The 520417-nt window shown below is 41.6% G+C and overlaps 8 protein-coding genes and 2 long non-coding RNA genes across 17 annotated transcripts; 7 read left to right on the forward strand and 3 right to left on the reverse strand.

Annotated features, from left to right (window-relative positions):
- The first annotated feature begins 12191 nt into the window (after positions 1 to 12191).
- TXNRD1 (thioredoxin reductase 1) lies at positions 12192 to 53316 on the forward strand. Its single transcript, XM_063320945.1, has 15 exons — positions 12192 to 12357; positions 25670 to 25779; positions 27974 to 28096; positions 31570 to 31642; positions 31754 to 31873; positions 32661 to 32803; positions 32932 to 33047; positions 34845 to 35070; positions 37825 to 37917; positions 39668 to 39744; positions 41389 to 41545; positions 44435 to 44542; positions 46619 to 46714; positions 48943 to 49077; positions 52347 to 53316. The coding sequence occupies exons 1-15, from the start codon at positions 12282 to 12284 to the stop codon at positions 52407 to 52409; spliced, it is 1716 nt and encodes a 571-aa protein (XP_063177015.1). The 5' UTR covers positions 12192 to 12281; the 3' UTR covers positions 52410 to 53316.
- Positions 53317 to 55065: 1749 nt separating this feature from the next.
- On the forward strand, positions 55066 to 66291 carry LOC134510309 (uncharacterized). 2 transcript variants are annotated; one of them, XR_010069554.1, is made up of 4 exons: positions 55066 to 55201; positions 61114 to 61429; positions 64814 to 64935; positions 65956 to 66291. It is a non-coding gene; the product is annotated as an uncharacterized LOC134510309 (long non-coding RNA). The 2 variants fall into 2 exon arrangements; XR_010069555.1 differs by lacking the exon at positions 65956 to 66291 and having other exon boundaries at positions 64814 to 64965.
- An 8364-nt stretch (positions 66292 to 74655) lies between these two features.
- Positions 74656 to 83356, forward strand: LOC134510313 (uncharacterized). The gene is made up of 3 exons (XR_010069556.1): positions 74656 to 74944; positions 82098 to 82287; positions 82678 to 83356. It is a non-coding gene; the product is annotated as an uncharacterized LOC134510313 (long non-coding RNA).
- Positions 83357 to 99408: 16052 nt separating this feature from the next.
- CHST11 (carbohydrate sulfotransferase 11) lies at positions 99409 to 274600 on the forward strand. Of its 2 annotated transcripts, none has more exons than XM_063320960.1 (3): positions 99409 to 99709; positions 175403 to 175488; positions 269681 to 274600. In XM_063320960.1, the coding sequence occupies exons 1-3, from the start codon at positions 99592 to 99594 to the stop codon at positions 270527 to 270529; spliced, it is 1053 nt and encodes a 350-aa protein (XP_063177030.1). In that variant the 5' UTR covers positions 99409 to 99591; the 3' UTR covers positions 270530 to 274600. The 2 variants fall into 2 exon arrangements, with proteins under 2 accessions (XP_063177030.1, XP_063177039.1); XM_063320969.1 differs by having other exon boundaries at positions 99410 to 99694.
- A 12642-nt stretch (positions 274601 to 287242) lies between these two features.
- Positions 287243 to 344108, reverse strand: SLC41A2 (solute carrier family 41 member 2). Its single transcript, XM_063320993.1, has 11 exons — positions 343965 to 344108; positions 335424 to 336168; positions 332701 to 332808; positions 327073 to 327144; positions 326073 to 326217; positions 324083 to 324229; positions 314708 to 314855; positions 314059 to 314138; positions 300399 to 300530; positions 299349 to 299497; positions 287243 to 289180 (listed from the first exon to the last, which is right to left on the reverse strand). The coding sequence occupies exons 2-11, from the start codon at positions 335976 to 335978 to the stop codon at positions 288995 to 288997; spliced, it is 1722 nt and encodes a 573-aa protein (XP_063177063.1). The 5' UTR covers positions 335979 to 336168; positions 343965 to 344108; the 3' UTR covers positions 287243 to 288994.
- An 896-nt stretch (positions 344109 to 345004) lies between these two features.
- NOPCHAP1 (NOP protein chaperone 1) lies at positions 345005 to 352204 on the forward strand. 2 transcript variants are annotated; one of them, XM_063321012.1, is made up of 4 exons: positions 345005 to 345106; positions 347768 to 347854; positions 348598 to 348734; positions 350921 to 352204. In XM_063321012.1, exons 1-4 carry the CDS (start codon positions 345076 to 345078, stop codon positions 351101 to 351103), a joined length of 438 nt encoding a protein of 145 aa, XP_063177082.1. In that variant the 5' UTR covers positions 345005 to 345075; the 3' UTR covers positions 351104 to 352204. The 2 variants fall into 2 exon arrangements, with proteins under 2 accessions (XP_063177082.1, XP_063177074.1); XM_063321004.1 differs by lacking the exon at positions 345005 to 345106 and adding an exon at positions 346425 to 346523.
- Positions 352205 to 352687: 483 nt separating this feature from the next.
- ALDH1L2 (aldehyde dehydrogenase 1 family member L2) lies at positions 352688 to 387851 on the reverse strand. Its single transcript, XM_063320979.1, has 23 exons — positions 387629 to 387851; positions 381607 to 381748; positions 379132 to 379366; positions 375477 to 375642; positions 374535 to 374636; positions 372671 to 372760; positions 371495 to 371629; positions 370970 to 371095; positions 369494 to 369585; positions 368501 to 368648; positions 367632 to 367751; positions 366331 to 366458; positions 362325 to 362475; positions 361549 to 361619; positions 361337 to 361442; positions 360875 to 360962; positions 360035 to 360128; positions 359688 to 359784; positions 358135 to 358233; positions 357209 to 357374; positions 355826 to 355931; positions 354471 to 354670; positions 352688 to 353445 (listed from the first exon to the last, which is right to left on the reverse strand). Exons 1-23 carry the CDS (start codon positions 387677 to 387679, stop codon positions 353390 to 353392), a joined length of 2769 nt encoding a protein of 922 aa, XP_063177049.1. The 5' UTR covers positions 387680 to 387851; the 3' UTR covers positions 352688 to 353389.
- A 7940-nt stretch (positions 387852 to 395791) lies between these two features.
- Positions 395792 to 437866, forward strand: WASHC4 (WASH complex subunit 4). Of its 2 annotated transcripts, XM_063321027.1 has the most exons (34): positions 395792 to 395927; positions 399848 to 399987; positions 401061 to 401114; positions 401222 to 401287; positions 401460 to 401505; positions 403859 to 403926; positions 406912 to 406994; positions 408038 to 408080; positions 408606 to 408709; positions 409368 to 409488; positions 410971 to 411094; positions 411206 to 411333; positions 412019 to 412179; positions 413993 to 414119; positions 415462 to 415587; positions 416928 to 417035; positions 418587 to 418733; positions 418843 to 418922; positions 419851 to 419956; positions 420799 to 420915; positions 421875 to 422043; positions 422188 to 422342; positions 423823 to 423897; positions 424724 to 424828; positions 426893 to 427027; positions 427766 to 427874; positions 428571 to 428637; positions 429275 to 429361; positions 430105 to 430252; positions 431562 to 431658; positions 432137 to 432333; positions 433319 to 433418; positions 434860 to 434935; positions 435682 to 437866. In XM_063321027.1, the coding sequence occupies exons 1-33, from the start codon at positions 395867 to 395869 to the stop codon at positions 434925 to 434927; spliced, it is 3522 nt and encodes a 1173-aa protein (XP_063177097.1). In that variant the 5' UTR covers positions 395792 to 395866; the 3' UTR covers positions 434928 to 434935; positions 435682 to 437866. The 2 variants fall into 2 exon arrangements, with proteins under 2 accessions (XP_063177097.1, XP_063177091.1); XM_063321021.1 differs by having other exon boundaries at positions 434860 to 437866.
- Positions 437867 to 438421: 555 nt separating this feature from the next.
- Positions 438422 to 475540, reverse strand: APPL2 (adaptor protein, phosphotyrosine interacting with PH domain and leucine zipper 2). The gene is made up of 21 exons (XM_063321040.1): positions 475107 to 475540; positions 469991 to 470089; positions 459769 to 459828; positions 459207 to 459278; positions 457201 to 457288; positions 455098 to 455139; positions 454919 to 454977; positions 453814 to 453960; positions 451487 to 451569; positions 448166 to 448324; positions 446902 to 447090; positions 446392 to 446434; positions 446258 to 446314; positions 446055 to 446143; positions 444189 to 444341; positions 444010 to 444062; positions 442340 to 442514; positions 441630 to 441666; positions 441358 to 441498; positions 440624 to 440671; positions 438422 to 439757 (listed from the first exon to the last, which is right to left on the reverse strand). The coding sequence occupies exons 1-21, from the start codon at positions 475158 to 475160 to the stop codon at positions 439629 to 439631; spliced, it is 1977 nt and encodes a 658-aa protein (XP_063177110.1). The 5' UTR covers positions 475161 to 475540; the 3' UTR covers positions 438422 to 439628.
- A 16176-nt stretch (positions 475541 to 491716) lies between these two features.
- C1H12orf75 (chromosome 1 C12orf75 homolog) lies at positions 491717 to 518081 on the forward strand. 4 transcript variants are annotated; one of them, XM_063321070.1, is made up of 6 exons: positions 491717 to 491871; positions 499080 to 499104; positions 505330 to 505365; positions 506519 to 506608; positions 507391 to 507431; positions 508864 to 518081. In XM_063321070.1, exons 1-6 carry the CDS (start codon positions 491829 to 491831, stop codon positions 508893 to 508895), a joined length of 267 nt encoding a protein of 88 aa, XP_063177140.1. In that variant the 5' UTR covers positions 491717 to 491828; the 3' UTR covers positions 508896 to 518081. The 4 variants fall into 4 exon arrangements, with proteins under 4 accessions (XP_063177140.1, XP_063177131.1, XP_063177123.1 ...); XM_063321078.1 differs by having other exon boundaries at positions 491718 to 491871; positions 506519 to 506598; XM_063321061.1 differs by lacking the exons at positions 507391 to 507431; positions 508864 to 518081 and adding an exon at positions 507484 to 508854.
- Positions 518082 to 520417: the final 2336 nt, after the last annotated feature.

Genomic DNA, 520417 nt, shown 5'->3' on the forward strand with positions numbered 1-520417 from the left:
GTCTGGGAAAGAAGAGGCTGATGAAGAAGAGGAGGTTGATGATGGAAGAGGATGGCCCACGGGACCTAGGTCCCAACCAACCGTTTGGCAGGACAAAACCTTCTTGGGTGACAGGATCTGCGGTTCTGTGTTCCCCCTTCCCACTGCAGAAACAAAATCTCACTGCAAACCTGAAAGGATTATTTCCCCCTCGTGATATGGGGCCTAAAGAGCATTTTCCTTCCACTTCCAGGCCTTGTTCAGAAAAAATATGGGCTTGTGGGTGAAGATGATAGTTGGACTGACTTCACTGAGATTTACAAACCTCTCTTATGAAGCATTTATATGAAACACTTCATAATCCACCAATCCTGCCATTCACTAGAATTGGAGAGGGATTTTTCTTGTACGTGAAGGCAGCCAAAGATATTCCACACACCTGCCATCGAGACGTGTATGTGCAATCTCCACAATGGAGGTAACAAGAATAATTTTGTTTTGTGCAGTTCTTAATAACCTATAGTCATTATTCATTACTTGAGGGTCTTAGGTATTTTACCTAAAAGGGTATGAAACTCATGTTTCACAATGGCCTCTGCTAGCATTCTTCTGGTAAACACCTAATAAATACAGTATATTCCTCTCCTAGCTTTCTTCTGGCATTTGGATTTAAACAAAGCAAAACTCAATAAACCTTACACATTTCGACTTGGTTTCACGTAACGACATTAGTTTCATATGTTTCCATATATCATAAATCATATATAAATCATATATAAATCATATATCATCCTGTAACCAGTGGTGTCCCTCAGGGGTCAATACTTGGTCCAATTTTGTTCAATATATTCATTAATGACCTAGATGAGGGGACAGAGTGTATCCTCAGCAAGTTTGCTGATGATACCAAGCTGGGAGGGGTGGCCGACACTCCAGAGGGCCGTGCTGCCATCCAGCGTGACCTGGACAGGCTGGAGAGCTGGGCAGAGAAGAACCTAATGAGGTTCAACAAAAGCAAGTGTAAGGTCCTGCACCTGGGAAGGAAGAATGCTAAGCACCAGTATAGGTTAGGGGCGGACATGCTGGGAAGCAGCTCTGAGGAGAAGGACCTGGGGGTCCTAGTAGACAGCAAATTATCCATGAGCCAGCAGTGTGCCCTTGTCGCCAAGAAGGCCAATGGCATCCTGGGCTGCATAGGGAAGACTGTGGCCAGTAGGTCGAGGGAGGTCATTCTCCCCCTCTACTCTGCACTGGTGAGGCCACAACTGGAGTATTGTGTCCAGTTTTGGGCTCCCCGGTTCAAGAGGGACAGGGAACTACTGGAGCGAGTCCAGCGAAGGGCAACCAAGATGATTATGGGACTGGAGCACCTCCCTTATGAGGAAAGGCTGAAGGAGCTGGGACTCTTTAGCCTGGAGAAGAGAAGGTTGAGGGGGGACCTGATTAATGTTTACAAGTACCTAAAGGGTGGGTTTAAGGAGGACGGAGCCAGGCTCTTTTCAATGGTTCCCAGCGACAGGACAAGGGGCAATGGGCACAAGCTAGAACATGGGAAGTTCCGTTCAAATACACGGAAAAACTTCTTTACAGTGAGGGTGACAGAGCACTGGAACAGGCTGCCCAGGGAGGTTGTGGAGTCCCCTTCTCTGGAGATTTTCAAGACCCGCCTGGATGCAGCCCTGAGGGATGTGCTTTAGGCAATCCTGCTCTAGCAGGGGAGTTGGACTAGATGATCTCTAGAGGTCCCTTCCAACCCTGAAGATTCCGTGATTCTGTGATAAAGATTTCAGATTCACTCAAAATGTTCATGCATTTGGACTGGTTTGAGTTTAAACTGATACATCAAATGAGACAAATTTTGCATGGCCTCAGGTTTTTACTGCAAATGTTATATGCGGCTTGATTCTGCCTCCTGGGTACTGTGAACAGTAATTAGTTAATTTTTTGAAAATGCCTGGAAGATGTAAAGTAATGCAAGAACATTCACTAACTTTGGGACCTTAGGGAATGCATTTTCCCCTTTAACTATTTTATAGCTTGTGTTCACTAAATATAATACCATGACAATACACTATTCATCTTGCTGTGCAGTTTTAAGATCTTTGGATGGATTATCTCATCTCAGCCCAGAATTTCACAAGTGAGTAGAAAGATGAACGCCGACCAGTGTGCAGGTTCTTCACAGCACAGAGCAGATAATGCTCTTTTTTGAGCAGCTAGTCGATATTTTGAAACTTTCCATGCTTTCAAGCCTGGTTCTCAAATCTTTCTACTGCATATTTTTCAAATTCGAAACAAAAATGCTAATCGTTTCTCCTGATGTGTTTTTGCTGGCATTTATCAGTGTTGTCTCGATGGAAAAACTACTTGTCCACTTATTTTACTCAACACTTTTCTTTAAGATAGCACATTGGGAACAAGTGTTCACTGTTACTGGTGACAGAACAGCGCTCAGTGGTTAAACTTGTCAGCCAACTGAAGCCAGGGAATCCAAGCCAGCATTCCCCATTACATACATTTTAACTTGTGTTCCTCCATTAGTAACAATTTCTGTCACACATTTATCCTGCAGTCTTTAATTAGTTTATTTTTTTATCCGTATGCTAAGGACATCCTCAAGCTCTATGTATTTGCAGCACCACGTGTTCTACTCATACCATATATCCTGAAAAGGTGTATTTCAACATGTCTGATCTGCATCTCCCCTCTGTATAATATCAGCGGCGTCTTGTGTGAGCGTTGATAAATCATCTAGTATAATGCTTGTTACTTTGTTATCTAGCTGCTTATCAGTTACAGTCTGAAATTTCCCATCATGTCATTCAGATTGTATATTCTCTGGGTTCACGTGTAATTTCTTCAGTCTGCAGTGTGTTCCTCATATTCTGTACCCCATCTACCTCTCCTTGTAAATCAGCTCAAATTCTGTCTATGCAAAAAGAGGGGAAGAACATTCAAGAGCAGGTGGAGTTAACTGCAGCAAGATGTAAGAGAGTTTCGTGAGGTTGCTATCTGTTTGGTGAGGTTGTCATTTAGTGTCTGAAATTTTCGGTAAGGAAATCAAAATCTTCAGATATCTTCTGTTCTATTTAGTAGGTGTTAGCTATGAAAGCTGTCAAAGGTGAGCAAGTATGCTTCTTTAAACCAGAACAGATGTATCATCCTGCTCCAAAATGTGCCTTACTTGTGGTCTGGACTCTGTCATTTGGAAAAGTATGTGTTTGAAATAAGAAATTACAATTTTTGTAGAAATAGCACTGGAAGGTAGTGAGGGGTTCATCTAACATTCTTCAGAGTTCTCATTACTGTGAAATTCTGAGCATAACAGACTGGAAATAGATCTGTTGTCAAACTATGAACTCTAGGGCCCTTCGGGAATGTATTTTAATTTTTAACAGTGATCTTTCTAATGCTTGATATCTTTTTTTTTTTTTGTAGATTAGAGTATTCTTATTTGTATTAGACAATCCTAATTAAAAGATATTTGGAAGATGCTGCAGAGCCAGGCAACATTATGTGAAAAAAGATTGAATGCGGAAATCCAGAAGAAATTATCTACAGGTAATTAACCAAGTCACAGTAGGATGAGATCAGATGGAATTAATTGAAGTTCAGGACATTTTTCATTTTTCCAGTTTTCCATTTTTCATTGGCCTTCATGCTGTGTGGTCCCACAGCGCTTAAAGGGAGTCATGTATAGGGTCCGTGCAGTGACAGTACACTTAAGAGGCAGAGCTATAATAGTAGCCAGCTTTGGCATCCACACCATGAGGACCATAGGATGTATTTATTCACAGCAGGCTGGTATCCAGCCAGAGAGGGGGCTGCGCAGAGTGTGATTCTGAAATTACTACATCTCCTTTGGGAATTATGGTCCAAAGAGCAAGGTGCAAGCTTGGATTCAATTCCCAGGTCTATTGCACACTTCTTGTATGACCTTGGGCAAATTACTGTAAATCCAGGCCATCAGATTTCAATTTCAATTGAGAGGTGCATAAATAGCTTTGAAAGTCTGAATTTTAATCATATTGTGCCTCAGTTCCCCATCTGCTGATTCAGTAGCAATATTACTTTACTACTTTGAGCTGAGCTGTGAATGATTTAGATACCAGGAGAACAGGAGAGGTAGGAGTACCACAGGTAGCACATGACAAGTTAAGCCATTTCCTGAAGACTTCTTGCGACTGAGCTCCTGTATGCAATCTTTAATAAGAGCTGAGCTAATTTTTGAGCCTTTTCCTCGCCACTGCTCAACTGCCTTTCTTTCACAAGACATACAGAAATGTGGGATGTTGAGACATATCCCACTAAGTAAATTTGATTAAAATTGACCAACATTTCAAAAGCTATTCAAAAGCAAAAAGGAGCTAAGACAGATAGGCATTACATGAATGCCTAAGTCTTGTTCCTTCAGATAAAAGAAAAATCAACTTATTGTTTTCACCAGGGGAACGGGTAGTCAAGCAAGTAGATCCAACGATACCACTTGAAGTTTAGATGTGCTAGTTAGTCTCAGCCAGGTGGGGTTAAACGTGGCTAGCAGCAATCCCTTTGAAATGTACCTGGAGCAGAACTGACTTGTAATCAGGTAATTTAGGTGTTTAAACATGTCTGAAACATCAAGTATAAACATTCCACAAGGGCAACAAAGAACTTGAAAATACACGTGCAAAATGATGGTCCAGACAGAACCATTTGAAAGATTAGAAGAGATCTTGGCAAAAGCCTCTGACTTGTCCATGAATAATACAGCAACAGTTGGAGGTGAAACGGTAACAATATCTTCTCTGCTTTGTTTTCAACAAAGCGATGACACAGTTTTGAGATGCAATCTGACGGGAGCCTTCCTTTGCAGTTGTGCCATTACAGCCTCCTGGATAAAAACATTTGCGTTGGTTTTGGCTCTTTTTGAAACACAGGGGAAAAAAATCAATGCTTATTTTAAATAGAAAAGGATGACATCATTTAGCTTTTTCAAACCTTATGACAAGAAATACAAAGTATAAAATGAAAAACTCAAGTAGCTTTAGTAAAATTTTGAGTTAATTTTTTGTGGGTAAATCTATGACACATTTGCAAGTGTCGTTCACATGGGTTTATTTGTTATCATCTGCATTCAGCCGCATTCTATGGTTATGTGTTTTGGGTTTTCTCCTTATTATCAGCTACATGTGGGATTGAAATTTCTCAGGAGCATACATATGGTGAAAGATGTCTTATTTAATTCTACTGTGCAAGAGGACAAGCAACTGCTTAATGGCTATGCGGTGAAACCCTACATCTCCCATGGGTGGGGAAGCTGGGTTTCATTACAGCTCTGTTTTGGGTACTGCAGAGGGAGCACAGAAGGCAGGTCAGATGAAGATGGGAAGTGAGGAAATGTGGACTATTGCCCAGTTCAGTTCTGCTTACAGATTTACAGTTATGAAAGCCCTGAGACTGTCAGTGGTGATATACTGGACTTATGGAGTAGGGGCTGTGGAGAACTGCAAAACTAAGTTTTGCTCTGTATCATGAGAATTTCTTTTCATAAAGCCTATGTTCTCACATTTTGTCCATATGGTTGAATTAGGATCATGGAATCATAGAATTGCCTAGGTTGGAAGGGACCTTTCAGATCATCTAGTCCAACCATCAACCCAACTCTGACAAAAACCATCACTAAACCATATCTCTGAGCACTATGTCTACCTGTCTTTTAAAAACCTCCAGGGATGTTGCCTCAACCACTTCCCTGAACAGCCCGTTCCAATGCTTAATAACCCTTTCAGTGTAAAAATTTTTTATAATATCCAGTCTAAACCTCCCCTGGTGCAACTTGAGGCCGTTTCCTCTTGTCCTATTGCCTGTTACTTGGGAGAAGAGACCGACCCCCACCTCTCTACAACCTCCTTTCAGGTAGTTGTAGCGAGTGATAAGGTCTCTCCTCAGCCTCCTTTTCTCCAGGTTAAACAATCCCAGCTCCCTCAGCCGCTCCTCATAAGACTTATTCTCCAGACCCCTCACCAGCTTTGTTGCCCTTCTCTGGACCTGCTCCAGCACCTCAATGTCTTTTTTTGTGGTGAGGGGCCCAAAACTGGACACACTACTCGAGGTGGGGCCTCACCAGTGCCGAGTACAGGGGGATGATCACTTCCCTAGTCCTACTCACCACACTGTTCCTGATACAGGCCAGGATGCTGTTGGCCACCTTGGCCACCTGGGCACACTGCTGGCTCATATTCAGACGGCAGTTGACCGAACACCCCCAGGTTCTTTTCTGCTGGGCAGCTTTCCAGCCACTCTTCCCCAAGCCTGTAGCATTGCATGGGGTTGCTGTGACCCAAATGCAGGACCTGGCACTTGGACTTGTTAAATCTCATATCTTTGGCCTCAGCCCATCAATCCAGCCTGTCCAGATCCCTCTGCAAAGCCTTTCTATCCTCAAGCAGGTTGATACTCCCACCTAACTTGGTGTCATCTGCAAACTTACTGAGAGTGCACTCAATTCCCTCATCCAGATCATTGACAAAGATATTAAAGAGAACTGGCCCCAACACTGAGCCCTGGGGAACACCACTTGTGACTGGCCACCAACTGGATTTAACTCCATTCACTACCACACTCTGGGCGCGGCCCTCCAGCCAGATTTTTAAACCAGCATTGAGTACTCCTGTCCAAGCCATGGGCAGCCAGTTTCTCCGGGAGGATGCTGTGGGAAACTGTTATGAAGGGCCTTACTAAAGTCCAGTTAAAAAACATGCACAGCCTTTCCCTCATCCACCGAGCGGGTCGCTTTGTCATAGAAGATCAGGTTTGTCAAGCAGTACCTGCCTTTCATGAACCCATGCTGACTGTGCCTGATTGCCTGGTTGTCCTTCATGTGCTGCATAATGGCATTCAGGATGATCTGTTTCATCACCTTCCCAGGCACCCTGGTCAGACTGACAGGCCTGTAGTTCCCCGGATCATCCTTCCAGCCCTTCTTGTAGATGGGCATCACATTTGCTAGTCAACTGGGACCTCCCCAGTTTGCCAGAACTGCTGATAAATGATGGAAAGTGGCTTGGTGAGCACTTCCGCCAGCTCCCTCAGTACCCTCGGGTGGATCCCATCCAGCCCCATAGACTTGTGTATGTCCAGGTGTTGGAGCAGGACCCTTGCCATCTCCCTTTGGATTATGGGGGCTTCGTTCCGCTCCCCGCCCCTATCTACTAGCTCAGGGGTCTGGGTACTCAGGGAACAACTAACTCTACTACTAAAGACTGAGGCAAAGAAGGCATTAAGTACCTCAGCCTTCTCCTCATCCTTCGTCACTATGAATTGCACAAGGGTAATAGATTTGATCACTTAGTTTTGCTCTGCGTGACTGGAGGAATTCAGGACTTTCCTGGAAGTATCAGAGGTTACCAGAGGCTGGTGGCACTTGTCAGTATTTGTAGTTTCCTTCCTGCAGAAGTGATTATATGGGATTCCAAACTGCACTGATTCAAAGGCCTGCATACATTACCACTGTGTCAGCGGCATCACTAAAACAAAATTCATAGAATCATAGAATACCAGGTGGGAAGGGACCTCAAGGATCATCTGGTCCAACCTATCTTGGCAAAAGCATGGTCTAGGCAAGATGGCCCAGCACCCTGTCCAGCTGAGTCTTAAAAGTGTCCAATGTTGGGGAATCTGCCACTTCCCTGGGGAGATTATTCCAATGGCTGTTTGTTCTCATGGTGAAAAATTTTCTTCTTGTGTCCAATTGGAATCTCCCGAGGATTAACTTGTACCCATTACTGCACATCTTTTCCATGTGACTCCTTGTAAAAAGGGAGTTTCCATCTTCTTTGTAGCCACCCTTTAAATACTGGAACATGGTAATAAAGTCTCCCCTGAGCTTTCTTTTCTAAGGGCTGCACAAACCCATTTCTCTCAGCCTTTTCTCATATGGCAGGTTTCCCAGTTCTTTATTCATCTTTGTGGCCCTTCTCTGGACCTTCTCCAGCCTGTCCACATCTTTTTTGTGTAGAGGGGACCAAAACTGAGCACGGTATTCCAGGTGTGGCCTGACAAGCACTGAAATTGCTCTCTTAGAATCTGTTGCACTGGGCACATCTTAACTGTGCCCCTTAACTATCACTAAGATGCTGAGAGACACTGTCACATTTGCAGGTAGAGACACAGATTTCTTCTGTCAACTTGAGCATGAAAGCTGGATTTCTTCTCACTTGAATTTGTCCAAACTAAGAACTAGGGATAGGCTCACTCTTCAGAAGTGCCTGTCTTTGGAAGGATGAGTTACCATCTAGACATGCCTGTCTTTCTCTGTTGGCTACAGACAGAGCTTAGATCAAGAGCTTACACGAGAGGCCAAACTTTTACGTGGTTGACGTCAGGTAAGATGAATCTAAGCTTGCAAAAATGACTGGTGGTAGTTCAATGACATTAATATTGTGAAAATGCAAGGACTGTGTCAGCTCTAATAATGCTAATATTTAGGTGATTCTGTATTTTATAAGAAGGTGGCACTGTGGCCTCTTCACTTACTGAGACAGCCTTCCTCCCGGTTTATATATAGAAGGAATATATAGAAATCTTTGTGGGAACAGAAATTCTAATATTGTTTTGATGATCACTATTATAATAGCCACAGGGAGCCTGGAATCAGTTATCTCAAAAACAACTAAGGGACTCGTCCCATTGACGTACTATTGAAATTATCGCAGCTCTGTTACAGGGTTCTTCAGCAGCAATCATGCACCAAATATGTTTGCTATAAAATATCTCTATTGAGATTTCAAGACAGAGTAAAACATCTTACATTAAGACACCTTATACATCTTTATAAAGAACACTATCGGTTAATATCTTTATGCAATTACTATTTTTATTAATAATTTAAGTATTTTATAGACTTTTTACACATTAATTGAATTTATCACAGCTGATCTTTTAATCCCAACACTGGTACCTTATGCAGTCTATACCTTCTAATGGTCCAATACTGAAAACAGGATGCAAACCAGGACAGATTTTCAAGACTTTCCTTTGTTCTACAGATATTTCTAATGAGACAGTCTTTGCTGTCCTGCTTCTTAACACAGGAGTTTTGTGGATCTGCCCAAAATTTTAATGTAGATGGAACTAACAGACAAACAGACAAAGCAAAGCATATTTAAATCAGTGCTTTGGAATCAGACTGAAATAGGCACACTTATCTCTGACTCCAGCAGGGGTTTAATTTGATGTCTGTGTCAAGGAAATATTACAGGATCCAGGGTGTCTTTCAGTTTTATGATCCTGAAGACTGCTCTCCTGTATGTGTCCTTGCTACTGGAAAAGGACAGCATGAAGATTATTTATGAAGAGGACAGCAGTAGAAATTGAAATGTCAAGTGTTTTCTAAACGCAGAGGAAGATAAAGTCTCTCTCCCAAAGAGTCTAAACAGAGAGAGAAAGGCAAAGACTGACAAAAAAGTGTGTAACATACAGACAAGGCATCAGGAGATCACATTAGTAATAACTGGAATATTTTTCTTCCATCCTCTTCCTTCCACTTTCCATTCTTAGTATCATCATGTTCTGCTTATATTTCAGTGGTCCAACACTGGACCTCATGCATGTGTGCAGTTCAGTCACCTCAGAATGAATTATAAGATAAACTGATGTACTTGGCTTTTCATAAGCCTCATAAAAAGTGTAATTGCTAGGCCAAATTTAAATAAAAAGAGGGCAGATACTTTTCGGATCTGCCCAGGAAACAGATTTAACATGGGGAACACTGTAAGTGCAAACAGAAGACCTGAATGGATAAGCACACAAACAAAGTAAAGAATCATAGAACCATAGAATCGTTTAGGTTGGAAGGGACCTTTAAGATCATCATTAACCTAACACTGCCAAAACCACCACTAAACCATGTCCCTATAGAAGTAGGTAGGACTGGAGAGAGGATGATCTGGCAAGATAGTAAGGGTAAATCAGCCAAAAGCAGAGAGTTTTATAGGACCTTGGAGTTGATCACAAGCTGTGATTCAAGAGAAACCGTGAAGCCAGTGGAAAAACAAGACAGGAGTTGTCTTTTAAGAAGCCAAGAGCAGGAGTGGTCTGATTAAAATAAGAGTTAAGGAACATAAGTTCTCAGGCTGTATGTTGAATGGCCTGAAGGCAGAATTCGTGAGGACTTGTAATAACTAATGTAAGAGCTGATGTGAGCCAGTAAAACCATAGGAAGAAGTAACAGATTTGGAGGATTGGCGTAAAGAAGGTGAAAATGAATGCTGGTCTTCAAGAGCAGCATCAAGGTTCTGTTCTGCAGTGACAGACCCCTTGGTTACTATGCTTACTTAAAACTTTTAAGTAATTTTGGAGAATTCTGATTTTTGGACGCACTGTTTTTCAAACTTACAAAAGATCTCAAACGTAGAACTTCATTTCTTCCATTGCTTCAATGGATCTTCACCACAGCAACATAAGACATTTTCTTAATAATGGAAATGTGATTAGAACATAATTGCAGAACAATAGGCAAAATGAAACATTATGAAGGACTTCAAGGACAGTAACAGCACCCCAAGGTGTTTTTTTCAACTTGATTTTTCTCAAATTGAGTGAATTGCCAGCTGGTAGTCCCAGTTTAATGCAAATATTGAGATGGAGTTTCGTGGAATACAGTTCCTTCCCTAAGCTTGTTCAGCGAATTATTTTAATAACTTTATTTCTGAAGCTATAATAATCCCTGAATGCCCATAACCATTATTATCCTCATTATCGTAATAATTTTTGCTATTATAGATACCTATATGGAAGACATAATTTCTAAAATCTCAGTGATCATTCCCACAGTAAATTTAGAGACTTTTTCCCACTTATAGTCTTAAGTTTAGTACTAGGGGTTTTTTTTGGTATTAGAAACTCCAGCTGACGGCACTGGAGATATCCCTGCCGAGTGGAAGAGTACCACAGCGCCAGAAACAGGAACTGTGCAAAAAAGCTGAGGACAGGGAGGCAATGTCTCTTCAACCTCAAGACTCAAAGTTATCACCCCGTTCTCTTTCTTCCCTTTCTTTTGGCCCTCATTATTACTTCTGTGGCAGAGCACCAACAGCCAATGTGCTTGGGGTCCGGTACTAAAAGCGTTAGTGAGATCATCACAGCCCTGAAGTGGGTTATAGGATAAACAGACATGACATTTACATTTCATGCTGGGAGACACTTGGCGTGAGTGATTTACACAGTTCCACAGGGCGAACCAACAGTCTCCTTAGGAACTGGACTGCACTGGCATTGCAGCAACCTTGATGCTTGCCCAGCAGTCAATCTGTGCAACTGAGAAGGAGATCCATCCATCAAAACCATTAAGAGCTGGTTTGGCATCTTTTTAAAACCCTTCAAACAAATGTCACAGTATTTGCCTGTTTGCCGTAAGTGAGAACACTGATCAGATCAATCGCCATGTTGAAGAAGTTTCCACTTTTCATGAAGAAATCTCAAACTGGAGCCGATGGTAACAGCAGGTGTCATTGTGCAGGTCCGCTGGTGGTTGATAGGGTCACGGCTTTCATCTTACCCTGCCTGTTTTCTTGGTTTATGCCAGAAATCCTTCTTGGCAGGCAGCCCTCTGGCCGCACATTCGTGTGAAAGCCACCACAATGGGGCCACGACCTGGGCAGCACTGTCAGGTAAGTTCCACCACAGGGAAGTGATGGAATTTCCATCCCTGGAAAGATGGGTGGACATGGTCCTTAGGGACATGGTTTAGTGGTGGTTCTGGCAGTGTTGGGTTGATGGTTGGATCGATGATCTTAAAGGTCCCTTCCAACCTAGACGATTCTATGATTCTATGATGATGACAAATGATGTCCAGAGCCCAGAAGGGAGCGCTGTGATAAGCTTCATCAGACTTTCTGCCTCACACAGCTCATTTCGCAGTTAAGATCTCTTCTTTATAGGTAAAGATTTCTTAGAATGAACCCTTAATCGCGAGAAAACACCATATTTCTAGAACACTTCCTGGGTGCTTTCCTAACACCAGCATCCCTCCGGTGGCAGACCAGGCAGGTCCGCCCGGCGCTGGGACCCGCCAGCTCCTTCCCCGGCCGTCCTGCGCCTCGCCCGGGAGGAGCGGCCCCTCGCCCCGGCCCCGCTCCATCGAGCGCTGCCCCCGCAGCGCCCCGGCCGGTGCTCGGTCGCCCGGCGCTGGCTTTGCCACCGCGACGGCGGGCAGGGGGCGCGCAGGTGGGCGGCGGAAGGGGCGGCCGCGGCCGCCAGGGGGTGCCGCCGGGGAGGGGGCGGCTGCGCGGGCGCGGAGCGGTGGTGCGCGGAACCGCGCCATGGGCAGCGGCCTGCGGAAGGGCCAGGCGGTGCGGCAGGCGCCCGGCGGCCGCCCGGAGCGGCGGGGGACAGCAGGTAGGCGGCGGGCGGGCACCTGCGCGGCAGCGCTTCGCAGCGGGGCGGTGGGCTCCGGGCGCGGCGGGGCGGGGGCTGAAGAAGGTCGCTGTGGTTTCCCGGTAAAACGCCCGGGAGGTCGGAGCAGGGCGTCCGGCCCCCCTCCCTGCCCTCCCTTGGCTCCGTGCCCTCAGGTGGGTCTTTGGGTAGGGCTGCAAAACAACTTTGATGTGTCTTCACCTGGTGTGGCCGTGGGTCCGACCACCTGTATCAGTGTCCTGGTTTGAGTGACACAGAACTAATTTCTAGTAACTTTATTTTTCAGTAACATTTCTTCTAATGCTTGGGAAAACTGTACTTTTTGAAGACTCTAGTGTTTGAATTTGTGAAGATATTTACTTCATGGCCAGCTATGGTATGTGGGTTTCAAGGTCTCAGTGTTTTTGAGGTGGCCAGGTGCGGGGATGAGGAGCAGAGACACCCAGGCACTTGACCCAAGCTGGCCAACAGGATTATTTCATACCATGAACATCACATTCAAAATAAATTAGAAAGTTTGCCGAGGAATGGTTTTTTCCTCTCCTGTGATGGCTGTGATCCTGAGAACTTCTTGCCTCAGTGTGGGACCCCTGAGCCCTTCCCTTCCTCCCGAAGCCACAGTGCTCGCAGTGTCCCACATTTGCTGCCCACTGCTGGGAGTGCACAGCTTCCTGCTGATAGAGTTGGCCAAGTGTAACCCTTGTATATTTTATATTGGTATCAGGATCAATACTGATTCTTTAGTATTACTGATGTTAATTATTTAGTCTGATTCTAGTAAATTTATTTATATTTCAACCCCCAGGTTTCCTTGTTTTTTCCTGATTCCCCTTCCCAGGTGGGGAGGGTTCATCGGGTGATAGAATAATTGTCTAAATTGCAATAAATTTTTGTGGGTTCCTCAAACCATAACAGTTGGTTACATGTTCCCAAACACAACCACTGGTGCATGACTTTTTTTTCCTGCCTGCCTTTATTTGCGGCCAGTGTCAATGGCGGTGGGGCTGGGCAGGGCTGTATACATCATCTCACTTAGAGGAGCAAGGGGAGATGCTGCGCGGCTTGAGTCGGGGTAGGGAACCATGGCCCTGAGGGTGTGCTGGCCGCAGCGCTGGGACTGAGAATCCCATGGCCTGAGGGTCCTTGTCACAATTGCTGCCTGAAGGGAAACCACAGCCTGCATGAGCATGCGCTGAGGTGGGAAAAAGATTTGGAATTAGATGGGAGCTGAACAGCCCTCTGGTCCATGGAGGTGATTTCTATCTGCCAGGATTGAGGCACGTTGCCACAACAGCAATGGGGAAATTTGTGTTTCGGCTGTCCACTTTGTACCTGAGTCAGAACATCAGTCTCTGATGCTCTTTGGGCATAGTATTAACCGTGCTCTCACTGGGTCTGTAAAACCTGATGAAAAAAGTGTAATAATGAGCTTGAAATAATGAATGCCTGAAAATTAACCTGTGCTTACATCTGGTGCTGTACAGCAGTCCTGCGTAAATGAAAAAGCACTCTTAGGATGTAGTATTTCACTGAATATCTACTACTGAGGGAGTGTTTTCAGCTCTACCAAATCCTTGGGAAAGGGGTCTGTTTTTAAAGGTATTTTTATATATGCAGTAATTTGAGAACACTGAAGTTAAAGCACCTTGATAGCTTTGAGGTATTATATTTTAAGCCTTATTATGCAGAATGGAAATTGTCAGAGTCTTGGCAAACAAAGAATAAAGGTGCCTGCGCAGTAAGAATTTGCGTAAGGCAGAAGCACAGCAAGAGCTGGCAAATACAAAGATGAGGTTCGTAATAGTTAAAACTCATGCAATAGGCTTATTGTTACAGCTCCGTATTGCTTAGTATCTTTCAGTTGTACCAGTATAAAATCCTCTGATCTGAGTTAAAGGCATGGCATTGGAAGCACTGGATGGTCCTTGACCTTAATAGGAAGGCCTGGAAAAAAAGAAAACTCTCAAACCACTGTCAAGAGAGTCCATTTGTCCTTGTACTTTGAGGGCAGTGCCGTGCCCTGAGATCAGTTAGGGTTAACCCACAACAGTTCCCTTATCTAATGCTACCACTACCACGTTATAATTTAGAAATACCCGATTTGGCTTTAAATCAGATACTGAAAGCTAGGCGGGTGTGACAGCACAGAGCTGCTATGGACTTAGGCCCAAACCTTGTTCCTCTGGACAGCGATGTATCTGCTGACACAAACTCAGAAATGAAGCCTGCATCTTAACGAGCTTTTTCAGCCTCGTGAAGCTGACTCATTTAGGCTAAATGACTTAAAAGAGCATACTGTTTGGGTTTTGGTTTATATGCTCTGCTGTATCTTCGTTTTTTCAATTTAAGACATTACTACTCCCTGCTGCCCATTCTACAACTCTGGCAGCATCTTAAAGTAATTCTTCAGGGAAGTTGGTTTAAACTGTGACGTCAAGGTTTATATTTCAGCATCTAGGCAGCTTTGCTTCTGGGATGGTTGCATACCAGTGGATTATTATCTGAAACCCAACGTCCATTTCCTGAAGGAACAAGTCAAAGTTTTTACTCTCCATCAAGCGCAAGAGATGAGGGGAGTTGTGGGTACTGTTGAAGAGGTTAAATAGAAGATTAAAAACAAATAATTACAGAAATGTGAATAAAGATACGTAATTTACTTTAAAACTGAAACATAATTCAAATAAGCTAATTACTCATTGTTTAACTGACTGTAAAACATGAAAATCTTAAATTAACCCCTTTCTATAGTTAGTCATACCAGGCAGTAAAGTATTTTTAATATCGACATATATCTCTTGGACAATGTGTATTTAAACTTATGATGTAGTAGGAGGAAGAAACTGAGCTGCTCCTAGCTGTAAGAATTTCTTGGTTACTCTCTGGATCTCTTCCCACCCTTTCATCATTTTGTCAATGAGAATAGTAAATTTAGAGTTACTAATTCGCTGTAAGATCTAAGGATGTTTAAAAAAGCAAACAGTAGCGGTCTGGCACTGAGCAAAACTGGCAAGGAAAATGGTGGCTAGCACAGGAAAAAGTAAAAATGTTAAGATAAAGTGTTTATATATATTTTGCGTAACATAGCTATTAAATACATTCTCTTGTCATTAGCTTGTGCTTTCAAAAAGTTATCCTACAATCTTCAAATAGCATTCTGTTTACTTCAACAATTGCATTCTGCGTGTGCAGTATTTATGACATTTTGTGAGTGTAAAGGTATGAAAATTGGAAATAAATTAACGAAAAAAATCAGGAAAAGCATTATTTTCTGAATTATCTCTGCACTACTTTTGTTTTCTGTATTATAAACATGTGTTTTACTGCGGAAAGGACTAATGAGAAAAATCAAAGCTATACAATAAGGGGCTAAACTTACACATCTCATAATTAAGATAGCCTGGGTTGCAGCTTTTGCTTTATAAAGCATATTGTTTCTGTGGGACTCTACGTTGGTATCACCACGAATGCTGCTTCCCCCCTCCCCCCAGATCCTCATGCTAGTTAAATTTTATGAGCAGCTGTGTTTTCAGATCAGTTTGACTTTCATGTAAGTTGAAGAGTTGCTCGGCTTCTTTCACGACTGGGCACTCAGGACACGGTGTGCTCTCTCTGGTGGGCCGGAAAAGTTATAGTAGGCTTGGAATGAAATTTGGGTTGGATTCTACAAAGTGAATTAACAGTGTATTGTTAGAATCATTGTTCCACATTTTTAGTGCTAATGTGAGAGCCTCTGAATACAGCGTAACCATGAGATAGAGTAACAGGGGATCCACTTTGGTAGTCCTAGTTCTGTTCTGGAGGGCAAACACCGATGGCGATTAAGTTGCATTCACATTTATTTATGTGTGGTGAGCGTGTGAGTAATGAGGCCCCAAATATTTTTATTTTTGCAGTATTTCCTGCAAATGTTTTGACCATATAATTTACAGGTGAAGTGCTCAGGTGTAACAATAACAGATGTGTCATAGCACTCTTTACGGGAAAGAGTAAAGTGGACTGGACTCCTGGAGGTGGCGTCATGGTTGCCCATGTTTTTCCTCTACCCTTGTTAACAGTTACACCATCCCTTTGATTTCTGCTGTGAACAGGAGCAGTGCTTGGCTCTCACAGTATATGGTACTTGTCCACCTTTTTCCAGTCCATTGTTTCTCTGTTTTCAAGACTTCCTTGGAGATAAGACTTCACCTCTTGTTGCTGTCTGAAGGTTGTTTCTCTGTTAAGCCCGTTTTGGACATCCTTTGGTAGGGTGTCTTGCTGTCTTTTTTGGTTGTGCTTGCAGAAAACAAACCAAATAACAGATAAAATTGTGCACTGCGGCTTATTCAGCATGCTGATTGGTAACTTACTCTCCTTTTAAAGTGAGAGCACTTCACCACTGCTATGTCCTGAGAAGGTTTTGTCTTTGATGCCTCCTCTGTTTTTGATACCTGTCTGCTGCAATGCAGCTGCCTTCCAGTCTGTACCATCTTGACTCATGTGTTTCCTGTGAAATTCTTTCCCAGTGCTTGTTCACGTTTTCCTCCCTTATTTTCCTCATTACTCTTCAGTAACTTCCTCTTTCGAGTGTGATGTCACATTGTAGGTCTTCCTCACAGAGCCATCCTCTAACTTGCCAAGCTATATCCGATGCCATCTCTTTTTCTCATCTTCAGTTTGGTTTTACTTTCTATTTTTCTTCCAAAGGGCTCACAACTGTTGCTTTCCTTAGCATATTGCCTTTCCAATGTGCGCTGTATGTGTAGTACACGTATAGTCTATGTACATATACCTGTATGAATTGTGCCTTGTACTGTTGATTATGTAGTCAGATTCGTTTGTGGTAAACCCTGTGGAACTGAGAGACCCCTGGTAATTTTTGTCTGTTAGAACGCTGTCTGACTCAGCACTTATTTGCATAAAAGAGATACAAATGCAAAGAGAGGAAGTAAAGTATGCAAATACCTCTGTTTCCGTAGAAAATAACAGTAGCTTAGTCTAGGCTAGTCCTAAGCTTTTCTTCAAAAGCTGCTAATGAGATGGTTTTATGTAGTGAACTGAGATGATACCTCATTTCATCTTCTGCTCTAGCGAATTTACCTGTTTTTACTTGTTGACTCAGCTGCTCGGAGAAGAAAATGTTGTTTGTCACGGTCACCTCACCTGTGTCCTGGCGTTGCATCCCCAGTATGGTGGGAAGGAAGCTCTTAACTTCCTTAACTCCTCCACTGTTTGCACAGCCTGACACAAAACAAGCACGTCTCAGTAATTCTAGCTCACAAAAGTGTAACGTATCTACTGTTTTCCACCCACCTTTCACAACTGTTTCCAGCTAGACCTTTGTCAGAACTTGTATGCATCAGGTTGGTTGGTCCTATCACTTAGGCAGCAAGACAGTTTGGAGGGCAATGACCTGTTAGATTATCCTGCTTCGCTCACCTCACAGAAATGCTATGTCATTGTGTGCTGGGCTGCTACAAGCAGGATTAAATTGTTCCACCCACGTCCTTTTGGTTTTCAAAGACAAGAAATGTTGATTACCCTGGACTAAAATGATTTTTTTTGCCCCTCTTGAAAAAGCCTGCTTGGTGTGTGTGGGGAAATAATCACGGGCTTCTGAGCCAAGTACCCCAGTACCTTCCACGGTGCGGTACCTGCCCTAAACTCCATGCCCATTCTGGGAGGATGTCCTGCAAAAAACTTGTTTTTGTTTAACAATGTTCACTTTTAATACTGGTTTGTTTGGCCAAAAAAACTGATTGTATGTGAGATGTTTTCCACCGGTTTTTGATGTTCTCTGTGAGTCAGTTGCAATCCTAACTACAAAGAGGCATGTGGAAATGAATAAACGGCTTTAGTTGTGGTAGAGACAATAAAGGCATGGCCGATGGCGGTAGGGACTAATGAGTGGCATCAGCACCAGGAGATCCTGTTCCAGCCCTGCTGAGTACTGTTTCACCTCTCTGTGCCTCAGGTGCCACACTTGTTCAAGTGCTACTTCCTCCTCTTGTCAGAGAATTGTTTATTTACTGACCAGAAAAAAAAAAAAATTAGCATGAGAGCATTAATCACAGTTTGTGGGAGCAGCAGGTTTGTGTTGGCCGCAGGAATTTCAAGAAAAAAAGCAGGAAGCTTAGCTTTTTCGGGTCATCCCAAATAAAGGGTGAGCTAGTATGGATGGCACCATGAGCATCTATAGGTAGTCATACCAGAAATCAGCTTCCTTTGTTTTGATTTGGATTAGACAAAGCATTATACTAATATGGGTAAATCCAAAAGCAACAGTGACTTCTGAAGGGAATAGACAAAAATCCATGTTAAAATTACTAGTATTGTAAGACGATGTTCTCTGCCAAGATTGCATATAAATCATTATGTGAGATGTTACAGCTTTTCCTGCAGTTCCAGAGCCAGGGAAGCTTTGTATTAAGTTGTTCATAACCAAGTTAATTTAGCTCACAATGAAATAAAATGGAAGTGGTCAAAGATACCTAATTAATTTAGCATTACTTGCCTTTTTACTGAGGAAGAGATAATCTTCTGAAGTTTACCTTTGTTTGGTTTATACAGCTTGTTCTGTTTAAGCGAATAGAGTCTGTATTTTAGATGCTCTAGAAATATTTGAGGTCAGCATGTGATGTTATGCTCACAGGAAACATCCCTGTTAATGCTAATTAGAGCAACCTGGCTAATTCCTATATGGTTTACTGTAAACAATTACATAAGAAAAGAGTAAAGGCTGAAGACTTTCTAGGACAAATACCAATTGTCTGATAGGGTCGAGGGCTTTGGTGGTCTGAGAGCTACCAGGAATGCCTGCATGAAAGCCCTGGTCTTGTTGGAACAGGGTTTCAAGTTCCGTAATTATTATGTCAGAAACGTGTCTTACAGGACTTCTCATAACAAGCCCAGGAGTACAATGATGTCCCTGTTGAAATCAGTAAAGTAAAATACTTTTTCATATTACAGTTGGACTTTTGTGGTAGCTGTGTGAATATTTAGAAAAGCAAAAGGAAATGACTAGGAGTAGGAATTCTTCTTTTTCTAGGAACTGAGGCCAAATGCAGAACCCCTTTTGCAGACTGTCAGGGTGTGACATGTTGTAAGCTTGAGTGCCTGCTTGTGTAGAGGCTGAGAAGGAGGTATTTTGGTGTTGACCTTCTTGACCTACATTAGCAACTCTTCTCATTCTTCTTGAAAGCAGAGGTGGTGGACTGCAGCCTGCTCACAGCACAGTGCTGACCCCTGACCCATCTTGAGGGAAAAGCAGATTGGAGGATGTTGCTAAGTCATTAGAAAATTGGACTGCAAGGGGTGGATTTTGTCACTTCAGGCCTTCATTTGGGTGGGAGCTTTTCCATTGGATGTAGAGAGCTTTGAATCAGGCCCTTGGGTAAATGTCACTTGAAAATTTGGTTTTCGTTTGATGTGGCGTTTATCATTCCTCCGTCATTATTTTTTCTGTGGCTTGTCTTGGTTTTGTAATTCTTGCTCTGCTGTGTAGGGGTTTGTTTAAAAGTTCTCAGTAGATCTTTATTTTCCCTTGAGAAAACAGCACTATGAAGTTTTCTGTCATTTTTCTGCTTTTTTCATATGTTAACTGCATTTGATTTGCTGAGAATGATGAGATTTTTTTCTCCTCTGGCTTAGAGAACTTAATACTTAGGTTGAAAACTTTCCAGAAGAAAATTTGTATCTACATGTTTTGCCACTTAGGGAAATGCTTTTAAATGGCTTGTTTACTCAAATGTGGTAAAAAAAGAATTTATGTTTTCATGAAGGAGATAGGTGTTTTGAGTAACACTGTGGACTAGAGTCCAGGACTCCGTTAACAGAAATCTGTGCCAAAGTAGAGCCCCCCAGTTTCTTTTCATGTACCCTATTTCAACTAAGTGCAAAGTTAAGTTATTCCACATTATGTTTTGATGTTGATCCCATTCAAGCTATGCTTTATTTAAATGGAAGAAGTCTCAAGCTGTTAGGCGTGAAAAGCAGATTAACAAGAATACCGTGAAAGCTAAAGCACTTTGCAGCAACACACTGAGTAAGTATAAGCAATAATATAGTTTGGAAAACTTCCGATTTCTTAGAAAAATGCCCTTTACTGTTTTACGTGTCGGTCTTGAAGCTTGGTGATTTTTGAATCTGAGAGCGAGTCAGAATCAAACTTGGTATGAAACACCTTGTTCTCATTTGTTTGTGGATTCAAACAATTGTGGATAGGGAAATGAGTGCAGAAAAGGACATCAACGAGCCAGGTTACACAACCAATCTCTTAGTGAAGTTAGGGCTGGTTTGGATTAGCTGTCATTTATATTGATAGTCAGGGATTGCTAAGAAAAATACATTAACTTAACGAAGTAACTCCCACCAGTGGTTTTAAGGGCTTCTTGGTCAGACATGGAAAGAGCATAAAGCTGAGAAAACCTGTGCATCTACTTTCTGATGGGATGCTGCCGATCACAGTCATTTCAAACACTTAAACACCTTTTGTACATTTCAGCAATATGTCGAGGAAGTCACTGGCAGAACCAGAGGATCATGAGGGCTATTTTCTGGGCTTATGCGTATGGTGCTTTCTTTGTGCTGTGTGAAGACTGCATGCGTGGGAAGCCAGCACATAGGAAAACAGACCTGCGATCCAGGGAGAAAAGGATGAAAGTGATTTCACTGTTCAGTTTCATCTGTTAATGTTTGTGCACTCTGCAGGTGAAGGAGCTACTCAAAGGCCCAGAAGTTCTTTGTTTTTCACTTGAACTGCACCAAACCGATAAGTGAGCAAGCAGTCTTACGGACTGAGCGCATAGCTCGCTCTATCTTAACTTCTCCTTCCTCAGTGCTTGTATTTGCAGCCAGTGAGATTCTTTGAGAAAAAACTGCCTTTAGCCCTGGGAAAGATGCATGTTTTTGTAGTATTGGTGGGGTTTTTTTGTTCCACTCACCATGGAACTTCTTCCTTGCAGGCTGAAATTACAAACCATAAGGAGTACATACAACTGCTGCAAGCTTCTCCTTCTATAAGTAGGTGCAAAAGATGCTCTGAGGTAGGGTTTTTTCATCTTCTGTGTTCTGTTTTCTTAATATTTGACACGTAGGAGGGAAAGTAAGGATTTTACTCTAGCTATACAATTTCTGTGCAGCGATCACTTATGGTACTTTACACATAGTTAAAGACAAGTAGCTAATTTGAGTGAGAAGGCTTAGAGGTACTTGAGTGAGAGGCTTAATTGGGTGTAACATGTATCTTGGTCCTGTCTGTAGACAGCAGGATTCAAGGCTCACATATATCGTCCTTCAGAAGCAGCATTCACGGGACATCAGTGGTTCACTCTTGATTAACAGCGCTTGTCAGTGAGCACTGTGCATGTAAATAATGCCGGCTTGGCCTGTCTTAACATTGCTGACTTGTTATGTGTGCAGACTTTGGCTGAGTTCAGGTAGGGGAGGCAAATGTACCTCTAAGCTATCTTTATGCTTCCTCTGGCAGGGCAGCCACGTGCTGAATCAGCATTGGAAAGAAAGAGGATAGCCACAGGGCTCTGCTAGTTTATCCTGTCAAAGGTACCAGTGGTTCTTGGCCAGGATCACTACAGCACAGCACATGCAGACCTTATTTAAGCAAGCCCTGACTCATCTTCTACAGTAGCCAACTCTGTTGTTTCTCTTGATGAGCTGTAAGGATGCACTGTGTCTCTCTCTCAGTAAAAAATAAAGCGTGTGAGGTAGATCGAAGGTCTGACTTACACCAAAGTACAGTTTCTAAGTATTATTTTTTTTAATTTCCACTCACTGATCCTGTCCCTCAGGGAAGTGCGGGTGCATTGTGATTCCTGTAGGGGCAAAGGCAGTTTAAGAGGTTCTCATACTTCCCTGCATCGTGCCCCAGGTTTCCATTGCTTCACAGTTTTGGCAGTTCAGCTGATTGCAAGGCAGACTCTCAGTCTGGATCTGTAATATGATCCAGCCTGGAGGTATGTATTTTAAAGGCTTGGGTTTTTTTCCTTGTCATAATCTGGATGATGTAATGGCTCTCTTAACGTCACTTCCAAATGTTTGAGTTTACGCAACGGAGGAGATGGTGACCTGTGTTGAAAGGGAAGAAATGGGCAAATCTAGAAGCAGGAAAAGCTGAAAGTTTCTCCGCCTAAAAAGCTTACTTGAGTGTAGGGTAAACATTCACTGTCATATGAAATAGCTTGTATTTCTCAGATGCGTGAAGATAACGCTGTAAAGCAAGTTACATGCATGTTCATAAGCGTTACAAAATTAGAGGCATCTTCTGAACTACTGGAGTAGAGACAGCTATTTTCCTTTTTTTAATTACATTGTTTGTGAAAAATATGAAGTTCGTTCATGTTGATAATGTCCTTCTGTGTGATACAGAAAATCTGGGTAAATCAGCAAAGATCTTTGCCTTGAAGTGCTGCTTACAGACTGCTACGGTGAGTACTTGAAAGGCAGGTGCTTTATGTGGGTCCTCACGTCCTGCCTCGGCAGCCCATTGGATCCCTGGGTGGACACTTTTGCAGATTAAGGTGATTCTTATTCTGGAGCCGTTCTGCTCACGAAGCTGGTCCAGGTTGTTGTGTTGGGCTGGTCACATTTCTGCCTGGTCAAGGCCTTCTGAAACCAATCGTGCCTTTTTTCACCCCTGCCAGAAGTTACACAACCAACAGTCAAAAGTTCAGAGGCCTTGGTACCACGGAGGACTTTGCCTTGTGAGGAAGCTCACTCCCAATAAGGAAGGATGTGGATTAAAAATACCACAGTTGTTTCACTATTTTTTTTTTTTTTCTCTGCTCAAGAGGTGGCGGTGAGGCTTAGCGTAGCCTCCTTCAGAAATGGATTTAGGTAAATGCTAAAAAGGTGGGGGGTTTTGCTCATTTAAGAAGCTGATGAGCAAAACTGGCAGTTCTGCTGCCACCAGGGAGAGAAATGTTGCTGCCTCCTCTTCCTTCACCCTGGTCTGCGTGGGTATGCCTTCTGCCTGGCACTGGCTGCGATGCTCACGGGATCCTTCCCTGAGCTGGCTGAGCCTGTTAGGCTGGTGGGAAACTGTCCACGTCTTTTCTTCTCCTGGGTTAGTTTTCTTCTAGGTTAGTGAGTTGATTTAGCTCATGTAAGGGTCTGTTGGCTACCAGAGCTGGTGCCAAGTATGCAGGCAGGGTGTTCTGTCGGCAAGAAGAAAAACAAAACAGTGTGGTGGAAGAGAGGAAGCTTGTCTCCTTTTGACAGTAGTGATTTGTTAAACTTGTTCCCCCCCCCATGTGAGGGAGCATTTGGCAGGCCTTAGGGGAGGTAGCACTCAACAGCCACATTCTTCTAGATGGGGGCTAACAAAAACTAAAGACAGTGGTAGTGCAGAGTGAGAGCCTCACTGACTTCCTGCAGTGGCTGTGAGTTGCTACAGACTTGCTGATTCCTGATGCTTACAGGCGAAGAGTGCCGTCCTCACCGCTACGTCTCTGAGGATTATCCAGACTTTCATGGTCCAGGTTCTCCTTAGCGGTCTCGCTCTGCAAAAAGGTATCTGCTGATTGATTTCTGGAAAGCACTGATCCACCAGGACTGTGGGTTATTGTAATTGCCGTTAATGGATGGAGTTTTATGGAGGGCAAGCACGTGATGTGCGGAGCACTTTCTGCTTTGTCATCCTGCCTGTGGCAGGTTGCCCGAACCAACAAGGGAGAGGCCCCCAGCAGCAGCCGCCTGCGTGCAGACTTTTTCAAGTCTCTGGCAGAGGTTATGGTTGTCTTTAGGCTTTGGGGCTATTGCTAAGGCTGGGCACCTCTAGCACAGATCTACCTGAAAATAATTAGACACATTTATATAAATGCCTGTGTTGTCTAATGGCTAGATTTTTATCTCAGTGAAGATACAGTTTTATGTGAACATTCCTGAGGTTGTCCAAACTTGTTATAGGAATAAAATATAAGGCTTTAGTTGCCTCAGGTACCCACAGGACCCTAGTTTTGGTAATATATTGAAGAAAAATTTCTGCTTTGTGCAGATCACTGTGCAGTTCACTGTTGTTTCAGATCACTGTTCAAAACCTGTGTTCTTGCTTTTCCCAGGTGCATGTGTATACACACACATGAATTCCTGCATTCCTTCCCCAAGCAACACTAGGCCAAGTGTTATCCATCAATAACATTGCTATTAACTGTTTCATAACAATTCTGGTCTTTAAAGCCCTTTACCAACATCAGCAAAGTACTCTTCCCAATACCTTTGCAAGGTAAAGGAATTTTATCACCAAGTTTCAGAGAAGAAAACCGAGATGACAAGATTACAGACCAGTTTTCAGTTAATGCTTTTTTGCGTTTGTATGCGTGTGTGTGTGAATGCTCTTCAGGTTTGTGGGCTCAGTGCCCAAGGAATGTATATGCGTTCAGTATGGCTGTTTGTATAAGTATGTGCACGTGTCAGAGTTTGCTAATTAAGTCTGGTTGTGCAGTGCAAAGTATGTATGTGATTAAGTGCAAACAATTGTGTACTGACCCATTTGTTGGAAATTAAGCTTAGAGTAACTCAGAGTTATATGGAGGAAGGCAGAGCTGATAATGGATTCCATTCGAGTATTAGATTTTCTTCTTTTTTCTTTTTCCATGCCACATCAAATAAAGTATCACCATGTGTAAAAATGTTAATTTTTTCTTTTCCACTAATATGCTTAACCTTATCTATATCTATATATAATATCAGTTATGACCAGTGGGCAAACAGATCTTTTCCAGACTTCCAAATACATTTATTTAGAAGATTTCACAGTATGACCCATACCATGTGGCAAAAATTATTGGGGGAGGGGGAGTTGCATGGGAAAAACAATTATATCAATAAATCAAACTGAAAGAAGTTTCCAGGGAACTAATTGCAGGAGAAAAATAAAAACGTTTAATTCAGTTTAAAAAGTTGAGACTGAAAAAAATGACAACACATCAGCATAAGAAAATCACTTTCTGGGCAGAAAGGTAAAAATCATCATATTCCTTTAAAAATTAAGTTTCAGGCTTAGCCACAGCAAATCTTACTTCCTTGCTTTGTTCCAAGCGTACTGTTGGATTGGCAAAACTTACTGAAATCTCAGCCAAATCTCCTATGGGATTTTATTAAAAAGAAAAATATAGCAAGTCATCCTAACGTTGCAAATGACTCATCAGGCGCCTTAGGAAGTGCTCCCCTGAGACAGGCATGCCGCTGATGAGGAAGCGATGAAGCTGCCAGGCCACTCCCCCAGACAATTTCGCTTGAGGAACGCAGCCTTCATAAAGGACGTCTCTCCAGACACTACATTATTTTATCCTTTATTTCACAGAGGGAGCACAGAAGCTGCAAGAAGGGCAGCACGAAGTCACCACAGAAACTTCACAGCCTGCTGGTTTTGTACAGGAGAAGCAAATAGGAGATAATGAGAAAACTTTAAAGGTAGGGGGAGATACATTTTGAAGTCTATAACTTACTTTTGACAATGAAAAGTAGTAAGAGTGTAGGCTTTCTTTGAAAAATTGTAGTTCTTGGGAGAAGAATGGAGGAGATCCGTTCTCAGGATGTGATCATGGTCATGAACAAGTTCCCTGGTAAATGGGAAGCAGAGCTTGTCAAGATCCTGGCCGCTTTGGAGCGAGGTTCTAGGAGGTGGTTTGGAGGGGAAGGTTATAATCTACTTTGTCTGATCTAAACTTTTAATATGTTTTCAGGAAGAATGATTATGAAGAGCTAATGAAAAATGAACCAGACAGTAGGGAATAAAAGCTGAAGTTTCTTAATCCTTTCCTTGAAAGGAAAAAAAAAAGTAGCATGATATAGGTAGTAATCTAAGCAAATTTCATTAGTAGTTATGGTGATTTCTTTATGTGCATCATAAAGATACCGTTCTTGGTAGTTGGTCTGATGACCGTCTGGGAGTTATTCTACCCTTAAGCTTCACACCATCCTGTTTCCGCTGAGCAAACAAGGTGGTGTGCTATGGAAAAGAATGGCATGCTTTCTCTAATTTTATGTCCCTAAATACAAACAAAGTGAAACTGCGTATCATAATGCAATATATGCTCCTTTTTCACTCTTACTCTGATTGCAATAGGAAGTTTGAGCCTGGCTGATGGCCGTGTTAGAAAAATAGAAAAAAGGGTAACCGAGCACAAAGTAAATTCAGTGGTAGGGTTATATACTGGGGTGGCGGAGCAGAAAGAGAAGAGGAAGGAAGACGAGGTATTTTTGGATGTCTTCAGAACAGCCACAAGTGGTTTCTAGGTTTTATTTCTACTATTAACGTACTACCCGGGGTTATGAAATACTATTAAAATGTAACTTTCTACAGGCAGATGCACAGTCTGAATTTCTGCTGACACTGCTGTGTAATTTGCTGGAGGGATAGGGGATTTTTGTCAGTGATGTGGCTGTGCTGGCAGCAGTCTGTAGGGTAGACGCAGTTATATTTACAGAAAGGGAATAATCTAACCTCAGATGAAGGCGACAGTAGAATGGGTTAAGCACAAAGGCCTGCTTAGCGCAAAACAAAATTAAGATGAAAAGAGAAGGGAAACTTTGGGGTTTTATCTTTCCTTTCATTTACCACGACTATTCCAGTAGTACTGAATCAAGTCTTACCTAGTTAGGCAGACAGAAACGCTTGAATAAAAGGAAGCAGATTTGTAAAGTGACTAAGTATGGGTTTATTTACTTTTTTGGTCTTACAAGTTTCGTCATGACTTTAACTGATACTCACCTGATTTACATCAGCTGAAGAATCTGATTTTTTACTCACTCCAGATCTTGTCCTGCAGTTTGAGAGGCATTGAGAATTTTGCCAGCAACTCTAAAGGCTTGAAGGTCCGAAGCCCTGATAAATTGGAGCTTTGCAAATTAAGTACAAAGGCTCATTTTAGAAAGAGTATATGAAGACAATGCAATGTTCTTTGTGGCATACAGCTGTCAAAATGCATTTTAGAACTTACGGGTTGTTTTTCTGTGGGTAGCAGTCATCTGATAAAGGGAAAAAAAAATCTCTCATGAAACTGTAGTGATCACACTTGATCCATTTGACACCAAAGTTAGTTACAATGCTAAACCAAAGCAATAATAAACACAGGCATGTTACAAAAATGTAGTTTTCAGAAATTGTTTACTTCATTCAGTTCTGTTCATTCAGTTGGTAAGGCTCATAAGGTGCAGATTATTACAAAGTTGTATATGATTGTTGTATTTTCCTACTAATATATGCAGGAGAAAGGAAAAACACTAATTAAGGAAGTCCAGGGCAGATGAAAAGAACAAAATAAATTAATGGAATGCCTGTGTCAGCAGGTATGTATCTCATCCTGGAGTACACAGTATGAGGAGGTACTGTATGAGGAGGTTGATGTGGAAAACTAAGCTCTGCAAGGAAACCCAGGGCTCCGGCGAACAAGAAAATTCATAGTTCAGTATCTAATAGGTACTGACCTATTCAAGGATGGAATAAGAAGATTAAATTATAAAAAGCTAATTAAAAGCAGAACTCAGAAAATTCAGATGCACTGATGTTCCCTTATCACATCATTTGCTGCTGAAAATACTGATTTTTTGAGCACCGTGGGTAATGTTTCAATGTTCCCTAATCCTTTTTGTTTTCTCTGTTCAGGTACATAAGGAAGACAAGCCTCAGAAACTGCTGGAAATGAACGGACATACATCGGTGCCGCATTCCTACAATTATGATCTCATTGTCATTGGTGGAGGCTCAGGTGGTCTGGCAGCTGCCAAGGTATGACAGAGAAAATACAGATTTATACTTTCCTTGTAAGTAGGTGGGTGACATCCTCAATGTCTTGGATCTGGGGGTGTCTTTAACGCTGTAGGGGCGTAACATTTCTGCCTGATCTGTACTATTTCTTTTGAGGTTAGCCCCAGTTATACAATATTCTTTTCCTGATAGTCTGGATAAGAAAAACAAAAATGGTATGCTCCTTAATAGAATGAAACTTTGTCCCCACTAATGGGAGATGATGCTGTTGGAAAACAGCAGATAGATATTTCAACAGTGTTTATTAGTAGTTGAATTAAAATGCGGCTTATCATTGAAAAAGTTTTTAAAACTATTCAAAATTAACATCAGGAGGTTTCTAGTTTTATCTGAAAGTAATATCTGCTGAGAAATAGTTGTATATGTTGTTTTAATTCTTGATGCTGGGGAGATTTTATGACACTGAGCTTATATAGTTGCATAAATGGAAATTTTGCCTATACATAAGCGGAATTAGGATCTTATCCTTCATTTTTAGGGTCTCATACTTCCTGCCTGTAGAATCTTGTTAGGATTCTGCTTTTAGAAGCATATCTAGAATTAATTTTTAGAAGCACATCTAGAGTTAATTAAAGGAATCCACAGTGGTGCAGAATATACCAGCTCTTAAAGTTGTTGTCATCACAAATATTTGAAACTTGTTGAAATTTAATGTAAATCAGTAACTCTCCTTTACATCAGCACTTTGGCACATTTTGCCTCTTCTTGCTGTGGTAGAATTAACTATTTAGAAGTGAATTGAGCATTCCTTGAAATAAAACTATTTCATTGCTCGAGACCTGGAGTTAGGTTATTCCTCTGGACAGGAGGCGTTTCTTTTGTTGTTGAGAAGTGAAGAAGGTCATTGAGGAGTGAAAGAAAAGGAGGAGAAAATATTTCAGCGTAGCATTAGGTTCACACTAAACCTTGGTCCCTTAGAAGAACTTCTGTTATAATGTAACAATGCGGTGCTGAGTGGTGGATTGTAATGTGCCGTATGTGCATAATCTATTTCAGCAGTTTACTGCTTTTGCGTTGATAGGGGCACTGTTGTCACGGCATAGGATGGAAGATAAGATCTATAAAAATTCTGAGAACCGGCAAAAAGAAGCAAACACGGGTTTGTTTTTTTTTTTTTTAGAAGATGGGGATGTTTTAGGACAGAAGAGGGTAATAAGAGTAAAAGGGAGCTTGCAGTAATGCAAAAACAGTTTGCAGTAATAAAAAGCCATCTGTTGAAATTTCCATAAGGAGACTGCTCTACTTGGTTGTATACATATGCTAGGTTGTGAAGCTACAGCGGTGATGTTTATTGCATCATTTTTCAGCTGTGGGAGAGAAAAGGTATGTAGCTAGGACGATAAATTGCCTTATTCCTTCAACTCAGTGTATAAAGTATATTGCTGCTTAGTGTTCTCAAGTGATTGTAGAGTAGAGCAGAAGATGGTACATCAATAAAATCAACATCACTATCAGTAGTAATGTGTGTATTTCAAATCAGTTTCATGAAGTTGAAGTGAAACTGTTTTACACACATAAACTTCTGACTTAGATTATTCAGGTTCTTTTAGTGAATTGACATACAGTGCTTTAAAAGCCAAACAAAACAAAAGGGAAAAAAAACCAACCCAACTATACATCTCTCATACCAAGTTCCCGATACCTACACTCAGGTTCGTAGCAGTTTAACTAGGTTGATAAAATGTATGCAGCTTCGTAGGCGGATCTTCCCTTTCCTCTCTATATTCTGCTCAGAGCTTGTTATTTTGGAGGCACGTCTCCACGGTGAGTGCAAACGCTACCAAGCTGATGCTGTGCCACCCAACCACAGACCCAGACCAAAGTGCCAGGCCACCACTATCCGTTCACACAGAACAGCTCCAGCTGTAGGCAACTTTCTTGTGTTCATGCAGCGCTGCGCTGAACCCAGTAAGGTTTGAAAGCCTACGGGGCAGTTTTGTTACTGCGGGCATATCGCTCTGCAGAAGTGCTTATATCTGTCTGTGATCTCTACTGAGGTGGCGACACAATGCTGTGCTGTATTATGTGAGCATAAGCTTGGGAATCTGTGCATTCTAGTTAGCTAACGCTGGGATAGCTCTCGAGCTACTTATAAGAGTTGTCATTATAAAGGAGCATTAATGTATAATATATATATTTTTTATATATATATATATATATAATGTATATTTTTTATATATATATAATATGTATATATAAAGGAGCATCTCAGTCCCTAAGCACCTTTCTGAGGAACTTTCTTAGGGGTGCTACTAATAGACATGAGTTTCTTGGGCAACCATTACCTTTAATTGGAAGCACAAATCCAGTACGTTAATATTTTTCAAAGGTGTCTACAGCCTGTGTTGTTTGAAATATGATTTGCATTTTGTACGAAGTAAGATACATTTAAAATTGAAATTCTGCTTGTCAACTATTTGGATTAACAAGTATTACTGGTAACATAGTGCTGAAGGCTGTCTAGCTCCTCCCAAACCAAACCCAAAGCGTTAGGATAATATCCTGTGCCTGTAGTTATTATTGCTTATATGACTAAGGACTCATCACATGATGCAGCACAGTTGTGGTTACTCCAAGTATCAAAGTTATTTTGCTGCATCTTATGGGTGAATCTGGTGTTGTTTCTCAGCTATGTAGTGCTTACTTCAGTGTTTTTCTCCGGTACCAGTTATCACCATCAGTTTTTGCATTTTTCTTAAAAAGTACAAAGGCAATAATGGAATCCAGAATAGGAATTCCAGTTCTCAGTATCATTTACACACGTTGCTTGTAGATTTGCTAATGAAACTTCACGAGGGAAATGCCATGAAATAAACCATTACTTTACTAGTCTGGCTGACATCTGCACATCCTGACAGTAAAGTCAACTTGCCGCAGGTTGACCAGCTTGAAGGGCAAGAGCTGATCCTGACAACTACAGCTTGTACTCCAAATCCAGTGTTCCCTTCTACTACAAGAAAAAAGGTTGGATAAACACAGTTGTAATACTTGGCCATGTGACTGTTTATGTCATTGTGTGATGTGGTTTCAAACAGATGTTTGAGAAACCAAACGGAAAACTGGATTAATGAAGAAATTGTTAAATATGTTAAAAGTAAATGGCATGTTAGGAAATATTGTGAACAAACTGACAGGATGGAGGAGAGAATGGGAGGTTTGCCTCCCAGAATCTTCTGTGTATCAACTGGCACCACGCTATTGTGTAGCAGGATGAATGCCTATTTTTTTTTCCCTTCATCTTTTTTTTTTTTTTTTTCCTACTGAGTGCACAGATTAATTCATAAGAGTAATGGCTGTCTGGCTGTTCCCTTGCAAATCATTCATTATTACTTAATTAAAACTTACAAAGCTTTTTAGCAATGCATGATGCTATCGTCTACTCCAAATTTAAACTCCAATATTTAGATGCGCGTCTTATGTAATTTGTTTTGCAGGAGGCTGCCAAATATGAAAAGAAAGTGATGGTGCTGGACTTTGTCATGCCTACACCTCTGGGAAACTCATGGGGTAAATTTCTTTTCATTGCAAACCTGTTATAAAGGAGCTTTACTCAGAGACTCTGATCCTCTGAGATCAGCCGCACTGATGAGAGAAACACATTCTGTTCCTTTCTCTCAGGTCTTGGAGGAACATGTGTAAATGTGGGCTGTATACCTAAAAAATTGATGCACCAGGCAGCTTTACTGGGACAAGCCTTGCAAGATTCACGCAAATATGGATGGCAGTTTACAGAAGAAGGTAAAGGAGGAGAATGTTTTTTTGCAGGCTTCTCATTTGTGCTGAAAACCCAGAGGTTGTTTTCACAGTCAAGTGCTTGTTGCACTTAAGCATGTGAGGCAGCTTCAGAGAGACTACACGTGAACTTAAGTGCTTTTCAAGTCTGAAGCCACAGAGCTTATTGCCTTGAAGCGTCTGATCTGTTTATTAATAGCCTCAGATCATGTTAGTATTTGATAATATCGCTGTTTGAGTAAAAGCAATAAGGTATTACTCCATTTCTGAATGTAACACAACCTCTAAGGGAATACCCCAGAATGTCCCCTGTTAGAAACTTACCTGTAATTGCAGCCAAGGATTTCTGTCCCTCAATCTCTGTCACTACTGCATAAGAAGATGAATCTTACTTTATATTAGCTCTAACATGCATGGTTATAGGATTGGGGTTTATTTAGGGTGTAATCCTGTAGTGGGGAACATGCAGAGGCACCTCTCAGAGATGCATATTCTTAATTTGTTGAGCAATGTCACCTGCTCACAGCACGTGTCAGTAGAAAACTATTGATAATGCAGCGAGTCTTAAGTTTTCCATGTTTTAAGTCATATCTGTTCCACAGTGACCTCTCTTGTTGTCTGTGCTGGCATAATTCTCAGTTAGAGTTACCCTGGAATAAAAAAGGATAATAAAAAGGAGTAAGACAAAGGTGACTGGGTCATGACAAAAATCTGTCTGAGAATACAAGGTTGGCTATGGAAAAAGAAGAACTCACAAACTGAAAGATGAACCTTTTTATTTTATTTTGAACAGTCAAACACAACTGGATGACTATGACAGAATCTGTTCAGAATTACATTGGTTCACTGAACTGGGGCTACCGGGTTTCACTGAGAGAGAAGAACGTCACATATGAGAACGCATATGGAGAATTTGTTGGGCCACACACAGTTAAGGTATGCCTGAGCCATGTTTGCTGGGTCTTCCTGTAGTTCTTTCTGAATCGACATACTTTCCAAATAGAGTAATTTTTCCCTTGGTAGGACTGTGAAATACTCACTTTGGACCAATACTTTGTCCACAGGCAACAAATAAAAGAGGAGTTGAGAAGCTGTACACAGCTGAGAGATTTCTCATTGCCACTGGTGAACGGCCACGTTACCTGGGTATACCTGGAGACAAGGAATACTGCATCAGCAGGTAAAACCAGAGAGGAATATGAAGTCATTTACCCTGTGCAAATGCTTCACCTGTAAGAGAGAGTGGTGAAGCATGAGCAGGGCTGCTTGGTTGCTGGTTTTCTTTCCTGTGTAGCTTTTTCTTAGAGGAAAGTAAGCGGAGGAGAATAGCAATAGACAGATGTCAAGGTGCCAAAAACACTGGTGTCTAGTAGACACCAGGTCTGCGGGTGGCTGGCTGGGATGGTTCTGTTTCTGACTGATAACAGCAGTAACTGAGAATACCGTAAATCATGTGCGTTGTCTGTCATAAAATTAATTCATCATCTCTGCCCCATTTACCAGTACACCCACTTCCTCCTTATTCCTTATGGTCGTTCAGTTCATGTACTGAAGTTTTTTTTGGTAACGAAGAGCAGTCTGCTTGGAAGAAACCTCCCTGCTCAAATGTCAAGGAAACGGGGAGTTGCAAAGCAGTTGATGTTGTGAAGTTGGTTGAAATTTATCTGTCTTTGTGCATTGGGGCAGTCTTGAAACTCAAGTCAATTTTTTTCCAGCTACTCAATTAAATGAATTCAACTTTTGGGAAGTCCTATTTCAAATGTCTGGTTAATTGATAAGACCAAGCAATTCTAACACAAGTTTCACCAAAAAAAAAAAAAAAAGTGGTATGCAGATGAAATGTATTTTAATATCTGACTAACTTAAATTACTTAGTGTAGAGACAGAGGTTGGAATTTCAGGCTCAAAAACCTATAGCAATGAAATAAATAACTGGCATAATTCCTGTGAAGCCAAAACACCACGTTGTGTGTTTCCCTTCTAATAGGTAGTAGTGAAATTAAAGGTAACAAATAATATAGGCTGTAAAGTGGTGTTTTAAAATAACATTAAGGTGCAAGAGTCAGGAATGCCACTGTTAAAGATGATGAGGCTGAGGCGGTCTGTGTAATCCTCTCTGAGTTCCCTGGGGGACAGGAACTATGGTGCAGCCTTTAATTACACAGTCACAGTTTATTCCACCACAACATCTGCAGAGAGCATCTTTGTTTAGCCTTTGCTGTTGTTGGCTGAGAAAGAGACGCTTATTTTAGATTTAAGTCTTTGGAGAACTGCACTGCTAAACTCTGCCTAAATCTCATCTGAGGAAGCTTGATGTCTCCATGAGTCCCTGCTTCCTTGAGAAGCCCTGGTTTTATAGTCCAGGTCCAAAGTGTGTAGAACTGACGTAGCTTGATGAAGCAGTTGAAAGAAATGGAAAGCAGGCAAATAAACATGGTTTCCATAACTTCGTACTGCTATCTCTGCCTCTTACTGTGGTTTGCATTCACTTGTTCCATTGTCTGTGTGTATTTGGCACTGTGTATAATGCTTTAGCAAAAGGATGAGTCTTCAAAGAAGTGAAGATGGTATTTTTATCTTAAAGCTGAACTCTTTCCTCTTCGCTCTCAGGAGCTACAATTTGCAGCAAAATATTCTAAAGCAAGATTCAGAGGAAAAAAAAAACCCCAGCCTACCTTTTTTAACAATTTATCCTAAGTTTCTGTAAAAAAAATCCTAAAGATTTTGTGATTCAGGTTTTTCATACTCTTTTTTTGTGTGTCCTCCTAATTAGAACTTTTCAATCTGGCAGTTTACTGTCAATTTACTAGCTGAATTTCCAAAAAATTCATTTGTTGGGTTGTTTTTTTCTAGTGATCAAGAATAGGAATAAAATCTGATTCTTGCAGAAGAAATCAGATAAATGTAAAGCACAATACATTCTTCAGATTGTCTGTAACACTCTTTTCTTTTTTCCCCCTCTTTTTTTTTTTTCCAGTGATGATCTTTTCTCTCTGCCTTACTGCCCAGGGAAAACCCTGGTGGTTGGAGCTTCCTATGTTGCCTTGGAATGTGCAGGATTTCTTGCGGGTCTTGGATTAGATGTCACTGTAATGGTGAGATCCATTCTCTTAAGAGGATTTGACCAGGATATTGCAAACAAAATTGGTGAATATATGGAAGAGCATGGAATCAAATTCATTAGGGAGTTTGTGCCAATCAAGGTAGGCTCAAAATGGTGCATGACTACAATTGATTGCAATATAACTATCATAATGTTTTAAGATGTAATTATTTTAGTGAATAGAGAAATTGAATTTGCAGTACAGTATCTGCTATGATACAGTATAGGTTAATTTTTGTTTTAAACCGAGTAAGTCCATGAATCTTATGTAATTGAAAGGTACAATTCAGTCTTAGTATTAAAATTTTGTGAGATTACAGAATTCATTGTCTTTATCAGAATTAGATGGGTTAGTATATGTTGCATTAAAAATGTTGTTACTCCTGCTCATCATTGTCCTGCAAATGTTGAATATATTTAAATTCAGTAGTTGTCCTGAAATCTGTGACACTTCTTGCAGGCTCATACTTAAGCAGAAGTATAATATCTTGTAAGATCAGGGCCAGTGCATCACAAATAGTCCTATTTTTCATGGCCAGTTGTTAAATTCTCAGACAGCAAATACTGCTTATGTGCCCAGGACCAGTGGACTATCCAGAAAAGTAAATGGGCTTTATGAGTATCCGTCTGTATCCATCTATATCCTTTACTTGGCAAAGTCCTTAAATACTTGCTCAGTTTTCTTTGAATGCAGTAGGAGTACTCGTGCAGTTAGCTATGTACATGTATAGGGAAATTCAGGTTGAAAAGCAGATTAGATAAGCTCTGGAGCTTTTCTAGTCTAAAATTGCCTTATCAAAGACTTCAGGTGCTAACAGTATTTTTCTTAATGTTTGGGTTTTTTTCTAAATAATTAGTGCTTATTTATTATGAAATGGGAAATAACGTGTTAAGCAGTTTTCAATTTGGCGTTAAGCCAGAGTGTTACCAAGTTTAACACTTTGGGCATTAAAGCATTAGATCGAGTGAAGACTGTTAGTTTTCATATTAAATGCTCTTGTCAGTTACCCCGCTGTGGATCTGACCCCTTCTCACAGATTGTAAGAGATGTTCTGTGAGAAGTTTCATGGAACTTTGGTTTTGTGCACGTTTGCATTGCAGAAGTCCCATGTTGTATGAAAAGCAGGGGCGATTATTTAGTTTTTGTTTCAGACGTAGCTTTTTGTAGCTGTCCTGGGGGCTGGGAAGGAAGGAAGCTGATTTTACAAGAAGCAGATCATTTCAAGTAAATGGCAAGCGGTCTCCTCCAGATGCACCGTGCGAAGAGAAGTCCCATTACCCTGGTCACAAAATGCACTTTTGTGAATTTTACCCTGGCCCTTCACTATGTCTTTGATTTCAATGGGAGTGAAATATTTGCCCCTGTTTTTGGTTGAGCATATCCTTAAACTTAAATTGCTGGATATGTTTTTAGCAGGTCTTCTTGTCTCTTTCAAACACTGTTTTTGAAGTTATGCATGTTGTGCTTATTAAAACCCTTCCTTGGGACGTTTGAAGACAGAAGATGAATTATTATAAGTAATGCTGCCTTTGAATAGGAGCAGTTTAACACAGTGATCCTTTAAAGTTGGCAGGATGGTGCAGAAGGTCTGGGTTTTTTTAACTTAAAAAAGGGGAAGAGAGCTTCATCAGAAATTTTGCTTTTTCTGTCTTCAAATACTGAATACGAAGTAGGAACTAGGGCAGCTGTTGGAAAGTACTTTTTCTCCTGCAGAATGAACACTGAAAATTTCCCAGAATGAAGTTGTGTTGCACTTGTACATGTCTCTTGTATGTACAGCCAGCCGTGGGAAGGAGCTGGGTGCCTTGCTGTTCCTGGGGGGGTAAAAACTGTAGCTGAGGATATTCCTCACAGTCCAGTGAACATTAATGAGGACAGAAGAGAATCCACATACGTAGCTTCAAAGTCCATTCACTTGTTTAGTTGATTTATTTAGCAGAGGGAAAAGGAATGCTTGGAAAAAAAGTCAGGGGTATTACTCTTTCTGCTTTTTGTTTTCTGATATACGGAGGGGTAGGGTGTGGCAGGGGGAGTATTTTGTGTTTGGTTTTCTTTTAAACAAACCTTTATTTTGTTATTACTCTGAACAAAGAGCACAGTTGCAAAAAGATTCACCTTTGGTTTTTTGGTTTGTTTTTTTTTTTTTCGCTTTGCTGGAATAGGCAGTAACCTGCTGCATTACTTGAGAGAGAGTGTGCAGCCGGATCTGTAGCTAAAACAAAACTAGGAATATTTATTTCAGTTGACTCTGGGAAACTCTGTAGGGCTTTTTTTTCTGAAGTTGCTGGTGTTTTTTCAGCCATTTAGAACCAGCTGCTGCCCTCTCCTGCAAGGCCATGGCAGCTTTATATGTTCCAGTAATATCATTCAAACAGGCTAAAGGCCTGTTCTTCTAAGGGCTGGGCTGTGAGCGTGGCTTCCCGTGGGTGGAAGGCACGATGGTCCTCAAGGTGCGGTTGAAGAAAATGTCTGATGGTGTTTCCAGGTCTTGCAGGAGTTCCCTGCCTCTGCATCTCCTCTGTCCCCAGCTGATACTAGCAGCTCATGTAGTGGGTGGGCTTGGACAAGAACTTAGCTATCAATCAACTTTTATAAACAGAAGCAAGGTTTTTCTTATTGTATTGGTCATAAGAATAAATGCATAGCGATAAACAAAAATGTTTAAACATGCAAGTAGTAATCACAAATCTAGAGAAAGGTGAAAATAACTTTAGAATGAATGCTTGAATTTTAGGTCATGGTTAAACGCTCATTTTCAATGGTAAGATATGTGATGGGACGAAGATACTTTTGCATATCTTTATTTGAAACTAAACCCCCCCCCCTTTTTTTTTATTTTCCCTAATGTTGTAGGTTGAGCAGATTGAGGAAGGAACTCCTGGAAGATTGAAGGTTACAGCCAAGTCCACAACAGGGAACCAAATAACTGAAGGAGAATACAATACTGTGAGTCCTGTCTACATACATAAAGAACATGAAATAGCCTTCCATTTAATGTTAACATTTTGTGGGATGTTACTACCCATAGTTTAGATTTTTTGAAATTATTTTTAATCATTGCAATATGCTAATTGCGCGCAATCAACAGGTAATTAATGTGACAAAAGTCCCAGAATCCATGCGTGTAAGTCCCATATGCCTTAGGAGATCACTCGCATACTTTTGGAACCTGTTTTTTAGCTTAGGGATCTAGATGAACTTGGTCATGTGCAATCAGTTGCAGGATTTTTCCCCAGTGGGATATTTGTCATAAACTATAAGTAGTGATTTATAATAACTTTCATAATAACTAAAGCATGCTGTTCTGGAGTTAGCACAGAATAATGGTCTGTGCAAGAGCTAAACAAACAGGTGTCATGTCTTCTCAAGACCTGTTGACACAGCAGCTTCACAAAAACAACTAACGCCCAGTGGCAAGTCAGTCAGGGAACTTCATTACATACTCAAAACAGTAAAATTGCAGTGTGCAGGTATGCCATTATATTTTTGATTGACTGTTTCCGTCACCCCTCACCCTACTCATTTTCTTATTCCTGGATGCTGAAAGGAAAAAAACCCAAACAACCATGTTGTGAATAAAGTATTTGGAACTACACAGAACGCATAAAGACAGGCATTTGGCAGCTTGGGATTTTAGACTGCAAACGCTGTGCCAGTGACCTCATTTACCTGTATAGTGCATCAGTTATCCCATAACAAGGACATGCCTCAGTGCATCTGAGTGCTAATATTATGAGAAAGCATAACAGTAACAGTGCTGTTGCACAGTGTTGTAATACTATTTTTCCTGGTCCATAGCAGTGAAAGATTTTTAGCTAGCAAATCAGTGCCATCTTTTCTTCTGATTTCTTATTGCCACTACCTCTTTCACTGAAATGCTGTCACACCTCATAGAAGCGATGAGCTGCGTGTGATGCATTTTAAGACCTTCAGCTCCGAAGATCCGCCATGCTGGGTCATCTAAAAGATTTGAAGCAGATCTTGGGTTCTTTCAGCACAGTTCTTAGTTGTCTATGAGAAGCATTGTATAGTTACCTGGGCAGTTGTCCAAGTCTGCAAAGCATATAGCACTTTTTCTTGTGATGGTAGAGGCTGGAATTTATTTTGTTTGTTACGGGTAGCTAAGTTGATACCATGGGCAAGAATTTGGCCTGGTCTGTCCATCATTTTGAACAAATGTTCAAACAAATAATATTCAACAAGTAATATTCTTTGGCAGTGACTTTTCTGAGAGCCTATTTAAATAAATTATATTTTCTGATCAAAACAAAGATTATTTTATGGTCTTTTTATTTGCCAAAGCATCTGAGTTTCCTTCTTAAAGAGCCCTTTCCTTACGGAGCGTTTTGGGGTCACCTGCTCTGGTAGGGATATGGTATAACACTTCATTATAGAAGTGTGAGGAAGTAAAGAATCTGACCTAACTGAATTGTTTAGAATACTCTTGGGATATTATTCCAGGAAAAGCTATTTGGCTGTATTCATTCTTATCATTAAAACCTGGTATTATTAGGTCATGGTGGTGGTGTGGCTTGTCTTGAACTCTGTGAATGTACAATGAGTAACAAATGTATTCACCTTAATGTGACCAAGCCTTAGAAACTAATCCTTAGTATATAATGAAAATAATAGATGTCACATGCAAATGCCCTTTTGAGGTTTTAAAAAATCAGTAACGTGCATTGGTGTTTTGCAGGTGTTGGTAGCAATTGGAAGAGATGCATGCACAAGAAAAATTGGTTTGGACAAAGTTGGAGTGAAGATTAATGAAAAGTAAGGACAGATGTCTGTGTAACACTGACTGCAGAGCTTGTGTCCTTTACTGTTGCAATGGTAGTGGTGCATAGACCTTCAAACGCTTTGAGGAAAAACTTGTTTTGTGTTTGCATACACGTGGATTAGGAGACTGTGTAGCAGACATAGCTGCATTTTCTCCCATAGTACTGCATCGTTTGCTTTTTTGATACTGAAATGTCACTTGCTAAATGCTGCAAGTCAAAAGTGTCTGTTAATTTCTCTCTAGGTTCACAGGTCAGTCTCAGCTTCTTCCAGTGACTGGGCTTTCTAGGATCTGTCAGTTGTTCCTTGTACTCTCTTATTCCCACCTCCTTGTTTTTATCTCTGCCACATCTTGGAGCAGAGATCTGTTTGTTCATACAGGCTTTTAGTGTGGTGGGGTTTGGTTACATTTTTAACATAAATGCTACTATATGTGTATTTTGAAATGTAAGGTCAAAGTAGCATTCCTTAAACTCATACTTGGAGTTGGTGATGTGTTTTAGGTTTTGGATGAGTTTATTTCTTGCCTTAGAGCAACCCTTGGGAGCAATCTGTGTCCTGTAGAGGAGCATTTCATGTTTAATGTAGTGAGGTCGTTGCACCAGGGAGTGGAGCTATCGGTAACGTTTTCAATGTTGGTAACTAAAACATCTTCTGATGATGTGGTGCCTAGACAATCTTCCCTTTGAAGAAAAGACACAGGACCTGAACTTGACGTGGTCGCTTCTGGAAAGAGTGCAGAGGGCGGCTGATCTATGAACGCCGTGACTGGTGTTGCCGAAGGGAATTGTTGTGATGTTCTAAATAAGTGGAAATTTTGGTCCACTCAAAATTGGCAGTCTTGGGGAACAGTACACATCTTTCTGACATCAGGACACCTATTACTAGCTTAACAGAATGAAGTATAAAATTATTAGTGTAAGCTATATATTTGTTAACAAGAGAAAAATTGAGGGAGTTGGATTTTAATACAGGAATCGCCGCTGGTCCCTCAAGTAACTGTGTTTCTGTGCCTGACTGATTAGGTTTCCCTGTTACATGTGTTTCTTGCAGTGATTACTGCACTATCTCATTTATTAATGAAGTAGGAAAAATTAATAATTAAAAACTTCCATTAGCTCAGTACACTTATAGCTAAAAGGCTTGCTGGCTGTCCCTTAAGTAGGGTGTCTAACAACTTGACCTGTCTCTCTGTAGAAGCCTGAAGGGTGAGTTTATAGAAACTGCTTCAGCCACTGGAATGGAATTTCAGAAATGGAGAAATTTGTTTGTCCTGCCGCATGAGTGGGAGGATGTCTCTTCTTGTTGTTCCTCAAGGTTGTCAGTACATAGCTCAGCTGGTAGTAGAGGGTGTTCGAGGAAAGGATTTATGCCTCACCAAAGAATTGATTCAGGAGATGAATCACAAATTCATGGGCTATCTCTTTATCCACTGTGTAAACTCCTGTAGTTTTGGTCAAATTTGCCCTACTTTACATTTTTGCCCAAGACTGTAAGATTGTGAATATAACTTCTTTCCCTCATACTTAAAATACGCGTCTTTTAAAACTAAAGGGCCGGACTCCTGCAAGTTTATTTACACCTCCAGTCTTAACAGCAGAACACTTAAATCTTTTTTCATGTTAATTCAAATTGCAGAACAGGAAAAATTCCTGTCAACGATGAGGAGCAAACGAATGTGCCGTATATCTATGCTGTTGGAGATATACTGCAGGACAAGCTGGAACTCACACCAGTGGCAATCCAGGCAGCAAGATTGTTAGTTCAAAGGCTTTATGGTGGGGCAACCAGTAAGGTAAGGAACCAGTTGCCACAAAACACTGTCATTGCTCTACTTCTAAGTGCAGAGTGCAAGTCTGCTTGTTTATGGAACACTCAGTAGGCTTTTAAGGATTAGCTTTGATGATCACTTTAATTTTCCCCTTGCAAAGATATTACTGCAGATATGTTCTGCTAATTGTGTAGGATGAAATGACTACCTTATGCCTTAAGCCGTAGTCTCTTTTTTTCCTATTTAGAGGTTTTATTTTTCTCTCAGAGTATAATGATAATAAAATTAACTGAGATCATTTAACTTGTTTTTAACTCTACTGCCTTCCCTAAAATTCAGCAATCATTCCCATCCCATTAAATGCTTTAACTCTAATTCATAGGCAGTTTACTAAACCTACCTACAGTCCCTAAATAGAGTGTAATAGGGGTTTATGATGGTCTTCATTTTCAATATTATTTCCACTAATTTTTTTCACTTCTCATCCGTGCGTTTTCAATGCAATACATAGTTCTACTTATAATAGAATGTGGACACAAAGGAAGATCAAATGTGCCAATAAGTCAGCACGTATTTATACCTGAGAAGTTGAATTCATCAGTTTGGTGCTTATGTTTCATACTAGTGCAATTGTAGGTTTCAGTCAACTTATACTAGTCCAAATAGAAGTAACATAGGTACTCATTTACACCTTGTCTTTAAACCAGGAGGAAAGGAGGGTGCCTTTAAAGAACTGTTGTCCCAGCACCATTGATGGGTGCTTGTTTCACCTTCATAACCATAGGGCATGAGCATAAAGGTTTTTCTCTGTTAGAGCCTGCTGTATTCATATCAAGTTCAGCTGTTGGCCAGATTTAGAGCTTGATTGAGTTGTTTATTTTAGGTTGGCAGGTATTGCAGTAACAGAATTCTGAATCAGTGTGCATCATGTCATTACATCAGCCAGGCAAAGTTTAAGAAAACCATAGCTGGAGCCAGAGTTTTTTTTCTTGCTGCAGTACTATGGATATGTCTTAATTTACATTTTATGCCAGGTAACTGTCTTTCAAGGTATGAAAATCCTTATGCTGCCAAAGAAAGCATCATCTCTTTCAGTGAACCAAGAAATGAGTAACCACTTAGATGGGATCCTGGCTTACATTGCTGTTGTAACAAATCTGGAAAGGGTGATTATGTGAAGCATAATGGAAGTGTTATGGATAGGTGGAGAAAGAATAGTAAGCAGCATCTTAGTTGACCCTCAGTCACAAAGGAAATTAATTAGAGTTGAATTCCATAGAAATTAGAATTAATAGAAGTTAAATAGATCTGACCAGCCTGTTAGTCTGCTATGGCAGAACGACTAATTTGGTGGATACGGGGAGAGCAGTAGATGACTCTAGTAAAGGTTCTTGACACTGTCTCCTATAACATTCTCATAGACAAACCGATGAAGTACAGGCCAGTGGACAGTGAGGTGGGTGGAAAACTGGCTGAACTGCCAGGCTTAAGGGACTGTGACCAGCATTACAAAGACTAGCTGAAGACCAGTGGTGTGCCAAAGTGCTGGATACTCGGTCCAGTACTGTTTAACATCTTCATTAATGATCTGGATGATGAGACAGAGTGCACCCTCAGCAAGTTTGCAGATGATACAAAACTGGGGGAAAGAGACTGATGCACCCAGTGTTTGTGCTGCCACTCAGAAGGACCTGGTCAGCCTGGAGAAGTGAGCTGAAACGAATCTCATGGAGTTCAGCAAGGAGACGTGCAGAGTCCTGTACCTGGGGCGGCATAACCCCATGCACCAGCACAGGCTGGGGACCCACCAACTGGAAAGCAGCTGGGCAGAGAAAACCCCGGGGGGTCTGGAGGACAACTTGACCATGAGCCAGCAATGGACCCTCATGGCAAAGGCGGCCAGTGGCATCCTGGGCTGCATCCTGGCAGAGCATTGCCAGCTGGTGGAGGGAAGTGACCTTTTTCCCTCCACTTGGCGCTGGTGAGCTTGGATTTTGTGTCCAGTTCTGGGCTCCCCGGTGCAAGAAGGACAGGGCAAGTCCAGCAAAGGTGCATGGCTATGATTAAGGGACTGGAGCATCTGGCACATGAGGAGAGGCTGAGACAGCTGGGAATTTTTGTACCTGGCAGAAGAGATGCCTTGGGGGGCTCTTATATCAATGTGTATTTATACCTGATGGTAGAGAATAAAGAAGGTGGAGCCAGACTCTTTTCAGTGGCGTAAAGGACAGTGCAAAGACAAGAGGCAATAGATTCAAATTGAAACACAGGAAAATTCCATTTAAACATAAGAAAAAACTTCTCTACAATTAAGGTGGTCAGGCCCAGAGGTTGCCCAGAGAGGGAACCTCTAGAACACTGTAAAGCTCCAGTGAAGTCAGGGGTCAGTGTTTACCTCTCATGGTATGTGATTAGGCTGTAGTATCGGCTGGAGTTCTAGCTGTCCCCCCAGACAGCTGTAGTTCATGTCTTTGGTTCTTTGGCATTGCTTAGGCCACGGGTGTTAAAAAACATGATGGTTTTCGGATTTGGTGGTGTCTTTGCAGCATCCCCAGCTAAAAATAGCATGCTTTGTAGGCACAGCTGAACAGTCTACTTTTTATCTCCAGTTTGACCTGTGATCTGGTATGTTTTTAAAACAGGGCACTGAATTTCTTATTCCTTTTAATCTGTGCATACGAATGTCAGTGTGGCTTTAAACTGTCGTTCTGTTCTTGCTCTAGTTAACACCTCTGAGAGGGACAAAACCAAAACTGTAGCTTAATTTTTAAAAAATTAAAAAAGAAAAAGTAGCTTTCAGAATGTTGAATAATCCAACTTTTCGTCCTGTCTTTCAAACTGCAGAATTTTTACCTGATATCCTGATTTTATTACTGACGTTGTGTTGGTTTTTTTGTTTTGAATGCTACACAGTGTGACTATGTGAATGTTCCAACCACTGTATTCACTCCTTTGGAGTATGGAGCCTGTGGGTATTCTGAAGAGGCTGCGGTGCAGAAGTTTGGGGAGGAAAACATTGAGGTAAATGCCTTAGTTTCATCTGGATTTTAAGTTCCCAATTTGTAAATTAAAATAATGTTATAATGTTAAGAGCTGATCAAAGCACTGTTCTGTATTCTGATGTAAGGGCAGTAGGTAGCTAGGTAAGTTTTTGTCTTCCTTGGCAGTTCCTAGGCATGCTATAAAAATAGTCCCCAATTCCAAGAGCTGTAGTTGCAAATAAGTTCTATTTTTGGCAAACTGGGCTTGAAGGTAGAATATTTGGTTTAAAAAAAAAAAAAAAAAAAAAAAAAGGCATTTCTTTGTGTCTGCAAATAGTTCAGGATAAATTAAAGCTGGGTATGTGCTAGAAGCAATACATTGGTTTTCATGTCAAAGGGGAGCTTTTTGTATCTACAGTGTGGCAAATTCCTTGCCATGGAAGGAATACTTTTGCTTTATAAAGCCAGACGTTGTTATGCTCATTTTACCGGCTTATTTTGACTATGCAAGGAGGTATGTGCTTAATTTTACTCACGTGAATGACCCTTTTTCAGTCACTGGGATTGCTGGTCAAGAGTGAAATTAGACATATGTAAGCACTTAGTGCCTAAGGCTGTTCTTAGAAAATACTCTACAGACCACGTTACAGAAAGCACGAGGGGAGGGAGTCTGACAATAAAATGAACTTTTATGTCCCATGAATATCACCTGAGGAGCATTACTTGGGGAAATAAGCAGATAAGTGGTGGCTCATAAAGTTGAGAACTTGTTTCCCTCTTAGCTGTGTCAATTATGTTTTTTGACTTGGACTGTGGAGAAAAGAAGTAAATATGACTTAAAATGGGAGTGTGTCAAGTACTGTTAACTTGACTGGAGGGCAGGGGTTTAAATTCTGCTTTCCCCACAAAGTTTCTGTGTGTGTTTATGTGTGTGTGTGTATATATATATAGCCAAATTTTTGTTATTGAGTCAAATTCTTGCTGTTACATGTGTAACACTGGACCGTTCTTTGTGGAAAACGCACTTCCCATTTTCAGAGCCATTTTTGAAAATTTGCATGCAGAAGCATTTGTATGGCTGCTAAGTCCTAATTTAGTTTGTTCTGACCTCTCTATCGTGTCACCATATTGGCTTTTGCAAGCTTCGGTAGGATTATTGAGTTGCAGCTGTCATTCAGACCTGTTAATTTTCAGTCGCACATAGTGATGCTTATAAATGCTTTGTAACCCAATTAATATGGAAAAAACATTGAGCTGTCTCTCGTAGTTTGTGAAGGGACATATTTTTACTAGAGTTGCGATCAATTAAAAACAACTTTCAAATAGTAATCAATCTGAGGTTAGCTTCGAAGGGGAGCTGCTGAGAGTTCTGGGTAGAACTGTGCCTCAAAACACCCTGTCTTTTTCTGAGATACGTGCTACAGAGGTGGGTGAGCAACCTTGTCTGCAGCTAGAAATCTGTCTGGTGATGTTGGCTGGGGCAGACAGAAGAGTGTGGTTTTGCTGTGTTTTTTTCAATGTACTTTCCATTTTGCAGCGATATACGATCTAAGAGAGCATGCAAAAAGCATGCCCTCATCTCTCCTAAACCCTGGCTCTGAAGCTATTTCTTCCCTTTTTCTGTTCTGAGAAATATTTTTGCCTTCATCCTGGGGTAGACTCACAGACAAATCCATGAGGGAAGCTTGTATGTGTCTAGTTTAATGAGAACATGGTGAACTGCATCCTGGAAGTGTAATACACGTGTGGCTTCTTGGTTTGTTGGGGTTTTTTTAATTATTGGATGACACCAGTGATTGTAGCGATTGTTTTGTAGAGGCTTCCTTCTTTGGCGTTCATCAAGGGGAAAGAGTCTCACCCTGATCTCAAGTATTCCAAATTCTACATGCATGGCTGGTTGCTAGTGAAGAGTTGTTAGCTAAAGGTTCATCCTTGTGCTGTGTCACAATTGTTGAAAGTTTTTACGTGTGTGATTTCCAAAAGCAATTGCAGTCAGTAGTAAAGCTCTGCCTTTGGAGGTGGACAAGGCAAACATAACATAGTCTGGCGGTTTTTGGAAGATAATGCTCTCCGCTGTGAAATTCCACACCTCTTTTAACCTGCGTTGTATTTCTAGGTGTACCATAGTCATTTCTGGCCACTGGAATGGACTGTGCCATCCAGAGACAACAACAAATGCTATGCGAAGATAATTTGCAATATTCAAGATAATGTAAGTGCATCTTTTCTTCCAGGGAAAACAGCAGCTATACATTCATCACAGGCACCATTGATACTACCACAGCTATAAATAGGTTATTTTTAACAAATTAAAATTAACTTAAATTTTTCTACCTTTTGAAATGTAATAAATGGCCCTTAGTAAAACAGAATATTCTGCCATTGGTGTATTGTACTTCTTCCATACGTGTAAAATAAGAAGTAGAAATCTCTAAGATTATTCATTAACTTTGAAAAGAGAGTGAGTCAATGCACGTCAAAATGGTTAGAATTTTTATCAGTTTATTGTATTCCCCCTCCCCAAACTGGGACAGTCTTTTCAGAGAGATTCTTCTCTCTGAAATTGAGGTTAGTCAGAAATCACAACTTGTAACCTCTGCAAATACACGTGTCTATAAAACTCTTGAGCTCGTTCTAACAGGATTAATGTATCTTGCCCGCACAAATCTCATTTAGGGTGATAATGCCAGGATTATCCTTGGACTAGGATAAAATTTCCTGGGTATGAAAATGTGCAGTACCTGCTGAAGCACAAGCAAAATTACTAATTGGTTAAAAGAATTTGTGTGCCGTTCTCTGAATGATCATCATCTGTTTAATAAAGAATTAGTTTATTTTAATAATATGAACTATTATGAAGAATAATATGCTGTTAAAATGTATTCCTGTTAAGATAGTGGCATAGAGTTATCAGTCCTAAAAAATTTTTTGATCTATTTTACCTATTTTCTTTAATCATTAGATACATATTTTATCTTCCTGCAGTCTTTCTAAGCATCCCGTCACAATTTTGTAAAATTTGCAAACCTGTCTGGTTTTGTCCATCTCTTTCTGGAGGAGTTTGCACTAGTGTGGAAGCTATTTTAGCTATTTTAGAACCCATGGTTACATTCCTAATCCGAAGTTACTTAAGAAAATGAAAAGGCTTAGTGGTGTTTTGAAGTGTTTCATTAATTTGTTTCCATGTCTTGTCCTGAAAATTCGGAACGTATTTAAACATCTAGGAGTAGAGTTGAAAGTTACCCCAGGTGAAAAATAGTTCAGTAACTTTTTAAAACTGTAGTTACCTCAGTTTCATTACTATGGTTTTATTTTTACATATGTCCTTATTTTTAAAGGAAAATAAGGGTAATTCCATTTTAGTTATTACTTAATTATAGCTTTTCTTAGTTAAATAAACACTGTGGTAAATCTCCCTCCTCAGGCTGACTGACAGAAAAATAACCTTTCAGTGTACTGAGTATATCCACACTCCCTTATGTGTGATATTTAGCGGGAGGAGCAGGTAACTTTTGATACCCAACTAGGCTGTATCTATGCTCAGCAAAATCTGATTAATGCCCTGAAAGCCACTGAAGCCCACAGCAGTTGGCATTTGCTAAAGGAGACTTGCTTTTCTTAGAGAAGCAAGCTTTTCTTTAAGAAAAGCAGGTCAAGTCAGTACAGCTTCTACTGTTGAGTGTTTGCTGAGGATATATGTGCAGTGTGACGTGTTTTGCAGTTGAACAGTAGTATGGAGGTGAGAAGTTGTGAAGTAACAGTATTGTCCTTGTAACTGGATGGCTTTCAGTTTGTTTTGCCAGTCTCTAGGTATATTCTCTAGGTATATTCATATTCCCAACGACAGCGAACACTGCAACAAGAGTAGTCGTCAGTTTAGTTCCAGTACGCTTCTTGCCACATCTGGTTAGCTCTGAGCTTTACCTTGTGGCCCTTTCCCATGAGCAACTATCGAACTGCAAGTTCTTCAGTAGATACGCACCAGGTACCCACCCAGCACAGGCCCTGATGTTGCAAACCTTTGCGCAAGCTGCTCATCTTTACTTCGGCAAGCAGTCTGTTGGAATAAGTGGAATAGTTTGCCTGAATAAAATTTAAACGCGTATTTGTGATTTGGACATACACTATGATCAAACATAGGCCATGGTGTGTGTTAAATTTGCATGCTGTTGATGTAAACAAAGGACTCCGGCACAAAACTTTGTAAGGAAGCCCATTCTTGAGTTCCTAGTTGAATCTTTTCCTTTACGGACAGAGAATAAAATTATACCCACTATTTCCCATCTGTTGGTGCTAATGATAGTTCACATTTGTGTGGTTACATTAATTTGTGGTATGTTTTGTGAATTGATGAAATGATAGAGTAAGAAAATCTTACACGTTATCTAAAGAGAACCAAAGGCATGACTGTGCTTGTATTTGATTACATTTGGTTTTTAGGAGAGAGTCATTGGTTTCCATGTCCTTGGTCCGAACGCTGGAGAAATCACCCAAGGGTTTGCAGCTGCTATGAGATGTGGGTTGACAAAAGAGCAGCTGGATAGCACCATAGGAATTCATCCCGTCTGTGCAGAGGTTTGTACATGAAGTCACTTTGTATCTCAGTTTTTGTAGAATTCTGGGCTACGGTGTTGGAAATCTGAATAGCAGAGCTCTGTTAAAGAGGTCAGAATTTGGGGGAATGTAGGAGGGAGGGAAGGACAGGAAATTATCTTTTTTTAATATTTAGAAATCTAACTTTTATGTTTAATCTGGTATTATTGGGTTTTTTTAGTGTGTTAATTTGTTAAATGTTTACAGTCTCCCCTAATCCAGTGCTCCCTCTACTGGGAAGTACCGAATTTTCCTCCCGCTCAAAGATCCATTTATAAAGGCTTCAAATACTATTTCTGCTAAAGTGGTTGTCAAAGCTAATTTTTTTTTTTTTTTAGATAAGTGTCCTCAAAATAGGTTTATAAACTGGTGCTATGGAAGGGGATCAGCTACATGACAATTATTTGTATTAAATTCTACCCTTTTAAAGATCTCTCCTTTACTCTCACAGGACTTGACTTCTGAAGTAAAGTACACAAGGTCGCACGACCATCTTTTTTTTCTTGTGCTTGTCTTGCAGTTCCTCTTTAATGAAGGGCTTAGCTTTCTCCACTTAGTGGGGGACAGCTTCTCCCAGGTATAAATCAGAGATGCTTCCCTGATTTTAGTAGTATTAGGGCCAGTTATATGAACTGAGGATCCCGGCAAAACCTGTCTATCACTCCTTTGGGTCTTTGCACAGAATTGGTGTTTTTTACCTGCATGTGTGTGGTAAAAGGGAGCACCAGGATGGTGGTCTGCAGAAGTGAAGTCCACCGCTCTTGTTTTGCGTTTCCGAAGTGATACAGTATAAGCAATATAATAGGAGCTCCCTTAATGGAATGGACCGATAGCAATCTGAATCACCTTGAAAGCATCCGCAGTACAGATATGGTTTGGGTTTTTTTCTGTGGTATCATCTAATGGTGTTCTTAGAAGGCCTTGAAGAGGGGTAGCAGGTCCTTACCTTACCAGGGGCCCTGTGGAGCGGGAACTCCGAGTGAGGCATTCAAACCTGTGAACTCAAGCGGGATATTAGCGTATGCAGTGTGAAGAGAGGATGATAGTCATAATTTATTCTGGACATCTGAGCTGCTAAAATTGAAACTGAATAGAATGATGATTAGGCATAATTTAGGGAGGTAATTTCAGATAATCATATTTGTTTGAGTGGGGGAGGAAGAAATTGGCTCAGGAGAAATACGCTATTTAAAAGCTCCAGGGAACAGCAATCATTTTTAGTGCCAGTCTTCAGAAGGTTTTTTTGTGCCTGTTACTTAATTTAATCTCTTCAGCAGTAAACAAAAATCAAAGTGCAAGATGGTACTCTTTGATTAAAAAAATGCTTAAAAATTGTTTGGAATTTGTGAGGACTGTGCATATTTGGATGAATAGAATGATGGGTAATATCGGCATTATTTTTATCTTACATCCACGTAAAAACTGAGAAAAATGAAGTCTGATCTCAGTAGGAAGGGACAGTGTTGCGAGGTCAAATGCTGACATCTTCACTGACATTAGTGCTAATTCATTCCTCAAAGAGTCTCCTGTGAAACATGGTATTACTCAACTTGAAGAAGACTGTAAGACCGAGGGTCCCATTTCTCGCTGCTTACAAATTAGAGCCACATTTCACTTGTTTTATTTGAGCAGCATTTTGTTCTGCAGAAAACATGAGTTCTGAATGGAATTTCTCGCAAAGCAAAGCACATGTAAGCGTGAGCCCGGAGTTGGTGGGACTTCAGCCTTACAGAGGGTTACCTCTCAGCCTAGACTGTACCGCACTGCTGTAAATACAGGCGCGTATAATCGAGCATCTGTGATGAAGAGAAAGTGTCTTCTGAAGGCTGGGATGATTATTCCAGTTAGCTAATGACAGCTTTCCAGCCGTTGGATCTAAGGTTTTGCCTTCATTTGAATAACTAACAAATTCCATCAAAACCCCACCTCGTGTTTCCAATAATTATTAAATTACTCCCAGCTGGCTTACTGGAGTTAGGGAGTTGTGTGGTCCCCACAGCCGTTGGAACTGGCTGGCACACCCAGGGCTTGCAGTCGGGCCAAGAAAAAAGCCGATAAATTTGGGGCTTTTTGATCTTTGTCTTTCAAAGTGAAATAATAATGAATGGAGATTCCCATATGTTGTCAGTCTGTTGGATCACAACTGCAGAGTTAGAAGCCCTGCCTGAAGCCATGCACCGTAGTTTAAATATATTGCTGTTCTTCTGCCATATGTATTGGGCATGCTTTTTTCTTCCTGATTTGTGCGTAATGCTTTACATGCTTATAGAAAGTGGAAGAAGTATATAATTTATTGATGTTTTCTGAAGAGCTGTAGCAGCCTTTGTGCAGCAAAGCTTCTACTTAGAGAACTGTAGGGCTTTCAGATCCCCATTATCTTTAGATACTTCAGTGTTATTTGCATAACTGAAATGCGTATATACTTTATTCTGTGCTAAGTTTATTCTTGCTGAGAGATGGCTTTGATGATAGCTAATTATTGCAACTTTGAACCATTTAGATAGAAGTGGGTTTGATTTCCTTTTTTGCTTTCTATATTATATCTATGCAAACTATGCAATTATTTGCATAGTAAAGTTCTAATATTGAACAAGGTTTTGTAGAATTTTTATTCGTGAATTTTGATACCTTATAATTTTACAGTAATTATTCTCAAATAGGTTGTTTTCTTTAATGTGACTTGAAAGCAGAAAAGATTGGACTTTTTCAAAAAAGATTTACTAAGTGTTTCTTAGCCCTTGTCCAGAGGATACTGATCCCAGACGTAATAACTGCGTCAGCAATCAGTTCTGCATTTCTGTAATATATAGAAAGGTATAGAGGCAAAATTTATGTTCTCTGCAAATGTTGTAGCCTTGGGTTAACTTCACTTGCCCAACAAAGAAGTTATCTTTGAGCCATAAAGACACTTATTTGTTAGGCGTACAGACGGGAGTTTATTACTGCTGAGTTCATTCCCACTGTAAAAACTTAGGAGCGTTAAGACAAAAGGTGGTACAAAGCCATGTGACTTCCTTAATTCTTTATTTTCCACTGTAAAAGGAAGACCATAAGGTAAATGAAGAGAACAAAGGCTATTTGTATGCATGGGTGTTGTTTAGTGGCAAGGATTTTAAATGTATGTCTTTTCATTATTATTTTATTACTTTAAGAAATGACTGCGGGTTTGAACATTATGCCCAAGTTGATCTTCTAGAAGAGAAAATTCATTATAGCCGTACTAAATGCTGTCTGTCTTTCTTTCTCTGAAGATATTCACCACTCTGACCGTGACAAAGCGTTCTGGTGAAAATACCCTTCAGGCTGGATGCTGAGGTTAAAGACCCCCATTCTTGTTATTGCCAGAGACTGACTTTCATCACAGCGGCTGACTTGTGCGGTTCAGAAGAGAGGTTTTGGGATAAGTCATCCTCAGTCGTCTGCAGAAACGTGTAGATCTTAACCGCAGCGTTCCCTCATCCGCAAGAGAAGAGCACTGTGGGAGTTGGTCACTTGCGGTGATTGGCTGGCAATTAGCAATGCAATGGGAATATTGACTATGGAGCTGTTGCTTAGCAGGGCATTTAACGAATGCTTTCATGAAGTCATAGCCTGAAGCCTGCATTGTCTGGTGGGCAGTGACGGAAGAACTGCTAGCGCAGCTGGACAACAGCTGTTTTGGTTTGGTTTTATTCCTCTCTAGTTTCTTACCTGAGCAAAGAACTTCCGAACTGAAGAATATTACCACAAGTTCAGATAATTGTGTAGTGCCTCTGTGTACTAGGTTATAACACAGCAATTGGAAGGTCTCCTCATGAGCGTGCATTTTACCAGCTCACATGCCTATGGAAGGGAAATTGTATCTACATGTCTGATCGTGAGGAAGAAGATACCCTTGGAAAAAAGTTTAGTACCATCTAGAATAACATATTTCTTGGCTTCCAGACTGACTCTGTTGTGAGTTTTTATTTTAGAGAAACTTATTTGTGAAAATGTTCTCCTTGGTGAGAAAGGAAAATACTTTTTCTGAAGGCCTTGTTATACAGAAGGGTTGTTTTTTCCCCCCGACAGTAACAACTGTGCATATAGCACAGATGTGATCATCTTAGCTTTATCTTGCAGCTTATGTGATCGTAATTAATCCAGTTTGGAACAGTCAGATTTCCAATGTGGAATGAATTGTACTTCCAAGAGCTCTGTGCAACTTTATTCGTTTTGAATAAATTCTTCCTTTCCAGGTGAGCTATCGTATGCTGCACCATTTCAGGTCTGAATTGGCCACTTTGGACACAGCAGTACTGAGACTTCCCCTCGGATTAGTTGGCCTGTAGAATAAAAAAAAAACAACAACCACCAAACAGCCTCCCCCCACCCCAAACAAACAAGCAAACAAAACCCTCACCCAACCTCCAGAAACCAACAGTGAAAAATCTTTGATGTAGATATGGCCTAAAAGCTGTATTTAGTTCCATGTGTGTGTTGGTTTATATTTAATTAAGAAAACAATACTTTTAAAATCGAGGTTTCCATGAAAAATAACTAATTATTGGATATTCCTCCTGTGCTGGATGAACTGCATACATATTTATCAAGGAATGGTAAAAATGTCTCTTTGTAATGGAAATTAATGTGCTTTTTGATCTGGTTTTTCATTTCCCTCTGTTTTAGCAGAAAGGTTCAGATTACTTTTATTAAATGGTTCTTGGGAGTTTAGCAGTGTGGTGGGAATAGGGGGTAAATTCTCCAACCCTCTGGGCAATACACCTTATGCCTAAATTTCTACCTGGTAACAAAGTCATGTATTTCTACTGAGATTTCTAGATTAAGTTATTTTTATAAACTTGTACGTAACTGAAGGATTTCTAAATATGTTTTGTGTGGTATCAAGAATGGTCTGTGATGGTATTTTTCTGGCCAGTTTATTAAATAAATTGAATATTTGCACAAACAGGTGATCATTTTGATGCCTCTTCCAAACAAAGAAGCCAGGTGATAGCAAGACAATGTGTGGTTTTTTTAAAGGCCAGAAGAGGGCACCTTGATAAACCCAGCTGTGATTTGTCTCAGTCTTTGGAATTTTGAAGGTAGATCCTTCTGGGAGAAACAGGGTTTGGGGCTATTTTATGTGCATTTTTTTTGCATGTCAAATGTATGAGAAAGACATATTTAAAAGCAAGAAATGAATTGGGAAACCGACCTTCCGCCGTTTGCACTAGCTGCTATCTACGTAACTTCGAAAACCCCAGGAGTACAAGTTGCCGAGCTGTTGAAGAGCAGAACTGTTCATATTTAAGCACACACACAGCACCGTTCTCAGGCAAGTCTGTAGGAAAGTCAGATCTTGGAGCGTAGGGAATAAAGACATGTATGAGCTTGGCTTTGCAAGATTGGACCCACATGTATCTGTTCCTGTGGGTCGTGTCGTCACTAATAATCTGCATTTTTACACTAGTGACTTACAATTCAGTGTTGTTGGTTTTAATTACTTTTGTTTTTACTTTAAATTTAAAACTGGAAGGCTTTTTTTTTTTTTTAGGCTTTTCCTTTTCTTTCTCCAGAAGAAAAACATTTTCAGGTGTGTATTTCTGTGTCATCTGGGCATGATGATAGAGATACATAGTATATGATAAGATCACATAAGGATGTATTAAATGCCAAAACAAAGTATTTAATGTTTCTATCAAATTAAGCATGCATTTGGTAATGCGTGCTTTGGTGGTATATACTAGAAAATGTAGTAAGTTAAGCAGCTAAAATTCATCAGTTATTAACTTTTTTTTTGAACTCTTACCAGACTGAGAATTGTCCTAAGGTATTACAGATAAAAACGCAGACAGCAAATTTCACAAACTCTAGCAGGAGAATTAGTAGAGTTTCACTGGCAGCGCCGAGAATTACTTTTTTTTTTCTTTTTCCTTTTTTTTTAGGCTTCCCCAACCCCAACTGATCCATTCCCCTGTTACCCCTCTCGCCTTGGGGTGAGTTGTTGGCGCAGCCCTAACTTTCCTGTAAGTCTTGTGTTCAAACTTGCATCCAGGCTTCCTACCACCATACGGTGGAGCAGGACCAGCTTCAGAGGAGGTGGATCTCCTGAAGATGTCGTGGGCACTGGAGGTTTCACAGTAAGGTAGGTCTCTTGCTGTGCCTTGGCAGAAGACCTTGCACTCATAAAGCCTGCTAAGGATTGCGTCTCCGGCCGTGCCACTGCGGCACATCCCTTGCTCTACGATGCCACATGGCAGCTGGTGGATGACTGTAGGAGAAAAGCCATGGCTGTGTGCTGCTGGTGCACGCCGTGCCAATGCAAGAGTGTGAATAAGGGGCCAGATGGTTGAGTCTTTCACGTGAAACTTGATAGACTCCTCTCAGGTCAAAATGCGGTATAAATGTTTGTGGTAAGATGGCAGCTCTGCCGAGAGTGAAGTTTGAGAAGCAGTTTCTCTTTGTAGACTGGCTTCTCTGATTGCTCAGTTATCCTTGACGTGGGATGGTGTGAGACTGCTTTCTTGCCAAGGCCTATTTGGCCTCCAGACATAAATTAAACCTTAAAAAAAAAAAAAAATCAAACAGAAAGGAGGTACCGAGGGATCTGCCGCACCACTCTCCTTGCTTCTGCATGTGCAAAACAGCAAAAGGTTCCTGAGAGATTCCTGTCCCAGAGGCAACGGTTGTGTCAGGATGGGGTTTTGGTTCGGGGGCTGCCGGCAGGGAGGCGGGAATGGAGCCGGGGCTTGGGCATGGATGAGAGGGGGTGGGAAGGTGTTGTGTTGGGGCTGTGGTGTGACGTGGGGAAGGGTCGTAGGTGGGGAAAGGCGAAGACAAAGTGAAGGGCAGCAGCAGCGATGCTGTCTGTGAGGGGAGTAGCAAGAGGGCTTGGGTGGGGGGGAAGGTGGCTTAGAGCCTTCCCCAGGGACCACCGAGTCCAGAGAACGCGGGAGGGTCTCCGCAACGGGCCCACCCTGCAGGGATTGCAGGAGCCTGTGAGTCTGAACCACGCGTTTTGCTGGGCCTGGGATGTTGCGACCAAACCCAAAGGTGTCTCCAGAAAGTCCTTGTCGCCTGAGGGCCGGGGGGGGACGCTGCTGGCTGCCTGCAGCGGGACGCTCCTCCCCCTCCCCATGCTGGGTGAAAGCTGCCCTTTTGGAGGCAAGGGAACGGCTTTATTCTGAGGGACTGAGAGGCCTCGAGGCGTCTCGGAGGCATCATGGGCAGACGGCTGCGCCTGGGGACTTGCTGCTGATGTCTAGAGGAATGGCTGCATCTGTTGAGGCAAGATGCCCACGACCTGCTGGCCTACCATCTCGTCCCGGTGGCAGGCATGGCCTGTGGGCTCCCAGGCTTCGCTCAGCCCCAGGGGGCGAGGGTCCGGCTTGCCCGTGAGGACAAGAGGAAATGGCCTCAAGTTGCGCCAGGGAAGGTGTAGATTGGATATTAGGAACAATTTCTTCACCAAAAGGGTTATCAAGCATTGGAAGCGGCTGCCCAGGGAAGTGGTGGAATCGCCATGCCTGGAGGTATTTCAAAGACGGGTAGACGTGGCGCTGAGGGACATGGTTTAGTGGTGGTTTTGGCAGTGTTAGGTTAATGGTTGGACTCGATTTTAAAGGTCCCTTTCAACCTAGACGATTCTATGATTCGCTCCACTACAGAAACTGGTGCCCAGGGATGGCGGACATTGCTGATGGGCAAGTCACACCTCAGTGGGGAGCAGCTGCTCCTCCTGCAGGGACCTGGGGAGTCACCGGGTCCGGGGACTCATTTTTCCCCTCGCGGTGTGTTCCCTGTTTCCACCTCTCTCACTCTGCTCCAGTGGTCCAGCCAGAGCTCTGCTGGGTTGTTGGAGTTTTTCTTTTTATGTTGGGGAAAAATTATGTGTTTGTTTTCCTTTTGTTTGCCAAATGCTCCTGACCCGTGTTCTGTTGGACAGAATTTGACTTTATGCATACGATTTATTTTTCATTCAATAGCCCTTTTTATCTCTCTCATCCTGTGAAATCTTCCTAGTTACAGACTTGTCTGAGGAAGTTCTCCCACAGTGTTTTTACCTCTTAAGCTGACACACAGGGAGATATATATCAGGACAGAGAGGGAAAGCTTTCCTTCCCCTAGTAAAGCTGTGTGACTGGGCTTGCTCAGGACCACGGGTGACTCCTGTCCTGCCCCACTGCGTTGGCTGACCATCAGGTGCCTGCAAGCCATTGCTTTATGCCAGGGAAGCCGTGCTGTGGCCAGACTCCTCCATGGAGCATCCTCTGCTGCTGAGCCCATGCCCTGCTGTAGCTGGCCACCATGGGCCTGGACAAATGTCCATCCCCAACTTTAGACTTTAATGGGAGCTGACCTGGGCACATAGTGAGAAATCTGCTGCTAAAACCCAGCTGCTTCTTTCTTCTTTATACGCTTGTCTCAGCGAGCACTTCTTTTCATGAAAATAGGCTTTACTCTGGGTTAGGCACAAAGTAAATCAAGCTCTGCCTAGTGCTTGCTTTCAAAAATAAATGGTAAGACATTTAGCCCAAAGATCTGATTTCCCTTTTAATGTCAATGTAAATTGACAGGCAACACCACCCATAATGAGAAGTGCGCGTGTGCAGTGCGGTGGGATGCGAGGCAAACAAAAGCAGTGACTTGCATTTGTGTTTGACCCCAAGTTGGTCTTCCCACTTTGGGGCTTATGCTCCATTATATCTATATATATTTTTACACACACACACACACACAGAGAAATATGTATGTGGGCTGTGGGATAGGGCAACTCAAGGTCTCTCCAGGCAAATTTTCCTTTGGTGTCACTTTGGTGTGGCTACATCACGGAAAGAAGGAAGATCCCGGAGGGAGAAACTGCATGACACAAGTGAGCGCTGTTTTGTGTTGTAGTGTAACCAACCGCCTCTTGCGAGGGGGCTGGTCATCCCAACACCGCTGGCGTAGTAAAAATCAAAGCACACGACTTGTAGTAATTTCCCCTGGGGCGCAGCAGAGGGCACGGCAGGTCAGCGCCGTGGTGGCAGTGGCAGGGGGGATGCAGAGAGACTCGCACCGTCTTTGTTTGTGTTTTTCTTGGCTCTGCCAACCCTGTTTCTCCCTTAGCTCGACAGCTGCTAAGGATAGCCACCTTAAATTAGTGGCTTATGTTTGCATTAAACTGTTAAACGTGCATTGGTCACTCCCAACGCCGCACAATGAAACTGCTGCTCATTGCACATTTATAGCTTAAAGAAGATTCCTCGAGGTTTCTTCTCGGTTGCAGATAGATGGGTAATACTGATTGCACAAGTGTTCGTTTTGTTTTTTCTTAGGGCGGCATTTTCTATATTTAAAAAGAACCTCAACGTAGCTGAGCTGGATTTCACAGCTTGTGAATCACAGGCGTTGCGTCTCTGGCAGGAGTCGTGGATTTGGATGTTCTAAAGTCAGGCTGGTGCCTGCCCCTCAGGGGCTCAATCCAGGCCCGGCTCACCAAGGCTGCTGCGGGCACGGGGGGCTCGGTGCTTCAGAACGGGCAAGAGGTGGATGTTGATTGTGTGGGCTGAAAGTCCCTATTTCTGCACCTTGTTCCTGTGGTCCTGAGTTGCACCACGTTAAGTGTGTGTCATACTGAGGGGTGAGATGTGGGGTTTGGTTCAAAATGTTTGCTTCCAGCAGCAGGATTTAATTCCCTCCTACCGTGGAGCTGTCTTTCCCCCCACACACACTTCATCATTAGCTTCTCATTTAGACAGGCTGAGTAATGACCGTTGTAACTGTATCCCAAGCACATGCAATGTCCTGTCCACTTGACCCAACACAGTGGAGCGTTTGTGGAGGCAGGGCCAGGAATCTGTGGTGTCCTTGGCTGACACGCTGGTCTCGCTTGGTTCCACCTCCCCATCTCCTGGTCCACAGGCTGCATCATGTCTCCGCATCTTGTGTGGTGGGAAACTCCCCTTGAAGGGATGTGTTGGACCAGGGTCAGCTCGGGATGGGTAGAAAGGTGTCCGTGTCTGAGATGAGCAGTATTCCCTGAGGGCTTCAACACTGGACTTGTGGGTTATTTCTGGAGGACGTTTGGGGGCAGAACCTGTCCTGGGGCTGGCACAGGTGAAGGCAGCCTCTCGGGGCTATCTCTGCAGGTAACTTCACTTCAGGACCCCTCTGAGCAGCTCTTACTGCAGGGCCAGAGGAGAAAACGAAGCAGAGATACGGCTAACCCTGTTAAATGTGTTATTTCAATGAGTGTGACAGATGGGTATCAGCCTATGTTTATTTCTCCGCTATCTGAGGTACAACATTAAAAGAAAACAATGGAAAATATGTGTGAGCCATGGCTCTGTGCTCAGACAGCTATTGGGCTCGGTTTAATGCCTTGGGCCAATTAAAGCACAGTCGTTAGGCTGGGACACTAGATGGGAAATGCGTGGGGGTTTGTGCCTGCGTGCCTTTCAATTTAGGAAGATAAAAATGAAAAATACATGTCAAAGCAAGAGCTAAACTCTTGACTAGGCTGGAGATGTGTACATGAACCATCAGCTGGGTAGGCTCTGAAGTACCTTTGAAGGTAAAGTCATGGTGGAAATCAAAGCAACCTGAAAAGAAAACTGGTGGGGAAGTTGCCATAAAGCACCTTAAAGTGATGTCTCTGTTTCAGACATGCTGCCTCCTACAAATTAGACAGAAGAAAAGAGATGCACTCAGGAAATGTGAGATGCTATTGATTTTCTTAGAACAAGAGGAATGGTACCGACTCCAATTTAAATCTTGCAGAGCTTTAAAACTCTGTGTTGATACATACTTACTTTTGCTTTAATCCAATTCTCGCTTTTCTCCCTTTGTTTCCTTACCGAGTTTTTGCTGTTTCAGACTTGTCTTGGGGAGTTGTCCTAGCACATGCTCTTAGCAGTCCTAAAATCCTAAAACCTGTGGGAAAGGCAAACAAGGAGCAATGAGTCACCATTTCTCACCGTACAAGAGCTACGGCTAAAGCAGTCAAGGAAGTCTGGGGTTTTTTTTCTGCATTATACATAACTAAGTGGAAGTCACGGCCACAGGATGTTATGGTCTAAAAATACACCCTTGTTGAAAAAGAGACTAATCGTATGCACGCAGGATGAGAGGTTAGTAAAATAGTGATCTGGCTGTACCTTAACGGTGCAGGATGCCCTTAAACCACTGAGGGCTGGAAGCTCGGGTGGGAGGAGAACCTACAGGAAGCATCACTGTGTGTATTCAAAGGGGGTTTTTTGTACAACCTTTAACTAATCATCTTGTCCTGGGAAACAGGATAGCACATTAAAGGGACCTATGGCATAGGCTCTTCGTGCTTAGTATTCCTCTCCTTGGGGTCTGGTTTGTCCAAGCCTTTCAAAATGTATTTATAATTCCTTGGTCTTTTTGAGGCTCAAACTTTGCATTCCTCAAAGCTTTCCCCCCAACAAGTTCTGCCGTGCTCCCCGTCCTGGGGATGGATTGGAGGTGGGGGTGATGTGATGGCTGAACCACAAAGGTTTCTACTTGGGCCTGTTCCACAGAGATACCTCCTGTCCGCTCAGACCTTTCTGTCCCTCAGATGACATCTTCACTTGCCAGTTCCTGGGGTCAGCATTGAACTTCCCAAGTTGGGACATTGCCACAGGAGAGCCCACCTTTCAGCCTCTCTCACCCGAGCCAAGAGCATGTCTTTTAGATTGTCCACGAGCAGCCTGAAGTAATAAGGGATGAACGTAAACTAAACCTGTGCAAATCATATCAAAATTTAATTAAATATCCTCCCAGGATATTTTTAATAGTTGAACTAAATTGGTTTAAATGGCATCTTTCATTCAATCTCTGCAATGCGCAATACTGACAAGGCATCTCTTGCTTTTTCTTTTAGGTATAAAATGAAGCATTTTTGAGTGAAGTGTTTGAGTTTAAAAAAGATTTGTTTCCTATGAGGCTTACTGTTAGCCCTGCGGTTTATGCGCAAGGTGTTTTGTTTCCATTTTGGAGTTGTCCTGGTGTGGCACAGACGTTGCAATGTGTGTGTGTATTGTCACTAAAGCGTGTCCAGTTCTCTTCCAGTGGTGCCGTGAGTTGGATGGACGACTCCAGCATGCAAAAATGGCATTATCCTGCCCAAGATCTTTCAGACAAGAGAGGTGTAACGCTTCCTCTACATGCAGATGGTCTACATGGCTGCCAGGGAGTCCGCTGTGTACCTTCCCTGATTGCCGACATCAGCCACCGTGGACACAGAATGGTTGTAATAATTGTCTCTGGAGGGCGATTTGTACGGGAATCTGCAAGCTCAGTTACCTATGGAGCTCACCGCTGACATGCTTTTGTGGAGAAAGGGGCTCTCCCCAGCTGGCCCTGTGTTCATCTGTTATTCAGTCCGGTGGGTTTTCTTTTTCGTCTCTCTCCCTTTCTTTCCTGAACCAGGAAAAACCCCACCAAAACAAAAAAGTGAAGTAAGTTAAGAATGAAACCCATGAAAAATACAAATTGTTAATGGGGAGCTGTGTTCTGCCCTGTTTTCATTTCCCTCAGGTTAATTGGCTGCGCACTGAAATGGCTCATCAAACAGCCAGATGAGCAGCAGAGGAAGTGATGGAGTGGGAGGACAGGAGAATAGGGTCAACGCTTTTGGTGACAGAAATAATTTCACCGCCAGAGAGGGCAAAATTCAATGCTTAACACCTGTGGAGTGGGAACTTCCTTCTGTATCTTGGCTGGTGAAATTCCAGTACATCCCTGTGTAATTTTAGTTCTAAGGAAGACTTATTCTGTCATAGTGGTTTGGAAGCAAACTATTTAACTTGAACACTGTTACTCTTTACAGCTCCAGGATAGTGTGGGTGGGCTATCTAGAGCCAAAATGACTGTGTCTCTGCGGCCTAACGGCTCAGTAGCTCGTTTGTTTGAAAGCTCTTCCACACAAGCTTCTTGACTCCATAAGGTGTTAGTCTCTAAATCTGCACTGCTCTAAAACAAAAGCAAAATAGGAAATCTCTACTGTGTGCAATTAAGGCACCATCTGTAATGAGCACATCTCCTGCAGAGCAGAGGTTCTCATTCTTGAGTGTTGGTTTCCTACCACCCAGCCAAGGGACAGGTGGTAGGTTTTTTTGCTGACTTGGAGTGCAGGACTCGGTGGCCTTGTCCCACACCTTCGAAGAGATGGTGGTGGTGTTCACAGGTGGGGCTGGCCGCCTCTGTTCTGGGACACCAGGCTGCAGGGTAGGCAACCACAACGGCAACTCAGTTGCTGCAGAAATTCTGTGCAGTTTGGAGATTTCTGGAGAGTTGTTGGAAATTTTAGCAGCTTGTTTCTTCATGATTTTTTTTCATACTCGCTTTTGAGCCTACAATCCCACAGATACAGTCTTTTGGTAGCATTTGTCCCTCTCTCTGTGTGGGTAGAAGTATAGAGATTTATGGATTAGTGCTCAAGGAGAGACAGAGACAGACCTAGCTTGCCCTTGAAGATCTTTGTTGCTACATTTTAATTAAAATTTTATCTGAATTTTACATGACATGGGAGTTTGACACAGAGAACCAGCTTCATCCACTTGATCCACACCCGTTCCTAATCACCAAACTTGACAGCAAATACTCAGAGGACGGTGTCATTTAGTAGAATGTCTTACTGAGACTATCAAGATTTCTACCGCAAAACTGCTTTTTCTTTCAATGGCACCAGTGGTATAAAACCTACACAGTTGGTATAAAACCTACACAGTTGGGAGAGGACTTCTCTCACGCCGAGGTGAGTCAGAAGTGGAAACCATTTAAACACAATGCAGATTTCTGTATTGTTTAAGTTATGATCCCAGTGTCAGCCAAGACCCTAGTTGGCCTGGCATATGACAGTGCCAGTAGCAGCCCAAATTTCTAGTTCATCTTGTACTCTCTGCACAATTTGGGAACTACAGATGCAAGTGTGACAGGTGAGATGTCTGGCTGCCTGGAGATACTGGTATCTTTCCACAGCTTACAGGGGAAGCCACCACTACCGCTTAAGATAAACAGCTACCATTTAAATGGCTAAAGACAAGACAAGACAGATCCCACCCCAGGGGATGTGAAGCCTCAGCAGAACTGACTGCTCTGGACTGTGATATAATGATATGTGTTTCAGTGGAGGCGGGTTTCTGTGCTCTGCGTGGGGATGAGCCGTCTCCATGGATCAGTTACTTAATCCTGTTAATATAAATAGAGAATTTTTGTTGTGATGGCACCCACCTCATTCCAGCTGGAATTAAAAGCTGTCACTCTGGTGGGCAGACAAGCCAAGTTACAAATGGCTACAGGAATTGATTTACCTCTCACGTAAGGCAAAACTCTATGTCACAACAGAGCATCGTGCAGAAGTACCCAGCTCCCTCTGAATTACCCCTGCTCCTCGGGCTGGGCAGCGTGCTCAGCCAGCCTGGCTGTACCACTGCTGCCACCCAAGTCTGAGGCTCTCAAAGCTAACTTTGGGGTCTCCGCTCGGTGCTTCACTGTGCTGTGTTGACCTTTTCAGAGCACAAGCGGAGCTGGAAGAGAGGACGGGCTGCGGTGTACTGCAAATAGGAAAACCACGTCCTCAATCAGGCAAATCAACGTATTGATTGCTCTCGGCTACATCGGATATGGGATCTGACTCCTGCCGTGTCTTGCCCTACAGGCGGCACCCAAGGGCTGACCCTACATTGATCCCTTCTAGCCTTTCTTTCCTTCAAAACTTTATAGGATTGTTAGTTTGTTGTTGCTCGTAAGAGACAATCTTTTCTTTTAGTGGACTCTAAAGACCAGATGGTTTAAGCTCATATCACTTGCTAATTAAAGCCATAAAAGTCATGACCAACAAGCATAAAATTGTACACAGGCACCCAAAGAGGGTGAGACTGTACTTGCCAGTTTGTGCAATTCAACATGCATTTTAAATCACATCTATTAATAACCAACTTGCTTACAGAAAACAGACCAGTAGAGGAGTTTATAACTTCAATAAAACTTTACAGAAATCTTTTTTGGCTTTTTCTTACCTTTCTCTTAACAAGCCACTTTAGGAGCACAGCAGAGCTGTCATTATTAACTTGCCTGAAAATTGCTGAAAATCACCCATGGTACCTGACTCTCTGGTATAGTTTTATATTGGTGTGTTTCCTACAAGAAACCACCAGTTTAGTAAAAGTCCAGAGTGTTCCTGGCATACAGACAAAGCGTTCTGGGAGTACATAGGCACTGGCTACCAAAGGCAGCATCCCACAGGCAGCATCCTCCTCTCCCTCCAGGAGCCACATGGAATTAGAGCTTCATTTGCTTTTGCATGTGGAATTAGAGCTTTGGTTACAAAATCTATGAAATAATTCCGCTTGAGTGTTAACTTAGCAGAATGAAATCTTGTTTTACGGAGGATATATTTGTATCTGTTTTAAACAATGCTGCTTTTTCAAAAGACAAAAAATAGCATTACTATTCAAAAGTGGAAAGTGACATTATTATTCGCAGTGGAAAATGTCGTTGCTGCACTGATAGCTGTTGACAGGTACTTGTCGTGGTTGTGTGCTGTGATGTGCTAATTATTCTGAAGTTCAATCAGATGGCATTTTGTGTTTTCATTTCAACTGTAAAAACACAGTATTTGTGACATGTTGACAAGCGCGTGTTTAATTGCTCCATGGATATCTTCCAAGCTCATGTGTTTTCCACTTACTTTGTGAAGAAGGATGCGTAATTAGCTCCAAGGCTACAGGGTACATTGCTCATTATTGTATTTTCATTTCCTCTGCAGCGATAAATACAGAATGATGACAAATATGAAAACCCATGGTTGATGCTGAACGCTACCTCAACTGGGTTGCAAAGGTGGAGATTCTGGCTGATTTTGCAAATCAAGGTCATGAACCACCCATGGTGAGACCCTGTCGTCCTCCTCAACTTCTCTCTGCCTCACTTCCCTTCGCAGGTCTAGAGCCGAAAGGAAAGGATCCAAATTAATTACACATTGAAAAGGTCAACTAATAATATGTATCTAGGGACTGACTTTGTTATTGCTCCAGATCATATCTTTTGTCTTCCTTGCTTATTTCTTTGTGACTGTGTTTGTTTGTCTCAACAGTGTCAGGGTTACGGTGTTCAGTGATGAAACAAGCCAAATGTTACAATCGCTGCAGTCCAGCTGAAGGCAAATGTATTGGGCAGGTGTAACTAGAAATAGAGCTGGGCTGTCTCTCAGTTGAACGTCGCTTTTCCCTGAACTCAAAGGGGTCTGGATATAAATATCACAGCTATTGACTCTGCAGGTACAAAAGGTACATCTATATTTAGATACCGAATCTTGACCCTAGTAGGAGATCAGGATCGATGTTTTCCCAATGGTATATGAGCTGTTAGTCTGCAGCTGTATGGGCCTGGACTCAGTGACTCAGGAACTGCCTTCTGGTCCTGCTTCTTATGGACCTGCCCAGTACTGTAAAGCATGGTAATGAGGCAATTAACAGAACACTGAACTCCATGTGAAAGTTATTTACAGTAATTCCAGTTTTCACTGGTGCTGAGAGGTGCCCTGTTGAATCCTAGCAAGGAGAGCTTTGAATAAATCTGATCACCAGGGAGAGACTCAGGAGGAAAAAAATAATCAAGATTACTTATCCTTCTTTCCTTACAAGGATATTCTTCAGTAGCTTATCCAAATCAATCAGAAGGCGGCGGCCTTTGGCTGCACACATGCATTAGGTTGGCATCAGTCAGGATTCATTACATGCAATTGTACAGAAATGGTAATTGTGATGCTTGGTTGTGTTTGTGGGTTTTTTTCCAAAAATGCATTATATGGATTGTTTTCAAGATGGACAGGTAGATCTCTTTCCTCAGTTAGAAAATAGTATAAGTGTAAATTGGGTTAATTATTTTTGTTTGCTTCTTGGTTAGCAGAACCCCTAAGCCAGTCCTCCAGACCCAGGAGTATTCACTCATAGGAACAGGGGACCAGCCCCAAAGCTACCACTCTGCAGCCTGCCTTGGTTTTGTCCTTTCAGAAACTGTCTAGATCAGAAGCATCAGTGTCCCTTGCAAAGTGAGAGCTACTTGTTGAGAACGTATGTGACCAGGAGCTGGTTGTAAAAATCATAGCTGTGGTCTTTCGCACTTGATCTGGAAGAACCAGGTACGCGTTATGACTTAAAAAGCTTCCTTCTGCTCTCCTTCCCGGCACCGTCATACCCCGTTGGCTTGGTCAGCTGCTCCCTGGTTTCAACCTGCCTGTCCCTTGTGGTGGTACATCAACATGCTCCATCACGAGTAAGTTTAAACATACCTGTTTGAATGGGAGATGGGTTAGGTATGGCTACGTGAAGGCGGGTCCAGGAGTTTGCCTTGTGTTTCTTCTGTGGTGTTCAGTGATAAAGCATTAACAATTTTAGGGCAATTTTAATGTTGAAGGACAGTTCTGCCTCATTAATTCCTGCTATATTTAGAATTCAGAACAGCCAAAGTGTTTGAAGGACCATTCAATCAAGCTTGTTCTCTTCTCCCTCTTCCCCTTTAACTTTACGGTTCCCTGCCTTTCCTTGGCTAAACCTCTTATGCTCCAAGGAAGCTGGGAAGCAAAGCAGGGCCTCATCTGAAAGGGACAATCTTTGGGCCTCAATTTCAGTATGCCTTCCCTGTAACTTCAGCTGGGGGACAAAAGGGTCTGCCATTCAATTTACAAGCTTACACAACATCACAATGAGTTTGCCAGGATCCTCCAGCAAAGAGTACGCAGCCAAGGTTTAATATTTATAGTCTAAATAAAAGTACAGGGGAAATAATTTAATTAAAAACTCAACAAAGAAGAAATTGGACATATTTCTCCTGTTCCTTTCGTTGCTGGTGCAAGGACCAATCACTGTGGTATGGGAGATATCCTCATCTGAGCCTTCTGCTTTTCTTTTGAAATGACCGTGAAGATATTCTGTTCTGCTTTTCTGCTGCCTAACGCTATTTCTTTAAAAATAGCTTTTCTCCTCATAAGACTAAGCCAAATGGTTTTGATATGTAAGCTCTTAACTCTGATACTTGAGGGAAAATGCATTCATTTGTTTTCATACACTGATATATTGGCAGTGATCACATTATGGATATACAAGCTACTCCCTGCTTCCCCCTGCACTGTGACAATTTTTGAGTATAATAGCTAGTGAAATGAGTATCTTGTGGTAGAATTAAGAAACATGAAAATAATTACCAGAGCAATTGCCGTGTCTCTCAAGTGGCATGTGCAGTTTAATGCCTTTAGCTTGTTCAAAACTGTAGTACAGTCTTAGTTTCCTGTATTGTGGATTTGCTTGTATTTATTATGAGACAAATAAGAAACTAACTCTTGTCATCTGTACACAAGAGTGATGCTTTCCCTTCCCTCCAGGTTGATGAAAGGCAGCCAGTTCAGGAGTTGTGGACTTCTGTACATCTCTATTTTACATTAGGTTTGTTTATTCCTATAAGCTTGTGGACGTCCAAAGTTCTGAGCAGCATTGTGCATGAGAACAGACAGGCAAAGGTGCCGAAGTTTCTACACACACACACACACACACACACACACACACACACACAGCCAGAGTAGGCAAACAAGCTTGGAATTAATCAAATTTTATCTCCAATGTGCTGCAAAGGAAGACAATATTACTGCTGTGTCAGAGCACTTGGGGGCAGCTGCCATACTCCAGAGATGGCGGGACCACAGAAATAGATAAATTGAAGTATGCGTTGCTACAGCTTGTACAATACCTGTTCTGCATATGAATGGCAAGCTTGAGTCCCCGCACTTACCGTTTTGGCACCCTTCCTGCATTTAAATATTACTTTGTCAAGCCTTCCAGCTTTTTAAAATATAGTGATTGCTGTTCTCCAAATGGCTAAGGAATACAGTGGGGGAGATGCCTCTTTCAACCAGTCCTTGTGTCGGTGTTTTGAGGCTGTACTGGCACTGATAAATATTTGCCCTTACAGAAGTGGTCTGTCTGGTTATGGACCTGCCCTCCTCCTCACTGGGGTGTGTAAGAAGGAGCCAGTGAACCACCCCGCTCCTCCATGGTGGTCTCTGGCCTTTGTGGTTACAACCTGGCTTGGCCGCCTTCGTGCTGTGAGGATTCAGCAGTCCAGCGATGCGGTGGATGCTCGCCAGCCCTGAAAACCATCACATCTCCTTTGAATGACTCACACCAGCCATCCAACACGCAAACTGGCTCTTTTGAAAAACTGAAGGTACAGACATTACCAATATTGCTCCCCATAGTAAATTGATAATATTTGGTCTGTGAGTTCTATTGAAAGGGAAATAACCTATACAGTCGGTCCTTGGCCTATAAACATGTCACTGGAAATACTTCTGATGTCCCAAATCTGGCATATTTGAGTGATATTCTGCCCCATAAATAATATTTCTGTAGCCACTCAGTGTAGTTACATATGTATGCTCATAAAATTTACAGTATTTCCCTACAGAAAGTTAGGAGACCTAGCATATTTGTAGTAAAGGCTGGAATATTTTCCTTCCTCATAAATATTTAAATTGTTTGCTTAATGGATGCAGTACTAGTAGATGCCTCAGATTACTTTTATCTATATTCTGTTAACTCAAGCTTAACGGAAAAGGTCCTCATTGACTTCGGTCTGGAAAACAACATTTTCTATGCAAAGTAATTTGAGGTCCATCCTTGCTTTATCAAGAAACACGTTCAAATTGCTTTGGGGAACTAGAATATAATCTATCTGTGTCTCACCATGCAGATATCGAAGCAGAAAGGTAAACTCAATAGTGGTTGTTGTGGTTTGTAGCAAAAGGCAGGTATATATTTAAGGGTTCACATTTGGACCTATGTCCTTGCAGTAGAGCAACCCCAGAAATGCTTTACTCAACAGACCTGCCAACTGTGAAACCCAACCATAGCTGCGGTCATGACTGTGGAATAATGGGAGATGCCTAGAACATGTCAATGTTGTCGAGGCCCAGAGTTTTCAGCTGTGAGCTCCAAGCATGGGCAGGAGTTGGGTGAAAGAAATGCAGTTAAGCATGAACCTAAGCATGGGGCTTTCTCAGAGGGTCATTCAGCTGTTGTCAGTGAACGAACCCCAGAACAGTTTTTAAAGTCGCTAGACTGCATTTAATCAGGAGCCTATTTAGTGTCGCAAGGTTCACAATGGACTTTTTCCAGTCACATTTTTTAATAAAGATCTCAGCTGCACTTATGGCAATGGCATTATAACATGCTGTCGGTTAGTGATATGAGGCCTGATTTATTTTTTCAACTCGCCTCATTTCATTAGTCAAAAGGAAAACAAAGATGTGGTTATTAGGATACAAGGTTCTTTGCATAGATGTAACTTATTTCTCCACGTACAGTCAATATAAGGTATGTGAGGACAAGCTAGTCCAAAGCTGCATCAAAGGATGTAGTTACAAAGACACTGTGGTCTTTTGGCTTAGTCTTCTGAAAAGGTTCAGACTGAGTGGTAGTGGTTTTACCAATCAGATTAAAAGGTGGATTATTGTTAATGAAGGTAGCTGGGATCCTTTCAGCAGCACCAGCTGTACCTGGTCAGAGTTATTGGGTCAATGAGGATTCATCTCCCCTTGCTTCAGGCATCTAAAAACACGCTTCTAATCTAGATTAGGCATCAGGCTCCTGTCTACAGCTGATGTAGAAAGAATGAGAGAGAGATAGGCACCTACAATGGACAATTCTCCCCACTTTTGTCAGACAGACATCTTAAAACAGACTGGTGGATGAGATGACTTGTTCTGCCAAGGCAGCTTATAGGCAGCCTCTTGGAATCCACCCCAAATATAGGCTAAGTTTGATAAAAAGCTCAACTATAGCATTAAGCAATCTCTGGACTGTTTTTTCTCAAGCTCAAACAACGTCCCAGGCTCTTGAGGCAGGATGACACTTGTGCTGATCTCGTACAAAGTCACTGTTGCTTGGTATTGGGCATTGACCGCTTACAGCATTACTTTAGAGGGAGCTGGCCCCATCAGCAAGGGTCAGAAGCACATCCACATGTCTGCGAATTCAACCTTATTCAGGATGCTCAGAAGTGACAGCGAGGGAAGTCATGTACCTGTTCCCTGGTGTGGGAGCTGGGGAGCTGGCTTGTGTCTTTTGCTTTCTTTTTTTTATTTATTTTATTTTATTCTCATCTTCCCACCCTACACACCTGACTGATGCTGAACACAGCCCGTCCCTTGGGGAATGTAACATTCATTTTTTAGTAGGGAAATGGTCTTGCAATCATAAAAAATTGATGGCTGTCTGAAGCAGCAGTTAATCTTGCTTGAGAACTGCATCATTAACCTACAGCACAACGTACACATTATGGACACATTTATAAATAGAAGAGAGTGTAGACTTCAGTTTCTAATTTCCTTCTTGCGGAGACTCATAAAAATCACAGGGAAAACACTACTTTTGACATATTGCTGTGCCAGATCTCTCCGCTTCTGTAGCGCCTTTCAGAGGAAGGATGGCTCTCTGTGGCCACGTCAGTGGACTAAGAGAGAAGAGAGACCTTTTTGCTCTTCTTTAGGCAGGTGGGCGACTTCAGGATCTCTGTTGTGACACCAGATATCATGTGGACATCTGATTATCACCACACACAGCAGCCCAGAGCTGGGTGCAAGAAATCTGTCACGCTCAACAGTGTGAATAGTTGGGATCCCAGGCACAAAGCCGCCAGCCTGTCAAGCCTTGGTCACCAGATGCCTTGGCTGGCCTGGATACCCTGGAAAATATTGTTTCTCATCCTCACAAGTTCCTGGTATGCTATTCTGTCCGGGATTTTCAACTGGGACATGGCATACTGACTCTCACGGTCCTCACAGAAGGTATCTGCCAAACAACCATCTCAGTCAAATAACTTGTATTTTGAGTCATACCCATGATGTGACCTGAAAAAGTAGGTGCGTCCTGAGCCTCACATGACGTCACATCATTGACATGAGAACAGAAGGTGGAGGACATCCAGCACAACACTGGGAATGTTCTTCCTGCATCACATTTACCGTAAACAGTGATTTAATATCTTGACCCACAGCAGTAAGCCCACACATGTATGTCCAGAAGCATCAGGCGCTCTGTCCAAGTCAGGAAGAGCTGGTCCATGTGGATTTCCTAGCTCAGGGTAGACCTGTTTCCCCATGAACTCCCTGACATCACTGTCTTGGCGCTCTATTTCTCCACCTGTGAAGAGAGAGAGCGCAATTGTTGTTCTTTTGTCCATAGTTTTGTTTAGATTGAACAAATTTTATAATAATTGGTTACATTATATAAACTACACATTAAGCTGATAATAAATGAGAGAACTTAGACCAATTTGCCCCAGCCAATGATCAAGACCTGCTGTTTGTTCTGAGTTACTAAACCTTTCTGCAAGGCATTTTGGGTTTCTTTTTTTTTCTTTTTTGAGTGATAGATAAACAAGAATCTTTCTGTATTTTTCAAGCAGAAGGCATCAATTAAAAAAAATAAAAAGCACCATTTGACAGCATCCCACTTCTCAGGTGTGTTCAGCCCATTTCAGCAGCACAGTTGCAGAAATGGTCCTAAATTTGTTCAGCTATGTATTCTGTCCAAGATGACCCAATATTTCCTTCCCTTTTGTATAAATGCCAACCGCAGGTATCTTTCAAAAGGACTAGAAGGTCACAGCTAGCAACCTGGTTCTCAGTTGCTCCTAAATACAGTGGAGTTAGGGTTGCCAAAGAGGAATTTGCAAGTTAGAGGAAGAAGTGGAAAAGATTCTGGTCAGTGGCAAAAGAGGGGAGGACTCCCAGTTTTATTGCAGCTGGGTACCTTAAGCACTACATTTTGTTGTCTTCTGCCTGTTTTTCAAAGACAGTGACATTGGCTGGAGCTGTAATGAGTGGAAAGCAGTAGCTGAGAGCTTGCTGTCAACAAACATCTTGTCGAGCTGTGTGCATGTGTCATTTGCACAGAACCTCAGAGGTGTTTCCTGATAAGACGCAATCTGCTTGCTGTTCTCAAAGTTTAAAAATGATGGCAACAGTACTCTGCTTATGCTGTGGCCCTATATACTTTTAAAACACATAGGTGAGTGGATAAAAAAAAAAAATTCCAGGACCTGTTGAGAGCCTGTAATTGAAAGTCTTATTTCTCAAGCGTACTCCTAAAATTTCCGTTCCCCCTTGTACATTCACTATGGAAATTAATTTGGTTCAGAAAAGTTATTCTTGGCAAAACAGAAATCTGTCTTTGGGAAGTTTCATAGTGCAACCAGTCACTAAAACCAGACTTAGCTGTCCCAGCAGCATACCTGTAAACAACTGGGAGTGAATAGAGAGCTTAGAAATATCCCTCTTCCTAGATTTTATTTTTTGTTTAGAAAACAAACAAACTGGAAAGATTTCTTTGCTCAGGGATGGAGAGGACTGAAAGCTCTAGTGAGAGCTGAGCTTAGCGCTGGTAGGAAATGCGTGAATTGCATTCAGTTCTGTGGATGTCCTGTGTACCTGATGTACAGAAGCCTGCTATTTAGCTGGGCCACTCCTAAGCTGTAGGACAAAAGTATTTTCCTTACACCCCCAGCTTGCCCTCTTTAACCACTGACATATGCGTTTTAAGGGACCTACATATTAAAGAAAGAATCCTACGAGGCTGTGCCTGTCAGTAAACAGAAGGGAGGACATTTAGGGCCACCGATCCACCCAAGCATCCTCACAAGCTCTGAGTGTTGCATTCAGGGTTTTGCTGGACCTGCATGTCGGCACCGGTGCCACTTGGGGCTTGTCTCCATGGGAGTCAGTGTGCGGGAAAGCTAAGCCGTGAACCTGGAGCATCCACTTTGCTCTGCATTTGTTTCCTGCGCAGGCACTGCGTGCGCTCTGTGTGTGTGGGAGGCAGGCTGCTCCGCTCCTCATGCAGTTCAAGCACAAGCACGTGGGAAGTTGATACGCTGTGCACTGTAACTCACTGCCTTGCTTGCTGCACACTAACTTCTTCTTTGGGGATGCTCTAAAGGTGACATTGACATGCCCTGCTCTGCGAGGGCAGAAGTGCCTGTTCCCAGTCTGTGCTTGTCAGGAATGTTCTGGAGTCCTGCTGCGGGGCTGAAGGTTGTGGGTACTACAATAGTACTGTAGTGGGTGAATGGGGTTTTTCTGTCAGCCCAGCCACCAGCCTGCTGGGTGACTGTGGAGAATCATCTCACCCTGCCCCCATACCTTGCCTTGTCTTTGTCTGTCTTGTCTATTCAGCTGCAAGGAATAATAAATATCTTTTTATCAGCTAATTATGGAGAAAAAAATATTCACATTGTTAGTAATGAGGGTCATGGAGGATTCTCCCTTTGGGGCAAGCTTTGGGACACTTACAGCGTTGTATGTAAGTGTCAGAAATGGATTCTGCCACTTGCAGGTGATGGTGTTGATGTCGAAGCTGCGCTGGGAAGAGATGGAAGATCTCTTCTGAGCAGGAGGAAAACCCCTAAGGAGTTTGCGTGCTGTGGGTTTTCTCCTGTCCACCTCTGCAATTTCAAAGTAGCTGAGGATATCTGAAGTCGAGCCTAACTTCTGCATTTAACAGGCTCTGCACTCTACGTCTGTCTGAGTAAAGTCATCATCAGAAATTGGCATCCCGAGGAAATTTAGAGGTACTAATCATGTGAGCATGCTTTGTGGACCAGCGGCTTACTATGTCGCCAGCACAGTTTGTAATCTCCATAGAGGTGGGTCAAGTGCTTTTGGTCTTGCTGTTCCCCACTGCACCCGTTCTCCAGATCCTAAATATCGCAAGGGGATTAATCCACCTTTCACGTGAGACAAATCCTGCCACCTTTCAGCAGCAGTAGGAGCTCCACAATCTGATCTCAGTAGAAGCGGTGTCTTGGTCAGATCTGTGGTAAATGGTAAGTTAGTGGGCCCTGACCTTCCAGCCTGGTGATTCTCTCCAGAGAGCAAATAAACTTGCTGTTGGCAAGGGGGACTTCTGTATCGCAGGCAAATGTCTGTTAGAAACCAAACTGGGCCCAAGCCAAGGCAAATGTCTGTTAGAAACCAAACTGGGCCCAAGCCAAAAATAATTACTGAATGTTTAAGAAAGTATGTCAGGATTTTGCCCTATGGCCCTTAACAAGAAAGAGAAAACTCCTTTACCTTGCTCTAGATGGAAGCTTATTTTTCTTGTTACAAATTAAATAAAAATGATAGAAGAAAGCATAGTGAGTTATTAGAGCTGGTAGCTCAGTCTGACCTTTTCCACTCCAAAATCTAATCCCAAAGAAGCAGGGTTCCTGGAAATCTAATTTTGCCTTCGAGGCTGATTAATTATTTGATCATGCAATCATTGGCCAGCCAAACAGTTTACCTCTCCTGCATGGCCGCTGTTCTAGTTAACAATGTAGCCTCAGAGAATAATCAGTTTAGAGTTTAAACTGAGAAGCTGTAGAGAATTTCCCACATTATAACTGGATTTACTCCCACACCTGTTTCTTAAACAAGCAAAAATAGGTGTCTGTATAAACACAAAGAAACATAGAGCTTTCAGAGGGGTGGGGTACTATAAACAGCTACTTTGATTGTTGGTGATACAATAGAAATTTTCATGTGGTAGACATTTTACACAGCATCCCTTGTTTTTAAGTGATGTATCTTCGGGACCCACAATCACTCAAAACATCTTGGTGACAGGATGGCAAAGCCAAGTAGCTCCAAGTGCTGGAGGGTGAAGGCACTTTAAGCACAGATCACTGGCTGCTACGGCCCTAACACAGGGTGAAATAAGGTGGAGCATGAAGCTGGGGGCCAGAGTAACCCCGTGATGCTGGCAGCAGGAGACGCTACTTGCTTGCTTCTCCCACTGCTGAAGACCACACAGCAGTCCTTGCACCAGCCTTGAGGAGTCCTCTGCGTGGGAGCTCTGCTCTGCAGGTAAGATGAGCTACTGTGCTTGCAGTCACCAGGTACTCGGTCTATCCTACAAATGCACAGTCTTGTGAAAATTGTATCATCTCTTCCTCAAAGTGGATAAGACTGGGTAAAATGGTAATTTTTTTTTAATTGGCATTATGGTTTTCTGCAGTGCCGATGGAAAAGTGCAGGGATACGTACGGCATGCATTTGACATCCTTACAGTTTGTGTGTTGAGAAATTTTGCCAAGTGCAATTTGAAAATTTTGAATATTTGTTTGGAGTTTCAAGATGGCCAGCAGCTTTGCTGGATGCAAGGCTATGCACCACTACTGGCCACACCACATATGTGCACTTATTTCTGTCCCAGGAATTGTGCTTGGGCATCTGGAAATACTTGTCCCTGAAATGATAGTGAGGCACTATCGAGGATAGATTATCGAGGAAGACTGTATTATTTTTGGTGCTGGAAAAGGTCTTTACGAAACAGGTAGAAAACTGTCCACCAAGCATGGCATATACCTAGTTCACCCCTGCAAGCATCAGCTCCTGTCCAGCTCTGTGTCCATTATGAACTCTGTGTACATTACGAACTCTGTGTACAAAGAAATCCTAGAGAAATGTGGGGATGCCCACTGTAGTGTGGATGTTTGCCCTGCAGCCTCCCTGCAAATAAAATCTTCTCTGACAAGAAATGGCAATCCTGGAAAAACCTCCCACTCTTCAGAATAGCCCTCTTTGTAACTTGTCACACATCCCTCTCAATGACATTTCTCTGTTTCTGCTGAGACAAGGGCTCATCTGTAATTCTCAGTAGAAGTCCACATTATAAATACTACCTTCCCCCCTGCCAAAAGGTAAAGATGGGAACAGCAAACTGGTTAAGAAAGGCATTTTGTTAAAAGCATGTTTCTCTGTATAACAGCGGGTTTTGCAGAATGTGCTGTTTATGAAGAGGGCTTTCTCCCAGAGATGACTGTCTGCCAGGGAGACTAAAATACCCTGGTGTGGGCTTCTCCCTCACCCCTTTCCATATCCTGAAGCCATTACATATCAGTTCTCAGCGTTGTTGGTTTCCCTGTGCTATCCTGCTCTGCTTGTGGCTTAGGGGCAAAGCTCGCTCATCTGCTCTGAGCTCAAGTTGCCTGTAGCAGAACATACAGCCCCAGCACAGACTGGAGACATTCCTTATCTTACACATCTCTTCCTGATCTCTACAGTCATCCCCTGAGAAAAATGCAAAAAAGGAAAACATTTTCAAAGGATTTGTAATGTCTGGGGCAAGAAAGAATTTCCAACCAACCCACTCCATCCCACACCCTGTCAAAATTCCCAAACAAAGGCCATGTGGGTGATCACATTTAAAGTAGTAATACAAGAGAACGTTTACTCTGAAATTACAGGCAATATGCGCTAATTCCTTATTCAAGCTGTACAGGTGGGAGGAAGCCCCTTAAAGCAATGTCACAGTACCTGTTGAGGGGTTTCATAAGTTCCTCTGTACCTTTGGTGTGGAGCAGCTGGAGTGTGGTGGTGGTGGTGGTGGGCTACTCAGGTCAAGGCCTGGTTTTAAAGTTCAGGTGAACACAAGATCATTGGTGCTGCGCCGACTCTGAGATGCTCTGATGGGAGAACAAGGATCATGCGAGCGTATTTATCAATAGAAACTGACAAAGAGAAGAGACGGGCTAAAGGAAGCTTCTACTGTAAAGCTTTGTTTATGCAGACATGGTCACCTTCAGCACAGCGATGTTATACCACTGCTTCAGCAGCTCAGCCTTTGTCCAAGTGGAAAAAAGCCTGCCGATCTTCCACGCCGTAAAATACTGCTTACGTAAAACACGCAGACAAAGCTCCTGTATCCCTGAAACAAGCTTGAGGTTGTGGATAATTATTTTGGGAAGGAGAGAAGTGAAAGCAGCTGAGATGCTTTTTTCCCCCCTCCCTTTTTCCTTCTTTCGTTTGTGTTGCCCAGCATCTCTGACTTCAGGAGAAACCTTCAAGTGAATGACACTGAATTACTTGCTCTTCTCTCCGCCTCTTGGCAGGACGGACATGAGTTTATCACAGAACAAAGTGATATTCGCACTCCGCCGACGGCCTCCCCTCACTGTCAGTTATGTTGGGTGTCTGGGAGCAGACAGAGGGTACCCAGTGCTTCCTTGCCACAAGCCTTTCTCCCAAAGCCACCCTTGCCCCTCAGTAACCCTGCTCCCAGCGAGAGGCCAGCGGGAGGCCTGTCATGGCGGCCTCTGCCTGGCCCTCGCAGACCTGATCTCTGTCACCTGCCACCACAGCGCATGGCCAGGGCTAGCCATGGGACTCCAAACCCATCCGGCAGTTTTGAGGTGACTTCCAAGATCCAGATGGGGACCGGGGTGGCGGCGGGTCAGTTTCAGCCGCAGTTTGTGGTGGCAGTTGGCCCTGAGAGGGGCCTGCTGCCCTGCGGCACCTCCCGCCCCCCGACAGCGTTATCCCCCCCTATTAAACCGTCGGGCAACGCGACCCTGCACCCGGGCTCCGCAGCCGGCAGGCCATCGCTGACGACGCTCCCGCCGGGGCCATCCCCCACGAACCCCTCGCCGTTCGCGGCAGCGCCATGAAGCGCTACCGACGGCAGCCAGCGCCGCCCCGGCGCGCCGCCAGGTGGCGCCGCAACGGCGCGGCCCCGGGCCTTCCCCGACCGCCCCCGGGGGCTCCCAACCCCGCCGAGGAGCCCCCAGCCAGCCGGCCTCCTTCTCCGGCTGACAGGTAAACCCGAGGCTGTGTGTTTTCCCCCAGACCAGAGGTGTACGTGGGTTATTCACCACCACACGCCTTCGGGAGAGTGTCGTGATCCCGTGCCGCCGGCCCACAGTTTATATATATTTCAAGATGATAACGCAGCTGCTATAAATCGAGAGGGGAACAGTGTATCTATCTCGAATAAGTCCTCCTAAAAGCTCGTTTGTCACCAGGGAAGGAAAAGCCTGGAGGGCTCCTTTGCGCGCTGTGAGGGGGGAACACGATGAGGAAACGGCAGTGAAGCTGCACCGAGGGGAGACCGGCAACGGGCAGCAAATGGTTAAAAGCACCCCTGCCACAGGGCTCACCCGCAGCTCTTTGTCCTCTCACTGTGCTTCATATAAAGGGAAAAAAAAAACCATAAATAAATAAAGCAGGAGATTTGTGAGCTTCTCCGCTCACTACCTGCGGAAATCTGCGGAAAGTCTGGCCCTGACAGAGCTTTTTTGTCCTGCCTGTTCAGGTAACTCCTGACCAAAAGCAGGCCATAAACTGCGAAATGTAGGGGGAAAAAAAGAGGCAAGTTTCTTATCAAATTGTTGTTTAACTGTGGTGCCGCTGGAGGAAGCAAAGTGGCCGTACTTCGGCTCTCCCCGCAGCGTGTGCCCGAGTCCCGGGGAGCCAAAGGGGCCCCTGCGGTAGTGAGGGTGCGGGGGACACGGGGGACGGGGTCTCCCCCTCCCTGCAGGCCATGTGCCACCCCCTCTGTGCCCCGCAGCCCCTCCGTCCCCTCTGCCTCCCCCTCCACTTCCCAGGGCTGCAAAATTCAGTTTTATCCGTCCGGCTGAGGAGCCTGCTGCACTACGGCAGGATCTGACCCTGCTGCACTATGGTGGCAAGGGAGGAGGAGGAAATTGCCGTTTAGCAAAAGGCCACCCAGGTAGCTGTCATCCAGGGCCTCCCTTCTGGGAGCAGCTCAGCGTAGGGGAATTCCTGCCCCTGTCCCAGGAGATCTGGCTCTGCGTAGGCAAGAGGGCAAAACCAAGTTCATTTTCAGGCCTGAGTTCTTATTTTGTATTCTTTCACCCTAAGGGTCTCTGTTTTTCATTATGGTTTTCATTATGTGTAGGGCTGGCCCTGGGAGCCTAGAAAAATCCCAAGTGCCTTAAGGGCATAGAAACACTAGCCGCTCCTTCCTTTGTGGGGAACTCTTTAGTAAACCAGATTTTCCAGCTGAATTTCAACACTGATTTGTCCCCAAGACCTAGAAGCAGCACTCAGACACCTCCCCCCCCCCCCCCCCCCCCCCCCCCCCCGGTTTGTAAATGTGTATCTGCTTGGGGGTAGAAGATAAAAGCTGCTCATTTGGTCATCAAGAGTTAAATGAAGGGGCAGCAGAGCTCTCCTTACCTCATTTAGATCCAATATAGCCTGATACCTCGTCAAGATCCAATATAGCATCCCCTCAGGCTGCATGGGTATTGCTGCCCTGCAGTTCTTGCTTTCTTCTCTGGTGGGGAGAGAAGGGCAGCTCCTTCTGCCTTAGTCTGCTTTAATCCTAGGTGATGTGATGGCTCCAGCAGCTCCCGGAGCAGCCACAGCCTGTCTGCCCTGAGCTAAGCAGGGCTGCACTGGTATAAGGAATGCGCAGAGATGGTCCTTTATGAGGAAGCCAGGACTAAAATTGTCTGGTGTGTTGTGTGCATCAGTATAGGGCTGATATGCTGGAGGAGAAAGGGGTTTCACAATTCACATGAGGTATGGAAAAGGGAGGGGAGAGCCATTTACCTAATCATCATCTTTTACTCTTACCTGTAACTCTGTGCATCCACATATTGACCCATGGTTGCCGGCAGATTGTAAACCCACTGGGAGAGGGGCTGTCTTTTTGTTCAAAGTATATCCAGTACAAGGTACTGTGATGGCCTTTTCACTGATTAGAGATCTGTAATGACACCATGGATAATTACCAATGATAAATATTGATGGCAAAAGCAAAAGTGCAGAAAACAGCCAGGAAACCTATTCTATTCAGTATTACTTGGAAAGCAGATGAAACAGACCATAAAGAGCTTTTAAGCTGTTATGATAGTGGGTGATGCTGAAATAGTGCAAGGAGGGAGGTGGCTGCTGCTGTAGGAGAAATAGGTAAGGTTAATATGAACAAGTTCTTTGGGATCAAAACATTTATATGCTATATTCTAGCTTGCTCTCCCACTTCTGGTTCGTCCAGAAGTCTTCGCTCTTTCCTGAGTGGTGGTCACATATGACAATGTGGTGGCCACATATGACAATACGCATGCTATCTGTACTTTGGAGGTAAAGGAGTGGAGGCACAGAAGGTGAAGCACTGGCCTTACGTAGCATCTTAGTATTAGAAGCAGAATAAAAATCTGCTGATGACAGGACTAGCAATATTAGCCTACTAATGATACTTCTGTAGAGAAGAAAAGACAGTACCCGAAGGGCATGATGGTAACATCTCACTCTGTGTGAAGGATAGTGCCAGTCCAGAATTGGAGATCCTCTTAGTGTGTAATGAACATAAATAATTTGCCTGCAAATCTGAAAGAGAAACAAAGAACGGCACCAACTTGCTTTTGAAAAATTGCCTTTATTAGACCAGTCTTGCTAAAATTGCTGGGAGTAACAGATTCTAAAATTGAGCTACTGAATTAGTCTCAAATGGAAACTGTGACAGCCAGCCTTAAAGTGGAGAAAATTGGATTTAAGAATTGGACCTTGGGCATAGCAGGATGTCTAGGAAGTTGCTGTGCTATAGCTGGTGAACTCATATGGAGCATAGATTTCATGCTGGTGAATAGCAATGTAATAAATGTTCTACAGAAACATTACAAACCCAGGCTGGAGAAATTCCCTTTAAAGAGGTGACCCAGGTGAGAAAATGCTTTGTAGACAAGTAATCTGCTGTGAGCAAACTGCAGCCCTGGAGGGCTACAGTCACACTCACCACCGTGTCTGGTATCTTCCCAGCGCATGAAGGAGGAAGAAGGAAATGCTCTTTGAAACAGAGTAGTGAGAGTGGAACAGGCAAATGCTTTTGAGTGATTTCATGCGTGCAAAAGCATTTCCAGGGTCAGGCCTCAGTTACAAAGATGCTTGAAGGACAGCAGCTCTGGTAGATGAGGAAGCCCTGTAGCAATGAGAACAGCTATGTCCTTAGAGGGTGTTAGCTTCTGGCTCCAGGGGCATGGATGAGGAAAAGGTGAAGGCAGGTGTAGAAAGTTTTGAAAGGGGCCAAACACTTAAGTAAGTTAGATCTGAAAGGCTTTCTGGAGAAGACAGTAAGGTTTATTAATGTCCTCCTAATATCAACTTGCTTCATTCACACGAGGGAAAAAAATCCTTTACTATTACCCGCTCACAAATGTTAGTTTCTAGTCTTGAAAAATCTAGTTCTGTAAGTATTTTGCATGGAAGAAGAATCTCTTTGAGAAATACTTGTGAGCACCTTTGCTTGTTGGGGTTTAAAGGAGTGTTAGGTTTCATAGGATTAAGCACCTAAAAGGCATTAAGGATAAGCAACAAAAAAAAGCCCTTAACAACTCTACAAAACCATTTTTCCAATAGACTTTCCTACTGATATGCTGTATAAACAAATACAGCAGCTTTGTGGTATTAAACTGAAGGTTGTTGCTGGTTTCTTAGAGACCCATATTGTGGTTCTCCATCTGCCTGCTGGTTTCTGTATTTATATCTGGTCTTAGGACTGTCTCTAAAATGCAGTAGTCATTCTTGGCACTGGCTATCAATGTATTCCTTAAAATAATCAAATGAGGTTAATGTGTTGGTTCTTTAATTCCAGAATATAAATTCATACTTTCAGCATTTTGTAGTTCCTCTGTGTAAAGAGTCCGCACCCGCTGGCAAGTGCTGAGCAGAATCCTGGGTTAGCCGTCAGTTTTAGTGCAGACTTCCTGTGTCTCCTGTGACTTTTAACTTAATCCATCTCCCTGTCTCAACTCCTTATCAGCAAGATGGAGGTGATAACACTACCCCATAGGGGTGACAGGAGGCTAAATGTAATCAAGACATTGTGCAAGTGTTATTGTACTAACAGCAACAAAATACCTAAGATTTCTTATCTTAATATGAAGGTTAAGCAGGCGCTAATACAATCGAACTCTTGAGAGGCAGCTGGTTTGCATTCTTTTTGCTGAAAACAGGGAGCGTGCTTTGTCCAGTTTCAGACCCCTCATCAAGAATGCAGTCGTATATTATTGGACTTCTTTTTAGCTGCAAAAGGAACTGCAACAGGCATAGCATGTGGGTATGTAATGCTATCCGAAATGATAAGGATCACATTTCCAACAGAGCTGCACACTCTAAATGGAGATTTGGCATTTTCTAAAGGGTTCATCTCCCATTGAGAACAAGAAGAGACTCAGGGAGCTTAAGCGCTTTTGAAAAAAATCTGGCCTCTTTACAGGAGCCGAGCTTTCTTAAGACTGAAAAAAATGGAGGAGGGGTGTGTGAAATCAAACCATAAACGAGCTCGGAGCAGTGGCACCCTGTGACCTGGCTGGCAAATGGAGTAGCGTAAGTGTAACGCGCACGCTGACGGTGAGAGAGAGAATTATCACAGAGCTGAGGAGACACCTGGATCAGAGCTTCAAAAGGTTAATATGCTTGTCACAAGGCAGAAGTTCGTCTCTAGTGGCAGCAGTAGCTCTTCAAAGCTCTTCTGACTATTTGTTTTACCAGTGCTGTATGCATCAGTATTGTGCTTTTTAGCTGCATATGTGGCCTTAAAATCCTAATCCTGTTCTGACTAGGGTCAAATTCAAAGGCTTTTCCCTGCCCCATCCCCTTAAGCTTCTGATACAACTTTTATTGTGAGACAGTCAGGCACTATACTGATTCCTGGGTATAAAAATGCACACCTACGTTTTCTTATTACGAGAGGTATCCTGCTCCATTCACGCACACTGTAGAAAGGTTTTTACTTCCAGTTGGATTGAAAAGCTTTGCAACTAGTCAAATGATAATTTTTTTTTTCTGTTTCTCAGTCACTGCTTTTTTGTTCCTGTTCTGAAACCACGTGTCACAGACGTGCTGGAATACCAGCACACACGGAAGCATAGCTGTCGCTCTTTTGTAGCACCCTTGCCTTGGCGCTCTGCATGCCAGAAAAGGAAATGCCCGGCCTCTTCTTCTAGATGATCTTGTACAGAGGGAGCCATCTTGGATCAGTTGGAATTAGTGTGATATGTTATCACTCCTATCAGATAATGGGTACCTGTATCTGTTTCTGTAGGAATACAGGTTTTCAGTGGACTTTGCTCTGAGTTCCTCTCAGGTTTGTATGGATCCTCCCTCCAGACACTGCCAGATTATGAGTCTATATAGTTTTCAGGGGAATGTTTGCCATTCTTTATGCTGCCATGCTTCCTTCCAGCTCTGTATCTTGCTTTGAAATTCTCACCTTCTAGGCCAGATAGCGAAAGGCTGTTTAGTACTGGTCACTGAGGAGTTTGAATTGTCAAGGTGTTCTTTGATGAATTCTGGTAGAGATTAAACAGGTGTAATGGCTGGGTTACCAAGTGCTCAACAAGGTGATTTGCTGCAACAGGCACATAGTCCCTTTCCTCCATCCATGTTATACCAATGTGCAACCCCACCTTATACTGTGCTCCTCAATGACCACCTCACAGGCAATACCATGGATGAGAAATGAAGCAATGAAGAGCTGCTATATTCCCTCTGTGGTGCAGGCAAACCCATTTTATCCAAGGACACTGGCGGTGTGGTTTCATTTCTTGCCCTCTGTGCGGATCGGGTACCAGACCCAGGTCCACCCCTTGCTTGTGGCCTGGAGAAGATCCAGCCCAGCATGCATAGGGGGATTCTGAATTCACTTTCTTCTCTTTGTAACTGGAAGGTTTTAAACTGAAATCCCAGACACCATTAAACTGACACTTATTTGCCTTCTGTCTGGGGTAACTGGTAGATCAATATTTTGGTTAAGAATATATTTTATGCTAGATATAATATTTTGCAAGATGACTGACTTGAAAATATAGAAGAGTTTAAGTGTTTTGCTTTTCAGGTTTTATGTGCAATAAAATGATGACTGGTATCAAATAGATGTAATTTAATTTTTATGTGACTGTTTCTCCCTCTCCAATTCTCAAATAAAATGCTCAGCACCTTTTAAAAAGCCCACCTGCACTAAGAGACTGCTTTTTGTTGGCCTCTAGAGCACTAGTTTTAATTTGCTAACAGGAAAAAAACTGTTGAAGGAGGATTATACAAGCTAAGAGACATTTTTAGAATGAGAGAGAGAAAGTGAAATAGCAGGCAATGAACTCCAGGAAACAAGACTCAAGCATAGGACGAATGGGTGCAGCTGTAACTGTGCATCCTCTTCTGCAAAGTGTGTTCAAACTGATTAAATTCTGCCCATGTTGCTTGCTGGGGAGGTCCCCCAGATAGATCATCCAGGAAAAGCAGGATTGCTACTGCTCTTTAAAAAGGCGTTTCAGCTTCTTTAAACCATTGGGTCCTGCTCAAAGGAATCTCTCTGGCAGACTGTATTACCTTGCTCTTCATTCAGCCCATGGTGACCTTCCTCCCCCATTTTGGTCGTCAGCATGTCCAGGATGCTGCACAGAGAGGAGTCTAAATACGTATATCTGGAAGTGCAGATGTGGGAGAAGGTCTCTGTGCCCAGCAAAGGGGACCCGCTCTGCTCCTGGAGCCCTCCCTTACTGTTGATGCTCACATCTGTACCATGCATGAAGTCAAGCAAAGGTGGCAGGAGGCCTGCATGGGTGAAAGAGAAGTTCCAGACAACCCCCACATATAAAAAGGAAGAATACAAGATGCGGGAGCAGGAACAGGTGACCCAGGAGGAATGTAGAGACACGTGTCTGAGCGTGCCAAAGCTCACCTGGATTTGAATCCAGTGAGGGCAATGAAGGGCAACAGGAAGGGATTCCACTTGTACATCTGTAGCAGAGGAAAGAGTATGCAAAATGTGGGCCTGATGCTGAATGACAAAGGACATGGAAAAGGCTGAGGTATGTACTCAATGCCTTTGCCTTGGTCTCTACTGGTAGGAGTTGCTTTCAGGAATCCCAGGCCCCTGAGACCAGGGGAAGAGTCTGGAGCAACAAAGACTTACCCTCAGTAGAGGAGGATCAGGTTAGGGAACATGTACACAAACTGGACATGCAGAAGTCCACGGGACCTGATGGGATGCTTACATGAGTGGTGAGGGAGCTGGCTGATGTCTCTCCAAAAACACTTCTGATTATCTTTGAAAGGTTATACTGATCAGCAGAGGTTCCTGAAGACTGGATGAAAGCAAATGTCACTCCTATCCACAAGAGGGGCAAGAAAGAGGATCTGGGGAACTACAGGCTGGTCAGCCTTACCTCGAGAGCTGGGACAGTAATGGAGCAGCTGATCCTGGAAACCTTTTGCAAACATACGAAGGATAAGAAGGTGATTGGGAGTCATCAACATGGATTTATGAAGGGGAAAACATCCTTAACCAACTTGGTAGCCTTCTACAATGAGATGACTGGCATGGTGGACGAGCAGAGCGCAGTGGATGGTGTTTATCTCGACTTTATGACACCATCTCCCACTGTCTGTCCTCACAGAGAAACTGACGAAGGGCTGAGACTTCCAACCCCAGTGTTTAGAGATGACAACTGTCCTGAACTCCAGTCCTGGCTGAAGGAGTTGTTAATGTTATTATTTGACAATATACTTAGCTGCAGGCTGGGAATCTCAGGTGGACATAGCTGCGGAATGAAGTCATGGAAAGGGACAAGATGTAAGATGCAGCCTCCCCACAGCACCCTCTGAGGACAGCTCAGCACTCTATTCCTTGTCAGTCTTGGGCATCTCTTTCTCCCCTGGGAGCATGAGGATTTCTCTGGAGGGATAAAACACCTAATTCCTTTCACAGATTTACTCCCCAGAAGCTCCTGGTATACAGCTGTGGTACCACTGTGTTACTTCTACATTACCCGTTTTTTCAACACGAGGATTTGCTGAATGGAATGTATTTCTTTGTTCTTTGAACAGTGAAAACCTGGAACCCATCTTCTTTATTCCCAAAGGATGTATGCCCGCACAACTCTTTCCAACATAAATAAAGTTTCAAATAGTTAAGGATTGCTGAACTGAGCTCATGGTGTACTACAAAGAGTTTTAAAAAAAATCTTGCATTTTTTGTTGCTGTTTAAATGGCTCAAGTAGACCATCTGTTTCTGAAACAGCTCATGTATTTTTGGATTTGGTTATGAACTGACCAGGGCATTGCAAACATTGCAAACTCATCTGTGAAGATACCTGTTTTTATACGCAACATGAGACTGGCAAGAGAGATGTGTCTACTCAGTGTTTTAGAAGTCAGACAGGAATGGTATGACTTCAAATTGGCACAGCCATGTCCTTGTCATTTCACTTCACTTCTTCACTACCACCTAATTTGTATAAAACAGGGAAAGTTTTAAATGGCTGTTACCATAACGAGAGCACCCAATGAATGCCTTATTTGTGGCAAAGGAAAGCAGTCCTTCTAAGGTGACTTCACTTAGCCTTCTGTGATTCACATGGGATGTAGAATTACGGCATTTGTTCTTAAGCAGAATTATGGATGAGACCCAAGACTAACTGACAGCTCAGTTATTTCTTCCTAATGCATTTCATTAATAGCCCCTGCACCTCTCACCTCTATGAAATTGGCAACTAGTGAGGTGCCTGTAAGAGGCTAATTGCCTCCAGAGTCAATTGTCCTGGAGCCAATTGTTAATCCCCTGGTGTTAATTGCCAAAAGCAGGAGTAATCAAAGTAGGCAGGGGGCATAGGAGCTGCATGCATATTAGAGCTATGTAGCAAAGCACAGAAGGTGTTCAACTCTGCTCCGTGACACCACAGCAGAGCTTGGCAAGTGGAAACATGATGAGGCACTAGCCGAGTGTAAATCCTGAACGTTTTGCCACATTTTTCATTCATCACCTTCAGATTGCTATTCTACTTGTGAGCTATAAAACAGGTGGGGTGAAACCTGGGCCCTGAGGAGGTCAAATAAAAAGTGTCTGACTGGGATGCCAGTACTACTTGATATTGGGATGCCAAAACTACTTGATATTGGGATGCCAGTAGCAGTGTTGTGGTGGGTTTGGAAAGAAAAAGAATGGAGGTGCAACTGCTGTATACCTTAATTCTCTGTTTTGCCATGGCTTTTCAATTTGATGTTTACAGACAGAAGACTGAATTTAATGCTAGGGTTAAATGAACCTCTGGTAACTTCTGCTGAGTTGATCCTGGTAGATCTTCAGAGTGTTTGACTCGTACTTTTGGATCTGGTTTCCTAACATAAGGGGACCGAGTACCTTACTGAGAAAAAAAAAAAGATAAAACTGTGCTATTATTTTTCATGAACTAAAATGCATAAAAAACTATGAAATTATACAGAATGTAGTGTGGACCAAAAATCTGACCTATGTTTATTGTTTGTTAAGTTAAGGGGAAGGAGGTGTATTTGATAAGATGCTTATTTTGCACATAATCTGTTGCAAAAATCTTGCTAGGTTCCTCTTTCATTCTGCCAGAGGCTTTTGAGCATCCCAGTTTACAGCTTCTGTCTAGACTATGGTTTGACCTTTTGTTCCTGGTGTCAGATGGTGACTTTCAAGAGCTTGAGTCTGCTGCTGTTGGGCAGGGATGGAAGTGAGTATTCCACTAACCTCAGCAGCTGGAACATCTGTCGAGGGGATAAAACCATCAGTCTGGACGGTTGAGTGATAAGAGACTTTGGCTGGGGAGCTTTGTCAGTATGCGTGACAAATGTTTTATCTCCCAGCTTACAGCATAATGGTAATACTTCTAAATAAGTACAGATTACTTTAGATCTATTTTTAATTTTTTTTTTTTTTTACCTGCACCTGGAGGAGAAGAAAACAGAAAACTTATGTGACTATTGCATATTGTAATGGACACTTTGCAAAGGAATAACAACAATGATTAAGTTAGGTTACAAATTCGAGTCTGGAAAATGCCTGCATAACTCGCGTGACTGAGGAACACTTGAAAAAAACACCCACAAGATTTTTGTGATGCTGGTGACACAAATAGGGAAAAGAAAAGAAGAAAAAAAAAGAAGGCAAGATTACTGCATTGATAACATTAGGGTTAGTGAGCAGCATAACAATAATGGATTCAAAGAGCACCTCTGTAAAATACACTTTGTTTTGGTTCAGATTTCAAGTTGGCTGCAAGTTGTACCCGTAACACACAGTGTAGATATGCTGAAGAGCCATCTACGAAGGTCTGCCCTTCAGCATCTTTTTTGCTTTGTGTAATATAGTGCAGTAACATGTATAGGAGCTGTGAAGGGGGGTGAGGTGAAGAGGAAATAAGCTTTGTGACCCAGTTTTATACACAAATTAGAAGGTTTAATTTGAGGCACAACCATTTCATCAGGTGTGTGTTGCAACTTAAACTGTCAGGATGATTGTGTCCCTGGAGAGAGAATTTCATTTTAATTTTTTTTTCCCTGCCCTAAATGCAAAGCTACTTAATATTTGTTGTAGTACATATGAATTTGGCACCTGCTGCTAGCATTGTGACAGTTAGAGGTAGTTACAAAAATTATCATAGATTTATAAATAAAGTCATGAAAAGCACAACTGCAAAGGTTAAGTTAAAGGTAGAGCCTGCCATTGGACTTAGTTATTGAAGAAACAACTCGGCTTTCCTTTCTTTTCTCAGCCCTCTACAGTATGGCGAGTCTGAAACTACTGAACATTGAACCGAAGCAACAAAGTTTCAGGTATTTTAGGGAAACCTTCCCTAGGTAATGCAGAGGAGACCCTCTTCAGCTGGAGCTTCTCTAACTGCCCCCGAAAGCGCAATAAAGAGAAGGGCAGTTACAAGCCTTTGCTTGCCACCAGAAAAGGAAAGGTGATCTCCTAGCATGTCGTAGTATATTCCCTCCCAACTGAGGACCAAAGCCCATGAGGCTGGCTGTTGTCAGAAACACAGCACTGGCTGCCCCTACTTGAGTACCTGTGAACGAGTTTTACAATAGCGGCTCCTATGCCTCAAAGAGGACTCTCTGCCTTCAGTGCTAGAAGAAACCTGTGGTTGGCCTTCAAAGGGAAGAGCAGGGAAGCAGAAAGCCTGAAGGAGACCAGAAGCACCAGTTGGTATTGCTGAGCCCTTCTGGAAGAAGAGGTGGTGTGTTTCCCCAGCCTCATGTGGGATTTGTGCTGGTGGCAGGGATTGCCACTAGTTCGGGTCTGTAAAGCCTCAAATCTCATTTCAGTAAAAGTTGTGTTAATATGTATTCAAAGCTGTGCACACACTGCTAAAATCCACTTCCCTAAAGTGCTTTCTGGTCATGGTTTACATTCTCCTTAGAATGAATCACAGATTACTTTTTTTTTTCCTTAATCCCATCAGTTACATGGTGGGTTAGCAGGCTGCGGTTTGAACTAGGTCTGTTTAATTTTTTACTTTGCAAACAAACTGGTGGTAATGTGGGAAAGGAGGGGAGGAAAGGTTTGTAGTCTAAACACCCAAGGGATGATCATATCTACTTCCTCAGTGTATTGGACTTTGCTTTGGCTACCAGGCTTTGGTAGCGGGAAGGCTGCAGGGGTGGCCTCTGTGAGAAGAGATGAGGGGTGCTGCCCCTGTGCCAGACACAGCGGGCTCCAAACCAGACCCACTGCTGTCCAAAGCTGAGCCCATCAGCGAAGCTGGTGGCACTTCTGTGGAAACACATTTAAAAAAGGGTAAAACATGCTGCGTAGCAGTTGTGAGAGAGAGGAGTGAGAAAAAAATTTGAAAGAAACTGCCCTGCAGACACCTAGGTCAGTGAAGAAGGACAGGGAGGAGGTGCTCCAACCACCAGAGCAGAGATCACTCTGCAGCCCATGGACAAGACCATGGTGAAGCAGGCTGTCCCCTTGCAACCCATGGAGGACCATGTCAGAGCAGATATCCACACTGCAGCTCATGGAGCATCCCACGCTGGAGCAGGGAACCGTGTGCAGAGGAAGGAGGGGCAGTGAGGAACTGTTATGGACTGGCCACAATCCCCATTTCCCATCCCTCCGTGCCGCTCAGGGCAGGAGGATGTAGAAGAGTAAAGGAGTGAGGCTGAGCCTAGGAAGAAGGAGGTTTGGGGGAAAGACTTTTTTTTTTTTTCTCCAGTTCTTCATTTCTCACCATCCTACTCTATTTCTAATTGGCAATAAATTAAATTATTCTTCCTCAAGTAGAGTCTATTTTACCTGTGACAGTAATTAGTAAGTGATCTCCATGTTCTTAACTCATGAGCTTTTCCATCTTATTTTCTAGCCCCTGCCCCGCTGATGAGGGGGGGTGAGAGAGCAGCTGGGTGGGGGTCTAGCAGCTGGCCAAGGTAAACCCACCACACTCAGGTACCATATGGCCACACAGAAAGTTGATTTGGTAAACGACACACACAAAGGTAATAGAGATCTCCAGTCTTGGTGAGAATGAACAGCTAGCACTATGTGGAGGTGCAAACTTCCTTGAACCGATCTGACAGCACAGCAATCTCTCACTCCACCAGTGGCTCATCTCCCCTAAGAAAATCTCACTCTCCCTGGTTATGCCAAATGCTGGCTAAATTGTATGGCATGATTTACTGAAAGAGTGGCACTCTGTCAGTAGAAGTAGATCAGTTTGCTTTTCAGTAGTCTGAGTTTGAAATACTCTCACTCAAATGGATGCTGCACCAGCAGTTGTTATTTATAAAATGATTTGAAATCCTTTTTGTGTCATTGGAAAGGATAGTTTGCAGTGGCATTGACAGAAAACTTTCTTCTCAAGGTTAGCTAAATTTTTTTTTTTGGGGGGGTGGGTGGAAACCAATGTGTCTTTCAGGCTGCATTTGCAACGATAGTTGATTTTGAGACTAGTGAAAAGGGAATCAATGCAGGTCTGAAAGTCATCAAAGTTATGAGCTTCTGCAGTCCAAACTACATATATGCATTCTCTATGGGTTTTACTTAAATAATGACTACAAGAAAATAATGAGGCAGCATGGAGCCTCCAGAAAAGCATTTCTGCGCCCTTTTTTTTTTTTTTTTTTTTGGACATGAATCATACAGCAAATGGCCATTCTTCCTCCTGTGCAGGGTCAGACAGACAGCTTAATGGTATTCATTCCTCATCAGCCTTTGATAGATGTTGTAGAGTCGATATGGATATGTTATCCTAGCCCATCTCCAGGAAGAGATAAGCTTTGATAGAATTATGGCTCACGTTTCATAAACCAGATCGGAAACCATACCTGAATGACTCAAGAAAATGTGCTGTAGTTGCTGCTCTTGCTCTGTAAGAAGTTGTTACCTTGTTGTTCCAAAGAAAGGTGACATAAATATCCCTTTTTGCCTTCTAGGCTGCTGAAGAAAGACTTACTAAAGCTTGGTAATCTTTCTATTTGTGCTAATTTTTCTTAATATGGTTAAACTAGGGGTAGGTTCAAACCTTTTCCTTAGGTCGAGATATGCTTCACCATGTAAGCCGCATTTTTCTATACTCAGCTATCAACAGGGTTTTTAGATTCTCTTTGCTGGAGCTGAGTTGTGTTCTCCTTCGCACAGACTTCATAGTGCAGTTGGAATCACAACTCCTGTGTAGGCAGTTCGTAAGAACGGGGGAGCCACACCAGAGGGGAAAGGTAAGGGAGTAACTCATTATACAGACGCAATACTGGTGGAGTGACGAATGTGTGAAGTGATTTGGAAAAATGTCTTTACAGGTTGGATAATATTATTTCAACAGCTGCTGTGTGATTTATTATCTCTGTTCCCTCTCCTGTAATATCACTTAGACATCCTTTAAATAGAAAGAGTCCCTGAAGTCACACCTTTTAATTGAGGAGGGATGGCGAAAGAGAAAAAACCCTAGCATTTAATTAGCTCTAGAAAATGCTTTTCTTTTAGATGTGTTTCTAAACTGCTCCTTATAATCCCATAGTGCTTTTCAGTTAAGCACCTCATAGCACTTCTCAAGCCTAAGGTCACTGCGGTGTAGACAGTGAGGAAAGTCCTACTTGTAAGTATGAATTGCTGCCTCTCCTGTTCAGTCTGATGATTTTCAGGAGTGCAATTGTCCTCTGGGCACAAAAAAACTTGTTTTCAACCTCGGATCTGTTTTTCACACCTGTACTTCTACTGGCTTCAGTAGATTTTTTTTTTCTCCTAGTGCAAACGTTAGAGGAATGAGACATAGGAAAAGCATAACAAGAGGTAAGAGGTATGTGACTTTCCACTTAAGACTATGTTGACTTGCTGTTGATTTTGGAAAATCTTCAACACATGTAAGTCCTAAGGACTTCAAGCATACATTTACATCAAATATGTGCATAAACTGAACATGTAGTAGTGATACACGTAAAGTAGAATGAAAAATTGCACAGAACTTGTTTCACCACTGAAAAATAACAAAGGATTTTCCCAGCATCTGTTGACTTAAAATGGTCTTCTGAACAAGTTCCAGGTAAAGAGGATACATGTTTATCTTCCATTTTAGCATTAAAAAAAAAAAAGAAGAAAAAAAGAACAAAGGATTTTCTGGTGATCATAATGAAATAAAATCTTGTATAAAAGTATTGAATTTTGAGATAGGGTTAAAAACTTTTAATGGGAAACAATTTATAAAGGAAAATGTTTGTATTTGTCCCTACTTGGATTTTTTTTTGTAGAAAAAATATAGGAAAAGGGAGGACATATTATTGACTTGAAACAGCCTCTACTGAAATTAACATGCACAAGTAACAATGAAGAATGTGGCTCCCATTTCTGACTGCAGGTTATTTTGTAAGGTAGGTGACAAGAAAACAGGATATAATGCTGAACATTAGAGTAGAGAAAATACGAGATTTAGTAGCATTTCCTTCAAAACGAAATGAAATTTAGAAACCTGTGTTGGGATTTGTTTCACCTAACTTTCCTCATGTATAATATAGGTGTCTGTAGCAGAGCTAGACATCCAGAAGCTTTTCAGTCAATGGGCACTTTTAGGGCATGATTCATCTCGTTGCACTTTGGATGTCCAAAACAGGGCAAATGAATTGTGTCATGTAAATGTGTATTCCTTTCTGTTGATGAACCATGTATTGACATTTGACCAGTTGGGGACCAGCTGGATGGGATATAAGAGTTGGTGAGAAGAACCTACTCCAGAAGTGACAATAATAATGGTTTTGAAAGAAATACTTTACAGAAAATACCAGCAATTTATTTACATAATCAAAAATAATTAGAAACTATTTCAGAAAAGACAAACAATCATGTTTAGGGTAAACACACGAGATGATTTTGTCTTTAATTTAAAAAAGTAGAATGGCAACAATCTAAGTAATGGATTTTCCAGTTTCCTTTTCCTTTTTTTTTGGGTGGGGTAGATATTTTCCTTACTCCTCCCCCCTAGTAATAATTTCTTCTATGATTCTCTTCACCGCTTCTGCAAAGATAGTTCTTCTATTTTAAGTATGTGTGTTTGTTCCTATTCAGCTGTATTTTTCCCCTCCAGAGTAACATAAAAGCTACTCCAACTCTTGGAGACAAATCAATTTGCTCCTGAAAGCAGCTTGCCTGGATTTTAGCTGAGAAAGTGCTGCAGGGTGAATGGAGGAAGCATGCTTATGTTTCATAAAGTATATGCAGTTTGTACTCTCCTGGTGGTGTGCTGCTTCTGCTAGCCAACAGCTACCACATCTTGCCTTCCTGGCTACTAGGTTTTATTCTGAGACTCTTGTGTCTAATAAGCAGTGTAGCGGGATGCCAGCAATATGTTCTGAAGAGCATATGAGTAATCCCTGGTATCTGAGAATAGAATTAGGATGAACAACCCTATGGAAAGCCAGTAATTCCTCTTTATTTCATCCTCTGTGTGCTCTGAGTCACACTTCAGATGACGCCCTAAGGTCAGTCGAAGAAGACATCTGAATTTCAGTGCAGCTTAAGGGTGCATCCCCATCACTGGGGAAAATATGTGTCCATTTAAAAGTCCTTTTAAGAAATGCAACTAACTCAATACAAGGGGAATTTGCATGTGCAGAACAGCTTGCCTTGCAGCTGCCTTGGCCCTTACATTTGTTAAATTTTACTCCAATAATTTCACGTCATAAAAAGTGTCCTTAACTAGCAATGGGGAAAACTGCAAAGAAAGTGCACATAGGGTGAAAAAATAAGACAGCTAAACATCAGTAGAACTTGGCAAATATTTTAGTGTCTGCTTTGGCCAGGAATTTGTGTTGGCTGCTCTGGTTGTAGCTGTGGTGACAGGGTGCATTGGAATTCTTCTTGGATTTGATTTTTGGGGGGTGTTCCCCAAGTGCACCCATTTGTATTGCAGGACAAAAGCCAAGTTACAGCTAATAAACGTTGCAAGAAAATGTCAGTCTTTTGGCAGACTTGACCACTGCTACCTGTTGCAGGGCTTACTTATGTTTCCTCTGAAACTGGTGACATTGTCATGGACAGTGCTGGACCACTGGGTTTGATCCAGTTACAGCTATTGATGACAGTGGGCAGAGGTATAAGCATCTATCAATCAATCACCTCTAGAAATTGCACCTTCCAAAGTGAAGCTTAAAAAATTTCTTCTATGCCTGTGTCCTGTAAGTCCTTTAACTAAGAGCTTTGCAATTACTATCGCAGTGGTCTTGCATCAACCACAGATTTTGCTTGTAGATCCTACTTTAATCTTGAAATATGTCATATATTGCTTCTCCTGATTGCTTCTTCTGAATCTAGTTAAGCCAAATGCATGCTTGTCCTTTCAATTATCTTGTTTAACTGAGCCGTGATCCTGTACTATTAAATCAAGTCAGTTCTTCAAGAGAAACTTTTGTCAGTCATTGTGAAGTCATTTAAATGTACAGCATTGTTCTTGGTCTTAAGAGACACAAGCATGTTTATTTAATCTTGTCAGCAAACTGACGTTAACAGCACAGTTTTGTGTGCTTGCAGACCAAGTACACACCATTCTGGCAAAAATGTTTCTTGCAAGGGTCTGCACTACAGGGGAGTTTCCTAAAGTTTGCCTGGATGTTTTTCTATTGAGGATAATAATAACAAATAGTTAATAATAAAGGTAATAATAAAGATTACTAATAGATAATACTAAAGGTACCACATGCATTTTGAAGATGGGAGGAGCTCCTTATTTAGCCCTGGAAATCCTGTCCTGCTCCCCAGCTTCTCAAACTCTCCTCAGAGACGGGAAGAATCTGTTCGCATCACAGAACAAAACTTCTAGTGAGTTTTGGGAGGGAGGGAGGCAGCTGTAATTCCTTAATGGACAAATAAGGCACAAAACTAACCTGTGGTCTATCAGTACAGGGGAAGTGGAGACAGCAGTGCCTTTCAGATATGACCCGTTCAGATAAGACACATTGCATTCCTAGTAATACTGCCTCTCATCAGTCTGGTTTGCATTACCTGGGAGGCGCGCAGTCTGAGAAGCTATAACCTTGTTCCTTCTAGAATGAAGACAAAGGAAATCCTCTCTGAAATATAGGAGGAAGCTGGCTGGGTAGCAGCAGGACATCTAGTCCAAAGTATTTTAAAATCTGAAAATAGGATAACCTCTATATTTGTGGAAGAGGACACTGGCGATCTACCTGGAACCAAGAGCTAGATACTGCAAGAACATGGGCTTTCCTTGTAATTCAGTAGTTGAGGTTGCTCAGAGTATAGAGGCATTAAGGCACAACCTATGGCATCACTGTAGAAAACACAAGATGCAGGACAAGGTATTTCAGAAACGCAGCAGATTCTTCAGCTTTGGGAACGTGTTAGGTGGGGGGGGTTTCTTACTTGGAGGGAAGAGGAAGGGGTAAGACATCTGCTTACTTCCAGCAAGGATGGTCTTCCGATTTTCTGTGGTGGTAGCTTCCTGGAGGTGGGTGGCCTTTTATTCATGTCTACAGTGAATTGATGACTGAAAAATCTGTGTAGGTAAATGAGCTTTGTCCTACTTCCACTGAAATCAGCTGGGGTAGGGATGGTCTCGGTGACTTTTTTTAATGGGATCAGAATCAGTATCTTAAAAGACTGTTACATTAATAGAATAACATTGCTAAACGCGTTTTGACTGCTAGGCAATCGTAGGTTGTGCTACAGGGCCCTACAAGGTATGAGGTCAGGGGGTGCCTGACCATTAACACGGGTCTTTTTTTGTTTGACTTCCTACCTTCAGACAGCACAGTTTAGGGCAGCTGGTAAAATGAAAGGTCCACTGACTGGCTCGAATCATTAAAGCAACATGCTGTTTACTTGGGGGACAAAAAACAAGACCCGGTCTCTTTATGGTATGGCTGGTTTAGGTAAAGGAAGTTAAAAACTGTCCCCACAGCATATAACCAGAGAGACACATCCAGATTTTCTGATACGCTTAAGCAGACTGCTTCACCCTATGGTCTAAGAGTCGTGATGGGACTGAAGGCATGATGGTCTAAGGATAGACAGAGAGACAGAGGCTGAAATTTGCTGTTTCTGGTTCAGATCTGAAGGTGGCTTACATGCCTAAAAGCTTCTGCATATTCTCTCAATACTAGTTGCCTGCCCTTGAAGACATTGTCTAAAAATTTCACCTTCTGTTTTTAAGAGGATGAAGGTAATAATTAAAAACAAACTAACTTTTTCTGAAGTTCTTCCATTACAGATAAAGGCTGCACAGACACCTACATGTCTCTCACACATACATCTATTTTCTAATAGTTTTCTATTTCACTTTTCAACATGTTTTTCAATATTAGCCCTGCTTGCTATTTTTTGATAAATTGCACCCTGAGTTTACAACACACTGTATTTCTGTCTGTGCTGCTGTGTTTTTTCAACTGTGGTTTTGCTATTTTTAGAGCTTTATCAATAAATAGTGATGTGGGTGGTTTTGTTTGTTTGTTTTTTTGTAAAGCTTTTTTGTTATACAAAATAATCTACAAAACACTGGATTTCTGATGTCACTGGCATCTGGTTCTTAATCTCTTAAATCTTTCTTTCCAGAAGCCTCTTGGATGACTTGGAGACTATTTTTATTCAGAGATACTGAACGCTGGTTATTATCATGGGAATGGTAGGTGATCACACCTACAGTACTATCTGGACTCCCTGCTGCTCTGCAGCTGGTGAAGCTTCCACTCAGAGGTGTGCTTTAGAAGTGCCTGAGCTGTGCGACTACTTATTCTGTAACTTGGCACCTGTCTGAAAAGACAACTGTGTTGCCTTGTGTTCCCTCGATTATGCTCTTTTCTGTAGATAAACCAAAGGACAGCTGTCTCCGTCTCTAAAAAACAGGTTGCTGCAGTTCATTGTCCTGACTCACCTGACATTGGAAAGGTTGTCATAGTTTGAAATTTGCAGAGATGCTGCAAGTGCGCAGGTGGACGTTAAGTTTGTAATTGCCAATGTTTGTAATGAAGGTATTGCTTTACAATGTTTTTTTAATAGTAAATGGCAACACAGCTGGTGATTTTCTTCCTGCTGCTTTAAAACGCTCCATTGTTCCATCAGAGGAGGATGCTGAGAAAGAGAGTAACTGCTGTTAAGCCACACTGAGCAACTGACCACCTTCTCCTGCAGCATAGAGTGTTTCTCGCATTACTTGTCTGAGTATTGAGTTCTAGGATTTTGCCCTTATCCCTCAGTGTCTGATCCGCATTCCTGGATACAGTCCAGTTCTTTCTGTTAAACTACTGCCGTTGCTATTGTGTTGCAGCATGCGTATCGATGGATAGATGCTGAAACGTCAGGCTGTGCTTCTGGTTGACTTTTGTCGGCTGACTTAAGGATTCGCCACTCTGATGCATTACATATTAGTACTTCTCTTTATCTAGTGTTTTTGTGTTGCATTTGAGGTTTGGATTTAGAACAGAAAAACCAATTTAAAGTTTCATTAGGAAGAGTAGAAAATGCTCACTGCATATTGAAACTGCTAAAAAAAAAGGCTGGAAAAAGAAATCTACAGAAAGTGAGCAAAATTAATACTGTGTAAAACCTTAATGAACAATGGAAATTATTCCTAATAAAAGGAACTCTAGGCCAAGCCTAAATAATCTACTCTGCTGCAAATGTCTACCCAATTATTGGTTTGTCCTTGAGGTAACATCCTTTTATTTGGCTTTTGAAAAGTCTGAATGGAAAACCCTGATGACTGTATGTTTCTGTCACAATTACGCCGGGAGGAATACTCATACCTTTTGGTTTTATTGGTTGGGTTTTTTGGGGGGGCTTTTTTTTTTTTTTTTTAGCTTAAGATCTATTTTACCCTACTTGCTTCCCAGCTTTGGCCTGGGTCTGTTTAGAGCTATTTTAATTTTAAAGATCCCTCCCCCAACACATGGGAAGAATTGACAGAAATCTGAGGGGGAAAAAATCCTTTTACACATGAAGATGGTTTCAGCATCAGCAAAATGATTTTCACTTTTGCAAAACAAAATGCAATAGCAAACCAGTATTTAGGTGCATCAGGAGAACAAATGGAATGGGTAACGCTGTGCGAGGATAAATGGTATATTGCTAAGCAGCTGATTTCATTCAGCGATGTACTTTTCAACACCTGTCTAGTTCGGAGCAGGAGGACAGCCCCAGTTTGGGAGCTCTCTCGTGCGGTTAATGTCAGAAACCCAGCTGAGGACTGAGCTGACCTGCCTTTGCCCAGGCACCCCGGCTCACCAGCAGCCCGAGGCACGCGTGGACGAGGCAGATCCCTTCTGTTGCGTGGGGCTGAGCTCCTCGGCATTCCGCCCACGTACGGGCCGGTGCCTCGCCGCCCGCCGTCGCTCTCCCACCACCGCGAGGTGGGCTCCGGCGGAGGGACCTTTTGTTTCCCCACAGACAAACGAGCCATCGGGCGGTTAATTCAGAAAACTTAAGTCTCGCACTTAAAAACAAACAAACAACAAAAAAACCCAAACCCACCCCTTTCCTTTCTGTCATGCCAGGTGGCACTGTTTTCGCGAGGGATGATTCAGTGCTGCTGGAAGTCAGTGTTTACACCGATTATAAACATTAACGACTACCGGTCGGGACAGCGGAACACCGAAGACGCCACGACAAGGACTGGCTGCAAGATGATGCCTCACGTAGTTCTAAAAGGCGAGAAGACCTGGAAGGCGGCATTTAGGATCAACGCAGTGACGGGCACTACACACACACACACACACACACACAAAAAAGGGGGGGAGGAATGGGAGAATTTCTCAATTTCTCTCCCCAAACGGGGGGCGGAAAAAAGCTTCCTTCTCCCGGGGCGACGGCGGGCCGGGGTGGTCAGCTCAGCGTGCGGCGGCGGCCCCCTGCCCGCCGGCGGACCCAAAGCCCCTGAGGAGGGCGAAGGTGACCAGCGGTGGTCAAGTTCACTGGCGGAGGGGTCGCGACGGCAGCCGCCCCCGCCCGGACGCCGCTTGTCGGGGCGCCTGGGGCCTGAGAGAGCCGCCGCTGCCGCCGCCGCCTCCTCCCTCAGTGCCGGCAACGGCGCCCGCACGCGCCCGGCACGCCCCGCCCCTCCCCTCGCGCAACGCGCCCGCGGCGGCGGCCCCTCGAGGCAGCCCGGAGCGTCCCCGCCCGCCGCTGCCGCCGGGCGGGACCATCTCTCCCCTTGGCGAGAGGGGGGGGAGGGCGCTCCGCCCCGGCTCCCCGCCTGTCCCGCCTCCCCCCCGCGCCGCGCAGAGCCCCCCTCCGCCTGGCGCGCGGCGTGGTCACGCCCAGCGCAGGCATTAGCGCCCGCCGGTGCGGGGCGCGGGCGCCCGGGCATCCTCCGGCGCGGCGGCGGCGGTTGCTCCTCCCCGGCACCTCGGAGCGCCGCGGGCGCGGAGCGGCTCCTCTCAGCGCCGGCCGTGCGCCCTCCGCCGCGCTGTGCCCCTCCACCCCACCCCCTCCGCCCCAATCTCTTTCTCTGTGCCGCCGGACAACGCCATGAAGCCGGCGGTGCTGGAAGTAATGAGGATGAACCGGGTGTGCAGGATGGTCCTGGTCACTTCCGTGGGCTCCTTCATCCTCGTCATCTTCTATTTCCAAAGTATGTTGCACCCAGGTAGGGCACCGGCACCGCAGCCGCACCGGGCACCGCAACCCCGCCGGCATCGGCAACCGGCAGCGTCCGGCTCCGCGCCGGCCCCGCTCCCCGCAGGTGGCGGGCGCCCCGGGAGCCACCGCCGGTTGCCGCCGGCCCCGGTTCTCCCTTCCCGGCGCCGCTGCAGCAGGCTGGGGGCTCGGTGGCGGCGGCGGGCGCAGCGCCCTGCAGCCCCGTCCCGGCCACCGCCCGGGGCGGCCGCGGGAAGGTCGCTTCGCCCCCCCCCGCGGGAGGGAGGAAAGTTGTTTTATTTTTAAAATTTATTATTTTCTGCCTCATATCATGCGTTTGGGGGAAGCGAGGACGGTACCGGCCGGAGAGCGGCGCCGGGAGCTGCCCGGTCCCTGCGGATCCCTCCCCGCCGAGAGGGTGACCCCCGTCCCGGTGCCCCCGGGCTGGTGGCCCTCGGCTTCGCTGCTTGTCGCTTTGGGGGGGTGTCAGGGACACCGGGGCCGGCCGGGGACACCGCCACCGCCGGAGGGCAACTTCGCGCCGGCTCTCCCGAGTTGGCCGGAGCGGCGGGGGGGCTCCCGAGCCCCGGCCGTCCCTGCCCGCGGCGGGGGTCCAGCCTAGCCCCGCCGTACCCCGGGCGGCTGTAGAGGCTCCCGGGGGTGCTCCCGGCTGGGCAGGGGTGTCCGCACGGACCCAGGCTGCGGGGGGCGTACGGGGGCGTAATTATCTCTGATCCAAACTCCGAAAGCGACCTTAACTTCCCGGTGTACGGGCGCGGTGAGCACCAGAGGTAGAGCTGTGCCGGGGGGCACGGGCGGGTACCGGCTGCCGTGGAGTCGCTCGGGGCGGGGGGGGTGCGGGTTCGCAGGAAGGTGGGATTGGGCCGTGGAAACTTTCATGCGGTGTCTGCTGCACCCACGGACCCGCCGTGGGTTGCAGTGAGGCTGGTCTGTGGTGCTCGGCTGCGAATTTTATCCAGCATGGCAAAAAGAAAAAAAATATTATTAATTTTGCTCTGTCCATCTGTCTCACTTTTTCCCCTTCCTGCCTGAGAAATGAGGTGGAAGTTGCACTTGCAGTGTCTTTTTGCAGGGATCTGACAGCTGAGCAGAGGAGCGAGGCTTGTAAGAGAGGAGCGATACCTGTTAGCAGACCAAGAGCTGTAGCTACGGAGTGGCCACGCTTCTCGGTCGGCGAGTCTTCTCTTCCCTACCTGTAAATATCTCCTACCAGTTCTCAAGTGCCGTGGCAACAGGCTTAGCTGTAGAAAATAAGGGAATTGCAGCTTTGTAAAAAGAAAAAGGACTTATTCGGTTTGACTCTTTCCTTCCCTGCTTGTGGCTACCAAATCATAGTTGATTACAAAGGATTTTTCCTTAAAGTTTTTTGGAGTCAAAAGGTAGAGGCTTAGTGTGCTGATAGGGTGAGGTATCAGTAGATCTGCTGTTCTGTGGCGAAGCCAAGTCCCGTGTGGTGTTTTTCGATCAGCTGTCTGCTCCTCTAAAGTTGGTATCATTTGCTTGATGAATGTGTTCTCGTATGGTGCCCATCTGTGTTAATACCTGCCAACTCCTTGGAAAAATTAGCATATTTTTTCATTCCTGCTGTGTCTGCTCCATGCTTAGTGGTGTCACAAGGAGCACTCAGCCCTCAGCAGACCTTGGGAAGGCTTTATTTTAAGGCTTCAAGGCACTGTGCAGAATTGTTGGTTGTAACACGGCTTCACCAGTTTAATAAAAGTAGGCTATTTTCATTGGTTGCATTCCACAGGTAACATAGTTTGCACACACATCCAGAAAACTTGGCCAAGAGTTATTATTTCCCCTTGTTTCAAATGAATTATACTCCTGGAACACAAACTCAGCGTGCAGTAGGTGACAGATTTAATTTAATATTCTTCTGTGAATTTTTGAATGTAGAAAAATCGCCTTTCAAGAATCTTCAATATGCTCCATAGCTAACTGCTGAAGATTATGGCTTTATATTCGTGCTATTGTGAGACTATAAATAGGTTGAGATTTTAGCACAATTCAAAGGATTTACCATAAACTCTGAGGAGAGAATGTGATGCTGTGAAATCACCGTGAGGATAATCTGCACCCGTTTTCTGTTTGACACATATTTAGGTTGTTAGTGTGACTGGAGTAGATCTGGAAATAAATGCGATCATAACCTGTCCATCTTTATTGTGCCTTTTTGTTCATAACTGATTCTTTTTTTTGGTGGTCTGTTTCTATAATGGAAACTGCTAGAAACCTATCAAACTCTAATCTAGACCCATATAGAATGTGGCCGTTTGGTTTACGTATGGTTTGTAAGGCTCAAACAACTTGTTTTCACCAGGTGTCTATTATGTGATTGTATGTTACCATCTTGGTGGTGCAAATGGTAGATGAATGTGGAGTTCTCGAAGGGGCAGGAGAGGGAGGTAGCAGACCTGCCAATGTGATACACATCGGGTAGCAGATAATTTTGAGGCACTGTATCCTTATTTTAAGATGTGTTAGTAACCCTTCTTGATGTTTGTCTAACTTCACTGGAGGCGGGCAGAGTGTATGTCAGGTGAGATGGGACTGGAGGTAATTTTTTTCAAAATCTTGGCCAATGCCTTTTTTTTTGTTGTGGAAGATGTTCTAAATTTTAGCCGTTCTCTGCTGGAGTATGCGTCCTAGGACGGTTACCGAAGGGAGCCTCTCTCATACTCTGGCTTGTCACCTGTCACTGTTGTTTGTAGCTTACTGTGCTCTCTAAGATAGGCACTTTGCAGTCAGAATTAGCTGAAAAATTCTCACCCAAACCGTTTGGATGAAAAATAAGGTTTTCAGTTAAGTTCTCTGCAAGAAGTATCAGCTCCTTTTTCAAAATCTGGCAATTTTTTCACCCCCTCAAGTTCTTTTGGTGATTTTTAGGAGACTTTTTCTCTGCCTGCAGAGCTTTCTAAACAATTTTAGGTCTGAGACAGAGAAGGAGAAAGATGCTAGAAGACCACCAAATGATGAGTCCAGCCTGCCTTGGGACAAGACAGCTCTTCATCTGTTAAGATGGGCATTTTCCATTTTAGGAGGTCTGCATGTGGACCTCTTGCTAGAAACATTAGAAAAACAAATTTTTGCTGACAGTTTGTTTTTTCTTCTTTTCCTTTGGGATAAATAAGTAAGAAAATTACATAGTTAGCAGAAGCCTGCCTTAAAAACAAACCAACAAAACCCCCTAACAACAAAAACACACACAAAGCCTGAAGCAGGGAAGGTGAGCTTAGCCTTATCTTCGCGGAAGAATGTGATGTTGTGTCTCTTGCGCTGTGTCTGGAATACTAGCATACTGGAAGGAGATCAGGTGCTTTTTATCCCTTTTTACTTCTTTTTGGCTCCATACCTGTTCTTTGTCGGGAAGCTGGTGATAGATGTGCTGTACGGTTAATGCACCTTTGCATCGTCTGAATTTTGGCAGAGGTTGCTTATGTGCTGGGGAACCCTCCCTCCCAAATTACGTTCCCCTGACCAGTTGTTGGTGGGGAAAGGTGAATGGTGCTGCTCTCCAGTGAGTGCTCAGGAGCACTGGAAAGCAATCTCAGGAGATGATCCTGGCTTTTGTGGCTTATCTGTGGGTTTGGGGGGACTGTTTGTTCCTGAGGGAGGAAGTGGCAGCAGGGACTCCTGCATATTTTCCTGTTGCCTGTCTAGCCTTTTCTGAAAAGAAAAAAAAACATTATGCAGTGTTTGCTATAACTGGGTGGAGATTTTCCCCATCTCTTTGCTTGGAATATTTCCCTCCTTCACTTTCCTGCCATGTGCTGTCTGCATAACTGGGTGCAACCTGATTATTGCTCCCTGCTCCTGGATCTTCTGTCTGCGTACAGTGAGTCAGTCTTGGGGTTTTGTATGACAGCCCGTTGTAGTTGTATCTGCTGCCTTTCCTGTGAAATCAGTTTGCTCGCTGGTCCTTAGACTGCCTACGCTTTCCCAGATATGTTTGCTTTCTTCCGTAGACATCCCAGCTGCAGTGAGCGGGGCGACCATGTGTCAGTCAGTGCAGGCAGGAGCTGCTCTGCTAGGCTGGGGTCAGACTGGCGATGGGCTGGCTTCCTTTAAGAAGAAAAATTCCACATAAAGGTAGATCAGTTAATGCTGTCTTTATCTTACCTGAGAGAGGTTTATGAAACTAACTTATTCTAAACCAGATGTTACTCTCCCCACCACCACCACCTCCACCCCACTGCAGATCAGCATGGTTTTGCTCCATTTGTCATCTCCTGTTTTAGACTTCTGCTGTTCTCCCATGGATGCTAACAAAGGATAGATCCTCAGACTTTCCTCCTGTCCATGATCTTCTCAGTTACGCGTGCAGTATGACTGATAGCTGCTTGTTTCTTACAGAAGGCTGATGTCTACCTCTGCTCAAATGTCAGAATAACTCAGATCACGAGATTTTTTTTTTCCATATGTCTGAAGACAAGCTCACCATTGGTTTTGATGGAAGATTCTGTTTGAAAATCAATGCAGCAGTCTCCCATCTTGCAACTGATCCTTGCTTTCTCTCCCCCTTATAAAGGGGAATGAGATCTGCAAAGCAGTGAGTGTGTGGCATTCCTTTGATGGGCTCCGTATACTGGTTTTAAATTATTCTGTTTGGGATACTGAGAAACGGAGTTCGTTTGACAGCCACAAGAATCTGGCCCTCATTTAATTGCATGCAATGAAATCCATCCCCCAGTCGCAGGCAGAAACCCTGCCGTGCGCCTGCGAGGGGGCCGTGCTGTATCCTTTTGTCAGTGTCCTTATAAGCTTTTCATTGATTTCCTTGGGACTGCATAATCAGTGTGAGCAGACTTACTCTGGTCCCTTTTCTCAAAGGTACTGGTAGTCTGGAACTGCTTGAAGTTGAGAGTTAAACTGCTCTTTGAATCTTCTGAAAGACTTCATAGTTAGTGAATATTAAACTTATTAGCAGGGCATCATTTTCTTTCTGAGTACATATGAGTATAGCTTTTTGCAACAACTGCATGGTCACCTTAAGAGGGAAAAATCTGTTTCTGGATGTATTCAAGCAAAAATTACCTGGCATTGTCAACAGTAATGTCTAAATATTTTAACTTATCAGAATGCTTATTGCTCCACAGTTTCCATTTCTACAGTGTAGGCTTCTTATACCTTTTAATTTTTTTTGGTGCTATGAATCAATATTGGGAAACTGTTTGCTGACTTCCATAGCATTAACACTCTGTATTCAGACATGTAAAAGTGTCATGACTTGGCTAAAGTCTTAACTTTTTCAGAGGTAAAGTCAGTGTGAATGGAAACTTTCTTTTTTTTCTTTAGAAATAAATATATAGAGTGGAAATGCCTGGTGCTTTTTATGAACAAGTTTATACAGTTGATTGAGTGCGACTAGTATATCAATTTTATCTCTGTAGAGGGTGAGCGTATTTCTGAATTCTTAAATTGTTTCCATTACTTTTTAGAAGTGACAGGTAGTTTATCTTCTACTGTACCATGTAACTAAGTCTAAAAGTGGTTCAGAGAATTGGAAGAAATTAGATCCATGTTACTTTTCCCAAAGCCAGCACTACTGTATTTTGTTTGACTCTGTTGCCAGACATACTGTATCAAATCCAGCCTGACAAAGCTGCTGCAGTTGTCCTTGTGTGAATGTCATTTCAGCACAGTTTTTTTCCTCTCAAGCCTTTTGGGCTGATGCATATGTATTATGTATGAACTCTAAGGTGATCCTGAGGGAGTTAAGGACAGGGTTGGGGGACGCAAGGGTTTGAATCTGATGGTTTTTCTTGCAGATTGTTCCTGTTGTTCAAGTCAAATGTTTGAGTTCTGTGTCTGACTTGTCTAGGTGTCAATGTATATATAAAATCAAGTGTGGATGTGCGGGTGAAGGGCCCAGTTGAAATCAATAAAAAGAGCAGGAGTTTTCCCCTTCACATTAAGGAAGTAAAATAAAGTGCAGGAATTTTGTATTTGTGTAGACCTGGCGTGTCTGGGATAAAGATGAAGAGATGTCTGTGGTGTGTCATTCAGATTAAGCAGCCACCTACTATATTACAAGGATAACGTTTCAAAGCGCACTTGTGTTTTCTTGGATGTTCCTGTTCCCTGTGGAGCCCATTCATGTAAGATCTTTGTGGACGAGGTAGGTATTTGTTCTTACAGTCGCAATTCAAACTGTAGAGTTCGGTTAATTCGTCCTTATTTCTGTTTCAGTATCTAAGTTATAGATAGCATCCTTTTGTTGTGGGCAGGATGCTTCCGTGTGACAAAGTGGTGTTTCTGGCACAGGCCTCGTGCTCTAACTAGAAGATGAGACCACCAGAGACTACAGCAAACCAACGAGAGAATTCAGTTCCTAATTATCTCTGGCTCACGCCTCCAGACGGAGGGATTTTCTTGGATTCCAATTTTGTGAATGTAATCAGTGGAGGATGCAGAGTGTTCCCCTTTCGTGTAATTGCTTGGCACCTGAAACAAAGGGTTCATGAATAAATCAGAATTCTGCCACGTATACGCTTGGACTCCGTGTGGCTTCTCTTGCATAATGTTGTTATCCCTCATTTTTTCATTTAATGCCAGATCGATAAATGTGGTTTGTTGGCTTGCCCTCTCCACATACCCCTTCGTAAGAAGTTAGTTGTTGGTGAAATTGTCTGGAGTAGATCCATTGCCTCCTGTCAGACTGAAGTCGTAGGTTTTCAAATGAATGGCCCCTGTTAGATTTCAGCTCCCTCCCCACTGTCCTCTTGGGTTGTCACACCAGCTGTAGCATCACTAGGAAGTGCCTAATGAAAGGCAGCCAGTGCACAAATAATGGACATTTATGTGTAAGGAGTAAGTGCATGGAGGGTGGTGACCATCTCTGCTCTGTCCCACTGTGATGCCCTGCGTGGTCCTTGGGGGTGGTGGGGAGCCCTGTGCAGAGGACATGAGAAGTGCAGACGTGGCTGTGGGACTTGGCTTGTTTTACTGCTTCCGCTCCATGAACTTAAAGAGGCTTGCAAAGCTTTGTGCTGGCAAGTCTTGGAGAGCCAGAGCAGGTGACAGGATCCTCATTTCCGTGACATGCAAACAGGACTTTGACTAAACAGCATCGTATAAATAGATGCAGCATGAGCATTTGTTAATTTGCAGCAAGCGAAATCTGTGTCCACGCAAGTCAGGGAGGCTTCCTTGTATTAAAGACATTTCCCTGCCTTATGCATTTCACATTTAAATATCCAGTTTGTGTTTATTTTAAACTAATACACTCTTTCTGGTTGCTTTTTACACCTTGCCCAGTGTTGGCAATGAAAGTAAATGACAGCTTTGCTTTTGGCCGTATTAATTTTACACATTAGAAATGAAGTCCTAAATGAGGCATTAACATTTAGCTTGTAAGCATCGGGAGGGGATGTTATTTAAAAGAAATAAAACTAGATGGCTGCCACTGGGAGCTTTGGAGTAAAATGTCGTTAGAGCATACTGGCTGACATTGAGGCTCGATTTGGAAACTTAATATTTCTGGTTTTTTCCTCCTGACAAATTTGAATCTCTGGATTAAAAAAGCTGAGTGTGAGCACTTATAAAATGCTGACTTAAAAAAAAAAAAAGCTGCGCACACAAATGCCTGCGCAGGCGCACATGCACCCACACATCTTCTCTCTCCCTACAAAATCAGTAGTTGTGTCCCAGGTAATCCAAATACATTGATTCCTGAAGTGCAACCCCTTTTCTCCTAACAAGGCTGCTGTAAGGAATGTGAAGTTCTTTGCTATTAAACCAAATCCCAGAAGTGCCAAGGGCTCCACGTAGGTGCCTTTTTTATTTTACTAATTGAAACGTATAGTCAGTGTGGTTTGTCATTTCTGTTATTCTCAATTTATACAGTGTTTGGAAGCATTCAGCTTGACAAAAGTAATGATTTTATGAATTCTGCCTAGGCTGTGAAAAAGCAGGAATTTTTATGGGGGTATATCAACTTAAACAGTAAGAGTGCCTCTTCAAGGTAGCCTTCATCTTGTTTGTGCCAGGCTGTAGACACTGAAGGATGACTTTGCATCCGTTACTATCAATCACTGCTGCAATGGCTTCACACTCCTATGAAAAAACTTAAAAGAAGGCACTGGGGTAAATGGAAAATACCAACAATGCAATCAAGCAGAATTTCTCATGGCACTGTGATTCCAGGGGTTTGGGAGATGGTAACTCTGTCCCACAAATGGCATGAAGGTAGATGGACCGCACCATGGGAAAACAGGTGTGAAACAATCACATCCTGTAAATGTTTTCTGTTCTTAATTTTGCAATGAGAAGTAGCCTTGATTTCAAGGATGGGAGTAAAGTGATCTGCATTTGGCTTTGCAGGATCTGGGCCCCCTTCTCCCTCTCCTTGTAGGTGACAGAGGAAGATACGGTCCTTCTCAGTCAGGCTTGGTCTGCAGAGGAACTGCTGCTGCTTTGAACGTTGTCTCAGGCTAAAAGATGCCATCCTTAGTAATCTTAATAGCAAAAGATTGTATCTTTTTATGTCACTTGGCTGGGTGGTGAGAGACGATGATTTTTGGTTTCAGAGTCCACACATCATAATCCACAAGGAATAAAATGCTTTGTTGTGTTTCAGTCCACCTCTCAAATGCATTGTGCTCTCTAAAAAGCAGAGAAATGTGGGATTTTTTTTTCCTAGCTTGTTTTATTTTAAAAGCCAACACTTTTTATGGATTTTTAAGACATTCTGTCAATTCAAGATGTGTTTTGTAAACAGTAAAAAGGTGAGTTTTGGGGCCTTCAGTAGTGCCTTCTGAAGTTACTTAACAAATGACATACTTTGTAGCTAGTTAATTTTCATGCTTTTTTTGGCTGATAAATGATTATATAAGGGGGTCAAAAAGTTTAAAATGGATAACTTGTAGGGATTTTTGGCTTAGGGAAGGTAGACATGTAATTAATAAGGTGGTTATAATTGGATCCCACGGATGATCTCTACTGTAATACCTCCTCTTAAAACAAAGAGCTTTAGGTAGTTAAAATCCTTTTAAAGACTATTTGCATTATTGTGCTTTAAAGTTGATTGGTACGCTGACAGAACTAAAATGTCTGTATTATTTGAAGTGACCTGACACGGAATAGCACATTCTGTACCTGCAGTGTTGGGTACCAGGAGCTGAACGTGTCCTCCTAGTAATCCATAGTTTTACAGCCTGTGTTGGAAGTGAGAGCAGAGAATTTATAGTAACTGAGGGGGAGGGAAGTAACACTTTTTAAACACTTGGTGATTAATAAAATGTGTCAGTTGGGGTCATAAATATAAAAATGATAAAGCCTGTCTTGATTATATTTTGGTCTTGATTAACTTCTAAAATATATCTGAGTTTCCAGATGGGGGATAAGCGCTTTATCTTTGGAGTTAAGTGTGTGTATGTGTGCACATAATTACGAAGTTGACGTAACTGCTAATCAAATGGGACAAATACACCAGAGAATCAGAGTGGCTACTGACACACGTACTCTGCCTCCCGAGAATTGCTGTGTCCCACTCGCTTGGTTTAGCAGTTGCTGCAAGGTCAGTCAGCTGGACGTTGTGCAAAGTTCCTGCTACCTTTGCACTGGCAACCCTGTGGACCATCCCTGCTCATCTCTGCCTCTCCACCTTCCTCCTCCTCTTCCCAAAGCAGAGTTGGTGGCCCTTTGTTTAGGGGAAGCTCAAATAGGGTGAACACAGCTGCCTGGTAGGCTGTTGGGTTTGGGGTTTTGTTTTGGGCAAGCTGTAAGATTTTATGACTTTTTCTGAAAGGAGTACATTGATGAGTGGCTCGAGTATGTTGGTGGATTGATTGCATGAGGTCTGTATGATTGACTGGAGGAGTCGATGGTCACTTTTCAGTTGATTTTAGTGAGCACTGGGTCAGGTCTACTGTGCCAGAGCAGAGGCTTTTTGAATTGCATAAAGGGCACACATCCCCCGTGGTGGTAGAAATATAGGATTGCAGGCTTGGGTGGAGCTCTGACCTGTTTCTCCCCTGTAAATCTGGGTCAGCTCCATTGACTTGGTTATATTAAATCTGGATCAAGCTACTGTAACGAAAAGCAGAATTTGTCCCTTGGTGTCTTTCTACAGAGCAATATACAATAGAATAACAGCTTTGCTTTTCTGCTTTCTCAACTTATTTGTCCTTCGTGGAGTACTTCTGCATTCAAGTGAATGGTAGCTTTTTCCCCCATGGAGATAGATACACGCTTGAGATATTGAAGGGGGTGCTCTCTATTTTCATTAGTTTCAGTGGAACTGGCATTGACAGATAAGCTATATGTAACCATTAGCATGCAGGCCATCAATGTGATCGAAGTCTTCTGCTCCTGCTGTAGAGCTTCTTTATCCCACGCAGAAAAGGCTATTAATATTTCTGGTGTGACAGCAAAAGTGTAATTGCATTAAAGAAAATACTGGGAGAAAGTTGTGGCTTCTGGAGCTGTTAACTAGTTTGAGATAAAACTCTTTTGAGATACTAAATGAGCTGAAATGGATAATATAAGACAGACATGATTTAATTAAAATTGTCGTTGTGTTTGGCTGTCCTGATCTATCTTGTTTTATTTTTTTTTCTCCCTAGAACGCATCAGTGTTTTGGGTGAACCTTTCCCCATTCTGTTGCCTGTTTCCTGAACGTTTTTCTTAAAATCTTCCAGAGCAGAGAAAGAAGAATTTTTGCAGAGGATGCCAGGACAGTTGCAAAAACAAAAACATACATGGGGCTATTGTGTCTGAATGATTAGTGATGCACAAAGCCTATACATCACTATAATGTCAGTGACTTACAGCCTCATCTATCCCAAGAATGCTGTAACCAGCGTGGTAACACGTTACTGTGAGAACTCTTTGTGCAACTAGAAATGCATCTCATTCTCTCCAGTGTGGTTGGGCACCAAGGGAAACAGGCTGTAATTCTTGCATGTCCAGACTACCTTGGGTTGTTTCCCATTGCCAATCTTTATACAGACTTTCCCCCCCTTTTTTTTAGCTTTCTTTGTACTCTTTGGACCTTTTGCTTGTTTCTGTGTTCATTGGGATGTGGTGTGACCAAGAGACTTTTACTTCATGCTCCCTTCCCAGGTGTGAGGGGATCTCTTGTCATCAGATTGTACCTCAACTGTTCTTACCTTGCCAGAAGGGTTTATGCCTGGTATACTCCTCCAGCATCGTGGGAGCCTGTAAACACTGCTGAATGTCAAGCAATGTGTGTTGTATATTGGTTAACGGCAAGTCTGTGCTTTCCTGCTGTCTCCTGCAGTTGAGGGCTTTCGCTACCAGCAAGTTAGGAGCAATATGTCTGGAAATCTTTGAGAGCTTGAGCCCAAGTCCACTTCTGTGGTGTTAATAGTGTGCTTTCATCAGAAGGCTTAAAAGTGTTCCATGAAGTAGGTCATACTTTCTTTTTCACCCTACAGGTAGGGCAACTGAGGCGTGGACAGGAAGGGTGTGTATGCAGAGATTTGGTTAATGGTTAGTGATACCTTCAGGAATAAAACTTGAGGGTGGGATGGTTTTGTGGAGCCTGACACTTGCGTGATCTGAGGGCTGCAATCCCCTTTAGGGTTGGAATAGATCGTGGTGCGAACTAGATGTCAGGCACAGACAAAGTCCCAGCACTCAGCCCAAGGGACACCACTGCAGCCCCGTCCAGGTGTGCTCTAGGCTTGTGAGGATGGCTGTTGTGGGTAGTCTTGTATGTCCTTTGTGGCGCTCCTGCCAGGAAAATCCTCCTGTTGCAGGTATGTGGGGCTTGGACAGCTTCTTTTGAGCTCTCCTATACAAGGTGTTGCCTCCATGGGACCATGAGTTGTGCCCCATGTCATCCGAGTCCTGATGCTAAGCTACAGACATCCTCTGCTTGGTTCTACTGCAGAGACATAAACAGCTCTTGCTTCTAATTTTTCCCTGTGTTTTGCCTTTATGTTTACATTTCTAAAGTGTAAATCTTGTGTATGCCCTGACAAATGCTGAATGGCCTTTCTTTTCTGGATCAGAGTTTGAAGGCATACTTGAAGGAAAAACATCAAAGGCCCTCACTAGCTCTTGGAAAGTAATTCTCAATTCAGTACTTCAGCCTTGTGCGCCCAGCTTGAAGCCGGGTTGCATAAATGGAGCTTGGAAGCAAGCAGCAAAACATCCTTCTTTTCAAGTTGAGCACAGCAAAGTTTGCTGTGTAGGAACATCTGATGTCTTTGGTGCTTCTGTTGCTTGAGAGATGTAGTCACTGACTCGGAGCATGGTGTTGCCAAATGGAAGAGGGACGCTGCAGCTCAGGAAACTGGGGTTCTCCTGCTGGTTCTTTCCTGCAGACAGCATTCCGGCTACCTTATTCTTCAGCTACCTTCTCCCTTGTACTATTTAAGCAACAGGCAGCCATTGCTTCGTCCATAAAGGTTATCCTCTATGTAGTGCTCAACACAGAAGACTGGTTGTCGAGGTGCAAGTGTCACAACAATGTCATTACACAAATGTATATTGAGATGTCACATCATGGTTTGGTGTAGACAAACTGAGATGGAGGCCATGCCGGTGCTTGGAAATCTCTTTTCTGGAATGGCAAGCCTGTCTTACTCGAGATAACATTGTGCTTGGACAGCTTTTGCCAGTAAAAGATTTACTGGATTGATGATCAATGTAGGTGACAGAAAGGCCTGTCTCTTCCCTTTTTGTTTTCTTTTGCCTTTGTACCCAGGTCTGCTAGAGGTTTTGCTGGCAAATTGAAGTTTATTTTAAAAAAAAAAAAAAGAGAGAAGAGCACATACAATAAACCCATACCCTTTCTATGGTCTTCCTATGTCAGCAAAGCTCTTGAGTGTCGATCAGGGCTGATGTGCGTGATCCATTCCGGGCTTTTACTCACACATCCATGATTAGCATATCTGTAAATTAAAATATTGCTTCTCTGTAAAATGTATTGTCCCTGCTTTTTGCTCATTTTATTGCAGTTTTGTGGTCAATATTCCTGTGACTTATCAAAAGGTAACATAGGTGATCTGTGTGAGGGGTTGCAGCTGCTGGCTGATGCTCTCCCAGATCCTTCCCTTTTAGACCTCCGTGTTCTCTGTGGTGGCTGCGGGAAGTTGCTGGTGTTCATTCCTTGAAACAGAAATCTCTGGTATAGTATTTCATGAGTGTGTTTGATACTGCTCAGAATGGCCTTAGATTTAAATCTATCATGTTTTTTGGTTCCTGTGGAGGTCCAGGGCATCAGAAGTAATGCTTCATGTGATTCTGTTCAAGGTGGGGAAACTAATGCTACTTAACGTGTTTGAAAGGGTATTTTCTACCTCAGTCTTGGAAACATAAACAAAAAACTTTCCATCTATCTTGCTGAACATGTGTGATTGTTTCCCACAAGTGCACAGGACTAACACTGCACTATGAGCTGCAGTGAGGCATTTTGGAGAACACTGCAAGACATCTAGGGATACTTTTCTTCCTGTCTTTTCCCTCCCCTGCTGATCTGTAAGTCTCTGTGTGCCCCTCATAGTCAAATAAGCGTAGCCAAAAATGTACCTGCGTCTGTGAAATTCTGTGGTTGGTTTGCTTCTTGCTTGTCTGTCAGAGATTAATTTTGCATTGAATCATGAAAAATGTCGCTCTGCTGCAAGTCGTGGCTGCTACTAGGTTGCCAGCACACTACACACATTACATCTGCATTTGCATGTTCAGGAGAGGGGCTACTTTAAAACTTCAGTTATAGCCTAAAAATACATACGGAGTCTTTTTTTCCCACACTTAACTTCCTTGCTGGAAATAGCAGGGTTGTGTCATGTTTGTCACCTTTTCTAGCTGTAGGCAGTTTTATGCACGACATAGTTATGTAGCAAACTGGAAAAACATACACCCGTCATTCTCAAGTGAAGGCACGTAGGAATGGCACTATGGCTGCATAAAATACCATGTGTGTGGAAATTAAAAGGAGAGGATTTTTGAGTGGACAACCAGTGTGTTTACATGTTTAGTTTATGTAGTAGCTCTTTCAGTTCCCATCTGTTCTGTGCCCTTTGGCAAGTGGCTTTGCCATTTTTTAACAAGCAAAGACATTGTCAAGTTCAGGGAGTAAGACTTGGATCTTATTTTACTTGCTGCTTTCTTCGTCTCTGTTATGAGATGGTCCTTAGGGAGAAGAGGTTGACCCCAGGAAGGAAGGAAGCTTTGTCTTCCTGGGCTGCCAATAATCTGTCGCTATAATACAAGGTTGAAAGGTCAAAATTGCAAGTTAAGCGCTTATGACCTGAATGTGTTTCACTTTCTCATATGCAAGTGAGGCAGCTGCAAAGGGTCGTGCTGTAAAGGAACATGATCTGAGAACCCCGTGTCTGTGTTTCTGCATCCATAGTTAAAGTATGGCTGGGACTTATTGTTCGGGACTTTCATCCAGAACAGAGGGTGCAAAGATCAGAGTTCATATCCAAGTGGACCATAGCAATTAGCTGGCAGGAGGGAGGGGTTGATTGGTTCCTGCTTTGCTTTAATCTTTGTCCTTGCTCTTCTGCAGCACCGGGATCCTCTCTACCCGTGTAGCTCTGCTGAAGCAGAGTCCTGTGGTGGGCACACCACAGACCAGATCCTGAGAGCAGGAGTCTGTCATGCCTGTCTTGCAGTGGCAACACCGGCACATGTAATAGAGCTGCTCTGAACCTGTACCAGTTCAACGTACGTAGGGGATAGTACAACAGAATAGCAAGTTATTACTGGAAATAGTTGCTGGCTACCAAAGCTGGTAATTCTGGCAGATTTATTCAAATGTAAGTGTGAGCCTGTACTTGACCCCAATTACCATTTCGCTTCTGAATTGCTTTGAAATGGACTTCTGCGCAGATACAGGCTTCATGGGAGCTCCAAGGTATGGATGAAGAGAACACTCACGCTTTCATTACTGCTGAAGTAAAGGTACATACAGACCTGTCTGATGTACAAGTGAGCCAAGTATAGATTATCCACAGCTTCCTGCTTGTGTTCTCCGCTGCCTACCTCATATTGCCTTATACCAACACCATGAGCTTGTTCTGGGTAAGATGGTCAGCTGGCCTCCTTCCTAGGATAGGCAGATGCCCTGCTTTGTAGGGAGTCCTGCTGATCTGCTGCAATGAGCAGTGTGGATTCACGCATCTCTGTCAGGATGAGCTGTGCCCCAGCACTGTTTTTGGACAGTGCTGCTAACAGTGGCGTCTGTGGGTAATCTGCGTTGTTGGGAGACGAGGTTGCAGTAAAATGGCCAAATCAATAAAATTAACCTCCTTTCTAGCAATGGCCCACAACCATCCAGGAAGCTGTTGGAGGAGCTGGGAGTTGACCCTCTGTCACCAAGACCATCTCATCCCTCCCAACTTGCACGTCCCTGTTCTGCTGACAATGCCCAAAGACATGGTTATTCAGTAGTAAACCTGGAGTTTAGTAGGTTGAGCAGACCCCATGTGGCTTGCCTTACGCTGTAGTGTGTGATTAAACTAGGGGCGGAAATCATTAATAGTACCTGGTACTCTCTACCTCATTTTTTGTTTGGGTCCAGCTTTTTACAAAGATGTCAGAAAGTCAATGTGTTCCTTGAAAACTTGTAATGAGTTACTTTTACTGCAACTTTATCCCCCGCCCTCCCCCCCATTTTTTTTTTTTTTTTCAACACGGGGGAGTGTGGGTGTCAGAGAGGAGCAGGAGTGGGTCTCCCCACAAGGGGTGATGAGATGGGAGTTGAGGGTGAGCTCAGGGTGGGGAGTGCCCTCAATGATGGGGTGCAGCCCCACGGCACCCAAGCAGAGTCGTGACGGGCTCTGGCCACAGTCCCAAGTAGGGTGAGGTAACAAGTTGAGAATACGTTCACCCAGAAGATAGGGCTTAACCGTAAAAAAGGTATGAGGTCCATGCAGGAAGACTTGCCAGCAGGTATGGACATCAGGAGAAAAGGCTGGGCATAGGGCCACCCATGACATAGCTTAGGTCAGGACTGGGTCCCCAGACCTGAGCTTAAGTAGACCTGCAGGCTTGTGGACTGGGATTGTGGATGGGGTTTCCTAGGGAGGTTGGTCAGGGCAATTAAGGCCTGTTGGTGCCCTCAGGGCCCTGGCAGTAGGGTTGCTAGCTCATTTCTGTGATCTGCTGACTTACCAACTTCTGAAAAAAGCTCTTCTGACAGGTGTCACAGATGGCTTTGTGCTGCAGAGGAGCCTGGAGACAAGCGGTAGGCAGTGAGAATTTGCTGTGCCAGTTGTTGCACCGCTATGATCATAAGGGTTTCATGTTTTGTGCAGATGTAATACGTTTTGGTTAATCATTGCTTTTAGACTTTCCCAGTTTTGGATCTTCACATTTAGGGGGGAGAAAAGAACATGTCTCAAACCAACACTGAAACACATAGCAGTTAAAGCCAGGAACACCCCATGCCTGCTGAGCAGCTACTTTTTCAAACCTGCTGAGATTAGTTATCCTTCAGATGACCAGAACAACATCCAGTGTAATCTGGGATTTGCAGCATTGTTACAATATTTAAGCCTGCGGTTTGGGTTTAAATGGATGGGTATAAGAGGATAAAAGGTTGGTGGGATATGAACGTGTAAGTTATCTGACCTTTTTCTGTTGGGGGGGAGGAGTCCCTACTAGGGGAATCTATTTCATCATGAATATTTATTCAAAGGAAAGCTAATGAACTTCCTGCTAAATGTATACATGTAGCCTGGCACACGTTTGTAGAAGGGAAGGACTGACTTTCCAAGCATGTGGTCCGTGGCAGTGTTAGCTGGTGACGTGCAAAATACATTGAAGGTCATGGCTTTTGTTGCTTCCCCTTCTTCTGCCATGAACCTTCTGCCCTCCTTGTCTGGTTTGCTGGCTCTGGTGGTGCTGGCATGCAAACTACACCAGGGAGCTGCTCCATGCTGGGCCATTCTTCACAGTTAACGTTGGTACACCTCTCGAGCTGGAACTGGTGGTGAAGCAGGCAAAACCTGATCAAAGCACATGCCTAACTGGATTTTTAGATCATGCTTTAAAAATGTTGGATTTTCAAATACTCCCATTAGTGGGCATTAGTACTGAGGAGAAATGTGTCACCAGGTAGTTTTTTGAGTCAGAATTTAAGTATGATTAAAAAGAGATTACTGAACTCAATAATATTAAAATAATGCTTTCATTAAATAAAGAACACCACTGGAACCTGTGGATGCACGTAGGAATTGTGCTCACCTGCAGCTTGATGTTAAGGCTAGAGAAGCATTTTTGCAAGTATGGACAAAGGGAGCTGGTGCTCACTGGGACTTCCTCACTGTTGGCTGTGTAGAAGAAGTTCCTCTGGAGGGAGAGGAGTGTAATTCCAAAGGAGTGAGCAGAAGAAACGTATGTGGGTTCAGCCAGGGAGTATCAGTCTGACTAGCAACAGATGCCATGGTCTGCATTGGAATAATAAACGGAGACACAAAATTATAATTATTATTTTACATTTTTATCCTTTTGCCATGTGTCCTAGTTAATTTGCAAATGAATATTCTTTTGCAGTGTTGCCTGTCAGTCAGGTGCTTTTCACTCTGCCAGTCACCACCTTGGGGTTGGGTTATCAGTGCTAACAAATACTTCAAATGAAATTGGGAGGTAACAGGCACAACTGAGAGCATTTTATCTCCGGTTGTAAGGACAAGTTCCCCTAATTCTCAATTATGTGTCACTCAGTTCCATTCTGACAGGAATTTATTAACCTTGTCTTATGAGCAATTTGGTATGCCACTTTCTACTGCTAAAGATCACGTTTTTATGATGCATTATTGATTAATATTGTTTGTGTTTTACCACCAGTTATTCTTGGCTGTAATTTAAGTCTTGTGCTTCACTGCTTTTCCCTTTTATTTTTACCAAAATACGTTATTCAGGGGCAATATCTTAAGGAAGACACTTCCACCTGTGCACAGGACTGGGAAGTGTAAGTAATTACTTGCATTCCACCGTCAATTTTCAGCTGCTGTTGGATGACAGCTGGAACTGGCACCATACCGGCAAAAAGTGCTTTTTCCCTTTCTGGGCTGTGATGGCGCACCAATTTGTAGCGATACAACCGAGTAGTTCAGAAAACTGTCCCAGGTGAACAATAGAGTTAAATAAAAGTCAGATTTGTATCTGAAGACAGGATGGCCAGAAAGACTTGGAAGCTGTAAGAAAATTTCTTAGGACTTTTCTAGCAAGACTGACTGAAAAGGGGAATTTGTTTAATATTTTTATTTTGATCCTTACAGTGTTGCAATAGCATAGATGGTCATGCTGCTTGGTTTTGCCAGTGACAATTAAAATGCGAGAAATAAGCTGCAGGCTACTGGGGTTGCGCGTTCTCTTGTCTTGAAAGGAGGCAAGAAGAGAAAACAGATACATCACTGATGTGAAAAACAAATGCTTCTTGTTTTATCTTCCTATTGTACCAAAAAAATTGTCCTGATTTATGTTAGTCTGAAAGAGACGTATTTTATGGCATCAAAGAGCTTAGTCTGGAGCTTGGAGTTCTAGTGAAGCCAAACCTTAACTGGAGTTTAAGTGGAAAGTTTGTCAAGTGATCTGGCTGTAAAAAGTTAGATCTTAGAGAATTTAAATTTATGTCAATTTATACAGTGTTAATCTCTGCAGAGCAGATCTTAATGCAAGACTGACGATTTGGGTCATGTTTGAAATTGATTCAGAGATTGGTCCTTGATGATTTTAGATCCAGTTTTAAAGCTGACTTGTGAGTTGGGACTGAGGATCAAAGCCTAAACATCTCTTCTTTTCGAGCTCGAGGGTCAGACTGAAGGGTCTTGTTTTAAAGTGGGTTTTTATTGCATACTGTAACTTCAAGTGCAAAATACACCATTGTACTGAAAATCTCCAGTCTTTGAGGCTTAAAAGACTCATTGAAGATGAAGGTGAAGCTGTTTGTGTACTTGTAAGCATTATGAGAAGAGGCCTCCAGAAGAATAAAAAAGTGCAAGTGGCACAGAGAACTCTGGCAAAAGAGAAACATTGCTGTGGAATGAAAAGATGAATGTTTGAAGGAGACAGCTTTGCCCGTGTTTGAAGTTGTAGCATTTGTGAGTGAGGACGTGCTGCCTTCTCTCAGGGAGAGGATTTGTTAGCCTCGAGAGGATGGCAGCTTTGGTAGGATATAGCAATTTTTAGCTGCTGCTGCATCAATGCATAGAGCTAATGTGCTTATGGCTGATACAGTGAGGGAAAGCCAATGCAGAGAAATGTTTTTAGAAACATGCTTACAGACACAGCTGGAACTGTAAGTTACGCCTTTAAATCACCATTACAGACACAGCTTTCAAAAGTGATTGGCAGAGCCGAAGGGGAGATGGGAGTCTTCTGTCCTTCTTGGATGTGGGGGAAAAACCACTCATCGCGTATCATCTTCTTCTTGCCTTTCCTCACCTGTGTGATGTACTACAGGTTCTGCAGTGCGGGTGTACGACGTGACAGCCGGGAGGTGAGGACAAACAGAAGGGGACTGTCAAGAGGTCACAAGTCAAGAGTGTAGGGAAATGCTCTGAAAAGAAATGAGGGTAAAACAGTTAAATGTGCATGAGAAGAGGGAGTCTGTTCATTCACCTGAACTCTTTCTGTGTTTCTTACATTAATTATCTGTATGTCATCCACTGCGTGTCACCTGCGTTCAGCTGGCTTTGCCCTGGTCCAGCCTGCTTCCCACTCCGTTGCTCTGCTAGCTCTGGCACTTCATCAGAAGACTTCTTGTTTCTGGGGGGTGTGCGTGCATGTGTGCATCCCAAGTAGTTGTTAGTGAGTTTGATGCCTTGGGCCTGTAAGTCAGTGCGGCGTGCGAGGCACGGGTGCCAACAGGCGGTTAGGTTGGAGCCACTGACACCGTGCAAAGTTGCAGCTGGATGGACCTTTCAGTGAGCTGTCAGTGTGGCCCTACCCTGACTCCATCAGAGCCGATGAGTTTCAGCAAGAAGCAGATTTACTGTCTGCTTTTAATAATTCCTTCCTTCTATTTTCCCTTTCCAATAAGTCAGTCCTGAGTAGACTGTAATAGAGCCGGTTAAAGATCAGTACAGTGAAGAGGCACGTCTGTTTAGAAATTGCAAAGAAGGAAACATTTGGCAATAACGGATGTCTCTTTTTTGGCAGGATCCAAAGAGCTCGGAAAGCGATTTTTCTTCATTAGCGATCCAAATTTTATCACCGCTCCTGTGTTTTTGGAAGCTCTCTCAGCGAGGATGAGATGATGTAATTGCATAAATGCAAGATTTCTTATATTTTGTGAAGGTCAGAAGCTTTGGATGTGGAGTTGGTGCAGAAACTGTGCTGCTTCTAGGTCACCTTTACGTCTCCCTTGGGCACAGAACGCGTTGAAAGCCAAGAGGATCTGTGTCAGTTTGATCTCCTTTAGGTTCTGCTGTCAAGCAGAGGCTTCCAGGGAACGCTTTGTTATGTGGAAACAGATGAAATTAAAATGGTTTTCTTTTATTTTTTATTTAATTTTTTATTCCAACCTCAGTGTAAGCTCTCTTGCACCTCCAACATGTCCCTAACAACATGTCATTTTTGGTGGCTCTAGGAAAACTTAGAGGGTTTTGTTTAAAACTGTCCCTGTTGGCTTTGAACTAGCCCCAGAGTCTTAATTAAACATTTTCGGTCAGGCGTGACTCCACAGTGAGTCAAATCCTTTGCCTTTGGTGTTTTGCTTTATTTAATCACTAGACTGTTTCTCTATCTAAAACACTACAGCATTTCCACTCAGCTTCCTCTGTTAGTGTTAAAAAAGCTTCCATTAAAAATTATTTTAAATGACCTTTTTCTGTCTTTATTCAGCTTTTCATTCTTAGTGACTTATTCCTTTCTGAATCTTTTTCCTATCTCCTGCTGCAAACTAGATTGTTTTCAAAGGATATATTGCTTTTCTGTTCTTTGTCCTTTTCTCTGAACCCTTATTTGTATTCCGGTCGTTCTCTCTGGCGTTGCTTTACATAGAAGTCAGCTATTGCTCAGCCACCCGCCAGTGGTTTTATCACAGGAGGGAGGTGATGTGGGTAAAACTTCTTTAAGGAGTGAAAAGTTGCACTATCAAAAGCGGCTTTGGAATCCCTGTAAATTACTTCCAAATTCAGTTAGCAGTTTTATCTGAATACATAGACATATCTGAACAACATACATAGAACAGGTTTTGGAATCTTCTTTCTTCCTTCTCACCAGGTGAGATTTGGAAGCTCTGTGCTTTCTGACAACCTACAAACTAGTTTGCTTGCTTAAGGAAATTGAAACTGAGAATCCTGTCCGGTTTTACCCAATTGAGATGAGGAATTAGTGTTCATCAGGAAGCTCCCAGTGAGGTACAGGAACTGGACTTGTGACTCCCTGTTTTTCAGAAGGGAGCCCATGGCACTGAGCTGTGGGGTTGCTTGGGATTGGTGTCCTCTCCATCTTGCAAAGCTGTCCTGCTTGGCCAACAGCGCCAGCCAAAGTGACTTTATATCCTGGTAGTGAAGCCATTTCCCTTCAGCACCTTTAGTCACTGTCTTCAATGAACAATTTAATAGTTTTCTTGCTTTCATACCTACTTTGTGTTAGAAAAATTCAGTAAAATGAGAGAGGAAAAATCTTATGAGTTGTTTTGGGAGTAATTCTGATAAACTCTTTATTTAAGAACAAATCAAAAGAAAACTTTCTGTGGTTTTGCCACTGCACTACAACAATCTTTTTTTATAGCATGGCTTTATAGGATCATTATCAGCTGGCTGACCTACAGTATCTGAAATCACCAGTTCTCCATGGGAAAGTTCAGAGTGCTTGGCAGCTCAGTTCTGGGTTCTGCCTTTCGCTTTCCTGTTTACTGTCATTAGCCTGGCTTGATTACACTTTTCAGACTCCATGACTGATGTATTGAGATTGGAATGTAGCCCATCATCTGGGAAATCAGAGAATTTCATACGCAAAATATTTGCTAAATGCTAATGAGTTCTTAGACCTCTAACCGAATGGTAGTCATGTATATTATTTACTTAATACAAAATCCGCCCTTCTGGGGTGACAACCAGTCCTCCTCCCCAGGCACCCTTGTTTACTCGTCTAACTACATGAATCTTAGAGATCACCCACTGAGTCATCGTGGTCCATGCTGAGCGCTTCTCAATCCACCCACTTATCTGCATCCTTTGCTGCTTCTTATACGTTGTGCTGTTGGATACAGCTGTGCTTATATTAGGATCTCTGTGCAGTGGGAAACCTGCAAGCAGAGTGAGACCTAATTTGAACCCAATCTCTGAAGAAAGCACGCAACTCCTCTGTAAGCCAACCAGTCAAGGGAGAGATGCCTTCTTGCGTGTTTTGTTGCAGACAGGAAAGAGTCTGGGTTTGAATCATTAGAGTAGCTTTTATTTTGGTGTCTGGACAGCATCAGCACTGTCTGACTGTAAGACTGAAAAATTAATAGTTTAAACTGCTGAATGCTCCCAGGATTATTGAGCGAGGGCCTCATGCTGGAAACATTTGCCTGTATCAGTATATTTTGCACTTAAGTGCAGTGCTATGATGTATTTTTGGTTTATTTTGTTAGTAGGAAACCTGGAACCTCTTCTGTGTTGATGTAAAATAGATGACGCTGAATGATGTTGAGATGAAGAACTAGAATGTAATCCATGTTAATTTTATTGGTGAATTGAGCACACAGCTTCTGTATCTAATATAGGTACATGAACAACACTAAAACAAATTCATCATGTGCTTTATGCTGGCTGAGGGGATGCAGGGCATTAATGCTAATTTATAACAATGAGTATGAAGTATTGGTTGGCAAATTAGGGTGTTCCCTTTATAAACATGTTGTTTCAACATGCCATGCTTTTCCTGCTGCATCTAGTGCTTATGATGAAGTTTAGGAGTTTATTTGAATATAGGTTAGTGCTAATGTAATCAGCTGGAAGCTTAGTTCAAGTTGTCCTTGTATTTATGTATTTCCTCTTCTGTTCTTTCCCCATCCTCTCCCTGGGTGTGTGATCGCAGCGACCAGTTGTAAGTCATCCTTTTTATCCCTTAAGTTTCTCTTGTGTGATTTTTTTGGTTTTTTGTTTTGGTGTAATTTGGCAATATCCGAATTCATCTGACGAATGTATCAACACCATGTGGGATCTGCAGCAGTGCCTGGTAATAGCTGTTCATGCACAGTGGTTTCCAGCACTGCATTTGTAGTTCCCTGGAGCTCTAGGCAACTTTGAAAGAGCCTAAAAAGTGATTTAAAGCGAGCAAGTTTGTATGTGCTGTTGGACCAAATCTAAAACTTCTGAAGGGGCTGCATGCTTACTGGAAAACTTCAAGGACTACATACAGAAAAACCTGAAACTCACTGGTGTTGGCACACTTTGTCCTTTCCTCCACACTGCAGGAGCAACGTGGTACTGAAGCAAGGAACTTTATTTTTCACAAATATTTTTTCCTTTACAGATTTCTAATAGTGTTATGGATGTAAGTGGGGATGGTGAATGGGAGAGGGAATTTTGAAGACAGACTCTTTCTGTAAAGCTTTTTGCTCCTAAGAATTGTGGTTCTGTTTTGAGCCTTAGGTTTAATAGGTCTTCAGTCATGCTTGCCTTGTGGCAGGTGTCGTATGGTCTTTCTTGCTCAGAAACAAGTGTCGCCCTTGTCCCAGAGAGAGAGGCAAAGTGGTTGACTGTGCCTTAGCAGAACTGGTGATTCCAGGTGGGATATCATTATCCTAGAAAATGCTCTTTAAAGGAAAAGCATAAAAAATTGGATCTTAGAGCAATAAGATGTAGCTGCACTAAAAAGTTGTGCAGATGATTAAGAAAAAACAAGTAAGTGTAATTCTTGGAGAAGTTAAATGTTGGTGGCTAGGACCTGATAAAGTGATATAAATAAAAAAAAAATCTATTTCATGTTATATATTTGGAGAAATTAGGTGGTTGTTGTGCAGAGGGCATACCTTTATGCTTTCCACAAAAAAAACCCCAAACACGTAGAGATGGAGAAGAGATGAAGAGCTTATAGCTTTGAGCTACATTTCAAATATGATTATGTTCTAGGGCAGACGACCAGATCAGTATGACTTTGTACAGACTATTACTATTCCCAAACCTAGCCTGTTTTGCTCCTGTTGCTCATTACTAGGCACTGAAGCTCAGCCACGACCCTCAGAGTGAGGTGTGGAAGGTGGTGGGCAGTGTAACGGGTATCAGCCAGAGATACTGGAATGCTCTTGGCAAACAAAAGATTCCAGAAAGCAGTTTCCCCACACAGAGAAGCAGGAACCAGACTGGCCACTTCCAGAAATTTAGACCATCTCTCCAAAACACTTGGCACATTTGTTGATCCTTTCATCGTCAGGGGTTGCAGCAAGTGAAAATGTTGAATATAAAAATGAAATGAAAATTGAAATCCTGAAAGGTACTGGAAAGGTAACCAACAGCAAAAGGCTAATAGATGTTTTGTTAGGGTGGCAATTTAATGCTGAAATAAAGAGTAAATTTCAAATCCTACAAAGCAGAAAAGGCTGCTGGCATACTTCTTTGTTAAGCCAGTATTGTAGGAATGATAGTTACAGTAAATAGTTTTCAGCTGTGCAGATGTTAGTACAGATAAGCAATGACTGTGTGGATGAGGGGTGAAAGGTGGCAAATGAGCCAAACTAAACAGGGCCTCCTTTAAAAGTCCCCAGGAAAAAGTGGCAGTAGAAAATCTGAATAAAGCACAAAGAAGCAGTAAACGGTGTGGGAGGAGATGAGAAGGAAAATGATAGTAATATCCCCAAAGTTGTTGCTGAAAGAGGTGCTGAAGCGTTTTACAGATTGCTAAATTTATACTGGCCAGAGCACTTGTCGGGAGTAAATGAAGAAAGGCTTCATGGCAAGGAGCAGAGCCAGCCTGCCAGAGTTACTTGCTGTAGTTCTGCTTAGACCAGCAGTAGCAGAGGTTGGATCCAGCTGTGGAGCCTTTAATGTCTCCTATCCCAGGGAAAAGCCACATGGTAAAAACCGATTCACAAAGGAACCTTTGGAGACTTGTGGTGATTGGCACAATCTTTGTCTGTATCAGTCTGAGCAAATTAAAGTGGGTAAGATAAAGCTGTGTAGGTGGATGAGTAAGGTGTGTCAACCAGGTATGCACCCTGAGAGCACTGAACGGTTAAAATAAAACCCCAAATCAACCCTACTCATGGCAGGCTTTGCAGTCATAAGTCACATGACAGATTTCATCAGGGTTCACTGTAGAACACCTGAAGGGCAATAAAACACCAATAATCATTAACGTTTTCAAGGCTGGATGTCAATATGAAGCATACACCATTAAAATGAATGAGCTTGAGGGAATGGCTAACAGAGACCTCTTTGTCAAACAAAGGTTCATTCTCTCAGATCTGCTGTGTATCTCCTTGTAACTAGATAAAGATGTGGAGGTGAATCAATACCATGATAAGAGTATGTTAAAGATATTTCAATTCTGATATTTTAAAATAATTCATTGACTAATATTTGATAGCAGTATATTAAAGAGTCTTCAATTCTGATTTTTTTAAAAAATAATTCATTGACAAGTATTTAGGTAAATAACAAGATGTAGTGGAGCATAACAAAAAAGGCTACATCCCTCCTTCCCCGCCCCCAGCTAATTATTAATGACTGCCCAACAGTTCCTAACTCATCCATTGCTGTTGGATGGTAGAAAACAAAGAAGGAATTTGGGTTACATACCTGCAAGTTGCTGAGTGCATTCAGTGGGGTGGGAGGTCACCTGGCTTTGTTTCCAGTTTGCAACTTGTGGCAGAAAACTGTTTGCAGAAACCAAGTACTAAGCTATGGCTCAAACAAAGAGGCCTCTTCACTTTGTTCAAAACTCGTATGTGGTGTTTGCATTGAGAATGTGCCTCATGTGGGAGTGGTGTCTCAAAATACCAGACCTTACTTATCTATATAATAAAATTTTGGGTTTTCCTCAGTGTAGAAGAGGGAGGGTGATTTCCAAAGCTTGGCATCTGGCTGCAGGATGAACCTTCTGCACCATCAGTTCTCAGGTCAAAAGCAGCTGCTCTAGGACTGCTTTATGGGTCCCCAGCTTAGAGAGCATCACAAGAAGACCGATGACAGCTGATTCCACTTGTCCTTGTTGGAACAGTTCCTTGATATGAAGTGTCCAGGTCTTTCCTTCAGTGTTAGCTGTGAGTGCTTCACTCTGGTGACAGGAGACTGCTGTCTGCAAGCGCTCTGACGAAAACGGTGCAAGACAAGGGAGATTGATTAGAGTTAAAAAGGATGGGCAAATACATGTATATTGGGTATGAATAAATTTAAAACCACCAGATGAGGTTTTGCAAAGAAAGAAGAATAAAATATTTTAAGTTTGGCACTTGTATGACATCTTGCACAAAATAAACAATATGACTATCTGCAGTAGCAAGAAACAATGATCTGTCCTGAGCATGACTACCTAGAGTAACTAACCTGCAAGTCATGCCTTCAAGAAAAAAAAAAACAAAACACAACACCCAAGCCCTATGAGATTCATGATCACTTTATTCTACCTGACAAATATACGGGTTATACCTTGAAAGATAACACTGGATTTTGGATCTGTGTTCGTTTGTTTTACGGTCTGTGTGCCTGAAGAGAAAACACAATTAGATAGTTCAGTTCCATACCCCAAAGGCTGATGGAAACCGTGTCTTAGATCTGTATGCCACAAAATGCATAACACATAAATAAGTGACAGTTGTTCCTTTTCTTGGGTCTTTCACACAGTGTTGTAATACTTTTGAGAACTTTTTAGACTTTCCAAAAGTCTTAAATACCACAAGACGATGGTGCAAGTTGATGTTGCTAATGGCTTTCTTTGGCCAAATCACACATTATTTGGGGATCCTCCAGATGCAAGGCAGGAGGTGGGCATAGACTAAAGCACATCCTGAAAATGTGCAAAAATCACAAAGATTTTGTTGGGTTTCTGACAGCAGGTTTTTGCTCTAAATCTCTCCTGTGGTAACGAACCACTGCCATTCCCTAATAAAGTTCGCTAAATGAGCACTTGGCTGCATCTGTGGCTAAAACCAGTTTGAGCTACTGGCTATGGTTAAGCATTCAGATACTGTGCTGAGTCTTTCCTTGCAGTCTGTTCCAATTAAAGTCGGTCAGAAATCTCTCCTTCCAGCAGCCTCATCCAAGGGCCATTGCTATAATAACAGCACATTGTTCTTCCCACTAGGATGTGCCCATGAGACATTAGCTGCTGTATAAAAGCGTTATACGCTTGAAATTGGTTGTTAAGTTGAACAAGGTAAAACAAGCCGTAACATTAACCACTTTTCTTCAGAAGAAGGGAAAGTAAGAAAGTCAGTTTAACTCAGTATTTTTGTTTAACCTTATTAAAGTGACCCAATCTAAAAGAAGATGCTGCTCTCTGATAGATCCTGCTTCTGTGAAAGTGGTTTGGAGCAGGGACCACCACTTCTTCTGCCTGGAGGCCACTCCTTGGGGCAGTGCTTCTCTGCCCCGTAACTTGGGCTTCTGCAAGCAAATGATCGTCTTGCAAGCATGTGTCACTGCGTTATCTTGACATTGCAGCACTCTCTCTGATCGTAGACTGTATAGTGGGACAAAAACTTGTTCTTTAAAGTTGGTGGCAGTTCTCAGTATCTGTATGTAGCTGTAACAGAAGACGGCTTATTGTCACTGTTGTGCCGAAATAAGACCTTGTTAGCATGAGAGAACTTGGAAAAGGTCACATGTGTGAAATGCCATCGCAAATAGTAGATAAAGCTTGATGTGTATGTTGCTTTTTTTTCCTAGTTGCTGTTCATCTCTTTTATTTTTCGCTAGTAATTTATGCCAAGTGTATTTGAAGCATGGTACTGTAAATTACCCATCGTTGTGTTTTAAACAAAGCATCACTGGTTACTTTTGGTCATGGGAGCACGTATCTTTGAAGCACTTTGTTAAAGTGAAATTAATTTGAAAAACTTCATGCAGATAGTTGCTCTGTGTAAGACAGAGGCAATATAATTGTTTTTCTGTGTTGTTTTTCATCAGGCTTTGTTAGGATGCAGTGACATGTGCTACTTATTTCTTGTTAGAAACCAGCAAGATGTCTGCTCATAACTTGGTAGCTCCACTCAGGGTATTTTCGTCCTTCCAATGGAAATTTAGATTTCTCCCGTCAACCTTTCAAATTCACTATTGCTTTTCTTGATCCCTGCATGATTTCACCTGTGGGTTCCAGGAGGTGGGAGGTGTTCCCGGTCCCCAGGCTGCAGTCGGAGGTAACGGCTCCGACAGTCCTGCAGCGTGGTGCGGGATCTGGCCTCCTTCGCTGCAGGCTGCGCGGGTGTGAGGAGGAGACTCCAGGGTTCAGGCTGCAGAGGGGTTTTGTCATTTGTCATCACAAGGCTAGAGCCTCTGAAGCAGACTGACTCATCCCCTTCCTAGTGACTCACTATGTATTTTCTTTTTCCTGGGTGGAAAAATAACTCCTGTATTTCTAACGGGAATGGTAAGTGAGAGCCAGACCATAGATACCGGTTTATATCAGTAAAAGGCAAATACATATTTAGAAGTATTTTTATTACAGAAGTCCTGGTACCCTAGGAAATGTATGCTTATGTGGTTTGAGGCAAGAACTGAGTCAAAATGTGTATTGTTTCAGCTGTCAGGACTGGGGAAGGGTGCCCTGGCACAGAAATGAAGTAGCTTGCTCGCGGTCGCGTCAGGGTTCAGTGTGGAGTCAGGCAGCAAATATGTCTCCCCTGATTCATCTCTGGTCCTCTGTCCCTTCAGCCACCACACCTCGGGGTGTTTCAGCTGAGTTTCTTTTCTCTTATTTAGCATGCCAGCATAAGTAGATTTCTTTTTCTACGTCACCTATCTGTGTTTGATAGTTTTGCTTGTTTTTAATCTCTGATGGTCCGAGGAGCCGCTTCCTGTGCCAGTTTCTTCTATTTACTCGCTTGTTTTAGTTAAGGGACAGGAATTTTCTCATAGGAGCTCTTATGCTAGTCCCTCACTTTGTTTAACTAGAAGGTCTGCTTCCACTTGTTTCGCAGTGTGACATTGCAGTCACAACCCTGCCCTCCTCCATGCTCAAGTGTTAGACTTGCATGTAAGGGGTGTAAATAGAGGACCTGATTCACCAGTGGCTTACTGTGCATTTACATAGGGGTCTCTGATATAGGGTCAAAGAAGTTGAATTTTGTGTCAAACTAAATAATGGTCTGCTATATCTTCATAGAAGTGTTCTCTCCTGATTTTAAATTTGCTTTTTGTGCATATTTTTGTCTATTACATGAAACATTCCAAGCCACACCACAGCTGTCTCTATTTGGAAGAGCTGCTGCAGCGTTTTCACGTTACCCTCTAAGGTAAGGTCCCTGGTAAGGCTGCGTGTACATACGTGGCCACCCTCTCGCTGGGGAAGGCTGAGCGTCGCAGGAGCCCGTGGCAGATGCCGCATCCGTAGCCTGGCTGGGGAGCCGAGATGGTAGGGTGGGGGCACGCAGCTGACAGGAGCCACTGCAATTACACGGCCCAGTTAAAGTACTTCAGCTTTTGAGCAAAAAGAGATGAATAATTTTGTGGGAGGAAGATGTTAAGAGTTCAGTTCCTTCGCAATAATTCTGTTTCTTTCAGATAGCTCTGAAATAAAATCCTCTGCTATTCCTTCTTGCTAAGACTCTGCAATCAGATCTGCATATATTATCTCCCCCTGCTTACAGCTTATTAAATTCTTTTTTATTTAGTACTTACATTGACGCAACAGTGAATGACAGAAACTTACTCTACTGGAAGTCTAAGCATGTGTGTGCTTAAATGTGAAAAAGTCACGTTGACTGGCACCTGGCACGTTGATAGCAGTTTGGTAGGTCTCTGCTCCAGGCTCTCTGTGCGTCACTGGGGGCTGCAGGGTGTGTGTGTGATGATGGATTTAAACGTAACTTCTGAGGCTTCTCCTTGCTTTCTGTTGCTGTAATTCATGCTTTACCTAGCTACGCTGGAACGGCATTGCTAATCTTCATTTTAAACTACTTGATGCTATTTCATAGTAGCATCGCCACGGGTTACAGTGCAGCCCAGGGCTATAGGGTAGGGCTGGGGCTCAGGGAAGAGGCAGCCACGTCTGGATTCCCAGCTCTACACTCGGACGCTTGTAGCTCAGGGAAGGAGTAATGATGTGGGCAGCGCTTTGCTGGTCAGAGCATTTTATCCTGAATCTTGTTTTCCGTGGCCATTCACGAAATCTTTAGGGTAGTTTTGCACCTGGGCATGGGCAGCGTGTGGGAAAACTTGTCTTGCATCTGCCTGGGGAGGCATTTAGTGAGGCAGAACAACATACCCTAAATGTTTTACTGCAGAACTGAGTGTTTTAAACAGGAATGAATAATACAGGTGCTGTCCCTGTTCTCTTCGGCTGGTCAAGATAGTGGATTCAGACTTTTCTGTTTCATCAAAACGACTGTGGAGAAGCATTGAAAGAAGGTTGGATTCCGATTGTGAAGGATGATGTGCTCTGATCAGGAAATGAAACAAAAGCCTGTCGGAACTACAACAGTATTTTGCAAAGATGACGCTTTACCTGGCCTGACACTGCCTTGCAGGGCTGCAGTATTTAGACTGAAGTGCCTCAAACTGTTCTCCAGCTCCTTTGTAACTTGAACGGCACTTCTTCCCCACGCATACATGACCTTCAAAAGTCAAAGTGTCTGTGGAATAAAGATAGATGACTTACAGTTGCAATAGTTTTTTTCGTTTGCTTTGCCTAAATTGAATTGTCTTAAAATCAATAGCTGGTTTATTTGAGGTTCACAATGTGTCATTGACTTATTGACACTTTTCTAAGTGCACAGTTTATTAAACATTAGAGTAGTCCTCACAAGATTTGCTGGTTCAAGTTTTGAATTTTCTTGCATTAAACCTTCCTTTCTTTTCCAAAACTTTTTAGAAAGTCATTGACAGCCCACAAAATTTATATAAAGAAGTTTTTGTTGACTCTGAATTCGTTAAACCTACATTAGCGTGAGATGTTACTTGTTTCTGAGACAGTTCTTGTAAATTTAGTTTAAAATGTTGTTCAGAAACATGAGACAGACTGTCTTCAACTTGCAAAAAGATGATTCAAGATACTCCTCTAATGAATGATTGACAGGGATTGCTTAGAGTTCATCTAAGGAACTTTTTCCAAGTAGCAAGTATGGAAATGTGACATATGAAGGAAACATTTTTTTTCAGAAGGGTTTGGGCATTTGTTCTTTATTTCAGGATTTCGGCAGCAGGATTTGAGGTTCTCTTGTTCTCTCTTCCTTCGCTTTTCCAAATGCTCAGATTTAATGTAGGTGGCTAAAAAGGGACTAGATTATTGAAAAGCTCTGTTATCCAATTTATTGAGGTTCTTTCGTAAATCTGGTAAAAGGAATTGCCCCGAGTCCTGTTTTGTGACGCATTTTTCTTTTAAATAGCCCTAGGGGATTTCAGAACATGTTAACATGTTCTGATCTTGATAAGTAGCATTTACTGTCTTGTTGCAATGAACCAGGGGAGTTGCAGAGCAGCAAAGCAGCCTGCTCCTTTCAGACAGCATCGGCAGTAGAAAGTTGAGGACAATCCCTAGACATCCTGACTCACGGGTGCATATTGTAACTCTTGAGGAAAAACATTCACTCAGCATGTACCAAAATGGAAAGTTTCTATTATTTTTTTTCCCTAATCACTGCATCTGTCCTGCAGACCCTCACAGTGATGACAATTAATGAGCTTTGTTTTGGGCAACCCCTTCCAATAAGCCCCGTGGTGCAGAGACTACATGACCACATAGGGCAGTCACAGCAGAAATAACAGAGCTTTTTTTGTTGTTGTTTTTGAGCCTCTTAAAGAATCGCAGCAGAAGATAAAAACCTAGTTAATGATAAATCTGGCATTTGCCTATTATCCGTTTTTTTGCGTGTGCCTTTTGTATTTTGTTCTTCAGTTGTTGTTTGGCCCAGAGGGAGGCCAAAGTACGTGTCTGTCTGCCCTGTTGTGTCCCTTACTCTGCCTCCAGTGCGAACAATCCTGTGATGACAACTGACAGCGAGGCCTTGAGATGCTGATCGGCAATTTCATTGTCATTTGACAAGCGTCTGCTTGTGGTGGAGATGGAGGAAGGGGAAAAAGGACACTACATTTAACACAAAGGACACTACATTTAAGACCAAACTGTGTCGTATAATTTCTCTCCCCTATTTTTCCTAAACCCTTTGGGTTTTTTCTCTCTCCGACTGTCTTCCCCTGCTCTTTCTCCACCTAGAGCTGGATGCCAAGGTGGAGATCTTTGCATTGCTGGGTTTTCCCCGGTGCCATTCGATGCTCGGGGCGTGCGGCTGGAGGCAGCACAGGAGCAGCAGCTGCCCAGCAGACACCCTGCTGTGCTTCGGGCTCGCTGAATCGGTCACCTGGTTTCTAAAGGATCATCTTTGCCTCTGTGCAGTTAATGTGATTTTGAATACTATCTACCACTAACATATTTTTTTTTCTTCTGGTTCCTCAAATTTGATTTTCTGAGGCATCTGCACACCTGATTCTTTTCCTTTTCCACTGTGCAACTAAGGGCCTAAATATATGTTTCACTCTGAAGTCTTCAGGATTTTCTGAAGCTGTATTTTCAAGCTTTCCCTCCAGATCCCCATTGGTGTCCTCTCCATCATACAAAAGCTGAGATCTTTGTGTTGTTGAGCAACTCTGTGAGCTGGTGCTGGACAAAAACCACAGTGCATTGAGAAGGGTGAGGAGAACTGGTGAGAGCAGGGGCTGTTACCAGCCTGTAGCACTCAGTGGGTGCCAAAGTGTGCGAGGTGCACCCCAGTGGGCCAGCATCCAGACTTGGGTGAGCAGCTGGAGGGAAGGTCGCATGTGGAGCTTGGCTGGCTTCGCTGCGTGGTGTCTGCTTGGGGACATCTTTCTCTTCTCACCCATCCTGTCCCGAGACAGATGGGCTCTTGGAACCAGCGTTGCACCCGGCTGCCTCTCCACTACCTGCCTTCCTCTTCCTCGGAAAGTGAGGCCGGGCATGATGCTGTCATTTGATGTTAGTGGGGACCAAGCTAAACATACGCGGACTGACAGGGAAAAAGATGGCTTTGGCCAGGCAGCAGTGAGGAGGAGTCCTGGGGGTTTGCTTATGGTTGCTTCAGCGCTCCTTTTTCTCCCACCCCTCTTCTGAACCCCTGGCAGCTCTGCTTCGAAACACCATGGGTGAAACATTTGTGACTTTCCAGAAACGGGGCTAGAAGTTTTGCAAGGGCTGCTTGCGAGCAGGCGTGAGGCTTGCAGCGCTTCCTCGTGATACGTGGAGCGGAAAGCCTGGGAAGCCACCTTCCAAATCCTTGGCTCCTGCAGCTCCGTGGCAGATGTGGCATAAGGAGAGCCTGGGCTGTGCAGGGGCTCCTGCGCCGCATGGCTCAGCTGCCTCCGGGAGGAGGAAAGCAGGAGGTGGAGGCAGCATCCAGCCATCTGCTGCCGAGGCAGAGGCAAGATTTATTTGACACTGCTATGGTCTGAATCCCCGGATGCCCGGAGGAAGAGGGAGGGGAAAGGACTGTAATTAGTTTAACTGGCCACAGGTGTGTAACAAGAGGAAGCTGGAGACAAAACAAATTATAGGGCAGATTCTGGCCCTGGCTGTTGCTTTAAACAAATGGATCCTGAGCTGCCCTTGGGGCTGGATGTGTCTCTGTGTTGGGGCTTGGTCTATGGAGGCAGGTATTTAATGATTCAGACTGTTGGAGGGATGTTGTGACAGAGAGTTTGACCTCACAAATAAAATACACCTTTCCTGTTAGTGCACTTCCCAGACTCCAGCTCTCTTGCTTGTTCCCTATGCTGCCTGAGGGTGCACGCACTGCCTTCATAGGTCTCCTCTGCGATGACATGGGGATGGTTGATGTCCACCAGGCTGCTTACAAGGTGGAAAACCTTTGCACGACTTCCCTAGGCTCCTTAAGCAGAAGGCATTGCATGCCACAGCTGGCCGGCTCAAAGAGCACCTTTGCTCGGCCTCCAGCCTGCTGATGCCTTCACATCTGTGGAGGGTTTGAACAGAGGCAGGGCACATCTCTGGCTAACGTCTGGGGCTCTCCTGTGGCAGCACTTCATTGTACCAAAGACATATCCGTCCCTGTCCTAAGGGCTTTTATTAAACTGGTGAGAAAAAATAAGGTGGGAGAGACAGCATCACCATGCTGACAGGGCTGGTGGCCATAACAGATCCTAGGTTCCTGGGCTGCCCCTCAAAAACCTATTAATTAGGTTTTGCTGCTGCTTTCTGAGCCTCTCGTCGGGCTTGGCTCTTATAAGAGCTAATGCTAGTTTTGAATTCCATGTGGAGGTTACTGTTGAATTATTTGACATGTTATAGGCTTTCTCATAAGAACTTACAGGAAGCTTCATTGTGACTTCCCATGTGTTTAATGCATTGCCGTTTTAATTTTAATGGCTGTAAAGGAAATACCTTCCTGGAACACTAACCTTAATTGACTTTCTTTTGAAAAGCCAAATACAGAGCCTATTTTCTTACAGCTCACTTTTGATCTGTAAAATATCATACTGAAGTAGAGATCTTGTCAGAATTTTATCCCAGACTCACAAAAATCTCTGTTGGAGTAGGGACAGAAGAGAGTGAAAGAGGGGAAAAAAACTCTAACAGAAGAGATAAGTGTATTCTGGATCCATGCATGATTGGCATGGAGTTGGAAGGCAGGTTTAACTCCTCTCCTTGATTCAGCAGTCTGTTACTACATCCTACCCCCAGTGCAGCCGTCTCGAGTATATAAATGAGTGTCCTACACAGCCCGGGTACAAGACTGCTAGGCACAGTGGGTAGCACCTTGCTCTGCGGGTAGTCCCATCAGCTTGAGTAGAACTACTGTAGTGAAAGGTACGAAGCGGTGCGAGTGAAGGGCATGGTTCATCAGCTCTTGCCCTGGCACCAGCTGAGGGCTGTATGGTTGCTGCCTCTGCTTGGTTATTTCTGCTGCTGGTCTGTGCCCCCTCTGTCGAGCAGCCACTCTTGTCTAGTCAGTTCTGATTTATCTCATTGTGCTCTGTGAACGATTTGGGTTTGGCTTTTAACCCAGTTTATTTCACAGGACCAGATGAAGGCACAGGTAGGCATATTTTTTAGTGGTTCGCCCAGCTTTGCAAAGTTAACTCTGTCATCCCTGTTATGGGGATGATGACAGGAATATGTTATCATACAGGCCGTTTTTCCTACTGACTATCTGACAACTGCAAGTAAAAATTCAGGGTCTTTCATGCATCTGCAGTATGTTTCCTCAGTCTTCCTGGGGCAGTATTGACCATGCTGTCCTGCTTCTCCATCTCCTTTCAAGAGCTGGAGGCCCATGAGCGCGCAGTGAGTTGCGCACCACGGGTAGATGTGCTGGCCAGTGATGGATGTGCCCGATGAGCAGGGGCGAGAGAGAAGGGGAGAGCTGGACGGCAGCCCCAGCATCATGCGTACAGCACCCAGGGCTCGGAGGAGACCTGCTAGGGAGGTGGCTTCTCAGCTGCAAACCAGCCCTGCAGCCGCCCACCTGCCTTTTGACCTGGTGTGTTGCTCCTGCGTTGAGAAAGAAGACCCTGGCAAAGACTGTATTGAATGTTTGCTGCTGTGGGCAGTGTCGTTGCTAGATCATCTCACGTGAGCTTCCACTCGGATATCCTTGGATGTAAACTATAGGGTACTGACGTTTTTCACAGTCCTTATGCTTTAATGACAATTATTTGTCACACTTCTGTTTTTCGTACTGCTAGCATACAGCACTAAGGTCTCCTGCAAGGCTCAGATGGATATCTTAATTATAAAAAAATATCTGTCATACGGTGTATAGATACATTTAGAAGTAATTTAAGGGACTTGGAAAGCTGCAGATCTCCATGAGGGTATTCTCTGTTTCAAAGAGATCGTTGCTACTTATGGCAAGACATCTGTTATCCGAGCAGCCCTGCAAGGCACTGAACAATAGGCCTGTTCTTTGGCAGGCCGCCATAGTCACCAGCATCTAAGAATAGCATATGGAAGATCTCCACTCAATAGCAGTTGATGTTGATGTGTGTGAGCAGGTGCATGTTTTAATTCTTTGTCATATGGAGTCTAGGACCTTAGCCGGTACAGTTTCTACCTCAGGACTACTCTGTTCATAGTTGGATCCTGGTACACCATTTGAGAAATAACTTCTATGTCCCTTATATTCAGATGGATAAAAAGCCACTTGGAGCAGCAGAATCCACTTTCCTGTTACCGGCAGGATCATGGGGAAGCTTACTGACGCAGCTGCTGATTTCTGTGCTAGGAGCACTGTCTCTTAACATCTTTCTTTCATCTTACCTGTCGGCGTGCCGTCCATGAAATGCTGAGTCTCTGGTGCATAATGAGGGCTAAGACATGCGGCAGCTTTTTCCTTATGGGAAGCATTGATAGTCTCTCTGCTCTGCTGCTCATGTTCCCAAGTCTTCCAGGAACTAGATGGCTTGGAGATTCCTGTGTCAGGTTTGGTTCAAAGTTACCCTAAACTTAATGGGAAGAGAAACACATGCATAGCTGGGGTTACATCTGCACAGAAATAATGTCTTGTGGTTGGAGCAAAAGAAGCTTATAGCTTACAAGGTATTTTTTTCCAATGCCTATCTTCAGAATTGGCAAGAACTGGCAATTTCTGTTCCACTGGAAACATTGACCTTTGGGTGGAAAAACCTGAGGCAGCTCCAATGCAAACTAGAAGCCAGAGACTTTGAGCGTTGCATTGGTTTCCCTGATGCTGCCGATTTCTCTGCAGGTGTCTTCCCTGTGCATGGAGGCTCTCAGGCCTGGGGCTTCAAGTCGAGTCTGGGTGTGCACAGGGAGAAATGAACCATGTCCCTTTCGAAAACTAATATTTGTGATTCTCTTAATTCTTTGCACCCCTGATTTAGTTAGGTTTTCTGAGGAGAAGAATAAATCATCTGGTCACAGCCTAACAGTGCGCGGCAATAGGAACACCATGCCTGGAGGCTCTTCTAGAGATCCGTGAAGTCCCTGGAAAACACCGTAGCTGAGTATATTCTGGTTTAGGGACAAGGGATCAGGGGCAGAGAGCCAGAAATTGTGTTGAAACTTCAGTTGATATGAGCTGGTGTCGTTTGTCATCAGGCTTTCAATAGCGAGTCTAGTGTAGAACACACAAGACATTGCAAGTGGTCTAAGGGAACGGACAAATAGAAGAAGCAAAAACTAACACAAAGAGACAAGTGTTTTCTTTTGCCCACAGTTTGGAAAACTATCCTGTTTGGGAGTGCAGTCGCTTCTGAGTGCATTTTCTCTACTAAATGGAGTATTTTATAGCTCAAATCTGGTCTAGACAGTTTAGCCACAAAATTTTAACATTCTTTTGAGATCATTAAAAAAAAAAGTTCCAGCCATATTTGAACAAATGGCTTTTCATTGACTACTTACCCTCGCTTCAGCCATAGGACTAAAAGGTTCTTTTTCTCCCCGGTGATCTGGCTGCCAAGGAGGAGAATTGTCCTGTGGACTAGATGTGGGTGAGCGTGAGTAGGTAGTTTCTTTTTGATAGCTGCTTGTTTATTAATTCTCATCCCAGCGGCAAGCTGCAGGGGTTCATGTTACAGCTCTCTCTGTTTTGGGGCAGAATCTGCCCTTGTAAGTCCCTATGTAAATTTCCAGTAGGTCCAATTGCCTCAACACTGGTATTGGTTTAGAAGTGGCTCCCCCCAGAGCAGCCCAAGGAATAAAGATTGTCTGTCTCTCTTTTAGTAATTGTTTGTCTCAATCCTTAGTAAAGGTAAGAATGAAAAAAATGGAAGTCTAGTTAAAAAACAAGGAAAAAAAAAAAAGGCAAAAACCCCAAACCCGAACCAAAAAACCTGCTAGTTAGCCTTATGGAGTTCCTATTGCTTGTAGTGAGATGGTTGGTAGACTGAAAATAAGCATCCATTTAAGTGCTTGCGGAATGGTAGCCTAGAAAAGGGGTACAGCCCTCAGAAAACAAGAACATTAAGTTAAATTTACCCCCTTGTTTTCCCAGCTTCTGTTCTCAATAGTGGAATTTGCAGCAAGGACTGCAAGATGGGGTCTGGCTTTGCCCTGACAAATAAATCCTGCTTGAACACTGTTCAGAGTTAGCCCTTTAAAAAAAAAAGAAAAAAAAAGAAAAAAACCCTGCCCCATCCTGTCTGATGTACACAGAATTGAGGTTCCAAAGATTATTTTAAGTTGAAGGGTTATTCTGTATAGGTTTTTAAAATATTTTTTGTATTCATTCAGTTTCCAGGAACATTAAGAAAACCGTTTTAGAAAAATCCACGCTGCTATTTTTTTTTTCTTTTTTTTTTTTTTTTGTTTTCTGGGTTATCTCCAGAAAGCTGTTCCAGAGTATTCAGGTCCGGACACATAAAGTTAGGCACCTGCTGGCAAGCTAGTACAGTTGCGTGCCGGAGATAGGGCTTCCTCCCCCATTGCTACCGGGGAGTTATTGCTGCTATTAGCAGTAGGAGCAGCAGGTACTCCGTGCTCTGCAAAATCAGGCTACTTTTACTTTATAAACTAAAAAATGTATGCTGGAAGTGTTAGTACGTATTGAAGTCCTGGAGTGTACAGTGGATATTTTGTATGTATTGCGCTGCAGTGATTTGACAGGTTTTTAAAACATTCACAGATTTTTATTGTTGTTGCTCTCTCCATGCGAAGCGAAGCTGGGGAAGGTTCTTTTGTGCTGCAGTTACTGCTCGTATTTCTGCACGTGGCTATTCACTGGATCTGTAGCTGAGTCGTGGTCTGTGAAAGAGGGTAAGGACTGACACCTGGGGCTCGTGCCTATGTGCCGTTTAGGCCCTTGTTTCTATTTTAGTACTGATGAACTACTTCTGTTCATGTGCAAGCATTTGTTTAGTTTCCAAGTTTTGCGGGCGCTATGGCAGGCATCAGCCAGATGCCTGGCCAGGGAGGTATTTCACAGCCACTGGTCAAAGAATGAGTATGGACACATCCAAACTCAGCCACCAGAAGAAAACTAATGAAGTGAAGAGGGAAAAACCCACCTGGAACATTTGTTGCTCTGTGAATTACGCAGAGATGGTGGTATCCCCTGGTCATACCGACGTAAGGGATGGGCAACCTTCCCTTAAAAGAAATCAGACCATTGGAAGATCCTTTTAAGGAGGGAGTGGGGAAGAAATACACACGGTATGGGAAACTTCACATCTTTTGGTGGTTTCAAAGGGTTTGCTGTGTGACAGAGGTTGGTCTGAAGTTAATGTACTCAGGGCGAGGATCCCTGCGTGAGGGCCAGTGCTGTGCGGGCAGGCAGCTTAGGTGGTCATCGTGGTCCACGTCCCAGGTTGTGTCTTATTCGTAGGCACTTTCCCTGGGATTTTAGCTGGTTGAGTTTTCTCCCTTCTGTCTCATGCTCTGGTGTCAGCTGCAGAGCTCAGCGCCAGCCTGCGTGAGGTGTCCACTGTTGATCGCCTCTTCCCTCTGCCCTTGGATTTCTCCTGTTGACGAGTATATTTTTGCAGTTTTGTGGAGTGTGTGGTCAGACTGACAGCTCCTACCAACACTTCTCAGGTGCACGTACAGTCCTGTCACAAAGACCTTGGTGTGTCCCCAGCTACCGTCTGCAGCACTGGGTGAAGTTTATGCTACTTTTATTTTGGGAGCCTCATGTCTCTGAAAGGGAGTGGGTTCACCTGTTGCTTCATACAGATATTAAATAACTGCTGGTGATGAAAGGATTGCTTTGTTGTGACTGTCATTGTCAGAAAATTTGTCACAAAAAAGTAATTTACTCTTTCATATCTAATTAAGAGTGTTACTTTCATCCTGAGGCTTTTTTTTTTTTTTAATAATTTTCTTTCTTTCTTTCTTGTCTGGAATAAAAGTTTCAGAGCCAGATACTAATATTGATGCTCAAAGCTTGGGAAAGCGGAGAGCTTATACGAAACGTTCTGACTATATCATTGACTTTGCTTCAGACATCAAAGCAATTCATCTTAAAAAAAGGAAAAAAAAAAGGGGGAAAAGATAATTAGGAAAACATGCAAAATACAAGAGAAGCATTGTTTAATTAAGAACAAGATTCGTAGACCACTCTATACGGGGGATTAACTCCAGAGAATTTAGGAAAGACATGTTTTCATAATGAGAATTTAAACTAAACAGATTGGCTCCTTCATAAAAAAAGAAAACACTTGATTGTAGGGTATAACTGCCTCCACAAGGAGAACATCTCTGATCCTGGGGGGTTCTTTCCTTCCTGTGGTTCTGTGTTAGTCAGCAAAACTCAGTCAAAGGGGGAAAAGGCATATTTTAACCATGAATGCAGTGAAGCAGTGGAACTGATTATCAACGATGCGATAAATTCTCAGTTGCTTGGAGTGTTTATTTAAATTGGATGGGATTCTAAATAATATGCTCCATGTTAAAGTTGTTGAGCAAAGAAAGTTGTAGTGAAAATGGAGACTAGTTTTATGTAGAAGGTCAAACCCAATAACCATCAGCCCATTTTACTTTTGCCGTAAATAGAGATCTGTCAAAAACTGGGCAAAGGCTGCGGCCCATGCTTTTTTCTTGGTTGAAGATCCCATGGACTATGAGACACCTCTGTGATTTGGTTCTATTTTTGTTCCATACTGAAAGCCAAATGCGATTTTATGGGTTTGCAAAGCTTGTGGGTTCTTGGCTACTTCTGTTATGTTGGACACTAAAGGAGAAAGACTCTGGGTTGTCTGTTTGAAATGTTTTTAGCAATGAGATCACTGTAAAGCTGAGAGCAACCAGGTTATTATTCCTTGAAAACACATGGAAAAACTTCTAGCTTATGTGGAGTGACTTGTGGTGAAAGTTGCAGATGGAGAATACATTTGTACCACATCTTTTTAATTTATTCTCCATTTCCACGAAACTCAGTATTAATTAGCAAGCGTTTTTGGAGTTTTGCATTGTAAGGTCAGAGGAGGAGTGACCCTGTCACTGTGGCTTCAATGTGAATTTGAACTCCAGCTCTGCAGTGTGCTCCTGAGGGGACCTGGCTTGCCCAGGTCCCCAAAGTTGAGAACCTGCTGCTGCTTAAAATCAATGAATGACAGCTGCCACTCTGCCTTTGAAGGGCTCGGTGGTCATCTCTCCCTGCATCAGCTGCTTTCGGTGGAGTGGCAGCTGTGGTAGGTGCTTTGGAACACCCCCGTAGGGCACAGAGGAGGGAGGGAGGAAGGGATGGATGGGTGGGTGGGTGGATGGATGGATGGAGTGGTTGGGTGAGGTGGTTGGGTGGTGCACCAGGATGCCTTCCTGAGAGGTCCTGCCCTACTTGGGGTATGTGGATGTATGGTTCTCCTGTTCTCCCCTGGTTCTGCACTGGGGCTTGTAGTCGAAGTTACTGTATGAATGATTACATGATAATTAATCTCCCCCCCCAACTGATGCAGAATTTGCCTTTGCAAGGTTAAACTGTTACGTTCTTCTTCCCATAAATACAAGGGCACTATAAAATCAGGGGATGTTTTTGGTGTCTTTTGATCACGCTTGGGATGATTTACACTATTAATTTTGTGGAACTGCACTAATTCCTTTTATAAACCGGGCAAGGTAATCGTCATGGAAATTTTAGGAGTAAACTAAAGGGTTCTGTGAAGATGAAATGATTTTGAATCCCTGTGGCAGATTAAGTAGTTTAGTGTGGAACATTAATATTTATAGAGATTGGTAGCGATAGAATTGATTTTGATGACTAATCCTTGTAGCTTTGTAACTGCTACAGATATAATTTGCTAGCTGTGTAAATATATGATATCAGTGTATACACAAAATATTAATCCAGTTAGATAAAAAATACCCAACCATTCTTATGACTTTACTGTTTATTCAGACAACAGTTCTATCTATTTTGCTGTTGCAGAGCAGTTACCAAAATGGCCCTACCTTATTCCAGTGGAAACTATTAGAAAATATGTCTGTGACCTTTAACAGCAGCAAAATCTGTTCCAGTGCTAACACTTTCGAGTAACCTTTCTCAGGATAATAATGTACTTTGGTTACACTGTGACTGTCTTGACATTTAGTGGAACTTTTATCTCACCTTTTGAATCTGCTATTTAAAAGAATACAGGAAAAAAAAGTACCTGAAATTTTGAATTTAATTGTTTAAATGGATTTTTTTGGATAATGGTGCCGTAGAGATGGGGGAAGAAATAAAAAATCATAGCCTTCTATATGTTCTTCTCCTAACAAAGGTACATATTCCTGATCATACACTTACTGAATGTACTTAAGTTTTAAGCATCCCAGGCTTGTTGATGTGCAGGATCTACAATTACACTTCCCAGTGAGCTTAAAGTTTGGAGACTTTTATCAATTTAGTTCCACTGTGTATTTTGAACTTCTTTCATGTGTTGATGTTTTAGCTTTTAATTAATCTAAGCTTGTGCAACTGACTTCTGGCCCGTATTACATACACTTTATTTAAAATGTTTAGCCTCAGACACCTGCTAATAATGTACCTATTTAGCTTTTTCATAAAGGTGGATCTTTAGTGACTTCAGCGTGTGAGCCCTCTTGAAAAATAATTGGAGATACTCTCCTGACTCCTCTAGACCTTTTCAAACCTCTCCCAAATTATTAAATATTTCCTAGACAGACGTGGTGCGTAGGAATAGCTCCCTTGTTCATAGAGATTGGAGAGCTGCTCAGAAGAAAATGTCCCCTTGGGGTCCTTGAGAATATTTATTCTGGTGTAGTAGCTAAATCTTAGGGAGAATAATTTTTAAATCCATCTCTGCCTACCAAGAGTGTCTCTGTGGTTTTAACCAAAAACTATGTTTGTTTTGTTGTGCGTTTACCTACTTGTTTCAGTCTGGAAATGCAGGTTTGAGTGTTACTATGTGCAGGAGGCGTTGCTGGGCCACTGAACAGAAAGCCAAAAAAAGTGGAACATACTGTACCCTCCTCTTCTGTGTCCTCTCGTTCCTCTGGTGGGTTCATGGTTCATTTTTTGGCAGCAGCGGCTGGAATAGAAAACTCCTCCCTTTTTCTTTCCCTTTCAGCCCTGCAGCTCTTTGGGACGATGGATCTGTGGAATTCAGTCTGAGGGACATGCACTCAGGCCAGTCAGATGTTGCAGAGTAAGGGAGATGTGGAACAAATTGTCAACCTAAGAGGTCACTCATTTTTTCATTTACATTTTTTTTCCTCCCTTTTGTGCACTGTGTAATAAAGAAAATACTGCCTGGAGAACAGGAGGCTTGGAGGGTAAACTGGCCGAGGTGGAAAGTAGATTATAACAACAGTGATTTTGTTTCTCCTCGACCTTATCTTGACAGGGTGGTTTCTGAGTATTACATTAACAAAGTTTGCATACAGAGTTGTACATACGTTCCTCATTAACAGGCAAGGTAAAGCTTCTCCAACCAAGTCCTGTGCAATCTGCCGTGGGTTTTTTTGGATCTGGAGGTCCCAGGAACTACATGACACATTCTTGAGTGCTGTCTGCTGGCATCTTTGTCTGCTGGCTAATTACAGATGTATAAACAGAGGGAACATGTGCCAAAACCAGGGAAGGGAGGCCCCTGCGCTGCTCAAGCCTGAGCTGGGTCTGCACATCCCACATCTGCAGTGGGATGCTGTAGTGCGGCAGGAGCAGGCAGGGAGGGCCATGCACTTGCCATGGGCATCTCTTATTGTGGCTGTTCCTTCTCACCAGCCTGCCAAGACTCGCACAGGAGAGACAGGAAATGGGAACTGGTGCTGGGTGACATTCGACAATGTTCAACGTCAATATCTCCCTTCATTTCTGCAGTTTCATGACTCTGATTTTGGAGAACCTCATCCTTGGTGATAGCAATTTAGAGGTGAGGATGGATACGAAATCCATACGGGGAGAAAATACAATGCCCAAACTGAAGCAGAAAGCATCTGAGTGGTGTCCTTCCGTGTCAAGGGTTTTCTTTGCAGTTAAAATTATAGGGGGTTTTCTATAATAAGTTTTATGTTTTTTTAAAAACAATGACAAGATACTATTGTTTGTTAAGGATCCAGATTACATGGATGTTTGAAGTCTGATACTTCATAATCATGTTGTCTTTTATAGACTGGATCCATGTTCAGATTATACCTCTTAGAAGTGTTTGAGGATCTCACCCCCTGCATGGTAAAGTCATGTGTCCACAGAGCATGTTGGATTTAAAGCCCACCTGGTGAAGTAGTTCAGTTCATAGAAAATGACACCGTTGTAAGGCATTTGTACTCTCTTGTATAAGAATAATGTCACAGGAGTTCAAAGTACTCAATATTTTCAAGTTTGCATTTTCCATGAAAACCAGATACCAATGGAAGAATTCACTTTATGCTAAAGAACTTTTTGTCTGTTACATAAATAAATGCAATAATTTTACTTGGCTCTGATAAGGAGGCAGTCTTTGACTGTTACTGGTGGTTACATTGCCGACATAGTATTTTTTCAGAGCATCGCCAGTAGATTGCCTAGCTCTTTAGTGGCAAACTGTTGCAAAAGAAGGCTTTCCTTGGCTCTTTTCAGGAGCATCCCCCATTTAGGCTCCTTTTGTTTTGAAGTACTTATCTCCTTTTGGCTATGATTTCCTTTTCTAAAGCTTAATTGGTATAATTTGCAGCTGTACATTATATAAAAATAAAACCCATGTGTGCATGAAAGGGGGCGGATGCGCCAACAGGCTCAACTGGTGGGGGGACATCATGTGTATGGTGCTGGAGGGCCCACCTGTGGGGGAGTTGGTTGGAGGTCTGAGGAGGTGCCGTTGCCTTGCACCGCTGCCTTTCTGATGGACATTGCAGGAGGACACCAAGGCACCTCCCAGCTGGTATGAGAAGGTGGCCTTGTGCTGCATGAAGGCAACCGTGGGGGAACCTGGGGCTCCCCCAAAATGGTGCTGTCGTGCCAGGGGACGTAGTCTGAGCTGGGTGTGAGCGTGGAGGACATGGCTTGATAGGAGGCTGCTCAGTCCTTGTGTCACCAGCCTCGGTGCAGTTGTGCTTTACCTTGTTTGGGGCAGCTCATGGGCCAGCCTCACCCTTCTGAGGCAGATTTGTGCTTTTCTTCCAGCCACAGACGGTTCAGAAAGGACCATCCATGAAGCTTTGTTAGCAATAGGACGATTCCTCTAAAATCCTTTCAACTTGCTTTTACAAAACTTGACATTTTGTCTCATTTTTGTCTTGTCATACCATTGGGTATAAAAATAGGTACATTAAAACTTGTTGAATTTTTCCTGTTTTTCTGAACACTAACGTTATTGAAGCCTTTTTACACAGAATCACTTCGGTAGCTGTAGGACTTGCGTAACACCACAGCCTAAAATTAAAAAAGTGCCGGGGAGGCATCATCTTTGACAGCCACTCAAGAGCTTAATGCTGTGTGCGTTGCTTCTTGTCTAGGGGAACAAGTACAAGCATTGTTTTGCCCTGTGAGTGTGCAGATAGGTGCTGGGTTTATTGCCTTTAAGCTTCTTTCTCTGGAGCTCATCGTTACAATTTTTCTTTCAAACGTTCTGGTGAGGTACTGGTGGGAATGAAGGAGTTGTTTGGGGTGGTATCGAAGGGGGAATGATCTCAGAAAGCCAGTGAGGGTAAACTGGGCCAAAGGTGTATCTACTAAAAATCTCTTTCTGCGTGAATAGTTCATGTCAGTCTCAAGGACTAAACTAAAGTGACTGCCTGATCACTTGTAGGTGACAGTTCGGGGCACTCCTTTATAGCTTATTTACTCACCATGGTCTTGAAAGCAAAATTACTTGGGGCTCTGTGCTGATGCAAGTCTTTCCTTCTTTACCTCTCACTAGTCCCTTGGAAACAAGCGTTTTCTTTCAAGCTAGCTGATTTTCCTTGCTAGTGCTACCTTCCAGTCCTTTCTTTCCTGTCGAACCCTTCAGCAAGACATTACAAATGCCACGGTGCTTAGGGTGTGCTCTGTCATCCTTGTATTGGACATTTATCCTATGCTGCGCTGCCTTTCAGCAAAGATACTAAGAAGGACAGCTGCTAAGGGAAGATGTAACCCAGGCATAAGATTCAAAACTACTCTTAACAGAAGTACAGGAGAAAAAAATCAGTCTGGATGGCTTGATTACACCGATACAAGCGTGTCTCAGCACTCGTGAAAGCAGACAGTCCATTTAATGGCAAACTCATTCAGTCATTGCATTTGGAAGAAAATTATTTCTTTCTGCCTTACCTACTGAAAGCCCCCATCTTCATTGCCATCTTTGTGACCTTGCTGTTGTGGAGTGCGTAGGTACGTGGCAAATCTGAGCGTGTATGTTATCTAACTGGAGGCAGTGGGATTGGAGGTGGGCAAAGTCCTGAGCTGAATGGGATGCAGTTCTCAGTCATGAAGTGGGAAGAGCGTTTACTTCCACAGGGTCGAGCAGAGCCTTTAGGGAGTTCTCGTGAAAATGATGTTGGGAATTTCAGTGTCTGGGCTGGTGTTAGTGAGGAATGTGATGATGCAGACCAAGTTTTATATTCATGCTTACACTGATTAGCACTTCTTGTGAAAAATACCCTGCTGGAGTCCATGAGCTGTTTCATGAAGAAGTGGCAGCTGCGGGTGGGTTTGTGAGGTGTGGCGTCCATGTACAGTGCAGTGCGAGCGATGGCGATGTCAGCTCCTGGTGGAGGTGACGAGGTGGGTTCCTGGCACTGTGTCACAGAGAAATGTTTCATTCCATCCTGCAGTAGCGCTTAGTGAAATATTTCAGCAATCAAAATGATTTTACTACATGTTGTGTACATTAAGTATTTGCCAGTGTTTTATGTAGAAGGAATGGATCTGGACATTTCCTCCTGGAAGTCGAGATTTGTAAGAGCTGGATAAGGTAGGACAGGCTTTTAGGAAACACGGAAAAGTAATGTGACTGTTGCTTCTCCTTTCTAATTCCTGCATTTCTACAAAGAGGGATGGAAAACTTCTGAAGAAGTTCTGAAGAAGACTTCTGAAGAAACTGACACAGAACCTGGAAAGGCTTCTCCCAGGAAAATGACTGTGATTATGAAGATACTTTCTATTTTACCATATTGTAAGAAGAAAAACGAAAATCTTCTCACAATTTTCTTTCATGTTATGTGTTTGTTTCCATAGTACTCTTAATATCAAAAAATGGGTATATTTAAGACCATATAATACTACAATTTGAAAATAAAGAAGAAAACACGCAACAGAAAACTATTGGAATATGTTGGATAAACAATTATCTTAAGTGGGTCTTGGGGATGTTTATCAACTTCCTTGGTTTTGTGCTGTTGAGGAAACATGCCAATGGTTTATGCAGCTAATTCTGCGATGTTCTATGGAAGCATACTCTGTAGGTTTACCAGTCCTTTACAGCTGTAACCTCTGTTCTGTGCCCCAGTTAGAAGCTGTAGGAAACCTTTGTGTTGGCTTCCAGACCACTGCTGGGTAACTTCTCAGCCTGACAAAGGCAGCAGCAGAGCAAACTTCTTTCAAGAGTACAGATTCATTATAAATTTTAAGAGGCGCGTTCTCTTTCTAACAAAAATTAGTTTACACTTGAGAAAGCAGCATGTGCCAAAAATTTACTGTCGGAGGAAAGATTTGGTAACTCCTTCATGCTAAGCTGCATGGTAGCTGTAAAGAATTTCCTTCTGTTTTGGGGGAATCACGATCTCTTCTGCGATCTGGGTTTGGCAAGATAATTCCTTATCTGTTGCGTGCTATATGCCTGGGCAGCATTTTATGAAAACATGGCTCTGAACCTACCTGGGAGACCAGTCATGCCTGCCAAGCCACAAAACGGGTGACAGATGAAAGATGAAATAAAAGCCTGAGCAACACCATCCGTTGCGAGAGAGAGACAGCGCTGAAGGAATCAGGTGTGCACGTACAGGGATGCTTTGTTATCCGGGGGCTGCTCTGCCGGGGCAGCAATAGGCTGGTGAGGAAGAAGCATAGATGTGTTATTTATGTTTGAGGAAAAGAGTGTTATAAATCTGTCCACTGTAGAGTGCAAGCATGCCATCAGTTGTCATCATTCAACATCACAGCAGGACACCGTATCTGGTTCATGTCGTCGAAGGAGGCTTTCCTGCTTTGGGGAAAGTGGCATCCACAATCTGTTAACCAGCTCTTCCTGACACACTCCGTACGAGGCATCCAAAAGCCCAGGTGAAGGGTAGCTTCCTTCTTTTGAAAAAAAAATGAAAAAAAAGAATAATTAGATAGCGATTATCAGCTTCACAGATTGAAGTTTTTATAACTGCCTTGAACTGTCATAAGACAACCTTCTCCCCCAAAACAAGCAGTAAGAGTAAGCAACTGGCCAGCATGCCAGATGCGTTCCCTGATATGCCTGCGATAGGCAGAAAGCAAATTGCCTTGGGCTGTCTGTTACAAGGCAGAATGTAAATAATTTTTCTCAGATTAGCAGCGTCTGAAACGCGGAAGATCCAAATACATTCACTTGCTTTGAGAGAGGTTGACGAGGAGGAATTTCAAAGGCACTGCAAATTCCCTGGCTTGGTCAGTATGTCTTTAATTTTCCTTTTCTTGGTAATGTCATCTCTTACCCAAGGAGTGCCTTCTTTGGGGGACATGCAGGAGAAGGTACTAGGCACTTTGACAAAAGATACCATCAGACAACACTGTGAATGGAGACTGTAGCTCTACAATATGCACATAGTTCAGTCGGGCAAAGTAGTTCAGTTATAGAAAACCAACAATAACTCTTCTGCCTTTTCTGACTAACGGTTTCAAGAAATCTTGTTTTATGTCCTGTCTTTCACCTCAAACAAGTAATTTAGCCAAGGGAGAAGAAAATCCTCCTCTTCTTTTATTTGAACTATCCCAAGTTATTGACACTTAGATTTTATTCATCCAGTATCAAACCACAGCAAAAAGCCAGAACAAAGTGACTTCAGTATTCCAGCCCTCGTGTTGTAGCAAAAATATCAAAGTCGCAGGAAGGAGAGTATTCTAGTTATTTGTATGATGTCCTCATATCCCCCAGGCCTCTGTTGCAGCGCTTTACAGCTGCAAAGAGCTGCGTTTGGAAAATTTGGAAATTGCAGATTTTTGCAGAGAAGTAGCAAATCCCTCAAGTGAAAGTGTGTTCAAACTCCTTTCTAAGTGATGTTTTCAAAATCATTATAATTCATCTAACTACGCAGCTTATTCTTTTTATGCTTTTGTGTCAGCAAGTGCAATATCCAAATTGGCAGGCACAGTGGAATAAAGTCAATTTTAGTCTGTCGCCCAGAGGATAAAGTCAGCTTCAGTCTCATTGGGCAAGGTTGCTAAGACTGACTTTGTTTCATGGACCACACAACAATTTATTGTTACACTTTTCCTTATGGCCTCCAAATTAAAATCTCTACTGCAGAAATATAGCAAGCAGAGTAAACAATAACCACTTCTGCTTCCTTTCACCCCAAAAGTGGGGTTAACAAAGCCTGGGAAATTGGTTGAACCAGATGGCGAAGGCTGAATTGCAGAAGCATGTACAAAGGGGTGAGAAAAATCTTTTTTGAGAAATTAAACCCATCCTGTGTAATGTCTCCCCTTTCCCTGAGCAGACAGTGGTGTGTGTCCTGCAGTCATACTTTCAGCCCAGAACCAAAGTCTGTTCTTCACCATTTCCTAAAAGCTAAGAGTATCCCTTACTTTAAAAACAAAACAAATGTGAAATAAAGGTAGTTGAGGGTGTACGTGTTAACACCTGTATCTTTCCTCCCATTTAGCATGCCCCGAGTGCTGCTTTGGTTCCTTGAGAAAAAAAACCAAAAGCAACCTAAAAAAGTGATTAGTCTGGCTTTGCTGGGCATTTGATTACTTCTGTAATAAATATTTATATGCTTCTCCAATACACACATATCATCTTTACATTGTATTAAGTGGCAAGACAATCAATATTTAATTTTATGCAAGCCCTAAGCAAAACATGAAGTTAATGAAGTTTACATTCTTGCCAGATAGCCGTTAGGGATTAGTGCTTGTATTTCAGTCAGTGTAATGAATTGGTATCTTGTAGCCCTGATTGGTTTCTAACAATTTGCTGCAGTTTAAGCATCGCTCTAAGATGGAGGGACATGGTTTGCAGTCCTTTAAATATGTAAATAGAAGAAAGCTAATGGAAGTTTACATTTGTTATTATTTATCATTGTAAGATGTATAGTGTTTGAAACAGATGCAATGTTTGTTCTTCTGAAAATGGTGATTTTTCCAGAGGATGTATGCCGCCTCCCTTCCTTTTCCCCCCGCTTGTGGAAATGATTGATGGGTATTTCAAACAGGTCCACCCAAACGCATAACAAAGTCGCTCACTAATTTAAGCGGAACAGGGAGGCTGAGCCTTGGTGTTATCTTCAGGACAGGGTTTAATCCCTTTAATAGACTCCACCTAATCCCCCTTGCTGTAATTCCAGAGGTGTTTACCTTGCCCTCTCCTGATGCGAGGGTTCTGCTGACCACCTGTGGGCCGCCCTTTCCCAGCAGGGACCGGACCGGTTGTGCTCCCGGTCCTTCCCACTGACCAGACGGAGGCTGCGGGGGGAGAAAGGGGTCCCATCGTAGGTGCACCCCTGTGGGGTGCAAGGCTTCCAGCTCCATGTCAGCAGTTTCTGCTGTTCGGCCAACAAGTCTTCTGCATGTGTGAAGAGGGTTCCCAAAAACCAGGGGGCAATGCAGAGATGCTGAACCGCACTAGCTGGAGATCGTTTTGCTTCATGCAGAAGCCCTGTATGTAGAAGGAATGGATTTGGACATTTCCTCCTGGAAGTCAAGATTTGTAAGAGCTGGATAAGGCAGGACAGGCTTTTAGGAAACAAAGAAAGGGAAAAGTAATGTGACAGAAGACCTTTGCCTATCCTCCTCGCGTTATTCGTGTTGAATAACAAGAAGAAAACGGTGGTGGAGAGGTCAGAAGTACAAAAGAGCTTGATGTAAGGATTGGAGGAAGATAAAAAGATGGAGAGAACTGAAATAATGTGACAGCTACGGGAGCTGTAAAGGGAAGGCGGTTGAGCTTCTGAAGTGTGATGAGGGACGGGGTATGCTCTGTGTCCAGTGGGGCAGGAGGGCTTGGTAACCTGGTTTTGCTCTTCTCTTCTTATGAAAAGTACATTGGAAATGGGCTTGACTCTGCATAATTCTGGGTATGGCTAGGTGATATTTATTACTATGAATCTGCATCTATCATCACTGGCAATTTAGGGAAAGAATAAAAGTTTTCACTGTAGTTCAGCCATCCAGGCTGGAAAAACAAGCTCCATTTTAGCAAGAGTCCAAGCGTGACTTGCTTACCGTGTTATTTCTCATAGATAAAATATTGCAATGGTTTTAAAGTTATGTTTCTTCGAACATGCTCGTCAGACCTAAGCTTTCAGCCATGGCGTGTGCTAACACCTGACGTGTGTGAGCAATGCTGTGCAGCCAGGTTCTGCAAGGGTTCTTTTAATTTGCTAAGAATGATCTGAAGAAGTTAAGGAAACAGTAAATAAAACTGACCTGGAGGCTGTAATTAATTTGGGTATCCAAAATTGAAGCCTCCTTTAAAAGAAACTGTTCTGGAAAATAAATTAACCACAGGGGATGGTGGCAATTTAACTAGAAACTAGGAATTAGTTTTGTGATAAGCAGAGTAGAGAGCCAATGTGAGCAGAGAGTAAGTTTGTTCCTGAGATGTTAAGTATGTTATTGCAGGTGGGTAATCCAGGGCCAGGGCTGATACAGCCTGATCTAAGAGAGATCTGAAAAGATGTCTCTGAAAGGGACTTGAATATATGGCTGAGCAAGAGCGTGTAATGAATTAGCACGTGCCTGGTATTTTTATCCTGGAAGTAAAAGAGCAGAGATATCTTGATTAAAAAGAGGAAAAAGAAAATCTATTATTCAGCCAGATCGGTGTCTTTCTTCCATCAAAGTGAAATTAAAATATTGTATAAAGTAAGTTGTTTGAAGTCAAAAGTATAAGAGGTTGGTTCTGGTATTCTTCACAGCAAGTGTCCTGATCAAATATCTAAACCTTAGTCTGGTTATGGCAATGATTTGATCACCAGTAACAGTGCGTTGGTGCAGACTGAGATAATAGCCCTAGCTGAAGCTCACGACTTGAAAGACCATGGTGGGTGTTAGGAAGATAATTTTCTCTTTTGTGATCAGCCCAGCACCAGATGTTTAATTGAATGCTTTTGCTTTTTGTAGAAACATAGATAGGGCCACAGTGAGTTGCGCGATACCCAGTTAGATGGATTAATTATCTTCTACAGCAAATTTTATATTCCTATCCAAAGTTTTGCATGTGTTGTGTATTTTTGTGTATGTCTCCTGCCCATATTATGGTATGGGGATGACGTGAGTCCATGTCTTCCACTTGATTTTTTTCCTTCTCAGAAAGCTTTTTTTCAAAGGCCTTTTGGATCCCTAAAGCTTTCTCCTTTATTTCTCCTTTTTAGCCTCTGCCCTGATACATGCTATCAGGTTTCCCAGACCACTCTGGCTTTGTACTCTGGCGGCGTCGCTCCGCGTGTATCCGCCTCCTGTCGTCTTTTCATCAGTGAATCCAGCCCGTGCTTCCTCCAGTGTTTTGTCCCAACAAGTCTTGTCATTCCCCCTTAATGACAGCTGTTTTTTGTTTCATCTTTCTTTTTGCTGCTGTCTCTGTTCAGCGCTTGTGATCCAGCCGGTGTGAAAGCACTTGCCCTTTCTTTGATCCCAGTGTGTTCCCTTGGAAGTGTCCTTACCTGCCTTTGCTGCATGGGATCTCAGTTCACATCCTTCGTTTCGCTGCCGAAAGCTTCGTTCGCTGGTTACAAAAGTCCCGGCTCGTAGATGCAGCTGTAGCTCGGTGCATTAGCTGACTGGTTTTCCTCTCTCTCTCGTTTTCCCTGCCTGCCCTCTACCTTCCTTGGTTCTGGCTGTTTAGGTCAAGAAGGGGATCTCTTGCGTGTCTCCCCTGGCCTGTATCACACACTCCTACGTAGCAGTTGAAGTTTGGAAGTCTAGATTTGCAAACTGCAGTATTTTAAGTGCTGTAGTTCTTGATTTTTTTTTTTTTAATAAAAACCACTATAGAGACTACTTTCTTTCTCATCTTTCATGGTCCATTTCTTGGTGTTACTTGTATTTCCTTAGGCCGTCTCTGTAGAATAGCTTAAGGCATGTGCTAAAGGCAGAATCCTGTATCTTTCCATTTCATGGCATGTGTTGTTTCAGTGGCAGGTTTTAACAAGACAAATTAAATTAGGAAAAAATCAAGTATTTTAACAGGGTAGTTTTCTTTATTTAGGTTTAGAAATCTGGTAAATAATTTAAAAATCTCAGATTTACTCTTACCTTTTTGCACTGTTATTTGTTTTATTTTTATTACATAGAGAAAGAAATGTCAATATTTTTCTGGTTATTCCCTGAATCAGGAGAGCAGACAGAACTCAATCCATTGAACACGTTTTTAAATGTTATCCTAGTTTAAAGCTGTAGGCAGTTCCATTTCAGGTCTTATGCGTGTCCCTGGCTCAGTTGCACAGACTGCGGGAGAATGTGCTGCTAAAAAATGAAATTAATCTTTTTCACCTTTTTTTGGCATAGGTTTGGGAGGAATTAGGAATACAGATTCAGACTTTCTGTATATGATTTTAAATTGTGGGGATCCCTGTAATTGTATCTAAATAAATCTGATTGTACATGGCCTCTACTCAGCTTGCTTTTGACAGTATCTGTGGTCGTTATGGCCCACATTAAATACAGCCACAGTGACCTAGCTCTCATTCTCTTTGAGTCTTGGATCAAGACCCCATGTGGGAACAAGTCCCAAACCCTTCCCTGCTGGGGTGGAAGTGCAGCTACGTTGCGGCTCAGTCTCCAGCTTGATGGCAGGAGCCGGCTGCAATGTGGGGTGCTGACTCCAGGCTGCAACCCAGATCCTTCCCTATTCACCCCAAAAACCCAATTCAGGGTGTTTCTGTGGTGGTTTCTGTGCCAGCAGGCTTCCCACCACACCTTACCTCCTTGCTCCATGGAGCTCCAGTACTTGCCTTGAGCAAATGTGAGATCTGCCTCAGCACGGAGGATTTTGCTCTAATGCTTCTGCCTTCACTTGTACATGGGCAACCTTATCTATTCACACTTGTTTGTGATGCTCTGTGCTGTTAAAAGTATGATTTGTGTCATCCACGCACGGCTGAGTTATCTAGGGAAGCTATAGTCTATTTTACAACAAATCCCTGGGAGGCTTTACTTCTGTCAGGTTTTGGGTGCTATTTTGGGGTCTTTGTGCTATTTTCGGTGGCTTTTCATTTACTGTGGGAATCCTATTCTGGAATTAACTAGATGTTTCGGCGGTTTGTGGGATTTCCAAGAAAAGTTAAGTTGTATTATCTTTTTTTGTATCATATGTCTTTCCTGCAATTGTGGCTTCATAGGCTTCCAAATTAACTCTATGTGGACTTCAGCTTTGGGGCCCCCAACATAAGAAGGACATGGAGCTATTGGAGCGAGTCTAGAGGAGGTCCACAAAGATGATCAGAGGGCTGGAGCATCTCTCGTATGAAGACAGGCTGAGAGAGTTGGGGTTGTTCAGCCTGGAGAAGAGAAGGCTCCAGGGGGACCTTATAGCGGCCTTTCAGTACCTGAAGGGGGCCTACAGGAAAGATGGGAAGGGACTGTTTATCAGGGAATGTAATGACAGGATGAGGAGTAACAGTTTTAAACTGAAAGAGGGTAGATATAGATTGGATATTAGGAAGAAACTCTTTACTGTGAGGGTGGTGAGGCACTGGAACAGGTTGCCCAGGGAGGCTGTGGATGCCCCATCCCTGGAAGTGTTCAAGGCCAGGCTGGATGGGGCTTGAAGCAGCCTGGTCTAGTGGGAGGTTGGAACTAGATGATCTTTAAGGTCCCTTCCAACCCAAACCATTCTATGATTCTATGGTGATTTTATGTAAGTTTCAGTTTTAGAAAAGTTATATATTTTGGCTTCTGTCTGTACTACATTGCTATCCTATATTAGTAATAATGAGTCAGTAACAGTTTTGAGGGAATCAACATGACTAATATTTAACTTAAATAGCTCAGTTTTTGTTGTTTGTTTTAAATATTTTGTTCTTATATAACCACTGTTTCATTTTGTCTAGAAAACTGAAGCACAATGACTGCTTTCTTACAGTAATGGAAGGTAGCTGCAGGAGTGGAGGCAGTGGTCAGTCGTTGCTGTTATTTTAAGGGGCATGTAGTTCTTTCTGTTAGATTTGAGAAAGGCACATTTTTTGTTTTGTCTGTGTCAGTAGAAAGCTAAGTCAGTATTTTCAGCTTTATCAGGGGCAGTCAGTGAGTTTTTAAATAGGAACCAAAATTCAGGGAGTTACTTTTTTATTTGGAATTGTTAAGGCTTTGGAAGAAAAATCTCAGTTGCTTTAGATTCATGTAACGTTGTCATAAAGTCAGTGGATTTGCTGAGATTTGTACCAGCTGTAGATGTGGCTCTGTGTCTTTTGATAGCACTGGAAATCATTAAAAAGAACAAGGAAAAAGCCTTGGTTTTTTCCCACGGATACCAGCACTTCTCTTTTCTCAATTGGAAAGAAACCTCTGCTTGTTGGCTCTGAGTGCTAGCACGTGTGCATATCGAGCGATCTCAGACCGTTCCTTGCTTCCTCCAGCAAAGAGTTCAATCACTCTCTCGGGGTGGTACTTCATTGCTCTGTTTAATGAGTTGGTCAGGAGAGAGTTAGCAAAAGAGCTAGTGGAAGAGTCGGGCACTTGCATAGGTTAGTCGGTTGAGCTCTGCTCAATAAGAGGTTGATTAAATAAGCCCTTATTATTCACCAGCTTGCTGACCCCACACCGTCATTTGCTCCTCACCCAGTGGGACAATGCATGACTTACAAAGAAATTCAGTGAGAAGAGCAAAGGAGTGCAAACCCACCAGGATTCACTACTTGTGCTGTGCTCTTGGCTGGGAAGAACATGAGTTAGGGCAGGTTAAGAGGTTATTTCCATGGTGGGCTTACGCAATATAAAACAACCAACACTACTATGATAGATGTAAAATACTGCTCTTTGTGGTATGGCTTTGATATCTGTGCTGTATCAGTGTGGCATCAATCTCTCCATCTGTATCCCTGATACGTGGGTCTGTAGGGTGGACAAGAGGATTAAAAACTGGTGCAGGTTTAAGTGAAAGGTTAGAACTCTGGAAAAGTATTGTTTTACCCAGGCCCGTTGCTTGCAGCTGGTCCTCTGAGAGGTTCAATCAATGTGGCTGAGAGGCTTCTCTCCCTACAAATCAGTGGATGTTGCCTTCGTGGGCAATGGGGATGGGGGAGGAAGCCTGGAGAAGTCACGATGACCCAGCAGAGAGAATTGCCGGGAAGGGTGGCTGCCTCCCCAGTGTGTCTGCAGCCTTGAGGAGAGCAAGGGCAGGGCAGGGGAACACGCGTGCTCACTGCACGTGTTGTGTGGATGCACAGAGAAGGCTGCATCTGGCTCATTCTCATCTGTTCCTCATCCAAACTGAAATAGTTCAGGAAGACCCAAGTAGCGGGTGGCCTCTTGTGCTGAAGAGACCACCTAGTGTTGCTGTTCATGCTTCCTTGATGAAGACCTGTCCCATAGCTTTGTGCTTGACTCTCATCACGCGTGTTACCGAAGTAATGGGCATGGCCATAGTGCTTGCGGCATTTTGGTACCTGGGATTTTAATGAAGTTTGGTTTTAAAAAACCCACAAACACAACTCTCTCTTTACAGCCCAGGATGTGGCAGTTGTCATCCTGTGACAGTGCCTTTCACCTTGCCTGTCTCTCTTTACAGGAAGCCCACTGACCCATGGAGTCGTTGTGTAGGTATTGCTGGCAGTAATTTATCCTGTCACACATGCAGTGAGGAATTCATCATCAGAAATGTGGACTCTTACATATTCTTGAAGTGTCAGTTTGACAGAAGTACTGACAGCTGGCGTCCTTCCAACAGACCAGTAATTGCTTAACTGTGAAAAATGGCAGAAGATAGACAAATGTATTGGAAAAAGAAAATCTCTAAAATACAGAAGTGGTGCTAATGTGATATAATTCATAACTGGTTGCTGTTACAAAGAGTCACCTTCAAGCATTTGGGTCTATTCTCCTTTCTTTTCTGGCAAGTGATTTACTTGATGACAGGTAGCTCAGCAAAGCTATCTGACTGAAATCAGATGGTTTCTTACCTTGTTTGGTCTTTGTCCACCTTCTCTTGCCCATATTTTGAGAGCAGGGTGGGGCTGACTGGGCTAAATGCATTTTACAAATGCTTCTGTCGGGTTACAGAAGAGCAGATATTAAACATTCATTTCTACTGAGGTTGAAGTGGGATTTTAAATATTTAAAGGAGTAATTTATGTAAAGGGAATTCCTACCGCTTCCTAAAATGATCATTTCTCATAATTTGGGTTTGGATATCCATATTCAATTAATCTAAAATTTCTATTGCTTTAGTCTTGCTCCCTTCACATTAGCTCTTTATATTAAAATGTGTTCTCAATACATGCCAGCAGGCCTGTATTTTAAGCTAATTATGATTGTCATCCTTATCATACTTGATTACTTTTTCCCAAGGACAGAAATTGTTGGGCAAGTGGCATGGGGGTGGAAATTGGAGCTCTGAGCCAACAAATGTAACAATGACAGAACTGGGACACATTACCTGATCAGTAAAATGATTCAGACCACTTGCAGATGAATTGTTTCCCTTGTTAATTCATGCAAACGTGGCCTGGAGGTTAAAGGAATTGATCTTGAGATCAGAAGGTCTCTGTTTTATTTCCAGCTCCATCACCAGTTTGCTTTCTGACCTTCAGCAAGTCATGACTGTGTCAATACACTTGCATTGATTTTCAACTCATGTGCATGATGTACTTCAGTAAACTGCTGAATTTGGGCGGAAGTGGTTCTCCCAAGGTTACACAGGAAGACTGTGAGGGAACTAAAAGTAGAGTCCAGAAGTAAACTCCAGTGGGAGGTTTAAACTGTGGGGCACCTTCATTTCCTGGGCAAGAATTTTCACCCTAGACTCAAGACGATTGACTTTAAGAAGTGCATGTTCAGATTTGAGAATGGGGCACAAGGTATATCATGATGGAGAACTGTAATGGGATTAGGCACTTCTCAATCTCTATTGGTTAGCTCTTGCTAAAAAAATAAGAGCTGTTCTATAGAAACTTTACACACAGACAAATAATAATGTAGAGATGGATTTTTTTCAGCAGGGAATCTAAGGCCTGAGTATTTTTTGCTGAAGCTGTTTTTGAATGCTCAGTTTCAGATGTGGTATGTTTTAACATCAGCTGTACTGTTTTGTTTTTAAATACCAGCTATTTTGCAGTTTAGTAACTCGGAAATTATTCGGGCCAAGAGTAAGAGTCATTGAAGTTGCTCATAGTGGAAGGAAGGAAGGTGAGAGGTAGGCAGTGCTGAGTAACGTGAGTGGTTGTTTGATGTATGAATTTGAGAAAGACAGTAGATTTGCTGCTCTTGCCCTATCTGAAAAAATTCTATAGTTTTTCTGCTCACTTTAAAGTGAAATTCAGATTTACCACATGGAAAATTAATCATATCTACCAGTGACTAGTTTGCTTCTGTCTTCTATATGGATATGATCCTCAATAGCATCTTTAACCCTATTGACATTGTTTGCTCTATTCTGGTTCTTCCCGCATGTTTTTTTGGCCCAGCCCCCGGCCTTTGCTGTAGTGGGGGTATTTTTCTCCCCATTGCTAAGAGCAGACTGGGCAATGTTTGCAGAGAAGACGATGCAGTGCAACGGCAGTGGTACCAGCGGTCTTAGCTTGCCTCATCCCGCCCGGCAGAGCATCCTGCGCTCCTTGCTGTCCCATCCCGACACGCCGTGCTCACTCTGTAAAGGAGACTCCTCTGTGCCCTGCCGCATGATCTGGAAAGTCCAGTTTGGCCTGAAACCAGCCGACTTGAAGCTGTCATTGCTGGGCGGAAAGAGACGGTGAAGTTGGCTTGTGGCCATGGTCTCCTTACCTCAGACCCCTCCGTCTCTCTCAGCTTTTCCCTGGAAGGGCCCTGTGGTGTGCATGGCAGCAGGGAGAGCCAGCTGGGTGTCTGTGTGACCCGTCTCTCTGTTCCCTCTTGCCCAGGGCTGTGTTTTGCAGACGGTCTCTGCCTACGTGGGACCTCAGCAGCTTCTCTGTGTGCCTCCCTTCAGCTGGGTGCTCCGTCTCGCTGCAGAGCACGGTCAGCAGCTTGCAGCAGGGTAGGAGGATGGTTTGTAAAGTACGGTGCTTTTATTTTTATCCAGTGTGGCCAAGGCATTGGTAGTGTAACTCAGAAGAACACCCTAATAATAAACCCGTGCTTGGATTCAAAATCTGGGCTGGGTGTCCCTGCTTGGCAGTCTCTTCTTGCTGCTTCTCTCTCTTTTGAAGCGGTTTGGATAGACTCGGGTTGGTCATTCATTTGGCTACAGTCAGCAACGTGTCACCAGCCGGTATTTTAGGAAACAGCCGTAATTCAGGAAAGCTGTTTTGTTCGGTGCTGGATTGTGTGATTTGTATTTTGAATAACCTCCTGGGTGTGACTCCGTGTAAATTCACTAGCACTGGTGTCTGTGTAGTGACAGCAGTGAGTTACCGAATCAGGTAAGAAAGTGGACGAGTCTTTCCTGTAAAGGCTGTCATTGAAAAGAGAAAAGGAGTAGAATTTGGTTAGGGTTTTTTTTTTTTTAAGAAACTTTCATTTTTTTGGGAAGCTTTTTATTTTTTTTTTATTTGCGCCAAATAGATGCAGCTTTTTAGAAGTTGTTTTTGCTTTGTCATTTTCTCCCCATTTTGTTCAATTTTGTAAAACTAATTTTTACTCCATTGCAGAGAGAGAAAGGTCTTGAGAAGGGGGAAGAGGTGATTGGGGAGGACGAAGTGTTTGTTCTTGCTGTGTTCTACGCTTCGCAAGTCAAACAGTAATGCTGGTTGCTGCGATGTCATATCGGTTAGAAATAAATGGCATCATTAGTGATCACTGCGGGTGGCCTGCAGTTCATCCCGCTCCTCTCCTCTCAGTGTGATTTGGGGAGCGAGATGTATTTAAGTGCTTGTTTGAGGCTTTAGCGTAGACAGAGATTTCACCAAGTGACAAGTGGTGGTGCTGGCTGTCACCCTGCGCGTGGTTAGCTCGGTGCCTGGCCTTGATGACTGCTTTTAATGGCTACTTTTCGCTGGGAAGCTGAAAGTCGTCCTTTGGCTTTTATCATTCCTGTCTCTCATATTGTACTTGATGCGGCCAGTCAAAGACCTTTTGTGTTTCTGACATTTCCGCCCCCCCCCCGCCTTTAATCCTGACCTAAGCTTTGCTGGGAGGAGGAGAAATGGCATTGCTGGGAGGGAGTTGCTGCTGTGGAAGGAGATTGCAGAGCCTGAGCAAGGAGTGCACAGCTCTTCCCATGTTGTGTCTGGATGGTGGGGAGGAAAAATGCTGTTTGGGTTTGGAAGAACCATTTTGGTCGCTTGCTTTTCAATATTAAAGTCTATCTTAGTATCTTAATCTCTAGTTGAGAGGGAGGGATGAAGCCTGTGTTTTGTTTTGTCTGCAGTGAACAAACAGATGCTGTTTGGAAAACACAGGAGAAAGGAAATGAAGTCTTGCGGTTTCTTCCTTCAGTGTTATCCTTGCAACAAAAATCCACAATGTAGCTTGTTGACTTTTTGATTAGACAAACAGCGTTGGGAAACCCCTGGTACTGGGAACCCATTGCTTAACTCTGTGTTTTGGCTGTAGGAAGAGCTAACAGATGAAGGAGAGAAACCCTTATGTTTGTTTGGGACTCGTTGTGCTTTTGTTTTGTTTCCCCTTTTCTCTCCCTGCCCTGTGTGTTTTATTTGGGGTTGACTTGAGGATAGGGATGGCTTGACCACCAGCTATTTTTTGGGAAGAGCAGGTTGGGATGAGCCTCACACTGCCCCCAGCCCTGAGCACTGTCCGGAGGGCAACCAGAATTTTCAGCTCCCACCTGGCCATGAGGAGGCTTCTCTGAGGCTTCGATGCAAAGAACCAGCTCCAGTAGGGACTTTTTGAAGCAAAACAGGTCTGGAAAGACATAGTTGATGTTGCGTTGTCCAACTGGAGGCTGGTGTTTAGCGGTAGCTGCTGTGGGGGTGGTTTTTGGAAAGTTGGATGATGCCATCAGGGTGTCCTGAAGAAAGCCACAAGTGGAAGCTTATGGAGGAGCTCACACCAAATCCCCAAGCACATATTATTCCTAAGAGTTTGAACTTTAGCCTAAGATGGTTTATTTGAATTCCAGTACTTAGCAGCATTACTAGTATGGCCAGAGAACGGCAAAGAGAGCCTTTTACTTAAAAGGACATTCCTTAGTGAGGCAGGAATTAAATGAGGTCCTCAGTGCTGGGGCTGGCGTGTGCTGATGGAGGGCGTAGGCATTAGGGCTGTTGTCCTCTCTGTGAAGGGAAGTAGCGCAGCTGCAACAGAAACAGTTAAATTGTCTTGACATTGTAAGCAGAGTATACAGCAACCCACCCTGTATTTTAATTTCCCCATAGGATAAGGAGGACACAAATGAACATCTGCAGAGCATGGAATTAATCCTGTTCATGTGGGAGGATCTAAATAAAATCACTGGTTACCTTCTCCCTGCATTCTTTTTTTATGTTGCAATTACCTTGGGGTGATTAGAAGCTCTGATTTTTCAGGTTCACTCATATCCTCATCTGCAGCCTTTTTATCGCTCGTTATTTTGTGGGCAATGTAAAACAACATCAAAAAAAGAATATAGGTAAGGTCTTAAGCACCAAAATTAGTCGGTGCTAGTGGTTTGGATTTGTTTTTTTAAATATGCAAATTCAGCTCTCCTTTGAAATCAGCACACATTTGGTGGTAGCTACAAGCACAATATAGCAAATGTGATTTCTGCAAGGTTAATGACAGTGGGGTTATCAACTTTGGGTTTTCTCATTTTCTTTTCTATTCAGGGTTCCCATTTCAAGAAAACATTCATAGCTGAGATAGACGTAATAGGCAGTCTTAATTTCTAAGGCCATTTGTGTTTGCCTAAAAACTTGGTTTTTCCAACACTGATTTTAGCTGGAGTGCAGCCTTGGTGGGAAGACTAAATTTCTTGTGCATCCTGTCATAAAGTAACTAACATGTAAATTCTTGGACTATTTTCCACGCTCATGGCCTTTAATTGTTTGAGGGGATGACTGCTCTTTGTTTAAACATTTAGGATGGATAATTGAAAGCGAGTGTGTAAAATGGAAAGGAAAAACTACTGTTTGTTGAGAAACGGGAAAGCACTCGGCAGCATCGCTGCCGAACCTCTCATCTGATCATGCCTTTGCGCGCCTGTGACAACGCTCCTGACCTCGAACTCTGTCATCTTTCTTAACTGCTTTAACTGCAGGAAAAACAAATTGCCGAGTAAAAACTATAAATAAAATCAGGCATGCCTCCTGGCCTCCCAGCGCTGTAGCTCTTGGCCTTGTAATTTGCCTGCCTCTCAAGCCTGTTGTTCATTATTTTGCATGTCATGTGTTTTAGCTAATGTAGGGCCTCTGGGTGGACGGGGTCTCCTGGGAACAGAGGAGGGGAGTGCATGGAGTGACAACGCTCAGCTGGAAGTGGGGCATCGGTGGTGGAAAAGGGCTGGCAGGCTCAGGGAGGGGATTAAAGCCCGGGAAACCGAGGGGTACACATGGGAGAGGGCTGTTTTCTGGTTCCTCTTGAGCAACCTCATGCCTTCAGCATCTCCTCTCCCCACCATCCCTTGCCACCTCCTCTGCCCCCTTTGCCACCCTTTGCTCCAGGTTGAGTAGGACGCAGGTTCCCGGCCTGGTGGCCAGGTTAGGGAGCAAGTTGGGGTTTTTCTCATCTCGTTGCTTTAGGGGCACGGTGGGAGGAAGCCAGATGGTGGTCGAAGGCTAGAAGAGGTGAGGGAAGAGAAATGGTTAGCAGGGAACGAGCCTAAAAGATTGGTAGAGGTGTCTAGGGGCAGCAGCAGAGTGACAAAGGGAATGGTTTGGTGGGAGAGGGGGGGAAGAAAAGCTCAGGGAGCAGAGGATAAAGATTTTGGAAAAATAGAACAGGTTTTGACAGGAAAATATTACATCAAGAGCTTGATTAAATAGAAGAGTTGAAAAGTGATGTGTTCTGGAAAAAAAGGTTATTAAATAAGAGACTGCTATTAGATGAAGGATTCACATTGCCATTTTCTCTGAATATTACTTAAGCTTTCAGCCTGGAAACGCTGTAATGAAATAGACAGGAGCAAAATATAGAGAATGGAAAGGAGAAACCAAAATAAACTGCCATTTAATTGTTTGATTTGAACAGTAAAACATGATGCAGCATTTTGCAACTCTTGAAAATGAAGTAATTGCAAAATAAAATACCAGCATCTGGTGGTGGGTAAAACACTGGTGTGCTATGTCAACATCAATAACGCATGTATATATTCACTCATATATGATCTAATATAGTCACTCATATCATACCTGCATGAATAGCTGCACATATGCACACAAACGGTGTCCTTCTCAGCTGCATAAAATGCTTTGACTGCTTTGCCTGCTGGGGATTCAAACAGTTGATCTCAGTAGATCTTCCTTTTACCATAGACAGTTCAGGTGCAATTTCCAGCCATGGAGAAGAATAGAGATCTGTTTGAATTCATGGAGCTGAGATAAATCATCTCAGCTTGGAAGGGGGTAATATGTGACAACTCCTTATTGTAAATGTGAAATCAAATCTTTTTTTCACTTTGTCGGGTGTTATTATTTAACACAGCTTTTATATATGCCTCTTTGGTAATGGCTGATTAATATTTAATGAAGACAAATAGTATTTTCGGCATAAAATGTAAGGATTTACCCCCAAAACAGCAGCCTTCTGAGATTGTTCCCTCCAGGTCAGTCCTATCTGCCGTTCATCTCCATGCCTTGAGAAAGCATCACTTAAACTGTCATTTTTATTCTGCTTTATATTTTTAAGATGAAAGTGTAAGTGTAAAATATTTTCAATTAAAATGCAGTTTAGCTGTTTCAGCTTTCAAGAACTTGTGATAAAATTAACCCACACAGAGTTGAGAGCAAAGCAAGACTGTAATGTATCACAGAAGCCTTCTCTGCAGCCTTGGAACATTAAAGATAGACAACTAACCTAAACAGTTCCCAAAAATAAATGTTTTAAGATGAATTCTCCAAGCTGATGACCCTCATTGTTTTAATGATACAATATTTAAATGTCAGAATTACTCCTATACAAGTGCATATGCGAATGAATAACCCAAAAGTTAAATTGGCAAGTGAATGCGTATCAATCTGACACCCATAATACTGATTTAAAAAATGTTTGACAGTTTGTAAAAATAGCTGTAACTGGGAAATCATCACTAAGCAGATCTATTTCCCATGGGATCCTTGGGGGACCAGGTTTTGGGCTGACGCTAGTTAAATGATCCAGAAGAAAACACAGTCATTTATTGATCAGGTTTACAGAGGATGCAAAAGTTAGGGCACTGATAAATGGAGAGGAGAAAAACAGCAAGTCATTAATACAGAGTTGTGAATACTTAGTGACTTGGCGTGCGTGGCAGCAGATAGTATGAATTTTAGTCAGAGTGGGTGTGCAGGGGAATGAGATCTAGGTGACGCTTACTGAGTAGAGGACCCTCTCCTGTTGAAAGGGAAGTCTGAAAAGGGTTTGTGGATGATGGTTCGCCAGCTGGTCTGCCTGTTCCCTGGGCCACAGGAGAGCTAAGGCCACCCGGGCACATGTAAGGGTGGAGTACAGAGCCAGAGAGGGGAGGCTATACTTGGTCGTCATACGGGTGCTGCCGCAGTCTTTGTTGCAGTGCCGTGTGCTGTGGGGGCATCCTGGTTGCAGAAAGTTGGGGTGTTATCTTTGAACGTGTTCATAAGAAAGCAAGAGAAGTGAGGAATTGCCTAGAAAACTTGCTGTGGAACGGTGGAAAGTTAAGGAGTGCCTTGATCACGAGGTTTAGGTTCCTGTGTAGAGAAGAGAGCTATGGCCAGATGCACCACAAGACCCAGTGGCTGGCAGGTGAGTCAGTTCAGCTTAGCAAAAGGGTATGTTTGGAGAGGAGGGTTTGACATCGAATCACTTTCCCAAGGTAGATTTTCCGCTCCTGGCAAATTTAGAAAGAAGATGAGTTGTCTTTCTGAGAGGTGAACTGCAGCTTAATTGGGCATCACTTTAGGGAAGTCTTCTGGAAAGGATGCTTTCTTTTTTTTCCTCTCTCTCTTGCCCTTTCTATCCCTCTCCGCATGAGACTTCACAAGCACAAGAACAGAATTTGTTTCGTATGGAAAAACGTTTAAGTCCATGGTTCTGCCTAGCAGTTTAGCTATCTGTCTCCTTCAAAGTCATACTGTCAGAGTGATCCTGTATTTGAGTTACTCATTGGTCACCAGCTACAACATTACTAGAAATTTCACAGTGCGTTTGACAGACTGTTAGTGACTGAAACCAAAGCTTACTATATTGCATGCTAATTATGAAATATTATTATTGCCAATAAAGACCATCCAGTGTTCTAGAGCCTCAGAAACCGAACCTTGAAATACTGTGCAATTTCTTAATTCCTTTTTAATGCAGAAGGAAGCTACTTGCAATAGTGGCCTCAGATATATTACTAGCCCATGCTATATCGCATACCCATAATTGGAGGAAGAGTCTCAGTAAATTTAAAATTTTTAGTCTATCCAGCATCCTATTTGGTAGTGATACCGAAAGACGTGTCTTTTGCAGCTGCTGCCTGGTTTGGTTCTCATCCAAATGCTCTCACTGGAAGTAAAATCACAGAAAGATCTTTCCTCATTCACTCCTTTTTCCTCTTGGACGTGGAGTCGATGTGCTTGGCCCATCCACTCGGGTATGTGTGAGGCATGACTGCATTTCCTCGCTGTAGACAAAGTGCATCAGAAGGTTTTAATTGAACTCATTGAAATGATGGGAGCAATGGAAGGAGATAGAGGAAGGGTGTAGAACCGCTGAAAGATAAGCGGGCACTGAAAGCTCATACATTCACAGCTCTGAATGGTTTTCTTGTGTTTGGAGAAATTCTCCTTAGAGAAAGACAGATCCAGAGTGCTCAGTACATCACCCGAGGTTGGCTGTGAAGCTGGGCTCTATAATGGAAATACAGATTATGCTAATTGAGATGAAGTTTTATAGTGCTAATGTGTATTTTACTCTTCTGTGTGCTGAAGTGCAGTCTGGGTCTGAGGGAGCTGACAATGTCCTATTCATATGTAAAATGTTTTGAAGGACCTGTGGTTTGGAATATTTCAAAACTGCCACATGAAGGGATTCTTACATCTGAAAGCAATATTATCTGTGTACAGCTCGTTGCTAACAGAGAGGGAAGAGTGTGTGAAAGCAGCTTCCCAGCCTCCGTGTACGGGTGGATGTACGGATCCTGCTGGAAGAAGGCAGGAGCACTGGAGAGCTTCCATGGTCCGATGGGGCTGCAAGGTGGCCCAGCCGTGCTCTGCAGACCTGGACCTGCCCTGATCCCGGTCAGCTGAGGCAATAACTGGCTGTTGGAAAAGCAAAAGATCTTGCAAAGAGGCCGATTGCGTCTCTGTGCCTTGGGATTACTTGGAGTTTAGAAGTATTAAACAGAATAAACTCTTGGAATAAGAGAGCAGAGCCCGGCTGTGTATTAATTATTAGTCCAGACATTTTGCAAATCGCAGAATCAGGCCTTTACTGTTTGTGGTACTTTTTTCCTTTTAATATCGGCATTTGGCCTTTGCATTTACAAGGAAGTAGCATCCTTAATTTGTAAGAGCTCATCTGCTTATCCAACAAGCTGCAGTCGTAATCCTCTTTGCTATAATGAATGACTGCTCTGGAAGTGATTACTGCAGGATTTCATACTTTCTTTCCCGCTTATCAAATAGTTTAGTGCTTCTTTATTGTAAAGAAAATTATTGTTCATAAATCACAGTAAAGTATCAGGAGGATGTGATTGCACTAAAATATCAGGGGCACTGCTTCAGAGGTGGTAAATCTTGGTCCATCTGGACATGTCGCTAGGACAGAAATGGCTTGTGTTCCTTGGTTTGTGTTTGTGTGAGGTCAGGTGTGCGCACGTGTCTGTGCAGTACTTCTGCATGAAGTTCACAGACCGAAAGTTTGAGCTTTTCATTGCTCTGGGTTAAAATGACTGCTGCAGCTCTATTTCCTATTCTGCTTGGCTTGTGAGAAGACTTGCTGTGCATTTGAGTATATCCATAGCAAATATGATTTTGTGTTTCATCTTCAATGCACATCTGTTGAAGAACAGCAAGGAAACAGTAGCTCAAATAGACTGCAGCTGCAGCAGCCATCGTTTGCATTTTGACCGTGATTCAAGATAAATGCTTTTAAAATTATAGCTTTCTAAAGAAACCTTCCTTCTTTAAAGGTTTTTCTCTCACTCCCTCTTTTTTTTTTTTGGAGCGAGCTCATATATCATGTTTTTTAAGTAGACTGGTACTGACAGTGTAATGGAAGTAGTGGGAAACACAGAAAAAGAAATCTAGCTTCTGATTTTTTTTAGGACAATGCAAATGTAGCTTTTTTTTCCCCTGGACCTACGTTTACACAGTTTTCCTTTGAACTTGCATCAGAGAGATGGGGTATAGCCAGCTATCTACAGGCTTGAAAACTAGGCTGATAAGAAGAACAGAGAGGAGCATTCAACTCTTTGCTATAAAGAGAACCCAGCAGCAGATGTGCCTGCTGATGTTTTTACAGCGAGTATCTAAAAATTGGAGGGAGGCATGTTTGGGAACCTGAAAGCTTCATTAGAAATTTTCCAGCCTTCCCAGATTATTGCAGTCTCATTTTGCAAAACACACGGCTAACTTGTAGTGGAAAAGTAGGAAAAAGTGTAATGTCCAGAAAGAGAGGCGTTTTGCATTTTGTTATTCTGGATCCACAGTATTCCTTCATGCAAATTCATAATACACATGTTTGTTTGTGAAATACATATAGTTAAAGTTGGTCATAGTTCCTCAGTTTCTTACTTCCTTTGTACAAAGTTGCATTTCAGACAAAAAAAAAAGGAAGAAAAAAGGAAACAAAGAACTTCTTAAGTTGATGTGGATGGTAAATAAAAAAGTCTCTATTTTTGAAGAAGTTATAAATAGTTTTGGGAGAAAAGAAGTGGAACATTTTGATCAACATTTTGGGACATCTGGCTTTGCTAATGGATGGTGTAAACCAGGGCATACACAGAGACGAGCAGACAGCTGAAGTGGTCAATGATCCATCCAAAATTGACCTGTGAAATATTGATGCCCCTGAATCTACATTTCATGCCAGAAAAGACAAGGGTGTATCAGAAATGTTCTGACCCAAGTCTAATATAGTTTGTAGTTTGCACCTGCAAAAACTCGCTGCCTTAAAAGCAGTGTATGCCTGTGTGTGACAGAGCTAAACAAAACAGAGCTCTCCTCCTGTGACAACTAAAGCCTATGGAAAAGTCTCTTTGTTTATGTTTGTCGATGATTTCTTGAGACTTCTAAAGAAATTCTGTATGGATTAACGTTTTTTAAAAAATTACTGGAAAAAAGTTGCTCATTGTTCATTAGCAGGAAAGATGTTGTGCTAATTTATGCCACATGCAATGTCCGTAGGGTGGCCAAGGATCTAAGCCTCTGCATAATTTCACCCAAGGATATTAACTTCCCCACTGTGCCCAATTAAACCCATCCCCATGCTAATCTGAGAACAAACAGGATAAAATACAAATTTATTTCTGGAAATCTGTCTAAAGCAAAAAGTAATTAAATATCTCTCTATTCTTTGGAGGGCATTTATAACCTTTGTAATTAGTAATTGGAGCTTAGAAACAAACGTTAAGATTCATTTCCTTGCTGTGCCAGGATTTGTTTCATGTAACTTCAGCCGTCAGCCCATCCAGGGCTGCTGGTCAGTGGAATGGAGGGGAGCCACCTCCAGAGGCTCATGGGCCGACCCATCTCTGCAGCTGCGACTCTCTGTTAATTGTCTGAGCTTAAATGAGTAGCTTAGAATAGACGTCTCGCTTCCTAGAATGCATTCGATCTGTAGCAACTAATTTGCTTTGTGGAAGTTTTTAACCTCTTTGCCTCTGTTTTTCTGATTTGTGAAATGAGGATTGTTATTTTGCTGGTCCCTGGTACCGTAACTGGTGGCTTTGCTGCTCGTCTCAGCCATAACCATTTCGCTAAGGTGTGACCTCTTCTTTGTTTTTCATCCTTCACTTGTCGTATCCATCCACAGTCTTACTTCAGTAAGTCTCTCTGGTGCATGGGTGGGAGTGGAAAGGCCAGGGGAGGGTAGGATGGACATGTTGAATCAATGAACCAGTATTGCTAACCCAAAATACGTCATCTCTCTTCCTCGGGTGGGGGTCTGCAACATTGGAGCTTTTGGGATTGTTTCTTTGCTATGTGCGTACAGCATCCAGCTTGGTAGTGTCTCTAGTTTGTCAGTTTGTCCATGAGGCACGGTGGTGTTACACGGGGTAAGGTCACACATTTTTCTTGTTTGTCATAGCGAGTAAAACCCCATGTTACTGGTTACTGCCTGGTGTGAAGTAAAATGTGGTTCTCCGTTAACATAGAGAGTAAGTATTGTCTCATTCTCTGCATTTAAGACTTTGGCATGCTCACATACAATACCTAATCTGATTTTTACTTCCTAAAAATAGATCTCCCAAGCTTCAGCAAAGAAAGCTGCTGTTTTGCCTTAAGAAAATGAAAGAGGCCAGACAAGAGTTTAGTCATAAATCCTTGTACCTGCGGTCTCCGGATGAAGGACCGATAATTTAGTCTAAAATCCTGAGCTGAACACAGCAAAGCACAAGGCTCCAGATGTCACAAGATGTTGCTATCAATCCCTCGATCTTCGTGAACTGCTGCTGAAGGATTAGTGTTTGTAAATCATTGCCAGGAGACCTATCTAAAAGTCTCCTTCCTCAGGCTCTGGAGCCAGTGCTGGGTGACAGCATTTGCATTCACTCCTCATGCTCCTGGTTGCTGATTAAAAATTAACCCTTTCATACTGTTCGGTGTCCTTAGCCTGATTAGTCTGTAGAAGGGCGCGTAGGAATTTTAATGAAGTTTGAAATAAGGTGGTCTTTTTGTCGCTGAGTTTCCGATTTTGCCTGTGGTTTGGACTTGGCGGAAGTCTTGCAGAGCAGATTGTTGTCAATTATTATGGAAGGCTCGTTTTCCTGAAGCAGAACGAACTGGTTACTAATGACGAGCTTGTTCAGCGTGATTTTAGCTAAATGCCTGAAAGGTATGTGGACAGGATGTTCCAAACTGCAAAAAATTCAGTACAGAGCCTCTGACAAAATCCGGAAAAGGGCTGCTTCCTAGGGTCACTTCAACTTTGCCCTGAGTATTTTCATGCTTCAAGGGTGTTGCATGTGCAAAATATTGTCGGGTTTGAGCCTTGCTTGGTTTGTATTCAGATGTGACCAATTTGCCCTGAGCATAATTCTTGCTGGTACAGATGGAGCTGTAGTTTTATAGTATCATTTACAGACATGTGCTTATGATTGAGCTATGGATGTCTCGGTGTACCTGAGATGAGAAGATGTTTAGTGGAGTGTTTGAATGGGTATTTCAATGCTCCATCCTATGTACCCAATTGAATGAATTTTCTGTGCTGCTTTGGGGTCATAGCAGAAGTCTGCGCAAGAGTTTGGAAGACAAATCATGTCCAAATGTTTATCTGAAGAGATTCTCTAAACCTTTTTATGTATATAATTAATTATTCTTGCTTTGCTTTAAAAATTCAGTAAGTTTGATGGCATTAGCTTATTTAAACATGACTAGAGATGCCGAAGGTGTAACTGTTTTGATGCTGCTATCTTGCCTAGGCCAAGTAGCACTGATTTTTCTGGGTAGGTTGGATAGGGGATGTTTAGGTGAATGTTCAGCCCTAACCCGGTTGTTTACAGCCCTAGGAGAAGGTTATGTACTAGGTTATGTACCTGCTCTTTGCTGTCAGTAAGATGCTCCATGGAAACCATTAACCCTGGCCTGAAATTAGGGACAGTTGGACAGCAATGTTAGCTGGAAAGCAATCTGCTTCAGCCAAAAGAAGCCCGCAGACTGCTGTCAATTTTCAGCCTTTCACAGAGAAATCAGACCAAAAAAAGGAATAGATTTGACTTGTCTATAGCTTTTTTTCTTTAAAACAAGAACAGGATCCCATCTTCAACCGGAGTCTCACCATACTGCTGCCAAAGCATACTTTTTTCTCAGTGAGACAACTTTTATCCCAAGTAGGTGGAATGAATTATGTATATCAGCTTTAAGCAATGCTGTATTAGGGAATTTTGTCTTTGTACTTTAGACCAATGTAATGAAAAATTAAATATTAATATGTCCTCAGAACTTTTCTCAAATATTTGTAATATGAGACAGTTAATTTAAGAGGCAGTGAACAGAGATACAGTTTTTACATTTGGTTTTTGTTATCGTGCAAGTGATTAGAATAGTCCAAGCAACGTAAATTAAATGTTACCAAGTAGGAAAACAGTTGCTAGATAGCAGTTGGGGAACTTTTATTTTACAGAAGCCTTGGAAATGGGAGCATGCGATATTGATGGGATTGTAGGATGGTAGTGATATAGGTGGCACACACCCAGCATTTGAAATGTCACTTGTTTGTAAGTCCAATGGAAGAAGTGATAGTTGTTCTGTGAGTCTCCTCTGTGACTTGACCTCACACAGGCTTGTGAGAAATGGTTTAATTTGCCCTTCTGACACTTTGTGAGAAGGTGACCTTTATGGTTTCAAGTCTCCAAGAGCCTTGGTTCCCATGATTTTTCCTTCCCTTTCTCTTCTTTCTAGATAGTTCCAGTGTTCACACACCAGGCCAATAATCTCCCAAGACAAGTGCCACCACGTCTCCTTTCTCAGTTTCTCTTGATAGGGAGAGGCAGAAATTGCATTCCTGTGGCTTCTTATTTTTAGTATTTTCTCCTGTCGTTGTTCATCCTGTGGGAATACCGGAGGTCTCCCATTCTGGGACAGAGTCTTTTGTAGGTTACCAAGTGCAATATGAACACCTTCTGCCAAGTAGAGGTGACAACTTAAGCCTGGCTCACGTGTTTCCACCATGTGATTGGTCTGCAGTCTCTGAAGTGTGCGTTCTCATGCTCAATGTACTGTAATTCACAGGTCAAATTCCTCTTCTTGGTACTAGTGGGTCTAAATAGAGTTTTCTAGAAGTTTTGCATGGATGCTTCTCTTCTGAGATCATTTAAGGCCTACACGTGTAGCTTCCTTCTCTCTATGTATATATACACTGATGATTATTATGTTGATAAACTTTCAATTCATCAGGACTGTTTGTCTTTCTCTCTTGAGAAACTGAGATTTGGTGCCTAGATAACATGCTCTCCAGACTTGCTATTAAATTAATGAATAGCAATTCCACAGATTTTAACAAGATGGGCCAAGATCGGCCTTCCTAGAGATGGAAGAAAGGTCTTGTTCTTACAGCTCTTGTATTTAAGTAACAAACTAACAATTCATTCAGTTGCTCACAGTCCTGGCTAAATTCACGGGATTGCTGATTTTGCTGCAGTTGCATTATTAACACTACTCTTTAATCATTAAAGGCATTAAATGCTGCTGTCAGCTGTTTCACACACTTAGTGTGCATGAATGTGATCTTTTAATCAGTTCTTGGAGCCATGCATATGCAATACTTATCATTAGATTATAATTAACTGTAATTATGTATGGAGATCAGCCCAAGCCATAAAATGTAAATTTAGATATTTACTATGTAAATAAGAAGATTTGGGGAAGATAAAGGGCTTGATTTTTTTAGTTTTCACTACCACAATAGTGCGATGGAGTCTTAGTGAAAGTGTGGTTAAAATTAGTATAGCTGCAGTTAACGTCCATATTACGGCTTTCTTACCGCAGATGGCTATAGATGAGATTCAGGCCCAAAAGGTCATGTCATTCACATAACGAAACACCGCCTCAGAGAAGCTGAGGTGGTAGAAAACGGGTTACAGGAGCCTTGAGAGGCGAGTTAGTCCGCAGGCATGCCACCAAGTGTTTTGAACTGTATATAAACATTCCCGATAGTTATTCACCAAAGGACAATTTTGCAAAAGGCGCGAGTGGGATTTCTGCTGAGGAAAGGGGGGGAATTCCCCTTTATTTCGATGCTGCAGTTAAATCCCAGGAGCAAGTACTGTGTGTGTGCGCGCAGCGGTGCTGTGTACGGCTGGGGAGGGGGGTGCGGGTCCTCACACCCCTACCCAGGGAACCGATCGCTGCCTTGGGCTGCTGTGTTGCTACGCTAACTCCGCAGTCTTCTTCTAAAGGCTTTATTGAAAAAACAAACCAATTAAGTAATATTGGGAATCATAAAAAAGATTTAATGGTTTCTGTGACTGAGCTTCTGCATTAGCATTTAGCTTTTGCTGGGGAGACAGTTGCTTTTTTTGTTTGTTTGTTTGTTTGTTTGTTTACATCTGGGAATCAAGTCTTGCACATTGTGCAAATAATTTAATCTTTATGGCTGTTACTGCTGCATATAAAGTGTTGCTGTGTGATACCTGCTGGCAAAGTGAAGCAGGAAGGGATACATTAATGCACGTTACTGTTTACTGTATTTAATGGAAATGAAAAGTGAAGTAATAAATTAGGGAACAACACACTAGAATTCTTCTTAATTTTGGAACAAGGAATCAGCATTTTAGGATCCTGGTTAATCACAGTCTAATGACCTGGATACACTGAAACATTTCCCTCTTCCTTTCCCCCTGCTTTTGATTTTTTTAAATAGAAATGATGTGTTTTGCTGTTCACTGGAAGGCTCCATTTTGGAAAGATTTCTTGTAAAGGTGAGGGGGCTACAAAATGATTTTCAAAACACTCCTCGACACAGTTCCTACTAAAAGAGTGTGGAGGGGAACTGACAGATGGGGATGGGATGGACAGGAGCTCTGTAGTTAGAATGACTTTTGGATGTCTCATGCCCTCATTTTAGTGTTTTCTTCCTAAAACCATTTCCAGCCAATGGAAGCTGACATTACTCGTGCAAAATCTTTTTAAAGTTTTGACTGTTTTAAACGCTTTCTAAGCTAACTTTTTAAAAAGGTACGTTAGTGCAAAACAAAGGAATTGAAATGCTTGGCAGCGTGACTAAAAATGCTCGGAAGTTAATCAGCTATTTAAACATGTAAATTAAGATTATAGCCTCTAATAACATTGCTATCCTAATTGTGAAGAAAATCAAAACACTTAGCCAGTTTGTTTACTAAGCATATATATGTCCGACTCCTGACACCAGACCCGTGGAATCTCTCTTTGCTCAGGCGAAAAGCGACACGGCACATTATTAGATAATTACTTTCAATTGAAAAACAGATATGAAGTGAGCGAAGGAATCTATTATGTTTCCAGACTGGAATTGTGTACAGTTTCCTGTGGTTCATGCTACTTGATGTATCAATTATGACTGTGTATTAGCCCTCTGTATTAAAACATTACTTGACTGTGTTGTCTCACTCTTGGCTTGTAGCCTGCAGTGTCATGTCTGCGAGTTGTTCAGCTCAGAACCGTCGCTATAGGACATGTCAGTAGTTTCTGGTTACAAAACGTGGCAAGGGGTGGTAAAAGCCTGCCTGACTCTGGATTCCCAGCAGGAACATCTCTTCTTTCCTTCCGGTTGTGTCTTAATTAAACCTTGACGAGACAAATCTCCCCTCGCTGCGATGGCGGATGTGGGCATCCCATTGCCTGATGCTCCTTCCATCGCTGGCAGAGCAAGCTGGGGCAGGGGAGTGTTTGCAGAGGATGATGTGGGCCATGTGAGATTAGAAGGACAGGCAAGCTCTTGTTTTCCTCATGACTACAGAGGGTGGTTGGAACCGAATGGCTTCTTATGTAGACTTTTATGGCCACAAAAGTTGAAACTTGAAACTGATGATCTCTGTGCCTGCTGGGGCTCAGATCAATGTCTCTCCTGAAAACGCTTTATCATCCAAAATGCTCCTTGAGCAGACCTTTGACAAAGCCTTTGGTTTGAAAACCTGCTGGTCTCCAACTGGGATAACATAGCATGTGTTGGTTTTCGAATCAGTCAAATATTCAGTTGCAATATGTAAAGCAAAATACAGTTTGGAGGCAAGAAGTGCAGCAGTGATGCGCTTGCATCACTTGACTGTATGTGCATCATGTACTGTGGAGTGTTTGTTCTAGGAAAAAAAAAGTCATAGGCAGAAAGCTTAAAAATCAAATGGTTTAGTATTAAGATCATGTGTAATTCTGTATTTAGGCTGAGAGAGGCTCAAACGTTCCCTCTCAGACATGCTTCTTATAAGAATCCATCCAACTCCTCTGTGATGATTAGAGAAGCGGGTACCTAGCACTACTGAAAAGCGTGTTGCTTTGTCCCCTATACTTGAATTTTGGGGCACCCAAGCTGGAAGTTGTTGGATAAGAGCTTTTAGAAGAGGGGAACCAGAAAGCGTTTTGGCTTTTTTCCCCAGTAACTTCCAAAATAGATAAAGAATTTAGCTCGTAGACAATTTATAGGGAAAGTAAAATTAGGAATTAAGACACAACAGTGTCTCTAGTATCCCCTGATCTGTCAGAAAATCTCTTCTTGCTGTAGGTATTGCAATAGGTTACTGCTAACCAATGTTTCTAACCTGTATTAATTTCAATTTCCCTTTGCAGTAATGCGTAGAAATCCATTTGGGATGGACATTTGTTGCCGGAAAGGATCCAGAAGCCCACTTCAGGAACTGTATAATCCCACCCAGGTGAGTGTCTTGTGGCTATGATCAAACTTCCCAGCCCAGCATACAAATACAGTCTCTCCTGAAGATATTTTGGTCTGCTTTTCTCATTTGTATGCAGTAGCTGTCTTCAGCTTGGAGGAGTGATCCTGGACCTGCAGAGTTGAGCCATAAAGTTCTACAGTTTGAGCTAAGGGCCTGATTTTTAAAGGTTTTTAGTTGTCTAATGATGCAGACTCCTCTAAAATTTTTTTTTAGGTATCTAAAAGCCTTAAAAGAGTACCTTTTAGATCTCCTAGGTAGAAGCTGAGGCACTCAATAACACACAGAATGGCAGGGTGGGGTGAGAGAATGTGACATGATATACGTGAAACAGAGAGTGTGGTAAGACCGTAAGTTGCAATAGTAATACATGAATGTCATTCATGTGGCTTTCAAGTAGCCAGCTGCCCTTCTTGTCCTGGTTCATTGCTTGTCTGGAGTCTTGGCAAACACAGTAGCTCACACTCTTGCTTACAGCGTGTGCTGTTTAACACCTGACGGTCTTGATAGGAGCTTTGGACGATCTCAGCTGGAGTTCTTGTGACAAGCAGCACAGGAAAGCTACCTGAAATTCGTGCTCCCATTCACTCCTCTAGATCTATTTATTCCCTACACGTGGGCTGAATTGGCACATTCAGCCCAGCATTTCCTGTTGGCAGGCGAGAGGAAGTGCTGCCATTGAGAGAAAATGCCAGCTGACTATTAAACATATTTATTAAGGTTTAACAACCACCTATTATATATTTATCCATCAATGAATACATTGAGTTTTACTAAATTGGCTATTAAGGAAAGTGACTATCCCAATAAATCTAACTTGTTAGATTTAACAAGGCAGTAAATGTTTTAAATACTATTTGATTATGAAGAGACTCACTATATAGTGTGCAAAATGAAGTCTAAGTGATTCAAAGTATTTATATGAAGAACTGACAACAACTCAAAGATACGTGATATCTGTTATGTGGTGCAGTAAAGCTCCATTTGCTCAATAGTGTTGTTTTTATGATCATAGACTGACTTTCTAATTCAATTTGAATTCTGTGCATGGCTGGGAACATGAGTCTATCATACTAATATACTAGCCTTTATTGACCATTATGGGAGTTAGCATGGCGTAAATGGAAAGTGCGTGTAAAAGCCCTGAAGAGGAACAATCCAGTGCTACAAAGGAAAAATATTAGCATTTGCAGGTTCAATTTAAAGACTTTTTGCAGATACTCCAGAAGGGCAGGTAAGGGAAAAGAGGCTGGCTGACTAATTATTCTCTCTGGGGTGTGCTGTGTGTCAGTCAAAACCTCCTTGCCCTTTAACATCGTTAAAGGCCATCCCGTAAGAAAGAAACACCCCCATCCACTGAAGGGCCGTTAATCCCAGAGCCCTTGCAAGCTTGGTCAATCAAAAGATTTCCTAAGCTTCCTTGAGCAGGGGATGCAGCTGACAGCTCCTTCATTGCTTCTCCTTCCTTTCGGCGCACCCTGACCAAGCAAACCTTTGGCATCCCTTTCCGGGCTCGCTTACGAGGCAGCCAGAAAAGCCGATGGTTGAGGAAGTGCAGAGGTTCTTGCAGCCGATGTTGAACTAAGCAGGTGGCATTTTTTTACGCCAAAGTTGTTTCCATCAGCTTGCTGACATCCGTTCTTATCAAGCTTTTAGGTTTTGTTTCTTTTTTTGTTCTTAGTTGGTATTTGTTCGCTTTTTGCATGGGGCTTTGCGTGCTGCACTCAGTCCTAGAGGGACTGGCAATGCCAGCCAAGCAAGGGCATGCATTTTGGGAAAACATTAACAAGAAAAGGCAGTGAGTAGAGGCTGCCATAGAAGACAACAGGCTGGAAATGACCCCTAGAATATTTCTTCAGATACATGGTTCATCATTCTTTTTCCATTTCTGCCCAAAGAGATGTCTGTCTCTTCTTTCTTAAGGTGGCAGATCAGAGGCTGGTCTGTATTCTGGCAGGAAGGTGCTTGTTCCTTAAGAATTCACCAGAACGTGTGAGGGTGAGGGGATGGAGATCGGACCCCTAATCTTTCCTTGCTGAAGCAGTTGCAATCAGCTGTTTGTAAGATCAGCTCAGAAGTCAATACATAATAAATATGCAAGAAGACATTTTTGGCCAAAATCTCTCTCTTACTAATCTAGCTAATGAAAGCACCAGTTAGGTCTTTAACTATTGACCATCAGAACCTGTTGGACTCCTGTGGATGGGAACTATTGGCACTCAGTTTAGCTGCCTCGGATGAACAGTGGAGCTGATCGAGCAGGTATTTGTAGCTCTCCTTGTAGTTCAAAGGAATTTGTATAATTCAAACACCAAAATTAAGCCACTGAAAGATGCCCTGCAGCTATGGTTTTGGATTACTATAAGCTAGGTGCAGTTGTGGTTTTTTAAGGGTAGGAAACTTCAGATACTTAATGTGTCCGTGTGCATGTTTTTTACATGATACGGTATAACAGGAGAACCCAACTATTGCTCACCATTTTCTGCTGTGGACTGCACTGTACATTTCACATGCTTCAGGTTTCCTTATGCAGGCAGCAGTGTGCAACCATGAAGGCTGCTGCTGCTGCTGTTCCTGGGAATGCCTCCAGGACCCCTAAAAGAGGTGGGCAAGGGAGGGGGCTGTATGGGGCTCCCTGCTTTGAGATGGTATTAAGGGTCCATACGTCCTCCCATGGAGCGTGCTCCTGGCTGTTCCCTGTCAGGGGAGATGAGTTTAGATGTCGATCGAAATAGGTGTCAGATAGGGTCAATACTCTCTCAGATTTAAGTGTTGCAGTTTAATATGAATAAGTTTTTTCTACTGTGTGTTCAGCATCAGGTTGCACTGCCCTCGTAAACCCAGATGGAGACAGGTTGATTTACACCAGCTGAGAGTTTGACTGTGGGTTTTTACTGTGTTGACGTATAACAGCCTCTCTGATCCTGCCCTGTTTTGTTTCCTTCTATGGAGTTGTTTGAGTTGTTTGCAGACGCCATCATTTGTCTCTTGAATCTCTTTTGGCTTGCTAAATGATTGTGAAAAGGAAGGGAAAGGAAGAGAGAAAAGAAGAAAAGAGAAAAGAAGAAGGAAAAAGAGATAACCCATGAAAAACAGAAAGGAAGATTCAGATTGAGTAAATTAACATGTAGCAATGACCTGGAGGTGTCTGAAAGAGTGGACTGGTAGCTTGTAGGAGCTGAATGTTAGAATTACAGTCTAATTTTCAGTGGACTGATCATAATTGTTCATGTATTTGGTGGAGGAAGAGGATAAATGGGTGGAGATAGCACTGAACTAGGGCCAGAGAAAGTGTCCATGACAAAGCCCATCTGTTATTGATGTCTTAGTTGAGTGTCTGGCCTTGTGATTATTGTAAAAGTAGGAACAACGCTTTTGCTCTTTTGCCTGTTGTAATAGAGCAGGATGTGGGAAGTGCATTTGTCTGTGGACAAAAGATTTCTTCTCTAGGGCTTTCACTGCAAGATTTTTCATGAGCACTAATATACCGTGAGGGAAAGAAAAGTCAATATAACTGAACTGGATTTACACTGAGTAAGTGGATTTCCAGGCTGTGGTCTCCACATACATGGGAGGCAGCGCGCAGCATGTCTTTGAGATCCTATTATAATTTTTTTTCCCTTTCATTTTCAGGTAGAGGTTTAGTAGTAACGTGCAGAGATACCTGCGGAAAATTTTGAGGTCTGAAATGGACCATTTGTTTAATGAGTTTATTAAAAAGCCCGTTTGGATCTGTATTAAGCAGGATTAATTTCCTTCACACATAGTTGTAAATGGAAAGAGAAAGAGGATTCAACACACAGCAAGTAGAAAAGGGGAAAATCTAGATGTAACCGAACACAGATGAAGAGCCTTGCAGGAATGTGACATAAGCTTGCATTGTATCTTGGGTGTTATGTTTTGGTGGTTTGGTTTTTTTTTTATCTGAAACCCCAGGAATTTAAGAATATGGGTAAATAAATATTTGCAAGACATATTCTTAGAAGACAACATATACAATCATGTCTTGTAATTTGCATGACTGTGTACAGCCCCACTGCTCCAAAAATAACAGATAATTGTGTATCTGGAGTCACCAGAAGTTCAGTGGCAACATCATACTTGAAGCTTGCACACTTTAGTGGTTATCATGGATCTGTTTGGTGCAATGAGTGTGCTACTGAATTACAAGAAATTGCAAACCAAAATAGACCAAATGTTAAAGGAATGGGAAATAATTGCATCTTTAAAGTTAGAATTTGTCTTCTGGTTGTCAAGATTAACACATAATTCTCATTGAATACAGGCTGCATCTTTGTTTGATCTAACTGTGTCTAGACTGCTGAGAGGAACACAGCAGAGATCCAGTCCTGTAGCCATTAGGGTTCAAATCCAGGCATGAGCTTGTTTCAGTTTCCAGTTTGACATTGCCTGACTTTAATTCTTGAGTCCACATGACCATTTCACTAAAGGTCATGCTGTTTGCCACTTATTACTTGCCTTTTCAAACACATTTCTTTTTGTCGGGGAGATGTATTTCTAGGTGGCTGCTTTTGGTGTAGCTGGAGCCAGGAAGTCTTGTGATAACACTAAACGTGATGAGTCAGAGCTGTGGACCTTGCGTTGCCTTTGTGTTATGGAATGGTATTGGACTGGTTTAGAGCAATTGTTCCGAAATTACCCATTTCTTTTATTACTTATGCTTTTTTTCCTCCCCTCCTTCCCACCAAGTGAAAGGAAGAAAATGAGCTATTGCCTTGCAGACAGTGTTTATACATCCTCAGTCACCTCAGGCCACAGATGTTCCTTTTTGGGAGCTGCCGTGTCGTTATCTGTGGCTCAGGCATCAGCAAACATCAACCTCGCTCAGCCCACATCACTCAGCTTTCATCTGAGTTGGTAGTTTCCTATCTCCAGTTGATTTCCACTCACTAGGATGACCCTGTGGACAACTGCACTGGTTCCTGGACAGAGGTTTGTGGTGAACTTTGTGATCTGAGCTCTATGTACACATTGTCCACAGCACTTTGAATCAAAGGTTCAAATGCTTGAAACCAGGTATTTCTGCCTTTGGTGATCCTGAGGCGCTGAGCACTGTGCAGTTTGTTTCTCTGTGCTATGGCTTCTCCTTCTTAGAAACACAAAAACCAAAGGGCAGGTCATTGAGTAGGATGAAAGGTCCAGTTTGCCTGATGTTTTGTCTCTGGCAACAGCTGGCCAGGACAGACTACAAGAAGGATACTCTGACAACACACAATAGCCTTTGGGTCATGAGCTTCCTGAGCCGACATGTGTCTTCATCAGCTGCATCATGCAAGAAGAGCTTGAGATGCCAGACAATTACTATATCAATCAAAAGGGGGAAAAACCATAGGTCTCTGAAGTTACTTGCCAATTTCATTAAGACAAAAAGATTACGCCAGCACTATACACCAGTATACACTAGTTTTTCTCCCGTTTTCACATATATATGTTCTGGGTGCTGAATTTCCTCCTAGGGACAGCAACACAGATATCCCGATGTGAACTTTAGAGTATGAAAAATAGTGAAGTTTATCTAAAGAACAGTATCTTAGAATTTATTGATGCTTTGTGGCTGAGATGAACAGTCATAAATATGTGTGTGTTCTTCTTGAAGGCAAGAAGTGGCTCAAAAGTTTTACCAATACTGCAAACACATGTTGTGTGGTTGATGCTGATCTTTGTAGGCAAATCTGTGCAGATAATAAGAGCGTGGTAAGTACAGCTCGTAATCACAGTATTTGATTGATGATAGATTAAAAACTCCTTAATGGAAAAGATGCAGAATGGAGACATGGGGAAGAAAAGTCAATGTACAATACCAAACTTTGGGTATATACTCCTGTTGGTAAGCAACAACTTTATATATAATTAGCCTCCCTTGCTGCAGTAAAATGCCTGCTGATGAAAGAGGAGCTAATTGATTTATTCCATAGATGACTTCTTATGCAAAGCCATTACTTACTGTCATGCTTGGAAGTCGTAAAACAGCAGCTGGCCTGGGATGAAATAGTGCGTTAACCTTAGCAGGAAGATTGCACTAGTGAGAATGCTTTGTTATTAATTACCGATTACAAATGATAAGAGCCTGTTTTAGATGCTGGGAAAATGACTTGGGGAGGGGAGGGTTTCGGGTACAGTGTGCTTCATAGATCATTCGTTGTGACACGATGGATGCCTTTGTAAGTCAAGAGGAATGAATCAGACAAGTATGTACAGTAACTACCAGCGCTCAAGGCCAGAATTATCCCCAGGACATGCTCATTCAAGTTACTGCAGTGCATTGGGATGAATTTTTGGGCACCTGTGTTTAATAAAAGACTTGTTACCTGCATGAAATGAAAAAATACAGTCGTCACTCAAAATAGCTCAGATTTCCCTGACAGAAAAAGAAGCAGTAGAGACACCTCTTTTTAATTTCTCCAGTCCTTGACTTGTATTTTATTATTTTGAGAGTTTTAATATAAAGGCTTACTGGAGGCATAAAAGTATGAGAAGAAAGATTTTATAAGGCAGGAGCCAAAAACCAAAAGGGTTGTGTGTGTTGGAGGAGAAAGAGGAGAACACAGCTTTCAAAACCAGCTCTCTGTGTGTGGTGTGTGGGCTCCCTGTTAGACAAGCACTTGGGCAGCTGCGTGGAGAGGAGACCAGGGCTCCAGCACTCTGGCCTGGTGCCGTTTGGCATCAGTGGGCCTTTTTGTGTTTAGTTGTCTCCAAATCAGGCCTCTGGTGACCTGAACCATGTTGGCTCAGTCAGATGCTTGCTCTGAACTGAGTAATGTTCAAATGGGGCACCTGCCTCTTTCTCTGCATTAAGTTCCTTTTTTATTTTCCTCCCGACTTGAAAGCTATATAGCAAAAAACCTTGATAATCATACCTCAAAATGCAGGGGGATGTGGCGGTTTGGAGGATTAGGAAGCAAAGGGCAGCGGGAGAATATCAGTGTTTGCAAAGAGGTGTAATGATGACTGATTTCTGCCACCGGCTCCTGCAGAGGCAGAGTGCATCCTTTCTCTCTGTGCTTTAACAAGAGCTCCAGCATCACCGGCTCGGTAGCTGCATCCCAGTATTCTCAGCCTAGACCTTGTGAACTGTAGCCTCTCTTGCAAGTAGTTTTTAGGCAGCTTTCTCCATTGCATGAAGGGTAGCAACTGTGTTTGTTTAAAGCTCTACCTTTTTTTTCCTGTGGTTTTTGTTATCAAAGAGGTTTTTTAACTCTACGCAGCAGAATCGTAGCCCACTTGCAGGGCCAGATGATCTCTTTAAATCCAAAGAGCCCAGCTGACACCTCTCTCTCCCTGAGGGACTGTAACGTATCCCGATAGACGTAATTATGAAAATGAGAAAATACAGACATAAAAGCTATCTACTGGTCCTTGAAATTCTCATTTACTATCTAACTTTAATATTAAGGATGGGCAGAAGGAGTCGTTAAATTTGCAATTATTTTCGAGAGATTAGATTCCCCAAGTCCCATTTTTACAGACTTATTGTATCTGATGTAGCACCTCAAATCTTACAAACTGACGTGTAATATTCATTGATATTGTACGTAGTATTGATATGTATTATTCATAGACAAAGCAAGATTAAAATACTGCCCCTTGAAAGATGTGGCTGCAGAAGCCAGCGTGCCTTTTGGAAATTCATGGTACTGCGGAGAGGCAGCCTGTAGAGTTTTTGTACAAGTGTGTAAATCATTAAATCCAGCACAGATTATTTAAGGATGCTTTCCAAGCAGGTTTTCTCTTTGCTGAAGTTTGCGGGGAGGTGTAGGATGGGTCGAGGTGGGTGCTGCAGTCCGATCCGTACCACTCGCATCCCCTCCCACGGGGCCGCACCACGTGGTTACGGACAGGGCTGAGCAAAAAGGTCGGCTGGAAAATATGCAGTTTGGGGATGACTGAAACTACCTGTGAATTTGGGCTGAGTTCTTCCAGACGCAGTAGCTGGGAAGCACTTGGGTTGACTTGGGGTTAATCTCACAGGTGTGTGTCGGGGGTAGTGATGGATTTGAGGTGATCTGACCACGCATCCCACACTCGGGAGCGGGGTGCTCAAATCGTGTGCACGGGTGACACAGAGCAGCGAGCGTCTTCAGTCTCTCCTGTTGATGCTCTCTTGCCTTCTGAAATTAAATAGAAGAAATGAGCAGGATTTTAGGCTAACAGGCTCTTTATTAAGCCTCTCATCATGATGATCTGAGGCTATAATAGGGTAAGAGCCACGGTTGTTTTAGGACCTTGTGTGCTCATCTGTTGGTCTACTAAAACAAGGAGAAAAATTGTGCCTTGCTCTGTCAATCCTGTTTGTCTGATATCATCAGACCCTCGTGACGGCAGTAATTAACAGTTCACTGAAGCCAAAGTATGAACTGGAGGGGCCTGGGCTGTCGCTGCTTGTGGTCAGGGTGCTCTCCCAGAACCAGGGAACCAGGATCCGAATCCCTGCAAGCACAGGACGCCTGTCCCACGCACAGGAAGCATCCTGACTGCTTGATTGTTGGAGTTGTTCTTACATTTGCTTGTTCAGTCATCAGACTGGAAGATGGGTTGTTTCAGTAATCGTTCACACTTAAACTGCTTTTATTCACTAGTTTTCAGACCTTGCTTCTTACTCATATGGAAGAGGTGCAGAAAGAAAAGGGAAAAACGTATTTTAACAAGGTAATACCTATACAGCATTTGAACACAGCAAAAGCAGTATTTATGTTGTGTATGCCTTTTTTTCCTCTATGAAAATTACACAGTAGCAGTCATATTGGGGCCACTCAAGTAGATCTTTGTTGCCTAACCAGCCTGCAGCGGTTTTATACCCTGATGTGGATGGGGTCTTACGTTTGAACCATTCCTACATATGTGGGGCAACGGCAAAATGTGGGGGCTAGAATAAAAACAATATTTTATTTCCTTCCACACTGAGACTATTGTGTGGTTGCACTGGAGGCGGACAGTGGCTTTGTATTCTAGGATTTCCAGCGTGCTGTCAGCGTAGATGTTTCTGTCCATTCATAACCTTGGGAGAAACTTGAAACCTGATCTCTTGAAAATTGGTAGCAAAACTCCTAAGCTCTAAAGCAGCCAAACTTTTAGTTCAGAGATCTGATCCAAGGGATCAGAATGGACTATAATTGCAACCGTTGTTTTTTCTCTCTTTTAACCATTCCACACATTCTGTTGCACTAGAAAACACTGAAATGTGTAAGCCTGATGCTGAAAAGATTTCCCTTTTTTCTTCTAGTAGTGACATAATAACTATAGCCCAACCAAAGAGAGTTGGCAAACTTACAGTGCACTGAAGTTTATATGTATTTCTGGTGCCTGGAAAATCCAGGAAGGAGTGTTCCTTCCTTTTCGATCTTAAATCACATCTGAACAGTATTCTGCATGCGGTTCCAGCACAGGGCTAAAAGCAAAACATTATATCCAAGCTTTAGAGGAGCAGTAAAAAATCACAGTATTCCTGCAGTCAGATTGCCTGGCTGCACAGCAAATTAGCAAACCGCTGTAGCTATGAAATTGATGCCCTAGTATAAATCTTTTCTCCCTGTAAACGTGGGCTGTGTCTTAGATCATTCCAGACAAGCATCTGGGGATTAGTAAGAGGAAGTGAATATTAATTCAATTAGAGGACAGAAGATGAACGTACAAGCTGGCGCAGGGAATTGACATCAGGAGCCAAAGTAACAAAGACATCTCTAGCTGGGAGAGGACAGTTTCATCTATTCAAGTCAGGCTTGGCTTTTGCCGTGCATACATTTTACTTATGAAATGGTAGTTGAAGGAGTTGTATTTGCATAGCAATATAGTTAATGTCATATTTTGGGAACCAGGCCTTGATGTCAATAGATGGATGGAGAGCTGAAGAGCAGATGCACAGTGGTAGCTTTCAGTTCATTTTGATACATTAAATATTCATAATAAGCTCAGCTGAAGGAGAAAAGAAATGTTTCATTGAACTGGTAAGGAGAAGCTGAAATCGTTGGTACTTCTCCAAAGCGTAATGTCTTACTTAATGTAAATTGAACGAAGGTTCCTGTGGTGAAGGTGAGACGCAATATTAGGTACTTCCACAATTGCTGCTTTCTTTCTATGAGAGATTGTTGTGCCAGTTACGTCACTCTATAAGGTAATAGCCAAGAATGACTATTCTGAGCAGTTTGTTTAGGCACAGCAGAGGCTTTTTCCCTTCTTTTTTTCCATAGCTTTGGACCTACAAAAACCTGTGTATGGACTTTCTTACATTTAAATGCCACATACTTACAGCCTGGAAACAAATCCTTCCACACTGCAGTTTCTGGGCATGGACGCACTAAGTGGATAAATCTTATATCTGTAGGCTTTTCTCACCCCATTTGTGCATGGTTTGCTGCCAGTTTGAGTCTCCATCTGAAGAGTGCAGGTGCTCTGCTCTGCTCTTTACCTGATATACGGATGTGAGTCTGCAGAGATGCTTTTGCCTCTCTCTTTCAGCACAGTTTCTAGCCCAGGTAGAGCTTGGCCTCTGACTCTGGGGTAACGCTAAAAACTAATGCAATGTGCATATACAAATACATGGTTGTATATGTTTGAGAGAGCTTTAGAAAGCTGTGCATTGACGGTATGATGGTGGAGCACGATGCACACAGCTAAATCATGTGCAGCTCCCAAACAGCCTCGTAGGGCTCAGTTATGCCGCACACAGGCTGTCTAGCTGTAGGGGTAGGAGTGATTCCACTACTTTCTCTGCAGCTGTTCTTATTTTCTTTATCTTGTGTAAACTCAGGTTAATAAACTGTTGCTGAATTTGCAGCTGTGTGCAGGGGGGTAAGGTTGTCTCCTTGCCAAGCCTACTTCTCTGTTCTTGGCGTTCCTCCTCCCCATTTCCTCCAGCTCTGAAGTCTCCTTCTTAGCCTGGTGTCCTCAGCTCTGCTTAGTCTCCCTCTCTCATTCCTACCTTTTATCTTACAAAGATGAGAATATTTTTACATGAGTTACAGCGCATGTTTATGGTCATGGCTTTATCAGAAAGTGGTGGAGCCAACCAGCAAGAGAACGAGGGTGGACAGTTGATGGCAAAGCAGATAGACAAGAGAGTGTTGTCCCTCTGAAAATTATGCTCTTATTTATTTGTTTATTTTCAGTCAACTAGTGCAAAAATAAACCAGGCAAAAGAAAAGAATCTTTTCTGTCTGCTGGTAAAGAGAGCTCAGGGTCTTCTTTTGAGTTTATAAAAAGCAGTATTGCTTTTAATGGGAACATAGAAAAACTTTTGTGTCAAGAAAGTAATGGCAGACCAGGTCTTGTGTTTATTAAAAGTGGACAGAGCTAAAAACCAGGCAGCTCAAGATCTGTGGTTTCACCTCCAACAACCTTTAAAGAAGTCATGGGAGGCTGAGATATAAATGCATCGAAGGGCTTTGTTTTCAAAAGGGATGTAGCAGATCACTACCCATCTTGCTTACTATCCCTGAATTACACGGCTGCTGATATGTAAGAGACAGATTAGTGGAGTTTTAAAGCATCACCTTCATGCCTTGTGCAGAGTATTGTGTCCTGGTCCTCTTTGACAGACCCACTTCAGTTTTCACTTGGGCTGTTAAGCGAGTTCCTGTATGAAATATTGATGCTGAAGGAAGAAAACTGCCTTTTTACCCAAGCGTAAACGATCTTGAAACAAAATACATGGGATAAAAGAATCATTTCTTAGACAGGTTTAATGAATAATTGACTTCTGCTTCTCATGACGTTATCAATGTAATTAAATCGGTGGCTAAAGAAGTAAGACAGAAGGTATCATCTGCTAGGACAATGAACCTCTCCATCTGACTATTGGCAAAGTACTGCCCTCTGTTATTAAAGGCTGTCCTGCAGTCGTGCAGGTTCAAGATCTGTCTTGTCACTAAGAAGTCAGACTTGTGTAAGTACCAACATGATAAAAATCCGTGTATTCAGTCAGTTTTCTGCATCCAAAAATAACCTAAATAAGCTCCTTTCCTTCCTTGCTAAACCTGCTCCTGTCTTTGGTGGTTGTACATTGAAATGATTCTTATGTTGTGCGGATCAGCTTTGCACAGCGTATGTGGGCATTGGCCTGTGTTTCCAGTGGTTCTGGCACAGAACTGCTGGTGGTCACTGACTTAGGTCACTCACCAAGCCCCAGAAGATGGTTGCTGTTGTGATTCCTTTTGCCCCGTTAAGAAGTATGTTGAAAAATTAGAGAGGTCTGAGGAATAAGAATAGGGGATAGGAAAGCAGACTGGATGCAACTGGGCTTGGCCAGCGTGTGTATCTTTAGAAAGCATACTTGTATGGGACTGTTGTTTCTTCACATGGGTTCTCTGTTGGAGAAATAGGGCATGGAGGGCAATTGCAGAGGCCAAGCAAAGATAAAACTAAAGGGGAGACCTCAGCCTGCAGCTGCAAGGGCTGTAAATAAACCACTCATTTGGAAATCAGAGTAACAGGTTTATTACCATTAACAGCTACTGTTGCTTTATTCTGCGAAATTAATTCTGAGAAGCAGTTTCTGACTTTCCTCTAAGTAACATCTCCTGGATACCGCAAGAGTCTCTTGGAATAACGCTCTCCCTTGTGCGTCCTCACTGTCAGCCTTGGATCCCTCATACGGTGAAGTGCTAGAGTACGTTTCGCTGCAAAGCTACAAGTCCACATGGAGTAGGAAATCTAAATACTCTACTGTTTGATAGGTCAGTGTGTAGGTGATGAAAGGGTCCAATGTCTTTTGAAAATCAAGGAGGATCTTTTTGCCGGCTCTTGCAGCTGCTGGAGGAGCACCTTGTATCACACGTAAGAGGAATTCCATCTAGCGGCTACTGAAGTCAGCAGAAAGACTCCCCCAGAGTTGCTTACTTTGCCATGGGGTCAGTCCCTTAGTTGCGCGGACCTAAGAAAATGCTCCGTTCATGTTGTTAGCTGCTCTGATTGTGTCATAAATACTACATTAAACAACCGGTCCCAGAGAACTAACGTCTGTTCAGTGATACTCAGTCATGCGTACTGTAGTCTGTGTCGCAAAGTGTGGGAACATCAGTGCTTTCCTTGGGTCCTCATGATGATAACACAGTAATCATCACCACGTCAAAGTAGCAGCAGTGGTAGCCTGGCAAGGCGCAGTTCTGGCTCCTGCTGTGCTGCAGCTATGTATGTCAGCCACTGCTGTTGTCCGAGCCAGTTTGCACAGTGAGCACACTCTACCTTTTAATACTGGTTTTGCCATTAGTATTTTTTGCGCTCAGATCATTATGTCTCTCATTCCACACTTGTAGAATGAGTTATGCCTGTTTATCTATTTCTCAGGGGCGTATTGGGAGTATAATTATTGTCTGCATAGTGTTTTGATTGTAGAAAATGACAAGAATAATTACCAGTTACAAGTTAAATTGTGCATGTACCAAAACTACACAGCTGCCATGAGATGTATCTCTTAAATTCCTGACTTACTTGAAGGCAAGCCAAGTATTTGGTCCTAACTGTAACGAATCTAAATCAGATGTACCCATTTGATTTTCTGACATACAACGTTGTCACTGCAGCATCCACCAGTATATACCGAGTCTGAAATGTTTGTCTAAATGACATTAGGGAGAGCCAGTGTTTGCGTGGAGGCCTTTATAGACGAAGGGCAAACTGCTTTCTCATGCACAAATACGAACACGCGTCTGTGTATGGCCCAGCTGCTGCTGAAATCTATGAATTTGCGATGTGCGCAGTCCTGCCAACAGATTTTGTACCAGTCTAGAAAAAGCGATGTTTTTGTATGCCCGGTGCTTTATTATGCATACAAAGTACCTATTAGTAAACCTGAGTTTTGATTCCTCAAGAGGTACTTGCATGACTGGGTGTGGTTGGCTTTCTGTGCTCCAGCTGCCGAGCTTTCAGCTGAAACAAGTAATGCTCAGTGGGAAGAGTAATCGTTTCAGCTCAGAATTAAGTGGCTAATCATTAGGAATTCAATTGGCATGAAGCGCACAACATTAATCATGATACGCTAATGTGTCATCCATGTGGATGTAGTGTGTACTCCATGGAAATTTGCTAATTACTATATGTGGTTTTTATCAGAAAGGGTTAATCCCTGTTGTTGGGCGGGATATGGGAGTGTCAGAGGCTGAGAACCAAGGGGTTTCCAAGGGACTGCCCTGCTGTTAAGTAGTTCAGAGCACACATTAGTGAGGGCTGAAACCCTTAGAAAGGTACCTTTTTTTCTGAAATCTGATACTAAAGTCGATACTACAGTGGTAGCTTGAACAAAGTAGTGTACCATGCTAGATACTAGAATCGTACGTGCCCCAAATGTCCCTATGCCATGACCAGGGAGTCCCAGCTTGCACCAAGAGTGCAGCTGGGTTGCACGCGGCTGGGACATGTCAAGCAGGGGTCAGATAGGCAGGTGCTGCTTTCAAGCACGAGGTAGATCTGGTCCATTGTGGAGGGGGTGTCGTTGCCACCTGCCTGACAATGTTCACCAGCCCCCCTCAGATCCCAGGGGCATGGACTGGCTGTCATCGCATCCCAACGGGAGCTCTGCATGATGGTCCCAATGCTAGAGAGCCAGAGTCCTGCACCTGGGGCTGTCTCTGCGCAGTCCTGCTACTGCCTGTGTTACCCTGAGATGTTTTTGATCTCTGTTCTGAAACTACTGAAAATATGATACTGTAACATAATGAATGATGATGAATATTAAACTGAATAGCATCTGGCTTATTCTAAATAACTTCAGATAAAATGTACTGCGGAAAATTCCCTACTTGCTAACCGGCATTTACTGCATGTCTCTGAAACAAAATTATTCATTGTATTCATTTGCTTTGCAGCAATGGGAAGTCCCGTGTTGAGAATTAAAAATAGTCTCCTATGTTTAATGCCTGAGGGCACAAATGTAACCTGTTTAAATATCATTCTTCAATTATCCTTTGAATCATCTGCCTTCCAACTCTTCCCAGACTCCGTAAAATACCCTTCTGACTACCTATCAAAAAAATAGTACATCTGTTCTTTCAGTTCATTTCCCTAAACTGTAATCAAGCACTGTCTGTGTAATAAAAATGAAAAGAAATGTCTAGCTGGAACAGCATTCTTCACTTTTATTATTGAAAAATGCATTAATGCCCCCTTATCAAATATATCCATTTAACGAATCATTCCATTTCCTTCCATCTTCAGCTTTTTTTTTTTTTTTTTAAAAAGGCACAGAGCGCCATTCTTCCCTGATCATAAAGGCCAGGCTTGATTTGTTTCTTATGCTATATTTTCATGAAACCTAAAAATGGATTATGGTAAATAATAGCCTGTTGACCTCTCTTTTGTTTAAACGTAGCTAAAACATTATAGACCCTTACTATGTCTGGTCTAAATTACCATTTACATTAAAGCAGCGTAGCACAGGCTGTTAGTGGAAATTACATTTAGGCGTAGGGTAAAAGCTTGTGTGTCTTAGGTTGAAGTCTATTTCCAGCCTGGCTTCGGCAGTTAGAGAAGTGAGTGATTCATTCAGGTTTCTGGTGGTTAAGTCTCAGGGACGGGCACTCAAGCACTTTTGAAAGTGCTTCCTTTTCTGTCTCTACTCAGAGGAAAAGAAACGGAGGGAGCACTTTAACTGCTCAACTTCGGAAGGCTTATATTTTTTCCTGGTTGCTGTAGAGGCTTTATGAAGTTCCTGGAGTCGGCAAAGGGACATAGACCAGGTGTCTTTAGTTTGCTAAATGTGAACAGTGTCATTCTGCATCCACTCTTTGCTCACTTTCCACTGGCGTAAGGGTTACACCAGGTTCAGGGCACTGGAGGGTTGGCCTGAAACAGCCACGGCCGGGTGCCTTTTGCAGGTCCTCACAAGGCAGCAGCAATATCTAGACATACATCAGAGTGAGGTTTGCTTTTGGGCAAATTCCAGCCGCATCTTTCTAGATGGGATCTATCCAGCTGCAGGAAACGGCACTCTGTGGTCCGGCTCTCTAAAGTATGAAGAGAAATGGTGACCACCCAACTTCCTACAGGTTCCCCAGTGCTCCGTCCCGATGCTGGGTGAGCTGGTGCTTGGGAGTTGCTGGTGTGCTGCACTGAAGGGAGCTGAAGAGACCAAATGGACCAGAGGATCTTCTTCAGTGGTGGCCAAGCACCATTAAAAACCATGTTAATAAAAGCTGCATATATTCCTTGCTGTTTAGCTCAGGAAGAGGGGAAATATGTATTGGGCTTAAGAAGTGTAATTAGAGATAGCAGCTTGGTGGTAGGTTCCCCAAAAGACTGACATACCATGGATTTTCTGAGATTCCCAAGTGTCTAGGATGTAGACGCTTTGAAAATCTCACTTGGGGTCTCTACAAGGCAGTTACATCACGCCTGAAAGGAAGTTGTAGGGAGGTAGTGGTCAGTCTCCCAAGTAACGAGCGATAGGACAAAAGGAAGCGGCCTCAAGTTGCACCAGGGGAGGTTTAGACTGGATATTAAGAAAAATTTCTACACCAAAAGGGTTATCAAACATAGGAACAGACTACCCAGGGAAATGGTGTAACTGACATCCCTGGAGGTATTCAAAAGACGGGTAGACGTGGTGCTGCAGGACATGGTTTAGTGACATTTTGTCAGAGTTAGGTTGATGGTTGGACTCAATGATCCGAAACGTCTCTTCCAACCTAGACAATTCTATGGTTCTATGATTAACATCAGGCTTGGTGGGCAATGTCAAAAGTGTGGCCCCGGCGTTGAGAGCAATCAGCAGCTTTTGGGTAGAAAAGGGCCATGAGCATCAGAGCTGTTGGGTGCACGTGAGATGCTTCATCAGGTCTGTGCGGAAGTGAAGCACTTGGTTCCAGCTCATTTATAGTGTACATACTTTCAATAAAGTGGAGGCAATTGTATGTGCGAATTCAAGGCAGTGTTCATCTTCATGCAGTGTTTGACTCCAGTAATTATCAGCATTTGGCTGTTCTTACAAGCGCTGAAGTCCTGAGGAAAACACAATGTCCATTAAGACTCGCTGCTTCCCCAGGCGTACAGATAGCACACAATGTGCAAGCGCCAGGATTTCCAAGCTGCTTTTTTAAGCTTGAAACATCGCATGTGTACTTATTTTAATGTGTCTGTTAAAAAATAATCACGCAAGAACACAACAGTTGTGGCGAAAATAATATTGTGAGGAAATGAATACGTGTTTTGGACCACGAGCTTCTGATAAAATGAAAAATCCTTGATATTCAGTAGCTAAGGAAAATAAAGACAGGGCAGGAAAAAAAAATAAATCTGCTGATAAGCCCTTTTAGAACAGAGCTAACATCAATAATTCTTGCTTTGTGCATTAAGTTTTAATGTGTAGACAGACACTCCGTGCATAGCGGGGTGTCTGTGGAGTCATCAGTGAGAGCTAATAAATGCCTGTCATATGAAGAATACATTACAGAGAGCGCCAAGTTAAGTGAATCATTTAGTTACCATTAGTCATTTTTCATTAACATTTTTTAACTGTAGTATTATCCACTACGCATTAGGTAGGATAGAGGGGATAATGCCCGTGATGTGCTTTATCCTGTAAACAAAGGTTTCTTCCAAAATACGTGGTGGTGGTGGTGGTGATGTGGATGAGGATGAATGTTTCATCTCTCATCTCACCAGTGTCCTTTTTTTTTCAATTTAAGACTACAGAAACCCAGATGGGAAAGGAAATAATTTAATCACATGGCTTGGCATTAATCAGCACCCACCATTTACATTAATGGCAATTGAATAGTAATAACTGTGCTGGAAATGGAATATCCATAAGCATGTTTAATACTGGGTATTAAAAATAGCATCTAGAAAGGAATTTCCACAGTACCAAATGCGTTATTCCAGTCCGGTGTGTCCCGTTCTGGTATATGTGTCTGCTGCTGCGATCCCGTTCAGTTGTAACCTTTGGAGCACAACCAAACTGGGACCAGTGGGGATGGAGGTGGGAGAGCGCCAGGGAATTGGTCGTGACCCTGCAGGTCCCGCTCCGGTCTGGAGGCGCCGCTCGGCAGGACTCCCTCTTCTGACACATCGCTCGCTTGAGGGCTGGATGAAGCTGGGTTCCTGCCCATCTGTCATCATGAAAGAGTTACAAGAATAGATATGTTTGATCTTACTTAGGCTTATATATTTTTCCCCAGAATAATGTACCTCTGCCAGCATACACTTTTTCCTTTTAATCTGTTATTTTTCATCGCTCTCTGTTCTAAACTCCCAGATTCTGAATTATGTATGCCAAAATAATAACGCGGTTGGGCATATATGTGAAGATGTATCCTTCCCAAGATGCTGAGCAGTTAGCAGACAGAGTAAGTGGTGCACACTTCGTTTGTATGATATAAAGGCTTATCAGCATGGATTTAGGATTACTCTCAATTTCGCATCATTCTTGACTTACATCAATACTGTTCCACTTGTAAAACTACTGTCTGGTAACCACAGAGGCTCCCAGGAGAGAGGGAAGAAATTAAAGCAAAATTTTAGAAACTCTTACAAATTACTTTACACTGTTTTTTCTCAATTGTAACAAAATTGAAAATGAAGTTTGATGGTTCAGTATCTCTGGAAACTAGAAAGTGAGATTGTAATTCTCTTTGGAAAAATGAGGCATTGCCTTTTAAAGCATCAAAAGCTTCGGTCTCTGCTTTTGATGAGTTGTGAAATATCGGCTCCAAAACATGTAATTGTCTTGGAACTAAAATTTGCACATATTCCAACTCAGGCTAATATTATCCAGCGGGAAATGAATTCACGCTGTAGGAGGAAATATATACAATTTTATTTTTTTCTGTGAAGCAAATTACCCTCGCTACTATTATCTATGTAAAGTGTCCCAAATTATTTTATTATGTATATTCCAAAGTAATTTGTGTGTATGTATGGACATGAATTTTTTTATTTTCTGAAGGATGCTGAATGTGTCAGATGTGGATTTAACCACAAATCAGATACATTACAACTTCTGCTGCTGTTCTCTGGGGACAGTCACCTAGGCGAAAAGAACAGTATCCAACCATCGGTTCCTTGCAGCATTTTCTGTGACTGCCAGGTAATGCTGTGCCTTGAGGATCAGGATGTGAGTCCGTGGTGTGTGGGATGGCAACCACAACCTTTGTTTCTACGCGCCACTAAATGACTCCTAAATTTTAACACCGTATCTGGTGCAGAAATAGCCTTTGCGTTTACCGCTTGATTTTAGAGTAAGGTTCATGGGGGTGACCCAGAGAGCCCCAGTTGTATGAGCGCAGTGACCCTATGGTGCAGGGCAGTGATTAGGCCGTGCCTGTAAATCTTTGGGGGAAGCAAATTTGAGGGATGCTGTCAAGCTGTAGACAATTTGCATATCAGATGAATCTCAGGGAAAGTGATTGGGGCACATAAATATTCCACCTTTCTGGGCTGTGTCTGTATGCTGATTATCTAGCACCAATAGCTTCTTTAATGAGTGGAAATATTTCACTGTTTCACATTCTCCAGGGCTTAATTTTTGTAAGTGAACTGCTGATTCAGTCCTACCTCACAAAATAACTCAGTTTGGCAATAATTCAAGGCTAAAAATGTGAGCTATAACTGCCAGCTATTTATCAAACAAGCAATTACACAGAACAGTGCATCGTTCCATCGAACAATGTTTAAATTCTTCTAATTGTGTTTTATAAAGTAATGTCTCCCGGTTTTGCTTTTGTTACTCAGCAGCTCTCAATACTCTGACTGTCGGCAGCCTGGGACTCTTCAGAAACTTCTGGCAGCCCACTGCGATGCCTCTTCGTGGCAGCGTTTTCTCCTGGCCTCTGCAGGTTTTGAAGGGTCGGGGTTGGTGAAGAAATGCTAATGTGTTTTTGTTGCCACTGAGCTTATCGATCCTGTAGCGAGATTGAATCATCCGGCTGGGTCTTGATCTGCTGTCTGTGTCCCTTCCCTCGCTCAGCAGCCGCTTGGCACCGAGTGTTTTACCGGAGTATTGCTAGCACAAGGTCCCTTGTATATCATATTCAGACATCATCTATATATCATCTGTACTTCTTCAGATCTTAGAGAGAGAGCTGCAGAGATTTACACTTAGAATTTAGATTTTGACCTTAAGGCTCAGATGGACCGCTTGGTCCTCAAAGACCACCTTAGCATCTGTACACCTTCAATTTGAAGGCCAGCATATGTCTTCCTTCGACCCCATCTTTCAGTGGCGCTGGTGGTATCACTATATTCACGTAGCCAAGCCTGTCCTCTTGTCTCTGATAAGGTAATTGGGCCGTTGAGTTAATCGGTGTTTGGATGGGAGTGTCATGCTGTGGAGGTGGCGAGAGGAGCCCATGCTTCCCTCGTCTGCGCGTTTCTGAAGCCGTGGTCCCAGGACAGAGGTGGAGGTGTGTTTTTTCGGATTGCTATAAATAGCGCCCCAGGCAGACAGCACTGTGGGGAATTTGAAAGCACAAGTCTGGCATAAAATAGCTGCTGTATAAAAATATTAAATATGCGGGTTGTGTGCTCTCAGCTGACGCCGGGAAGGGCTTCTCGAGCTTCTCCTTTTGAAGCTCGCTTTGGGCTCTGAAAATTGGACAAATTTTTATCTCTTCTTCTCCTCTCCCTCGCCATGTAATCAGAAGCAAATGTTCAGCAGCCCAAATAACTTCCCCAGGGAGGCTGGTGCAGGCACTGTATTTTCCAGTTTGGCCTCTTTTGCCCCCGTTGCCATTGTCTCAGGGGATGAACGCAGTAGCTTTGCTGAACTCCTTGTCTTTGGTGTGGCGATAATTGTCTGAGCCTGAAATACTCTCAGCAGGATTGTTTGATGGTGGAAAAGGAGAAATAGGATGTAAACTGGGAAACTGGGCTTTTTTTTTTTTTTTTTTAATCAGGCCTGATTCTGAAGGGTTGAGAACAGCAAACGCCTGCAGAAATTTGGGCGGTGTGACTTGGAGTTTCTTTTTAATCACTTCAGATTGTGTATAAATAATAAGCAGGTTTGAGGAGTAGCGAGCTGCTGGTTTTGCATTAATGCTTTTCAGAGCTAAGGCATGTTTTGAAGGAGGGAAACTCTCCTCATTTTTAGTTTCTGTAACGCTTCAAGGTGGTTTCATGATTTAGGTGGGTATACAGTGATCACCATTAAAAAATTCAATATTTACTACCAATTTAAGGCTAAACCTGGAACAACGCAGGATTTCCCTGAATTTGGAATACATAATGCTACTGTCAGTTGAGACACTGTGATCTGATAAATAATGATCTCTTCAGATAGCCATATAAATTAATATCTAAGCTCAAGTGGAAAACATGTCCTTCATACATAATACTCTATCTTTTGATAAAAGCCTTGAAGAACACTGGCAGGATACCGTTTCTCTTCCTCGGTTATTTTTCTTCAGTATCACAGGCATCTGAGCAAACCCAAAATTGAAGTCCTAAAAGTTGCATTATGCTGTCAGCCCCTGTCATGAGAGTACAATAGTTGTTTTATCATTGGCAGCTGCTACTGTAAGTAATGACTTCTAAGCTATACCCCTAAACTTGAGCAGTATGCAGTAAGTCATATATCCTAAATCAGTTTAAAATGGAACAGAGATGAGATTTTTGCCTGTTAACATAAGACTAGAAAAGGATTAATAAAACCTAAAAAAAGAAGTCCATTATGGCCGCTGCAGTCATAAATAAGCTTTATAGTTATATCTCACCACCAAATGTCAAGGAACCTCTGGTACTGCAATGTAGTAATTTTCAGTCTTGTTCCTTCGCATTATAGAGATGGGATTGGATTTGCCAGGTGTTGTTTCTGCTGTCTGCTTCCTGAACTCTCTCTTTTGACCCTATTTTGGATGAGTTGACTGCTTGTGAGACACCTGGCAATTACTGTTCTTTAAAGAGCCTGGGCTCCTATTAGCAGGTTAAGAGCCGTGGTGACATGCCGCGAGCTGATTAGGTGTGTGCACTAAATAAATGTTGGGATATAAGCAACGCTCAAGGGAAAACCAGCAGAGAAACCCCTGCTACCTTCTATCAACATGGAGCACATTTTAATGTATTCTTCAACACATGAAAGGGCTGGGCTTATCACCAGGGTGCTGTTCACCTGTGAAGCTCTTCATGCGGTATCGAGTGAGGCTCCCAGTCAGTGTTTTAAGGGTTTTTATTGCACCCCTCACCGTAATGTCTGGGCTTTGCTGGCTTCTGCGTTCCCCTGGCTTCATGTGCTGCTGGATGCCGAGACCTTCATTCAGCAGCATTCTTAGGCAAGTGCCGAGCTTCAAGAGCGAACTTGAATAAATGGCCAAATTGAGGCTTGTATGCAGAATGCTGTATTACTAAATCTCTGTCATTTTTACGTAAGATACTAGCTGCGATTGCCGTCTGCCAATCTGACTGTGCGGGTGAATGCTGAAGAGGCAGTGATCGGGGAAACTGAACTATGTGGTTGCTCTTCCTTTGCTTTCTTCATTATTCATAAATTCAGTTAGTGTCTCTGTAGTTAATAATGCTCTATACTTCTGTACAGCCTTCAATCAGAGGATCTCTAGTACTGTGGGAACATCAATGAATTAGCATCCTTTCACCTTGCTGTGGGCACTTTTAATACTGGTGTAATTTCTTGCCCAGTGTGCAAGTGTGCTCTTTGTTCGCCTCAGAGCACTCAGCTTTTATTTTTTAAGGTTATTATTCCAGTGTACTTAAAGTCAAACTCATGAGCTAAAGTATAATTTAGACTTGTTTCATATTACTTTATGGGCCCTTTTAATAATCAAATCCAATGGAATATACGTGTGTGTATTTCACAGACATATATTCACAGACATATATTCAAAGAGGGGAATAGCAGAAAAAGTGATTAACTCTCAAGTTCTTAATAGATGCAAAACCATAGAAGGAAATTTTGTGTTAAATCTGTGATGTCCTCTCTCTCTCTCTCTCTCTCTCTGTCTCCCCCACTCAACATCTAAATTACACCAATTCACAGAATCCTAGAATGGTTCGTGTTAGAAAGGACTGTAAAGATCATCTAGCTCCTACGCCCCTGCTATGGGCAGGGACACCTCCCACTAGACCAGGTTGCTCCAAGCCCCATCCAGCCTGGCCTTGAACACTTCCAGCGATGGGGCATCCACAACTTCCCTGGGAAACCTGTTCCAGTGCCTCACCGCCCTCACAGTAAAGAATTTCTTCCCAATATCTAATCTAAATCTCCCCTCTTTCAGTTTAAAACCATTACCCCTCATCCTGTCTCTCCACTCAGGCTATCAAAGATGATTTATTAGAAGAGATACTCTGTTTTGTAGGATACTGTTTGAGACTAGTAAGGACTCTGCCTGTTGTTGTCCCCTGCTTTTCCTCAATCCAGCCGGCAAAAGGGATTACGTGAGTGCTCGCTAATCTGCTGCAGACAGCGTTAGCTGGGGTTTAGGTTAATGTGGTGGTGGAGGTAGGGGAAGAATGCCTTCTCACCTTGCCTGAAATGGCTCAGAGAGACCAGCCCACCAGAGCTGCCAGAGCTTCTGGCTGGTGCAGGTGGGAGCAAATGAAGGGTGCTGGTCGCTGTGTCTGTGCTTTGGAAGTAAAACCCAGTGACTTTTTGTTCTGTATGGTACATGGTGCATTTACCAACAAAACTTGGTTTTTGGGGTTAGATTCACTGCACTGGCAGAAGGAGAGTTACTGGTGGGTTTCTCTTATCTGATAGCTTGGTGGATGTAGCTATTGTCTCTCAAAATGAAGGGTGTAGCATCAGGTGTGTGACTTAGAACACTTGTTTTTGGAGTCAAGGCACCTTAGATCTTCTTTCCACTAGAATGGATGTTAATTACTTGTACAAAATGATAGTGACAACAAAGAATGAGCAGGCTAGAACCATATTGCCTGATAGCTAAGCAGTGAGTGGATCGTCCCACATATTGCTCTCTGCCCTTTGGAATGAAAGGACAACCTTCATTTTCCTTACTGCTTTGATTTCCTCACTCATGGCCAAAATTTGTGTTGGAAATAAAAAAGAAAAAGACATCTGCTTTGGTTGAAAACTTCAGATTTTGCACTGGGCAATAATTTGCATATTTCTACAGATGTGTTACAACAGCTCTGGGTGTTTGTTATTAATGTAGTGTTATAAATAAAGCAAAGGGTGTTTGTAAGAAATATAGCAGAGAAGTTTTGGTCTAAGAGATTGAAATAAATGAAGTATTATTAAGAGAGAATGAACAGATTAGGCCAACCGAGTATCCTTAAGTTCATTGAAACCTTCATTCTGGGTTTGACTCCGGTCTCCTGATTTGATAAGTATCCCAGCAGCCTTCCTAATGAAGTTATGTCTTATCTAATAAGCTTTCTAGGCTTATTAGGCAATGTGTAAGTTTTGAGATAAGATTTGCAGCTAAGAAGGAGAAAACTTTAAGCATTAGATACCTCTCTAATGAAGTGGGTAAGTTTTCCATAGCGCAGAGCAGACTCAGAGTTGGCAGGATTTGAAGCAGTCACAGTATTAAACACTGAAAGTTGTAGTTTGCAAGGGAGGATCAGTTTAGTCACTGCTTAGAGAGGAGCTACGGTGATAGTTTTGGCTGTCAGTACAAAGGCTTAATTTCCAGCTTCAGCATTAGAGGACTTTCACTTCTCCCTCATGTTTGATTTTCTTCATCAGCCTCTGCCCGGTGCCCTTTTGTGGGATTGTTTAAATGCTGCTCTAACATGAACCTACGCATGCCTTCATCAAGTAAGGTGTTTCTGATGTCATGTTCATTGAAATCTGTCCCCATTTGCCTGATCTTGATTGCACTCAGTTCACGAGGTGATGTGTTGCGTGATTCATTAAATGCTTGGTACATGCTAGGCCTTTTCAAGATTGACAAAATAGGCATGGTGAAAATGTCAGTAATCTTCCCCATAAATGCCAGTCATTTTCTTATCAGCACGCTTCTGTACAGCTATTGTGTGTCAGTTTTTTCACTTTCTTCCTGCTCAGCTTTCATAACAGAAAAAAAAGTTGCAGCGGTAGCTGGAGCGAAGTCTCCTGTTTCCACCCTGGAAATTACAGTGTCACGGCATCTTTTCTCTCCTCTGCTTCTTGCTCCCTCTTTCCTCTTTCTCTCTCTCTTTCGGTGCAGCTGAGAGCTTGATGCTAACAGGGTTTTTGTAAACAGAGATGGAAGGATGGGGCTGGTGGGGTCAAAATCTCTTCTGTACTGAAACGTGCTTGCTGAAGTTTGCCGGGTGGCTCAGCTGGTACCCTCTGCCTCCAGACCATGGCGTTTACCAGCTGCAGTCAACTGTGGCAGCAGTTCCAGCACAGAAGACGTGAGTGCTGGAGAACCTGCGCACCGCGGTTTGCTGTCTCCTAAGCAGTTCTTTCTGTAAAGGAAAAATTCATTTATCAGCCTAACAGCTGAAACAAAACGTATTTGTAACCTACACGGAGTTCTGGAAGAAACAGCAATAACATTTGATGACAAACCTTAATGTAAAATATACCGTTCACCGGAGTCCTCCTTTCAAATCATCAGCTTTGCGTAAGTCTCTTACTAAGAAAAACATGCAGGTGGAATAAAATGACTATTAATAAAAGCTCCGAAGGCAGTGTGTAGATTTTTACAGCAAAAGCAGACAGTGCCTGGAGGGATGTAATTCTTCCTTTTGTACATACACATTGTTTCTCTTTAAAACAGAGTTTATATTCTAATGGAAACAGAGCTAATCCTGCCGTTGCATGGGCTTTATAGGCTCCTTAAAGTCAGTGGAAGCATTTATGGGAGAGCAGAACCAGCCCTCCTGTGTTTCCTGCTTCTTCAGCATCTAGACTTACATGTATTTGTCCAGAGATAAGTATTAAAGGTACCGATTCTTCCAGAAATGGGAGAAAAAATAGAGAGCATGCTGCTGTACCTGTAATATATGTCGGTGACACCTGCAAAGTTTGATGTCGTATTATCTGTCACCAATACATGGCAACCTGGAAGCTTAAGGATGTGGAAACCTTTTACGACAAAGTAAATTTCTTGTTATTGTATTTGTGTCATGTTCACTCTGTTAATGCCTCCAGCAGTTCGGAGAGCAGAGGGGAGACGCGGCTGCCAGGCTGAGGAGGCACAGGGACTCCTTCCACGCTCCCCTTCGGCATCCTGTCAACCTACCATATTTTCCTGGTGTTTCAGGTTGGGGAAGGGAAAAAAAAGCTGCTTTCTAAGAAAGGATCCAGAATATGTTGTCAGACTGGGTTTATCTGAAGGATGGTAATGTTTTTAGTTCTTACCCCAGGCATAGCTTTGGAGCAGGCAGGTTGCATGGAAGGGACATTGGAGCTGAAGGCTCCTCCCTTGAGCTGTAGCTGAAGCCAGTGAGGCTGCTCCTGGTTGGACACAGGCAGAGTAAGTTGGTATTATTCAGGGATGAAGCATAGGGGAAAAAAGACAGCTTGAGGGGAAAAAAACCCCAACACCCTACCTTATTAGGCTAGGTTGAATGTAGCAGCTCATTCTGGCTGGAGTGCTTTACCTGTAACAGCCACAGTCTCTGGGTTGCTCCAGGGGACTCCCGATTCCCCATCAGTCAGGATTGTGGATGTCCTGCTTGGAAACACCATTACTGAGTGTGCTTCCCTCTTTGGCTTATTAGGAGCTGCAAAAGCTCTTCCCAACATGCTGCCCATGTAGTTTCATACTTGTTTGGTCTTTGTGCTGTCTGGATAACATATTCCATGGTTATGTTTGCCAAACTGATATTAAAATGAGAAAAATATCAGTACGTTGTTGGGAAAATAGTTTTTTTTTTCTTTTTCCTTTTTATATCCTAATCTATTTCAGAAAAAATCATACTTTAAAGTCAGGTCCCCACTTTGTGGGGCTTGACTTTGGCTACCTCTTAATAAAGTTTAGAATAATATGCAAATCTCTGGTCAGCATTTTGCCTGTACAATGTTACTGTTCTCTTTTGCCTCATCCTACTTCAGTTTCTACTCTCTGTCAACAGCATTCTTCATCTCTTCTCCAGCTGAAGAGAGGATAGAGTAATTAAGACCTCCCAACTTAGCCTGTGTGCTTTAACCCTTCTCCAGCATAATCAATTCCTCTAAAATAAAGAAAATTATATTATGCAAACATTGCCAGATTATTCCAATTGGATGATAAAAGTATTAAGAACAAAAAGTCATACACTTAGCTGACATAAATAGACATAATAGTACTGAATGCTTCTACACATGATAGTTGACATAGAATTTGACCTCTGCTTTTATGTTAATATTTGCCTATCTCCTGCTGCTTCTGGGAAGACAGTTATTTTCTTCCAGCCCTGTAATTGATGTATTAGCATTATCTGTCTACCCAATTATAATTATTATTGTTAATATTATGCACTGACTATAGTGCTTAAAAGATGCAGATTAGGTAAAAATTGGGCTTAGTCAAGAAAAACTCTGCATTGCTCTAATGGATCAGAGATAAAATTCCACAGCCAACAGAGAAAAGCAGTGTTAGAGGCTTCTTTAACATTTCAACTTGAACTGTTCCTCCAAACTTTATATTTGCGTGAAATATGTAACCCAAACACATGACTTTCAGTTTAAAATGACAGATGTTTCCTTTTAATGTGCACAAAGATATTGCAAAAACCACAGGAATTTCTGTAATGAACTTTTAAAGTCTCCCCTCTTTTTTTCTCCGGATCTCCTGGTGAGGATAACAGTTATTGCCCTTCAGTGTCACCATGTAAGAAAATCAGATGACAACATTACCCAGAGAGAGCTGTAGACAATTTATGATTTAGTCTGAAACAGGCGCTTGAAGAAATGATTGCTTTTAGGTCTCCACTCATGCATTTAAACACTTGCTTGGGAGCCTCTGGAGCTGATGTCTGCAGGCGTTCCTGGGCTGGAGACGCGCTGCTGGCACCCTCCTGGGCAGGGGACTGGCAGCAGCCCCCAGCCCAACAGCCAGCTGGAGTCCTCTGAGGGACTTCAGTGGGACCAAGAGAGGTGGTGGAGGCCCCATCCCTGGAGACATTCAAGGCCAGGCTTGATGAGGCTCTGAGCAACCTGATCTAGTTAAAGACGTCCCTGCTTACTGCAGGGGGGTTGGACTAGGTGGCCTTTAAAGGTCCCTTCCAACCCAACACAATCTATGATTCTATGAGAACAGGGCTCTGGTGATCAGGCAGCCTGGGGTTTGAATAGCCAAAGAATTGTTAATGGAGAGCTATGGAAAAGGCGGATGAAATGCATGCAGGCAAAGTCATGGGGAAAAAAAAAAAATCAACAAACTTGCTCTTTTACCCATCTTCTTTCTCCCAACAAGATTTAAACACAATAAATGAAGAGTAAAGGTTAAATCATGTCCTGGAATAAGAATTAAAATATGATCAGCCTGAGTAACTGTGGATAGCTTTTGCCATTCCATAATGAAATAAACTGGAATGGGAAAAATAAGCGAGGCCATTCCCTGAGGCAGGGAGGCGGGGAGGGAGCAGGCAAATGAGTACGAGCTTTCTCCTCCAGGAGGGAGGAGAAGAGTGACCATTGAGCCCTGCAGCCATCCTGATATTGCATCATGGAAGGGGCATGTCATGGGGGTGCGGGAGAGCCCCGCACGAGGACGCGGTGGGGCAGGAGCGTTGTCGCTGATAGCAAGCTATCATTTGAGCGTGAGCTGAGAGAAGAGGACATGCTGACCTGTGGGACAACCTGGGCTGCGGCTCAGGGAGTGACTGGATGGGTTACTTTCTTGTGGTCTGTCTTCCCGTCGCCGTGATTGTGGTCTGCTGCTCCCTGCACAGTAAATGGATTCGCGCAGTTACTGTGCAATAGCTGTGCCACTGCTGGAGGTGCCAGCGAGGAGACCCATGTTGACCTGAAGGCTTGGGTTTGCCCTCTGCCTTTCTTAAACCATACATATATTACAGGAGCACTTGGGAGTCAGTTGAAACTGTGTCCCGTTGGATGAGGATCTCATCTCCTAAGTAGGTGAGGTGGATGAGAGGTTCCCATCTCTGTTTTACAGGTGGGGAAATGAAGCGTGGAGAGTTTACATCGTGCGGTGGAGATTGCAGAGGAAGCCAAGGGGAGAATAACAATTGAGTCAAGGTCTCAGGAAGGCTGTTCTTCGCCTTTAATTAGTCTGTCAGAAACATGCCATAGTTTCTTATACAGTGTATCAGTAATTACAAAAGCATGCACAGCAGCCTGTCTTTGGAGGGATGCCCAGACAGGAAAACAAAACTGTTTGTTGAGCAAGTAATGGGATTTGTATGAAGGCATAATAAATGAAATTTATTTTAAGGTAGCTTAGTAGATAGATGTTGCTGTGGGGAAGCAAGGGCGTACTCCGTACAGTGAGAAAATGCAGTAGTTATCATTTTATTAAATTACAGTATGAACATCCCTACTAATTTATTAACAAGTCTTTTAGTGGTTTTCTACGTCTGGAAACATAATTAATGTTGCTGGCAACAAATGCCACATCTGGCAGTGGAGAAGAATGTAGCACCTCTTATTACTGTGTTCAAGCACAAACGGAGCTTGCTGCATGTGGCTTTGCGGCACAGTGATGTGCAGAGTGGTAGGCCGTGTCTGTCCCTGGGGGTGTGCTCATCTCACCCTTTTGAGGGAAAAAAATTATAAAAAAAGCAAGGAACCATTATAGATCTTGCACCTTCTGGTAAGGAGAGTGCTGAAAACTTGTACTGATACCTGGTTCTCTCGTCATCTTAGGTGCCTGAGAAGAGTTTATTTCTGTTAACCCTCTGATTGGAGCTCTCTGAATTGGCAGCATTATTTAGCACTCTGTATTTTGTGAAGAGGATCCCATAGAAGGCAAGGGAGAGCAGCTGATGGCTTTTCGGTGTGTCTGTATGGAAAACAGTAATCATTTCAGTAGATTATTTGGCTGTCTTAATAGTTTACTAATGCTGGCTGAAGTTGTGATGGCAAGGACAGACCTCTCCAGGTGATCTGAAGGACATACTGAAGTGTGGGCAGGTGGGAGCTAGTCATGCCATGCCCATGGTAAATCTGACCATGAGGACTGTTCAGCAGTAAGAACACTGAGCTCAGTACCTGCTGTGGCTGCTCTTGGCTCTTCTGTCCTTGAACAGGGCTGTATTATAGCTCTGCTCGCTGAAATTCAAGAAACAGTCTTGCAGGACCTCTACGGAGAGCTGAGTCCTCTCTCAGCTGCCCGTAGAAGTTGACTTTGCCGCAGTCTGCTGAGGGGTTTCAGTAGAAATTTCCTCAGAGTTCTCCGAAAGCCGTTTTCCCATTCAGTGTCATTTCTGTACATGACAGCAGCCTTTTTTGAAGGAACACCCTAAATTACTAGGAAAGTTGAGTCATCTGTTGCCTTACTGAAGGATAATCTTTAATTCATGATCTGTTCACAGTGGGCTGGGCGCTACTTAGCCATGGGTTTGAGGGGGAGTTTGGCTTGTTTAAAGGCTTCAATATTAAGCCCACAGGGTTTAGTTGAGACTTTCTTGGCACATAAAAACTTGGTAGGCTGATAAGGCACAAAAGTTCTGTTATTGATTAATTATTTCTTCTAAAACTTCCTTTTGTATGTGATGCAATTGCTGAAGAATAAAAGTGTTTTAGAAGAATAACTAGGAGAAACAAAAAACTAAAGACAAGCTATGAACTGCCCCTTGCCTCTCTAGAGATTGTTGGCATTTTGCAAAGTCAGATGCTTAAAGGATTAAACAGTTAATGTGCAGCTGATGATAAGAAGAAGGACTTGATTTAAATCCCCATTAATGTCAATAGAAATAATTCTTGTTGACTTCAGTGGTGTGGGCTTTAGATCCGGTCATGCACTGCTAATGCAAGAGCGCGTTTCTGTGTGAAATAACCGGACTGGACAGTCCTTCACACGGTTTGTCTACTGCTGACAGCAAAAGTGCTGGGGCGGCACTGGGAGAATTTCTCCGTCGTTTGGGAGAATGAGGGATACAAGCTGAAGGGCTGGAGGTGAAATGTTATTTTCTCTAATAAAAATTCTCAAAGTATTTAAAAGCATCTCTCCAGTTTGTACTGTCTAACTTCCTGGTCTTGTTTGTTTTGCAGAAAATAATATTTGGACGTTTCTCGGGTGTGTTGCTTCGATGTATTTTTTCCTTGCCAATCTTAGAGGAAGATTGGTATTGATAATGTGTTCCAGCAGCTTAGGAGACCGCACTGCAATGGGCTTACGAGAATCTTTCATGTCATAAATCTCCATGAAAAATCACAAATTGGATTAAAAAAATCCACTTTATTCAAATGCTTACATAGTTGAAATACCTTTTTTTTTTTTTTGAAAATCTGATGTAGTGTGTGGTAGTTAGGAATATCTCTCCACAGTGGACAAAAATGAACTTTACCATGAATTTCAACTAAAATATTTTAATTATTTTTCTTCCTACTTCTACATCTATTGAGAACTCTGCAGGGGGTAGGGACAACTCTCATGATCTCATCCTCTGTGGGATATCTCAGGAAGTGATGTAGCCCTGGTCTGGATAAAATGGAAAGGACAAGGGTATCTGCAAATGAGCGTATATTTGAGTCTGTGTCCTGTAACCTTATCTCGTACGTCTGGCTTGTGTAAATGCAGGGTGAATACCTGCATACAAAGCAGCTGGGAAGTTCAGACCTCTGTCCTAAAATTACATTTGGATTCATTAAGTCATTCTCCTTCTACTGTATCTCAGGGAATCGCCTAAAGTACACTGGGACTGACCCAAGCCAAAGTTAGGGTTTTTATGGTCACTGCAAGACCACGCACTGCCATGTGTGGCAGCACGGACACGAGTGGCTCTTTGTTCATCCCACAGCCTAAAAAAGGAGAAAGCAAATTCTCCTGAATGAACCCCCAAATCTCTTTTCCTCCTGAACAGCTCGACATGGGTGGGAAAATTTCCTTTTTTATTATGTCTGTGGTGAAATGTGCTGTTAAGACCAATATCCCCAGAACCAGCACAATTTAATGGTGATTTATGCGTCGAAGCAGGTCTGACATTTAGATCCCTGCTTGGTTCTTTATTATAATGTTATCACCCAGGCCACCTCTAAATTCAGGGGGGAAATGGCTTTTTGACCAAAAGTAAATTTTTGCAAAGGTGTTACATTTTTCATTAGTGATCCTTAGGATTTTGTTAAAAACAAATAGCTAATTAAAAATCCCCAGCCCAACACAGCAGTCAGCCAGTGAAAGACAGAGCTGGGTGTTTGCGAGCCTGCATGTTTTCATCCCTAGAAGGGAAAATACATACAGCAAGTAAAGCACAGCACCACGATTTGTGCAACAACTTCACATTTGGGTGATGGTAATAGTCTAATGACAGCAATGTCAATCTGAGAGCAGGTCAATGTTTTCTGCCCAGCAGCAGGGAATGTGTTGTAGGTAACCCATAACTGGCATCTATCAGAACAATTGTAATGTATGTGGGGAAGAGAAAGCTATATACCGACAAAACAAATTTCAACAGAGTATGCCAGGCACCTCCGAAATGGGCGCTGGGTGTCCAAATTGCTCATGCTATGCCTTGAAAGTTGCCCCCTTGACACGTGAGAGAGGATCTTTTAAATGAAATGGAAAAGACTGTGGAGATAGTGTTTAGTTAAGCAGCTGGATGCCATGGAAATTATTAGCATTAGTACATTCGAGTCCGAGTGTCCTTGGCAATTTTCAGTCACCCGGCGCACGACAAAGTGAAACACTGGTATAAATGTGTTAACAGCGAGAGCTGAGCATAATAGCAGGCATTGTATTCTCATCATGCATGCGGCAACACGCTGTAAAAATTATCGGAGGAATATGTCAGCAGGATGTAAGCATTTGCTAGTCATCTGTCTTTTGGGATTTCAGCCTGGCAAAGGCCCTCGGTGACATATCTTCTTACTTCCCAGTATCAATACAACAAGCATTTGAATATTTCCATATAATTTCTTCCGAGGGGAATACAGAGGATATGAGAGAGGGAAAAGAGGCTGAGATTCCTGTTTTACTCAGAGTAGTTTTTTTTTCCCTGCCTCTCCATTAGTAAATTGAAAAACACCATCCATTTTGGGGAATGTTTGATACAAAACAACTGGCGGAGGTGTCATTACAGCATTTTTCTTCTTCAGAGCTCTGCCCATCAGGGCCCGTAATCCCAGCGCAGAGGGATGCGGGCTTCTTTGCTTTGCTGTCTTACATCAGCCACATTTTATGGAATTTTTGATAATGGTTTCAGCACCTTTTTCACAACCCCCTGCAGAAAAATAGAGGTGAGATCCTGGTGTGTCACAAAACACCGCCTGAAGATGCGTCCCTGTCTTCTCCTGCTGAGAAGGGTTTAATACCAGTGAACACGGGGCACAGCTCCCGGCACAGACAGTCTATTGTGTGCTCTCAGGCAACGAAATCCGTCATCGGGGAGTCCATCTCCATCTTGCGCTGCTATGAACAGCATTTTAAAGGCCCCATTCATCGCTCCAGCACGGCTTTGTTGCCGCAGCGTGCAGCACACGTCGGGCTCCTCAGGGCAGCAGCGGCCGGTGATAAACACAGAGCTAATAAGGAGGTATCTCATGAAGGTCCTTAGTGATCTGCTGATGGAGGAGAGCTACCCTCAGCCCTCTTAAATAAAGAGTAGTTTTTGGTAACCCAGGACCTCTCAGGGAGAGGAAGAATAGGAGTGTTTGGGATCGGATGCTCTTTTGACCTGGTATTGTTTGCTCAAGTTTGGAAACTTGGCAGGCCCAAGCTTTCATTAAATTTTGATTTTTGTGTATTTACAAAAAGCTACAGGAAGAGATACAGCAGTTTTGGCAGAGTTTTCATGCTGATTATTAACTGTAAATTTTAATATATGCTTTATGTTTTTTGTAAGGTAGGAAAACTTAGTAGCTCTTCTTTGCCTGTAAGTCTTTTGCTTTCCATATCCTTTCTGGCTGCTGTCAAGGTTCTTCCCATTGAAGTGGTTTTTGCCTCAAAGAGACAACGCTGCAGCATTGCAAATTGCTCAAACTCTCATGACATTTTGGGGAAGAGATAAATGTTTTAGGTTAGCTGCCACAGTCGTCCTTAGCTGACTGGCCTTGTGTTGGTCCTTGTATGGAAAGAAACCTTTGCTTCACCATAAGCAACTAAGCATATACTCTGATTTTAAATACACGCACTTTCAACTCTCTTTGTGCCATCTTTCACCTTGCGAAACATCTTTTTATCTTTTCCTGGTTTCCACAGTGCCAGATCCTTGCTCACTTGGTGCGTACCTTAGCGTTTTCCTTGACTGCCAGTGAATTCCCATGTTATGGCGAGTTGTCTTATCCTGGAAAGCTCTTGATCGTCTTCACCTCACCAGGCAGGCTTTGCAAGTCAGAAGCAGTAGATAGAGAGGAATTGAGGTGAGGTCGCTCAGCTTTGCCTTCTCATTCATTCCTTTGGTTCCCTCACACTTTTAATAGTCACAAGTGGGAACATATTTTTGTTGAGAGCAATCATAATGAGATTTTTTAGAAATCTCTGCAGCTGGATGTTTATATTGGCACCAAGGTATGCTTAATGCCTATTTTACAGACCAAAGAGCTAATTTTGAGAATCCACTAGCAGCATTTGAATGCCCCATTATAATGCCCGCATTTGTAAATTGAGGCTTTGAATAGGTTTGGTTTAAAAGGTGAGGGAATTAGATGATCTTTAGACCAGTGCTGCAAGTTTAGGCCCTAATACAAAGTCAGTGGAAAATCAATTCATCTTTCCATTTGCCTTAATGGACTTTTGGATCAAACCCATATTCTTAAAAGCATTTGAGCGCATGAATAGTGTCAGATTTTTAGACAGGTTTTTAATTTGTGAGCCTGAGTGGTTGCTAGTGGAACCCCAGGTACGTAGACATCTGCAGATGGGGACTTCTGCCTCCGACTGCCTGAATCAGTCCATGTACGCTTGTATCCAAAAAAAGGGAAGCACTCTTCAGCCCAGTCTAAAAAATCAGATGCTTTACTTTTATAAGTAGCTTATTAAAGAAATTACACTTTAGAAATAATAGTGTAAAAAGACAGTCCACCCTTCTCCTTCCTTAAGGAATGCTGTAAGGTTTTTGGGAAAAAAGGGTATTTTCCCTGTGTGGTGGTTTGGTGCTCGGAAGGTCTAGCTGTGAGATAGTGCTCGGAGCCTATCACTGCAGTCATATGGAAACTGGCTTTGCTGGAGCGCCACGGAGACACAGGGAGTATGAGCAGAGCCCTGTACAAGATAACATAAGGTTTCCCTGTGTTAAAAAAAAAAAAAAAATCAACAGAAGCATTACTAATCTACATTATTATGCTATAGATCCTTCAAATGTAAATGGTTTATTACTTCACCCGTACAATAAATTCACTGCAGAAACAACTCCTCACATTCCTTATGTTTTTAACCTTGGCCTTGACTGCTGAAAATGTTCTTTATTTAATGCTTCAGCATTCCTACTGCTTGGCAAGCTCATGGTTCAGCACATAAGGGGAATTTGATTGAAAGGCTGCGCTACATTTAGGATCAAATTCTCAGTGCCCAATTCACTAAGGAGGCAGCACAGCTCAGTGAAGGAACTGCTAAGGTTTGTGGAAGCTGAGGTTTGTTCTGCCGAAAAGCAGTTGCCTTTTTAGTTGGTGCAAATTGGCAGAAGCCTTCTCCAGCGGGTGCCTTATTGATCTTGTCCCCCATTTGTGTGAAACCGTCTCCAAGAGTGTCGGTGCCTCCCAGACGTGCCGAGAAGCCTCCAGGAGCTGGGATCTGCCATAAGGTGTGGGAGGGCGGCTTTGCACGCTGCATCTTGCACCTCCTATTTATGGATCAAGGCAAATGGGAGATAATACGGCTCTGCAAAAATGTCATAGAAATTTTAATACCCTCCGTGGTGTATGTGTGCATGCCCACGATGTAAGCAACTACCAAAAAATTACTTTGTAAAGGGTTTTCTGAGTTGCGATTTTACATGTGAGTTTGGTTGGTTTAAGTCCAGTCTGACTGCTGCTGGATGCTTGATGGTGCTTTCATTTTTTTCCCTTCCCGCCTCATTTGTATGAGCTTTATGTCAGAAATCATAAGTAATGAAACAAAGAAGATAAGATACTTGCGTGAAGAAAGTTAAGGTCATTTGAAGCTTCTTGTATGACTTTTATATCTCCTTTTGTTGCATTTCTTTGTTTGGCTTGAGGCAGGGAAGGGAAGTAGGAAATTTGCATGAAGATGGAATTACTTCTACTCTTTCCTCTTTGAATTTACATGGGCTACTCAATTTTTTACTGAGGCCTAAGGGCTAATTTCATCTGGGTCCACTTAGGCAGGAGACAGCACATGACAATCAGCCTTCCAAATGCTGCGTGTGACTTCGGTGTCGCACTGGGCAAGGACAGAAAAAAACGCCCACACTCGCCTGCACGAATGCGGGAGACGTCGTTTGTCTGGGACTTGGACAAGGTCCTGGCAAAACGTGCTTGCAGTCTGGCTGCTGAGGAGGGTCTACCCTACATGTAGCCCTTGGATAGCCTAAAGGAGGCCCGAGGAAGTCTTGGGAGTCTTCTCAGTTCTGCCATGATGAAGTATTACCTTGGCCCCTATCCTGGAGTGCTTACATGCTTTGCCAAATTTGAGCCATAAGCAAATAATGAACCTGTATCACAGGCATGTTCCTCATCTTTAATCATTCTTGTGTATAAAGAGCTTTGATATTATTTGGATGGAAAGTTCCAGCTGCAAAGAGCAATCCTTGCTCTTATCAACAGAGTGTTTGCAAATCCTGTCAAACTTTTATTTTAGGGAAGTTTAAAACTATCTCATTGTCCTCATTTGAAGTCCAAAGAAACGAAGTGTTCCAGCACTTGTGCAAACCCCTTGCTGGACACAGAAATACTTATAAACTTCCAACTGGCTGCTTAAGTCCTTACAAAACGTTAGTGGTAGTATAAGGAATTTCACCAGGTTTTTCCCCATCCTAGATTGTGTCCCGAGACCTGCGTTACTCTGGCTGTAACTGTTCAGCCTCCAGGGAGGAAAAAGCAAGCCCTATGCTATTTTAAAAATAACTTGTATATTGTAACCTTTCACAATTATTACGTTACTTCTTTTAAAGTTAGGAAAAATCTAACTTTCAGTAAAAACAAGGGCTCAGGGAAAGGTGCACAAGGGATGTTGGTGGCCAAACTACCTTGGAATTCAATAGAAATTGGGTACTTGAACTCCTTCCATTTCTTCTGAAAATCTCAGCCTTAGTCCCTCCATTGCAGTGGGGTTTTCCGCAGTCTGGTGAAGAATTGTTCCCTTTCAGAGCTAAGTAAATCCCAGTGATTTAAATCCATCTTTTACATGTGTTTGGGGGCAGGGGGATGTTTGTTTATTTATTATAGGATACACTAGCTAGCTGTCGGGCTTCCACTGGCACAGAGAAACGTAATGAGAGACCCTATTCAAAACCAGTATTAGTGGTGGATCAAGGCTGCAGGGAGCAGCCTGCAAATTTCATAAAATATAGAAGGGAAGGTTGCCCAAATTACCCTTCCCTCCTTTCCTGTTTTTTTCCCCATACAATTTCAATGTAATATTTAACAATTACATACATTTTTGGTTGGATTTTGTTCGTTTTCTCTTTTCCTGCAAGGCACTGACTTTGCTTCAGAGCAGGGATTGTGAAGTTTGCCAACACAACGTACCAGGACTGAACACTGAGGACAAATCTGGGTGTTAAACGGCTGCCTTGTGTTTCATTTTGTTGTGTCCCTGAGCCAAACTGTATCTGGGTTGTTCAAGAAAAAGCCCTGCATGATCACCAGCAGCATCAATGTTAAGTTCACTTGATTTTTGCACATGTCACTTTGCAGCCCCGCTTACTTGCGATAAAGGCTTTCTAGGAAGGGTTCTGTGGCCATCCGCTTGCACGGTCCGTGTCTATCTTGCATGCCTTTATATGGTTTCTCTGGAAAAGCCATGTTTTGATTAGGGGTTTTCCCCCAGTTTTTTGTTAAAAGCTATTTAATCTTGCAGACAGCTTTGGTTTTAGCGGCTGACAATTAAGACAGCTAGTTAAAAACCACTTTTTGGAGCAGCTTTTGGCTTACTTTGAGATATTACGTCTCCGCAGAGAAAGCGGGATCAGATCCTGCTGGGCACAGCACTGCTGATGGACCATTAGGATCCAGTGGCGAGGCTGCCTGTTGCGATCGAAGCACCGCAGCCCCGGCCCCACGGGACTAACACGGCTTTTAGCCATCTTTGCATCCTGCTGTTCCCAGATTAGTTGACTACCGACCAAGCGTATGTCAGCCTTCCCAGGCTGAATTGCTGGGAGCAGCTGTAGGGCGAAGAGAGAAAATTAGGGAACGGTTTGTCTGCACGGATTAATACAGACTTGTCACGTCTCATTTCTCGCCTCGTGGTCCTTCGTGCGGTCTGGTGCCTGGCTGGGGCATCTCAGCGGCTTGGGGGCACGGGGCATCTCAGGTGGCAGAGTGATGTGCCACTGAATCCGTGCCTTCGGAGCAGGGCCCAAGGCTCAGACAAGCCAGTGTTCCCAAAACCTAGATTCCTGCCACGTGGTCCTGTGTGCAACTACAATGTGTTCTTATAGTCTTAAGGTCATTTGACTCATTGCAGGGGATTTCATTCATTTTAGTTGAGTAGGCTGTAAGTAAACTCTGCGGGGCTCCTTCCTTCACTGTCGATAGCTTTTTTTTTTTCCCTTGCCGAAATTAGAAGTAACTTTTTTCTTACCTCAGTCATTTTCTCCAGCACAAGTCAGGGGACAAGCCCTTAGGGTGGAGAAAGCAGCTCTGAGGTCCGAGGAGCCCCGGGCAGTACTTCGTGCCACCTCGTGTCTGTGAGGTCGGCTCGCCTCCCCCCTGCCCTCCGGCCCCCGGGGAGGGAACCTTTGCACCTTGGCAGTTCCCACCAAATTCTCTTTGCTTCTGCTTCCAGTTTAATCATTTATTTACAGAAATTGTCTTTTCAGAAAAATCTGCAGGATGTGCCCTGAGCGCACCTATGTATTTTTAAAGAGCTTTTAGCTGATTCCCCCGGTGTGAATGATGAGATTGATTAGGGGAATAAAGACCTGTTAAAATAGAGAAGTAAGAGGTCATTCATTACCCTATACCACCGCATACTGCTTGGTTTCCAGCTATTAAGAATACATGAGATACGGGGCTGTTTGAAGTGGACACACAATCCTTACTTCCATACCAACGTAGACTCTAGCCCATGTAATTTAACAGTGTTCTAAAAGTCCTGCTTATATTTTACAGGCTCCCGTTTTGAAGTGTGATACTGTTAGCACTCAAGGTACAATGGGCATTAAATTTCAGCACTTGATAAATTACAAATAATTGTCTCCACACAGCTCAGTTTTGTGTCAGGAAAGAGCCAAGCAAGATTTCCACATTAACCATCCGAGCTCGATTGTTCCATGCCTGTCAAGTAGGGAAATGTGCTCGACTCCGCCATCACATTTCCACCCTTTTTGGGGATTTGGAGATATTTATTACCGGCTAAGGAAGTTTGAGGACTTTGGGGTAACCTGTTGGAAATATGTGGGAACGTCTCTCAATAAGCAATCTGTGACTGCTTTGGCTTAAGGTAAAATTTAGCATCCAGGCGAGCCTGTAGAGGAATAAAGACGTGCTTTCTTTCCCCCTGCGGTGCACGGAGCCGGGGCTGGGAGGTGAGGGTGGAACAACACCGACAGTGTTCCCGGACACCCGGCTGCCTCCCCTGCCGTAGTTTTCCACAGTGGCAGAGGGAGTTTGAGCAATCTGCAGAGGCAAGGCAAGCCTTTAAAGGAAAATTATGTGCATAGAGAAAAAGAAAATAAGGCAGGGTAGTGACTCCTGAGCCGGCATCTTTGCTGTGTGCCTTCAGTCAGTCTCCAAGCAACCGGCGGCGTAACAAGGACACAATGAGTCACACTCAAACAGTGCCGTTTCTGCACCTTCATGTAGAGGTCTGTACATATTCAGTCTCTACGAGCCCAATCTTAGCTTCCTTATCCACGCTAATTTATTAAACGCCAAGAGCTGGCAGGCGCCGGGCCACCCCACACGCTCAGTGCCGGCTCCTCAGCCAGGTCTCCAGCTGGAGCGGCTGGCTGGGGGTCATCGTCCCCACTTCTTCTGCCAGGCCCCTCTGCAGCCATCCCCAAAGCCTACAGCTCATTTCCCGAAGACTCCTTTTAATTTTGCAGCTTTTGCAGGGCTTTGTGCTGAGTCCGTTCGTCTTCCCCCTGTAGATTTGCATCTTGCCTGGGCTTTGAAAGGCGAAGGTGCATGGAGGTGTGTAATGACTCGTCCGTGAAAAGAGGTCCCTGAACTTTTGAGTGCGCACGGGGAGTACAGGCGGGAGATGCACGGCATGCTTGGATTTATTGGCCCCGTCTTGGCGGCGATGTTGGCAGTACCTGTGCTTGGCACAGGTAAGCGCTTTGCTGAATGCCCGGTCTTGATGCCGCAGACAGCACAGCGTGCTGTTCGGCGCTAGGAAAACACACTGGGGTAGTTTCATCTATTTTCGGTGCGTCATTGGAACTGGCTCAACACAGATATAATAAAAGCACACTTCATAGCAGAGAGGAAACTGCTGAAAGAGAATACTGTTGCAAAAAAAGCGTGAAGGAAATTTCCACTGGTCGCAGAACCCTATCTAGGTATGGTCTCCAGCGGTACCTTCTTCAGTCCCCAGTACTACTCTCTCAGAAGACGTCAATATTTATGAATTTTCTTTACAATCAGGACACTTTGGAGGTGATTGGTAGATGTAAGAAATCAGAAGTACAGCTTACATTGGTTTCGGTCTGAAAAATGTTAACGGGAACATCAGCAGCTACTGACCGTCCCCGAGCTGGGGTCCTGCAGGGAGGCCACCAGACGTGGGGCTCTCCACATCTCCTCAGGCCTGACTGGTGGCTCGGCCACCGCTAGCTCTTGTAGCCCTGGTCCCGTCAAAAAGCTCCAGCAAAAAAGAGGCAGGGGAAAGAAGAAAATTCAAAAGCAGTGTTTATTGTTTGCTTTGACTCATTAGCCCTTTTCTGTTGGCATTAATTTTGGTGGGCTGGTAAAAAAAGCCAACCCAACCCAAACCAACAGCACTGTGGAACTGGTGATTTTTAATATAGATGGCAGTCCAAGCACTCGGGATCTCTGCAGTAATTTTTACTGAAAATAAAAAGGCTCCTCTTCACAATAAGTGTTGGCCCTCACCTAATGAGTGGAACCAATAAGGCTGGGGGAGAGCCCTTCCCTGCCAGCAGTATGAGGAGCACCCACTTCGTGGCACCCTCCCAAGGGCTTCTTGGTGGAAAAACCATGCGGAGACACAGACTCCCATCCCCTTGTGAGGGGAGGCGGGAATATCTAGACAAAACCTCATGATTTTGGCATGGGTAAAACCTAAGCCTGGGCTCTCTGTGGGACGCACCAGCATTGCTGTGTTAGTTTTTAATGGGAATTAATCGTCAGGCTCTCGTGGTAAACGTAGTGGTATGTGTCTTCTCCTTGAGAGTGCCGGACTGTCATGACAGTTGAAACATATCATCCCTTCCAAAGAGAAATGCCCCCTTTTTGTCAGGGGTTGTAGCAGCTGAGACACCAATCTTAATTTAGGTAGTTTCTAGGTCTGTTAGTCTCCACATATTATGTTTTTACCTGTCTGGCCAGGATTTGTCATTTTCTTTTCTTGAATGATGCAAATGTTTTTTTCCCTCATCTTGGGTGTCAGTTAAAAAAAAAGGCTTTTTTTTTTTTTTAAATAAAAAGGCCTTTTGCGGAAAACAACATAAACAGAAGTTTATATATTAAAATAGAAAAATCTACTTTAAAACACCCAGCTGTGAGGTTGACTCAAAATAGATTTGTTAACCATACAGTCTTGATCCAAACCAGAAGATTACACTTCATGGATAAAGGTTCACATTTATTTTGTAAATCTGGTACATGTTCTTTTAGTCTGCTGGAAAAAAAAAAAAAAGATTTATTTTATCTTTTCACTACTTCTTTCCCCCTCCTCCATTCTTTACATTCACCTTTAGTCTCCATGATCTATAAAAATAGCCCTAATTCTCTTCTGCTCTGGATAAACCAGTAGCTATTATAAACTAGAAGAAAAAGCCCCTTTCATATTGTTGATATTCAGTGTTTGTTTAATTTCAGTAGGGCTTTCTAAAGGTGTAATGCAAGTAGAGTTTATTACTATTTGAGTCTTTAATTGCTGTAGTAATATTTTTTTACAGCTCCTTATTTTTATGTTTAAGGGTCCCCAGACACTTTGATTTATTGGCATTGGTGAATGATTGATAAACCATTGAGGTTAAACAGAAAAACTGAAGGCATTGTATGAAACAGAAATGGTGCCAGCATGACCAGGCAGGAGCCACCAGTATGCTTAATGTGATGCATACTACCCGGCTGCTACAAGCTACAGCCCAAGCTACCACAAATATCAACTGTTCCCTGGGAAGGGAGAAAAAAAACGTAATAACAATAAGAGCGAGGGGGTTTTCCTGCTAACCAGGAGAAGCGTGGTTTGTTCTGTTGCAGTCCAGCTTTTCATTTCAGTGTCTCGGGGTGTTTATTTCTGGAAGATCATAACCACAAAAAAATAGAAAGGTTACAGACAGGGTTTTCACAGGCGCCTAAAGCAGCTAGACACCTAATTTCTGTGACGTTTGGATGGGAGTTCGTTGTTCTTGTCTCTTATGCTCCTTTGAAATAGCAAACAAGGGTTTCTGTTGCTTGTTGAGCATACACAGCTCCTGCTGCCATCGGTCGCTATTCTGCTTACATGCAGATTGTGGGCTCAGGTGCCTGGCAGAACCTGTACTTTTATATTACTTGTATTTTTGTGCTAAATTACTAACACTCGACACTCAGCAGAGTAAGCAGTAATGGGCATTTATTCCTGGGTGAACGCAGAAGACACTTTGCTGAACAAAACGCTTCTGCTGGTAGCACTCTTCATGTGTAAGACAGCAAACGCTAAGTCACTTCAGGTTGCTTTTCTTTCATGACATCTTATAATATATTGAAACGTTGGTGCTGTAGGAGGAAAAAATCAGAGGGATAAGCACACAATGCCTGTGTTGGAGAGGGAACAGTCGAACACCCCAAAAGCGGAACAACGAGCATTTATTGTCAACTTTTCACATGCCCTTGGCTTGTTACTTAATTCCTAACTTTTAAAGCTCCGGTTATCCTTCCCTGCGCTGTACATTTCGGCAGGCGATGGCTCCCAGGGCAGGCGGTGGGTGCTCCTGCGGGGCTGAGCCAGCCCCCATGGCTTGGCGTTGGTGGCAGCGTGTCGTGCAGCTGGGCGGATAACTGGGAACGGGCTGTCCCCACCGGTGCTTCTGTCCGATGGATGAGCGGGTCTGACTCAGGCAGCGCAGGAAAACCAGGACTACCTGCTTCACCAGGAGTCCCCCGTTAAACCGAATGAAGCGTGACACAGACCTGCACCCTGACAGGCGCCAGCTGACTTCAGCTGGGATCTGGAGCAAGCCCAGCTACGGCATATGTTTGCAATCAAAAAGTCATTAAAAATTCACATTGACAAGTTACTCAGCTTGGAGCCTGTCTGTGAAACTGTGCTCCGGCCGATGCAGTAGCTCAGGCTCAGTGTTACTGGTAATCTTTCCTAATCCTATGAATCTGCAGGGGCTGGGAGAAGGGTACTTGGTCTGGTTGGATTTTCATTTCCTTAATCTTTAGGGAATGACTTCCCCTCCACAAGGCTTGGCGCAGATGTCTTCTGAAGGGCTTAGCTCTGAACATCATCTTTCTTGGCACGCATTCTGATGAAACTCGGCGGGGAAAAAAAGAAAGAGTAATTAATTTTGTCCCTACATTAATTGTGTGGGCCAATGCGGTCATCTGGTTTGGACTCTGATTTCGGTTGATAAAGTCATTAAAAGGGTTGTGTGTGAGCACCCCCCCCGCCCACCTCAGGATGCAGCCATAGGAAATCCAGAGGAAACGGGTTGTCCACAGGCACCATAGAAATGGAGTGAGGTGCATGGTAACATGTGATGAGTTAGATCAAAACAAGTTTATTATGGGTTTATACAACACTCTGAAAAATAATTTGATACCGAAAAAGCAACAAATTAGAGGTTGCGGTAATTTGCTGTTGGCAACCACACTTGCCCTTGGGTGCGGTGTGATTGACAGGTACTGAGGGCTTTCCATGAACGCCGGTGCCACTTGAAAGCACAGTGGGCTTCGCCCTCCTCTGCGGGGAGCTCAACATTTCCCACTAAATATTTCTCTTGGTCCTGCCCTTCTCTTACAGAGCGTGTCACCAGTGCCTGCTTCCCGAGGGAATGGGCTCTCTCTGGTGGTCTCCCGTAACAAATCAGTAGGGCTTCCCTTCGGGTTTCCTACACAGCAGCTTTCAGCGAAGGTTGAGGATGTAACTGAAGTTTGTGCCGTCCTACTTAGGAAAATGCCTGGGCCACCCTCTGTCACTGCTCTTCCGAAGGTGCAGACAGCCCTTGAAGGAAGTAGAGAAGTAGGAGAAGATGATCAAGAAGTCCACTTCTTATTGCATCCCAGGGAGAAATCCAGCCCTGGAGCAATTACTTAAAAACCCAAATCCTTCGCAGCTTCTCTGTGGTGTGACAGTCTTTGGAAAAATGAAAATCATTAGGTAGTCAATCCTTGCTCAGAGTCGAGCTTTGGATAAATTAGCAACTCTTCAAGGCACAATTTTGTTAATCGCTGACAATTACATACTTTGTTTTTACATTAGGCCAGCTGTGCTGAAAGTTCCTGTGCCTCCGGTGCATTTTCCATTTTTTAATGGGCCTGGTATTAAACCTCAACAATCAGGAGCTTGTTTTTATGTTGGAAAAAGTTCTCTGTGTGATCTTTAAATTAACTGGGTAATTTTAGCTCCTCTATTATTTGCAGAATTTTGTTTGTTTATGAATCCCTTCTTCCCTCATTTTGGTTATTCAAGTACAGTCTTTTTGACTTTGAGGTTATTTTTACGTGACAAACACATATTTCATCCCAGAAAGAGACACTTCTAGTTTGGATTAATGCAGGTCTGAAAAACTTGGCTGCATACTTTTGGAATATTAAACGGTTTGATAAGGTGTGAAAATATATATTTTTTTATATTTATTTGCAGATCAGTTAAATGCAGTGTAAGCCAATTTCTGAGCTTATTTCCTCTCATGCATTCGTTCCGGCATGCAGACTAACCTCACTTTTAGGATGTGGGACAAGGACAAACACGGGACTGTGTAAATGAAATGGGTGTGTTTGCCACAGCTGAACACGCGGTTCCCAAAGTTCAGGACGTGTAAAAATATGCAGTAAAAACCCTGATGGCCTGTGCCAGGCAGACGGTGCCTCTGAAGGGTGGGGCTCCGAAATGCCTGTGTGGCATTTGGATTTCTTTCCGTTCTTTTTCCTCTTTAGAAAGGGGAATCGGCACAAAAGGAAAGCTCTCCCCTCCCCTGAATTAGAAAGAAGACGTGCAGCAGCCGAGGGCACCGTGGCTGTAAGGTGCCGCTTGCTCTCAGGGGACATTTGGGTAACAACCAACTCAACCTGGGCTCTGCGGGGGCACAACAGGCAGAGAGGTCCTCAGCACCACTGAACGTCAATCCCATGGTGACCGAGCAAGGGCTTGTGGTGGCCACATCCCAAGGGGACTGAAGTCCCCGGGTGCCAGACCTGCAGTGTCTGGACAGGATTGGGGTGAGTGTATGTCCCCACACATCCTGGGCGTGCTGGGCTGTCCCTTGGACCTCAGTGAACCTCACTTGAGCCTGGCCAGCATGTCTGTGTTTCAGGAGGCGTGAAAAGTGTGGAGAATTCCCCAAAGTACTGGAGTGTGCAGGTCCAGGTAAGGGCATCCGGGGGCTCTCCCAGCCTAGTTTGGTAATGGGAAGTCGACCGAGGCTGGCGATGGTTGGACTGACTCATCCTTTGGAGCGGTCACCAGCAGAGATGTGGTGACCTGCATGAAGTGAGTTTGGATGCCAGTTTTTATCACAACCCTGTTAGGTGCAGGCTGGCACCTTTGGCAGCTCGGTGTGCACAGAGCTGGCGGGGGTTAGTGTCTCCTGACGGTGGCAGGGCAGAGCAGGGAGGCACGCTGCCGTGCTTACTGTCCCTGCCTCCTTACCCTAGCAGCTCTGCTAACCGCAAATACATGCAGGAGGTAAAAGAAGTGCCCTATTGAGAGGAAGGCTGACATTATTGCAACAGTGAAGCTTTGCTCCTCAACAGAGTAACTCTTCTTTCTGCTTAATACCCAGTGCAGGAAGTTACTGCTCTTATATCTGAGTGATAAATTTATGGTTTTCTGAGACCCTCCATAAAATGAAACCTGCTGTGGATCTGGTCCAAAGCCCATTTAAAGGAATCACATGGACTCCCATGGATTTGGCGGAGTTTATGAATCAAGCCCTATAGCTTTCGGTATACCGCAAACAGAAAACACTGTGTTGCTATTTTTGGTGAGTCACTTGCTCTTAGATAGCTCTTAATGGGGGAGCAGCGCGTTCAGCCAGCGCTCTTCTCCAAGGAATTACCTCTCCGCCCCTTCAGGAAAGCAACTTCTGTTCTTTGGAGCAGATTTCCATTTTTGTCGTTTCCCTAGTTAACCATTTAGTGGACAAACTCTGGTGCCTTTTTCTCTCTTCTTGCCCCAGTCCTTATTGTCTAATACAGCAAATCTCTACCACGTGATGAAATCCAGAAGAGTGAACATGTGTTTGCGTGTGTGTGCGAGAGAGAGAAAGATGATCTCTCTTTCAATTTACCAGCGTGGCAGGTGGCCTAGTATTAGCTCTCCAGTTAAAGCACTAAATCATGTTAATATTGCAATCTGAAATTTTGTTCATGGTGCATCTGTTAAATCACCCCTTCAATCTCTTTTACTTCCACCAAGTAATTTGGCCAAGAAAAACGTGTGCAACTTCTTTCCCTATACTTGTCTTCACCAGTTTAATTACAGCGTATTTTAAAGTTGTGTATTTTAAAGTCATGTATTTTACACATAGCCTCAATGTAGTTTTGAGATCCTCTACTTGTTTTTAATTTGCACTGTAGTGTGCATTAGGTCTCTGCTCTAACTGGAATATAGCTTTACTTTGATTTTCCCTCTGCTAAATACTGTTGTTAAGTTACAGACCTGAACTGAAACGTGGTGGCATTAACGCAGGTTTTTTCCTGACTTAAATGGGCCTTGGAGATGCTGCTCCACTTCTAGGGGTCTGCGTGCAGTCAGTGCTGAGTTTTTCCTGAGTTTCATGTTAACTTAAACTTAACTGATGCTAACAAAAGCTTTATTCTACTGACTCCAGTTGATATTTGAGGCTGGATAGATATTTGCAAGGGGAAAAGCTTCTACCTGCAAAAAACTCATGCTTTAACTATCCTGCTTTGACTATTCCCTGCAATATTCCTTCAGGCCTTTCTGGCATCGTCTCATCCTGAATTGCTGACACACTCCATGAAATCATGTTCAGATCAGGGAGTCTTTCCCCAGGTCCCAGTGGAGGTGTCTGACCCCTCTCACCCTCGAGCGGGAACATTGCCAGACATTCCTCTGTAAGGAAAATGCATTCCCACTCTACAGAAGAAAAAGAAAAGGTGCTCATCGCATCATGGTATTTTTGGTACACTTTAAAACCTGTCAGTTGATTAGGTGTAGGTCTCCTCTTGCCCTGTGCTTGTATAGCTCCTGACTCAGTGAGAGTTTGATGAAAATTTGGGGCATCACTGAGCGTCATGAGTCTTGATGTCTTTCCCAAATCATGGAATGCCATAGCCTGCATCTTCCACACTCAAAAATCAGGTAGCTTTGCAAATTGCCAGAATGTAAAGAGGTCTAACGGTTGTTTTCTGTATGCCGTCCCCTTGTTCTTTTTGCACACTGGTCCTTATTTGCTCTGCGGTAGCATCTGTGTGCCACAGATCTGGGCCCATCATCCTGGATCCTGTGCATAATTATACAGAATGAAAAAATTGTTCTGCCCTAGAAAAAAGAATCATTTTCATATGATTTTACTTAGTATTTCCAACAATTGGGGGGTTTTGTGGTGGGTGTTTTTTTTCCTTTCTAAAATGATAATGAGTTTCTGGTTTTGTTTCGGAAGGGCTTTCCTCCTCTCTTTCAGCTCCGAGTGTAAGTAAGCGTCCCTTCGGCTGCTCTCCACACTATCCATTTCCCCACTTAAACTGTCGAACTGAGAAGTTACTGCTTCATATTTGCATTCTGGAAATGTCACCGGAGCCCGCAAGGCATTAGATTTTGTGAGGATTTGTTCAAACGTTTATCGCTGACTGCTGCTCTAGGGGGATCAGAGTTTTAGCTGCTGCTGGCAGAGGAGAGGCCGACGGGCTGCCCGCATCTGCAGGAGGCTGCGGCTTGAAAATGTCCTCTGTTGCCTTTGCTTTTGGGTTTCGGCATGCTTACAGCTGATTAAGCAGACCCCAGCCAGTGAGTATTTGTATTCTCCAAGCTCCGCGTCCTTCCCTTTGTGGCAGCGGCGTGGTTGGAGGCACGCTGCCTCACAAGCAGGTCTTGAAAGGCAACTTCTTTGTTAGAGACAAAAGCATCACCTGTGGTAGGCGGCGTGTTGAGGCTGAAAGGTCCCATAATGCGAGGGCTGTGTGGTGAGGCAGGCTGGCAGGTCTCGCCTCGCACAAGGCGCCGCTGTTTGGCCTCGTGACAGGGCAGATTCGGGCACTTCTCTCTGCTCGCCGGGGCACCTCGGTCATCTCAGCACCTCGGTTCCCTCACCTGTTAAGTGTGGATAGTGGTATCTGCTCAGATCGGAGAGGCTTTGTGAGAACGAACAATGGGTTTGTGGTGAATGATAGGAATGTTTAGGTAGGTATTACTTTCATGACTCCTAAGGATCTAAGCAGCGATTCTCTGTGTGCGCAAAACGCTGTCATCACGTAAGTGGAAGTGAACTTTCCAACGTGCTGTCAGACTGGAGAGGCTGCTAAGTAGCATTCCCCCGCATTTTAGCTTTGAAAGGCAGCTTGCTTGTCCTTGCTGCCCATCAGGAATACCTTGGGACCGGGTAAAGCACTCACTGGATTCTTAATCAGTCAGTAGCAATAACACTATTTTTCTTTTATATGGCATTATAATGCAAGGATCTGAACAAAGCGCTCCTGCTATTAATTAATAACACTTAATAAACCCTATGGGGTAGGTGGTAATTATTATACTCATGTACAGGCAGGGAGGTGGAGATTTAGAAGGGTTTGGTGACTGTGCAGTGTCACACCCAGTTATTATATCCTGTGTCTTCTGGCACCCTGTCCCGACTTCCAGCAACAGACATCCCATTCCCTCACATGGAAAAAGACAAAAAGCAAGCTGCTAAACTGGTGGGCTTTTTAAAAATACAGATTTGGAGGTCTGCCTTTGCTAGCAATGATCCTGTCCCTAGTGCCTCCCTAAGAGTCGGAGGCCCCAGCGTGAAGACTACTTGTCAACTTAGGGGACCGCTGGCGCAAAGGGTTTCCAGATGCAATTACCTGCTCTTAAAGACCTTTTTTGATAACTGGTTACAGTGTTAAATGGGAAAAATTGAACCATCAGAGAAATGATGCTCAAAACTGCTCTTTGGAAAAGTGCAGCAATCTGGTCCTTCTGGTTTCATGTGGATTGGCATGGTAACAAGCATCATTTCTCCCTTTACTACCTCCCTCTCCCCCCAACTTAAACTTTTATGTCTGCTATAAAATGTTGTTTGAGAGATGCTGTCACATCCCTGGCATGATGACATATCACAGTAGTAACACAATAGGGATTGTAAGTGTCTGGTGCGGGGGAGAGATCTCGGGAGCAAATCCAGAGGTGAAACCAAGGGAAGATTTATTTTGCTCCCGTGCTGACTTGCTGTCTGGAAGAAGGCTCTGCCGCAGCACCACTGAATCACTCCTTATAGCCAAGTTTTGTATTAATAGCTGGCTCGAGTCAAGCTTAGCACAAGCAAGCACTTTATTTCCTTCTGTCTGAGACACACATTAACCTTGTTCTTCTTTCATATTATAGGGTCAGCCCCCATTTATCCAAACAGCCCAGAAGCTCCACTCTGGGGGCCAGGACTGCGGCAAGCGCTTGCACCCCTTCCCCGTCCCATGCTGCTGCAATTTCTTTGCTGCCAGCTGCCACACAGGGTCGTTTTGCCCATATGTGCTGAAGGGACATCTCTCCTCTCCATCAATGGAAGCTGGGAATTGAGATTGTCTCCTGTTTTTCCAGAAGGAACTGTTGGCTGATGGGGCTTCTGCTTCTGCTGGCATCCAGCAGCACGGCAAGAGGGAGGGATCGTCTCCCACCAGATTCATCCTCAGCCCAGCCCCATCCTCAGGTGCCACCCTGGCATGCAGAAGAGTGGGATGGATTCTCTCTTTATCCAGTGTCATATCTTGTGCTCTGGGTACAATCTTTCAAAGGGTGATAACAGGAAGGTGATTTTGCCTCTGCGGAGGCTGTCTGAGGGTGATTGACAATATGTAGTTGGCCACTTGGTCCCTTAAACTCTTAGTGCAGTTGTTAGCTCCCAAATAATAAAAAAAATGAATGAGTCGCGTGATTTAAAAACAAAACACCTGAAGATGTGTTTGCTTTTATTTCCTGTTTAGTTTTTAAGGCTGAGGAGGTTCTTTTGCTTTCCCCCACCTTGGGAGGCTGGTGAGAGTCTCGTTTGGGTCTGTCAGCTGGATAGGTATGGCATCTGGGTAGCCTAATCCCTTCTCCCAGCCACTAAGGCTGTAAGAATGTACTGGTGTTATGAAGCTTGCTATATAATTGAAGCAGCTGGCAGCAAGGCATTCCCAGATCCCGGGTCTTCAAAATGCAGTCTGTGTTTGAAAAACTGAAATTGATTCAACCCAAAATTTTCCTGATCTTCAAGAGCACACACAAACCCGCTCTGACAGAACCATTGGTCCTTTGTCAATTGAATTCTTGGAGGTTTGCATAGCTCTGGAGGCTGAATTATAACCAGTGCATCTCTCATGCACAGTCTAACTTTGAGAAAACCAGTACATTTATAAAGGCTAGCTAGGGTTTGGTGTTTTTTTTTCTTTTATTCTTATTTTTGTCTGTATTGGCTGCAGGAAAGAGTGACCATTTTGAAATGGATGAAAGACTGAGTAGTTCCTAAGATACCAAACACAATCTGCAAACATTGATTAAATCAATGAAGCAGCACACGCTGTTGTTGTTGTTGTTGCTCCTGATGCACAGGGAAGTCTACAACAGTCAGACCTCAAGCGTACAATTTTACCTACGCAAATGGAAGCCTCCACAGCCTTGGGATGCTCAGGCTGCGCAGGCATCGGTCCTATCAGTCCCTTAATAGGCTGCAAACTGTTTTGCAGTGGGATGTTGGAGCATGACTGCTCTGCAAGAGGGCTTGGAGCTCAACTCCCCAGAGCAGCATTTGGCTGGTCATTTGGATTGAAACAAATGACACATTGAAATTACCCCTCCCCGCTCCTGCGAGATTTCAGGCAGTCTTGCTTTTAATTTTGTTTGTTTGTTTATTCATGTATTTAAAAGAGGAAGGTATTTCAGTGCTCATGAAAAGCCAGTACCCAGCAGGACTGAGAACAGCCTGAAATGATGCTGGCAAGCGCCGGGCATTTCCTTCACCCCGCCAAAGCACCCCCGGCTTTCCTGACAATAGTCCCATTCCTCTCCCATGCCCCTCCAGAGCAAGGATTGAAAATTGCACCTCTGTGTTGATTTCTTGTTGTTGTTTTTTAAATATATAGCATGTATGTGTTTTAGCCTTTATTAGCCACCATTAAAAAGTAAACGAAACAAGAAACAACAAATGAAGCTTTTATTTCAAGCAGAGCTAGGTTAAACAAATGATCAGGCCTTCAGCTGGAGGAGCGAATACAGTGGTTACAAAAAGCAGACCAGAAAAAATACAGAACGGCTTTAGAAAAAGGGAAAAAAAAAGAAAGCCCGAGACGGTGGGAAACAAAGAGTTATTCAGTTGATCAAGTGATAGACGCAAATGAAGGGGACACGGGGTGCAAGACCTTGTGTCGAACAGCATTTCATTTTAAATACCCCAGCTTAAGCCTGTTCATTGGAAGGGAGTTTATATTGGGAAAGGCAGGATATATTACTGTGCCTATCAGCAGTGACAGGGCATAAAGAGCAGCAGTGTTTGATCAGGCTTTCACAGGTAATGTAATGTTTCCACTAGGAATTAAGCATAAAACTTTTTTAGGTTTTATAATGCAGAGGAGGGGGAGACTTGTAACAAACAATAGTTTAGTGGATGTTTGCAGCTTGAAACAGCACACTAAAAAGATACATAACAGTCTTATTGCTTTATAGAGGCAAGGCAAAACCCCGTCTGCACACAGGTCTGCATGATCTGCGCCAATGTGCAGCAGCCCAGGACACGGGGCTGTAATAATTTTTAAAGCTTAAAATACAACTGTAAATGTTTAAATGAAGACCATAACAATGGTATTATTAATATGACTCCACAGTTTGTATTAGTGTGCCCGAATGAAGATAAGGGCATACACCGTACACGTTCAGGATGAGGAGCCGCCTCTCCCGTGGATGGTACGTGCTGGAGGCTGATCAGGGTCTGAACAAAGGCACCACGCTGGTAGCCGCCTGATGGAGATGCAGGACTGAGGCAGGAGCTCCCGGCATGGTCCGGAGTGATGCACTGCTGACTAACTCCTGTGCTCCGGGCTGTAGCTAAACTTCCAGAAATCCAAGCAATGGCCACGGGGAAGGCTGAAGATTTGCAGAACCCAGCCTTTCTGCCTTGGCATTGCCTCCCCTGTAAACGCAGAAAAAAAGCAAGCACCTGAAAAGCGTTTTTTTTTTAAATACATGAATGATTTAAGACTTGCAAAACGAAGCTTCAGACTTTCAAGGGTGATGTGCGGCAAGAGTACACAGGATGAATTTTGTTTAATTAAAATGTTGTTAACATAGCCTATATCAAGTCAGTGGCAGGTTGGCTTCAATGTGTCACAGATTTTAGAGTTGGTTGAATGCCCCTTTAACCCAAAATTTCTTCTCCAGTGGGGATTGCATGGTAACAGACAGAGGCGAGTGATGTGCAGGAGAGGAGGAATGCTGAGCCCATCCCTTCCATCGACTCCTTTCCTCCCTGCAAGTTAGGAAACAGCTGAACCGCGTGGCTTAGCCTCTCCCAAGGTTTTGCTAAGCAGCAGGGTGCTGGGATCTCTGGAGATATCCCAGCTAGCTCTGAAAGGGCTGAATGAAGTCCAGGAGTTATGTCATGACATGTAAGATAATTGGGATAAGGTTTTTGCACAGGTATCACTGTTTCTAGTGCCCAGGTTGTCACTACAGGCATCTCTGCGTGGCACTGTGTTATATTATGGAGGGGCACCATGTCTTTAGAGATCCTGGAGATGGAGATGTGCTAGGGGATATGGCCTTTCTAAGACTGGATTTGGGTATCCACAATCGTCCCTCCCTGCACTGGGAATCTCGGCCCTTAGTAGCCACCCAGTTTGCTGTGTGAGCTTTTTGTTCAAGCATGGGAGGATGCATAGAGCATCTTCTCCTTCTGCCCTGACTATCACAAGGCACAAAATAAGCCGCAACACCATGGTTTTAGATCTGTCAGGGAACAGCAGAAGCCAGAATCACGGTGACCACAGAAAAGGAGCCTCCACCTCAAACATGGATTGTAACGTCCAGCTGTAGTAGTTCTGAGAAACGATGTGAGGACCAAGGAAGAAATGCCAGGAGAACCTGGCCACTTTGGGTTTTGGTTTTTTTTCCATGATTGCTCCACTAGCTTCTGAAATGCCATAAGTGTTTTCTGGCACTCATGTGTTAAACTTTCTAAGTTTAATGCTGAATTATTTGAGCTGGCATTTGACTTCCCACTGAAGTATTTTTAAAGAACTTCTTTGGCTAATCCAAATCACATGCTAAAAAAAAAGAAAAAAGCTAAAATACACAGTGAGGGCTGGAGGATAGCACGTCAGACCAAAACAGAGTGAAATCCAACAAACAGCATTTAAGCTTGGTTTTAGGCATGTAAATAGTAATACTGGCTTCAGCGGAGCTGTTGTCCTGATGACAGCTAGCTCACACTGGGGCTTAATGGGTTTGTCCTCCACATGGAGAGAGAAGAGATCCCAAAGGTGGGTACGTCTTGTGGCAGCAAAGAAGTTAAAAGTTTCCTGCTCCAAAATGGAGGCAGAACTGTGTGATAGGCATATATAAAAATTAGGGTAAAATTCTGCCCCAGAAGAAGTCATCAACAACCCTTAAAATTACGAGGTACAAGTCATGTTTCTTTAGAAGACTCAACTTGCATTTCTCTTTGCCTGTTTAAATAAGGTGCAGGCTATTTCTTTTCTAGTCCAAAAAAGACCAGTGTATTTCCCTAGGTATGTCCTTACTTTCCTCTGTAAAGATTTCCGTTCATAGTTTTTGAAATATTGGCAAGTATGCAGAAGATGTAGGCTGTGCTATTGCAAAACCCAGCACATGTCATCACCAAGCAATTGCCATACAGGAACCTTAAATTAGAATTATAACTGGCTTGGTAGTAGTTGAGCTGAATACTTGATTTCTTCAGCTGGTTGGCCAGTCCAACAAAGGACCAGAAAATGTATCTGAGGTGAAGAAAAGAAAGGGGTTTCCCAACTGAAATGAAATGCAAAATGAAGGGGGGTTAATTATTTTTTTTGTTCCTCAGCCCAAACTGAATGGTTTTTTATGGGATAGAAAAATAATTTTTTGCATCCTAGTTTTCTTTCTCCCACCAGTGACTTTAAAATGTTTTTATTGTTTAAAAATTTTGACTTTTCACCCACTAAAAGTTTGCCCTTTTTGATTGAAATCTTGTGTTGAATTTGTGGACAGATTTGTTTGGCTTGAGGTATATTTTCAAGGGAAAAGAATTGCCGCAGGAAATGTGCCCTCCTCACTAGCATTTCTGCGGTCCTTTCTGCTTCCCTGGTCACCAGTTATTTGTTTCCACTTTACTTTGTTTTCTTCAGGGAGAAGATGGAGGTGATTCGAGTATTCTTTAATACAATAGTTATAATTTTAAGCAATGAGCAAAATTATTTGGTGTGTCACTATGTTTGGGGGCTTATACTCTCATCCGTATTGCTGGACTGGCTGGGCCCTGGCATTAGCTTCTGGACCCACCATCTATAAAATCAGGCCAAGTTTCAATCAGATCATCTTAAGGCTGTTAAGATTTCCAACCTGTGCTATCAGATGATGAACCTGCAGTACTTCAGGCACTCATTTAATGAAATTAGAAACTTTCGCACGGCAGCACATCCCCATCACCAAACAAAATGTTGATACTTTGATAAGCTGGTGTTCTAATGAGTCGTTCTCATCTGTGCAGGCTACACATGGAGAAGGAGGGAGTTTGTGCAGGTACATAATAGCAGCTCTCGGAGAAGATAATTTCTAGAAATGCCCGTTTGTTACTGCTTTCACAACTTGAAAGCAGAATGAGGGCATTCAATTTATTATGAAAATAAAACCTAACAGGAGGTGCCCTAAGTAAGAAGGCGCGGCAGGTGAAAGAACTGCTTGGGAGCTGTGACATTATCCTAGTTTCTTGCTTTACTACAGCTTGCCTAGACATAATTAAGGTTGAAAAGTGCTTGGTGTTCTTCTTCTAAAATATAAAATGTCTAACAGAAGTGGAAGACGGAATTTTTGTGAGAAGTATGGTCCTTTTTTCAGTGCTGTCTCAATGGAGATCTATTGTCATGTGTCAGACAAAGACTTGGGTTATTTCATTCACTTCTTGGTCAATAAATACGGTTTTGGTATGAAGAATATGTGACATTATATAGCCTACATTTCGAAGAAATGTTTTAGCAGTTCAGGAAGCAGCAGATACTTTATTCTTGACTTCTTAATAGCACTCCACAATCTGTTTGAGTTCTTCTCCTTCACTTGTGACTATGGTTATTTAAGAAAAACAAACTTTATGCAATTTGATATGAAACCTGTGCCAGGGTAATAGGTGGATAATTCACTGGTGTTTTAAATTTGAGAGCAAAACTAGTATTTTCCGAACTCCCATTTCCATGAGTTAGGCGTTTGGTATCTTGAGACCACGGCTCTGAGCGAAGGATGACGTTACTACGAAGGACTTGACAAGAGCTGCGGGGCTGGGACAGGGCGAGAGGCTCGGGAGCACTCCCAAATCCCGCCCAAGGATGGCTGCCGGGATGGCCGGCGCACGAGGACGGCGTCTTTGCCAAGGGACTGTGCTTGGCGCAGCTCAGAGGGGCGGAGGGGGAGGAAGGGTGAAGGAAACCGTGGGACTCGGGAACTGTTTTCAGACCCCGAAAGCAGACCGTGGTTTCAGACAGTAATATTATTCAGCAACGTGAATAGGAAATTGTTCCTGCTTTTATACAGATCCGTGCCCCCACTGCACGAGGTGCTGCATGGCAGAACAAGCGATGTTTGCCCAGGTACTTAACCTGTTCACTGCTGGTTTTGTTTCATGACAACCCTGCGGTGCTGTAGAGGCGTTATGATTCGGAGGCTGAAGTTATGTCCTGATGTAAAAAAAACCCATGGAGGGCGCTCAGGGTGCCACCAGCAGACCATCACCGATGCGTGGGGCTTGCACCGTCCCCTCTCAGAGGTTTTAGCAGAGGTAATCACACATTTGTTCCTGGCCGAGAGTCCCACGGACACCTTCCTCAGCAGACCTGGCTGCACTCATGGGTGCCTGGGTATCTCTGTTTGCTTGTCTTGTGGCACTGCTTTGGGGGTTGTCACCCTGTGTGACCACATGTCCCCCAAACCATTCCTTGGCCCCTCAGACCTTAGAAACCTGAGGCTTTGCGGTAGTGTAGAGATTTTACCAGCATTTTGTGTGGGAATGGAGGATTATACTGAAGTAGTTTTACCCATTCAACGTCTCGTGTGAATGTGGTTACACTCAGTAGGTGCAGAATCTATTTAACTTTATAGCAGTAGGAGCAGAGGGCTCATTTGGATCTCGCATCTGCATGTGCATAATCAGCCCCTGCTTGAAGACTGCCTGATTAGGCGTGATCTTGAGTCATTACTATGTCCATTTAGTGCTTCTGAATTGAAGCTCTATGGACATGGGCAATCTCAGTCCTGGGTATTCACTGGCTAAATATATATTTAACCTCTCCAAATGCAGCATGTGGTGTGCCGGGGACACTTGGTGTCACTTGCCCCACGGGTGGCCTTCCCAACACTCCTCTCCATCCACAGTGGCACAGGAGCAGCCCCTGGGACAGGCTGGTTGTCACGTGGTTGCACTGATGGGGCAACCTAAGCAGGAGCATCCTGGCAAGAGGGATACCTGCTGCTGAACCCTGCTGGCATAGTGTGATGGGGAAAAGGGTGAGATTTGGGAAGCTGAGAAGAACGGATGAGGCACAGGCAAAGGAGGCTACTGCAACCACCAGCTCCAGCCTTGGAGAAGGATGGGGCTTCAGCCTCCCGCAACCGTCCCTGCTTCTCCCCCTTCCTCATGCTCTGCCTGTTTTTCTGCACGCTGAAAATACATTGGTTCTTCCTTTTGCCTTTACCAGTGGTTGTTGAGGGAGAGAGGCTGGTATTTTGTTTTTAATTCCTCCAGGAGCACAGTCCTCATTGATACTTGCCAGGTCTGGGCTGTTAAAGCAGAGATGTTTTGAGCTGAGTGCAGAAATGTCTGTGGGGGGAAAACCAGAGCTGGTCGGTTCTGCTTTAAAAATAAAATAAAGGTCCCGCTAAAATTCACCCATGGGCCAAGGAACAAACATGATAAATTGCAGCCCAGAGGGTAATTCTTCTGGAAAGGTAAAATCATCTAAAAATAGCACCTTAGAATGAAAGTGCTTCATTGACAATAACTACAGTGTTGCTACGGTGATGCTGGAAAAAAATGATCGTTGATACTTAGACTGCCACAGAACTGCTCCCCCGCCCTCCCAAGGCATGAATCAACTGCTAGTATTAAAATTACAGACAAATTTTGTGTTATATTTCAATTTTTTTCCTTGCCTGAATGCTTTTCTGTTCTATTGCACGTCCCACAGACAAATGAAACACCATCAGAGAAAGGCATTGAAACAAAATTTATTGGTCAGCTCGGTGTGATCCATCTGCGTTTTGTCTCGGTTGCAACTCGGTGCTATTTCTTTTTATCAAAGCGGCTTGCTTCAAGAGCAGGGAGCCTGCGGTCAGAATGAGACCCAAAGATAATAGCTTGATGGGAGTGCTTACAGCTTTTTTCTTTTTTTTTTTTCTTTTTTTCTTTTTTTTTTTTTTTTTGCCTGCAGCAAGTAAAAGACATAGCACTGGTGAAATCCGGAGCCTTTTGTTTCAACAAGTTTCAAGTCAAATACCTCCCAAGGTACACGCTATCCTGCTTTGTGAGGATTATGAGAGACGAGAAAGTTGAATCTCCAAATTTCTTTTAAGAAAACCTAGTTTGGCACTAAAGAGTTTTTCTTTCAGCGTACATACCAACAACAGAAAAGCTGGGTAATACCCTTTTGATATACTCAGCCCATTCAGGCCCAATTTGGGAGATTTGAAATGCAACACGGCTTCAAAACATTTGTGGCTCTGCGGAGACTATATTTGCAGGCAAGTAAAGCTTCACAATCTTTTGTGTAGCAGCTGAAACCTACTTAACCGCCTGCCTTAGGTAAAACTGGTAAATGGCTCTGTTTATACAGCAGCTGCATCTCAAATGTGATCCATACAGCTGGCGGCACACCAGTTGCAATGTAGATGATATTTTAATTTCCGCATCAAATGCTGTCTGTAATTTGCGGGGCTTTCCTTAGACAAGTGAAGCGATATTAAAACACACAGCGGGTACTGTGTGGTATTTTCTGCCTTCCTTGAAGAGCCTGGAGTATGCCAGTTACACTGTAGACAGTGTTGTATGAAAGTGAAAGAAAAATATATCCGTGCGTTCTTAAAATTAAGTTTAATTTCTAGCTGCACGTAGAGTCTCAGACTTTCTCCGTGTTGATGTTAGGCTGGAGCCATCAGTATGCAAAAAAAACACTTCTATATGGCACCTACCCTAACCTGAAGAAGATACAGCGTCAAAGTCAGTCTCATGGGTACAAGAAATGATATAATTAGGCTTCCAGAGGATTTGTAGCCCTCTGAAGCTAGGAATTAGATTTTATTAAGGGTAATTTTAAGATTAGTTGACTGGCAGTGTGGGAAGATGGGGTGTTAGATGGCAAAGGAGCATGGTTTCGTTAGCTGGCTTTCTCTGTCTTTGCTCCAGGACAACTATTGGGCCAAATTGCATTGACTTTGGAGGAGACGGAGGCATCGGAGACTTTGTCATGTTGCATAATCTTTTCAAACAGCGACTCAAACTCTGGTTTTGCTCGCTGGAAGGTTTAGCACTCTCCTTTGTGGTTGGTATTCCAGCGGTGAGGAAGAATAAGAAAGTAGAGGAAAGTGAGGTTAGGTTTAGTTTTTCATGCTGTATGCGGGAAGATAATGATGGGTTCTTCTCGTGGTGAGGTGCTGAGCGAAAGGATTCAATTCACAAGAGCATTACAGGAAACTTATAAAGAATTTCGTAATGCTTCCATCCACATGTTTATATATAGCATATTGCTTTTGTTCAGCTTCACTCAGTGTTCCGGTATGAAAGGCTGTGTTTAGAAGGTATTGTGATTAAGGTTTAAAGCGATGCTGATCCACGCTCACTGAAAATAATGAAAGACTCCCTCTGACTTCAGCAAGCTTCAGATCAGGCTTCAGAGCTTCAGAGGCAGGAAGCTCAGACACGAGACCTCCCTCATACATCCTAATGCTCCGACACAGATTGCCCCAGCCGATAGCGCTGGTAACGGAGAGCAGAATTTGCACTTCTGAACGTCATTCGATGCAGATCTACTTTGCTGCCTGCGGGTACACGGAGAGAAACAAAATGCCAGAGGACAGCAAAATTCAGCACAGCTGCCAAGATGGGATGCAGAAGCTGGGAGCCGTGGCATCCTGTCCGAGGAAGTGGTTTCCTCTTCCGACAGGGTCTGAAATTCAGTGGGAGCCATGCACGGAGGCAGGATACCACCGGACAGCTGCTGGGTGGCATCGTGCCTCTTTGAGAGGCAGCTTCTCCCAGCCACTGCTGAGATCCCGTTGGTCTGCACCACACCTGGTTTGGGAAGGGGGAAGGCATGTCCCATTGCTGTCCTACGCTGCACTTGCTTTGCTTACAGGCTTCTTTGTAGCTCTGAAATGGAATTGGGTCAGTAGCTTTGAGAACTGAAAACCAGCATTTTAAAGGGCTGCTAGTGCTTGAGGAGGAGCTGATCACTTACTGATGTAAGGGTGTCTGTCGTGGTGGACCAAACTACGCCCTCCATGTCAAAACTGGACAGATTATGAAATTGCAGGTTTGCTGACTGTTGTGAGTAGGCCGAAAGAAACGTCACAGTGGAAACTGTTTTTCCTAACTGGAACCGTGGTTCCTATTAGAGGTTGTGTCGGTGGGAGGTAACATTTAGATGCTGGAGGAGTCAGATTGCTGAAACAGCTTCAGGTGAGGTTAACCAATCCAGCTCATTATTTGCAATTCATTTCACAGGGTCTGTCTTTTCAGCGTACAGGTAATGTAAGATGGTCTGTCATTTTGCAAAGAGGCCACAGTTACAGTTTCCTGGAATCATTGTCTTGATGTGGGTTAGAGTTGCTGAATAATTTGCCTGTGTGTGAAAAAGAGATTCTACAAATAAATCATCTGACCTTTCTGTCCTGGAAAAAGCACATGCTTAGGGAGGAGTAGGTATCTCGGATCTGCTTATTTTACCTCTGGCAGAGCAGTTGGTCTGAATACATGCTGTGTAATATTAGATCCCTTGGGGATCCCTTCAAAGTATGTTAAACACCATCTACATATTTCTCCTCCTTCCCTTAATGACCTGCTGACTTTTATCAATGTATATTGTTGCATTCTCTTCTCCTTTGATGATAAGTGAGTTTGCTTAGCAAATGACTGCCCTGTGATGGCCTCTTAGCTCTCCTTACTGGGCTTTGAAACTAAACATTTGCTCAAAAATTTGTAAAAGGTATACTGTGGTGTTAGCTCAAAGCTTGAAAAGCTTCGCCCATCGTTGGGTGAATATGTCTGAAGGAAAAGTAATTCATAGAGGGCTCGATCTGTGATTGCTTCCAGGAAATGGGCAACAGAGACCCTTTGTGAATACAAGACACTGAAGAGTTAACTCCAGGCTTTCACAGGAGTACAGGAAGAGTATTTTCCTAAATAGGGCTAGAGGCTAAAAACAGGATCAGATACTTGAAGGGAAGATAGGAAATGGCATGTGAAATTAATTTCTCCGTGGAAGGCTAGCATATAATCCGTGACCTCTTTTAAGACCCGGAGAAGTCCTTTTTGCTTGTAGGCTGCCTCTTCTGAAAGTTTTTCCCTCTTTTGTAGACCCAGTGATTACAGCCCTTAAAAAAGCACATGCGTATACATATAAAACATGTGCCTGACACAGAGCTGTGTGCTCACCCTGAAGTCCCAGTGTGGGGTCACGTTTTTTAGAACAAACAGCGGAGGCCCCAGTGCCTGCAGTGGGTCGCGTCAGTACATGCTCCACCAAAACACCTCCCCAGTCTCGCTCGAGAGGCACCCAGAGCTCTTTCACCCACTTCAAAGCAGAGCCTGGGCATGGGGCAGCCCTGGTGCGGGCAGGGGAACAGAAGCAAAATGGGTAAAAGTGGAGCACCTGTCACCAGGAATGATCTATCTAATGCCTCTACTTCTGCATCTACATTATTCTTCATCCCCTTTAGTTATTTCAAATAACAGCAGGTTGAGGGCAAGTGAAGGGCAACAAGGGCATGACCTAGCTTCCCCCTGCCCGGAGACTGATGGGCTTCTTCCCTGAAAAGGACCCCCACAGGCCCTGTGTTCCTGTCTCACTTCCTACAGTAATTACCATGGCTGATGTTAAGGGTCTGTAATATCCAGTGCATAAATTGCTGTGGCAGAATCATTGCATTTCACATCCACTGGGATTAAACTAATCTGTTGTGTTACTCTGAAAGCTCAAAAAGTATGAGGGACCCTTTCATACTTTTCAACCTCGTTTAGTAGAGGTTATCTACAACTTGTTTTTGAGTCTTGCTGTACGCTCTTATAAAATAGCAACCATGAAGCACTGGTCTACAGTATATTCACGTGACGTACTATGCTTATACTGTGGTTAGTGGAGTATGAGGAACGTGTAAACAGATGTCCTTGAGAGTGATCTCAGCTTTGGCCTGAAAAACACTGACCTCTCATAGGGTGAGATGCGGTTATGTTAATTGCTGGTCTTTTAACAGCTCCAGCCGCTGCACTAGATAATTTCCAGGTGTGTGAAATATCATCCTCATGTCTTGTGTTTCTGCAATCGAATTCGTGTAACAGAGAGCTTCAAGTGGGCTGCAGACTGAGATTTTATCTTCTCTGCAGCATCAACTCCAATGATTTTTGAGTCCTTGACCACACACAAAACCTGCCCTTCTGGATGTAGTAGTGCTTAGGAGGTGGGGCAGCAGGCCCACCTGGCAATATATTCAGATATTCCTTTGCTTCCAGATGCCTACCGGCCCTGCCTGCAGCAGGAGTCCTGCAAGGACCACCCCCCTCTCAAGCAATGATCTTCTCATATTGCCTCAGGATCTTCTGCTAATCATAGTGTGCCCAGAAAGACGAACAGGACTTCATCCTGTTGACTGCTAAAGAGCTACTTGGGGAAGCCCGGGAGATTAGGCGATTTTCCCCTGCAGGGCTTTGCTATGTCTGGTGCTCGGTGTGAGGTACCCATGAGGATGTACTACCTCAAGTAAAATTTTGCAGGATGGCCACTCACAACCAGCTTCAGCTGAGCAAGGCAGCCCAGTCAACCGAGTTAACTCAGCAGCAGAGGCTTGTCTTTAGCGATCAAATCCAGTGCAGTGTTTCATTGACTTGAATGTGGCTTTTGCTTAAAAAGAACACTGAATGGGAATATAGATATGGCTCAGGCTTTCAGCTGTAGCTTTGTAATTCTATGTAAATCTCTATAAATCTTAGTCTCTGTCTGAGATCCTGACAATTTGATAAAGCTACAAGCACTTACTCTCATAGGCAAGACAGAATAGTTTTTCTCTGATCCTTGTTTGGTGTATATATGTCTTTTTCTAGCTGATCGCACCAACAGCGGAGGCCGCCTGCCCTCTTGGGTTGGGCTTTAGCTCTGAGTTTGGTGTCATCCGAATATCACTGCTCTCAGCCTTGAAACTGGCTATTCCATTGGAGGCAGCTTTTCTGAATGTAATCATCTTAGCTACTTCCCAGAGAAAAAGAACAGCTTTCACCAGAGCCGCCTTTTTGTCTCAATGAAACTGACCTTATTCAAGCTTTTAGGGACCACAGATCCACGGTTCAAAGCCCCAGGGCAGATGCAGTACAGTTAAATACCTGATCATTAGGAAGAACTGCCAGTGTTGGTCTTGAGTTGGTTTCACGTCCCTCCCTTAAGTTCCAAGAGATATAGCGGTCTTCTGGTGTTGGCTTGCCAGAGGTGAACTTCATCTGAAGGGAGTCTCCCTTGAGCAGTAACTTATTTCCTACAGTTGAGCTATATCTGGGAACATGTTGATCTTGATTTGACTGACAGGTTTTTGAGACAGTTTTGTGAGCTCAGCTTCATAAATAACTGTATTTGGTACCAGGAATAAGAGATCTATTGTTGCTCGTGACACGAGACCTGCTGTCCCCACTCCATCAATTGACCAAAATAGTCAGCATCCTGAAGATCATGCGTTTTTGAGCCTACATTATTGTTTTTGCAGAGAGAAAGCCTCTTTGTATTCTGTAAGAATTCAGTGTGTTTGCATGTGGTCATGTTGGTAGAGTGCTTAACGGGATTAGCAAAAGATCTTTTATCATGGGTAGTTGGCTAAAGAAAATATTTCTAGGAAGTAACAGTCTCCTTAATCTTTGTCATTTTCCATATATTGATTTTTTCCCCAAATAATTTAATTTACAATAGTTTTCTGAGGACGAGTCTGTTTTCTCTTTGGAGCCTCTCCTGTTGCCTTAACACAAATGCTCCCTTGACTCTTCTTGGTTCCATTGCTATTTAAAGTCATAGTCATCACTAACTTTAAGTTAAACAGGGCTGCATGCAAGAATTCATGAAAAAAAGTCAGTCTCTCAGAATTTAGGAAACAGTAGGATTAAAGATGCCTGGTAACCTTAACACAGTCCCTCTGGGTGTTATAAAACAGACTCTAATTGTGTAGTTTTATGTGGCCCAAGGGCTTTTCTAACTTGAGCCAAACTAATGCGTAGCTCAGGCTGATAGCCAACGTGGCGTGTGCTTCAGCTTTCCTTCCTTGTTGCTCGCAACATCCTTTCTTATGCAAGAGGTGTGAGCCCTGCTTGGCTACCGTTCTACATGCGGGAGCATTCGCTACCATGCTGGTGGCGTTCCCAGTAGGTTGTAAGGGGAGGTTTCCTCCCAGGATGCACTTTCACAGACATTAGACAGCAAATACAGAAAGCAGCATATGGGATTATAATTCCTTTTGTGTCTACCGTGTAGGCAATACGGCCTGTAATTAAAGCATGGTACAAACCTAACATTTTGGGAAAGCTGTAGCTAACTGTCCCAGTAACTGAAGCACAACTCTGTACTTATCCATCCATAGCATTATTTTTCAGGCCCTAGAAACAGGCTTTCTTTGAAGCAAAAGTTTAAGGAGACAAGCTGGCTAGCCTTAAATCCTTCTGAAATGTCTGTTTGTTTGAGGCTAATGTTTGGGTATTGATACGAATGCTTGGTCTGCACAAGTTACGAGAAGACATGATTTTGCTGTCACACCTTGCTGATGTGGAATGGACCTTGCACAAGGAAGAGGTGGGCATTGGGACTGTTCCCAGCCATGCCTTGCAGCAGATCCACTGCTGGAGCCCGGCAGCGTCGGTGGCTAGCAGGACGTTTGGCACGGGAGAAGGGCTAGTCAGATGGTGCTGGCTCTCCTTACTCTCGCATCTGGCTGTCAAAAAACACTCCATAAAGGAGCAGTAAAATACATGGACTACTGCCCAAGTATGTGATTGCTGCAGTATCACAGGATGCTGTGTTCTGTTTGCTCGTGGGAGCGAATGTGGTTGTACACGTCACAGTGTAGGAAAAGCTGGTCCCCTGCACCAGAGTCTCAAGCTAAAGCCATGATGAACCTGACTAAACCAGAAAATTTGTTCTTGTCCTAAACTTCTGTTGACTTACATGATTAATTCCACTGACTTTATCACCTCAAGCAAGCCCTTTTCAAGCACATCAGCAACCAGTTTCAATAAAACTTCCTCAATGAAGATGCATTCTTCACAAATGTGTAATTCTGCATCCCCACTGCTTAGTTTGGATAAGTGGAAGCTATGAATTTATCTCTAGTGCAGCACTATTTCTCAGTCTCCATCTCCAGTTTGTGGTGACACTTTAGATAACAAAGCTTTCCTCGATTATTTCTTCAGCTTTTAAAGGGAATAGCAATAGAGGAAGATGGTAGTCTGGGAGCTACTGCTTTTTATGTGACATCCAGTGGCACATACCACATGGCAAGATTCTCTGGAGTCACACATTTGCCCTCAAAATGTGGGGATAATTGCACTCTTGTGTATTGAGAAACTGTAGCAGTCATGTAAAGAGATGATGATGATGATTTTGTAAGGGCCTCAGAGTTTCTTAAGCACATTATATGGAATTAAGTAACTTTTTCTATTACTTTTTGTAGCCATTTCTTAAAAAGCAGAAGGCACAATTCTGCAAAGTGGCAGAACAGCTGCTTGATTTTCACAACAACTAAGCATAGGCTTAGTGTTAAACGCACACTTAAGTGCATGGCTACATCCAGATGATGAGCTAAGTTGGAGGCTGATATTTTCTCAAAAATGTGTGTAAATAAGAAGACCTTTAAGATGTGATTTGTTCAAGCCACCAACTGAATCAGCTGACTGCCACTTCTTGGATGTGTGCTCTAAAGTAGACAGTGCCTGTAATGTCCATCCATACAAACAGCTCCCTTCTCTCTCCCGAATGAAAGGAGAAGCTTATTTCAGCTTCCAGGGTGATGCCAGTTGGAGTGCTGAATGTCTAAAATGGATCTGTGTTACTGGCTATGTCTCTGATTTGCTTCTCTATTGGTTGTGATGAGAAGAATTTACCTTTATCAAAAAGACTAAATGAAAATCTGCAATTGCGCTTTGTGAGTGAGATTGAAAAGGAAGCCCAGAATAGCCAAGGACTGCATCTCGCCATGTAATGGTCTGGATAAAATGGGTACGGTTTAGTATTTAATTTAGGGGGATATGTTGGGTAGCAGTGAAAGAGCTTGTGAAATGTTTAAACTTGGTATAATCTGGTAAATGGTAATTTCCCAGCGAGGAAAAAAACGTAGCCGTGCAAAACCCAGCAGGATTTGTTGTTGTTGTTGTTGTTGTTGTTGTTGTTGTTTCCGTGTTTTTTTTTGTTGCCAGGAGTCCAGTTTGATCAGAAACTATCTATACACACTGCTATACCAGACTCAGAGTACGGTAATATACATGGGAGTATTTTTTTTTTAAGCTTTACCCAGTGGATTTCTAATTCTCTTGTTGACCAAAGTGAGAAGAGTTTCTCTGAAGCTGCAGAGCTCCTTTAATGCAGGGCAAATAATGCTCCTCTGTTTGTAGGGAGAGGGGGACTCCATGCAGCCGTAACGTGGTGATGGGCGAGGGAAGGTCAGATGGCGGGGTAGGAGGTTCACACCATCTTATACAGAGCTCAGCTCCTCGGGGGTCCTGGCAGGAGGCTTTGAAGGGATGGAGGAATGTTCCTGGGTTCACTGGCCCTATCCTGAGCTTCTCCGGAGCCTGTCAGAAGGGACTGCTCACCCTCCACGTGTCCCCACCAGCCACCCAGGGTGCTGACAGAGGCTGACAACATTCCAGCCGGCAGGATCAGCCGTGCTGGCCCAGCCCCCTGGAGGTGGGGGCCTCTTGGCAGGGATCAGTAAGATGGCTTGTCACAGGATCCAGGATTCCACCCTCTCCAAATCCCATGGCATTCTTCAGTGGAAGGATGAGAGATCCATCCTCAGGGGACCCACCAAACCCACAAGCAATGAATAAGCCGTTACAGTAAAGCACAGAGGAGCAGGGGGTCAGGTCCTTTTTTCCTCTCTGGAGGAAGTTTTAAGAGGAGTTTTTTCCAGGAGGTTTTAGGAGTATGATCCAGTGCTTAGCAGGTTCTGGTGGTACTCACTGAATTTGCTGTGCTTTGGATGCTGTACATTGCAGCTTCTCAAACGTACCATGCCAGCGCCCTGCATTTACTCCTTCCCAATAAAGGACGATGCAGTGTGGCAGGCAGTGATAACGCCGAGCTGTAAACAGCATCCAGAAAGCAGTCAGCAGGCGCTGCATTGCTGTCATGACGTGCTAGAGATGAGCCTCTGAGACATCGGATGGTTGTTCAAGTAAGGAGAGATGACAGAGGAACGTGAGCCAGATCGAGGGCTCCTGTGGAGCCTTCGTCTGTGCATCAGTTGTCCAACGCTTCCTCTCCAGGAGTAGGGGCTAGGTAGCAACAATGGTGCTGTTGATGTCCCATCTGGGACATCAGGGAGGGGATGGTGTATGTGAGGGAGGTCATTCAAATTGCATGAGAAGTCTAGTTCAGATAAGGTATCGTTACAGCAGGCTGTTGCGACAGTGTGAAACAGGCTCTTGACTACCATGAAATAGGATCCCCTGTAAAGGTTTAGCATCTAAAACCCAATCTTGCGATGGTATGCAAGTGAGTAAATGTAGGACTGTATGTAGCGTGAAGGCTTACCTGCACTGAACTAATTACAGGATCAATATTAAAACATGAATCACGCTTTTGTGTGATTTGTATCAAGAGTAACAGAAATAAATCAAAGAGCGTGAAGTATTTAATCTTCTAAATGCTGGGAAAATGCATATTATTCTCCATGTCAAGCAGCTGTAGGAATTGCCAGCTGCATTTTGTAGGAGAGGAAAACTGTGGCTAAGAGTTAATGTTCCTTGCCCAGAGCTGCAAAAGGAATTGGTCAAAGTGGCATTATTCCCAAGAACAATTTTTTTTACAATTAAAATTCTGGCGTTTTCCTGAAATGCGCGTACCATGTGCCCATTCTGACCTTGGTGGGAGGCAGCCAGGATGGGAGACTTTCCTTTCGACGAATAGCATTGGAGTCCGCTCCATCCCAATGCCTGGATGTAAATGGGGAGCATGCGTCTAGGTTATCAGTTCTGCTCATTTGGTTTCGTTATCTTTGTGCTCACCTGGTTCCCCTTACTGTGTTTTATCTATTTATTTATTTACTTGCCTTTAACTGTCCGTATTATGGTGGCTCCTGCCCACCTAGTCCTTGGCACCATCCCATGTCGCATCCCCTGCTGGAGAACCTTACCCTGGGCATTCTTTCTGCATAGGTTCTTTAAAAACATGTGGGGAGGTAAAAAAAGCTGATTTCACTTGTTTAACTTCTCATAGGGCATATTTACCAGAAACCAAGTCATTTGTTCCATGCACCTTCAGCCCGGAGGAGAAACCTGCCTCTCAGGCGTTGTTGCATGAGGGCCTCTTTCAAGAAGCTTCATGGGAACTTTTGAAGCTCACCACGTCAGACAGTGCAGAAGGCTTAACACTGGCTCTCAACGCTAACCATGACACGACTGGGGCCTTGCTGTCCAGCACTGCCCATTCCCAGCCTCATTCTCACAAAAAATCAGGATTGTGTTTGGATTATTGAAGGAAGCACCCCCAGAATGAGTATCCTTCCTCGTGAGACTAAAAGATGGTACTGAACACTTTGCATTCAGTGTATCCAAGGGGGCTGTCAGGTAACAGAGGATAGCATTTATAAAAGTGGGCATTATTTAATAATATCAGTGGGGTCTCAGTTATCTGGTCCCCTCTGAGCAGGACTGCTTGTTGGAAGGGGTTTGCTTCCAACTGCCTGTTGGAAGGTATTTAGGACTTCTGTGCTTGTATCAAGTTGCTTCTAGTTGCATAACAAGAGTTATGACATGGAAGTTGCTGTCTTTATTGGCTAAATGAGAGTTAATTAAAACCAAACCAAAAAAAAAAGTATCAACTTTTCAGGCTGAAAGGGAAAGATTTGGTGGGATGGGGTAAATCCCTAAAGCAATCCTATTTTATCTAATGCCAGCTTTGTGAACCGCATCTAAAAAGCATTGATTTTTGCATCGGAGGTTGTACTTCAATCACCTCATTTACCTAAGTACTCTTAAAGGCAAAGACTTGGTAAATTGATTTGGGATAATAAATCACTGGGATTTGTAATCTATGGTATGGCAGGGTTAACTGGCTGGAACTGGGGAAGTATCTCCATCCTGCTTCTGTGACTCACCTGTCATCATTCATAGCAGTGTGATTGGCACTGACTTACAACCTGGATTACTCACGTGGGTCTATAAATCGTGCTCTTCCTATCCTCAGTTCCTCACTGGTCTTCCAAGAATATCTCTCAGACTCCCCCTCCACCCACTTCCTCAGCTGCTGAAATACCTGGGCATAGCAGTGGAAACCACTCGTGTTCCTGCCACGGAAAGTTCCTCCCAAGACCTCTGGGGAAACTTGCTAGATGGAGAGAGGTTATCACAGCCTGAAGACAGCCTTCAGCTTGAGTTATTGTGAGACTAAATTAATATTCTTTTTGTACGTAAGGAAGGTTTATGTGTAGTCAGCTAAAGTCTTTGAGCTCTTTCTCTGCAGGTTCCATGGGCCAGCCACGCTGCAGATCGTTTCATTGCTAATCCTAATGACTTGCCGAGAGCACTGCTTGCATTATGTTTTGTGAATACTGCTTTGGGCAAATAACTCCACCATACCAGAAAATTTAGTGCATTAGAATGCATGAGATTTATAAAGGTTTGATGAAAAGGCTAAAATGATGGGCAACTTCAGCTATTTTTCTTAGTGAAAACCCAAAGACCAATAAGGCTTTTAAACTCAAATGCGTGTCAGAGTATAAACCACAACATTTTGCCTTTTAGAGCAGAGAGTGCAAAAAGCTTGGGATTTAACAGCAGGCAAAGAGAGCCAGGCTCCGCTCTCTGGCCCAGGGATGAACTGCCTTGGCGCAGATTGCTTCCCTGCAGCTCACCCACCCCACCTCCAGACCAGGACGGCTGTATCCAAACCGTCCAGATGGCCCAGGCTGTCAGGGCAAACCCTTGAACCATGCCCAGGGACTGTCTGGGAGAAGGCTGCCCAGCGCTGACCCGGGGATGGACAATGCAGACCAGTGCTCAGGTGCGGGGATGAGTTTGTCCAGCCTGATCGGTATATAGAGTAACTTCGGAATTTAATTGCTTCCAGCTGAAAAAAACTGGCATATTAATGCACTGAATTAAGTAGCTTCATCAAGTCATCTCGGTATTTAACCCATTTTTACTATGACTGTACAGTATATGACATATTAGCGGCAAAGTAACATTTCCACCGCTACCTTGGAAGAAAGAGCAGGGCATCCCGATTACCCCAAGTCTTGCTCTGCTGTTGGATCATTTTAATCTAAGCAGTTTATCCTGTCAGACAGCTGAGAGCACAGGGGTAATAACAAGCAGATCATGAAGGGGCATTCGTCGCAGCTGCTAAATGGATGAAATCTAACATGGAGTCACAGTTACAAGAGGTGAAGCACAGCAAAGGTCTCTTTTAATTACAGCACTCAAATATGGTGGTAATGGACAACCTTATAAATCTCTCTTAGAGTTAGGTTTTTCATTACGTTTTTAATGAAATACTGATTACCCTGTGCTAATTGACATGAGCCCTGAGCAGACAGAAGCAAATGAAAACAATCTGGCAACTGGCTGCTACCATGCATTGGTACCTCCAGTCCTTCCTCATTGCTCATTCAGTGCAGGCTGGTGGGACGCCAGGGATGAAGCAAGGTGGTGGCGGTATTGTAGGGTCTCTTCCGTGGATTTCACTATTTAAGGTGTCTGTCATCTCTTTCCTTTCTTTCTTTTCTATTTGCAAATTAATTGAGTTCATTTCTAGTACCTGCTTCACTTACATTTTTGTTTGCTGACTTGTCTGGGCAAGCGATGGTTTTAGGCAGCCAAGTAAAATACGGTTGTCCTCAAGTCAACTGTTGGTGAATAGATTTTGTATCTGGCTTCGAGGGTTTTCATGGAAGGTTTTCAAGCTCAATTCCTGTTTATGTCTATAGGAGTTCTCTGCTTGCTTCCAGGAACAGGATTTTGTACAAACTTACCATTTTTGTTAAAGATAATCAGTATATTGTATTTATGGTATGTCTGTAGTTGAAATGCAAGTACCGGATGAAATATTTCTAATTCTGAGGGTAGGCGCCTGACAGCTTTAGCAAGATTGACCTTTCAATTGGACCCCTAGTCCTTAGGATTGATTGTCAATTAAGTGGTTGCTTTGGTTTTAAATGAAGATTTTCATCCTAGGCACATAAGCCAAAGTTTCATCTTGAATCATCTTAACCTGACTTTCAGAAAGTGAGGTTAAAAGCCCAGTGCTTGCTGAAAATTAAGCTACTTTCATTTATCTGAAGTTGATTTTTGATGGTTTGTTACCCACTTTAAAATATATAGGCCATTATCTCTTGCAGTGTAAACACTGTGGAAAATGTCACATTTAATAAAAACTGTGACCTCGTTCTCAGCCTTATTTTAAATGAGTTTCATTATTTTACTCAATATATTATTTATTCATGTATTCAAATATATTTATTCAGTGAAGGCAGAGATATTTTGATTAATTCAAAGACTAAATGCTCTGTACTTCTCATGCAAATTGCCAAAAAAAAAAAAAGAAGGTAAAACTCTCTTTGTACTCCGAGGGCTAAATGCATCATCAGAATGTAATGAATGCTGCTGCTTGTGCGCAGTCGAGTGAGGATTCATGTTATCATGAATCTCTCTCCGTGGCTTTTATTATTATAGCAAAAATAAAATTCAGCACATGGGCTATATATCAGTTCGGTGCTTATTTACAGACCCCATTTAAATGGGAAGTAGAGTAAGTGGTCAGATGAGCCATGCCAGTTATTCAGTTAAGTATGACAGGATGACTCCAGTATGTCTTTGTTATTATTTCTATAACACTACCAGCTTTGCCTTTCTCAATTATTGAAATTTAATAATTAAAAAAAACCAAACCGCAAAGCAAGAGAGATGGGACCTTCAAAAAGCACTTGCCATTGTATTAATTAAGTTCCCACTGAAGTGGGGCGTTCATCTCATTGGCCTGACTTTGGTGGGAGCAGAGCTCAGGCTGATACTCAGCGCTGTTAAACACGCAGAGCAGCAATGTGTTGTAAAGTTCGGCAGCTTGACAGTATATCCAGGCTCCGGGAATTTGGGCAGGGGAAGACTTTAAAGGGGCTTCGGACCAGGCCTAGTGTTTTCAACTCAGATCACTCATAGAATTTCCATAGACTTGATTTAGCTTAAGAAAAAAAGCCTGGTGAATTTGGTTTCCTTTGGTTTGAATACATTTTTAGGGCAATACATGGACTTTCTGTCCCCTCACGGGTCCCAAACAGGAACACGGTTTGCCGTGACCGACCTCGGCATGCCCAGTCAGGTCTGATGATGAGGGTGACAGGGTCAAGGTCTGGATGCCCAGGGGCCAGGAAACCTTATTTTGCACCACCTCAATCCCGCTGCATCCCCTGTCCATCCTGCATCCCCCATCCATCGCATGCCTCCTGATGGAAAGTGAAAAGCTGGTATCACATTGCAGAGAAATTGTGTTTTGTGATTCCCCGCATCTGGTGGACCTGACCAGCACATCACACGTGTGAGATGTACGCCGAATACCTCCACACAGCCTGCTGTCACGCGGGTTGCCGTTCACATCACTGGTGCGAGGCGCGGATGCGTACCGGGCTGCCTGCCTGGAAGGTGGGCAGTTTTGATCGAACCCTCTTTGCAGATATGGCAGGAAAAGGGTCCAGGGTAGTGGAAAACCTGTGCCTCTTCGCTGTGCGGTGTTGTGCAGAAAGACTGACAGTGGCAGGAGCCAGGCATTTTTCCTGAGCACGTTCCGGAAAACAGCCTTTCCAACTGCGGGGCGAAAATTTCACTCTCAGATCTCTGTACCCATCTTTCTCTCTCATGTTGTATCCTGTTCCCACGGGGGATTTCCATTGACATTAACTGATCCTCTGTGCGTTATGGATCCGAAAGCAGAAATTTTGTGCTCAGGTTGCCAGACTCTCTGCAGTCACAAAAATATGACAGCCTGCTGCAACTTTGTACAGATCTCCGTAGAAACAGTGGGGTTTTTGTTCTGGGTCTCCATAGATCAGCACTTAAAACACCAGGCTGAAGCTTCCCACGTCCTTGCATGCAGCGCCAGGCAATATTCTGTCTTGTAGCAATCTTGTACCACAATATGGAAATTAATGTCATTATATAATACGGAAATTTCCAGCAAAGATGCCTGTTCCCCTTACCTGTGATAAGGCCTCCCTAGTCATACAGCTTTACAGACAGGCTGTAGTTCATCTGAACCATGAAGTGCAAAGCCGCTGATTTTTTTGATCAAGGTCCAAATTCGAATATTGCAATGAGAGCATTTCTCTTTCACTTAAAATATGTGTATTTCTGGATTGCATTAACAAGATTCTACGTTACACTAAATAGTTTTTAACATATGAAGTGCAACAAGGCAGTAGCTCTCTATCTGTCTAATAATAGATTCTATAAGCTATCTCAGTAAGTTGAAAGTATCCATCTGTCTATGAAGGCATGTCCTTCGCGTGGGATTTTCCCAAAATAAGACCTTTCTGTTCCAAAAATCTGGTTACAGAAATTGGATTGTTACAGAAAGCATGAAATACGGCCTTGACACGAACTTCCCGTTGGCTCCTGGTGACTGAAGAGGCAGAAAACATGACCTGCAGGACTGGAAAAAATGTCTTCAGGTCAGAACTTACCAAACCTCAATGTCTCTATTATGTTCTTCAAAGCGCGATAGCTTAAAACAAACACCAGCACTGCGGGAGGCACCTGCAGAGCACTGTCAGTTTGTTGATCTAGACATCAAATTCTTCTCATCTGTTTGCAGTCCTCAGTCACAACACGATGTAAACTTTCAGGCCTGGACTCATGCTTAGACATCGAAGTCATTGCCCTTGTCATTTTTTAATTCCTCCTGTGTGAGAACTTTGGTGTGAAACTTAATAATAAAACCTGTGGGCAGCTCTCCTAATAATATAAATCTCCCTCGTGTTAGCGGGTCGTCTGCTCAGCCCTCAGCAGGGCACGTTGCATCCTGCAAGAGTTCTCATAACTTTCTCAGGTGCATATTTTCGTGTATAGCTACTGGACAATTCCCATCATTTGAGGCTGATGAAACACAGCAGCCCCATAGAGGCACAGAGATTGGAAACATTTGTAGATTTTTTTTTTTTTAATTTTTCTTTTTACAAAAGTCTGCTCTGCATTCCCTCATTATAAAACGTGTCGCTTTTCTCTGGAACTCCTGTTGATGCACTAGCGTTTAAAAGGCATTTAAAAGAAAACCTTCTTTCATACCTGTCTTTGCAATGGGAAAAAGATTGCCATGAAATGAAGAGGCAAAGCATTTTAATGTTATTTTGTCTGTATTCTTGCTGTTGCTCATTTTCTTTGCCTTTTAGTTTGGGTCTGCTCTGTTTCTCCATTACTTTTATTAATCATTGGAACACTGGTCTCGGCAATCAACCCTTCTCGGCTCTGGACATTGCACAAAGAGAGCAGAGGAAATTCTGAATTCCTTGAAGTCTCTGGCAAGCTTGACATTAATTTTCATAAGGCCCATGATCCGAACCACAGTCTTCTTGCAGTGAAATGTGAACACGATAAAAAATTGTGCTGTGCTTAATTCCAGCCTTGTCAATGGCAAACACATCTTTCATTGAGTGCTGAACTCAGTAAGAAGATTGAAAAGTGTGATGCAGAAAGGCAAACTTTGGACTAGAAACTGGGAAACCTTTATTTTGATTGTCTTGTTACTTGCAGAAGCTGGTGTTAATGACAGGAGACTGGGACACTGTTGAGTCTCAAGCTTGGCTCTGCCACAGACTCACCGTGTCAGCTTGGCCAAGTTTCACGTTTATTGAATGGTGATAACATTTACGTGCTTCACACTGGGAATGAGAGTTTGTAATTTTGGGGACCGCATACGCTCCTACACAGACATAAGCTGTCTGCTTGTTCACCAATATCCCAAATGAGAGGCTGCTGCTTTATGTTTGGATGACAGATGGGTCCGATCTAGTCATGTTTTTGTTGGCATTCACCTATTCAGTGTACAGCAGTGGGAGCACTGCTGAGTGCTCTTCTTTAACCTCTAAGTAAAATATGGGTTTTCTTTATCTGCAGGTCTTGCTAGGTTAGATATAAAAGATAGGTTAGTGTGACTAACCGTGGTGTAAAATGCTGTTGTCTAGATTTAGACTTTTAAGAATTGAGTCTGGGAATAGCCTGTCGTTTCTTGACTTTGTTGAGCCGCAGAGGGAGCAAGCTTGCATCATGCCTGATGACCACAGCCAGATCTAGTTGAGTGATTTCTTTGATATAATTAGAGCTTGCTTGTAGGTTCAATCACTTGCTATTTAAAGGTCCAGGAGAGGAACTGATTTGTAAGTCCTCTCAAACTTTGCATAAGGTTCAGGAACGCCATGAAGGCATGGAAGGCAGGGCCATTAAAAAAAGCAAAATGAGGATATCGGCATGTGCATTTTAAAAACAGATCTATAAATTTTCTATCCCAAATTGTATTTGTTATTCCTTGCAGTAGCTGTATAGCTGTGAGCTGCCTGTTGAATGACTCTGGTGTCCTTGAACATAAAATTTTGTTGCATAAATAATTTCAGAAAGTGTTTTCCTACGGTGCTAGTGAATCTTTTTAATTATCACATCTCTACCCACTCCGTCTGATCTCAGATGCAGAGATTTTTAAATCTCCATGAAGTGATGTTATGTCCCTAGCTGCATTCCCACAATTTCACATATCCACGCATTTCATTTATTTTGTTAATTTGGCACCAAACCCATCAGATTGGCCAGTTCTGGGAAACCAGATGGTTAGAAATGCTCAAGGGTCTGTGAGTCACAAAACACCAGGCCTGGTTTGCCACAGACACGTTCATGAGTTTGGCTCTTCCAGCATGGCTGAGCTCAGAGTACAGGTCACCAGCACTGCCTCCACCAGCTTCAAGGCTTGCTGGAAGCCAGGTCAACCACAGCTTTGATCCTCCAGGTGTTTGGGGTGGCATTGGGTGGGTGAAGGGGACCATCGGTGCTCCTTTCCGATGGCACAACAGGGAGAATTGGGCTCCTCCGTGGGCTCCTCCTTTGCTGCAGCTCCTTGCGAGGCGTGTGGGACAGCCCAGAGCCCTCTTCCAGCAGCGGCCTCTTCCATCCTGCTCCCACCGATGGCGGTGCTGGATGAGGGCATTCACCAGTCAACACCACAAAAAATAGTCAGGAGTGGAACACAGTTCGTGGATTTTCTATAAAAAACTAATTACAGACTCGATTGCCAAGTGCCAAATCCAATTTCACCTCTTCTGGGAGCCATTCAATAAACTTTATGTTCTGAGGTAGAGCAAAACCACCATAGTTTAATGCAGTGTTTTATGTGTCTTCCCTGCACTCTAACACCTGATTTTTGCTAATAGCCCAGCGTGGATTTTCTTGTTCTTTCTAAATTATATTAATAGGCCTGAAATGCCCCGTGACCTGGCATTTCCCTCTAGAGGCTCACTCCTTCTTCCCCAGGAAGAAGCCAGTATTTCCAGGAGCGGTTGCCTGTACAGAGTTGTCACCCGGTCAGCTGTGGGCATGGAGTGGGATCAGGCTAGGTGGCATCCCCGCTGCGCCATCATGCCCATGCAAACCAAAGGGACGAAGGTGGGTTAGCATCGCCCTCGCTCCGCTGCCCCTGTGGGATGCTGTGTCCCCTTGCCTGACCACTCCAGATGGTAAGAAGGACCTTGTTGTGTTGGCTGAGGATAAGCATCCCTCTTCAAGTGGGTGCTGGGTGCTGAGGGCTGCTCCCGTGAAGAGGGTCTGAGCAGAGGGTCTGCATGGTTTGGCTCTCTGTGCACCATGAGTACCCTGGGGTGAGGACATTTTCGATCCTTGCTGGAGCAAACGCTCTTTCAAACACGATTGCCTTGTGAGGAAGGGATGCCCCAGTTTATGTGGCATCTGTAACTGAGCCTGGGGACCTGGGCTGCAGTAGACCATCTAAAGGCCTCCATCTGGAAAGCACTATTAAAGAAAAGAACCAGTGGAGAAGGTAGGATTTTCAGATATTTAGCATCTATGTTTATACTCCTTTCACAGAACCATAGGACTCTGTTAGTGCAAGTCCTTGGGCATAAACCAGAGCAAACCGTGCCTGGAAATTAAAAACAAGCCTACCTAAAATGAAAACCCCATCCGAGAAGCAAACCCACAGAGAAACAAACTCAGAATTGAGGTTGTCACAGTGGTTTTCATTCAGCCTTTTTTAACTGACCCATTTCCACATTCACAATCTTCTGGCCATGGGTATATTTAACGGGGAAAAAAAAAAGGAAACATAAACTTTAGCAGCATATTAGAAGAAATGCTTCTCAACGGAGGGATGCACTAGGATTATATTATACATTTTCCTTCCCAAAAGCAACAGGCTTTAAAAACAAGACTAGGCAGTGTAGTGAATGCGGCACACTATGATACTCCATGGCAGGAGGAGGGTCTCTGAGTGAAAACATCTTTTCTAGCTCATACCTGTGGGGGGAAAGATTTTGAAAGGCTTTAAGGGCCATTGGTGCAGTAACTCCCATAAGCAGTTTCAAAAATAATCATCTCCTTAACATTGCAGGTAACACCCACCAATGCCCCACACCAGGATTTAGGATTCACCATTGTCCTCTACTCATAAGAGAGACTGTTCAACTTCTGGCAGTAACCATATATATATACATATAAGCCCTATAGTATTTCTCTGTGCCGCTGGGTGAGCAATAGGATTTCTTTAGGAGGGTGATAGTGGTAGTTTCCAGCTCTTAAGAACATCAGAAATTCCCAAAGAGTCAAATCAAAAGCTTTTGGAAATCAAGAGGAATTTTTCCATTTACTTCACTGGCTTTTGGATCAGGCCTACGTGTGTATTTTTTTTCTTTTGACATTGCCTGATACAGAGGGGAACTGGTTTCTTGATAGTACGGCAGCAGATTGCAGGCTCTGCATCTTGGTTTTTTAATTCAGAACAACTCTGCTTTTATTAGATTTGTATTATCTCTTATTTTACTACAATCTTTTTTGCATTTCATAAATATTAATTCCCCAGACAGTCTCTTTTGTTTAGTAGTTTTCATCTATCACAGGCTTTTCTGTTTCCCTTTCCTCTCTCATCCCAGAGAGATGTCATCCTCTGCCATCAAAAGCAAGAGCTTCTCAAAGGAAGCTCTTCAGACCAGAGATGTAGGAGCAATATTTTTACTACAGATCATTTTTGTTTTCTTCTCTGTGTTCCTTCCCCTTCGTTTTCTAATGCCAGAGCCAGGCTCTGATTTCACCTGCTTCCTTGGCGGGGACTAATGCTTTGAAAACATGTTCACCAACTTTTCTCCTCCAGGCTTCCGTGGACAGACATTTTAGACCATTCACTCATCTTTGTACTGACGTCGTGGTACCAGAGTGCGCTACCAGATGCCATTCAAACCCAGAGAGCTGTTCCCAGGCTGCCTGTGATTTTGTTATGCTTTTGTGGTTTTTTTTTTTTCATGGGATCCCTCAAATGACTTGGCCTCCTTCATGCTTTCCTTCACCTTCTCTCTTGTGTTTCTAGTTGTTCTTAATGCAGACGAGCAAGATGTGTTAGGCTAAAGCAGGTAGGCAGAGTTGTAGTACTTAAATTAAGCTGTACTCACTAACCAGCTTCTTAATGCTACTTCTCCAAGTTGGACTGGTTTGGCTTAATACTGTCCACGTGTTCCAGATAAACTGTATGCTTCTCACCTCCCTGTTTCTTGCGATGAACCCAGTACTTTACTTTACTTTCCAGAAAAAGTAAACTGCTGCCTTTTACTTCTCGCCGTGACCTTTACAGATCCGTGAACTTTATGTTTTTTTCAGTAACATAGAGGTTGATTTTCAGGGGTGTTGCAAACACGTATTATCAAATTAAAAAAGAGACCAACACATTGTTTGTACTTTAAGTGATTTTCTTTTTAATCCCAGTACAACATCTTGGAGTGCTCTGACTGTACTGAACTTTGATGATTTTCTATTAGATCTCAGTGGCATATAAGATAGTTGTTTTGATAAATGGAAAATGATACGTGTTGCTGCAGTACATGCTATACATTTTCACAACAGGCAGTGCCAAATATCTGTTATTAATTTCTCATAGACACCAACTTGATATGGATTACACCCAATAGTGAATCTCACAAGTGTTGGTCAGGAAAGAAATATCAAAGAGGGAAAGGTGTAAGTCTAAACCAAACGCTTTGAATGTCTGTAATCTGCTGATATCAGCATTCTTTACTGACAAAATTTCTCAACGTGAATTTTGAGACTCCAGTTCAATCCGTTTACTTCACCTTTATGTAACTGGGAGGACTAGAAACTTCAGGGAAGACAAATATTTAAAAAGACATTCTGTTCTGAAATTCTCCCAGAGAAGATCGAGGAGCCAAGTCTGAAAAATAAAACCCCATCCCTGGTCTTAAAATGTGAGCAGAAACACAGAAAAATTGGAAGTGCTGGTATCACTGGGTTGCTTTGCCTTGAACCCAGCAGAGTTGCACTTGGGCAGGGAAGAGATGTTGGGAGAGGACGAGGTTCAGCTTGTAAAGATGGCAGAAAAAATGCAGCAACACTGGACCGGTTCTTTGTGGCTCACTTCTCACATCTGGAAAGCGTGGATGATGCATTATGCTTTGAAGTTTACAGATGAAAAAAGACCAGATAAGTACTGGGTGTTATTTTTATCCCAGACCTCAGTCTGCAATAGCAGCTCCAGATGCAGCTTCAGGAGGAATTATCCACCCTGCCAGCACCTGCAGATCCCTCTGCAGTTTATCTGAGGTTTATTTGGGAACCAGCATTTATTCCCATTCAGTGTGTACATCTGTTGCCTTCAGTCCCCAATGAGGCAGGTCATCGCTGAAATATGGCCATGTTTTAGTGGACTCAGGACCGCTCCACTACCTCGCCATAGGGAGCAGAGGGATCTCAAAGTACTTCCAACAAGCTGTAATGTTAGGCTACAGTTGAGCTCCTAAGGTTTGCTGATCTCAGTTGATCCACAAAAACTAAGAAGGGAGGGGAGGATGAGAGGGGCCCGATCCTGTCTGCAGCGTTGGGGTGGCTGAAGAGGGAACAAAAAGTATAATCAGGCTGATGCGCAGGCTCTGCGTAGCCTAGCTGGCTGTTCAGCAGTTCAGTTTTTCTCAGCTAATCTTGGCAAGTGTTTTCTCCTCCTGGAAATGGTATGAGCAAACCTGCGGGTTATCTCTGCTCAGGTGGTCCTTCTCTCTCTGGAGCTGCAGAAAAGAGAACATGAATCATTAAAAGCGAAACAGGAGCAGATGTTCTGCATCAGGTTTAAACTAGTAGTGTATAGTAGCTGCTTTATCTCAATCTCCTAAGTACTATGTGTGTGTTGGAGCAGCCTCTTACCCTGTTTAACATTCATGCCTGCCTTTGAAAATGTTTGCATCTCCCCCCTCTGCTCCCAGCCCTCCCTGGGCTTGAAAGTTCAACTTGAGCTCCAGTGGTATTGAGTGCAGCTTCCAAAAGGCATGCTGGAGGGGTTAAATGAAGAGCAGCCGAGGAGAGTGAGGAGAAAGCAGTGAGAGGCACAAGTGAACAAGGAGTTCAGGCAGAATGGAGAGTTAAGGCTAACCTTAAAATAACTAGGATTGCCTTGGACCCTGTGCTGCGTTAGCCAGGGGCTGAGAGAACACAGCGGTGTTAATGAGTTAGGGGCCCTTGACCGCTTCTGAAGAGCGCTGAGGGGGGAGAGACTGAAGGTGGGGGCTTGCACTTGCACGAGCACAGAGATGATGGCGAGCTGGAAGAAGAGAGCACCGAGGAGGGCAGGACAAGTTGAATGAAATTACACTTTGTTCCCAGAAGCAGTGAATCCCACGTACTGCTTTCCCCTGGGAACAAAGCTTATTTTTAAACAGAGCCAGAGAGAAAGCCAGGTCGTGGAGCAGGAAGAGAAGGTCTCTAAAAACAGTAGGAAAAGTTGGGAAGAGGCTTTGTGAGACTTCCCTGCTCATGCTCGCTGGGGTACAGAGCAGTTGGAAAATACACATGGGGATGGATTACAGGAATGGATATGGGTTGCAGACACCTGATCAAAAGCTTTTAAGTGTGGTCCTTGCAAATGGGACCTTCACGTGGTGACCTGCTCCAGCTAGGGAGCTGGAAGGGATCCAGAAGGGATTTAGAAACAACAGGATAAGCAGACTTTCACAAAATCAGTTTTATATTTGAAATGCAAAACTAAAAGGGTTGAGAGCAGTTGGATGCCGTTGTTAATCTCTAGGTCAGCTGTGCTGATGCATCTCATAAAAGGCAGGGTATGTTCAAAGAGCAAAATCCACTGTTAATTATCAGCATGTTTGTGGGAGGCATTTGTGCCATGGAAGCCCTCCCATGGGGTGAAGGGCATGGCAGCGCTTGGCAGCTCTGCCTGCCTCATAAAGATGGGTCGTGCAGCAGGCAACGCTGCAAGATGCAGGAGGAACTACTAGAACATTCGTCGATCCAGTGGGTGGAAGTTGCTGCGTAGAGAATCTAAAATAATAGCTCTCTTAGCTGGAAACTTTAATTTAGGTTTACTTCTCCTTCAGGAATATCAGCTATTCCAGTGCTATGAGAACTTGTCACTTTTCTCCACTCCTAAATCCTGCTGTCACCTGGCAGCTCTGGAGAAGGACAGCCTCCATTCAATAAGCCAGAAAGGTCAGCATCAGGTCCCGGTGTTTCCTGGGAGTCATCAGGTGCTTCTGCTGTCTTGATGGAAGTCATCAGAGAGGTGACAGCAGTTCCCAGGTACCGACTGGCTGTGGGGACCATGGAGGCTTCTCAGACCACCCTACTAAACAAGACCAGCAGCAGTGCATGCTTTCCCTCCGCTCTGCTACTGAATTTTTCCCACCGACTTATGCATGAAATGTCTTTCAGTGCTTCAGTACGGCGTGGAAACACCCATGTACCCTGGTCTGGAACCGAGACAGGCCATCTGGGTGCTTACCACTGGGCTGTGGGCAGGGATGCATGTGTGCATATGCGTGCTTATGTATATAGGGAGATGTATGTATTCCTGCCCAGCTTACTAGCATTATTTGCTAATCAAAGAGAAAACAAGTAGCTTATAGAAATAAAAAACCCTGAGAACGGTAACAAACTCATGTGGATGGGCAAGCAGAAGCCAGCGGTAGCAGGAGGTATTGATAGCCAAGCAGTCAGTTCCCCTGTAAGTTCCTTTCCAAGGCTGCAATACCAAAAAGCGGCACAGTGGATGTAAACTGCCCAGCGCTACATTTCACCTGTGCCGAAGGGAAGCTGCCCCAGCGAGCAGCTTAAGGCAAATCGCACCCCTCTGCCCCACGAGGACCCCCGCGGGAGGGGGATCAGCGCTGGCCCTGCGCGTGGGACGGAGCCGTCCCGCTCCCCGCGGCGCAGGAGAGGGCACATTTCCATCGAGCGCATGCTCTTGGCGGCTCCCGTCACCCGTACAGCCGAATGCCTGGACTCCCTCCTGGCTTTCAGACCGTGTCCCCTCGAGCCGCAGGCCTGGGGGGTTGGCACCTCTCCCCGCTCGCCTTATCCTGCTGTTCAGTGGAGAGAGGAGATATCTCCCCCATCTTTCAGTGCCCTCCAGGCTCACAAATGCCGTCAGCACCTGCTTAACGCTGCAGTCAGCTCAGGACAGCAAGGACCCGCTTTGGGGTATTTTGCATGCAGAGCAAGGGCTAGCTGAAAACTCGGTCCTGGAGCTCCTTTTTTCTTCTGACCTTTGCTGGCATGCTCAAGCTGCAGGTGGGACAAGGCGGATGACAAGGGTACAAGAGCAAAGAAGAGGGAGCCAGCCCTTTCACCAGATAGAGAGGGAACTGATGAGGGGCTGGCGCGCGTTCAGCATCCCTGAAAGGAGCCGAGAGCAAGGAGACAGAGCTTGGCTGCAGCCAGAGAAGGATCCCAAAAGCAAGAGCTCTTTCTGCTTTTTTCTGCTCGTTTTCTTTGGGAATTTTAAAAAAGAATGAGCGTTAAAAAAAAAAAAAAGATGATGTGCGGTTTCTTTCAGGGAAATGTTGAGGGAACAGTTTCAAAAAAATAGCTGCCATTTAAAGAAATCCTAAGAATTTGTTCTTTCATTGTAAGTTAACATTTAGTATGCGGTCCCTAAATGGATCTGTTATTAGATGAGACAGAGAACCCTTAGAAATCACAGTAAACACAGCTGTAGAGATGAGGAAAATTAACAAGACGTCACGCTAATAATTGTACCTTCCGATTGCCTTAAATCGCTGATGAAAGTTACTTTTAACATGGCCCTCATGCTTCAACATAAGAAGGTTTAATGTGGCAAGCCAGATGCTTGAAAATCCAAGACACTTTTAGGTCTGTCAGGATTTAAAGAAGATTACCTAGGCATGTTTTCTGTTGTTTTATTGCTCTGCTGAGATCTCCCCCACTGCCATTCGGAGGGACCAAGGGAGGCGCGAAGTTTCCAGCAAGGGCCTGATGGTCAGATCTGGAGAGCGTTGGATATTGTCGTTTGTGTAGAGCTGGCACAGTGGATGGAGCACGCTGGCATTTGGGAAGAGGTGTCAGTGGCCAACAGAGAGGGCAGCCTTACGCAGATGCTCTTGGCTTCCCAGAGAAGCCTGTGGTGGAGTCATTTGTGGTCGGCTACTGGCAGTGAGTTTCTTTCAGTGCACAAAGACTGAAACATCTGGGTTTTTTTTAACAAAATCAGAAAATATTGCAAAAGCAAACAAACCACTCTCCTGTGTCACGGTACGTCTTCAGTCTTTAGCTTTGGTCCCTCTTTGGGTCTAATCCTGACAGCGTTAGGGTTGGACTACATGACTGCTGCTGGCTTGTTTGGGGCTCAGCAGCCCTCAGGGCTGGAGTCACTGGTATTTATCTCAAGGTAGAAGAAATCAGACCTAGGAAGCTATTGATGAAACAGAGCGTTCCATGTTAACCCTGAGTCTTATTTCTGTACTACTTCATTCGGCGGCAGGAAGGTTTCCTGGGAAGCCGGTTGTAATTAAAACTATAAATGGATGCTAGCATTTTAATAGAAGAGTCCTTTTGTGTTTTTAAGCAGGGGGTCATCTAATTCTTTTTGTACAGCAGCAGAAAGGTGAAAAGTTTCCGGTTAACTGTAATTAAGGCTGTGGAGAATGAGCAACCCTGGTTAGCCACCTTCTGTGAACATTAGTGAGTAGCATGGAGAAATGTGCCAGGAAAAGTGACATTGGAACAGCGAGGTTTACTCTGAGCAAAATATAACCTCACCAAGGGGAAGTAGAAGAAATTAAATGTTAATTTGTAATAGTTTAGTTGAGAAGAAAATCCATTATCCAAATGATTTGGGTATTTTGCCAGTCTGTGTCTGGATGAATTCTTTCAAATCATTACATGAAAAAAAGAGTCAGACTGAGATAGGAGATGAAGTCTGTTCTTGTTTCTGCCACCGACGTGCTGGAGGGTGAGATCAGCTCTCTCTTCCCCATCCCCTCCGGGCCTTTGCACCGTCCAGTTAGAGAGCAAGCGAGCCACAGCGGGGAGAGCTTACAGCAGGGTCATACACTGTCGGGCGTGATCGCTCCTACTTCCACTGTCTGACCTTAAATAAAACAGCAAGGCCTTTCTTGGTGGGGGCCTGAGCCTGTATCCCTGGCTCTCCAGAGCAGCATTCACCCAAACTGCTCGGAGAAGTCAGAAGGGGACATCCCGCAGCATCCCACGCAAAGCGCCTGCCCCGATCGTGGGAGACAGGGACTCGGCACAGCTAAACATGTAACTACGGGGCTCCCCTCTCCTCCAGCGGGTTGCTAAAGCCCACAAATTATATCTAAAGAAACCAGCCATGCAGCAACTATCTTGTGTTTTTCCAATCTGGGTTTCAAAAGGTTTGGAGCAGTATTGGTGCGTTACACGCTGAGTTAAATATTGGAAACGTATTGCCCTGATTTAGCATGAGACTGAGTAAATTGTATTCAGTTAAAATAGGAGATATCCCGCTGAGAAGAAAATAAGTATTTCTACTTGACTGTGTGACGCCTAAGATGCAACCCAGAGGTACAGGAGGAGGATTTATGTTACCGAGAAAGCCATTAACATCGGCTGCCAGGTCAGAGCTGCTGGGCTGAGCAGGGCACGTGTGTCCCAGGCAGCTCCAGGCATTGATGCCTCCTGCATCTCCTCCACCATGTCCTGTGCAGGGTCTCGCACGGTGTCTGTGGTGGTGGTGTCTGAGCACCTTTCTGGTCTCTGCCTGCCCTGTAGTTTGATGTTGTTGCCTTTTCCCGAGGGAGGTTTCAGTCAAAGCAGCAACTGGTCTCTCTGCCTCTGCGGCTCGGCAGCATTTGCTGAAAGCCTTGCTCCTGAAGCATGTAAAATACCTGGGTTTGCAACAGTGAGCTTAGCTTCCAGAAGCCACCGGCCCAGGTTCATGAAGCTTGAAGGACCCACAAGGAGACACCTGCCTGCATGGTAGGATCATTTGGGTCCCTCTGACACTTCTCAGGAGGTTTTTGGGGTTCCCAGTGCGGGTGATTCCTCACTCTCAGCACAGACATATCTTATTCTCTCTGTTGGAATTTTTCCTACATCTAGAGTCTCTCTTTTTTAGCTTTATTGCTACTTGTCCTAACCACAGTGAGTCCAGACAGAAGATTATTTCCTTCCTTCTTGTGGAATTTCTTATGTATTTTTGTATTTACGTATCTACTCCGTCCTGTTTCCCCCCCTCCGCCCAGTTTATCTCACCCCTACTACCACAACTTCTTGCAACAGAGAAATAAATGTCAGTTTTTCCATTGTCTCCTAGATGCCAGCTATATTAAAATGCAGTTTCTTACTCTGTTTTTTAAGGGCTACTCCCAGCTCCACCCTGGCTGACTCCATGCATCCCCAGCCCAGTGCTCCTCCTGGTGCACCATTTGCAGATGTCCATGGCATGCCTTTTCCTAACCAGTTCTCAAGCCTCTCCTTGAAAACCACATCTGCAGCTCCCACAGTAGAGATGTAATAGCAGCGTACTGCAGCTACGGGTCACTCCCTTGGCTTCAAGCTTTCCCACGCATGTGCTTGGGTTGTCCCAGTTTGCGATTCATCTATGGCTTGATTGCAGCTCGGGCATTGTGAGATAGACAGTGGAAGTCCCTTTGACCCTATCTACAGTCCCTGGTGACTTGGAAGCAGTTCTGTAAGCCCGGCCCTTTCCCAGGAGGCCAGCAGTAGTGTATCCTCAGCAAGGGGCTTTCCCAAGAGAGGCCAAATGGAATCGGCTCCCCCTCAGCCAAGATCAAGAGCAGCCTCGCACTCTCGGATGTTTCCCACTGCCAGGTCCCCAGTCCCTGTCCCCCACCTGCGTGAGAGCAAACTCACTCCTTGCTGCTGCTGCTTTATGGGTGTCAAATCCTCCATTATCGTCATTAAGTCCATCAAAGGTGATGATAGGTACGGGCTCCTTCAGGGCTACTTGAGGCAGCTTTTGAGTGATTGTAGCAGAGAGGTGAAACATCTATGCCTGGGGACCAGGAAGGGTTAGAAAGACCGTGGCAGTGTCCCTGTGTGTTACAGGTTCCACACGCAGATCCAGAGAGGGTGAGCTCAGCTCCAGCCATCACATGTGTGCACATCTGTATCCGTGTGTTGGAGGGGAAAGGCCAGAAAGTTTTCACTTGAAAATTAAATTCATAGGATAGCCAGACCTTTCAGCTTTTTAATACGCACCGTGATTTATGGCTGCACTTAAAGAATGAGCCAGGAGCGGACAAATTCATCACACACCGTCCTTTTCTGTCAAAGCGGCAGCACGTCGCTTCAGCGTTGGCGCGGGGAGATTGGGCTGCTGGGAGCAGAAGCCTCCGCTGCGGGAAGGCACCGCAGCTCTGTCACCCTCACCCCGCTGCGGCAGCCGAGGTCCCGGCCCGGGGCTTCATCCACTTCTTTTTGCTGTGAGGAGGAAAAAAAAAAAAAGGATTGGCCATCTGCCAAATTGCCCTTCTCCCCCTCCCTTCCCACAGCCAGCATCGGCCGCTGGAAAGAGGATGCAAAGTGCTCTTTGTACACGCAACACAAGGCTCCAAACTTGTCTTCTATAAATTAAATCCCAAGAAACCCACCCACGTGAAGATTTTTTCCTTTAATTATTCCCAGCTCAAGGCTCCTCCGGCCTTCCTGATGATTTCTTACCTCTCGTGTGTGTTGCACTGAAACTTGGTCACTTCGATTTTGCCTGCCCTGTGTTTGTAAGATTCCCCCAGAGCTTCAGAACAGCAGCACGCACGGTGGGATGTCCTTCACCCCCTGTGTGGCCAGGCCATAGGCCTTTCTGCCTGGACGTCCTGGGGACTTCCATCTTTTCCATCTTCAGAGTAGATATTTTACAGGACATATACATTCATCTTATTAGCCCCAAATCCTACGTATTGTATGAATCCTGACACCAAATTCTTTCTACCAGGGAGAGGCTTCCAAAGCTGTTTGGGATTATACAGGAGAAGGTGGCATTAAAAAGGGGCTCGCTCTTTTCTTCCTGAATCCATACCTCATTGTGTGACAGAGTCTTAGGCTGATTAAAAAGCTGGTTTTAACATACAGCTGGTGTCATTTCGTGTCAGTCTGTGATTTTTCAAGCAGATTTTTGCAGCATTTAGGCTCACTGCAGTACTTTACTTTGTCTCCAAGACAAAAAGGTCGATACTTAACGACCTTGCTGTGAAGTTTACCCAGGAAAGCATCAGCATCTGCAGCTGCATGTGTGTCTGCTGCTGGATTTTGACTGGTTTAGTGTCGTTTCTTTTCTAGCACCCAGATCATGTACCTGGACAAAGAAGAGGGAATGCCAAAGTTGATGTGGGTTTGGAGTGTGTCATTATTCAAATAATTGTAGCCTCCAGAGGCAAAGTAATGCAACTGCTGAATTATTTCACCCTTCCCTACTACATGCGTGCGCACAGACGTGCACAAAGTTGGGGAGGTGCATAGGAAGAAGGAGGGAATGTGTGAGGCAATGTAGGATGTTTGACAATACAGTGCTAGCAGCTGGAGCGTATGACTGCTTCACTCTCCACAGCTTTGATCCTTCATAGCCCCGATGCATTCTGTGCAGTGGGAACCGAAAACGGTATGGTTATCTTGGGTTGCAATACTGAGAATTAAAAAAAAATGCATATTCGGCCTTATCTTCTCTGTGGGGCAATAAGTTCAGTGCATGAAATGGAGAAAAGAAAGCAGCTTTGTAATATTTCAGGAGTTTCCTTCAGAGGATATAATTTGTCTCTCAAATTTTCTCGCTTAGTAAAAATGCTCCTAAGTTAATATTAGTTTTACTATCTTTTATTATCCAGCCACTCTCTAGAGATGTTTTCACAGCAAATTTGTATTCCAGTTTGTCTGTCCGCAAGTTGTCGGGGAAGATCTTAAGCATTTCCATCTCCAGTATATACGATGTCCTTTCTAGTCTGCTTTATTGGACTCTGAACAAATATTAGTTGAGGTTTTGGTGGGGTTCTCATTTGAGTGCTGGAAATTTTTGAAAAAGTTAAGTCAAGAATAATATGTTGTGAAATGTGAAATAAAGTATGAAACATTGCGAAGCTATTACTTAAAAAAAATATTGCAGTCCAGGTCAGTTTAATAAAATCCCTGTATCTAAAACACAATTGTTCTTTTAGATTCAGTGTTTCGATTCACATAGCTATAATTGTCTGACTGTCAACTGTAGAAATCTGCAGAGAGTAATAATGATTTGTGATGATTTGAGAAAAGCTTATGCTTGGACTGTCAAGTATGAAAAATTGCCAGTTCCCCTTTATTGTCTAATGCTGAACGTTTTTAAGAAAGCAATCTAGAATTTGGTGTATGGAATATATATACACCAACTAGGGTATTTATGGATGCAAACTGTAAAAGCCAAGTATTAAAATAGTCTAAAATATATTTGTAACTTCAAGACTGTCCATCAAGATTGCAGGAATCTTATTCACGCTTTTTTGTGTGAAAACGGGATTGGAAATGTGCTTGCACGTAACCTCATGCTCAAAGAAAAACCTTTAAGCATTTGAGAAAATGTAAATAATACCGAGAGACATTTTATATATTTGAATAACAAACACCTCCTAGAACTCGGATGGTGTGGTTGATGGGCTGGGGGAAGGAGAGCTGATAATACCTGAGAGATCTTAGTCCACAGAAATACTAGTCGCTCTCGATGTCACATAACTAGGACCGTTAGTGCCACCTATAGTTAGTCTATCTGACACTTTTCACTTTAAGACCTTGAATGGATTATGAACTTGCTGCACACACCTTCTATACCGTTACACAAATACAATAATACAAATACCGTTAAGAAGAATTTGGTGGAGATGAGCTCTGGTTTATGCTAAGCTTAACAGTGCTACTGGATAGACCCAACTGGGTGTTCCGCAGAGACGCAGCTGATTTTGATTGATAGCTGCTTGGACCACAGATAAGGGGAACGCCGCCGCAACTTGCCTAGTTCTAGCATAGGACAGAAACTAAACCTCCAAACACAAGTGTAACTGAAGAATCAAAGGCAGCTGCCAAGTCTTTGTTAATGCAAAACTGAAGAGAAAAAGCAATTTAGCAGGGCATGGGACTGCAAACCCCATTGACAATGTTTATCCTCTTTATTCCACACTAAACTAATTCAGATAATTTTCCCCTTTAGTCTGCCAGACCCAGGTGCCGTGTTAGCACTCCCACCATAGGTTGGTTGTGAGCCTGGCTACAGTAATGTGCAGAACCAGCAGCAGCTGCAGGCAGTGCAATAGAAATATATGAAACCCTGCCTTATAAGCGTGGACTTTGCACACTGTTTTTTTATAGTGAGACAAAATTTAATTTTTTTTTTTTTTTTGAGTGACACTTGGGTATTTCCGTCCTTCTGTTAAAAAAGTGCTTTTGGTGCAGGTACCTGTGAATTGGATTGATCTGCTTGACCTCTGCTCCTAGTTTGCAGTACACTACTATATTCAGAAAAAAATAACGAAAACATTAATTAAAAATGTCTTGTGTTTAAATCTGACTTGCTGCTCGGCTATCAAGCTTGGAAAGGCCCTCAAAGATTATTTTATCCTGCTGTGCCTAAGTAACCGGAAGAAAATACCTCCCGTCTCATTACTGTGATTTACCTTGAATAACCTTTACATGTCGTGGGTTGACAATTGTCAATTAGTCATCATATATTTTTCTGGTCAGTATATTCTCTTGTGCACTACACTTGTACCCTGTGCTGTACAGAAGACATCCACATGAGCAGAGTGTGCTGGACTTAGCTTTCCTCCCTCGTTGTTAGTTTGGGACTGACGGAGATGAGAAGCTTCTGGGATCAGAGTGTCCGCAGACTACTTTTTTTTTTCTTCTTCTTCTTTTTTTAAATGCCGCTGATCTTGGGAGTCTCCCGCTGCTCGTGTCGCCTCCCAGTTCAACTTGGTTGCTGTAAATGAAGAAAAACTCTGATCTTGACATGCCCTTCTTCTCTGTCCCCTGTTACAACTTCTGCAGGAAAAAAAAAATCATGATCAAGGGCATCTATGGTGTTGTCAGTACTTTCAGGGAAGAACAGATGCTTTTATCAGATGTCTTCCCAAAACCTTTAATGCCCAGCTGAAGTCCAAGTTGAACTGTCAGAGGACAGACCTGAGCACTGGCTTTATCACCATCCCCACGCTGCTCTCAGTAATCTGCGTACATGCTTAAAATGGGGTGGATTTAGGCCATTACTTATTGTGGCGTCTTGAAGTGAGGGATCAGCAGGGACCTCTGGTAATGACCATAGATGGAGCAATCGGTGTCCAGCAGCAGCTGCGCTCTCACAACTCCACTGTAGCCACATCTATAACAGCTTTGGGGTGAGACAGTCCATGGCCCTAATTGTTTGACTCGGCCTTCAGCACCCAGGGATTTAAAGATATCTGTCCCTTGGATCTTACTTCTCTGGCTGCTTAAATCTGTAGGGTGTATTTTCCTCATTAGTTGTGAGCACATTTTCACTGGCCAAGTGGACCTCTAGTTTAAATCAATGTAGTTCCAGTCTCGTATAATCTTACTTTTTTCCCAATTCCCCTCACCAGCTTCGGGAATGAAATTATTATGTGTCTTAAAAGCCTTGCCTGTAACTTAAAATGAGGAGGAACCATATTAGCATCAGATAACCCAGTGTTAATATATAGTTTCAAAATATCAAATTGAAAAATGCCGTTCCGATTACCTCGCCTGGTGCTGTAGGCTCTGGGGACCATGGAGCATGTGCTCTGTGGTTTGCAGCTTTCAAGGAAGAGTCTGATGGTTCTTCAGGAGCTCTGTTAAAGGCTCTCTGGTGCCCTAGCCAACTTTTCACTGGTGCAGCGCGAGTGTGGCTTTCATATCGCCCACTCCTTCAGCAAGAGGGCTCTTACCATTAAACCTCAAGGAGAGCCAGCAGGACTTTCTGCTTCTCTGGGGGAAGCAGGTAGGTCAGCTCTTCCAGGGCGCATCGGGTGTGTTAGTCAGCTGCAGAAGAAAATGGGGTTTGATACAGTTGGCATTGTTCTAGGACAGTCACTAAATTGGCCTTTTTTTTCAATAAACTGAAGTCAATAGGCAAAAAAAAAAAAAAAAAAAAAAGGAAGTAGAGCTTTCAAAACTGTATTCCTACATGGTCCTTCATCCGTCAGCCATACCAAGTGGTACTGTAATTTGTGAGAATAGGGCAGTACCCTTCTAGTGTTGCGTTGATGTTTAATGTGTGTCCTGTGTGCCACCAGACAGGCCAGAGCACGTGCAGAGCTGACCTGGGGTGCTGGTGTGTACTTAGTAAATGTAGCTGACCAAACTTGCGTGCCATTTCTTCGTATTTCTTCCATGTTAAAAGGAGTGGGAGACAAGCACCACTTCAACATGCACAAGTATCATCTTTTACGTGAATTTAATGTAGTACAATCTCATTTGCAACTGCAAATACCAAGGCTGCATGTTTCCCCTTACTCCAAATGCCTGAAAATCTCATTAATGTTAATGTGTGGGGAAGAAGTGCTTAGCCTATTGATGTAGGAATGAAATCAGGAGCAAAGCACAGCTCGACAAAGATTCATCTGCAGATTAGGGTCTGAAGCAACCATTAGATTATCAAATCTGACCTTCTATCTAATACAGACCGTAGAATCTCATCCACTTAATTCTGTATTAATCCCAAGAACAGCACCAGAAAAGCAAATACAGTACATTAACATATTATAATGTAGCAGTATATTCAGGCATTTCTTTTTTTTTTTTTTTCACTCTAAAAGCAGAGGCAAACAGCAGTGCTGTGTTGTATGATATTGATAAAAATCTGCAGGATGAAAGATTTCAGCATTTTATCTGTCTGCAGAGGAGAATTTGTATGTCTGTGTGTTTGCACAGGGTTTTGTTTAGCTCTTTGAGAAATATTCACGGGTAACTCTAACCACCATAGACCTCACCATTAGTTCTGTTCCTCTCTGAGGATGGCATAAACTGAAATAGGGATTTTATATTTTTTTTTAACAAAAAATGTAATTTTCTTCAAAAATCTGTGTGGTCCTTGACAACTTCTTTCTAACATCTTATTTTGGAAACTCCCTGCCGGTCAGATAGATTTCCTAGGAAACATAAAGCACATTTCACATCTGGCTTCTCATCTCTTCAACTATAACACAAAACGGCCCTTGAAGTGCACCTGGGAGGTTTCAGGGGAATACCACACACGCACAAAAGATGAGCCAAGCTGTCTCAAGGAGCTGCACTGGGCTACTGCGTGTTTTAACCGTTAGCCAACATTTTGCTGAACAAAAGGGCTAAGAGATGAGATGAGGGAAGTACCAAGGAATTCAGAGGAGAAGCGGTGGGTGGCACTGTACCAAATACAGAGATCTCAGGCTTGGCACATAAATGAGGGAAAAAATCCTCCAGCCCAAGTTTGAGGTGCCCCTTGGTGTTGCCCATCCCACGAGAACATTCCTCTGCAACCCACCGCAGCTCAGGGGGAGGGGGGAGTCTCTGCTGCTCATGTGTTGCAAAAGCTTTTGCTGCCCCTTAGGCCGGGGAAACCTGGGCTCTTAGGGCTTGTCTGTAACAGCACGGTTTCTATCTCCTTTCCCTCCAAAGCTCAGAAATCCTACAACTGGCTTGGTCCCGTCTTGGGGTTTGGTTTGGATTTTGCCTATAAAGTGCATTTGGATCCTGTTATTTGAGGGGTTTTTTAATATGAATCAGGGCTAACTACTATTAATGAAAGCAGAGTTTTGACCCATGACTGCAGGAACTGGAGGTTCAGTATGAAACCCCCAACCAGCGCAAAACCATTTGCCAATGGTATTATACCATCAAGGGGGAAGACCCCTATAACCACAGGCTGTGCACCCCCGTAGCAGATGTATACAGTCCACATTGCCTCAACTGCCAAGATTATCAATTCTGTAGCATAAAAGGCATCAGCAACAAGGGCACGTATTGTTCTTATTTTGACAAATTTTCTGAATCTGGTGTCCTCCGACTCCATCTCAGCAGGAAAAGGTCAGGCAGGGTCCCGCACTGTGTAGCCGTGGGATGGATTGCAGAGTGGTGGGAAGATCCATTTTCCAGGACTAAGAAAAGCAGTGACCACATCTCAGGATGAGGGTGCTGTAAGTACACTTGCCATCAGGTTGTGTGAGTGTTGGTGCTCCTTTGTGTTGGGTTTGAAGCAAAGTCCTGGACACTTTGTGAACAGCTTCTAAGCAGCATGTATCAAGAAGTTTGGAGACAAAAAAATTTTGTCTTCTAGCATTAGGAACAATTCTACTCAGCCACACAATGGACTGTTCTATATAGGCAGTAATCTACTTTTCTATAAATTTGTATAATAAGCAAAAAGGCAGTAAGAGTTTCCCGGCTATGTGACTTACTGGTGCCTGTGCTTTCTTTGCAGTTGTCCAACACAGCAATTCTTCATCAGATTAGACGAGACCAAGTGACAGACACATGCCGAGCAAACAGCGTATCTAGCAGGAAGCGCCGTGTGCTGACACCCAACGATCTCAAACACCTGGTCGTGGATGAAGATCATGAAATGATCTATTGCTATGTTCCCAAAGTGGCCTGCACAAACTGGAAGAGAGTCATGATGGTTTTGACGGGAAGAGGCAAGTACAGCGATCCAATGGAAATCCCAGCCAATGAAGCCCATGTGTCTTCGAACCTGAAGACCCTCAACCAGTACAGCATCCCAGAGATCAACCACCGCTTGAAAAACTACATGAAGTTCCTCTTTGTTCGCGAGCCTTTCGAGAGACTGGTGTCAGCCTACAGGAACAAGTTCACCCAGAAGTACAACACTTCCTTCCACAAGCGATACGGCACCAAAATCGTGAGGCGCCAGAGGAAAAACGCAACCCAGGAAGCTCTGCGTAAAGGCGATGATGTGAAATTTGAAGAGTTTGTGGCGTATCTCATCGACCCGCACACCCAACGAGAAGAGCCCTTCAATGAGCACTGGCAGACTGTGTACTCCCTCTGCCACCCTTGCCACATCCACTACGATCTCATAGGAAAATACGAAACGCTCGAAGAGGATTCGAATTACATTCTCCAGCTGGCGGGAGTAGGCAACTACCTGAAGTTCCCCACCTATGCAAAGTCTACGAGAACTACTGACGAAATGACCACAGAGTTCTTCCAGAACATCAGCTCCGAGCACCAAACGCAGCTGTATGAAGTCTACAAACTTGATTTTTTAATGTTCAATTACTCAGTGCCAAGCTACCTGAAATTGGAATGAGGGATGGGTTGGGGGGAGAGAGGGGAGAGAAAGCCTGTTTTATTTAAGATTTTTATTTGTCATAATAAATATGGAGAATGGGTTATTTTGTAAATTAATATTTTCTTTTTTTGAATGATGCTGCGAGCAGCACAGTCAAAATTATTTAAATCAACTGTAAGAAAGGACAGCTCTCTTTGCAGGGTAACAGGATTGTGACGATCTAGTTGTAGTAATGAATAATACTGCTACACTGTTTAAAAAAAATGTTAATTGTGTTCTGGTGAATTTCATTGATCTTGCATTCCTCCAATTCTAATTAATGTTATTTATACTTATTTAAAACATGGTCTCTTGGTAGGTGTCACTTCAGCAGCAGAGATAAGATAACGTTTGGACAAAAGGAGTCTGGTTTTGTGCTTTCCTCAGTTGAGTTTGTCTCTTGGGTAATAATACTCTTCCGTTAGCCGTTGATGCAGGTAAATACGGGAATGGGTCTTGATACCACATGCTTTGAGAAGAGCGGTGGAAGTAATTTCTTCAGAAAGTGATATTGCACTTAAGTGTACTAAAAAATTCTGTCTTTCTAGCCCTGAAAGGGAAAAGTAAAACAGATTTTGATAGATTCATGATATCTAAAACCCATGACTGAAAGAAATGTGAATGTATTCCTTGGGAAGAGAAACCATGAACTTTTTATAAGTCTGGACTTAAAGAGTTTATCAAGAATATGACCAGTCCCATTGTCTCTTAATTTGAAGCCTGCCAGCCCAAACAAATGCGGATTTGCAGGTGGTCATCAAAAAAAAATCAGCGTTTTGAAAGTGACTGTAAAGATTTTTGAATGCCCAAAGCAATTGGCATTGACTTAATTTATGTCCAGGCTGGGGCTGGGGGAGCTCTGTCCTCTGCAAGTCCTGCCTCCCTAACTGATCTTAAGACAGACAACCAAAGTTGGTGGCTCAAAAGACACCAGTCATGATACGATAGGATACGGGCATGTCATTTGAAAAGTCAGAAAGTCATCTTCGTGTTGATCTCTAAGCATGCAAGGCAATAAAAAAGGTCTCATCTTCCTACATGCTGGTTTCATGGCTTTTTCCCAGGGGGAAGGGGGAGTCTTTTTTCAGTTGATGCCTAAATACCATTGACAGGGATGTTTCTAATTTCCAGTGGGTTGGTATTTCATCTAAGTCAGCTCCAGTGTGAGACCATCACCTTTTTAGCTAAGGTGAATCTCGATAGCGTTTTTTTTGTGTATAACAGCTTGTTGGGATGGTGGATTGTACCAGGGGTGGCACACCAAGCAATTTGGGCGAGCAAGTAATAATCTATTCACGGCAAATAAGTGTGAATAGTGAAAAAGGGGATTTCAGCGTGGCTCTGTAAGCAAGCTAGTGAGCAGAAGCGCAGACTTCTCCAAATGGTTGCTTTAATTCGATGCAGGTGAGGTGGACGGCCAAGCGGGCAGCAGGCGCCAGCCTGGGGAATGGTCTGTAGCCACCCCAAGCTGTCCCATCCTGGGCTGGCAGCCGGCTGGTGGGCAGGAGGCAGCAGAGGCTTAAGTTGAGGCATTTGTGGGAACCTAAAATCTGTTTCAAAGTTGATTGATTGTTGAAATGGGGCTTTGTCTCGCCTGCGTGTTAATCTTACGATCAAACCAAACCCTTCCAAAACTTAGTGAAGATTTAAATAAACTCAGCTAAAGGCAGAGCTGTTTTAACAGTATCAGAGCCAGATCCTGAAAATGTACAGTACGGTACAGTACTGCAGTACAGTAGCTGAATTGCATCCACTGAATTATATTAGTCTCCAGGATACGTATGTGGTTAAAGAAGAAAAATAGGTTCTGTCGTATTTTATAAAAATAAGTCACTGAATAAATCTCAGCGAAGAACAAATTAACATAACAAACAGCAGCTGAAGTCCTTTCACAATTGGATTCATTCTTAGCCCGGCTTCGGGTGGTTATTTTTTTTATCATACCCTACAAATAAATCTCTCGTCCCTTCTGGAACGGCCACGGTTTTCATAACCCAGGTCCTATTGATAACCCGTAGCGCTGACCCAGTGGCTGGCTGCGCCTGACGGCTCTGAATTCCTGAGCGGTTGCTGGTCGCTGGCTGGTGTTTTACTTGAAAGCGGTTTTGTCTCATTTATAGATTATGCAGAGCTGTTGCAAGTGCCTATCACAGTGTGCCCTGGCTTTCTTTTGTTCGTAGGTCAATGATTATATGGGTGTTAAAAAGAAATAAAACCTATCTGAGGGCAGATTCCCCCTCTCCCTCCCCTGATATTTCCCACAACCTATTTGTGTGCTTGGTTGGTCTTGTATCCAACAGTGCTCATATTTTGGTCCAATTTTCTCTTCAGTTATCTGTTCATTCACCCAACAGAATGTGATGTCATTTTTTTTTTATTTAAGAAAAAAGTTGCTTCAGAAAGTAAGTGTTTTAAAAACGGGGTGTGCTTTCCCCTTTCTTTTTGTACCTCTCCCGGTCATCACCGCGTTTTTATCTGTTCTGAAATACTCTCTTCAGTTTCACTGCTTTGGAGACACAAAAACCCTATTTGACAGATGCGATAGAAAAGCTGTAGGTGAAAAATGATGTTCAGGAGATCTGAGGGGTGAGCGCTGCTCAGAGCCAGAATTTTTAGCAGCAGCTTTGGGTTTGATTAGCCAAATTCTGCCTCCCCACAGAGGGCTGCCTTACAGGCGGATTCTCAGCACTGAGATGGCTTCTAGGTGGACTTAAGTGGGTACTTAAAAGTCACTTTTTAAAAACGTTGATCCCAGCCTACTGCAAACTGTCCATTTAGTGTGTTATATCTCTTTTGGGGTGTTGTGAATGGGCTGCAGATCTGTGTTTAAAATGAACAGCTGACATGCTGGATATGGCCGTGTCCTGCATGGTGAGCACAAAGGCCTCACCAGGGCAGAGGAGGACGACAAATGCCTTTTTTTTGGGTCTACTGGGTGTGTTGACTGAGCCAAAAAATACCTCTTTCACTGCACCCCCACCGGAGGATGTTCAGGGTTGTTCCTCCTTATCTCAGCGAGCTGGTGGCCACCACCCGCAGCGCGGGGGCAGCTGGGGGACCGGGTTTATTTTACCCCCACCTCTCTACTGGGTTTCCCAGCCAGAGGAGAAGAGGGGCTGGTCTGCTCCCAAGCTCTGGCTCCCTCCTGGGTTCATTTCTGCTGTGGCCACAGCTGGTCCCGGGAGACAAATGGGCAAAACTGCAGCCACAGCAAAATGCAAAATACAAAATACAAATGTGCCCCTGGGGCCGCGAGGGCCACCCGGAGAGCAGCCGTTTTAGGAGGACGTGCATTAGTTATGGTCGAGCAGCGGTTGAGCACAGAGAGAGGGCCCAGTGGGGAAGGTCCTGCTCCCCACCTCTGCCCCCCGCCCCCTCAAAGCCGCTGGGCTCGAGGAGCGGTGATCCCCATCTCTGAGCAGCCGGTGCCTCTCTGTCATTCGGCAGGGCCAGCGATACCCGCAGCCGGGGGTTTGTTCCCCCCGATGGCCCCAAGCACCTTAACCTGGAGCCCAGGCTGGATTTGGCCCATCTGAACATGGTGGTGACTCCTGGGCGGTGGGAAGCTCCCCCCCGGCCCCGGCTCCAAACCTGACTTGGTCCATGCTTCAGCCTCTTCGTTAACCATGACCATTATCACAGAAACTTGCAAACTGCCTGAACCATGCGCTGCGTAAAACAAATGAAACAAATAATTCACAAGCAGAAGTGCTTTTAGGAGTAAGTTGACCCCAGATGTTTTAGGGTTTCACTGTAGTCTGCTGCACTTTTCAGGTACAAAAAGGGACTGTCCTTACTATTACTCTTGTTACAGAGAGTGTTATTTTCTTACATGCATGCACAATACAATGTGTACGAATAATTTAACATCGATGTGGGGTTGGATTTTTTTTTTAACCTATTTGTATGCAGTAGAAGGCTTGTTGTAGAAGAGTATCTCCTCATACCTAAATATACTGTTAATAAAGAAAAAAGCTAAATTATACATTGCCAACACAAGTGTGAACTGCTCATGAATCTTTCCTTAAAAAAGCCATTCAAGCCTGATTATTTTTCTAAGTAACTTCAATTAAATTGAAGAAAGAAAGTTCCTCTCTGTGTGCTTTATTTCTGGCTCTTGCTTTCAGGGTGGATTTTTAAGGGTGGGATTTTTTGACTGCATAGCTTTGCTTTCTCACAAGGGTTATTGTGGCAAGGCAGGCAGGAGACTCAAAATAATCTACTGTAATGCATCAGGAAAGCTAAAGTTATCTGGCAGCATGCCTCTTGCTCCCTTCCTTCCCGAGTTCCCAGCCAGCAAGGATGAGGGTTGTCAATTTAAGACCTGTCATATGCCCAGAAGCAGTCCCACCTCAAGCAAGGGTGTTTTAGAGTCAGATGACATAAACTCCAGCTATCTGATGCGCTTTGGGCCACGTGCTTGCCCACCTTCCTGTAAATTCACTAATAGCTTTGAGTTAAACATTTCCAGCAGTCCCCAAACCTGCTTGGTCTCATCGGTGGTTTTCACTGAGGCCACGTCTAACTCCAAAACACAAAATTCCAACTTGGGCTTTCAAGACAAACTTGGTGAGCAAGTCAGCACCATAAATTACACTTAGGAAAAACATACATTTAGAAAATAATCGCTCACCATTGGGACCGTGTTGTTGCAAGGGACCCTGGAGGTCAGCTGGGCCATGCTAACCGCTGAAGGTCACCAAAACGATGTTGGCAGTGGTTTTGTCTATCCAAGGCTTCAATACCTCCAGGGACAGAGGGCTCAGAGCCTCTCTGGGTCACCTGTTCCAGTGCCATACTACTGTCACAGCAGAGGTGTTTTTTTCCTAGTGGCCATGGTGAGACTCTTGGCCTTCAAGATGTGTCCCTCATCTACCACTACTGGAGGAACAGTTTGGATTCGCTTTCTATGTAAGTCCCCTTCAAGTAGTTGTAGACTGCTATTGGATTCCCAGTTAGCCCTGTTGTCACCAGACTAAATAAGGCCAGATCCCTCAGAGTGCCCTTTTTGGTTATATGCTTTACGTTACTGAACATCTTGGTAGCCTGTCACTGTATCCTCTTCTGCATCTCAACATCCTTCTTGAATTTGAGGACCCCAAAACTGGATACCATATTCTGGGTGCAGCACTGACAGTAGCAAACAGATGACTTAAATCTGCCAGCCCCACTCCTCACGAGGCGGACATTCTTCACAATGAGAGCAGAGGCAACACAAAAATAGGAAATGTGCTGAGTAGGTGTCATAGCACATGGTGGGGCACTGGCTATCTTTAGACCCCAAGCCCATTCCCACCTCAAATGCCCCACCATCCTGCACTTCCTAATTAATAGGCAGAACTGCAGCACCGCTTCCTGAAATCACAGCCTGGCTGTGCAGTATTAAGACAACAACCTTCACATTTCAAAACATCGGTGATTTGTTTCCTCTACAATCTCAATCAGAGAGGGAGCTAATTAAGAAGGTCTCGAGAAGGACTCGATCTAAGTGAGCGATTAGCCCGGCTTCAGCCACTGTGCTGATTGCTCTGCCTCCCTTGGCAGCTTGGCAGGGCACGGATTACACACGCCTCGAAGGGATGCAGTCCTCTTCTTGGCAGTACATGGGTCTAGGCAAACCACTACCCTGCCCTGGGAGACTCCATCAGCTTCAATAACATCTGCGTTCACACAGATGAAGTGCGGCATCACGCGGCAATGAGGGCCAGGAGATGTCCTCTGGCTGCGTGGGGGCAGGTGGGGCAGGAGACGCCAGGGGACGGAGCCCAGGCAAGTGGGGACCAGCAGCTGCAGAGTTCGGACACGGACGGGGGAGCTGGGGGGCTTTAGGTAATTGAAATCACACGCACACAAAAATGGAAACTTTCATTTTTGGGGTGATGGGAGAGGAAATGGTCTCTCCTCACAGCTCTTGGGCACGCAGCTTTTGGGTGGATTTCTTTGTTGCTTGCAAGATAGCAGAGAAGAGCCCAATCCCTGATACCACCACAGAGACTGGCAAAATTGGATTTGCTCCAGTGGAAGGAAGCGTGAGGATTTGTCTTTTGGGCAAGCCTCAATTTTTACATTAAATAATTACAAATTTACAAAAATACCTTCCCATTGGTACTCAGCATACAGCTTCTGCCCCGCGCCTGCCTCCTGGTATGGACCACCAGCTGCTGCTGAATGACAGGAGAGCTGGTGGCAGCTGGTGGCACCTGCGGGCACTGGGGAGAGGAGTGTGGAGCACTGGGGGATGTGATGAAGCAGCAGGATGCCGCACAGTTGAGGTGGCCTCTCACCTGGGGACGTGACAAAATCGTGCAAATAACCCCAGTGGAGATGATGCAAAGTTTGAAGAAAGCCTGTCCCTGTGGTCGTAACACTCTCCGTGCAGGCACGAGTTCTGACAATACTTCCCAACCTTTGTCTGGATGAAAATACATTTCATTTAATTCTACCATAATTACAAAAAAGTAAATAAATCTGGGAAACTGGAAGGAAGAGAGAAAAAGAAATTAAACAAATGCAGCCAAGTGGAAAATAGAGCATATGCTACCTGACCGGCAGTGCCGTGCTTTTCTCACTAGCCGTGTTACACATCATCACGTACAAGATGCCTGATGCCACGCAAAAATATCTTGCTTTTCCACTTGCACTTACAGCTTTGCCAAAGGTTGAAAATTTTGAAAAATTACAGTCTGGTTTTACTCTCCGATGCACTAAAGGACAGAGTATCTGTCGTGGTTTAACCCCAGATGGCAACTAAGCAACACGCAGCCACCCCCTCGCTCTCCCCCAGCAGGATGGGGTGGGATAAATGGAAGAGTAAAAGTCAGAAAACTTGGGGGTTGAGAGAAAGACAGTGTAATAGGTAAAGCAAAAGCTGTGCACGCAAGCAAGGCAAAACAAGGAATTCATTCACTGCTTCCCATCATCAGACAGGTGTTCAGCCATCCCCAGGAAAGCCGGGCTCCATCATGCGCAACAGTTACTTGGGAAGACCAACGACATCACTCCAAACGTTGTCCCCCTTCCTTCTTCTTCCCGCAGCTTTATATGCTGAGCGTGACACCATATGGTATGGGATATCCCTTTGATCAGTTGGGGTCCTGTGTCCCCTCCCAATAGATTGTGCCCCCCCAGCCTACTTGTTGGCGGGGTGGTGTGAGGACCAGAAAAGGCCTTGACTCTGTGTAAGCACTGCTCAGCAATAACGAAAGCATCCCTCTGTTATCAACGCCGTTTCCAGCACAGATCCAAAACACAGCCTCAAACTAGCTACTGTGAAAAAAATTAATCAAAACCAGCGCAACAGCCAAAAGCCACCTCCTCAAATTGCACGCAAATCATTTTTTTCTTTTTAAATCTGTGTTAAAAGAAAAAAGAAATCAACTTTATTTTCTGTATTCGAATGATGAAGAGCAGACCTGTACCCCCATTACTTGAACCGTCAATCTACTGGCGTGCTCAAGCCTCTCAGCGCTGAGATTCAACTCACTGTCATTTAAATGGCTGCTGTTGGCTAAGTCAGAGAGAGGCATTTAGGACTGGAAATAGTGACTTATTCACGGAGGGAAAAATATAGGAGATATTTTCATTCATTTGTAAGTTGTTAAAAATATATTTTGCCAATATTTTAGGAATGTTAACTGACTTTGACATTGAAATTGTTTCTTCAGACCCTATTTTTGGAGTCAATGCGGACCTGAGGTAACATTTCGTTAGGTTTTTAGTAGTATACGTCCTCTCAGTATGCAACAAAGATGCAGGGTATTTTGGAAAAGGAGACACGGCATTTCAAGTAAAATTATGTGGCTTTGAAAATCTCATTTCAGTCAGAGTTTTTAATTAAAAAACAAACAACCAGCAAAGCTGTTTTCCTCAGTAAGAGAAAAATCAATCCAAAGTTTATGCCCTCGTTTCTATGTTTTTCACTAATACATAAAGCTGTCAGGGTGACATACAGCTGAATAATAACAGTTAAGCTATTAAGCCTGGGCTTATTCTTAAAACTAGAATTATACTGTGGCAATTCATGACTTCTTAGCTAGCAAGAGGTCTCCGTGCTGTCAGCAGGTATTCGCAGCCCTACGTCAAGCCAAAGCCTGCAACCCCCAACAGGCCCCAGTTTTCTGTTAAAGCTTTTCCAAAGACAGGGTTTGGGCATCGCCTAAACCTTCCTTAGCCTCAATTTAATCAGACTTAGCTTAGCAGATCACTATTCCAGTTAAAACAGGTTTAGCTTTATATCTGAAGTAGAGGTGCTGGGTTGTTTTGTTGTTTTGTTTTTTTTTTTTTAAAAAATGATTGTTTGCTCCATTAATGCAATCAGTCACTGCCTATTTTTTTTTTACCATTTTTTGAACTCGAAAGAGATGGATGGGGAAAAAGAAGGTCAAATCAAAGCAAGTAGCAATGCTATGGAGAAGCAAGTGCTGTTTGCAGAGGCAGCCAAGTAAATGCTGAGACACTCACTCAAGAAAAACAAAATATTTTCCTTCCTGGACTTATAGCTGTACGTGATTTATTAAGAAATTTGCCTTCAGTTATATGGAAAGACATAACAATTCAGCTGTTTTGTATTAATTTTACAATGTACTTCGCTATTTTATCATTAAAATGTTACTGCTGTGTATGCAATTTTACGTGCAATATGTATCATTCCTACAGCAGATGCTTTTAAGCTTCCGTTTTTCACTTAGGAAAATTTCAAAAATTAAATCCACAACTGTTTTTTTTTTTTACGAAAAAAGCCCTTGAAGTCAGCGGTGCAAGAATTAGAAGGAGGAACAGCAGAGTGCAATTCGGGTGAGAAATTAAGGCTGTATAACCGTGGAAAAGGAATGGGATGCAAAGTCTCAGTTTGGGGAAACTCCTTGTGAGATATTGAGAATTAAATTAGCGGAAAGAGTTCAAGAACAGAGTGAGGTGAGTCATCTTGCTTTGCTTATTCTAGCGTGTTTCAGATTACCTGGCAAATCTTTGACAGAGCTATTGGAAGTGAAATAAAAACTATGGATGTCTCACATATAACGTTATAACGTTAATGAGTATTTCCATGCTGGGAAATGTCGCCGGAGGAGAGTACATAAGCTTCACCCCAGTTCCTAAGCAAGGAGTTACACACTTAGTTTGCCTTATCTGGATTTCAGTCTTACTTTTCACAAGTGCAAAGATGTCAGATGGGAAGTGGGTGAACACTCCTGAAATAATAAACTGTTTTCAGGTTTAAGATGTTTTGTGCTTGGTTTTGAACGGGAGAGGCTCCATGTAAAGCCCTTCAGAATAGCGTGTCCTCCACACCTTAAACCAGGATAAGGCTGCAGTCAGCCTTTTGCTCCCGGGTGCTGTCATAGTCGCTGTGATAAGTGTTATTCTTAACTCCTCCTTTATTACCAAATTACCATTCAAAGTGAGCTTTTGAGGGGCGCGCAGATTTCCATCTGCAGACAGCGATGTTCGCTTTCCCTCTAGGAAGACATTTCAGTAGATGTATTCACCCAGGTGTGCTCCTGCTTCCGAGCAAAATAACGTGCTCTCATTTTTCCTTTGATCAAGCAAAAAGCCTCAGGATAATTAGCTGAAGAGATGATGCTGATAGCTAATGGTTTCCGTCTGCATCGGAGATCTTGCTGATGTGATCTGGATGTACGTCATGGCAGACGTGAACTGAATGCTGCTACACGCTGCATCTCCAGAAGCTTCCCGCCTTGCTGGGGGATGCCAGACAGTGGAGAAGAATCCAAAACCTGGGCATCCTGCCTCCCCCCCCGTCACTCACAGTGGTTCATTTCTATCAAGTGACCATCAGTCTGCCACACAGAGCAATTGTGGCTCCCTGTTATTTTTTGGCTCGAACTTGAAAAATCTTACATGATGACAAATTTGCTGTGGGTTGTTGACTAAGGATTCCGGGCCAGATCTCCCATTTCACAAGAGGAATTAAATTGGTATGAGGGTTATAACAAAGCCGGCTCTGCTCTACGGCCACTGTCACCCCCCCATAGCCCTGAGCGGCAAGCGCACAGACCCCCTCCTCACGCCACAGGCAAGCAGGGCTAGTTACTGAGCTCGCACAGCTGCACTTGCCACCGCAGCCCTCCTACTCCCGATCCTGAGGGTTCATGTTGGAAAAGGGACTCCAGATCACCAAGGGGCTTTCAGAGGCTGCTGTCAAACCGGAGACAGCTGCCCTCAGAGCACGCAGAGGATGCCCGGGTTGTGCCTAGTCCACAGGGCTGTAAGCCATACCCTCCTAAAAACAGGAGAAAAGGGGGGAAAAAAAATGTCCTTCTCTTATGTGTGGTGGGAGATTTCTATACAGGTATGAACAAGACTAAAAGGATTACAAGAGATGGTCATTATCTAACAGGAGACTTGACCATGAATATATGTGAGGGATACGCACCACCGTGACATGATCGAGGTAGCAGGGTATCTGCAGGTATGCTGTGGCTCTGAAAAAAATCACATAACTAAAAATGAGCTTACTCTGAACACCCAAGTGCCATAAGATGCCAGAAAACTGGGTGCAATGTTGTTAGAGTTGAATGAGAATCAACAATCGGAAAGGTGAACAGTTAGTTTTGTCCCACGAATACATGTTGTGAGAGGCTTCCTGTGGTCAGAGGACATTTTTCTGCTTCTTGCAATGAGTGCTAAAAACGTTCAGGTTTGTTTCTTTTAATGCCAGTCTGAAAGCTATACATATTCCAGAGGAATATATGCATTAAGCAGTGCTTCAAGTGCAGCTTCTGTATCTATTAAACATTTATGTAATGCAATAATCTCAAGTCGGTAGGACTTTAAAATATTTACATGTCGTAATAAATGTTTAAAATGCAATTTTTGTAGCAAACAGCAGAACTGGACTTCCTTTGAACGGATGGACGTTTCTACATCTTCCCGTGTCTCTAGTAGAATGTGAAAATATGGAGAATGTGGATTGCAGAGGTATCTGCACATTCCCATCCCCTAGGAAGTCAACAAGGTAAAGGAGAACCTAAACAGATGGTTGAGACACCTTGCGTGGGGCAGAGCAAAGGCCCACGGAGCAGAGGCTGGGTAGCTCACTAAATACCTTTGGATGGGTTAGAGGAACTCTTGCATGGACAATTTTTCTTTCCCAGTTTTCAGCCAAGTCTCACTGTGTACCAGCGACACAGTGGGTGTCTCGGTGACGGCTCTTCCAGCTATAGAGCTGAGGCGAAGAACCCTGCACAGCCAGTACCCCATATTCAGCACAGCGTCAATCCAACAGAGTGCCATGTTCTCTTTAATGCCAAGACTATACAGTCGGGCTTTGCTCAAAGCAAGGGATTTAGTTCTCTCCAAGGGGAGGACGTAGTTATAGCTCATGTCAGTCTCATGCACGGAGCACAAAACCAGACATAGTAGCTAACAGAGCCCGGTTTCATGCTCTTTGGCATGGCAACCTTACAGTGCTTTAAAAAAAGTCTTTTAAAAAAATGAATCGGCTTTCTAATGTGGGAATAGAGCAAAGGCCAGCTGGAAATGAAACCTAGGAATGAACATGTCTTTTTGTATCTGAATTCAGAGCATTTTAGATCTTTCATTTTGCATAAATGACATGCAGGTTTTGTGAAGTTTTTTTTTTTTTTTCAAAGGCCTTAACGTCTTCTGTTACAGAGGGGGACCACAGTTTCCATACATATCTGATAGACTTACACTACCATAGTACTTAGTGGCCTTAATGGATTGGCTCTGAAGAAGGAGCAATGGCAATCTCAAAGCATTAAGATCAAATGAACGAAACAGAGAGGAGTGAGGAAGAAATTGGACTCGATGATCTCAAAGGTCCTTTCCAACCATGAAGATTCTATGATTCTATGAAATTCTTTACTGTGAGGGTGGTGAGACACTGGAACAGGTTGCCCAGAGAAGCTGTGGGTGCCCCATTCCTGGAAGTGTTCAAGGCTAGGCTGGGTGAGTCTTTGAGCAGCCTGGTCTAGTGGGAGGTGTCCCTGCCCATGGCAGGGGGTTGGAACTAGATGGTCTTTAAGGTCCCTTCCAACTCTAACCATTCTATGATCAGCCAGTCATTGTGTATTAGATAAATAAAGAGCTTACCTACATCTCCAAATCATCTACGCTTTTGTCCACAAATTCAGATGATCTTGATACCTGAGCTGATTTCATTTACCTAATGTGGTCAAGCTTAACGAGCTAACTTCTATTTTGGAAATGCTCAAACTTCAGAGATACTCTTCTACTTTAAGTGACAGCTACCACCATTCATCTAGTTCCAACTAGAATTAGACATGTCTAAATTTTCCTATGTAATTAGTAAAAATTGGTTCAGTATTCAAAACAATTGAGATGAAGCACGTTCTAATGTTACTCCAGAATCTTGGATACTATAAGAAAATAAAATAAGAAAATAAAATAATCGGTTGTGTCAGCACAGGGAAGAACACCTGCTTCGGAAACAAACAGGAAAAAGCGGCCTTAGGATGATCTAAAGCTAACCATAGTATGAGAATTCATAGGAAAGCAGTGGGTGATTGCTTCCCCAGTACAGAACAAGTATTATTGCTCGTAATTTTTAGAAAACCATATAGAATGTCAAATTTATTAAAATGCTGTTCTACTGTAGATAGGATATGACAACAACCTCAGTAATCAAAACCAGGAGATGACATAAAATATTAATAAACAGGCAAAATCCTTTTTAGATCCTGTTCATAGTAAAATTTAGAATGTAAATCTGAGAACTTAGAGATAGTAAATCTCAAGGAACTATTCAGAAGTCAATTATTCCCAAAGATGTCTACCATATAATTCATTCGGGACCCTATTTCACTTGCAAAAAGCAGATTTAAAATTATTCAAGGAAAGCACTTCCTTGACCTCTCAAGACTTTTAGCAACTTTTGAAAAGGAAACAATCTATCTCCCACATGAGCAAGTTGAAGAATGCTAAGTAAAGGCAGAAGCAAATTTCAAGTATAGTTTGAACTGAGAAATAAAAGCATAAATAGAGCATATGATCATAGAATCACAGAATGGCAGGGGTTGGAAGGGACCCCTGGAGATCATCTAGTCCAACCCCCTGCCAGAGCAGGGTCACCTAGAGCAGGTTGCACAGGAACGCGTCCAGGCGGGTTTTGAATGTCTCCAGAGACGGAGACTCCACCACCTCCCTGGGCAGCCTGTTCCAGTGCTCTGCCACCCTCAAAGGAAAGAAGTTCCCTCTCATGTTTAGGTGGAACTTCCTATGCTCAAGTTTCTGCCCATTACCTCTTGTCCTATCGCTGGGCACCACCGAAAAGAGCTTGGCCCCATGTTCCTGACACCCACCCCTGAAGTATTTGTAAGTGTTGATAAGGTCCCGCCTCAGCCGTCTTTTTTCCAGACTGAAGAGACCCAAATCCCTCAGCCTTTCCTCATAAGAGAGGTGTTCCAGTCCCCTCATCATCTTGGTAGCTCTCTGCTGCACCCTCTCCAGCAGTTCCCTGTCCCTCTTGAACCGGGGAGCCCAGAAGCCCAGAGCAATCCTGCATATTAAATAAACAACTAGCAGGACTTGAAATCAAATTACATTTTTAGCTACAGAGAAAGTAAAGCCCATCCAGCCCTGCCAATGCTGAATGACTAAGGGGTGCACTGCTGCGCTTGGGTACCCACCCAGAACATGGTGATCTTGTATATTTACTAAACATGTTGGTTCTTATATTTAATCATGAATTATTCATGTTTTGTTAATACTAGATTCTCTAGAGTATCCATGCACAGCATGCATGATGATCAAATTTTCATTGAATTTAACAGACTTTCCTTTATGACTATCAGAAAGAGGCTTTAATGACAAAACACGCCTCTTTACTAGTTCTTCCTCCCCACCTCTATATATAGAAAGCTGATTTTTTAACTTTGAGTATGTATGGGTATGATATGAGTATGATAATCCAAAAGATAACTGAACAACAGACTGACTTGATTATGAATGGATTAGAGAACACAATTAGAAAAATATCACGGAAAACCTAGACAAAATTAAAAGAAAAATGCTAGTAAGAGACTTCCCATTGCTTCCAGTACCTTCACTGCTGTTTTTGAACGTTGTCTTACTCTTTTTAAAGCAGGTTATAATTCAATTACCATATTCTATTGCCATTTTCTGCACCTCTAAAGAGACTATCTCCTTTGCAATAGCAATTTTACCATTATAATAATAACAAGGAATTTCAAACACTTCACTTCGCAGAGTGCTTATACTACTGTTTCCCAATGTGTGTTCTGGGTTATTCTTGGACTTAAGAGAGCTTTTCGCAATGCTTAGAACTGAAGTGAAATAGCAAATCCATTAAAAAGATGATAGGCCTTATTTTGAGTCCTGATTCTGCAAACTATTCTGCATTTATAAAGCCTTAATCCTCATGCTGTTTTAATCTTTGTATGAGAAAAGTGTAATTTAGTTGGCAAATTGTAAAAAGAAGTGAAATTAATTTGCTGCTCACTAGTTTCTCATCAGCATTCTAAAAGCCCTGGTGAAACTAATATATTAAACACGGGAGTGGAAGAGGATATTGCAAATTTAAACATCATAGATTAAGGCAAGATGTACAGTGATGTTATAAAACTCAAAATATTGATCTAAATACATTAAAAGAAGGATCCTCCCCTGTATCAAACAGCATAATAAAGCTGTGGAACTATCGTGGCTATACAATCACTCTTAAAATAAGCTGGAGTCATTCAATAACTCACTAGAAAGCAAAGATAATTTCAAAGCATTAGACAGAAAAAGAAAATAAAATGCCTATGACAGGAAATGATTCTGACCCCAAATTTTGAAGCTGCATTTAGTTGTAGTTCAACAAATGAAATTGTCCGCTTTCATGAATGCTCAAAGAACAATTGAGATGGTCACAAAATCCTTCAGAATGGCAAACAACACACATTTCAAAGAACCTGCCCCTACTTCTATTTACCCTAGAGATATTGCTGAAGCAGAGGAAAAAAAGAGTAGACAGAATGGCCGTGCAAGAGCACTCCAACAGTTACTCAGCATCAGGTTATAGATAGTAACTCATAAAGGCAAAGCAACTGGAGCTTCTGGCTGGTTTAGCTCATCAGCAGAATCAAAGTGATACAAGAAGCTGCAGGAGGACCTTTAAGATGACCTGCAACTTAAACAAGGTGAATGAGCCAATATGAGTGAGAGTCAAATTAAGAAAATGCTACATGCTGACACAAAAGCAAAAAGGTGTGAACCAGCCATAGCTCTAATTAGGCTAGAAATTATAAAGGAAGGTTTGAAAGAATCTTCTAGCAGGTGGAAGGGAGGAAAACACTTCATTAATTTTACTAGAGAGTCATCATTTTACCTGCAAGATTATAAAATGTGGCCGCTGTGATAACAAAAGATAGAATAACATCTCAGGATGTCCCTTTCAATTGTATGCTTTGAGCAGTACAAAAAGCACACAATTTGTCTCTAGTAGAACTTTTGGTAGCATTTCTTACCCACACATACAGTGAAGTAATTGACTACTACTGGGATGACTTTAAAAAATCAAGTTGGTGGAATACTGTGGACAGGTTGACTTGACAAGAGTTGAAATTGGTTTAGGGACTACAGCTTTTGAGATTCTCTGGTATCCAAGTACTCTTTGGTGCCTTCTCCCATATTATCCTCATGGCCGGAATAATATTCCCCACGAACCTCGGTAGTAAGAGCTTTTTACCTTCATAACACTAGGTAGCAGAGATAGCAAAGCCTATAAGTTTTTTAAATGCCCCTTCCAGATAGGAATCAAACCCCTTTCCACATCATAGATTATTTACTCCTTCCTCTTCCAGATGTCAAGGTTTTCTCTGCTTTATCAATGTCATACTTCTTTCCTCACTCAAACTCCTCTTTAACGACATCTTACTGAGTGGATTCTTTTTTTTTTCTCACTTCCACCATTCCCCAAAGTATCTCTTTTTCCACCTCTTCCCCAACTCTTTTCAACACGAGTTATATTTTTCTTCCCTTCCTGAAAAACAAGTTTGGCTGTGCCTTTTTATTCTTTTCTCTGAATAGCTTCCTTCTGTTTGCTTCTGCCTCTCATAATGAATGCTGTGTGAAAGTCTGCACCTCTTTCTTTCCCACGATACGGATTTTGCTCTCTCAACTACGCAACGAACCTTCCCTGTCTTGAAGTACCAGATTTTCCCATTATACTTTTCCATCACTTATTTTTTCCATGCACAGATTATTCCAGTCTTTCAGCATATTTTCCTTTTTCAAATTTCACTGAATTTGTCCCATTTAATATTTCTTCCCCAATCCCGCAATTAAAACACCCCACCCATTTGCCATCAGACTGTACCAACAGTTGTTGCTTCTTTACTGTGAAAATATTTAACACACTAAGGATACTGTCATGACTAAATACTACAACGGCCTCACGCATCAGATCACACAGATAAGCACACCCGCCTCAGCTAAGCACAGATCACAAGTATCTCAAGAAATTATACATTTAAGAATCTTGCAATTCATTTAAAAAGGACCTTAAAATCCAGTAACTCTAATGAGAAAAGTGCTTGAAATGGCAGCTTAGTTTAGTTAATTCAGATGGCAATTCTGTCAGAATAAAAAAACTGCATCTACATCTGCACCAAAAATAACCGTTATTGAAAAAGAAATTAAAAAAGGAGTGACATCTAGTCCATTTAAAACAATTTAATAGGGGTATTTCCCGCAATGCTACATACAAGAAACTATTTTAAATAACATTAATACAAACTAAGAAAAGTCAAAGAACCCGAAGTTAGAAAGATTTTATCTTTCTCTCACATAATAAAAGACATAATACATATGTTCATTCAAGCAACTATATTATCATAACTGTAAGAAAAAGCTTAAATAAAAGCATTTAAATGAGGGAGCTAAAAGTCAGGCATCTAAATCCAAGTGTAGGCACTGAATAGCTGGTTTGATTTTCAGAATTGCAAACCGACCGACACCTATAGAAGTTCCATTAACACTTATCCACATAATTTAATTCATCTGAGTAGGTCCATCAAATTACAAGGGAGGATTTATATGCATAGATCACATGACTAATGTTTACAGGATTACAACATATGCTGATATATGGGTTTAGTTGTCTAATTTAAGTCTCAAAATTTAAAACTTTCAATCACAACATTTAAAATATGAGCTGTTCATTTAATTACGCATTTAGGATATAGGCTATAGTCTTTAAAAACATATGCTGTGAGGAACTCCCACTAGATTTTAAAGCAGAGCGACTAGTACCTTTCTTCAACGTAGCAACCAGAGTCCTCATGATCACTGTATTATTTGAAATATTGAGGTATACAAATAAGAGAAATCACTCAGAAGCAGTCATCTTCCTTATTGAGCATGTTACTTCCACAGTCTGAAAGCAGAAATCCTGTTAGCAGAGAGTTCTGCTTAGAAATGGATGACATAGATAGCTCTGGAATTTTTGAAGTTTATGTAATTTCCTAAGTGCCTAAAAAAGAAACATAATTTTTTATACCCCAAGCTTTAATCAGGGATCAGTATTTACATTTTAATCAACACCTTTAAATACTTCATTAAAATCAGGATACTGGCCATCACAACACCATTAATATCAGTTAGTTAAACATCTTCTCAGTTGCTAAATGAAAATACACTTTCCAACACAAGGACTTTTAATCATTCATCCATTATTATTGATCAGGTCAGTGACACATTATTTGTCTTTACTATGCTCTTGTTCTAATAAATCACAACAGCAAAATAATTAGGTTGCTCTTTTTAGCACGAAGTGCTTTTCAAATTTCTAATTTTATAAATGCTGATGGTCATATTAGTATACATGAAATAAAGTGACAAAATGTTTAGACAACCAGGGTTCAAATCACCATAACAGTTATTATTAATATCAAGCCGGCAATGGTCAGAGTGCTACAGCACTGAAATTGCAAGATAAGAACATATCACCAACTAATCAGGTAATGTCTATGCAACTGAATTCATCTGAGGTCTTCTAACCACTTCTGTGGTAAGATGAAAATATATACCCACTTTGTTCCCAGGAGGGAAAGACAAGGCAAGCCACTGAGATTGGGTCTTACCCTCTTCGTCACCACCGAATGAGCAATTAGAGACTGTTCTGGTTTGCAATACAGGTAAGAAACTGTTCTTTTAAAAGACCAGATCTTTTCAAAATTTAAAACTTGGTGAAGGATTGATCTTCATTGAGTCTACTCAGATGTTTTCAACTAGCAGCAATCCACCTTGGTTTCAGAGTAAAGGTCTCAAGTATCCTAGTTCCATCCTGTTTTTTAAAAAACAAACCAAATTCAAATCATTAAGGCTGTGTCAACTTGATTTACTTTTACCAAATGGAACGGTCACTTTAAGGACCTTCAAGTGGAACAATTGGTCTTGTCAATTTTCCAGGAAAAGTCATTGCATCCATCGGAATAATTAGTCTCCAACATCACCATCTCTGTCACCTATGAGCCACAGAAAATGAAAGCCTATAGCTAATAAGGCAGTTCCAAGCAGATCTCCCAGTGCAGTAAGATAAGGGATAGAAAAACTGTCAGGATCTTTTCCTTTTTTCCAGAAGTGGTGCACCATCCAGTCAGCAATCCATAACAGAGTAAACACCTACGGAACATCAAATAAACAAAATCTGTATTATTATCACTTAAGTTATATTGAAAGGAAGTCAACAGCCAACATTATTGTCTCCTTAGTACTTAGCACTGTTGTATACAACTGCTTTTGAAAATTATTTTCTAAAAACAGTGTTTTTGAAACACCCCCCACAACTAGAGACAGGGACACTTAGACAACTTCTCCGAGTCAAACACACACACAGTTAGAAACAACATACTAAATCATTGACAGCATTCTTCACCGAGTCTATGATTGAAGATTTCTGAAAATGGAAAGAAAAAGCAAAAATTCCAACGCAACATGTGACTGCGCTTCTCCCACAAGACAACATTCTGTACAGCAAGAGTGTAAGTGGGGTTTTGAGATCATTCAGGACCAAGTGATGTTGCCCCTGATGAAAACACCCAACACAGGCGTAACTCTTGTTCCCACAGGTCTAGAACTGAGCTGAAACCAGATGTGATATAAAGAATAACTGGTCAGATTAAGAACAGTTTCATCTGGATTGTATGAACTGCAAAAAATGGCCTAGAAGCTACTTTTATGGATGAAATACCAGCTTCAGCCCTTCCGTAGTAAGGCACACCTGCAATATATATTATGAAATTGTCACTCCAGGCTGAATTTATCCCATAGTAAAAGATTTCATTCCCAACTGTGACTGTCTGAACATTCGAGAGGTTTGATCTTAATACCAAAGTTATGCATAATCATTAATCCAGTTTTAGAAAAGAATTCTTTTAATGTTGCACAGCTGTATGATAAGAGATTCTGGTTCAGTGGAATCATGTGGTGTGGCACGGCATGAGATGAATGGAGAAACGACCGCTAACTGAGCTTCCACTTCTTTTTTGTCTCTTCTAAGGAGCTGCTTAAGATGAAATAAACACCATATTTTATGTATTTTTAGTTAATTAGATCTTTATGAAGGGTAAACTTGAGACGGTTACTACCATAATTCATTTTTAAAAAGTCTACTATGTACATTGAAAAGAATATGCAGTATCAAAAGCAGTAAAAGGTACAAAATTTGTATTTTGTTTAGTAAATAATCAATTACTGGTATCAAAAGCATCTTCATAAATGTATGCACGCATTTATGAAATACTGATAAGATGGTTGCAGGACACTCCTCCACAATGCCAAGCATAACAAAATGAATGTCATATGAAAAAATGTTGAAAAAACGTTGAAAAAGTTTCTCAATTCATCTTTGCTTTGCAAAAGTGTATGTTAAAACACAAGCCTGAATTTCTAATTAAAAAAAAAAAAGAAAGAAAGGGAGGAGTATTTGCTTAATGAAAAATGCATGGCTTATTTATATAAACATATCTTCTGAAAAGGGAACTCTGTAGTCTAAGCTAATTATGCAAGTCCTAGGTGTGCTGACTGGAATCCAAACAAATATATTTGAAACAGATGTTTTCTTTGGAAGACTATCAGATTCTTTGAGTCAGCTCCTTCTTCTAACAGAGACAAAAAGAGGCCTGTTTATAAAAGATACTGTACATTAACATCTCCTACAGGATGTGCACAGAAGACTCTGCAGTGCCCCACATCAACAATGGTTATGCATGTTCTATTAGAAGATAAGCACATTCACTCCAAGAATAATTTATAATGCATTTATATGACAACCAATTAGACATAGCGTATACAGTTCAATTTAAATGACAGTATGCACTTTTGGCTTTTAAAAGTCATGACACGAAAACCTTCAATTTGTCTATATATTTTCCACCTTAAAATAACTGACTTAAACTATTGTGAAAAATGGGTAGTTTGGAAATTAAGTTTTGTGAACCTTCTCATATTAACTTACAGGTGCATAACAGAAATTATAACAAACTCGGCTTCTCTAAGTAATAAGCAAAAAGTTATAGCATATTATATAAACTGATGCTTTTGAAAGTATATGATGGCAGTTGGGACATCTGGGCTTGCGGAATGAGACTGCAGTTCTCCAGCCTGCGTTTTGGTGAAGGAATAATGCTGTCATCATGCATTTGCATGACTGGAAGCTCACTAACATTTAAGAATTATAGAGATCAGTCTTTGGAAATGATTACGTATTTCGCCACTGTAGTCGGTGTTGCAAGATCAACACGAATTAAATCTTTAATGAGATTTTACTTCCTATCAATGTTAAAGAGGGGGAACCAAAGTCATCAATCAACTGTTATTTTTGAAAAAAAATAAGCAAAAGCCCTACTACGAGTTTGCTGATTTTTGAAAGTAAGACAGTCCCTGCATTTAAAGTGCTAAGAAAAGTCACTCACAAAGATCTGTCAGAGGTAAAAAGAAGAGAAAAATCATACAAAAAGACATTACAAGGCTTGTTACTTTAAGTGGCACAACACTTCACATTTTCTGGGATTTATCAGTGACCTATACTTATTTCAGCAAAATCACACAGATGGCACAGCAGAACAAATACTGTGTACTTCTACTCTGCACTCATGCTATGAAGAAGAAAGCCTTCATACTTCAAATTGAAAACCAGCTGGTTTTGAGGGAAAAAATAAAGGGATCAACATTACAGAAACGCCTAATAAGACAGTACAAAAATGATCTGTTTAGCATGAAATACAGAGGAAGAGAACAATGAAGTGGTTTTTTGAAAAAAAGAGATGAGGAGTAGTAGCATTATGAAACAGAGCCCTAGGAATTCTTCCAGACTGAAGAATTAAATAACCCTGAGGTTTAAAAAGGTAAAAAATAACTAAATATCTATATACATAAAAAGGTCTATCTAAAAAAAGGGAGACACTTTCTGTTCGCTGATGAAAAAAAAAAAAAAGGCCAGAGCAAGGATTGCAAAAATACAGGCGACATTCCAAATCTTTTGATATTTTAAAAGGAAGGTCATGCTGAGTTATTACTCTTCTGGAAAAAAATACGATCAAAATTGAGGAAAACGAAACTAAAGACATCATCAGTTTTAAACCAAGAAAATATGAAATAAGTATCCCAATAATGACTGATATTTTCCATTTATCGATGTGCATTTGTAAAAAGACTTATCAGTCACATTGTCAAAAAAGGTCTTCAGAAGACTAAAGAAGCAGAATATAGCAATAAGAATGAGAGGGAGGGAGGGAGGAAAGGAAAGAGCAAGAGTGAAATCTTTATCAAACCCTAATGATGAAGAATCTGAAAATAAGGAGTATAAGTACATATATTATTTTGTACAACAAAGGACAGAAATAGAGTAATTCTCGATATTTAACTTTCGGATTCCAATTATGAATATCAGACTGAAACTGAAATTGAATATGAATGCTGAAGTAACAGTGAGCCTCACTATTTAAAGCTCAAATCTTATGATTGCAAGACTAGAAATGAGAACTTTATACACTACAAAGCAGGTTTTTTCCTTTGTTATTGGGCACAAAATTTGCTTTCATTCTTTGCAGGTCTTTAGATACAAATAACAAGTTTAGCTAAAGAAAAGTTATTTTTGGTCTTTTGCATGGAGTAAGGATCCCTACAAGCTATGCACATTTTTTCATGTAATTAGTTTCTCATGATTTCTGCAATGGAAAAAGAATGAAACTCTATTATTTAAAATAAAAATACACAACTGCCTCCAAACATTCTTAATACTGTCTAAGCTTCCTATAGCCTAATTGATACATTGCAGGATGCTATAATATTTTTATTGTTGCTTTCATCTGGGATGACCACATTTCATCAGTGAATGTATGTCAAATTTACAGTGATAAAAGGTATAACATTCAAATGCATAGTATCTGTAAAACAGCTTTGACTCTTTGTTTATATTAGTTTATGCATTGGTTGCTGTAATTAGTGAATTCCAACATCGGTCTGGCATGAGAAAGTTTAGGTTATATATTTACATTTGTTTTTGCACACAGGCGTTATCAAAATTCTACTATAAGTTTAGTATGTAGAACGAAGTCCTTTTAGCAGTTTATTTCGCATGCCTTAGATGGACAGAATATTCAGCATGTTACTGGTACTGCTGATTCACCTTAAACTGTTTCCATGCAAATGAGCATTACAGAATAGTTCAATTCTGTTACTTTAGACAGGAAACACAGATGCAAATAAACTCTGGTAACCTCTTTTCAAATGCATTTTAATTTTGCTTTACCCTCAAACTTAAATTGACTCAAAATTCACCTATAACGTAACCATGACAAGATCTCATAATTACTGCATAAGCACTCTTATAAATCCATGAAATTCAAAGGTAAGTTCATTTTTTTTAAAACTATGAGTGAAAAAGCCAAGTATCTCTAAAACCTACTATGTCCTGTCTCTGACATCTTTCTCCCCAGATTTATGGTTTAGGTCTTCTCGTGGTTTTGACCTGTCATTAAGTTAATTTTTAAATTATATATCACATTTCTCAGATATTAAATGGCTTTTGATGTCTTCATGTGAAACCAAGTGGTAACTGTAAAGCACTCATAATTGATCTACAATGAACTTACTTGCTGAATTTCCATTGTCTACAGCTAGAATCCTGTAGTCAGTGAAGTCCCAGAGTAGGGTCTACACATGTGTTTCAAGAGAAATTTTTTTCCACTGTCTTCTCAAGTAGCGTATCTGGTGCGCGTCATGTCCAGGGGAAATAAGTCACTATTTTCTCCAAACATACAGAGATTTCTTTCAATGTCTGGCTGCAAAGAAACCACTGAACATCACGTTTTTTTCTTCCTGTTGTAGTTCGTGTTGTAGCTAAATGGTATGTAGCTACACTATGGTATCCAGGTACCCAGACACAGCATACATTTACGTAAGACTAAAACCTCATCTACATAAAAAAGAAGACACCATTTTAACTGAAGCTGTTTCTAAATCAGTTTGATTATATTGATGTAATTTTGCGGGAACTTTTTTTTTTATTCCACAGTCTGAATCCAAATTCCTCGTTCTGTCCTTTTGATTTCTTTGTGGCTTTGCCAGACACCCTGGTTTGACCAAGACATTCCTAATTTCAGGCTGTTTGTCATCTGTCTGAATGAGGAGTGCAACCCAGACCATTAAGCATTCAGGTATGCTCAACCTGCACTAGCTGTAGCACAAGTCAGTGTGTCATGCTACGTACATAAGCACCTTGAGCTCTGCCTTCTGGCAGCAAAAATTATATATTCCTGCTAATGACTTGGTAGGAGCTGGGCTTCCACCACAGACACCAACACGCCTGGAAGTGAAGAGTAGGCAGTACCCACATTTAGATTCCAATGAATCCAGCAAGTCTGCTTCTCATGTTGCAATGAGAAAGCACTGAACGTGCGCAACTGTCCAGGTTTGGACCTTAGTTTCCGTATTTCCTTGAATCATATGGTCTCTCTAGCAGCTATATGCTCTACATTTCAGAAGTAACCTTTCCTATCAGAAAAATCAGTATTTAAAAGGCATCAACATTTTCTCTACAAACACAATCTTCCTTATCTCTCTATAACGTACAGTATACCCCATGATCTATTTTTCCACATGGAAGAGGCCCATGCCATCATTGGAATCCTCACACTAGTAAGAAATCATGACATTTTTGATGTGAGCAGGAAGTCATTATGAGCACTGCTGAATTCTTGGTTTTCTATTGCCCCAAACAGCCCTGAAGCACTGCAAAAAGTTACTTCACAGCAGTAGACACCTGACCTTCATGGGATAAGGAGGACTGCATTTTGGAATTACTTATTTGCTTGGTAATAGCTCTGGGAATCTACTATTGTTTGTTTATTCCCCGAGTCTTTAACATAACTGTGTGCTCAGATTTGGTTAGGAGGTGCGAAAATTCCTTAGAGGGCGTTTTACTGGCTCAGTGAGAACACGCAGAACAGAGGCCGCCTTTGAAAGCTCAGAGCCCCGCGCCAGGACTGATGGCTTTGCAGTCCCAGTGCTGCTCTCATTCTACTGCTGGTTGACAAGACAGAGGATGAAACTTTGTTCGGCGCCTAGCCTCACACAGTTAAAAAATACTTGGGCCTTTGTGAGGTATAAGAGGAGAACTAGTTTTCAATAAATATATTCTCTGTTGGTCAAACGTTAGATTGTAACTGCATGTAGCAGTTACTGGTATGTGCTCATGTGTGACTTGGTTTTGTAAAATTTTCACGAAAAGAGTATTCCTCTTAAATAGAGGATACTCACCAAATCCAAAACACATTTAAAATCAATATACTGGTTTTCAATAATGCACATTGGCTTGCCCAGATAATGCACGCTGCATTATGTGGAGTACGCTACATACTTACAGGGTATACCTACCTCATAATCTATTTTTTTTTTGTATTTTCCTCTGACACTACCATTCATAAACACAGAACAGACTCTTCACTACAGAGCTAATTCAGACCTTTTAAGCTCAAACCTAAAAGTTCTAGATGAATGCACATTAACACAAATATTTGTGCAGTTTTCCCTACCTTTACGAAAATATCATTGTGGCATCCTAGCCCCACTAAAGTCAAAAGGAGCATAGCCTTGCATTTCAATAGAACCAATTTATAAATTTAATTGAAGAGCATTTCAAGAATATGTATTTATTTAAAGAAAAGAAACAACTGAAAATTAAAATAAAAGAAAATAAAATACTTTCTGGGTTTTCTTAAGTCTAGAAACCCAGAACTGTTTTGTTCAGAGAGAATCAGGGAGAATGCAGATCATAATACTGGCTACTCATATTATTTAAAATATCTTAATTTAATGATTTTTAGAAACAACTACCTATTCAGTGAAACTGTACTTTGTTTTACTACATAGTGTATTTTTGGTCAATAATAACTAAATCATACTATTGCTAATGTACATCATGCCATATTAATTACTTATTTCCCATACATATTTCAATTAAATGACATGCTGGGGAAAGAATATCTAAGAACAGGTGGGAAGAAGAGAGCAAAGAAGCTGGTAGGCATGGGTGGTGAAAAAACAAAAATTAAACTATGAAAGTATTAGAACTGGATGAAAATGAAATTAACTTTGTGATTGGAACTTCAGTAATACTGTATAGAGCTTGCAATGCAAATAAATTCTGCTTTATCACTTTGGGAAGAAGAATGTTGAAGTTTACAGGCAATCTAAAAGTCTTGTTAAAATGCCAAATAGAATTCATATATGTGTTACAAATTTACTGTAGATATAATGTGCAATAGCATAAACTGACAGAAGAAGAGAGAAATATAAAAGTCATAATTAATTTTTTTTGTGTTAATATTTCCTTGATTTTTTTTCAGCTTACTATAACATTCCAGCTCTACTTTTGTCATTTCCCTAATCCCTTCCCCTCCATTTTAAACAAACACAAAGCTGGACAATCAGAGATAATAAACAGATCCTGAAGTTAATTAACAATCTATTTCAGTCCACTGTAAAATATGTCATTAAATAATTTAACATCTTAAAATAGTCACTTGAATTTTAAAGATAGAAAATTCGCTTTGTTGCTGTTGTTGTTTTTTAATTTAGCATTAATTTTTTAACATAGTGGGAAAAAATGTAAATAGGTGGTATATTGCCATAATCATCATTCAGTTACCCTTTCTGCTCCCCAGCGCAATATAAGTCAGGAACTGGAAAGGGCAAAGTAGTGATACCACACCTCCTCAAACACAGGACTGACCATAATTAACTCTCACCTTTGGGAATCACTATGTTCTATTAAAGTATCATCTACCACCTCAAACATAAAAGATACAGCCTGCAAGCAAGCTTGTAACTTTTGACATCCATTTTCATATGCCTTCCATGCAAATTGAAAATAAATGCAAAGTCCAATATATTATTAAAAAGGCCTGGAATGCAAATCTCTTACTGCTCAAAAGACTGACAATGGATTTGTTTTGTTGATAATTGAAATTACAATAATTAGCTCTGTAGTTTTACAGCAGAGCTGGAAGAGCTCTCATTGGGAGAGATTTAAAAGAATTCTGGGAAAATGAGATCAGCAGATGTTGGCTTATGCCAAAAGAAATGGCAGCTTGAAACCTGTTCTTTACTATATCCAGGTGCATAGATGATGTCACTGAAAAAAGGGAAGAGGAATGAGTGCAAATATTTAAGTGTTTTCCTTGAGAAATGAGAAACTTAAAAGCATACAACTGCAGCAGGGAAGTGCTTCCGACCAACAGGTAAATAAAATATGTTCAAGATTTAAGGGTTAAAGCAAGAATCATCGCTCCGAAAAATTTAAATCTGCTCTAATTAGAGGTATGCAAAACTTCAATAATCACGACTAGAAAAATGCCAGAATAATTAAAATGTGGAAAAGAAACTCTTAAATATTTTCAGAAGGTGTTAAAAAATGTGGGGTTCCAAATTGTAAATCTGTCAAGATCCATAAGAAGTTACAGTGTGCAATACTGTTACTCAGTTTCAAAGTAAATACATCTCAAACTGCCTGTTATGGCTAAAGACAGAAGATAAAGAGGAAAAGATCATCTATAAAAGGAAGTGGGGGGGAAAAGAAAAACAGCTATATGTCTGCTTTATAGGTGAAAAATCAAGAAAACCAGGTGTGGTTTTATGGACTGCAATGGAGATGCATGATTGCAAAACTGAATACTCTAATCGGACCTCGATTTTTATAAATTCAACTTTACACGTGTATTTGTGCCAATGCTGGGTCTGAATTACTGTGTGATCTGGAAGTCCTGCCCTAATGCCTTGACTTGGTTTTCAGCTGAACTTCTGCCTTGCTCATGTCTTACCCTATCCTTTGCTGCTGAAGAAAAGGTTTGTATCCCTGAACATGTTACGATTGCAGTTCTGTGAATAGGAGGACTGTATGGATTTCACATGGATTTATGAATTCAGGTTGATTCCCATGTGAAATCTCTGAAGTCTAATAAAGGCTGAAATCACACTGAAGTCCCACCTTTAGCAGCGGCATTAACAGGGACTCTTTCCCCACCTATTTTTGTTAAGCTTATAGGAACTTGGTATCACTGAGAGAGCCGAGACTTAGAAAAACTTGACTGAAATGGGCCAAAGGATTCAAAAGTTATTAGAAAGGAAAGAGTGAAGGAACAGCACCATTTCCTTAGGAAAATACATTATAAAACAAGTGATAAGGCTGGAAACTAGGAATATCATGTAATAGGAAAATGAAGAGTAATTTATAACTTTTAGTATGACATTCTCACTCGCAAAGGTCGGAATGTTACCAGTTATATTCTACCTAAAAAGTATAGAATTTGCATATGAAATTAAAATAGTAACAGTTTTCAAAATCTATTTTTATTGAAATAGCAGTGTGATAAACAGAAAGATAATTCAGAACATTAAAAATTATAAATTTTTGCTGAGGATTGACTGATGATAGTTGTTTGTATTTTAAAACCTAATCGGTTGCATCTTTAGAAGCAGGACATGTATTTAACTTACAGATATTTCAACTGTATTTTTATTGTGTAACATGAACGGTCAATTTTTGGTTTTAAGGCATGATGAAACATTATAGTCAATTCAGCCAGGTTTTAGCTAAAAATTGGCGTGGATTTAATAAAAACATTTCCTTTTGTATTACTGATTTCTCCAAGAAAAATTATTTCATCTTCAGAAACTGCTATTTCAAAAAGCATCTTTCAAGAACTGCCCTTGCTGGGTGTGAACAGGCCACTAGGTAAGACCAGCCAAAATAACGTAACAATGTTTGACAATTAATGCAATTACAATTTCTTGTACAGTGATCAGACTAATTTTGACTTTAATAAATATCAAGAATGCACCATGCAAGCCATAACATTCTCATCTACTGCATATTTGACTATATTAACTAAAACGGTAATGTGAACCACTTTAGGAGATTTCTTTGAGAGTTTTCCTTGATGTATTCATTATTCATAAAGATACTTTTCCTTCTCCCCTTCTCCCCTCTAGTTGATTAAAATGATAGGGGTTTTAGATGCAATGGTTCCAAGAAGCACGTGAAAGAGAAAGCACAGGATGCATGACTGGGAAATAACGCAGTCAAGTGTCTTCTGAAAAGCACTCACAATATACACCTGTGTAAGCTGTATACATGTGGAGATAATTAGTTACTTCAAAACTGTTCGGAAAGCCAGTATTAACATATACCTTCTTGTATTATTCATGAGATTTCAGAAATCAGATAAAACGTTATTCTTTTAAAGAATTTGATTTTATACGAGCATTTTCAAGTTGTACTTATTCTTACCTGTAGCAGAGCTGCAAACAAATATACTGCTATAAAGATAGGAGTTAAAGAAGTGTGGCCGCTTTTCATTAAGTGGATAGTGTACAAGAAAATCAGGTGTCCAGGAATCACCAAAAGAAGCAGAACTTGGGCTGATTTGTTATTTACTCCTACAGTAAAAAAAAATCCAAAATTCAGTTTAGCTCTTCAATTACTCTATCAGATTTTTATTAATTATAATACAAAAAGCAGTTTTGGAATTCCACAGCATTGCCTATTGTGGAACAGCAGGCATTATTTTCTGCTAAAAGACTCCTTTCACAGAGGTGGAAAAAGCCACCTCTATTGTCTTCCAGAAGAGGGTGCAACCTGTCTGCTTTCATTCTCTACTATCTAATACCATCTACTTTTTTGGAGCTGCAGTGACCTCCTAAAGCCTTTCTAGGAAAGAGGATGTTTTGGACACCGTATTCAAGACATCCTCAAAAGTACCTTATATTTCTAAAAAGTAATCCCACATTTACCATCTTCTCATCTGTTCCAATTAATTTCATAAAATGCAAGTGTAATACATGCTGTTGACACATCACATTTCACCACAGTTACTACATTATTAGGAAAGGGGACAATACAGGGGAGGAATAAGCTGTGAAGCAAGAATCTAGAAAGAAAATGGCAAATGGGAAATGGAATGCAGGGACTTGGCTTAGTGAGAATGTTAGATATAAAGTTTGGTTCTAACAGGACATTGGTTTGAACTTCAGGAGTTAAATGAGAAAGGTTAGGAGCAGGTAAACAAGCTAAGGAAAGATGAAGGTTGAAATCCTTCGGAGTGCATATCATAGGGTCCTATCTTCGACCCTTGCCAGGGTTACACCTTTCCCTGTGTTCCTCTCTGCCCATCACCTCCTGCAGGGAGTTCCTTGTGATGCTCACAGGCAAACCCACTGCTGCCTTTGAACTGCATACAACAAGTTCAGTTTGCTGCCATTTCACACTGGGAGCACAGTCTGGCATACAGGGGGAAAAAGAGGAGACAGTAGTTTTAACAATTAACTGACTAATACATACCTGTACCATAATAGGTTCTGCATGGATAATAGCAACCTTTGGCTTCTTCTGGCAGTTCTCCAGGAATGCTATGTAAATGGAGGTAGGTAGAAATTCTGCTAGCTTGAATAGCTACTAGATTACCACCAATACCTGAAATAAAAAAGGAACAAGTGGTAAATTTTCAACTATTTTTTTCCTCTAGTAGGCAATATTTTTGCAAATTCACCAACTTCCTCCACGTTTACCACAGTCTCCTACACACAAAATTCAAAGAGAAACATCTTTAGAATGTATATTAGTTATAGACAGGCTAACACCAAGCACCAAAGTAAGTCAAAAAACTTGGTCTGCAATTTAGTGTATCACTGGATATTTGGAATATCCATATTGGAAATTTGGATAATTGGAGATCAGTTTTAAGTCATGGTAAGTGCAAAAGATTCCTCCAAAAGGTTCAATGTGATGCTGTCTCATAGGTTAAGCTCCCTTTTATTGCTCCCTCTTCTTTGGAAATCCCTCTTGGAATAACAGAAGTACTACACAGTTGTGCCATTGCTGGATTACCTTCCTAGGTCAGTATTGCTGGCAAGTACAAATAACGCAAAGCAGATGCACTCGCTACCACTCACTACCACACGCATAAATGCAGATTCCACACACAGAATCGTAGGGCTGGAAAAGACTTCAAGAGCTAATCTATCCATTCCCCTTTGCCACAGAGCAGGATTAAATATAATCTTCTACCATTCATAATTCAGGCTGAAAGGACAAGTGTCCGAATAACTAATTTTTAAAAGAATGGTAGTGATGGAGATTCTACATTTTCCTTGACAACTGTTGATATCCTTCCCAATAGAAAAAAAGATTTCTATGAAACGAACCACCCTATGGCACGAAGAGAAGTGGCTGGCATTGTTACAAGGCCACTGTCTATAATCTTTGAAAAGTTGTGGAGATCAGGGGATATCCCTGACCACTGGAAGAGGGCAAATGTCACACCCATCTTCAGCAACGCATTTAACAGTTTCCCACAGCTTCCTCCTAGACAAACTGGTAGATTACAGACTGGATGGGTAGTTTGTGAGATGAGTCGGAAAATGGCTGACAGGTTGCACTCTGACAGTGGTGATCAATCGTTTCTACTCGGGCTGGTCGCCTGTCACACATGGGCTCCACACTGTTCAACATCTTCAAAAATGACTTGGATGATGGGATTGAAAGCACCCTCACCAAGTTTGCTGGTGACACTAAGATGGGTGGCGAGGTGGATGCCTCAGAAGGGAGAGCCATCTTATGGAGAGACCTGGACAGGCTGGAAGAGTGGGCTACCAAGAACAGTATGAAGTTTAACAAGGCAAGTGCAAAGTCCTGCACCTGAGACAACATAACGAAAAAGCCCAGTACAGGCTAGGATCTGTGTGGCTGGGGAGCAGCCTTGCTGAAAGGGAGCTGGGGGTCCTGGTGGATGAACATGAGTCAGCAGTGTGCTGATGCAGCAGCGAAGGCAAACCAGATCCTGGGCTGCATCCATTTCTACTTGCAGAGATAGAGACATGATCATCCCACTCTACTCAATGCTTGTCAGGCTGCACCTGGAGTACTGTGTCCAATTCTGGCCCCCACAATTCAAGAAAGATGTGGACAGAACGGAGAAGATCGAAAGGAGGGCCATGAAGATGATCCAAGGGCTGGAGAACCTGCCCTATAAGGAAAGACTGAAGGAGTTAGGTCTTTTCTCCCTGGAGAAGAGAAAGCTTATCACAGTTTTCCAGTGTTAAAGGGTCGATACAAAGAGGACGGAGGCTCTCTTTTCACAAGGAGCCACATGGAGAGAAAAAGGGGCAATAGGTACATGTTGCACCAGAAGAAGTTTCGTATCAATATAAGAAATTTTTTACAGTGAGAACAATCATTCGCTGGAACAACCACCCTAGGGGACATGGTGGAATCCCCTTCACTGGAGGTTTTCAAGAAGTGACTGGACAGGGTGCTTGATAATCTCACCGAGGCTCCCTTACCCACAAAAGATTGGACCAGATGATCTTTTGTGGTCTCTTTCAACCTAGGATGTTCTATGAATTTTTACTTTAATGAATAGAAAAACAACTCAGATTGTTACATCTACATTATAGAACGCAGTGGTGCTAGCATAAAATTTTCCTGTTGTTATTATACTCCAGAGTTGTCTACTTGCATATCAAGCATATACTTTTCTTCCCCCGCCCCCGACGTTTACATAGCAATGGGCTGCTCTGGGAAGATATGATTAGGCAGAAATAATGCAGATCTTGTCCCAACTTAGGAAGGAGAAAGTCTTTGTTTATTGTAGTTGAACTCATTTGTTTATCTGATGTTTAGGGCTTTGTTTGCTTGCAGAACAAATATCTGTGGTCACCAGAAGACTATACTTGTGAAATTCCTTTGGTGGGTATGGAGTGGCTAAGACAAAGATGGAATATTGAGAACTCAAAGAAGATTTCCTGCCTCACCACTGCTTAAAGGTAATTAATGGCAGAACTTAACAAGGAAGTAGCACTGTAAGCAAAAAGCTTCAAATACAAGTCAGGAAATGAGATATTAGAAAAAAATCATGGAGTTGGCAGAAAGGCCTGTTCATGAAATTTACCTGCATCTTCCCAGTCAGAAGATATAGGGAAAAATATGAACTACCAAAAGGTTGAGTCAGTCTTTTAGCAAAGAAAATTAAAATAGTAGTAGCTTTTTTTCAGAGAAACTACGGAAAGAGAAGTAAAATAAGAGATTTATATAAACTACAAAAGGTGTTTAAACAAATTTTTAAAAAAATCTAAGTAGCGTCCACAGTCTGTCTTTTCCTTGAGAACAATAAGTTTGAGACTTCTGATTAATGAGAATAAGGTATGGAAAGGGAGGCAGAGATAAAATTACGGATCAATGCACTACATTTGGATGGGGATGAGATAATTTCTGTGACTGAATTATGAAAAAGCTGTTATGTAAAACTGCTTCTTAATAAAGCTACAAAGCTGGGGATGGTGCCATATGACTAGAAAATATGTTTCTGCTTTAAAAGTTTCTGCTTTAAAAAGAGAGGATAAAAGCAATCTGGGTAATTACAAGCAGGCTGACAAATGATATAAAACTGATATATTCAAAACAATATTAAAAGAAAAAATTCATAAACTCTTATCTTACTATCTCTATCTATTACAGCACTATGAGAAGAAATAAAAGATAGAAGTAAATAGGACTGTTTTTCAAGGTATGCTTTGAGGTTTGTAGCAATGCAACCATAAACCATGTTGGCACAAAAAAACAGATTTCAAGTATTTCCTAGGAGGTATGCAATTTCCTCTTGTGACTGACAATTATCTGCTTCAACAAATTCAGTCAATCAGAAATATGACAGATGATCTGGACCTCTTTCCCTAATTAATAACAAAGGAAACTGCATGAGAGAAATGAATTAAGGAAAATGGAAATCTGCCCATTTGAAATGGCAATAAGAAACCTGTCTGGACAACAGCGACACAGACAAGTCTATGAAAGAACGTATGAGATTGGTTGTCAGTCCTTTGATGTGTCACTATTAATCAAAAATCTTTTTACTTTTAAAACCATCGTTTAGAGAAAGTATGCCCCAAGCCCTGTTGTGCATGTAGATAACAAGAAAAATGAAGGAAAAATAGTAATAGTGATTCTAAAACAAACTGGACAGCTCTGGGATGCTGGCAAAAAGGAGGTGATATCTGCTCTGCAAAGGAAGCTAACACGCTAACAAAAACAGCCAGTGTGGGGTGTGATATCAAGAGGTGTAACAGTCTCTTTTTTATTTTAACTACAGCTAAGTTGAACATATGCAATCTATTTTAGCTAACTGGAAATGCAATATTCATATATTAAAAATATTATTTTAAATTTCATTTGTTCTTAGTCTCAATAATCTAGTATCAGTGCTATGTGGATATTTTTAAACTCACAGAAGACAGGCAGGTGTACTGACATGTAAAAAGCTTCTAGAATCCGTATATCGCTCTCAGTCTCAACCATCCGACAATGTTGGTGATGGTGATGGACAACAGCAGTCACGCTGTCTTTTAGTTCTGTCCACCCATCTGCCAATTCTTCCTTCTAACTTTTTTTGAACCTTTGGGCCAATTTCAACCACATCTGAGACAAGGATTCCTAGAGATACTATCTCCAAATCTGGTTAAAGAAGCTAACAAAAAGGAAGCGGTGGCCAAGTAAATAAAGAGAAAGATTCAAACTCGTGCCCTCAGTGAGACAAAGGCAGTGATATGAGCTGTACAGTTAACAGTATAAGCAGGCCAGCTGGCCAGTAAGCACCTAGCTTGGAGCTAGGCATGATGCCTCTTGCTCAGCCAGGAGTTCAGTGACACAGACGAGGAACGATGATGTTGTGGAAAGCAGAGGGAGAGTGGAGAGAACGCTGTGAACAGCGGGTATTGCAGGGACATGAGGCCACAGTGAACACAGGGGCTTGAAAGGGCTATCTGGTGTTCTAAAAACTCAGCATGGAATCAGGTTTCATTATTCTGCTGGTCACAGAATGACTTGTATAAAGCTGTGCGTGCTTTCAATGAATCACTTCAATATGTACAGAGATACACAGTTTGTTCTGTAACAGCAGTTACCGTGCATGTGAAGTTATCTCGGCAGTATTAGATTAATCAGATCCCTGCAAGATGCAGAAAACAGATAAAACTGCGTAGGTTGACAAGATGTCAATACATAAAATTGATAGCTTCTCAGCATCCTCTGACTGCGTAACACGGTTGTGTGCTCAACAGCTGCTCATATTATGAGAATCTCTGTAGACGTTTATGAGGACTGTTACCATGAACATTTAAGTCAGGAAATTTTTTTCCTGGAAAACAGTATTTCAGTCACCATAGCAAATACTTTATAATAAAGACTAACTTTGTTAGCTTCTTTTCGTTCTCATGAGAACTACAACCCAGAGGAAAATAATTTATTTCAAAAGTAAAATCCTGCAACTGTTACTACATTCCTCTCAGAACAGCAGATGTGTTTAACTTCAATATGAGAGTGCTACTTTGTCAATAAGCAGAAGAGACGTTGTCGGCTAAAGTGTGAAGGATGTCACACTGACTTACAACATTAAAAGAAAATTGAAAACCTCATCATTTTATCGAGCCAGTTAAGGGCTAAGCAAGAACAAATACTTCTTCTGAAAATTGTTATCACAGTGCTTTTCTGTCTAACAAGCACAGAAAACCGTATTCAAAGTAGAGACAAAACCACGTCATGTATTTGCGAATAGGCCTACAGGCACAATTGTGTTAATCATTATCTGGAAAAAAGATTTTTTTCTAATAATAGAAGTCACCATGCTATTCTGAAAACCACATTAAAAGCACTTTACATCAATGCATCTTAAAGAATATTTCAAAGCAAAACTGTGTCTCATAACCCTCATTACAGGTAAAAACAGAAGTTAAGTGAAACTGGATGGGTTTACTGATGCAGACTAGTCTGAGACTATCCAGCGTTCTGGGTAACACATTGGGCTGTTTTTTCCCTCAGATCTTATACTGCATGTTTTAATAAACAGGGCAACATTTTCCAGGGAAAACTGTGAGGAGTGGCTGATAAACCAGAGGGTTGTACTGGGATCCAAAGGGCACTGGATAGGCTGGAGAATTGGGTCAAGAGGAATCTCATACAGTTCAACAAGAGGAAACTCGAAGTCCTGCATCTGGGTAGGAATAACGCCATGCACCAGTACAGGCTGGGAGCCGACCATCTGGAAAGCAACTCTGCAGAGAAGGACCCTGGAGTCCTGGAGGGCAAGAAGTTGACCATGTCCCTGCAATCCACCTTCATGGCAAAGAAAGCCAACAGCATTCTGGGCTACATTAGGAAAACCATCACCAGCAGGACAAGAGAGGTGATGCTTCCTCCGTACTTTGCACTGATGAGGCCACATCTGAAGTACCATGTCCATTCCTGAGCTCCTCAGTACAAGAAATGGACTTAGTGGAGTGAGTCCAACACAGGACCACAGGGACTGTAGCATCTTTTATATGAGGAGAGACTGAGTGCTGTGACTGTTCAGCCTGGAGAAGAGAAGGCTCAGGGAGATCTTATTAATGTATATAAATACCTGAGGGGAGGGATGAAGACAAGGGAGCCAGGCTCTTCTCAGTAGTACTCGCCGACAGGACAAGAGGCAATGAGAAAAAACTGAAACACAAGCTATTCCATCTGAATACAAAACCCCTCACTTTTTATATTGAGGGTGGTTAAACACTGGAACAAGTCGCCCGGAGAGACTGCGGAGTCTCCATCTGTGGAGATGTTCAGAACCCTACTGGACACAGTACTGGACAACCTGCTCTAGTGGACCCTGCTTGAGCAGGGGGTTGAACTAGATCTCAAAACGTCTCTTCCAACCTAAATGATTCTGTGCTTTTATAAAAAAGTAAATAAAGTCACCTCTTCCTTCCAATTCTATTTTAGCTGTGTTTCTAACGTGCAGAGCAACCACTACTTACTTATTGCTTTTGAAGAACAGATGTATCCACCTAGACTTAGAAAATGACTCTAAATTTTGAATCTTGAGCAGACAAGATACTCATCTTCCTGTGATTTTCCAAGGTAGCTCACTGTCTTTCAGACACCATCGGGAGCTCCTTGCTCAGGGTTTTAGTTTGTCTGCAGGCCACGCACCCAGAATCAAGGTGTTCCAAAGCCTAAGTTGAGAGTAGATGCAGCCCTCTAACCTATCTGTAAGTGTTCCATGGGTAGAATTGGAATAAATTAAGATGCAGTCGAATAATATGACTATTGTTCTTCCTCTCAGACGTCTAATGCAATGCTACAGAGTATTGCCTAACTAAACATCACTTTGATAATTTGCTTTATCCCTAGCATATAATAAATACCTGATAGTCTTATTTAATATGCACTATTCAAATCTTGGACTGAATAGAGACTTACTAGCTTTCTTTCTGCTTTTCAGTGGTGCTTGTCACTATAAATTGGAATGCTTTACGAACATTAATGCATTTATTTTTAAAACATATCTGTTGAGTGATATTTTTGTACTCTCTGCAGAGAGCATTTTTCAGTTTTGGATATCCAGTGTAAAATACTTAAGTCTTTTTTTCCCCCAAAATGTTTCAGTATTTGAAGCAGACTTCTCAATTATTTAATTTGTACCAATAAATGTTTAGTATTTCTGTGGGTCACATCCAGAATCTCTAATCAGGGATTCCAGAAAAAGAGAAGAATTAAGTTATTATTAATTATAAAAAGTCTGGTTTAAGGTACTTGTTTAGCACCAGGGGAGAACTGTATGATAGGTAACAGCAATTTTTCCAAAGCAGTATTCAACTACGTTTTTTGTAAAGTCACTTCCTCTCCTCTCATGCTTCCTTTTTTCTTTTTCTTAAATATATGTAAACAAAGAAAGGTTCCTGCAGAAAACTGCCTCCTATGAAAGCACTGAGACCACAAGATAAACCCTACATATTCAGTTTTAATGACCAGTGCCATAACAGTTCACAAGACTATAAAGAACAGCTGTTTGATGTGGCATACAAATAATTGTAAAGGAATGGCAAACCATATGCATATCAATTCATTGAGATTAAAGATTTTTAGCAACCCAGTTCTACGGAGAGAGATTAACCAGTGACATGTTGTTCCCAAGCACTTACAATATAGCTTGTGCAATGGCACAAAAATCAATTAATACCCACGTAAGGGAAGAATAAGGCCAATGCAATTCCCAAACTGATTTTTCCTGTAAGTCTATCAAGAGAAGAAAGGCAAGAACATTCTCACTTTTGTGCACTCCTGCATACAATGCACAGTTCAAAATAGTCAATTGTGCCAATTAGTCTTTCTGCAGTTCAACAACTTGCTTTTTGATGTCATTTGTATTACAAAAATGAAATGAAAAGGATTTGCCTTAAAAATCATTTCTTTCTTATGCCTAATTAAATTTTTTTCTGTGATTGTCAAAAAATGAAAATATTCTAGATATAATTTTGACATGGAAAGTAATAGTTACTGAAATCTTATAAAAAATTTACAAGTGAGACATAAAAGAAAGAACACACATCTCTAGTAGCATAGAATACACAGATTTACCTGTACAGGCTAGCATTGAAATTAAATATCCAGAATTAAAACCCTCCTCCTTTTTCACGTGAAAATAAAGACTGAATTATATTATAGAATTGTATCACCATTTTCGTACAGTATAGGTGCCTTCTGAGACTAAGACATTCTTTCCAATTCAGGATGCAGAAAAATTAATTTCCTACACAGCTAAATTGCTCTACTACCATACAGGTACACTAATGCTTTCCCTTGTAATTTACAGAGGCAAATTTCAGATGCTCAACTGTCTGAGACAACGGTGATCTAATCAAAGCACTTCTCTGTTGTGTGAAAGTTGAGAGTACAACTGTGCTATAAGAGATTAAAATATACAAAATTATTAAAAAATGCATTTTCTTTTTTGAAGAGGAATGGTATTTGGGTATTTTCTTTCCATATTCTCCAAAACACACAATTTACAGCAAAAGCTCTCCAAAAAACCTGAAAGTCTGTCATTCAATTTATCCTACTAACAGATAAAAAAGGTATGGTTTGGGGAATATACAGTGTAACGTTAACTTTCAGTTCCCAGACAACAGACCTTCAGTTAAGTTTTGTGTTAGATTTTCTCATATGGATTTCTCATATTCCTTGTTCTACATTTATTCCCTCCAGATATCAAGTAATCTTACTATATGTGCAGCCAAAGAGTAAGAAATACTACAACAGTTTTACATTACCCTTAAAGAGTATTGCTTCAAACCAACTGCAAAGGCAAATTTTTCTACATAAAACCTGCAAAGTATTTCTGATTTTCAGATGTTTTCAGAATTAGTTTGCAGATCCTCCATTCTACAAAATGCATAAAAATGGGGTAAGGTCTACCAACGTGTTTGTTACTATGCAGTAACTCCTGAAATGCAAACACTTAGAAGACATCTCACAATGTTTTGTCTAAGCATACAACGAAAATGGGAAGAAAAGTGGCTCCATCTGGTAACTGCACTGTTCATTTCTGCTGCATATTCAGAGGCATATAATTGTTTAAGGCATTATCTTTTTTCTGCACAAAAGGAATTCAGTTACTTGCAAATTGCAATTCCTGAGCCAAATTCAACACGCTGTGATGCTATAAGAGGATTTGCAAATTTTAACTATCTCATCCATTAAAAAACATAAAGATCAACTTCAGTATCTAGGCTGAAGCACAGCCACGCTTGGCCTTTGTTATTTTATTCAGAACTTCAGCACATCAAATACAGACATCTAAATTTCGAGTAGTTTATAACTACCACAATGGCCAAAACCACAAAATTATTTATTTATTTTTAAAAAGCGGAGTTACAATTTAACCCAACCAACCATAGAATTAAAAATAATTATTCATCTCAAGAAATGTGTTTAACAAGGGAAAATTGGAAAAGCGATGGTGAAATACTTCTGGCTGCCAGCAGTAAAGCTGACTATAAATGCCTGTCTGCTTAAGAACTATTTTAATATTCTTGGCAAATATTTGCAGTTATTGTTAATAGGGGTAGGAACCTTTGAGGTTGCTCAAATTCCAGACCAATATTTCTTAAACTAAAAGACTTCTGGCTCCACACCGTAACATATGTGATGTAAGTAATTTGTCTCCCATCTAAGAATATGCAAGTCACCTAGACAGGACCAGTCTGAAAGCTTCTTAAAGGCGCATACAGGAAGTCTAACACCTGACAGCTTTGCAGGGCATACTGTTCAGGACTTTGAGATACGGCAACTGGCACCGAAAAAAACCAGTGACATCTTGAAATCCTGGACAAATCTACACTGTCCTCAAATTTTGTCTGGACACAATCCCAATAGGTTACAATATTTCTTTCAGGTTTCCCTGGTTTCTTTCAGGTTTTCTGTGTCACAGGAGCAATAAACTTTGAGGTAAGTGAAAGGAAAAGGCATCTGAAAAGTGTTTTGAGGGGAAAACCTTCAGCTCCTTTTGCTACTTAGGCTTACAATGAGAATTCCAAGGCCAGGAAAGCACTGGTAGAGAAAGCTTTCTGCAACAGTAATCTTTAAAAAGCCATCTGTTAAGTGGTCTAGCGCACCTTTTGTGTCAGTAAATGAGTGTCAACAGATGTGCTTTTTTAACTGAAAGATTTCCTAAACTCCAGTTTACTACACTATACTGACCAGCAATATCAAAAGGTGCCACTAGAATTATGAAACCCAGGAGAGGCTAATCTAACAGCAACCCAAAAAATCACCTACCTACAATTTCCTTTTCCAGGAGGTGTACCATAAAACAGGCCAATTCTGCATCCTCTACACAGAACATATTTTCTCTACATTTTCCAATAGAAATGCCACTTTCCTTAGAATTCTGAGGGTTGAGGGGGTTAGCACACGCACATACAACACTTATACGTTGCTCCCCTCTGGTCTTTTGTGGATGAGGGAAAACCAGAATTCCTTAGTGCTTCTGTTGTTGCACAGTGGTACTGCAAAAGCATTATCACATGGGCCTTAGGCTAACTTTACTTTACACTACTGTTACAAGACTCTAGTCTTGGCCTATTAGGCTTGTCGTGAGATTGTTATGAGCTCCAAAATGGAGCTCGGTATGAGGTTTCTCTTCTTACAATGTGGAGTTTAAGTCTGGGATAATAGTAAAGGTCTGAAAATAAGGACACGGGACTTGATGGTTCATTACTAGTCACTGAAGAAGTTTAAACTTTGAGAACTGGGAAAAGACTGCTTTACACATAACAAGAAAAGGAGCTAAGCATGAAAAATCCAGATGAACAATGGAATGTGGCTTGGAAAATAACATTCTCAGGCATTGTGTAGCTCTCCAGGGGGCAGATGGCAAAGGCTAAGAGCAGTCCAGAACTGCAAAACTTCTTATGAAAAAGCAACATTTTGAATGCGGGTGGTACAATCATCACAGGAATCACCACCACAGGACCACTGTGGGAGTGCCACAGCTACAAGCATGCCTCTTGCCATCCCTGCCTTCTTGAAGGACTCTTTCTCTCTCTCTCTCTGTTCCAATAGCCCCAGCTTTCCCTCTCTTCCACGTGCCTTATTCTTTGAGCATCTTTTGGCAGCTAGTCACACAGCGCTATGTACAGCTTCTGGCTAGTTCTTTTTCTCTAAAGATAGTTCAAAAGAATGTATGCACGTTGCCTTAATTCTGTTGAAAAACTTCTGAAAGAAAATAAGAAACAAAGTGGTACATTTACCCTTTTCTCTAGAGGCATGTTTATAGTAAGCTGTCATTCTTAGTAATTGAAATTATTTACTTAAATCCAATCATTAGCTAAAAATGTTAAAAAAGGTAAAATGTAAATACACAGGCAATCCAAGTCTTGCAGCCAATTTCTGTGAAAGAAAATGACCTTAAATAGGATGCATAGTTCCACTTAGAAGAGCAGTCCATAACCGCTACAGGGTAAAAGACCATCATCATCATTGTAACATCTGGTAGGAGCATGAGGCCTTGAGACAGGCATGTATCCATGAGACCTGTATCCATTGTAGGTAGCAAGTCCAGAATAAGTGAGTCTATAGAGAATAAACGAGTCTATAGAGAAAATCCAGAAGTATTCCGGTACTGCACTGAGGCAGAAATAGAAGCCTATGGGGAAACAGTAAGAAACAATCACCAGACAGTAGCTGGCTATTGTAATCAAGGGATGTCATCTAGGAAAGCAGGACCACTGGTAAAAGCACTAGTTTGGGTACACCTTCCTAAAAAGAAAAACAATCCTCTTCTCTTAGGAAGCAAATCCAGAGGGTTACCAAAAAGGACTATTATAAAAAAAGTTACAGATGCGAAGTGGAAAAAAGTTGAAGATCAACATGTCTGCCCTGCTCTTGAGGTATCTGGAAATCAAAATGGAGACACACAAAAGGCAGATGCAAGTACTTGCAATTTTGAATTAATATAAAGGTAAGGCACAGGCAAGAAAACATAAAGGCTGAAGTGTAAAAATTAATTTACAGTTAGCAAGGAACACAAGTAGTAGCTGAAATGCAAAAATAAGAAGAAAGGAAATATAGAGCCTTAACGGGAAAGAAGAATGAGCAACATGCTCTATGGAAGACTGAAATACTCAGTTCCTTTTGTCTACTGCCTTCATAAAAGTGGTGATATCTGATCACAGACTGATATGTAGTAGGGCCTCAGGGTAAGTTAAATTTAGTGCATCCTTAGAGAGCTAGATGAACAGTCCACGAATTATCAGTGATCACTTTTGCAAACTGATTATCTTGGAGGTTAGAGAATACCAGAGGGCTGTAATAGGGAAAACAGAAAATATATCTTTAAAAAGGGCCAAAATGGATGATGTGGGGAATCTGTATAACAGTGACACTTATATTCCTACATAAGCATTAGAACAAATTATTAAAAACACAATTTATATGCATCTAGAAGATATGAAAGCTGTAAAACAAGAGCTAACATGAATTTGCCAAGAACATGTTTCTGTCAGAACAATACAACTTCCTCCTCCAACTGAACAGCTTGCCTGATGGCCACAGCAATAGATATACTAACTCTTAACTGTAGTAAAGCTTATCAAAATGTTTTGGTGCTATCCCATGCTACATTTCCCTTAGCAACCTCTGTAAAATTAACTATATCACAGCAATGTGGTTCAAAACTAAAACTTGATGTCCACATTAACATTTTATTATCAATGTGGAAAACAACTGGTCATAACTCATTTAATTGATAGCTTAGAAAACAGAATAGAATGTACACATATGGAATTTGCAAAGCCCAAGTTAAGTAAAAAACACTTTGTACACCAAAAATTAGAAGTCAGAATCACCTTGGTAATTGGAGGAATGGTTTAAAAATCAACAATACATAAAAGTGCAAAATAATGTAAGAAATTAAGTAGAGAAATAAAAAAGGGGAAAATAACAGCTAGGCAGCAATACAGTGGGAACAGATCTGGTGATTATAATTATTGCAAACTAAATATGCATCAACCCTGTGATACAAAAAAAAAAAAGAAAAGCATTTTCAAACTGCATCAGTCTGATAAGATATTAACTATTCTTATAAAATTTGCATTGTTGTTATCATTAGAAGATAGAGCACAACCTAATGACCAAATTTTCACAAACACATTCTTACACACCTGGAAAGTGCATACCAAGCATGGGAAACAACACACATTTTCCTTGAGAAATCTATTTACTTGCCTGTAGCATTCCTGTTAGGTCTTATATCTGTGTACATTATATGTAAATAGTAAATTGCTGTTTTGAAAATTTGTCCTTGGATGTTCATAAGCAAATCCTTTGAAAAAACTGTTTACATATAATATTTGATCATTTAATATTTTAATATACTACTTCAATATTTACAGTTTCCGTTTCTTAATGCATACTTTAGGTTCCTACTTCACATTCTCTATCATGTTTTAATGGTTGTAGTAAATAAGATGAGAAAGCACTCCTTAAGTGTTCAAAGAAACAACTGTTGGCATCAAAAACTTGAAATTAATACACCAGATACTAATTAGCATAACAGAAATTTACTGTAATAGACTTTTCTCAAACCAAGGTATATCAATTGATATATAGTAGCACATAATCCTGTCAGTCTTACCGTTAATTACTGGGGTATAAACAACAATTCCAACTAAGTTAGGATCAGATACAGTTGTGTCCAGAATAAGGCCACCAATACTGAAAAACAAAGTGCAATATTTGGAATAAGGCAAGTAGTTACATTATTTAGTATTTCAAAACTTTTTTAGCAATCTATCTTAGAACATCTTCAAGCCACAATTTTCTTCTCAATTTACCTTCCCCCCTGCTATTACCTCATTCTCAGCTACAGATTAACATTGCTCTAGTTATTCATATATTAAAATTGACTTATTGTATAACAAAGACCATAGAATTTCAGCCAATCACTCCACTTTTAAGATTTATGGTTTTCATTTGACTAAATAATCTCTTAGATCTGTGTATAATCTTGACTGGAAACTGCAGGAGATGAATAGCTCACCATTTCCTTCATTTGATCCGACAAACTCCTGCACAGTCGATGCCAACAGGCCACTGCTGCCTCCCCCACTCATTCCCACCTGTGATTTAACTTTGTAACTTCCTCGTTTTGGGAAGATTAAAGTTTATCCACACTCGACGTTCTAGGGGCTCCTTAAATGTTTCTTTTTGAGTACAATCAGGTGTTAAATAAGATGTAGAGACACAGGGCGACTATCAAGATGAAGCAAGACAAATAGACTTACCTGCTTATAACCATGGCAGTTATAACAGGCTCCCATCCTGAATGGAGAACAGTTCTGGTAGCTGGGTGTTTGGCAGCTATGACAATCCCCATCGGAGTCAGAGCCAAAAAAAAGGCACCAACCAAAGGAGATACATAGTAATATGTCTCTAAAATAATAATACAGGAAAAAAAATAAAAAAAACGGTTTTACTGTCAAGACATTCCTTTAAGTTTTTCTTAATTTAGAACTCTCAAATAAATTCTAATCTATATTAAGCAATTGAGGAATTTTAATAGTCTTTATCATTACTGTACCTAAAGTTTCAACTACTGCACTAAACAAGATGGTTAACATCTGCCATCTGTGATGACTGTCTCCCATCTTCTCAAGGACAGAACTATCTGTGCAAAGTAGGAATTTTTATTTGATGCTTTATGATAAAAACGCAATAAGGATGCGGAATATAAAACATTATTTTGTAATGTATCTACTATAAAAAAGCAGCTGAATATACTGAAAATGCATTTTGTTTATACACAGATTCATAGCATATGTACACCCCCTTCTTTCCAAAGCACAGATAACGTGGTAATCTTCCCAGAAATAGCATCTAAAATGATGCAAGCACAATGTGTAATATTGAGGCATTTATATCAGTAGCTCAGTGGTTTCATAACCTGTCAATCTGAAAATTCACAGCCACAATTCTGCTGCTTGCACCTATCCATCAGAATTGCATCGTATTTCATAGGAACACAACTGCAGACACCAGTGATTCCCATCATAAAGCTGACCTTATAAGGCAAACAGCTGCCTCCACAGAAAGAAGACTATTTTTTCAGATTACTTGTTTTATAATCCCATCCACACAGAAGCTATTACAGTGATCCAAGACTTCCTAATTCAATGGCGAGGTAAATAATGGAAAAATTATCCTAATGGCAAATATATATATATATATATATAAATATATATATATATATATAAAAATTATGAAAACGTTCCACTTTTACATATATTTTGTTTTATGAGAAATGTGGTCATGTATTTACTGTTAAATACATTTTCTCTAAACTTGCAGAATTTGGACACGTCTTAATGCAAAATATATTTTAAATTAACAGGTTGAAGTACTTCATGTAGAACACACACTTTACCAAAGAAGAATATTTAGTATATAAAAATGTATTCTCACCCATGTACTATAGCTTATTACAAAGGCTGCAAATTCAAGCAATTACTACTTTGATGTTATCTTGGTGGAGCTAAAATTACTCCTGGAAGAATTGCTGTAGGGTTTTTAGAAGTTACTATCCTGCTGCATTGACTGGTAACTACAGAGCCAGCAGAGCCAGCAGAAAAGATAGTAAGATACCTTTCACTGGGTAAGCGAAAAGCAGAAAGCTATTAGAATGAGAATGAGACAAAGCCCAAAAGAGAAGTAATTTTTTCCTTTCCTTATATAACTATTCTACAGTATATTATCTCCTCCTTCCTTTGTGGTGCCTTTTTTTCCTCCCTTCCCTCTTCCTGTGAACTCTGAGGTGGGCCTAATGTTAAGAGTTTTTACTCAAAACAGCACACACAATACGCGATTCCTTTATTTGATAATTATAGTTTTGTCTTATCAAACTTACTAAAAAGGACAAAAATGTACTGATGTAAAGTTCTTGAACTACCTACTGCCCAGGTAAATACATCCTTCCCCCCACTTGCAATGAAGAAAGATCTTTATGCGTACTAAAATCAGTCACATAGAAAGGCATCATTCATTCTGCACCTATTTATTTAAAATTTTGAAACTTCTCTCTTTTTCCCCTGTCTTTTTTCCCCCTTTTTTTTTATTTCCCAAGACATAATCATACTGCATCCCTGCTACTTTTTCTTTCTCCTTCTCTGTCTGTTCCTCTCATATGGAACCAAGGTGAGGCATTAGCATGTACCAGACGCCCAGTAACTAATGTAAAGGACAGAATGAGAGACTAGCTTTAATGTAGTAAATTTAGTAAAATATAAAAGGGCACAAAATAAGTTCCAAGTCTGCCACATTTTTGGAGACTTTGCCAATTTTATTAAAAGGTGAAGTCTGCTGGTCAGTAAAGATCCTCTGTTGCAAACAAACATTGAACAGCAAAATACAGATGTAACGGTGAGCATTACTCAAATTAATCACTGATTTTTTAAATTCTTTCACTTGCACACCAACAATTAGCCCACTGTACTCTTTATTACAGGACTTCTACCAACACAGGAAAGGAAATTAAAGTTAAAAAAAGTATGCTTCTAGAATAATTTCTTTTTTAATCGCACTAACAACTAAAGAACTTGTTAGAACGTGTTCATGAAAAAAGGGAGAGTATTTAACTATCTGCACCAGTCTTCAAGCTTGCAAAGCTAGTCCAAGAATGTAGGCTAAGAATTACAAAGAATACTGAAAAAAAGTAAAATATATCATATAATTCCTTTCTTCTGATGGAGTGGGGGAGGAAAGCACACATAGATAAAACTGAAATCAGTCCCACAAATTAACAATGAATACAAAGCAAGAATTATTTAATAGGAAACTTCTAAATAAATAATAACTATGTAAAATATAAAATATACATACACTTGTCATCTTTCCACAGAAATGTTTTGTAAGTTTAAAAAAAAAGGAAAAAAAAATATGAGAAGACAGTCTCACTAGTGTATAATGATTCATGAATTATAACCAAAATAAATATAATTTATATCCACTGTGCAACAGGACCATTTCAGAAGTTAGCAAGTAGCCAGAAGCAAGCGCAACTTTACAAATCTTAGAAAACATGACTAATGCATGGCTGATTATCAAATCTTTCACTAGCTGAATTCAACATATTTTAAGTTAGTTAACAGCAGCTACAGGAAGTAAGGAAATATGCATCCATAAAATGGCACAAGCTGTCATTTTTAAAGCAAACAAAGCAAAAGTTAGATGAACTTCCAAGAGGGTGAATGTGTGCTTTATAGCAATAAAACTACAGTGCACAATGATATAAAAGATAATGATATGAAAAATGCAAACAGTTTTGGGCTTTGGTTTTGGGTTTTTTTGTTTGTTTGGGTTGGGTTTTTTTGTTTGGGTTTTGTTTTGTTGGTTTTTTTTCCACATTAAGATAGAACTTTCAAGACTACTCAGCAATGGCTTAACTTTGTTCCTTTGAGTCAACAGTCAACAGCAAGCGAGAGGAGTTAATTTTTTTGGCCTTATTGTTCAACATTTTAGTATGTACAGATGTCTTAATTTCACCATGGAGAAAAGTACAGAGAAAACCTACAAAACAGGTTTTATACCTGAGTCCTTTAAACAGAGTTAGACATAAAATGGATTATAAAAGCTACCCCATTGTTGCAATACTCCCACAAGTTTCTTCTTGAAAGAGCAAAAGCCAGGAGTGGGGGATCTCCAAGGACACAGCCCCTCTGCTATGATAATATACTTGCACTTTATTGGGATTCTCTGTTCTAAAGTGCTAGAGGGAATGATAAATAAACAAATAAATAGGTCACCAACCATCCCCATGTTGCTAAACAAGGAGGAAATCAGGTATATATATTAACCTGTTTACAAGTTTTACACCAGACAACCGAAAATCACCCTGCCCAGTTTTTTTAAGGCAAAGATGATGTAAAAATTAAGGCAAGGCAACTGCTCCCTACCAGAACTTCAAATTCTACTGCCTATTAAGTTTAATTAAAAACAGAACTATAGAAACAATTAATAGTTTAGAATTATATTACAGAATCTGCCACAAGTGAGCAACAACAGATGCCAGTTAACTACAAGACCCGTGAAACTACTCAGCTCCAGCCTAACTCTTGGGAATAGAGCACAGAAGAAGAAAATGTATTCTACAACACCTGGAGAATGGGAAGAGGGAATAAACGACCCCTCTTTTGGGGCTCACTTCACTTCATTTTTTGATAGATTTACAATAGGTAGTTTACGTGGTAACTCAACCTGGCTCTGCTATAGAATTTGTAGCATCCCACAGTGAAAGATCAATTCCTAGAAGCACTCAACTCTTCAATGAGCTTCTGACTGTGACTTTAAATTAGAAAAGGAAGGAGGGAAGAAGAAAGATTCAAGGTTCTCAACCGAGTCCTTACTGATCTTCATTTACTTTAAGCCCTCATCCCTTCAGTAAACAGGGATATAAATTAATCTTCTAGTTCAGAGAACTCAGATGCTTAATGTTTTAGTCCTTGTGCCGGGCATCTACCGTGACTTACTGCTCAGTGCAGTGCCACTGAAAACAATGCAACCTCTAGTAGGAATTAGAGGTAAATTGGAAATATGCTACTTCAAAGCAACTGGGAGGGACCTGAAAATAATAATGTGAATCACACAGTTTGTCTTCGCAACCCGGATCCAACATGCACGAGAGGTAAATGCATATATATTTAAGCCACATTCTGTGAGAAAAACGGAAAGCTTTAAACAACGTCTTCAGATCATAACTGACAAATGACAAGCACCACGGACCTCCACATTTAATATACTGGGTCTTCCTATTCCAGAGCATTCCTCGTGTTCTATTCGAGGAACCGGAGCAGGATCCCCGTGACGGTCCTGGGGAGCCCTCTAGTGCTTTCCCCCAGTTATTTAACAACGATTCACAGATACATTTCTCAGGGAGTTGTTAAGGGAGAAAGAACTGTTAACCTTTTACTATTCGAATGCCCATGTTTGATAGCTTTGCCATAATTTTTAAAGCACTCAGATGAACTTTTAAGAAATTATATATATAATGGTGGCCGAACAAGATGTTTGATTTGGCCCTAGCCTGGGTAAGAATCCTACAGTTCTTTTCCCTGCCTCTTCTCAGTATGTCATGAAACACCCTCTCAAACCAAAGGCTGAGCACAGCTGTACAGCTCTGTTACAAACAGAAAGTTTGTACATAAATAATTTCCCCCTTCCAGCTTTCTTATCTGAAAACAACTCTTCCCCTGCAGAAAGGAGCCAGAAACTTATACTTTGTTTCAGTATATTTGAGTAGTTAGGCTAATAAATCATAGAGGAAAATAGTTAATTCAGAATACAGTTCAGACACGAATCCCACCTGCTTCATTACTAGCCCATAAACTCTGTGTTTCTTATAAAATTCCCATTGTGTTTGCTATTCTAGAATTAAGAAAGCAGTGAAACAACCGAAAGAACATTAAGAACATCTGTGCTGGGTGAGGCCAAAGGTCTGATCTAGTCCAGTATCCTGTGCCTGACTATGGTCAATGGTTCAGGGTTGCAGAAAGAAGAAAAGAAAATGGCAAGTTTAGTGCTGCTGCTTTCAGTGTGCTCTGCCAGCTTCCGCTGCTGTTTGCCTCAGGGATTGCATCAATCCATTTTCTGTTTGCATCTGTCTGTTCAATACTCAATGGATTCTTCTCTGATTAATTTATCCAAATAGTTTTCTAAAATCACTTTGGTCCTCTTAATACATCAGGGCAGTAAGTTCCACATCCCAATCACATATCTTGTAAAAGAGTTTCTTTAATGTTTTTTAACCTGTTGTCTAATCGTTTTCTGAATGCCTGAATGCCTCTTCCTTGTCATTCACAACTTTGTATACTTCTCCTGAGCTGAAGCTACTCCATACTTCTATTCCACGTTCCTATTTCATAGTTCAAATACATGGCTCTTGGAAACCACGCATTTCCAGGGGCTTTGTTTTATGTTCTGAATTTAGAAAGAGTCTCTGTTTCCCAAGAGAAAGAAATAGAAAGACAATGAAAAAAAATATAAAGAGCAGAAGCAGCCATTTTAGCAGTAACCAGACAATTACACATACCACAAAGAGAAGTATTTCCAGAACACCATACAGAAAGAAAGAAAATTGGGAATCACTCTTAAAAGCATACTTCAGCGCACTTATCCTTCCCCGACACATGTGTGGGATCTGCTTTTCAACTGCAGTGGCTGACTAAAATGTGAGTGGCCATGACAGCTGTAAAAGTAGCAAAGGATCAGTTCGACCTGGCCCCACTCCTTTTTTTATTTCTCTGAGATACATTAGGCCATCTGTAACTAGAGATGTAAATTTCTGGAAATGTATGAAAGGAAGAAAGAAGTCCAAGTTTCTTTCCCCATCTTCTTTTTGGGGTTGAGTGGTTTTTGTTTGGCTTTTTAGATTTTTTTTTTAAAAGAAAAAAAGAAAAAGAAGGTTTTAGAAGAAACCGAGATATTGGTAGTAATTAGTTACTCCTTTAGAAAAAAAAAGAAACATATTATCTGTAATTTATATAAAGCATAGGAAGCAGTACTAGATATAGTCACAAAAAATACTATATTGTTTATTTACAAATGACAAATGTAGCTACTATTACAATCCAGCTACTATTAAAATACCAGCACATGTAACTAAGTTTTGCCTGTGGCCACAATTAAAAAAAAAAGGAAAGGAGTAAACTGTTTTAAACCAGTAAGACTCAGTATTAACAATTTACTATCTTTGAGTCATATGGGTTCAACTTAGACAATTATACAGAGAATATTACAATGCAAAACCATAAGAAACTAATATTGTAGTGAAAAGATTTAGGAAACAAATGAAAAATCACTGGCATATTCATTACAATGTAGTTTACAAAGCAAATTTTAAAGACCAAAATGAAGTTTGACCTATAGGGCATAGGTTTCCAAGAAACTTCATTTGAAATACTTACTAGTATTTCAATCCACATCTTCTATGTGGAATAAATACTAAATTGGCTAAAAAATACAAAAGTACGGCATTGTTCACACATTAAGGAAAAGTACAAAATCAAGAGGCTTCTGAGGTAGAAAACAGCCGCAGCTGGCATGAAGGACACAACATCAGTGGTTCCCTGATAAGCTACATGAGGTATGGGACGGGATGCAATTATTCCATGGCTTTACCTTACGATGTATAGCGGATATGGGAATGGGATGATACCATGAAACAGATAAGCTGCCAATTAGCTGCCCGCTCGATACTCAGAGCCAACATTTTGTCAAATTTTGATGAAATGCTGTCCTTTGTGCAAACTTTGCTCATTATAATGTCATTATAGTACCAAAACACACCTCCATCCCGAAGGCTACCCGCCTCCAAGGTGCGACCACTCCTTCTTGAGTCTGCGCCCTGAATTTCTCGTAAACTATACCTTTAATTGTGAAGCGAGAGAAATTTACACCAATCATGATAAAAGTATGTATGACTAAAGTCACTCAAACTCCACCTTGAAGATAACAAATAGTATAAAAATAGCCCGAGAGAGGGGGGATACCCAGGGAAGACACCATCACAAAGAATTGCATCACTGACTTCTGGGATCAGTCGACGGGCTGAGCCTCTCTTCCCCGCTATAGGGAGGCCTTTGGGTAAGACTTAGATTATACCGAGTGCTTCCTCGGGAAACTTAGAAATTTCTCTAGAGACTCTCTTTTCTACATTTATAGCCAGGCTGTATCGTTTATAACTTTGTCGCGCGTTTTGTATATGTAACAATACTTTCATTTGCACGTGCTTTGCAGACAGTGTATTGATCACCGGCAATCCTAAGAACCTATATATCTGTTGTTTATATAAACTGCACTTTTTTAAGTAGCTAGTCGTTTTGGTTTCTCACTGAACGCGACCAAAGACTTGAGAGTGGCCGTGCTAGTTCATGAGCACGATTAGACTGAAGGTGCAGCCCACTATTAGTGTATCCAAATCGTAATAGTTTAATACATATTAAATGCGATTGGACTGATAGTGCTGAATTGGGCATCACTCAGAATTTAAACCCAGCCACACCTAGCCTCCCACCTCGGTGAGGAGTGTTAGAATGCAAGGGGGTTTATTTTCTGCCAAAACCGCTTTGCCCCTTTTCCCGCAACATTCTCCTATGAGAAAATGTTTTCATATTTTTTGTTTCTTCATGGGAGAGATGAAACAGGAAGAAAAGGACCAATTTTTGAGTTCCTAATTCTCATTTTCCAAACTCACATCTCCTTTGTGACAATCAAGCATTTCATTACATCGGCTACTATCTGAGCATGCTTCTAATAATAATAATAATTATAGGTATATTCCTTTTTAGCAGACATTGTGATGACGAACCTTCTTCAGTAGAAGAGAAGAATTACAGACTGAAAGAAAAAGTCATTCATAAGAAAATTAGTTTGGAGCTGTTTATGTATAATTCACCTCTTCATAGCTATTAGTAGGAAAATAAGCAAACAGTAAAAAACTGTCATCAAGAAGCCAGACAGAATTGATACGTGAAGTAGGATTAGATCATTGCCCTCTGTAGTCAGTAGTCAGTGAAGGCCTCTCCTTTGCTGCTTAGTTATTCAGAGTGGTTATACATTTTTTCATCTTTCACGGCAGAACTGCTGTTCTGAAGAAAGCTACAGCTACATTATAAGATTTATGTTTGAAATATAGTCATCAAATTTATGAGACAAAACAAAAAAAAAGAAAACAGAAGAGAGTAGGGCCAGCCACTATTTGGAGAAGCTGGAAGCAAGCGGTTACTTCATTTACTGAAAAGCAGAAGGAAATGCTGGTAAAATCAAGTTCAGGCGCAGGCAACAGGAGAGAGACATGGAAGTGTCACACTGTGAGGGAAACAAGATAGGAAAGAGCTGAGGAAACTGGTACTGGAAGCTGGAGCAGGAAAAATGAGGAAACAAGGAGGTATTGCAATGGGAGCTGGAAAGAACTTGGAAGGAATCAGAAGGAAACTCACACTAGTCTGCATAAATCATTTAAAAGTCACAGCATTCACAAAGCACAAATCTATCTAAAATAAGGCTTCACTTCTTTGAATACATACTTGTTGTAGACGTGCTATTGTTACTCAAAGTACTTAAATTATTGCTATTTTGGTTTGTGGGCACAGCTGCAGCTCAAGATGTATTCGAATGTTGCCCAAAACCACACCCTAACAAAAAGAATTCTCAAAGCAGAACTCTCCCAGCAGCTGATCAAGAGAGCCAATTCAACTCCTTGCCCTCAGTGCAAGGGGAGAACGCTTCAAAAGGGCCCTGGGAAGCAGATATTTGATTTAGGGGTGGGCATTCAAGAAAACTTGGATGAAGACAGTTTTCCTCCCCCCAAGAAAGCACAGTAAATTCAGCAACTACAGTTTCTAATTCACATGTAGATCGACTGTGATACTGTGAGAGTCTTCCACTTACTAGTAGGCTGTGCCAACATTGTGGTTAGTGACTTCTATCATCTTAAAAAAGATCATGGCATAATGCTGCAACCCAAGATTCCTTATTCAGTGGTATAAATGTTGACAAAAAAGTCAGTCAAACTAAAAGGTTTTCTAAACCTCTCCTCCCCTGCCTTCTCCCCACCCTCCTGACCCAAAAGAGGTTCCTAGGGAGACACACACACTTAGAAACATACTTACCAAGGCAAGCATAAAGACCCTGACTTATCCACGCTAGTATAGCAAGCGTGATAAGATCTCCAAAACTTGCTGCTATAGGAGTGGCAACATTGTCAGGATTAATACCAGTCTTCTTTGATCCAACAATAACTCCAACCATTATTATTCCTACAATCAATAAAAAGGACAGGATAGTAACCGTATCTACTCTTGTAACTCCACAGAAAATTCCAAGATAATGGCACTTTCAAACTTAATAAGCAAGAGGTCAGTGCTTTTTGCCCCAGTATGATTGTTCTTCCCACATGACTGATGTCTCTATTTTTAAGTTTTAGTCATTTTTAAAAATTAGGGTATATATTAAAAAAATACAGCAACCACACACAGAAAATCAAGAACCATCTGTACAATGACCTACTTTGCTTATGATTAGAATTAGCACTATTGAAATTGTAAATCACCTATTTCATGAAGATAAAAATATGCAGTGTATTATTTCTACACCCTACTAACTTTAGCTGACTGAAATTTAAATTTCACTAGGCTGAAAACCACCCTTACATTAAAAACTTCAACATCTGATATAGTGCAAGATGTCCAGTCATGGACTTAGCAGCAAAAGTCAAGAATCTACACCATAAATTAAAAACTAGCCAACATATAAAAATGTTACTTGCTATACAGTTAAAACATTTAAATTGAGGACGTTGATTTCTATTTTTTTCTGTATGAACAGCAACACTAACTTTTTAAGAGGCATTTTCCTGCAGAATGCAAGTGGCTACTAAAAATAAAATTAACATTGTTATTAACAGTCGTCTTTGGCATAACTTGAGTAATTTCCCCATTTTATGTTATTTTAAAGAATTTTTGAAAAATCCGTATTAAAATTTTCATGTATTTTAGCGATATTATGTATTGTAGGCTACATTAGCAGTTCAGTTTCAGAGAAACTGCCTATAGAGTTATACTCCATTAAATTCTCGAAAGAAAGAACTGAAATGATCCTGTAGGATCACAATACTACAAAAGCACCTGTTTCACAAGTAGGAAGATGAAGCTTAGAAAGTAATTTCCTGTGCTGGCCCACCACCAAATAACAACAAAATTTCTCTTAATGTCCAAATTATGCATGAGAAGTGAATAAAAGGCACTCATGTTCTCCAGTTCTCTTGCTACTCTTAATTTCATGCATGATCAAACTCAATGGCTCTGTAGTCACTAAAAAAAAGTGCGTGTTCTTAATTTCATGCAAAACTTCAACAATTTTGTAATTTTCACATAAGTAAGCATATCAGATTGGTAAAAAAAGGAAGTTAAATATTTTATTTGACTTACTATTATTAAGACTAATGACTACGTATTTTCATTAAGAATATGTCACAAGTAGTGGTACTTTTTCCCCCTCATGTCCATTAAGTACCATCTTTTATGGTTAAATGTTTCCTGACAATTGGGAAGAGAAGATTAAATTTATCACGCCATATGGCTCCAGACAGACATTGGCACTGTTTGTAGAGGGGAACTTGAACTTGGGCCAGACCCTTCCCATAACAAGCCAATTTGTTCACTTCAGATACAAAGCAGAGCACAAACTAACATAAAAGCAGTATGGGCAACCAGGAAGTTTGGATTCAGCTGAGATAACATCTTGAGCTTAACTGCAAATAAGTTCTACCTGTTTAGTGCTAAGAATATATTTTGCGCATTAACGAATATAGAAAGCAGGGAAGAAAAGGTCTCCATCATATTAGGTAAAATCTAAAGCCCATACTTTCTGTTCTAGATATGCTCAGAAGGTCACGCAATTCAAATCTTTTCAAAGAATATGACAGAAGAGGAATGCAATATTCAGACCTACATGGAAATTGCAAAAGGGCATCCTATCCTCTGCTGTGTTGCAGTTGTATTACACCTTTCTGGATTTAAATTTTTAAGGAATAACAACATAATATACATTCAGCACGCACAGAAAACTAACTGTAAAAAGTAACATATATACTACTTTTACCTTGTAAAAGAGAAGCTATGAAGGCAGTTGCTACGCTGCTAGAACACAGAAGGATTGAATGATCAAAACGGTATTTGCCCTCTGGAATCCAGCCCAATATAACTGCTGCCACTGCTGCCAGAAAACCAACTACTGTTGCCTGAACCTAGAAAAGAAAAAGAAGGTGAACAAGTCTTAAAATTGGTAGACTTAAGAGGACTACAGACTCATTTTCTATTATTCTTTCTGCCTACCTACATTTATTTGCGAGGTGTAAAGGGAGCATGCTCATCCCTTTTTTGTAGAAATTATGCTAACTTTGGATCATCAAGAAGAAAAATCTTATGCCAGCAGAAAAGGCTTTACCAACATTTCAGAGACTCAAGAATAACAATAGCAAAATCAAGGAAAAGAGCTGAGGATTTACCAGCAGCCAAAGCTGAAGTGCTAAGCCACTTAAAACAGTGAAGCCACAGCATAAACATTCTGCTTACTTTTTGAGCATGTTGTATTATAACATATGGACATGAAATGGTTCTTAATCTTAAGAAAGAGTTGCTTTGGAGAACAAACACTCCTTTCCTCAAATGACCCAGCTATTTAAAATATTGTTCATTATCCAAAAGCTCTATCACATACTTCCTTTAAACACTGAATCCAATGCAAATACAGTACTGAAAACATTTGAGCGGTCAAATTTGAAAGGTTTGGCCAAATCTGAAATTTTTCTCTAATCATCCTCAGATCCTCTCTCAGAAAAATTAAAAAGGAAATACCCGTAGTATTTTACAAAGAATTTTTTACCTCTTCTTCTGATAAATATAAGCTCGTATTGTTTTAGCGTACTCTACTGTTCAAAAAAATCCGTCACGTAAACTTTGTATGTTAAGTATGAGCCAGTGTAGTAGAGCTAGTTTCCCATTAACACTGTGCGTCTCCATACTTACCAATGCTTGTGATGAACTTTGTCAATAACTTCGCTCACTTACAAGATTTAATCAAATAAGCCCATTATATTTACCTGTTTCAAGGCCAAATTGCCAATTATTAGGTTCCATTTCTCAATGGGAGAATCCATCTTTCCAATATTTACCTGTCAAAATTACAAGAATTTCAGACATTTGTATTTAAAATTGTACTACTTGAAAATGCACTAACAAGGCAGAAACTCACAAATTCAACTCATACAAAAAAAAAAAAGGGACATTTTGAAAGCAAGTTAAAACCAAGCTATGCTTTTTTTCAAGTCAAGCATTGCTGTTGATTTTAAATTGTACTTACAGGATCCGCCCAAAAGCAGCTAAACTTGATGCAGTTTCACATAGAAACTTGTTTAGCACTAGCTTACTGTGCAAGATATACTAGCCATCTTACATTCCAGGAGTGTTCAAGGGCCACTAGTGATTAGATCAGTGGCTGGAAGGGAAACTTATCAGCGTTCAGTCATTTTAGGACTGAACTTGTTCCCATAGCCCTTAAATTATATGAGCCAATAGAAAAACATGTACACACACATGTGTGCGGACACACACAGTCTAATGCAAGTGTGTTAATTGATTGCAGGGAAACCACCTGCATAGAGAAACAGCAAGTGCTTACAGAAGATGAGAAACTACATCTAACACTGTTTAGGATTCTAACTTTTAATTTATACAAAACAGCTAGAGATTTATGATGCTGTAAATGATACAGGTCCAGTCCTGAGGCTGTAGCTGGAAAGGCAGAAAATAAATTATTCTAAGAAATGAAAAAGTACCTACATACTCTTTTATAATGTATTTCCTACTTTTACTTATTTTTTGAGTTAGAGGAAAAGATCTGAAGAACAGTACATATCACTGTACTACAACTGTATCTAAAGTAACTTCCCTTTTGAGATAACTGAACTATGTTTTACATGTTGAGCATAAATGTTAGTGTTTTTTTACATAAAATACTAATTTGTAAGATAACATACTTCTCAAAACACAGAAAGTCTTAATGCGTATTTTTTTTCCTCTTCTGATAATTTCTTTCCAGTTGGTTTTACCTCCATTTCTTTACCACTTTGTTCCATTTTGTGATAGTAGCGACTTGTGAGGAACAAAGTATTATAACAAATGCTAACTCAAAAACTTAGAAATATAAGAAGACGCTTTATCTCAATCTACACTATAAATATTTTCCAGTGTTCAAAGTACAGTCAAAGCTCTGCAACACATGCGTTGATTTTAAATATTACAGCAATATTTAAGGAAGTGCAGATAAGAATCTCCTTTGCATCCTTCTTAAATATATATGCTAAATGAAATAAATGGCAGGCTAAGGAGAGCTTCGCTCTTTTTCTCCTTGAAGAAGTTTTTGAAAAGTAACCAAAAAATCCTTGTTAAAACAGTAATCTTGCAAAATGCTTAATCCAGCCTAAACGTGAGCTGCTGCTAAATGGCATAGTTCTTCTCTCCCCTACTATCAGCTATACATTGATGTTTTCTTTCTTAAACCAGATCTATCAACTCCATGAGTGAGTTCATGGCAACATAAATTTGCTTGCTGGTTTGATGGAAAACACTTTTTTTCAGGGAACAAACAGGGCTTATCTTCTACACAATTATCTGATCCGTCACATGCAACCATGCCCAAATGCCCTTAGGGTTTGGAAGGGAGAAAAAAAGCAGGATGACTCCTTTCAGCTGCAGATCTCCATAAAGTAAGATCAAGTTTATTGTAATATTGTGGAATCGATGGACCTAAACAAAAAGTTTCTAAAGTCATATTGCTAATGCCTAACCCTAATAACACACAGTCAAAATAAGAGTCTGCACAAGTTTACAGGGATGACTGAATGAGTGGTGTTTTGGTGTTGGTTTTTGCTTGTTGTTTTTTTTTTTTAACTTCCTCTTAAAAAGAAAAAAAGAAAAAAGAAATATGGAGAAGAGGCAACAGTGTGAACCGAGACAATGAGTGACTCAAACTACAGAACAAAGCTGAAGAATACAAAACATACAATATAAATATTGTGCTTGAATGGGTAGTTGACCTAAGTATACCTCACACAGCACAGCAGTGGGAGGAGGGAGAACAGTTTACATTAACACTAACACCAAAGAGAAGTACAAGCTATGCCATGAGGTTGATTAAATAGTTTAAAAACACAGTCTTGAGGCATATTTAGTGGACGGGAAAGTGGATGGGAAATTGTGAGTGACCAGTAACAAGCAGCCAAAATAGGAATTTGGGCAACAAGATGAATGAAAGTGATCAGGCAAAACTTGAAAACAGATATATTATGGACAACAGAAAGTTGCTAACAAGACATTATGGCTGACTACACAACTACAATGGAGTAAAGATAACTCATTCACAGTCCCAAGAGCATAAACCTGTTGACAAATTCAGATGCAATTATAAGCTAAAGGAGCAAGAAGAAGGATATATATTAGCTCCAATGCTGAACTCATGTTAGACATTTCCTCTTCAAAGGTAAAGCTATTTACAGGGGTGCAGTCTTGCATTTACTTTAGACAGTATCTGGTGGGGAGCCAATTACTGCAAATTTAGGTCAAAGAAAGGAAATTTAATCATACAACTGCCTCCAAATAACAGTTAAGATATGCCTTGAATTAATATACTCCTTCAGTTTTCACTTAGGATGAGGATGACAGGACCAAAGATTGGATGGCTTAAAAGACTAGGGGTCAATGAAATCAATGTGAAGAGTGCAAAGGCCAGAATAACCTCTTTCACAGAGGTCTGGGAGAACTGGCATGTAAACTGCAGGTCCAGTAGCAAGCTTTTTGATTAACTTCTCCAGTAAGGGATGTTACAATATGACACAGCACCTGTTTTTAAAACCTAGGGGAAGCAGAGCAACCAAGGCAATGTCCTGGAGTTAAAATTCCTATCTGGCAACTAAGCCAAAGCTGTCACCTGTAAGAAGTTACATATAACATGTAGCAGGTTTCCACAGTTTTTTGGTTTGTTTTTGGTTTTTCAATTAACACTTAGAAAGATTACTGAGTTCTTGTGTTATTTTTTTGCCTTTGTGGCAGCACTTGGCATGAGGCTGGCTATCCACCAGCTTGTAGAGCTGTGCATATTGCAACTGGTGTTGAGCATGACAAAAGATACACAAGAGAAAGTCAGAAGGTTCTTTGCAAGATAAAAGCCATTTTTTCTGTTTTTCACATATAAAAACTAGATACAATCTTGTTAGCATTATCTTGATAATGACTAATCTGTACTGTTCATATTTTGTAAAATATTGTTCTCTTAAACCTCCACTGTGTTGTGCACACACACATACACACGCTTTACAACATTTACTGATGAGCTTTTCACCAGCTAGAACAAATTAGAACTACCACTGGCAAAAGACAGAATGTTCACCGAACCCTGACAAGCCTCTACCTCCTCCCTGTGAAGGACGTCCAATGAACTTATAATATGCCTAAGGAAGTCCTGGAAAATATTTCAATTACTTGTGTAACTTAGTCCATAGTCTGTCATGATTCTTGAAGAAAACAGGTCATACAAGGAAATTAAAGGCATTAGAAAACAAAAGAAAAAACCCCACAAGTCTGTCGATGCAAAGCTGGGAAGTAGCTTGGTGCCAGGCTGCTGCGACCGTGACTTCAGGCAAAGCCAAAGAAACTGGAGCTCCCACATGTCACATAGTATTGTCTGAAGAACTATATGCTTCTCTGACCTCTTTGTGGCCGGTTAATTAACCTTCATAGTGGAAGGATGTGAACAGAGTTAACGCAATTTGGCCAAGACAGATACACAACAATTTCTGGTACCAGAGAGGAAACATTCCTGGCATGCTTGAGTAAAAACCTTTGAAGCATCAGCTGATTTATATCTTCGTGAGACTTAATGACAGTGGTGAGCGGTGCTGGTAACACTCCTCAAAATAAGTCCTCTCAGAGTGAGCTGTTGTTTGAGGCTTGGTAAGAGCCTGGGCTTAAAATGGACAAATGGAGGAGCTGATTCTGACCTTTTTTTTAAGCCTTTAGTAAGGCACTGGTAGACCTTGGACTTGGTATATTTTTCACCATGGAACACAAGCACTTTCAATCCTCAGGCCAAAGAAAGAAATTAAGTAACAGGTCAACACCAAAAAAAAAGTAAGGTAAAAGGCAAAAGTATTCATGCCTGACAGTAAAGGCAGTAAGGTTTAAACACAAAATATTGTTAAGAAACCGTAAGAATGCTCAGAGAAGTAAGAGCATTAAAATAAAACAGAAAAAAAAAAAGACTGAATAGCTAAGGCTGAAATTGATAAAGATACAACAAAACATGTCAATTCCTATGTATGAAAGAATTGATATGGGGCAAAAGTAATCAATTTCTATAATGGGCATGACACAAGCAAACCTTCATAGGACTGCTAAGGCTATGTCCATCATAGCATGCATTTGGGCAATAACTCAATATAATGTGGCAATGAAATTTATTAATGCCAGAAAACTAGGAGACCTTGTCAATACAAAGCATTGTAATATTGCATAAAAACTGGATGACCTTGAGGATTACAGCAATGAAAACAGATGAAATTCAACAGTAGAAACGCGAGGTCATGCACGTAAGGACTAATAATATTTCTGCCAGAAGATGGGAGAGACAGCTGGAAATAACACAAAAGGAGAAATACTAGGACACAGACATTGATCACCAAGCAACTGTGAGGTTTAAATCTGACGCTGCTAGGAAAATAAGTACATACAAACCTACAAAGTTTCAAGAGCAATTTTTGAGAGAAATAGGGAAGTGCTACTCTACAAAGCCATAGTAAGGTCTCATCTGGAGTTACTTACACCTTTGACCAAACATTTTCTAGAAAGATTCATTCAAGCAGGAACAGGCAGAGAGTGGGGCCTTGCTGGAGAATGGAAAAACTATCTTACAAAGGAGAAACACTGCATAAGGCAGTGTCTTACAGAGATACCCAGTTCAGGTACCAGAGATAGTTCAGCCTCGTTATTAGAACATTCTGTTCATTACAGTTATTCACACACACAAAAAACTATATGGTAAGGTAATCTGGCTTGCTTAGGCTAGAAAAAGGAAGGAATGGAGCATCCTCTGAGATGCAGAAAAGAACTGTGGCAAATATGTAAGAAGATGCAGAAAAAAACATAGTTATGCTATGTTAGCGTTGACAGACACACAAAAAATAAGCAGACCCACCAAAAAAATCACCACAACAAAAAAGGAATAAAATTATTTAGACAGAAAGCTACAACAGAGTTTCTTACAGTTTGATCTACAAAGGTCTAGAGTAGCAATATTAGCCATGCTTTATCTTGGTGCCACATAAGTGGTCTTCAGAAAAATTTGTTCAAAACATACACATTTTGTTAGCCTGTTCAAACCTCATCAAGGCCAAAGAGATCTGTCAACCTTACAGAATACACATGTAAATCTCAAAAATCTACTCTATCTGTTCTGAATGATGACTCAGAAGAGACCAAAGATGTAAATTTTTTATGTAGGAAGATTAGAAGAGGGTCACCTTTTTAACTTTTCCAATTTAATAACAGATTTAAAGAGCCCCCCTAAAGCCAGATTAAGCCATAAACATAAAGCACTTGTGTTCCAAAGATTTGTTTCCTTTTGAAATACTTACAACATATATCTGAAGACTGAAGGAGAAGAGAAAGTTACTTACAGCAGTTGACAGACGGGATGCCAAGGTCATTTCCAAATTTCCTTTGAGACCAAGAAGTGCAGGAACCAAGATAAAAACTTCAGTAACATTCTTGAACACATCCCAATGCTATATAAAGGATACAGTGGGAAACATTCAATTGAAAAATTCTCTTTAGACCATCCGCAAAGTATTGAAAAAATCCTGTAACTCATAACTTAAGCCTCTAAAACAAAAAAATCAATCTTTTTATATTAGACCTAGAAGTCTAAAGCCAGAACTGTTATCTATCTAGATAAAGTAGATTTATGACTGCATATTACTACTTCAAAGATGACAATACCAAAAGTACGAGATACAAAACTTGGCCTTAAAACAAACCTAGTTAAAAAAAGATGTAATTAATTTCAAGTCTTTTTTCTTTCATGACTTTAAAATAGTACCAGGTGCTATGACTGCTCTTGAATTCTGCTCTTAATTTACAATAATATTTTCATCTTTTCCCTTCCAGCTGTGTAGAAACCTAACATAAAAACAGCAAGGAATTAGTTGTCAAATGAACAGAGCCTGTTAAGTAAAAAAAGCTTCTCTGTTTTTTTACTTCTAAGTGTGGAATTTAGGAGAGTACAGTTTTCCAAGACCCAGATTTTATAAAGCAAACAAAGACAAACTCTCCCATAATTTTTTCTGTCTTTACATTCATGGATTTACAATCATTTAAATTATTACTTTAATTAAAATTCTCAATCTTCAATTGTCAAATGTAAACAAGAACTGAGAATTTCCTTTGTATTGCTACATATGTATTCTGGGAAAGAATAGCCATGAAACCGTTTGTAAAAAACAAGCTTAGAATGCTTTGCTGTCTTCAAATTTTCATTTTCAAAACATATTCTGTCACATTTCAAAATCCTGCTTTACTGACGTCACAGAATAATGCTAAGTTTAAGGTGAAAAAAGGTAGTACTGACAATAGCTATTTATTTTTGCCTTTGTGTTACATCTCTCATTCATGGTGAGCTGGACTGGGAAACCAATCAAGATCAAAAGCAATATAGAATGAAAAATCAAGATATATCTCAGTGCATCTCAAAAACCAGCTATACAAACACTTAAATTCTCTTAAGGGCAGGAAGGCAAGGTGAAACATTTGGTTGGAAGTCAGTAGTGGCAGTAGGCACAACTGCCTCTTTTGGCTAATCATTATGCTGCGTCATGAAGTAAATCATATATTAACAGCATAAAAACAAAGCATCTGTCCAAAGACTAAACTGCTAAGATGCAAATGAACAAAGCAAAAGATTGGTGTAAAACAGTGCAATGAAGTAGTAAAGTTTGCATGTCAATTTTTATTTTCCTTTTTCGTGACGTATAAAAGTGACTTTTCATTGCAATTGATTGAAGTCCAAGCTTCCTTTAAACTCTTAAAATTTTGAGTGACAAAGATGGTCACCTCTAACTCCTCTTTAAATTAACTTTGTAAACCCTTAAGTGTAGCTAAAGAAAACCCTAAAGCTGAATGAAACAAACCAAAACAAAAGGGAAAAAAAACCCAGATTAATTTCTCTACTGTCTTTAAGTTTGGATATTGTGGTTATTTCATATTTTTGAATAATTTTTTGTGAATCTACTCATACAGGAAGAGAGAATCCATGAGGTTTGTATTTATACGAAATTTCTGTTTCTAAAAAAGCAGAAATTAGGTAGGAAATAAAAGTAAGTATAGTCTTGAAAAGGCAAAGAGAGGGCAAGAATATTAGCCAGTCAAATAAACCATTCTTAACTGTTACTTTCTCCAGAATTTTCTTCAAATATCACTGCACACAGAGTTATTTCATAGGCAACCATTACTTTTAACTCCACTGAAATGCTGCTGACATCTACAACTGTGTTAAGATAGAACCAGTCCTAAAAATGTTCCGTATCAGTAGGATCTTGGTGATACAATACTCCAAAACAGGTTTACAAAATATTATTAAACTTAAGTCTTAAAATTCAGAGAAAGTTTATTTTATCTTAGTCCTGAATAACTATCATCAGTTAAATCTGCTACCACAAGCCAAGATAATCTGGCTTCTCTGGACTTACTACAATTATATTTTAAGGTGGATGTGACTTTGCAGCCCTGTTCGTGTCACTGATGTTTGTAATTCTGAGTGTTCAGTATACTTAATCTTATATAAAAAAGTCATATACACATGAATATTCAAAAAAGCTCTAAATTGCTTCATATTAATTTCATATACCATATGAATGTAGTGCACATTTTCATATACCATGTGAATTATCATGCACCAAATTACACACTAAGTCAGAAATTGCATAGACTTGAAGTACACAAGGAGATGAGATAATGCAATAAAATCTTCTGATCTTTTTAGACTCCTATGTATTTCAGCATTATGGTTAATTACAACTCCTACTTGACTATGCATACATTTATTAGTGTCAACAGAATTTTTAACCATTTCTATATTTCTATCCTTAGTTAAAGCAGAAGGTAAGCGTTTTATTCACCAGCTCCCTGTGGCTAAGCGACAACGTTTACCAAGACTTGAATGACTCCAAATTAAAAATTGGAAGTATTAAAGAAGATATTTGGGGAAAAGGAGTATATAGTAGCACAACCATACACAGACCTAATTTACTCCTCAATATTGTAAACATCTACAATATCACATGTTAGAATTATAAACCCCACAGACTACCTGTTAAAAAAGCCATCTTTCAAAGCAAATACCAACCTGTACAATATCCAAAACCATGCCAGCAGAAACAGTTCCAAATCCTGCTAGCAAAAAAGGTACGAGTATCTGTAACGCCATGATACTACTAGACTCTTTGGGTTGTTTTCTACTTCCTTCCACAATGATATCTTCATTACTGTCACTAGATAAATTGTCTTCCTGCAACATGGCATCTGTTTCTGAAGCGTCCGTTCCATCACAGTAATTATAACTGGTAAAATCATCATATTTAGGGCTACAGCTAGATGAGCTGTGTCCATTACTACCATGAAAACTTGGTTCTGAGAAGTGATGGTACTCTGTGTGTTGTTCAGACCTAACATTAAAATTGTGTCCTGCTGGTTGTAATCCCTCTTGCCAGACACCATTAACTTTTTTGTGTCTTTCATCCTGGTTTATTTGGTAAACAACAGGAACCATACTCAAAAGCAGTCTCAAAAACTTATCAGATTGAATCGTATTAAGATTTATGGTCCAGTTCACAAAACCTTCTCTGTCATGAACTTTGCTATTTGTTTTGGAGATAGTAGATCTGCCTTTACAGTTAGTCATAGTGCTACGGAAGTATAGGTTGAAAAGCACTTTGTTCTTCAGACGTCAGTGAAGAAATCTTGTAGATGAGTCATCAAAGCCCCACACTTGATGATTTTAAAACAAATAAACCAAAATGATCCTTTTTTGCATGCAAAAATGTTTTTTCATTGATCGCAGATCTTCAACAATTCTGTATGCAAGACTGGATCTGCAAAAAAGAAAAACATATATATTCAAGCTTTAAAATATTTTAACTCTATAGAATTTTCAGATCACCCAGTATCTGTATCTTTGCAAAGCAAGTATTCATCTTCTCCAACATTCAATTACCTAAGTTGACAGAAATTAGGAGGTAAAAAGGGAGAGTTGGTAGGTGAGGAACTTTCACAAACCAGTGTACTTTCCAGTGAAAGAAAGAGGCAGCAAGGTGGCCTGTAAGAGAACCAGTGACAGCTTAGCTTTTTCCTTTTTGAAGCCCAGGAAGTCAAAGTCTTCAGGCAGATACTGTGTGTAGCCCCAGAATTCCAGAGGCCTTGAATGCAGTAAGTCCCTAGAGAAATGTGTTTTTGGAAGGTTATGGACAAATGGAACCCACATGATGCACTGTTGTTCCTCCACTCTATGCTAATGGCAAGGAGCATGGAAAAAAATCAGGAAAAAACCCCTGAACTTTCCAAATGCTATCAGAGGTGGTAAGATCAAAGCAATATTCTGGGTGGCAAAGGCCTTATGTGTTGACTGCCCTCCACCCCCATAAAAAGATGCCAAACAGATATTGATATATATAATTCAAAAGCAAGCTAATTTAAAATCATAGTAACGGAATTTTCTCTGAACCAAGCATACAAATTATGTTAAATATAAAGAGCTACTATATACATAATAAAACTGTACATATTTTCATGAAATACTACAATATCAAGAAAAGGAGACAGTAATGAAATTCAGACCAATTAGTCTAAAATAGTTTAAATTCATCTAATTTTAAAATAAACCTGCAGTACTATATTTATGAACATGGCACATTAAAATTTAATTAAAACTAGAAAAAATGTTAGGAGTTAGGATAATGAAACTAAAGATACTAAAAATCTGATTTTAATTTAATTTTGCATGGGGTGTAGGTTGCAGATATTTCCTGAAAGGCAGGTTATTCTGATGCCTAGTAACCACTAAAACGTAATCATTTGATCAATAGTAACACTTGATGTGGTTTGTTTTGCTTTCTGCAAATTATACAAATACAATATATCTTTCACGTTTAATGTGATTTAATGCGCATTTATTTCTACTTCGAAATTTCCATCAGGGCAGAAAATTAAACAATGATATATCGGCAGTCACAAGTCATTTGACATTTCCTCCATCAGAAGCCACTTTAACTTCCTCTTCTTCAATTTTCATGTTGTAATAATAGTTACATCAATATACTAAAAGAACAGTCTTAATTTGACTTGAAGCTTTGTTGACTTTGGTGTTTATTCCTAGTCTCCATGAATACAAGTAAATGATTGGCATAAACAAAGAAACAAAGGTCAGGCAGACCACACCAGCACGATGTGGGATAACACAATTCCACAAGCTCAAGACACTGTATCTCTGCAAAGCTGTGAAAACATATTTTTACAGACTGCAGGAAATAAAAATAGTTTAGAGTTGGAGGATTTTTAATCCATGTTTCCTAAGAAAATAGGGCTCTTAAAGATCATATCATTAATGTTATGATCCCTACGCTTTCCCTTCCTCTGTTTCAACATTTTTAAGTCGTCCAATATTTCTGGAGCAATTTCAGATAGATTTGACAGCGAGTAGAGATGTGAAAGCTTTTATTAACTAACAGCCTTATAAGAGATCCAAATGTGTGCCCTTGCTGTAAGGCACATTCCAACATTAGTCAGGATAATTCACTCATATAGAGCCACAGCAAGTCCACTTCAAAAGTCCCACTGGTCACAGAATTACTTATTTTGTTTTTGCGAGTGAAGAGACTACTCAGACATAACATGAAGATTTTCCCTCTGTCAATGGCTTTATCCAATGGAGCTCTGACCAAGAAACAAATATTTAAAAAATGACAGTGGAGTTTATCACTTGATTTAGACAGAAGTCAAGTTTTACAAGAAAAAGAAATCTTTTTTCCACAAGACCAACAGAGGAATTTAAGCAACCAAGATTCCTGCAGTATCTTTTGCTGCTCTGTAGCAGATTGTGCTATGTTGAACCTTTTAGCACAAGCGCGCAAAACCTCCTAGGCCTCAATTCTGGTTTCCACACATTTTAATTAGGAGAACAAAACAACTTTTGCTGCTCTCCAGAGGAGCTCTAACCACAGGCCAAAATGGTGCTCTGTTAAGTGCTACAGAAAGACAGAACTAGAAGAGGTAATTTTGTTTCTTCCTGGCCCAAAGGTAGCATTATCTAAGTAAAAGAAAAGAAACCGTGCATAAAAAAAAGAGACAAGCAGAAGCAGATGTAAACTAGCAAACTATTATCAACTTTCATGACAACAGCAAAGAGCTTTATAGAAGGATTAAGAGGAATACAAGAGAAAAGAAGTTCATGGAAGTTGAGGAAAATTAAAATTTCGTGAAGGGTATAGCCTACGGTGCTGAAGGTTGCCAACTGATTTATGATGATGGGAAGTGGCACACTACTTAGGAAGCTTGCAGGGGGAAAAGCTTTGGATTGCTTTAGCCACCTGAGTTTCAGCTGGTCACAAGAAACATCTAGATTAGAGAAACTTTATGATAGAATTCAAGAATGGGATGTAGCATTAAGACGTAAAAATGTCTGTGATGAAAGACACGCACTTAGACCTGCAGCTATCTCACTGGGGTTTTTTGGGGGGTGGTGGTATTTTTTTTGAGGAGAGGTGGAGGAGTAACAAACAAAGGATTTTATTTCACTCATGGGGAAATACATCGAGAAAATTTCCCCACAGCTTTAACAAGGCAGAGCCTGGCTCTCATTGTGTTTTTTCCAATATGTCCCCCAGTCACATCACTAGAGTGCTAGACCAGTGACTCACAGAAATTATTCATTGGTCTGGAACTCTGGCCAAAAATATTTGGGTTAATTATCCATATTTTTCTAACATACGGAATTTTTTCCTTTTAAGGTTTTACTATCTTTTTTTTTTTTAAGAAACAAATCTTTTGGGAAGACTGTGATTTCATTTAATATGAGAAAGTGTTAACAAATAGAAATAGCACTTAAAAGAAAAAAAGAGAGGAACAGAAAAATTACTTGGTCAACTAGCAGGTTACAAACAGAGGAAAAGGTTGGCATGGACGGCTAACAGTTGAAATAGTACAAAGCAATTTGGATGAGAATAATTTATGTTTTTCCTACCAAAAAGACTTGGAATGACAAAAAGTGAGCTAATAATAAATGCTGAAAAGAAAGAATTTAAGAAGACAAACTGAAAATATACTATACAGTGAAGAGTAATTACTTCCTCAGAGCACACCGAGAGGAGATAACTATGAAGCCTTCTGAATATAACTATTAATTTATAAAAACCTGTTCCAACAAGGATAATTTTCCAAATGTCATCTGATGCAATAATTTTATCCTGAGTTAGGGGATGCTAATATTGCTGTACTTTTAGGATTTTTTTTGTACCTATGAAATGCAGCAAACGGTCTAAGGAGCAGTGTGATCTCAAGGACAAGAACTCCCTAAGAAGTTTTATTATTGACAAGAACAATGCCAATTTTATTGTGTTGTCTAGAAAAGCCATAGCCAGCTAAAGAAGCAAGCTCTAGGAGCATAACTCATATAAGGAAAAGGTGGTAAAAATCTCAAAAATCCTACCCCCCGTTTCTGTATGAAGAGGAGATAAGTGAATTTGATTTCTTGCCACATAATCAGGAGGTTACAAAGAAAGGTGAAGTATTAAAAAAAGGAAAAGAGAGTGACAAAGATCCTTTGAGAAGACAGGAAGCAGCCTCAAATTTATCATACCTGACATGTTATATATGAAATGAAAGGACACCTTGTCTTTATCCCTACAAGCAAAATAATGAGCTATGTCCAGACTATGAATATAATAATTTCCACTTCATTGTTTCCTAAGTATCTACTTTTAATAGTTTCTTCTCTTCCTTCATACATTTTATAACACATAACAATTACTGTGTATTATTCACCTCTCTCAGTCCTGCAAACATACACAAGCATAAACAAATAATAACAATAACAAATAAACAAACAGTCCTGCAAACACACAAAATAGGAAATACAGCCATACCTTGCTGTTTGCTGAAGACATGTTCCTGAAAAGTGAGACACTCAGCAGTCCAATGGATAACAAACCAATTTTCCCCACAAGAATTAGTACGATCGATGCATACAGCAATTTAAAAAATATACACAGACACAGTATATACAATGTGGAAAATAGACAGGCAAAAACGGATGATGTGGAAAATACACAGGACCATGACCTGGAGGAGATGCTGAGTTTCGGAAATGGATAGCTGTTTTAGAAAAATCTCGATACTTCAGTTATGAAACTGTACACGTGATCGTTATCACATTTTTTCATCCTGCACCTTTGATTGGCTTGATTGGTCTTGATTCATCTGAGGAAGATGAAGATGACAAGGAAAATGTAACTGTTCAGGAAGAGACAGCAAGAATGCTCTTTATTATTACTACCCAAATGAATTTTCAACATTGCTTTGGACATACTCATCAGTCAGTTCTCAAGAGCACGGGAAGGAGATGCTTCTTCCATGCTTTCCTAAGGTTTAAAGAACATCCAGCACTAGCAGGATTAAGGGACTGGATTCTACAGCTAAATTTGATCATTTAGTGATTAGACTGCGAATAATTTATTTAAAGAATGAAAACAATTAGGAATTAAATCATCATGCTTTTTTAAGTACCTCCAAAAAAGGGGTAAGGGGGAAGAGTGGTGAACTATCGAGTATGAAACTTATGCAGAGTCAACATTACAACAGGCTAAACCAAATATTTATCAAAGTCTAAGTCTAGGAAAATTAATTTCTTTCAGAGTTTTGCTAACAAAACCAAAAGATAACACTTATCTAATAATACTGAGAGCTTTCACAGGATCGAAGCCTAATCACACCATAGTCAAACGCCATTTTTCCTAAAAGCTGCAAACATTTTTACAGGTAATCTTTTAAAGGAAGAATAACCTCTGCATTCGGCTTCTAAGTAGCCTACAATGAAACACAATAGCTTAAACATGCCTGCCTGAGAAACACCTCCCAGTACAAGAATGAGCCTCAGAAAGGGTTATTCAGGAAAGTAATATGAAACATTAATGAAAACTGAGCTTTAATATTTTGCCATAATAAGCAAAGATGAAGCTGGATTCCTTTCTGGCTTCAAAGACAAAGCCACACTCTTTTCAGCGAGCGGATGAGAGGTACTGGGCACAAATTGAAACACAGGAAATTCCATTTAAATATAAGAAAAAGCTTTGTTATACCATGAAGGTGGTTGAACACTGGTCCAAACAGCTTATGGACTCTTCATCCTTGGTGATGAAACCCAACTGGATGTGGCCCTAAGCAACATGCTATACTTGACCCTAGACTGAGCAGAGGTGGTTGACTAGACCATTTCCAGAGATCCCTTCCAATCTCAACAATTCTGAGATTCCATGAAGTTTGAAATGTGAGGTTGGGGAGGACTTTTTAAAGTTCAGAATAATATTTACACAGGTGATAAAGCGATCTGCACAGCCTCTTCTCCACTATTGTTTCCTGCATACGTAGAAGTTCCCATAATCTCACTCACACTTGTATCACACCTGTGGTTACTTATTTACATCTTTGTATCCTAGTGAATATATCAGCGTAAAGTGAAAGCTACATCATACTACCTTAGCACATATAGAGAGTAAACAAACAGACTGTATTATCATTAACCATTTTGTAGAATCCGGAACCCATGGTGCTGCACTAGGCTAAGATTATTTATGCCAGATACTTAATGTTTGGTATTAAAGACTGGAAAACATGCTGAAAATTAACAAACGATGCATGCAAAGCAGATATATATGTGAGCATTATATACCATTTCTCAAATATTATGCAGTAAACTGGATAACATGGTGTTTATTGTATGGCAGCTGTAGGTTAAATCAATAGCAAAAGAAACAAAAGAAAAAATAATGAGAGGAAAAAACAGATTAAAGAACCACCAGATGCCTTTTTGAATATAAGACACTAAAAGAGCTGCCAGCCTCAGGCTCAGTTTTCAGACAAGTTTGAGATTGCTGCATTCCACTTCCTGAACGTGGTAGCTTTCGATTTTGGCCTCAAGGAAGAGAAAGCCAGCTGTCAGAAAAAGATTTGGTTTGCCTCTACACTTTTAAGGCAACTCAATCAGAAGAGACCAAAACGGAGCCAGAAACAAGGTAGCAAGGCTGTGAAATGTGGTCAGGTTGTAAAATCACCCAAACAGAATATCAACATGAAAAATACCAGGCAAATCACATCCAGACCATCAAAAGCTGGTGGGAAAGTTTGAAATATAAGAGATAATGCAGTCCTATAGATTAAGGAACCAAGAGGTACTTAACCAGGACGAGTCATAACTGTACTATTTGAGGTCCTGATAACAGGTTTCTACTGTCATCACCAAGGAGGGGTGAATTGCTTATTAACTCAGGCACTAGGATACAGACTTCACATTGTTTTTTGTGGATAACACCCTAAGCTATTTGAAAAGAAAATGATACACTTACTTTTCCTTATGAAGTGTCTACCAGTCACACTGCAATATTTATTGCTCCAGTTTCACAATCTCTTTAAGGCAGTATACATAGGGAATGCTCCCAAAACAGGTCTTCCCACTTGCTCTCATCCTTTTATCAGCATTGCTGAACTGGTAGTGAGGATAACTTAGGATGTCTACCAAAGCCTGCTAGGATTCTGTCTAGAAAAGACATATGAGCAGACTTTTTTCAGGTATTTATGTTTTGTTCCTGACGCTAAGACTAAAATATTATTTAATTTTATATGTTCCATTTGCCAGTGCTGGGCTAATGTAGTGTGGTCTATAATCTAGGATCAAATGTGAGTGAAGAAGACACACAACTGGACAGTGGGGCAGGCAAATTATAACATTCACTGAAATTAAAGAAAAAGACAAGCTACAACTTGAACTTACTTGACAACTAATGACAGAGTAGAAAGTAGTGTAAGTCACAAAAAGCTCCTATTTTTTTGGCAGAAAAGTATGGAAAGAGCATAAATGTACCATCACACGTTAATCACAACGCTTGTAAAAAAAAAAAAAAAAAAACCTAAACAAAACGTTGAAGCCTGCATCTGTGGTGGCAGGTTCTGGCACATTTCTATAGGTGCAAAGGTGGGAACAGAAATGCAAGCACACAGGGATGTGCGGAGCGCCAGGGAACGAGGGCCACTGGGAATGCTGGGCAGATCTAGAGAAACCAAAGAAAGGGCTCATCGTCCAGCCTACCTGAAGCAGTGCACAATCACGCGTACCTGACGAGAAGAGCTGCGGGGGTGCGAGGAGCGCAGGGTACCGGGGCGAGGGCGGCCCTACCCCCTTCAGCATCCCCGGGTAGGCCGGCCGCAGGACACCCGGGCAGGCCGGCGACCAGCCTCGGGGGGGCTGCAGGGTGCGGGATGGGGCTTTAAGGAGGGCGCAGAGGGTGGCTGCGACGGCGGGCGGCCACCCACCTCAGGGCCCGGAGTACCGGGTCCGGGGGGGAACGCCGGCCGTGGACCGGTTCCGTGCGTGGGAGGCGGACGGGCGGCCCAGCAGCCCCGGCACTTGGGCATTTGGGGTGAGGCGGACACATTGCCCCCGGCTGGGGGGCGCGGCGCCTGGCAGCTCCGCCACTCGTGAGGAAACTTTCCCGCCCGCCGCCTCCCTCGCCCCCGCGGCGGCAGGTCGCCGGCCCGCCCCGGCCCCTCTCCCCTGGCTGGTGCCCCCCCGCATACCCCAAACCCCACCGCCGCCGCCCCCCTCGGGCCGCGCCTTCCCCCTCACCTGGGCGCGGGCGATGCCGGCGGCGGCCCGCGTTCCCGCTCCATCGCTGCGGCAGGCAGGGAGGGACCAGCCCGGCGGCGGTGACAGCTCCGGGGCTAGGTGAGCGCCGCCGCCACTGAGCAGGCGCGGAAGCGGCTGCGGGGGGGGAGGGGGGCAGCCCCCGCGATGATGTGGCCCTTGATGCGCAGCAGCCGCTGCTGCTGCCGCCGCCACCGGCTCGGCGGCGGGCGGGGGAGGAGCCGGCCGCCGGGGGCTCGAGCCGCCGCCAACTGTCGCCCCGCGCTCACTGAAGGGAGAGGACGGGGCGCGGCGAGAGGGGACGGGCCCGCCATCGCTCACACCCCGGCCCGGCGTTCCCCCCCGGCGAGCTCCGGCCGCCCGTCAGCGCTGAGGGGGAACCGCGGGCTTCCCATTCCCGCTACGCTGCCTGGGACCCCGCGGGCAGCGCCCGGCGGCGGCGGCCGAAGCTGGGCCCCCGCCTCGCTCCCTCGGCACCGGCCCGGCTGGGGGCTCGGCGGCCTGAGGGGAAACAAAATGCCGGGGAGCGGGGCCAGCCGCCGAGGCGCTGGCCTGGCCGGCGGCGAGGAGGCCTCTGCTCCCAGTCACAGAAGCTCTCTTGGCGACGAGGAGCCGAGAGTACTGTGCTGGCTCCAGAGTGTGAGCTACTGGGACGGGGTGTTTTTTGTTCTTCACTGCAGCTTGGCTAAAAATGGCTTCCTCGGAAATTCGGTTTTTTTAAAGTATTTGGGTCATTTGGGATATTCCTGTTCTTGCCCAAGCTGGTCTGTGGAGCCTGCGCCCAGCATCCGGCGCCTAAATGCGAGTGACTCGCTGGAAGTTCGGCTGCCAGCGTCAAACTAAACACGGAGTCAAGGCCTTGCTGAGCCCGGTTAACCAATCCTCAGAACTCTTTTTTTGAGACACACTCTAAGCAGGGGAGAATGTATTTGCAGGACCTGGGCCAAAACAATCTGCACTACAGTAGTGAAATACACAGCATCAGCTTGAACTCTGAGTCAATACTGCATTAAACGAATGAAGCAACCCAGACCTCAGAGCTATTCAATCAATGCTGTCTCAAGCCTGAATTTATTGGGAATTTGGGCGACGGATGCTGTTGCCCCCTTACCCTCGTAGCAGCTGTGAGTATCCATACCCTGAGTGTGCTCACGCGTCGCGTGGTGTGGATCCATGGTTGGGCTGCCTTGCAAATCAGATAAAGATCGCATCTGCCTCCGCTGTCCGCAGGTTAGACTATAAACCTGAGGTTCGGGAATAGCACCTGAGGGTGCTATTTCTGGCTTTTCTAATCGCTTGTCTGGTGATCTTGGGCAATCATTTCCTTACTCCCTATTACAGATTCCTTGACAGTGTTGTACCCCTCCCTCCACTGAAATCATGTAATACCCGTGGGTGAAACACATTATTTGAGACTCACGTGCTGTTATTTTGGGCTGTGTGCAATTGCAGAAAGACTAATTTTTCTGTGGCCCAAGGCAAAAAGAAACAAACCTCAGTCCTTGAGATTTTTCAGTCGTCAAAGCTAGCAATAGGATTTTTCTGGGAAACTGAAATTCTGGAGCACAGTTGGGTAGAAAGGCGCAGAGCAGGCAGCGAATGCAGTGGGATGGACCTGGCGCCGCCAGAGGCCTGGGAGAGTGGCCGAGGACACTTGCTCGGGTTGGTGTCTCTCAGGAAAACAGCAGTGGAGTCTCCTGCTTGAGGCCTTGCAGGAGGTTTGCTGCTTCTTACTCCTTTGTATTTGTTAATTCTGAGATGTTGGGATCTGGGTTTGGGGGTTTGTTTTGGTTTGGGGTTTTTTTTGTTGTTTTTGTTTGTTTGTTTCTATTTTTTTTCTTGTGTTTTTTTGCAATGAGGGCATATAAACACAAGTTACCTGACCGCTACTTTTTCTCGTTTGTGGCTTGGACTTCCCGTCTCATCTCTTACGGACCATTCCGTTCTCTTCTTATAGTTTTCACATTGTCAAGATTATAAACAGGTAGGGACAGAAAGTGCAGAACAAACCTTGAATAACAGGTTGGCCGGGGCCAGCTGAGCTTGACGGTTGTGTAAGTTTCTTTTCCAAAAGGTCATTAAAGTTCCTTCGGGGCCTGAAGTTTAGTTTCGGGTGCATTTGTCAAATTCTGCGTAGTGAAAATGGGGAGGTTTTGAAAGAAAACTGCTGGCAGGCATTCCAGTATTGTTCCCTGCTCACAGCCCAGTTTCGTGCTCTCACTTCGCCTCCCAAGTGATGGGATGGACCTTTCGTGCCAAATCCTTTCATAAAGATTTAAAAATAGTGGGGCTGTTTTTTTATTTGTAACGTGAACTATTTTCCTTTCTGCATTACCGACGCCGGATTTACATGGCTGGAGGTGTTGGTAGCCACGGGGCGGCTCTGCCCCTCCCGGCCGCCAGGGGGCGCTGCGGTGCGCTGCGGCGGGGCGAGCAGCCCGACCCGCCGCCACTTCCGGCACGGCAGGCACATGGCGGGGGACGGCGGAGCGGCGGGACCGGCCGCCTCTCGGGAGTTGCTGACTGTGGGGCGCCGAGGAGGTGAGCGGCCCCCGGGGAGCGGGGGAGCCCCGCGGCCGGGAAGCGCGGCGCCGCTCTCTAAGCCGGGCCGGGCCTCCCGCCCGTCTTTCGGCCGGGACCGGGGCGGCGGGGCCCAGCTTGGCCACCTCCCCGGGCCGGGAGGTTGATGAGCCCCCGGCCTCGCCCGCTGGTGGGCTGCCAGTGCGGGGGGGTATGTGTGCGCTTTTCAGGCCAACTGGCTGCTAGGACCCCACTTTTTGTTACATCTGGCGTGTTTTGAAGAGCTGCCGTTTTCCGGGGCGCTGCTGGTGTTGGGCGAAGTAAATACAGGGTGAGAAACCCCAAAACTAAAGTTTAAATTAGTATCGATAGTCGTAACAACGCTTCTGTGAGGATAAAAAAGAAATAAAGCTTTATTTTAATTAGTGGTAAAGAGCCAGTGTCTGTATTGGCAGTCATAAGAACTAACTTGTGTAATTGTGCAGTTTCCCCAGATCATTTGGATTTTACGATGCTACTCTTGAAAATACTTATTTAGGTCATTAGCACCGCCACAGTCTGTGGCCTGCTTTCATTGATTGCACCACAGTCACGCACGTGAGGGAGGGATTTAAATCAACGTAACTGGCACATGTTGGTTGTTACCTCAGTATGTTTTGCTGTGGGTTATTGACAGTAGTTTCTCCATGTGTTGATAGCTGTCACTAAATAAATCTTTGACGAAGGACTTATAAACAGTGGGAGCCTGTAAGAAGTGACCAGCACGGTCAGACCAGGGGTCCATATAGCCCAGTGTTCTGTCTCCCAACAACTGCAATAGGAAACGGTAATTACAGAGAACTTGTTAGTTTAAGCGCAGTGTGCTGCCCATTCTTGTAATTGCCCAGTACCTGCAGTTGTAGGGGTAGGGATGCTAGGGGGAATGTTCCTTCTGTAATATCAGATTATGACTCTGCTGCCCTGAATTTGTCTAATTCTATGTTGAACCTGCTGATCCATCTGCTTTTACAGCTTCTTGTGGCAGCACGTTCTATACATTCACTACCAACTACTTATAGAAGTACTGAGGCAACCACCCCAAATGGAAGTCAAGAAACGGTATTTGCAGGGAAGCAGGGTGGAATTCATGGAAGCAAGGACAATTGAATCCTCATTTTCAGTCGTGTAGAAAGGTGGAAAACTAGCAGCAAGAAAAGAGCCTCACAGTTAAAATGTGACATTTGCGGTTGACGTAAGTAAACATTCAAATACTTGTGTGTTTCCAGGGCTGGAAGAAACTTTGTTGATTAGTTCAAAACGTAGCAGCAAGACAGCCACAACTTTACAGACAGTTAGGATGCCAAGGAGTGATGGTAAGTAGGACTTCGCTGTTGGAACAGCGTCAAGTACTAGGTGATATCTTTGACATAACTTACTTTTGCTTCAGTGCCTTCCTTGCATTAGTAAAGGAAGGAACTCGTGTTCTGTTTCTACTGGTGCTTGGTCCTCTGTTGCAGTTGCGCGTCCCACAGGTTAACCAACCATTTCACTGCTGCTTCTGCAGAGTTAGATTTGTAGAGGATAAGTGCTTTATTTGTTCTCCCACCATCTTAATTTTAGAGACCCTTTTGATAATTATGTTGAATTTTCTTTAGTGTAGCATGACATCTGTGGCATCTGTGCTACACATAATTTTGAGACCTTCAGTTAATACTTTAATGGGGAAGAAAAGAGGACATAATTGTATTTCCGTTGGAGATAATGCTGATGTGGAAGTTTCTCAAGATGGCACTCAATATGTATACAAAACCATGGAATTTACAAGCAAGTTTTCTGTAAAGTAGTCACGTTTTGTTTTAAGAATCCAAATGGAATTGAAGTGATTTCTTCCTGCATCACATGCTGACCAATAGATTCGATATCTTTTTGCTGTTTATGTCTTGGGAAACGGAATACTATAATAAATCCTCCTATTAAAACATCTTAAATATGGTAGACAGCTGGAAATTACAGTTGAAATGGAATCTGTTTAAATGCTCAGATTTCTGAGGTATAAATGTATAAATTAATGTGCATCTGTTTGTATATATACGTGAGATAATTACTTCTTTTTCAGTTTTGGACCGAGTACAGAGCTTTTTACCACAGATGGCGCATGCCAATGATGAGCTAAGAAGAAAAATGGTAACAGCACCAGCTCATCAGTTTGATATTGAAAATCTAGACAGCGCAACAGAAAAAGTTATAGAAATGGTAAATACTTACTATATTTTTTATTTTATAAAGTAAATTTAAATGTGATTAAAATAATTCTCTGATCTCAGAATGAGCTAATTTGATAGTTAGGGCTAAATCTTTACCATTTTAGTGTGCAATCTGCAAATTCAAAACATAGGTGTAATAAAAATGCTTATTTGTTTAAGCATTTACTACTTGGTTTTCATACTTGCAGAATTTAATGACTGGGAATGAAGTGGTTTAAGGCCAGAATAAGACATACTTTTGAATCAGCAATTCTGAATCAAAAGTCACAAATTGTATTTTAAATGTCGTATGGGTAATTTGCTTCAGAAACTGGACAATGTAACGTAAGGCATAACAGAAGGCTTTAGTATAAGAGTAACAACTGGCTTTCAGTTGTGCTTTGTGAGTATCTTTAGGACTGGCTATAGGTCCTGGCTTTAGAAAAGTTGTTAGTTTTGTTGTGATCCTTTATGGCTGTTATTTGTCTATTTATTTACATTCACATCAGTATTTTCTTTCTCGTTTTAACTGAAGTGCTGCAGCCACTTGCTCACATAAGAACATTTTAATATGAAGGTGATGTGATATGTGCACGTCCCAGACAAGTGCCTTCTGGCCTGCAGACCCACAAGATAAAAGGCAGAAATAAGGCAGCCGGGGGTTTGGTGTGTGTGAGCTGTCAGAATAATTTATTTGCCTCTGGTTGGATTCAAAGTTCTTATAGGTTGCGTCCAGCCTACATGCAGTGGGCTGTCCAGTGCTGGTATATGCTGAAAAATTCCAAATAAATAGTGAGGAAACGAGGTGGATCATGAAAATTGTTTTAATATGTTTAGGTGGAATGTGCAACTTGGACAGGATTTTTAAAAGGTTTTGCATGTGATAGTGTTTGAGAAGTGTCTTGGCTTTATAACAAACAAGCCAGGAGACCTTGGTATTAATAGCATAATGCAGTTTGCAAATCACTGAAGAAATTTATTTGCATCTCAATTCCTGTATTTTGCTTTGCAGCATACAGGAAGTTTTTGAGGTGAGGATTATCAATTTAAGACAGATATTCTCAGAGAGAAAAACAGGCTTCAAAAATCATGTCTCTGCATATGGAAATATATGATCACTTTTGCTTCAAAAAAATATCGTGGTGGTTTAAACTACTTGCTGTTTTGCAGTAGTTGTAGTGCCATGAACACTACTAGGTTATAAGATATGAACTACATTAATAAATAAACACACATGTTTATATATAGTATGACCCCTCGTACACTAAATGATTTCTTTTGAAATCTTTACTGAAAATGACAGTTTTGATGCCTCCTGCTCGTCAGTTTAAATGTCTGTTTTAAACTATCTGAGTTCAGCTATCGACTCAATACTGTCTTTGATAATGATATAATGTGGTGGTTTAACCCCAGCCGGCAACTAAACACAAAGCTGCTCGCTCACTCCCTCCCAGCAGGATAGGGGGGGATAATCAGAAGAATAAAAGTCGGAAGTGGGTTGAGATTAAGACAGTACACTAGGTAAAGCAAAAGCTGCACATGCAAGCAAAGCAAAACAAGGAATTCATTCACTGCTTCCCATTGTCAGGCAGGTGTTCAGCCATCTCCAGGAAAGCCAGGCTCCATCACGCGTTAACAGTTACTTTGGGAATAAAAACACCATTGCTCCAAACGTCCCCCCCATTCCTCCTCCTCCTCCCAGCTGTATATGCTGAGCGTGACATCCTATGGTATGGGATACCCCCTTGGTCAGTTGGGGTCAGCTGTCCCGCCTGTGTCCCCTCCCAATATCTTGTGCCCCCCCAGCCCTTGCTGGGGGTGGTGGTGTGAGGAGCAGAAAAGACCTCAATAACAAAAGCATCCCTGTGTTATCAATGCTGCTTCCAGCAGAAATCTAAAACATAGCCCCATACTAGCTACTATGAAGAAAATTAACTCCACCCCAGCCAAAACCAGCATATATAAAAATGGCCTTATATTTGCTTTTGGGCAATATAAATTACAATTTAAATATTTAGGAATCTGTTCATGAATGATATCTGTCATAATGCTAGGAGAACCCGAAAGTCTTTCTCATTGTGGTTGTGGTTTTCTTATGGTTCTAGGCTGTTTCATGTGTTTGTTTTATGTTTTACTCGAATGATAGAAGTGGTATAGAAATGTACAATGTGTTAACTAAGGGGTTTTTTTGTCCAGAATGTGGCTGTAGTTGAACTGAGTGATTCTGATACAGATGAAGAGATACTAATTTCAGAAGATGACTCAGAATCTGAAGATGACTCTACAACTGGTGAAGTGACGATAGACAACATTAAGTTTCCTAAACAAAAGGAAGAAAAGGGCAAAATAGAAGTTTTAGACAGCGAAGTGAATGAGTAAATCCATTTTTATTTTACTAAAAAAAAAAAAAAAACTAAAATCAAATCATGTTTTATTACTTTGAAGACTTGGCCCCTGAAACTATCTTGTTGCACAGTGTGGCATTCCTCAGGATCATGTGAAAGGCTATAGTTTACATGGTGGAGAATTCAGGTTCCTCTCATGACTGAGGCAGATTGGATTTCTGAATAATTAAGCACGGTTTTATTCATCAAACAACATGGAAACGAACTTCATCATAGGTTAGACTATGAAAGCAGCTAGAATCTGGGGCACTTGAACTAGTTAAGTTAAAATTCGTGTTCTCTCGCTTTAAGAAAAAATTTGGTAGTGTGCTAGAAGTTTTTGCTTCAAGGGCAGGAAAGAGTTAACTAGGCAAAAAGCTTTGTTTTTTATATTCCGTGGCCTGTAAAGTGTTATGTACGATGTCTTCAATATTAAACATTATTTTAAAGTACGTTATAGGTATGTCCACGTTGCATTCATGATAATAACTGTTGAACACTAAAGCAGTGGCTGAGGTCATTTCAAGATGAGGTGAGGACATGGGTAAGGACAGCCATGACTCAAGAGAGAGTTCAGCAAAGGATTACTTACCCTCTGTGCCTGCCCTGAGCTCCGTATCATTACAGGTGGGTTACCAGCTCATCTCTGGAACGTTTGTGGCTGTAGTGCATATACCCTCAGTACTTAAATGTTCAAGTCTCCCTTTCTGGTGTTAAAATTCCTTTAAGCTACACTTTTCATCTCCTGCTTTCCCTGACACATTTCTGTCCTCTCCATTTTGTTAACAACTGTTAACTGCGCACTGACAGAAGAATAAAAAGGTGAATTTTCAGCTGGTCTGTACTTAGGTTACGTTGAAACAATTGCGTAGCCAAAATCAGTGAAAATATGTCTCACTCATACTTACCTCAGAGTGATCCAATACAATGATTTGAGCTGTTGTATTTACTTCATGGATCTGTTTGCATTTCAGAAGTATCTGTCATGCTCCTGGATGTCATTGTTTGTTTCTTAAAGGAACTTTGTATTTTCCACACCATTAAAGTAAAATTTTCTATATTGTATTTGCTCAAATATTAAACTTAATGTCATGACTCGAAATCTGCAATTATCTACAGAATATTTGAATTTCATACTTAAAGCTGTAATTTTAATACCTGTTTCTATAATATTTGTGGTAAGAAATAACAAGGATTCTGGTCTTTCTTTCACAATGCGGATTCCAAAAAATAGAATCGGGGCATGATTTACTGGGATTAACTGACTAAACCACAAAATATTGTAGCAAAGGGGAAGGTTGGGAATCAAGAATGGGATTGCTACTTTTAATGGCAGCCCACAGATCAGGTTAAGATTTGGGTGGAGCTTCACTCAAAGAAGAGCAAGTGGTCTTAGCAGGCATAGTTTGTTACATAAGGTCTCAATCGATGGAAAATGTCCTTCAAACTAAAGAAAGTTTGAAAGCCAAGATCTTAACTCAGTCATTTTACAAGAGATTTTCCCGTAGACTAAAAAAAAAAAAAAGTATGAAATGGAGAGTAATAATCATGCTGTATAAAACAGTGGTAACAGTCTATGTGCACAGACACAAAAAGTTATTTTAATCTGTTAATGTAACCACCTTTCAATTGCAGGCAGATCACACATTCCATATCAACAAAAAGATAGAAAATATTTTCAGTAACTTTAGCTTGATATGCATAGTTTAACACCGATGTTGAACTCTGTATGTACTATACAAAGATCATAGTAAGTGCACTTTCTTGCATTGATTTACTTCTTATGGCACAAAGGTTTTCTGTACTGCTGAAGAATCACCAGAGCAGAATGTTTAATTGCTACTGTAAAACTTCAACTGGTTTATAGCAAAAATGGCATAATCAGTATATTTTAGTTCAACTTTAAGAGAAGCCTAGGGATTTAAAATTATCATGTAAATGTTGTGTTCACACAAGTAAGAAGTAGGCATGTGAGAACTCGTTCTTTAGTTGTATTTAAAAAAATAAACTAAACCTGTGCTAACAACTGCTGCTGCATAATGTAAATAACTTAAGGTTAATTTCCAAATGCTTTTATCTGTCAGAAAGGATAAAATTTGGACCTGATTTATAGAAACATATCCATGGAATGGGTGTTTTGTTTCTTCTTTCGTTTTGTTTTGTTTTGGTTTTTTTTGGTAGCACTGCAGACAGCATATCCTGGGCATGGTGTTAAGTGCTTCCTGGAGTCACTAAGATTCAAGCTCTGCCGAAAGTTTACTTTCCAAGTGAAGCTGTTCCTTTAATATTCCACAGTGATAGCCTTGGTTCTGAGATATTCATTAAGAGCTTCTTCACCTGTACAAGCACAATATTCACTAGTTAGAGTAGCAGCTAAATGAGAGAATGTTGTCAGAGACTAACTGTATTATGAAGAAGAAATTTAAAATGCTCTAGCCAATATTTGGGTCCTTAAGGAACAATGGAAACTAATTAATTTACCCTCCTACTGAGATTTACAGAACTGGTTCGACAAGAAGAGACCAAACTCAACAAATGTGGAAAGAAAGAGGGGCTGGAATTTAACAAGCAGCCACCTGGGTGGGACTGCAGCAGCGGCAGCCCCTGGATGGCCACTGCGGGCTCCCAGTTGAATTTATGAACTTTGGTATGGGAAAGCAGCTCTGTAAAAATTGGTAATCTTTTTTTCCTGATACTATTACTCATTTTGCTTTCAGGAAATACCCGATACTTGCTAGACATTCCAAAGGCAAAAATCTGTTGTGTCACTGAAAATTTTTTTTTTCTTTTATTTTTCTTTGCCGCAACGCTTGATCTGCCCAGACTTGTAAAGTTTCTTTGACAGATTAGACTTCATTTTTTTAAAAACTGGTCTGGAAAAGAAAGGGTTTTTTTTAATGCATCTTTCTCTGTGGCTGTTGGCAAATTTTGATGACATTTTAAGGCATACATTAAAAAGTTTCCCATGCTCTTACAAGTTTAGAGGAGAAACTTAAGTTCTTTCTGAAGGAAAGGAAAGAAGATTTTGGCCAATTCCTTTGTTGCTTGACAGCATTTCGTAGCCTGTACGCAGCTCTGGTCAAGCTGTAACGTGACTGCTCTGAGAGGAGTTGGAGAGGAATATTCTGCCTGCTGTAGCATCATTTAGCAAATGTACAGGAAGGGCTGAACTGGAGGTATTTGAGGTGGGAATACTGTAGGGATGGGAGAGGAACTAGATTACTGTAACTGGAGGAATGTAGGAGACACAGGAAATGCATCCATCGCTCCTGTTTTACTGGATACACTGTATGCGGGTAAGGTTGCCTTTCCATTGATTTGGACTGTCAGATGAGTAATGAGAGAGGAAGGAACCAACTTACCTAAATCTTTCCCAAAGCCAGACTGTTTAAATCCACCAAATGGTGCTGCCACATCAGTTTTGTTGTAGGTGTTAATAAAAACCGTTCCGGCTTCTAGCTTTTCACTGATGTAGAGAGCTTTGCTTAGGTCTTTTGTGAAAACTCCTGAAGCTAAGCCATATTCTGTGGTATTTGCCCGTCGCAGCACTCCATCGACATCCCTACGGGGGAAAGAAAATATTTAATTGCAACTAGGTAAAATAAACAAGTGTTAGCAACCTTCCACCTTCAGTGTCATTGAAGCACCCTTTCCCATGCTCTTTCCTTCTCCACTTAGCTTTTTTGAAGGCAATTTACTAAGGACTAATCTGTGTGTCAATCCGACAGATTTATGGAAGTTCATACGTTTGCTTCAAGCTCGTAACTTTACATTTCAGTGGTTCAGATTTACACTAAGAAGTGTCAAAGGAAAAGTTGCACGGCGCAGACCAACTTTGGGGACTAGAGCAATACAAAAATATTTGTAAAGCAGAGCTTGGCAGCAGATTATGAATCAGTTTGATAAATTTTTGGCCCTGCTTTACAAGTTAATGGAGAATAAGTGCTGAAACTCAGCCTTCTATTGAGACACAACTTTTCAGGCCATGTCCAGAGTGCTATTTTCTATTTGCATCTCATCTCTGTATAGCTTCAAAAATCCATAATAATTTAAAACTTTAAAAACCTCAGTGCAGTTCGTTATCACTATACAAAATCTATAGATGTGAAGGGTTATCTGTGTGGCTGATTCGTAACTGCATTATCAAACTGCAGAAAATGACGCCTGGTGGAAATAGTTATATGAAGTTTCCATACAGGGTTTTAATCTCATTTGTGTGTAAAATAATTCCTATGGTTTGGAATGAAAGCTATTAAAACTGGCAGTCTACGAAATACACAGAGGGATTTTCAATTGCAACAGTAATGTGCCAATGTTACACAATGCACAGCAATGCTATGTGGTCTTTTGTGACAAAACAAAAACGAAGCGATTCCACTGGAAAAAATACACATTTTGTAATTTGATCAAGCTGTTGCAATTACCACATCAACTTCAGTAAAAATGTTTCACTGAATATTAAGTCTTATTTAAGAACTGGCACTTAGGGTTGCATTCCATCCTGTCACACACTGTTAGTAGCATTAGTTCTACATCAACATGGAGCAGGATACCCCTTACAAAAAAAGAGGGTATTTTCTCAGAATTTATTTGGAAGAGGATCTAGGAATTCAGACTGATCTTACAAGATTTAACAAAATCAGACTATTTACGCTATCATTTCTACACTTAGAGTGAAAATGAGAAAGTTTCTAACGGTAACCGGAGGAGAACATACCCATTTTTAAACTTAGAAATCACCATCACAGGACCAAAGGACTCTTCCTGGGCAATATACATATGGTCTTCAACGTCTGTGAATACAGTGGGTTCCATGAAGAAACCTAAACAGAGGACAGAACATCATTTAAGCATGGCGAAGATGCTTCATGGTTTGTATTGTCCAGGCTGTCTCTTTCCCATACTTTGAGGTCATAGGTAAGTTGCGACTTGAAAACAGAAAATACCAAGATTGATATGAATGAAGTACGGATGGAGATGCATGTAAGCACCAGCGAAACAGCAGAAAAAAGGTTAAGAGAATGGCCTGTATGGATCAGAGCAACAACCTGTGCTGTTCCCTGCCCTTTCGGGAAGGTCTGCATGCCACAGCCCAGGGGAACCCTCTGGGGAAAACCCTGCACTCTGACAGCAGGAAGACAAAGTTACAGCATGTCACAGAGGCCACTGTTTTTGCTGTTACCCAACAAGAAGATAGACTGTAGCCATAAAAATCTGAATATTCCAAACAAGAAAAAACATGCAACGGGCAGCGATTTTGCCTAAGATTTATGGATGCTGAAGTAAAGAAAATTCTGAGGGAAAGGACCTCTACGTAACAACTGTTCACTTCTAAAGGGTGTAAAAACCTGTCCAAAAACTTGTTCACCATTGCCAAGTCCAGAACTGTCCTGGTGTTATACACAAGAAATCCTGGTCACCAACATCTTGGTGAGTGAGTGTATTTCAGTGCAACTGGGTAAAATCAGCTTCAGAGACTTTCTGTAATTACCTCCCCTTCCCATAAGATTTCCCATCTAGCTTTGTTACACTGATTTCATATGGTTATAAATTTCCATTTTCATTTTATTTGGGGATGCAATCATTTTGTTTCGAAACTCTGACGCAAATGTTTCTCCTTCATTATTGATAAAGGACTGATGACCACGAGAAAATGTTGCCTTCATGCCTTCCCATTAAACTTAGCATACATATTCTTTAGATAGCAAAAAAGTCTTCTAATAATAATACCTTACGTAGACTCTGCTAGCAGTTTCCTCAGTCATCTTCAGTGTTTTTTTGATCTAAATGGATATAATTACACTTATGGCTCCTAATAGTTCAAGGATGTTGCACAAAAGGCCTCAATGCCTCACAAACAACAGGAATAAATCGGCAGAAGACTTCCCGTATAGATTAGATTCTGATTCAATTTCACGTTATGCTTCAGTTGCGCAGGTTCTCTTAATATGAGACTTGAAAGTCCTGTCCTCAAGTGTTATCTTGGGCTTACCTGGTACTGTTCCCATGATATTGCCACTTCACATAACGCAGAAGAGACAACCACGACAACTTTTATTTAAAGTGTAAAAGTTCCAAACACCTTTGAACACTATTTTACCTGGTCTGTGTACTTGTCTTCCTCCATACACTAGCGTGGCTCCTTCTTTTACTCCAGTTTCACAATATTGCAGCAGCTTTTCCAAATGTGCCTTGTGATTTTGTGGACCATGATCTGTAGACCTATCAAGCGGGTCACCAATTTTCATCTTTTTTATTTCTTCCACCTATGGGTTACCCAATTAAAATGAAGTTACATAACACAGCAAACAGTTGTTAAAAGTGATCAGCGATTTGGGATGCTTCATTGTTAGTACTATGAAGTTTGGCTCTAAGAAAGGGCTGGATTCTTAAAAGGTGGAAAGCTCTTCCCTTTCTAAAATGAGGCTTTGTACGGTGTCTTACGTTTGATAATTTCTGGTTACTTCTGAAAGGTTTTGATGCTGTTTTCATGCATTCATTCTTTTCTGCTATTAAGATAGGCAGGTAAATGTTAGCTTTTATAGTGGTAAATGAGCTATCACAGTGATTTCCTGTTCTTGAGCTAGATGAATGAATTTTCCAGTGGTACAGTGTGGTACTATTGGAGTTTCAATAATGACCTTTGTATTATTCTAGCTACACTTCCAATATCCCTTTTTTTTTGAACTACACTGCAGCCTTCAATCACATTGACCTAAGTTCAGTAATTTTCTTAATCTTACTTTCCTAGTCAGGAGATGGCCTCAAGGTACAATGTACTTAAGGTAGAATATCTAGTTCAATGTCACTTATCTGTGCATTACTGATGAAAATATCTCCTTTCAGTGCCTTCCTTTTAACCCTATAAAGAGGCTCCCGAGAAACAACATTGCCTATTAGCAATATTTAATTTAACAATTTGATTTAAACAACTGAAAATTAGAAGAAATGCAAATGTCTTAAAACTGGTGGCTCTTTGTGCCACAGTAAAGCATCTGCTTAATCTTTGTTCTTTGAATATCTTACCACTTTTCTAACAAATTCATCATGGATTGATTCTTCCACAAACAGTCTGCCAGCTGCAATGCAGTTTTCTCCTTTGTTGAAATATACTGCTCCCATACCCTGATCAGGGAAAAAAACATTAATATTTATATGCGTCCTTTTGTTCGGTCTCCCTTTCATTCTGTTCCCTTGGGTTGCATCCTGTGTTTGTGACCCTCAACATGTCACGCTTTATGTAAAGGGACATCATCAATGCAACAAGCAGACTAATCTTATAACCGGCAAACACGCTTCCATGAGGACAAATGGCTCAGGATGAACTCCTCAGCACTGCTCTTCCCATTTCCACCAGTGTTCCACAGAAACATCTGCTGCAGCGTCACAGAGAAGAGGGCTGGCAGCACGACCAGTGAATACGAAGCTGCTGATCCACTGAGCCCTCCTCGTGTGTCAAAAGTCGCATGTAACTGGGTGAGCATCACCTAACTCTAATCTGCAGAGCACCTCCTATTTAAAGAGTGTGGATTCAGATTGTTCCTTTTTATTCATCAAGATCTGATATCTGCCATTGTTTTTCAGGGGGGTAGGGAGGTGGGGGAATGAATAGCAGGACAAATAAAATTCCTAAAAAAGTAGTTTTCTGGCAGCTGCAAAGGCCTAGGGTCCTGGCATTAATAGGTATGACCGGGATCATGTGCTACTGTGGCAAAAAAAGCATTGTTTCACAACAATTTAAAGCCATCGATGCCAGGTATAGCCCAGGCCAGCCTCTGCGTCACCCTCTCACTTCTACAGCTGAGAACAGTGGCGGGGCCAAGCAGTGCGCTGACTGCGAAGCTTCAGCTTTTATTATTTTCCACATATCCTTCACTGTGAAGTCACTCGGACACTTGTCCTGCCAAAAGACACTCCAAAAACGGGGAAAGTGTATAATAGTTTCTTCCTGGTAGCAGTACTTGCTTACGCTGGCTTAGAGAATTCACAGAATTAGTACTTTGGGTAAGCGTGGAAGATCTTTGTTTGCTTCTTAGCAAGGAAACTGCATCTGCTGTCATTTTGATGAATCAGATTACCTGAGCAGGAAATAAGCTCCCTAAATTCCCTGAATTTCTCATTTGCACATCTTATGTATGAACTTTGGTAAGGTGGATTATCACGATCGATGGTGAATTAAGAAGAACTATATGGCAATAGGGAGCTCATTATATATTTTAACTCACCTTCAGGCTTTCATTTTTTAAGCGCTTTTTTTTTTGAGTATCAGATTTTGACAATGAATTTTAATGTGTTAACTTGGCTCGTGAAAATACCTTCCAGATATATTTCTTTTTTGTGTGTGCGTTTTCTAATGTATATATCTTGTAGTACTGATCCCTGCATTTTTGGTGCAGCACAAGCAGTTTAATTGTGCTGGCATAAAGAAACATCCTGTAGAAAGAGTGTCTGTTTTCTAACGGATTGCATGATGTTTCATGCAGGCTACTGCAGTTTTTGGCAAGTCAAGAAGAATATTGTAATACTGTGAGGGTATGTCACAAAGGCTTTGAATATATTTTACTTTGAAGTAACATTACCATTTTTACGGCTCTGTCAAGTTCACAGTCACTGAATATGATCAGCGGTGATTTACCACCAAGCTCAAGAGAAACTTTCTTCAGATTAGTGGCTGCACTGTAAAAAATAGAAATAATCATATAAAACCAACTTTTAAAGAGCTTATTTCATTATTTCCTTTGAATCGTGTCTTGTATAAATGTACAAACCTCTATTTTCCAGTAGTGGCTTAGAAAAATTCTACATAAATGTACACAACCATATGTAGTTATGCCTTTCTATTACTGCTACATGTACACTATAGATAATAAGATACTTCAGAACGAGGTTAAGCAGTGTTTATTTATGCATCTTTTGCTGAGAGTACCTCTTCATGATCTGTTTACCAGTTGGTGTTGAACCAGTGAATCCAACTTTGCGAACATCTGGATGTTCAGACAGGTGCTGTCCCACTAAGCCACCTATCGAGGTGAGGAAAACAGTTTAACTAGGCAGCGCATAGGCAATTTTTACCATTGCAGCAGCAGCACTGTCACACAGAAAGAGCTAACAATATGTCAATGAAGTACAGTATCACATCCTTATTTGTATTTACAGCTTTATTCATATGACTATGAAAAATCTCATATTAGTTAACTTGGATCGCATTAGTGTCTCCACATTCCCCCACCTGCCTGGACTAAAGAACTTCCTTCCTAATGTTCCACTATAGGTGGAATAATCTGATTTGCAACAGAACCTGCCCCATACAGTTACTTGGTCACTTTTCTTCTTTAGGGGAAAGAGGAAAATGGTGTGGACCATGACCTATAGTGACCAATCTGCATCTTACCAGCTTGCTTTAGGCCTCACGGTCACATTTAAATACTTCCGAGTGGTGATAAGATTAGGAGAAAAAATGAAGTTTTACAATCAAGTGAAACATGTTTCTCTGTAATACATTCTTTTCCAGAGCATTCATGCTATTTGTGTGAACTTATAAAGGGTGTAGGCTGACAGCTCTTACCACTAGCTAGAGCCAGGTGACATACAGATTTTTCCAATTCTGTTCTGGAAATATGTGAAATCGCTGTATGGCATAGATGCAAGCCTACGACCTATGAAGATACATGCACTTATGTAATAGGTCTCCAAAAAGGTAAAATGCTAGTTCACCAGTTTTAGCATGACCTACTCTTCCCAGAAAAATGGTTAGTTGAAGTTTTACCTGAACCAGGCAGAATATTTATAACGCCCTTAGGAAATCCAGCTTTAGCTGAGAGTTCTGCAAACTTCAAGGAAGTCAGAGGTGTGACCTAAGTAGAAACATTTAGATTAGGTCTCCTCTTTTAATTAAATGTGTGATGATATCTTTTACATTCAATACATCTGAATTTTGATACAATATTCATCTTCGTACTCACAGTATCAAATTAAGACTGATGGCTTCTTGCAGAAAAGAATTCATTCTTGAAAATAAATGAATTTTCAAGATCATGATCAAGCAGCAGGGTAGAACTGAAGCCAATCAGTACCTTGTATCATCAAGGCACTTTGTATTTTCATACGTGCCCTTTAAAACATATGACACAGTCAACCTATGGGTGAAATCCACTAGATTGCCTGAATTATTTTGCCTGAATAAATAGTGGAGGACCTGATCCACCTGTACAACCCTTTTTATTTTTACCTGAGCTGGCTTGAGTACGAGTGTGTTGCCTGCAGCCAAGCATGCTGCGCTCTTCCATGCAAGCATCATCAGCGGGTAATTCCAGGGGATAACAATTGCACAGACACTTAAGGTAGGGAAAAAACAGGGAAAAATCAAAATTTTGATGGCAACTTTTGAATGTCTTTTCTGTATGTCAAGGCTGTCACTAAGAAGAAAAAAGTGATGCTTACCCTATTGGCTCTTTCTTGGTGAATGTTAGATTATGGTTTGGCCGGGCCTGGTTAATTGGAATTGTAGCACCCTAAAAAACAGCGGAGGGACACATCGTGATACTGTTCAATCATTTTTATTACAAATATATTTGCCATATAGGTATGTTTTGGAAAGCCACAGAGTGGGCTTTCCAAAGCATTTTTGCATCAGAGAAAGGGGCAGGGATGCTTCTACTGTATTTCATACTATGGATACTGTAGTCAACTCCTGATTTTCAGCTGGATGAAATAAAAGCATAGATAACAAAAGTATCAAAGAACGTAAAGTGAGGGTCTGATGGACGAAAAAAAGCTGAATGATATTCTTAATTGCGTGTCTTAAAGATAATTGAGGAAATGCTGTTCAAGCTGTGCCACGGACTGTGCCATCAAGCAAACACACCAGCCTCGGTCAGAATGTGACATAGCACATGAGTCTTTGCACTTACCCACATGATGACCACAATGACATTTTGCTCCATCAATAATCAAGAGCTGACTAAGCATGTAGATCAACCATGACACCTCAATGATTTTCTTAGATATTGAGAGTCACGTTCTAAATCCATATTCTCCAATTGGAAGCAGATTGCACTTTTGTATTGCCGGGGAGACCCATTTTAGGTAAAATTCTGATTTTGATATATTTTTTGATTCCTTGATTACTTTTGGTAACACTGCTTTTTGGCACTGTGTCAGAAAAAAAAGTGTAGGGAAGCACCGCCATTGATTATTCCCTTTACATATTCACTTGCCTGAATTTTGTCACACCATCCAGCGAAGTATCTAAATGTTTGCACAGACATTCCAACGTGGGTCTTCAAAGCTAACGTGTAGACAGCTCCTGAGTCGATAGACTCTATTGTTGCTAATTCTTCTTGATGTTCTTCCATCAGGTCTGCAAGTCTTTAATAAAATCATTACAAATTCATGTGAAAGAGAAGTGACATCTAACCATTGACAGCTTAAAATGATATTTAGTATGGCAGAGATCCGCAATTAAAATAGCATTTCCATTGAATTTGGAGGTGGAGCATTGGAGCCACTGCTCATTGATATCAGTAAGAGCTTGAACAATAGCCTGTTAAGGTCTGCAAATGTCTTCACATTGGCTGTAGTAGACACTGGATGAAGACATGGACTGTGAAAACTTACCCGATGATTGTTCAATTATGAGTTTGTAAATAAAATAATAACTAGAAAAGCTATACTCTTTTTCTGTTGTACTACCAGGAGGCAGCAATAGAAAATCAGACCAGTAAGTCAGAAAGCAAATACACGGTAACGTAAGAAATATCAAGTAATCAAAAGTACCAAGAAGGAGCACTCAAGATCCTAGTTTAAGATTTGAGAAACCTAGCTTCATAATGCTGCTTTGTATTGTCTGAAATTGGACTAAAATACTTAAATGCTTCAAAGGCACACGGATGTCCAAAGGCAGAGCTCTCTAGCTGTAATGCAAATTGAATTTTATATGCCTTGGTACCTTTGAAAATCTGGGCCATGGTCTCCCTGGGCCTCAAGTTCTCCATCTGTTAGATTTATGAAACAATATGGTGAAGTGTAAGACTGTGGTGAATATTATTGAGTTAATAGTAGCTATCAGAGTGTCTCAAAAATGCATCTGGACAGACAGATACCTATACTTATGAGGAGCTCTTGTAATTCAGTGGTCCCCTGCTCAGGCAGAAAGGTCTGTTTGCATGAATGACTTTTTACATTCAGTCTTAGATCTCTCACATAGCAGTGAAACAGATGCATCAATGTTTTTCTTAAGCTTCTATCTGTGTTTTGATACTCAGAAATATAATCAGAACTCCCATGTGATTTTAAGAGCTTAACCGAGTGCATTTTAGATCCTGTAAAGAGTATTAAAAACTGGGTGTGAAACCCAGTTTTCCATTATGTAAATTCTGCCCATTTAAAGCATTTGCAGAGATGTAGAAAAATGCTCTTTAATACCTTTTTTAACTGTATCTTGGAGACCCAGCTACAGGTCGGGAATCAGCAATACTGTGTAAAAGAATGGATATGGCACCTCAGGGACAACGAGAAGGTTCCATTTAATGTATGCTTAATATCTTCTATTAATGATGCCTTAAGACAAAGTAGCAGAGCTACGGGCTTTAATAGTACAAACCTTCTCTTTGGTTCATCGCTCAAAATCTCTAGTTTGAACAGAGGCCAGAGAAAAAGGGGCCTTGTTTGAATTAAGGTGGACCAGAGAGAGCCTTCAGTCGTACTGGGAGTGGTTTGCAACATAAACACTCTGGTATAACTCTCCTAGAAAGCCAGTCACCTAGGGAGAGAAGAGTTTAATCCAGGAATAATCTATGTAGTGCAGGGGAGTTACATTTTCCATGTGCTTAACAGTTATGCTTACAAATCTTGCAACTGTAAAATGCAGAGCAGTAGCTCTAAGACCTTAAAAGTTCCTCTTTGGGGCAGAGTTAACTTGGGCTCTCAAGCACTCTACATTCCTAATACAAATTAAACCCAAGTTTGTACATGCTTTGAATCTGTGCACCCTTGTGAAAAATTTAAGTGATCAACTGTATTTAATTTGGATATGAGTTCTGACTTGCTGTTGTGACGCCTACTCAACTTTTTAGAGTCCTGCAGGCCTTTTTCCAAGGCCTGGTCACATACTTTATGAGACAAAAAGATTTTTCAGTTTTGCTTTCATTCTTTTTTGCTAAAATACCTCAATGTCTTGTAAAACGTGGCATTTTTTAATACTTTTTTATTTTTAATTACATCTACTTGGTTCATAAGGCTATGGTAAAAGAGGGGAGGGGAATTTGGACCCAAAGCATTTAACAAAGTAAGAAGTCTTACAGCTATATTAATGTGATAACAAATGATCTGCTGCGTACACTACATGGACACAGCCCAAGTATCCCAAGTACAGAATCACAATTCCCCCTGCTCCTCTTCCTTAGCTGCCAGACCACAGACGTGCAATGGATTCCCAACTCCTTCCGGTCTCACCAGGCTAAACCCTTATGAGAACAGGGTCATCTTCTAGTTGCATATTCCAAAGCTCTGAATCAGATGGATCTTCAGTTTCCACACCCTCACAGATGTTACCCAGAGCAGTGACCCACCCCTGCACACAACCAAACTGCCAGACTGTTATTTTGCCTTGCCACCCGAATGCATAGCCTGCTGCCATCCCGCAGCTGCTCACTGTGTAACTGATCCTTCTTCTGCTGTGTGTTCTGGCGTCCAGGGCTAGCCTCCTGGAACAGCACAATAAAGGCTTCATATAGCAGTGGGTATGGGCACACTACTGAAGATTATATTTTCTGAAGGTGAAAAAAATTCCTTTTCTTGCCTATAGACAGATGTGCAGTCTCCTCAGCACAACTGACTTGACCAGGACATCCAACAGTAATGTTGATGAGCCTGCAGACTACACCCTGCAGAAGAAAGGTGTCGATACACAGGATCTACTCCTTCATGAGTTCCTTAGGGCAGGAAGTTTCAGGTCTATTTGAGATCCTAACTTCCTTAAAGCCAACCGCTATGTCAAGCACAGTAACTAGTAGCTTTCCATCCACTGAACAGGATCAGAACTTGCCTAGTACATCTGTGCTGACAATTGGTTTTCCATCATCACATTAACTAAATGTGAACCTGGGGCATTCAAAAGTAGCGATCTGCTTCTTTACCCATCTCTACTCATTCATTTGCATGTCCTAGAACTAAAAAAGCAGTGAAAGCTCTTCATATAGCTCCACAAAAGAGGCTTTCTTTAAAGAGAAGCTCTGAAGCTTCCAGTCACCCCAAGTTTGCAAGACAGTGTTCTCCCTGTGCTTGCTGTCAGGCACCAGAAGCATCATGCTGTGTATGGAGAATACATAGGAATTGAGCTTTTATTAGCTGCCTCCGCTATTGCTCTCACAATATCTAGCTAACATGGTCATCTTTCCAAGAACATCTCTTGCCCATCAAGGCTTAAAACTCACCATTAAAATACCATTCATTCAGCAAAACCATTGTTTATCTTCTGAAACAATAATAACACAGCCAAAAAGAGAAGCAGGCATTATCCAGGGTTGACACAGTGAAACAGATACAAAAGAGAGCTGGAAGTGCCTCAGCTCAGCTGGAAGTGTCTCAGTAGGATTCAGCTTAGAGAATTTCTACACAGGACAATTCTTCCACAACAGACCACAACACATCTCCTAGAGTGGGTCTTTAGCCAGGTGAGAAGTACGCTGGCATATGGTCCTGGAAAATCTAGCATCAGTCACAGTCTATTTCAAAATTGGTGGCAGTGTCACTGTATGTTTACTGTATGGAGAGCAGATGCAGGCAGGCTTAGCAAGGTCAAAAGTCTCCGCCTACCTAACGTAGGTAGACTCTGCCTTTAAAACTTAGCCTCATGTATACAGAAGAATTTGGACTTTACAAGGAAATTTTCAATCCTTGCCACAAAATCCATAGAGATTAACTGAAGCCATTAAGTATTTAAAAGATGTTTTCTTCAAATTCTTTTTTGCCATTCATAATTAATAATAAAAAAAGTGGTGGCAGTGAGAAATCAGAAGATTCTTTTCTGCCACAAGAAAGGTTATCCAGCTAAGACCTGAGTCACTGAAGTAAATTAGGTGATGAAAAGTTGACTAGTCTGGTACCTCTGACAGTGGGATTATGAATATCCATCATATTCAGAAAACTATGCAACAATTCTTCAGAGGAACAAAGCAATAAGATTTAAGAAAATGAAACAAACACAAGCTGCCTTTCACGTACCTGTACATGAGTCGCCCTCTTTCCCTTGCATTCATTCTTCCCCATTCACCATTTTCAAATGCCTCCTTTGCTGCTGCCACTGCCTTGTCAACGTCAGCCAACGAAGCAGAAGATACACTGGCTATTATCTGTCCAAAAAGAGCATTGTGTTAGCTCAAACTGGGAGACTGGGATGCAGAGTGTTATTCCTTCTTCCAAAACTTTTTGTCCAGGTAAAAGCAAATACTTAATAACCTCAACCTCAGCAGTTGTCATGGGTGAGTCAGGCTGCAAAAAGTTCAGACGCAACTGAGGTGGCTGAATCTGGAGGACGCTGCATGGACTCAGATTCCAAGATCTTTCTTCTTAACAGCAAGGTGCATTGTCCCACTGGATTTCACACTCTCTTTCCATATGTAAAATCAATGTGATATTACAAAATGTGGAAGCCTCTATATGTGCTATTATGATCTAATATCTAAACATGCTAAAATGACTCCCATATGTTCCATTCCTAAGGAATGGAGCTTCTGTTACCATTAACCACCATATACACATGGTATTTTATGATGATTGTGTTCTATAAATACACGTGTTGTAAATTCTATTACAGAATTGTTATGACTTTTATTCCATTCCATAATGAGTTTCAGAAAAAGTACCAGAGTCTGACTTCTGATGATAGCGAAATTTGTGGCATTGATTTCAGCAGAATTAATTTACTCCAGAATTAAATGGCAATTACGTAGACATTAGAGTTGCTCTTCTTATTTATAATTCATAGTTACGAGTTGCTCAACCAAGATTCAGTAGTTCAGGACTGTATATAGTAGTGCAACTGTATATATTTTCCTACTGAAAAGTCATTTTCTTTACTGAGAATTTAAAGGGACATTTTAAAGTCACACTTGCCGTAAGATGACCGATTTGTAAAAAAAAGTAAAATAAAAACTGAAGTTGATGACTGGCAGGAAATATATACAATATCCTAAAAGAAATACTTCTTTAGCAACTAAACTTCAGCAATTTTTGTTTCCAAAGCTAAACAAGAATGAAATCAAAGCAAAACATACAGACTGTTATGGAAATTGACATAATAGTTGAAGTGGAAGTAGGTTATTTTTGCTGTGTGGCTTGACTGAAATGGAAAACTGTAGAATATACAAACTGAGAAGTAAATTAAAACTTCAAATTATTTCTAGGGGCTATTTAATGTGTACTGTATGGTTTTGAAATTAGCAATATTCAGTTAGTGGTTTAGATTTTATAACAGGCAAAGAAATTGAGAAAACTGGTAATGATCATATTTAGAAATTACTTACTGATCCATCTGCTGGATTTATAGTGTCATATGTTTTTCCATCATCAGCATTTATAAATTGCCCATTTATGAAACACTGGTATGGCATATTCACAGTCATGTTGTTCACATTTTTTGAAACCTAAGAGTGAAATAAACAACAAATTAATTTAAATTTTTAATAACTAAGATTTTAATGTAGCTTAACAAGCTTTGCTATCTGCAGCCAACATCCAGATGGATTTTAGGAGGTATATATGGCTGTTAGGAGTGGACAAAAGAGTAAAATGAAACAGAAATCATATTCTCCCTGAATGCCAATAAACATACTCTGAGATAGTTAAGCAGATTTCTGTATTTTTTACCATTGGATCTTGATATTCAAACCAATACTAAACCCTGGTTAAAGCTGGTCTTAATGGACTTCAGTCAAATGCATAATTCCCAAGTTAAAGAAATCCTGACTTGCTTGATGACTTAAAAAAACACAGAATCCTCCTTTCACAGAAATTTTTTGTCCAGATTCTTATGAGCAAAATCTAGCACTGTTTGCCTCAGGAAAGCAGAAGATCTGGAACCATTCTGACTGAAGCATACTGGCAGGACAACGCAGGGGAGACAGGAATATCTGCCCGTGTGTGAGCTATTGTAAACTACGGCATGTTTTTGATCTCCTCGTTTCTGGAATATTTTAAGTGACATTACATATATATTTCCATTACGAAATGCAAATATATAAAAGTTGCAAAAAAAAAGTCACAAAGGAGAGTTTGTATGACCAAATATTTGGTTGCTTTTCCTACTGCATCAAGTAGTCTAATAAAATGCATTGTCTGCCCTCCCCCCAAGCCCAAGAAAGATTAAGAAATAAGGCAAAATAAAAGGTCTTACATAATCAATGACTAACTCTTCTTCTTTATCTTCTCCTCTGAATTTTCTGACAGCCATTTGAATAAAGTCTGCAAACTTAGTGGCCATATACACATCTTCATTCTGCAGCTGCAGTCCACTATATTTCTGTTTGATCTCTTCTAGCATTCTAAAGATTTTGAAGAAAGAATAAGTTTAATTACAAATGAAAGAATTCTTTAAATAACTGAATCACTAGAAGGTTGAAAGGGATCAAAGCTGGGCACCAGTTTGTATGCATGTGAATATGTGTGTGTGTTTCTCTGACAACAATGGCACAGAAGTTGTGCATTTTACTGAAATCCATTGTTTTACTTGGGGGTGTTATGAAATGTCAGTTATGGGGTACTTTTACGTAAACTTTTGGAAATAAATTACAAATAACATATACTGATTGATAAAGCAGTATATGGGACTACTCTAACCAATACATGGAGGTCATTCAGAGCTCTATGAGACTGGTAAGTAATAACAACAAGAATTAGTATGTTAAAAAAAAACCATCTGAGATGTTGGCCTGGGATATGTGAGTTGCAAAAAGAAGGTAACTGAGGTGACCCAGCACAGCATAAACTCAGTGCACTTGTAAGCATAGGCTCAGTTCTTTCTGTGAAAGTCTCCTCTCTCCCTCTCAGTTCTTTGCTCAGCTTCCCAATCAGCCCCCTGGTCTTAAGATACCTGTCACTGCATGCAGACAGGCTCAAGCATCACCATGCTCCCCCATACAGCTGATTTTCCTGAAGTTAAGGGGAATTTTCCTTCAATAGAAAGAGCAGGATTATGCCAATATCTCCTAATTGTGGGAGCAGAACCGTACTACATTTTCAAAGGTAGGAAATGGAATAGTTAGTGTTGGAAAATATACAGGGATTTTTTTTTTATCACTGCTTGATCAACCCTGATTTAAAAGCACCATGACAACATTGTTTCCATCAACTTTGGCTTCAAAATTTTGTTATTTTGAATATTTTTTACCTGACAACATGCATAGAGGATGCTCCAGATTTGAAGAAGTCTGTGGAATCCTCAATTACAGCAACATTGCTCAAAATTCCCTTCCAAATAGCCTAGTAATACATAAAAATAACAATAATGAATAATCCCCTAATGCCAAGAAATATTTATCAAACCATATTTTCTCTGGTGTCTGTGCCTACAACATGTATTATTTCAAAGAATTCTAAAACAGAAAATTACTTTTAAGAGGGTCTCAAGCTGTCTAGAGACCTGATGTTAGCCAATAAATTCTTCAGCATAATTAGCTTATTAAAAATATTAGTTTGTCCATGATAATTTCATCTAATCAGGCAAGAAACCTGAATTTTTAGGCCCATTTTTTTAAGATCCTTATCCTCCAAATGATAACTTCCCATTGCATTACACAATACGTCATCAGCAGAGGCAAGGACAGCCTGGAGCACTTTGTGACTGGATTGATGGCATTTCTGGCACCTGGGCAGAGCTGAGAAGTAGTTTAAGCTACATACATGAGATGGAGATTTCCACCAACACGAACAGTGAAATAACTGGTAACGTAACATTTCGATTAATTATAATTAGGTTTCAGAGTTAGCAGGTAGTATTATGAACTGCAGAGTTTATATTTCTTTTTGCTATTGTCTCAGTCAGCCAATAGCTCCAGGCAGCATTTAGGTTGCTGGCAAGCAGGTTCAAGGTAATCTTGAAGCAGCAGTTTAAAATATTAGTGCATCAAGCTGCTTGACCTGTGCCAAGAGTTATTGACCCTGTAGCAGAGTTAGCAGAAGGGAAGACATCTGTGATTCACTTGCTCTGAGAGAAAACTTTAATGACAAATGAGGCTTTCAGCTAAGCCCATGACACTACAGAGGGATGGATTACGGGAGAGGGCAGCAAAGTGCCTCTCTGGCTATGAGAGCTTTCTGCTCCTGCTGCCCCGTTGCTGCATCCCTCTGCAGCCAGCCCCCTGTGTGTGGCCATGGCAGAAGAGAGACAGCGCACACGGGTACAGAGTGAAAACTGACACTTTTCTCTTTCAGACTGCTGTTCTAAGACAGGTCCGACAGGACCAATCTGAGCACGTCCTACTGAGTAACACCACAGTGAAGAAAGGGTTTCAGAACTGTCCACGTCTGTCAGTGTTGAAAACCTCACTGTTGTGAGGTGAAGGTCTGTTTGTTTCTCCTCACTCCCACCTTCATCATTCATAGATATTTACCATAACTGACCCTGCAATCTCTGCCTTTGTATCACTTGTATCTGAAAGAAAACTTTCTAAAGTGACATGTAAATACTCTAGCGAATTCCCAGTTCCACCTGAACGTCAATAACTAAAGATTCAACCCCTCTTTGAGTACATTTTATCAAAAAACAACTTGCATGGCTAAATAAAAGATATGCCTTGCCTATAATGAGAAGTATGCAATGCTTTTGTCTAAAGTAATATCCTACTAAAGCAGTTTATTGAATTACCCTAATATCTTCCGCCATCTTTTTCTCCTCTTCTGTAAGTTCCAGGGCAGTTGTTTCATCAGCAGAGAAGTATTTAGACGCAGGGATCATTTTCCCGTCCTCAAACTGCAGATTTCTCACTAGTACCTGAAAAATCAGAGCACATGATTTTAAATTATTTGGGAGGCAATACATCCTTGTGTGAAGAGTTTTTAGGCATTGGTATGGTTATTGAAATAGTAAAATAAATGGCCTGCAGGAAAGCTGCTACAATGCAGGTAGTTTAACACAGGCTACTCCTACTTGTCTTTCAGATTCTCTTCTAGTCATAGAACATTTTAATCCATATTGGAAATGAATATGTATCAAGTGAGAAGCAAAACATGAATGTCTTCACTATAGGATGGTAGAGGATTGATTAACTCCAAGCAAATTAGCTGTCTATCATTAGCAGCCAGATTTATATAGCCTGACAATTCCACACTACTTGCACTTCTTGCTAAAGTTATTCCATCCATGCTTATGTTTGCCAGGGTGGGCACTTACCATCTTCCCATCATTACCAAAAATGACTAGACCATTCTTGGTTACAAGTCCAGGTCTTGAAGCACCTTTTATTGCCAGCTCTTGTCCAGCAGGCACTGAAGCATCAAGTAACGATGACCCGTAAAAAGTAACCACCTAAAAATAAATGGAATTAAAAGTGCACAGATTCTAAACATGTTCTAAAATTCTAATAAAGAAATGATACTGTTTTGAAGCTTTAATATAAATAAAATACAAGTACCTACACATGGAAAACATGTTACAACATTATTTCTGTATCTTTATAACCCATGACACGTAAAACTTTGCAAGCTGCCTAAACCTGCAAAGCTGCCTAGCTGCAACAATGTGCATGCTGGAACCAGCGCAGAAAGGGAAGCAGCTTTTCTCAGTGCGTGCCCAACACGAGAGACGGGCAGAAGCCTGACTGCTCCCAGGCTGGCAATGCTGCCTCTCTCTTGGGCACTTCTGTTCTTTCTGGGTTCTCAAATCAGCAACAGCTCCTGGATATTAGGGCAGAACCAGGCTTTTGGAGCAGCCTGCCAGCAGATAGCTAATAGTTAAGTAACAAATTCTGCACATCACAGCCAGTAAAGATAATGAGATTTTTTAAGTATTTTAAGTAAGTACTGTGTGGATCAAATGTATAGTACATTTAATACATTGAAAGGAAGTAGCTGGTTTTGGATAAAATGAGATCTGTTTATTTCTGCAAATGATCTAGGCCCAAATCTCTTTAAAATAAAACCTTCTTTGTTATTTCAGTAGCTCACAGTGTTTCGTTTTGCTGTTAATACTGTGATGTTGCCCGCTGTACAGCATGGGTTGCATTATACTGTAATGCATGCCTACTTCCCAAAATGACTGGCACAGTCTGGTTCTACCTTTCTTACGTATTGCTTTGTACCATGCCATTTTTTTTTTCAGATATTGTTCTTATTTTTCTTTGAATTAAATGGATCTATCAGAAAAAAAATAAAGTATCTTAACTACTGTGTTCTGTACATTTTTTTAGGTGCATGTTCTAGATATATGAAAAACATCGTCATCAAATGAGAGCTACTCTAATGTAACTCTCATTTGTATTCACCTGTATGAGGATGCCTTTAGTTTTATAATAAAAAAGGTCAAAAAGAGGGTATAGAAAAGAAGACTATTCTGGTTTTCAGAGCATACCTGGCCATCTATTGTTGTCCATGCTCCAGGCACTTTATCATGCCCTCGAATCCAATTGTGCAGAGCTGCTGCAGGTTGGTCCCAGGAGATCTAGGAAATAAAGACATGCCAGCTAATTCTTCTCTGTTTAGGTACAAATCAATTTAGTAATGTTTTCCTATATAAGATTTAGATTGGATATCGTGAAGAAATTTTTCACTATGAGGGCGGTGAGGCGCTGGAACAGGTTGCCCAGAGAAGTCGTGGGTGCCCCATCCCTGGAAGTGTTCAAGGCCAGGCTGGATGGGGCTTTGAGCAGCCTGGTCTAGTGGGAGGTGTCCCTGCCCATGGCAGGGGACTGGAATTGCATGATCTTTAAGGTGCCTTCCAACCCGAACCATTCTGTGATTCTAATTACGCATTCTCCCTCCTTCTCTTTCAACTATCCATTTATTTAAGAACACAGAAAGGGTCTGGTGTAATAAAGGAAGATCAGTGATCTCCAGTTGGTTAATCATCAAAAACTTATCAAATGGGATGCTCTTAACGCTTCTGTGTTCTGTGCAGTCTATATCTTTTCATAGATTCTCCTTCTCAGACTAATATAATGAAACTATAACTCTTGCTACCAGGTATTCATCCATAAATAATTAATATTGTGATTAAGAAATTTTATAAGCATAGTATAAATATAAATAAGTGTATGTCTGAGGTATCACTTTTTGCTGAAGATGATCTATTTATTGCTTGGATCCTAAGTTCTTTAATAAATCTACGAACCTTTATTAACATACTTTCTAATAATTTATTAACCCTTTATAAATTGTTTCACAAATGGAATCCCTGCTACCACTTGCAAGTCCTGTAAGACTTTGAGGAAAAAGGAAATAATGTTTTAAGAATGTCATGTATATTTAATATGTAACACCAGTGCAAATGTATTCCTTTATCTTTGCAGTATTGTCAATATGTGTACAAAATGAATGAAAGTATCTGAATAGCTATTCAATAAAGTAACTCAGCCATCATCCCATCATCCTTCTCAGTTTACGCACAAAGAATATTTAGAAGCAAGTTATAAGCCAATGAGAACAGTTTTACATCAGGGAGATTAAGCTAGTTCACTCCAAGGGAGCTCCTCATATTATATTAAAGGGATGAAAAACAATATCCTTATGGAAAACTATTTGTTTCTAAGGTAAGTCAGGAACTGAAATATGATAAAAAGCATCACCTACAGTATTTCAGGTGGAAAGGACTACAGTCACCATGGGCAATAGACTGAAATAGTTGGAATAATTTTTACTTTTTTTTTTTTTTAACTTTTGCACTGGTCTGGAAAAGGAAAAGAAGGTATTACAGGCAGCATTCACTGCCATTTTATGGTGGCCTTCCCAACCACAAAGAAGATCCAACTAATGCAGTGGGGGTGCTTATATAGTTCTTATATGGGTGCTTAAATATTTTTTTTATCTGTTGTTTGTTTACATGACCTGTATTTTCTTTTCCTGGTACTAATAGGAAAGGTGCCAACACTTGCTCTTGTTAATATCAAATCTATTTCTGGTAGAGAATTTAGTATGCGCTGTTGGCAAACAGAGAAAGCTATCTCCATTCAATGCTGCATTTAAAAGTATGGTAACACATTAAGAATCCGCTGAAGGTGCAGATGCCGTCTAGCTGTGTGTAGATGATCCCAAGTATGACACCAAGTTTCTAAATATATGCAGCTGCTGAAACATGTATCCTTGGAGTTATCCCAGGAACAAGAGGTGGGGAAACAGCTGAGTTAAAATTCATGTTAACTTGATATCACTACTATTGTAATCTGGGTTAATAACAACTTTTCTACTGATATGCACAAACAAGTGTTATTTAACACTACCTCTGCATTTTCCTTTTTCTGGATCCCTTCATATGTTGCCCCTTCTTTAGGCTGAGGTATACGAGGAGCCTTACCATCAGCAATTAGATGTACAGCTTCCACCTAAGTGAAAAAGTAACAAATTTAATGTTAGCTTGGTTTGCCCTTTTTCCTCAGTCCTACTCGTGAATGACAGAAAAAGACTTCCTGCCACAAGGGGAACTGGTTTATTTTTAAAACCTAGGATTTCCAAAATCTAGAGGACTAATGCTGCACTCACTAACATACATATATGCTTAAACTTCTTTGACAAAAGACATAGCCTCAGAAATTTGATGGGGGTACCTAGTCACCAAATATATAGCAGCCGCCTAAATTCTGCAGGACCAGAAAGCGTCTCTGTATGTTTGCATTCAACTCTTTCCTTTTTCTTTCTGCAAAAGGTTATTTATCTGCATTTAAACAGAAAGAGAAAAAAATTCCCTAACGAGCCATGCTAAGTGTTTTTTATGCATTTTGTTTTCTTCATTTTAAAACAAAACAAAAAAAGGACAAGCATAGAAAATCCAAAGCCAATCCACCAGGGCTCTGAACTCAAAACACCCTCCTTTTTTTTTAAAACCCCACCCCTAACTTTCTGCTCTCTCTGAGCCTGTAAAAAATTTCACCTTGTAAAAACATTCAAGAAATCTGTGGAAAGAGCTACATTTCAGACAAATTGGCTTCTTGACTTCTGTGGAAAGAGGATATGCTCTGCCCACTGCCAGCAACAAATATTCTGAGGCCACTTCTTCAGCTGTCGTAAAGCAGCACAGCTCCACTGAAGTCTAGGATTCAGCTGAGCACTACAACTTCTGTCTTACCAAATATATGCATCTTGACTATATTTCCTTCACTTTCAAACTCCAGCAGTTGCTTTTCTTTTCCTCTTAAAATGTGGATATTTAGTAGAGCTAAACATACCATAGCCTTTATTCCTTCTGGGAAGAGAAACCGGTTATACAGGTCATCCACAGTATCATTTTGGCCAACATCACATTCTCGCTGCAGAAGTATTGGTCCAGTGTCCAAACCATCATCAGCCCAAAAAATAGTAAATCCTGCTTTCTTATCTCCTTGAATTAAAGTCCTGGACATAAAAAAAGCCTTACATTAAATACAGACAGTATGAAAAGTAGTCAGGGATATAAACCCATCCGTTACACACTCATTTGTGTTAGGTAGATAAAAAAGAAATTCCTAACTATCTTTAATACTAGTTTCATTGCTCATTTCATAGTCAGAAACCCAGTTTTGATATGTTGATGTGTGGTTTCCACCAAGTGACATAAGAAATGCTGCAACTGAATCCAGGATGTCTATCAAACAGTTCATTGTGATAATTATTTTTAAAGTATTATTAGTGGTAAGACACACAGAGCCAAATGTGTGCAATAGTTATGACATAATTCAAAAGATGGAAGCATCTACACAGCATATTATCTGAATAATTCACAGTTTACTGTAATTAGCTAAGCCTCACAACTTATCTGTAGGTCAGCAAGGAAGTACAGTTGCCCCATGCTGAAAAAGAGCTAAACTCAGAGTGAAAAATGATGCAACTGTTTAAGGAAAAGTTATTACGGGAATTTATATCCAGCCAGATTCTCAGCTGCTGTGAATGAGCATTGCACTGCTTACAATAGACCTATGCCGATTCACATCAGCTCAGGATCTGCCTCTGAATCTGAAGGGAATTTCAGACACTTAGATTTCCAGTTCTCCTTTGGAATAACATGTGCCTCAGAAGGATGTATAATCAAAAAGAAGTGTGTTTAAGGGAGCAGCCAGAAATGGAGAGATACGTATCTTTCCTTCATGCTTTTAACCATTCGCCTGCATGCAAACACCAATGCCATTTTCTGCAAGACGTAATCTCATGTAAGTATTGCCTTGGCAGTCCCTGTTGTAACAGGATCATCTAAGATCTGGCTTACATACGTGAAAAATCACTATTCATTGTAATCACTGAAAACTACATTAATAAAAGGAGTAAAGCACACATTTGTGCAGAACAAGGGACAAACTCTAAAGCCAACTGGGGAAGTTGGCAGGTTCACAAAAGTGAAAGCTTACAGAAGTTTGGCTAACCCATATCAGACTTTTCACACATTTAAGCAGCGTCTCTTCCTTTTTATATTATGTACAAACACTGAAAGAGCACCCTGGTGAGAAGCAGATGTCCTCTGCATGGCTGGAGGAGAAGGTACCATGGGCAAATGCCCCTGATGCTGAATAGGTGACAGGATGAGAACTACTGTGTGCCCCCTCCTCCACCCATCAGCTCCCTCCGTAGACAGCTGCTGATAACAAAGTGGCAGCAGCTGGAAGAGGCTGTAAAGGATGGAGTGAAGAACCCTCAGAGGCCTAGGACCCTTGTTTGTGCCTGGTGGCCCTTTAGCTATGCCTAATTCCCACATGCTTTCTCGGTCACACTGTAGGAGGAAAGGGGGGTGTGATCAGCACCAGGACTGTAGCCACAACAGATGGAAGAAGTTATGACGAGAGCAAGGGGTACAAGGGTGAAAAATGAGAATGGTCAGCCAAGGCCAAGTCCTAGCTTAGTTTACAGGTCTTAGGACAACAGCCTTTATCTGAGAAGGGCAGGAGCAGGTGCTTACTGAAGGACCCTGTGATCCACCATTGGGATACATTCCCATTTCTGGAAACCTTCACCTCAGAAACTTCCTGAAAGAGAGTCAGTATCTACATCTTCCTGTGGAATAGATCTTGATGAACTTTTCCTCCATGAAAACATGCTTCTAGAGCTCTCTAGGTGTGCAGTTCCACAGTTTAATAATGGACTGCACGGGTTAAAAGTACCTCCTTTTTTAATCAAAGCCTACTACCTGATCTCTTTGCAGACTGCCCCCTAATTTTTGATTAAGAATGAGCAATCATTCCTTATTCACCTTCACATGTCTATTGTGGCTTACTACACTGCTGGCACATTTCCTTCCCAATGACCTCTTTTCCACTCTGAAGATGCCTAGATTTCTCTCCTATCATATGGAAGCTGTTCTTTGACCAGCTTTGACCACCTTTCTTAGCCTTTTCTGAAGCATTTCTAGCTCCTTCATGTCCTAACTGAGATACAGACAATATTTAAGATCCTTCCATGGTCCCTTTTCTGAGTAACAACAAACTTAAATTTTATTGCTGCTTATATATAGCTGTTTTTTTTTCCTTTATGTATATTATATTTTTTAACTTTGAATTTGACCACCCATTTTCTTAACCTCACTTTCACATTACCACATTTACCCATTTGTGTAGAAACTGTATTCTTTATTACATATTGAAATCAGAGTGATTGGTCTATAGTTTCCTGGGTTTTCTTCAGAGCCCGTTTAAAACTGGTATTGCTCTTGCTGTTTTCCAGTCTCCTGCACCAACACAATCTGAAGGAACAGAAGGCTGCAGAACCTCTGCTTGAAAGTCCCCTGGTCCTAAGAAGAGATTTTTATTCATTCATCAGTTTATCTAAAAACTCCTTTACTCACAGTTCAGCACAAGAGAATTGTTCTGACTTATTCTACACAAAGAAGGGCTGTATGATAGTAAGGTCTTAAGCTCCTCCATCCTGAATACAGATTTCCTACTATGGTGTTCTCTTTGATAAGCACCTTTTTTTATATCAAACACCTATATCACCCTATACACCTCCCACCTTGAATGCATTTGAGAACATAGTTATTATTCGATTTTATGCCTTTAAATTCTGGTTCTTTATTTCTTTTCTGGACTGCCTTACTCTCTTTTTACATCTAATTTGCCAGAGTTTATGCCCTCTTTTATTTTACTCACTTGGACTCAACTGCCACTTTTTGAAGGATTTCTTTATGTCTCTAATGGTCTCCCTTACTCCTCTGTTTAAGTACTTCAGCTTAGCTTTTTTCCCGTTATGGATTAAAAAAAAAAAAAAAAAAAAAAAAGCCTTTACTTTGAATCTATAATATTGTGTCTTTAGATAATCATCATGCTGCCTGTAAGATACTTTCATGATTGTTTCTTCATATTTAGAGAATTTTTATTGAATTTAAACACTGTGATAACAGCATTTCTGTTGTCACAAGAATGCTAAATCTGAGTCTACTATGGTCATTATTGCAGTGTAGTTCTTTCACAGTAGCATTTTGAATCTAGCCGTGCATTGCTTAGGAAGACAGTAAAATAAGGTTTATTCTGGTGGATTCTTTTCTCCTTTCTCCTTTCCTTCTGTGAAATTTTAGGCTCTGCATCAAGCCCTGTTGTGACAGTGATCTAGCGTTTGTGGGGGACGAACCAGAAGGGCAGTGTCCCGCCTATGAGAACTACAGATTGTTGATTTTGCCTGTGTGACCAAATTATATGGATGTCGCAGCACTGGTCTTCCCAGAATAACAGCTGCCCTTGCATTGGAAATTATAATAAATCTCAGACATGAAGTGAAGTTGATGAATCAAATACTCAGCTGCTTCAGAGAAGTTCCTTCAGGGCAGCTGCAAGTCAACAGAACTGTGCCAACATTACCACGAGTAATGGGTACAGACCGACATCCTCATGTGTCCTACATGTAGTTTTGACACACAAAACTCACCAATTGATTGCAGAAGCTCCTCGGTGACGTGGTAGGATGGATGGATGGTAAATAATTGAGCCATGTTTTGGGCAGTCAATAACATCCATGGGGATGAACTGTGTACAGAACGGAAGGACATTTAGCTCTGCTCCAACCGATTTGTAGGCTGCAACTACTTCCTGGATAGGTTTGCCTTTAGCTCTCCATCTGGGGAACTTAAAAACAGGAGTGCCGTCCTTCTCCGCTGCCAGTGCTGAGGGGCAAGAACAATTTTTCTTTTTTTAATTCACATTTTGTGTTAAAAATTCAAACTTGAAATCAGAGAGAAATTGCATGATAACTCAAGCAGATCATCAAGTGTATGATTATGGAGCGCCCTTTGTACTGTTCCGTATGTTGTTTAAAAACCTTTGCACTTGGATATATTTTATTAATTCTGCCTTTGATTCTCATTCCTCAGCTTATGTCATTCTCAACTTTAAGTTCACCCTTATGACTTGGTTAATAAGTACCAGTGAAAGCAGAAAAGAACAATGAAGGCTATTGACTATTTAACAGTGACGCTTAATGCCCTGTCCGGTCATTACATTTGCCTGCAACAGGTTTTCTTTTAGCAGAACTTAATTTTCCACATCAGCAATTTGTATGTGAATGTGAGTACAACTAATAATCACTCAAGTCAGCAGCATTTTGCCATGTGGTGCAAACAATTAGAGATGCCAGAGGCCTTCAGTAATATTTTCATAATTCTTTTTACTGATGCCTGCTGGATATACTTCCTTTTATCTGCGAGACACACAGCTACACCCAAAATTAGGCTCAAAGGTGAGAAAAAAACAACTGCACTGATTGCAGAGAGAATTTTTATGGGTTTAATAAATTCTATTGCTCAACTGCTTAATAACTCATCGCAGACAGTAGGATAGTAGAATACATCCTTCTACATCCATCAAGTTGTATGTGTAATAGGAAGAAAAGGGGAAACAAGAAGAGGTATGGAAAATTCACCTGATTTAATTTGTATTTCTAACCACATTTTTGGACTTTGCTTTACCTTTTTCACTTCTGAAATTGGATCTTGAGTTTGACCTGAAGTATCTTTAGCCTATTAGCCTAGGTCTTAAGTAAATACTTCCTTAAATATCATTCCATGAACATTAGTGTGTACTGCAATTGCTTTTAGAAATAAAAATCATAGCTGTCTGAGGATATAGAAACATTAGCAAATTTCATTTCAGACTTAAACTGTTTGAGTCATTTGGAACTAAAAAGCAACAAAGTATCTAGTAATTTATCTCTTTTTTTTTTTCGTTGGGAGAGAAACAAACTAATTCTATGGTTTAGTTAAAATAAATATAGGATTGAAATCGATAGAAGATTTGCTTAGTTACATCTGCTAGGGTAATAACTGTACAACAACAGTTTACATAAAATAACCAAGTATTATGGTATGCTTCCAGAGCTGGATAGTCGAATTGTCTTTTTCTAAACTAATAGTTGCCTCCTCTAATTCTTCAAAGTGTGATTAAATCTTTTAATGAGGTAGAGTTACACAATATAATAAACTTGAGAACTATACGCTAGTTTGGGAGTGCCATAGTCCAGGTAAGCAAAATTTATGTTTGATTCTTCCCTCATAAGAATTTTGTGAAAACCTGTCAGGACCTGACGAAAAAAAAAAAAAGAAAAAAGACTTAAGACAACCCATGGAATGTAGTTTTAATTTCTGATTATCCGCAAAGGTGTACTTCATTCTGGCGCTTGCGTTTGCTAATCATATTAACTCACTATTTTAGTGCAACTGAAAATAAAAAAAGTTACAATTCAGATGATTCCAAAGTAGCTTCTTTGTTACACTGGATTCTGCTGTATAAATACAATTCTGAATACCCGTCAGGCAACAACCCTTTCTTTAGGAAGTCTAGAAAATCCTTATGCATCTTGGCAACGGGAAAAGGGAGAGCAGAGCCTCCTCCGCCCTTTTCAATGGGTTTTCCCTAGTCCAGGTGGAAGATGAAGAGGCTCTGCAGGTATGCTGCCGCATGCAAGCTTGTCAGAAAGGGCAGAAAGCCAGGGATAAACTGTCTTGGCCTCATGCCTTGAGTGCTCTAGACAGCACAGTGAAAAAGGTGACAGACACTTGAGCCTGAGCACAGGCTCAGCAGCTATTTGCTTTAAGATACAGATCTAGTTCAGGATGTTTACCTCTAGCATGTACATTCAAATAAAGCAACAGCAACCAGATTAATTTATTTTTTAAATATCATAATGTATGGCTCTGTATGGTTAGAAACTACTTTTAAATACTGACTAACTAACAAGGTTAAACCTGTTCTGGGACTTGTGTTTGTTAAAGCAGAGTTCTTGTGCTGAATCCAGTGTAATAAAGGCAATATATGCAAATCATTCCCATATAGATACCACCTTCTCACGAAAAGGCAAGTTTGTTATGTATGCCTGTAATTTTAACATTTGGATTAGGGTTACACTTACCCAAAGGATCAGCTTGTCCATTCTTGTCAGGCACTGTGAATACTCCCACAACTTTATGGCCCTCTTTTCTCAGCTTGTTATAAACTTCTTGTCCAAAAATACTTTGACCTATCAGGGCTAGCTTTAGCTTATGTTGATAAGCCTGGTAAAAAGAATTAAAACAATGCATGTTCTAGGATGCAAAGTTGTTGCTTACATTACTCTTTTCCTCCTTCTTTATCAATGTTCATTTCTATTTAAAATGGAATAGTCTTTTTACCCCAATCACTTTTGAAGGAATAATAATCTTTTTTTTTTTTTAGATTAATGACAGGCAATGTACCATTCAGAGAGAATACACTTAACATAAAAGTATCATCTGATACTGTCACTGATGTTTATATTGCTTTCTCAGTATTTTCATCAGACAGACCCATTTCTTGTTACAAGAGGAATAACAGGCTCCATGATCTTATTCATAGTCAGAACAAATACGATAAGAAATGAAAATACAGTTTTTGAAACAGATACATAAAACACTTTTTCTAGGCTTACTTTAGGTGCGTGGAACACGCCCTCTAAATCCCCATAATTAAATGGTGGCATATTGTCTGTGATTAATATGTATAGGCTAAAGAAGACAAGCTTGCATTGTTCCTGCAAAGTTAAAGGTAATGATCATTCATTTGATCCTCCTACAAGGAAATGCTGCCAAGGTTCCTTTGTTTGACTTCCACTGCCTCCTGTGTTTGCATCCCAGTACACTGGACATGTGCGTTTAAGCTTCTTCAGAGGGACTGGTGCCAATAACTGTCACAACTTTTTATTTTTAGGATAGTTAGAATCACAACACTACTATGATATCAGGATATCACATACTGCTATGTTATTCATGTGCTTGCACCCTGAGAAAACTACTTGGTCCTTCAGAGTTCCTTTAGATTTAGGGACAATTGTGCTCCTCTCCCACCCTACCTCCAGTCCCTCACCTCTAACACCTCCTTCATGCCAGAACTGATATTCCTGTAGCTGCATGAACTGGATTAGGGTACTGAGGTAGGGAAGCATTGACCTGACAAAATGCATCTTATTCTTAACTGGATCTATTCACAAATCTAGTTCATTGCACTGCCACAGGTCCTAGCGCATGTCCAGCGGGGGAGCAGGAACGAGCATGCAGGCACTGGCAGAAGGGTGGGACTGTTGCTATAGGCACCGCCTTTGCATTTTTCATCAGCTTCTGAAAACTGAAAACTGGAAACCTTTGAAAAACAAATGGACTTGCAGACCTGGTTATGAAGGAAACGTCCAGACAGAATAAACTTACCTTCCCCAAAGTTGTGTGTAGTACAAACTATTCCTAGACTCAAACCATTAAAGATCCCTCCTCTTGGGAGGCCTGAATGAAAGGTAGAAAATAAATCCACATACTCCCCACCCTTATTCTTAACTTCATCTTTACCCACTAGACTTTGACTTCCATTTTTTTGAATGACCCATTAGATGCCATAAGCTCAGAACAACAAGGGAAATCAAAGCACTGTTTGAATATCTTAACCACTGACATCTATTCTGTATGTTAGCACTTGTATGTTTTTCTCCTCCCTCTTTTGCCTTTCTTACGGTGGCTGGGACACAAGGATACCTTGACTATGGGGATTATTGATTGGATACAAAATGGTCTGGACTGCCCATCAGATCACATGACATGTTCTATGACAACCAGGAATGTCCTGAAAAACAGGTTACTCAAAACCACAATCTGTTTCATTGCAATTAATTTCACAGTTCAAATATTTTGGATACATTTTTCTATTTTCAAATTACATTTTAGTGGTTCAGCTAGCCTCAGAAAAGGGAGTTATGAAATGGCAGGTTCCACTAGAGGAATATTGAAGTGTGCTTTTTATTTTTTGTATAAAACAAGAGGAAATAACTATTTGTCCAGGGACAATATTTTCCCTTAGAATGAAACTGTGTACTAAAACTGCCCCTGTATTACAGCATTCGTCAGCACTACTGCAACTGCAATAGTAACATCTAGTAAGATGCAAAGGTGAAACATAACTCAGACTCTTGCAAAATCAGATTGCTATAGTTGGCTGGTAAAAAACATCTGTGAGACTGATGATGATTATATTCCTAACCAGCGCTGCACTGGGGGCAGTAATGCCTAAAATACGCCCACTATTTGTTCTTAATAAAGACAAGCCCTTACTCTGAATTACAATAAGCACAACTTATCCTTGCAATCTTTGTCTGGAAAGGCCCAATGGATGCAGGTAGATTCCATTACCAATGCTTTACAATTGATACCTTTGCTTTTACAGCAGAAATGTTGCTGCATTATAAAAAGTAACCACCAGATTTTCCTAGTCACTTAATTATTTTAACTATAGCAGGCAAGTTGGAGAAAGATTAACCTGCTGGATCACTGAACATGTTTGGCATGGTATGAAATCCTGATTTCTGTACAGTGCTAATTTACAGTGGTAGCCCAATTAGTGCATTGAAGAAACATTAAAGATAGTCCAGATGAGAGTTACTTATTTTACTTTCATCCTTTTGTTAACATCTCTCAGTAAGAACACAAGACTGGAAGGGACCTCCTTAGCTAACAAATCTAGTCCTCTGTGATCACAAGCAATCATATCATACAATTGCTTTTGTTAATTTATCTGACCTCCATTTCAAAGTACTTTTACTCACTGCTGTACTCTGTTGCTTTTCTGATACTTGGACAATCTTCTCGTAATTTTCAGTCCAAATTTATCACCACTTTGAGAGCAACTTTTTCTCCACTTATTCACAAAGTGTTAACAACATATGCATCCGCTATTCCTAAACTTAACTTTCAGTTCACTTTTCCCCATCAATAAATCTGATTCTCATATTACATGGAACTACATACCAGTTTCAGTTACAAAGCATGAGTTGCTGTAAATCAACAGATCTACACATGCTTAATTTGTGCTAGTTGTGGAACTGAGTCAAAAAATGGTGAGGAGTAAACATAGAACACGGACTCCAAAGGAACAAAAAAACCAAAACTGGCAAAACTGAGAAGATTGCAGACTGGCTAAGTCCCATTCCTTCATTGTAGTACACAAAAAGATTAGCTGGGCAGCAAATCAGCTTTGCTGTCTCACGCTTATAGAAAGTTACTCAAAAGGAGATTGATTTCAATTGCAAGATTGATGTGGCAATTGTGCTATGACCAGTGATTCTTGAGTTACTTTTCCAATTAATAGTACATGTGTATTGTGTAATTTCTATTAACATCTGGCTCAGACGTGGCAAGTTGCTTGTAGCGCATTAACATATACCCTGCCATCAGTAGAAAGCAGAAGCCAAACCCACAAGTCAGCCATGCACAGGATTTCTACTGAGTTAAAAAAAAAAAAAAAAGAGAAATGTGTGGAATATGTGGAAGGGCTAGCATGATCAGACAACAAATTCAATCCTTCATTTTTTGTCTTATTTGAAACATGACAGTTGAGCAACTGCACACGATCTTATAGCCACCCTGTATCTTATTTTGGAAATTCTCCTCAAGCATTTTTACATAAGATGAATTAGACCTGTGACAGTGTGAAATCCTTTTAGAATAATTTAATGTGGACATAACACACCATTAAAATGGAAAGTTCTGCAAGATTACGCAGAAATGAAAAACAGCTTGGTTTTTAATTTCTTATAGAAATAGCACATTTTGGCCAGCATACCATCACTACCAGCTGTAGAAAGGAAGCTCATTAAAGAAAAGTAAAACAACCTTATTGTTGAATAATGTGCTGGATGGATACTGCATCATTACTAACACGTGCAACAATTAAACTTTTTATTGTTTCTGTCAGTGATGTTGAGAGGCTCTACTAGATTTCTTTTGCAGTTGCCTGGCTGACTACAGACATACAACGTTAATTAACAGACAGACGGGAAGGTTAATGATCATGTAATATCAGAGTGGATTTTTTGCTGTACTTTTGTAAGATTACCTAGTCCCTAGTTATGGCAAACAAGGCAGCTCAGGTGGCTTCGAGAGATCTGGCCTTTCTTTTATTACTTTAGTAATCATAGAATAATGTAGTCATTATGACAGTGCTACCGAAAGATAAGAACTTAGAAGCTGGTGCTCACTCTACTGTAATTCTGATGCTTTCATTGTCTGAACTCTTAATTTCTTCTTCAACCTTCTATTTTGTTTATATTGTAACACAGATTAATATTAATTCTGTTTCCCTGACCCAAGTGCTCACAATTTGGATGAAGAAAATACACTAAAGGCAAGGAGCACAAAACCTGGGAATTACTTGTACAAGCAGTCTTATGTTGAATGTTCAACTTGTCTGAAAGTCCACTTTTTTTTCACTGCCTATTATAACTTCCTATTTAAAAATTCTGGCCAGATCATCTGTTTATACAGTACTGGAATTTATTTTACAATGGCTCATTAAAAGATATACAGTGTTTTAATGTTTGCTTCCATTCTGTTTCTTCTTTTCCTCAAAAACATTTAATCAAAAACAAAACTAATAAACAGCATTAAGCACTGCATAGAGAAGCAGCCTGACAAATGCTGCTAACTATCTTGTCAAGTTTTAGTTCCTAAAAATGGAAGGCAAGTCCAAGAGGTACATTTTCATCTCTCAGAACAGTCTGATGTGACAAAACCTATTCATAGGAGAATATTTATTTCACAGATAAAAATAATTTTCTGTTACTGCCTCTTTCATATGTGTGTCTAACAATCAATTGCTTATAAGTTTAATCGAATTTCTTGAAGGTTAACATTTAGTAACTGCTACTGTGGTTATGAAGCTTAGTATTACAAAGATCACAGTATTTTATTTATTCTGTATAGGAATTTAGTGAAGCTAGTAAATATTTTAATATGATACATCTTTTTTAAAATGAATGTAGAATTATGCCTCCTTTGAAAAGCAGTACTTCAACTTTATTTCTACAGAGGTTCCCCCTACCTGTGCTAAATTCCAGTGCCTCCAAATAGAAACCTATCGCAGAGCCTCCCCTCCCATCTACACATCTACGGGCAGCGTGTTCTCACCAGTCATTCATTTTCATGTTTTGGCACTGCTGATTGCATTTCCCAAAAGCTTGTGTTAAATCTCTTTATTCTAACACCTTCCACATAGATACCTTTGGAGGACTGCTGTCCTCACGCTAAACTGACTGGTCAAACATGAAACAAAGAACAGCCTTTAGGAGAGAAAAAAAATCTCCCAGCCTCATTCAGCTTGCCAGACCTACACATCTGGACAATTTGGACTGGGCAAGGCTTTCAGGGAGCAGTTAGTTGCAGGAGTTCTGCAGTTTATATATTTAACAGGACATAAAGAGTGGGTTGGAACAAATGCGCAGAGCTGTAAAAAACTAAACCACGGGGTGCAGAAGAATTCAGGCCATCGACTTCAACCCCGAGCAACCCACCATCCCGGAGCTGGGAACTGGCGATGAGAAGGTCACAAACTAAACACTCTTCCTAGGCCAAAGCGTGGGGCTTCTCTCCAGCGCTGAGGACGGGCATGGTCCTTCCTAACCGAGAAGGCAACCTTCAGCTTCTCACGGGGGTAATCCAGCATGAGGGAGGCAGCCAACAGCCACGCTCACATTGTTCTCCGCACACGATTACTGGGGATTTATCACAGCATCGCTGGTGCCCGTTCCCTGCAGCTTTCAGCCACATCCCTGCAAGATGCAGCGCCCAGATGATGGCTGCGATCCCTCCCGCAGACTAGCCGGGCAAGACGCTGCTTCTGCAGTCGAACCGAGCCCTCTCCCGAGCCCTCCTCACCTTCCCGCGCCCGTACGCGCTTTACTAAAACGCCGGCGGAGACAATACGCATCGCATCCCGAAAAATGCCACTTCCCCCTCCTTGCTCGGCCCCCGGTTGCCCTCCGAACGGGGAGGAGCAGCCCCCCGCCGTTCGCTCCCGGGGCACGGCGCGGCACCGGGGGTTGGGGGGGAGGACGGACGACGACGGGACGACACGTCCCCCGCTGCCCGCCCCACGCCACTCACCGCGGCCGTCGTGCAGATCGTCCGCAGCAGCCGAGGGCCTGTCCGCAGCATCTTTGCGGAGCTCCGCCGGGCCCCCGGGGTTCCCTCGACCGCCCGGCGAAGACCGAGCGTGTACCGCGGCCGCGGCGGACCGCCTCGTCTGATGCAACTCCGCCGCCGATGCCGCTGGCTCCCCGCCAGCACCGTGCAGCCGCGGCCGCGGCGGCGCGCCCCCGCCCGGGCCCGCGGGGACCGGCGCGGCGGGCAGAGGAGGGGTGGAGGCGGGGAAGCCCCGCACCTGCCGCTCCCCCTGCCACCGCGCCCTCCTTGGCGGCTGCACGGAGGGATCGGCCCCGGCGACCCCTGGCGTCCCCCCGGCGGCGGGGCCGGGCAGCCCCGGGGAGAGGGTGGGGAGCTAGGCAGGCCCCTCTGCCCCCCACTCCCTCCCCGCTGCTGCCCACGGGGGCGACGGCAGGGACTAGCGGGGTGGGGTGAGGGACTCCCGGCCCACGGGGACGCGAGTCACGGCCACCCGGGCGGTATTTTGTGGTCCGAGGCGCCTTCAGTGGCCCCAGCAGTGTGCCCCCCGCGGGGGCCGCGACAGCTCCTGCCCATGTACAGCCCCGGAGCAGAGTAGGTGTCTCCAGCTTTGTCCCCTCGGACAAAGGCTGTCAGCGACACACTCATGTGAATCTGCTGGGACAGTCAAAAGATGATGTAGATTATCGATATTACATTTTAGTTTATTGCACGCCAAAAATTGCCAGGAATGAGGTTAAAAAACATTAATGACTTTCTGGAAAACCATATTGCCAACATTGACAGGTATTTTTAAAGCAGCTCGTTCTACTTAATAATTAAAAAAAGTGTTCCAGCATTAGAGGTCGTCTATTAGCATAAATATTTCAACTTCAATATTTTTCTAAAGTCACAACAAAATCTTGTCAGAGGTATGAAGAAGATCTTGAAAATACAAATTCAATGTGCGAAAAAACATCAGAAGGCAAATGAAAATGAACCCAAAAGCGGTATGAATAGCAAACCCAAAAGTAGATAGCGTGGCCAGCAGGTCGAGGGAGGTGATTCTACCCCTCTACTTTGCTCTGGTGAGGCCCCACCTGGAATAGTGCATCCAGCTCTGGAGTCCTCAGCACACGAAGGACATGGACCTGTTGGAACGGGTCCAGCGGTGGGCCACAAAGATGATCAGAGGGCTGGAGCACCTATGCTATGAGGACAGGCTGAGAGAGTTGGGGTTGTTCAGCCTGGAGAACAGAAGGCTCTGGGGAGACCTTATAGTGGTCTTCTAGTACCTAAAGGGGGCCTACAGGAAAGATGGTGAGGGACTCTTTATCAGGGAGTGTGGTGATAGGACAAGAGGTAACGGTTTTAAACTGAAAGAGGGGAGATTTAGATCAGATATTAGGAAGAAATTCTTTACTGTGGGGATGGTAAGGCAGTGGAACAGGTTGCCCAGAGAAGCTGTGGATGACCCATCGTTGGAAGTGTTCAAGGCCAGGCTGGATGGGGCTTTAAGCAACCTGGTCTACTGGAAGGTGTCCCTGCCCATGGCAGGGGGGTTTGGAACTAGATGATCTTTAAGGTCCGTTTCAACCCAAACCATTCGATGGTTTTATAATTGCCAAGTGGGTCAAGTTTAAACCCCAGCAACACTTAATCTTAAAGAACGTGGTTAGTAAAAGGCTGAAATACACTCTTCCTGTCAAGAAAACAAGAAAGGAAAAAATGGAGAAGTTGCTCATCCTATGACCTCAGAGAAGTCAGAACCAACACTTAAGCCAAATTTATGACCTGCAGAGATCTTGCTACAGTAGAAAATGAAGTAGACAAAGCCTTGCAAACATCCATGTCTCACTGATTTTTTGATGCTTTCCTGCAGAAGATGTGCGATAGCAACCCCCAGGGTTTAATTCCAAGGCCCCCACCTTCTTCTCTAAGGGGTGAAAAACCTAGGGGAGTACTTGGCTCACTTCAGTGAAGATTCTTCTCATGATGCCTTCGTTTGGAGTATGTGGTAATTTATTAGATTGAGGAATAGTCAACCGGAGGAATTAGTGAGTTTCTTTGCCCTGAGACATTAAAAACTAAACTAGAAGAATTCATCAAAAAGTCCCATTACCACAGGGAGACAATATGTTTATACAAGTGGTTCCTTCTCTAGTATCTGTGGTACTATGGGATTTAAAAGAACGGTGTATAGTAATTCCAGATTTTCATTAAGAAAGCGAAAAGATCTTGCTTTGTGGCTTATTTTTAAAATATTATATATTCTGTTGTTACTGGCTACTTCTATGGGTATGTAGCCTCATATCTTCTAATTATCTCACATAAAATCTACCAAATTTCATTGTTAAAAGTGTTTCTTTAAAATACACCCCTTTAAATTGTACAATAAAAACATTAAAACTAATGATTTTGTTGGACTAAAATGCATCATTTAACTACTATAGGCACTGTTGATTTGAAATGCCTGTTGTTAATCTTCCTTTTGAATTAGAAATTTCTTTAAGAAAGATTAATAACTGTAGTTTTGTAGGTCATTTGATAGGTCATTTTTGACAGGTTTGATAGGTTTGATAGGTCATTTTGTAGCAATACAGGGACTATGAACATGCATGCACAGGACAGTCACGCAACTGACCAAACCCACTATGTGCTCAAATAAAAAGTACAGACATTTTGTCCTTACTGAAGGACTACTACTCAGACAGTAGAAGGAATCGGTGTATGTGTAGTCTTCACGCCACTTGATGGAAGTTGCACAAATTCCATACAATAGAGTGCAAACAACCTCTACTATAAAAGCTGGCATCAAAATGGTCCTGTACTGCAAAGTCTGGAACTGGATTCAAGCACTGCTGAAGTTCATGACATTCCAAATCCTGGTTCATGATCCCAAATCCTCTCCAACTAGAACACCACATACTTGGCATTTAACCACTGATGCACAGGCTTACGGCAAAATACTTGGTTTTCCTAAGCAAGCAATTTGTAATGACTTTTGGCTCTATTCGTTATACACACACATACAACAATGCATGTGTAAAGCACCAAGGTTTTAATTAGTTGGCATACCTTCATCTCCAAAACACAACTCCAAACCTACTGAGACAATAATGTATCTCCATTTACTTCACAGACTACTAAAGTGTTAGGTGACAAAAGAGAAAAATCACAAGAGGTGTCTGTTGTCAGCAGAGCCACGGTATAAAGAAGAGCTGGGGAGTAAGATGTGGGGTTTACTTTAAATTTTGTAGTAATGAGAGGGGCAGGGAGACAAACAGCGATAAGGGTGTGCAAATCCCATGCAAGGATGGTATCTGCATACCATCAGCTTCTTCCTTATGGTCAGAGTCATGAACTCATATGCATGGGTTTTAACAACCATTGCACAAATTGGCTACTTAGAATTTCAAGAATCAGTGTGAACATTGACAGTCAATTCAAATCCTATGGGTTTTGTCATGCAGAAAATGATAAGGTTGACCTGTCTGTCTGAGAACGAGCAATAGGTTTTGTGTGACCTAGTAAACTCCAACATCAGTGTTAAATATTATCATGGTTACAATGCACTCCTCTGGGCTTTATGTTGTTTGGAAAAAGTGACACAAAGTATTCCCTGCTGACTTCTGTATCCCAGTCAGAAAAGTACGTTGCAAATTATCAAAATTTCTTTTTAATCTGGGGAGAAATCCTAGCTCCAGTAGCGTTAGTGTAAATTCATGCAATTGGTTTGGCGCACATTTTATACATTAAGTTTTCTTAATTTTTTTCTTCCGGTTCTGGTGCTTGTTTCTTAAAGCCAAAATTTAGCTTTGAGAAAACCTGCAATTACCCATAGTAAGCTTTCTAGCATGGGCTTCCCCCATTCTGTTCCCTAATTTTCCAGAGATGCATGTCAGCAAGTCACAAAAACAGACAGGGAAGTACGTATACAGAAACTCTTCCTGAGTTAAACATGCTTGTTCAATAGTATGCTCACATAGAGAAATATGTTTGTATGTGCAGAAATGCACAGAACAAATGTAAAACATAATCCATCTGAACATTATAAATCCTTGTTGGTTTCTGTGAAGCAGAAGCTACTCAGTGCCTTTGAAGATATCATCAAGACTTGGCAAGATCATTAGGGAAGGCTGTGTTCCACAGGAGCCGAGTACGTGCGCATACTGATGTACTTGGGAAACTGCTTGGAATCTTCCAGGATTTGCTTTCTTTTGAAAATCATGCCCTGGGATTCAGTAATCAACTAAATTAGCTCTGCATAGGCTTTTTGTCGTTGGAAATCAGCCTTGATGGGGCTTTTCATGATGAATAAAGATTTAGTCATCGTTTAGACTCAAATTCCTCAGTACTTCAGAATTCACCCAGTCTTAAAGACTGAGCAATTAAAAAAAATAAAGGCTTTGTACTGGTTATTCCCTAACTATGTTAATTGCATGACAAGTTTCAACCCAAATTTTATACAACAGAAACTTTTCATGTTTTTCCACTTGCTGAAGCAAGGTTTCATGGGAAAGTTATTTCTTGTTTTATCTCTGCAATGTTTATATTTAGAACTTGCTTTCCTTTTCTTTTTTTTTTTTTTGTTTTTACTGGGTCTTAACTTCATTTCAGGACAGACACCCACATGACAGTAAGGCTTTCACAACCTACTGATACGGATTTTCTGCCACCTAGACAACCATTTAAAACCTCATGCTTGACATTTCATTTTTTCCAGAGTAACCAAAAGGAGGCATGTATTTGATGAGGAAAGGGAATTATTTTACCAGTTTAACCAGTAGAAATGTGCAGATGCCTTACTCGTATGCATAAATGGAAGTCTCTCAAATTCCATACAATAGAATAGAACTGCTTCTGCAAAAGTTGGTTTTATCTTTGTGGAACAGAGTTGCAAAGAGCAAATCTCAAGTAGTAAATCCTTTCTGGGAATCCTGCCACAAAAACTTTGAGCAAGAACTTTATTTTACTTAAAATATTCAGAGAGCTGAGCATTAAATGTTCCATGGACAAGGAATGTATAGTATAGTTGGTTTCCTGCAGATCCAGCAAGCCAAATTCTTTCTCCTGTAAGTAACTACAATTCTATCAATCTTGGTGAAGCTTTGCCTTATACACGAGAAGCAAGTTTTGCTCTAGATGCTTTCCACTATTGTTTTTTTTATAAAAATGGTTCCTGTTTGAATGCTGTGTTGAAGTTTTCAATAAGCTTCCAAACATCATAAAAATACTGTTTAAAAATACCAGGTAACTGTATTGTCCAATGCTGAATGATATTTCTAACTGGTATAATTTCAAGGGAAAAGAGATTTTTAATATTCGATGGAACCAAGCCCCTGTTGATTTATGAATCCATAGAGACCTAGCCACTTCACTCCATAAATAAAACGGTCATAGTACCATATTAATTCTACTATATTTTGGACTTCATTCTCACACCTACCCTTTCTAGTACTCAAGTGTAACAGGTAATTTCAGCTGGAACATATTTATGTTCACATTTCACTCAGTTCATGTGAAAGTCCAATATGAAATTTTACTTTCATGATCATTTTGGTCTGGTCAAAAGAAATTATTTTTTTCTCAACTATGCTTGCATTCAGCTTACCAAAAATCACTGTATTAAACAAAGTCTAAAGACTTTTCTGACTGCTGTATTATCTGAAGATGCTAACAGATATTTGAGCAATCTTAGCAACATCCTATAAGCTTGTACCAAATAAAAGCTTCTGGGTACAAATGGAAGCCATAAGTGTCACCCAACTTTCACAAATTATGCTTATAAAATGTCAATAATTTCACATGAGCGAACAGCATAAAGCCATTCACTGATAAACAGCACAGAAAACTTATCAAAGCTGAGCTAGACTTGCTGTCACTAAAACAGTCAGCTTCAAGATAAAGTCTAAATCAGATCTTCAGAGGAAATAGAAATTCTAGCAGCATCTAGAATTGACCTAAATAACTTCAGTGTAAGCAACAAACCACCGCCACCTAGTGAGCGAAAGGAAATCCTAGTAATAAGTCATTTAAATAACCGCATCATGAATGGCAGCATAAAATTTAACTGGTGTACGTACATGAGTCTAACTGTGATTTTTTTTTTCAATTACAGAAATGCACTATTTCAATGCATTTTCTTTTGAAATAATTTTCTTTTTTCCATGTTGAAAATAAGGGTTACATCAGCTTATGCTGTGGGGATCACAGTGCACTCTTTGGTGTGACCATTGTATAAACCAACCAGTTGGGTTACCCTGCATGCAGTTTTGATAATCTCACAGCCTTGCAATAACCAACCCTAGAGTATTTCGCTCTTTACAAATTCAGTTCAGACGTGGGGAAGGGAGGGCCCTACCAAGTGCCAGTTCTACAAGTTTCTCTCTTGTACCATCCTGCAGAATTAATTCAAGGACACATTTTTCTGAGACAGATAACAAGAAGCCTGGTGACTACTTTTCAAGCAGTCTGAAAGCCTCTGTTTATGTGCAATCTTCCATAACTGAAAGAATCAGTATTTGTTTCAAAGAATGAATAGGTGCTTTTTAGAGAAAAGTTTTATATTGTTTTGTTTTATTTTTCAAAACAGGAAGACTTGGCTTTGAATAAATATATAGCAGTTCTACTGAGTTCAATGAAAGCTGCATATGCATGGCTATAGACAGAATGCAATCCTTAAAGTCTAGCATAAATCGTGGTTTCATTTTGTGTGATAGTTATCTCCTTAGAGACACTCATGCTCACAGCCAGCTGTCAACATCCTGCACAATTAAACTTCTAGGGACTTAAAAACCCAAACATTAATATCTCAAGTTTGTACAGAAACCAATGAGTGGAGGAGACTCATTTACAGTATGATTATTTGACAACATTTACCAAAGCAGAGTTCTCTCCCTTAAAAAAAAAATAAATTCCAAACATTGTTTATGTTGTTTCGAACAAAACTAAATTTTTATCTCTTCTTTCACAGACCCAGGTTGGCCTCTTAGAGTGCACTTGAAATGGGTAAAAACTCATCAACAATAAACCTGCCAACCAGATCTTTCTTTCCTAGAAACTTTTAAAATCAATAGGTTCCAAAGGATGGATTCCTTTTAATCAGAAAACACTTAGAGCGGGTGCTATCTTCAGACCTGCTGCATTACACAGTTAGCTTTTATCCTGCACTTACTGATACATCTCTCATTGGAGCTGCTATTTCTGTTGCTCTTTCCCCACTGAAATTGCTGATGCTCCTGGTGACACTGCTTTCGAAGCCATTTCCTTTTCTGCTGATGCTACAGATTCTGCTGAAGTAATGTAATTGCTGTGGCCATTGTTAATGGCCCTGAACAGCTACTTCTCCTGCATTCCAAAGTACTTCTATTTTTATTCTCTGATATTACACCCGCCAAGGCCCTGGAAAAAAACAAACAAAACAAAACAGTGACTAACGGCACGCAGGTAAGTACCTCATGGCTCTGTGTGACAACCAATGCCAGTGAGGTGATTAGATGACACTACTGCAGCTGTCGCTGAGCTCCAGAGCTGGGATAGTTCCTCTCACCGCTCCCTTCCTCCAGCATCAGAAAGGGGGAAGTGCTGGGGGTGTCACGCTCTTACCGACTGTAAGAAAACCTCGGAAGGGTTTTCCCTCTTCTCAGCAACGTGACAGAGGTGTGGAATCGGGAGAGACTCGGGCTGGGGCCCTGCACAACAGGGAAAAAGCAGAAAAGCTCCCCCAAACCCCTGCCCCTCGGAGACAGGCCCTGCTCCACCACAACGATCCGCTCACAGATGCGGGGGGAGCGATATGAGAGGAAAGATGGTGGGGGAGGGAGGCCTCCCCTGCCCCACCCGCACCCCTGAGGCGCCGCTGCCCGTTCCGCAGGAGCCCCGGCCGCCCCACCGCTCCGCTCTCCCCCCGCACCAGGGGGCCGGAGCGCGGCGCCTGCCTCCTCCCGCCCTGCTGTAGCCACACCGACCTTCGCCGCGGGGCGGCCGCTTGGCGACAATAGCAAGAACCGGCCCGCCGAGCCGTGAGGCAGCCAACGGCCGGGAACAGCCCGCGGTGGGGCGGGAGGCACGGCTTCAGGGGCGGGAGAGGGAGGGGCGGTGGCCTGCAACGCCCGCCCCGCCGGAGCCCCGGCCGCCCCCCGCCGCCTCCGTTTCCCAGAGTGCGGCGCGGGAGCGGGGCAGGAAGTCCCGTGCGCCTGAGTCAGGGGGAGGCGGGGGGAGCCGCTGGTAGCGGCGGCGATGGCGCTGGAGACCCTCTCCCCGGACTGGGAGTTCGACCGTCTGGACGACGGCTCGCAGAGTGAGCGGGGTCGGGGCGGGAGGGGCCGGTGCCAGGCCCGCGGGGCTGTGGCCGCCACAGGGCCGGGGGGGAGGTGCGGGCTGAGGAGACCCTTGTCCCCCGCCGGCCCCGGAGCCCTCCTGGCGCCACTCGCTGCCTCACCCCCGCTGGGATCGGGAGGAAGGAGGAGGAAGCGATGGCGGGAGCTGAGCGAGGTCGCCTTCCTCAGCCTTCCCTCAGGCACCCTGCCCTGTGCGGGGAGCCGGGCGCCCGCCGCGCCCCTTCCCCCCGCCGCCAGCCCAGGGCTGCTCCTACCCCAGTCAGGCCTGCGGGGGTGGCCCGTCGCCGTCACCTTTTTTTTCCTCCCATTCCATAGTCGCCGGGGGTCGCTTGGGGTGGGAGAGCGGCTTTTCCAACCCTCCATCCCTGGCCCCCTCTGGGGGGGATCGTCCCCATTGCCCCCAGCCTGGCAGGGGGCGGGCAGGCTGGGCTGACTCTGGTGGTGGGGATGGTGTTTCTTTCCTTCCCGGTCGTTTACTCACAGAATTTTTTTTCTGCAGTTGCTTCCTCGGTTAGCCAGAGAAATCATATCGACGTGAGTTAGTTGTATGCAGCTTCCCTTGGTAAAAGGCTTTCTGGCATTGGAGTTAGGCGGTCACTTGCGGTTTCACCTTTAAAAAATAATTAAATAAGACCTTGTGATGTGTAAGTTTTTTGATAGTGGGTTTGTGTTCCTGTCAAAATCCACGTTTTTCTCAGCCCGTGGAGGTGACCTACTTTCTAAACGGGGAACGTGTATGGTTGTCACACTATAATACACACTGTAAATTGAACTGTGCCAAATTAATTACACCAGGTGTTGCTGTGAAAATATGCCACTCATGGACCAACTGTTTCATGTACAGTGTTATCCCAAGGGATGATACTTTTTATGCCATGTTCATTTTATCTGGATATTTTATCTGGATTTCAGTGGAAACTGAAGCTGTCCTGAGCCAAGGTTTTTACTAGTTCTCCAGCTGCAGTATGGAAAATGTAGCTTTTACTCAAAATGCCAAATCTCCACTAGTTTGACCATGACATTAAGTGCAGCTACCGGAATTTTACATGACATAATATGCTCCATTACCACCATCTTGACAGTGAGCAAACAGGCTGATATTCCATTGAGAACAGCACACAATGTTCTAGAGAAAAGCCAAAGAAAAATCCTCTGACTTAAAAAACATTTTTTTGTTGTCTACTTTCACTTTAGACCTATGTCATTAACCTTTAGCAATTATAATGTTGAGGACGCAAGATACTAAGCGAGTCTCGTTTGTTGTGTCTTTGTCCTAGATGTTTATGGACATAGCAGGATTTGCAAGTGCTGTGGCAATAAGTCCACTAAATAGTGCTGATTTTATGGAAGAAGATAAGATTAAGTTGGGGGATGTGTACTGCTGAGGTCTCTCACATTGTTTCAATTGTAATGCTTTCATTTTATCACCTGAAGAGAAACTAAATCAAACTTTATTGTAAACAGGTTATACCTTATGAAGTATGTCTGCTGCTCTGAAGAAAAAGAAAATATCTGCTTTCTGTGATTTCTTTTTCTTTCTCCGTGTGAGCCAGTTTATTTAGGAAAACTTTGTTTCATCTTAAAAAGCTTCCCCCATCTCCAAGTCATTTTTTTATCAGTTCAACCCTGCCTGTCTTGCTAGTAGCTTTCACTCTCTTTTCTCTCTAAAATAGTGAGATACTATCCACACCTATCTGTCACTTTATATATGATCAGTACAAGGTGGCAAATTGATGGCTACCAATAGTTAAGTATTTGGATATATTTGATAACAGTTATGTTGAGTTATAGTATTGTTCAAATCCATCATTTGTCTGCTGGAAAGGTGACTGTGGGTCTCTAGCAGAGCGCTGCTGCAAGATTTTGTTTGAGAAATGCTACATGTTTCTTAGGGAACTGATTTAAACAGCAATGCTAATTTCCTACTCTTGTATAATTTGGAAGCTTTTCCGGTTGTTCTTACAAAGCCCCAGTAACTCTGTCAATTTCTCTGCTGTTAGTTTGTCTTTTGTGGGAAGGGAGGAGATGGAATTGGGGAAATACCACAGCATACCTCTATAATAATAAATCTCCATACTCCAGATTTTCTAGCAGTAAAGTACTGAAGCTGACATGGTGGCTAGTTAAACTCTTTTGCGCAGGGCTCTGCGTCTATCAGTGTTTTACTGGGTTTCTGCAGCAGAGCTTCTGGAAGATACGTTGGAAGGAACCTGAAAGATGAGATGAATTTGATGGAATAGAACAATACAATGATACAATTTAAGGGCTGCACATCAGTGTCTGGAGTGCTTACTGCTGATGGAGTTCACTTGCTTCTTATCCATTTACATGAAATTCAGTCTCCTTATTTTGACAGTGCCTGTGCACTGCCTAGGCTGCAGGTTCAGGTACAACCCAGTGGCTCTAGTGCAGAACTTGGTGTGGGAGAGTTTACCATGCTTCTTGAATAGGCTTTGCAGTCCATGTGCCCTTATGGTTGTCATTGCTGCTGGCTTCAAAGTAGTAGTTTAGGATTAGTTCAGGACTTTACTGCAGTCATTTCTCCTTCTTAGTCTCAACCTTCCTGTACAGGAAGGAAAGACCTTCCTAGTCTTTCTCTTCTTTTTGTTATTAATTTGTCCTTACTTATTACTTGCCTTATGCCTGGTGCAGTGTCTCAGTCAAGTATCTTCTTTCTCCAAAAATGATAATTGATTCAGCAGTGCTCTTCCACTGAAGTAGCCGTCAACTACCATTTGGCTCAGTTAAAAATGCAGAATAAAAAAATAAAGTTTTCTAAACTTTCTAGAGGAGCCTGCTTGCTGAAATGTGAAAAGGGCACGTATAAAGCTGTGTGAGGGTTGAATTCTTGTTTAGGAAAAGTTCGGTCGTTCAGCTGTTTTACATTCTCTAACTATTTTAGATAATCCTATTTTCAAGAAATAGCAGAAGTTCACAAGCTATTAGATTTGTTATCCAATTATGGAGAAGACAGTTTAGTCTTCACATGAAAAAGGATTGTACTTCCTTACTGAGCACAGAAGCCTTGAGCTGTAATCATTCACTCCATAGTTCAGATTATGCAAGTAAGTCAGTAATTGTATATAACTTGGGGGGGAAGTGGGGAGTGTCTTAATGTGTGAAGAAGAAAGAACAGAAGAGAGTGAATAAACTTTTGTGGACCAGCTGTCTTATACTTACTTTGCTAATTAATGCCAGTACTCTTTGTGTTTGACCAGCCTAATGTTACCTACTTGCACCTAGCAGTAACAGGACAGCTGTGCATTTCAATGTCCGGGTGCTAAGCAGAAGAGAAAGTTTTCTCTTCTGAGATGGTGAATTTGCAAGTGGGGGGAATGACTGAAAGCCAAAAATTTCCCATGTAATGCCCAAATGATTTGCTGAAAGGTAGCAGGGAGAGAGTGGAAAGGGGATTGCTACTGATACAGCTGTTGCTCAGGCTGAAATTATTAGACCCATTGCCTCAAAGTTCTAATCTAATCGCATATGTACTGCTTCAGCTGATGGATAGAATCACCTACCGTGTTACAGCTTCTACAGTCATTTCTTTGCTCAGCATCTTGATGTGATTGTTAGGTTCGTTAAGGTCTTAGTTTGAAAATACGTGCAAATTTTAAAAATAGTTTTCTGCAGTTCTCTTAGATGTTTGATATTCTTTAAGTAGTATTTGGATTTTTTAAGTGACACTGAGTTGTATGATTGTTTTTTAAATAAGAACTTTGTATTAAAGATGCAGTTGTATTAACAAAAGCACTGCAGCAGAATAAGTAATACAGTACTAAAAGCTAAATAGCAACAGATTAAATATTTTTAATAAAATTTTTAATGTTGCAGTTTCCTGAACAGACTATAAAACTGTACAAATGTTATCAATTCTCAGAAATTCATGCTGAAGTGCAGTTGAAGAATTACGGAAAATTTCTTGAGGAATATACGTCTCAGCTGAAGAGAATTGAAGATGCTTTGGATGACTCTGTTGGAGATGTTTGGGACTTCAGTCTTGATCCCATTGCATTAAAGGTCTTAATATATTTAATATGTATTGCAACTGTTATTTTCCTAGTTCCTCCTTCCCTTCAAAACCCGAGAAGTAAAATCTTGATGCGTTTGTGCTCTTAACTTTTGACTTTTGTGTTTGAGAAACCTATCCGATACCATTTTAATTACCAAGTATTTAATAAATTGGTGCATATCATAAGAGAAGATTTTTTCCTATTATTCTTCTGGATACTAGTGGAAGTTAAGGAAATTTATAGTTGGGAAGCCTAATTTCAGCAAACTTTTCCCCTGTGGATGTTGGTGTTTTGATCTGGGGGTTGCGGTTCTAGAAGAGCTCACTAATACTTCTGTAACTGCAGAGCGAACTGTGTGTGTATTTACAGTTGTGTTTTGACTTCATGGCCTTGGTACAGTATTTTCTGTCCTCCAGAGGTGGCTGGTTCCTTTCCTCTGTGGAGCGTTATTTTTTTCACTTCCCTGAAATTGCAAACGTAATTTAAAAATGCTTTTGTTACCACATGGAACTTGTCTGTGCTGAAGATGCACTCTTAAGTAACCATCTGTCTGAATAAATTATGTGTAGGGCCAGCACAGTGCTGGATGTATATGAACTAGTCAATATCATGTCTGACTTCAGTACAAAATGTCAGTGCCTGCATACACATATACACTACGCATCCCGTTTCCTACATTTGGGATTCTTAATTCATGTTTTAGGTTTCTTGAGGTGTTTTTTCTGTATACTCTGTAATGACTGTGCTTTTGCTTTCCGAGTTTTGTAAGTAAATTGTTCTAAATGCTATGTAGTTTAGCTGGTTATTTGTCTTTCTGCCTAGAGTAAAAGGAAAGGTATTGCCATGTAAATATGAAGAGTGAAGGTTTCCTGCAGTGCAGGTTGCCAGTAATGTGCAATTATTGCTCTCTTATTACTGACCTTATTTGAGATGAAATTGTGAAGAAAAAAATAATTACTTAGGTGGATAAATGTATTTTTGACCAATGTTTTCTAAAGTTCTATGTTTATGGTTTCTTGTTTTGTGGTTTGGGTTTTTTTGATGTTTTTATTGTTTTTGTTTGTTTTTTTTAAATCTTAGCTTTTGCCATATGAACAGTCCTCCCTACTGGAGCTCATTAAGACCGAAAACAAGGTAAGTGCTTTATGCTTAAAAGAAAAAAAAAAGTTATTCTTGCTAAAACCAAACTCTCTAGACTTGGATCTATCTGTAATCTGTTTTTTTTTCTCCTTTGAGTCTAGGTTCTAAACAAAGTAATAACTGTGTATGCTGCCCTTTGCTGTGAAATCAAGAAGTTAAAATATGAGGTAAATTCATCTGTCTTTTATTACTATGTATGAAAATGTTTGCGGATTGTCAAGATGATATAAAATTTATTCTTTAGCAGTAAAGAAACAAGATATAATGTCTAAATAATTTTTATAGCATTATTACATATATCCTATTTATTAAAAACAACATTTCTGCTTTTGTTGTTAGGCAGAAACTAAATTTTATAATGGCCTCTTGTTTTATGGAGAAGGAGGTAAGTAGCTCCCTTTACTGTAAAAGTTAGTAGTTTTACATTATTGTTTCAGGTTAAGTGCTACAGTAAGCGCAACTTTATAATATGGATACATGCTTTCTCTGTATCTTTGACTGATGAACACCAAATAACAGACTTTGAGGTTATAGCGATCTATGTCTTATAACTGTCCTACCTTAGCTTAAGATAACAATAAGTTTTATCTGTTACATTAACAGGGAGTTTTGTTGCAGCCTTAGTTACGTGAGAAGTAGGGAGTATGGGCTGTTGTATTTAATGTGTTACATATAGAAACCTGAACTTTTATACTGTAGCAGCTGTTTTTCAAAGTATGCCATCGAAAACCGGTTTTTCACATGTAAGCACATCCTAAACCAACTTATTTTGGACTGGGAGTAGATTTTTCCATTGGTTGTAGTAAAACAATAAATCTGTAGTTGGATTGTAATAAAACAATGAAACCATTAATAAATAACTTGGGCCACCAAGTCCTGCCTAATTATGCAATCATAGCTGTTTGAAGAGAATTTGCAGTGTGTTAATGTCATCTGCCCTTCAAGTGCTGGTGATAGTACCTCATACTACTGTTTAGACCATGACATGATACAGGGGCATAAGTGATTTTAAGTCAATTCAGTTGACAAATCACGAGACCCTGCTTTAGGTGAAAGCTGCTTTTTGTCTTGGAGTCAAACCGATAACTCCTCTGAACGGCTGGTCTTAAGCTTCCACCTTAAAGGATGCTAGTCTGGGAATAAGCGCAGATCTTGGTCCTGAGGACTGAATATATTAATGAGTTGATTTAGAGATGTATCACCAAATTATTTTTTTTCTATTTCAGAAATTTGAGAGAAAGGGAAAAGCAGTAAAACGTCTGTGTTTTTTTTAAAGCTTTTCAAGAGCCTTGACTGTGGCAGAAGTATTGGGGAATGTGAAATCTTTGAGATAGGAGCTGTTTGTCATTCTTTTAAGTGCTGTATAAGATGACTGTTGTGGTTCAGTTAAGGAACATGAAAAAGTGTGGTGGGTTCCCTCCCCCTTAGCAGATTCTCACTTCTTATCAGACATGGTTTTAAATACAAAAGTGATGTGCTGCCAAAATGTTACTCGGGGATCCCTCAAAACTTCTCCATGTCTGCAGCAAGAAAAAAGGCAGACTGTTGCAGACTAACATATTACAGCAGCAGTTTGTTCCTCATGGGTGTTCTGCAGAGAATGCTTGAGAATGGCAGGAGCCGTGAGGTCAGCCTTCTGTGGGTTAGGTGAGGATACAGAAATTAGGTTTTCCACTTCCATATCCTTCCTTGTAGAATCTGCTTTTGTAACAGCAAACTTCAGCTGGCAAAGTTACTGGCTCAAGGATGGTTGAAATGTAAACAAATACTGTGGTGGCCTTTTCCTTCTTTCCCTTCATTTTTTTTCATCTTGTCCTTGGGGTGGCTAGGGCTAGTCTAGGAACTTTAAATAGTTAGTTGGATTGGGGCTTTTTGGGGACATACACTAAAGAGAGTAAATATTACATAAAATGTGTAAAGGCGAAGCATGCAATATTTAGAATCTTGTCCCAGAGCTCTATTTGATGGAAGTATGGAGACCACTTTAGTTTCTGGTGGCTGGTCTAAAATAACATATTTTATGAAGCGATAAGACCTGCATTTCTTATGCAGGTAAATTTGCAATTTTAAGCCATTTTTGCTCAGAGTGGCCCAGTAGAAAAATCTCAAATCTAGAGCATTAATCTGTCATCACATTAAAAAGACTGGATTTTTTCAGGTATATAATTCTCATATTTCATAGTATCCTGTTAGTGTACTTTGTCATACAGGCAATGCTTTGAAGTTATGGTGGTGAGCTGGTTCTTTTGTGCAGGATGCTCTGTAGGAAAAAGAAAATAAATTTCGTGGCAAAATTGATTCCTACACAGCTTTTTCTTCTGATTAATGATGTAGCATATTTTTTTCAGTAAATAACTACCAAGGATGTTCCTTGCAATATAAATACCTAGAGCTTTCATACAAACTCTTTAAAATGGAAACTCTTATATTAAGTTACATAATATATCTGCCTTTAAAGAATTACCTTTCGTATTCTTTATTTTCTTTCAAGTGATAGAGACTTTTTTCCTGCTTTATGTTTAACCTATAACCAATATAATTTTTAATGAGAAAGAAACTTCAAAAATAAGTCCAGCGTAGGAAGGCAAAAGTAAAAGTTTTTAAGGCTCCCTCAGTATGCTTATAATAGTGTGCTCCACTTGTATGACAAACAAATGGCTTGGAGGGCAAGCTTCAATGTTAATTTAACAGATCGAACACAAGCTTTTGAAAGTAGTGATGAATGTTTGTCTTTAAAGCCACAGATTCCAGCATGGTGGAGGGAGATTGCCAAATACAGATGGGAAGATTTGTTTCTTTCTTGCAGGTAGAGTATGGGGTTTTTTGTTTGGGTTTTTTTTTGGTCAGCATTTATAGTCTTAATTTTACTTGCAAAGTGGATTTAAATATCTGCAGTATCCTGCTTGCATTTTGCTGAAAGGCATTGGAGTCATTTGATACATTACTATGTTTTGCCTGTAAAGCTGTCACAACCAGCTGATGTATCACACATTGTTTTGTTGGGTTTTTTTATACTTGTCTAAAACTGTGGAAGTCTAATGAAAGTTAGTGTAATCGTTTAAAAAAAATTAGAATTTACTTAAAATTTCAGTAAGAGAAGATAAATTGAGGTTGTTTCACTTGATGGTAAAGTTAAAGACACATTTTTGTTTTTGATTAGCAATTCTTAGTTTTCATTAAACATTTGAAATGATATTATTGTTTGTACATTATTTTTTTTTTTTTAGCTGATAGAAGAAAGCAAAATTAAACACGTACTTGGAAAAATTTACTTGTGCCTCATTCAGGCTTTGAGGGAAGAACAGCCATTTCTTGTACAGTTTGGTTGTTATCAGGGTCCTTTGCATGAAAACAGGATCTGTGTTTCTTCTGAGGATTTCCTGTGCTCTTGGGTTTCAGTCCACTGTGGAATTTTTTTGTCTTCAGTGTAGCTTAAGTGACTGTCCTGTTCCCAAAAATGTTTCTATTTTTATTCAGTATTGCTTGTAACGAAATACGTATGTTGAAGTAGAGAATATACAGGAAGCTTCCAGAATGTTAAAACAAATCATAGTTTAACAAGGGCTAAAATTCCTGTGTTTGCTGTATACTAGCATGGCAGTAGTCATTTACTGAGTCGTAACAGGTTGAATGCTATAGGAAGTTGTTTCTCAACCTCTCTTACCATGCTCAAGTGCAGTTAGTTGTTTGGATATCTTGGGGTTGTTTTTTTCCCCGTTTTAAGTTTTTTGTCCTATTAACTTTGTCAGTTTCTTCCATCATCCTCTGTTTCTTTCCGAGCAGATGTTTGAGAGACCTTTTAGTGGTTCTGAAATGGGACTACTGTCCAATTATATTTTTCCACACTTTTTTTTTCCTGCCAGGATGCTCTGTCCAGGTGGAAGTTGAGAGCAGGGTGACTGGCTGGATGGATATTTATGTGCATTGCAAACCTACTCTATAGAACAAGTTTATGTTTATTTAGGGGGTATATGCTGATGTGTATATTTATAGGGTAAATACCACACAGAAATATAGCAGTATTGCTTGTGAGCCCACTTTGTATGTATGCTATGATGGCTTGCTGATCGCTGAGCAACTTGGGAAAGAAGGGAAATGCAGGATGTTGCCCCAAAGGGAAGGTTACTGTGCGAAAAGGCGTGTGTTGCTTTGGGTAAAGCTAGGAGGAAAACTTTTTCCTTACTGAGTTTGTTGATTTTCAACTATTGTGTTCCCCTAAATCCACTCAGTAGCCCTCTGTGTCCATAGACTGGGAAATGTTATGTGCATATCTCCGAGGGCGGTGTGGAAATATGAATGAAGAAGACAAAAGAGGTGAAATGTTGCTTTCATAGAGCTAAAGTCCGCATATTGGTTTATTGGCTCTTCTGAGTTCAGGATCTCTTAACTAGATGTTATAGCCTCAAATTTTCTATGTCAAAACACTTCTTTTAAAAATTACCAAAATAGTGCTGTGAAACACTAGTTAGGTACTCTTGATCCTGAAGAAGACAGTGTATTTGAAGAACTCTGATAAAGTGATAAAATTGTCTGTATTAATGGAGCTGTTAATTTGCACATGCTGTTAGATAGGACTATTTCCTGGAAGTGTTAAAATGGCAGCTGGTGCCCCTTCCCCAGGAAAGATGATCTCAATTGTCTATTAATTCTACTAATGTCTTCTGGAATCTGTTGGCTTGTTTCAGCTGCACTTGATAGAGCAATGGAAGTATATGAAGTAACGACACTTCTATGTTTTGGGAAAACTGGTGACTAATAGAAGGCAGAAGCCCAAATAACATCTATTTTTGATGGAGAGGAAGACAGAATTCAGCTGTTAGCCAGTCTTCTGGCAGGAACAGCAGGCTGGCTGGTTAGCTAGTGTGGGCTGTCTGCAATTAAGCCATCTGTGTGCTGACTGGCTAGACTCATCACATGCTGACTTTTCCCTGATGGGATTATAGAGCGCATTGATGAGCAAATATTTTTTTCAGTTAAGGGAAACTCAGATTCATTTACCCTATTGCTCAAGGAGCACCTCCTTAAAATCCATTACCTAAAGTAAGATAATCCTTTATGTGGTCAGAGTTGACCTGTTCTTTTAATTTTGTACTATGTAACTGAGCTCAAATTCTGCTGTAGTCAGATGTACCTCTCGAAGACATTGTCTTGTTTTTTTGAAAGCAGTTTTCTGTGGCTAATCGCTCTTACAGAAGGTACAGGCTTCTGTGTTAATTTCTAATTTGAATTCAGCTATCACCAGCTCCCAGAGTGTGACTCTTGATTCTAGTAGGAAAACGACAGAATTTCCTATCAGGGCTGTTCTCTCTGAAGGTACTTTGGCACTGTTGTCAAGTCACTTCTTAATTGTCTTTGATAAACTGAACTCTTGAAAACTTTTTTACATTAAGATATTTAAAGTACATTGAACCCATTATGTTTTCTGCCTTCATTTAAGAATCAATATCCTTTTAAAAATGTGGCCCTGGGTAGCAATTCTGGTATTTTATTATCCGGATTGTCAAAGCTATATGCAAGTGTGAAATCACTTCTGTTTTCCTTATTATGCTTTTCTTTATGTCCAAAGTGCATATTGGTCCCTTAATAGTCCAGTTTGTACTGGGAGCTTGTGTTCAGTAACTTCGTAGCTTAGTCCCAGATCCTTTTTCGGAGCTGTTGCTTTAGGTCTGTCCACTGACGTGGATTAGGGGCTGCAAGTTCAGTGGTTTATGTTCAGTGTTTTGGCAGTAATGACAGTTTGTGTGTGAGGAGGGTCTATACGCATATATATTTTTGTTTTCTTGTATTTCAGGAGCTGTCTTGCTTTGTTACCCGGTGTTATGAAGTGGTGGTGAATGTAGTGCATCAGTTGGCTGTTCTCTATACCAGCAACAAGTAATTATTCCCTAAAATGCTATACTGTTTTTATGTAGTTAAACAAATATGTAAAATATGAATGTTCTGCTTAAGGCATGGTTGTTTTTGGAACATTGTTGTCTAGAGATACGGAGAGTGCTTTGCTCTGCAAGTTTGGGCTTCATAAGCCATTATGAAAGTGGTTTTGTTTTATTTTTAGAAAAGGCGTAGTTTTTATATAGTGAGATGCAAGAATTTTAATTTTTTGCCATTTTTTTATAGAATTGATGCTTCAGGGGTGCTTAGTCTTTATAACTAAGAGATTGTCTTATTACTCTTCCATCCTGGCTCTGTTGGAGAGATTCCTTCTGTTGGCTGATACAGTGGGTACCACTAGCTTCAGAAGCTTTAAAAATCAGATCACTTTCACAGTCTAATGTTTCAAATATGCAAATTTTGGTATATATTCCTCACAAACAGCCATGGTTTCAACACCTGAAGTTGATCTTAGTAAGGTCTATTGGGTTTAGCTCCTCTGAAAACTCTGAGGAGAGTTTAGCTCTGAATAGAACTGTCGGGTTTAGCTCTGAATATAGCTGCAGGGCTCTTGATTCATCTCTCTTTCCCACTCCAGATAGGATGATAGCATCATCATTCTCAGTTTTGTTTTCTTACACTGCAGCACAAGGTAGACTTTCTGTATGGTGCTGGATGTGTACCTTGGACGTGGCTTGATTAAATGATTTTGTACTTTTGGGCCACAAGGCTGTACGTATGAAGGCTACTTGCTGTTAGCATAACTGAATTGGGAATTGCTGATATATATGTGCACTGAACGCAATCAGTGGTTTGAACCAGTCACATGCAGTACATTTAAAAATGCAATACTAAATCATAACACACAGATTTCACATAGTGTATGCTTTCAATCAGATTTTGAGAATTCTTTTGGTTTCTGAAGTTAATATGTTAATGAAGAAAAATGTAACCCAAGAAACAAAGAACACATCATGATACAGAATTGATAAATATGCTCTGTTCCAAGGGTTAAAAAGGCATCAAAATATTTATTTTGTTTACAGGAATGCGCCTAAAATTATAGAGACGTCTGGAGTTCATTTTCAGGTGGGAATGACTTGGAGCCCCTTTTGTTTATGTTAACATATCTATGTCTTGATCATTAATCCTGAGAAAAGCATCAAGAAAGTGAATTTCCAGTACAGCGTTCAGCCTGGAATCGCCTTTAAAGGTTTTATTTTGCTCATCAGCTTTTTCTGGCCTTTGTGTGGAAAGGGCTGATATCTTCATGTCTATCGTAGTCTAGCTTTCTTAGCTGAAAACTGCTTGCACACTCCCTTATTGTGTGTGTTGTGTGCTCCTGTGTGTAGACAATTTTGAAAATCCTGTCTTCGGTGTCAAATTACATCAGTGAACCTGTAGCTGTGTCTGTACAAAAACTAGTGTTCCTTGTGTCACTGCAAGAAATACTAAATCTTAAAGCTACCAAACCAAGAAATCTCCAATTTAACTCTCTAGCTGATGTCTTGTTGGCTGATAATATGTTGCAAGGAACTGAAATTTTACTTGCACTTTTACACACATGACTGTAACAAACTTTTCAGTAACTACACTCCTTTTTGGTTTAAACAGGCAATGTATGAGCATCTGGGAGAGTTGCTTGCAGTCTTGATTACTCTTGATGAAATAATTGACAATCATGCCACTCTGAAAGATCACTGGACCATGTATAAGAGGTATGCCTCTGAAGGCGTGAAACATACTCCCACAAAATAAGAGATAAAGCGTGTGTGTGTCTTTGTTCCAAGGAAGTCAGTGTGGGAACATGGATTTTTGGTAGCCCCGAGAGTTTTCAAGAAACCTCAGTGAAGAGCAGGGCTAAATTCCCTCTTTGTCCTTCTAACAGCACCAATAAGTTTTTGAAGTGCTGAATGTTACATTTACAATACAAAGTAAACATCTTCACAAACAGAGTTGTTGTTGTTGTTGTGGTTTAAAATATATTCAGTAAGAAATCTAATTTTGCACAGAACTGGTCTAAACTATCAATATTGATCATAGGGAGGGGTGTTCCTTAACACCCTCTATGGGTGTTAAGGAGATGGTGTAAGAACACTATCTTAAGTAAAAGCTGAAGAGTCAACAATTGCAAAGGTAGTTAAATTAGTGGAAAAACTACTGTTTCATTGAAAACCTGAATAAATGGGAGTTACTCATATGCAAATGGCTTATACAGACCTAGTGGGTTTTGGGTTTTTTAATTTATTTTGGAGTTGCTGATGGGCACAGATGTGGGCAATTAAAATCTGTTATCAAAATAGTACAGGATATGATAAAACTGTTAGCCTGTTTTAATTGTGTTGTATGTATGTGTTTTACGCCTACTCTTTACAGGCTGCTAAAATCTGTCCATCACAACCCTTCTAAGTTTGGGATTCAAGAAGATAAACTGAAACCATTTGAAAAGCTGCTGTTAAAACTGGAATGCCAGTTACTTGATGGAATGATATTTCAGGTAACGAAATTAATGTTCCCCAGTGTGACAAGGGAAACTATTACATTAAAGTGACACTCTTTTTAGAATGATTTGGTTGTTTGGGATTGTTTTTGTTTTGTTCTGGAGCAGTGATGTATGAATTTGGCTCTTACATCTGTGCATGGAAAAAAAAAAAAAGGGCTCTATTCTAAGATCCTTCCTTGCTCTTCTCATGTGCTAGAACTGTGCCAGGCTTTGAATGGTAGCAGTTAATGCTTACTGTTTTGCAGAATTAGAGAAAGGCAGACAACTTGGCATTAAGACTGCGTATTATCAGGGAGTCAGTTTTTCATCGGAAATTTGTTAATAGTGGTCAGGCTTATATAGCATAGTTACACGTTGGTTTAGCTGCAGGTTAAAGTCTCCTCTGTCATCTTGAAAATACTTTAAGCGTGACCTGTTGTTATGTATTTTTGTCTCATTCCTAGCATATGAGACAGGTAGCTGTCATGGAGTACCACTTCAGTGGTGTATACCCCTGAAACATGCAAGTGTACAGGTTGATGAGAAGGATTCTTAATTTTTCAATGCAGTTAATTTAAATGTGTTCATACACGAAGCCATCTATTTTTAGAAAAGTGTGTGTTTGAGATACTGAAATTGGATGTTGTGGCATAGTGGGCAGAGGATGGCATTGCTGAATCTGGTCACAGCAGAGTCAGTTGAACAGGACGGTTGCTCAGTTCTTACTGTTACATCTTAAATGGCATAGGGAAGAAGGTTTTGTTCTCTAAAGGCCTCCAAAAAGGAAATTTTCATCTCTATCAATTTTTCCTCTATATTACTCTGAAGTTGCATTAGTACAAAGACTTCGTTATATGTTTGAGATGGGTCGGATTTGTCTTGTATTCAGGATGTTTCCTCTCCTGTCCCACCAATGCCCCTTCCTAACAAAAATACATGAAAAATGTTAAATACAATTTCATTAAAGACTTTTCTAATACCTTTAGAAAATACGAAGTGTGTCTTTTTTTTTTTTTTACTACTGTGTAGTTTTTGATATTTTGTTTTTAAAGAGCCATCAGTGGTATGGGTGTTTTATGCTACAGGTTCACAAACTGCATCCTACAAGCAACTTGAATGATAATTTTGTTTAGTTAATGGACAGTTAGTTACATATTATAATGTAATAATGCAAATACGCATCTAGATTCTTATCGCTGTCATATCATGTGGTATCTTTAAAAATGGCCCTTAACAGAAATGTTAAGTAAATAAAATGTTTGACCATTAGGTATAAGAAAGGTTTTTAATGTTTTCTGTTATACTAAATAATTTAAGTACACTTAAAAAAAAAAAAATCTATGTTGTGAAGTCTAACTTCAGGTTAGTGCTATACGACATAAATCAGTGTGCTCTTGCAGCATTCTTCTCTTGCAAAAACAGTATTCTTTTGAATAGTCCTTTAAGACTCAAAATTCATGGCATTATCATTATGCTTTTTCTTTCCTTTTTGATCAGGCCTGTATAGAGCAACAATTTGATTCTGTCAATGGTGGAGTGTCAGTGTCGAAGAACAGCACGTTTGCTGAAGAATTTGCTTATACTCTTCGCACAACTTTTGCAAATGTTGAAGCCAAACTTGGTAATGCAAGCTCATGATTCTCCTGCTGGATTCACCACTTCTGAAATGGTTTGTATTGTTTGTCTGGAAGCAGGCTTCAAAAAAGAATATTTTTGTGGTGTATTTCTGCAGGTGAACCTTCAGAAATTGACCAGAGAGATAAATATGTGGGAATCTGTGGCCTCTTTGTACTGCATTTTCAGATTTTTCGCACCATAGACAAAAAATTCTACAAGTCATTGTTGGATGTCTGTAAAAAGGTGAATGCTTTATTCTTTTGTCAATAATTAAGATGGAAAAAAGCTCCAGTAATGAAGTTAATAATTTTCTTAGTTCTCTAGCATAGCAAAGACATGGGAAAAGAAAACGCACAATTTACCAAAACAAGTCAGAAAGCAGAATTAAGATTCTTCTACATCTTGTAACTTTATTTCGCCTTGCATTTTCTTTTAAAGATGCTCCAAAAACCTGTCCACTCACTTAGCAGCGAGGTAAAATATCTTGAAATGGCCATTAAAATGTTTCATCAAGCTTAATGTTGCACTGAGGACAAGAAATTGTTTGAGTTATGAGTATTGTGTGACTGAATAAATACTTTGGGTTTTTACCTTGGCTCTAAACATGTGTCTTGCAAGACCTCTAAGTCCAAAGGTGATTGGGGCTTTTTCATATCAGGTGGTATTAAGAAATTATTAAATTCACTAGTACTGTTTAGAATCAGTAAGAGTGGTAATTACTTTGCCTGTGGTGTCCTTAGTGGACTTCTAGGCGAGAAACCTTTTTTAATGTGTAGAAACTAGTTATACAGAAATAAACTGAATTGTGTGTTATGGTTCAAAAGAGGCGTAAGAAACATGCATGGTGGCATAGTATTTGTTGTAGTTACTTATGTTTATTGCTACTTGTAGTATTTTTCCCTTTTTTTCTCTTTTTTCCCCCCCCCAGGTACCAGCCATCACATTAACTGCTAACATTATCTGGTTTGCTGACAACTTTCTGATGCAGAAGATACCAGCTGCTGCCAAACTCCTGGACAAGAAAAGTATTCATGCAGTTAAAATGCAAAGGGAGAACTTTCTACAGCAGAAGGCACAGTCACTTACCAAGTATGCTTCCTAAATGTTGCTTCATGGTGATGTTTGGAAAACAGTTTATAAACATGTGGGTTTCTTCGTTCTGTGCATTGGCATGTTGTGTAGCGTTGCTCAGTGGTGTTAAACAACTTTTCCAATACACTGCAGCAATATGTTAGTGTTGCTGAAAAAGCGTTGGTCAAAACGAAGCTTTTTTTATGTCATCCGTTCAGAAAAATGTGTATTACGAGACCTGGCAGTTCTGAATATTTGGTTGTTTCAATTATTTCTACTTCCATATTTTTTAAACTAGTATCTAGTAGCCTGAGCTGCTCTGTTTTCTATTGGGGCTCTCTGCTTTCTATGTGTTTATGGAAGTAAGTCGCTAATAGGCTTATAGAGAGTTTTTTTCTCTGCTTGGTGATACTTTCTTTACAAGCATTTCTTTCTTCATGACTGTTTTAATTGCTTGTTTAATGATCTTTGAAATTATCTATATTTGAAAGGCTTCTCTTCTTTTGTGCTCTGCATGTAGTTTGCAGGTCACTTCCTTCTCAAAGTGCTTCCTAAAATACGTTTAAAAATTATTGGAATTTTTTTTAGTTATTCTTATAAGCAAGTGTGCTGTGCTGCATAGGGAGATAACAGGGCTAAGATTTCTGTTTATGTTGCAGACCAAAACAAGATGGAAAATGGGGTCTGTGGAATAGAAGTAAAAACTGACAATTTGCAGGTTGTCCTTCAACCCTGTATGGAAGCTGGCAGAACTGGGTTGGAGGGGAGGAGGGCGGGAAGAAGCAACTCCATGTCTATATGATCCTCTGGCAGATTATTTTCACTACTGCCTTGTTTCTGTTTCAATCTACCTCTTCCTGGTTTGTCCTATATCCACAGGAAGAGTCAAGAGCTCTGACTGAATTCTTTCCTGGATTTTAATGCCTGTATGGAGCATAGTTGCACTGCTTTTTGCATTCAGTCTTTGACAGTGGTACAAGTAATGTCTTGCAGCTCTTAACATGAGGTTGAAAACAAAGATCTGGGTATTCACAGACATTTTTGAGGATATTGTAATACGATGTGCTGTCTTGAATTCTGCCAATAACTTTTCCTTGCCTTTTTACAAGTTCTTGCATTGCCTTTGATAATTGGACTGTTGCCTTAAATATACTCTAAAAAGTGTAGGGTTTTTTTGTCATAATCAATGACCTGAGTACATTTCCTGCTACAACTGCTACAATAAGTAGTATTGCAGTGTCACAGTTCTGCAGTATAGAATAAATAGCAGTTTTAAAAGTGAACTCCATTTAAACATTTAATTACAACTAGTGTAATCCAAGCAGATTAACTTCTGGAGAATTATGTTATTTAAGACCAATCCAGTTTAGCATTGATGTAATGACAAGCTTTATTTTTGTGTTTGTGTGTATATATAGATATTTATCTTTTTTATATATGTACACATATACTCAAAAATTTAAACCTGGAGGAAAAAAATTAACATAAGTGTAGGACTCTTGTTTAGTGTTTAAAAGCATTTTCTAGAATTTTATTTACTGTTTCAATTTAAAGAATTGTAGTATACGTACTGCTAAGAGAGACATTGTTCTCTTGAAAGATAGATGATTTTGAATCGTTGGGGTATGTTTATACACATATAACTGTTCTTACCAATACAGAATTAAAACGTAAATGATTATGAGGTTCTGATACTTTTGGGAATGGAGAGTTATACTTTGGTGACTGAAAATGTAACATATTTCCCCTGGAAATATGTTTGCAAAGAGAAAAGAAAATCCTCATACTTTTTGTATTTGAATTGAGCACCATTGCTTGTTTCCTTCTCCAGAGATATGCAGTCATATTATGTTTTTGTGAGTTCATGGATGACAAAAATGGAATCTATCTTGTCAAAGGAGCAACGCATGAATAAGTTTGCAGAAGATCTTTCTAACCGCTGCAATGTCTTCATCCAGGTATGCAGTCTTTTAATGTGGTGATACAGCAAATGATGCAACAAACTGATGTTTTGATACAAGTTGTTGAACATAAGAAGAAATCACAGAAGTTCTGTGATCATTGGTGTGTTATTTTACGGTGTGGGTATTCTTCTGAAACTTTAAATGCCCAGTAGATACTCTTTTAAGTAAATCTGTAGTAGGTGTTTTCCATAAGGCATGTGGGGAAAGCACATCTGACTAAATAGTCACTGGCTAAAATTTTGAATTTTTCTCTTGACTTAGGAAACCAAGAAAGCTTCATTTTCTGTGTGGTAAAGGTTTTAGGACTTTTTCCTTTTGAGTCAGTCGTGAGGTACATAAATTGGACTTGAACCAGTGTCTAATCTAGTTTTATTTAGCACAGTACATACTTCCAGTAAAGGTTTTGTATTGTTTCATTGTGCTTTGCCTAGTGATGGTACTTTGCAAGAATCTTACTACGTTCCGAGGCAGCTGGTTTTCTTTTGGCCTACTAACAGCATGTAGTCTTAATGTAAGATGCATCTTATTTCTGAATTTATTTTTTGCTAGTTTTGTTATGTATCTATCTACCTGACGGAAACCTGATGAGAATAGGTGTGTTAGAAGCATGATCCTGAACCTTCCATACCTATAGACAAACATGTACTAGGATCTGTGGATTTTATATTTGAATTATTTGCAGTGGACTTGCGTAAATTTTGCTCTGTAGCAAATTGAGTTCCTTAGACCATTTGCTGTCTTTTTCTAGTATCTCTTTTTAATGTTACTGCTTTTCCTTTGAAATAAGTTGAATAATGTTTTTGTCATGCTGTATGTAATCAACATTGTATGTAAAAGCTTAGCATACGTTGATTTAGAAATGATTGCTTTTTTTATTGTGGAATGGACAGTTCTATTTAGACAGTGTAGAACTGTGTAAATACTGTCAGTGTATTTTATTCCACAGAATCTGGAAGTTTTAGGGTTTTTTTTTTTTGTGATAGGCTATTTTTGTGGGGATGGGAGTTGTTTGGTGGGTTGGTTTACAATAGGTCTGAAGCTATTATACCTTTGAGGCTGTGCAATTAATTTAATTCACTGACATAAATGTCTCTAGAAGAGGCTAATGATCAGGTGATCTAATGACTTGTAGATAATTTCATAATGCTTGCCCAATAAAAGGGTCTCATTCAGCTTTGGGATCTCAGGCTTGCTTATTAGGTGGAGTGGTAGGTTCTGTAGTGTGAAAAGGCAAAAGTTCTGTAATTTATGGAAGAACACATAGGGGAGTTACTTGATTGATATGTTGAGAAAAAATTCCTTTTTTTCCCGTCCCCTTTACTCATTTTATTTTTAGGGTTTTCTTTATGCATACAGTCTTAGCACCATCATTAAAACTACAATGAATCTCTACATGTCAATGCAAAAACCTATGACCAAAACCTCGGTGAAAGCTCTATGCAGACTTGTAGAACTTCTGAAGGTAGGTCACTGGATAAAAGCTGTTTATTTCATGTAAGCCTTTACAGACAACATTGATCGAACATCACATATAAATACAACAACCCCCCAACCCCCTCCCCCCCCCCCCCCCCCCCAAACCAATACAACTGAGTGAGAACACGTTTTTGCATGGCTTCTTTTTCAAGATTATATTTGATTAAAAAGCAGGAGATTTGGGAGGCTAGAACTGATTTAATTAACTTCTAATCGCCTGCCTTAGTTGGTATTACAGAATTGTTGAGGTTGGAAGGGACCTCTGGAGGTCATCTGGTTCAACCTCCCCCTGCTCAAGCATGGCCACCTAGAGCTAGTTGCCCAGGACCGTGTCCAGATGACTTTTGAATATCTCCAAGGATGGAGACTCCACATCTTCCCTGGGCAATCAGCCTGTGCCAGTCCTTGGTCACCCTCACAGTAAGAAAATGTTTCCTGATGTTCAGGGAAAACCTCCAGTTTGTGTCTATTGACTCTTGTCCTGTCACTGGGCACCTCCTGAAAAGAGCCCAGCTCCGTCATGTTTGCATCCTCCCTTCAGGATAAGATTTTACCCTCCCCAAGCCTTCTCTTCTCTGGGCTGAAGAGTCCCAGCTCTTTCAGCCTTTCCTCATGTGTGAGGTGCTCTGGTGCTTTAATTATCTTTGTGGTCCTTGGCTGGACTCTCTCCAGTATGTCCATATCTCTCTTGGTCTGAAGAGCCCAGAGCTGGACACAGTACTCCAGGTGTGGCCTTACCAGTGCTGAGTAGAGGGGAAGGACCACCTCCCTCAATCTGCCAGCAATACTTTGTCTAATGCAGCCAAAGATGCCATTAGCCTTCTTCGTGGCAAGGGTGCACTGCTGGCTCATGTTCAACTTGGTGTCCACCAGGACCCCTAGGTCCTTTTCTGCCAAGCTGCTTTCCAGCTGGATTGCTCCCAGTATATATATTGACATATGGGGTTATTTCTCCCCAAGTACAGGACTTTGCACTTCTCCCAGTACTTTTTCCAAAAGGAAAATACTGTTTTGAGATAACTTCAGAAAGCAATACTGAACAGAGCTGGACTAGTTAAAAAAAACAACCAAAACAAAAAACAAACACAAAAATACCCCCTCAAAAACCCCAAACCCAACAAAGCTTACATCACAGTCTTATATGCTCCTGAATGATTTGATTTTCTTAGTTTCCAAGGGTTAATTGCACCTGCTACTAATAGTATTTTACAAAGTGGAAAGAGTCTGTTATTTGCAGTGTGGATGAGTCTGCCAGCATAAAGGCAAATTCTAAAGGCAACAATGTTGTTAACTACCTGAACTATTGTGTTTTGGCATTCACTTTAGGCAATAGAACACATGTTTTACCGAAGAAGTATGGTTGTGGCAGATTCTGTGACGCACATCACTCAGCATCTGCAGTATCAGGCTCTTCACTCTATTTCTGTAGCCAAGGTATGTAATCCAAGTTCTAATAATTCATCTTCCTAGTTAAGTGTTAAAAAAAATAAAATCTTCATTTTAAATTGAAGTATTTTTCTTAATTTTGAAAAATCTGTGGCATTGCTCTATCATAATCAACAGATATTTAAGCTTTCCAGTAGGTCAGAGCTTTGCCCTAGAAACCGTACAGCATAGATGACTATCTACTTTTGACCAAGAATGTGCCCTCTCTTCCTCTAAACTGCTGCATCTCTTGCCATGTTCCTCTTGTGTTCTTTTTAGTTTTTATTTCGAGTGGTTTTCACAAACTGACCTGTAGCAGAATTACAAAGGGAGTTATGATATCAGTGCAGCTATTAAATTTTCCTTTCTTTTTTGTTTTTTTAGTTTGACCATGCTTGTGTAAATGGATTAGAATTTTAATAGCAGACTTTTGTATTTTGGAAATTTGTTTTAATATGTTTGAAATTTGGCTGTAATCTCAATTTATGTATCTGGCATCTCCATATTTTCTAGCACTAAAAAAAAAAAGTTGTATTTCTAAAAAGCTGAGATAGGTATCTATTCATCTCAATGTCAGGAGTAGTGTGAACTGAAGAAGTTCCAAGCTTCAGAGCTATGAAGAAAAACTGTGTGTATCCAAAACAAATAGTTTGCGTATATTTAGATAACTTTCATAACCTTTTCCAATGAGGTCTGTAATTACATTACAAATTAATTCTAAATACATAGAAATATGCTGAGATTTGTGTATTGAGTGGATATCGAAGAGGACACATCTGTGAACAATTCTTGGTATTTTGATGACTACTCAGAAAAGACGTAAGAGGCAAACGTTGGTAATTAGAAGAGTTCGTTAGTACTGATCTTTTTTTATCTGTTCTGCTTTGTTTCTAAGTGGTGTAAGGCCTAAGGCATATACCTAACATAACTTTAGCATGTAAGGTTGGGACCTTCATGTTGAACATACTTGCTTAGAATCAGAAGAGATTTTCTTGAACTCTCTCATGAAATTGTACCTCTTCTGAGTTACGCTGCTACTCACAAATGTGTCTGTGACTTAACTTCTTAGCCAGAAGACTTGGTTCCCTGCATTTGTTCATGCAAATCTTTTCCACTTAATCCTTCTGATAAATTAGAACTTGTAGAAAACTGCAAGTTATTGTTATTACCATGTTTATACATCTTCTGCTTGTTCAGCTGTAAACTGGATTTTGTTACCAACAACAGGGAGTCACTGATTAAAAAATAATAATAAAAAAAATTAAATTATGTGTACCTTAGAAATAAAATTGGCATGCAGTCGTGTGCAGCTTGCACAGTATTTGTATACTGTATGACCTGACCCATGTTCAGGCTGAAGTGCACATATTCCAAGTGTATATATAGGTAATACTGCTGAATTGTCAGAGTAAGTGAGTCTGGATTCGGTTAGCTCTCTTAACAAACCATAATTTGTGAGCAGAAATACTCGATTTATGGTAAGTCCACAAATTTTGGAAAGAAGTAAACTATTGGTAATTTTAGGTAACTTTTCTCTGAATTTCTGTGTCTGTCATCTAGAAAAGAGTAATTTCTGATAAAAAGTACAGTGAGCAACGCCTGGATGTCCTGTCTGCTTTGGTGTTGGCTGAGAACACCCTCAATGGGCCAAGTACAAAACAGAGGCGACTGATTGTTTCCCTTGCACTAAGTGTGGGAACACAAATGGTAAGTGCCATGATTGTTCCAGACCTTTACTTGTTTGGTGTAGTATCTTATAAAGAAATATAATCGTGTTGTCTTTTTTCTTTCTTTTTTTTTTTCTTTATTTGCACAGAAAACTTTTAAAGATGAAGAACTCATTCCCCTTCAATTAGTTCTGAAAAAACTAGACTTGATCAGTGAACTTACAGAGCGGTAAGCAGTGGCGCAAAATATATAGAAGGCAGTGTAGTGTCACTGAGGGAGATGGATCTTCACTATGCGAATTGCAAAATCGGGTAGCTGCATGCTGGTGGCGATTTTTTGCATGTAGACCAGAGATGGACAGAAAGAATTCCAGAGCTAAGCCTGAAGCTTGCTGGTCTTTGGGCAAGTAGTGTTTTACCTAACTGTTGACAATTAGGTAATCCGCTTCTCTGATTGTTTAGAAAGTCTGTCACTTTCTTGGATGACTCGGCTTTATGTTAAGCTAAAGTCTTCCTCTTAACCCAAACCCAAAAGTTATGAGTTAATAGCAGTCTGTTTGGGGGATGAGGCTGTTCGTTCACATGTAACACCATGTTTTGCTGCTGCTGTAGTTTCATTGGACACTCCAGTTACATAGAGTTGTCCATCTGAAAGACAGGTGGATACCTGGGTTCTGTGCATACTTTACAGAGAGAGGGAGGCAAACACCTTCATTGGATGACTCGTGGGATAAATTCCTGGGATAAGTGTTGTACGCAGGTTGTAGCAGGAGAGGCCTGTTTCTCTTTTTTTGACTTACAGGAGAAACTCAGAATATGTGTTTGACCTCTAGGCTACTAATTGCATGCAATAAGAAAATAGTTATTTAGGATTTTGCTGTAATGTAAGGCTTAATTCTTTCAGAGACTGAGTGAACCTTTTTTCTAAAGCAGATACCTTTTTTATAAATAGCCTAGTGGAAAACAAGAAATAAAAAGTTCTTTAATAAAAAGAACTTCCTTTTGAAGGAAAACATATCTGGATCGTTAAAGTAACCATGTAAAACTTAAGTTTGAAAAGCAGTTGTCTTTAGTTTAAACATACTAAAATAAATATTACTTTATTAGAAGAATGGTTTCTTCCAATTCTGTGTCTAATAAGTAATCTTGTATTCTAGAGTTCGAGCACAATGTGACTGTTGTTTCTTGTACTGGCATCGAGCAGTCTTTCCAATCTATTTAGATGACGTGTATGAAAATGCAGTTGATTCTGCTAGACTGCATGTAAGTAATAATGTTAGCAACTTAGTTTAACAAGTCACTGTAGTGGGAGGGGTTCAGATGAAAGGATAAAGCTTAGACTGAAACTCAGGGGGCAAAAGATTAAAAAAAAAAAGTCTAACCCAGGCAAGAGTTACTATTGAGGCAGCAATGTCTTCTCAATCTGGAAGATGTAAAAACAATCTTTGTTCTAAATCTAATTAAAATACATCTGTTAGATTGCTCTAAAAATCTCAGGTTCCGATTGTTAACTCTGGGTCTTTGTGTGTCTGTCTCTTTGTTCCTCTCTCTTCATTCATTCTAATTTGAAATGAATACTTTTTGCTAGACTTGAACATTAAAAACCTTTGTTCCACATTATGCTTACTAATTTCTAAAGCACATATCACTATGTTCAGTGATGCTGTGTGGGATAGTTGTCCTGTAGCTTTTTCCACCCCTCATCTCTCCTCCCCTCTTTGAAGTATCAGGTGTTTGCTGCAGACGTGAATCATGCTTTGTCATGCTAATCCCGATAAAAATCAATCATCTATTCTACTGTTGTGCATGCCATGGTCAATTACAGTGCTGAAATGAATAAAGTGCAAATGATTTCATATGAAATAGCTAATAATTATGACCTTCCACTAAATGGATCAATAGCAACTAAATATTTCAGATGAACACATTAAGGACAGGAAACCTTAGGGTTTATGAAGTCTACTTTTAATAAAAGTGGGAAGACTAGCGATTTTGATTTGTTTGTTAGCTTTATTTGGATTTGCCTGTTAGCTTTGAACACTACTTGAGATGCTGCTGACATGTCTATCAATTTGTTGGTTAAGCCTAACAGTGTCCTTTTTCAGTATATGTTTAGTGCACTACGGGACTGTGTACCCTCTATGATGCACGCGAGGCACTTGGAATCTTATGAGGTGCTTCTGGAATGCTATGACAAAGAAATCATGGAAGTGCTCAATGAGGTAATTTGTTGTGAATGGAAATTAAAGGTGACAGTATGCTTGGAGCGTCTAATGGCCCAGCATCTATTGTACCAAACCTGATATGATCTATAAAAATAGAGACATTTGAAATTGGTGTGACGTAATTTAATAAATATGAAAGTGTTCACTGATGATTTAGGCTATTTTAGATCTGTTAATGGTATCTGTGTTGGCTGGGAACTTTAAAATACTGCACTGTAAATTATGTAAGTTGGCAAAACCTTGGTTACAGATTTGACTATGCAGACAAAGGATGCCTTTTGTCAGATTAGCTGCTGCTTGTATGAATGCCTAAAATAAGTACTACTGTTCTTAGTACGTATGCGTGTTTTTTAGTAGTGAAGGCTCTGTAAATTTAGGTAGCCTCTTTAGTGAATTATTATCTAGAATTAAAAAGGATGTTTGAGAGAAAATGTGAATTCAGATTTCCCAAGTCCTAGATTTTAACCTTTGAACCACTCTTTTTGTTTGACTAGTTCAAAATCAAACATTACATATTCTGCAGAAAATCAGGCCAAATTGCTTATTGCGAGACTCTTCCTCACTAAGTTAGGTCTTATTATTAAGACAGACAGCCGTAAGTCTGGTTCCTCTTAAGATGAGAAGTGGGAATACTTAAGTTTAAATTGGATCAAACTCCTACGTGGAAGTTTTAATCATGTACGCAATGGCATTAGCTGGCTAAACCTCTGCCTTTTCTGAGCTGTGTAGCTTTTGCTTGCTATTGTGTGCTAGAACAGAAGAATTAAATATCCTTCTGATTCCCAAGTATATATTCGCTTAGACTTGTGTGGCCCAGCCAAAGCAAACCTGTCTTCTCTAGTTTAACTGATCTTTTATGTATTTCTGGAGAGAGATGTTAGTTCTGCTAACAGGACGTTGGAAGCAGACACCAAATGTGACTCTATTTATTTTTTTTTTTTAACTTCCCTGGATAGCACTTGCTGGACAAATTATGTAAAGAGATAGAAAAGGACCTGCGCTTATCAGTTCATACACACCTAAAACTGGATGACAGGAACCCCTTCAGAGTTGGTATGAAGGATCTGGCTCACTTCTTCTTTCTGAACCCAATACGTTTTTTCAATCGATTCATTGACATAAAAGGTGAGCAGTTATAAGTTTTCTTGATTCCATTACTTTAATCTCTGTTACACTTTGGCTCAGTACAGTATATCTTTTCACTTCTTTCCACACTTTCATAACTAAATAGGTAGTATTATTTTAGTTCATCCTTTTATATTTTTACAGCTTATGTAACTCACTATTTGGACAAGACCTTCTACAACTTAACAACTGTAGCTCTTCATGACTGGGCCACCTATAGTGAAATGAGAAACCTAGCAACTCAGCGCTATGGTTTAAGTATGACTGAAGCACATCTTCCCAGTCAGACTCTGGAACAGGTACAGTGCCCACAAGATATAAATATCACTTGTTCACTGTCACGCTAGCGAGCTAATCAAAGGACTGAGTTGTTGAAATGAAAGTACCCAAGAGTAGAGGACTGTTTGGAAAAAGTGGCCTTTGATTTCTGAGACAGGATCTTTATCTACCTTTGGAGATAGTATCAGTTAATTTTGTGTTGGACTTACTCATTGTTTTAACTTAAGATTTAATGAAATTAAATTTGTTATACAAAGAGAGCGTTTTCTTGAAAATTCAGTATCAGCAATTTGGCAAGCAGTATGTCTGAAATATGAGTCTGTAATTACCTTTGAATGATGGGTCTTTTCCCTAGTTTATTGCTTGCTTCTCAGGAGGTTCTGCGTAGTCATCATCAAGAGACACTGTTTCACAGGCTGGTCATCAAGGATTTTGGGACATCCATGCTTAGCTTAATAGGAGGGTGACTCAGAGCCTCCTAGAAACTGTTTGACATGTTTACACATAGATTAAAATTGTAGTTTCATCAAGTTAATGGTGAAGGTCATAGGGTCGGTGCAAAAGAAATACAACTTGCATATTTCTGCAGAATTTCCTTCAGCAGTTTTGGTATCTCGAATGTTTTTGGCAGTTAGCTTCATTCCCTTCATTCCCCATTAGCCCATTGGTGAAAGCTCTTACAAATACATGATGGCTGTGTCCTCCTAAGTTGAAGGAGAGCATAGAACTAAGAACTCTAGCTGCTTCTTGGTACAAAAGTGCTATGCATTAGTTTCTACTTCTGGCTTTGGCTTTCTATTGGCAATTTTTGGTCATTGTTATAAAGAATGAAATCATTTCAACGTGGGTTTCATAACATTCATTCTGGTATGCGCTTTACTTCAAAACAAAGACACCTCATGCTCCATTTTCCCCCAGCAAAATCCTGATAAAATCCTTGGCACAACTGGAAATAGAGTGTATAGATTAAATAGCATCCTTTCTATGCACAACAATACTAAAGGGACTCCTTCAAGCAAAACAATTGTAAAACCTATATTGTAAACACAAAACTTGAGTCTTCTAGACAGGTTGGGCAAAACAATATCAAAAAGTAGCTAGTTGCTTATGTCTCAGTAGAAATCTATGTGTCTATAGAAATTTCTAAGGTAAGATTCCATTTTCTGGAGTCTGAAAAACAGCCAAATTTCAATTTTATTTTTTTTAATTGGGGGATGTGGAATAGACTGGAGGATTCCTAACTTTCATGGGAAGTTGGAAAAAAAAAAGTTAGACGTGTAAAACATGAGTTGAGCTGGTTTTTTCTCCTCTAAGCATTATCTTAGAGACACTAAACAAAAATTGTAAAGAGATTCATCATTTTGTAAAGCAAAAACGTTGCTTTCTAAAATGCTTTCAAGTAACTACAGAGGTAGTATTTGCGCACCTTAGTAGTTAGGCACGTCAGTAGTTTTTGAGAATATTTATCATAATAGTTCTCAATAGATAATATTCTTTCAGGGCCTGGATGTTTTGGAAATCATGAGAAATATTCATGTTTTTGTATCCCGCTACCTCTACAATCTGAATAATCAGGTAAGGTATAGCCCATACTTTTTCCTGGATTTGGCTCTGATTTGAAGGAAATGAGAAGTGCAGAGTAGTATAAGTGTAAGAAAAACCCAAGCTGAACATATATAATAACAAACTGTAAAATAGCTGTTGCTCTAGAAAATCGCCTTTGGGGATGCTGTAGGTAGAGAATGTTATATGAGTATATTTTGAGTGTGGTGTGCCAGTAGGATCACTCCATGTCAAATATTTCGCTGAAGCTAGGAGAAGGCTGCAGGCATAGTTGTCTGCTGTATGAGGACATACTAAGTACGTGATTTTTCGGTTTGAAAAAAGGGTATCTGAAAATGGGTTATTAGAGAGATCAAGCAGGGAAATGATATGGAGAACACGTACAGGGAACAACTCTTTGTGGTCTCTCACCATGTAGAAGGAGGGGCCCACTACTAAAATGAGTGGCTTCCTTAAAGAAAAGGAAGTACTTTTTCTCACAGCACACAATTCAGTGCTGACACTCATTGCCATGGTGTGTAGTGGGGCCAAAAGTACAAACATGTGCTGAAAGAGTTTAGACCAATTAATGTACGGGATGTTCTCAATAAATATGGGAGTTTGGGTGCAACATCTCCCTTGGAATTATTTAATCTCCGCTTTGCAGAGATTGGAAGAACCTACTAGACAAAGTTTATTGTATGCATACCCTGTTTTCTTGATTCTTTTCCTAACTGCTGTTTATTAGCTGCTCTCAAACAGGATATGGGCTACCTAGATTGATAACTTACCACAGAGTCAGTTTTGGGCAAATAACTTCTTTTTTTCTTTTTTTTTTTCTCTTCCTCTTGCCTCCTAGATCTTCATTGAAAGAACAAGTAATAATAAGCACTTGAATACTATCAATATCCGACACATTGCTAATTCAATTCGAACTCATGGAACAGGAATCATGAACACAACAGTGAGTATTTTTTGCACTGTTGTTGGTTATTTTTTTAATAGTGCACAAAAGCCTCTAAACTCCCACATCTCCTAATAGTTTATTTTGTTTTGCAGTTTTAATAATGCAATGATAATGTTCTTTGCATATTAATAAAACAAATCAGTTCTTGGACACAACACAGATCCATATCGGAAAATCTCTCAGGAGCTATACCACTTTCAGTTGTTACATAAAAGTTAATGAAGAGATCTAAAACCACATCAAATAAGATACAGATGTTCTGGTGCAACTCTGAATTTCAGTAAAGATAAATAATACTTATAAAACTAGCATAGTAGAATATTTTGGCTTCTAAGCTGCCCGCATAAACTAGCATGCAGTTGATGTTTCTGCTTATTGACAGTTAACTGCAGGAAAAGTGCCTGTCTACTAAAGCAAATCTTGGAAAAAATGCAGTGTTAGTTTTAAGTTCATCTTGTAATTGTTAAGCTTAAGGAACATCAGCTTTTCAGTTTGAGATAAAGGCTACAAGTCTCTGACAATTTATTGGCAGACTGACTTCTTACTGCAACACTTTTAATGATGTCTATAGTGTAGGTGGTCATTTTAACCAGCTGAAGGTATTTATCTCTTTGCAAAGTAAATAAGGACACTTCCTGTGTCTTCCTTACTGCAGAGGGAATTTATCATTGTGGTTCTCACATTTGGCACTGTATCCAAACCTATTTTCAGGTTGGTGCTTTCCAATCTGCGGCTCAACTTCTTTCTACCTCTTTGCTGCTTTCTTTTTCCCCATCTGGCCCTATCAAAAACAAAACAAAATCAAACAAACAAACAAACAAACAAAAAAAAAACCCCAACCAAACAAACCTCCAAACTTGCTGAAATACTGAACCAGCTTTAAAAGTAGAAATGACTAGAAAAATAAGGTTTTTGTGATTTCTTGCACGATTTGAAATAACTTTCCTTGCACTACTGCTCTGATGGTGAGGATTTCAGTTCCTCAAAAAAATGCTATTACTCACGTTATTTCCTGTTGATGTAGATTTATTCATTTCTAATTGTGAGTAAAGTTGTTTATGCAGACGTGAGAAGTAATTGAGGTGTGTAGGGTGGAATTGTGCTTTTGCCCTGTGGGAGAGTGTTTTAGAAAACTTTGAGGAAGTGAAAAGGTGTGTCAGGAGGTTACGTGGATTCCACAACTTGACTGAGGAAGTTGAGTTGTCTGCCCTCTTCAACTTGAAATGATTGTATTGCTTCAAAAGGACAGTTACAGGATATTCCAGACATAAGCTAATGGCTGTGTAGGACAGGTCATTGAACTGAAAGAGCTAACTTGTCCCTGAGTCCCTCTGCCTTTCCTGGAAGAGAGTAGACCTTCCAGGAGAAGAGTTTTCTTTATTTTTTTAAACTGGTGAAATTAAAAAGATAAGTTGAGAATAACAAATTGAACTAAAATGAGTGGAAGGTTCCATATAAAGTTAGGATCTACTGAAAACAGGTTGCTAGATATACTTATTACTTCGCTAACTTTCGTTATTTGACTATAGGCCACACCTTGAGTATTGTGTCCAGTTCTGGGCACCTCAATATGAGAGAGATATCGAGGCGCTGGAGCGAGTGCAGAGGAGGGCAACGGAGCTGGTGAAGGGCCTGGAGAATAAATCTTGCGAGGAGCGATTGAAAGAGCTGGGACTGTTTAGTTTGAGGAAGAGGAGTCTGAGGGGAGACCTCATCACTCTCTACAAGTACTTGAAAGGACATTGTAGAGAGGTTGGTGCTGGTCTCTTCTCACAGGTAATTAGCGATAGAAAGAGGGAATGGGTTCAAGCTGCAGCAGGGTAGGTTTAGGCTGGACATTAGGAGAAAATTCTTCACAGAGAGTGGTTAGACACTGGAATAGGCTGCCCAGGGAGGTGGTGGAGTCACCATCCCTGAATGTGTTTGACTTGTTTAGATGTGGTGTTAAGGGATATGGTGTAAGGGAGAACTTTGTAGAGTGGAGTTGATGGTTGGACTCAATGATCCCAAGGGTCTTTTCCAACCTAAATGATTCTATGATTCTGTTTCTCTTTCTTCTAGGTAAACTTCACTTATCAATTTTTGAGGAAAAAGTTTTATATTTTTAGCCAGTTCATGTATGATGAACATATCAAATCCAGACTTATCAAAGACATCAGATTCTTCAGGGAAGTCAAGGATCAAAATGATCACAAGGTACAGTAATTTTTGAAGGTTGGAGAGTAACTTGGCTAAAAGAACTGCAACTTTCACGTGACTGAAGCTGCACCATGCCATAACATACTATTTAAATGTGTATCTCCAGACAAAGTGACAGCTTTTGTCCTAGCAAAATGCAGTTTTACAAACGCCTGTAGTCAGGATGACTTTGTTTCATTTTGTCTGCTCTGTAAATATGGGGTTGACTAAAATCATTCTCTCAGTGACTTGAAAACAATGATTTGATGGAATCATAGTCTATTGGAGGTTCTGAACTTCCGGTCTAAATCATGCTTAGCAGTTGTTGTCAGTTTTGAATAATAAGATCATTCAAATTGAATCTAGAATGATGCAAGCATGTAGCACTTATTCGAGTATGTCAACATTTGGGGACTAGGCTCTGATTTTTCCATGCTTTAAAACTGATTTCTCAAAAATGTGAGAGACAATGTATTTAGTAAAATAGGCCGCCAGCCTCTTTGTATGTCAAGTGCTTATTTCTTTTAGGAATACTTTCTCATTCACAGTAACACTTCTATTTCGCTTCTCAGCTTGCAGCAGTGACTTTTGTGATCCAATCTAGACAGGCAGGTGTATAATTTATTTAAAAAAAAAAAAGCTGTAGATGTGAGATAGGAATACCTTGCAAATAGAATTGTATTGTTATGATGAATTTATTTTTTTCTTTAAGGATAGGTAATTATTCTTACAAATTATGCTAAAACGTTTTTCCAGTATCCCTTTGAAAGAGCAGATAAGTTCAACCGTGGCATCAGAAAACTTGGAATAACCCCAGATGGCCAGAGCTATCTTGACCAGTTCAGGCAGCTCATAAGTCAAATAGGTAAGAAATGCTATCTAAGACAATGTTATAAATGTTATTAAATGGAAGAGGTCTTCACTTCTAGTTACTGAAATTTTAGCTCAGGCTAAAACTAGGTTTAACTCCAGTCAGATGGAAAGTACCCTGTTTGAAATAAATACTCTTGTCTAATTACTCAGAAATGGCTGTTGCATGTTTTAATTTAAAATATAGCTACAGCTTGCATAGATGCCTGTTCTCTTAAGTTTTTCCTTTCTTTGTTATGGAACTGACTTTTATCCAGATTGAGTGTATTTCCCAATAAAAAAAATAGTACATTTAAGTTCATGCATTTCAGAAAATAGCCGCATATCCAGCTGAAATAACTTTGAGTGACTCATGACATCACAATGGTATTTTCAGCCATTCAACACAGATGTGCTGAACTGATCTGAACTTCAAGTGTTTAATGTGCCCAGTGGGAAGAGTTTGTACTATTTGGCCCTTATGCTGTCATGAAAGTGAAGGCAACTTTGCTAGATGATGCAGTTGTGTTTTATTTCTCTACGTAGACTTGATACTGGGGTTCAATGTAACTTTTTTAACTTGGCTTTCAGAACAGTTACTTTGCCAAAACTATATGGCAACTTCAACGTACGTTTTGGAGCTTGTAGGAGTTACAAAGAGTGTGTGTATATATTTAATTATAAATTACTTGTTGGTTTTTTTTTTTTAAAGGTAATGCTATGGGCTATGTACGAATGATAAGATCTGGTGGACTTCACTGCTGTAGCAGTGCAATTAGGTACTTCCACAAATACTTCATTTTTCTATTTGCTCCTTCTCATTCCTTTGCTCCCTATTCATGCTGATATTCCCCGAGTTCTTACCCATCCTCCATAAATTTTGATTTAAAAGGTCCATTTTTATGCCTTCATTGAAGTGGAATTATCAAAACCACTGCTGGAATTCATAACTGTACAATCATTGCCATAAAGCACCAAAAATAGAACAAATTCTATGGAAAAACACTGCAAAATAGTTAATAGAACGTACATCTAAGTTATTAGTCCTTAATTAAGTCAGTAATTCGTGATGATAATTACTTCAAGAGGGTGCATTAAGGGAAAAACAGTACAAGCCTTGAGGAACTTGGAAAAAAACATTTCTTTGATTTTTTTTTTTTCTGTATGGATGACTGTGTTTATATAAGGTCATTAAAACATAATGACTTTTACATACAAAGAAATAGTTGATTTTCTTGCAAATCATAGTAAATTTATATTTATTAAGCGCAGCAAGTGCTAGGGAGAGGAGATGATATAATGTAACTTTAAATAGTTCAAGCCCAGAAGACTAAATGAACTAAGCTATAAATTGTGGTAGATACTTCAGTGAACATAGGCAGTTGAACATAATACTAACAAACAGTAAGTTTTCAGGTTTGTTCCTGATCTGGAAGATATTGTTAACTTTGAAGAGCTGGTGAAAGAAGAAGGGCTTTCAGAAGAAACACAAAAAGCAGCAAGGTACCCTAACATCATGCTTTTGAGGTCTGGGTCAGGGATGGGATGAGAGAATTGTAATCTTAAAGTTGTAAATGCAGCTGTTAGTTCTATTTTTGTCCGTGCATGTGTTAAAAGTTCAATTGATTTTACCCAAAAACACTTGCTCTTTGTAAAAGCAGAAAAAATAGAAGCAGTTGTTTTAAAAATGCTGAATGTGAAGTGGCATTTCGGGAAGTTCCGATTGGACATTAGGAAAAGGCTCTTCACTGAGAGGGTGGTCAGTCACTGGAGCTGGCTCCCCAGGGCAGTGGTCATGGCACCAAGCCTGTCAGAGTTCAAGGAGCATTTGGATGATGCTCTTAGCCTTAAGGCTTAGTTTTAGGTAGCCCTGTGAGGACCAGGGAGTTGGATTCGATGATCTTTATGGGTCCTTCCAACTTGAGATATTCTGTGATTTGTATTAATTGACTATTATAAAATCCTTGTGGTTTAAAGGCTAACAATCTTCCTCGCCACGTGTCTGACATTTGCTTTTAGAATGTTTAGGGCCTTAGGAAGGTATTCATAAACCTTTCTTGAGGAAGTTAAATCAAGAAACATGATTCAAGGTGGCTGTAGAGATAGGGTGTGATCCTGGACACTGTGGTCTGAACACTGGTTTGTAGGTGCAGCCAAAGGGTGCAGAGAGGGTTGTTAGCTTGAAGGGTGAGCAAGCAAGGAAACTTCTAGCAGCAACCAGGTAAGACATTGCTTGTCCTCTGCAGGCAGTTGGACTCTGTCCTCAGTGATCTCACACGTAACTTTGCAGAAGGAACGGAGTACTTCAAAATGCTCGTGGATGTATTTGCTCCTGAATTCCGTAGTCCAAAGAATATGCATTTACGGAACTTCTATATAATTGTTCCCCCACTGGTGAGTATTTGCACTGTGTGTACCAGTACTTTTTAAAAAAAAAAAAAAAAGTAGATCAGGTTTGTGTTTACATATTTTGTATTAGGCTGTTGATTATCGTATTCTACTTTCTTCCCTGATTATGAGTGGGATTGCTTTGACAGTTAACCAAAGCCATGTTTTTCTTTGTTTACATCAATTTGTGTACTAGCCCTCAAAAGGTAACTTTAAAAATTTCTTCTCCTCCTGTTTGAGTCCAAGTTGGAGAAGCCAAGATGGAAAAGGAGGAATTGGAACAGCAAGAATGAAGGGAGTTTAAAACCATGTTCTTCAGCTCTCTCCTGTGTGTGCTCTTTCTGCATCACACTAAATATATTTAGGCTCTTTTAATGTCATAATCTAATGCAGTACAATTGGGGCATTCCCTATTGCAATTGGAACTGCTTTTGCTAATGAGCTTTGTTTAGAAAGGTTCCATCTGAATTGAGGTGATTCACACTTGAGCACTCTGGGCATTTGGAAGCAGTTCAGTTTGGAGGCTTGAATGATCTAACATCCCATTTTAGAAACTAATTTTGGAATGTTGATGAGCCATAAACTTAAGACTGAGAGGACAGGTATGTCATGGTGATAGAAGTGAGGGAAAGTAAAGGCTCATGACAAATACTTTTGTTCTTTTTCCTTCCCATTTGTGGAGGTTTTTCTGATAAATACAGTTTCAGGAATATACCATTCGTTTTGGTTTTAAAAAGACATTTCAGTGTAGTTAAATTTGAAACTGTCATAGGTTTTCAAGAAGTTGTTAACGTACACACATTTCTGTATCTCAAGAGTAAGTTATTGCATACAGACACCTACCCATTGCTCGGTATTACTACCTGGATCTACTGAATATTGAAATATTTTTACTGTATTTTAAATAGAGTGGATTAACACACTGTAGCTTTAAAACGCAAATATCTTTGCGTTTTATACCTTTCCAGGAACGTAGCCTATTTTAATTATCTGTTACTTGTTTACATGTTTACCTTTAGTAATCACCAAAAGAATGCAAAGTAATAGATTCTGACAACAACAGTGAAGGTGAAGATGTACCTTTGGTTTTTTACTTATGCATATGCAAATGTTTTCCAAGGCTTAACATACTTTTTTCCCCCAAAAAATCTAGAAAAAGGACAAGCTTTCATACAAAAATGGCTAATGATGGGAGACACAATTAGCATAGTTTTGGGCATGGCATTATATTTGTAGGTAACAGCATGCAAGTGAAAACCTCTTAAAACTTGTAAGTCTCTCTTGATGATTCCAAGACAGCTTTTCACTCTTCCAGACCCTCAATTTTGTAGAGCATTCAATCAGTTGCAAGGAGAAACTGAATAAGAAGAACAAAAGTGGAGCAGCTTTCACTGATGATGGGTTTGCCATGGGTAAGTTTCAGCATGATGGCTAGCCTTTGGATAAGCCAACATAACGGATATTTGCACGAGAAGTTTTGTTTATATCTTGTGTGTTACCATAATTAAAAAATGCATAACTTAAATTTGAATTGTCTTCACTTCAGCACAATGGGTTTGAAGGTTGTTGTTTTGTTCAGAATCTGTTGAACATCAAATAGCTGAGTATGGGAGCAGACAGTTTTGTCGTATGCTGGTGCTCCCCAATTTCTTTCAAAGCTTGCAGGTCTCAGCAGGTGAGAAGGTATGCAAGTCTTTGGATAAATTATGAGGGCTTCAAAAGTTGAAACTTGTTCTTTATTATGATTTTTTCCCTGTAATTGTAAATTAATTGCAATTTATATTTTAATTGTGTGGGAATTATCAGCTTAGGCTGATCCATTACAGACATGCAGAAATCGTTTTACAAATTACATGTTGACTTTGGTACATGGTTTGTTAATGACTGTAGGTGTGGCTTACATTCTGAAGCTTTTGGATCAGTACCAGGAATTTGATTCTCTGCACTGGTTCCAGTCTGTTAGAGAGAAGTACGTGAAGGAAATAAGAGCAGTAGCTAAGCAACAGAATGTGCAGTCCACTAATCAAGATGAAAAACTACTTCAAACTATGAACCTTACCCACAAGCGACTGGAAGTTTGCTTACAGGTACAGCATGGGTCTAGTTATCTGTTCTGTATTGAGTTTTGCACTTAACCATCACGATTCAGGTATCTGTAAAAAGAGTATAAAGCCTTGAGGTGTGTGATCCGAAGGGTATGTCATAATCGTTTGTAATATTTGAGTGAGTTGGGAACTTGACCTGGGTGATTGGAAGTCTTTGTCCCATAAAGTTTCAAATCTAACGCAACTAAAACCTAAATGCTTAAATAGGAGAGAATAACTTTTTTGGTTAGATTTCCTACGACAAAGATTTCACATAACACTCTGGACCTTCAGCGTTGCTTGGGGTGTTAATTCTGAGTTGTGAAGTTGAATGATGCACCAGCTGTCAAATAGACGAAAGATGCATTTGAGTTTTGAAGCACAGCAGTCCAGGCTTCGTCTGTGGTGTAAATGTGTGCTCCTTCTGCACCCCCCTGCCTCTTGATTTGAGGAGGCCATGGGACAGATCTGTAGCTGGCTATTTATGAATAGTCCGTTATTACATTCTGTAAAAGCACCTCTGATGTTGAAATAGATAAAGCCGTGTATGTCCTCATGACTCCCACGAGCGTGCACTATGGTTGGTCCTCTGCTGTCACAAAAACCACATCACTAAACCTTGTTCAGAAACCGATCAAGCTTGTGGTCATTTAAATTATTGGCTTGCGTGACTTTCCATGGGCAAGTTGCTCCAAATTCTCACTGCTGCTACAGACCTCATTTTCAGCCTCAGTGGATTAGTGACAGATTTATTTCACTGATGCTGCTTTTGCTTAAATTACCCTTTCAAGTTTTTGGCTGACATTTGCTGTGTAAAATGCATGTGAATAAGGTACGAATGGAGGAAGACTTTTCAAAAGCATTTAAGTGAATTAGATATTGAAATCCAGTTGCCTTAGATGCTTCTGAAAAAATCCCGGTTATATCTGTCTACAAATTCATTCTTACGATGCACTGACACTCCTCTTCTGTATCTTTTTTCCCTTAGGAATTTGAACTCCTTTATTTCTCACTGAGTAGCGCAAGAATTTTTTTCAGAGCAGATAAAACTGCAGCAGAAGAAAACCAGGAAAAGAAAGAAAAAGAAGGTGAGTGAATTTTACACGTAGAACACTTTGGCTCATGTGAGAAGAGTGCCTTAGTAGGGAAAGTGCTTTTTTTTTTTTTCCTTTTTTTCCATAGTGACTTTCTTGCTAGTGGGTTGATTCAGTATTCCAGGAGGAGTCTTATGGGGTCAAGAATGATGGAGGTGTCAAGAACAGCTCACAGTCGCCTTCTTTGGAATGGGTGAATTTCAAGCTGGACTTCTGGGAGGTGGGGGTGGGACAACCACAAATAACCCAACCAACCCAAAAAAAACTGGGACAGGGAGAATTGCATACTTGGAGTAATACAAATTCAGTAACTTCAGCATCATACTTACATCATACTTACCCTCTCAATTACCAGTTTTGACAGTGACAGATTTTTCTGCACAGCCTTAGCTGGTGTGAAATAAACTGGTGGTTTTCACCTGTTTACCAGCTGTTTTTCAACTTACGTAGGCAGATGATGCAGATAACATACATGGCTCTCATATGTGACACAAACATATACCACTGAGTTATTTTCAAAGGGTAAGATCTTAATGTGTGGTATGGTCACTTGACTAGGTAACACAGGTATTTTGTGTGTTATATTCATGCTTACATATTCTCCCTCATGAATTCTGGAAGATTCTCTTGGGTATGGGAAAATTCTTTTCAAAGAAATGAGGGTGGTCCCAAAAATTAAGATACAGAAGTGCAGTTCAATTACAAGTTACTTAGAAACTCAGGTAGCGGTATATTGAAAATGGAATCGGTAAATAATTTTCCGATGTAGTACTGACAGAGACACAAGTGACTTGTGAGGTTATGATTTTTTTTTTCTGTATTAGGAAAACAGTTTGCAAAGAAAGAAGTCTTTTAGCATGAATTTATATTTGATCATATTCAGTGAAGTTGCTTAAGTAATTGTTCAACTCAAAAACAAACAAACAAACAAAACCCCACCAAACCCCAACTACAAGCATTGTGATGAGTAAGAATAGACATAGTACCCTGGCTTTTTTAGGAGAGCATTCTGTAGGGCATCAGTTAATTATATTTTAGGTTAAATATTCACTGTTGTGATGCGTCTTCAGTTCCCTGAAGAATGTGTTTTGTGGTGAGAAAAGCTTGAAACGCACAGCAGGGTGAAAAGCCTTGAACGTGGTGATATCTTTGCCTTCTAACGTAATATTTGGACTTGGACTCTGCAAAACGTATGAGCACGTATATGTGATCTTTACACAAGTTCTACTGGTTGAAGAAACCTTTCACCCCAAATACAGGTTTCTTCGTAGGACCAGGACCCTTCGTGCTGCAAGGTCGGTTTGCGTATGCTGACCATGGTGTACTGTATCAAGGGTGTTATGACATCAGCATAATATATATGCTAAGACTTTGGTTTTTCTGCCTTGGACAAAATAGTAAACATGATCCATGTCTTTATTTTTTATTTTCGTAGAAGAATCTGTTAAAGCAAGCAACGGAGATCTTTCAAACCCTACGCCTGCAGATCCTGTTGTGAAATGATGTGGCTGGTACGGGTGATGATTACTTACTCCAATAATTCATGTTCTTGTTGTTATCAGTAACACTCTTTAGGGTAAAAGCTCTAGATTTGATTTACTTGCTCTGTTAAACCCAAGAGAAAATGTACAGTAGTATACTAGCATCCAGTGAGGCTAGGTCTGTGTTTGTCTATATTTCCTGTAAAAACTCCTATTTTTCAGGAGTTTACATTATTTACCGCACTTTTCTTTAGATTGAAAATAACTATATAAAATGTTGACTTTGGAGGTAGTTATTTTAAAGTACAGATAAAAAAAAGTCTTACTAATTTTTAGATGCATTCTTGCATCTCTAACATAGCATTAAGGAAAAAAAAGACTCATAGGCTGTTGGTCTAAGAATTGAACTGGTGCATCTCTTCAACCAGAAAAAAAAAAAAATTGAATCAAGATATTGTGTGTATCTGTTGTCCAAAAACTAATCCAGATGTGGTTTTATGCAGACCTGGTGTATTTTAACACAGTCACAGATTACACTGTGGGCGTAACAGCGTACATTCTGAATGTATGTTAAAGCTATTACACAAAATGAAAATCATTATTAACGTTTTATTCCACAAACCCTTATTATTACCATAAATAGTATTTGCCCTGTGGGAGCTTAGGATCCCATCAGGCATTTGTTTTCCCCAGCTGTTTCCCTCCCCCCCCCGTATCAGAGAATGGGAAAACCAGAAAAGTTAACATAATAAATGACTTCTCATTTCATACCGAAGGTCTGATTTGCATCTCCAGAAGTAAGGAAACCCAGAGCCAAGACAGAACCGCAATCAGCTCTTCCTTTTATGACCAGACACTGTGCGATGGGTGTCTGTAACTATTAAGTGATCTTACACTTCATGAATATGTTGTGCCTAATTGCAAGTTTCAGCCTCAATTCTGTATTTCCTAGCCTTTGTAGGTCTGTTGTACCGTCAGTGTCGTTCGTACAGTCTTACATGCCTGATTATTAACAATAATTGCACTGCAGGCTTCAGAAGCTGCTGAACACTGTGAGAACTCTCTATAAATATAACATCTGTCAATGCCTGCAAGTAGAGGTTCTAGATTGTGCAAGAGTTACTCTGATTCCTAACTTAAGTAGCTAGACTAAGCTGAAAAGTAAACACCACTTGCATTAAAAGATATAGTTGTGTTTTAATCTCCCAGAACATAAAACACTTCCAGGTCTTACTAACTAGAAAAAATTATCTAGTCAGTCCAACCGAGAATTACTTCTGGGTTTTTTTGTGGCACACTCAGTTGTATTTTTAGACCATACTTGCCAGCTTTTTTTCATCTCTTCTACTTACAAAAAAGGTAATTTTTTTAATGATTCAAATTGTTCCACCCACCGTTGGGTCACTGGTAAAGACAGTTCCTGGTGTACTTTTGATTCACTCTTTCCTGCCAGTCACTTCAGCGTTCAGAAAGCTCAGACAAATGTTTTACTGTAACTGGAAAGACCAGACTGATGCAAAAGTCCTTTCGTTGGTTCTGAAAACATGACACAGAAGCTTTATGGACTGTTTAAATCAGCTGGTTTTTTTTTTTCAGCTCATTAAAAGTTTTTATTTTTAATTCATTATAACTGCAGAGACTGCCCTAAAGAATGCTGCATTACTTGATTTATATTTTTGCTTTTTTATTTTGATACAGGTATTGTATTTTTTTTTTTTGGTAATTTGTGTACACTTTTTTTTTGACCAAATTGTGCCCACACTGAGTAGCGCTGCCGAGATCAGCATTCTTGTTGCTGCTGCTAATGCCCATACAGTTGCAATTACAGTGTATGTGTTCCCGTATTCCTGTCTCATCTGAACTCACCTGAGTTCTTGGCTTGGAGTGGCCAAGTGCTACATTTCCTCCTTCCGCAGCAACTGCAGCATCGTGGATAGATGGCTTTCATTTCCCCCAGGACAGAGTTGCTGGGTAGCGACGTACAGCCGAGGCATTACCCACGCTCTAATAAAATCCGTACTTGTATTTTCCCTTCTCCTGCTTTTTGCGGAAAGATACTGTCTCGGGTAGGTAATACTTTGCAGTTGGACATAAATGGAACTGTGCATTTTCTTAATGTATGTTGGTGAAATTCACATGGTTCTGGTGATGGAAATTCTATAGGAAAGACATAAGCCTATTTTTATAGAACCCTGTTTAGTCTGGGAGACCTGAATGTATATTATATGTGGCAAAAATATATACATACACAAATATGTACAGTGGTAATAGAGCTATTCTTGCTAATACAGGACTGTAGTTTGTATTTCCTTCTTTATTTTTGGCAGGTAGCAGCATATATATGCAGAAAGCTTTTCTCATCTGAAATAGGAGGTGGGTCCTGGCTTGGGATGTCACACACCCCTCTGTGTCAGTCACATAAATCCTTTTTTTCCCCTCACAAGTATCTGGAAGGGGTGCAAAATTCTTGCTGTGGTGCTACTACTCTTTTCATTGCTTTTGCCCCTCCTGTTCCGATCATAGGAACAAACTGGACCCTAACGGGTTGTCTGGAGTGAGACAGTGGAGCCAAAACAAAAAAGTCCCCCGAACTAAACTGAATGCGTTCGCTCAAAATTCCCAGGAGTGAAAAAGGAAAGCGAGGATGATGAGTTTGCTGCAGGGACATAAAACTGATCCCTAAGTTTTTTGTCCCTTCATGTCAGGGGCAGAACAGGCTGAAGGGCAGTCTCTCTCCCCGAGAAGGCAGCTGCCACCACTGCCCTCGTGTGTTCAGTCTTGGGAGGAGGCTGTTGCGTGCCCAAGCGGTAGCAGCTGCTCTGCCAGAGGTCGTGCAGCCTGCTGCTGGTACGTGCTGTGCCCTTTTATGCCGGAAGCTGGGGGGCTGCCCTGCCCTTCCTCCTTGCGGCATCGCGGTGAGGAGGCGCAGTGGTGCCCCTCTCAGCCCCAAGGTCAAAAGATGTTTGCGTTGACTGGTGATGGGTGATGGCCCCAGCAGCACCCACCTGGTGTTGGCTTCACTGGGGAGTGAACTGCTGCTGCCGAGGGGTAGATTCTGGAGGTCCCAATGTGGTCTGTAATCAGAAGTAAATTTGAGTTTTTCATCGGATGGCCATCAACAACAGCTGTTTTCAGCTTCTCAGGTACAAAGGACCAAATGTAACACTTTGTTTCCGAACTCATTGTACAAAAGGGTATTTTGTTACCTCAGTCTCTTTGGTTTGTGAGTAGAGAACATTATGTACATAAAACTGTGTTAATAAATGCAATTTTGGGAATCTCAGTGTCTTCAGTAACATCAGTTCAGCAGGTGGTAATTTTTTTAATATGACAGCTTCAACTTTTATTTATGAAGAAGGTTTTGTGTCAGTTACTAACAGTTTTCTTCATGGTTCTTTCAAACATTCAGCATGAATTTATTCCATGTCAAACACTTGCAAACTGGGATCTTTCAGATGCTGTAGCACAGATTCTGCTTACAGAAAACCTAGTTACCTAGGAAGTGACTGAGTTAAATTAAGTTTGAGGAATTCCAGCGCTTTGTTCCAGTTACCTTACCTTGATTAATACAAACTACACTCCTGCCCTACCCCCCTTCAAAATAACTCCTGCTTATTTTTATTTTTTTCTTGCAAAGTATAGTTTCTTATGTTTTCAGGTTAAACTGGAGGGGGAAGAAATCTAAACATATTAGCCAAATATATATCTATTATCTAATAGACTAGTCAATACATTGTAGACTCATAATCTAGCATTTTATTGCTCAGTTTCTTAAAACCAAAGATTGCTGGTAGACTCAGCTCTTGCATGTCACGATAATGTTAAAAATACAGAGAAGTCTTATTATAAAAGTACTTATTTGTCCTACAATTATCATCGCCTCAATTTAACTTTTAAGAAACGTAACCATAGAAAAAACCGCACCCAACTGACGCGCCACAACTGTCGACTGCTTCTGATGTTTGCGCGTCAGTGGTATTTAGAATAGTAAGTCGAGGAGGTACATTATGGCCATTATTTAACTACAGCAGGGGTGAGTGCGGTCCCCGTGAAGGTAAGAGTAGGCACTTGGCTTTGTTTTGTAAGCTTATTCTAGATGCAATATAAAAATAGATTATATTAATAGGAAAAATTTAGTGTTTAACAAATTGTTTTGTGAATAGGCTAGCACAAAAGATAAATCTTGTTACACTTAAACTAGACTAAAAGTAACTTCATCTGAAAATAAAGTAAATAGTGCATTTTTAACCTTCATTCAGATGCACATAATCATGCAAACTATGAAAATCTGAGTACGGTAGGAAATCTGAGGCCCGATATTTGTTAAAGGAGCTGACGGCTTACAGCTTGCACGGATTTCATTGGAATTGAGTAGGCTGCTCACCATGTAACTCTGAAGAAATGCCATTAACCCTTTGTGGCTGACAGCGGTGCTGCCCCAGCTGCCAGCGGCAAGGGGCCAATGCTGAAACATTCCCCGAGATTGTCGGCTTCCCAGCCACACCTACACATTCACAAACGCAAAAAGCCTCAAAGGCCAAGTCCTGCTGCTGTTCCATTGTCAATCCAGAGGAAGCCCCACTGCGAAGAGGCCAGGCTGGCTCCAGCAGAAGACAGAATCTGGCCTCGTGTGTGCGCAGATGACCGAAACCCAGAGATTCTTGCAAAACAACTCCGTGCTTCTCCCGCTCCCACACAGGCTGCAGGAAACAACAAGAGTTTTTTATGCTTCTGATTCCTCCCCTTCTTCATGTGTGGTTCCATCCTCTTCCGCCTGATCATTCAGAAGCATGAACTTCCCATCATTTGTTAACGGCACAGACTTCATTAGCTGAGCTAATGCTTCTGGGTCCTGAAGGAAAACAAGAGAGTTCAGCAGCCTGCAGCAATCTCTGAGGAACACACGGTTTTCCTAGTCCTTCTTGTTAAGGTTTTACAACTACTTTTTTTTTTCCTCTATGACAACCTTTTTTCTAAAGGTTTGCAATATAAACAATCCCATTTGGTTCAGTAAAACCACCCCTTGGGTATATAAGGGAAAAAAAAAAAAGTCACTCATTTTCAGCCTTTATTTTGCTATTCTTATCTGGCATTGATATAATTACTGAAAAACAAGGAGAAAAACAACTGTCTAGATGAGAAATTATTTATTATACTTGTGTTTTTTGCCTGTGACTAGAAGTTCACACCCCCAATTGTTCTGAAATCTTAGCCGCAAAAATGCACAGCAAATATTAATCTATTGGTGTCACATCTTTGTATCGATAAAATTTATCTACAAGGGGCTAGGTAACTCTGCCGTTCATTTTGAGTGGAAAAACACTATGTGTTTTTCTCCCTAAGGGAGAAAGAAATATGAGTTTCTAAACATGAAACAGCAACGTGTGTGATTTATGCCTCATCCCAGAGAGTTTGTTTGGGTTTTTTTGAAGACTTTGCTCACAGCTTCCTTTCAAACATAAACAACTGGGTTTGTGTAGTTCTGAATTTGATTTAGGGTGGCAAATTTTATCTCAAATCAAGCTACTGCAAAGTCAAACTGAGTTTTATTTTTGCGTGAACTACCCAAGGGCTGTGTTAATGAAGGTCTGCGCCACCTTGTCCTTCGGAGAAAGAGCAGTTCTTTGTTGTTACGCACACCAGAGCTAGCTGGGTGGTACAGCCAAAAGCAGAATACGATGCATCGCAACACAGACTCGGGGAATGAAATAAACTTACCTTCCGTGCCTCAATGATTTCTTTTCCCAAGCTAATAGCATAGCAAATCTAAAAAAAAAAAAAAATATGTAAAGTTCAGGTTTGTTTTTTTGTTCCTTAATTGGGACTAAACCACTGAACTGTCAATGCAAACTTAGTCTTAAATACAGGTCTAAAAGCACTATGCTAACTACAGAAAAATAACCCTATCTTAGGTTCTGCCTCAAAGCTCACTTAGGCTGGTAAATCTTTGTAACTCAACTCAGTTTTATTCACCAAACTTTATTTCCAAACCTGAGGGATCTTTTCCAGTGCATGTAAGAGCGTTCCTGTTTTTTGAGACACAAATCCTCCAGCGCATTCCTTATTTCTAATAGTCTGTTGTTACCATACGCAGCGAGCACCCAGCGGTGTTAACAGATGGTACGGCTGCCTTATCTTTGAAAGCTTTATAGATGTACATGTCTCAACGCAGCTCCTTTCTGTTAGTGCTGGTGCTAGCCACACACGCTCTCCCCTCTCCCTTCACGTTGGTACTAGCAATCACATCCTCTCCTCCTTGTACAAGCTGCTGCATTATCTATAAATTCGGTCCTTTTTAGACATAAGCCATCAAAGGCTTGCATTTTAAGGCATGTTTTCGTGGCAAGAAATGGAGCTTCTCTTGCTTCTATAGCCCAGTTTCCCAGATGTGTAAGCCAAGAAGGCAAAGACCTGTTTTCTAAGTAAAGTATTTTATTAAATGTTACGCAAACCTTTTCCCCTTCCGTGTTGCTCTCAAAAACGTATGCGCTCATGGATTCTTCTCCCAGAGTCTCACTGAGATGGACCACAAAGCCAATCAGTCGCCTGTTATCCTGATGAGCTGCAAACTGTGTCACAGTGGCAAGTTCAAACTGGAAGAGTATAATAAAGAATTTATTGTTTTTTAACGAGCATTTGGTTAACTTGATCAAGAGCTCAAGTTCATGTGACTGAGCATTCAATGCTGTGGTAGAAAACCAGATTAAAACCAAAAGTTACTTACACTTGTTCGTGTGACTTGGGTTTGAGGATCTATTAACCTGCAATTATGTGTAGAGGGAAAAAAAAAAATTTAAAAGTATTTTCGGCGATTCTCTGTAATTTTAAGGTGCTTTATAACAGTAGGGCAATCACTACAGCAATTTTACAGACGAGGAAACACATGCACAGAATCAAATGCTTGCTCTGTGATTTCAAGTCGGTCAATGGCAAGGTTCAACTCTGGACCCTGACTCTCAGCTGCTTGACGCGTCCAGGTCATCGTACCTTTCTGAACCACTAATGTGGTGAGCGCCCTGAGTGTAGGGGCTAAGACACTAATATGCATACGGACACAAACGCACTCCAGCTAAAGTGAATGTCTTGTTTCAACGCATTCTGCAGTGACAATGCTGACAACAGGACAGCGATGGCTCTCTTGCCTTTACTGCATGAAAGGAAAGAGAATCTTCCAGTGTGTTTTTTTTTCATCTTTTTCCGTATCTTTGCGGGGCCTTATAGCCCCACTGCATCCTCTAAATTTTGGTAGGTCAGGAGGATGATCTATAGATGCTACACAGTAACAAACCAGACATTTTTACTAAGTAAAGCTGATCTTGGGCTTTTGCTTCCTCAAAGGGTGTATTGCTTGGAAAATCAAAACCAAAAATACTTTACTGATCACAAGTTGTATGAAAAGAGGAGAGTGTTGACGAGTTGAAGATTTTATAGTACCTCAAGTTCTTGCTGGTGACCATGAGATGGGATTCAGTCATACGGAATATGTTGTGAATGGCACGAGCAGCTAACACTTGTCTCATTGCTTCATAAATCACCTCACTTGTGTCATCGGACTGAACGGCCATAGATCCTAAAAACCGAACTACGAACATCTGCTGCAAGAGTGAATCTGGAAGATAAAAGACGTGACTTCCTTCACTGTGCTACTTCAATTTTCCAGTAGCTGAAGTTATCAATGAAATAATTTTTTGCACTTTGGAAATTCAACAGCAAACCCGCGGGTGGTGACTGCGGGGGTGGTGACTTCCTGCCGTGAGCCCAACAGTGCCCTGACCCAGTTTTAAACAGTGCTTGAACTGGCAGCGAGTAGGGAAGGGAAAAAATAAATCACGGTTGCTCGGAAGCTTTATGCCTTTATGCCTTGTTTGATTACACAGTAAAATTCACTTGCCTGTCTTGTTATCGGGTGCACACAAACTGTGATAAATTTAAGATTGTGCACAAGCCGTGGCTTCCATCAAATTAACTCTTCTCTTTAAACCTCGTACGTTCCTCACTTTCTTCTATGTCCTTCTGACCTTCCGTACAGCTGGTTCCAATGAGGTTTTCATTAACTCCTTCCTTGGTCATTGACTACCACCCTAAGACTCCTATTTACAGCTAAGTAGCCATTATGTGACAAAGCCATCATTTCGTCAGGCTCCCTTTACGGCTGGTGGTGAGCGAGGTAAAGCAGGATGGATGACTCCTGCTGAAGGTGACTGCTCAAAGGCCCCAACAGCCATGTCTACGTTGCACGAGACGACACAAAGGCTGTTAAGCATCATCTGGAGCTGAGCTCACACAGATCCACTTGATCAGTCTGAGACGCAGGGCAGTCACCCCAGCACGGAACTCCCTGTGCTGCAGTGGAGCAGGGCGCTGCTGCTGCTGCCGACAGCGCGGAGGTGCAGCTTGCAACCCCCCCAGCACGCCAGGGGACAGCACCAGCAAGCCACAGTGTGCAGATCAGGAGGTTCTGCTTTGGTTCAGTGAGTAGTTTTCTGACAGGGGCTGTTGTTTCCAGTCAGCGGCTGTAACTGGCACAGAGGGAGAGCCAGGATCTGAGCCCGGCGTGCGCTGGGAACGGAAGATTGGAACTGCTGAGTTTTACTGGCACATCACTGGGAGGAGGGAAAGGGGGCAGCAGTGAGAAACTCTCCCTTTGCTGAAAGAGACAAGCTGCTGCTAGTAGCTAAATCTCTGTGAGATTTAGATTGTGGATTTCAGAGAACACGTGGGTAAGAAATGGCTTCTAAGCAGCCTCAAACTTGAGCAGAATTATAATACAGTCCCATCAAACCCTTTCTAAAAAAGTCAACAGCTACTTTTTAAAAAAAAAAAAAAAAAAGAATGAAAGACAAAAAACAAGAAACCAAATCCTTTTGCCTTTAAGCATTTGAAATAAACCTAATCTGGAATACAGCTTGGACTGTCAAGGAAAAAGGCGTTTGTTTTCACAGGCAGCGATGCTTAAAAGATTGGTAACTGCCTTCAACTGTACCATGGATCTGCTACCGCTGCTCCACGGTGTCAGGTGCTTTCATTACAACACACTGCATAGCTGACAGCTGAATCAGGCCTAAAATCATGGCTAATTTTATCTGGAAAAATGAAGCACTGACCTTCCTCCTCATCTTTGCTGCCATCTTCAGATTCCCCAAATGGGTTTGCACGCCTATGAAAGAAGAATAAAAACTCTAATTACAGATTCTGGTGTTGTCCCCCCCCACATGGTGCAATACCTAATTTTCTCCCCTGGAATCACTCTGCTAAAGCGATCAATCACAGTCTCTGGCCATACCTGCCACCTCTGTTCTGGTCCAGGAACTCTGTGGCAGGCAGTACAATATCAAATTGAATCGGTGTTCCAGGAGCAATGAGTTGTGTGGAGTCTTGAATGCCAGCTGATTCATTGGGAATTATTTTATCATTTTCCATATTCTTTACATTCTGGCTACAGTAAAAATGGAAAAAAATGTTTTAATCAATCTTTGTTCTGGAAGGAAGACAAGATTATTCAAAAATCCAAAGCAGGACTGAACCACTATATGTAAACATAAATTAGAGTATTCTCCTACTTACCTGTTACTGAGGACTCAAATAAAATCTATGTTTTGGGGGTTTTTTTGTACCTAAAATTACTTAGGAAAAAAATAAATGCTGTTATAGTAAACCTGAATGGAGATCTGAGTGTGAGCTGACTTTCAGCAATAGGTTACTTTTTGCCTCCCGGCCCTTGAGTGGTCATATTTACAGCCACACTATGAGGTGTCCTCGTTTGAGGGAAAGCAGAACCAACTTTCTGTTCGGGAATTTTACTTCTTAGCTAGGCCTCTTCTAACTCTCTGAAATTAACAGCATCTTGTGTCGAAAACGGTTCATTCTCAGAGTGATAAGGCCAGTCCTTACAGATTGTGCCAAGGAATGGTACACAGAGAGGATCTTGCTTATATTTATTGCTATAACAACCAAGGTCAGCTAATTTTGTTATTTGCCCCATTGGAGGGTCGGAAGTGGAAAAGCATAGGGGCGTCCCACCTGCGGGGAGGAGCGGACAGGACAGGTGACCCAAAAATTGACCAACAGGGGTATTCCATCCCATCTGCCCCATGCTCAGTATAAAAGCTGAGGGATCAAAGGGTCAGCTCTTCCTTCAATGGCCGACGTCCAAGGAGGACCCTGTCTGTTCATCTGCCTTTGATCCCGATCCATGTGTTCCTGACTCCATCTGTGGAATCCAGTTCCCACCCATCGATGAGTCCAGTCTGGGACCTCCCCCGTGCCTGCTAGTGACATCATCCTGGGAGCTAAATACAGTTTTGTATATACTGTATCTATTTCATTATTTTCCTTTTTATTTTATTATTAATATTTCATTAAAGTAGTTTAGTTTCTTCTAAACTCGTAAATCTCTCTTTTTCTGACAAAATTTGCAGAGAAGTCTCTTCATGTTGGAGTCAGTGTGAGGTAAACTTGTCCTATTTTGTTTCTCACTCTGCTTCTGAAAGCAGGATTTTGGTCCAGCACTGGGTTTGAAAGCCAACTCTGATAATGAAGTCTGAAGAATTCCCACTAAGCAAGATGTTAGGATCATGTGGACACAAAGAAACTATATTAAAAATACATATTTTATGTATAAGCATACCCTAGAGAATTATTAACAATTTTTGAAGGAGGGGACCTTTACTGATTGACCTGAATGAGCACAAGAGAACAACAGTAATTATTCTGACAGTTGTGTAAGGCATATTCCCATGACAGACTGACAGGAACTGTTTGAGGCAATGTGCAAGAATATACTTACTTCAACGCATACTAGGGACTTGCATCACAAATTTCTATTTTTGTATCACCAACATTACAAATCATTCCCTTACAGCAAAGCACTTACAAGTAAAGCACCGTGTCTGTTTCTGAAGAAACAGCAAAACCCCAGTGGCGACCGCAAGAAGCCCCAAAGCTGTGATGTGGAGCAATGAGCATTACCCTCAACACTTACTATCTCTTACAGCTTTCAGGAGGAAACATCAGAAGTAGAGGAATTTTGTAGAACACACAGGCTTGTAAAGCCAGGGCCTAGAGAGGGCTTTCTGCTGGGTGACTGCTGCCTTGTACAAAGAGTGTGACTGAGCACACCGTTTCTAGTCCGTGCAAGTGAGAATGTTACCTGTGGTGGTGAACTTCGTGTTTCTTCCCAAAGCTGGTAATGGGAGTCACTGCTTGCAGGGCTGTCTGATTTAACTTGATTGCAGCTGCCTATGAAAACAAGACGGAACGGCGCTTTTACACATGTACTTTACATTGCCATGTAAAGAACAATGGGAAAGCAAGCTGGAAGGAACAGACTGAAAAATGGAAACAAGCTCCCACCTCTGGATTGTCAGTGAGATAGATCTGTCTGGAGATGTTGTTGATGGCACATATCCACTGGAAGGGAAAAGTGAAATTGAACTCTTCAAGTTCATTTGTATACAAGAACAGCAGCATTAAGAAAATATTTTTACCTCCTCGTATTCTTTCTTGCTTTCTGCTTGAAGGGTTATACCCCTACAATATAAACAGAGCATATCAGTGCTAACAGTGGACACCATGAATGTTTGACTCCAGGTCTTATAACAACATCACAGAATCACAGAATCACAGAATGGTTCGGGTTGAAAGGGACCTTAAAGATCATCTAGTTCCAACCCCCCTGCCATGGGCAGGGACACCTCCCACTAGACCAGGCTGCTCAAAGCCTCATCCAGCCTGGCCTGGAACACATCACCAAGCTTTGTATCTATTAACCATCAAAGGAAGAAAAATCACAAATACGCTGCAGCTAAAGGACACCACATATGCTGTTCAGGCAGTTGTGGGGGAGGATGGGAAAGAACATGCTTTTAATTTGGAAACAAAGGATTTCTGGATTTCCCTTCTGGAAATCCAGAAAGGCCTACTATTACAGCAGGCATGAAACAGCATCTGAAAAGGTAGGTGCGACCGGCTGTCCTCAAATAAAACCTGTCTCATACGCTTTGCCTGTAGGAGTAGTGATCTGGAAGCAGTATCTTCTGTCTTCGCAGTCTACAGCCATAACAGAGCAGTTGTCCAGATCCTGAATCAATCCCCCAGCTACTGCTCCCCTTGGCTGACACATCAAGTTGCCACCTTGAGTGAAGAAATAGAGTCTTTCCCAAGTTGTAGTCACCAGACCTGTTTTACTAAAGAGAAGATGCAACGATAAAGACTCATTACTATCTAGAAATTGCTCCATATATATGAAGTCATTTGTAAATAAATGAAACTGCAAACATATCCTGATGCTAATCAGAACTTTATGTTCAACCCTGGAATCTTTTTTTATGATGAGTCTCTGTTAAAAGGTAAAAGCAGCACTTATTCCTAGCAGAGACTAATCCTTAATGAAAGCTGAAGAATTAAACTATTTCCAAACATTCCAAGTTAAAAACATTCTCTGCAGTATCTTGTAGTTAAGGAATAAAAGAATTATTGGTATTGAGTAACTGACGTGAAATACTATTAAGCTGGACTAAAAAAAAAAAAAAAAGTATTTTCAAGGTGAAGAGCAGCATGAGCAATTTCAGCACAAAGAATAATTTTAAAAAGCATCTTCTGCAAGTAGTTTCTCAGAGTCCATGTTCTCCCTAGAGTCCTGTTATATTGAAATCCAGCTCTTCGAATGCTACGAGAAATTAATAAATGTCCACTCAAAAAAAATAATTACTAGTCAAATAGAAATAAACTGTTATTTAATCAATCACATAAACAGGGTTACTTTATGCCACCAGTATACATAGCTCCCGTGGAAGCTGATGGAAGATTTTACTTGGAAAATCTGCAGAAGTACGTATGGTATACATTCAAAACTATGCACTTGCATTGTGCACGGAGCTTTTGTTTATGTGAAGGAGGTCATTTATGAAAACATGCATTTGCTACAAAATACAACTGTTTATTTTTGTAAAGACTATGTCTTCATTGGCCCCATCATTTTCTAATTTTTAGCCACGTGAATGCAGGAAGTCATCCTTGTAGGTGAATTCAACCAGAAATAAACTTCTGTTTTCAGGGAAACAGTTTCAAATGTCTCTGATTTAATTTAAGCTTCTAAAACACATTTCCAAAGATGACAGAGACAGTTAGGAGCTGAAGAGTACAGCTGCCACAGTGATTCAGGAGCCTCAAAAACCATTTTCTGACAAGTCTTTACAACCTAAAAAGAAATAAAATTACATCAACTAGTCAGCAACTAGTGGGTAGAAACAGTCTTCTTACTTTCTAAGATTAAGGTAGCCAGCCTTCTGGATGAGATTTCTATTGATAGCAGGTGAAGTTACATCAGAATCTGGGGTGTAAACAGATTCATTAACTGCAATTAAGTCCTGCTGGGATACCCTCATTTTTTCAGCTTCAGCATCCAGTTCTCCCTGTATGCTGGAAAACAAACACACAACACAACAAGAAACCCAAATCCATCATTAGTCAATTTAGGCCAGTATATAGGTAACACCTGTAACGCCAAAATTAACAAAAATACCAGTTGAGATTATATTGGAGGGTAGTGCAAAGATAAAGTTTATTTTTAGAATAGACTTTATAGGAAATATAATGCAAGATTCCACGTCCAAGGCTTTCTCTAAAGACTAGATAAATCAGTGCAGTTAGGACAGAATGGCAGGAAGAGGCATACAATAGGGAACTACTCCCAGAAAATGTCATCTGAGCCTAAAGAGAAAAGATGCAACAGTTTAAGGAAAATATAGCTATCTTTGGCAGGCTGGAAGCAAAAGCACAGCCAGGATTTCCCCTTGCTCTTTATTCTGAAAGCCCAGCTTGAAGATGTCACTCTCAGTATGCTTCATACAGTAGCCACGCGTTCTTTTTTGCAACTTGTACTCAATGTAGTTATCTTCTTTCCCCAGACAGTATAGAGAGATAATGATCAAAATTATGAGATCATTTTGCAAGACTGAAACGAGCACATGAGAAATGCTTAGGTGTTGAGAGTGAAGAGTTAAGTTTATTTTTTGATAGAGACAGCTTCTAAAAGCAATGCTCGTACCAATCTACAATGCTGAACATATATAGATGTTGCCCTAGTATAACAGCATAGTTCAGAGTAGGTTTTACTGTATCCAGGGTACCGGGAAAACTCACAGGGTGGGAACATAAGAATACTTGTCACTGCATACCTTAAAAAATCATTAATAGCTGCACCTATGCAATAAGCAACTTCCTCCCTGCTTCCTGCCCAAGCGGTTAAACCTTTTGGAGAACATGAGCACATAACACAGGCTGTACACAGCAGGACAAGAGACCCATGTAGTCCACCATACTGTCTCTGACAGCGGCAAAAGGCCTGTGGAAAAGTACAGGGGAAGTACAAATGATTCTCCTCCTGTTCTCCTCCCCACTCTTTTGTAGAAGTTGGTGATACCCTGTAACTGTTGAAGTAATCTAGAGACACGGTGCCACATTTAAGTCAGCACTAAGCAGTATCCAACTGGACAGATGAAGAGTCACTCTTGCATCGTGTTGTTAATCTGTTTTCATGTTAGCTTATTTCCAGCTTTTCTGCATCTTTAGAAAGCTGAGACTTCCTAGGCTCCCACATCACCTCCAAAATGAGACCAGCTGCGTGCATCTTACCACCTAGACAAGACATGTAACAGGCTCAATTATAAAGGTTAAGTAATATCATTAGTTCTGAATTAAATTAGACCATATTTTGCAAGCTGGTGCCTTTCAACATTATCATTAAATGTCACAATAAGAATTATTTAAATTCCATTTTGAATAAAATGGAACAATGCTGTCAGTTTTTACATAAGTGCTACTTCAATGAATCTTTTGATCAGTCATTTTTGTTACACCACAAATTGCTTCTGACAAAACTTCCCTGGCATCTTCATGGTGCCCAAGACTGGATTCCTCTTCCTAAGGCATGTTTATCTTATCTCCAAGGCAGAACGGAGAGAAAAGCTAACAATTCCGAATTTATATGCATTTGTGTCAATTAGACTAAGTGGTTACTGGGAGTATTTTAATGATCTGTCCTCTCTTATGTGTTTTCACACGGTTAGCACTATTCGTTGTATAAATGGTAATACGCACAACTGTCTCACTGAGGCCTTGTGATCCCAGCACTATAGAAAGAAAGGAGTGGGCAGCAGAGTTTTCGGTGGCTGCGTAATCTTAAGTCATGAAACCATGTCCTGTGTCAGTAATTGCTAACCTGCACAGTGTCATTCAGAATTTTGCAAGCTTCAATTTTGGTTTTTCCAAAGACATCGCGCTCCTGTACTAGTTAAATTTAAGTTGTACTTTCAAGCTTTGCTGTGTGACAGACTTAAAACACAAAAACCAGACTGAGCAAACCAACTGAGCAGTCTATTTTTGCTTCGATTTACTACTGTGTACTATCCAGAATTCAAATCCATCCGATTTTGGAACACAAGGGCTTATTCTATGATAAGGATCCAATGGCAGGATCCTCACTGTACCTGTAAGACACAAGCAAGGTGCTCTAGCCTTACTAAATAAAGGGCACTATTTCAAGGGAGTTTGAAATCTGTCCTCCAGTCTGTACAAGCGTTACGTAGACTGTGGAGGGATTTATTTCAGAAGTGACTGTGCAAAGATATATAAATAAGTATCGATGTACAGGAAGAATTATTTGGTGAAAGAATCTACTATACAGGGAGATTCCTTATAACACTGTTCTCAAATTGACAAGTATGCATTATTTAAAATGCCACCGGAGTCTGAATAAGTAATGATTTGGATACAGTTCAACATGAAAGGTACGAAGCAGTAAAGCGAAGGACTCAGTTTAGTGTTCCAGCTGATTCAAAATAAATGATTAATATTCTGTCTAATATGATTACATTTTAAATGTAAAGTTTACTTTTACAGAGACTTAATTATAAAGAAAATGTCAACCTTCACTCCAAGTGGGCGAGCGGGGAGGGGAGAGGAAAGAAAAAATAATCCCAAAATTAGGAGTACAAAAGTGAGGCAGTTTATTGAAATAAGGACTGAACTAAAGCAGGTTGAACTCAGTGGACCGATACAGCCTATACTGGATGCAATTAATATGTTCTCTAGGGTGAAGAGTTTTGTGTGCCTTGTGCAGCTACATTAAACACTCTGGCCCCTAAATCCTTACTTACGGGTTACCGTTACCATTACAGTATTATTACAGAAGACCCAGCAAGTATAAATACCCCTAATTCAGAATGCACTTTATCTCTATTATATTAATTCTGTTAGCCCGCTTCAAGCCCAAATTCCATGCTTTTGTGTCCGTGAAGAGACATAAAGATGAAAGAATGCATGTGAACACCTTACAGATATAGTTCCTGACTATGCTGTAAAAACAACTCTCTGCAGTGCACTGGCAACATTTCCCTTTACATGTACAAACATACCTCCTTTCCACCTGCTGCTTTAACAAAATATACCCAACGATGCAATGTCGGCATGGGAGGACTCTCATGAGAAAGAAACAGGCACTCCCTGTTCCATGCTGAAGGTTACAGTGCTATTGCTCAGAATTCAACAGAACGACAAAAGGAAACAAAAGTATTGTGTTACCTTTGAACCATGTCTGAAACAGATGACAGAAAGCTGTCCATTCTTTTGGAAAACATCTCTGCTCCTTTCTTAAAAAAGTTGATCTGAAAAATACCAAAAAAAACCCCGGGCACTGGAAGTTACCTTGGCTTTGGCAGACAAATTGTGGGGACTGTGTTAAAAGCGATCCCACTATGACTGATACTTTGGGATCAAATGCATGGTTAGTACAGCTATGTTGCCTTTCTTTGTATTTCTCACTTTTGCCATTTTCCACCCTTTCACACACCCTTTTACACACTCGTAAGCTATTGGCTGCTGCAGGTATGTTTCCAATGAACTTGCTAGATGACTGAACTAAGGGAACAGGTCGCCTTCTCCCACACTAGCACTGCGGAACTGGTCCCGCGGAACTGGGTCTAGTGGCTTTATAAGCCACTGCGTGCAAAGCTACTATATCAAAAGGAATGGGACACAACTCACCCTTTAGATTTAGTAGTCCAACCTGGACTACCGACTCCAACCTGGAAATTTTTAAACTGCTATGGCAAAGTCAGTCAGGAAAACGATGAAGTGCAGCTGTGCTAGCTGAAGCCTCCAGGGCAATCAGTTATATCAACTACAGATTTACCACAGATTTTGTTCTACTGAAGGAGCTAAAAAAAGCTACCAAGGCCAAAGTGCACATTTTGTGACAGAAGATGAATTCACTTAGCTGGTATGGCTCAGCAGGCACGCAACAGCAGCGAAGCACTCGGTGTAGACTTGACCTTGGATTACCTGCTGCAGGGCACACAGTCATCGTTGGGATCTACTGTCAACTATGTGAAACATGGATAGTGCCTGTGTGCAATTACGTAGCTTTTTTAAAAAAAAATAAAATCAGTGAACTACTCCGTAAAGAGATGTAAAAGCAAATTCTTGTCTGTTAAGCAATTTTTTAGCTATTTCATCCAATTTTATTTGTGATCCCACTCCTTTTCCCTAGCCTTGGGATGTGGGATTCCTCTTACCTGTAACTCAAGATTTCTGCAAACGTGTTATTGACCACAGACTCCCTTCACAGACAAACGAGAGAAAGCACGCTCTCTTAAAGAATGATGCACCTATCGTATTTCAGAAGCCTACTTCAGGAGGGAACAGCTCTACATTCCACTGACTGACATGCCTAGCTTAGACACTGAGGTCAATTTTCAGTTAAACAAACCCTGTATTAGCCACTGCTTCTTCCAAAAATTCCTTATGGCCTGCTCATTCGTTGGAAATGTGAAATATGAGACGCATGTTATGAGTAATTAATAAAGAAAATATATACTTGGGCTGAAGGGCAGCAGTTCATAGTATTAATGCATCAATATCAACAGGCCTCTGGCTATTCAGTCATTCCCATGACAACCTAAGACTCTCCTGTATACAGCACTGAGATACTGCAGTTTTGCCAGATAAAATACAGGAAAGAAAGTGCTGTTTCGCTTCCAGTAAAGGAAACCAATGCAGCTCTTTCACTTGGTATAGTTACAGCAGAGAAGCAATGTGGACTCCCATGGTGGGGAAAGTGACTGAATTCTCCTTTATTACCTATTTTATACGGGGGCACATGATCTGTAAAAGACACAGGACAATGGAGATGATGATCCACACTGCAATCTCAAACAGAGCACCGGATCCATTTTTTCTGTGTTCATAGCCCAATTCTCATTTTCCCAAAGCTTTCTTTCATCAAAGTCAAAGCACAACAGACCCTTAAAATGGGCGGTAATGAGAATTAAGTGCTCTGAAAACACTAGTTTGTTGATCCTCCTGACATCCTGGAGAGTCAGATTATCAGTATTACTACCGCATTTTTCAGACTTGAGAAATGTTCTATCAAATTGCTGGCAGAATAAAGATTAGAAAGAGGATTTGCCAGCCTTATGCTCAATCCACTCTACTGTTCTGTCCTTCCAGTTCTCCAGTGTATGCTCTGTTCCCTATCGTGTACACTCCTCATCAGTATGCTGAACATTATGTGCCAGGAAGGGAACTGCTACATAGAAGAGTTTGTGCAGGCAGAGTAAACAGTGGAAGTAAATGCTGCCACATTGATATCTTATCCATGAAAAATTAACCCCAAGCTGATTCTGTATATAAGTGTATTGGCTTATTTTTTTTCATTGATGTTTTTCCTGACTATCTAAACATTCAATTATCTGCCACAAACAAAACCAGTTGTTAGAATCAGGCAAAATGAATAAAAGTTTTTTCGCCCCTCTGTTATCATTTGTTAGTTCTCAAAAATAACCAGAGCCACGATGTTTTACTTTTCCCAGGGACATGTCTAAGTGATATAGACACTTCACTGTCCATACCTGTCCTCGTGTATATCCTAGCATAGGTTCCATCATTGCCACTCTCTTCCTGTACTGCAGAGCATTCAGGGCACAGTAATATTGCAGAGATGAAAGGTGCTGCTTTCTTCTTGCATTTGCCACTTCTTTTGCCACTTCTGCCTTAAGCTGAATAAGAATTGATAAAAAGGTTGACAAAGTGTTACTGTGCATATAGATACATTTACTGCTTATTTTCCAGTTATCTTGAAACAACTCTCATTACAGAGCTTCTCCACGTTAAAATGAAGGATAAGAAACTAAGAAAGCCAATTCAAAACCCAAAGCAAGTACTTCAACAAGCCCTTCTCTGGCAAGATACTTAAGCATTGGGGAGCCCCTGTGACTATAAACTACATAACTATCACAACTAAAATTCTGGTCCTGATTTCAGTGCAAGAAATTTATTTGCATCCAAGATCACAACACAAGCCTGCAGGTGCAGAATTCAGATATGAATAATTCACAATAGGCTATATCAAGTTCTGTTCTGTACTACATTTCCTTTAAAGGACCATCCTGTAGAACTGATGTACTCCTAGGATAGGGCCAATCACATGTTTTTTGGCACACAGGGATATATTTTGGAATACTGGGCAAAGAAGAAGAAATGTAAAACAATCCCACCAACACAGTTGCGTGTACTATAAGTGGAATGACAACCCATACAGAGAAATTCAGCTGGAAGGTAGACGCCAAAAAATGGAATGCTTTATAAACAGCAGACACGAGGCTTCACGACAGTTCACAATGAATTGTACCCAGTGATACAGCATCACCACATCAGCTGTACAACAGTAGGCCTATACAAATCTATTTACAGCCATTTGGACTGCTTCTGTCTGAGGAGCTCCCCTGGATCTGAAGGGCTCTAGTTCAGCACAATACTTGATCACTTGCCTAACTTGGAGAAAACAGGTATAACTTTGCTGAACTGATGTTTAAAACCTTTGTGTCTGCTTGGAAACGAAATCACAAGTACTCTTGAGCTACTGTGAATTTAACTGATGAACTCTTCAAAGTTCTATCTGCATCATTGTTCACTTACGAACAGCTGATGAAAACTTTTCCCTTTCACGTTTGTTACCTTTTCATTTTCTTTCCTTTTCGGTAACCTGCTATACTTTGCCATGGACACGTCATGTTCTGTAGACAAGGAATATTATTTTTTTTAGAAATGTGATGTGTGTGCGCGCAGATTAAAAAATGTCTTCTGTGATATAACAGGTGCACACCATTAGAAACAAACAAAACAGGGAAACATACCATTGCTAGCAAGGCCAAAAAGATCCTTCAGTGTGCTTACTTCTGAAAAAGAGAATTCAAATATTCAGAGTAAAAACAGCTGTCAACACTTCGTTCAACTGAGACCATTTACGGCACATTCAATGCCTAAGTCACTCCAATACTTTCAAAGCAGAGATGCATAAGTTGTGCCTGTCTTGAAAATGATGAACCAGATGAGAAATGAACAGGCAGACAGCACATTACGTCAAGTGAGTTTACTTGACTGAGCAAGTTATCACTGTGAAAAAGATTCCTTATCTGCCAGTGTCATTTACCCAAAGAGGCACCATTTCAGTACACTTATTATGACAAAAGGCCCACCACTACCATAAATGATCGGCAGTTCTGAATAACTTCCTGAAAATGCTTATCTGATACGGAGAAATCTAAGTCCCAGAGACATACGAACTAAGCTCCCTTCCTGTACCTGAATCTTCATCAACGTTCCTCTGTGAAAAGAAACACATCTGAGTGCTGGCTATGATGCTCACATAACAAACACTGGCCATGAGTTTCTGATGTGGGTAGAAGGAAGAGAAGGAAGAGAAAGTAAACAGGCGACTCAACTTTCACAAGTGTTTGGCACAAGCTACTCTCAGTGTCCATACCAACGTATGCTGCAACTGGCAAAACCCTTCTCAAAAAGCGACAGAGAAAGCACATTCACAAGAACAGACATTATGCAACTGTGAAAAAACAAAGGGAAATTGTACGATGTCATCATGGTCTCTGATTATTTGTAACAACCTACATATTAATCAGCTTCATGCCACCTTTTTCTCCTCAGACCACTACTTCGTGTCTCTAATGCAGAAAGACAGAAATTCTTCCCAGGTGTGACTAACTTGTACCCAGAGGTTTCTACAGTATTCAATACATACACATAACAAGATTAGAAGTAAAAACAAGAACACAGTTAATCTTCCTTGCTTAATCCTATGGTGAAATTTCAATATGGCCAGGCCTCTACTAAAAATGCTGCTGTACAGACTGTGTTAGAGAAAAATGGAATTTGTGATGGATAGAACAAAAAAAGATTCTGACAACCAGAGAAGCTGAAGAAACTTTTGGGTTTTGTCATGAAGCAGTTGAGGCTTTGGTTGCAAGCTTCACTTGTATTTTGGGGGGATTTTTTATGTTTTCTTTTATGAACCAGGAGGCAGAATCACTGTATCAGTGAAGGCACATTAAAGAGGTGGGAAAGTGTTTATAGAACCAAGATCTTACCATCCAAATACTGCTTTATATTTGACATTATATTATAAACAAGACAACCATTGATGCCTTCACAATTTCAAATGAGATGTTATGATATAAGGAACCTTAACTAGTCACTATTTTACTGTAGTTGTATTGTCTCCCATTAAAATGATGTCTTTAGAAAGTACATAAGCACAACTGAGCTTAGTGAGTTGAGAAGTGGGCTTTTAAAAAGAAAAAAAAAAAAAAAAAGCAAGCACTGCAGTAAAATCTCACGTTTCTTTTGCATGAGTAGGTTAGAGTGCCCTTGACCTTGAATATGAACTTCTTTCTTTTGAAATTACACCAAATATTTGCATTATTGCTCTGCTGTTTAAGTAATGAATTTCCAAGTTTGTGCAATCAGGTTACTTGCATCTACCCTTGGATGGCAAGGATTTAAAGCAGACTGAATCGTTAAAAGAGAGAGAATATACTATACTCTGAAGTTAAAAAAGCATGTGCTTTTCAAACAAACCCAAACTTCTGAAGTGGGATAAATACTGCTTGCAAGCCATTTTCCTTCTTTAGGCCATTATAACATCAATGATTTCAGTAAAATTACACTAATGTAAAAGCAGGGTGACCCAACAAAGAAGAAAGCTGTGTATTTTCAAACTTGTACCATATGGTGTATGAAACGTTATGTGGTGAACTTGCACTATTTAAATCTGAGTACAAGCATGCACCTGTCAATGAAATTCTGTAGTAGAAAAAATAACACAAAAAACTTTTCTGTGAATCAGCAAAGAAGAAACTATTACATGACATTATGTCTCTGTTTATTATGAAATAAGCAAAAGGAACACATGAGGAAAATTAAAACATAAAAATACAATTTACCTGTGAGATCCTTTTCCCGAAATTGTATTATTGGTAGAACCATTGTATCTGCAAGCTGTTTCGCCAGTTCAGAATGAAGAATATTGAGCTGAAACAGAGAGGAGAGGAATGCCCTAAGACACAATGTAAATAAATTAAAAATAAAAATAACAGCACTTTACAGTTGTACAAGAAGCAGACCTGCCATCTGTGCCCAGCAGACAAAAAAAGCATATAATGTACTTCAGTGTACTTCACTGCTTACAACACATTTCTCAAGATACTTGAGACACATGGGGATTTCCCCCTAAATGCTTAATTCCTGCCCGCTGTTTTCCAAGGATCCAAGAACTTTACAGTTCCCACACACCGTATTAGGGCAGTTCATTTGACCATTAATGCTAATGCTTAACACAACAGGATTTAATCTGTAATTAGCCTTTATTAACCAGTTTTTGTTAGTCTCTACACCACAGGGTTACAGTCCCACCGCCATGACTAGAATCTCTTTCCTTTCATAAGGGTTACCCGGGACACAATCACAACAGGGGGCAAACACAATGAAAGGTCCCATTCAAATATTTTACCTTCAGAGCAGTTTCCCATTCCTGTTTTTGTAAGCGTTTCTCTAAAATCCGGCACATCAAGACATATTTCAATGCACTTGTGTGATGCTGTTTAGGATGAAGGCAAGGCTCTCATGTCAGCAGTGGCATGCTAGGAATATTAGATGGGTTCAGGTAGGACAACTATCAATCACACTGCTGGAGTGCCTGATACTACAGACTAGGAGGGCACCACACGCTGACGTGATATACTGCCTACTTGCCCACTGTGCCCTGGAGGCCTCTAGCCAGAGTTACGCAGGTGAGGATGAAGTCAAGATTTCCCACTAGACAATACAAAACTAAACCAGGACAACTCATTGCCTGTAGAACACAGAGCTGAGAAACAGGTACAGGGGGTAGCTAACACATGGAAAAGGAGGCTGAGGAATGGAGTAAGTTCTTGTGAGTGGAAAATGTGACAGAGAGAACTGAACAGAACTCTTAGCTTTCTGCTCCCAAATGGGATGGTTTTGTTGTACCCAGGAAGGAGAAAGTTCTTGTTTTGATTTATTCGTAATTCACATAGACAAGTACAAGACTTGTGAGAATAAATGCTCCTTTCAAGTATCCCCTTAGAGCAGCTGTGCAGCAGGAGATGCGGAAGGGAAAAGTTAACCTTTGGGATTCCTCTCACTATATTGTTAGAATTATCCACGGGCTCTAAAAATTTTAACTTATTTTTTGCCCCACAACCCTCCTATCTCCTCTCCTCTCCAAAAAAGTAGACCTCACTATAGCCATTTGCCTTCTTAATGGAAGTTGAAAGTAGACTAACAGGAAGAACTACACTTTTCTGATGGCACAGCCCTGCTGACAAGAGAAAGAGTGATGCGACAAATGATATTTAAGCAATAAGGACCTAGATACTAAGATTATATAGAAACATTATATGGGCAGGTCTAACAAAAGCCTACAGAGAGTAGAAGCGTTCAGCACACGCAGCTGTAGTACCTAACCTGCCTTCAGCAGGCATTTCTGCAGCCACCTCCCAACGCCTCTGGATTCTGTGTGACCCCACAGCACCTAAACTGCAACCTTACTAATTCACAGCTGCCCTGCATCCATCCCTGGCAGGTTTTGGCTCAAATTGCAGCGCTTAGAGCTTAAAAATGTAAATGTCATTTTTTAACTTAATTCCATTTAAGATGGCCCCAGCCTAGATGAAATGTCCTGTTTCAGTCTCTTTTCTAATTCCCCTATTTAGGAAGTTCAGCTTTGCTCTGAGGACAGCATGTGGGACAAAGTTACAGAAACAGCTCTGACAATTACAAAAGGGTGATATTATACTTCCCCCCAGTTAAATGACTAAAAATCCCAGGCACAATCAGTGGAAAGGCTGAGAATCAAAAGGACAGTGACCAAAAGAAAAACCACCAGTATTCTATATTGTAAAAATAGACTATTGTAAATTCAAATTACCTCATCCACAACTTTTGAAAAGTAATGAAGGGTGGATATCACTTCTTCATCTCCTTTACCTAAGGCAAAATGCTGAAAATAGAAACACACATTTGGTCCGTAAATCAATAAAGGTAAGTATAAAATACAACATGTGTTTTACTACAAATGTAACGAATACTCCTAGAAAATGCAATAAACGATAAAACTAAATGGAAAAACAATAAATCACTAACACATACTCTTTTACCTTGCTCCCCCTGTTTTAAATGAATGGATTTTGAGCAACATATAATTAATGCTCATTTTAAAGTCACAGTCATACAATAGGAACAAACTGGTTTGCATCTTCATAAATTTATTACCTCACATTTTGCCCCCCCCCCCTTTTTTTTCTTTTTAAGATTCTCAGAAGTGACCTAACTCCGTTGAACACTATGGGGAATTTTACAACAGCCTTCACATGATACCAAATGAAGCCAATGCCCTAAGCACTTCTGGAAACCACACTATTTAGACAGACTTCTTCCCAAATGCTGAGGCTGAAAAAAAAATAAAAATCAAAGGCATATGTTGAACATACCTGCTTTTCATAGGCAAGGAGCTGCTTCGAAAGCTGTTGTGTGGCAAGACACATTTCATTCTACAAACAAAAGTGACATGTTAATAGAAATAATGAAAGGTCTTTAACTCTACTGTTTCTAGTACTTTGTTACCAGCTTCTTGACTGAATCTGCAACTACTTAACCGAAACATTCAGTTGTATGTAAATAACCAGTCCCAAAATACCTGCATAGAGAGGCAGAAAGAAAGCACATTTCAGACCTAACCAACACACATTTTGCTTAACTACTTCGAATAGAGGTAGGATTTGGGGTTTAGCTTTGAGTTTGGCGACCCTCCCCAAATAACAAAACTGGAACAACCTCAAACACGTAAGCTGTCATACCAGCATAAGAATGTTTCATACTGGTTAATCATCTTTCCTCATATTCTACAGCAATAAAGAGAACCAGCAGATGTGTCTTTATATAACGCATTCACACTCAGGGAACGTGGTGAGATAATTACAGCGCTTTAAGTTGATACAGGAGCACATAATCCTGTATTCTCATGGCTAAACTGGCCAATGAAAGTACACACATCCTTAAGACATGCTTACTCAAAGCAAGACTTGTAAGGACGTTGTATAATTTTGCTTGACAGCTGAAAAAAAAAAACACAACAGACAACCGTTTGGATATGTCAGTCTTTACTCAGTGTATTCCTAACAACAGTATATCAACTCCTCTGTTCCTGATGTGTTAACAACGACTTAAAACTGGAATAAAAGAAAAAGTGGAAGGGGGGAACTAGGATCTGCATTAACCCCTGTCAAATCCTTCTCTTCCTCAGTAATGCATAAAACCAAATCACTTCTCATTTAATTTCATTTTAAACCTTAACATAATCTACGCCTCTCTCCAAATACATAACACCATAGGGAGTTTGTAAAACTCAGAGGAATCTCTGAACTGCTTTAATAGCACCCTTTATGCCGGGGCTGGTACAGAAAACCATTAGAACTGGGCCAGAGTTTGTGTGCTCTCTTGTTCTCCCTTGTCGTCCTGAGCACACCGAGCACGGCACAGCTAACTATCTGGGCCAGAGATTCTGAAACACTCTTTACTTTGGCCTGATGCCACCTCCGACACACTGCATTACAGCCCGGTGCTTCTGCACCACTTTGGCATGCCAGGAAAGAGGGCTAATATGGACAGCAAGGCCCTAACACTTAGCCAGTCTTAAGTACGCCCGAGTGCTCAGAAAGAACAAAGAGACATAGCCACAGCCAAGGTGACAGCAGCTGAATGTGAACACATGGCAGAAAAAGATGGGTGGACAGCTTAAAACACTGGTGGGTGGAGATGGGAGAGCAGAGGTCTTCCAAGGTGCAAACGAGGGCTCAGCATTAAGTTAATCTGGGTCCAAACTCACATCATGTGCACCCTATGACTACTCTCACCTCACAGTGATGGATTACTCTTGTTTCTTGTCTCAGACAAATTAGTAATGAGAATTACGCTTTCATACAATAATAATGCCAAGGACTCACCTAAGACTTGCAGGTCGGTTATTGAGACTGCATAGTTTTTAACATGAAAAAGCCTTACACAAACACTTGGCATTTAAGTATTTCCCAAGCCAGTGGATGAAAAGGATGTTGTGCTTTATAATAAATTAATAAACCTTGTTAAGGGCTCAGGCAAGGATAGGAATGAGCCTCAACCATCTTCCCCCAGGCTGTAAGAACAACTGAGAGACTTTGCCACCTTCAAATTGGGAGCTAGCAATCAATGACAGGAAGGATGAGACTCCTGCGCAGACTGATGACACTAGAAGGGTTGGTTGGTTGGTTTGTATGCACGTGGGCCGAGTCAGAAGATGAATTTTAAGACTGCAAAAAGAAGAAGGCATTCTCAGACCCAGGATCTTTTTCATAAACATAACCTCAAAGATAGAGCTGAGTAAGAACTGCAAGAAGACTAAGTCCTCACACAGCAACTGTGATGCCATCTGTCACTGGTACAGTTGGGTCAGGGTAAGAGAAATCTTTTGAAATAAACTGACTGTTAGAAACATGCCTCTTTTTTTTTTTTTCCTTTTTGTTTCAGTTCACTTATTCCTGCAAAGTCTGCAGCTGTGTGGTCTGTTCTGAATTTGGAAAATAAATGCTTCTAGCTTAAACTTGCTAACACCAAAAGAAGCTTCAGAATAATGGGCTGACACCAAAGGCACCCTATTCCTTTGTGTTAGCCATCCTCAAAGCTTCCACCAGTTTGTTTTTTAAAGACTACCAGATCCCCAATTTCCTCACCTAATATCCAATGAGTAACAAAGAGCATCATTACTCATCTATGCAGGACAGTTTGAGGACGGGCAATGCAAAGAGGTGTGTGGAAGAAGCATCTTCCAGTGATCATCACCGCTCAAGAGCCGCCCCTAGTATGTGACAGGATAATGGGGGAACACATAAACTCTGAGGGTCTCAAAGGGGGTGTAAGTTAACATCATATCACGTATATGAACAGGTGACAACAGGCACATATAGACCCCAAGCAGACATTCATGGCACGCTACTCCAGGTACAGAACAGATTGATGAAAATGCCTGACATAAAATTTACTTTGTGATTTTGGGCTGATTTTGGGACAACAGTTCCACACATCACTGATATCCCATTGATGCCAGCAAGTCACATTTTTCATTTATAGGCTCGGTTCTTCATGTCAAAAAACCACAAACTTGTTACTCGCTCCCTGAACATGTGGACGTGTTAATCCTGAGTCCTTCATCCTCCCTCCCAACCTCTGACAGACTTTGTTCCCATTAGAGGTACAAAATCATTCATTATATCACTGAGAAAAAAAGGCCAATGACCAAACACACCCCCCCCAAACAGCTGTAAACAAATCAAATTAAGCCAGCAAACTGAAACACAGTCACATTACATAAGGAACAGGAAGCAGCCAAAGTGCTCTGCTGACCTAGTGGTAATACTGCATTGCTAAACACGCTAATCTGGGAAAGTTTGGTTTAATCCTCCTCCCATTTCTTCCTAATCAGCCTTCTTCCCCCCGTTCTCCTGGTACTAATCACTCTCAAGACTTAAAAGTTATTTGCATTACTTCAATTGACATATCCACTAAATCCAGGCAAATTATTTTAACAGGTTTTAATCTGTTTCCAAGACATTTTCCCATGGAATACAGCAACATGCACTTCTTTCACCCTGAAGTGACTAAAATTCAGTATACTACAGCAAAAGAAAAGCTACTACAGGGTCACTGCCTGCCCACATCTCTTCCACATTACTCAGACACTTCAGAATTCATCAAGCATTTCTGGAGTGGGAGAGCTATTGATGAGATGATGAATCAGGCAGAAACACAATAAAATCCCGAACAGAAATCAAAGTATTCTAAATGAAGGCAAAATTACCCAGTACTGGGCCTTGCATTTCATTCATTTTCATTAGATTATTTTACTTAGCAGGTAAAACATCATTGCAGCATTAATGTAAAAAAGTATACTCGAGGGAAAGAAGAAAGGCCTGTAGGCAAACAGGTACCAAGCAATCAGTTATGACTACAGATGTGCTCACTTTTGTTCTGTTTTAGTTTTTTTTTAATCTTGGTTGGCATGCTAGGGCATGCTAGCCCTAGGAAAAGATTTTTATAAAGTTCACGAACACCAGTTCACATAGATAATGTAATGGAAGTGGTGTCTTGCATCAAGCATTAATCTACCAGAAATGACAAAACAACAGATTAAACCCCATTGTTTAATTCTCAAGTTATTTCAGTACCTCATTTTGCCTTCAAATAAGTCAGCAAGAAAATATCCAACTGTTATTTCTGATCCAGTGCCAAAGCAAAGGCATGTGATTTTTCTGGGTTGCTTCCACCTTCTTTATTATCACCTTTATTGACCAAGCTGTTCATATCATCAGAAGAGAGTATGATTTTTCTGTAACCCACTTGTAATAAAATCTCCATGCCGTTAACTATTTACCACTAGTGATGCAGTCCATCCCCTTTTTTTTAGGATCTCTTTTTGTATTTTTCCAAAATAAACTGTGAAGGCTAATAAACTGAAGTCATAAGATACCTCTATAGACAGTCATCTAACAGGCTCCAATTCGAGGGCATGTAAAGGATTAAGTTGAGCTATAAATTAACTTCTAAACACAGATTGCTATTCCAGGATGTCCAATTCCAATCCCAATATAATGAAGCCTTCTGCAAAGCTACTTTCCTACTTCAGCTAAAGCTGGCATTTTTAAAAATCTGCAAGCAACCAGCACTCAGAACTACCAAAGGCTTCTTCATGTAAACAGGCAAGATACTGGTAAAGGTATTGATTCACGCACCCTGTACGTGCAGAATGACACGTAATAAAATTTGGCTTACATCTGGGAAAGCTTAATGCCTCATAAAGGAGAAAAAAAACCAAACAGGTAAGCGGTTGAAGGAGGAGGTCTATGAGCAGTTGCAGCCTTCTCATCTTTACATAACGAGGGAACACATTTACCTTCAAAACCAGACGCAGCACAGAAAGAACTGGGTCTTGATACGACAGTTTTATGCTGCTCTGTCTACATCTGCATGTCATCTTCGTACAAAATAGAGTTCTCCAGCAATCTAGTAAATGTTACAGGCTTAGGTTTGCATATTAAATAGCTCGGAAACCTGAAGCCAAGGGTGAGAGAAGCTAAGCCTCACCAGGGTGCTCAGGCTGCCCAGCACTTTACAAGATGAGGCTAACATATGGCTTGCCCTGCTGCTGATTCACAGCACGGCATTCAGTCCTCACAAACACAAATGGTTCAGCAAAGGATCATCTAATAGCTTCAAGAAATGGAAGACACTAGTCAAAACTCTGCTGTAAAACAGCAAAAGCAGGCACAGTAGGATGGCTAGTTCAATAGGGAAAGAATCTCTTCAGTTTCTTGCAAAACAATTACTATCAGCAGGGCATCCATACATTTCTGCCTCCTTGTAGTACTCAAATCTCCAGATGCTGCTTAGTGCAATGTTAACTTGCTTCTGGGCATGGTGACAGCTCCAACTTCACAGGCAGTATTAAAAACAACACCCATGACTTTGTAAATATATTAGTTCTCATGTGATAATGCTCTGTTTACCTCTGTTAGCAACATATGGTGAATTTGCCTCAGGAAGTGCATAGATATATGATGCAAACTTACAATGAATATGGAACAATAATATATAGGGTATTTCACAGAAGTCACTGTTGACAACTGTAATTTATTGCAATTGCTTGTCCTATCTATTGATAGGACATCCAATGTCCAATGTCCGCTATCCAATCCTATCCTATCCTATTGAAGCTACCATATGTGGAACTGAAAGTTTACAAAACACTAACTTAAACTTCATTATTTCAAAAGGTTTTGGGGAAAAAAGCCTTATCATTTGAAAAGGCAATGCAATTGTTCCCTCAAACATGAAAAGAAAGCAATTAAAAGAAAAACCGTTATCAGTGCTTACTTGTTAGTTTAGTAAGAAATAGCTTAAGAATTCTGAACACTTGGGGTTATCTATGCAACATAATAAATATGAAAATCTATGCATACCCTAGAGAGCTTCATACCTATCTACTGAGTTATGGCCTAGTGAAGTCAATACACAGGGAGATGAAACAAGCAGCACTGTTGAAAAATGTAGACGCAAGCTGTCATGAATCTGGGGAGAGAATTAACACTGGTATAAAGCACTACCTAAATAGGCCCGGACAGATATGAGCTGTCCCAATACCTATGAATGTGGTACATATAACCCAAGACTATTCCATAATTGTCAAGAGTTTCCTTGAAAGTCTGGACATAAAAAGGCAGTGAGCCCCAGGGTCGCTGCTGCTTAGCCCATGTGGCTCTGGAATCACAGGACAACTGCTCAGAGACACTGATGCTAAACAGAATTACACTTCACAATTCCCATGCTGTTCTCTCTCTGGATATACTGATAAAGGCAACATGGGTTTCTTTTTATTCCTCTTCTGCCATCACTGCTCTTAGTATCTAGACAGATTTGTCAGGAATAATGTGATGAAACCTCTTTCCAATGAAACCTCTTTCCAATGCACCTTACTTTCCCCTAACCTGCTTGACTGTTTGTCCCTTCTAATAGCGAGTAGAGACACAACAGTCTCCTGAGTTTCTAAATAGCTTTTTGTTTCAAGTGAAGATCCCAGCTAAGGCATTTCTATAGTATGACGAAGAACTGGAGATGATAGTAAAGCTCTGAAAATAATTTACTATGGCAGTGAGAAGTCAGGAATATAAACTGGGCACACTTTGCTCATACACCATTGCAAGAGCCTCAGCACGCAACTGAAGTAAATGAAGTTTTCTAACTTCTAATGCTTGCTGCATTACATATTGCTCAGGTAATAAAATGTCCAGAATGATGAACACAAAATTCACAGAAATCAGACAGCAGTAATGCCAGATGCATCACCAGAGCTTGCTTGCAAAGAGGAAGAACTATGAGAACAAATTCTGTAAGGAAGATTTCCTCTATAAGACCACTAACGTGATAACTACTACAGGGTATCACAGCACAGATGGGAGAACTACAGTAGGAAGTACAATATGTACTCACAGGGATGTGGTTTATTCAATGAAGAAATATAAAAATGCTTCACTATATTACCCACATGGGCTTGCCAGATCAACCAAACCTCACTCCTCAAGCACAGCTCACACATTTGGTTCCTGTGACTTCTCCTTAATCACGGCATCACACACTGCAACTGCCTTGTAGCATCACCACCTCTTTTTCACTGAAGAAATCCATGTGCGAAATAGTCACCACCCCATCACATCTGGTGTGGGTGCCCAAAGAGGTGAGAGCACTGTCCTGATGCTGCACAGCAACCAGGGGCTTGTCGCGCATTAAGGCCTTGCACCCAAAGGCAATCCGCTAGCGGTACATCACCCAGCTGCAGCCTAGTGTCACAGGCCCTTCCGCACCAAGTGGCTCCAGGTGCCTAAGACACGTGTCCACTACAACACCCTGCAACGCCTCCACCCTGCGACAGGATGCTGCAGACCCATCCTTCCACTCTTGGGACAAAAGCAGTTTCAGGTCATTTCAAAGGTCTGTCTGCATTCTTTACTGGGTCCATTCATTGGGATGGGCTTCCTCCCAACAACCACCCTACTGTCATTAGGAAAGTTAAAGGCATGCAAAAAGAAGTTCTGCTTGAATACGCGGAAGTCTGAAAAGTTAGGTACCCAGCACCTAGCCAAAATCTATATCTTAATAGAAAAAAAACAAACGAGTGTCAAAAGGATTCCTACTTTTCTAAGTTTAAAAAAAAAACAAACCCTGGGCAAATATTTCTACTTTTTTCACATTCTTTTCAAATGCACTGATGCAAGTGTTTAAAGCAGCTTGAGCTGTCAATTTACAAACTTACTGCTGCTCTGCACACAAAGCAGTGTTTTGGGACAAATATATGCATATATCCACATGGATAATTAACAGCTTGCAGTTGGTACTAATTGCTACTCCCCTGAGACTTTGCACTGCATCCATTCAGAACCACCAACTATTGTTATTTGATCACAAGCTACAGTGGTTTGAATTATGTGAAAATCTGAGTTTTCATCACAAGAAACAACAAACTTGTAGTAAACTTCTCCAGAAAATTTTGAAAATATGGTTGACACATATCTGGGAAATTTTAAAGTTCAGAACGTAGTTAGGAAGAAACCAAGATTTACATTTTTAAAACTGTCCTAACTCTTTTGAGGGGGCATAAAACCTGATTTTTCAATACTGTGGACTGGTACAACTCACTGCTGTTTTGTCTGACTGCCACGGCTGTGATTCCAGAGATTTTTATGGCTGTGCAAACAGAACTTGTGTCATTGCTTCAAAGTAGGTCAGTAACTGTAATTCCTATTTTACAGGTGAGGAAATCAGAGCAGGGGATGACAATGACTTTGCAAAGACAAAATTTAAGTCGGGAAAATAAAATTCAGAACCTGGCTTCTCACTACTCTCCATTTTACACTCTACTAAATCCCGTTCCCTCTCAAAATGAAAAGGGTTGGTAGCACTTCCTAGTATGCTGCCAGTGAGGTCCAGACAATGCGTCTAATGACACATCAGCACAAGTTGATCTTTCTCTCAAGTTAGGCAGCAAAGAAATATTACACACAGATTTTTCTTAACTGTTCATTCATGTTTAGCAGGCAATTCAGCATTACACTTCTCTTTCTGTGGCAACTGCAATCATAAAGTTTTGCAATAAGGGGTATGCCCCTCAGAAATTGAGGGTGAGTTCAGTCAGAACGCATGTCTCTGAAATATTCAGGAGCGGTTCCTTGAAAGGATATATTGACATTTGCAAAGCTTAGTAAAACTAGTCACAGAAATCAATGTTAGCCTATAAAACACTAACGATGTCTTGGGAACTAACCACCATATAGGGCTGAATTAATTATTTCCATTAATTTTTATTTAAAAAACAAAATTTTGCCCCAATTTTAGTGTGTTCTTTCAGGCATCATGCAAAAACATGAAGAATTTTTAAAGCGCACATAGAATAAAAACCACAAAAAGTTTCAGTTTTCTTTTCCACTTACATAATGACTATGATCTACTTATGCTTTCTTGTTACTGCAATGTCATTTTTTTGCCACTACTAGACCCCGAAAACACAAACCCAACTAAATCAACTAAAGCAGGAAGCGTGAAGGAAGAAAGTGGCCAAGAGGTGCTGGGAAAATGAAGTAGATTCAGGAGTACTGCAAAGTACAGATGGGTAAATGCGCTGAGACAGTGAGAAGAAAGAGGAAATGTCATAACTGTGGGGCAACAGAAACGGAGAAGGCTAAAAACTGAGATGGAAAGGAAGAGGCAAACAAAAGCAGACAAAGCATTTTTTCATGAATCACAGGCCAGAGTAACTGCTTCCTAAAATGGCATCAGCCAGGCAAAGTGACACGTAGTCCACAAGCTGAACATTTAATAATCAAGCCATATTTATCCTCTGCCTTCTTTCACCTATTTCAATCCTACCTGCTCTTTGGTCTCAGATTTCTACCATCCGACGTGCCCACGCTCTTGCTACTCTTAAAAGCTCAGTGACTCCACCAAACGCCCATCACTGACTTTCAGTGCTGGTTTCGTGTCACCTCTCCAGCCTGTGGCTATGTGCTATATTGTTTTCCAAGTACGTGAGCTGTGCTGTAAGGCTCTGATCGCTCTGGATTTGCACAGGATCCAAGACAAGTCTCCAAAGCTGGATCTTCCAGGTGTAGGTAGCTACATCCTAGGCAGATGGCTCTTTCCTCCAAGTCATACTATCAGTCACCCAAAAAGAGCAATCCCATCAAAGAGACATACACTTGCAGTAGTTTTATAGTTGAACTGATTCCTGATAACATAAGAATCAGGCACTCAGTCTTACAGTAAATTCAGAATACCCTCATTCTCCTCATCGCTCTGTGTCCTCTGATTTACTGGTCTGAGAACAGAAAAGCTGTTGTTTCTTAAGAACTTAGGTATCTAACCTACACAAATACTTGCCGATGTTCCATGAGATACTGTGTATGTCTTTAAAGACCTAGATACGGTATTTTGAAATATCTAGTTTTATGCACATGGGAATCCTAGCTTCACTGAAAATCCCTCAGATTTATAATAATATTTTCCAAAGCACTGGATATGATTTACCTTACAAATTTTTCTTCCAAAGGGATTTAGTCATCTAGATCATGTAAGTGCTTCAGAAAGTGTTATTTTTTTTCTGCTCCTGCTCCCATATTTTTCACACTAACCACTTTAGGTACTCAACTTCAGTATGACTCAAAGTGTACATTCTCTCTAATCAATGGACACAGATAGTTCCTTCCAAATGGTGAGTCACAGCATCTAAGTTAGATGCCTAAAGTCAGCATGAATACCTATCTGTGTATTGTGTCTATGTTTAGGCAAGCAATTTTGTCAAGGCTGGCCTTCCAATGTACCACAAAGTAAGGACATACCACAATTTTTCTTTTATTTATTGTTTGGAGACAGACAAAGCAGATAAGTTTTTTTTCATACATATGACTTCTCAACATCAAAGATGGGAAGGGACTGAGATATCAGATGGAAAACATCCACAACTCCTCTTAAACCACAAGAGGTGCAGGTATTTGGCAACTTTCATGTACATAACAGCATCATAATAGCAATTTATTTTCTACTGCACATTACACAAAAGAAACACAAATGAAAAATTACCTGAGCACCATAGACTCGTTGCATTGCCTGAAGCAACTGGTTTGTATATTCAGTGAGGGTTCCTGCATCTTCTTCAAATACACTGAGCAAAGACCGAGTCTTCAATAAAAGAAAAAAAGCAAATGGTTTCAGTTCAGAGTAAAAATATTAAAAGGAATCATAAATGACTGTAAATAGATGGTAGCAAAAAATATAAATCAATCAGAAATAATAAGCCCTTAACTTTGCATGATTCTTTTATTCAGAATCTCCAAACATGTAGAAATTGGTCCTATTATGGATAGGTAAACTGAGGCATAAGGAAGTAAAGTGATATGCAAATATGCAAAATGCTATGGCCAAATCCTCACTCCCAGTCTCTTGCTCTAACTAACAGACATTCCTTCCAACATAATCAGGAATGTAAAAAATCCTGAATATCTGCCTGCTGACTACAGTAATCCAAACCACGCTAAGGACTCTGGGTCAAACACCACTGCTTGCCCACTTTACTTCTCCGATGTCAGACTGTATTGAAAGCACCCCTTTCCATGAGATAATTTACAGACTATTCACTCTCAACTATCTTAAGCAACTCTTAAAGGGCCACTGCCAAAACTAGCTGACGTAATGGGACCAAACAACTGAGTGTTCATCTACAACAACAGGCAGAGAAGTATACACCCACTCAGAGATACCCCATACTTTCTCCATTCTGCTAGCTCATCCTTGTCAGCCAACAGGGGGAAAAAAGCCCAAAATTACTTGTGTTATCTTAAACACATGAATTCGCTTGATTTGTTTTGATGGAATCATGGGGAACAAAGAATTATGTTGCTGACACAGCTCCTGAGATAGGAAACAATGATATCTCAGAATAATGTCAAGCTCCAGGATTTGCTAGATCAAGACAATAATGAAAGAGGGAAGGCTGTCCCTTTAACAAAGTCATGATCCATCCTTAGTCTCAACTTCGTAAATCCAATCTATTTGATGCTAACTGGCAATGTCTTTCCATCTGTGCAGCTAATGTATATGACATTAATTAGTTTCACCTGCTTACATGTGTTGCACGTATAAACTCCAGTACTTTCATAATCACATCAGCCCTGTAACAGAGCAAGTGCTTTATCTTCTATCCTCCTATTACAGGAATCTCTAATGTACCTGAAGTATCCCGGTTCAAATCTGGGAAATGTATTTCAAAGATTTAAGATAGTTTTAAGTTGCTCCACTATTTTAACAGAAGGCACATGTACTTCCCCAAGGCATTTATTCTTCTCTTGCAGAACTCTCTGCCCAGACTTTATGTTTGTCCTGAAAAACTCAAAATCAGCACCCTTCAAGAACCCTGGCCTAAGATTAACTATCATTTCATCTCTGCCAAGAAGTACCTAAGCCAGAAATTAGTTTTGCTCAGCAGTTAAGGTACATGACTTGGGAGTCAGTGCTTGGGTTCTGTTCTAGATGTTGCACGGGAGTACTTCCATGCTTTGAGCAACTCTAAAGCTCTCAACATTTCAGTCTGCTAATGTGCCAAGCTGCTACCTTAGAGACACTCCTACCTTTGAGGCACTGGCAGTCAATGCATTTGGGAAACTCACTTGAGATCTTAGCATGTAAGGAGATCCGAACTACAAAATACTGTTTTCAAATAAAGAGAACATAAAAACCAAAGAATGGAGAGAAGGCCAAGTCAATGAAATGGATACCAAGAATCCAAACTTATAAAGAACCTTTGTGCTGAACTTCCCTAGAAGGACAGGGGCATGATTTTGAGAGTTTTCCACACTCAGCTATTATTTCAGTAATTGAAAACACGTTGCTTTTAAAAAATATCTGGTTTTAAATGTTTTATCTTCAATGATACATTAAAATAAGCAAAACTAATGTCAGCAGTCTTCTATCTATACAGTGCTCATCTTCCTTGTTCTGTGTTACAACATCACATGAAATACACAGGGTATGAAGATAGTTAAAAAATAAATCTAGGGAAGGCAGAAGTGATAAAACTTGACACAGTGTTTATCAAGACAAATCTCAAGCCAAGACTAAGTTGTTGTAAAGAAATTGCCTGAAGTAGGCTACAAATCACACATTTCTGCACGCTGGAAAAGGTTTGCAAACACAGGAATGTCAGCTACATTCCTAAATCTTACTGAATTTTTGCAGGTTCAGTTTTTCAGATGTCTAAATATGGATTGAGGTAGAACAGCTCTGGGAAATAATTTCTAAAAGTCTTGGCCTCAGTTATTAGCACATTGTTCAAAAATAATAAAAACAATAAATGATTCAAGCAGTTTGGAAGTTATTCTTGGAAACCGTTATATTTAAGAACACCATTTTAAATCACTGCAACAAAATACCAGCATGTGTATATTTTCGTTGTTGCCGTTTTGACAAATTCTGGAATAGCAGCTAATGCTGCTGAAATAAACCAGTCGTCCAAATATTAAGCTAACATTGACAAGGCCTCATTAAAAACACCATTATCGCGGCTTTCTGCAAAACATCGAAAAAAAATTTCTACTTTTCTGTAAGTACTTCCCCTGGTTTCAGCATGACTGCTTACGTACATTTCTCTCCTATTTTGAGGCCAAACACTTAAAAATTAAGACACTTCTTATGGCCTTTTTCAGCCAGTGCTTGGAGACAAATGAAAACAAAAGTACTACATTGTTGGGGAAAGAGAGGTCAAGTTTCAGAAAACTGATGAAGGACTAACTTTAGCCTAATTCTCTTCTGCGTTGTCCATAGTTTACATACTTCACACAATTCATACAAAGTGAGGTTATATCCTCCTTTTACCATCCCTTTGCATTGCTGTACGTGACTCCACTGGGCAGAGGAGAATCAGGTCACTTTACACAGAAGTAAATGATCCCATCAGCTGCTATGCTGTACATTCTGTGGGACAAGACTGCCTTTTTGATTTGATTTTGCAGCACCCAGCTCACAGAGGGACCCTGTTGCACTGTGAATCTAAAGCTCTCCCCAAGAAAAGTAATAAAAATACAAAAGACTGAATCCTTCCGCTCCCATTTTCTTGCATGAAAGAATATATTTTAGCAACACTGTGACATTATAAAAATTAAACAATGTCCTCTCCTCCCAAAGTTTTGAGACTTGAACAAAAAGTAATGACCGAATAAAGCCAAAACATCCTGCAAATACTTGGGTTTATGCACAGCCTGGTATTTCCAGTAATTACAAAGGAGATGTTAACAGCCTTCATTTCAGGTCAGAAGAAAGATGAAGACCTCCAAATTCAATTCAGTGCATTGTTCAGCTGCTTTCAGTCACTGTTACATTTCCAATCATTGAAGGAAGTGTTGACTGAAGAGGTAAATGAGTTCACCTGTACTGCATGTCAAGTTCTTCAGCTCCAGAATGCAGTGGGGAGGTTAATACTAAAAACGTCAATAACTGCTTATAATAAATCTAGCCCAAGTTGGTAAACTGGAACACACAACAGTTCAGGCTGGCAAAGAAACTCTGCATGTCACCTTGTCCAAACTCCTGCTGAAGCCAAGGCCAACTCTGACACTACATCAGGTTACTCAACACTTTTTCCAGTCGAGTTTTGAAAATCTCCAAGGATTCCACAAACACCATATCAAACAGATGATGAAAATAATTCTTACTAGGATGGGATTTCATGGAATCACAGAAAAACAGGACAAGAAGAGGTGATCAAGATGAGCCCTGAGACTCATTAAGTCCTCACAGGTGCATGTTGAATCTCTCCTTTAAAACGTCTCACGACAGACTCTGTAACACCTTTCAGCAATCTGCTCCACAGCTTACCTATTCTTTCCTCCTCCTGATCCATCGGCAGATGAGTTAGGATTACAACACAGGGCTACTTAGGAGAAGGATTCATGCTGATCCACCTTGCCCTCCCCTCTTTCCCTGCTTCAACAATTACTTTTGTATCTCTGCACCAAGCTTTGTCTTCAAGTGCATCTTCCCCGCCCTTCTGTGAAATTGCCATTTTCCCCTTCCCCTTACTTCTTCACCCAAACTTCCCTCCTTCCATCCTCCTTTCCCAGCTCTCGAGGCCTCACACCCCTCTGCCCCCCAAAAATATCATGACATGGCGTGTTCTTCACGGTGGGGTGTCCACGGTCCTCAGGGGTGACCTCTGCAGCTGTGTCGCATTGTGGTTCCCAGCAGTGGGGCACAGGGCGCTACGCGGCGCTGGGCGTAGCACAGGGGTGAGGGGAGAAGCGTTCTCCCCTGCCTGCAGGGGTTGGGAAGGCAGCAACCGCCTGTCCTTGTTTCTCAGACTCCTTCAGCAGAAGGTCATCTTTGGTGGGATCCATGTCACCTCCTTGATCTTCGTGGGAAGCCCCTGTACCTGAACTACCACCCTTGGGATTCCTCACCAGGAGCGGGGAGGAGCAGGCACGCTGGCCCTGACATTCCTTCAGCCCACTCCTCTCACCGCAGCCAGGTGACTCACAGCACCTAAGTCCGCCTTGCCCTCGGGGACCTCGAAGGAAGCCAGGGCACCCAGCCATGTCCACCCAGCCTTCCCCGACGCACCTCACCTCTCCGGGGCGACCCTTACGGCCATCCAGCGCACACCCCCGATGGGGCTGAGTGAGGGAAAACCCGAAGGAAGGGTCACTCTGAGAAAGGCCTCTGTGCCCCAGCCCCCTCACACCCTACACTGGGCTGCCACCCTCTTCTCCAGACACCCCCCAGGAGCAGACACAGCCTGGTTTTCCCTGACAAGACGCCCCGTTGGAGGCCAAAGCCTCCCCTCGACGCCACACAGACGGGCGCCGTTCACCCGCTTCAGAGCATCCCCGCCGCCCGACGGCCCCCACCGGCCAACTCGCCCTGACCCACTTCTCCGCCCGCCGGCGGCCCGCCCCGCCGCCCTGACCTCCTGCACCGCCCGCCGACACCCCTCTCCCCGCCGCGGGACGGCGGCTCCCCGCACCTCCCGAGGTGTCAACCCCCCCCGCGCCGCCCCGGCCGGACCCAGCGGGCTGCCCGCCGGCACCACCGCCTCAGGTGCGTCACACCGGCGGGCGGCCGGGCGGGCTCTCCCCCGGGCAGCGGCCGCGGCGCGGCTGTGCCCCCCTTCACCCCCGCCCCAGCTTCGCCCCTGGCAGCGGGCCGCTACCTGCGGGCTGTCCTGCAAAGCCTCTTCCAGGAGGAGTTTATCGACGGCGGGCATGTTGGCGCGGCGGCCGGGCTGGGCGCAGGGAGCTGGGTGCGCGGTGGCGACGGACACCCGCTGGCACGCCCCGGCGGCGGGGCTCGGCGGCGTCCCTCCCCGCGGGGGCGGCCGCGGCTCTCCGTGGGCAGCGGGGCACGGCGGCTGGGCGGGCGGGCTTGGCTCCGCTGGCGGGGTGGGGGCGGCAGCCCGGGGCCGCTCACTCCTCCCAGTTCCCGTCGGCCGGAGGAAGCGAGTCACGGGGAGGGCCGGCGGCAGGAGGGAGCGCGGCAGGCGGGGGGTGGCTTCCTGCCGCCATTAACTCCGTCGCCGCGGCGGCCTCGCCTGTGGGGACGAAGCCTCAGATGGGGGGCCCCTGTTCACCCGCGGGCGGCAGGGGCTGGAATGGCTTCCCACAGCCCCGCTCTTGGCTGCGTCCCCTGGACAGAAGGGTGGCGGGAAGGGGGGATGCAGCGGGGGCTGCGGGATCCCCCCGCAGCTGAGGGAGGCCTCCCTGGCTGTGAGGGTGCCGTGGGTGGGATGGAAACCAGGGGAAGATGGCATCCTCCAGCCTAGGCTTGTGGGGCTTGAGGACCTCTGGCTCTGGGTGAGGTCCTTCGGGGCGTCGTGGCTCTCCTCAGGGGCTGGGGGCTGCCAGCAGCGTCGGCCCCCCTGACGGAGCCCCGGGTGGCTCAGAGAAGGACCCCTGGGCCTCATCCACCTAGGACCAGTGCAGCCGCTGGCTAAGATGGGCCTGCTTATAAATGGCCTCCTTTGTGGCATCTGCATTTGTTTTTGTTCATGGACGTTCTGCAAGCAAAACTATGTGCTCTAGGCAGGTCAATCCCCACTGTGCCATATCCCTACACCTGGGGGGTGAGAAGAGATTAATTGTAAGTTACTAGTCCTTCATGTGCAGAACCATGTTTTTATTTTTTTATTATTGTCTCACTGCTGTCGTAATTCGTTGGATAACTTCAGCATTTGGACATTAACTCGGATGCTTAGTTGAACAAAGCTAATGTTTTCAAAGTAAGCAGAGCCTTGCTTGACCCGTGAGTATTTTATTATGTTCATGTTTTTGAAGGGTGGCCACCGTTTTTGGATGCCTTGGTTTCTCCAAAAGTCCAGAGTTACAGATCTGCAGATCAGTTGCTTTGTGCTTGTCATCTGCAGCTTTGCTGCTCCAGTGTGGCTCAAGACAAAACCAGAATCCCATTTAAGAAAAAAAACATTTCTAAAGAGTTGAGGAAGAAGACTGCCAATTAAACAGAATACGCAAACAAAAATATTGGCTGTAAAATGATGAGATGTTATCGTCTTCAAAGAAATTTCACAGTCTTCAGATAACTCGCTGCCCTCTTTTAAAAGAAGAAAAATAATTTTTTTAACTGCAGCTTGAGTTGTAAAAGAACTCCAAACATTAGTATTGGCTGCTTTGCCATTATAACAAGTGCTTGCTCTTTGCATCTAAATCCCAGTGGATTTTTCCACTTCTATCATTCTTAAACAATAGCGAACACTTTACATGGCATGAAAGGTGATTGCTGATACAGATTTTTCTTGTTGATTAAAAGACTGTACACAAGCAGGTGGCCTTAGGACAATTTTTCAGATCAGCTGGATGATTGTTTGGTTTAATTATGGGAAATGATCATTGAACCCTGTAATTTTGGCTAAGATGACAGTTTTGGCTGTGGGTCTGACATTGATTGGTATTGCTTCTGAAGCTTGTGACAGGACCTTTAACCTAATGTGCCAAGCCTGCCTTGGTCTTACTCTGCTCTACAGGTCCCAAAGCTGGGCTCCCTGTTCCAGGCCCTTGAGTAAGAACAGAGGTCTCACGTTCAGTCCACTTTTTCTGCCTGAATAAAGACACTGAGCCATAATAAAACTCACTGGCTAATACCAAAAATACCGAGTATGACAGTATGTATTTACATAATGAGAAAACAAAAATAGATACGGCTGTATCATAATAATGTTGTTTCAGAGAATTTTAGAATGGTGGAAAGAGGTCAGAGAATATTTTTTGCCTACGGAATATGAAGTAAGGCAGTAGCTAGGCATTAGACTTAAGAATTCATGACTGCTTCTGAGCCAATTTTGTTGGTCTGCATTAAAGTCTTATTTTTCTTTCATCAGAAGTTTTGAAAATGTTATTTGAAATTCACTGAGGAAGAGAAGACCATGCTTTAATCAGATTTTCTGTATCTGTTAAAGTAGCTTCAGGGCATTTTTTAATCTTTCCCAAATACTTCTCTTACAACTCTGCCCTTTCCTTTCTCCCTCCAGTCTTGAAATAGTTCAACAACAGTTCTTCCGTATTGGGTTGAGGTATTTCCTTCACCAAGAAAACATCGTCATGGTTTGTGTTTTTATTTCACATTGTCTTCCCTCCCAAGTGCTATAAGCCTTAAGGTCTTTTCTTGTTCCTCTTGATGGCTTTTAGTCTAAGGTTCAAGTGTGGAAGCCTGTTGTCATTCTGAAATTGAGGATAGCTATTTCCAGAACAGGTTCTACTAGTTTTATTTAAATAAAACAAAAACCACTTCAGTAACTACTGAAGGGTCACACTTTTATTGTATGTCATTCTTTTTTGCAGCATTCCTTACACAGCTATAATCTTGGTGGATTCCTTATTTATAGTGATGAAAAATTTTGTATTGAGCTTTCCCAATACAGTCCAGGTGGTGTTGAATTTAAAAAAAAATAATCTTGCCTACTAATAATTGAAATTATCTTTTCCTTGTATTACTGATAATTGCAATTAATTTCCCAGTCACCTAGTTTTATTAAGTCTGAAGAATTATTTTTCAGCCTTGGTAACTCCAAATAATGTTTCTAAAATAATTAAAATAACCCATAGTACTACCACCAAACATTTCAACAATTTATTTATACAACAGTAGTGATATCATACAAAAAATTAAGTACCTTTGTGTATAGGAAGACCTTTGGATATGGGGTGTCTAAGCCTTTGACACAAGAAGACACTGTCTCTGGGTTTCATGGGTTTCTGGCCAGGTTGGCTCCAGGTGGCATGCTTCTGGGGCACTCTGCGGTACCTATGCTGCGTCTGGTACCCAAGGAGGCTTCTTCAGAGCTGTGGCGGTAGCTTTACATTGCACAGTATTTTATCCCTGTCTGGAAGAGAAGTGGCATGGCATTTATCCTGTCGTGTGGTCCAGGAGCTGCTCACTGCACTGGGCAGTGCTAGCAGCAAGCTAACAACATTGTCTTCTAAATTGAGGTATTGAATGCAATACTTGGTTACTACAAAAAGTCTTGCTAATGAAAAGCACTCTCCTAGCTATTCTTCAAAGTCAGATTTAATGCGAACATTGTACATACGGAAAGAGAACAGGGAAACAGCGGACACAGTACCTAGAATCAATCACCTGAATGTTCAAAAAACCTGTCACGGCAGTATGAGCTGAGCTGGAGAACATTTCCAGTAAGCAGCCCAGTTAATTTTTATGTGCGTATTCTGTAATCTATAGATAACTTGGTTATGTTAAGATAAATGCTTCTTAGAATGTGAAAACTTAAGGTAAAAACCCTGGAATGGCCAAAATGAAATAGATACATACTGCTTATAAAACTACTAAGAATTAATAGTATCAAATAAAATCAATAAATAATTGAGTGTTGCATATGAAATAATTCTTTATGTGGACTAATTGTACTGTTTCTAAGAAAAGATGGTGCTTCTTTCCAGCAAAAGCATGTGTATAGCCCAAAAATGTCATAGTTGAGAGAATGAACGATTTTAAAAGAAAAAGTTTGGATTGATCTGTAAGATTGAGATTTGTCTGCTATATGTATCTCTTGGCAAAGTTATGTGAAATCTTCCAGTACTACTGCAGTTTTGCAGAAATTAGTGCATCTTCAAACCTGAATTTGGGGTTTTACATGTGACAGTCTTGTTCCTGTTTGAGGCTGGTCAGGAATATCCCTTGGTAACCAGCCAGTCAAGTATGATCCTGTGCAGACTGCCTTTACTGCTGTGACAGAAGGGGCCACAGCGTGAGATGACAGCTGGGGACTGTGCCTTCTGCGGGACTGGAGGGTCTCGGTGCCATGCTGCCGGGTTTGCCCAAGTGCTTTTCCACCTAACAGCCCAGCATCAGCTCAGGGCTGGAAGGAGGAACGCTGAACCTGGACGGTGCTGTGCGTGAGTTAATAAGCCCTGCCAACTTTAATTGGCCTGTTTGGAAACAAGGCAGCTGTTGTGCATCCTTAGCATAATTTATTTCCAAATTTGATAATCCACCCAGTATTAATGGAGAGCTGACTGTAATTATTTTTTCTGGTTAGACTAGTTACAGGGTAAGTCATATTGCATTGTGTTTTCTTTCTCATATGTTCCATTATAACTTTAAAGAACATATTGCGTTATACTTCCTTTTTGGCTTCATACCTTATACTTTACAAGAAATTTCTGAGCAGTAGTGTGCTAGTCACATGTTTGCTAGGTCAGCAGAGTCTATTTATGCATTTAACACAGTGTCTTAATATTCTTATTCTTCTTCGTGCTCAGTAAGAAAGAAATCTTTGAACTACAGATGAGTTTTAGAGGTTTAATAATTTACCTTAGGTGTGCAGGTGTCCTGCATAAATATAGAGTATATTAATACCTATTTTATTAATACCTATATTAATAGGTATATTAAATGATAGTAGCAATAAATTGCTTCAAATGAATTCTTTACAAGTGAACAATTTGAAAAAGACTGTCACTACTCTCACTACGAGAAACATCCCAAAATAATTTTTTAATAGTATCTGAATAAATTACTGGTTAAATAACAGGGCATCTAATGTACAGGAGGACTCTTGGACATGTAGAAAAGGTGTATCTTGTGATTTTGTGTATGACCCACAAGATAATACCAGGTTGAAATAAAATTCCATTGAAATTATTAATTGCCATGTAGCCAAGATCTCATGCTCTGTTTTAACGTAAAACACATGGCTTTGTTTATTTCCATTAAACACATTAGTAATATGCCAAAATGGATATGTACAGATGTACTGGCTAGTGGGATGGATCAAATTAAAATCTCTTTGAAGGTGAAGAGTGTAACTGCCGTCTTTAATTCCATGTAATTTAAGGTCAATTAAGTTCCCTCATGTAACCCGGTACAGCAGCAGCCTCCATCCAGATCCAGAATAAGAATATGGTTTCAAAAGCCAGAGTCTCTGGTGACAATACTGGCTAGAGGTGTTGCCACCATTTCTGCCACCGCTTCTGCCCTGTGGTGCCTGACCTCTGCTGGCATTGGTACAACCCTTTGTTTGGGAGCCTGCCGGATGAAGGGCATCTGATTTAACAGTTTCCACTCGCTTTGCAAGCAGAGATGGGTGGTTCGTTGGCAGGAAGAAGTACTGAAATATTTTTACCTAATATTACTACTTTTTGTCCGCAGTTTTTGCAGTGCTTGGGCAAATGCTAAGATACAGGCTTCTTTCTCCTTTTAGCTGTGCTTTTCGTAATGTATGTTGCTCCCTAACCTAGCAGATGCTTCTGCTGTTTCACGTGATGGTCCAATGGATTGCAGCGGTACCTAAGGTACAGTGAAAAATTTCACTCTGAAATACAAGTGACAGAAAGAAAATACAAGTGCTTCATAAAAGAAATGCATGTGTGGTATGATTCTGTAGATTAAAATAGGAGCCATCTAATGCCTGGCATATAATTGTTTTATGAAATGCTAATAAGTAACCTGTTAGGTGTAAACGTTACCAAAGGTCAGAATACCGTGTTGCAAATGCAGGTTGTGTCTGCAGATAGGACTGTCAGTTTAGTGTCAGAGGGAATGCTGGCTCAGAGCCCTTCTTTTGTAGTATTTAAAATACAAGATTAATACAAATATCAGAAGCAAATGCACTTAAGGTTGTCACTGTGTCTGAAGCCAGTTTTTAGCCTAATTTTTTTATCATGAGATCACCTGAACCAACCAGGCCCTGTACTGTTGTGTTTCCTTCTGAGCCACAGAACTGAAAAGTTGATGTTGTCTTAACTCTGATCACTCCCTTTGATTTACCTTCCCTTGGCATCTTTCTATGGCTGCTTGAGCTAAAAAAGATGAATGTTAAAGTCATAACACTTACATACAGTAGAACATATCCTAAGGCCTATTAGAAGTCCACAAAAGTCTCCTAGTGTTACTATATCCCTTTGGGGCTCTTGTTCTACGGACATGGTGTAGCACAAGGGGGTTCTGGTCCTTAACTGAGGCTACTACAGGCTACAGAGGCCCCCCATGCCTCTCCTGGTTGCTGGCCCCTAGAGCAGAGCTGCCTGAGCTGCCCCAGGCAAAAGCAGAGCAGGACCCGATGGTGCAACAAAGCGTCAGTTTGTGTTTTTAGAGAAACAGCAGGAAAAAACAGGGGATGAGGCAGAAAGCAATAAGGAAATTCTAGGCAGTGCCCAAGTGGGCATTGATATCACAATCTCTTTGTTTCCTGAAGGTGAGTGAGTGACTCTTCCAGGCGGGCTGCCAAGGCAGCGTCACCAGCATGCGTACACAGGCAAGGGCTGGCATACCAGGAAAATGTGCTGCGCAGGCAGAAGGTTTGGGCACCCCCAATCTAGCTCAGCAGGAACCATCTCACTGAGCTCTGTGTTCCTCCACAGTGCTCAGATGTTTCCAGCTTCGTGAGATCAGACGTTTCCAATTTTTCATCCCGTGACAGCCACTTAGAAGTTCTTCTGCTGTCTGGCGAAAGCCAAATGCTGGAAACCCTTTCCTATCATATGACTGGACCTGCTGTTGCAATTGCAGGGCTTGTCAAACAGCCAGAATTGCGCAGTGTGTGCACTGAGGCCGCGTCCAGCATTGCTGCTGGTGGCAGGATCATCCCCAGGGCGTGCTGGTGGCTTGCTTTCGTGGGGGCCAGTCAGGAGTACGAGGGCAGCAGAGTTGAATGATTATAGTGGAGGATGCAAACCTCGTGTTGTTATTACCTTTCATAGCGTTGTAGCTCTTGGAGTGTCTTGTCAGAGATGCGCTGGTCTTACAATGTGGGCAAGAGCATGGCCCCCAGGAAGGCTTGGCAGCAGGGCCAGATTGATGCTGTTATCAAAGTAATTCTTCCAGTCGGCAAACCTCTCTTTGTTTTTTTCCCAGGATAAAGGGCACTGTAAGCAAGATACAAGCAAGATGAATTATCTCACCGGGCCGAGGGCAGCTTGCTGGCTATAAACTGCCCACCTCATGTGACTGACTGAGCACCTCACACAAACTTCTCCAGAGTTTGTGTTGCAGCGGAGAAGCTGTCCTGCCCTTTGCTTTCAACCATGAGATCTGCCGTGCAGGCAGGTCTTTTGTAGCAATGCCATGTGTTACCTGTGCACTTGACTACCTGGCTCCAGCCCTGCAAACATGGAAACTTGTGTTTAGCCTGTCAAATTCCTGGAGATTAATCAGGTGGTTAAATGTTGTCTGGATCAGTAAGTAGTTTTCCAGTTCTTTCAAATTCATTTAAGGTAACACATTGCTTATCTTTGTTTTTCTTTCACTTTTTAAAAAACATTTTAAAAACAGAACATTTAGTTCAAGGGTCACATGCAGTCATTATCTTTAAATACTCTGTAAACATAAGTGCTGACAAGATCCTAGGTCAGCAAGCATCTGTCTTTGTCAAATGTTCAGACAACATGTACAGCAGACGGAGTCAGTAGGACCTAATAAAATACATCAGTTTTTCTTAGATGGGACCAATGGTTCCTAATTAGTTTTTCATCCTCTCATATCCAACCTGTATGAAATCGCAAAAAGAAAAAAGTCCCAATCAGAACAGCAATGCGTACCCATGATTGGGAGAACATGAATAATAACGCAATGGAAAATGTTCTCGTCAGCATCTAAACCAACTTAACTGCTTTAAAAGGAATCTAAGACAAAATAAAAGTCTGCAGAGTTTTTCAGCCCTTGCCTGAACAGAACTGCTTGTGCATACGGTACTTCGGAGGTCTTGTTACATTTGATTTACACTGTGTCGTAGCATTGCCAAGTGGAGCAGTGTTTTGTACTTTGAAAAGTAAATCGAGAAAGAGGGGCTTGGTTTCAAATAAGCGCTCTGGTTGTTGCTGGGTTTGAGTCCGGATCTCTTCTTGTTTACACTATTGTACATTCGGCTTTGTGCTGCTGGCACACATGGTTTCACCGTGTCGCAGCCTTCTGCCCCAGGTTTGCTGCGAGGGGCTACCGGGGCTGACATCTCCCCGTCAGCACCTCCCCGAGCGACGTGTGCTTCTTCATAGGAGATGAGAGAGATTTTAGGTTTGCTGGAAAAGGAATAGGGTGCTATCATTGTGGAGGAAAGCGCAAATGCAAGTCCTCAAAACCTAAACGTTCGGCGATCAGAAATCAGGGAAGTAAATCTTCACAGCAATTATTTTAGGCTAAGTTCATAATTTTTATGTAATTCCATGCATTTTAAGAGCCACAAGTCATGATTTTTGGACACATTTACAGATGCAAATACTAGTAAACAAAATACTAGTGTTCTGGGAGTAATTCCAAGGATATATTGAGGAACAGCTGGTCTTGGGTTCTGGTGTGTTGCCTCCATTATGCTGTTAAACCTGGAATGAATGAAACTAGATGAAGTGTTTAATGTAGAGATTCCCAAAGTCCATCCGTTTCTGTGTCTCTCTCTCCCCTTTGCCTCTATTTGTGGATCCAGAAGCTGACTCCATGTTAGAACAAGGGTGAATTGCTTCATCTTTATTAATATAAGTGAGAGGAGATTGTCACCTTTATACAGGTGCTAAAAGGATGTCTTCTATGAGAACATCACGTAACTCCACATACTGATTGCTTACAGTTTGTTTTATTTCATGCATACAAATACTCTGCTCTTAAAAATATTTCAAATTATCTATACAAAAGCCTTCTTTAAGCTCTAAAAAATTACTAGTATTTTATCTGTCAAAAATCACATTCTGATTAAAATTCAGTGTTAAAAACACACTTTTGCTCTTTGTCAGTCAATGCAAAATAATATAATTGACATGCGTGGGTGTCTTTTTTGAATAACCTAACACACGCTGCTTCCATGTTGCTAATTGTATGAACAACTTCTGTTTACCGTATGCCTAATATGACAGAAGTTTCAATTAATCAAAATGATTAGCATCCTCTTGTATTAAACGCATGTTTAGATAAAGAGGTGCTGTTTTGATGGATATAGGATTTTTTCTCTTTTTAACCTAGCTGGTATTTGCTGAAGCAGAATTCCATTTTTTCAATAAAATGGCACATGAAAGTTACGAAAGTCCCACCCAGAGTGAATTATATATAGCCTATCTCTGTTTTCAAAAGATAAGGTGTTAAATAATCAGGTACACAGGTCTGATACAGATATTTTTTGTCATGAGGATGTGTCGCCTGTTTCTACAATCTGCAGGTACTCTGCACACAAAAGCAAGGCAGTGACTGTGCTATTTGGCTTCGTTACCAGTATAAGGCAAAAACAATTACTATGTGTGGAAAACTGTAATGAGAATCTCTATCAACAATAGAGGAAGAATTTGCATCTGACAAAGTGGATGAAAATGAAAAGAAAATAAAGCAGGGACGCCACCTTCCCATGAGCGAACAAGAGCCCTGAGTGCAGAAGAGCCTCTCAAAATGGAAGTGTGGGGCTCCCTAAGGCAGCGCAGGCTGTTGCGCAGAGCACCGGCTCCTGAGGGGCATGCCTTTGCTCATACACATTTTTGAGGCAAGGAGAGTTTTCTCTCGGGCATCTAGATGAGGTTGTCTTACACCACTTGAGTACTGGTTTAGGCTTATCAAATAGTGCAAGTGAGTGTTAAGTACACATCAGTGGGATTAAGCACATGCCTGAAGGGAAGGTCATGCTTTGTTTCGAAGGGATGCACTGCTGCACCGGCACCTCAGTGACATCTCAGTATAAAGGTCCGTCCTCTAGCATTTTGCCATTTTTTAAATCTTTTCATTCTTATGAGCCCTTCTTTGTTTGTAAAAGCTGATTTAGCCGCGTCTTGCCAATTAATTTATGTAGTGAGAGACAGGGGAAAGAGATTACTCTGTCTGCATAGCATATTAAAAGAAGAGAGTAAGATGCTTTTCTCCTCCAGAATAGAGCTTCAGGAGACTGTTTGTTATCAGTGATAGTAAAATGAAGGTTGAGTGACCTCAGAGGTAGAAATCGCTGTTACGAATCTCCTGTATTTTTATAAGACCTTTAATAGAAGGATCTAATACAGCGTATAGTCAACCTTTTGGGCACAGAAAGGATTCTAACCTGTTTCTGAGTATACAGTGTAAGCATTTAGCCATTTTCAAAGGCACCTACCTTGGAAGCCAAGAATCTTTTTGAAATGGTAGGGGAATTAAGAAAAATGTGCCCATGAATTTAGAATTTTTTTATTACCTAAAAGTCACAGAGGTCCTCTATTTGTATTTGTATTGGAAAGGGAAAAGGCGAGGTAGTTACCTAACTGATTCTGAAGAAATAAGACATGGGAGGTCAGAATTTGCATTGGGGTAAAAATCTCCAGGGAGGTTTTCTTTTTTTCCTCTGCCTTTCCCAGGGAGGACTCTGATGTCTGAAATGTAACCATTTATTGAAAGCTGGTAAGTCACTCTTCTGGGCCTGAATGTGCTGCAGATGTTGGAACAGTATTTCACTGGCACTGATGTGAATGCAGCTGTTTAAGGACACTGATAAAATATACCTTCTAAATCAGCTTTGGGGTTGATATAGTGATCCTCACTCAGACAGGGATCCCGTGAGCTTGGAGAACATTTGGTTGCACGGCCCGAAACTGAATCATCCTTATGGCTCTGAAAGAAAAATCTCACAGGGAGTGGATAATAACTGAGCTCAGGAGCAAATTCTTCAAAAGCTTTGTGCAGGTCTGTGTGCTAAAATCTAGATGTTTTTAGGAACAGGCGTGACATTGATGTGAATATGCTAGTGTTGAATTATGACTTATTTCTTCCCCATGAACTTACCTTTGAAATTTTTACTCCTGAACTCCATTTGTACCTTGTGAATCAGCTAAGAATCATATGCCCTGGACTGTTAGCTTTTAAAAACAAAAGGGATTTTCATGACTATGCACAATAATCACATTCAGAAAGAATTATTGCAAAATTAATTACTGTTCATTCTGTCAGAGATTTGGGGGGGATTTTTTGTAAAGCTGGCATATTTGCTAACCAAATAGTCACACTTGTTTGACATGTGTTGGTCCTCCACTTAGTGATAAGCTTGCATTTCTCCTTGGCTGGCCAGTGTGTTCCTTGTTCATTTCTTGCCAGGTGTTTTAGGGAATGCTGCAGTTTCATGGATGTGATTGATTTTGTCCCAGTCCATGTCTGACTTGGCCCAATAAAGGGAATTTTATTTGGGACTTCTATGAAAGCAGGAACAGATAGATGTATGAAAATGTTCTTGCCTTAAGAAGAAAAAAACCCCTTGTTCTTGACAAATACTCTTTTCTCTAAAGTGAAAAGTTTAAATGTTTGAGGTTTTTTTTAAGCTAGCTTCCACGGACCATTATAAAGGAATATGTTCTACTTGATTTTGTGTTTGAAATAGAAGGAGTCATCATCTTGATTTAAAAGAAATCCTCACGTCTCGTTCTCCACTATCACTGCAAGGAGAAAGGCAAATCACTTTACCTCCTCTTTTAAGTTCTTGTAGTTTGATTCTGTTCTCCGCTGTGTTGCCGTGATAAATAATGTCACGTGGGTGATTTAAGGCTAGCTGGTAGCTGGCCCACTTGTGGTCTGCTCAATTCAGTGGTGGGTTCAAGGTGAGGCAAGAACAGCTCAAGGGTCAGAGGAGAGTGGGGTTGGTGCCAAGAAGCTCCCACAGCGAGCGTGGGGCTCCCAGGCAGCCAGAGGAAGGAAGAAGGGGAGATCATATAGAAAGCTCTTTATCCACATTTTCTCATTGCTCACAAGGAGTGCAAGGGAGGGGACATTGCAAGGATTACAATAACTCTGTGGTGGGCAAAGCAGTTTGGCTGCTGCCTCCATGCAGGATCCCTGCTCTGCTTCTTGTATAAGCTTGCTGTTACTAGTAGAATTTATTCTCTAGAATGTTTGGGGTTTGGCTTTGGTTTTTGTTTGGTTTTTTTTTTTTTTTTTTAATCCTTTCACAGAAAATCTCTTTCAAAGTATTTTAGCCACCTCTTGATACAGCTGCCAGGAAATGTCAGCTTACTGTCAGTGCTGCTAACTAAAGATTAGGATGGGGGTTATGGCATATTGATTCTTTGCTATTTATTCTACCTTGAAGAACAAAAATAATGAATAGTGTGGAGCGGGGGATTGATTCTTCAGTCTTTATCCTGATACAAGGAACAAACCATCAACAGCTGAAGTGGGCAGGAGCCAGGGTCAAAGCAAGCAAAAGGAGGTTCATCAGATCACACGTGGCTGAGAAGGGCAACGCAGGATGCTTTGGCTCCCAAGGGCTTGCATGGGTTCAAGGATGGGCAGGACAGGCTCGTAGAAGAGAAATGCTAAATATATAGCAACCATGTCTGTCTCAGCAAGACTGATCTGCAAATGCTAGAAGATGGGAGAATATTGGGGGAACATATCATGAGAGTTTCCTCTGTTCTTTCAGCTGCTGAGAGAGACAGGATCCTGAGCAAAATGGATCTTTGCTTTGACCTGATACAGCTTTTTTATGTTCTTTTTAAGCAAATTCATTTTTTAATAGTAAACCTACCCACTGCTTCCTATTTTGGCTGGTTTGTTGTCTCACACATCAGCTATTTCTTGTCTTTCTGACTGCCATTAAAGATGGAAATTCATTATATGTCCAAGTGGTACCTTGCACAGCTGGGGCCAGATTGGTGTCACCATCAAGTGCTATCACAATATAAGCATTACTAAGAAATACTACAGAAACATGGGAGATTTTAGGTTGTTTTCTTTTTGGTGGCCTCTGGGTTTTGTTAGAATTGTCATTTGGCTTCTGTTCCCCAAATCAAATTTGTTAAAACTTTTTGTTAAGAATGCAACGGGTTTTCTAAAAATGTTCACAGCAATGCAGAGATCTTCTCTGTATATAAAATTCTGAAGCATTTCCCACTGCCATATAGTGGGCACCTTCGACGGTTGTGGAACCATGATAGCTTTTACTAAGTAGTTCTTCATCTGTTTTTTTCCCCCATCTTCATATCAATGAAAATAGCTGAATATCTTGATACATTGGGCTTTGTTTACTGACATGTAAAAGCAAACAACCTCCAGTTGACCCAAGTGCTTTTGTCCGTGGTGGTCTGGCGCTTGGACTATTGAATTTTTCAAGCAGAATCATCCTTGCAGGTTTAGTGGGAAATTGGGGTGTAACCGGCTGACCTTTGGTGGCTAAATGATCACAAGCACCATCTGTGCAGCACCGTGATATTTGAACAAGTCAGTAAAAACTACTAGCCCAGGTTGCTAGCTATAAAACAACAGCACTGTAGCAAGACTGTAAAATTGTCCAGGCAGAAACATAGTACAGAGTAGCCTGAAAACACTGGAATTTGGACTTGAAAACACTGGAACTGAGAATCCATCATGAACAAGGTGGTTGTGTTGTTTAACTCTGACAGTGGATTTGTAGTGCAGCTCTTAAAGTGGGAAATTTTTTGTCTAAATTGGATCCCTGTTGTAAATTTGATAAAGAAAAAATTAATCTCGGGATATAACTACTGCTGGAGAGCGGACATTTATTTTTCAGGACACTTGTGGTTTTGAGAACATCCATATTTAAAGACATTCTTCAAAAGAAAATACCCAGAAGATGGTAATTAGCACTATACGTTTTCTATACTTGCATAAGCTGAGATATAAGCCTTTGGAAGTAAGTGCTTTGTTAGAAAAAATCATGGGTGGATAGGGTTTCTATATGGATGCCTAGATAAAAAAGAATTTGGGAAAGTATACATTCATGTACAAATAAGGGCTGCTTCCTAATTCCCAGAAGTAATTATGGGATTTAAAAATCCTTCTCCATAGACCTGCGTACCAGCTTGACAGACAGATTGTTTGGATTTCAAACACTCAGGCTAGCCAAAATGTCCAAAAAGAGAAAATCATTGGAATTTCAGATTTGGATAATCCTATTAACTAACCTGCTTTCCCAGCTGGGTAAATTTTAGGTTGATTTAGGGAAAGAATAACAAAGTCCTTTCTCACTACACCTTCTGAAATACTTACAGAAGCTCATATCCATACATCTCCCCATTTTCCTCAGAGAAGATGGAGTACGTGACACCAGTCGCGGAAAGTTCTTTGACGCAGGGAACATAGTGCTCTGAGGACTCCATTCCTTTAATGTAAAGCATTTGTTTAATTAACTTGCTTATGTGACTGTATTTTGCTACCAGTTATTTTCAGTAATAAAGTGAAAAGCTCAGTTTGTGTAGAACACAGGTAAAGTTGAAACTAAACTTGTCTTCTCCTTTGAAATAGGAGGCACCTACAATACAGCTGCCAAGAAAGTTTGCCTTGGGGCCCTTCTTTTAAAAGGTTCAGGAGGGGCTGACTCATTCCAATCCCAGGCAGCGTATAGAGGAATATATCACATTCCCTTTGTCCTAAGTCCCCTGGAACTGCTACTAGCTCCAGCTTTGGATGGGTGTGCTGGAAGTGTCTTGCATTATTGAACTCAGTGCAGCCCTCCGTTTGTGCACAGAGGGCACTCAGCATGTGTACTTACACTGAATTCGTACGATGAGTGAGAGCACTAGGAAGGAATTGACAGCATCCTTTTGTTATCCTTAATACTACTGCAGGTTTTTGGACCAACCTCGTATCTTTTCCTTGCGGCCAGGATAGTGGCTCGGTGTGAAGGCGTCTCCAGGGGATTTTTGCCTCCCAGCTGCCTCTTCTAATACGTGAGGAGATCGCCCGGTTTCTGTGCTCACCACAACCGCTTCCTCCCAGGTAAATGATGTACTAAAACCATATTCATAGATTATTCCACAGTGTGGCAGGTCTATGGTCAGTGTGGGTTACTGGGATTTTTTGTTTGGTTTTGTATTAAAAAACCATACAGGATTTTATGCAGCATGTCTTGCTGCACGCCTTGCTTTCATAGCACCCCGTCTTCCTTCGTAACTCTGCTATTAAAAATTTGCTTTGGGATGATACTTGGCACTTGAAAGCTCAGCCTAAGCATTTACTTTTCTATATGTGATTTTCAGAAAATTGGTCATCCAAAAATTGTGTCTGTGAACCTTTGTGAGATTTTTTTCTGAAGCAAAATGTACGCAATCGCGCTGCCTGCGTTACCGGGGGGCTGGTGGTGGTGAAGGAGGAGTGTAGCCATGCCTGTGTGCCTGATAGCCCTGCCTTATTAAATTTTGAACCAGTTGTTCAGGTTCAGGCAATTTGTCAGGAAGGTATAGGCAAAGACCCTGAAAATACTGACTTTCTATAAATGTTATGAAAACAGGTGGCCAGCCACAGGAGGCAGACCCTACCCATGCCCACGCTGCTGTGAGGTGGGCTCACTGGTGGTTAGACATCAGTGAGGCCATGCAGGTGTGCCTCCCCAGGGCATAAATCCATAGGAGACTGGACATTGCTGACTCCGCTGCTTATGGAGCTGCTTGTTTTTAATATGTGCTTTTGGGGAAGTCTGTAAGAGAACTCCGCTGTCTTTCTTTCCCTTCTCTGAATAGACTGAAAGATCAGGCAGATCAGGCAGCAGCATTTTGTATCTGATCCTTTTGTGGTAAAGAAAGACAGTTGTCAGTCATATGCAACGGTGATGCTGGTACTGGTGTTTATATGACACCCCTGAAGCATCTTTCTGAGCCCTTAAACGGATTTGTTGTTAACAGTAATATCTAGCTAGAGTATTTCGGGTTGTGTCTGGTTGTATCCATTAGGTTTTGGCTCCCTGGTCATTTGAGAGGACTGAGCAAGAGGAAGGTTTGGAAGTCTTTTACTTCTTTGTGTGGAAGAAAGGTTTGGGTTAGAAGAAAATAAGTCAAATTATTTTGAGGGAATGGTCCAAGTTATGAATAAAAAAAAGGTTGCTTGCAGGCTTTGCAAACTCATCTTGCCCATTTCTCAGTGCTGTTGACGTTAATTGGGGAAAGCGAACCTGCAGCTCTTACCAACTCAGTGGGTTTCACCATCATGTTTCTATAAGAACAGAAATACTGAAAGCAGCCAATAAATATTTGCTTAAAATAGCGAACTGGGTGTTCTTGGTAGCAGGTGTAGGGGTCGCAGCCTGGACCTGTGGTGACACCCCTTTCCCCCGCGGGGATGTCCCAAAGCTGCCGTGAAACAAGGGGCATCTGCTCTGCCCGGGGGGGCTCTGCGCTTGCTGCCCTCCTGAGAGGGTCGTTCAGGGTCCTGCAGGTTTATGTCTGTGTGGAGCCTTATCTCCGGCTTAGCTGTCCCCGAGGGGACTAGGGGAAAGCCCGGGAAGGTAGGGGGTGGCTTTCCTCGGGGATGGACGGGCGCTGCAGTGAGGGGCCGAGGCTGGTGCCGGGCGGCGGCGCTCGGGGCCGGCGGTTTCCCGGGCGATGGGTGGGGAGAGGGGGAGGAGGAGGAGGAGGAGGAGGAGGGGTCCCCGCGGCTTTATCTCCCACCGGGCTCCGCCTGCCGCCGGCTGCTTCCCGTCGCCGCTCCGCAGGGCTCCGCACCGCCGGGCTCCGCACCGCCGGGCAGGGCAGCGCCCATGGGCTGCGGCAACTCCACGGCCGGCGGCGCGGGCGGGAGAGGTAGGGCGGCGGCGGGCGGTGCGGGATCGGGCCAGGGGGGAATGAGTGAGCATCCCCACGGGCAGCCCTGCCGGGGGGCTGCGGGTCGGGGAGAGGCGGAGGACACGCAACCACCCATCCCTGGCGGGGCTGCATCCCCCCAGCCCCACCCCGGTTTGGGGGATGCCGGCGGGGGTCGCTGCCCGCGCTCCCGCAAGAGCATCTTCCTTTCCCGAGGCTGATGCGCTTGCCCAGGGGAGAGAGAGAGGGTGATGTGGCCCGCTGGGGGGGGGCGCCGGCGGTGTTCTGGTGCCCGGGTTGTGGCTGGGGTCACCACCTCCAACAGTAGCCCTCCAAGGCACGGTGAGCTCAGGCCAGGAGCTGGACGTAAGGATCCCGCCGGGGGTGTAAGTTCCATCCTCTTTGCTTCCCTATAAGGCCATGAATGCCACTTCTGAAATGAATTTGTGCCACTTCTTCTCCTCTGCTTGCCGGAGAAGTTGGAGAATATTCCAAGATTGAGGTTTCTTGCGTGTTACTGTGTACCGCTGGCTGGTGCATCCAGCTGCCTCCCTTATTTGTTCATTGTTATTTTCAAAAGAGATAAGATCTGGGAAGATGGTGCTGGTTGTGCTCTTCCTCCCCCTAGCCCCCACAAAAAAGGAAAGTATATGGAAATTAGGATTAAGTGGACTTTCACCATATAGTTACAAATGTGAGAATTTCTTGATCATTTTTCATCCTAACTGCACTTGGCAAATATTGCCACCTGTTTCAGTACCTGCAGTAAGTCTTCCAGATACACTTGCTAGCTTCATAACCTCTTGAAAATATGCAGCAAAATAATGGCCAGACCAGTTAGAATTACTGGGTCTCCATCTGTTATCGTTTTGACTTACTTGATCCAGAGCTTCAGTGGTGCCTCAGGCGGTGCCAGTCCCGATTTGTGGAACTGGGCGTATCTTTGAACGTGAATGATGATGCCTTCTCCAAGTTGTGTGTACGTGTGTATGTTTGTGTGGTGTGTTGCTGGTTTCTCCCCTAAACCCTGCACTTCGCACTCATAGGAGTAGAGGAGGCTTTTCTGCCATTATTGCTTACTTGATTTCTGTTAAAATAATTATAAATTAGGTGTTAGGTATCATGTACCTCTCATCCATAAAGAATGCACTGTATGAGTTTGCTTGATCTTCCAGCACTCTTATTAGAGCTGTCCTGTCTGCAGATTTTAATTCTCTCCCATTAGTTGACTCCTGCATTGCTGAGACTGGAAGTTGTTTCAGTGTATGACCAACGTAGCTTCATATTGCCGGGGTGATGCTTGTTCACATCCTGTTTCTGTTTGCTGGGTAAAGGCACCACAGCAAGTATCAGAGAACTTCAGAGGAAAATTTTGGGTTGATTATTAGTCCCTTTGTGGTAGCTTCACAATTAATGTTGATCTGGCTACCCTGTGGAACTTGTACCAGGGCACAAATGAGTAAATGAATGTCCAATAGACCAACTCTGACAGCATTAGTATTTAGTCAATTGTGTTGAATTAAAAGTTTGTTAGTTTAAATAAGTGTGACCACTGTTGCATTAAAGGCAGCTATTTGCAACAGGTTTTGGCTTGTAGATTCAATTAGTTTTACTGAAGGTACGGCCTCTTCAATATTGTTATCCATAATACAATTGAACTTGCATTTTGTGGAAGCCTTTTGCATACTTTTTAGAAATAGTCCACAGATCTCCAATGGCTTAGTGCAGGTAAAAACCAACAATGCCATGTAAAACGCATAATAATTATAATGGAATTATTACTGTTGCCCTGATAAACCTTTCCAAAGTAAATACAGCTCTTAAAGGTCCAGTTCTTTTCTTACTTTCACCACTGTCAGTCAGGAATAACTATGCAGTCTATGGTGTGATAATAACCAACAACTGGTAATAAAAGTAAGAAGTCAGATGTCTGCTATTTAGTTTTTTCCATTTGGCATTCCTTACGAAGTGTGTCTAGTAAAAATAAAATTATTTTATGTTGAGGAAGGAGAAGATGGTTTTTAATCAGAATTCTAGAGCTCTTAAGGGAAGTGTAACTCTCAGTATTATCCCAAAAGACGCGAATACTGTGTATTCACAGTGTATCCTGTGAATGCTGTGTAAATACAAATTAATTTTGTAGCTTGCACAGCATGACTACATCTTTAATGCTACAGTTATGACTATTCTGCAGTCAGTAATGTCAAAGCTAGAGGTACATAACATATAATTAACCTGTAACACTCTCTGTCATATTATATGACTAAGGATAAAATTGTAGCATGCTTTACGGAATACATTAGACGTGTTACGCTCGTCCCCATTTTCTTACTCTGGTAAAATTTCTATTGTAGCCTAACTTGATTTTTCCTAAGCAGATGTATACGTAATGATAGTTCAGCTAATGGTATTATCTTCTGTTGCATGGCTAGAATGACATCAGAGGAGCTATCAGCCCTATGGTCTGCAAGATCTAAACTAATAGATATGATCTAGAATAACATTTCTGTCTGTGGTGCAGAACTCCAGAACATCAATTTAACAGCGTTTAAATTTTCCTTCCGGAGCATCAGACACTGGCAAAAGGCTCCTCAGTTGAGAAATGGCAACTTCTGTTATCCAAGTAAAGTGATGTATACACATCCTTCTTAAATCACCTAGCCATTTTATGTTAAATATGGATTATACTTATTTTTTAAATTTCCCATCACCCATAGAAAGTTTTATTAACAAACTGCTATTTTCCTGATGTTTTGTTACCTCGCTTTACGTATCCTTCTTTCATGTTATTTCCTGGTGTTTTAGAAGCTCCAAAATAGCTCTTCTTTTTTGGTCTTTTAAAAATACACCCTTAAACACTAATTTACTTTTTTTCTGAGTTAAGGCATTTCCCTTCATTCTAGAGTCGTTAGAATTGTTGTTACAATTTTGAACTGCCTCCTCCTTTCTGTATCAATTGTAATAGCAATGACAGCACCTTAAATTATGGTACTTGGTGGAGGCTGGCAGTCTAGCCTTAATTTAAATATACAGAGAAGCTGTTAGTCTGTGTGGAGCTTCAAATGCAGCCAAATTATGATGCAGGAGAACTTTCACACAAAGTTTAAACAGAACTATTAATTTCCAGTTTGGTGGAATGCCCAGGAAACCATCCTGCCATTCTACTTAAGATCCAACTAATTTTAAAAATTAGTGCTTGATCAGGTCAAGTCTATGTACAGAACTGCCACCTGATGAGTTGAAGAAGTAATTGATTTGAAGTAAATGGATATGATTCTGTCCTCAGTTACACTGGGGTATAAACAGAATAAAGTCATTGATGTTGGACTTGCTTCCATATTGCTGTCTTTTGGAGCAAATCAGAAAGGAGCCGAGAATAGAAAATTCATTCGTAATCTTAACTGTTGCTTGCATGTATGCATAATTTTGAGGGTTTTATTTGCTTTTTGAAACTATTATTTGAAGTATTTGTAGGAAAATATTGTAGGAAAATAATAGGAAAATGTTTCATAATCTACTGTAATGTCAGATACTGGCATTTTTTGTATCCGTGTTTTTATTCGTGTAAGTGGTTGCCTCTCATCCTTTTGGATTTTTTCTGAAGTTTGTGTCTTCCACGTTCGCTTGTGATGTATTTCTCAGCGCAGAGGAATATTGTCTGTGGCTATCACTTTCTTTCAACCATCTCTTGCATTTGTCCTGCGTTTACCGAAATCCTGCAGAGCCACCACAACAAGCTGCTGTTGTTTTGAAAGTGCAAAACCCCCTCTTACTGAATGGAAGATCCTTTTTTGTTCTTTTTAATTTGTTTAGATGCTATAGGGTTGTTGTTTTTTTGAGGGATCACAGCTCCACTACTCTAGATGAAATGTTTTTCCTTCTGTAATCGGGCTCAGAGCAATGTATGGCTGAATAGGTCTCGTTTATTCTGCAGGCTGTACTCTTGCTTTTCCTCCTGCAGCTCTAAAATGCCAAAATGTGCCCATGGTCCTACTATGTAGATGGTGTCAGCAGAGAGCTCATTCAGGACAGCACAGTACTGCCTATTTTTTGTGGCTGCAGCTTCCCAGCTACCCCTATTGCTGAGGTTAGGCAGGTTTTTGGAAAACCAAACCAACATGAGCCTATCGGGACTAGGGTTGTAGGGTCAAGTGCTGCCTTTTTTTAGGCCAAGCTGATAGAGTGGGAAAAAATGGACAAGCTCTCAAATATGCGATGCTTTTCTCAAGTCATATATCTAAAACATCACAGCTACAAGAGCACTAAGCCTTGCTGCTGTGGAACAGCTATGCACTGTTTGTGAACCAGTAGTAAACAAGATTCTTTGGCTGAACTTCTGGCAGGAGGAACTTGAGTAGCTATAAAATAACTCACTAAGTATTGCTCACTAAACATGGAAGAGTTAGAGAAATGTGTCATTGAAGTAACAGGGGTGAGGGTGAATGGATTGGACTTTAAAAACAAACATGTCTGTACAAACTGAGATGTTATTGGTTTCCTTGTGAAATAAAATCTATGTATAAGGAGTGTTCAGGCTCCCTAATGAAGAAAACTGTACAAGTTTTTACATAGAGATACTTATGGGTCACCTAGCTACAGTGGTGTTCATTTGTAAGCTCAGAACTCTTCCAGGAAGAAAACTTGTTTGTGAAGTGGAAGTACTTTAGTGGTACTCAAGCGAATTTGGACCAAACTCCTGTTTCACTTTTGCTAGTGAAATTGAGAAATAACACCACTGAAATCAATGGAATCCCATCAGTGGAAGTGAGGATAACCTGGTTCTTTGGGCTTATAAAACCAATAGAAAGCAAACTGTTTGTTTGTTATATGTATTTATTTATTATAAATAGTAAAAATGATATCTTAAAAAGTGAATTTGTTTTCACCATATTTAGTTCTCAATGTTTTTGTGTGAGGTGCATTTCAAAGTGCAGTGATTTTTTTTCAGCAGTGGTATTGTCTCTAATATTCAAACGAAAAAAGTGCTGCCAGGTGTGAACGCTAGTGGCACATCTCCGTTCTCAAATACAGGTTCATAGCTGTATAGCTCTACACGAAGCCCGAGCTGATGGGTCTGAGAGACAGCTCCTGTCCCCAGAGTGCGAATGCACGTGTACCGTAATGCACTGAAGACAGGTATGGCACTGAACGTGGGCATGGCATTGACATATGCCTGGTGATTGACTGGAACTTGAGTATCTCCACTGGGAGTTGTAGCAGTACTGTAGGCCCACAGTTCTTCTCCCTCAGCTGAGGTTTCAGTTTGCGTATTAAACACTTTTGGTATACTTCCTGTGAGGAAGGCATTAGTTTTTCAAGTGAGGATCCAAAGCGCTGAGACCTCAGCTTAGACTCAGAAAAGGCTCGGCAAAGGCCTCACAAAAGACCATGAACCTTTTTGGAGAAACTGAGTTTGTTTGCGGTGAGCTGAAGTTGAGAAAACGAGAAAGTCGTGGTTCTGGTGCAGAACAAGCACAGCACAGGAATAACAACTTCTGGAAGAAAAAATATATCTTGCTAGCAATGGAGCTGGGCTTTTCAGAACGTATGTTGTCTGATGTCTTGCTGATGCCTAGGCTCTGTCTAGATGTGCAGGGTGGTGCCCTGAAGGTCCATAGCTGAGCTGACTCTGGATGAACTAGCCCCTGGGCAGCAGAAAATGTCTTCCTCCCTCAGCTGAGGTCAAGTTTGCATGCAGCGCTGCAATGCCAGCCTCCCATCTGGACACAATCAATTTGGGGGGTTTATATGTAGTACCATGTAGATGTGCCTATAGAGCCAAAAAGTCTCAGAAAGCTGCCAGGTAGAATAAAGTTTTAAAGCAAGGACCCGAGCTTATTGTGCATAGAAGTGCTCCCTGCAGCTTAATTAAGCGTTTCTGCTGATACACATAGCCGTACAGAGATTTTGATGACTCTGGAAGCAATACTAGCAGAAGTAATGTGTGTAGTCTTATACAAGTCTAGTTTACGTTGTTGCTGGGAACAGGAGGGATAGTCAGGTTATAGGAATTGGGAGTGATATTATGTTCAAGAGTTAGCTGTAAAGAGAGATGTTGCCTGCCATCCATTCAGGTAGACAGTGCTGGAAGGCCTTGCAGGACTGTTTCTTCCTCTCTGCATTTGAAATAAAGTTGCGGAAGGCATATTCTTACATATCAGAGTGAGACAAAAGACGTTTTATATTTATGGATATTTTTCAGCAGCAAAAATAAAGTTTTTCAAGAACCGAAGTGCCATGGCTGGAAAAAAACAACCCAACCTACCTCCAAACCTGTAAATTTTCTTGGATTGACGACTGTAGTTTCTTCAGCGAGCTCAGATAACCTCTTCCAGCTAAGTACTGAGAGGAAGAGGAAAAGGAGAAGTGAAAGGTTTTCTAAAGTTTGCCCTAGCTTGTGTAATTAATAGACGGGATAATTTGCTGGTTACTCAGCTGAATGATATACCAGCAATAGCAACATGGCATTAATAACTTGGGAGGAACAGGAAAGAGTTTGTACTTGAGGGAATGTTCCTCTCCCAGCAAGAAGCATCTGAGTCACCAAAAAAAAAAAACCAAACAAAACAATTGCTGAGATCAGGCAGCCAGGTGGTAGCTTTTGTCTTTTTGCTTTTTTGTTAAATAGCAAGATTAATTAAGGGGTGGTTGATCTCTTTAGATGTCTAGGGCTTTGGATGGATTGTGTCCCAATGTTTATATTAGTTCTGTCTAGTTGTTTTATAAAACTTTGTTTATCTGGCAGGAAGAATGGAGTAGCATTTTACACATGTAGTGCCAACAACAGAGTCAAATGGCAAAATAAACAGGCATTCAGGCGTAACTGCTTGGTTAGTTGTGGTGACTTTGTAGCAGACAAAACCAACAGAAGACTGAGCAAAGTGAAGCATATAGAATTCAAAAAGGTGATTTTTGTCTTATGTTGCTCTCATCCTGAGTGACTGCACCTGGGTCCGCAGCAGCATCATTTTCACCCACTGAGAATCTGGCCCAAAGCTGTGTGTGATAGGCTTAAGGGACAATATAGATAATCATTAAGGATAAACTAGACAATCCTGAGAAACCTCTTCTCTGACAATAGAAGATTCCTGTTGCTATTTCTGCATTGTTTGAGACAGAAAGGCAGAAAAATGCTTACTGTACTATCGGTTGGTTTAGAGGATTATGCCATTATCTTGTAAACATGCACTTCTTTTTTTTCATTCTAGGTGCCACAGGGACTACTAAAGATGTGTAAGTACTTAATCTACTCCCTCAAATATGTAACTGTGGACTTACCTTCAGTCCTACCAGCCTTATACTAGATTTAGTCATACATGATTCACCTGGCTCCTAACATATAATTAACACCACCAGATGTTTATTGTCTTTAGTGACAGCTTCCATCTCTACAAAACAACTTCACGTCTTGTTTACTTTTCTACAGATTCCTTCCCTTGTTATTTCTCTAATAGAAATGTCTTCTTTCTGCTTCTGTTGAGAGAGTCGTCTCCCAGACGTGGCTACGTTACTGCAGACTACTCTTCCCTGTCACGTACCAGTACACCTTTTCCTGAAGGCCATTTCATTATGTGAAACAACCACATAAATTTCCACCAAAGCCTGTGAGGGATTTAAAGAGCCACTGAGGCAAATTTTCCCTCTTTGCAGGAGACCCAGTAACCCATCCAGACTTCCTTTTCAAAGTACCCACCTTCTCTAGATGTTCCCCGCATTGAAGATAGTATCTATCGGCTCCTCTGACACTGAGTAGCAGAGGGCAGCCCTACCCATCCTGTTTTTCTCTAAATGTGGAGGGTCTGAACCTCTATTGTCCTGTTGCCTCTTGCCAACTTCTGGTTTTCAGAAAAGCAGCAGCAAAAGATCAGCCTTGGCCCATTTTTCATTTGCTGATGCAGAAATGTGCAGGAACAGCTTTATTCAGACATAAATTTGTTTTCCTATCAAAGGAAACAGTAAAGAAGTTCTCCCGAGGTCTTGCCTCCTTCTATTTCGTATAATTGGTATTTGCCAGTAGAGTTTGAGACTGAGGGACCTGGGAAAGATTTTCATGTTATGCAATAGGAACATTCTTCAGTTTTATTTACTTCATTTAGAGTAACTACTCTAATTAGATGGAGGAATCCTGGTGTAGAAATGAGGGCTGTCAAGTCAGATAAACAAGTGGAGAGAAGAGCTTAACAACAGGCTTGTCCTTGCTATTACAGAGCACAGCTGAGAACTGACGACAGGTCTCACTTGGCAGATGAACGCTGTTGTCACAGATACTCCCGAGATCTGTGTTACCCGAGTAGTCTGTTTTCTGGGTTTTCAGTGTCAGACAATAAATAAATTACAGAAGACAAGCTTATGAAGAACCTCTTCTTGATACAGCCTGCAGCATCCATGCCCTCAGCACTTTTATATATACAAAACCACTGTTTTTAATTTATATTAGGGCCTTTTTGTTCAGTGTAGATAACTTGACTGACTTAGAACTGCATCTCTCTCTTTGCCCTTTTGTAGTTTTAAACTTTGAAATTGCAAGCACTGTCACTGTTAACTTTTTAATTTAGTAGGCCTGTTTCTGTGCTTAAAGGTATGGATGGGTATATGTAGAATTGCGTTTATGTGTGTGTAAGCATTTGTAGGGCCAGGCTTTAGGAGTTAACTGGGAACATCCTATGTATTGGTGTTAGATCATCTGTCATGTTTCGAAAACGTATTGGGATAACTTAGAAAAAGCTAATTGCTAGTGCAGACTTCAACAAAGTGAAAGGGTCAATCCTGGAACCATTACTCATTCAGATAAGTATAGTGGAGCCAGCTGAACCACCTGTGTGATAATAGCATGGTTGAGCCTTCTCGTCAGACATTAGAAATGCAGATCTGTTAATGAGGAATGGCAGCGATGACCTGAAAAGTCCTAAATCAATCATCCTAATATTTAACAGCAGATTTTTTACGAAGGAAGTAAAATACCAAAAAAACTATTTTAGTTTTATGGAAGTTAACAGATTTGTATTAACTAACATTATAAATCCACACAAGCTTTTATTTTATACCTTTTCACTTTTACCAGTAAAGATTAAAAAACTTTTTTGAAAAACCCAGATTGGTTTTGTGGTCAAATTTCAGTCATATCAGTTCTGATCCAGGAAAGCATTTAGGTGTGTCCTTACTTAGAGCATGCTTTTTGATACAGAATCTGGTTATTCTAACTCAAGAGATTTCTCATTTCTTGACTGTGACTCATTGCCAAGGCACCAGCGTCTCACGGAGTGAGCAGCCGGGTGGAAGGTGGGATGGCTGGATCCTTCTCTGAGCCCTCCTGGCTGGCCATGGGGAAGCTCCTTTGCCCTCTGGGCCTTGAGTTTCTCCACCAGTAAGGTAGGGATGATGATATATATGATCTTCCTATGCAAAGTGCTGTGAGATGGAGGGCCGTGCGGCGACAAGAAGGACATATGATCTGGGAATGCAATCTCTCCCTGTGTGCTCCAGCTCTCAAATCAACAGTGAGTCTGTCGACCAGCTTCACCCAACGCTCTAGCCCTCCTAAGAAAGAGAAGTACGTCACTGCTAACTGAAGAAGCTTAGATATAGGAGGGGTAAAGTATATGCTAGAAAATGATGCAATGCCTGTAATATTTGGAGCGTGGCTAAATTCAGAGGAAGATTGGTAACAGTAGGAAGGAAAGGACACAGCAGTTCAAGCCTGTTTCAAAATATTGTGAAGAAATCCATCTAATATAAATCACAGGCCCTTGTTCCCAAGAAACACTGGGAATCTGAGGAGAAGTCATCTGTCACTTGTGCAAAGTTTAGTGAATCATCTCTGGTGGTACAACTGGGCATGGCCAGAAAGAGTCCATATAATGCTTGGCACGAACAGAGTCTTAAAAGCTGAGGTAACAGAAATGTGGATGGAATGAATTAATGTGAATGCTTGTCATTTGATATTTAAAATATTATGAAAGATGGCAGCTTCTCTTACCATCAAATGGACGTAGGACTGATGGATGTAAAAACTGACAGTTGAAACAAGCATATTTTTCAGACTTAGGAGGGTGACTGGAAGCCTCTTGGGATAGACAAATCCTTACCAAAAGAAACATTTATTCTAGCTGAAAATAGAATGCCGTTATGTGGATTTGCTATTAAATCCACCCACTGGCTACAGGACTCCACCTACACTACCTGCTGAAAAACGTGCTCTCGGTTCCTCTGCAGTAGATGTCAACAACATCTGAGGGAAGATGCAGTGACACGGCAGCGGATCAGTACAAAGCACATTGGACTGCTAAGTTCCTGGTGCAGAAAAGGTTATCCTAGCTTGCTTTTCTTGGAGGACTCTGTAAATAGCAATATTTAAAGATTTTTTTTTTTTAATGCTAGGTTCTTCTTTCATCCCTGACATAAGAAGCAGGTAAAGATGCATTGGAGGTAGAAAGAGAGAGAGAAAGGATGTGCTGGACTCCTGTATCCCCATATCTGTGAGTCTGGGAGATGTGGCAGTCAGAGTGCTGCCGAAACCAAAGGAGCTTCTTTCTGCTCTCATTTCCACGCAGTTGAGTGTTGCCATTGCACCTCTGCTCCCTGGAACCACCCGTCTTCACTCAGCCTGGGCGCAGAAGCAGCGTCTGATGCAGTGGCTCAGCTGCCACCTCGACATTTGAACTTGTGAAATTTGTGGTCACCTTTCAACATGGGGCTTTATACTACAGCGTGTGAAGGCAAGAGGTGTGTGAATATGCCGAATAAATCAACTGGAGCCACATTCCTTCCCGTGCTGCTTAGAAAGGAGTCCCCAGAAAGGGGTGGAAAATGGCTTCTTCCTTAGTGCCATCACCAGATACTTCCCCTCCCTCCCCCCACCCCGACGCTTCCATGTTCTTCCTGTCTCTGCTCACCTCCTCTTTCTTAGCAGGACTACAACAGATTGCACCCAGTCGTCACCCAGCCCAAGAGCTGTGGCCTGTACAATCCCAGATTGTATTTGCTATTGCGCACGTAAGGGAAAAGGCATGGCAAAACTAGACTTTGATTTGTAGCTATTAAGAGGAAAGGAAGAAAGCAAAATGTTTTTAAAAAATCTAGTCCGCTTAATCATAGACTGGATAATTTGTTTTGGTGTGAGAATGACAGTAACGGTCCAGTGCTGCCCCGTTACAAAACATTTCTAGAAGAGAAGAAAATAGCCCTGTTGCCTAGTAGAGGTTGGTTTTTGGTTTTGGTTTGTGTTTGGTTTTTTTTAACATTGACATTAATTTCCTGTTGGACAATATTGATTATTATTCTTACAACTCCGTTTTAGAGGCTTTGAGCTGCGCATGAAGTTGTCGGTGCTTTTAAAGGATTCTTTTCTGTGGATAATGGTTAATCTGGATTATAGAAAATGTTTCCAGTTGTTTGAGAAAATCAATCCTGTGACGCATGCAATTGGTTCAACAGAAATGATTGTTTGTGATCTCTTGGCACCCAAAGTCCCTTTCTTAAAGCGTTGTCATTTTTCTTGCTAAAAATACAGGGCTTATTTCTACTGACTGATATACACAGGTTTTCCACTTTCTTCAGCTGGAATTCACCCCCAGTAGGACAGAGCAACTTCACAGTCCTCAAGGAAAGTTGTCTCTGCATTTTTCAGGTCGCGTGCGTGAGGACTGCAAGGTGGCTTAGGCTACATGGGGTCAGAGGAGGTGGGAGATGTCTTCTGAAATGGCACTAGCTCCTCCGGGGAGGAGTGGCAGGAGGGCCATAGAAAGAGGAGTTTGTTGCTCTGTCTCTCTTCAGTGGTAAGATGTAGGCAAAGACAGCTGATAGGAGGCTCACCCCACTCAGGGCTACGCCCTGCGTGAATATCACTTCGCAAAACTGCAGCATACTTAAATTCACCCCAAGCCTCTACAATTAAAAGGACCTGTGTACCCATATTCACTGTGGTGATGCAGAAAGGATAGTGCGCAATGTTCTGCCACTTAGAAACAAGGTAAGCGTAAGATAATTTCCAACTTGTAGCAGTATTTTTAAGGCATTTGCTACCCTTCCAGGAGAGTTCTGGATGAGGTTTAAGGGGCTTTTTTTTGCATTTTAGGCTGCGTCTTGCTACGAGCTTTCTGCACTTTGGAACAAAATGCCATTGACTTCAGGGTACACAGCCCTGAAGATTAAACAGTAGGCATATCTACCTCTTAGAATAAATAAATTACAATAAGAAATGCCATATATTATTGTTAAATATCATAGTTCAGAAATGCCTTTCAAGGCTACAGAATGGATTTAGCCCTAACACTGGGTAAAGGCCAGCTCTCAGTTTTTTCACCTAGGGAGCAGATCAGAAATTCATGGATCAGCTCAAGATGAGAAGTATCTTAACGTTTCTCCCATAGTCCAACTGGACCTTAAGGTGAGGATGTCTGGGTGAACAGCCTGTGCATGAGCATTTCTACAGTGGAGCCCTTCTTGGGTTGTGGTGCCCCCTTTGCTGTTGGCAGCCTTCCCTGGGCACCTCCATGGCCATGTCTCACGGCTCCCTGAGTGGCCACGGTGCAGGACTCCTTCTCGGGCAGTTGTCACAGTTGCCCCCCAGAGAAGGGATGAAGGATGTCTGTGGATTTAACAGCACTGAAGTTATCTTGCCTCTATTTTTTTACTGCTAGTTCGGTAGGTTCCAGATCAAGCTAAAATGCAGCTGCTGCCCTGGTCCATGCCCATCCATGCCAGCAGAGCTGAAAGTCCAAATATTTAGTCAAAGGTGGGCAAGTTGTTTGTATGAAGACTGATGCTGGGGCACAGACTGAGACTGCAGCACAGGTGCTATGGCCTCAGGGAGTAAAAATAAATTTTTTATCTTTTCCATACTACATTTGTCTTCACATTGATGCTGATTACTTTACCCCCTGCCCTGGTAAGGTAAAAAGAGAAGCGATTGTCCATTTATAAAGGATTAGTAACAGTTATTTGGTTTGCAAACAACTCTGACTTCAGGAATTGCAGTACCTCATTTTACGGAGAGGTTCTGTAACATCTTTTTGCACAGCTGCTGTGAAAATTTATCTGTCTTCATCCTCATTCCCATGCTAGCATGGATGTCCGGTCCCTTCCAGTCCTCTTTTGGTGGAATAGCAGCCCAGGCTCGTTCATATTATACGCGGAGCCTTTATGTTTCATGTTATGTGTGGAATAGTGTGGGGACTCACTCAGGAAAAGTGTTAATTTACCTGTTTCAGGCATCACTCGTGGGGGTCATGAAAACTAAGCTGCATCTATTCTCAATGCTTTTATTTCTTCTGTATGTTAGATTGGAAAATCGTCACTTTTTGTGCCTGTGTGAATACTTCATTGAGTTGTGGATGACCTGAATTAAACTGGGATCAGTAATAATCCCCTTCTTCCCTTGCTCCTGAATCTACCCAGGTGGTGATGGAGTATCTGAAAGAAACAATGTGCTAATGTGCTTTATATCTTTTGATGTTACAGAGCAGAAGAATCTGTATCGGATGATGACAAAAGGAGGTAGGTGCTCTACTGGGACTGGCTTTATTTGCAATAGGCTGCAGTGAGTTCTGCCACCAGATGTACATCCTTCCTTTCCTCCTCCTAATTCCCACCAATGCCACCAAAGCAGAGCGGGGGAAAAAAACCCCAAAACTCTCACGGAGCCCAGTATTGATGAATCCAGTCACTCCCATTAGTGAGTTGGGGAGAGGGGAACTTTGTGGCAAGAAGAGCACATTATCTCACAGCTGTAGGTGATGTGCTTGACAAGGGCCAGTGACCTCTGCCGTTACACCAGGCCCACCACAGAAGATGGCATTAGCACTTGTGGGAGATCTCTGCTGGGCTGGAAATCAAAGGAAGTGTGACTCTCTCATCAAACAAATCAGAAATCAGTCAGAGCCCTGAGGGCTGGAGGAGGTGTGATTAATTTGGCACTGAACAGGACAGAGCAGGGTAATGGGACTCTCTGCAAGTAGCTCCAGGCACAGCAGAGGCTCATAAGGACCCAGTTTTTCACCTCCTTGCATCAGTCCCTGCTTTTCATACGTGCCTTGAAGCAAGAAAATACGGTCTGCAGGGCCATGAAAGGGAGAGGATTGGGCTATGAAGGTACCTAACACCCTCGTGCTCCTTCCTACTAACAGTTTTCTCCAAGCGTGGCCCTAAGCAGGGGGATGCAGGTCTTATTTATTTGCAAGCCGAGGTGAAAGTGCTGCTTAATTGGTGTGGGCTGTTTGAAGTGAGGTGCTTCGGTGGTCCCAGTGTTGAACATTATAATCGGATTGGCTCTGTCCTCAGTTGGGTATACTCGATGTCTAGAAGAAGGTGGTCCAGTGGGGTTTATTGTCACAACAATTTGGGATTTAATGAAAAATATTAGGAACTTGAGCAACAATAGCTCCTTTCACAGGCTTGGGTCCCACTTAAGAGTTACAGCTAGCCTCAAGTTTTTTTTTTGCCTGGCACCATGTTAGCAAGCACCTGGCACTTAATGTGCACGTTTTTCCATAGCCATGGGAACGGAGGGCTCCTCTGAGGATGCTTGTGCAGAGGTACCCTCCTCTCTGACCAGCCATGGTCTTTGTAATGCTGCTGCGTGATGTTAACATTGTAGGGAGAAGTGTTACAGTTAAGCTCTGATGTCTCTTTAATTGTTTCTTTAAATCAGGAACTATGGTGGCGTGTATGTTGGCCTGCCGTCGGATGCGGCTGCCATGGTTTCCAGTCAGACGAAAGCTGCACCGAAAGGTATTGGAAGGTTGCGTATTGCATTTCTCCTCTTTTCTCAGTTTAATTTTATCTAGTAGGATGTATTTCCTTTAAAAATCAATTATTATTTCAGACAGACTGGCTAGCCTTGGAGCCTCTTAAGGCAGTGGGGCTATTTATAATCGTTAACATGATTGTTCCCGTTTATTTAAATTTTAACACACTTACTTTTGCAGAAGGATCCTAGAGCAGATGCTGACAATGTGGTACATTGTCTTCTGAACAACTTCTCCACGCTCTGAGCGCTCTGTGAATTCAAAGAAAACAAAACCCTGTTAGGACTAAGAGGCTGTCATAGATGCACTTGCAGAGCCTCAGAGCTATTTTTAGTTTTGAAGGTGTTTACTTGCATTGTGGTGAATTCCAGTAATAACAGTTAGTAAGTGCTTGCTTTCAGGTTTATTTCCGTTCTTACGTGAAAGCCAGTGGAAACTGTTTCTTTTCCATGTGATATTTTTGAACAGTGGGAAAAAGCATTACACTTAATAGGCAAGTCATAAACATGTATTTATGAAATCATGTAATATTGCTTAGTTTTAATATAGCAAAATGCTGCTGTTACATACGTACAGCACAATTTAGTCACTGGCGGTGCCTCCAAAATTTGCTGCAAAGCAAAAAGATGAAGAAAAATAACACTCTTAACCAAAATAATAGTAGCTGGTTTTGGAACAGTAGTACCTTTTATTGCATGTCTTTCTTAAACGGTGTTCTAAATTAGTGATATGTTGCAATGTTTTAACCATCTTTATCTTTTGTTTTCTAATTAAGATTAGAAGGAAATAAACCCATCAAGATGCAAACAGCTGGAGGTACAGTATGTCTTAATTAACGTTATGTGCTTGGCATGTATTTGTTGAACAGAAGCCAGGTGGCAATGGCTCCCTGTGCTGCTCTCCGGTGGTCTGGGAATCACCCAGTTACTTCTCCAGCTGCAGCATAACTCTTCTAAAGGCTGGATCAGGGGCCAGATCTCAGTGGTGCAGACATAAATCAGAAAGTGGGTAAAGTTGTCATCTTGGTGAGAAGTGAGAAGCAAGGAAACTCTTTATTACTCCGTTTGGGAATGAATGGAAACGAAATGTCAGTGTATTCGTCTTCAGCCACACCACAGCTAATCCTGCAGCAGTACTAAAACCTCCCATGAGAGGTAAGGTGCATCAGCAGTGTGTAGACCAGCATCTGTAGAGACAAAGCTTTTCCAGAAATGAGTAGTTTGCAGTTAGAAAACATCCTCTCCATTTTGGGGAGGACCTTGAGGACCAAAGTGAGGCACCCACTAAGTAACATACTGGAGCTTTCCTCTTGCTATGGGAGAATCTGGGGGGCTTTGTTCTCCACCAGACAGAATAGGGCAGTGAAAATGTATAGCCTCTATTCCTGACTTAAGAGTTTCAACTAACTGACTAACTCAAAAAAAAAAAAAAAAAAAAGTCCTTTACAAGTTCATGTCTGAAGATAAAGAAAGCAAGCTAAGTTTCCATTCAGAATTTGAAGTAAATAAACATTGACAACTTTTGAAAGGGAACTGTTTTGATGTCTAGCCAGTGGAGAGGGGGAAATTACAAAGCTGCCAACAATTTCCATAGGAAGCAGAACCCTTTCCTAATTCAGGTGAAGAGCAAGAAACAGTTCTGTCTGGTCCCGCTGCTGGATGCAGGTCGAGTAGAGCAGAACACGCATATACTGATTATCTTTACTCATGTCAATGGTTAAAGCTCCGTGGACTTTGCTAGGAACACTCATATACGGTGAGACCTTCATGTGGTCATCACACCTGATTTCAGTAAGCTGGCTGAGATGTAAGTTAGCAACACCGTCACCCTTGACCCTGGGCAAGACCGAAGCAACTTCTTGAGGTTGCAGCTTTCCATCTGTGGTTGATGAACAGAGCCTGGGTTGATTAGGTCCACGTCTAGGTGCTTTAGTTAGATGCCTGAGGTTGGGTAGAATCAATCACTTGACATTTTTTGCTATTCAGAGTAGTTGAAAGTGCATTTTGCCTTCATTGGTGCAAGATCAGGGCTTGGCTGCTGACTCAGGCTAAAAAAGACTTACACAGATGAGCACCTTTAAATCTGCAAAGGGTCCTCTTAGCTCCACGAGTTTATGTGCATCTGCAGGTCATAGGCTACAAATCTCTCAGCTTCTAATGACAACCTAGTTCTCTGGTTTATGCATAGTGTTACTGTATTGCTTTACCAGTCTATCTAAAGCTGTTTGTCCCTTTCTTTTTTTGAACAGTCTTCTACCAAGACCAGTTGCCAGTGCTTTAGAGAGAGCTGTCTTTGTGCTGAAGATTTTTATACTTACGTAGCCTTCCGGAGAGCAAAAGAGATCAGAGCACCAAAAAAATCTAAACTGTTGCAAGTTCCAACTACGGGTAAAGCTTAAAGTACAGCGTTGAATCAGTTTCCTATGATGATTGCATTATGGAAACCTCCTGCTGTTCTCCAGTGAAAAATGAAATTAGTGGACTCATGGTGGATGTTTCTGCACAAGAGCTAACTTTGATGATCTGCAACTTATTTCTCTGTGGCCATATTGCAGATTTCATCAGCTATCAGCTACGCTTCGTATATTTTCTCCAACAATTTTTGATAGATTTTATATAGAAAACCATTACTACTGTCCACTTAATAGTTCCTATGGTAGGTTCCTATAAATTAATTGTTAATTTACTTCAGAGTAATATATTTGACAGGTTTGCATCTTTTTGGTAATATTGCAAATTTTAATATTTTTGCTGTGAAAACTTAAGAATAGGATGAAATAAGCGTAAGACCATCGGGTTCTTTATAATTACTACCATCACTTTTATACAGTGAGACAAATATTAGTCTTCAATTTTCACCTTTTAAGAAAATATTGCTCGAGGAAATTTATTTAAATAAGAACAATGTACTTCATCATAATATCTACATGTCTGTTTTTATTTTCTTCAGCTTTATCTCTTTTATAAAGCATTACATGAAAAAAAAATACTAATGAACCAAACTGTTATGTTATATCTTCCATTCTGTTTAATATTATAATGACATTTCCTTGCATAAGGATGAAGTGATAGTATTTTCGGAGGTGGCGTGACTGAACTCCAGTGCTGTATCCTCCTGAACTGTAGAGGATTTTTGATCACTATTGGAGTTTTATATCCCATCTCTAAGTATCTCCAGTATGGCAAACTGTAACAGAATGAGTGTTGTTATTATTTTAGCAAACTGTTGTATTAAATAATGGATGGGAGGTTTTAAAATTCATTAAATTTATAGCAACTGTAGGTTTCCCAGATTGTACATTTCCATATGGTTGAACAAGTATTTAAATTATTAAAGCCTTTTGCATAATTCTTTAGTCAAACTTTTTTTAGTAGGACACGATATGCCATCCACTTTAAACAAACAAAGAAACCAAAAAACCCCAACCCACACCACATTAATGTATTACTGTAGATTAATGACCACTTTACATGAAGAAGTGAAACACTGTGAACCATGAAATTACTGCCCGTTTCACTGATGCCTATTGAGACGAATGAACAGCCATTGACTATGATCTCCAGAAACTTGCAGCTCTTGCTTTAAAATTAGTAGTAGTTTGTTTGGTGTGAGGCCTGTTAAAAGAGGTATTTAAAACTATTCCTTGCTTGTCCTCTTTTAAGTATTTGTGACATTATTTACTGCTGTTCTCTGGAAATCTGCCACTTGGGTTATCAATGATTTCAGGCTTCCAGCTCCTGAAGACAAATATACATCTCATGCTTGACCCCTCCAACCCTGAACCCAGATGAAATAAGCTTGAAGATTATGAGGTGGTGTTAGAATATCTCAGTATGAATGAATGAATGTAGATGACATCTGCAGAGTGTTGTTCTTGCATGGCAAGCTGCAGAGAACGCAAGTAACAGTGGGTAATAAACACGCAGGTTTGCTTCCCACCTGCTTCCCATAGCATAAGCGTATAGTTTCCACATCACATGTTCCATAAACGGTTTGCACAGTACCAGTTTATTTAGTACAAAGCAATTAGGCCTATGTCTGGCCTGATAACATTACCTTTCCCAAAGCAGAAAAAACACCAGTCGTCCTAGGATACATCATAGTGCTTGAAAAGCGGACAACAGATGCCAGTTATCTCCCCAGTTATTCATCCACTTCTATCATTCAGTTGCTGGGAAGAGTCATCAAAAGTGTGGACAGGGCTAAATGCAAACATCACTTGTTCTGCTACTGATATCTGAACCCCTGTGTGTGGGCTGAGGAGAGAGAGAGGTGATCTTTATTGAATAGCTCCTAGCAGTTGGTGGTGGGACAGTTGCAAAGGGTACTCTTTCTTGTTTTATGTCACTGCTTAATTTTTCTTGTGCAGATCTGCAGAGAAGTGTGGAGCATTTTGCAGAATTGGCCTCTTAACGAGTCATCCTCTGAATGTGTGGGAGGTATGGTGGTTTCTTAATATTTTTGTTCCTCTGCATCTTTTAATTTCAAAAGCTTACTGATCAACTGACAAATGTTCCAGTGTCATGGACTGGAGCCTCAGCAATAGATACACATTCTATTATGCCATGCAGCCCTCTACCCATCAGACTGCCCAGGGTGCTCTGGGCCTGTCTTAGATTTGCAGACTCTTGTCTTTTGTTTTCCCAAGGACCCACAGAGGGGGTCTGTGAGGCAGGACACTGTATTCTGTCTAGGCCAAATTCCACTTAGGGAACTGAGTTTCTGATCATCAAAATTCCTCTACGGTGAGCAGCATTTCTTAAGCCTTTGTTGATAAAAGCACATGACATTTCATGGAGAAACAAGTATATCTGCTCTTTCAAAACTTACAATTTATGGATATTTCTGTTAGGAAGACGAACACAAAAGAAGCCCTATAAGCCAGCTGCCAGCTGTGCATTTGATGGCGTCCTTGAAGGATATTTAGGCACTCAAATGATGGTTCAATGGGAGAATTGAGAACAGAACACAAGGAGCCATTGAATGGCAGAGTTATTATTAAGGAATATACTTTGGTTTTGTTAAAACATCTTGAATTACCATTTGTAAAGAAGAAACGTTTAAATGTTGGGGCTGTAATACCATTTCCTTTGCAGTTGTCACTCTTTCTCCAGCCAGAGCTAAGGAGCCAGTGAAAATAGTTTAGCAAAGACAGTGGATTCAGGCTTTATAATCTTAGACACTCCCATTTGGGATTCTTTGACAGCCCAGAAATATTATGCTTGAATTCACATAACAGACAACTGAATCTTGGGAAATTCTGGAGTATCAAAGCATAGGATTGTAATGACAGTTTGTGATTAGCTGAAAAACAATCCAGGTATCTTGTTGGATTGTGAATTTTGGTCTAGTAGTACAAACTACTTCACCTCGAAGACTGCTGCTCCTTTGAATTACGCTGATGAGACAGTGCATTTATTTTGCTTTCTTCTTAATGCAGAACCTGGAGCTTAGTTGTAAGGACCTGGTTCCGTGGTATCTGGGTAGTCCAGGTAGAGATACTGCCCATCTCACGTGTCCATCCACATCACAGTGTAGTTCAGGGGATGTGACATTGCTTTAAAACTTTGTGTCATTCAAGGGTTAAATCTGTCACTAATTGGGTTGCAGAAGACCTGGTAAAGCCCATTGTAAGGTCAGTTAGGACTTCATTCACTAGAAGTGAAATCCTCTCATAGCAAAGAGTCCACACAAGGCTGAAGCTGCAGAAAAACCTAAAGGTGAAATTTGTCTCTAACGAACGCAGAGGCAAAGTACTAAATTACTTGTTTTCATCCTGCATGTCTAGCACAGGAGTCTCTGCTGTATCGGGCTATGGTTGAACTGGCATCACTAGTGTATTGTTCCTTGTCACCCACACAAGTCTAGTGATTCTCAATAGTCATGCTTCCCAAGCACTCAGTGAGTCACTGCTGATCTGTTTTCTGCAAAGTAGACCGCTGTTTGGTTCCCATGGTGATCAGAAGTGACAATTATTACAGACTGCTACTACAGTTCCTCAGTTGCGTGTACCCACTAAAAGAAGCTCTTATCTGGTTATAGTTCCTCGGAGTTTTGCAGTACATCCTCACCGCTTCCTATTGACAGCAATTTGAACACTTCAGGTGAATTGGCTTTGTGGAGAACACGCTGGAGGAGAATGATTTGTGGAGTATTTTTGTTTTGCAACGTATTTAGAAAAAGACCAAGAAAATAACAGCTCTCTCGACTTTCCATAGAGCAATGGCGTGCCAGTGTTGCAGGAAATGTTTTGAGGCTGGGCTAAATGATTCAACTCTTGTTTTAGCAACAAACACGTGCAGAAGTTAGATTTATCATAATAGGAGTGATTTCATTTTACATGATCTGACAATTTTTACTGTAGCCCCGGGGTCTTCAAAGATTGGAGTATTTCCCAGACAGCAGACACCTGCTTGTGGGTGCTTAGAGCGGCTGTCACCCATGTTGCGGGAACTTCTGTGTCGTGGGTACTTACCTGGTCATTATTAAAATACCTATAAGCTGAAGATAGGACCCTGCTTGTGAAACAGATCATTCCGTGAAGTGCAGTGAAACTCTCATTAGTTTAACTGTACTGAGAAAAGAATTAGAAAGATACCATGGGATGGAGCCTGGATGAAGGGGATTTTGTGTGCCAGAAAGGAGGAAATAAGTAGGAGAATGAGGATTATAATATCATGCAGTGAAGACAGATGCAGAAGGAGGTTACGAACAGAAAATGACGTAAAAAAGGAAATAGTTTAATTAAGTATCTACTCCATTTCTCTGTGATTCTAATCTCTTGAAAACAGAGCAAGTAGACGACTGCTGCCAAATCGTTCTAAGACTGAAGAGAAATGGAATTTGGCTTATCGGTTCATTCCAGCCCTCAGATGTCTGAGATTGGGAAACAACTTATCTCATTTTTCTTTGCTTAATGCCCAGTGTAATGAGCCTATGAACCTTATATGTCCTTTTGGGTGTTACCAGGATATGTAAATATCCTGCCTTCTCTTTCAAAATTTGCGTTAGTGTTCTTTTTGTTTATGTCTCTCTATGCAGACTGAAACTTCTAATTACTTTGGAAGTTTGCATCACACTTGAAAAACCACTTAGTAGACTGAGAAAATATACAAGATGTAAAAATCATTAACAGGCTTAGCACAAGGAAAGATTATAGAATATGCGAAAAGGAAGTGAGAGCTTAATCGGAAAAACAGAGTAGAGTTAGAACCAAAGCTTTGGTTTAATTATGCCACCTATTTTGCATTTCTCATAACTAATGGATCACTGTGCAAATGATTAGTTTGGATCACAGCACCCTTATCGGTACTCTGGGAATTAGCAGTCCACTTACAGAGTTTTGTTTATGGTCTTTGATTCCTATGTTTTAATGAGAAATACTGAATTCCACCCTTAGCCTTCATTGCCCACTTTTTGTGTTGGCCAAACCTCAGTGTTGTCTGCAGGATGGCTTCAGCTCCATAAAAGCTGAGCTCACTGGATTCTTACTGTGAGGCTGTGATTCAGAGCAACATGCTAATTGGAGGCAGGTCATATTCAATAACTTTTGTGGGGGATACCAGACTGTAGGAAAATGTTAAGACTGTTTATTGGAGTTAGGGAGGTATTCAGACTTTGGAGAGAGTCCACATTGCGTCGCTACCAAACTCTACTTGACAGAATACAAACATAACACCATATGCATAAATAAATAAAATCAGGGAGGTAAGAACACTTTTCAGCTTATATCTAATATCATATTTATGTTTATCTGTTACTGGACACTGACCTATAACTTTGAGCTGTGAATATTTTCTATCAGATAGGTTTGCATTCCCCAAATAATATTGCTATAAGAAAAAAAACTTGGAAGGACTTCTGCTACCTGTGTTGTCCATAGGAGCCTTACATACTTTTGGGAAATCAACCAACAGATTTTCTTTAAAATTAAAAGATTTGATTAGATCTAAATATATAAATAGTATCAACTTGAGCAAACTCCAAGTATCTGGTTATTATAACAACGTACTTCATCTTTGAAGTCTCACAAGAAACCAGTTGCCTACTTCTTTTTCCTCTTCCAAATTGTGGGTTAGTTTAATAAATAAATGATTAAATTCTTTTACTGTTCTATCGAAGGAACTGCTTTGGATCATCGGATAAAAACAAAACATTTTTGGCAGGGAATTAATTTGTAGTAAGGAAACTCTGCCAGCCAGGGGAGATGGAGCTTCTATAAATTCCAAATTCTTTGTAATAGGATAAATAATGGTTGGAGAATTTACACAGCATTATTAAAGGGTCTTTGTTCAAGACATCATTGCTTGTATAAGCATTGCTTCTTGAGAAATCCAAGACATCCAGTGAAAAGAACCCTGAAATCAGTATATGGAAAATAATTTTTGATTTCTGATAATAATTTGCCAAGAGCAGCATTATATTTTTCCCTTCGAAATTCAAGAGGAAGTCAAATTCTCATCTGAACCAGTAAACAATCAACCTCTCCTTGCCTGCAAACAATTGCAAGCAATTCTCATTCAGAGCTACAGGAAAAAAGATAAAGAGTATTGACTAGCTCTATGATAGAGATATATACGTTGAAACTAATCCAAATCTTTAACAAATTAGACTAGATTAGACTAGATTTCATGTTTCCTCCTTTCAGGTATTTTTATTGAAACATGATATTTTTCCTTCATTTTCTCCTGTTGGCTGAAATAATCCCTGGCACAACATTTCCTCTGTATTTGTTGTACGAATGTGTACTTCATGCAATTTTCAAAACTTTGTGCACTATTTGCCATTTTTATCTCAAATATACCCTCTGGCATAAAACCTTGCCACAGACTAGATTTTACCCAAAGGGTTAGGCTCACGCCTTTGCTGAGGTGAGCACTCCAAGTGGGTGCCACTGAAGAACATCTTATCCTGAACGCTTTGCTACTCAGTTGTTTTTTTCAGCTTCAGTTGAAAAGTGGGTAATGTTGCCTGATTCTTCTCTAGGAGGAGCATTTACTGCACACGTGACTGTATCATCTTGGGATTTGGACTGACATGGTTGTAGGAGTCTTCCATTCCTCAGTGTAGGGTCTTGAAACCTCATCTTACCTCCTGCATGACACCTCCTTCAGATATGTCTGTGGAAGGCACAAAATGGTGCGAAAGTGTCTCCATTGCATTCCAGTTTGAGCAGTGATGTGCAAAAGAAGAGTAAACATTACTGGTAACTTAGCTGGAGAGATGACTTTGCAACATTGTGTGGTCTCTTTGGAGCGGCTTGAAATGATGACAAAAGGAACAAGATCATAAGGACTTGGGTCCTGTGATTCAATATCATAAATACCTGTATTAGACACTACGAATTATAGCAGTATCCCTTGTACTGTTATTGCGGTTGCCACAAAGTAGTTGCAGTCCGCAACACCTGCACATGTCCGTAGGTAGTAAGGGAAATTACTTCCAGTTGGCAGAGGCTGACCATTTGACCCGTAGGTTTTCTTGCCTAGGTCATGGGGTGTAGCTGAGGTGCACAGAGTGTAGCTCATCATAATCTGAAAACTCCCACTTTGCAGCCTGCTGGTTTGGCCACGCGGCTGTGCAGTGCACCTTCATGGTGTCTACCAGTGTAAATAGTCAAAGTGGTTTGAAGAACCAGCTGGTAGACTGCTGGGGCAGAAGGACACCTCTATGACATACTATCTCTGTTGATCCCACTGTCTCTTTGGTGCTCTGGGTAAGGTATGGTGGCTTCACACCCACTGAGGGACCAGCCATATATTGCCAGCGGTTCTCCCCAGGCCAGTTGTACCATGCCATACCCACACCGTGACAGCAGACCAGAACAAACAACACCGCTGTGCTGGAGAGGCTGGCCTTGTCTTCGACTGGCTGAAGTCTTAAATAGTGCTGGGATTTGTTTTTCTGCTTCCCTCGCTCTCTTAGCAGCAAAACCCAAGTGACTGCACTGAGTTGCCTTTTATGTGCCTCCTGAACAAGCCTTATGTTCAGAGCCGTGCTGGTGACAATCAAATTAATCACTATCTCATCGGCAGCTGCACATCGGGCTTTCCCGGCAGCCTCAGAGGAGGCGGGCTGTAGCCTTGGATGTCGGAATAAATCCTTGTCCAAAGTAGGTCAGCAAACCATGCCCAGCCTCCAGAAATGGCTTTGTTCAGAGACAGCAAATTTCTTGGTATTGCTGGGGATCGTTTTCTTCAAATGTTTTTCGTGGGAAATAATCCTGCAGACCTGGATGGCGATGATGGTTCCCTGGAGCCTGAACCCTCTGGCAGAACTTAATAGAAAAGATGTTCTGAAGGGAGAGAACCCCAAAGGCTTCTTAAAAAAAAAACCCTAAAAAATGCAGAAGGAAATCGTTGTAAGGAGCCTTGCTACACCTCTGCTGCTCTCATGTTCGTAATGTTCAATTGATTTATCCTTAAAACCTGCAAATGTCTTCAGTTTTGATTTCACAGTATCTATACATATAATTTTAGTAGTTAAAACCTTACCTTTTTTGAAACACTTATTTCAAGTTTTGAAAATAGGTACTCTGTGTGTATTATTTTGGTTTCCAGGAAATTGCCCCAATTAATTAACCATTTCTACAGCTCGTGTTTTTTTATTTTTCACTTTAGGGATTAGTTTTAATATGTGGACTCAAATGCTGGTATTAAAATGGAGAGTTATCTCATTTTACAAAATATTTAGCAATGACAGTGCTAACAGCACTGCTTGTCACTTTGCCACTGCCTGTGGCAAAGTTATAGTTTATGGACATAATTTAAAAATCAAGTTATTTTAAATAACTTTGCTTCTTATGGAGCTTTTAGGCCAAGTCTGAAAGATAATAGAGTCTATAAAAACATCATCTCTGGGCTACTTCAGATTGTCCTCTAAGCCATAAAAATATGTCTCTGACGTTTTTTCTATAATGAAATCCATGCTGTTGTCCAGTTTCAAGGTGATCCATTATATCTCTGTTCTAGCTTCTCTACAGATGCTACTATTATTCCGCGATAAAAAAAGGCAACCAACCATTTCTGTGTGCTCTGTAAAGTCTTAAAAGCAAGATAGCTTAAAATAAATGTTTGCATCCTGCTGTGTTTTTCTGACCTCCAATGCACTTTGGGCACTACTAAACTATAAATAACATCAAAAGATTCACTCTCTCACTCTCTCATGCTCAAAACCCTAAAATAATCAAACATTAAAAAATTAAAGAATGACAAAATTAAGTTTCTTGGTACATTTGTATTATGACGCATTTTTTGACAATGTAACAAAATATTTTTTTCACAGGATACATGCTAAAATAGATTAATCTAATTAGATATGGATGAAAACATATATTTTCCCTTGAAATTTTGCAAATACTTGTTTATTCATTTTATCATTGTTTTATCATTGATCCGGGCCAATTTGTTGCCAAGGAATATGTTACTGCCTGTGCAAGTTCGAGAATAAAAATATAATTTTTTCTCTCTTTCAAGGTAAGCACTTGTTTTTGAACTACTGAAAGCTGGTTCTTGGTTACCACAATAAAGGTGGTCTTATTACCGAGGGCAACATCTGCTAAGGGTTGTCAGTTGCCATCTAAAATTCAGAATAAAAATGTCAAGCTTCCAGCGTGATGAATCTCAAATTATTTTGGTTAGCATTTACTGTAATTTACTGGGAACTCAGACATTTCCATCATGCTGGTTAAAATATGGGTTAAGTATGGAAACGGGTTAAGATAAACTTAAAAAGAACAAGCAGGCCGGTAGCCTTACTGCTTCACAAAAGCAAGCGTAGGTACGTCAAGGGGTAAGAGGCATCCGAAAAGTGAGCCCAGCACCTGCCTTTGGGTGGGCAGAGATGTAAAAACGTGCAGTTTTCCTAACCACCCAGATGACAAGCCTGTAAAAACAGTTAATCACTCATTTATTTTCTCTGTGTCTTTTAATTTTGTGTTGTTGTTGTTGTTGTCGTCGTGACTAAAGGCTAGTTACCTGTGGAAGAAAGCCAAAAGTACACAACCGCGATTTTCCAGCAGGTTCTCTGTTTGCCTGGTTGGTTTTGATTTTTATTATTTATCTGATTTCAGAGCTAAAAATAGACACGAGGGGCTGGGAATCAGAAACTCCAGCCTTCCTTATGCCACAGGCTTGTTAGTCTTGGCTCAACCACTTAGGTGGAATCCTTCAAAACAGTTTTTAGACTTGAATACCCAAAGCAAAGGGCTTTTGTTCTAACAACACCCCGGCACTCCTCCAGGGAGAGCCGAGAGGAGTTTGTAGCGGCAAGCGTGTTTCTGAAGGCTCTTGGGACCACCGGCGAGGCTGGCTGATGCAGTGCGGAGCCCACACATCGCCAGCCATCATTCTAGCGAGGGGCTGGATCTCCCACTCTGTCCGCTCCCTCCTTCCTGCTGCCTCACTACATCCACGGCAGCGCCTGAGAGACGCAGCCCCAGCGTGTTTCACAGCAGCCGGAGAATAAGGATTTAGCACCTCTGGTGTGTGTGGTACAAGAAGGCGAAGGAAGGGGGTTCGGAGGTGAGCGGAAAAGCAAGAGCGTGTTAGTGATGCTGATGAATTGCTGTTTGTCGAAATGCTGCTCCCTGCACTTCTTCAGGGGAAATTACTCTTTTCTAGACAGAGAAACAATCAGTAGCTTAACTTCATTACACATGCCGAAAAACATTACTCATGTTAGCAAAACAGCTTTTAGTTCTGTCTTTTTTTCCCCTTTAAAAGCCTCAGAACCTGTTACTGTTTGCAGCAATAGCTCAGAAATGAGATTATTTATCTGTTTTAAGTAGGGAAAAAAAATAATCCTTGATTTCATTCCCTGCTCCAATGCAATGGTATGGATCCTCCCATGAATTCTCCCACCACGTTCGCAGCTCAGCCGGGGTCGGAGCAGCGGGCACGGCAAACCGCGCAAGCTGCCCCCGCAGCTCTGTGTGTGTGCAGGAGCTCCGAGTTGCAGTCAGGGTTTTTTTGGCTTGGGGGAATTTCTGTGTCTGTGTTTCTTTTCATTCGCCAGCCTTACTTCCAACGGTGCCCACTTGCTGGGTTGAACAGCCGCCAGCCCACCTGTGCAGAAAGCCCTGGCAGCAGCAGGCTGGCGTGGTTTCTCTGTGGCTTTTAGCGAAAATCCAAACATTGCAAGGACCCGCAGTGAGTTTTTCACACACTGAGATCTGCTGAGTAAACAGCTAGTTTTTATCTCGTTTGAGAGCGTCACTTTCCCCCATATTACCATCCCTGGAGGTTTTTAAAAGACAGGTAGACATAGCGCTTAGAGATGTAGTTTAGTGATGGTTTTTGTCAGAGTTGGGTTGATGGTTGGACTAGATGATCTGAAAGGTCCCTTCCAACCCAGGCAATTCTATGATTCTATTTCCCAGTGACACAGGAGTCTCTTCTGACACTACAGGCAAGTGTTAAACTCGACACTGCTCACACGCTGTTTGGACAGACCAGACAGCTCCGCAGAGGTCCAGCCTGAGAAAAGAGCTCCAGTGTCACAAAAATCTAGTTTTAACCTTGTTTTGCCTGAGAACATGGGTGAGTTCTGTGACCAGCTTTTGTTCAGAAGAAAAGGTTTAATTTGGACAAAAGGCTTGTTTACTCTCCACTGTGACCGGGAAAAGGATCAATGGTAGAGGTAAGTAAGAGCTATTTCAGTGTTTCCCTTAGGTACAGCCTGGGATCAGTTTGCTCACCAGTTTGGCATTAGAGGTTTTCCTTCTTGCATTCACAACCTCCAGCTGATAAAATTGCAGGTGTCACTGCTGCAAGGGAGCCACCAGCACCTTGCTTGTCTCAGGG

This window comes from Chroicocephalus ridibundus, chromosome 1 (assembly GCF_963924245.1).
Source record: "Chroicocephalus ridibundus chromosome 1, bChrRid1.1, whole genome shotgun sequence".
NCBI classification, from domain to species: Eukaryota; Metazoa; Chordata; class Aves; order Charadriiformes; family Laridae; genus Chroicocephalus; species Chroicocephalus ridibundus.

Coding starts and splice junctions, on each gene's coding strand:
- SLC41A2 (XM_063320993.1), bottom strand. CDS start 335,978: ATGACTAACTGTAAAGGCAGATCTACTATCTCCAAAACAAATAGCAAA. Junction 332,809..335,423: donor TGGTTTTGGATATTGTACAG/GTTGGTATTTGC, acceptor TCCTTTATATAG/CATTGGGATGTGTTCAAGAA. Junction 314,139..314,707: donor ACTGCCATGGTTATAAGCAG/GTAAGTCTATTT, acceptor TTTGTTTTTCAG/TATTGGTGGCCTTATTCTGG.
- TXNRD1 (XM_063320945.1), top strand. CDS start 12,282: ATGGGCAGCGGCCTGCGGAAGGGCCAGGCGGTGCGGCAGGCGCCCGGC. Junction 28,097..31,569: donor GTGGTCTGGCAGCTGCCAAG/GTATGACAGAGA, acceptor TTTGTTTTGCAG/GAGGCTGCCAAATATGAAAA. Junction 31,874..32,660: donor ATGGCAGTTTACAGAAGAAG/GTAAAGGAGGAG, acceptor TATTTTGAACAG/TCAAACACAACTGGATGACT.
- APPL2 (XM_063321040.1), bottom strand. CDS start 475,160: ATGCCCGCCGTCGATAAACTCCTCCTGGAAGAGGCTTTGCAGGACAGC. Junction 454,978..455,097: donor TTTTGGCCTTGCTAGCAATG/GTATGTTTCCCT, acceptor CCTTGTCTACAG/AACATGACGTGTCCATGGCA. Junction 446,144..446,257: donor ATCTCACTGACAATCCAGAG/GTGGGAGCTTGT, acceptor TTGTTTTCATAG/GCAGCTGCAATCAAGTTAAA.
- WASHC4 (XM_063321021.1), top strand. CDS start 395,867: ATGGCGCTGGAGACCCTCTCCCCGGACTGGGAGTTCGACCGTCTGGAC. Junction 411,334..412,018: donor TGTTGGATGTCTGTAAAAAG/GTGAATGCTTTA, acceptor TCCCCCCCCCAG/GTACCAGCCATCACATTAAC. Junction 431,659..432,136: donor TGATGATGGGTTTGCCATGG/GTAAGTTTCAGC, acceptor TAATGACTGTAG/GTGTGGCTTACATTCTGAAG.
- ALDH1L2 (XM_063320979.1), bottom strand. CDS start 387,679: ATGCTGCGGACAGGCCCTCGGCTGCTGCGGACGATCTGCACGACGGCC. Junction 360,963..361,336: donor TCGTACTCAAGCCAGCTCAG/GTAAAAATAAAA, acceptor GTTTCTACTTAG/GTCACACCTCTGACTTCCTT. Junction 359,785..360,034: donor GGTAAACAGATCATGAAGAG/GTACTCTCAGCA, acceptor TATTTTTTACAG/TGCAGCCACTAATCTGAAGA.
- C1H12orf75 (XM_063321053.1), top strand. CDS start 491,829: ATGGGCTGCGGCAACTCCACGGCCGGCGGCGCGGGCGGGAGAG. Junction 491,872..499,079: donor CGGCGGCGCGGGCGGGAGAG/GTAGGGCGGCGG, acceptor TTTTCATTCTAG/GTGCCACAGGGACTACTAAA. Junction 506,599..507,483: donor GACGAAAGCTGCACCGAAAG/GTATTGGAAGGT, acceptor TTTGTTGAACAG/AAGCCAGGTGGCAATGGCTC.
- NOPCHAP1 (XM_063321004.1), top strand. CDS start 346,454: ATGGCGGGGGACGGCGGAGCGGCGGGACCGGCCGCCTCTCGGGAGTTG. Junction 347,855..348,597: donor TAGGATGCCAAGGAGTGATG/GTAAGTAGGACT, acceptor CTTCTTTTTCAG/TTTTGGACCGAGTACAGAGC. Junction 348,735..350,920: donor CAGAAAAAGTTATAGAAATG/GTAAATACTTAC, acceptor TTTTTTGTCCAG/AATGTGGCTGTAGTTGAACT.
- CHST11 (XM_063320960.1), top strand. CDS start 99,592: ATGAAGCCGGCGGTGCTGGAAGTAATGAGGATGAACCGGGTGTGCAGG. Junction 99,710..175,402: donor CCAAAGTATGTTGCACCCAG/GTAGGGCACCGG, acceptor TTCCCTTTGCAG/TAATGCGTAGAAATCCATTT. Junction 175,489..269,680: donor AACTGTATAATCCCACCCAG/GTGAGTGTCTTG, acceptor CTTTCTTTGCAG/TTGTCCAACACAGCAATTCT.